This window comes from Pinus tabuliformis, chromosome 6, assembly GCF_031772625.1.
Source record: "Pinus tabuliformis cultivar Carrire ecotype Pingquan chromosome 6, CPIR1, whole genome shotgun sequence".
Taxonomy (NCBI): domain Eukaryota; kingdom Viridiplantae; phylum Streptophyta; class Pinopsida; order Pinales; family Pinaceae; genus Pinus; species Pinus tabuliformis.
The window spans coordinates 1,519,443,842-1,520,020,557 of NC_142292.1; the positions used below are offsets into that span (position 1 = coordinate 1,519,443,842).

General features: G+C 39.5%; 2 protein-coding genes across 3 annotated transcripts; both read right to left on the reverse strand.

The window, feature by feature from the left end:
- Nucleotides 1-105,914: 105,914 nt before the first annotated feature.
- LOC149264472 (ATP-dependent Clp protease proteolytic subunit-related protein 3, chloroplastic-like) lies at nucleotides 105,915-461,699 on the reverse strand. Of its 2 annotated transcripts, XM_089428166.1 has the most exons (9): nucleotides 461,307-461,694; nucleotides 461,071-461,169; nucleotides 412,852-412,974; nucleotides 379,874-379,933; nucleotides 300,288-300,384; nucleotides 300,068-300,141; nucleotides 205,190-205,243; nucleotides 204,997-205,080; nucleotides 105,915-106,532 (listed from the first exon to the last, which is right to left on the reverse strand). In XM_089428166.1, exons 1-9 carry the CDS (start codon nucleotides 461,571-461,573, stop codon nucleotides 106,407-106,409), a joined length of 984 nt encoding a protein of 327 aa, XP_089284292.1. In that variant the 5' UTR covers nucleotides 461,574-461,694; the 3' UTR covers nucleotides 105,915-106,406. The 2 variants fall into 2 exon arrangements, with proteins under 2 accessions (XP_089284292.1, XP_089284300.1); XM_089428174.1 differs by lacking the exons at nucleotides 204,997-205,080; nucleotides 205,190-205,243 and having other exon boundaries at nucleotides 461,307-461,699.
- LOC149264473 (uncharacterized) lies at nucleotides 108,625-156,256 on the reverse strand. The gene is made up of 3 exons (XM_089370035.1): nucleotides 156,220-156,256; nucleotides 109,346-109,487; nucleotides 108,625-109,211 (listed from the first exon to the last, which is right to left on the reverse strand). The coding sequence occupies exons 1-3, from the start codon at nucleotides 156,254-156,256 to the stop codon at nucleotides 109,004-109,006; spliced, it is 387 nt and encodes a 128-aa protein (XP_089226161.1). The 3' UTR covers nucleotides 108,625-109,003.
- Nucleotides 461,700-576,716: the final 115,017 nt, after the last annotated feature.

The following is a 576,716-nucleotide window of genomic DNA, read 5'->3' on the forward strand; positions in this document are numbered from 1 at the left end:
AAAATTCAAACTCGCATCAAAGGAATTTTGGATCTTATGGTAACTCAGATCATTACTATGCAACTGATAAACTATGAAACTAGAACCATAGCTAGATCACAACCAAGATATGCATTGTGTTTAAAATAATGTCTCTGTCATAATTTATTGGTCATGCTCCAATCCCTCAATATCAAGTATATAGGATTCCACGATTCATGGAACCCATAGTCATGTACACTTGTATTTGATCTTGTCATGTAATGATCCCTTCAGAATCATGATCCATATTCAAAAATAAATATATGTGCCACAAGGTAAATCATAAAACCATTTTCTATCCATAAGCCAATGCTAATCTATCCTTGGTGCCATAGAACAATACAAAATCATCACAGTAAGCTCTCATAAAACAAGCATTCACATTGTATATAAAGAAAGAATGCCAGTGTAGTTAAGCAATCCTTAGTGTATGTCATTGCGAGTAGGATACAGACTATATGCAAGAGTGAACTTCAGATGTATGTATGCTACAAGATTCAAATGTATGTAGGCTATGAGCTTCATATTTATGTAGGCTACAAACTATATGCAGGAGCGAGTCACTTTAAAATGATGCCACTATCTTGTCAAGATCATGGTTTATATATCAAGGTATCTTTTCACAAACAGTGATATATGTGAGTTGCCACAGTCACTGTTCATCATAGGGAAAGGGAAACGAGGCACTAAAATAAGCTACAGAACCAACATAATGTGATCTCTAGACCTCCTTATTCAAACTACCATAGCTCTGATACCATGTTGGAAAATCAAGGTCTTTGTAGATTAATGTTGATTTTCCTTGATAATTACTTGTGATATTTGTTGGATTTTTATTATTATTTAGTTTTACTTCTTCATCAAGCAACTAGAAAAATATGAATATCACAAAGACACAAAGAACACAAGATATAAGCTCCACGCTAGGGAAAAAATCCACAATTGGGGAAACCCGAACAATCCTCTTCTTATAGAATTAGATCAAAATGAGACCTCCATGTTGGAATTTGGAAATGTAACCAGTATGGGTCGTCATAATTGTTGTTGTACTCATTTCAATATGTATCTTATGTAACAAAAAAAATAAAAAATAAAAAATATTATTTTAAAGCTTCGGTTTCGTGCCCTTTATTGATGTTCTTCTAGGTAAAAGCATGTTCTTCAAGCTTCTAGGGTTTGTTAGGTCATAGGATTTATTGTCATGAGTCAAGAGAGTTAACATCATGTTTATAAGACCCTTTTGAGAAAACTATATCTATTACAAGAATTTATTTTGAGTCTAGAGAATCCTAGAAACCTCCAAAGTACAAGTCGGCCCTCGAAGCTTCAAGTGAGCCTAAAGGAGGGAATTTGACCCCTTGGAAAAGATATATAAAGGAGAAATTCGATCTCATTTGGAACTCACTCATCAATAATTTTGATATCAATAATATAAGTTTGATTTATATTTGGGAAGCAGAAGAAAAGAAGAGCGAAGGTCTAGGAGGAGTAAAGAAGGAAGAACATATTGTTTTTGGGCTAATCTGTCTCACACATGCGAAAGTCTAGGGTTACTACAACTACAACGAGGGCCAAAACTACAGGTCTGAATTGCAGGAGAGAGAAGTGCAGTATCTAGTTACTAGAGGAGAAAATACTCTATCTTGACCTCGTTGACCTTGAGAGGATCGGTATTGCTCAAGGAAGTGTTGACAAATGTAGCAAGAAATTATCAATTTGATTTTGCCTTGATTAAACTGAGAAAATTCGAATTTCCACATCAACAGACAAATTGGATGTAGTTAACTTGTGTGACATGGCTTGTGTCACCCAGTTTACTCAGTAAATTCAAGTTGGAGGAGTTAGAGTTTATTTAAGAATGTGCGATTGCTAATTTTTGGTAATCAAGGTCAATTATTTGAATTTGTTTTCAGTTAAACTAGTTATAACTATTGGAGGAACTAGTGGAAGGTCATTTGTGCAGTAGGAATTTATTCTAACTCAGTGATCATCTAGTTAACTGATCAATCATCCCAAAATAGATAGTGCATAGAAATAATTTGAGTTCTCCAACTGTGGTGGAGATTCCAAGGTAGTGTAACATCAATTGTAGACTAGTCTTGAGTGTATAGGTGTTGCATGTAGTTAGATGATCAACCTTGGGAATTGCACAATCAATTTGAGGAATTTCCTAAATAATAGGGGCCTAATTTCTCAAGGAATTACACAAGGAAATAGGGGCTCAAGCAGAGGCAGAAATTGGCTAAGTCTGGGCCAAAGCTTCTCAATGAGTAGAGAGATACGTTATTCACTTGCAGGTTGTGCTCAATTGAGCAAAGAAATGTAATACATCTCTATTCATTAGATTAATACAAGAATGCATAGGGGTTTTTAGCAGATTGCTTTCCCCTGGAAAATACTATGTGCATGTGTGTTATTTCTCATTGCATGTTTGTGATTATGTTCTAAATTGTGAATTGAATTCCACATAGTAGTAGAGTATTTTTGTGTCTTGTGATTTTGATTAAAAAATCATGAGAAGTTGTGAATCTACACCATAATTTATACATGGTATCAGAGAAGGATTCACATTCGAGCAAGAATTTCAAATTTGTTTCTCAGGAGGTTTGAAATTGAAATTCAATGTAGTAGGATCTCTTCAGAGTTGGGAAGATGACCTTCAACAGACTAAGAATAGAGTATGCCTTGGTAGGAAACTCTAATTTCATTGCATGAAAAGATCACATGGAGGCGATTCTTGGTGACAATGGCTTGCTAGAATACATCAAGAGAGATGTTACAAAACCAACAGAATCTGATGCCCATAACCTAGCCCAATGGAAGAAAGATGTAGCCAAGGTGAGGAGAATAATCTTGGAGGGAGTGAGGGACCACATTGTCACACATATCCATGGGAAAGATTCTCCTTATGCAATGTGGTAGGAACTGATATATTTGTTCTAGAATAGCATCGACCATAGGAAATTGGCGCTCAAGGATAAACTTTGAAATATCAAGATGCAAAAGAATGACACTATTCAGCAATATCTGGGTAGGTTCACACAAGTTTTTGATGATATTTCAGAAGTTGGTGTTGTTGTTTCAGATGATGACTTGGTAAGACTAACCCTTCTAGGCCTTCCCAAGAGTTGGCATAGCTACCAAGATTCAGTGAACGGGAGGGAGAAACTACCGAATTGGGAACACCTATGTTCTGATTTGGTACAAGAGGAAATAAGGAAAAATACCAGAGATGGGACTTCATCGAAGGGCGAGGATGAAGAAAAAATTTCATTGGTTGGAAAGGAAAAGAAGGGAAAAGGGAAGAAATATAAAACTAAACTTGAATCCAGCCAAGGGGGCTAGGAGAAATATTTTTCCAAAATTATATGATTCAATTTTCATGAATTCAGGAACTATGCCACGAAGTGTCCATACAAAAATTCATGAAAGAAGACCTTAGGAGGAGTAGTAGGTGAATCTTTGGCTTCACAATTCTAGCTTGACTTCACCCTTATCGCATGCATGGAAAACACAGTGATGGGGAGAGTGTAGTACTTGGACTCTGGTGCCTCGTTCCACATGACAAGGTGTACAGATTTTTTCAGTGACCCAAAGGAGAAATATCTCCATATGTACATTGAGCTAGGGGACAATGGAAGGTACAATGCAACCGGGATTGGTACAATCATATTTCAGAGGGAGTCGAGCTCCCCTCTCAGACTCAAGGATGTCATGTTTGTTCTAGGTCTAAAGAATAATCTCATCTTTGTTGCATTTTTGGAAGACCGTGATTATGATGTGATCTTTAGCAAAGGGAAAGCATTCCTGAGACACATAGCCACGGGATAGGAGAAACAAATCAGGGTTCATATGAAGAATCTCTATAAGCTATATGCAGAAGATTATGCTGCATTAAGCACTAAGGCAGATAAAGTGCAGAGCCATGATATCGGTGAACTTTGGTACATAAGACTTGGCCATTTGCATATGCAACAAATAACCACTGGCCTCCCCAAAGGAGCACTTGAGCAACAATATGTATGCAAATGATGTACTTTGGGGAAGTACACAAAATCCATAATCTATGATTGGGATAACAAAGCACATGCAGTCTTAGAAAGGATCCACTCTAATGTTCGTGGACTTTTCTCGATAGCCTCCACTACCAAAAAAAAACATTTTGTCATTTTTATTGATGAATTCTCAAGGAAGTGACAGATCTTCTTCATGCGGAAGAAAGATGAGACATTCTCCAAGTTTGTAGAATTCAATGAACTAGTTGAGAAAGAAATAGACAAGAAGGTGAAGGCTCTCATGAGCGATAATGGAGGTGAGTATGTTTCAAATTAATTCAATAATTTCTATGCAAAAGAAGGCATTGAATGAGAGTTGAAAACACCCCACAACCCACAGTAAAATGGGGTGGTTGAGAGAAATAATCATAGCATTGTGGGAGCTACCTATGTTACATTACCAAGGCTTACCTCTACATTTGTGGGTTGAGACATGAAACACAAAAGTCTACTTGCAGAACCAGAGTCCTCATCGGATTCTTTGTATGATTACACCAGAGGAGGATTTCTCGAGGATGAAGACAGATGTGTCGCACTTCAATATTTTTGGAGCCTATGTTTACTACCATGTATCCAAATAATCAAGGAAGAAGCTTGAGCCGACAACATAGTTGGGGGTATTTTTGGGTTATAAAGAAACTTCTCACAACTACCGTGTGTAATTACCTTCCTTCAAAATGACGATGTGCGAAGGGCTGTAAAGTTTGATGAGGAGAAAACAATACAATGCTCTGTTGAGAGGGAGATTTAGATCCCACTAGAAGAGGAGATTTTAGCTCCAAAGAAGGGGCCTCAAGAAGTTGTGAAGCAGAAAAAAATTGAGGGGCATAGAGTGGAGACATCCATTCAAGCAGAACCATCTAGAGAAGGCAAAAAAAATCCAGGGAAGATGATAGACTTGTGTAGGATGCGAAGGAGAATGTGCTAGCTCCTTCAAATTTGCATAGGTAGAGAAGGTCACTTGATTGGTACACTTGATACATGGATCTAATGACTGAGCTTGTAGAGACTAAGCATCCTCTTTCGACGAAGTAGTAGAGAAAACTCTATGGGTTGATGCAATGGTGGACGAATACAAATCCATTTTAAAGAACACTGTTTGGGAAGTGGTCCCAAGGGCGGTAGATAAATCAGTTGTGGGTTCGAGATGGACCTTCAAGGTTATGCAAGAAACATACATAAGCATAGAGAAGTATAAGGCTAGATTTTTGGCCAACGTATTCTCTCAAATTGAGAGGATTTACTATGAGGATACCTTTGCCCCTGTAGCAAGGTATTCATCCATTACAACAATTCTTGCTTTGGTTGCGTAGATGGGGTGGAAGATCCACCAGATGGATGTAAAAAAAATTCTCAATGGGGTTCTTGAGGAGGAGGTGTACATTGAGAAACATGAAGGCTTTGAGACATTTTATTGAGAGTCTCATGTGTGCAGACTCAAGCGAGCATTGTACGGTCTCAAACAAGCACCTTGTGCTTGGTACACCAAGATCGACAACTATCTCACTCGTTTGGGCTTAGCCAAAAGTGAAGCATATGAAAACCTATATAATATCTTGGTAGAAGGTAAAATTTCTTATTATTGTTTTATATGTTGATGATTTTATTTTAACTGGTGATGACAAACTGATTAGATCTTATCTTGCAAGGAGGACCTTGCAAGGGAATTTTAAATGAAGGACATGGGTCTCATGCACTACTTCCTTAGGTTGGAAGTATGGCAAGGCGATGGGGAACTATTTGTGTCTCAAGGAAATTATGCAAATGAGGTACTGCAGAGATTGCTCATGGAGAGTTGTAAATCCATGGAAACACCTCTAGCGACCAACTGGAGGAAGGAGGATACCACTTCAGTTGAGGAAGTGGATGCTACTATTTATCAACAGCTAGTGGGTTCACTGATATGTCTTGTGAACGCATGGCCAGATATGTGCTATGTAGTCAACCAACTGATCCAAGCTATGGTTAGGCTAACCAAATTAGTTTGGAAGGAAACTAAGCATATTTTATAGTACCTTAGAGGCACTACCCAAAGTTGGACTATGGTACAAACAAACAAAGGGATGCAGTTGCATGGCTTCACAGATGCAGATTGGGTAGGGAGTCCATTCGACTGAAAGAGTACATCAGGTGGAATTTTCAATGTTGGGTCCGCAACGTTTCTTAGTACATCAGGAAGCAAGATCTGTGGTGCTCAACTCGAAAAAATTAGAATACATGGTTGCAAGTCAAGCAACATGTGAGGCGATCTGGATGAGAAAGATACTTGTAGGACTGTTTGGTCAGATGATGGATCCAACTTTTATCTACTACGATAATCGAAGTTGCATCAAACTCTATGAGAATCCTGTATTTCACAATCGATCCAAGCATATAGATATTTAGTATCACCATTTATGGGACTGTGTGCAGAGGCGGATAATGTTGCTACAATACATTCCGACAAAGGAACAAGATGTCGACATTTTGATAAAGGCCTTGTTAAGAGGGAATTTCGAGTTCCACAACTGTAGGATAAGGGTGGTTGATAATCCTTTTCTTGTTGAGGGGGAGTGTTAAAAAATGCAACAAGAAATTCTCAATTTGATTTTTCCTTGATTAAATTGAGAAAAATTGAATTTCCACATCAACAAACAACTTGGATGTAGTTAACTTGTGTGACATGGCTTGTGTCACCCAGTTTACTCAGTAAATTCAAGTTGGAGGAGTTAGAGTTTATTTAAGCATGTGTGATTTCTAATTTGTAGCAATGAAGGTCAGTTATTTAAAGTTGTTTCCAGTTAAACTAGTTCTAAATGTTGGAGGAACTAGTGGAAGGTTAGTTGTGCAGTGGGACTTCAATCTAACTCAGTGATCATCTAGGTAACTGATCAATCAACAAAAAATAGCTAGTGCATGGAGATAATTCAAGTTCCCCATTTGTGGTGGAGATTCCAAGGCAGTGTAACATTAGTTGTAGACTAGTCTTGAGTGTATAGGTGTTGCATGTAGTCATATGATCAACCTTGTGAATTGCACAATCAATTTGAGGATTTTCCAAAATAATAGGGGTCTAATCTCTCAAGGAATTGTGCAAGGAAATAGGGGCTCAAGCAGAGGCATACATTGACTAATTCTAGGTCAGATCTTCTCATTGAGCAAGGAGATAGGTTATTCACTTGCATGTTGTGCTCAATTGAGAAAATAAATTGTAATACATCTCTATTCATCATATTAATGCAAGAAGGCATAGGGGTTTTTAGCAGATTGCTTTCCCTTGGAAAAATATTGTGTGCATGTGTGTTATTTCTTATTGCATGTTTGTGATTGATGTTCTAAATTGTGAATTGAATTCTGCATAGCAACAGAGTAGGTTTGTGTCTTGTGATTTTGATTAAAACTTCATGAGCAGTTGCAAATATACACCATAATTTCTACAAGGATTTTTGAAGAAACTAAATTAGGGTTTTTGCAATAGCTACAAGGTCAAAGTTGCAGGATGAAATTGCAGGGTCGAAGTTGCAACTAGAAGCTGGTTGATGTAGAATTAGGTTGTGATAACCTAAAGGGAAGACTTGGTACTTGGTGGAGGACTTGGTCTAGGGTTTGGGTCTTTGTTGCCTCATTTGAAGCAGATTGTAAAAGAAGAGAAGAGTTTCTGGGTTTTTCCCTTGGAGGGTTTTTCCCTTGGAGGGTTTTTCCCTGGCTTGGAGCCTAACTCTTGTGTCCATTGTCTTTATTATTTTCCTCTTGATATTTATTTAATGAAGAAGATCTAATAAAGAAAAACAAGAAGAATAATAAAGTTCACAAACAAGAATTAAGCTTAAGGAAAATTGGAATTAATAGTTGTCACTTTTCATTTTCCAAAACTCCAAGACCCAAAGACCAAAACTTTCTCCAAGCACCAAGTCAACCCTCAAATGAGATCTCTTCCAAACAAGTCAAAGTATACCAAAGTCAACAAAGGTCAAAATCTCCAAAATCTTCTCTTATCAAAACTTCGGTCCTTCAACTTCAAGTCTGTAATTCAACCTACAATCTATATCCCTACAATTGCTACAAAAACCCTAGAATCTTTGCACATGTGAGAGAGAATGATCAATAAAATAGTTTCCTTCTTCTCTTTAACTTGCTCCTATTTCCTTTTCCTTCTCTCTTATTTCTTCATTTCTTGGTGAAAAGATTGAATACTTAAGTGCATGTTACAATAAGTCGAAATCTTCTTCCAATATATACCCTTCTCAAAGGGTTGAATAGACTCTCCTTGGACGACTTTCTCTAGCAAGGACAACTTGGTCTTGGGAGACAAAAATGACTTTCTAGAATCAAAATTATTTTTTCTTTCTTGTTACAAATTGCCCAAATGAGTCTTATACATATAAGAAAGACTCTTTTGAATTATTAAACCCTAGGATCGTGAAGAGCATGCTTGACCTAGACTTGAGCATAAAACCCATGCTTAAATAAAATTCTTTTTATTCTTTTACATAGAATAGAAATTAACACAAGTACAAAGATAAATATAAAGATCAAACCTAGTTACGTTTCTAACATTCTTAATTTCAACATAATTTAAATTTGTAACCATGAAAAAAAAATGAAGATATCATGAACTTAAGGATGTAATATTACCAACCATAACTACACAAATCACCACTTGAATAACTTCGCAAGTCATGTAAATATATTAAAATTTTGATAATTACAAATATTAGTTTAGAGATGACGTCTTTGAAAACTATGTCGACACAAAATATGAAGTATTTATTCAAACATGAAAACAAAGTACAAATCACTAATTAAAATGGGGATGAATCCTTTGAAACATAACCCGTAGGCTGGACCATTAAACGAGCTACACATAATCGGAGTCATTCCATGCTTCAGTGTCATACTATGGCATATGTAATAAACAAAACAATAAGGGGTAACCATCAAATAATTGTTAAGGTGTAACGACATTATATAATGACAGAAAGTTTGATAAGCCCAATTCGAGTTACCGTTACAATATTAATACTACATTTAGACTAAATATGTCATAGAGAGAAACAAAACTATATACGCATCAAGTAAAGAATAATATGTTCATACAAATGAGACTTAGAATGAAAAGGGTTAAACCATGTTTTACATATTCTAAATATGTTAAGGTATATAAAGAATTGTTAAAGGGCTATAATACCTTGTTAAAATAATTCAAGGGCAAATGAGTGAATATTATGATATCTCTCTAAAGTAGTGTTTAGACACAAATTATAGATTACATTGAGACTTAGAATGAAAAGGGTTAAACCATGTTTTACATATTCTAAATATGTTAAGGTATATAAAGAATTGTTAAAGGGCTATAATACCTTGTTAAAATAATTCAAGGGCAAATGAGTGAATATTATGATATCTCTCTAAAGTAGTGTTTAGACACAAATTATAGATTACATTGTGATAAATATAAGCTTGGAAATAGGTATAAAAGGTAGTAGTTAAGTTATGTAATATCCATAGTGTAAAGATCTTTTCCTTGGAAATTTAAAGTAGTTATAATTGTGTAAAGGCATTGACATAAACGACAAGACATAGTGTTTTTTTCATTAGAATAAGTCTAGACAAAAATATAAGGATTTATGAAGGATTGTCTCCCTGATGAAATGTATCAATTAAAGGAAGATCTAATCTCTTATACAAAGAAATAAACTACTTGGTGATTAATAATAAAGAATGCCATTAATTAAACAAAAATATTAATAAATAATTAAAAATAAAACATTATTGTGTTTTACGGTGTTCATTACAACCCTCTTACTTCATTTCAGTAACTTGGATAGATAATATAAAGAGAAAACATAACTCCAAAGCAAATTGGTCAAGTGTCTCATGTTTTGACCCATGATTTTGGTAACTAGCCAGGTATTTTAAGTGCATAAGGAATGTCGAGAATAGGCAGAAAAGGATTAGTAAGAACATGAGTGGTAAAAACTGAGTTATAACTCTAGAGAAAGCAATTTGCTTCAAGGAAATATTCTTTGATTAGATAAGCTTCAACCTCACCAACACCATTGTAGTGATATTGAAAAACTAAGCTACATGAGGATATTGGTTTAAAGGTTTCAAAGGTATCAGGTGCATATTCTTTGGGAATAAAAATAGATAGGATTTTAGAATTCATCTATAGTATTACTTTATTTTTGTTTGATTAATAACCTTTCTTTGTATAGGTGAATGGTAATTTATCCCTACAATCATTGTTTTATAAGTGCCCAATTTCTTGTGCACTTGTTAAGTGCGAAGTCCTATATGTGTATGATGTGCTTGAAAAGGGATAGGACGCGAGCAAATTCTAATGTTGTAGTCCTATATCCATATGATTAATCGATCCAAGACAAAACATTAGCGTATTCTATTGTCAAATCGTCATATGCATGTTGAAAGTTGCATCCTTTCATATTCCAAATGTGCATGTAGGTACAGTAAAAACCACGTCAACTATGGCTAGGATTTCTTGTCTAATACTATTATACTGGGTTGCTTCGAATTGTGTTTGTGCCAAGTAGCCCTCAAGAAAATAGATAGGTCCTTCAAGAAAAAATGGTACATGGTACCTCTTGGAATTGCATTTGATTGCCTTTGCTGCAAAATTGCACTTTATATGATTTATTTTATTTATACAAAAATATTTTGTAATAATTCATGACTACACAATCACATTGATAGGTGTAGTTGGGTAAGATAATATTTTTGGGAAATTTACTACAATCCACTGTGACCTGTTTTTATAATTATATTACAAATTTTTATGTTGGTTGTTTAATATCCACTTAGAAATTTCATTTTCCCTTATCTTTGGTTTGGGTTGGATCATATGAGAAAGTACTCATTTTATCCTAGAAACAATCTCCTTTCCATCTTCACTTAAGGTAAATGCAACAAGATACAAGCAAAGCAAGGAGTACAAGAACTAAATATTTGGTTAATGTGGTATATAACTAATGTTTTTTTTCAATAATAGGATTTGTTGGAAATTTTCGGTGGTTGAATGGTTTTGAAATCAATTATTTGACTAGAATTTGATTGATTATTTGTACCCACTACTATATTCAATTATTTGTCAAAGGATGTAACTTTGTTTGGACTTGGTGGTTTATGAATATTTTTCTTTATTTTAAGTTTTTGTATATTAAAGGAAAATGATAATACCCTTGTCATTTTTCTTGATATACAATATCATTCATTTAATGAAATACATTTAGGATTTTTATTCTTGACATGGATTTCCATTCATTTAGTGAAATCCAAGTTAAATGTTAAGACCTTTTTCATGACACTTTGAATCTACTTGGATTAATGAAAAAGTTTTTAATCTTATCTAGTGTGATTTTTGAAATCTATGATTCAAATGTAAACTATTGTAAAATTGGAAATTCATAATTCAAATTGCAATATATTATAAATGGGTAATTATTTTTTTATACTTTACATTTTATTGTCATTGAGAGTATGAGCAATTTGAGAGTGAAAGAATCTGATAGTGGTTTATTTGGTAAGCAAAATCATGAATATTGTATTCATTGCCAACTATATAGAGCTAAACAAGTGGAATTCTGATGCAATCAAAGGTGATTTTCTAATTTTATAGAGACCTTCGAAATGTAGTTGGTATTGTGGCAATGTCTATGGAATAATCACTTGTGCATGTGTTGTAACATCCAAGAAGCGAAGGAGACTTGCAACAATGATTTGTCATTAATTGCTTGATCTTCGCCCAATTTTGATACATGTACCAAAAACTGGTAGTCTCATCCTATCATAAGGGGGAGGGAACTCAAATTAATAATGTATGATATGAATCTAGTGTACAAAGGTACAAAGCAAGGTTTATGCATGAATAAGGCTTCCACGAGGAGGTCAAAAGAACAATCACAATACAATTATGCATCAAGTCTTCATGCTTGCATCGAAGAGTATTTAGTCAACATTCCTTGAGAATATATCCAATTCTCTGTGAAGATTGAGAAGAATAGGACTATCCCAGTTCTTGATGTTGGTAACAAAGAAACAAAATGGGACATTATCCAACATGTTTTTAAGAAAGCCACACACACTGAACAATATCTTCATATGGACTCACATCATCACCCAATGAAAGTACTTGATATCATAAGCACTTTGGCTATTAGAGCACTTCCCTTAAGTTTTCATGAATATAAGAAAGTGCAAGTTGGGAAGATAATTGGAAAAGTTAGAACCAAACCTTAGGATAGGGAAGAAGATACTTTGAAGGTCCTTCCATATATCCAAGGTGTAATGGAAAAGATTGCCAAAATATTTAAAAATAAGAAAATCATCACCACTTTCAGACATATGAACACCATTAGAGGAATAATGAAATTATTAAAGGATTCTATTGATCTGTGTTATCATAGAGGTGTTTATGAATCTATTGGTTCCTACGAGAAATCGTCTGTTGAGGAGATTAGTGGATCTTTTTAATTAAGGATTAAGGCACGTGAGCTGATATTGGGTAGGATTGCTTCCATACCTTTACTCTCGTTGAGCACTTCTATAACAAAAAACAATCACATAGAGAAACCAAGAAATAACTCAAAATATTTCTTTGTATTCAATATTTAATAAGAAACTGAAATCTTTCTTATGTATTTTACAATAAAATCGAGTCAATCCACTTTGTGAATGAGGGATAGACCAAAAAATGAAATAAGACATAAAAGCATAAAACTAATCCAAAGTTTAAATGGATTTATTAATGCCTAAGTCTATCCTATATTCAACCATTATTAAAGTATTACATATTATAATATCCTCCCTTGATGGCCAATCTACTAACTACACCAAGTTTGTCCTCGAATTTTATTTAGTTTTTAGGATGCAAAGACTTGGAAAGAATGTCTACAGTTTGATTTTCTATAGGAAAATATTGCAGCTCAATAGACCCATCTTCGATAAGCTGTCTTATGAAATGGCAATGAACATCAACATGTTTTGTATGCTCAGGAGGATTGGATTTTTGGCAAGTTTCATCACCCCTTGATTGTCACATAAGAGGGGTGATGGATTTGTCTGTTGCATATGTATATTTGAAAGCATCCTATTGAGCCAAACTGCCTCGCACGCTCCTTTCACTGCTTGATATTATGCTTCTATTGAGGAAAGGGCTATTATATGTTGTTTCTTATTGGTCCATGTGACTACCCTGTGCTAAGGCTAAAGGCATATCCATAAGTGGATTTCTTGTCATCAACAAAACCTATCTAATTTGAATATGTATACCCACACAACATAGGTTCTTTGCTTCTATTATACATAATTCCAAGGTCAAGTATCCCTTTCACATATCTCAGTACCCACTTTGTTGCAACCCAATGCTCTATTTTGGGTGTTATGAATCTGGAAATGTAGCTCACATCGGAACATAAGTAAGGTCTAGTCGTTGTAAGATAAATCAGGCTCCCCAATATTTAACTGTATAGGGAATCATTAATTGCCTTAAGAGTTTATCTAGGATGAAAGTTTCAATCCTTTCTCCATAGATGTAGACAATATTTTGCAATCTATCATTCTGAACTTATCCAACAAACTCCTGGCATATTTTTATTGGGAGATGAAAATGCTACTGCCTGTTTGCTAGACTTCTACACCTAGGCAGTAGTGTAGTGTTGTCGTTGCTATAACAACCTCCAAAATTTTGCCTACCTTCAAATTTTGGAGCCTCCTTATGATCATGCCATCCTTCATTTCAAGCCATCAAGGTCATGCTCAGTCATGTTCAATTCTTCCTTCGAGAGTTATAAGTGTTAATCTGCATGTTCTTACATGCTCGCCTCTTGGTGTCTTCATAAGCACACATCCCGAAATAGGCTAAGCACACACTTCATAATTGCAGCGATCGTGCAGCACTTGGTGCAAGTAACTGTGTAGTTCCTAGTGATAGTGATTGTGCAACTCTCAGTCACTGTGATTTCATAGTCCTCTATTCCACTTATTGCACAGTTCTTAGAGATAGTGACTATGCAGTTCCCTAAGGCAGTCACTGCACACTTCTTATAAACAATTGATTGTGTTGTTTCCAGTGATAGTGTAAGGGAATCCTCTACAGATAGTGATTATGCACTCTTTGTCAAAAGTGAGAATGAATTCCTTCAATTCGGTGTTGTAACACCTCTCAGTGGCAGCCAATTTAATCTTGGCTCCTAGTTTCCCGACATGCACTAAGGACACTCACCAGTGTCAACCTTAAGTGCATGTTTTCTCCCTGTATAAAGAGTCCAATCCAGATCTCATCCTTATATTCATCTTTCAATTTTAAGCTTTGTGCACTATTGGAGTGTAAGGAGCATTCTCTCACCCACAGTTGCAAATGCTCCATCATCTGGGTGAGTTTCTCAATTGTCACTTTTTTGTTTGCAAGTGTCTCTTTGTCTTTCTTTTGCTCTTACAACTGTCATTTTTTCTTGCTCTATCTTTTGCAAGTGTCATTTTCTCTTGCTTTCATTCTTGCATGTGCCACTTTTGTTTTCTTTGTGTTTACATGTGTCACTTTTACTCTTGCATGTGTCACTTTCACTTGTTTTCACACATCTTAAGAGCACCATGGCACACCTTCTAGAGGCAACTCCAACACACTCTCTTGCACTAGTTGATGTTATTTATCATAATAGCATGTGTTGGAAACGCTTCCATAGCATAGCATGCCATTTGGTTACAATCGACACTTGTGTCATAAATATATACATCTTAAGTGTCACACTTGGAGACAAGTGTCATTTTACTATCATTCATTGTACGCTTGTTGGTTTTGGTTACTACATGTCTTCTTGTCATATGATTAGGTATATATGTGTGTATGATCATGTATAACACCTGTTATATTCTCTTACTCTCTTATTTCAATGATCTCACACTTAGTTGGTTTTAGAGTCCTTCCCTATCTTCACACCTTGCATAAGTTGTGACCACACTGAATATTTTAGTCAAGTGATGAGTGCATTGCACACTCCTAATCCTCAATGATGTAATCCTAACCTCTTGGACCTATGCATTGTACCAATCATGAAGGCATCCTCCTCTAACTGCGCATTGAGAAAACTTAGAGTGCAAACCCTCAATCTTGTTACTTAGCCTAGCCCATGGCATAGTCCATGATCCCTCTTGCCCTGTATTTCACATTGCATAGTTGCAGTGCATATTTGGCTCATCTCAGGACTCCTAAAATGTTTAGTTGTGCATTCCCCTTGCCTCCTCTTCAATCACTTTGCACTATGCATATACAGTGCACAATGTTTCCTCCCTTATCTCCTTATCTTGCTCAATTGTGCAATGCCTTGTCCTTCCTTGCTTAAATTGTGCATTATGCAGTTCCAATGGATAGCATGGTCATCCCTTGGTCCCTATAGTGCTAAAATGCACAATCCTTAGTTCCTCTCCCTCAACTTTTGTGCACTACGTAGTTACAATGCCTAAACTTGCCACTCTTGTCTCCTGAACTTGCCCTCTGCACAATTCCTGACCAGCCTTGCCTTCAACGCACACTGCACACTTTCAGTGAGAAAGAGGGTCATTCTTCAACCCTTGCAGTGCTCAACTGCACAACAACTAGATCCCTTCCTTCAAGCATTGTGCACTACACATTCCGAAGTGAGCGGTTAGGCCTTTCTTGCCTCCCAGACTTGCTCATTGTGCAATCCATGACTTGCCTCTCCCTTGTCGCTACACATTGCATAATCACATTGACCAATCCCTCACTCCTTGACTCTTGATCCTGCACATTGCACCCAAGAAGGCCTTTCTCTCAGTCCTTGCGCACTGTCCCATCACAGTCAACATCTCACATGAGTAAGCAAGATAGAATAGGTGATTTCAGGACTAATGTTGTCTTCTCACGAGTAGAATTTATCTACAGGTTTGATCATTATGACATGGCAAGATGTTGCTCAAGGAGGTCATGAAGGAGAGGTTGCAAGAATGCACTTGTGGATATGAGATACAAAGATACCATCATGTAAGATATGAAATAATCTTAGACCATAACAGAGAGATGGAAACTTAGGTTGGCTTAGAAGGTTCAAGTATTCATCTAGAGCCTTTATAGGGTGAAGATGAATCACATCATAGATCAATCATCAAGAGTTGAAGACATAACATCAGAGAAAGGAACCTCACATCAGTACATTTTCACCAAGTCTCATGTCATAGTCACCAAAGTATAGTCATTCAAAGTGTCAACACAAGAGTGTTATTTGGTCCCATGCATATTGCCACATTATTGGTGAAATGTAATTATGTAATTTCAAAAATGAGAAAATGTAAAATGTGTGGAAGCCCAAGGGTCACACATGGAATGTGAAAAGTCACTAGAGTCTTAGAGTCATGTAGAAGCTCGAGTCACATACGAATTCGAAAAGTCACATGAGAAGCTCAAGAGTCATGAGGGAGGTCAAGAGTCACATGGGAGGTGAGAGTCACTTCATTTTTTATAAATACATCCTCGTAGATCAAGAAACGATACTTTTCACCGTGGCTTCTCTAGCTTGGCATAGGAGAGAAGATCATTCTTTTGAGGAGCAAGTGGTGACTTAATGTTCCACTATTGGGGCTAGTGTTGCATCATTGTAATTGTGTATCTTGGGACTTTCACTTAATATATGAAGGTCTTAGAGTTGGTGCACTTTCATGCGTATATTGTGAATGTTGTAAGACTATTCATTCATTGTTTGCGATGTATATTCATGTTTATACATTCTAATGAAAATGAACTATTTCGTTAGATTTAGTATGTGTTATCACTTAGGGAAAACACTAGTTGAGGAAAAAATCCTAAGATAACCTCGAACCTCTTTTAGGATGAAAATTGACCCTTCAAACCCAGAGAGGGATCTCTCCCTAAAACACAACTACCCGAAGGCCACTATAGTAGAAGGTTTCACCTTTAAAATTCTATGACCAAATTTAGTTCATAAGATAAAATTTGGTTGGGTTGTTTACAAAACACACCATTGGGCATGGAGTCTAGTTCCAACAAGTAATGCTAGAGATCTAATGAGAAAGACACAAAAATAATGATACCAGGAAATATTTTGACAAATTGAGAGTTTGTAAGAAAAGAACCGAAGTGAGACAAAATTATAGTTGATTGAGGTAACAAATACTAATGGCTGAGAATTATGAGAAAAAACATAAATGAATCCAGATATCATACACTTAAATTTCCAGACATGAAGAAAAAATTTATAAACAAAGAGAAAACTGACAGGGAACTACAAAACATGATTTTCCTATAAAATGCTCATAAAAAATGTGATATATTTAAGACTACTCAAATATACCAAAAATGCAAATATTTTCAGTAAAATCCAACGCTTTTTCATTCTTATAAAAGTGTCTTTATAGACCTCAAATCAACTGACTACAAAAGAATAGTCTTCATATTAATTACAATAATTTAAAAATATCTAAATATATCCAAGTTCATGCATGTGAAGAAAAACTTAAATACATTCAACTTTTTCCCCATAAATATATGTTGGAAAATATGTTGATATATAGGTTAGGTGAAGTATCTTTCAAACTATCTTCCTTGAAAATAGAAACAGGTCCCTCTGCAAAACAGGATCAATTTTCACCCAAAACTGGCTTTTTGTTGATCTTTTCTTTCATGCGGACCTCCTAGTGAAAATCATTGATATCGCCGCTATCAACTTTTGTGTTTTTTTGGATTGAAGCTTTCGCTGACAGACTGATTGTCAGCATTTATTTTCTACCTGTTTCAAAATCGCTGACAGTGGGAATGTCAACATTTTCGCCTGTCTGTTTCAAAATTGCTAATAGTGGGAATGTCAACATTTTCGCATGTCTATATGTCTATTTCAAAATCACTAATAGTGGGATTGTCAGCATTTTTATCTGTCAAAATTTTGTTGACAACAAAGATGTCATCGCTCCCTGTTCTATTGTATATAAAACATTGTTTAAGCATACTTTCAATGATAATGACAAAATGTTGTTTAAGCATACTTTCAACGATAACGACAAAACATCGTTTCTTAAGGTCATAAGCAAAAATTTCAAAATCACCTCCAAGCCTCCTAGCTGAGGGTACTAGCTGCTCTGAGAAGTACATCCACCTTCTCTAGTCTTTGTTTCTTTCTCTACCTTGTCTCCATAGGAACCTTATTCATAGTTTATTTGTCTCTGCTCTTCTTAGAGCCTACAACCTTCTTCCTATTGATGATAAGGTCCTTTAGCATCATATTGTCAACATCAATCACCTCTTTGGCCAAATTTGGGTTATTTCCGAGTTTAATTTTATATCTAAATTTCTTTGTTGGCCTTGTATGGGGTCTTTTTCCACCTTTAAAAACTTCAAACAACATTTCCTCATCTTGAATCTCAATCTGAGCCTCCTTGCCTTTAATAATTTATGGTTTAGATGTGTCTGCAGGGGAGGCTTCAACAGATGGAATCACAATATGGGGAGGGCTGATATCAACAAGTAGGTTTACATGAGATGCATGGTCTGATTTACTGAGCCTGACACTTTTTCTATGATAGACTTTGGGGGTTTTAGGACCAGAGGATGTAGATGGGATGTTTATGTTTTTCTGGGTGGGAGTTGGCTCAATAGGAGCTTTTCCTTTGATGTTTTTCCCCCTTTTTAGCAGTCTTTGGCCTTCCTCTTCACCTTTTAAGGGGTTGAGGTTGAAGACCTCCACAAAACAGGAAGTGGTTTGAAGTCCTCTCTGCCCTAATTAGTTAGTTTTCAAATAGAAGTTTGATAAGGGATTTTTCATATATGAAATGGTAGGAGGGCCCTATTCGAGCCCTGAACCTAGCTGCCATATGCCTAAGAATTTCTAGTAGATAAAAAAATGGATTAATTCTAATTTGACCAGCTAGATGTGCAAAGAAGTAGAAGTGATAGAGGTTTACCTGATTAAATCTCCCTTTGCAGGTGAAGTATTGCTGACATAGGAAAAGAGGGGCGTGCCATTTGTACTGTCACAATTCATTCTGAACTCCTCCCCTCCAGTTCTGACCTTTGAACTCCTCTTTAAAAAATAAATGGACATTGATCCTAGCCAACAAGGGACTGTGAAAACTCCTTTCTCTATTTGTTGGTAAGGTTGTGGCCTCAGAAATTGACTGCTCTGTAACTGTAAAAGACAGACCCTCAACCTCCACGGAATTTCCATAAAACCCTGAGAAAAATATTGAGCCACTACATCGTGGTAGTCAGTGTAGCAGTGGAAAAACTCACTCCAACTGGCTTGCTCAAACTGTTGCTCGATAACGGGATATATGTCCAACAAACCCAGTGCTTTGGGATCAGAATGATTTTCTTTGCCTCCTTTTCCCATTGTGTTGTGTGGTATTCCTGGGATTCGATCCTGAATCCCTGTGAGTAAAACGAGTTCAATAATGCCAAGTGTGATTAACTCCAAACAAAAAACAAAGATTACTGGCGGTACATGATAAAATATCTTGACATGCAAAAAAAAATATTGTTGTGCAAGTGAATTATTACAGATTTGAGGTGATAATTACGAACAAAGTTCGTATCATATGGTAAAATTATTACAATAACATTCACTCATAATAGTCGAGAACACTCACTAACTAGTACTTTTTTAACCCCTTTGAGCCGAATAGAGACATGTTGTAATGTTATTGCTAGCACTGACATGGTCGACATAATCACAACCTTTTAAATTTAAAATTTTGTTTTGACACTGACGATTGGTATGTCAATCAAAATGGAATTGTTGATGAGCCCGTTGTCAGCAAATTTCTTCAGCAAACTATATCAGATCACTAAAACTTTGATAAACCGGCTATCAGTAATTTCCCTATTTATTACATCAAAAGCGCCGACACTGAAACTGTCAGCCTTTTCTGGAAAAAAACATTTAAAAAATAAATTTTATTGTGATAATAGTTGGCTTCACAAGGATGTTTTCGATTAATGTTGGAAACAAGAACCCCATAGACCAGTTGCCTCATCCATTAAAAATACTAGTTCAAAACAAAACTTCTATTGACTCAGAAATAAGAACTTCATATTTTAAGAGATGATATTTTACAGACTCTGAACTTGAAAAAATATAATTGTCTCTAAAAAAAACTTTATTCTTTGATGAATATCATCAAAACCTCGGGGTCTTCACTTCGGGCTTCAAGTTCCTTAGAATTTTCATCAACGCCTGCAAAATATTTTCAAAATATATGGATATGTACAATGAAACCTGAAAATCATTCTTTGTTTAGGAGATATAATGTTTCAAGAAACATCCATTGACTGAACCTCCAGGTAGTAGTTCTCCTTGCAGATCTTCTAGGATGAATTTGTTCTTACCATGGAAAGTTGCAATTATGTATGGCCCTTTCCAAATGGTCTCAAACTTCCCATGCTTACCCTTATCCTCAATATGGGCATCCCATTTTAAAACTAAGTCTTGGAATTTAAAGTCATCTTCTTTGGATTTTTTGTCAAAAAATTTATTAATATGATCTTGTACTTCCTAAGATTTTTCATACACTCTCTCTGGTTTCTTGTACTTCAACTAGTTGATTTATCCTTTTCTATAAATGATTTGGTTCTTATCCTAATTCTTGAAAATATTTCATGACAAACATTCCAATTGAAACAAGAAACATTGCGTCAACACCATATACTAACTAGAAAGGAGTAGTGTTGATTGACCTCTTAGTACTAACTCTACATGCTCATAAGGCAAACTTGAGTTTTGTATGCCAAGACTTCTTGTTGTCTTCTAACATCCTTTTAATAATTTTGATCAAACTCTTATTTGAGAACTTTTCCAATCCATTACCTTGAGGGTAATAGGCTATGGAATGGCTAAGCTTGATATGGTAGTCTTCGCAGAATTTTACTAGTCTCTTAAATTTAAAACACTGTGCATTATCAGTAATAATTCTCTTTGGACAACCAAACCTAGAAATAATATTTTCTAAGAATTGAATAACCACAAGATCAATAGCTTGCTTGCTTGGAAGTGCCTCAATCCATTTTGTGAAGTAATTTGTCCCTATTAAGATCCATCTGTGTTGTGCTGACGATGCCGGATGAATTTCACCTATAAAGTCAAGGCCCCATTGCTGAAAAGGTGCCTCCACAGAGATAGGTTTCAAAGGAAAAGACATTAGTTTTGACTTACCCTCAAACAACTGACATTTATGACAGGTTGCTACTTCTTTTCTAACATCAGAAAATAAAGTAGGCCAGTAAAATCCAGCTCTCAAGATTTTATTTGTTGTGACCTTCTAGTAATGATGTCCTCCACATGGTCCTTCATGAAAGTATTTACTCATTTTATTGGCTTCATCTTCTAATATGAAGTTCAATAAAATACCCTAAGGGTCTTTCCAATACAAATAACCATTTAAAAGACAATACTTAACAGATTTCAATCTCAAAAATCTAGCCCGAGTCTTATCTATTCTTGGTGGTACTTGTAAATTTTGCAGAATGTAAACAACATCAGCATACCACGAACATTGTTTGAAACAATATTTTGCTTTAACCACTAATTCTTCACTTGGAAAATATGATGATTCAAGAACAAAATTTATACCAAAAGTATAAATACTCTAGTATAAAAGCATGAGTCATTAGTCTAGCCAGACCCTGTGCTTTAATTCACTTGGTAGGATTGATTTCCAAGTCAAACTCTAACATCTTAGAAATCCACATCCATCTTTTGCCATCATTGTCTCGCTGGACTAAAATACTCTTTAGTGCAGCATCTAGCACATATGCAGTCACATGAGAATGTAGAATAGAAGCTTTAAAATCTTTAAGTTCTTTGATTAACACATATGCATTTTGTCTAGAATGTTGTACTTCAGTTCAACATCCCTTAATGCCCTGCTGAAAAAGGAGATGGGTTGTTATTGACCTACCTCATTCTTCTGAAGCAACACACCAAAGATGGTGTGCTCGAAGGCAAAAGAGAAAATCATGAAATCCTTTGAAAAATTTGGATTGATGAGTAGAGGCACTTGACCTAAAGCTCTTTTGATATCATTAAAATAATTCTTATCTTTCTCAATCCACTTAATCTCACTCCCTTTCTTAGGAATATTCAACATTACTTTTAATATCTCTACAAAATTTGGAATAAAATGCCATGGAAAATTTACTTTACCTAAGAAAGATTGCACCTCCTTCTTGTTTCTTGGTTTCTCAAACTTTTGGATTGTTGTCACTCTGCAGGGGTCTATTTGGATGTCGTCCTTTGATACTATGTGCTTCAACGTCTTTCCTTCCTTCATGGTGAAATGGGACTTTTTCAGATTTAGAGAAACTCTGAATTTCCTGCATTTGCTAAAAATTATCCTCAAATGTTTCAAATGGGCAGATTCAGATTTTGAGAAAAAAGTAATGTCATCTAGATAAATTACCATGAACTTATCTCTTTTGTCAGCAAAATTTATATCCATTGCACACTGGAAAGTAGCTCCAACATTCATGATTCTAAATGGCATCTTAGAATACATGAATGTACCCCATGACGCGGTGAATGCATATTTCTCCTGATCTTTTGGGTAACCTAGGTTCTGATTGTATCCTGAAAACCCATCCAACATAGAAATCATTTTTGCTCCAACCACCTTCTGTAGAATGTGATCCACATTCGGTAAAGGATAATTATCATTCAATGAGACTTTATTTAAATTTCTGAAATCCAAACACAGGCGAATTTCCCCGCTTTTCTTTCTCACTGGCACCAAGTTTCCTACCCAATATGAAAATCTGAGTGGAATAATGATTTTTGCAGTGAACCATATTTTTACTTCTCTCTCAATCAATGGAAATAGCTTCAGATTGATCCTTCTTAACTTTTGTTTAAAAGGTTTCTCATCTTCCTTAAGTGGTATAGTATGATGGATGATGGTCTGGTCATAAATCTTCAAATCTTCATACCTCCAAGCGAATATATTAGCAAACTCTTTCAACAATTATGCATATTTTGGTTTCTGCTCCTTTTTCAAAGTATTAGAAACTTTGACTATCTTTGGGTCATTGTCAGTCCCCAAATTGTAATCTTCCATCTCACCATTGCTTGTCAGAATTCTTGGCTTAACTGCCACATCATTAGAATCGAACAACCTTTCTAAAGGAACCAAGCCTCTAGGAACTAAATTGTTACTTAATTGATTAATTTCCTGTCCAAACAAAGTGTTCAAAAATACTGTTAATTTAGAATTTTTGTCTGTAGTTTCATCTTCATGCTTGTCTGTTTGAGTGTTGAGAAATTCATCTATTCTTTCAAGAAATATTTTAATTTTTTGATCGTCTTCAAAAACCTGCCTATGCTTTGTATTATCTGAAATAGAAGACCTATGTCTAACATTGATCTCATACTTTTCATTTGGATAAATTGGAATCTTGAATGCACTAGCAGTTGTTGCTAAAGAGTCTGTGATTCCATTCTCCTCTCTTGGTACCAGTGAGATTTCATGTTCAAAAAAGAAGTTAGAAAATAAATCCCATACCTCATTCCTATAGGCTCTCATTCTTGGATGCTTAGTTTGATAGGTACCTTTGACTTGGTTCACAATCAGCTCTGAATCCCCAAAAATGTGAATTTTCTTTGCCTTTTTCTCTCTTAACAGATTTAGCCCAATAATGAGAGCTTCATATTCTACCACGTTATTTGTATAGTCAAAATACAATTTAAATGAATGTAATTGGCTTGTACAATCTGGTGGAACAATCCATATTCCTGCTCTAGAACCCTTCTCGCAAGTGGATCCATCAAAGTGTAATTTCCAGACTTCATCTGAAAATTTCTGAACCTGTTCTTGTTGAATATTAGTTTCATTTTTTGCTGATGTTTCTCCCTCAAAACAACAATCATTGAAGATGTGATCCTAGTTCTGTCTCCACTGCATAGATAGGATGATTATCTGGTTGGTTTCTACTACTCACCATATAGGCCATTTGGACCTCTCGGTATAATCTTTCCATTTCACCAAACAACGAGATGGAAGTGTAGGACATGTCCATATGTAAAGTTCCTCCCAATCTTGCTGCCCAAGATCAGGATAACAACATGCCAAATCTAGCTGGAATGTCTGCTACTACTATATCCATCAATACACCCTTAGTAGGAATCTGAGCTAAGGTGACAACTAAATCCTTTATCAGCCCTAGGCATTTTACTTTTCTGGAATCAAAGAGAACAAATCTTTGTAGGGTCTAGTCATTTGGAGTCTTGGATGGTCCATGACTAGCTTAGGAATGAGGTTATGTGAAGCTCTACATTCTAACATGGAATTGTGAAGGATCATATCATGTATATTCAGACTTACCTAAAATGGGGGAAAATCATCATTTAAACTAGTGACATGTGGGCCAAAAATAAATTTAGGAGCATCATCATCTAGGTTTAAAGAATCTTGTGAATTTATGTTGACTTGATCAGTTTCTGAACTTTTAACCATAGTAAAAATTATTTTCCTATATTGCTCATTTCTCAAAAGTTCAGCAAAAGGAATGGATACTTTCAACTTACTGATTTCAGATTCCAAATTAAAGGCTGACTGTGATTTTTCTGAATCCTTGGTCTCCTTTTTTTCTTCTTCTACTTTTCTTGGATTGTCCTTCTTAGGCTCCTCTGGTTTCTTCAATATCTCTTTTCTAGGTTCAACTTGTTGTTCAATTGTTGTATTTTGTGGCGGAGCTTTGATAGGGACATTCTAGTTTCTGAGGTTGTACTACCTTTGAAAATTTTCCACCGCATTATTATACCCTTGCTGATAAACAATTGAATCATAAAGATGAATGTTGTCTTTTTCTCTTGAGCGTCTAGCAGAAATGTCATGTTCTTCTTTGGTGGAAAATACTTGGGTTTCTTTTTCATCGAAACATCTAGTCTGACGATCTTCTTCATCAACGGTATCCTCATCAACAAAATATTCTGGAAAAGGAGGCCAAACAACAGGTTATTGTTCTTCAAGAATTTTCTGCTCTCTAGGATGATTTTGAGCAACCTGGGGTCTTTTGAAATTCAGATTCCTGACTTGAGGTTGATTTTCATTTCAAGGAGGGGTTAATTTATCCACCAACTTATCCATTATCTTCAACATCACATCAAACTTTAAGTCAGGGGATGAAGATGATTCTTCCTTGAAACCTACTCTCCTTTCAACATTCATTTTTTCCTTTTTTCCCAATAAATTATCCTCCACTCCAATCACATTACTCTGCATTTACTCTAAAGCAACATGATTCTTCTCATGAAGATGATAAGCTAACTCAACATCAAAATCATCAGGATAGCGCAATAAAGATAATCCATGAGGAGGTTTGATCTCAGCTGGAATTGAATTATAGATCTTGTTAAACCTAATTGTGAATTCTCTGACAGATTCCCCTGGATTCCTGTTAAGGGCATCATACTCGGCTAAAATTTGCAGGGGATTTTTCTTCACTTCCCATCTAGTGAGAAACAATTGTTCAAACTGCTATAAGGTATTGATACTTGTTGCAAGTAAATATCTGAACCATTTATTTACCTCACCTGATAGACTTTGTGCAAAAAGTCTCAATTTGGCGTCCTCGTGGTCAACCTCTTCTAGATCTATAAAATCATTAAGCTTGTCTAGATGCTGCTGAGTTGTATAATACCCAATACCATCAAATTGAATCAGACATTGTCCATAATTCAAACGAAGGTCATGTGTTTTCCCTCCAATATCCAACAATGCATATCGAGCAGCCATAGGGCTAAGATGTGAAATTATACTAACATCAGGAGTTAGGACAATGAATGTCAAAGGCATTGAGATTGTTGGAATAGAAATTGATGGAATAGGCTTTTGAAAACCCCCAGAGGACAGACTAGTAGTTGAGGCTAACAAATATGGGATGAAATATGGAAAAGTTGGAAATTTAACAATAGCTTCCTGAAGTTCCTCGACTTTTTTTTCTAATTTTTAAAAATGATACCAAATCTCAAAATCTTGTGGTAATAGCTCTACTTCTAGGATAGAGGGCCCAGGAGTGAAGGTCTTAAGATCTGTTGGATCAAGAATAGTATCTGATAGACTACTTTCGGACTTAGATCTAAGTAAATTACTTTCAAATTTAATATCTAACACCAAGTCTTCAAAAGCTTCAATCTTCACAGGTAGAGAAAAAGACCTTTCTAAATTGACCTTACCTGATTCACTAGAACCTTTTTTTCGAATAAATTTTATGGGCTTGACAAAACCTGAGGTGGATTTGGGTAAGGGTTCCTTTGAGTATAAACACCTAAATGGGCCAGAACTTTGTCAATAAGAACCCTTCATATTGTAATGTGGAGTTTCTAGAACAAACATTTTGCAACCAAACTGATATACAAATATTTGTTTGCCCTCAGAGATATGATCTTCAACAATAATCGTTTAGAGAAAAAATATGCTTTTTGTTACCTGGAAACGGCGCCAAAATGCTATCACTTAGGGAAAACCCTTGCCGCAGGAAAAACCCTAAGGTAAACTCGAACCTCTTTTAGGTTGAAAGTTGGCCCTTCAAACCCAGAGAGGGATCTCTCCCTAAAACACAACTACCTGAAGGTCACTATAGTAGAAGGTTTCGCCTTTAAAATTATATGGCCCGATTTAGTTCATAGGATAAAATTTGGATGGGCTGTTTACAAAACACACCATTAGGCATGGAGTCTAGTTCTCACAAGTAATGCTACAAATCTAATGAGCAGGATACAAAAAGCATGATAGCAACAAATCCTTTGACAAATTTAGAGTTTGGAAGAAAATAACTGAAGTGAGACAAAATTATAGTTGATTGAGGTAACAAATACTAATGGCTGAGAATTATGAGAAAGAGCATAAATGAATCCATATCTCATACACTCAGATTTCCAAACATGAAGAAAATTTTTTATAAACAAAGAGAAAACTGACAGGGGACTACAACACATGAATTTCCTATAAAATGCTCATAAAAAACTGTCATATATTTAAGACTACTCAAATATACTAGAATGAAAATGCTTTCAGTAAAATCCAACCCTTTTCTATTCTTCTAAAAGTTTCTTTATAGACCTTACATCATTTGACTACAAAATAATAGTCTTCATATTAATTACAATAATTTTAAAATATCTAAATATCTCCAAGTTCATGCATGTGAAGAAAAACTTAAATACATTCATCTTTTTCCCAAAAAATATATGTTGGAAAATATATTAATATATAGGTTAGGTGAAATATCTTTCAAACTATCTTCCTTGAAAATAGAAACAGATACCTAATTGATAGCACAACATCCTAGCTAGCAAAATAGGTCCCTCTGCAAAACAGAATCAATTTTCCACCAAAATTACCTTTCCGTTGATTTTTTCTTTCATTCGGACCTCTTGGTGAAAATTGTTGATACTGCTGTTGTCGGCTTCTGTGTTTTTCTAGATTGAAGTTTTCGCGGACAGACAAAATGTTAGCATTTTTTTTCTGTCTGTTTCAAAATTGATGACAGTGGGAGTGTCATTATTTTCACCTGAATGTTTCAAAATTGCTAACAATGGGAATGCCAGCATTTTCGTCTATCAAATTTTCGCTGACAACGGAGATGTCAACGCTCTCTATTTTGAGGTATATAGAACGTTGTTTAACCATGCTTTTAGCGATAAAGGAAAAATGTTATTTCTTAAGTTCATAAGCAAAAATTTCAAAATGACCTCCAAGCCTCTTAGTCAAGGATACTAACTGCCTTGAGAAATACATCCACCTTCTCCAGTATTTGTTTCTTGCTTTGCCTTGTCTCCATAGGACCCTTCTTCATATTTTATTTGTCTCTTATCTTCTTAGAGCCTACAACCTTCTTCATGTTGATGATAAGGTCCTTCATCGCATATTGTCAACATCAATGACCTCTTTCGCCAAATATGGGTTATTTATGAGTTTAATTTTATATCTTAATTTGTTTGTTGGCCTTGTATGGGGTCTTTTTCCACCTTTAAAAACTTCGAACAATGTTTCCTCATCTTGGGTTTCAATCTCAACCTCCTTGCCTTTAATAATTTCTGGTTTAGTTGTGTCTGCAGGGGAGGCTTCAACAGGTAGACTCACAACCTAGGGAGGGTTGATATCAGCAGGTAGGTTTATAGGAGATGCAGGGTCTGGTTTATTGAGCCTGACACTGCCAGAGGATGTAGATGGGACCTTTATTTTTTTTGGGTGGGAGTTGGCTCAACAAGGGCTTTTCCTTTGGTATTTTTCCTCTTTTTAGTGGTATTTGGCCTTCCTCTTCGGATTTTATGGGGTTGAGGTTGAAAGCCTCCCCAAAACAGAAAGCAGTTCCAAGTCCTTGATGCCTTGGCTAGTTGGTTTTCAATTATAAGTTTGATTAGGTCTTGTGATATATGAAATGCGAGGAGGGGTCTGTTCAAGCCTTGAACCTAGCTGTCATATGCCTAAGACTTTCTAGTAGATAAAAACAGGGATTAATTCTAATTTGACCAGCTAGATGTGCAAGGAAGTAGAAGTGATAGAGGTGTACTTGATTGAATCTCCCTTCCCAGTTGAAGTATTCCTGATAGAGGCGAAGAGGGGCATGCCATTTGTCTGACCTTTGAACTCATATTTCAAAAAGAAAGGGGCATCGATCCCTGCCAACGTGTGACTATGAAAAATCCTTTCTCCATCTTCTGGTAAGGTTGTGGTCTCAACAATTGATTGATTTGTAACTGTAAAAGACAGACCCCCAACCTCCACATAATTTCCTTCAAAATCCTAAGCAAAAGACTGAGCCACTACAACATGGTATTCAATGCAGCGGTGGAAAAACTCACTCCAACTCGCTTGCTGAAACTATTGCTGGATATCAGGAGATATGTCCAACAAATCCAGTGCTTTGGGCTCATAATGATTTTCTTTACCTCCTTTTCCCATTGCGCTGTGTGGTCTTCCCGAGATTTGATCTTGAATCCCTGTGAGTAAAACGGGTTCAACAATGCTAAGTGTGATTAACTCCAAAATGAAAACAAAGATTACTGATGGTACATGGTAAAATATCTTGACATGTGGAACAAAATATTACAGCTTTGCAGGTGAATGACTACATAGTTTAGGTGATAATTATGAACGAAGTTTATATCATATGGTAAAATTATTACAATAACTTTCACTCCTAGCGTCTGAGAACACTGGTTAACCAGTACTCTTTTTACCCCTTCGAGATGGATAAAGACACGTTTTAATGATATTGCTAACGCTGACATGGTCGACATAATCACAACCTTTTAAATTTATTTATTTTTTTGACGCTGACGTTTGGTATGTCAGTCAAAATGGAATTCTCGATGAGCCCATTGTCAATGAATTTCTTCAGTAGACTATATTGGATCACTAAAACGCTGATAGCCTCGCTATCAGTAATTTCCCTATTTATTACATCAAAAGTGCTGACACTAAAACTGTCATCCTTTTATGAAAAAACCTTTAAAAAACAAAGTTTATTGTGATAACAGTATGCATCTTGTTGAATGTGTATTTTTATTTTTCTTTTATGATCATTATTACCTTGTGAACTATTTTGCAAGTAATGAATATTTTCTTGCTCTTGTATATCTCTTTTAGGATAGTACTATTACTTTTCTTCTAAAGGCTCACTCTTTATTTTCCCTTCCGTGAAAGTACCTTATATACATTGCAACTGTATGCTTCATAGTGTCAACTTGCTTTTTTCAAAGGTTATGTGCATACTCTCTTATGTTGTTTATTGCATCCAAGGAAAATCCCTAAGATAATGGTGGTCAGGCCTAATATCTGGATGGGGCTCCTACTCCAAACAGTGTGAGGTCTAATTGGGACTTTATTTCGAGGAGACTCCCTTTACTGGTGGATTTCCAACACCGTCAAAATTTGGTGCTAGAAGGAGGGTCATATGACAAGTTGATCCCATGAAGTCTATTTTGAACCTCTCATCTTAAATGGCTTCTTCCCAAATCATAATCCCAAGGTGTTTCACTACAAGTGGAAACCTTACAGTACCACTTAATTAATTCATGACTTGTCACATTTGAAGTTCAGTGGTGAGGATGGAACATCTATAGCTAAGCATACACTTTAGTTTCTTAAGTTTTGTAATTTTCATGAAGTGGATTGTGAAGATGTTGCTTGTATATTATTCATCCTCACTTTTGAAGGTCGCACTAAGCAATGATGTCATACCTTGCCAAATTCTTATATCCATTCATTCAAACAAATTTTCAATGAGCTTCATCAAGCTTTTGATGGGTACAACTATCAAGATGTTTATAAAAGGATTAGTCGAGTTAGAATGAAATCCAATGAATTGTTAGAAGATTTTCTTGATCGATTTCTTTATCTTTATTATGAGTTTCCAGAGGAAGATGCGGATTAGGATTTTATGAGTGAAAAGTTTTAGTATTTGGTTCAGGCCTCTATTGAAAATTTTTAATCTGAATCATCTTCAACCCTCATTCCAAACTTTGTTTTCAAAACTCATCCTAGTAATGAGGCACCTCAAATATTAGAGAAATTTGATGTCCCTTTTGCCCCTTCTCCTCCTCCTTTTCCTTTACCAAATAGAGTAAACTCATGTAATAATTTTGAAGTTGGGAAACTTGAAAGTCAGATTGTTGATCCACTTATTCCAACCAAATTCCTTCCTATGATCAACATCTAATCTAGAGGAGCTTTGAATTTAATGACACATTCATAAATCCTAATGTAAAGGTTGATCCCTTTGTTTCCCAAGATGACATTAATGTGCATAATCTTAATCTTAAATCTAATATGATTGAAAACATTGTTTCTTCAAGGGATACCTTTCAACCTTTATCATTTACACCTCATGGCTCCCTATTACTCGATTCACTTGGTCAACCCACTCCATCACCATTTGCTTCAGATACCCTTGATTCTCAATTGGCTAGTTCAAGTGGTGATCAGATACAAGATGGATATATTTCACAAGTAAAGGGGAAAAGGATGAAGATTCATTCTATCTTACTTCTCTTTTTCAAATCCCTCTATGTTTAGATGATCCTTCCACATTTTTAGCTAATCAAGAATCTTATGATCCTAGTGATCATTCAAGAAAAAATCGAGCCCTTGATCAAAATGAAGGCTTAGGAAACCATCACCGTGATCACAATGACTCCATTGATATACATGGTGTTGAGTTCCCAAATACATCTATCGGTTTCTTGATTTCTCAAACAAACTTGAATATGTAGGATCTGGAATTCGGTATGATCATAGAAGAATTTATTACCAGAATTTCTTCTTCTCACCCTCCCTTGTCCCTTAACACATGTAATGAGACAACAGATGGAGAAAATGTGTTATGCACTTTGGATCCACCATCTAATCCACCGAATTTCAAATTGAAACAGGGTGATGAGGTTGTGTGTGATGAAGAAGAAAGTAATTATGTTATTGAAAATTTATTGTTTAATATGTTTAATGATGATGAAATAGCCGTTGAAATTGTTGATTATAATAGTTGCCATCTGATTCATAATGATCTTGATAAAACAATTAATGATAGTTGTATTCACACAAATTTTGACCTGACCATTCTTTCAAAGTTCAATCATCCGACATTTGAAAGTTCATAGACTTGTCAAGAAGTCGAGGCACTTCAGCTTCAGTTTATGGTTATGTTAGGTTCTCGCAATCCTGATAAGATCTCTGAACTAGGTCAAGTTAGAATTATCTCGCATGATTCTTTTCTCAACATTGTTTCATTAGACCTAAGCTCACTCTTGAAGGATTTTCAATGTTTTCAAGTTAATCTTCTTGATCCTCAAGGTAGAGTTAATGGTTCCTACAAATCACTTGATTGAAATTAGGTTTGGAATGCATACCTCACACATATGTATTTACATTTGTAAAACCTCTCTAACTGGCACATCTTTATCTTTGGATGATAGAGGATGGTATGTGCTAACTGATATATCTTACTGACATGTTAAGAATTGTCATCTTGTTAATTATTTTCCTGCTTATCTATCTAATGATAGTTGTTGGCTTAAATATGTTGATTGCATCAAACCCGTGAATTTTTACAATTCACTATCTTACCGTTTGGATACTTTTCAAGAAGTTGAGGCACGTATATTCTTGTTGATGGTTAAGCTAGGTCCTCATGACCTTAACGATGTTTCTGAACAAGATTGGGTTATCTATTTCTTATGAGATTCTCCTCATAGGGCTAATGCATTGATTAATTGTTTATCTCTACAAGAATTTCAGTCCTTTCAAATAGGTTTTTTTCAGTAACATGATCCAATTGTTGACTGGTTGGAAGAGTTGTACCTCACAAGCTCTGTTGTTAATCATAAGTTCCAATTTTATCTTGAGCTTAATGAACATATGGATGAAAATGCATTTGCAAGCTCCCTTTATCAAGGTAAATCTACAGGTTGGATAAAGCAAGTCTTTATAGCATATTGTTCTTCTTATAGACAAGACCTTCAATTTCTTGTGAAAATTGTTTAGGTAAACATATTTATCTTTGCACATTGTTTCATAATGGTTCTAATTTTTTTATATACATATGTTTGCAGGTCGAGAGAAAATTTCATGGCTTCATTGGAAATTTGATTTCACATGATCCTAACCTTCTAGTTTAGATAGATTAGGATTTAGGTTTATTTATGTTATTTTTCTTAGTTGCATGCTAATCATGTTGGCATTTGCATTACAATACTTTGCCTACACACTCTTTATGTAATGTTCCCAATTTTTGTGAGTGCAAAATTCACTGGGTTTTGCCAATTTTTGGTGATATTAAATAAAAAGGAGAAAATATTATTTTGTGAGAGAAAAGTGGAAATTATTATTTTAATGAAGAATGGAGACAAAGTAATATTTTATTAGTGGAACGTGGGGACCACCAAGGGAGAGGACTAGCAATTATAAATAGAGCTTGGAGGCCTCCGTTTGTGATCTTTGATCATTTGACAATTCAACATTAGTTCTCTTGAGTTGCTTAGCCAAGACAACCATGTTGTTCAGTACAAGGAATTTCCAAGCGGGGATTCCACCCTCATTTTGGAGAAATTCGAGTGTCTCCCTAGTGAGGCAATTTGGGGAGCTCAATTTAGAGTTTCCATTGGGCATATTTGCAAGTTATTTCAGCTAGGCTGAGTTGAGAGAATTCTTGGGGCCGAAATTCTACATTTTTGGAAGTGCACATGGGTTGGAGGAATAAAGGTTGAGGAGAGATAAAGGTCGGAGATTGGAGGTATTCCTCAATGGAGAATTTAGCCAAAGTTGGGAGAGATTTCCAGTGGTTGATTTGGGCATAATTCAACAGTATTAATTTTGTGGGGCGTTATCTAGCCAAATTGGGCAATTTTCACTTACTGGGGGTCACCGGGGATTGGTGGATTCAACCAAAACCCTTTCTGCGTTTTTGTGGGTTTATTGAGAGGAGTCTATAGATAATTTAAAAAAAAAATTCGGGTGATATTCAGACCTGAAATCCTAATACTTATAGCAGGGCGAATTACTAGTTAGCTGGGGAATTTGCACCATTTTGTGGGTTCAACTTTGGCTTGGAGATAGACCAAAGCCTTTCTAGTTTTTTTTGGGTTTCGAGCAAGGAGCACTCTCCTAATTTTATAGAATTTTGTAGGCACTCTAGAGTGTGAAAATCAAGGGTGAGAAGTCAAGCAGCAATGTAGTTTTGGAGCAACACGCAATTTTCTAGAAGAGCTTGCTATTATAGTTATTGAAATTCTTGTATTCATCATCTGGTGCTTGTAGCTTGCCTTATGCAAGCCCAGGTGAATTTTATCCAACTCATTTGAAACACAACACCATTATTAATAAAATCTTGGCCACTTTGTAGATTTGGAGATATTTCTAGTTTATGTTTATGCGTTTTTGAAATTTTTGTGTTATTATCTTTGCATGACTTTGTTATCATTGTAAAATTTCCACATGTATGCATTGTGATGGGTAAACTATAGACAAACCCATGGCTCAAGGGAGAATAAGTATCATTGAGGGAAAAATGAACCTCACCCACTTTGATGGTTTAGCTAGGAGTTTTGTGAGAAAATGGGTACAAGAATTGGACACACATTTCTGGCTAAACTCCGTGAGGGAGGCAGACACTATTAGACATGCCATTAGATGGAGATTCTATGGAATGGTGGTACCGAGGGTTGATCCCTTTGGGTAATGTACGTATCACATCCTACAAAGAGTTCACACAGAGGTTCATGGAGATATTTGACCGAAAGGACACCAGATGCCCTCAAAGGGAGTGGATAGGACGAGGAAAGCTAGAGGATGAGACCAAGAGGCATTTCTATTGGTGGAGACCGGGCTTTAGATGTCAGAAGATCGAGGAGGAGGTTGAGCAGGAGGACACGCAGGATGGTGAGGGGCACATCGATATACATGTCTGGCGCAGGAGTCACCATTGTTGGAGGCCTCTTTGGTAGCTCCAGCTGACACCTCGGTTGAGGGAGTAGAGAATACACTCGAAGGGCCATCTATTTATGAGATGCCAACAATTGATGAGGTACCCAGTGCTATGACCCAGTTTCTAGACGATGGTCGTCCACAATAGGTTGATGAGGTGCCTGGAGGCATATTTTTCATTGAGGAGGTACCGAAAGAGATGGAGGTGTCCAGAGTGGTGACTGAGTTTACAAAGGATAACTGCCCTCCATAGTTTCATTAGTTGCGGGCTAGCCTTCTAGCAATGAGAAAGAAGGCCATGATAGTGTGAGAGGCCATTCTACAACAGAACGAGGAGTTGGAGGGCATGAGAGTGGTTTGTGCTGAGTCAGTGTCCAAACTGACTCATGTTGGGGAACAATTGGGTTCCCTAATGGTTCAGTTGAAGTGCATATTGGAGCGATGGGGCAACCCTACTCAGACATTACAGGCCGGTAGCACTAGTAGCTTACCACTACACATTAGAGAGGGAGAGGCAAAGTCACCTCGACATATTTTATGTGTTGACCGGGATGGTGAGATGAGGTGACATGAGTTGTGTAGGGTGCATCCTTGGCAGGATAGAGGGTTAGTTCCATGTACAAGAGTTTACGCTCTTGATCCTTTCCTTGGGGTTGGATGGCGAGAGATATTGAGTTGGTATCTAGTGGAGCTACCTAGGAGGTTAGATGCATCCATGGCTACAACTCAGCGGAGATTGTGGATTACCATGGGTGCTCGAGGGCCAAACTGTTGTTGGGATCCAGGTGGGATTCTCCATCACATCATGGAGTTGGTAGGTCATGGTAGCAGCTATGAGATGGACTCGGTGGTTGGGTACACACACCTTTTCATATCCCTCCAGAGTTCCTAACAATACTAGTGGCACGATGGATTGGCAGAGGAGCAGGCAGATTTCATGAGTTGCCATGGCATATTGATTGTGTATGGAGTCACAAGTTGATTTGCCTACTCTTGCAGGAGCTGGTAGGAGGAGGTGGCATCGACAGATCACCGGAAAGGACATTACATGGAGACGGTGCTCTGTCATTAGTATATTGGACATTGGAGCTACTGAGGATAGACACATAGTGTCATTCCCATTGGCATGTGAGGAGTTAGACCGCTTAGGTCTTTCAGGGAAGATGGGGAGATGTAACCCACATCATGGAGGGATTACTAGCAGAGTGGTGGATGTGTTGGCACATGCAGGATGGCATATGATACAGGGTGGTATGACAGTAGGAAGTGGTACCTAGGGGTGCACAAGGATATTCCACAGAGTCTAGTCTTATGTAGAGGGATGCGATCTGATGCATACATACCCAATTTTAGAACCTAGCATCCAGTGTTGTATAGAGGTATGCGGTGGTGAGCAGTGGTCTGTAGAGGAGCATGGAGATGCATGGTTGTTTGATGTAGCATGTTGGCTTGCATTGAGCGACTCACATCACATCGCATACATGTGGGGAGAGCCATATACAGTGACACAGGCAGGATACGAGACGATATAGGATGGTACATCAGTAGCACGGGGTATCCAATGGTGTACAGGGATAGGCTACAGGGTACAATGCCAGGTCGAGGACTACAGGGATACTTGGTGGTATGTAGGGGCATATGGTGCTCTACATCGAGGTCTTGGAGGGTTGCCTCCAAGGAGACTTATGGATGGAAACATCGGGCATACCTTTGGGTGTACTTCACCTAGGATCAACAGGGACGCAAATGAGCGATACTCGATGGTATCCATGGGGACTCACATGATTGTACTTCTTATACATCACTTACAGGAATAGACGTTTTGGTTGTTGTCCTTTGACACTCTGGGCGTGAGCAGCTGGGGACAGGGATCTCACCTGAGATATTGGGATGAGACTCAATGCACTAGGGGAGAGACTTCTTAGTGGTGGCATTAGGTCGGTGCACGAGTTGACAACCACAGGTTGGGGGATGATGTGATCATGTACAGGGGTGACATATCATTCATTAATGAGCCTACACCTTGGGAGCAGGTAATGAGGGAGACATGTGTCACTCTTTCCACAGGGCATGTCAGAACTATGCATGAGCATAGGATACCATGTACGATTGAGGAAACTTTCCAGTATGTCTTCCAAACATTCTATTAGCACACTATCAAGAGGGTGGATGGCAGGCTCAGTGGTGATGGTTGGTGATGCAGGAGCATTCAACCCAAGAGAAAATAATTGTAATTAAGTAGACATATGGGGTCATGTATTTTTAGGAAGTTGGATTCCTAAGTGATGAATTAATGTAATATTAAGCTTTTGAGTGCATAGAATAGGAATTAAATTAGATAATGTGAGGATGTTGTAAATGCTCTCAAATAAATGAGAACATGAGTGGATAATAAAAACAAAAGATCTAAAATTCAATTAGGACTCTTAAAACAGTTCCATGATGCAAGGAACTAGAGAGAGCACTTAGGAATTAATTGAAGTAGAAGTGGACATAGAGGATTTAGGAATTAGTTCAGTAGATTTAGGAAGGGAACCATAATTAGTTCAATAGAGATTTTTCGTATAAATGTAAGCCTACGGTCAGAGTAGAGGAAGGAGGCCACAATATTGAGGAATAGGCCTGTGAGAGACAGAGAAGTCTCGATTGTAATCAGTTGTTCATATTTATATATATAGAGGTTCATTCAGGAATTGTGTAAGTGTGTGAATGAATATTGAATGATTGAATTACATGTAAACTATGAATTTGTAGGTTCTGTTACAGGGTTGGAAGTAGAAATATGAAGGACGCGCAGAGGAGCAGAACGATTCAGAGGAATCATAAAGGGATCTTAGAATCCAACTGAAGAAACAGAGTGAAGCTCTGGAGAGGTAGCAAAGTAAGAATTCGTTGAGGAGTTAAGCTCAGAGAATTTGAGTAGCGGAAGCGGAAGACCAGAACCTTTTTAAGAATCGAACCACAGAGGGGAAATTGAAGAAATAGTGTAAAAACATAAGTAAACAGAGCAGCAGAGAAGTGAAGTATGGTTGCACAATAGCTGTTATATCTTTAAGATCAACGGTCGGGATCAAATCAACACCAAAAGGTCGCATCGCAATCAACCAAAGGGAAGAATCAAACTTGGGCAAAGGAAAGAGCGATTTTCAATTTGGTAGCCAGACTCGAAACCTTATCAAACGTAACCGACAATCTTATCGAGGTCGTAAAGCATATTGGGTTGGCGGTTTCAAGTGGAAGAGGTCGGACAGTGGATATGCTGATACACTGATAGCGATATTGCCAATCGGAGATCAGAGGTATCAACGTTTCTGAGATCAGAGGAGTGCTGCGATAAGGCTTTGAAGTGGGAGCCGGACCTGATGATATTTATATATGCGGGTTTATAAGATTTGAGATCCGGCTTTGTGTTCCGACAGAGTTTTCCTTTGTATTTCCTGTTGATTCTTGTGTATTTCGATATTTTGTTGTCCCGGGGTTTTTAAAGGAAAAGCGAAAGATTAATGCTCCCGATAGTGTAAAAGGCTCCAACAGGGTTATATGGGTGTGTTTGTTATATTTGAAGTCCGACAGTTTAATCGCATATCGGATGTGGAGGAGGTGTGTATTATTGTGACCCGCAGAGGAGCTGATACCCGATTGCGATAAAGGTAGAACCTCGAAAGACGTGCAGAGGCCGTATAAAGCAAAAAGGTATGTTTTGTGGCATTTCCTTTGTAAAAGGTTTTATAAGGAAAATAGTGCTGATAGAAGGTTTTATGCGATAAATATATATTAACCAAGCATAAAGAAGGGAAAGGTTATATATATGCGGTTAAAGGGATAACAAAGGTTAGGAAGGGGTTTTAAAGTCCCGATAAGAAGGATTTGAATGAAAGGTCGGAAATAAAGGTTAATGAGGGTTTAAGCGGGGTGATTAATTTCCGATAGAAAGGAAAAGGTGGGTTAATGTTTAGACTTTGTTAAGTCTATGAATCATTCCGCATAAGACTAAAAGAGGGCCTTAACCATTTATGGTTGAAGATTTGACTCCTTTGAGAGTTAAATACCTAGGACTAATGTGCTTATGCATTTTTATGCATGCTGTGGGTGTAAGCAGGGTTTCCTTGCATCATTTGGTATCAAAGCAGAATTGTAATCAGAGTAGGGAAAGATTTCCTATGAAAAGGAGTTTGCACACAGAAGAAGGTAATATGCATAAGTTAATTAATGAATGATAGAGGCTACAACAAAAGATTGTAGGGTAACTTTTGAAGTTCTTGGGAGATTGTAGTAGTTCCAGTAGAGGTTTGGAGTAGACAAGAACAGAGGATTTCTTAAAGAAAAGTGAGAGCAAGATTTCTTAGTACAAGTTCTGAAGGAAAGAGGACTTGGAGACCAAACAGAGGACAATCCATTCAAAGTACAAAAGAATGGGAGAAAAAGATCATACATAGATCTTGGAGGTAATATAGTGTGTTTTGTTTCAAATTGAAATTGAAGATTGTGGTTGCAGATGAGGCATCCCAGCAAAGGACAGTAAGAGAAGCTGTGTGAAGAGAACCAGATGTGTTCTTAAAGACAGAGTAAGGAAAACACTCTGAAGGAGAAGTGGCAGTGAACCTGAAGAATCCAACAAGAAGTTGGACAGAGATAGGACAATTGAAGTGTTCTCAAGAGAGAGTGAGAGATTGCAGAAGCCTAGAAGAAGCAAAGGTGTTGCTCAAGAGGAGGTTCCAGACAGAGGACCCGTGCTTACCAAAAGACTGAGTGAGGAGAGCTTAGCGAGGTAATATTGCAGCGAGGAGGACTAGCTGTTGCAGAGGTTTGTTGCAGATGAGTGAGGAGCTCATGAAGAAAGAGGAGAAGAAGATGACTACTGATAGTCATAGTAGAGGTTCAGAGAGAAGCCACAATAGAAGATATGAGAAGAAGAATGCCAAAGCAGATGGCAAGAGATTGAGTCAAGAGGAGATTGACAAAGAGTTGGTTGAGATGAGAAAAGAACTTTATATGTTAACAATGCAGCTAGAAGAAAACCAGAGACAAGGTTTGGTATTAAGGAAGAAGCCAATATAATGGCATGAGATGCAGAGAAGGCTACAACCAAAGCAAGTAAAGTGGCTGAGGGTAAAACTCAAGGAAGTTGAGTTGGAAATGGAAGAGTCCATTTGTGAACCAAAATAGGGAGAAATTTTGAGAGAAAGTGAAGACTACACTGAAGCTAAAGAATGGAGATCAAAGATCTCATGGACTATTGGGATAGTTCAAAACAACATGAAGAGATGTTGACTAAAGATGAAGAGCTGATGTATAAGGCCATCAAGCCTTGCGTTTTTGAACCTAATAGTTTTGGTGTGCTTGCAGGATACATAGGAGAGGATAGACAGTCTTGTGAAGCTGTCGAAAGCATGGAGGAGTATCTTATAGAAGATGAATAATCTGAAGTAAAAAGCTGAATAGAGCTCTTGAACTGAAGTATGAGGAGCAATGTGTTTTAGGGGATAAAAGGTACTCTAGAGTAGCAGAGTATGATGAAGAAGATCTCTCAAATGAGGAAAGTATTGAGTTGTTACAACAGAAAGAACTCATTGACAAATTAATAATTGGAGCTCTTACAAGACAAGAACCATTCCTTTTGAAGGAAGGAGATGAAGTTGAGTCTGAGGAGCTGAATCATGTAGAAGATTCAGATTAGAAAGGAAATGTGATGACTGAAGAGTCGAGTAAGACCGCCAGGTCTTATGGTTTTAAAATTAATAATTTGTGGATGATTGCAGGTATATCATAGGAGAATGAACAAACTTTAGAGTTTGTCAGAGAGAAGGAGCATAATCTGAAATCTGTTCAGATCAAGACTGAGATGGCAAGATCTTAGAACCAGAAGCAGACAGAAGAATCACCTGGGAGCAGGCAGTAGAATGTTAGAACTATCATAGAGGAGGAAGATTTCAATCTTATTTCAATGAAGACTGAAGAAATTTTGTCCTAAAGAAATGATCTAATGAATGTCATTGGGGAAGGACAGAGATTGTTTAAAGATGATATGGAGGTTCTTAAAGAAAAAGAGGGTAAGGATGAAAGGGAGGCAGTAAGAATCAAACAATTTCAAAGAAGAGTTAACTAGTAGCAAGCTAAGAAAGAAGAAGTTCACTACCGTGAACAAAAGCAGAGAGATATCATTGAAACAGATGATGTGGAGGAGAGGCTGATTGACAGTGTCATGAATTATTTTGAGAATTCAAAACAACATATTGATGTGCTGACAGAGGAGAAAGAAACAAAGCAGCAAACTGAATTATTGCCAAAAGAAAATAAGGCACTGAAGCCTTATGTTTTTTATTTTAACAAATGTTTTGTGAGTGCAGGTTTTGTTGCAGATGCTGGAGGAAATTTGGCACAGGTGAGCAAACAAATAAAAATGAAAGAAGAAGATTCTGTGGAAGTATTTAATCCATGGAACCAAAATGTTCAATTGCTGGAGAGAATGCTAGAAAGTCAGAATTCAATGCAGAAATTAGATGTTGTAGAGGGAGATATCCTTAAAGATATTCAGGAAGTTTGGGTGGAGGCAATGTCTACAATGATAGCCAGAGCAAGAGCAATGTCTACAATGGTAGCAAGAGCAAAAGTAGAAGAAAATAAACAACAATTTCAAGAGTTAGTAGACAACATCAACAACTCGAAGCAGAAAGAAACAGGTAATAGTGAATGGCAGAATATGGACCAGCCCAAAGATATACTAGAGATGGAGATTGAAGAGTTATGGCAGTTAATGATGAAGCAGTCCATATGGAGGAAAATGATAGAAGCAGGAAGGATGATCAATCAGAACTTGAACCTGATTGACAAGGAGAGGAAGATGAAACAAAATGTAGCAAACATACAACAGTAGCAAAGGTACAAGGAATTTGGGAAATTACAAAACAAAGTGTGGGATCCAGGAAGACAAAGACCAGAAGACACATGATCAGGAGATCATGAATATTTTCTACTTTGGGAGTCTGATGCAGGAGCATTCAACCCAAGAGAAAATCATTGTAATTAAGTAGACATAGGGGGTCATGCATTTTTAGGAAGTTGGATTCCTAAGTGATGAATTAATGTAATATTATGATTTTGAGTGCATACAATAGGAATTAAATTAGATAATGTGAGGATGTTGTAAATGCTCTCAAATAAATGAGAACATGAGTGGATAATAAAGACAAAAGAGTTAAAAGTCAATTAGGACTCTTAAAACAGTTCCATGATGCGAGGAACTAGAGAGAGCACTTAGGAATTAATTGAAGTAGAAGTGGACATAGAGGATTTAGGAATTAGTTCAGTAGATTTAGGAGGGGAACCAGAATTAGTTCAACAGAGCTTTCTGGTATAAATGTAAGCCTATGGGCAGAGTAGAGGAAGGAGGCCACAATATTGAAGAACAGGCCTGTGAGAGACAGAGAAGTCTCGATTGTAATCAGTTGTTCATATTTATATATATAGAGGTTCATTCAGGAACTGTGTAAGTGTGTGAATGAATATCGAATGATTGAATTACATGTAAACTATGAATTCGTAGGTTCTGTGACAGGGTTGCAGGCAGAATTCTGAAGGACGCGCAGAGGAGCAAAACGATTCAGAGGAATCATAAAGGGATCTTAGAATCCAACTGAAGAAACAGAGTGAAGCTCTGGAGAGGTAGCAAAGTAAGAATTCGCTGAGGAGTTAAGCTCAGAGAATTTGAGTAGCGGAAGCGGAAGACCAGAACCTTTTTAAGAACCAAACCACAGAGGGGAAATTGAAGAAATAGTGTAAAAACATAAGTAAACAGAGTAACAAAGAAGTGAAGTATGGTTGCACAACAGCCGTTATATCTTTAAGATCAATGGTCGGGATCAAATCAACACCAAAAGGTCGCATCAAAATCAACCAAAGGGAAGAATCAAACTTGGGCAAAGGAAAGAGCAATTTGCAATTTGGTAGCCAGACCCAAAACCTTATCAAACGTAACCGATAATCTTATCCGGGCCGTAAAGCATATCGGATCAGCAGTTTCAAGTGGAAGAGGTCGGACAGTGGATATGATGATATGCTGATAGGGATATTGCCAATCGGAGATCGGAGGTATCAACGTTTCAGAGATCGGAGGAGCACTGCGATAAGGCTTTGAAGTGGGAGCTGGACCCGGTGATATTTATATATGCAGGTTTATAATATTTGAGATCCGGCTTTGTGTTCTGACAGTGTTTTCCTTTGTATTTCCTGTTGATTCCTATGTATTTCAATATTTTGTTGTCCCAAGGCTTTTAAAGGAAAAGCGAAAGATTAATGCTCTCGATAGTGTAAAAGGCTCCGACAGGGTTATATGGGCGCGTTTGTTATATTTGAAGTCTGACAGTTTAATCGCATATCGGATGTGGAGGAGGTGTGTATTATTGTGACCCGCAGAGGCTCTGATACCCGATTGCGATAAAGGTAGAACCTCGAAAGACGTGCAGAGGCCGTATAAAGCAAAAAGGTATGTTTTGTGGCATTTCCTTTGTAAAAGGTTTTATAAGGAAAATAGTGCCGATAGAAGGTTTTATGCGATAAATATATATTAACCAAGCATAAAGAAGGGAAAGGTTATATATATGTGGTTAGAGGGATAACGAAGGTTAGGAAGGGTTTTCAAAGTCCCGATAAGAAGGATTTGAATGAAAGGTTGGAAATAAAGGTTAATGAGGGTTTAAGCGGGGTGATTAATTTTCGATAGAAAGGAAAAGGTGGGTTAATGTTTAGACTTTGTTAAGTCTATGAATCATTCCACAAAAGACTAAAAGAGGGCCTTAACCATTTATGGTTGAATATTTGACTCCTTTGAGAGCTAAATACCTGGGATTAATGTGCTTATGCATTTTTATGCATACTGTGGGTGTAAGCGGGGTTTCCCTGCATCAGTTGGCAGGAGCAGGATGGGTCCACATACACTGAGTCGATTGCAAGTATTAGATACCAATCTATTGGCTGCCTTCAGGGGGTAGTTATTTGGCACATGTGGCTTCCAACAGGCATCGGTACTACGCAGTGGCAGGCACAGGGCAGTTTATCCGCATCAGATTAGTTCATGATATATGGGGCATATTGTTATAGACATACTTGGGCACTTCAACCCCAATCTTATATGTCGATAAACTAGGGCTCTTCAACCCCTAAAAGTGTTTTTTCATACCCTAAAATATCATGGTCAACTGATTACGTCATTCCCCAAAAGTTCCACCTGAAAAACCATCCAGAATTGGCCTAAACTGGACCATACTGACTGCTCCACTGTCAGGGTGCGATGCACTCTGACTTCTACACTAGCCAGGTGTGATGCATACTAATGAGGCCTTTTGTAGGGTGCGATGAGTAAGGATGGACAAATGTTTGAGACAGTTTTCTAAGTGGATTCTCATGGAATCTTCTAGAAACTTCTCCTATGACACTTGCCTCTCTGAATTTGCCCAAGGATGAGTAAGAGATCCAAGAAATCTCCAAGTGGAACCAAATGCAACAAGTGGAATGACACTAATCAAAACCCAGAGATGACTCACACCCTTGCACACATCTATAAATGGATCCCTCATCTAAGAGATCCAAAGGCTGGAATATTGTGAATTGCAAGGAAGTGCTGATAGTTTGTATTTGAGAAAGAGCATTGTATTGTTGGGTGATCTTGCTATTTCATGAGGTGAAGAGGGCTTTGATGCTGGGAGGATGATGCTGGATCAGACAACTGGGTTGTAATTCTCCCTTTTATTTTAATAAAGTTCTTCGAGTTTTCTTCCATATAATTGTGCAATTGTGAATGTTATTATTTGTGAATGCCATTACATGTTCATTATATTTCTGATTTTGTAATGATTATGATATAATAGATCAAGATGCTTTGATGGTTCTTTGTTACTATGTTTCTTCAGGTACTCTCCAAGCGAGATAAGTACGGAGAGGAGTTGCAAGCTCTGTCAAGGGGGAGAGAGATCAAGAAAGGAGTTAAGCAAAAGATCCGGGTTGGTTCCTTTGTCTTTCTCTTATATATTATACATAGAAGAAATCACGAATTGCTTTCAAACTATTGTTTCTAGGGTAGCTACCAAACCTAGAGGGCTAGTCGCTCGAAAAGACACTAGTTTTCCCATAAACAAATTGGAAACTCCCCTGGGGATCGAATAGATGTTTGTTGGTTGTTATTGTTTGTTTTATAAACTATAGATAGAGCCTGAAGTCAGATAGGTAGCCTTCGAACTTCTCTTGCTCTGCAATTGCATAATAGATGAATTCTGCTTCAGTCAATCTCTGGTTTAGTTTATGAATTAAAAAATTGACTTACAAGCATTCTAGGTGCCATTTTTGTAGCTCAGTAACCTCTCAAGATCATTCCTCTGTATTTTGCTCTTTACTTTCCATCATAGCTCAGCTTAACTCACTGAAAGAAACTACAAATTTTAACCAAAACGCACTTCAGTTGCGCTCCCTGGCCCATCGCACTGTCTGTCACTGTCTACCAGTATGCATCGCACCTCCCGAGTCTAAAAAGTATGATGCATCCCTTTTTTTGTGAAGCCTAGGTGCGATGACTGACTGAACCTATTTCTGTTCCTGAAATTTGGGATTTTTGTCCTTGTTTTTAGCTCTATTTAGTTGTTTTTGCTGCTTATGAATAGTACCTCATTACTGAAGCCTGCTTGCATCACATAGATCAGCCTCCATTGATTAGGATTAGTAAATGTTTTTATGTATTTGTCCATCATTTACAATCCTTTGTCGAAAAGTTGCTTAAATCGATCTGTCGTTTTGGTACAAAAAGTGTCGTAACTGTCGTTTTGTGTCAAAAAGAGAAGTGTCATGGAGTCTTCCTTCCTTGGATAGTCGATTGAACTTTTTGTCATGTATTTGATTTGATTTTTTGATATTTGAAGTGTCAAAAGCATTTTCTATTCGAAATTGAAAAGTGTCGTTTAGTCTTCCTTTCTATTTTGAAAAAGAAATTGTCGAAAATGTCGCTTTGAAAGAAATATTTCAGATCTTTGTTACGTTTAGTTTTTTTTTTTTGGCATTTTTCACATTAAAGAGAACAAAAAAAAAATACATGCATTTGAATTTGCGTTTAGTTTGTGTGCGAAAAATGATTTAGGAAAATAAACTAGTGTGTGCTCTTTGCTCTTTGTTTGAAAGAATTGTAATCTTCTTTTCCTAGTAGCTAAGATTTTCATTGATCAAAATAAACAAAGATTGTTTATCATTGTAGGTTGCATTTTTAGGAATTTCCAATCAACATCACGTGGTGAACCATTGAAAGGCAAACTTTAAACAAGATCAACTCTAAAATAAATTTCAATGAACTTAACAATGCTTTGGAACTTAACGCAACACATCTAGAGGTCTAGGCTAGAGACGTGTTCCGGCGTCATAAAATCTAGTAACTATCGTTTTCATTGAAGGTTGGGTGATTCCTCCTCCTTGATACGACAAGTGATAGCACGGACTTGTGCTCCCTGTACTATCGTGTATATATTGGGAGAGCATAATAGGCTTATATCCTTTATGCATAGGAACCCGAGTATGACACCCTATCGATCGCAATGCACTAAACACAACATTCGGGAAGATTGATTGCCATACATAAGTCCTTGGTAATTTCTCTTTAATTTATCACCAAGGTGTATTTTGCAGTTTTTCGATTGGTTTGGTAATCCTTCTGTCTAGATTTCCAGAGTAGTCACTTTCGTACCTTTTCGACTCTTTAAAAGAAAAGGTCCATCTGAGCACTTGTCACTTCAGGCTCATTAAAAATCGAAGGGGACTAGAGTCATCTTTAGCTTTTTCTCGACTCTTAAAAACTGAAAAAGCAAAGTTCTGTAAAAGCATCAATAAAATTAATTGAATTCAAAATAAAATTATTTTCCCCTTAATTTTGAGTTGATCAAGTAATCCGTAATCGTGGAAGAAATTCAATCAAAACCCCGTTGTTCGTGGAGACTAGCGAGTCAACCGTCTTTAACTCTGGAAACGAAGCCATTCCGGGCTAAACAGTCTCATTTAACTGAGTCCAATTCATTTGGTTTATTTGAAACTTTGGTTTCAACATCGTCTCCGGTCATTTCTGGTACATCTACCTTTAGAGAAGAAGTTCCACAGTTACAAGAGGACATTAGAACTGATCCTAGTGTAGTGGTAGACACTTCTATACCTGAAACAACTCCATCTAGAGTTGATCCAGAGACTGAAGTTCACTTACCTGAACATCTGGAAGTTGAGTTCCAGAATTCAAAAGGTGTCACCCCTCCAATATCTGTCACTGCAGAAGCTATACCTTCTGTTAGTGTCAGTCTTTCCAGCCTTCCTACAGTGATCAAATGTGCTCTTACAAAGTGATTTTGAAGTGTCAAGGTCAAATTTTGTCATTTCAGTGAGTTTTTCAAGCAAAATTTGGTCACTAGGCATTAGGTCTAGGGTTTGCCCAAATGTCAGTCTATGTCACTATCCAGTTGAGTTTATCATCATTCATAGGGTTGTCATTATCATGTCAGTGTCAAATGAGTCATTTTACACCTTGTTCATGCTTCAGTTGCCACCCAGGCAAGGTCATTTCCCTCTCCTAGGGTTTTGAAGGCAATTTCTCTTGGATGGTCAAATCACCGACAAAACTTGTTTCCAGATGTTCATACACCTTCCCCTACCCTTCACCTACCTTATCAAACACTTCCCAACACTCAGATCCCCCAAATTCCTCATTTTTGCACAAACCCTAGTTTCTAGCTACAACCTGGCAATTTTCTAGGTTGGGCCTGTGTTTCGCCCTTTTGGACCCCTTCCGCTCACTCAATCTCTGAGATTCCACTTTCCCTTGCTTCCTAACATCCCTCCCTACTTCCAAAAATTTCCCCAAGAATTTAGAAGCCCCCTATCCCCTTCATTTCGCTCCATTTCGACAAAATCCCTTGTTTCACACATCGGGACAAGTTTCACTCAAAAGCTATTTCAGAGCAATCAGAGATGAATTTTGCAAAACTGAGAGAGGTTTTTGTCCAAAACATGCCAAGGAAGAAAAACCTCCTTCACTTTTTACACAGGTGTCATGGTTTGAGAGAAATGTCAAGAATACCGTTGCCTCAGGAGAATCAAAGGCACCTCTGAAGTGACCTTGGGAAAATCAAGTTTTCTCCTAGCTTGGTTGGCCAAATGACTTTCGTGATGGGTAAAATGATAACTAGACACAAATATATTTCCAATGAGCTATCATGAGCTCAATTTGGGGTTGAGGAAGGCATTCAAAAGTTGACTGCAACAGCACTCTTCCTTGAGGCAGCCTCATTGGGCACTTTTTGACCAGTCTTGGGAGAAATGATTTTTGAGGGGTCAAATCAACTCCAAATTCAGAAATTCTACTTGGGTTGGAAATTAGACTCCCATACCTTTCCAACTAGCTATCTTGCACCTGATTTGGACACCGGGAAGGCCTTCAACCAGAGCTGCAAAGGGGCGCGACCACTCAGGATCAGGGGCGCGACCACTCAGGGAAAATTGCCAGATTTGACCATTTCGGCCAGCAAAACACTGTTTTTACTCTTGGATGACTTTTGGGCATGTAAATAAGAAAATTTGGTGTAATTTTCATGGCACATGGATGCATTTACTCTCCTTTGACACTTCTAGAACTTTCTTTGATGTAAATAGTGAAAATTTAATGCATGGATTAGTTTCCTAAGTTTTAGAGGCAAGTTGTTTTGACTGCCTATTATCTAGTTCTTAGTTTAGAATTAGTTCAAACTGCTCCTAGGAAGATGAGCTCGACCCCTAGAGGTGGGGAAAGGAGTTAGATCAGCTATATGATGCCTTCTCATCCTCATTTTGATGGTTGGACTCTTGAGGGAGAAGCTCTATTGTATATTTTACTTGTATCTCTGCAATTTGAGGAAAAGGAAGGCCAGGGATTTGCAGACATCATTGTGGATTCTTGTGGATTATTGTGTTGATGGTGTGTTTCCTACTTGTCATTGTAAGTGTGTTTATGTGTTCCATCTCTTATTCTATTGCTGCTAATTAAACAAAAGAAGTGATAAAGTTTGAATTCATGCATGCCATGCTCAGCTTTCAATTTTGTTTAATATTTATGTTTTCCACTGTCTAAAGAGGATTCAAAGTCATTGTTTGCCCTCTTTAGCTCCCTCTCTTTCTTCCTTGATCATCCATCTCAGCTTAAGGCATCAGCACAAACTCCTACCTTGCCCCAAAGACCCACCTGCAAAAAACTGAGCTCAATCCCCACACCCTGAATTGCACTCCCTCCAATTGCCACCAAAAAACCCAAAAACTTTAAATCAACCCTCCTCATCAGTTTACTAGCCTAATATCTTTGATCCTAATTGGTCAGCTCACCCCATTGAGAAAATACCTTGAGTCTGACCGGAGAGAGCCTTCTCCTTCCTCGTAGGGCTAGCTACGAGGTGTAATGGTTTGATGTAGCCTTGAGATTTGTCTATCTCAGCCTAGGTGAAATTTCAAGCGCTAACATATTGGCGACCATACTGGGGAGAACAAACTTGTTTGTGGGTTGATGTGTTTGTTTCATAAGTTTTAGACGGAGCCTGAAGTTACGCCAGGAGCCTTCGAAAACGCTCTTGTTTTACATCAGCGTTAGTAGATAAACGCTGCTTCAGTCAATCTCCGTGAGCTTGTGAACGTAGCGCTTCATTGACACTTTACCCCAGTACATGTATCAAGTTCAGATCTGATTGTTGATGGTGAACAACGATCAGACACTGGCAAGGCTGAAATCATTCACTTGGCGACTCTAAATCATTTTCGAGATCAGATCCAAAGACTCCACTGGAGGATGATCCCGACCAGCAAAAACATGAAAGGACAACATGGACAGATCAGGTACTCAAGTTGGAATTTCATCCAAGATATTTTGTTCTTTGTTCTAAATTATTTCTCCTCTTTTCCTGAGAATGTCAAGAAGGCTTTGCAAAGTATATGGTATTTGAGAAGAGATCCTCAGCCTACAGTTAATTCTTTTCCTTCGAAGATTGTGAATATCAAAGATTTGCATGCCTGTGAGTTTGATCAAGATCCTTTTTCCGAATTTTGTGATGACCATCTTCAGATTGATGAACCTCAAAAGACCAAGACTGATCCTATACCTGCTGTACATACCCCTATACCTTGTAAAATTCCAGATCGGTATAAGCCTCTTGTTTTACCTTCTGTTCTCCATGCTTTCCCCAAAAACTATGATCTATACTTGCCGAGGTTTGATGGTGAAAGTAAGGATGTCAACGCTGAGCAACATATGCAGAATTTTGAGTTATTTCTTGACCTTTTTGAAGTCGATGATGAAGATGTTAGTATGAGGCTTTTTGCTCTTTCTTTGCAAGCTGAAGTTAAGAGTTGGTTCAAAACCCTACCTGATGCAAGCATCTCAGATTTCCAGCAGTTCGTCAAAGTTTTTCTCGATAGGTGGATGATCGGGCAGAACCTTTTCTTGATTGTAGAAGAGTATAACCAGCTGAAAAGACTGCCTGGGGAGACAGTACAACAGTTTTCAGCCAGATTTAACCAAGTTTATTATTCGATGCCGGCTGATATAAGACCTTCTCCTAGATCTGCTCTCTTACACTATCCGGGTGCCTTTGATCCGGAGATGGAGTTTCAGCTGAGAGAAAGGAATATTGCAACACTTCACGAGATGCAAAACAGTGCAGTAAGTGTAGAGGCTCATCTGTTGATCCGAAGGGCAAGGATGAAGGAAGAAGAGATGAAAAACATAGATCCGGCCGAATCTCTAGAGGTAAAGCTTGACGTTTTGGTAAGTGCAGTAGAAGAGATGATGGACAAGATCAACTCAAGGAATGATTATGATGTTCATGGCGCGCTGATTGAAGAAGAACAAGTTGCTGATCCAAAACATTTTGTTTCTTACCCTAGTTGTCGTAATGATTGTTTTATAGATCACTGTGAAGAAGAGAGAGCTGTTGATATGACATGCATGCTTGATGATGTGTTTTATAGTGATGATTTGCCTCATTATGATCAGTATGATGATGATTATGTTCTCCAAAAAGAAGCTAATCTTACAGACAAATCAACAGCTAGTTTGTGGGAGGAAGAAGTTCATTTTCAGCAGCTTGAATACAATGTTCAGCCATCACATATCAGCTATGACAGTGACGAGGGAAGTGCAGCAAATTTTGAAGTAAGTGAAGGATCTTTGCCTTTTTGTTTTGATTCATGTCAGTTCATCAGAGATAATTACCATGCAATCAGAAATCAAATGTCAACAAGTCTTGATTTAGATCATCTTGAGGGCAATGAAAATTTTGTTCAAGACTTCTCATATTCAGATTTGCAACCCTCGAAAGCCATTGATTGTCAAATTGCAGCTGATTTAATGATTCAAGGTGACTCCGTACCATTCTGTTTTGAATCATTTCAGTTTTTGAAGGGTCGATTGCATAGTACATCTTCAAATGAAAAACCTATAACAAATCAACAATCACTCAGTTTTAATGTTGAGGATGAAGGTCAGATTATAGATGAAGTTGTGGAAGATGAAATACATGATTTGATGATGCAGGAAGATTCTATTCCCTTTTGTTTCGAAACATTTCAGTTTATAAGGCAGAATCTTCGTAAAATCTCTCAAGAAAAAGATGAACAGCTAGAAGGATGTCATACATCTTCAATGGATACATTGCAGCAGTCTTTTCAAGTTTTTCATGATCCAATAGCTGATGTTTTGGATGAGGTTTGCAGTCAAAGTCTTTCTCCATTGACCACATGTGAGCTTGAAAAATATGCTGATATGAATTTGATCTGGCAGCCAGTTTCTTCGTCATTTTCAGCAGGGGTCTCATCACAAGGCTCAGATCAAAGTTTGCATGCATGGTATGAGGAAAAGAGAAGTACTCCATTGTATGAGCTAAGTTCCAATGTGCTTGAATTTCAAGATCCTTATGCAGTGTTTTTGGAGGCGGATAGAGAGTTCGTATCATTCAACGGATCTGTTTCTAAGTTGCCATCAGAGTTGCCTTTCAGTAGTTCTCTCTTGTTGTTCATAAGTGAGCACTTGTGGAGAATTCGAACAGCGGATGGGATACTTACTTGGTTGCATTGGTTGTTTCATTTCACTTGATCAGGTGATGAATGAAACTGTTAGAGTAGGTTGTGATGAATAAGCTCCACTTTGAGCATCATTTTCAGTTTGTCGGTTGTGTTTAAGTATTTAGTCTTGTTGTTAAGTTAGTTTGTGTCAGTTTTCAGTCATGCACTTCAGCTTGAGTTTTTGACTCCATTGCCCAATGACTATAAGGCACTGGTCTGCTCTCCCAGAGATCTGCGGTTCTTGGCACCTCCAAGGAGCTACCATCCCCATTGGAGCCAATGTTAGTGTCAGTCTTTCCAGCCTTCCTACAGTGATCAAATGTGCTCTTACAAAGTGATTTTGAAGTGTCAAGGTCAAATTTTGTCATTTCAGTGAGTTTTTCAAGCAAAATTTGGTCACTAGGCATTAGGTCTAGGGTTTGCCCAAATGTCAGTCTATGTCACTATCCAGATGAGTTTATCATCATTCATAGGGTTGTCATTATCATGTCAGTGTCAAATGAGTCATTTTACACCTTGTTCATGCTTTAGTTGCCACCCAAGCAAGGTCATTTCCCTCTCCTAGGGTTTTGAAGGCAATTTCTCTTGGATGGTCAAATCACCGGCAAAACTTGTTTCCAGATGTTCATACACCTTCCCCTACCCTTCACCTACCTTATCAAACACTTCCCAACACTCAGATCCCCCAAATTCCTCATTTTTGCACAAACCCTAGTTTCTAGCTACAACCTGGCAATTTTCTAGGTTGGGCCTCTGTTTCGCCCTTTTGGACCCCTTCCGCTCACTCAATCTCTGAGATTCCACTTTCCCTTGCTTCCTAACATCCCTCCCTACTTCCAAAAAATTTCCCCAAGAATTTAGAAGCCCCCTATCCCCTTCATTTCGGTCCATTTCGACAAAATCCCTTGTTTCACACATCGGGACAAGTTTCACTCAAAAGCTGTTTCAGAGCAATCAGAGATGAATTTTGCAAACCTGAGAGAGGTTTTTGTCCAAAACATGCCACGGAAGAAAAACCTCCTTCACTTTTTACACAGGTGTCATGGTTTGAGAGAAATGTCAAGAATACCGTTGCCTCAGGAGAATCAAAGGCGCCTCTGAAGTGACCTTGGGAAAATCAAGTTTTCTCCTAGCTTGGTTGGCCAAATGACTTTCTTTATGGGTAAAATGATAACTAGAGACAAATATATTTCCAATGAGCTATCATGAGCTCAATTTGGGGTTGAGGAAGGCATTCAAAAGTTGACTGCAACAGCACTCTTCCTTGAGGCAGCCTCATTGGGCACTTTTTGACCAGTCTTGGGAGAAATGATTTTTGAGGGGTCAAATCAACTCCAAATTCAGAAATTCGACTTGGGTTGGAAAGTAGACTCCCATACCTTTCCAACGAGCTATCTTGCACCTGATTTGGACACCGGGAGGCCTTCAACCAGAGCTGCAAAGGGGCGCGACCACTCATGATCAGGGGCGCGACCACTCAGGGAAAATTGCCAGATTTGACCATTTCGGCCAGCAAAACACTGTTTTTACTCTTGGATGACTTTTGGGCATGTAAATAAGAAACTTTGGTGTAATTTTCATGGCACATGGATGCATTTACTCTCCTTTGACACTTCTAGAACTTTCTTTGATGTAAATAGTGAAAATTTAATGCATGGATTAGTTTCCTAAGTTTTAGAGGCAAGTTGTTTTGACTGCCTATTATCTAGTTCTTAGTTTAGAATTAGTTCAAACTGCTCCTAGGAAGCTGAGCTCGACCCCTAGAGGTGGGGAAAGGAGTTAGATCAGCTATATGATGCCTTCTCATCCTCATTTTGATGGTTGGACTCTTGAGGGAGAAGCTCTATTGTATATTTTACTTGTATCTCTGCAATTTGAGGAAAAGGAAGGCCAGGGATTTGCAGACATCATTGTGGATTCTTGTGGATTATTGTGTTGATGGTGTGTTTCCTACTTGTCATTGTAAGTGTGTTTATGTGTTCCATCTCTTATTCTATTGCTGCTAATTAAACAAAAGAAGTGATAAAGTTTGAATTCATGCATGCCATGCTCAGCTTTCAATTTTGTTTAATATTTATGTTTTCCACTGTCTAAAGAGGATTCAAAGTCATTGTTTGCCCTCTTTAGCTCCCTCTCTTTCTTCCTTGATCATCCATCTCAGCTTAAGGCATCAGCACAAACTCCTACCTTGCCCCAAAGACCCACCTGCAAAAAACTGAGCTCAATCCCCACACCCTGAATTGCACTCCCTCCAATTGCCACCAAAAAACCCAAAAACTTTAAATCAACCCTCCTCATCAGTTTACTAGCCTAATATCTTTGATCCTAATTGGTCAGCTCACCCCATTGAGAAAATACCTTGAGTCTGACCGGAGAGAGCCTTCTCCTTCCTCGTAGGGCTAGCTACGAGGTGTAATGGTTTGATGTAGCCTTGAGATTTGTCTATCTCAGCCTAGGTGAAATTTCAAGCGCTAACATATTGGCGACCATACTGGGGAGAACAAACTTGTTTGTGGGTTGATGTGTTTGTTTCATAAGTTTTAGACGGAGCCTGAAGTTACGCCAGGAGCCTTCGAAAACGCTCTTGTTTTACATCAGCGTTAGTAGATAAACGCTGCTTCAGTCAATCTCCGTGAGCTTGTGAACGTAGCGCTTCATTGACACTTTACCCCAGTACATGTATCAAGTTCAGATCTGATTGTTGATGGTGAACAACGATCAGACACTGGCAAGGCTGAAATCATTCACTTGGCGACTCTAAATCATTTTCGAGATCAGATCCAAAGACTCCACTGGAGGATGATCCCGACCAGCAAAAACATGAAAGGACAACATGGACAGATCAGGTACTCAAGTTGGAATTTCATCCAAGATATTTTGTTCTTTGTTCTAAATTATTTCTCCTCTTTTCCTGAGAATGTCAAGAAGGCTTTGCAAAGTATATGGTATTTGAGAAGAGATCCTCAGCCTACAGTTAATTCTTTTCCTTCGAAGATTGTGAATATCAAAGATTTGCATGCCTGTGAGTTTGATCAAGATCCTTTTTCCGAATTTTGTGATGACCATCTTCAGATTGATGAACCTCAAAAGACCAAGACTGATCCTATACCTGCTGTACATACCCCTATACCTTGTAAAATTCCAGATCGGTATAAGCCTCTTGTTTTACCTTCTGTTCTCCATGCTTTCCCCAAAAACTATGATCTATACTTGCCGAGGTTTGATGGTGAAAGTAAAGATGTCAACGCTGAGCAACATATGCAGAATTTTGAGTTATTTCTTGACCTTTTTGAAGTCGATGATGAAGATGTTAGTATGAGGCTTTTTGCTCTTTCTTTGCAAGCTGAAGTTAAGAGTTGGTTCAAAACCCTACCTGATGCAAGCATCTCAGATTTCCAGCAGTTCGTCAAAGTTTTTCTCGATAGGTGGATGATCGGGCAGAACCTTTTCTTGATTGTAGAAGAGTATAACCAGCTGAAAAGGCTGCCTGGGGAGACAGTACAACAGTTTTCAGCCAGATTTAACCAAGTTTATTATTCGATGCCGGCTGATATAAGACCTTCTCCTAGATCTGCTCTCTTACACTATCCGGGTGCCTTTGATCCGGAGATGGAGTTTCAGCTGAGAGAAAAGAATATTGCAACACTTCACGAGATGCAAAAAAGTGCAGTAAGTGTAGAGGCTCATCTGTTGATCCGAAGGGCAAGGATGAAGGAAGAAGAGATGAAAAACATAGATCGGGCCGAATCTATAGAGGTAAAGCTTGACGTTTTGGTAAGTGCAGTAGAAGAGATGATGGACAAGATCAACTCAAGGAATGATTATGATGTTCATGGCGCGCTGATTGAAGAAGAACAAGTTGCTGATCCAAAACATTTTGTTTCTTACCCTAGTTGTCGTAATGATTGTTTTATAGATCACTGTGAAGAAGAGAGAGCTGTTGATATGACATGCATGCTTGATGATGTGTTTTATAGTGATGATTTGCCTCATTATGATCAGTATGATGATGATTATGTTCTCCAAAAAGAAGCTAATCTTACAGACAAATCAACAGCTAGTTTGTGGGAGGAAGAAGTTCATTTTCAGCAGCTTGAATACAATGTTCAGCCATCACATATCAGCTATGACAGTGACGAGGGAAGTGCAGCAAATTTTGAAGTAAGTGAAGGATCTTTGCCTTTTTGTTTTGATTCATGTCAGTTCATCAGAGATAATTACCATGCAATCAGAAATCAAATGTCAACAAGTCTTGATTTAGATCATCTTGAGGGCAATGAAAATTTTGTTCAAGACTTCTCATATTCAGATTTGCAACCCTCGAAAGCCATTGATTGTCAAATTGCAGCTGATTTAATGATTCAAGGTGACTCCGTACCATTCTGTTTTGAATCATTTCAGTTTTTGAAGGGTCGATTGCATAGTACATCTTCAAATGAAAAACCTATAACAAATCAACAATCACTCAGTTTTAATGTTGAGGATGAAGGTCAGATTATAGATGAAGTTGTGGAAGATGAAATACATGATTTGATGATGCAGGAAGATTCTATTCCCTTTTGTTTCGAAACATTTCAGTTTATAAGGCAGAATCTTCGTAAAATCTCTCAAGAAAAAGATGAACAGCTAGAAGGATGTCATACATCTTCAATGGATACATTGCAGCAGTCTTTTCAAGTTTTTCATGATCCAATAGCTGATGTTTTGGATGAGGTTTGCAGTCAAAGTCTTTCTCCATTGACCACATGTGAGCTTGAAAAATATGCTGATATGAATTTGATCTGGCAGCCAGTTTCTTCGTCATTTTCAGCAGGGGTCTCATCACAAGGCTCAGATCAAAGTTTGCATGCATGGTATGAGGAAAAGAGAAGTACTCCATTGTATGAGCTAAGTTCCAATGTGCTTGAATTTCAAGATCCTTATGCAGTGTTTTTGGAGGCGGATAGAGAGTTCGTATCATTCAACGGATCTGTTTCTAAGTTGCCATCAGAGTTGCCTTTCAGTAGTTCTCTCTTGTTGTTCATAAGTGAGCACTTGTGGAGAATTCGAACAGCAGATGGGATACTTACTTGGTTGCATTGGTTGTTTCATTTCACTTGATCAGGTGATGAATGAAACTGTTAGAGTAGGTTGTGATGAATAAGCTCCACTTTGAGCATCATTTTCAGTTTGTCGGTTGTGTTTAAGTATTTAGTCTTGTTGTTAAGTTAGTTTGTGTCAGTTTTCAGTCATGCACTTCAGCTTGAGTTTTTGACTCCATTGCCCAATGACTATAAGGCACTGGTCTGCTCTCCCAGAGATCTGCGGTTCTTGGCACCTCCAAGGAGCTACCATCCCCATTGGAGCCAATGTTAGTGTCAGTCTTTCCAGCCTTCCTCCAGTGATCAAATGTGCTCTTACAAAGTGATTTTGAAGTGTCAAGGTCAAATTTTGTCATTTCAGTGAGTTTTTCAAGCAAAATTTGGTCACTAGGCATTAGGTCTAGGGTTTGCCCAAATGTCAGTCTATGTCACTATCCAGATGAGTTTATCATCATTCATAGGGTTGTCATTATCATGTCAGTGTCAAATGAGTCATTTTACACCTTGTTCATGCTTTAGTTGCCACCCAAGCAAGGTCATTTCCCTCTCCTAGGGTTTTGAAGGCAATTTCTCTTGGATGGTCAAATCACCGGCAAAACTTGTTTCCAGATGTTCATACACCTTCCCCTACCCTTCACCTACCTTATCAAACACTTCCCAACACTCAGATCCCCCAAATTCCTCATTTTTGCACAAACCCTAGTTTCTAGCTACAACCTGGCAATTTTCTAGGTTGGGCCTCTGTTTCGCCCTTTTGGACCCCTTCCGCTCACTCAATCTCTGAGATTCCACTTTCCCTTGCTTCCTAACATCCCTCCCTACTTCCAAAAAATTTCCCCAAGAATTTAGAAGCCCCCTATCCCCTTCATTTCGGTCCATTTCGACAAAATCCCTTGTTTCACACATCGGGACAAGTTTCACTCAAAAGCTGTTTCAGAGCAATCAGAGATGAATTTTGCAAACCTGAGAGAGGTTTTTGTCCAAAACATGCCACGGAAGAAAAACCTCCTTCACTTTTTACACAGGTGTCATGGTTTGAGAGAAATGTCAAGAATACCGTTGCCTCAGGAGAATCAAAGGCGCCTCTGAAGTGACCTTGGGAAAATCAAGTTTTCTCCTAGCTTGGTTGGCCAAATGACTTTCTTTATGGGTAAAATGATAACTAGAGACAAATATATTTCCAATGAGCTATCATGAGCTCAATTTGGGGTTGAGGAAGGCATTCAAAAGTTGACTGCAACAGCACTCTTCCTTGAGGCAGCCTCATTGGGCACTTTTTGACCAGTCTTGGGAGAAATGATTTTTGAGGGGTCAAATCAACTCCAAATTCAGAAATTCGACTTGGGTTGGAAAGTAGACTCCCATACCTTTCCAACGAGCTATCTTGCACCTGATTTGGACACCGGGGAGGCCTTCAACCAGAGCTGCAAAGGGGCGCGACCACTCAGGATCAGGGGCGCGACCACTCAGGGAAAATTGCCAGATTTGACCATTTCGGCCAGCAAAACACTGTTTTTACTCTTGGATGACTTTTGGGCATGTAAATAAGAAACTTTGGTGTAATTTTCATGGCACATGGATGCATTTACTCTCCTTTGACACTTCTAGAACTTTCTTTGATGTAAATAGTGAAAATTTAATGCATGGATTAGTTTCCTAAGTTTTAGAGGCAAGTTGTTTTGACTGCCTATTATCTAGTTCTTAGTTTAGAATTAGTTCAAACTGCTCCTAGGAAGCTGAGCTCGACCCCTAGAGGTGGGGAAAGGAGTTAGATCAGCTATATGATGCCTTCTCATCCTCATTTTGATGGTTGGACTCTTGAGGGAGAAGCTCTATTGTATATTTTACTTGTATCTCTGCAATTTGAGGAAAAGGAAGGCCAGGGATTTGCAGACATCATTGTGGATTCTTGTGGATTATTGTGTTGATGGTGTGTTTCCTACTTGTCATTGTAAGTGTGTTTATGTGTTCCATCTCTTATTCTATTGCTGCTAATTAAACAAAAGAAGTGATAAAGTTTGAATTCATGCATGCCATGCTCAGCTTTCAATTTTGTTTAATATTTATGTTTTCCACTGTCTAAAGAGGATTCAAAGTCATTGTTTGCCCTCTTTAGCTCCCTCTCTTTCTTCCTTGATCATCCATCTCAGCTTAAGGCATCAGCACAAACTCCTACCTTGCCCCAAAGACCCACCTGCAAAAAACTGAGCTCAATCCCCACACCCTGAATTGCACTCCCTCCAATTGCCACCAAAAAACCCAAAAACTTTAAATCAACCCTCCTCATCAGTTTACTAGCCTAATATCTTTGATCCTAATTGGTCAGCTCACCCCATTGAGAAAATACCTTGAGTCTGACCGGAGAGAGCCTTCTCCTTCCTCGTAGGGCTAGCTACGAGGTGTAATGGTTTGATGTAGCCTTGAGATTTGTCTATCTCAGCCTAGGTGAAATTTCAAGCGCTAACATATTGGCGACCATACTGGGGAGAACAAACTTGTTTGTGGGTTGATGTGTTTGTTTCATAAGTTTTAGACGGAGCCTGAAGTTACGCCAGGAGCCTTCGAAAACGCTCTTGTTTTACATCAGCGTTAGTAGATAAACGCTGCTTCAGTCAATCTCCGTGAGCTTGTGAACGTAGCGCTTCATTGACACTTTACCCCAGTACATGTATCAAGTTCAGATCTGATTGTTGATGGTGAACAACGATCAGACACTGGCAAGGCTGAAATCATTCACTTGGCGACTCTAAATCATTTTCGAGATCAGATCCAAAGACTCCACTGGAGGATGATCCCGACCAGCAAAAACATGAAAGGACAACATGGACAGATCAGGTACTCAAGTTGGAATTTCATCCAAGATATTTTGTTCTTTGTTCTAAATTATTTCTCCTCTTTTCCTGAGAATGTCAAGAAGGCTTTGCAAAGTATATGGTATTTGAGAAGAGATCCTCAGCCTACAGTTAATTCTTTTCCTTCGAAGATTGTGAATATCAAAGATTTGCATGCCTGTGAGTTTGATCAAGATCCTTTTTCCGAATTTTGTGATGACCATCTTCAGATTGATGAACCTCAAAAGACCAAGACTGATCCTATACCTGCTGTACATACCCCTATACCTTGTAAAATTCCAGATCGGTATAAGCCTCTTGTTTTACCTTCTGTTCTCCATGCTTTCCCCAAAAACTATGATCTATACTTGCCGAGGTTTGATGGTGAAAGTAAAGATGTCAACGCTGAGCAACATATGCAGAATTTTGAGTTATTTCTTGACCTTTTTGAAGTCGATGATGAAGATGTTAGTATGAGGCTTTTTGCTCTTTCTTTGCAAGCTGAAGTTAAGAGTTGGTTCAAAACCCTGCCTGATGCAAGCATCTCAGATTTCCAGCAGTTCGTCAAAGTTTTTCTCGATAGGTGGATGATCGGGCAGAACCTTTTCTTGATTGTAGAAGAGTATAACCAGCTGAAAAGGCTGCCTGGGGAGACAGTACAACAGTTTTCAGCCAGATTTAACCAAGTTTATTATTCGATGCCGGCTGATATAAGACCTTCTCCTAGATCTGCTCTCTTACACTATCCGGGTGCCTTTGATCCGGAGATGGAGTTTCAGCTGAGAGAAAAGAATATTGCAACACTTCACGAGATGCAAAAAAGTGCAGTAAGTGTAGAGGCTCATCTGTTGATCCGAAGGGCAAGGATGAAGGAAGAAGAGATGAAAAACATAGATCGGGCCGAATCTATAGAGGTAAAGCTTGACGTTTTGGTAAGTGCAGTAGAAGAGATGATGGACAAGATCAACTCAAGGAATGATTATGATGTTCATGGCGCGCTGATTGAAGAAGAACAAGTTGCTGATCCAAAACATTTTGTTTCTTACCCTAGTTGTCGTAATGATTGTTTTATAGATCACTGTGAAGAAGAGAGAGCTGTTGATATGACATGCATGCTTGATGATGTGTTTTATAGTGATGATTTGCCTCATTATGATCAGTATGATGATGATTATGTTCTCCAAAAAGAAGCTAATCTTACAGACAAATCAACAGCTAGTTTGTGGGAGGAAGAAGTTCATTTTCAGCAGCTTGAATACAATGTTCAGCCATCACATATCAGCTATGACAGTGACGAGGGAAGTGCAGCAAATTTTGAAGTAAGTGAAGGATCTTTGCCTTTTTGTTTTGATTCATGTCAGTTCATCAGAGATAATTACCATGCAATCAGAAATCAAATGTCAACAAGTCTTGATTTAGATCATCTTGAGGGCAATGAAAATTTTGTTCAAGACTTCTCATATTCAGATTTGCAACCCTCGAAAGCCATTGATTGTCAAATTGCAGCTGATTTAATGATTCAAGGTGACTCCGTACCATTCTGTTTTGAATCATTTCAGTTTTTGAAGGGTCGATTGCATAGTACATCTTCAAATGAAAAACCTATAACAAATCAACAATCACTCAGTTTTAATGTTGAGGATGAAGGTCAGATTATAGATGAAGTTGTGGAAGATGAAATACATGATTTGATGATGCAGGAAGATTCTATTCCCTTTTGTTTCGAAACATTTCAGTTTATAAGGCAGAATCTTCGTAAAATCTCTCAAGAAAAAGATGAACAGCTAGAAGGATGTCATACATCTTCAATGGATACATTGCAGCAGTCTTTTCAAGTTTTTCATGATCCAATAGCTGATGTTTTGGATGAGGTTTGCAGTCAAAGTCTTTCTCCATTGACCACATGTGAGCTTGAAAAATATGCTGATATGAATTTGATCTGGCAGCCAGTTTCTTCGTCATTTTCAGCAGGGGTCTCATCACAAGGCTCAGATCAAAGTTTGCATGCATGGTATGAGGAAAAGAGAAGTACTCCATTGTATGAGCTAAGTTCCAATGTGCTTGAATTTCAAGATCCTTATGCAGTGTTTTTGGAGGCGGATAGAGAGTTCGTATCATTCAACGGATCTGTTTCTAAGTTGCCATCAGAGTTGCCTTTCAGTAGTTCTCTCTTGTTGTTCATAAGTGAGCACTTGTGGAGAATTCGAACAGCGGATGGGATACTTACTTGGTTGCATTGGTTGTTTCATTTCACTTGATCAGGTGATGAATGAAACTGTTAGAGTAGGTTGTGATGAATAAGCTCCACTTTGAGCATCATTTTCAGTTTGTCGGTTGTGTTTAAGTATTTAGTCTTGTTGTTAAGTTAGTTTGTGTCAGTTTTCAGTCATGCACTTCAGCTTGAGTTTTTGACTCCATTGCCCAATGACTATAAGGCACTGGTTTGCTCTCCCAGAGATCTGCGGTTCTTGGCACCTCCAAGGAGCTACCATCCCCATTGGAGCCAATGTTAGTGTCAGTCTTTCTAGCCTTCCTACAGTGATCAAATGTGCTCTTACAAAGTGATTTTGAAGTGTCAAGGTCAAATTTTGTCATTTCAGTGAGTTTTTCAAGCAAAATTTGGTCACTAGGCATTAGGTCTAGGGTTTGCCCAAATGTCAGTCTATGTCACTATCCAGCTGAGTTTATCATCATTCATAGGGTTGTCATTATCATGTCAGTGTCAAATGAGTCATTTTACACCTTGTTCATGCTTCAGTTGCCACCCAGGCAAGGTCATTTCCCTCTCCTAGGGTTTTGAAGGCAATTTCTCTTGGATGGTCAAATCACCGGCAAAACTTGTTTCCAGATGTTCATACACCTTCCCCTACCCTTCACCTACCTTATCAAACACTTCCCAACACTCAGATCCCCCAAATTCCTCATTTTTGCACAAACCCTAGTTTCTAGCTACAACCTGGCAATTTTCTAGGTTGGGCCTGTGTTTCGCCCTTTTGGACCCCTTCCGCTCACTCAATCTCTGAGATTCCACTTTCCCTTGCTTCCTAACATCCCTCCCTACTTCCAAAAATTTCCCCAAGAATTTAGAAGCCCCCTATCCCCTTCATTTCGCTCCATTTCGACAAAATTCCTTGTTTCACACATCGGGACAAGTTTCACTCAAAAGCTGTTTCAGAGCAATCAGAGATGAATTTTGCAAAACTGAGAGAGGTTTTTGTCCAAAACATGCCAAGGAAGAAAAACCTCCTTCACTTTTTACACAGGTGTCATGGTTTGAGAGAAATGTCAAGAATACCGTTGCCTCAGGAGAATCAAAGGCACCTCTGAAGTGACCTTGGGAAAATCAAGTTTTCTCCTAGCTTGGTTGGCCAAATGACTTTCTTGATGGGTAAAATGATAACTAGACACAAAGATATTTCCAATGAGCTATCATGAGCTCAATTTGGGGTTGAGGAAGGCATTCAAAAGTTGACTGCAACAGCACTCTTCCTTGAGGCAGCCTCATTGGGCACTTTTTGACCAGTCTTGGGAGAAATGATTTTTGAGGGGTCAAATCAACTCCAAATTCAGAAATTCCACTTGGGTTGGAAATTAGACTCCCATACCTTTCCAACGAGCTATCTTGCACCTGATTTGGACACCGGGAAGGCCTTCAACCAGAGCTGCAAAGGGGCGCGACCACTCAGGATCAGGGGCGCGACCACTCAGGGAAAATTGCCAGATTTGACCATTTCGGCCAGCAAAACACTGTTTTTACTCTTGGATGACTTTTGGGCATGTAAATAAGAAACTTTGGTGTAATTTTCATGGCACATGGATGCATTTACTCTCCTTTGACACTTCTAGAACTTTCTTTGATGTAAATAGTGAAAATTTAATGCATGGATTAGTTTCCTAAGTTTTAGAGGCAAGTTGTTTTGACTGCCTATTATCTAGTTCTTAGTTTAGAATTAGTTCAAACTGCTCCTAGGAAGCTGAGCTCGACCCCTAGAGGTGGGGAAAGGAGTTAGATCAGCTATATGATGCCTTCTCATCCTCATTTTGATGGTTGGACTCTTGAGGGAGAAGCTCTATTGTATATTTTACTTGTATCTCTGCAATTTGAGGAAAAGGAAGGCCAGGGATTTGCAGACATCATTGTGGATTCTTGTGGATTATTGTGTTGATGGTGTGTTTCCTACTTGTCATTGTAAGTGTGTTTATGTGTTCCATCTCTTATTCTATTGCTGCTAATTAAACAAAAGAAGTGATAAAGTTTGAATTCATGCATGCCATGCTCAGCTTTCAATTTTGTTTAATATTTATGTTTTCCACTGTCTAAAGAGGATTCAAAGTCATTGTTTGCCCTCTTTAGCTCCCTCTCTTTCTTCCTTGATCATCCATCTCAGCTTAAGGCATCAGCACAAACTCCTACCTTGCCCCAAAGACCCACCTGCAAAAAACTGAGCTCAATCCCCACACCCTGAATTGCACTCCCTCCAATTGCCACCAAAAAACCCAAAAACTTTAAATCAACCCTCCTCATCAGTTTACTAGCCTAATATCTTTGATCCTAATTGGTCAGCTCACCCCATTGAGAAAATACCTTGAGTCTGACCGGAGAGAGCCTTCTCCTTCCTCGTAGGGCTAGCTACGAGGTGTAATGGTTTGATGTAGCCTTGAGATTTGTCTATCTCAGCCTAGGTGAAATTTCAAGCGCTAACATATTGGCGACCATACTGGGGAGAACAAACTTGTTTGTGGGTTGATGTGTTTGTTTCATAAGTTTTAGACGGAGCCTGAAGTTACGCCAGGAGCCTTCGAAAACGCTCTTGTTTTACATCAGCGTTAGTAGATAAACGCTGCTTCAGTCAATCTCCGTGAGCTTGTGAACGTAGCGCTTCATTGACACTTTACCCCAGTACATGTATCAAGTTCAGATCTGATTGTTGATGGTGAACAACGATCAGACACTGGCAAGGCTGAAATCATTCACTTGGCGACTCTAAATCATTTTCGAGATCAGATCCAAAGACTCCACTGGAGGATGATCCCGACCAGCAAAAACATGAAAGGACAACATGGACAGATCAGGTACTCAAGTTGGAATTTCATCCAAGATATTTTGTTCTTTGTTCTAAATTATTTCTCCTCTTTTCCTGAGAATGTCAAGAAGGCTTTGCAAAGTATATGGTATTTGAGAAGAGATCCTCAGCCTACAGTTAATTCTTTTCCTTCGAAGATTGTGAATATCAAAGATTTGCATGCCTGTGAGTTTGATCAAGATCCTTTTTCCGAATTTTGTGATGACCATCTTCAGATTGATGAACCTCAAAAGACCAAGACTGATCCTATACCTGCTGTACATACCCCTATACCTTGTAAAATTCCAGATCGGTATAAGCCTCTTGTTTTACCTTCTGTTCTCCATGCTTTCCCCAAAAACTATGATCTATACTTGCCGAGGTTTGATGGTGAAAGTAAAGATGTCAACGCTGAGCAACATATGCAGAATTTTGAGTTATTTCTTGACCTTTTTGAAGTCGATGATGAAGATGTTAGTATGAGGCTTTTTGCTCTTTCTTTGCAAGCTGAAGTTAAGAGTTGGTTCAAAACCCTGCCTGATGCAAGCATCTCAGATTTCCAGCAGTTCGTCAAAGTTTTTCTCGATAGGTGGATGATCGGGCAGAACCTTTTCTTGATTGTAGAAGAGTATAACCAGCTGAAAAGACTGCCTGGGGAGACAGTACAACAGTTTTCAGCCAGATTTAACCAAGTTTATTATTCAATGCCGGCTGATATAAGACCTTCTCCTAGATCTGCTCTCTTACACTATCCGGGTGCCTTTGATCCAGAGATGGAGTTTCAGCTAAGAGAAAAGAATATTGCAACACTTCACGAGATGCAAAAAAGTGCAGTAAGTGTAGAGGCTCATCTGTTGATCCGAAGGGCAAGGATGAAGGAAGAAGAGATGAAAAACATAGATCGGGCCGAATCTCTAGAGGTAAAGCTTGACGTTTTGGTAAGTGCAGTAGAAGAGATGATGGACAAGATCAACTCAAGGAATGATTATGATGTTCATGGCGCGCTGATTGAAGAAGAACAAGTTGCTGATCCAAAACATTTTGTTTCTTACCCTAGTTGTCGTAATGATTGTTTTATAGATCACTGTGAAGAAGAGAGAGCTGTTGATATGACATGCATGCTTGATGATGTGTTTTATAGTGATGATTTGCCTCATTATGATCAGTATGATGATGATTATGTTCTCCAAAAAGAAGCTAATCTTACAGACAAATCAGCAACTAGTTTGTGGGAGGAAGAAGTTCATTTTCAGCAGCTTGAATACAATGTTCAGCCATCACATATCAGCTATGACAGTGACGAGGGAAGTGCAGCAAATTTTGAAGTAAGTGAAGGATCTTTGCCTTTTTGTTTTGATTCATGTCAGTTCATCAGAGATAACTACCATGCAATCAGAAATCAAATGTCAACAAGTCTTGATTTAGATCATCTTGAGGGCAATGAAAATTTTGTTCAAGACTTCTCATATTCAGATTTGCAACCCTCGAAAGCCATTGATTGTCAAATTGCAGCTGATTTAATGATTCAAGGTGACTCCGTACCATTCTGTTTTGAATCATTTCAGTTTTTGAAGGGTCGATTGCATAGTACATCTTCAAATGAAAAACCTATAACAAATCAACAATCACTCAGTTTTAATGTTGAGGATGAAGGTCAGATTATAGATGAAGTTGTGGAAGATGAAATACATGATTTGATGATGCAGGAAGATTCTATTCCCTTTTGTTTCGAAACATTTCAGTTTATAAGGCAGAATCTTCGTAAAATCTCTCAAGAAAAAGATGAACAGCTAGAAGGATGTCATACATCTTCAATGGATACATTGCAGCAGTCTTTTCAAGTTTTTCATGATCCAATAGCTGATGTTTTGGATGAGGTTTGCAGTCAAAGTCTTTCTCCATTGACCACATGTGAGCTTGAAAAATATGCTGATATGAATTTGATCTGGCAGCCAGTTTCTTCGTCATTTTCAGCAGGGGTCTCATCACAAGGCTCAGATCAAAGTTTGCATGCATGGTATGAGGAAAAGAGAAGTACTCCATTGTATGAGCTAAGTTCCAATGTGCTTGAATTTCAAGATCCTTATGCAGTGTTTTTGGAGGCGGATAGAGAGTTCGTATCATTCAACGGATCTGTTTCTAAGTTGCCATCAGAGTTGCCTTTCAGTAGTTCTCTCTTGTTGTTCATAAGTGAGCACTTGTGGAGAATTCGAACAGCAGACGGGATACTTACTTGGTTGCATTGGTTGTTTCATTTCACTTGATCAGGTGATGAATGAAACTGTTAGAGTAGGTTGTGATGAATAAGCTCCACTTTGAGCATCATTTTCAGTTTGTCGGTTGTGTTTAAGTATTTAGTCTTGTTGTTAAGTTAGTTTGTGTCAGTTTTCAGTCATGCACTTCAGCTTGAGTTTTTGACTCCATTGCCCAATGACTATAAGGCACTGGTTTGCTCTCCCAGAGATCTGCGGTTCTTGGCACCTCCAAGGAGCTACCATCCCCATTGGAGCCAATGTTAGTGTCAGTCTTTCTAGCCTTCCTACAGTGATCAAATGTGCTCTTACAAAGTGATTTTGAAGTGTCAAGGTCAAATTTTGTCATTTCAGTGAGTTTTTCAAGCAAAATTTGGTCACTAGGCATTAGGTCTAGGGTTTGCCCAAATGTCAGTCTATGTCACTATCCAGCTGAGTTTATCATCATTCATAGGGTTGTCATTATCATGTCAGTGTCAAATGAGTCATTTTACACCTTGTTCATGCTTCAGTTGCCACCCAAGCAAGGTCATTTCCCTCTCCTAGGGTTTTGAAGGCAATTTCTCTTGGATGGTCAAATCACCGGCAAAACTTGTTTCCAGATGTTCATACACCTTCCCCTACCCTTCACCTACCTTATCAAACACTTCCCAACACTCAGATCCCCCAAATTCCTCATTTTTGCACAAACCCTAGTTTCTAGCTACAACCTGGCAATTTTCTAGGTTGGGCCTCTGTTTCGCCCTTTTGGACCCCTTCCGCTCACTCAATCTCTGAGATTCCACTTTCCCTTGCTTCCTAACATCCCTCCCTACTTCCAAAAAATTTCCCCAAGAATTTAGAAGCCCCCTATCCCCTTCATTTCGGTCCATTTCGACAAAATCCCTTGTTTCACACATCGGGACAAGTTTCACTCAAAAGCTGTTTCAGAGCAATCAGAGATGAATTTTGCAAACCTGAGAGAGGTTTTTGTCCAAAACATGGCAAGGAAGAAAAACCTCCTTCACTTTTTACACAGGTGTCATGGTTTGAGAGAAATGTCAAGAATACCGTTGCCTCAGGAGAATCAAAGGCGCCTCTGAAGTGACCTTGGGAAAATCAAGTTTTCTCCTAGCTTGGTTGGCCAAATGACTTTCTTGATGGGTAAAATGATAACTAGACACAAAGATATTTCCAATGAGCTATCATGAGCTCAATTTGGGGTTGAGGAAGGCATTCAAAAGTTGACTGCAACAGCACTCTTCCTTGAGGCAGCCTCATTGGGCACTTTTTGACCAGTCTTGGGAGAAATGATTTTTGAGGGGTCAAATCAACTCCAAATTCAGAAATTCCACTTGGGTTGGAAATTAGACTCCCATACCTTTCCAACGAGATATCTTGCACCTGATTTGGACACCGGGAAGGCCTTCAACCAGAGCTGCAAAGGGGCGCGACCACTCAGGATCAGGGGCGCGACCACTCAGGGAAAATTGCCAGATTTGACCATTTCGGCCAGCAAAACACTGTTTTTACTCTTGGATGACTTTTGGGCATGTAAATAAGAAACTTTGGTGTAATTTTCATGGCACATGGATGCATTTACTCTCCTTTGACACTTCTAGAACTTTCTTTGATGTAAATAGTGAAAATTTAATGCATGGATTAGTTTCCTAAGTTTTAGAGGCAAGTTGTTTTGACTGCCTATTATCTAGTTCTTAGTTTAGAATTAGTTCAAACTGCTCCTAGGAAGCTGAGCTCGACCCCTAGAGGTGGGGAAAGGAGTTAGATCAGCTATATGATGCCTTCTCATCCTCATTTTGATGGTTGGACTCTTGAGGGAGAAGCTCTATTGTATATTTTACTTGTATCTCTGCAATTTGAGGAAAATGAAGGCCAGGGTTTTGCAGACATCATTGTGGATTCTTGTGGATTATTGTGTTGATGGTGTGTTTCCTACTTGTCATTGTAAGTGTGTTTATGTGTTCCATCTCTTATTCTATAGCTGCTAATTAAACAAAAGAAGTGATAAAGTTTGAATTCATGCATGCCATGCTCAGCTTTCAATTTTGTTTAATATTTATGTTTTCCACTGTCTAAAGAGGATTCAAAGTCATTGTTTGCCCTCTTTAGCTCCCTCTCTTTCTTCCTTGATCATCCATCTCAGCTTAAGGCATCAGCACAAACTCCTACCTTGCCCCAAAGACCCACCTGCAAAAAACTGAGCTCAATCCCCACACCCTGAATTGCACTCCCTCCAATTGCCACCAAAAAACCCAAAAACTTTAAATCAACCCTCCTCATCAGTTTACTAGCCTAATATCTTTGATCCTAATTGGTCAGCTCACCCCATTGAGAAAATACCTTGAGTCTGACCGGAGAGAGCCTTCTCCTTCCTCGTAGGGCTAGCTACGAGGTGTAATGGTTTGATGTAGCCTTGAGATTTGTCTATCTCAGCCTAGGTGAAATTTCAAGCGCTAACATATTGGCAACCATACTGGGGAGAACAAACTTGTTTGTGGGTTGATGTGTTTGTTTCATAAGTTTTAGACGGAGCCTGAAGTTACGCCAGGAGCCTTCGAAAACGCTCTTGTTTTACATCAGCGTTAGTAGATAAACGCTGCTTCAGTCAATCTCCGTGAGCTTGTGAACGTAGCGCTTCATTGACACTTTACCCCAGTACATGTATCAAGTTCAGATCTGATTGTTGATGGTGAACAACGATCAGACACTGGCAAGGCTGAAATCATTCACTTGGCGACTCTAAATCATTTTCGAGATCAGATCCAAAGACTCCACTGGAGGATGATCCCGACCAGCAAAAACATGAAAGGACAACATGGACAGATCAGGTACTCAAGTTGGAATTTCATCCAAGATATTTTGTTCTTTGTTCTAAATTATTTCTCCTCTTTTCCTGAGAATGTCAAGAAGGCTTTGCAAAGTATATGGTATTTGAGAAGAGATCCTCAGCCTACAGTTAATTCTTTTCCTTCGAAGATTGTGAATATCAAAGATTTGCATGCCTGTGAGTTTGATCAAGATCCTTTTTCCGAATTTTGTGATGACCATCTTCAGATTGATGAACCTCAAAAGACCAAGACTGATCCTATACCTGCTGTACATACCCCTATACCTTGTAAAATTCCAGATCGGTATAAGCCTCTTGTTTTACCTTCTGTTCTCCATGCTTTCCCCAAAAACTATGATCTATACTTGCCGAGGTTTGATGGTGAAAGTAAAGATGTCAACGCTGAGCAACATATGCAGAATTTTGAGTTATTTCTTGACCTTTTTGAAGTCGATGATGAAGATGTTAGTATGAGGCTTTTTGCTCTTTCTTTGCAAGCTGAAGTTAAGAGTTGGTTCAAAACCCTGCCTGATGCAAGCATCTCAGATTTCCAGCAGTTCGTCAAAGTTTTTCTCGATAGGTGGATGATCGGGCAGAACCTTTTCTTGATTGTAGAAGAGTATAACCAGCTGAAAAGACTGCCTGGGGAGACAGTACAACAGTTTTCAGCTAGATTTAACCAAGTTTATTATTCAATGCCGGCTGATATAAGACCTTCTCCTAGATCTGCTCTCTTACACTATCCGGGTGCCTTTGATCCAGAGATGGAGTTTCAGCTAAGAGAAAAGAATATTGCAACACTTCACGAGATGCAAAAAAGTGCAGTAAGTGTAGAGGCTCATCTGTTGATCCGAAGGGCAAGGATGAAGGAAGAAGAGATGAAAAACATAGATCGGGCCGAATCTCTAGAGGTAAAGCTTGACGTTTTGGTAAGTGCAGTAGAAGAGATGATGGACAAGATCAACTCAAGGAATGATTATGATGTTCATGGCGCGCTGATTGAAGAAGAACAAGTTGCTGATCCAAAACATTTTGTTTCTTACCCTAGTTGTCGTAATGATTGTTTTATAGATCACTGTGAAGAAGAGAGAGCTGTTGATATGACATGCATGCTTGATGATGTGTTTTATAGTGATGATTTGCCTCATTATGATCAGTATGATGATGATTATGTTCTCCAAAAAGAAGCTAATCTTACAGACAAATCAGCAACTAGTTTGTGGGAGGAAGAAGTTCATTTTCAGCAGCTTGAATACAATGTTCAGCCATCACATATCAGCTATGACAGTGACGAGGGAAGTGCAGCAAATTTTGAAGTAAGTGAAGGATCTTTGCCTTTTTGTTTTGATTCATGTCAGTTCATCAGAGATAACTACCATGCAATCAGAAATCAAATGTCAACAAGTCTTGATTTAGATCATCTTGAGGGCAATGAAAATTTTGTTCAAGACTTCTCATATTCAGATTTGCAACCCTCGAAAGCCATTGATTGTCAAATTGCAGCTGATTTAATGATTCAAGGTGACTCCGTACCATTCTGTTTTGAATCATTTCAGTTTTTGAAGGGTCGATTGCATAGTACATCTTCAAATGAAAAACCTATAACAAATCAACAATCACTCAGTTTTAATGTTGAGGATGAAGGTCAGATTATAGATGAAGTTGTGGAAGATGAAATACATGATTTGATGATGCAGGAAGATTCTATTCCCTTTTGTTTCGAAACATTTCAGTTTATAAGGCAGAATCTTCGTAAAATCTCTCAAGAAAAAGATGAACAGCTAGAAGGATGTCATACATCTTCAATGGATACATTGCAGCAATCTTTTCAAGTTTTTCATGATCCAATAGCTGATGTTTTGGATGAGGTTTGGAGTCAAAGTCTTTCTCCATTGATCACATGTGAGCTTGAAAAATATGCTGATATGAATTTGATCTGGCAGCCAGTTTCTTCGTCATTTTCAGCAAGGGTCTCATCACAAGGCTCAGATCAAAGTTTGCATGCATGGTATGAGGAAAAGAGAAGTACTCCATTGTATGAGCTAAGTTCCAATGTGCTTGAATTTCAAGATCCTTATGCAGTGTTTTTGGAGGCGGATAGAGAGTTCGTATCATTCAACGGATCTGTTTCTAAGTTGCCATCAGAGTTGCCTTTCAGTAGTTCTCTCTTGTTGTTCATAAGTGAGCACTTGTGGAGAATTCGAACAGCGGATGGGATACTTACTTGGTTGCATTGGTTGTTTCATTTCACTTGATCAGGTGATGAATGAAACTGTTAGAGTAGGTTGTGATGAATAAGCTCCACTTTGAGCATCATTTTCAGTTTGTCGGTTGTGTTTAAGTATTTAGTCTTGTTGTTAAGTTAGTTTGTGTCAGTTTTCAGTCATGCACTTCAGCTTGAGTTTTTGACTCCATTGCCCAATGACTATAAGGCACTGGTCTGCTCTCCCAGAGATCTGCGGTTCTTGGCACCTCCAAGGAGCTACCATCCCCATTGGAGCCAATGTTAGTGTCAGTCTTTCCAGCCTTCCTACAGTGATCAAATGTGCTCTTACAAAGTGATTTTGAAGTGTCAAGGTCAAATTTTGTCATTTCAGTGAGTTTTTCAAGCAAAATTTGGTCACTAGGCATTAGGTCTAGGGTTTGCCCAAATGTCAGTCTATGTCACTATCCAGCTGAGTTTATCATCATTCATAGGGTTTTCATTATCATGTCAGTGTCAAATGAGTCATTTTACACCTTGTTCATGCTTCAGTTGCCACCCAAGCAAGGTCATTTCCCTCTCCTAGGGTTTTGAAGGCAATTTCTCTTGGATGGTCAAATCACCGGCAAAACTTGTTTCCAGATGTTCATACACCTTCCCCTACCCTTCACCTACCTTATCAAACACTTCCCAACACTCAGATCCCCCAAATTCCTCATTTTTGCACAAACCCTAGTTTCTAGCTACAACCTGGCAATTTTCTAGGTTGGGCCTCTGTTTCGCCCTTTTGGACCCCTTCCGCTCACTCAATCTCTGAGATTCCACTTTCCCTTGCTTCCTAACATCCCTCCCTACTTCCAAAAAATTTCCCCAAGAATTTAGAAGCCCCCTATCCCCTTCATTTCGGTCCATTTCGACAAAATCCCTTGTTTCACACATCGGGACAAGTTTCACTCAAAAGCTGTTTCAGAGCAATCAGAGATGAATTTTGCAAACCTGAGAGAGGTTTTTTTCCAAAACATGCCAAGGAAGAAAAACCTCCTTCACTTTTTACACAGGTGTCATGGTTTGAGAGAAATGTCAAGAATACCGTTGCCTCAGGAGAATCAAAGGCGCCTCTGAAGTGACCTTGGGAAAATCAAGTTTTCTCCTAGCTTGGTTGGCCAAATGACTTTCTTGATGGGTAAAATGATAACTAGACACAAAGATATTTCCAATGAGCTATCATGAGCTCAATTTGGGGTTGAGGAAGGCATTCAAAAGTTGACTGCAACAACACTCTTCCTTGAGGCAGCCTCATTGGGCACGTTTTGACCAGTCTTGGAAGAAATGATTTTTGAGGGGTCAAATCAACTCCAAATTCAGAAATTCCACTTGGGTTGGAAATTAGACTCCCATACCTTTCCAACGAGATATCTTGCACCTGATTTGGACACCGGGAAGGCCTTCAACCAGAGCTGCAAATGGGCGCGACCACTCAGGATCAGGGGCGCGACCACTCAGGGAAAATTGCCAGATTTGACCATTTCGGCCAGCAAAACACTGTTTTTACTCTTGGATGACTTTTGGGCATGTAAATAAGAAACTTTGGTGTAATTTTCATGGCACATGGATGCATTTACTCTCCTTTGACACTTCTAGAACTTTCTTTGATGTAAATAGTGAAAATTTAATGCATGGATTAGTTTCCTAAGTTTTAGAGGCAAGTTGTTTTGACTGCCTATTATCTAGTTCTTAGTTTAGAATTAGTTCAAACTGCTCCTAGGAAGCTGAGCTCGACCCCTAGAGGTGGGGAAAGGAGTTAGATCAGCTATATGATGCCTTCTCATCCTCATTTTGATGGTTGGACTCTTGAGGGAGAAGCTCTATTGTATATTTTACTTGTATCTCTGCAATTTGAGGAAAAGGAAGGCCAGGGTTTTGCAGACATCATTGTGGATTCTTGTGGATTATTGTGTTGATGGTGTGTTTCCTACTTGTCATTGTAAGTGTGTTTATGTGTTCCATCTCTTATTCTATTGCTGCTAATTAAACAAAAGAAGTGATAAAGTTTGAATTCATGCATGCCATGCTCAGCTTTCAATTTTGTTTAATATTTATGTTTTCCACTGTCTAAAGAGGATTCAAAGTCATTGTTTGCCCTCTTTAGCTCCCTCTCTTTCTTCCTTGATCATCCATCTCAGCTTAAGGCATCAGCACAAACTCCTACCTTGCCCCAAAGACCCACCTGCAAAAAACTGAGCTCAATCCCCACACCCTGAATTGCACTCCCTCCAATTGCCACCAAAAAAACCCAAAAACTTTAAATCAACCCTCCTCATCAGTTTACTAGCCTAATATCTTTGATCCTAATTGGTCAGCTCACCCCATTGAGAAAATACCTTGAGTTTGACCGGAGAGAGCCTTCTCCTTCCTCGTAGGGCTAGCTACGAGGTGTAATGGTTTGATGTGGCCTTGAGATTTGTCTATCTCAGCCTAGGTGAAATTTCAAGCGCTAACACCTTCTTCGGCTCTAGAAATCTTTTAAGGACCTAACGGTTTACCTCTTCCACCTGGTCTGTTTTCTATAGAGGAGATAGTAGAGGATCCTTCATCCAGTACTCCATTACATTTTGGAACTGGGATTCATCTGTATTCTTCTACTCCTGAAGTTGGATCTTTTAATCATCCTTCATCACAAGTTCCTGTCGAATCGCTAGGAAATCTTTTGGATAGACTAAACATGTCTGAGCAACCATCAACATCTAGGACTTTGTCACCTGATACAACTACGACAGAACTTCCTGCTACCATTCCTACAATGTTTGCTGGTATACCATCTGTCCCGGCTAGTTATCAATCACTAGCTGAAGTCCACTCAGGGGCTGTTTTGACGACATGGTTTGTTCCTATTTGTTCATCTGGGGTCCCATCTGGTATTTCTTATGTTGAAACTCAGCAAGTTGATCCGGCATGCCAATATCAATTTGGGCAAACCAGTCTTCAAAGACCGATATATCCTTTGAACACTGGATTGCCGCCGTATGGAGGGAAGTATGCTTTTTCATTGTTCCCTCTTGGAGAACAACCATATGAGAGTTTACAACAAAATTCAGGTCAAACCGGAATTACATCTAGTGGTTGGGTACCAATACTGCCACAGCAACCAAGGGTTGTATATTCATTGCAACCGATCCAACCTATGTCGAATATTTCCACTACACTTGCTATTGTGACTGTGTCGCAAGTACAAGCACTGCCTGTTGTGTCTCAACCTCAAGTCTCTCAGGTTGCAATACAACAGCCTCTTGTCTCTACGACTCAATCACAACCTCAGGTTAGTGTTTCCTTACCTAGAACGACTTAGGCTCAAACGGGTATTATCACTCCACATCTTGGTCAATCTTCCAGTATTGGAAAACAACAAATGGTCCAACAACCATGGCTGGTGCAATACCAACAACCGTAATTCCAGCAAACCCAACCTCACTTTGGGCTTGGTCAATATCAAACCTACCGAGGACCTGAGCAACAAGGCTTTGTAGGTAATGGACAGCCACATTTTCAAAACAATTATCAACAACCACACTATATTGGTTATATCCAAAAACCTTATCAAAGTTACCAACATCAGATACATTATGCTGGTATGCAAAGACCTACTGCTCATGCAATTCCATCTTATCCTAGGTATCCTTCACCTAACCTGAATCAATAGTTTCCTTTTGTAGCAACTTTAGAATTACCAGATTTGAACGGGCTGATGAATGATCCAATTGTATATGCCCCTTGGTGGCTAGCGATTCTTCATAAACTTCCCTCCGATATTCCTAAATTCAATGGAAATCCAGGTGAATATCCATCGAATCACGTAATGACTTTTCATTTGTGGTGCTCATCTAACACCCTAAATGATGATTCAATTAGGTTTCACCTTTTTCAAAGAACGCTAACTGGTCTGGTAGTGAAATGGTATATTGGATTACCTAGAGCTTCGTTCGATAACTTCAGCGCCCTTGCCACTACATTTCTAACCCACTTTCAGTTACCCATAAGGTACGAAACAGGAACAAAACTCCTTACCAACTTTAAAAAAACCACGGCCACTCACATATCCGGTCATATTCATGAGTGGCGACATCATCATCGAATGGTAAATACGTATGTTCCTGATCAGATTTTAGCTGAGTGGTTTATTAAGTCCTTATTGCCATCTATAACTGAGGACGTGGAAAAAGGAGTTGTCACTGAAGAGCAATTCATTGCTCGTGCCTAATATTTAGACTTGATCTATACTCAGTTTGGCACACTCTACGACAAAATTCCTGACGCTCCTAGACCAGAATTTTCTGTTCCACCCCCTCCTAAATCAAACAAGGACTCTCACACCGGTGATGGTGTGATCGATGCCTCAAGCACGCAAACCACAAAGGCTCCATCTAAAAAAGCCCTTGCAGTTTCTAGTCAAAAAGCAAATGACAAACCTCTTGCCTCGGAGATTAATGCCGTGTCATCTGACAAGGGCAAAAATCCAAAGCAACCAAGGGGCAAGAAGAAAGGGAAAAATAATAAGAAGAAACAGGAAGATTCAACTCCTAAAAAATCTTTTGAGAACCCCACTGGGCAAAAGAAACCTCGTAATCCATGTTACATATGTAATGACGAGCATTGTACGAGAGATTGTCCACATCGAGTTGAGGTTACAAAATTTTTAAAGACTTCAAATACCTCAGCAGTGTTGATTGATCTGTTTTCGAACCTAGAAACCAATCTGGTTGTTGTCGATCATGCTTCTCCATCCCAAGTTCTTATACTATCCATATTAAAACAACAAAATGACGCTTTGATATCGACAACGAAATAAAGATTATGGGAATCCAACCTCGTCAAACAACCAGGATATAGATCAACCTGGTGGTTCGACAACAACTTCACCAGAAGTGGTTCCACCCATTATTCTTAAATTAACTATAAATCCACCAAAGGGAGTCGTACATAAATCGACATTTAATCCTCGTGCTCGAGTTGCACAAAATTATAATATAGTGGAAGATCTGGCTCAGTCGCCATCCACTATGTCGATACTTGAAGTACTACAGAATTGCCCCTCCCAAAAGCATGCTTTGTTATCAACAATAGGTGGGATTGATCCAACGGATTCCAATCTTGTGGCCTTTAATCATAAAGGATATTCACCTCAGTTACTGGCCCAGCTTGCCTTCCTTATACAGGTAAAAGCCCTCAATAAAACTGTTCATCGAACAATCATTGATGAGGGGGCATCTACCTGTATTATGTTAATGAGTTGCTGGAAAACTTTAGGTTCACCACCCTTGTCGCGATCATCAATGACATTAAAGGCATTCGATGGAAGAACATACACGCTGTATGGGATTTTAAGTAACTTGCAAGTTGAATTGGGGGCAAGACAGTAGAGATTGAAGTCGAGGTCATTGATGGAAACCTTGATTACAATATCTTACTGGGAAGGCCTTGGATTTATGCTATGGCTGCTGTTGTGTCTACATATTTTAGAAAGATTGCATTTCCCTTCCAAGGTGGAATTACAATCGTTGACCAACTAGCCTTTTTTCCTAACAGTTCACAAGCTATTGGAAGCATTCCATTGATCCATGGAAATTCTCAATCACTTCAAAATGTCAGAGTAGGTCTCCTAAAAGACCCTTCCTTAATGGGTACTTTTGCCCTCCCGCCTCCACCTGGACTTGCGGAAGTGGCCACAGTGGAAACCTGTCATATGATCTCTTCTACATCATCTAAGATTAAGAAGAACTCTGACCATTTTGATAGTGTGGATCACTGCGAGGTATTGCCCCCAAGCCCCATAGAATCTTTGTAGCAATCAATTTTCTGGGCCTGGGCGGCAAACCCAAATCAGCACTCAATGAGTGTTTGGATAGATAGGTCTCTAGAGTATGGTACCTCTTCTGATCCTTGGTCTTGTATACATTCTACGGATGAAGGAATAATCCATTCAATGATGATAGAAGAGGTGTCGTGGGAAGATTACCACCATCGTTCCCACCTTCAAGATAATGATGAATATTATTCAAGCGACCTTAATCATCCTTCAGTTTTTGATTTTTTACCAAATACTGTAAAAATAGTGAATTGAACATCTTTGACCACTTGACCGAGCATATGTTATCGCATGGTTCAAGATCGTTAAAAAATGAACTTGCCTCCAGTAAATAACCTCTGTGATTGCCATGCTATCAACGTTTGGAGCCTTGGTTGTGTACTCCCCATCACCTCCATCCTTTTGGAAGATCATAAGCTTCCACTTGGTTGTTTGCCATTTTTAGGAACAGCTGCGACAAGTGGTCTTATTAGACAACCTCTTCACATCACCATGTTTTGAGAAGTTCCAAACCTACCTGGAACCAGTTGCTACCCTAGACACCACTCGTTCCTAAAAAACGAGCCTTCTTTAAACCCTTTTCAGACTCGTTAAATATGAAAAGATTGTCGAGCAATTGGCCTTTCCAGCTCGTTAAAGTGATGGGAAATGCCATCCCTCCTGTATATTTTAATCTTTTTCAGACCTGAGGGATTATCTCATGAAAAAGTTCAAGTGCTTGTCTTTTTCGGCTCGTTAAAGTGATCGAAAAGTCATCCCTTTTGTATTATTTTAATCTTTTTCGGACCGAAGGGATTATGCTACGAAAAATAACTTCTGGAGTTTCCTTTTCGTCCCTTTTCAAACTCTCTAAACATGAAAAGGACCGAGTTATCCTTGTCGTTAAACTTGTTAAAACAATAGCGAAAAACTCGTCCTAGACGAGACAGAGTTTCCTTTCCGTCTTTTTTCAAACTCTTTGAACATGAAAAAGACCGAGTTATCTTTGTCGTTAAACTCGTTAAAACAATAGCGACAAACTTGTCCACCCAGACAAGAATGAGTTTCACTCTTGCTAGACTTGCTAAAACATAGCGACGGGTTTGCCCGAAGGGAAAATTATAGAACAAGCATATGTTATCCTCCTCAAGCTTGACAAAAATAAAGAGGTACTGGTCAGCAATGACTGGGGAAAAAGGGAAGAAAACTTGAAAACTTTATGGTAGCAGGTCGCTCTTGAACATGACACTTTCACTTCGTCTCTGTGATTGAGTTGGGTTGGCTTATTCCGTTCACCGGTCGTCTCACCATTGGTCTTTCACACCATCCATTTTGGGGTTAACGCTACCAATCCATCTTAGTGTCGCCAATATGTTCAAGAGAAGTCATTAAGTTGAGAATTCACCATCCAGTTAATGCCTCATCCACTGCAATACCTTCAACCTCCATTTTTCATGACCGCCATTCCTGAACCTTGTGTCGTCAGATTTTTTTTCACCTCCAGAACATCATTTGATTCATTTCATGTTGTAGATGTGGGATACATTAAGGCCCTCCTACAACGGGTCACTTCTTGTCGACATCAGCTCATTATCCAAGAAGTCGACTTAGAAACAACCCTTTCAGTACTTTGAATCTTGCATGCCTCAATGGCAAGTTTCTCACTTCCGGCGACAGGTTGACATCAATGGCCTTTGATTGAAAGATTTTGCATGGTGTTCAACATCGGATCATATATTCACACCATGTGAATTGTACTGTAGTACCTTGAGGGTCATTGTCATTATCGGTGATTCCTCTTGCATCCGTTAACAGCGTACATCACTGGCTGGTAATCAGGCGATGTCTTTCCATGTTCGACTTTAGAACATCTTTTCACATGGATCGACTTGTACATCGGGTGAAGATTGAACGAGTTTGAATACCCCGGATCTAGTTTCATCCATTTGGGCTGTGATATATTCAGGGATATAAAGACATCAAATGTACACAGAAACTACACAGGTGGTCATCCGAGCCAGGGACGATGACTCTACACATGAAGAGTCACCAGTCTGCAACTACAGACGATTATCTGTTCTATGTAAATGAAATGAATTTATAAAGTTGAGCATGGGAATGCCCGCCTCAGATAGATCATGAAAATTATATTATGACGATGTATTGTATTGTATCTTATACAGGTCACTTTCCAGTTTCGAAACCTTGGATCCTCATGTTAAAGCATTTCACCCGACATCAAATTTACGACTTCACACTTTAGGGGGCAATTGTTATAGACATATTTGGGCACTTCAACCCCAATACTATATGTCTATAAACTAGGGCTCTTCAACCCCTAAAAGTGTTGTTTCATGCCCTAAAATATCATGGTCAATTGATTACATCATTCCCAAAAAGTTCCACCTGAAAAACCATATAGAATTGGCCTAAATTGGACCATATTGACTGCTCCACTGTTAGCGTGCGATGCATACTGACTTCTACACTAGTCAGGTGCGATGAATACTAATGAGGCCTTCTGTATGGTGTAATGAGTGAGGATGGACAAATGTTCGAGATAGTTTTCTAAGTGGATGCTCATGAAATCTTCTAGAATCTTCTCCTATGACACTTGCCTCTCTGAATTCGCCCCGGGATGAGTAAGAGATCCAAGAAATCTCCAAGTGGAACCAAATGCAACAAGTGGAATGACACTAATAAAAAACCCATAGATGACTCACACCCTTGCACACATCTATAAATGGATCCCTCATCTAAGAGATCCAAAGGCTAGAATATTGTGAATTGCAAGGAAGTGCTGATAGTTTGTATTTGAGAAAGAGCATTGTATTGTTGGGTGATCTTGCTATTTCATGAGGTGAAGAGGGCTTTGATGCTGGGAGGATGATGCTGGATCAGACAACTGGGTTGTAATTCTCCCTTCTATTTTAATAAAGTTCTTCAAGTTTTCTTCCATATAACTGTGCAATTGTGAATGTTATTATTTGTGAATGCCATTATATGTTCATTATATTTCTGATTCCATAATGATTATGATATAATAGATCAAGATGCTTTGATAGTTATTTGTTACTTTGTTTCTACAGCTACTCTCCAAGCGGGATAAGTACGGAGAGGAGTTGAAATCTCTGTCAAGGGGGAGAGAGATCAAGCAAGGAGTTAAGCGGAAGATCCAGGTTGGTTCCTTTGTCTTTCTCTTATCTATTATACATAGAAGAAATCGCGAATTGCTTTCAAACTGTTGTTTCTAGGGTAGCTGCCAAACCTAGAGGGCTAGTCGCTCGAAAAGACACTAGTTTTCCCAGAAACACATATATGTTGGTTTCATGCAAGGATTAGGGATGAGGAACAAACAGATTCCAGTAGTTGTTAGAGCTATGCTACATCAGGTCTGTTTATATGATCCAGGGATTGAATTGATTGATAGGACACTCCATTCTATGATGAGTAGGTTCATGGGAGAGAGTGATCTAGTTCACCTTGGATGTGACACATGGGAGATTGTTGAAACCTCCATTATATGGCGAGGTAGATTTATCCTATTGCTGCTCATGATTAAAATTGACAATTGATGGGTAGACAGTGACATCATGGAGATGCCTGGGCAAGATAAGCTTGGCCTTCACAGATATCCCACCATCAAGTTTCGAGTGGGGAGGATACAGTCTGAGCATGATGGGAAGTTTGTCATAGTCAGAGTGGCACAATGTCAGCATGGTGGCACCCTTCTGAGACTAGCATGGGATCTGGGTACAACAGGCTTTGGCGGTTCATCTACCCTCAGGGGTAAGCTGCTTCCTACAGGGGGAGATCATTTAGATATTCCATTTGAATTTGGTGATTCATTATTGACATGGGGATTGTCACTAGATGGAATGATGTTCAACAACAAGGAGTGGTTCGGTGGCACATTTGGGACCCTGGCATTGGCTAGGCCAATGTTTGGACCAGCAGGATGTTGCTTGAGGATAAGTAATATTTGGCGGGGAGGTCTGTAATGTTCCCAATTTTTGTGAGTGAAAAATTCACTAAGGAGTTGGGTAGACATTGACATCATGGAGGTGCCTAGGCAGGATAAGCGTGGCCTTCACAGATATCCCACCATCATGTTTCGAGTGGGGAGGATACAATCTGAGCATGATGGGAAGTTTGTCATAGTTAGAGTGGTGTAGCGTCAGCATGGTGGCACCCTTCTAAGACTAGCATGGGATCTGGGTACAACAAGATTTGGCGCTTCATCTACCCTCAGGGGTAAGATTCTTCCTATAGGGGGAGATCATTCAGATATTCCATTGGAATCTGGTGATTCATTGTTGACATGGGTATCATTGCTAGGGAGTTGGGTAGACATTGACATCATGGAGATGCCTCGATAGGATAAGCTTGGCCTTCAAAGATATCCCACAATCAGGTTTTGAGTGGGGAGGATACAATCTGAGCATGATGGGAAGTTTGTCATAATTAGAGTGGCGCAACATCAGCATGGTGGTACCCTTATGAGACTAGCATGGGATCTGGGTACAATAGGATTTGGCAGTTCATCTACCCTCAGGGGTAATATTCTTCCTACAGGGGGAGATCATTCAGATATTCCATTGGAATCTAGTGATTCGTTGTTGACATGGGGATCATTACTAGTATGGCAGGATGTTCAACAATGAGGAGTCGTTCAGTGGAACATTTGGAACCCTGGCATTGGCTAGGCCAACGTCTGGAGCAGTAGGATATTGCTTGAGGACAAGCATTTTTTGGTGGGGAGGACTGTAATGTTCCCAATTTTTGGTGATATTAAATAAAAAGGAGAAAATATTATTTTGTGGGAGAAAAGTGGAAATGAAGAATGGCAGAAAAGTAATATTTTATTAGTGGAAGGTGGGGACCACCAAGGGAGAGGACTAGCAATTATAAATAGAGCTTGGAGGCCTCCATTTGGGATCTTTGATCATTTGACAATTCAACATTAGTTCTCTTGAGCTGCTTAGCCAAGACAACCGTGTTGTTTAGCACAAGGAATTTTCAAGCGGGAATTCCACGCTCATTTCAGAGAACTTCGAGTGTCTCCCTAGTGAGGCAATTTGGGGAGCTCAATTTAGAGTTTCCATTAGGCATATTTGCAATTTATTTCAGCTAGGCTAAGTTCAGAGAATTCTTGGGGTCGAAATTCTACATTTTTAGAAGTGCACAGGGGTTGGAGGAATAGAGGTTGAGGAGAGATAAAGGTCAAAGATTGGAGGTATTCCTCAGGGGAGAATTTAGCCAAAGTTGGGAGAGATTTCTAGTGGTGGATTTGGGCTTAATTCAATAGTATTAGTTTTGTGGGGTGTTTTCTGGCCAAATTGGGCAATTTGAACTTATTGGCGATCACCTGGGATTGGTGGATTTAGATAAAACCATTTCTAGGTTTTCGTGGGTTTATTGAGACGAGTCTATAAATAATTTTACAGAAATTTTTGGGTGATATTCAGATTTGAAATCACTATTCTTATAGCAGGGTGAATTGCTAGTTAGCTGGGGAATTTGCACCATTTTTTGGGTTTGACATTGGCTTGGAGATAGGCCAAACCTTTTCTGGGTTTCGGGTAAGGAGCACTCTCCTAATTTTTTAGATTTTTTTGGGCACTCTAGAATGGAAAGATCAAGGGGCGAAGTCAACCAACAATGTAGTTTTGGAGCAGTAGTGCACTTTTGGAGCAACAATGCAGTTTTCTAGAGGAGCTTGCTATTACAGTTTTTTGGCTTTCTTGTATTCATCACCTGGTGCTTGTAGCTTGCCTTGTGCAAGACGAGGTGCATTTTATCCAACTCATTTGTACCACAACACTATTATTAATAAAATCTTGGCTCGTTTATGGATTTGGAGATATTTCTACTTTATGTTTATGCATTTTTGAAAAATTATGTGTTATTATTTTGCATGACTTTGTTATTAGTGTAAAATTTCCATTAGGAATATCACATTTTATTATTTGAGTTTTTGTTTTTCTTTCATATGTTTTATTTTTATTTTATGTCATGTCATGTTTTATTTCATGCCTCTGTTCACATTTTTTTTAATAAGACCATGTATGAAATCTGTCATGGTTGGCTCTATTGTAATGTGGAAAAAGTTGAAAGGGAAACTGTGACAACTAGCAATGCTTGGCTTACCTTTAGCCTTCTTTATTCTTTGGACCTAAATATATTTTAAGTTCAAGGATGCATGTATGGAAAATGAATTTCATCTTAAATGAAAGATTTAGTGGATTTATGCTCATATCTATAATAGGATCTTTGTTCCTTGAATCAACCCTTTATATTAATTGGTTTTAACGTGTTAGCTCGGTTAAGCAGATAAGGGAAAGGAGGCAAAACTTAAGCGAGCACACTAATTTCATAGGTGTATATATAAGAGTCCCTGCACAACATGGAACAACCTCTCTTGCTCGTTAAATAAGTCGGGATCCCTCTTTCGTCCTTGGTGAAGTAAATGTCACTAAAATTCCAATGAGCATTAAGTAATAAAATAAAGAAAGGGTGAAAGAAGATAAATGCTTCCAGCATAGAGAGGTGAAGCAAGAAACTTCGTCGTGGTACTGAACAAGATCATTAGCAGCGAAGCAATTCTTTTGATTCCTTGAAGTGACTCCACTAGGGTACTGAATAGGCCTGCTGGCAGTCGAGCAACATCAGAGGTGATAATAGAAACTCTTAACATCTTAAACTCACGGAATTTACATAATCCTACTCCCTAATCAAAACCACTGAAATTTTGATTAGTCATGTGAAATGTGTTAAGCTGACAAAAGGAATAAAAGGAACTACATGTGTAACCGGGCTAAGTAAAGAATCTAGGGTGATCAATAGGATGAGACAATACTTCCAAAAGGCTAGACCTCATGCTTAATGTTAGACCTAAACAGAGAAGTTGGAGTTCTTCCAATGTTTCGTCAAGTGTTATCGTTGCTACAACACCCTCCAAAATTTTTCCTACCTTCAAATTTTGGAGCCTCCTTATAATCATGCCATCCTTCATTTCAATCCATCAAAGTCATGCACTATCATGTTCAAGTATTCCTTCGAGAGTTCTAAGTGTTTATATACCTATTTTCATGTGCCCACCTCTTGGTGTCTTCACAAGCACACATCCCAAGATAGACTAAGAACACACTTCATAATGGCAGAGATTGCATAGCTCTTGGTGCTAGTAACTGTGCAGTTCCTAGTGATAGTGACTGTGCAGCTCTCAATCATAGTGATTGTGTAGTCCTCTGTGTCATTAATTGTATAGTTCTTAGAGACAGTGACTGTGTAGTTCCCTGAGGAATTCACTTCGGACTTCTTGTAGGTAGTTTATTGTGTAGTTTTCAATGATAGTGTAAGGGCATCTTCTACATATAGTTATTTTGGACTCTTTGTCAATAGTGAGAATGTATTCCTTCAAGTTGGTGTTGTCACACATCTTAGTGGCAGCTAATTTAATCTTGATTCCTAGTTTCCCAACATGCACTAAGTGCACTCACCAATATTAACCTAAATTGCATGTTTTCTCCCCATATAAAGAGTGACTCCAAAGATCATCCTTATATTCACCTTTCCCTTTTAATCTTTTTGCACTATTAGAGTGTAAGGAGCATTCTCTCACCCATGGTTTCAAATGCCCCATCATCTTGGTGAGTTTCTCAATTGTCGCTTTTGCTTTCTTTTTCTCTTATGACTTTCATTTTTGCTTGCTCTATATTTTGCAAGTGTTTCTTTTTCCTGCTTTTGTTCTTGCATGCATCGTTTGTGTTTTCTTTGTGTTTGCATGTGTCAATTTTACTATTTCATGTGTTATTTTCACTTGTTTTCACACATCTTAATCTGAGCACCATGGCACGCATTCTAGAGGCAACTCCAGTACACTCTCTTGATGTTATTTATCATAAGAGAATGTGTTGGACACTCTTCCATAGCATAGTGTGCCATTTGGTTACAGTTGATACTTGTGTCATAAAGATATACATCTTAAGTTTCACACTTGGAGACAAGTGTTGTTTTACTATCATTTCATTGTAACCTTGTTGGTTTTGGGTATTGCATGTCTTCTTGTCATATGCTTGGCTATATATGTGTGTATGATCATGTTTGAGACCTGTTATATGCTTTTACTCTCTTATTTCATTGATATCACACTTAGTCAGTTTTGGAATCCTTCCCCGTCATCGCACCTTGAACAAGTCGTGACCACACTCAGTCTTCTAGTCAAGTGATGAGTGCATTGTGCACTCCTAAGCCTCAATGATGTGATATTTACCTCTTGGATTTGTGCATTGTACCCATCATAAAGACAACCTCCTCCAACTGTGTAACGAGTAACCTCAGAGTAGAGACGCTCAAATTGCTTAGCCTTGCCCACTATGCAGTCCATGATCCCTCCTGCCCTATATTGTGCATTCAAAAGTTGAAGTGGACAGTGGGGTCAATTTGAGACTCTTACAATGCTTAACTATGCAGTCCCCTGAGCCTCCTCTTCAATCACTACGCATTGTGTAGTTACAATGCACAACCTTGCCTCCCTTATCTCCTTATCTTGCTCAATTTCACAATGCCTTTTCATGCCTTGCCTCAATTGTGTATTATGTAATTCCATTGGACAATATGGTCATCCCTTGGTCCTTGTAGTGGTCAGCTGCACAATCCTTAGGCCATCTCTCTCAGTTACTGCACACTGTGTAGTTATTGTGCCCAAGCTTGTCACTCTTATCTCCTAAACATGTCATTTGCGCAATTCCTTGACCAGCCTCATCTTCACTATGCACTATGCACTTTCAGTGAGAAGTAGGGTCATCCTTCATCACTTGTAGTGCTCAACTTCACAGCACCTAGAGCCCTTCCTTCAAGCATTGTGCACTGTGCATTCTTAGTGAGTAGGAAGACCTTCCTTGCCTCTTAGACTTTTCTAGTGTGTGATCCATGACTTGCATCTCCCTTGTTACTACGCATTGCACAATCGCAATACCCATTCCATCACTCCTTTACTCTTTATCCTATGCACTACACCCAAGAAGGAATTTATCTCATTCCTTGTACAGTGTCCCATCACAGTCAGCATCTCACATGAGTAAGCAAGATAGAATAGGTGATTTCGGACTGATATTGTCTTGTCATGAGTAAAATTTATTTGCAGGTATGATCATTCTGACATGGAAAGATGTTTCTCAAGGAGGTCATCAAGGAGAGGTTACAATAACACACTTGTGGAGATCAGATACAAAGGTACCATCATGCAAGAGATAAAGGAATCTTGGACCACAATAGAGAGATGACAACCTAGGTTGACATAGAATTTCCAACATTCATCTAGACCCTTTGGAGGGTGAAGATTAAGCACATCATAGATAATTCATCAAGAGATGAAGACATAATAGCGGAGAAAGAAGCCTCACATCAATACATTATCATCAAGTCTCATGTCACAGTCACCAAAGTATAGTCATTCAAAGTGTCAATACAAGAGTCTTATTTAGTCCCATGTATATTGCCGCATTATTGGTGAAATGTAATTATGTAATTTCATAAATGAGAAAATTTAAAATGTTTGGAATCCCAAGGGTCACACATGGAATTTGAAAAGTCACTAGAGAGTCATAGAGTCATGTAGAAGCTCAAGAGTCAAATAAGAATTCAAAAAGTCACATGATAAGCTCAAGAGTCATGAGGGGAATCAAGAGTCACACGGAGGTGGAAAGTAACCTCATTTGTTATAAATATACTCTCATAGCTCAAGAAACAAGAATTTTCACCTTGGATTCTCTAGCTTGGCATAGAAGATAAGATAATTCTTTGGAGGAGCAAGTAGTGACTTAATGTTCCACTATTGGGGCTAGTGTTGCATCGTTTTAATCGTGTATCTTGGTACTTTCACTTAATATATGAAGCTCTTGGATTTGACGCACTTTCATGTACATATCATGAATGTTGTAGGACTATTATTTCATTGTTTATGGTGTATGTTCATGTTTATACATACTAATCAAAATTAACTATTTGAATGGATTTAGTATGCATCTTTTTAAATGTGCATTGTTATTCGCTTTCATGATTGTTGTTACCTTGTGAACTATTTTGTGGGTAAAATAACAAGTCTTTCCTTTCTCTTGTGTTTCTCTTTCAAGATAGTACTAATACTTTTCTTATAGAGGCTCACTCTTTCTTTTCCATTCCGTGAAAGTACCTTATATACATTGCAATTGTCTGCTTCACAATGTCAACTTACTTGCTTGTTTCAAAGGTTATGTGCATACTCTCTTATGTTGTTTATTGTAGCCAAGGAAAAACCATAGGAATATTGGTTTTTGGGCCTATTATCCAGATGGGGCTCCTACTCCAAATGGTGTGAGGTCTAATTGGGACTTCATACCGGGGAGAACCCCTTTATTGGTGGATTTCCAACACCATCAACTTGTAGGAGGCCTAGATCAGTCATGTCAAAATCTTTGCTTATATTGTTTCTAATATTTTCTTTAGCGTTTTCCTCACTACCTATGACAATGATATCATCTACATATATAAACAGAAGGATGATATCTTCACTATCTCTTTTGAAATACATGTTGGAATTTGAAGGACTCCACTAGAACCCCTATTCATCCAAATATATGTCAATATTCATGTACCATTCTCGTGGTACCTTCTTCATTCCATATAGATCCTTATTCAGTCAGCATACCAAATTCTCCTTTCCTAAAACTTGAAACCCCTGTGGTTGTTGCATGTAAGTTTCTTCTTGCAAATTTCCATTGAGGAAGGAACTCTTTACGTCTATTTGATGAAACTTCTAGCCAAATTGTGTTTTTATAGCTAGAACAAGATGAATGGTGCTCATATTTGTTGTAGGAGCAAAGGTCTCCTCATGTTCAATACCTTATTGATGAGATAATCCTTTTGCAACCAATCATGATTTATGTTTATCAAGTGTACCTTACGCTTTATACTTGACCTTATAGACCCATTTACAACCTATGGGTTTCTTCCTTGATGGAAGATATGTGAGATCCCAAGTCTGATTTTTCATCATATTCTCATGTTTATATGCCATGGCTTTCTCCCATTCAGGTCTTCCTTTTGCCTCTTAAAAATGTTGTGGCTCATAGATTTCAGGTACATTAGCCATAAGATCAAATTTAACCATAGATGATTTTTATATGCTCTTTCCTCCTAATGATCTTCCCTCGATAATTTCTCCTATCCGAACATCACCAATGGTGTTATGCCACAATTTGGGTCTTTTGGGAACCACCTCACCCAAATAAATATTGCCACCATGACTTGGGCTACCTGTATGAATTTCATGTGGCTATTGAATTGGATTGTTATGAACAGAGGTTACCGCACTAAGAGACTCATGCTCATCATTTCCCCATCCACGTGGAACTTTCTAAATATTGATACCTGAATATGTTGGAACCATTGGTTGATCAATAATTCTAACTCAAAATAAAGTTGGAAAGGTCCAACCTCCTCATCATCAACAACATCTTTTCTAAAGGTCACTTGATTAGTGGTAGTATAAGCTAACTTGTAAGCCCTATGAGTGTGACTATACCTTGTAAGCATCAACTTCTTACTCTTTGGATATAACTAGGTTATCTTTTGAGCTAGAATCTAAGTGTAAGTAGCAGAAACAAATACTTTGACATGACTAACCTTGGGATGTCTACCCATTGTTGGATATCTATTCAGTAAGTAAACTACTGTGAATATTTCCTCAGCCCAAAACTAGTGCGTAACACACTTATTCTACAACATGCATATGGCCATCTCTATGATGGTGTGGTTGGGTCTTTCAACATTTGTATTCTGTTGTGGAGTGTATGGTGTAGTGTATTGTCTCTTAATGCCATGATTGGCACAAAATTTAAGGAATTCCTAATTCTCCACCATTATCAGTCCTAAGACTAATAATGTGACAACTTGACTCTTTTTCTACTAATGCTTTGAACTTTTGAAATTCGTTAAACACTTGAGAATTTAATTTCAATAAATACACCCACATCTTCCTACTGAAATCATCAACAAATAGAAGAAAATACATGGCACCATTGATTGATGTCGTGATCATTGGTCTAGAAATGTCCACATGAACCAGTTAAATAACTTGTTACACTCTCCAATCTCGTCCTTCATCAAATGGTGATCAATATTGCTTCCCAACTTGGAAAGATCTGCAAACTCCCTGGACATTCAATTGTATGTTTGTAAGTCTATCGACATATTTCTCTTGAACCAACTAAGAGAGATAAGTAATATTGAGATGCCCATACCTCAGATTCCATAATGCATTGATATCTAATGTAGATTTTGTTTCCAATGCATGTTCTATGACTATTCCAATGTCCACTAACTGGAACAAACCATGATCCCCCACAACAAGAGAACAATATTCTTGGTATCCTTGTTAACTATATAGCATTTTTGATTGCTAAAGTTGACATATAGATGGGGGAAGTGCATCATAATCTAACTAACTAATATAATATTAAGTTACATACCTAGCACATGGTAGACATTCAGAAAATCAACATCTTCTCTCCAAAGGAAATCTAGACATTTCCTTTACCAACTACTGTATTTTCCTCCCCACCACCAAATACCACAAAATCCTTGGATGAACACGACTCATAGTGTGTGTACCATCCTTGTTAGTGAAATGTCGTGAGGCTCTTAAATCAATATACCAAGCAAATGATCCAGACTGATTTGCATGTGTGTGGCCATGAAGGAATAGAAGGTTGAATCCTTCTCCTTTGTGTGTTCTAAGAAATGAGCCTTCTGTTGAGGTCCTCCCTGGTCGACTTTTTTATTAGCTAATTATTTTCTGTAGTACTTCGTCATTTGGCCTGAATTGCCACAATAATGACAAGTAATGGTCTTCTTTTCTTGGGAGCCATCCTCTTTGCTCTATTGGACTTTCTTCTTGTTTGGTTTTCCTTTTCCTTTGAAATTGGCTGCAAAATCATGCTCGAAACCCTCATTCTCAGTGCTACTTCCAAATTTTTTCTTCCATCAGTATTGATATAAGATTTTGTTGTGAAGCTCTCTGAACTTCGGTTCAACATCCATAACAGTGATGTTGAGGATCTCTTTCAAATGCACATGAGCACGTGGCAATATTTTCAATGTTATAACTATTATAAAATGTAACTATGTTCGGTCTTCAATAATGTACTTGAGTCATTATGTAATGTACTTGTCAAAATAATAAATAAAAGAATTTCTATTATTGTAACAATGACTTATTAAAGCATGGGTTTCAGTCAAAGTCACCATTGTGGACTCCTAGGAATAATATTGAGTTTATAGAGTCACTGTATATTCAAAGAGACCCTTCTTGGGCTTTCGAATCATGTAAACATGTTTTGTATCAAGTCAGAAATGAAATCTATGTCCTCCACATCAAGTCGGTCTAAGGACCCCCATTTGACCCGCTAGAAGCCTACATATTGAAGGAGGTCAAATTCATTTGAAGCACTCACTCTCAAGAAAGTTTGATATCTCAAGAAGAGTTGAAGAGGTGATAAGTTTGTTTCCAGGAAGATGAAAGAAGTGCGAGTTTGGGGGACTCTCTAGAGAAGAATAAAATCAAACTTTTGGTTCCTCTCTCTCTTTGTTTTGTGGTCTAGGTTGGGAGATCGAAGTCTCCTCAGATTTCGCTGTTGCTGGAAGCTGTTGCCTAGTTGAATTTTCTAGAAGGGGTTGAAGATCTTGGAGGCTGACATGGTGTGAGTTAAAGTTTCGTCTTAATCTAGGGTAAAGAGTCTTAAAGAATACTATTGAAAGGAATAATTATCTTGACTGGGTTTTACCCTTGAGGGGGGTTTTTCCCTGGAATTTTACTATATATTGTGTCTCTTGTTTTATGATCTTCATATATGTATAATTTCTTTATGAAAGATAAGATAATGAAGAAGTAAAAGAAGCCAACACACTCACAAGTAATGATCAAGAAAGGAGAATCAAACCCTCATATAAAATCCTTGATTTACCAACATGGTATCAGATCTTAGGTCAAGAGAAGTTGGATATCACTTTGTTGGCATGGATTCTCCCTCTATGATGAACTACATAATATTTGGTTTCAACTCTGCTCGAAGATGGATCAAGAAGATCATCTACTACTTATTCAACAAATTCAAGAGTCGAGGATTCTTGGTTTCCCTTACAGGTTCTCTTACTAATTAAAATTCATGGATCATTGATAGTAGAGCATCGAGATACATGACAGGTGAAAGCAAGAAACTACACACACTATCAAAGGAGTCATCCTCTCATGCAGCGGAATTGGGTGAAAACAAAAGCTATGTTGTTAGAGGTCTGGGATCTACATCATTGAAGCTGGATAATGGATCGAAGCCACATCTCAACAACATTCTCTATGTTCCAGGTTTGAAAAAGAACTTACTTTCCATTTATTGTTTAGAAGATAAAGGGGAAAGGATTGCTTTTGTTGATGGAAAAGTATTGGTTTGGGGAAAGAACTCTAGTATTGAAAAATCTAGGGTTATTGGAGTTCATGAAGGAAGTATTTACTAGGTTATCACTCCATCTCCTCAAGCACTGGTTCATATGGAAATAAGTCCCATTGAACTATGGCATCGAAGGTATGGCCATCTTCATTATAGGGTCATCCATACTCTTAGTCAATTGGTTCATGGTATTCCTAATATGAAGTTAGACCATGAAGGTGTGTGCAAGGGATGTTCTTTAGGGAAGCATACTAGAAATCCATTTCATCATAGTGAATCTAGATATAAAGAAATATTAGATCTCATCCATTCTAATGTATGTGGGCCCATGTTTGACAAGACACTTGGAGGTCATCTCTACTATGTAACATTCATTGTTGACCATTCGAGGAGGACATGGCTCTACCTACTCAAAACTAAAGATGAAGTATTTGATAAGTTCAAGGAGTTTAGGGCTGAGGTGGAAACCCTAACTGAAAAGAAGATAAATACTCTAAGGTCTTACAATGGTGGGGAATACACCTCTAAAGAGTTAATTTCATATTTTAAGGATGCAAATATTAAGAGGGAACTCATTGTTCCCTACTATCCTGAACAAAATGGATTGGCCGAAAGGAAGAATAGGTCAATTGAAGAAGGCATTTGAACTATTCTCCTCGATCAATATCTATCGAAGTTCTTATGAGGTGAAGAAGTGATGACTGTCATGTACTTTCAAAATAGAATTCCTCATAAGAGTCTTGATAATACTACACCCTAAGAAGTATTCACAGGAAATAAGTCGGGTGTGGATCATTTCCGCATATTTGGAAGTCCAACATATGTCCATGTTCTGAAAAACAAGCGAAATAAGTTGGACTCGACAAGCATCAAGGGAATATTAGTTCGTTATAGTCTTTCCTCAAAATCATATAGAATCTACATAAAGCAGGGAAGCTACACTGAAGTAAGGAGGGATGTCATATTTGATGAGAATCAAGATTACAAGAAATCAAAGGATATTCCTATTGATTCTGGTGATGAAGAATTTTCCGTATTTGAAGAAGATGAAGCTCATCGTGTGAACTCTACTACAAATTATGAAGAAGAAGGACCAATTGAGCCTATTCAATCGGTGGTTATCCCAACCACAATGAAGAGGCCAAATTGGTTGAAAGCTACATTAGAAGATGTTGAAGGACATGAAGCTGAAAAAGGGTCCTCCAGGGAAAATAAGAAACCAAAAAGGTATTTTGGTTATGCTGCATATATGACAAAGTTGATTGAAGCCGAATGAAGAGGTTTGGAAGAAATCTATGCAAGAAGAATATCAATCCATCATGAAGAATGGGGTTTGGGAAATCTTTCCTAGACCTAGTGACAAATCAACTACCACATCGAAGTGGATCTATAATATCAAACATGTTGTTGATGGAAGTATAGACAAATACAAAGCAAGGTTCGTCGCAAGGGGTTTATCTAAAAATAAGGCAATGACTATGAAGAAACATTTGCACCTACTGCAAGGTACACTACCATTAGATCATTGGTTTCATTGGCTGCTACAGTGGGGTGGAATATCCATCAAATGGATGTTAAGACCGCATTTCTAAATGGGACCATTGTTGAGGAAGTGTACATTGAAAAACCTGAAGGATTTGAAGTGAATAGTAGGGACTCTCATGTTTGTAGACTCAAGAAGGCCCTATATGGCTTGAAGCAAGCATTGAGGGTATGGCATGCAAGAATGGATGCATATCTCCTCATAATTGGGCTCGTGAAGAGTACTCCTGATCCAAATCTATATATCAAAGTCATGAATAATGAGCCCGTAATTATTTTACTATATGTGGATGATATATTCATCACTGGTGTAGAATGAAGAACACAAGAAAATGTTGTCATATGAATTTGATATGAAGGATCTAGGACTGATGCATTACTAGCTATTACTTGGGGCAAGGAAATTACATCATCAAGTTATTGTATAAATTTGGGATGATGGACTCTAAGCCGATGGTTACTCCTATGATCACCAACCTCAAGAATTTGAGGAGATCCAACTCTAGTCTCGTGGATCCTACCTCATATCATCATTTGGTGGGTTCTCTGATGTAACTAGTAAATACTAGGCTAGATATATGTTTTGAAGTAAACATTCTTAGTCAGTTTCAGTTGGAGCCTCATCATGATCACTAGATAGATACCAAACATATATTGAGGTACATTCATGGCACTATACATCATTTCCTAAAGTATGATAGTAAGGAAGCCAAGGTAATTTGCTTCACTAACTCTGATTGGGGTGGCAATGAGACCGATGGAAGGAGCACTAGCAGAAGATGCTTTAATCTGGGAGCCACTATGATCTCATGGATGAAAAGGAAGAAAGATCCCATTGCGTCGAGTAGTGTCAAGGAATAATATGTGGTTGCATGTGAAGTGGGACAAGAGGTTGTTTGGTTAAGGAAGCTTCTGACATATTTGTTCGAGAAGTCTCTAGGTCCTACTGTGATTAATTGTGATATCAAAGTTGTATCAATATGTCTGGAGATCTCTTGTTTCATTCGAGGATGAAACATATCAATAATAAGCTCCACTTTATTAGGAACTTGGTGCAGGATGGTATTGTGAAGTTAGAGTATGTTCCGACAGAGGAACATGTAGCAGACATACTGAAAAAGGCTCTTCCTAATAAGAAGTTTGAATATCTAAGGAACCTGCTAGGTTTGGTAGATATTGGTGATTTTATTAATGATAAAGAAATGGAAGATATTTTTTGAGGCTTTGCGAGTGAAGCATTGCCTGGGGAGACATCAGGTCGGCACTTTGTGTTGATGTCTAGAATCTGAGAATTGAAAACGTTGTGTTGTTTATTGAGCTCCGTTTTGAATACACGACTATATGTTTGGGTTGCTGGTTAGCAACTGAGCTTGATGGTACCTAGAGGGGCGGAAAGGTTGAGTCCACCTTAGTCCCACTTTGATAGATTTCCATGGTCAGGAATCTAATCCATGGCATTGTGGTGCCTAAATGTTATTCATGTTTTTCATATATTTTGATATATTTCATTGTATATGTACATTACGAATACCTCCCTAGTTAAGAGGGAGTGTTAGAAAATGTAACTATGTTCGGTCATCAATAATTTACTTGAGTCATTATGTAATGTACTTGTCAAAAGAATAAAGAAAAGAATTTTTATTATTGTAACAATGACTTATTAAAGCATGGGTTTCATGCTTAAGTCATCATTATATTAGACAAAGTCCCCATTGTGGACTCCTAGGATTAATATTGAGTTTATAGAGTCATTGTATATTCAAAGAGACCCTTCTTGGGCTTTCAAATCATGTAAAAAGGTTTTGTATCAAGTCAAATATGAATTATGTGTCCTCCACATCATGTCAACCTAAGGAAGATCAAGTCAGCCTAAGGACCCCCATTCGACCCACTAGAAGCCTAGCTATTGAAGGAGGTCAAAGCCATTTGAAGCAATCACTTTCAAGTAAGTTTGATATCTCAAGACAATTTGGAGAAGTGTGAAGTATGTTGTTGATAGGATGAAAGAAGTGCGAGTTTGGGGAAGTCTCTAGAGAAGAAGAAAATCAAACTTTTGGTGCCTCTCTCTCTTTGTTTCGTGGTTTGGGTTGAGAGATCGAAGTCTCCTAAGATTTGTTGTTTCCGAAAGTTGCATGTTGCTAGAAGTTGATGCCTAGTCGAAGTTGTTGGAAGGGGTCGAAGATCTTGGAGGTTGACATGGTCTGGAGGGAAAGTCTGGTGTTGGTATAGGGTAAACAGTCTCAAATAATACTATTGAAAGGAAGAATTATCTTGATTGGGTTTTCCACTCGAGGGGAGTTTTTCCCTGGTATGTGCCTATATCTTGTGTCTCTTGTTTTGTGATCTTCATATATGTATAATTGCTTGATGAAATATAAGATAATAAAGAATTAAAAGAATCCAACACACTCACAAGTAATTATCAAGAAAGGAGAATCAAACTCTAATATAATATCCTTGATTTTACAAGAATAACCACCATGTCCTCTTCTTCCATCTTCCGACAAATGACCTCCAACTAGTCTCGAATGTCCTTGATCTTTAGTAAGTGATCCTACAATGAGTCACCCTCACTCATCGAGATCAAGAACAACATATTATTCATAAATAAATCTCACCCTTTATTAGAAGTCTCGTGAAGATCCTTTGAATGCCTCCAAATTGTTGACGAAGTTTTCCTCGCCTGAACTTCTGGAAGCATTTCATTAGTTATAGACAATTTGATAAGCATCATGGCATCTTTATCTTGGCCATCAAACTTGTCTTTATATTTACCTACACTTGTAGGTCGAGTAGATGTACCAAGAACAACTTCACTTAAGCAACAATACTAAAAATTGCAAGCATCCATTGCTTCCAAGTGTTGTAGTTCTTCCCAAAGAACTTTTGGTTGTGTTCCAACATGATAATGGTCAAAGAAGCCATTCCTGCAAGAAAAACTTGGCAAGTCTACTTATAAAACAATCAATTTCTCCTCAAAGCTGTTGAAAATCAATAGATCAGTAGCTAAAAAAACACCAGATCTGCAAATATGAGCAACAAATCAAGTAAAGAAAATCCAATCTGCTATAAAACAATTTGATTTGGCAAAGATTGAGAGAAATTGCAGCAAATTGACAATCAACTTCAAAAAATTACAATCAATTGGAATAATTTGCAACCCAATTTTAAGAAATGTGTTGTCTATCGAGGTGTCAATTTCACTTGGAAGGCCAAAAATCATTAGAATCTGGCTTTTTTTCCAAAAAAATTGACAGTATGAGTGCTTGAATCATGTTTTGATGGTGGAAATTGATTTAGTACCATAAAAAACCCCAGGGGAATCCAAAATATTGAATCTTGACAGTTGTAACCCTAATTTCCAAAAATTTCATCAAAATCGTGCCAGAATATCCATTATTTTCCAAGCTAAATTGACACCACATTAGACTACAACTTTTGAGAAATTTAAGCTAATTTCGAGAGATTATAGCTTAATTTCACTCCAATTTTAGAAAATTTGGAGAAATAACAAGTCATATGGTTGTATGGTTGTTGCAAAATGGTTGGTAGTAGGTTGTACAACCGACTTCTTTTTCCTAGTGCCTGTACGGTCGCTGAATGGGCCTGATTTTTTTAAAAAGGTGGGTCGTATGACCAATTTCCTTTTTAGTGACTAGAATTTCGTACGGAGGCTAAATTATATAGGGAATTTTATTTTAGATGAAGAAATCACACCTAGAGTAGCTCTCAGGAATACATAGTCCTGCCCAGGATTGGACCGCGGGACTTGTGGGGACCAAACCTCCACACGTATCCAATGGACCACAACCTCAGGACTTAAATCATACAAGGGCTTAACTTTAATAAATTTGTATGGCTATCAACTTATCCGCCCTTCAAGTTGCATGGATGTACAATTATATTTAAAATCAACCCATTCCCTTTAAAAAAAAATGATTTTCAAGACTTGGTTAAAAAACCGAAAAACCCCAAAAGATTTTTAAACTTGGCTTTAAAAATGTAAAAATCAATTGACCCTAGTCTCAATTGGATTGAAACCATTTTGTTTCCCCATTATGCTACAATAATGATCCCTTGATCCATCTTTTCTGGCAACAATCTGTAGGTCTTCAAAAGGCACTCACACACTCATTGATCTAATCACACTTTTTTGATTCTCCAAACCATCATACAATGCAAGAGATGATCAGACTTAGCGAACTAAACCATCTATGATAACATATAACAAAAACAGAGCACATAGAGAAACCAAGAAGAGTTCTTTGTTTTATATTTAATAAGAAAGTGAAAGCTTTCTTATATAAGTTACAATAGCATTGAGTCAATCCAATTTATACATGTGGGGTAGAGTGAAAAATGAAATAAGACATAAAAGCTTAAAACTAGTCTAAATTTGAAATGACTATATTAATGCCTAGGTTTATTCTATAGTTGACCATTATTAAACTAATACATACTTTAATAACTTCCACAAAGCTAAGCACCAATTATGTCTTGAAAATACTAGGATTCTAAAAAATTTGATAACTACTCTAAGTGCAAGTTTAGCGAGGCCATGATGTCTAAATCTCTCCACATGACAGATAGATAAGCATGGATTGTAGTGGTTACCACAACTCAAGTTCAAACATTGGTAGGCATGCAAGTTCAAACCTTGGTAGGCATGTGGCATTTGTTAGAGGCAATAATTGGTTAATATTGTCTATTGTAGATTGAACCTTTGGATAGTTATCATATTCTATTTGCAAGGTATCAACAAACCTTGCCTTTACTTACAAGTGTGAGGGTTGGTCAAGCTTATTTTCAAGGTTATCACACATAAAAAGAGAAGCAATCAGAATAGCAAACTAGTGAACCCTTGTATATAAAGCTTGTTGTAAAATACCTCTCACAATTCTTAGACATAGACACAAGATGGATAAATGGGCCTAAAAGAAACAAAATTGTTATCGATACATGTATTAAATTATAGGGATGTGCATCTCAAGTAAATTTCAATTTAGTAATTCTTAGGACAATGTAGTATGGATCCATAAGATCAATTGTAGTCCCTTTTATGGAAGTAGAGAGCAATTGAAGTTGGTTTTGTAGCACAATTTGTTTTAGTTCTATTGTTCCCAGTTACATCTAAAGGATCAACAAATGAGTATTATGCCAAAAAAATCCTTTAAGACTATCATGTTTCCCACTTGAGTTTTATTCCATTCATCCCAAAATGGCAATATTGTTGCTACTAGTTTTGTGACTTAATAGTTGCAATTACAATTATTTTAGCTCCATTGTGATCTCTAACTCTCTTGATTAGATTGTAAAGTATTATAAATTATGATAGATAGAAGAGAGCAATAATTTGATTGCTTCTTAAAGTATTATAATGTTGTATAATTTTGTTGTTTTTGTAACCCTTTTTGAATTTCCATAATTAAACAATATATATATATATATATATATTGTGAAATTCCGTACTAAATGAGTTAAAATAATTTGAAGGGGGCCAAAATAATCTTCAAACAAGATTATAGACCAATCCGAATATGAAAATTTTACTAAATTGAAGTGTACACTTGTCATCCTAGCTTCCAAAAACCACCTAAATCCATGTGGCAAGTTATGGTTGGTTACAGACACAAATGGCAATTTAGAAAAATCACTACAAAAACTCCTATAAACTACTTGGTGATTTATGTCATTATCATGTTTCAAGTTGATGGGTTAGTTGTGATTTATGCCATTATCGTGTTTCAAGTTGATGGGTTAGTTGGAATCATCAATTAAGTCATCTACTTACCCAATTGAAACAATTTGAAAAATAACCAACATTAACTTACAAAAAGTCATGTAATATTTTAATGTAGACAAGCTCTTAAAAAAAATGGTCATCCCTCAATATATTTTTGCAAGCTCAAAAAGTTGCCATTAAAACATTAAGGAGTTTATATCATTATTACGGGTTAGAAGAAAATATCAAAGCTTAAATGAAACAAGAGAAAAAATGAAACTCAAGGAGAAAATATGAAACTCAAGGACAACACCTTTTAACAAATCTTAATTCTATTCATTAAATAGCTAATAATGGGGACATCTTTGAATGCAAACTTTCTATTAAAAGAGTTGGTGAAATTCATCGTTTAGCTTATCAAAGGTGAACTTACTATTAAAAGACAACCCCTTTTAACAAATCTTAATTCTATTATTTAAATAGGTAATAATGGGGACATCTTTGAATGCAAACTTATTATTAAAAGAGTTGGTGAAATTCATCATTTAGCTTATCAAAGGTAAACTTTTTCAGAATGAAAGAGCATGATTGTATTATATTGAGACAATATAAAGATAACAGATAGTACATCATAAGCTTTTAAAAGTTGGAGAAGTTCAAAAACTAAAAAAAGCAAAACTGGATATTATGTGCATATGGAATGAAAGCTTTGGAGCTGACACACAATTAACCATATACAAGACTTAACCATATACAAGACTTTTTGCACAACACAATCAAAGGTAAACTTACTATTGAAAGAGTTGGTGAAATTCATCATTTAGCTTATCAAAGGTTTAAATATGGTCATAACATGATTCCAACTTGGGAGTGTGGTCTTTCTTGCTCAATCTATATTTCCAACCACTTTTTACTTTCCCTGATTCATTTTGATGTGTCCATTGCTATGACCCAAATTAGAGAATTATAAAATCAAACGATAGTAAAAATGTGCTTTTTCTGGTTAACAAGGAGCAATTTCAGAAATGTTACTTTTTCTTGATAATTGAATAATTATGAGTGAAGAAGAGCTAGGTGGAAAATTTAATTCATTGTTAGTTTAAGAAAAGTAGTATTCCCTATTAATATTGTTACCAGTGAACACACAATTACGAGAGTTAAACTTTTCAATACCAACTAGTATATTTCCAAAAACAAATAAAGAATTCATTGCAATGACATATTTGATAATTACATATGACAATGGTGGTACCGTTGGTGACATCATTTAAGTATTCCTAGTCAAATTGCTTAGTTAGAAAGATTCAAATTTGCTAAATATTTATCTAATGCCATATATGAGTAGTTTGTATAGTTTCAGTGTTTGAAATATTTGAGATATTAATCATATTTGGTATATCATATGACTTGTTATCAATTAATTAGCTTTAAACATTTAGAGTTAAATATGTATAAATGTAGACTAAACAATTTCTAATTTTGGAATGGACTCAAGTCATTAAATATTAAAGTCAAGAAAATAGTTTTAAATATGCATAAATTAGTCGATTTATACTATATTATATATGTAATAATATATAATGGATGTCCTCCCAAGTTATTTTGAGAGTGTAAACATCTTCTTTAACTCATTTCAAAGATCAAAGTAGGGGGTTGGTATTTATATGAAGAATATATGCTAATGATGGTTTGAAACGGGAACTCTATTATCTTACAATTGTTATGAGTCTTGGGATTTTTTCTTTGGAATATATTAGGCAAATCTTAAATTCAAACCATGCATTTCTTTCAGAAAATAAAAAAACCACCACCTCTTTGGCCACTGAAATTCTAACTTTTATAGTTAAAAGCAAATATGCATTCAATGTAGTTGAAGAAATGATGAAGTCTTTCCATGTCATGGAAGACAACATATGGCATTATGATCATTACAATATTATTTATAAATTGAGAGTTATTGTTAGTTATGCCCTCTACATTCATTATGTACATGCTAAAACTAAAAGAGTAGCAAATAATGAAACTAGGATAGAGGTACAAGAAGCTTATAGAGTCAATTGGCACATTATTGAAAATTTGGCAATGCTCATAAACAAACTTGCAAGTCAATTTAAAATATGGAAGGATACCAATATATCTCATCTCGTAAATATCCATGATTTAGAACATAAACATATTGCTTTGGGGTGAAATCCAAATGATAAAATTAAAATTTAATCTTTGTTCGAAAACAATGAAAAGGAAATCCAAGTTATTAAAGATAAGGTTAAAATGACAACAAAAGAACATATTTACATTGAGTTGAGTTACAAAAAGAAAAGGAGCAATGAATCAAGTGGAAAAACTTACAAATAAGGACATAAGATTAGGAGGGATAATTAATAGAGTCGATGAGGAGAAAGAAGTTGCTTTGTCAATGAACTTGGCTATAAAAGCCACTACTCCCCGTGTGGAAATAATTAAAAAATGATCAAAAGCAAAGAAAATAGGCAGTGTAAAACATCAATTATCTACAATCCATAAATAATTGAGAGGATTGGAGAAAGATGCTCAATGGAAATATGTTAGAGATAACAAATGTAAAAGCTCATTTGGATACAAGAAATTTGTTGATTGATGAAAATCATGAAAAGTTAGCTAAAAAGGACAAATCATAGCTTAGGAAGGTTAACAAGATTTATGATCTAATGAAATCCTAGGAGTTTAAAAAAGCATTTTTGGAAGAAGAAAAAAAAACCATTGAATTGGAGCAAAAACATATGAATTGGAATTAAATGATATCAATCACGGAAAAGTTGAGCACTGACTTTGATGTAATATGGGAAATAAAGAATCTAGAGGGAAGATACATATAAAAATTACTAAAGCTTTGGAGAATTTAGCAAATAAGCTTCAAATAGTAGATGAAGTTATCAAGTTTTTGAATAGTAGAACCTAAGTTAGATTGGAAATTTTGGGTGTCAAGGATGGAACTTTACATTCTAAACAATGCTTAATCATGTTAACTCAAAATAAATGCAATGTAGTTAAACAATTTACCCAAGAAATTAAAAAACATTTTTTAACAACAGATGAGGTGGGATCACCCTCTCCATGGACACCTAATAGATGGTTTTATAGTATTGAGGGGTATAATTAAGATTTAATAAAACAAAGGAAGAACATCAAACAATTCAAGGATGTTAGTGGACCAATCAAAATAGGGTTTTATTTGAAAAAAAGGTCAATGATTTTAGATGGTTGAGCACCATTATTAATTTGCATCAGACTTTTCTACCTACATATTTTGAGCTATTTAGACAATTAGACATTGCTAGTATAAAGATGGTGGAGTTTAAACATCCATAACGACACAAATGGTAACAAATTGCTAAACTTAGGTGAAAGGAATCACCACAAGTACAATTGTCCCAAGTTGCATCTATATCAACATCACAATCTTAGTAAAGGAAAAAGAAGAATGAATGAATGACAAACATATTTCAACTATATCAACATGAGAAAAGGAAAGATAGAAATTTCCTAATAAATTTGAAGTTCCACTCTCTTACTCGCTTCTACTTTTGGAAATAATTTTTTCCAACGGAAAAAATATGTATATTCATAAGGAATGAATATACATGTTGTGGTCCTTAAAGGACTGTACTACACTGTAGGCCTTCAAAAAAGTAAACCAACATAAAACTTTCATCTACATAATAGAAAGTACAATACATTCAAAATTTCTCCCCACAATAGGGAGTATTGTAACAAAAAATTAATGTGCATACAATAGATATTTTGGAATTGTTACTCCAAACAAGGATTGAGCACAAGAAGATAAAAAGGAAATGTGATTAATTATTTGTTGAAGCGAAAACTTTCTTTCAAGAGTTATTTCGATCTTTTGATTTAAAGTTGTGAGTTTTTCCTAATCCTCATATTCACATGCATTCATTTGGTGACCTCAAGGTCTTTTAATCAACGATTGTGCTTCTCTTTTTAATCCAACAATGGGTATTGTTAAGGTTTGAAATTTGGTCATATCAACTTTTCCTTTGCTAGAACATTTGTTCATTTTGACAAAGCTTTGCTTGGCTCTACAACTAAGCTTTTTGTTTAATTTGCCATGCTCTTTTAATCGATTGAACTACATAACCAATTCTCTTCATTGTGTTGGTAGAGTTACTTCGCTGAGTTTATTCTGACTTGGTGAGTTGTGGAGTATTACATTTTTAATTGGGTTTCTCATTTCTAGCTCATCTTTCTTATGCATTTTGTAATGAACTCTTCAAGATTCTCACTAATATTTATAATGATTATTAGGTAAACTTACGAAGGCATTGCTTTATCACTTTTGTTGGTGACATTTCCTTGGTTGCTTAATTTTGTTGTGTTTCTTTCTTAGAACTTGTTATGGAGGTTATTTCACCCTATTCCAGTATTCTTCAAGTAAACTATTGATGTACACCTCTGTTTATGTTAATTCTTTTGTACTTCACACTCTGTACTCAATAAATTTGACCAAATTTTTAACATGTGTTTCACCTATTTTCAATACAGGTTTCCTACAGAACGGAAGTACAACTTCAAGGTTTTATTGGTGCAATATGTTCTCAACAAAGATGCAGATAAGGTTCACTTAGGTATCAAAGCTTTATCCTTCTTTCTTTCTAAAGAAACTTGAGAAATTTTATTCATAATCTCTAGTAATTTTTTGAAGGGTTTACAAAGTAGGGTTTCTAGGAATTAAAACCCTAACCCAAATGTAATAAATCAGTTTTATTTTGGTTAAATGCCCTGGCTATTGATGGTCGACTATGCCTAGATAGAAATTTCTTATATAAAAATTTGTTGAATTTTCCTGAGGGTTTTAACCCTACCAAAATTCATATACTTGTTTATTTCTTATTAATTGCTTGTCTCCTACTCTATATACGATTTTTTAGAATTAAAGCCCTAACATGTTACAACTAGTTTAGCCATTAATAATAAGGGCTTACTTTTATTAGTTCAATTATTCTTTTCAATGCAACTTGTTTGAATCACAAATTGTAATTTGTTTGTAGAGATATGACGTGATAACCTGAATATGATTACTTCTTTAGGTAGCTTGGCATTTAATATTTTACTTATTTCTTGCTCAATATTTTATTTCTTATATTACAAGACCTTCATTAAAATTTGTTTTCTTGAACATTCACAGGGATAATAAAACCATGATGTATTTTGAAAGTTTTTCCTTCAAAAATATAATATGGAGCTTTTGCAACACTTCACAGATTTTCAGCTTGTCTTCAAGTCAGGTGTCCTTGAACTCCTAGTTGCTACTTTGATTGTGCGTGACTCTTTCGTCAAAGACAATATACTAGGGTTCCAACCTGAGTCATAATCTATGTAATTCCAAATGAAAAGTTATTCATAAAATAAAACAAATAGTAATTCCATAGTAATCCAAAATACTACTTCTAATCAGATGTGTGTCATATAATTTCAATGTTATAAATGTATAAGATATTTGAACTATATCTAATGTGCTCATAAATAAGTTCTCTCTTTTCTTTTTGCTTGTATACTTATTCGAATTTTCATCTCTACAGTGTTTCAAATATCAAACATTTTTCAACAAACCAACTCTTAACAGAACAAAATATTCAAGATACTGACTTGTAAATGATGATTTGGAAAATAAAATTGGAGCTACCAGGCTCCACCCAACCTTGATTTATTTTTCTCTCAGAGTCACCCGAGCTCCAAGGTCTGCAAGTCAATTCTTCGATCTTTTGTTATTTTTGTTCCTATGCTTCTCACCCAATTTTACACTGCATGAATCACATTAGCTAAGAAAGGACAAGAAACATCCCCTTTTCCAAAAGGGTATAACTACCTCCACCTCACCCACTAGGTGGTAAGTAACCTGGTAAGTGGTTACTTGCTCATTAATAAGCTCCACTTCCCCAACTCCCAAAGACAAATGTCTTGTATTTTTGGGGAAGTTATTGATCAATAACTTCCCATCATCACTAAAAATTTAATCCTCAAATTAGATGCCTAGGTCTTATTCATCAGGGGTAATTAATTTCCATTATTAACTTGCAGCAATAGTTTTCTTCAGCCAAATGTAGTTTCAGAATTATTTTCCAAAAAAAAAATCATTTTTTTTTCCAATTTTTTTTATTAACAGCCTAACAAAAATTTACATTCAATATTTAACAGTGTGACGTAACACTGATAAACTAGTCCCAAATAAGTCTTAAAGCCACTGCAACCAACAACATGACATACAAATTTACAAATAAGTCAAGAGATTAGAGATTTACAAATATGTCTCGATTCATTAGATAACGTGCCATTTCAATAAATGTTATATCCACACATATATGACAACTATTACATTATGGACCTGTTTGGTCGTTGAAGCAGAGTTCGTAACATTCTCATCTGATGTTTCTTTGATGATTGAAAGACCATTTTCAAGAAGACAATATACATCTAGATGATGAATTAATCTGAAATAAACTATGTAAATGATTAACATGTGGAAATTCAGTCAAAGAAATTTGAAGGATTACCATCGAAACAAGTAACATTGAAAGACTTCAAACTAGGGCATATAGTTGAAACACGGCTCAATGCCTTCAGAGGCTTCAAACTATAAAACGAGACGGCACATTGTACCTCGTAATTAATGCTTCACAAACCGTTGATCCAATGTACCCGTCCGATGCTTATCAAGAAAACAATATAAAGTAGCAGATAAATCGTTATTGGCACTAAAACTTCCAAGCGATGACCAGCCAAATATATGTAACTTATAAAAATTCCATTACAACTAACTGATGGATCACCAATTTCAGCTTTATATGCAATACAATTTCCTCACGGCATGTGTAATAACTGCACAAGAGGCTCGAAGCCTTGAGCTAATCTTGGGGACACACATATTGATATACTGCAACATGTTACAACCGACTGCACACAAAAATCAACCCAAACCACTACTTCCTGCACCATAACTCACAGGCCGCTCGACAAGTTTAATGCCGGCTCTCTTGTCCCACTCAGCTGGTGAAAGGGTATCTCCTATAGCTTCCTGGCCTTCCCATAGAATCTGCAAGATGAACTCAAAGTTAGAATAAAGCTTTCCACCAACTGATTGTAATATTTGTGTAACACCGGTGTAACCTTGAATCTATTAAGCACCAAGAAGAATCAGAAAAAACCCAGGTACAAACCTCTAGGTATTTGAAAAATCTGGGGTTATGAGAGATCTATGCTAGTTTTTAAAATCTCTTTTTCTCACATTCAGACATTGAATGTCAAAGTTTTTCAATTTAGCTTTTATTAGTGTTACCTAAATATGTACACGGAGATCTCTCCAAACTTCCCTTAGTGCAATAAGAGAAAAACAAACAGATAGTCATTCAACTCATTACACTCCCAAATAAGCCTCCCCATATCAAGGTAAAGCATTAGATTAACATTTAATGAGAATATTCTGCACAAGATATTTCCAAGTGAATTAAGATAAATAAGAATATTCTGCACAAGACATTTCCAAGTGAAGTTAGACCATACCGAGGTTGGAATGCTGAAATACAATCCTTTATACTGAAATGTGGTTCTTTATACTAAAGGAAAGCATTAAAACGAATTATATATTGCTGAATAGAACTTCGGGAAAAATTGTAGCCCAATAGCAATCTCAATAAGAACCTATTGTTGTTGCATAATTATGTGTGCATATAATTTATTTGTTCAACAAAAAAATCAAGTTTGGTCAGCCTGAAGGTTTATCATCACCATGAATGTTATCAATGGCGCTAAGCCAGTCAAACTTCCCTCACAGAACACTCGAGCACCCAACCACTTTAGGCTTAGCTAGTTAAGTGACTTAATGAACTGCAAGTGAGCAACTAGCAGTCAGTTGATCACTATATAAACTAGAAGTAGATCTTCATTGTACTAGGCTAATTGAGGTGAGAGCACAATAGAACATTCCCTTGACACTATGGGTGTTTCCCTCTTATATGTTTCAGCAACTAAATCGTGTTGTTCTTTGTGAGTTTTCTATTTCACTCTGATCCCACATCCATGAAAACATTCAAACATGGTATTCTCCATATGTTGTGTGGTCAGTTACACCCTCAGATCAAGGGGTAACTAGAGGAGATTTTTTTCTCCTATGATCCTGATTACAGACAGCTGATCCACAGATGACATCCATGGTTCTCCACAGATAGCTGATGCTGCTTCCAACATTTTTTCTTCAGCAAACATTCAATTATGATGTTCGGCATACATGAGGTACATTTTTTCATTGCTTCATATTAAGTGTTAATGCCTTGTGTATTTGAAATGAAAGTAGTGACCATTGGTTGAGTTGGATAATGGACAATGATGCCCTAAATCTGTGCCTTTTGCCTTGTTTCACCTTGATGGTCATCATCATCTTCTAGCTAAGTGTGGTCACTCTTGGGTTGTTATGTACCACTAGAGAAAGGTTCATGCGTCATAGGTGAGGAGGAGCAGCTATATGCTTGAGGTTGATGCAGCTAAACATTAGAGAAAGAGGCAAGTAAAGGGGCAGTGAGAAATGTTGACTTCTCAAGGATCTTCTAAACTGATAATTACTTCTTATGATTTCTTAAGGTAACCTTGCATTAATATTCAACATAAAGCTATTACACAAAAGAGTTCAACAATAGAAACAAAATCCCTGTAGGGTTATAAAGAAACAGCCAAACAAGAGACACGAGAATTTTACCTCGGGAAAACCCACACGGGAAAAAACCCAACAACCTTTTCCTTAGAGAAATTATTTAGTTCAACAGAGATACATCTAATTCTTCAAGTCAAACTGACTAGTAACATAGCCCTGGTCACACTTGGTCAAACTGCCCTTTAGACAAGTCAAACTGCCGCCCAGTGAACTCCAGTGTTGATAATATCGGTATCGGGAAAATATCGGCGAGGGTCCAAAAAATATCTTATCGGCAATATCGGCGAAAATATCGGCAAATATCGGCAAGCATAAAAAATGCATAATATATTCATTTTTTTTCAGATTTTTAAACATATAAAGCAATAACAACATGAAATAAACACATTGGCACATAAATATGAAGAAAACACTGATATATATGATGTCAAATAGAAATGATATATCAAAGGCGATACCAAATCCTGTTGATCCTTGATAATTGTCCATTCAAGGACTCAAATGTGGAGAACCAATACAAGTAACAAAATAACATCACATATATAAAAGTATCTCATCATCATGAGTTACATGTAGCATAACAAATAAAACTAGCAGCTATCTATCTACTACCCTCTCCCCCTTTTACGGGAAAACATGATGGGCTGTTTGCCAGGCCTGCCCCTAGTAGTAGAAGGCCCTGACCCTGCCTTTGCACCTAATGTCAAATAATGAGTGCTAGGCATGGAGCTATGCTCTCCTATATCTATAGCAGATGGTGTTGATGCTGATGCTCCCGCAGTGTCCTCCTCCTCCTGCTCCTCTTGCTCCTCCTCTAAGTGCTGCTGCTCCTCTGACTCCGAGTCCTCCTTTTGCTGTCCCTACTCTAATGGATCCTCTGCCATTGGTTCTAACCATGAAGGTGACTCCTCCAATATGGGCTCTTCAGACTCCACCCTCGACGGAGACAATACATCAATATTGTTTAAGGAAATGGCATCTGGATCCATTGGTGATTCTATTTGCCTCACTCGAAGTCGGATGTTGTAATGCACATACACCAAATCGTTGAGGCGTGCGAACTCCAACCTGTAAGAGTGTCAAAAAAAGTAACGAGTCTTGACTCTTGACTCTTGACACTTGAAGTTGAAGGTCATAAATAAAAAATTAAAAATTACAATAAGTGTAATTGCTCAACTGAAGGCTTGAGTTCAAAGTTATACCTGTTGCGCTTTTTGGCGTGTATTTTCTCAAATACACTCCAATTGCGCTCACACCCTGAAGAGCTACATGTTTGACTCAAGATTCGTATAGCCAATTTTTGCAAATTTGGTGCCCTTGCACCATAGCTTCGGCACCAAATATCTACAACAAAATAATGAAATAAAAAATTCAAAAACTTAAAAGTTAAAACATAATTAAATTCAAATTTCTAATTTCTAATGAGTGATGACTTGTCACTTACGTGGCATGAAGAGGGCCCTTTCTCTAATGGCATCATCAAAGCCAAATAGGCCAACACAATCCTGATAACACTGTACCTCGCGATTGATTTTGCTACGAAGCTCAAGATGAGGTACCATCCTCTGAATACAGGAATGGAGCCCTTCCATCACCTCGCCATCAAAATCAAAGTTGCATTTGTATGAAAATGCGGGGTTGAGGAAGAGTGCTGCTGCATGAATGGGTCGATGAAGCATCCCTGTCCACCAACTATCGATCACATCCCATAACATCATCTGCCTATCAAGGCCAACAGAACCCTTGTTTGCATAATAGGAACGAATGGCCTCCTTGGCCCTATCCATGCCCTCATACAAATAAGGCATTGCAGGCTTCTCTCCATCCACCAATCTAAGAACCTTTACTATAGGTTCGCTAACTGCACATGCTTCTTCTACTCCACGCCAAAATGTCTCAGAGTACACCATTTTTGCAATGGCTTTCCCATCAGGTCTCCTGTTGTATCTACAATTACGCCAATCATCAGACACAAACATTTGCTTCAACTCGAACTGACATCGAAGCAAAGACTGAAGAGTAATAAAGGTTGTGGCAAAACGTGTGATGGCAGGACGTCGCAACTCCTTGTTTCTAGTGAACCTCCTCATAAGGCTAAGAACAAAAGCATGGTTATAAATAAACTTGGGGATGCTCCTAGCCATATCAACTGCCTCCTTGATGAAGGAGAGTTTCCCCATATCCTCAAGCAACAAATCAAGACAATGCGCTGCACATGGAGTCCAGAACAATGTGGGATGCCTCTCCATAAGCATTCTGCTGGCAGACACATAATTAGCTGCATTGTCTGTTATGACTTGCACCACATTCTGCACACCAATCTCTCGAATGAACCCATCTAACAACTCACATATCGTTGCTGCATCTTTGATATGTTTTGATGCATCCAACGATTTAATAAACATGGTACCTTTAAAACAATGTACCAAGAAATTTAGAAGGGTCCTACCCTTCATATCTGTCCAACCATCAGACATCACTGTGCATCCAGTGACTTCCCATGTCTTTTTCAACTCCACCAATCTAGAGTTGATGTCCTGTTTTTCTGCTTGAAGAATTGGCCCCCGCAACTCCTCATATGTGGCACTTTTGTACCCTGGGCCCACAACAACAATAGCATCACACATTGGCTGCCAAAATGGATTGGTTTTCGTGATGTTGAGAGGTAAGTTGCTCCAAAAAATACACCTCCCCATGACTCTATCTGCTTCTTGCTTCTCCTTTTTTTTAACAAGCGATTTTATGCCAGGTTGTGCTCTAGCGCCTGTTCGTGGAACAAAAAATGATGACCTCGCATTCACACTAGCAGTAGCATGTGATGGTGTGCCAGTTGTGGAGCCCCTCCCACTAGGGCCACTGGGCCCACTACCCTCAACACCAAAATCAGGAGAAGATATCCCGAAAGATCTACCTGCACGTTCAACTTTGTTTCTTTCCGCCTCTTCCTTCTTTTTGTCCTTTTCTTCAATTGCCTCAAGAGCTTTTTGTATAAGCTCCAGACTAGAAACTGTACAAAGCCCAACATCATGTCCACAGAGTCTAGCAAGATGGTATTTCAGTCGTGTAATCCCACCTGTCATCTTGTCCCCACACAATTTGCATGTAAGATATGCACGATTTGTCCCACCATTAGGGCTCCCATACTCCCAAAATGGGTCCAAGGCTTTTGGCATATTTGTATTTTGTAGTGGGCTAACTCAAACGGAAACCTAGAGCACCAAAAAAAATTTGGAATTAGTAACTTAATAAGTAATACGAAATTTTCAAATTACAAATAACCACATCATTTTACAAAACAGTTTTAACTTGACTGTTGAATAGAAGTGTAATACAAGTTGACTGTTGAATAGAAGTGTAATACAAGTTGACTGTTGAATACTCTTGAACAAAAGAGTATGAACATGTTGTAACGTGAGGTATCCAAATGGCACATGAAACACATAGCAAATTGGCACGGAATGAGAACAATTTCTTTCAGAATTATGCCAAGCATGGGAAAAATATATAACTGTTATAACTTATAACTTATACCACTGCTGTAGGTGCATAATGCATTATTAGACTTCATAAGTTCATAGCAGTGAGCACAAAGAAAGTTACATCTTTAACCAGCAAGGCCGGGTGCAATCTTTGAAGAAGAAGGCAGCACCTTTTGAGCTGATGGAAGGAGGATTTTGATGATTGCATCGATATGGGAGAGAAAAGATGAGGTTTCCAAATTCCAATAGTACTTCTTCAAACTTTGATACTTATCCATGACAACATGTTTTTAGCAGTTGAAAAGGTTCGGATCTTTGAGAATATCATCATCCTTCTCTTCATCTGAGTTTTTGTAAGCGTTATCATTGGCTTCTAAGATCCATCAGGTAGACATTCTTGAAGTATGTTGAAAATAGAAGAAGTCAGGAACTTAGATAATTGTGGGCATTCTATTAAAGTGTATAGGCCTGAAATTTTTGTTCTTCGAGGGTAATCAAATATTTGATGGTTCAATATCCCCATGGGCCAGCATTATAAATTTATACCTATTGAGAGGTTTTAGAGGCGTTTTTCATTCCATTCATAAACTTGACATCACATTACTAATGGTTTATGACATATGTAGTTTGCAAATGGTTTATAACTTTAAAATTTAGAGTCTAGACCTGCTCTAGGCGATGATTCCCTACATCTTTTGGGCATAAATGCTGTAGAAGAGGAGGAATATATGCTCATTTATCCCATTCATACTTCTACTGCTACATTCTTTCCAAAAACTGACATGTCACATGAGGACATCAAGTTAAAACTTAAGATCATGAGAAACTGTATATTGAATGTTGTTTGAACTTTGCAGAATGGGTAATTGTGAAGTTTGAACACTGAAAATATTTTGTAGCCGCACATTATGATTAGATGCTTGATTGTTTCAACTTTCTGCAGCCTAGCATATTACATAATTTATTAATTACACAGCTGCCATCTGTAAATCGGAATCCTCTATGTTGTCACGCTGTGCATATATATTATATGGTAATGGCAGCGTATTTTTGTGACTTGTCTGTTGATTGCTCCTGTCCGGTGAAAGTGGTTCATGTTTGTGGTTCAATGCAAACCCTTGCAGTTTGAAATCAAATCAAAAACCAAGCAAATGATTGTAGGGAACCGGAAGAATGAGAATCGAGTTTGTCTTACAGTTCTTGGCACTTGCAGCTTAGAAATCTTCGTTGTTGATGGCGTATTGGCGAATATTGGCTTCAAACCCTCCTTGGCAGCAACCACATTGGACTTCCAGCGCTCAGAAAAAACCAAAATGACTTCAAAAAAACCAAAAATCGAATTATATAGCCCACGCGGAATGTTTTCAGGGTCGCCGACGATATTTTAGGTCCTCGCGCGATATTTTCCAATATATCGCCGAAATATCGTAAATCTCGCGCGATTTTCAAAACTCGAAAATATCGTGATATTTGGTCGGCGATATTTCGGCTCGCCGAAAATATCGCGATATTTCCGAATATCGTCGATATCTCGGCGATATTATCAACACTGGTGAACTCACCCTGGTCTGATCTGCTAGGGCCGAATTTCAGCCTCCTACTGTGCCCAAAGATTTCAATCTTGTTGCTTTGGCATGCCCAAAAACTCTGCCTCAGATCTCTGTCTCAGATTTGTCCTTTACTCAGTCTCAAATTCGTCCTATGCGCTACCTTGGATCTGCCCTCTGTTCTGCCCCAGATCCGCCCTTTTGTCTCTGCCTCAACTGATACGAATTCATGCCTTTTGGAGGAGGATGAATGGCCTATATATAGGCATTTCAAGAGCCCGAATGGGTGTGTCCCTTCACTGGGACTGACTTCATCTTTTGGAGGGCCAACTTGTCATTTGCAACAAAAAATTCAACTTTTAGAAATTCCAAATTTTTCTCTTTTGAAACCAACATAAAGAACATATCTTATATTAATCCAAGGGTTAAAAATATTAATTATGAAGACCAACCATACCTACAAAATTCAACACTCCCTCTTAGCTAGGGAGGTATTCATAATGACCACCAAGATGTTCACTTGTTGACAAATTTCTCTAAGAAAAAGGTTATAACAATTCATCATCAGCATTAACATCATTTAATTACATGGTCAGCAACTCTGACTCGTAGTAAATCAACAACATCAACTAGTTACCATAATTCTGGTCAATAACTCTAACCTATGGTGCACCAAAATCTTGGTCGGTATTCCTGACACATGGTATACACTCAAGCCGGCTTCGTTATTTTTTGGCCACGTTTTCAAATCTGGCAAATCAGATTTGATTCACCCTAAATCGTGTCCGAATTTCATGACATGTCGTGTCTGAATGGGACACGATCGAATCTGGATCGTGTCCCGTTCAGACACGTGTCACGAAATCCGGACATGAATCCGGCAAATCGGGACCCAAGCGGCCATAAAAGGGTGAAATTGCTCATTTTTTTTTATCATTTTGTGTCATTCCTTTTGCAAGAAGTGAGTTGTGGGTTTGCTGTTAGAAGTTTGGAGCAAGGAGCCAAGGGTTTGGAGCGTTTTCAAGGAGATTCAAGCAACAGGTAAGTGCATTTCCTCTCTATTTTTTTGCATTTGTATTACAACAGTTTGTATATGCATTTCTTTTACAAATTTGTGCATGTTTTGTTTATTTTTTTACAATATTCATGGCTCAATCAAGGGCAGCAAGTAGGGGGCAAAGGAAGGGGAAGAATGTCCCCATTGGAGATGCCCCTCCTCCCCCAATATCATCAGAGTCTGCTGCAAGTAATGTTGAGGGAAGACTTCCTCCTAAAGGTAACATTGAGAAATATCCCTTGTGGAAATATGTCACAAGAGAGGATGGGCCAAGCAGCAAGGGGAAGGGAGGAGGCAATGTGAATTGGAGATGCAACTTTTGCCACAATACTTTCACAAGCACATATTTTCATGTGAAAGGCCATTTGTTGGCTTTACCAAGTTGTGGAGTTGGAGCTTGTACACAAGTTTCTTTACAAAAGAGGAAAGAAATGGAAAAAGAGTTCACTGTTGGTATGGCAAATGTGGCTGCAAAATAAAAAACCAAGAATGATGACCCCCTTCCATTTTTGAGGAAAGGCACCACCAAATTTCCATTTGAGAGTTCTATTGGGGGAAAAGCAGTAAAAAGAAAAGCAATTTCACTTGGTTCACTGGACAATATTTTTCAAAAAGAGAAACGGGAAGAGCTTGATCTCACCATTGCCTTTTTTCTATCAAAACTTCATATCCTTTAATGTTGCACGCTCACCTCTATTTATTGAGATGTGCTGAGCTCTAACTCACGAGTCTCCATCATGGTATGTGCCTCCTGGTTCAGAGAAGCTTAGAACCACATTGTTGACGAAGGCAAAAAAAGAGGTGCAAAAAATGCTTGAACCTATTAAAGCATCAGGGCCAACATTTGGGGTTAGCATTGTTTCTAATGGATGGACAGATCCAGCACGACACCCACTCATAAACTTCATGGTGTTTTCCTTGAATGGTCCAGTTTTCTTGAAAGCAGTGGATACACTTGGAGAATACAAAGACGCACAATTTATGGGTGACTTGTTTATTAAAGTTATTGAAGATGTAGGTGTTGATTCTTGTGTGCAAATCATTACAGATAATGCACCTATTTGAAAGGTTGCTAGCATGATTGTGGAAGTTAAATATCCACAAGTGTTTTGGACACCTTGCATTGTCCATTCATTAAACTTAGCACTGAAATCCACTGCTTCTGATGTGCTTTGGATTGGTAACATTATTGAGGATGCACGACATATCCGTAACTTTGTGCAAAATCATACAAATGCCCTCACTATCTACAAGGAGTACAACGATCTATCATTGTTGAAGATTGTTGATACACGGTTTGCCTCTTCATTCATCATGTTGAAGATTGTTGATACACGGTTTGCCTCTTCATTCATCATGTTGAAGAGGTTGAGAGAGTTCAAGACCGCTCTTGGGGCCATGGTTATTTCTGAGTTTTGGTCTTTCTAGAGAAAGACAAATCAACTAGCCTCTAAAAGAGTGAAGGGCACAGTGTTAGATGATGCTTGGTGGGAAAGGGTAGACCTAATTATTCAGATCATGGACCCTATCATTTCTTTGCTTCGATTTGCAGATACAGACAAACCCATCTTAGGAGAGGTTTATGAGGGATGGGATTCCATGATTGAGTCTGTGAGGAGAATTATTCTATAGAGTGAGTGCCGGAGTATGAAACATCACCAGAGGTCTTCTGTGTTACTATACAGCATATTCTTGTCAACAGACGGGACAAGAATTGCACATTGTTTGGCTCACTCATTGAACCCAAAATACTACAGCCATGAGTGGCTGAATGGTGGACCTTCCCGCAGATTCCCTCCTCACATGGAAGGTGAAATCTCACAGGGGAGGAAAGATGCATTCAGGCGGGTTTTTCAGGATAGAGCATTGCTTGATGAGGTGGAGGATGCCTTTGCAGAGTTTTCTACTGGCACTGGTCGATTTGCAAGATATGATGTGATTAGAGACAGGGGGGCTAAGAAGCCCTATTCTTGGTGGGCAATTCATGGGGCAACAAGCCCTCCTCTTCATCAGTTATCAATGAGGCTCCTCTCTTAGGTGACTTCATCCTCTTGTTGCAAGAGGAATTGGAGCACATATGTGTTACAGATCCATTTGGACACATCAATCCCATCATCCAGATCAGTGTTTTAGGGCTCATCAAACCCTAATTTCAGTTGCTACATGCCCTAAACAAGTCACCCCTTTGAATGCCTCCTTCCCAGACAGTTTCATGACTTGAAGACATCTAGAAATGGCCTCTAAAGGGACTAGTGCAGGTAGGCCCATGTAAGGGTGCGCTGCAGAGCAGTTAAGTCCATGCCAAGGTGCTCTGCAGAGCACTTAGGCTTCCTTTCACCTACGCTGAGCGAGTTTGAGAGAAATTCACATAGGGTTTGGGGAATATTCTTATCTTTTGGAGTCATCTAGAAGGTTCCCTCACTTATCAACTCCTATGAGCTCGAAAATGGATGAGGAATGAGTTAAGATGCATCCTATCCTCTCATCCCTTCCTCCATGGAACTAATTCTAAGTATGGAAGGCCATTCAATGCCACCATTTATGACAAAACCTTCTTCATCACCCTATAAATTGACCACTCATCTAAGTGACTGGGGCTGGATTATGTTGAATTGTAAGGAGATAATGTTGCTGTGAGATTTGGCTTTGAAGCAAGTATTGTAATGCTACAAGTTTGTCACGCTTTTGATGTGATGTGGATGGGATCCAAGCTGGAGGAATGACTCTGAATCAGACACAATGGTTGTAATTCCTTCTTCTATTTAATGGTGTTTGAACCTTTCTCCCATATGTTTGTATTGTTTTATAATGCTTATATGTGTGAAATGTATCTGATTCCGTTCACTTATATTTAATAGATATTTTACTTTGATTGATTCTTTGTTTTTTGTTGTGTTTACAAGTACTTCTCAAGCGTATTAAGTACGGGAAGGAGCGACAGGATCGATACAAAGGAGACAAGAGGAAAGTGAAACTACAAGTAGGTCTTCTCATCTTCTCATCTTATCTATTGCTTATGGGGAAAGACAAATACTTTAAATTGTTATTCTAGATATGGCTACTTATCTAGGGAATTAGTATTTCTTCGTAGATACCAAATTCTCCAAAACAAATTGGCGACCATACTGGGGAAGATCATCCTTCCTAGTCGCTTATCCACCTCCTAGGACATTCTTGCAGACCCTACTTGTGTTCATTGATTGTCTTTCAGCTGTTTTGCATTGAATTTTGGTCAAAAATTGAGGTTAGATGACTCTTGAGTGGCCTCTCAGGAATCAGCGTAGGCTTGGTCAAGGGACAGTGCTCTGCAGAGCACCCTTGAGTGAGAGACAATGCTCTACAGCGCAGTTAGTCCCTCTTTGACCTGCGCTGATCCACCTTAGGGAAATTTTTCACCTTTGGATTGAGTTTTTGCCAACTTTTCTTCTGTTTGATTACCTATTGATTGATCAATGAATGTCATGTTTCAGAGAACAAGTTTCTATCTCCTTGTCTAGCCCTAATTTGACTTGATTGATTAATGTTTCTTAAATGTTTTCTTTGTCACTATCAGTCTAAAGTCAAAGTTAGAATATAGTTGATTAATCTTCGTTTGAAAGAAGGTGTTGTAAAGTCTTATTTTCCTTCGAAATAGAACTGTCGTAAAAGTCTTCATTCTTATGAAAGATTGATTGATTGTATGTGCATATTTCCTTTTGTTCATATTCACATTAAGGAAATCGAAAAGAAATACATGCATGTTGCATTGAAAAAAGTTTGTGTGTGCTCATAGGAATAGTGTAGGGAAATTGCATTAGATTGTGCTCTTTGCTCTTTGATCGAAAGAAATCTAATTGCTCTATCCCTAAGTAGCTAGGATTTTCATTGTTAAATTGAATGGAAAGAATGCTTATCATGATAGTTGCATTCCTAGGGATTTCAGAATACATCACGTGGTGAACTTGAAAGGCAAATTCCTAAGCAAAATCAACTTAAAATTAAAATCAATTTACCTAATGGAGCATTGTCATTAACGAAAACATTTAGAAATTCTAGGCTAGAGACGTGTTCCGACGTCGTAAAACAAAGCAGTTGTCGCTAACTTGTCTGCAATACATCCCAAGTGTGATACCTCATTCCACGTACATGAGTATATCGTAGCTCATCCACGTACCTTTGGGTATATAGAGCGGTGTTACAGTACGTAAAGTGTATGGGAATGCTCTCACTATGCAATTTTGCATTAGACAGCGCTTATACGGATTGGGTCTCCACGTACTTTTGGGTATATATGGGAGGACAACACTAGGTTGTTATCCATCCTTAGGTAACTGAGTCAGCCGCCTTGTACACTGTGATACACCGAACACAACATTCAGGGAGATTATTTGCCCGTACTTCTCAGTTCGCTGGGAGGTATTCTACAGTTCACAGTTGCTTGGTAAACCTTTTGCCTAGATTATCCCTTTTTTGTTTTGTTATGTTACTTTGATTAAAATAAAATTAATTGACCACGGATAACATCCTCGACACTCGCTCCTTAGTTGATATTACGTTGAGACATATGGCAACAAATCTGGAGTCCACCGATCAAGGAATTCCTTTTGATGGGAATCCTAGTCTTTTTCCTCCTTTTGGAAATATTGGTGCTCCATATATGGATACATTGTCCCTTCCGGGATTTGCCATTGGCTTGCCAATATGGTTGTTTTCAACCTCCTTGGTTCAAAATGTCGTGATTTCTCCGCAATCGAGTACTCGTCCAACTGGACAAAATCACCTTCTAGTTGATCCTAAAGTTGACCCTTTGTCTTCTTCCTCGGTTGTTTCTTCCTCCCCTTCTTCCTCTTCGCCTAGTGAAATTATTGGTACTTAGTAACCAGGTGGCTAAGAAGAAGAAGAAAGGGAAGAAGCAGAAGAAGAAGCAAATTCAACAAAGGGGCAACCAAGCAACCATTGCTTTGAATGCACCATCTGATCAGAAACCATCTGTCAAGCCTCACAAAGTTCGATATCCATGCAAACTTTGTATAGGAGACCATCTTCTTCGAAATTGTTCTGATATTCCTCAGATCTTAGAAGAATGGTCTTCTCGTTCACAGCATCCTGTGTCATCAACTTCTAGAGATCATGCTGGTGACACACCATCAACTAGTGGTAATAAAGTTCATGGAAAGAAGGGTAAAGTCAAGTTTCCCTATAGATTATGTGAAGGGAATCACCCATTCACCTTTGTCCCTATCTAGATGAAGCCAAAAAAGTGTTGGATAACCGTTCTGCTTCACCGCAGCGACTTCCATCTGGTTACAGGAGACTCTCCCTTAATCCTTCACTAGTTGATGAATTGATTGATTCAAATCAACCGTCGGTCAAACCCACTCTCTTTGAAAGTGAATCCTATGAGTCTATACCCGACCCAAATCAACAGGTCGAGGTAACAGTTGACCCGATTTCACCTTCAATTAATCGTACCTTTCCCGAAGAGAGTGAATATGATACCACTCAGGTTCTTTTCGTTTCTTCAGATTCAAATGAGCTTCGGGGCAATCCTCCTGTTCCATCAAGACAGGAGGAGAATCCTTCCGTTCTCGTAACTCAAGGGGTTAATTCTCCCATTTCTACGGTACCCCCGCCAAGTAGTATGGTCACTTCCTTTGATTGGAATCGACTAGCAAGATTTCGTCTTCCTTCTTATGTGCCTTTCCAGATCATAGTATAGGTTTGTAATATGATTGTATCTGGCTCTATTATAGATGAAGGTGCATCTGTGAGTATCCTTTTCTCTACTACTTGGTAAGCGCTCAGTTCGCCGCCACTTGTTCCTGTTACCCAAAATCTGTTGGCTTTTAACAGAGGAACCAGTCAACCATTAGGGATCCTTCCTCAGTTTCCTATTACTTTGGGAGGAAAAATCGTTTATCTGAATGTGATGGTAGTCCCAGGCTCTTTAGATTACAATTTACTTCTTGGGCGCGACTATGTTTATGACATGGGAGCTATTGTTTCAACACTCTTTCGAGTGAATTATTTCCCACATGAAGGCAGAATTGTCACCGTTGACCAACTTTCATTTCCCGGTCCAAATATGGCTTCCAATTAACCATCTTCCCTAAGTGGTCCTGTTGTACCAATGGTATCATCCCTGCCACGGGTTAATTATGTGGCAACCCGTTCAATGCCTACATCAATTGACGATCAATTTAGTGATGTTGTACATTATGTATTGGGGGCATTGGAACCAAATCCCGGATTCCTTGCTACGGATCCCTTCCAGAGCATTGTTCTCCCATCTGATGAGAACATCTTGGAAGTCATGACCTCTTATGAGTCCTGATCGAGGATATGAGGATAGTTCCTTGTTTTGTATCAACCTCGTTAAAAAAAATGAAGCAAAGAGTATGAGGATAGTTCTTTTACTGTGTCAACCTCATTAAAAAATGAAACAACGCCCGTGAGCATAGTTCCTTGTCTTGTGTCAAGCTTGTTAAAAAATGAAACAAGGAGTATGAGCATAATTCCTTGTCTTGTGTCAAGCTCGTTAAAAAATGAAACAAGGAATTTGAGCAGAGTTCCTTGTCTTATGTCAAGCTCATTCAAAAATGAAACAAGGTCCCTTGGAGCAAAGTTCCAAGCCAAGTCTTTGATTAGATCTTGTAAAATCCCAGTCGAGTCTTTCACTTGATCTCGTAAAAGAACCTTCATTCCATCCCCCTGATAGCCACGAGTAGTCTACTTAAGTGAATGTAATGAAGCTTGGGGGGCATGCACCTAGTGGTAAAGTTAAGTTTCCTTGTAGGTTATGTGAAGGGAATCACCCCATTCACCGTTGTCCCTATCTGGACGAAGCCAAAAAGGCGTTGGATAATCGTCCTGCTTCACTGCAGCAATTTCCATCTAGTTACAAGAGACTCTCCCTTTCATCATACTAGGGGCATGTAAACCAATCTCAAACATAGTTTTTCGTTTCAAGCTTGTGTAAAAATGAAACTGAATCCAAGCATAGTTTTTTTTTTTTTTTCGTTTCGAGCTTGTGTAAAAATGAAATTGAATCCAAGCATAGTTTGTCGTTTCAACCTTGTGTAAACATGAAACCGAATCCAAGCATAGTTCCCTATGGTTCAAGCTTGTGTAAAAATGAACCCATCTCCATTTTAACCGTTGTGATTGCCATTCTATCAGCCTTTTCTATCAAATGAGCCTTGGTTTTTCTCTTTCCATCGTCACTATCTGCTTGTCCAATCATACGCTTTCACTTCGTTGTTTTACCTTTTTTGAGGAACAGTTGCAATGAGTGATCTTATTAGCCAGCCTCTTCACATAAATCAACGTGTTTTGAGAAGTTCCAACATCACCGGAACCAGTGGCTATCCTAAACACCACTTGTTCCTCAAATTGGAGTCCTCTTTAAGCTCTTTTCAAACTCTCTAAACATGAAAAGATTATCGAGTGCTTGTCTTTTTCATCTCGTTAATGGATTGGAAACGACATCTCTCTTGTATTATTTTATGCTTTTTCGGGCTTGAGAGATCAATTTACGAAAAAGAGCTTGTGGAGTTTTCTTTTTGTCGCTTTAAAAACTCTCTAAACATGAAAATGACTAAGTTATCTTTGTCGTTAAACTCGTTAAAACATCAAATAGCGACAAACTTGTCCATCTAGACAGACCGAGTTTCACCTTCGCTAGACTAGTTAAAACATCACATAGTGATGGATTCACCCGAAGGGTGGAATTATACAACAAGCATATGTTATCCTCCTCAAGCTTGATAAAAATAAAGAGGTATTGGTCAGCAATGATTGGGGAAAATGGGAAAAAGGGGAAAACCACTTTATAGTAGCAGGTCGCTCTTGAACATGATACTTTCACTCCATCGCTATGACTATTTGGGTTGGGTTATTAGCTTAATGGTTATCCCACCGTTGGTCTATCATACCATCCATCACTTTGTTTTGGGTCAATGCTACCAATTCATTTTAGTGTCGCCGACATGTTCAAGAGAAGTCATTCAGTCAAAATTCATCTTTTGCAATACCATAAACCTTCATCTTCATGACCACCATTCCTGAATCTTGTGTTGTCAGTCAAATTCCATCTCCAAAATCATTACACTCGTTTCGTGTCGTTGATGTGGGATACATCAAGGCCCTCTTCCGACGAGTCGCTTCTTGTCAACATCAACGCATTATCCAAGAAGTTGACTTAGAAACACCCTTCCAGTGCCTTGAGGCTTGCATGCATCAATGGCAGGTTTCTCGCTTCCGACGATAGGTTAATATCAATGGCCTTCGACCGAAAGACTTTGTATGGTGTTTGACATCAAATCATCCATTCACACCATGCAAAATGTACTGCAGTACCTTGAGGATCATTATCATTATTGGTGATTTCTCTCGCATCTATTAACAGCTTACATCATTGGCTGGTAATCAGATGGTGTCTTCCCATGTTCAACTTCAGATCACATATTCACATGGTTAGACTCATACTTGAGCGAACGATTGAATGAGATAGAAGACCCCGGATCTAGTTTCATCCATCCGGGCTGCGATTTCAGGAGTACTAAATCATATGTACAATGGCTTTACATTGATAGTCATTCCAATCATGGGTCTATATTTGTAGACGACTGTTTATGTACATGTAATGAAAGTTTATAAGTTGAGCATGGGTATGCCTTCCCTCAGCGATTCATGTAAAAATAAAAAATCATGATATATGTATTGTAATTGATGTAGGTCACCTTCCACTTCGATACCTCCTCATCACATCGTAAAGCATTTCATTCGACATTGGCATTTTTCTGACTTCATGCTTTAGGGGGCAACTGTTACAGATCCATTTGGGCACATCAATCCCATCATCCAGATCAGTGTTTTAGGGCTCATCAAACCCTAATTTCAATTGCTACATGCCTTAAACAAGTCACCCCTTTGAATGCCTCCTTCCCAAACAGTTTCATGACTTGAATACATCCAGAAATGGCCTCTAAAGGGACCAGCGCATGTAGGCCTGTGTAAGGGTGCATTGCAAAGCAGTTAAGTCCATGCCAGGGTGCTCTGCAAAGCACTTAAGCTTCCTTTCACCTGCGTTGGGCGAGTTTGAAAGAAATTCACATAGGGTTTGGAGAATATTCTTATCTTTTAGAGTCATCTAGAAGGTTCCCTCACTTATCAACTCCTATGAGCTTGAAAATGGATGAGGAATGAGTTAAGATGCATCCTATCCTCTCATCCCTTCCTCCATGGAACTAATTCTAAGTATGGAAGGCCATTCAATGCCAACATTTATGACAAAACCTCCTTCATCTCCCTATAAATTGACCACTCATCTAAGTGATCAGGGGCTGGATTATGTTGAATTGTAAGGAGATAATGTTGCTGTGAGATTTGGATTTGAAGCAAGTATTGTAATGCTACAAGTTTGTCATGCTTTTGATGTGATGTGGATGGGATCCAAGCTGGAGGAATGACTTTGAATTAGACACAATGGTTGTAATTCCTTCTTCTATTTAATAAAGTGTTTGAACCTTTCTCCCATATGTTTGTATTGTTTTATAATGCTTATATGTGTGAAATGTATCTGATTCCATTCACTTATATTCAATAGATCTTTTGATTTTATCGATTCTTTGTTTTCTGTTGTGTTTACAGGTACTTCTCAAGCGTATTAAGTACGGGAAGGAGCGACAAGATCAATACAAAGAAGACGAGAGGAAAGCAAAACTACAAGTAGGTCTTCTCATCTTTTCATCTTATCTATTACTTATAGGGAAAGACTAAAATACTTTAAACTGTTGTTCTAGATATGGCTACTTGTCTAGGGAATTAGTATTTATCCGCAGATACCAAATTCTCCAAAACAATATGGAAATTTGTATAGTGTTAAGAAGAGCAGGCTTGAGCAGTCCAAGGCAGAGACAATGGTGTATGTGCACACCAACCTTCATCTTATTTACAAGCAGAGGGAAGAGTGGTTGAAGGGGAAGACAAAGATGTGGGATGTTTTTCCTGATGATATGGGTCTGGACAACAGTGTTGAGTTGGCATTGGCCAACATGGATCTCAATGATCCAGTGCTAGAGCCTGTTAGATTTAATGATGGTGATACTGTAGAGGGGTCATCCTCCACACTAGCAGATGCAGAGGCAACTATGGATACGGGGGAGGAGGAGGATGCAGAGGAGAGCAATGGTGACCGTGATGATGAAGACAATGATGCTGATTCTGATGATGACTATGAGGATTGATAACTCATGAGTCATGGGCTACCTACTGCCTCGAGGCTTGTATAGTTGTAGTTTTTTTGTATTTTCTATTTCTATTTGCCATTGGCATTGCACTACCTATGTAACACATTTTGATTTTGATGACTTAATGAGAAAACTACAACTGTTAGTGTCTTTATCTTACTATCTTGTCTTTCTCCTCTTGGACCATTGATGAATTGAATATGTATTATGATTTATGATTTATTAATTTAGAATTTATGATTCATTGATTTATCATTTACGTGACATGTATTTGAATTTTTATGTACTATGCATGCTATAATGTTACTAACTAACTTTGTAAATAGTAAAACTTACATCAAGGTGAAGATCTATGTTTGAAATCAATGAATTTGTATCATTAATGAGAATTTCTGTAAAAAATATCTAATTTTTAATATATATATATATATATATATAATCTATAGACTATGATGTATCCTAATGTGTCTTGTTCTGGGGGGTCAACATGTCTGAATCCGACACTCGAATCCCAGTATCCTACGAATCCTGAATCCCCGTGTCAGGTTACTTAGATGGTATATCATTAGCATCAACTAATCACCATAATTCCAGTTCACAAACTATTCTTGGTTCACCATCATCAAGGTCAATATCTTTGACTCATGGTGAATCTCGAAAGGCCTCAATCTTTATGAGTAATTCCGGCTCTGATGCTAAATGTGCTCACTCAACCTATCTAGAGAGTCTGAGCATGATGTTGAAAGGCACCCACTCAACCAAGTGATTCTGGGCCTCTAGGACCATTCTTACTAATTCCGATCAACATACTTGCCATAGGGAGAATGATTGTCCTCTGCCAAACCATTCTCCCTAATCCTGGTCAATATACTTGACTTAGGGAGAATCTTTGTCCCTAATGCTATCCCATCAACACTCCAACCATTCTCCTTACTCCTGGTCAACCTGACCTAGGGAGAATGACTTTCCTTAATACTGCAATTTCATCACTCCCTCTTACTGAGGGAGACATGCTCAATCACTCCAAGTTTTTCCTCGTAGTATACCGAATTCATCTTGGGACAAAGGCTTTATCAACAATTTTCTTGACTATAGAATAGTATTGGAGCCACATTGCTTCCTTCTGTACCATGTCTTCGTACCAGACCTCAATGTGCTTTGACTTGTCATCATAGTCGTCACCTACACTTGATCAAACAATCCTACAAGCAGTTTCTGAAGCCATATTGCTTCTCAACTTGTGAACCAAGCTGCAATATACTCGGCCTTTGCAGTACTGGGTGCAATAGATGTCAACTCATTGCTCACCCAAGAAATCATAATGGAGCCCAAATTGAAGCAATATCTTAATGAAATCTTTATGTCTTCTTCACTCTGCCCAATTTGAATTTGTATATCCATGCAGTTGCACTTCACTGTTTGAGACATATCTCAAACGATAACTAGTTGTGCCATTACCAACAATACCATGCTAGTACTTCAACACATGTTGAGCCACATGCCTTGGGTCAACCATAAGTTGATTGACTACTTTTTTATTACCCTAACTGGGTGCTCTTTCTGAAACAGATTCTATTGTGGCAATCCTGGCTACTCCCTTTTCCATAGAAAATTTCTAGTCACTGTAGCATATCAACTATCTAGCTTGACAATCTCAATGACAGTCCATCATCCCAAAAATCTCTGAGGGATCTCAATAGTATGCTTCTTTTGATCAAGGAGGTAATACATCAAATCTGGGACTTTCATCTCAAACACGAAGGTCAACTCCCTCTAAAGCTAAAACAAGGCTTCTTATGGAAACCCTAATTGCTCCCTTTATTATGGAGGCAAATATTTATTTTAATGTTGCTCCCTTTGACACATGAGTCTTTTTGCTTCCATCGGAAACAAATCATATAGGATTGACCTTGATCCATCAATCCAAGTCGGAGTTACAATCTTCTATTAGCCAAAAACTCCTTCATGATTATCAAAGCCTTGAGGTAGTCCCACGTACACTTCTTTCCTCAATTTCTTCATTGAGAAAAACGACCTTTACATCCATCTGATGTAATTCCATAACAGAAGAAACAATAATCCTAACAAAAATGTACCTGGTAACTAGAGCAAATGTCTTTCATGATCCTCTCCCTCTTTCTGGGAGAACCTTCTCAAATCTCACTTTGTACTTGTATATGTTGTTGTTTGTCGCAGGCACAATCAAAGTATACTTCAAACTTGTCGATCTACCTGCTCCCTTTGAGCTTGGAACTCATTTAGTACAATATCTCTCAACACAAATCACTGATTCCGAGAGAGTTCTCTTGTTACAAGCTTTGCTTTGTTCTTCCACTACTACCATCTGCTACTAGAGCCTTGACAACCTTCACTATCTACTTGCAATTCTCACTAGGAGTCCATGGAAGAACAATTATAATGAAGCAAAGGATACAAGGGCAAGCAGCTAACTAATAGTAAAACAATAACAATAATAATCAAGGAAGAGTGATATAAGTTACCTATCTTTTGAGGATTATAGGAAAATGTCAGCTCCCTCTTGATCTTAGCCTCCTTGCATCCATCTTGCAAACTTATTTACCTCCTCAGTATTGGCACAATGCCATTCCTTCCTTACATGAGCTAGGTTTCTTCTTTCAGCGGAAACATTAATCTAGGTTAGCTCTAGGGTTTTATCCACAAACCTTAGGGCTCTCACATTCAAAACTTTCAGTCTTCTAGAATTTACAAACCCTAGTTTTTATAATACTCATCTTTTGCAAGTCCAAAGATGATATTGATGATCTCTCCCTTAGGTTGTGGTCAAGAGACCTATGGATTGGTTGGGGTGATTCATCTTGAGAGAATGAAAAGTACCTCCTTAGCTAAGAGGGAGTGTTGAAAATTGGGTAGCTATGGTCAGTATTTTCATTGGCAAAATCATGGAGAAAAGTTCATATTTTGACATTTCACCAAGTCAACCTAATGATGATCAAGTCGGCCCCACATGTGGAAAAGCCACCTCTTATGACACATGTAAATAAGACATCGTTGGACTTCGTTTATCATCATCTCATCCATCACATTCGATTTGAAATAGAGATAAGAAATCCACACGTGCAAAGGAGACAAAAGGAGAATTTGTTATGCATTTACCAACCTATCTTCTTCTATTTGACCAACGTTGACTTGGACAGATTGCTTCTATTTTGACCGAGCTCTTTGATTATCTTGGAGGATGAACATTTCAAGGATACTTTGATTTTGTTTGACCACATCTTCATCTATGTTTTGGGCATGTTGAACATAGGTTGACTGTAGGTCAACCCTGTGACTTCGACTGAAAATTTGACAAGTTCATTGATTGTGGATTTGATCGAAATTCGGCCCTCTATTGCAAACCATGATTTTGACCAATGTTGACCTTCTTCTCTCTCTGTTCACTGCTTGACTTGGTATCTGTTGAGGTCATATTTGGAATGTTGTTGGAATATTCTGATGTACCATTGATGAACTTAATTCTTTCTCTCATAAGGAAAGATTGGTTGGGTTTTCCCCTTGTGGGTTTTTCCTTAGCTGCGAGCCTAATTTCTGGTGTCTCTTGTCTATTGTTTACTATGTATTGTGATCTTCATTGCTCTATTGTAGAAAGTGGATGGTCGAAGTTTTTCATGTGTAATACTTAATGATTGCAATACTATAAGAAGACAAATTGTATTATTGGAAGTAGTTATCAATTTTGAAAAACTATACTAGTCTTGATTGCACTAGAAATTCAACATTCCCATGTACACTTCTTCCTCAATTTCTTCATCAAGAAAAATAACCTTTACATCCATTTGATGTAATTTCATAACAAAAGTAACAATAATTCTAACTAAAGTGTACCTAGTAACTAGAGCAAATGTCTTTTCATGATCCTCTCCCTCTTTCTGGGAGAACCTTTTCCAATCTCACTTTGTACTTGTCTATGTTGCTATTTGTTGCATGCACAATCAAGGTATACTCCAAACTTGCTGATCTTCCTGCTCCCTTTGAGCTTGGATCTCATTTCGCACAATATCTCTCAACACAAATCACTGATTCTAAGAGAATCCTTTTGTCACAAGCTTTTCTTGGTTCTTCCACTACTAGCATCTGCTGCTAGAGCCTTGGCAACCTTCACTATGTACCTGCAATTCACATTAGGAGGCCATAGAAGAACAATTATAACCAAGCAAGGGATACAAAGAAAAGAGGCTAACTAATAGTAAAACAATAACAATAATAATCAATGACGAGCGATACAAGTTACTTATCTTTTGAGGATTATAGGAAAACATCAATTGCCTCTTGATCTTAGCCTTCTTGCACCCATCTTGCTAATTTATTACCTCCTCCTCATTATCGACATGATGTCATTCCTTCCTTGCATGAGCTAGAGTTTCTTCTCTCAACGGAAACATTAATCTAGGTCCAACTTCAGAGTTTTATCCACAAACCCTAGGGCTTTCACATTCAAAACTTCTAGTCTTCTAGGGTTTACAAACACTAGTTTTTATAATAATCATATTTTGCAACTCCAACATGTTAATTTTCCATTGTTATATGCTTAGCAAGTTAGCACAATCACTTACAATAATTCTTCTTCAATTAGCAATCACTTTATCCAATAAATTCAATCTTCAACGACACTAAGCAATTGTAGATAGAAAAGTGATGCAAATGCATAATAGAAGACAACCAAGAGCAATAAAAAGAGACAAAAGATTTGGTCAAAGACTAGGGAAAAACTACACAAGGGGGAAAACCCTTTCAAAATTCTTCTTCTATTAGATTGTTCTCAAATGTTCAACAGAGAGATACAATGTTCCAATTCATCAACAATGAGTCAAAGTCAAACCTTTGACTATCCCAAAAATCAATTACCAATATCTAATCAAAGATGAGCCTAAAAGTCAAATCTGATCCAAAGTCAAAGTTTTCTAATCTAGTCAAAGTCAACAACAATCAAAGATTCCCTATCTAGTCTAAAAGTCAAAGGTCAAAGATGCTCCAAACGGTTCAGTCAACTTGCCAATAAATGTGGCCTTCCTTGCTAGTCAAAGTTCAATCAAAACATCAAAATTTTGCCCATACAAATTCGGTCAAAGTCAACCTTTGACCTACGGAAACCCTAGGTGCAAGAATACAGTCAAAGATGGTCAAACTGCTCAGAAAAATTCGTCTTCCTGCCCAATAAATTTGGCCTTCCAAAAAAGAGACATTCTGAAATTCCAAGTCAACCCAAGTCAAAGGTTGGTCAAATTGTCCTAATTAGAAAGTCAATGCCCAAAATAGAATTCTCCTCCTTCCCCTCGCACGTGTGAGCTCAAACCTCCTTATTTCAAACCTGTACGAACCAATCCAATCAAGAGATAAAAGATGTGACGTCTCATGATGATGCTCCAAAGTGATGTGACATTAGGTCTATTTATACATGTCTCAAGGGGTCGAATTAGCTTGCCCAGGACGACTTGTACTTTTGTGCACATGTGAGTTTCATCTAAAAAATTATGTTTTTTCTTGACCAAATTAAATTCTTCCAAGGGCTAATAGGGGCTTCTATGGATGAGGAAGGCTCTACAATGGAGTGAATTTCTCCCTGAGCTGCCAAATTAACACTCCCTCTCAGAGAGGGATAAATTTCTGACTACATCATAAGCCCCATCTCAAATGTCTCGTTATCGTCATCAAGTCATATCTCGTCTCTGCTCATTTCTACTCATCTGCTAAACATTCTTGAATCTAAAGAAGAAGAATCATCATAGGGGAGCTCCAACTACCACCCTATATCTAATGACAATAGGCGAGATACAACTTGCTAGGCAAGGATCACAAACACCATGTTGTCTGACGATAATAGGCGAGATACTATTGGCCATGAGAGGTAAGGATCACATCCATCCTATCGTCTAATGACAATGGGCAAGATACAACTTACCATGAGAGGTAAGGATCACATCTATCCCATTATCTGTCGATCCTCCCACCTTGACCCTCAAGAGTTAAGTGATAAAACACCTGCTTCCCATCACTTGAGCGAGATACCACTTGCCATGAGAGGCAAGGATCACAACCATCTCAAGTATCCTCACCCATTGGCCAGATGGGTGGCAATCCCAACAAGCCTAACTTGTGGGTAGGACGCATACTGGGGTATATTCTGACAATTCTATAGTGACAATACGCGAGATACTACATATCACAAAGGATAAGGATCACAACCATCCTATTGTCTCGAGAGTCGAGATCCCTCAACCCCAACAGCTCTTCGACTCCATTCCCACCCTGGGAGCTCAAACAGGGGGGAAAAGCATAGCTCAGTGTCCTCAATCAATCAGGACCCTTTCCCGAGAATGTCACATCCATTAGTCTAAGTTGCTCTCTAAAGACCAAGAACTTCCCTTTCGGCAAAGCCTTGATGAGAATATTTGCTATCTGCGCATTAATCGAATTGTGATGGAGTCGTACGACTCCTCTCTACACCATGTCTCGAATATAGTGATATCTGATCTCAATATTGCTTGGACTTGTCGTGAAATACAAAATTCTTTTCCAGAGGGATTCTACTCTTGTTGTCACAATATATAACTGTCGTATCCAAAACCTACTCAAACAACTCTCCAAAGAGCTTCCTCAACCATACTGCCTCGTAGGTAGCCATGCTAGCAGCGATGTATTATGTGTCAACCCTGCTTAAAGAAACAAACTTTTTCTTCCTTCTCATCCAAGATATCATGGCAGAACCCAAACTAAAGCAATACCCTAGTGTTCTCTTCCTACCAATAACATTTCCGACCCAGTCAACATCCATGTATCCATGTAGCCTCACATCTCTGGCAGTATATCTCAATCCAAGATTAATTGTTCCATGTAAGTATCCCTTTAGAAATCATTCTAGTTTCTTCTTGAGTACACTTACCAACCAGCTCATCAAATGACGAGAACTTGTCATTGGTGCTTATAGTAGTAATGAATGTTTCCCAAATTGGGGGAAGACCTTGAACTGCAACGAGTACCAACTCTCTATCAGACATAGATTCTCTAGCAGACAACAAATGATCTTGGAGTTGTGACAATCTCATGAAGTATGATTGCGCAGTGTCTCCCTTTTTCATTTTGATGTCCTTGATTTGATTTGTCAAGGAGGATATGATTCAAATTGTTGACTTCATACATTCCAACCAACTTATCATACATATCCTTGGACATATTCAATTTTGAATCAATGATCTTCCAAAGAATCAATGGTAATCTTCTTAGCTTTGAGCTCACCTCTCTTGTACTTGGCCTTGATAACAGTAGAAGCATTCTTCGAAGGCTCAAGTACTTTTCCTTCCACATATTACAAGACATCGTTCTCATCCAAGGTCACTTCCAATCTGATCTTCTAAGAATCAAAATTTGATGAGTCATCCAAATTCTCTCCCTCCTTGAAGTATGAGGTAGACATCTTCACCAAGTAGCTTCTTCCAATTAGATTCCTTCAAAGGTGATTTCTTTTGACTCTTGTCTCATTGGGCTTGTCTTCACCTCAATTCTGATACCATGTTAATTTTCTAGTGTTCTATGCTAAGTTGCAGGAAACGTGGCCCTAGCGGTCGTTTCCCCAGGGGAAACGAAATGAAAAGCGTTTCCCCATACCGTACGACCACGTTTCCCGAAACGGAAACGTGGCCGTACGGCCGGAAACGCGTTTCCAGGCCGTACGGGCCACGTTTCCCCAAAAAAACAGTTGTTTTTTATTTTTTATTTTTAATTTGTTTTTAATTTTTTTTAGGGTTTCCAGGATGTTCTAGAAACCTATTCTAAAGTTATAAAAGAGCAGTTTGTCTCATTCTCTCATCACACTATTCAGCAAGTCGTTTCTCTTGGAGACTGGCAGTTGTTTCAGCTAGGGTGTTTTGAGCAGTGAGCAAAGTAGATTTCAGCAGCAGGAGAAAGAGATTTCAGCAGCAAGAGAAAGAGATTTCAGCAGGAGATTTCAGTAGCAACAGATTTGGCTCAGCTACAACCATATTTCTCTTCTCTTTTCTGGCATTTCGGGGTAGTCTCAGCCACAGATAATTAATTTGGGTAAGCCACATTCATTTTTTTAGTTTTTTCTTACTATTTCTTCAATTTTTCTAGGGTTTAGGCAACCAAAAATATGAAAAACGTTTTTTATTGATAGATTTGTTTTTTAAATTTATTTTTACAGCAGATTTGGCTCAGCTACAGCCATATTTCTCCTCTTTTCTGGCATTTTAGGGTAGATTAAGCCACAAAAAATTAATTTGGGTAAGCCACATTCATTTCTTAGTTTTTTTCTTACTATTTCTTTAATTTTTCTAGGGTTTATACAGCCAAAAATATGAAAAACGTTTTTATTATTTACAGATTTGTTTTTTTAATTTATTTTTGCAGCAATGGCTTCCAGCCAAAGTGCAGCTGCAACTTCAAGCCCTAGGGCCAACCCAAGGGCTGAATATTATCCTCTTTGGAGGCATGTGACGAAGCTTCAAAGATGTGGAGGTGGTGGCTCATGGGAATGGCGATGCAATCTTTGCAATAATACGTACAAGGGCTCCTACCCAAGAGTGAAGGCGCATCTATTGCATGGAGGAGGACAGGGGATTTCAGGTTGCACAAAAACATCAGATCCGTTGGTAAGGAGGGCATATCAAAGAGAGCAAGATGAGGTGGATGGTACTAAGAGAAGGCATGATGACCTTACTCAAGCTCCATCTAACATTGAGCCAAGGATTGTAGCTGAAGCAAGAAAGAGGAGAGCTGGTCACACTCAAGAACATGAACAACCAGCACCCAAAAATACCAGAGGCCCAGGGGCATCCCATTCAGTTCAGGATAGCAAAATTGCTAGATTGGTGAATGTGCAAGCAAGAGAAGAAGCTGATTCCAGAGTGGCTAGGTGCATTTATGCATGTGGTATCCCATTCAATGTTGTTCGCTCTCCTTACTGGCAAGATATGATAAGGGCAGTTAACAAAGCTCCTCAAGGGTACAAGGGGCCCAACTATGAGAAAGTCAGAACCCAGCTTCTCAAAAATGAGAAGGAACTTGTGGAGGACATTTTAGCTCCAATTCGTTCTTCCTGGAGTAGCTCTGGGGTTACCATAGTCTCAGATGGTTGGACAGATATGAGGCGCAGACCATTGATAAATATCATTGCCACTTCCCCCAAAGGAGCAATGTTTATCAAGGCAGAAGACTGCTCAGGAGAGGTGAAAGATGCACAGTTCATTGTTGATGTTATTATAAAAGCTATTGAACAAATAGGGCCTAACAGGGTGGTGCAAGTTATCACGGATAATGCACCAGTTTGCAAAGTTGCAGGTTTAATTATTGAGGGGAGGTATGACCACATCTTTTGGACACCATGCATTGTCCATAATCTGAATCTGATCTTAGAGGAGATCGACAACAAAGTTTCCTGGATAAAGGAAGTCACATGGGAAGCAAGGGAGATTATCAAATTCATCACCAACCACCACCAGTCTTAGGCCATATTTCAAGAGTACTCCAAATTGGAGTTGTTAAAAGTTGCTGAGACAAGATATGCCTCAAACTTCGTGATGTTGCGCCGCCTTGTTGAGGTTAAGCATGCATTAGTTTCTATGGTGGTGAGTCAACTTTGGATTGAGTGGAGACAAGCAGATTCAGAGCGGGGATCTATGGTGCGTAGATTGTGCCTTGATGAGGATTGGTGGAGCAAGGTAGATTTCTTGCTAAAGTTCACAACCCCTGCATTTGAGCTTCTCCGGAGTGCTGACACTGACCAACCTTTCTTGGGAGAGGTATATGATGGCATGGATTCCATGGTTGAGAAAACTATGGAAATCATTTCGCAGGAGTCTCCACAAATTTTGTTTGTTGATGATCATTTCGCTGGTTTGATCAAGAAAATCATTGTTGACAGGTGGAACAATTTCAATACACCATTGCACACTTTAGCACATGCTTTGAACCCCAAATTTTATGATGAGGAGCTTATTGCTAAAAGCAATGGGAAGAGGAAGGCACCCCATAAGGATAGAGAGGTGGCTACTGGGGTGAAAAAAGCACTTATGAGAATGTTTCCTTCTCATCTACATAGGGAGGTAAAGGAGGAATTTGCCAGTTTTGCTGCAGGAATAGATGATTATGCAGATATATCAGCTTTGGAGGAGAGAAGCACCATGAATCCAGTTAGGTGGTGGATTTGTCATGGAGCAAATGGTGTACATTTGCAAAGCCTTGCCATTCGTATTCTTTCACAAGTGGCAAGCTCTTCATCAGCAGAAAGGAATTGGAGCACTTATGGTTTTATTCATTCTGTGAAGCGCAATAGGTTGGGCTCACAGAAAGCAGAGGATCTTGTTTATGTGCACTCCAACCTTCGCCTTGCATCTCGTAGGGGTCCAGAATACAACAGTGGTCCTTCTAAAGAATGGGATGTGGATGCAGAAAATCCTGATTTGGATCTCTCTCTTGCTGCCCTGAATATTGAGGACGATTCTGGAAGTGGAATTGGTGCATCATCTTCTTCAGCACCACCATCCACTGTTGAGCATTCTGCTGCTTCTATTTTTGATGAGGATTGTTATGATGAGGATTAGTCTTTTGTGACTTGTCTCTATAGTTCTTGCACCCTTATAGTCTTTATTGTACTTGCAGCCTCATATACTAATATAAATAAAGGCTGATTTTGGATTTTCCAGTTCCTATATTTTTATTTTCATTATGTGATTATTCATGACTCGTGAGTAAATGTGATGTAAATTTAATCTTAATGTTTAAATGTAATAAATTATAATCATATAATGTAAATGTATCATTAATGCTTTATGATAGCACAGTAGCACAGTATCATGAACATGAACAACCATCACCAAAAGTAACACTTCTCTACTGTGCTACTGTATCATTAATGCTATATATTAATAATTTTTAAATATTTTTAATATATATATATATTCGCGTTTCCCCGTTTCCAAAATTTGGGGAGGTCGCGTTTCGTATCGCTTCCCGTTTCGGAAACTCGTTTCTGTTTCCCCGTTTCGTGCAACTTAGGTTCTATGCTTAGCACAATCACTTGTAACAATTCTTCTTCAATTAGCAATCACTTTATCCAATAAATTCAATATTCAATGACACTAGGCAATTGTAGATAGAATAGCAATCCAAATGCACAACAAAAGATAGCCAAAGCAATAACAAGAGAGACACAAGATTTGGTCAAAGACCAGGGAAAAATCCCAGAAGGGGGAAAACCCTTTCAAAATTCTTCTTCTATTAGATTGTCATCAAATGTTCAACAGAGAGATACAATGTTCCAATTTATCAACAATGAGTCAAAGTCAAACCTTTAATATCCAAAAAATCAAATAACCAATATCCAATAAAAGACGAGCACAAAAGTCAAATCTGATCCAAATTCAAAGTCAGTAATTCTGGTCAAAGTCAACAACAGTCAAAGATGCCCTAACTAGTCCAAAAGTCAATGGTCAAAGCTGCTAAAAAAGGTTTAGTCAACCTGCTAATAAATGCAGCCTTCCTCGCTAGTCAAAATTTAGTCAAAATAGTCAAAAATATGCCCATACAAATACAGTCAAAGTCAACTTTTGACCTGTGAAAATCCTAGGTGCAAGAATGTGGTCAAAAATGGTCAAACTGCTAAAAAAATTGTCCTCCTGTCTAATGAATTCAGTGATCTAAAACAGAGACAAATTCTGAAATTCCAAGTCAAAGGCTGGTCAAATTGTCCCAAACAGAAAGTCAACACACAAAACATAATTCTCCTCCTCTTCGCACGTGTCAGCTCGAACCTCCTTATTTTAGACCTTACGAACCAATCTAATCAAGAGAGAGAAGATGTGATGTGTGATGATGCTCCAAAGTGATGTGACACTAGGTCTATTTATGTCTCAAGGGGTCGAATTGGGTTGCCTATGCTGACTTGTACTTTTGTGCACATGTGGGTTTCACCTTAAAAATTATGTTTTTTCTTGACCAAATTAAATTCTTCCAAGGGCTAGTAGCAACTTCTTTGGCTGAGGAAGGCTCTCCAATGGAGGGAATTTCTCCCTGCGCTGCCAAATTAACAAAACAAATTTTCTTTTTATCATAGAGTTTCTCATACCACTTCATATGTGACATCATCAAACAATCAGGTAAAATCTTCTATGTGTATGATATTCCAATGTCCTCTATAGCATTTTATAAGAGAACTTGCTCCACCTACTAACTCTTAATAGGTAGAAAATCTTCAAGTGCATCACTAAACTCTGAGTAGTGCAAACTAGGTCCTTCTGTTGAATTTTGTAGCTATGGTCGGTCTTCATAATGTTCATTTGTATTTGTAATATCAAAATATAAATTATTTGTAAAAGGAAAAAGTATTTGAGGCATGTTCTTCATGCTTGCAAGAAAAGAAAAGAATTATTATTTTTATATTCAAAAGAAAATTTTATAAGGCATCTTCTTCATGACCTTATCAAGAGCGAGAAAATGAAAATTTGAATTTGTATTCTAGACACCACAAGATGCCCAAGTCGGCCTCCCAGTGATGAAGTCAGCCTTGCCCAAGAGGCACCTATTCAAACCCTTCCAATGTGTATATATAGAGACCACTTGTCTCCACTCCAAGCACAATACGCATCTCACCTTCAAGTATAGTTCTGATTTGATATAGCGAAGGAGGACGAAGAAAGAAAGGTCAAGTTGAAGAGAGAAAAAGTCGAAGTCTAGAAGTAGTCTCCTCGCACGTGTGATATTGCAGGTCCGAACTTCTGGTCTCAAGTCCGAACTTTCTGAGTGAAAGAGAGGCGCGAAATTCGACCCTAGTGCAGACCTAGTGCGAGCTTGTGAAGAGGCATCTTGAAGTGATTTGGTGAAGTTTTGACTTTGACATCTTGAGGCATCTTGTGGTTGTTATTTGCTGGTTAGTTTGAATTTGATGTATCTCTTGTTGCATTGATTCTCTAAGGAAAAGAATGGTTGGGTTTTTCCCCCTTAGTGGGTTTTCCCAAGGTAAAATCTTCTCGTCTCTTAGTGCATTGTGATCTCTATTGCTCTATTGTCTCTATCGTTGAATTTCTAAATGTATAATTGCTTAAGAGCAAAATAATCATCTACATCATTGGAAGTAATTATCAAGTTTCATAAATAAGTACTTGTATCTATTTTACTGGAAAAATCAACATGGACTCAGAGCTTTGGTGAGGGAAAGAGCATAGATATCACTCTTGAGCAAATCCTATCTTGAGATCACTTTGAAGAAACCTTAGATCTACAGTCAAGTTGCATCCATGGCTTCTACTATGAAATTGGAGAACAAGTTAGAAGGGGCTACTAACTTTAGAGTTTGGAAGACAAGAATTGACCTAATTCTCACAAGGAAAGATCTATTGGAAATTGTGCAAGGCAAAGTCGTTGAACCTACAAATGAAACAAGAAAGAAAAGTACAAGAAAGACGATACCACCACCATGAGCATCATTGTGGACTCCGTCAAGGATCATCTAATCCAATACATCTCAAAAGCTAAGAAGTTCAAAGAGGATGTATGATGACCTAAATGATTTGTATACCATCAACAACATTGGCCAGGTCATGAGTTTAAGAAATGAGCTTCGTGATATCAGAATGGCAAAGAATGATACCATGGCTTCGTACTTTATGAGGATCCCTCAACTGAGAGATCAACTACAAGCTAATGATGAAATTGTCTCTAGCAAAGAACTTGTGACCTCAACACTAAATGGACTACCACTATCATGGGATTTATTTGTAGCAAGTATAGTAGTCGAAAGGAAGCTCCAAGTTTGGAAGAATTATGGGCAACTTGTTCTCAAGAAGAGTCAAGACTCATGTCTAGAGGAGGAAATCCAAGATCTCAAGAAAAAGAAGATTCTCAAGCATATGCAGCTCGTTCCAAGAAAGTTGGAGGAAGAAAGAAGTTTAGATTTCAAAAGAAGAGGGATTTTGATAGAAGACCTAATCCTCAAAGGAAGAGAGACATGTCAAAGATTCAATGTTTTTGTTGCAATAAAATTGGTGACTTTAAAGATCAATGTCCAAAAAAATTCAATGATAAGAAGAAAAGAGGGAAGCAACATGCTACAACGGCAAAATTTGATGAACTTTCCAAGAGACCCAAAGTTGAAGGAGATAAATACTACTTCTACTATTATGCACTTGCAAGATCTCTTGCAGATGAAAACAACATATGGCTGATAGACAATGGAGCTTCAAGACATATGACAAGGGATCGTGATCATCTTACAAGTTTGATGGAAAAGAGATTGACTCAAAAGGTGGAGATTATAAACAACAACAACTATGCAGTCAAAGGAATTGGGACAACATCTATTGAACTGGAAGCTCGTGAAAGCATTCACTTGAGCAACATACAATATGTATCAGGCTTGAAGAAGAATTTGATTTCAATTTCATGTTTAGAAGATAGAGGAGATAGAGTAGCCTTCATTGATGGGAATGTCCTTGTGTGGGCCCAAGGCTCTAGTATAAGCTCTGCTAGGGTTAGTGGGATTCGTGAAGGAAGATTGTATAAACTCCTAGGGCAACATTTCCAAGCTTTAGTGCATAATGATGTTAATACTTCTGAGCTATGGCATAGGAGATATGCTCATCTTCATTATAGAATCTTGCTAGCTTTGAAGCAAATTGTTTCAAGTGTACCAAATTTGCAGATAGATCATAAAGGTGTAAGGGATATGCTCTTGGAAAGTATGTCAAGAAACACTTTCCAAGCAGTGAACATAGGTCCAAAGAAATCTTGGATATAGTCTGCTCTGATGTGTGGGGTCTTATGTTGATGAAATCTCTTGGAAGCGCTCTTTACTATGTATCCTTTATCAATGTCTTCTCTTGCAAGATGTTGATCTATCTTATGAGGTCAAAAGATGAAGTTTTCACAAAGTTCAAATTCAAAGCTTAAGTGGAAAACTAGATGAGGAAGAAGATCAAGACTTTGAGATCAGATAATGGAGGAGAATACACCTCCAAGGAACTCATTGCCTTTTGTAAGGAAGTTGGGATTAAGAGGGAGTTGATAGTTCCCTATAATCCTCAACAGAATGGAGTGGTTGAGAGAAAGAACAAATCTATTGAAGAATCTATGAAGGCAATGATACATGATCAAGATGTTCCAATGTTCTTGTGGGGAGAAGCAACCGAGACAGTCGTCTACATTCTAAATAGAAGTCCTCGTCGACCTCTAGAAGACAAGACTCTTGAAGAAGCATTCACTAGTCAGAAACCACAAGTTGAGCATCTAAGAATCTTTGGTTGTCCAGTGTTCATACATGTACCCAAGGATAAGAGAAATAAGTTAGAACCATCCTGAAAGAAGGGAATATTTGTTGGGTATACTGAGACATTGTAAATTTTAGATAATAACGGTATGTTCTATGCTTGCAACAATTACTTCAATGTCCTTTAGTGAACCCAATGACAATTTCCAATAGCAAACACATTAACCATCACATTAACAGTACCTGTAGATAGAACATGAATAATAAAAGCAGAAGTCAAGCCAATACAAGAGAACACCAGAATTTGGTGAATGCTAGGGAAAAACCCCAAGATGGGGAAACCCTTGATCAATTCTTCTTATTATAAATATCAAATGTTCAGCACAGAGAGAGAGAGAGTATGATAAAGTCAAAATTGACTTGCCAATTAATGATCAAAACAACCTTGTCAAATTTGTAATTTTTCCCTCAGTCACCAACATTCAAACAACAGTAAGGTGTGCCCTAACCAGTCAACGGTCAAGGTCAAAACAGTGCTTAGCAACTCGGTCAAGGGAGAGAGGAACTCCGCCTCTCTTGCTAGTCAAATTCAGCCCAAAACAATCAACAAATCTGCAATCAAAGTTGGTCAACCTAAAGTCCACCCTGCAGTCAATGGAGGTCAAAGTGCCCAAAAAGTGTCGATTTCTATGCCAATTATGGCAGCCTACCCAAACAAAAAGATTCCTCCAGAAATCACAAGTCAAAACAGGTCAAAAACACCTTGGTCAATACTGGTCAAAGTTGCATACAGGTTCAAATTTTTGGCCTTGTAATTTTTGTCCTCCTTTCTGCCACACGTGTGAGAAAATCAACTGCCCAATAGGTGTACGAACCAATCGGATGAAAAGAGAGAAGAATGTGTTGTGTGGTGATGATGCCAAAGGAGGGTGGAGGGCTCTCTTATTTTTACAAGTCATTGAGGGTAAAAAGACATGTCGCTTGGGCTTCATGAGCCTCCATGATGGTGTGGCCGACCTTGACAATTTACGTGTGTGGGCTTGACCTCAAAAACATATTTCTCCTTGTCCAAATTTAGTGATATTTAGGTCAATTTTGGTCCTCTCGAAAAGAGGAATTCAATGCAATAATTATCTCCATCAAATGAGTTGTCCAAAGTGGAATTTTGCCCTAGTTGCCATTTTTAACACTCCCTCTCAACTAGGGAGAATTCCACCTGCCAATTCTTGACTACCGATCATCTTGCCATCATGTCTTTGCATTTTGTCTCAACTCTACTGAACACTAGTATAGATAATGAAAAAGAATAAATCGAGAGTGAGTCACAAGACCTTAGCCACTCTCCACTTACTAAAGTCGGTCCACATAAGCAAGGGTAGAACCCCAATCAAACTTGATCCTGAATAACAAGTTGTTGAACATCATGCATCTTAGGCATAGGAAGTACGACAGTACACGATGCATCCATCTGTAGTGTTATTGTCCCTATCCTCGTTTCCCAACTCATTGGCCAGATGAGAGGTACTTCCCAAGAGTCCTAGACTGCAAGGGTAGGATGTATGTTGGGGCATCCGCAGGAGAAGGTGAACCACTCATCCTGCACATATGCCATAAGAGAAGGTGAACCATTCATCCTGCTCATATGCCATAGGAGAAGGTGAAGTTTGAATAACTCATTCTATGCATATACCATCAGCAATAGGGGAAGGTGAACCACTCACCCTATGCTCTCATATATCATCATGGGGTATTATCGGGGAAGGTGAACCACTCACCCTATGCTCTCATATATCATCATGGGGTATCACAGGGGAAGGTGAACCACTTACCCTGTACACAACGTACCTATAGGGGAAGGTGAACCACTCACCCTATGGCCGTACATAGCTCCAAGAAGTACCCAACGCCCCAAGAGGTCCCAGAGTTCAATGTCATGTTAGTTTTTGGTAGCATCGGATGTGCTATAGCCTTGAAAATTGGTGGAGAGGCTAAGGCACATGAGTTCTAAAGAACCCAGAAACCGTTTGGTGAAATTCCAGTTGGATTGTATTTTATTAAAATAATTAATATTTTTAATGCAGTTTGTCTAAACTTAGGAAACTTAAAATATTAATGGGTATTAATCAAAATCTGGGTGAGAATGATCTAGAAGGCAGATCAAGTCATGTTTGAATCTTAGCCATTGATTAGAGACTTAATCTTGGTCATTGAAGCCTCAACAAGAAAAGTATAAGGAGGAGGCTTGGGGTTCATTTTGAAATACACAGAGAGTTGATCAGTCAGTTCGATTTTCCTAGGGCAGGGTTTGCTAAGGAATTCGACCCAGTGATCAAGCAGTGAGGATCAAAGGTAGTACTGGAAGGAAGTGATTTCTAGTTCCATTGAATATACGTCAAAGAAGACAGTGAAGGATAATAGAGCCAGCGCTAAGCCAAGGAGGGGCAGTTCAGCAACTGGAGGAGATTGATGCAAAGGGAAAGCGCAGAAACTGGAGGAGGTTGACGCAGAAGTGTTGGGGGATAAGCAGAGATCAGTGCCAGGAATTATTGTGGGTGATTGGCAGGAGAAATCTCAATTTCTCAAAAGAAGATGCAACATCAGCCTAGGTTGACGCAGTCAGAGGGAGGCTGCGTAGCCTCACATAGAGACTGCGCAGTGGGTCATCCAGGAGCTAGGGACAAGATAAAATCTCCAAAATCAGTGGGAGAGAATTCTCAGTTATCTTCTCTGAGTGGATTGCCATTTTCTCTGGGGCATCCAAATTGTATTCAGATATTCACTGCCAATAATAGAAACCATCAGATCTGCTGCATGAATTTCCCACATTGGGTTTTTCCAGGGACGATTGTTCAAAAACAAGTGTGTCAATGTGATTGTTCATATGTTGATGTTTCTCTTTCCTTTTAATTTTCAATTCTTAATTTGTGAACTCAGCAGCGGAAGTTATTTTGAATTTATTTGATGTTTACTGAAGCATTGGTGAATAACTTATTATAAATAAGTAGGAGAAATAAATCAATTCCTACAGCAAAATTTTCACATGGTATCGAGCAAGGTCCAAGCAAGATGGAAGCAAAGAAAAAGAGGATGGAGAACAATAGAGATCATAATATTTCCGAAATAGCTTCTAGGCTGGAAGAGGAATTTGCTTGCTAATCAATTTGTGCATCAGCCGAGGATTGGTACATTGATAGCGGGGATTTATCTCATGTGACCAAAGAACAGGAATATTTATCGAGCTATCAGGAGGAACAAATGAACTTCCAAATCACAATGGGTAACAGGACGAAATGCACCCCAGTAGGAAAGGGAACCGTTACATTCCAGACAACAACATGAGATAATCTTCGGGCCACGAACGTACTGCATGTACTAGGTATGGGAATGAATTTGATTTCTGTATCTCAATTACAAGTTAAGGGATATGATGTGTACTTCATCGGTAATAGAGTATATGCCAAGCATCCTAAGTGGAAAAAGAGGGCCTAGATTGGAACTCGAAGCAATAGGGTATACAAGTTGCAACTCGAGTCTCCTATGGCACTGAGAAGCAGTAATGTCAGTGGAGAAAAAGAATTAAATGAACTATGGCATAGAAGGATGGGACATTTACATCATGGGGCATTAAGAATGCTCAAGGAAACTGTTATGGGGGTTCCAATGCTTACTACCAAGCATGATGATACATGCAAACGCTGCGTATTAGGCAAGTACACCAAAGCAGCTTATTCCAGAAGTAACAATAGAGCTAAAGAGTGTATTAGGCTTAATACACTTAGACATTTGCGGTCCAATGTCTACAAGAGCCATCAGTGGTGCTAAGTATCTTGTCACCTTCATAGATGACCATCGCAGGAAAACTTGGATTTATTTTTTGAGAACCAAGGATGTGATTTTTGATCGGTTTAAGGAGTTTAAAGCTCTAGTGGAAAACCTGACAGGAAGGAAGATCAAGATATTGCGCTCAGACAATGGTGGAGAATACATGGATAAGGACTTCACAGATTTCTGCGCAAGAGAAGGGATCATAAAAGAATGGACGACACCTTATAATCCAGAGCAGAATGGAGTCGCAGAAAGGAAGAATAGAACTATTGTTGGAGCAGCAAAGGTGATGTTATATGATCAGAATCTACCCAAGTTTTTATGGGCAGAAGCATGTAGCACGACTATATACATTCAAAACAAGACTCCTCACAGGGCTTTAGGAAAGAAGACGCCAGAGGGTGTTTTCACGGAAAAGAAGCCAAAAGTAAGTCAACTCAGGATATTTGGAAGTGTGGCTTATTGCCATATTCTAGAAGAGAAGCGGAGCAAGTTAGAGCAGACTCTCGAAGTTGGGTATCTCATGGGTTATAGTGAGACTTCAAAGGCGTATCGAATCTACATTTCGAGCAGTAGGAAAATTGTAGTAAGGCGGGATGCAAAGTTCGTGGAAGATAGAGCTTTCAGGAAATTTCAAGAGATGTCGTTTGAAGAACAGGCGAAAGATACTCCTCTAGTCTAGCAACAGGATCAGATCTAACAAGAAGACAGGGATCTAGTTCAAGCACAGTAACCAGCATCTCCTCAAGAGAAGAGGAGCCAAGAGTGTCACAAGTACAACAACAGGAAGAGTAAAAGATGGAACCTCCCACCACCAGTGGAAGCACTCGCCGAGAAGTACGACAGACTCTGAGGGACAAAGAAGATTTCGTTGGAGCTACTAGAGCCGAGAAAAGGCAGCGTAGACAACCTGACAGGTACCAAACATTGGTAGCTCAAGTCGATGGGCCCTCTAGCTTTTGAGAAGCCATACTGCACCAGGTAAAGGTGGATGCCATGGTAGAAGAGTACAGTTCCATCATGACAAATGATGTCTGGGAAATTGTACCAAGACCAAAGAACAGATCAATTGTGGGTTCAAGATGGATCTACAAGATCAAGTATGTTGCAGATGGCAGCGTAGACAAGTACAAGGCTAGGTTCGTCGCAAAAGGATATGCTCAAAAGGAAGGAATAGACTATGAGGATACCTTTGCCCCAATAGCTCGGTATACCTCTATCAAATCCATTATATCCCTTGCAACACAGATGGAATGGGAGATTCACCAAATGGATGTCAAGGCAATGTTCTTGAATGGGGTGATAGAAGAAGAGGTAAATATCGAACAGCGAGAAAGTTTCGAAACACATGAAAAGTGAACTCGTGTGTAGGTTGAAGAAAGCCTTGTATGGGCTGAAACAAGCACCCAGAGCTTGGTATGGTCGAATTGACAACTACTTACAGCAGTTGGGATTCATCAAGAGCGATGTCGATCCCAATCTTTATTATCTGTTGGTAGAAGGTGAGTCGTTAATTCTGGTATTGTATGTGGATGATCTATTTTTGACAGGATCATCCAGACTTATAAAGGATTGCAAGAAGAATATGGAAACAGAATTTGACATGAAGGATTTGGGGCTAATGCACTATATTCTCGGATTGGAAGTTTGGCAGCAGGATGGTGAGATCTTCCTTGGCCAAGGTAGATATGCATCAAAAATTCTGAAAAGATTCAGAATGCAAGATTTTTGACCTATGGCTATGCCTATGATTACCAATTGGAAAAAAATAAATGGTTCTGGAGACAAGGAAGTGGACCCCACCTTATACAAACAACTCATTGGGTCGCTTATGTATCTGGTCAATACTAGGCCAGACATATGTTATGTTGTCAACACCCTTAGTTCATGGTGGAACCAAAAAGGGTGCACTATGCAGCAGAAAAGCACATTCTCAGGTATGTGCGGGGAGCAGTCAATTTTGGATTAAGATACACCAAAGGCGATGATGTCGAATTAAGTGGATTCATTGATGCCGATTGGGCAAGAAGTTCAATAGACAGGAAATGTACCACTAGATATTACTTCAATATTGGATCTGGGATGACCTCCTGGTGCAGTAAGAAGCAGAAGTCTGTAGCACTGAGCTCTGTTGAAGCTGAGTATATGGTAGCTAGCAAAGCAACATCTGAAGCTATATGGTTCAAGAAACTGCTTGTAAATCTATTCACGAAAAGGATGGAAGCAACAAAGATCTTCTGTGATAATCAGAGTTGTACCAAGCTCTCTGAAAATCTAGTGTTTCATGATTGCTCCAAACACATTGATATTCGTGTCACTTTATTAGAGACTGTGTTCAGCATGGGGCAATACAGTTGGAGTATACTCCCACAGGAAATCAGGTAGAAGATGTACTCACCAAGGCTCTAGGAAGAACAAAGTTTGTTCAATTTCGGGAACATATGGGTATGTTGGAAAATCCATTTCAATAGCGTGATGCAGCATTTGAGAGGGAGTTGTACTACAGATGCGGCAGTGGCAGTGGCAGCATCATGGGTCTAGCAGTACAGTAGCAGCTCCAGTGCAGTGTTGGTGGCAGCAACAGTGCAGAAAGGAGGTGCTTCAGAAGCAGAGTAGCATGCAGTTGGACATTGTTGCTAGAGCACTTTCCTCGCTAAGAGCGAGTGTTAGTTTTTGGTAGCATCGGATGTGCTCTAGCCTTGAAAATTGGTGGAGAAGCTAAGCCACGAGTTCTAAAGAACCCATAAACCGTTTGGTGAAATTCCACCTAGGTTGTATTTTATTAAAATAATTAATATTTTTAATGGGGTTCCTAAGTTTAGGAAAATTAACATATTAATGGGTATTAATCAAAATATGGGTGAGAATGATCTAGAAGGTGGATCAAGTCATGTTTTAATTTTAACCGTTGATTAGAGACCTAATCTCAGCGGTTGAAGTCTCAATGAGAAAAGTATAAGAAGGAGGCTTGGGGTTCGCTTTGAAATACACAGAGAGTTGATCAGTCAATTCGATTTTCCTAGGGCATGGTTTGCTTTTGAACCAGTGATCAAACAGTGAGGATCAGAAGCAGTACTGGAAGGAAGTGATTTCTAGTTCCAGTGAATATATGTTAGAGAAGACAGTGAAGGATAATAGAGCCAGCGCTGAGCCAAGGAGGGACAACGCAGAAGCTGGAGGAGATTGACGCAGAGGGACAACGCAAAAACTGGAGGAGGTTGACGCAGAAGTGTTGGGGGATAAGCAAAGATCAATGCCAGCAATTATTGTGGGTGATTGGCAGGAGAAATCTCGATTTCTCAGCAGCAGAAGCCCAGGTTGACACAGTCAAAGGGAGCCTCCACGCAGAAGTCGCGCAGTTGCTGATTAGGCTCACACAGAGACTGCACAGTGGGTCATCCAGGCGCTGGGGACAGGATAAAATCTCCAAAACCAGTGTGAGAGAATTCTCAGTTATCTTCTCTGAGTGGATTTCCATTTTCTATGGGGCATCTAGATTGTATTCAGATATTTACTGCCAATAATAGAAACCCTCCAATCTATTGCACCAGTTTTCCCACATTGGGTTTTTTCGAGGATGATTGTCCAAAAACAAGTGTTTCAATGTGATTGTTCATATGCTGATGTTTCTCTTGACTTTTAATTTTCAATTCTTAATTTGTGAAGTCTACAACTGAATTTATTTTGATGTTTACTGAAGCATTAGTGAATAACTTATTGTAAATAAGTAGGAGAAATAAATCAATTACTGCAACAAAATTTTCACATGTCCAACTCAAGCGAGCCCCTCATGTCCTTCCACGACAACAAGTCTCCCTCAAAAGGTTAAGAACTTGACCTTCCACAAGGGATTTGTGAGGATGTCAACAACCCGTTGATCAGTCCTAGTGTGTTGGAGCCTTATTGCTTATCATTGTACCATATCCCGAATAAAGTGGTACATGATATCAATGTGCTTGGAGTGGTTGCGAAACACAAGATTCTCTGAAAGGCGAATGCCACTCTGGTTATTGCAATAGATAATGGTGGTATCCAACAGGTGCTCAAATAGCTCACCGAAGAGCTTCCTCAACCAAACAGCTTCATAACAAGCCATACTAGTTGCAATCAGTGTTGCAAGAAACATCCCCCCGCCGATCAAAACCCCGATCCGCGATCCATAGGGATGCGTGGAGGAAGCATCGTACGAAGCGCATTTCAGAAAAGCCGAAAAGCGTTTTGGGCTAATAAACGCGCTTCCTGGAAATTTCGAAAGTGTGTGACTGAAACGCGTTTCGGTTTTTCCGAAACATGCTTTGTACGGTGCTTCGGCCATACAAAGCGTATAGTCGCGAGTGATTCCTTACAACTTCCTCTGTTTCCGCCACGCAACGAAAAAAAGCATTGTTTTTTTAATTCTTCTTTTTATTTTTGCCATTTTTCTTTGTTGGGGGTGGGTCCATCTTGAGTTAGGGTGAGGAATGAAGGGATTTAACCCCCCATTCATCTCTCATTTTCTCACTTTGAGTTTATGAGAGCTTGGAGAAGAGAAGAGAAGAGAGGAGAAGAGAGGAGAGCTTGGAGGAGTGAAGGAGGAGGAGTTAGGAGAAGGAGGAGGAGCTTGGAGGACTTCCATCTACAAGAGCTAAAGAGGTAAGTGCAAACCCCAAACTCCCTTATTTTTTTGACATTTTTTTTTGTATTTTTCTCCTCCCTCTCCTACTCTTTCCCATTCTTTCTACTTGCTCATTTAATTGCAGGTTGTCCACCACTTATATCCATATTCTAAGATGGTGTTCTTTTGGCTTCTATGTATCACTCCACTTTTGGTTTTAATGATAGCAAGGGGGAGTAGGAATAGAAGGGAAGAAGCACATGAGGATAGTGGTCCCAATATGAGTGACCCAATGTACGATGAGGAGGAAGGCTTTGAAAAAAAGGGTGTTGTGGGGATACAAATTTGCCCAAACATTTCAGCTGAACAAAGAAGAAAATACATCCAAATAGAGGAGGTTACACAAGAAAAAAGCAAGAAACAAAAAACTCATTCTGAATCAAGTGCAACCTCTAGATTTGGTAGCTCATTTCCTCATGGTACTTCTGGAAGCTTTGGAGGTAAAAGAACAACAGGGAATTTCCTTAATGTTGCTGGGAGGGATGATGTGAATGGAAAGATAGTCCGATTTCTTTATGCTTGTGGTGTACCATTCAATGTGCTTCGCTCTCCCTATTGGCATGAAATGGTAAAGGCCATCAATGAAGCCCCAAAAGGATACAAGTCCCCCAACTATGAGAAAGCTAGAACAGTGTTATTAGAAAGAGAAAAAAAAAAGGTTCAAAGAACTTTGACACGTTTTACAAATGAGTGGGTAGATTGTGGAGTATCCATTGTATCAGATGGGTGGACAAATATTAGAAACCAACATTTGATAAATGTTCTTGGTGTTTCTGCTAGTGGTGCAAACTGCAATATTTATTACATGTCATGACTCCTCCTCCATCAGTGCATCTTCCCAAAACATTGCAAATCTCCTACTGTAATCAATCAAAGATGTTGGTCCGAATAATGTGGTTCAAGTGATCACAGATAATGCAGCAAGAAAAATTATTGCGTACTCATCAACACATCTTTTAGTCTGGGTCCCTGGTTCACACATTGAACCATTTGATGCATGATATTGTGAAGCATAAAGAATGTGGGTGGATTAATGAGCTTTACATGAGAGGGAAGCAACTCATTAAATTCATCACAGGGCATACAAGGGTAAAATACTTCTATGGCACTTACTCCAAGTTGTAGTTGCTTAAACTTGCAAAGACAAGATTTGCCAATTATTACCTCACATTTAGGCGGCTAGTGAAGGTGAGACAAGCTTTAACTAATATGGTGTGTGCTGAAACATGGGATGAAATTAACACTGATAGAAATGGTGCTAATGCAGCCAAGGACACTATTCTTGACATGTACTTTTGGTCATAGGTTAAATATGTTTTGCAATTCACCAAACCAATTTATTACATGATCAAGTTTGGAGATTCAGATCAACCAATAATTGGGGAGGTGTATGAGCAAATGGATAGCATGTTGGGGCAGAATAAAGACATTGTTGAGCCTAGAGATATCACCTTGTACAATTATATCCGTGTAGAGGTGGAAAACCAATGGGAAATGCTAAATGTTCCATTGCATGCATTAGCATATGTTTTGACACCTAAATACTATCATCCATCATGGCTTTCAACACCAGCACCTGGGGGGGGGGAAGCAAGAGGAAACCACACCAAGATCAAGAGGTTCACAAAAAATATATGATTGCATTCAGTAAATTAGTCCCTGATGAGGAGGCTGCCATGGTACGGACACAGTTGAGCAACTATACGCTTAACATTGATCCATTTGGGAGCATGCATGCAATCAGAGATCGAGAGACTTTTTCTTCTCTTGAGTGGTGGAACATGCATGGAGGGGCTACTCCACTTCTACAGACTTTGGCATTGCGGGTGCTATCATAGGCGGTAGACACTTCTTCTATAGAGAGGTGTTGGAGCTCTTATTCTTTCATCCACAGTGTTAAAAGGAACAGGTTGAGTTTAGACCGGGCAAAGAGCTTGGTTTATGTTCATTACAACTTGCGATTGTTGTTCCATTACTGTGATGATGCAAAGACTAATAAAGACCTTAAGATTTGGGACAGGAATCCAAAGGAGCCCAATTTGGAGGATGGAGTGTTGCGATTAGAGCAATTAGAGGATGCTCTTATCCAGGTGTGTCCATTGTGGTATGAATTTTGCTTATAAAGCATTTCTCTAATTCATGTCTTTTATTTTTTTTGTTAACTAGTGTTTTTTGTTTTTTGTACGAATTTTTTGAGCGATTCCAGGATGATGATGATCGTGCTGAGATGCCACCCCCATCTGGACCCTTGGTTCCATGGTTCAACACCAACAACAGGGGGTTTGTCTTCATCAGTTTTAGTGCCACAACTTCCACAGGCACCATCTTCTTCATTGCCACCACGTGGAGGCCCGCCGCCACGTTCTCTTCATGGTGGAAGGAGGAGAGATTAGTAGATATATTCACAATTTACTAGTTTTGTCATAGATTAATCATTAGACTTGTAGGCTTGTGAATTTGAACCTTTTTGTCTTGGTAGTGACCAAGTGACCTATGTTGTAAACATTATGATTTGAATTTTGGACATGACAAATGTTGATACTTGCTCACTTGCTAGATAAATCATAATATGCTCTATGTTTTGTGTTTTATAATATGCTTAAATGTTTTGTGTTTTATAATATGCTTAAAAATTTGATATATGTTTGTAATTGCTAGAATATAGATGGTTGATGATTGAATAATTAATCATTGATGTACATACTAGTAACCACAACGGAATCATGGATGCCATATCTATCTTGATTTATGCAAAAATATGCATGTTTTCATGTCTTCTACAACTAATTTGGTATTTGGGGTGTTTGTTTTGAATATAAATGCAAAAAAAAATATTAATATATATATAGCAGACGCTTCGCTTCCTAGATTTTTGGAAAATGATGCTTCCGCATCCCTGCTTCCAAAAAATGTCCCCGTTTCATCCCTGCTTCGTGCAACATTGGTTGCAATATATTTGGCCTCAACAATGCTTAGAGCAATCGATTTCTGATTCCTGCTCATCCAAGAAATCGAAGCAGATCCCAATGAAAAGCAACACCCTGATGTGCTCTTTCGATCCACCACACTTCCAACCCAAACAGCATCAAAATATCCATGTAGCCTCAAATTCCTGGCAATGTATTTCAACCCATAGTTGATTGTGCCACAGAGATATCTCAAGAGATTCTTAGCAACAATCTAATGTATGTGATGAGGATAAACCATAAATTGACTCAAAGTATTTACAACGAAGCAAATGTTTAGTCAAGAGTTTACCAAGAACATCAAGGCCCCCACAAGTTGTCTATATTCAGAAGGGTTTGCCAATTCAGGCCCAACAACACTTCCACATAGCTTCTTGAAGTTGAGTTCCATCGGAGTAGACACAGACTTGCAATCCACCATCCCACATCTTTCCAGCAGCTTCACAATGTATTTTCCTTGAGAAAGGAAAATATCGCCTAGATTTTGCGAGACCTCAGGGCCTAGGAAATAATGCATCAATCCTAGGCTCTTCATCTCAAACTCGAAATTCAACTCCCTCTTGCATTGATAAACGAGAGGGTACGCACCAGTTAGAAAGAGATCATCAACATAAAGGACCAAAATAAGTGGCATGTCCTTTTCAACCCTAAAGTATAGGTTTGGATCAACATAACTTCTAGTAAACCCCAGCTTCACGAGATAATTGTCAATCCTCTCGTACCAAGCCCTAAGGGTTTGCTTCAACCCATAGAGGGCTTTCTTCAACTGGCAGACATGTGTCCTTTGATCTTGTACTTCAAACCCCTATGGTTGTTCCAGGTAGACTTCCTCCTTAAGTGAGCCATGCAAGAATGCAATTTTGACGTCCATTTGATGTAAGCTCTATTAGTTTTTTGTAGCATCGGATGTGCTCTAGCCATGAAAATTGGTGGACAAGCTAAGGCACATGAGTTCTTAAGAACTTAGAAACCATTTGGTGAAATTTCACCCGGATTGTATTTTATTAAAATAATTAATATTTTTAATGGGGTTCCTAAGTCTAAACTTAGGAAAATTATAATATTAATGGGTATTAATCAAAATATGGGTGAGAATGATCTAGAAGGCGGATCAAGTCATGTCTTAATCTTAGTCATTCATTAGAGACTTAATCTCGGTCATTGAAGTCTCAAAGAAAAAAGTATAAGAAGGAGGCTTGGCGTTCATTTAGAAACACGCACGGAGAGAACAAATTGATTTGGAGTTCGATTTCTGGGGCTAGGCAGCTGAGAAATTCGAACTAAGTGATCAGTCGCAGCAGAGGCGCAGGGGTAATTCGGGAGTACTGACAGAGGGGCAGAGAGAAACTACTGGAGGCAGCACAACAGCTAAGAGGACTGGCATTGGGCCAATCTGCGCCCACGCAGAGCCAAAAGGGCCAGCGCAGAAGTTGAAGCTTCCCTCCATGTAGAAAGCCGAAATTGCAGAAACAGCCGGGAAAGCTAACATTGTGGGAAGAAGAGACTGCGCAGAGCTGACGCATAGCCTGTAAGGCTGACGCAATGGGCAGAAAAGGCTGCAAAGTTGATGCAAAAGTAGCTGGGGTTAGCCTATTTTGCTGCCAGAATCTGCCGGGTGAAGTGAGGTAAAACTCACTTAGTTTTTCCGCCATTGTATTTTCTCTGTCACTAGTTTGTCGGGAGGGCAACCAACATTGTATTCAGAATGACTGCTTAATAATAGAAAACCCTCAGAGCTACTGCACCGGTTTTCCCAAATTGGACTTTTTCAGGGACTATTTTGTCCAAAAATAAGTGTGTCCTATGTATCTTGTTCTTTGCTCAGTTTTTTGTTTCATGTAATCAAATTTAAAGTAGTGTAGGTTGCAGAAGTATTTCAGTGTTATTCAGAAAACAACTCGATAATATATATTAAAATCAAGTAGGTGAAGTAAATTCGGTTTTGCTATAGTAGGGGTTCCTTGGACTAGGAATTTTCACATGGTATCAAAGCATTGATTTTTAAACAGGAAGAGCAGATCCAGCGTTGAGCAGAAGAGGCCAAAAGCTGCACTTGGCAGCAATTCGAATCCCCTTGAAGGGATTGCGCAGCCCTTGATGCTAGAGCTGTGTTCTGAGGAAATCTCTCTCTGAGAGTGTCGACAGATAGGTACGATTTCCAGCTCATGAGTTTGCATAGGCAGAGGGAGTGACGCGGAGCCTCAACGCAATGCTTGAAGAATGCAATTTCTACCAGGGCAAAAATCTGTTGGAAAAGAGCGAAGACACATAGAAGGGGAATTTTCTCCTCAGAGAACATTTTGCCAAAAACTTCGAATTTCTCACTTGCTGGGTAGTTGAGCAGTGTTGAGCAGTGACTAGAGGAGTCAGTTCGACAATTGGGTGAGATGGCATCGCATGGGCTCCAAGATCAAGACAGGTTGGAAGGAGCTTCCAATTGTCATATGGAAGACCAAACTCTTAGTTGTTCTGGAAGAATACGATCTCGAAGCCTAAGTCAAGAGTGTTGTGGTTGTTCCCACTGACAATGATCAAAAGAAGAATTACAAGGCTGAGCAGGGGAAGGCGAAGAGGTTCATGCTCAATGGAGTTCGAGATCATGTGGTCCCACACTTGCAGGGCAAGAAAATAGCCCAAGAGATGTGGGAAGTTTTGTCTTCAATGTATGAAGGCTCTTCCGAACAGCAGAAGATGTACCTAGAACAAAAGTTGCAGTGGGCATTGACGTAGAAGGGAGAATGAGTTACTCCTATCTTCAATGTCTTCAAGACACCAGAGGCCAGCTTGCTGCTGTGGGGTCTACTCCTCAGTCTACCGCGATGGTGAGCACGGCCCTGAATGGAGTCTCGGATGAATGGCAAGTCTTCATCCAAAGTATATTGGGCAAGGAAAGACTACCTTCATGGGAGGAGATGTGGGCAACCCTTCAACAAGAAGAATTAAGGAGGGACCTGGTAAAGGTCAACCTCAATGGCAGCAGTGGGAGTGGCACGAAGACCAAGGAGGAGGAAGAGAACACAGCTCTAGCATCAAAGGGACAACAAAAGCAGAAGCAGAAGGACATTTCGAAGGTGAAATGTTTCAGATGTGTCGAGATGGGCCACTTTGCATCCCAGTGTCCTTTGAAGCAAAAGGACAAGGATGAGAAACATGATCCTAAGGTTGCTCCAGCAAAAATTGACAAAGATGAGTTTTCCATGAGTGCCCACGCATCTCCAGGAGGGAAATGGGGCGATATTGAGTTGTAGTCGGGAGGACTACATGTGGGCAGGATCCTTGAGGAGTCCACCTCTTGGATCAATTCTTTGCTACGGGAGCCTGAGATTCAGCAGTAGCGAGATGGACTTATTCTTAGATGATGCAGTATATTGTTTGGAGAGACTTTGCAGTAGCCTGAGACCAGAGACTGATCAGTGCAGAGAAAGGTTGGCAACAGTGCAGTTGACACAACAAAAGTCAGCAGCAGCGCAAAAGATTCAGAGGGTCAGAGACTAGTAGCAGTCAAATTCCAACATTCATTGTATTATGTTGAACATAGTTAAGTTCAGTTAATTTTGAATGTTTTTCAGTTGCCTCTCTCAGCAACTGAGTTGCAATACGAATGTAGTGTTAGCAGTGGAAGTGCTAGCAACATAGCAGATGCAACAATTGAGAGGGAGTTGTAGTATAGATGCAGCAATGGCAGTGGCAGTGGATGTGTCATGGGTAGCAGTACAGTTGCAGTAGTAGCACAGTGTTGGTGGCAACAACAGTGTGGAAAGGAGGTGCTTCAGAGATAGAGCAGCATGCAGTTGGACAATGTTGCTAGAGCACTTTCCTCGCTAAGAGGGGGTGTTAGTTTTTGGTAGCATCAGATGTGCTCTAACCATGAAAATTGGTGGAGAGGCTAAGGTGCATGAGTTCTAAAGAACCCATACACTGTTTGGTGAAATTCCACCCAGATTGTATTTTATTAAAATAATTAATTATTTTAATGGGGTTCCTAAGTCTAAACTTAGGAAAATTAAAATATTAATGCGTATTATCAAAATATGGGTGAGAATGATCTAGAAGGCGGATCAAGTCATGTTTTAATCTTAGCCGTTGATTAGAGACTTAATCTCGGCCGCTGAAATCTAAACGAGAAAAGTATAAAGAGGAGGCTTGGGGTTCATTTAGAAACACACACAGAGAGAACAAATTGATATGGAGTTCGATTTCTGGGGCTAGGAAGTTGAGAAATTCGAACTAGGTGATGATTTGCAACGGAGGGGCAGGGATAGTTCGGAAGTACTGACAGATAGGCTAAGAGAAGCTACTAGAGGCAGCACAGCAGCTAAGAGGACTGACATTGGGCCAATCTGGACCCATGCAGGCCTGACGTAGAGCCACAAGGGCCAACACGGAAGCTGAAGCTGCCCTCCACATAGAAAGTCGGAACTGTTAGGGAACTGCCGGAACAACCGGGAAAGCTGACGCAGTGGGAAGAAGAGATAGCACAGAGCCAACACAGGGCCTGTAGCGTTGACGCAAGGCCAACGCAGAAGTAGTCGAGGTTAGCCAGTTTTGCTGCTAGATTAGGCGGAATCTGCTGGGTGAAGTGAGGTAAAACTCACTCAGTTTTTCCACCATTGTATTTTCTCTGTCACTAGTTTGTCGGGAGGGCAACCAACATTGTATTCAAAATTACTGCTTAATAATAGAAAACCCTCAGAGCTATTGCACTGGTTTTCCAGCATTGGGTTTTTCTGAGGACTATTATGTCCAAAAATAATTGTGTCCTATGTATCTTGTTCTTTGCTCAGTTCTCTATTTCATGTAATCAAATTTAAAGTAGTGCAGGCTGTAGAAGTAATTTACTTTAGTGTTATTCAGAAAACAACTTGATAATATATATTAAAATCATGTAGGTGAAGTAAATTCGGTTTTGCTACAGTAGGGATCCCTTGGACTAGGAATTTTCACAGGCTCCATCCTTGATTGGCAGTGAGAGCAATAATAGATCGGATAGCGGTATATCGGGCAACCAGTGCAAATATGTCGTCATAGTCCACTCCTTTTGAGAGAAGCCATGAGCAACAAACCTGACCTTGTATTTTTCAGCACTTCCATCAACTCCATGTTTAATTTTGTAAAGCCATTTTGAGGTGACCATGGACTTGTCCTTAGGTCTAGGCACCACGTCCCAGACATCATTCTTCATGATAGATTCTTATTCCTTGTTCATCACATCCTTCCATACTTTGTGTTTTACGGCCTCTTTGAACGTGCATGGTTCAAGTTGAACAATAATACTCATGGCAGCCAAGTACCCTTGATAATTGTTTGGATTCTTACTTTCGTGAAATGTCCCTCTTGGAGCAGTATGTTTTTTGGCATCTTCGAGAGTATCCTTGAGCCATAGCGGTCTTTTTCTCGAGGTAGAGGGATCACCAGGAGGTGGATCAATAGGATCCATCAAACCATCAATATTGGGCATAGGCTCATCCATCGGAGCTTCATCTTGTTTTTTAGTAGCATCATCATCGTCCTTCATAGGGATTGGGAGATCTCTAGCTTTCCCAAGGGCAGTTTCTTCATCAAAGGTAACATCATGACTTACTTCCACATCTCTTTGACCAGATACATAGATTTTATATGCCTTTTAATTTTCGTTGTCGATGATGAATATACCTTTCTTCCCAGAAGCTTCCAATTTATTTCTTTTCTCTTTAGGCACATGAAAGTATACCGAACAACCAAAGATTCTAAAATTAGAAACATCAGGTTTCTTACCAGAGAAGACTTCCTCGAGTGCCTTCAAATCCAAAGCTTGATGCAGGCTCATATTTTGAACATATACGACAGTGTTGGCAGCTTCTCCCCATAAGAACTGTGGTAGACCTTGATCATAGATCATAGATCATGGCACAGGTAGCTTCCATAATTGTTCGATTCTTCCTATCAGCAATGCCATTCTGCTCAGGAGTGTATGGAACAACTATCTCCCTCTTAATTCCAGCCTCTCTGCAAAAGTCATTGAATTCTTTGATTCATATTTGGTTCCATTGTCGGTCCTCAACGTCTTGATCTTCTTCCCTGTTTGATTTTCCACCAATGCCTTCAAAGAATTGAACCATTTGAACACTTCATCCTTCCTCTTCGCGAAATAGATCCATGTTTTGCGTGAGTAGTCATCCACAAAGATTTCATAATATGAGTATCCTCCTAATGACATTATCAGCAAGATACCAAATAGGCCATAATGGACCAACTGCAGAATATCGGTAGTCTTGCTTTCATTGGAAGGGAATGGTCATTTTGTATGTTTCCTAGCTGCACAAACCTGACAAACTCCTTCATGATTCATGTTAATATCGGGCATACCTATGACCATCTTCTTTACCCTAGGTAAGGCTTTGTAAGGTGAGTGAGCAAATCTCCGTTGCCATAATTCACATTGAAGAGAAGTATCACTCGCCAAAGCTCCCAAAGGACTTCCACCAACTTGATAGAGGCCATCAACGCTAAATCCAAGAGTAAATGCATCTTTAGGGTTTCTATGCCAAATACATACCTTTCCATGAATGAATGCTACCTTGAAGCCTTTATCTTCCATTGCAGAAATAAACACCAGGTTCTTCTTCAAATCAGGCACATACAACACTTCTCGTAGATGAATGGTTTGCCCTTGATTCAAGTGAAGAGTGACAGTACCTATCCCTTTCACGACGTAGGTGGCATTATCTCCAAGTATGATCTTTAGATTAGTTTTCTTTTCAACCAAATTTGAGAGAGCCTCCTTCTATACATTGAAGTGTCCTTAGGCTCCACTAGGAATAAATAAATGATCCAAAGTATCCAGAGGAGAGGCAGTAGATAAAGCAAAAATAAGATAAAACTCATCTTGTTTTTCTACAACATCACTTTCATCTTACCTGCCATTTCTTGTCCTTTTGCAAGGTCGACCATTTCCATTTTGAGCAATGGGGGCATTCCTCTTTCCTTTGTTGTTCCTTTGATTGCCATTGCCATTGCCTTTGAAATCGTTGTTGTTGTTGTCATCATCCCTTGGAGGATTCTTCTTGTGAGGGCATTCTCTCACATAGTGGTTGACCCTGTTGCAATTGTAGCACCTTCCTTTTCTTCCTTCTTTGAATCCCTTCTTAGATCCTTGACCCTGTCTCCTTGGACCAACGTTATTCTTCCTTTTTGCATGAGCAGAGAAGGAAATAGGTTCATTCCATTGGAGGACCTACCTCTCTCCATCATCCTTGTCTCCTCTTGAGTGCATCTAGCCAATAACTCATCGAAACCATGTATCCTGTCATTGTTGAGAATAGTGGTAACAAATGCATCCCATGGTCTTGGAAGACCTCCAAGAGCAACAAAGTGAGCTCCTTGTAAGAAATAACTTCTCCAATAGATAACAAGTCATTCTTGATTTGAGTTATTCTCATGAAGTAGGATTGGATAGACTTCCCTTTATTCATTTCGATATCTTTCAACTTGTTTCTGAGAAAGAGGATTTGATTTGCATTATTCACTTTGAACATCCCAACCAGCTTATCATATATTTCCTTAGAAGTTCCCAAATCAGAAATTTAGGCAACCAAATGCTTTTGAACGGAGTTAATCAAAATTTTCTTTGCTTTGACCTCACCTTTTCTATACTTCGTCTTAGTAGTAGTCAGTGCATTCGAAGGAGGCTCCACGACTTTTCCCTACACATATTCCAATACTTCATGCTTCTCCAAAGTCATGTCCAAGGTCATCTTCCAAGCATGATAGTCAGATTTGTCATTGAGCTTCTCCTCGGTTTTGAAGTAAGTTGTAGAGGCCATGGAGACTTGTCCAATGATCATTGTCCAACAAATCTCTTAGTGATTGTTTTTCACTCTTGCTTGGGCTTTGTCTTCACCTGGGCTCTGATATTATGTTAATCTTAGATAACAATGATTTGTTCTATGCTTGCAATAATTACTTCAATGTCCTTCAGTTAGCCCAATGACAATTTCAAATTTAATTTCCAAAAGCAATCACATTAACCATCACATTAACAGTAGCTGTAGATAGAACATGAATAATAAAAGTAGAAGACAAGCCAAGACAAGAGAACACCAGAATTTGGCGAATGCCAGGGAAAAACCCTAAGATGTGGAAAACCCTTGATCAATTCTTCTTATTATAAATATCAAATATTCAGTAGAGAGAGAGTATAATAAAGTCAACATTGACTCGCCAATTGATGATCAAAACAACCCTGTTAAATCTATAATTTCTCCCTCAATAAACAGAAGTCAAACAACAGTAGAGTGTGCCCTAACTAGCCAACGGTCAAGGTCAAAATAGTCCTTAGCAGCTCGGTCAAAGGAGAGAGGGGCTCAACCTCTCTTGCTGGTCAAATTCAACCCCAAATAGTCAACAAAGTTGTAGTCAAAGTTGGTCAACCTGAAGTCCACCTTGCGGTCGAAGTGCCCAGAAAGTCTTGGTTTTTGTGCCAGTTATTGCGGCTTGCCAAAACAGAAATATTCCTCCAATAATCACACAGTAAAAATAGGTCAAAAACACCTCGATCAACGTTGGTCAACGCTAGTCAAAGTTGCAAACAAGTTCAAATTTTCAGCCTTGTAATTTTTGTCCTCCTTCCTACCACGTGTGAGAAAACCAGTTGCCCAATAGGTGTACGAATCAATCAAATGAAGAGAGAGAAGAATGTTTTGTGTGATGATGATGCCAAACGAGGGTGGAGGTGTCTCTTATTTATACAAGTCTCTGGGGGTCAAAAGATATGTCGCTTGAGCTTCATGAGCCTACATGATGGTGTGGCCAGCCTTGACAATTTACACGTGTGGGCTTGATCTCAAAAAAATATTTCTCCTTGTCCAAATTTAGCGATCTTTAAGTCGATTTTGGTCCTCTCGAAAAGAGGAATTCAATGCAATAATTATCTCCATCAAATGAGCTGTCCAAAGTGGAATTTGGCCCTAGTTGCCAATTTTAACAGTGATCAAAAGCGTATAGGATCTATAATTCCAAGAAATCGACAAGTTGAAGTAAGCAGGGATGTGACTTTTGATGAAGATCTTATTTGAAATCCAAAGAACACATGGACATAGATGATGAAGAAACGGAGCATGTGGCTTCGAAAGAAGAGGTTATAGGTCCTCCCACATCCTCAAGTCATCCTAAAGATCATGAAGAAGTGTTAGAAGGACCTTGTGAACCATTGGATCTTGTGGTTGTTCCTGAAACTAGAAAAAGACCATCTTGGCTCAAATCTACTTTGCAGGATACAAAAGGACATGCGGCTCCACAAGGAACCCTCAACTAATCGAAAAGACATAAGAGGTATTTTGGATATGCAACATTAATGACTAAGTTGATTGATTTCAATCCTTCCAACTTCTAGGAAGCAACCACCCAACAAGTGTGGAAGGATGCAATGATGGAAGAATACAAATCTATTATGAAGAACGTTGTCTGGGAGATTGTTCCAAGACCTAAAGGAAAGTCTCCGGTAACCTCAAAGTGGATATATAAGATCAAACATGCCGTTGATGGGAGCATTGACAAATACAAGGCAAGATGCATGGCTAGAGTATTCTCCCATAAATATGGAGAAGATTATGATGAGACCTTTACTCTGGTTGCTAGGTATACCACGATTAGATCTCTTAATTCTCTTGCTTCATTTATGCAATGGAAGTTACATTAGATGGATGTGAAGATTGCTTTCCTCAATGGCGTGATTGAGGAAGAGGTGTACATAGAGAAACCTCAAGGTTTTGGAGTTCATGGGAGAGAATCTCATGTGTGCACAAACTAGCACAAGAAGGATTAGATCAAGAGAGAGCTAACATTTTTCTCAAAAGATAAGTATTTTATATATCTCTTCCTTGATTATTACTATTGTTGTTTTTACTATAGTTAGTCTCTTATCTCTGTATCCTTTGCTTGGTGATAATTGTTCTTCCATGACCTCCTAGTGAGGATTGTATGTACGTGTTCTCGATGCTCTAGCAGGAGATGGAAGAAATGGAAGAACGAAGCAAAGCATGTGACAAGAGGACTTTCCCAGAATCATGGTTTATGTTGAGAGATATTGTACTAGATGAGATCTTAGCTCAAAGGGAGTAGACAGATCAATAAAGATTGAAGTATGCCTTTGATTTATGCCGAAAAGAAGTCAGTGATATTGAGAAATATAGGGCGTTAGCATTAGGTGATTATTCTTCTATTAGTGGCTTCTTGTGAATGATTTTTACTTCTTTAGATTAGGATCTTCTTCTTCTTAGTTTATTAGTGTTCTTCATCAAACAGTAACCAATGCATGAACATAAATAGACAAGAGACCCAAAATGTAGGCTATCAACCAGGGCCAAAACCTCTCACTCTTTGAGAGGAAAGCCTGCACAAATTCTTCTTATACAGATTCCAATTGACGAATACCAAGACCAAGACCCTTGACCTATTAGCCACTCCAAGACCAAGACACTAGTTCTTTGTCTTCTGCTCTTTTCTCCTTCTTGACTCCTCTTCCTCTTCGACCTTCTTAATCCTGAGATCATCTCCTCAACGAGTTGTAGATACACTAGAGATGGCACCGAGACATGTTGTTAATTTTAGGTATGTTCTATGCTTAGAGCAATTTATTTCAATTTTCACAGTTAGCTCCAAACCTTTTCCAGATTAGCAATCACATCAACATTAAATTAAATTGCAGATAGAACATACACATAAATCATAGAAGACAAGCCAAGACAAGAGGACACAAAATGTGGCCCTAGCTAGGGACAAACCCCAATGTGGGGAAAACCTTGATCAGTTCTTCTTATATGTTCTTCAATAGTTCGAGAGAGAGAGAGAGAGAGAGAGAGAGAAAGAGAGTACATTTACAACAAAAGTCAACACCTTGACTTATCTAGATAAGAGCATAGATCATCTCTAAGAAGATGATACATGAGATCAGTTGAAGACATGTTGCTTCAACTGATTCTCCAAGGTGACTCCTTCACCTATCATCGTGTTGCATCTCGTCATCACGCTGCACCTCACCGTGCTGCACCATGTTGCACTGTTGTCCCATGAGGCATAGTTGAACCATGTTGTCATACAACATGTCTCATGTGCTTGCCACAACTATCCATGCTTGCCATGCCTGCCATGTTGCACCATGTTGTCCATGCTTGCTATCCCATTGTGTCACTGTTACACAATGTCATTGTTGTCCCATTATGCCACTGCTACACAATGTCATTGTTGTCCCATTGTGCCACTGCCTCATCATCGTGTTGTCCCATTGAACATTGCAGCACAATATCATTGTTGCTAGTACTGTTGTCCCATCACGGCTTGTTATCCCAATAACCCAACATTGTTGTTGTCCCAACATACTTACGTTGCTCTAAATATGTATGTACCATTGCCTAGTTGTCCTAGTTTTACTGTTGTAACAATTGTACCTAATAGTCATGCCCAAAACACTATTGTTCTGGGCATATGGCATCCCTTAATACTTTCTTCAGCTCACAATTCTAGGGTCCTTGATTGCAGCAATCTTGGACTGGTTAAGGTACTTCCAACAACCCTTCAATCTGCCCAGAAGTGCCCTCATTTACTGCAACTTCCCTTCTAAGAGAGGAGAAGACCCTATACTGCATTTTCTAGGCAGTCTATCCCTCATCAACAACTTCGGCTTTCCTCTGTTTGTTGCGGCTTGCTATATCAAGTCTCCTCTTGACTGTGGCAGCCCAACACTCTTCCAAATGATCCTAAAAAGCGTCCTTATTGCTGCAACATAAAGCCTGCGGTTAGGGCACACCTGGACAGTGACTAGGGCACAAACTGAATTGTGGTTTAGGGCATGTCTTCCATGTATAATTAGGCCTCATCCTTTGCTGCGACTAGGGCACATTGAGGCCTCCTTTATACATCATTCATCTGCGTCTATAGTGTTGCATTAGTCCTTTTCTCTACGGCTAGGACACAACATGACCCTCCTTTCTCTTTGTTTAGATATCTTTTCCTAGGACAGCGTTTAGGGCTTTTAAGGACAGTTGCTTAGGGTCTCTTCTAGACCTGCGTTTAGGGCAGTTAGAACTTCTCCTTGTTGCGCTATAGAAGTCTCCTCCATGACTGTGTTAAGGCTTCTTCATTGACTGCATTAGGGCTTCTTCATTAGGGCAGCGTTTAGCCTAGGGCACTCCCTCTAGATCTCTCCTTCATCAAAACCCAAAACAGAAGGAAGAGAGAGATAACAAGAGTGAGTAAGTGTGTCAAAATGACTTGAAGGCCATCTCTATTTATACTAAAACGTTGAGCACAAGTGGGGGCAGTTTGGTTGATGCCCGACCTGGATGAATTGTCTTATAACACAATTAAATTCATAACTCCATGAATACTTATCGGAATCGAATGATCTTTAGAACAATCCTACACCTCTCGATGAGAGGGATCAACAAAAATATCAGCTGCCATAAATAAGATGACCCACATGGAGTTTGGCCCTAGTTGCCAATTTTAACACTCCCTCTCAACTAGGGAGAACTCCATCCGCTAATCCATATTCTGACTGTACTATCTCTGTCATCAGTGCCCTGCACTTCTCTACTCTGCTCTACTCTACTCTATTGAACCATGAAGAAGAAGAATTGACCAAGAATGCCTCATGCCATTCTCTACTGACCCGAAGTCAGTTCCATATGCAGGAGAGTGTGTCATACCACTCTTACTGACCCTAAGTCAGTTTCATTTATCCCAGATCAATATCACAAGAGGGTGTCTCAAACTGCTCATACTGATCCCAGATCAGTTTCATTGATCCCAAATCAATGGAGGTCATCCTAGCATAGGAAGTATAGTAGATACAACGATGCGTCCATCGATAGTACTACTATGGTCCCTAACCCCATTTCCCTGCTCATTGGCCAGATGAGAGGTACTTCCCATGAGTCCCAGACTGCATGGGTAGGATGCCTCAACAGGAGAACCATTCATCCTGTCCCTAAGTCACCTCGGGGTATCACAGGGGAAGCCTAAGCCATTCACTCTGTACACAACGCACCAGTAGGGGAGGGTGAGTCGCCTTATGGTCGCGTGTTGCTCCAGTAAGACCCCATGCCCCCCAGAGCTCCCAGAGCTCAATGCATGCAACATGCAAGACCCTCATAAGAGGGTCTCTCAACATCTTCAAGTCGTTCGAGAAAGTCACAAATTTGACCTTTCCTCAGGGCTTTGACAAAATGTCTGTGACCTATACATCAGTCTCAATGCGATGGAGCCTCCTCACTCATCGGCGTACCATATCCCTGATAAGGTAGTATCTGATGTCTATCTACTGGAGCAATCATAGAATACGGGATTCCTCAACAATAGAATCCCCCTTGGTTGACACAGAGTATCACGGTGGTATCCATCATGTGTACAAATAGCTCACTGAAGAGCTCCTGCAACCAGGCAGCTTCACACGACGTCAAACTCGTAGCTATGGATTCAATCTCAGCAGTGCTCAAAGCAACCATCTTCTACTTCCTGCTCATCCAGGGTATCGAGCAAAATCCAGTGAGAATCAGCACTCAAAAGTGCTCTTGAGATCCTCCACACTACCTGCCTAGTCAGCGTTCGAACAATCATGCAGCTTCATATTTCCGGCTGTGTATCTCAATCCATGAGAGATTGTGTCGCGAAGACATCTCAAAATATTATTGGCACCAATCCGGTGAGGCTCAACCATATATGAGCTCATCATACTAACTGCAAATCATATGTCCGGATGGAAGTTCACCAAGAACATCAACGTGAATGAGTTTATGAAACTCAGAGGTATTTCCCAAATCTGGTCCGGCATCACTACAATATAACTTCTTGAAAGTTAAGATCCTTGAGGTAGTCACAGGCTTGCAGTTTACCGTTACAAATTCGGAATCCAACTCCCTCTTACTTCTGCAAATAAGATGGTCTACACCTATCAAAAATAGGTCGTCCTCAAAAGGCGCTGATATGAGAGGTCTATCATCCACAACCTTCGAGCAATGGTTTGGATTGGCTTCACTCTTAATGAATCTTAGCTTCATCAGACAGCTATCAATCCTTTCATACTATGCCCGAGGTGTTTTGCTTCAAGCCATAAAGGGATTTCTTCCACCTGCACACATGAGATTCCCGATTATGAATCTCAAACCCATTGGGTTGTTCCAAACCTGTGGACCTGTTACATGAGGGGAATGGTCCCCTTGTAAGATTTTCCTTCGATACATCTCGAACATGTACCTTCATGCTCTTCTTGAATTCAGGCATCCATGTCACCATCTAACTCACGTCGGGTATGGTCCCACAAAAGACCTTCGGTGCTATAGATGAGATGTGTCAATTGACATGGTCCCCAATGGAACATCCTGCAACTTGATACAAATTGCCAACACTGAACCCATGAGCAAAAGCATCTTTGAAAATTCTATTTTCAAACATGTACCTTTCCATCAATGAATGCCACCCTGAAACCTTTGACTTCCATTGCCAAAATGGACACTAAGTTCTTCTTGAGATCAGGTACATAAAAGAGATTCTCGTAAATGAATCGAGTTACCCTCCTTCAATCTAGGGGTAACATTCCCTACACCCTTTCTGGGATGGGACACATTGGCTCCAAGTATAATTCGACGATTATTTCCATCTCTACTAAATTAGAGAGATTGCCCTTCTATCCGATGAAGTGCCTTGAAGCACTACAATCAATAAGCTAGATTCCCAAAGAATTTGAAGCAGAGGGCCAATAAAAGATAATGCTTCTTTATCTTATCAGAAACAACATTTAATTCTTCATACCTGGGGTTCCTTGCTTTCTTGAAGATTCGGTTGTTTCCTTGATGACCTGCATTACCTGTCATTCACTCGATCATTGAAGATGTCCCTAGAATGATTGTTATCGTCATCAAGAGATGTGTCCCTGCCATTCAGACACTCCTTCGCATAGTGGCCGAACATATTACAAACAAGGCATCTATCTTTCTTTCCACCCTTAGATTCGGACTTCCTAATGAAGTGGTCTTTAGGTAGGCCATCAAAAAATTCCGTTGCGCCATTCTGATAATATTCTCTGCTTCGAATTCACCCTTGGTGAATTTGAAGAGGGATGAGGAATCAATTGAGCCTTTTGTCCTTTCCCAACTGTCTTCGGTGATTGCTCTTTCACTCTTGCTTGGGCTTTGTCTTCACCTCAGCTCTGATACCATGTTAATTTTAGGTATGCTCTATGCTTAGAGAAATTTATTTCAATTTTCACAATTAGCTCAATATATTTTCTAGGTTAGCAATCACATCAGCATTAAAGTAAACTGCAGATAGAACATAAACATAAATCGCAGAGGACAGGCCAAGACAAGAGGACACAAGATGTGGCGCTAGCCAGGGACAAACCCCAATGTGGGGAAACCCTTGATCAATGCTTCTTGTATGTTCTTCAATAGTTCAGCACAGAGAGAGAGAGAGAGAGAGAGAGAGAGAGAGTACATTTACAGCAAAAGTCAACAGCTTGACTTATCTAGATAAGAGCATAGATCATCTCTAAGAAGATCATACATGAGATTAGTTGAAGACATGTTGCTTCAACTGATTCTCCAAGGTGACTCCTTCACCTATCATCGTGTTGCATCTCATCATCATGCTGCACCTCACCGTGTTGCACCATGCTGCACCCGATGCTCCATGAGCCATTGTTGAACCATGTTGTCATACAACATGTCTCATGTGCTTGCCACAACTATCCATGTTGTCCATGCTTGCCATGTTGCACCATGCTTGCCATGTTGCACCATGTTGTCCATGCTTGTTGTCCCATTGTGTCACTATTGCACAATGTCATTGTTGTCCCATTGTGCCATTGCTACACAATGTCATTGCTGTCCCATTGTGCCATTGCTACACAATGTCATTGTTGTCCCATTGTGCCACTGTCTCAACATTGTGTTGTCCCATTGAACATTGTGGCACAATATCATTGCTACTAGTACTGTTGTCCCATCACGGCTTGTTATCACAGCAACCCAACATTGCTACTGTCCCAAGATACTTACGCTGCTCTAAATATGTATGTACCATTGCCTAGTTGTCCTATTTTTAGTGTTGTAATAGTTGTACTGAACAATCATGCCCAAAACACTATTGTTCTGGGCATATGGCAGCCCTTAACACTTTCTTCAACTCACAGTTCTAGGGTCCTTGACTGCAACAATCTTGGAGTGTTTAGGGTACTTCCAACAACCCTTCAATATGCCTAGAAGTGCCCTCCTTTACTGCGGTCGCCTTTCTACGAGAAGAGGAAACCCTATACTACATTTTCTAGGCAGTCTATCCCTCATCAACAACTTCGGTCTTCCTCTGTTTGTTGCGGCTTGCTATATCAAGTCTCCTCTTGACTGCAGCAGCCCAACACTCTTCCAAATGATCCTAAAAAGAGTCCTTATTGCTGCAGCATAAAGCCTGTGGTTAGGGCACACCTGGACAGTGACTAGGGCACAAACTAAACTGCGGTTTAGGGCTTGTCTTCCACGTATAATTAGGCCTCATCCTTGGCTGCGGCTAGGGCACGTTGAGGCCTCCTTTATACATCATTCATCTGCGTCTATAGTGCTGCGTTAGTCCTTCTATTCTCTGCAGCTAGGGCACAACATGACCTTCCTTTCTCTGTGGTTAGATGTCTTTTCCTAAGACAACATTTATGGCTTTTAAGGACAGTTGCTTAGGGTCTATTCTAGACCTGCGGTTAGGTTAGTTAGAACTTCCCCTTGCTGCGCTATAGAAGTCTCCTCCATGATTGCGTTAAGGCTTCTTCATTGACTGCGTTAGGGCTTCTTCATTAGCGCAGCATTTAGCCTAGGGCACTCCCTCTAGATCTCTCCTTCATGAAAACCCAAAACAGAAGGAAGAGAGAGAACATAAGAGCGAGTGTGTCAAAATGACTTGAAGGATATATCTATTTATACTAAAACGTTGAGCACAAGTGGGGGTAGTTTGGTTGTTGGCCGACCTTGACGAATTGTCTTATAAAACAATTAAATTCATAACTCCATGAATACTTATCAGAATCGGATGATCTTTAGATCAATCCTACACCTCTCGATGAAAGGGATCCAAGAAAAATATCAGCTGCCATAAATAAGATGACCCACATGGAGTTTGGCCCTAGTTGCCAATTTTAACACATATCAATGTAGTGTCACCAAAATGTGACCACTGTAGCAGCACCGAAATACTGTGATAGATCCCAGAACAATAGCTTCTTCATAGCACCACACAGTGGTCTTCCTCTGCTGTAACCTCGAGACCCTTATCTTATGAAACAGAACTTCTATTGAGCCCTAAAAGGACCCTCATTGCTCCTCCATCAATTATTTGAGTTCCTTCTTTGCATCCGACTTTGTCTCTTCCTTTTGCTGTGACTATGATCTGAATCTTAGAGAGGTCTGAGCCTTACTTACTGCGATTAGCCTTAAACACAAACTTGTTGTCCCTCCCTTACCCATCCGAAAATCTCAGAGATGTCACTGAACTGTTGACTGTACTTCATCACCGAAATTTCAGAGGAATCTGAACTTCTATGCTATGATAATGCGGAGACCCTACCCACCTATTTATAGTGGTTTGTCCCATATAATAAGTCAACCTATACATCCGAATAGGTGTGTCTCCAAATAGATGAGCCGACATGAGTTATTTTCTCTGTTTTAAGGCCGACTTGAAGAGGATTATTAGTGCTTGTCGTTGGAGGGCTATTTGACAATGCTATTGACATGCCCAAGAATGGTTCTTCATACATGATATTGACTCTTTGACTCTAATGATAAACCTTAACGCCCTCAATGGGAGCCAACGAGATAAAAACTCTTGCTCATGAAACCCATGAAGCAAGGCATTACAAAAATAAATTTATCTTTTTTTTCATCATTTACAAAGATCATAATTACATGTCATTATGAAGACCAAACCTAGTTACACTTTACAACAAGTGATGACTTCCAAGACAAGTATGAATAGATGACAAGTACAAAGCAAAGGATTATCTCAATAAGAGGGAGAAGATTATGAAGTCAGGTACACTTCTGTTAAAATTTATTTCTATGATTTTTGTTGGATGCAAAGATCGTCTTCCTTGATGAAAGAATAAGTGTACATAAGAGCTACCTCAAGTTTGTGAGGTACATAAAGAAGTCTTATACTTGTAAGCAGAGAGAAGGCTTTGAATGAACTCCTCAAACTTGATACACTTGAATTGATGAATCAAGGTTGATCCTATATGATTTATTTTCTAACGGAAGTAGAAGAGCTCATGTGTCAAAAGGAGTATTATTGACAAAAAGAATTGCTTTACAGTAGTCAAGACTTTCTCAAGAAACCTTTTTTTAACTTCAGAGGGAGTTGACCTTTGAGTTCGAGAAGATGGACTGTAATTGATAGATGATATACTGAAAGAAAACAGTGGCAAAGGGAGCAACCTAAGTTACCACAACAAGATAAGTCACAATCTGAGAGGGAGCACCTAGTCAGGGTGATCAGAAAGCATTTGTGATCCAATGAAGGAAGCAAATCAATTTATGGTTGAGGCAAGATATATTGCTCAACATGTGATGGAGTACCAGCATGGTACAATTGGTTATGGCAAAGTCAGATATGATTTGAGATGTCTCAAACAATGAAGTACAACTGCAAATTCAGATTGGATTACGAGTGCTGAAGACAAAAAGAATTTATGAGGATATCACTTCAATCTGGGCTCTGTTATGATTTCATTGGATGAGTTGGAAGCAGACATCTGTTGCACTCAGTGATCGAGTATATTGCAGCTGGTTTGGCAAGTTGAGAAGTAGTATGGCTTCTGAGGCTACTTGCAGGATTATCTTGATCAGGTGCAAGTGACTACCATGATGACAGGTTGAAGCATATTGGAATCAAGTACCACTTCATTCGAGACATGGTACAGAAGGGAGCAGTTAAGCTCCAGTACATCTCCATTGATGAGCAGATTGTTGATATTCTTACAAAGTCTCTTTCTAGAGGGAATCTTGTGCACTTCCCGAACAAGCCTGCGCTTGTGGAGAATGCCTCTCTCATTGAGAGGGAGCATTGATGTGATTACATCATGGATATACCTTCTCCCTGTGTCAAGTACTTTGACTTGAATTAGGGAAATTATCCATGTGTCAAGTGTTGAAGAAAATGTAACTAGGCTAGGTCTTCATAAATATAATTTTGATATTTGTATTTATTCAAGAAAAGAGAAATTATTTTTATATTATTTGTCAATGAGTTTCTTGCTCATTGAAAATAGGTCAAGCACATTTTAAAGTGCTTCTAAAGAGTCAAAGTCAAAATGTAATTATGATGAGACCCTTTGACGGCATGTTACATCATGTATGTCAATGTACAAGGTCATGGGAACACCTCCAAGTCAAGTCAAATCCTCTCCTAGCTTCAACGAAGTCTCCAAGTAGCCAAATAATGAATATAAGATGAATTATGATGAAACAGTCAAGTCGGCCTAAAAAGGAGGGACAGACCTCTATTTATAGAGATTGTCCACTCCTCATTTGATCATCAATCATATCTCTCTTTCAGCACAGAAAAGGAGCCAGAAACTAGTCAAGAATAGAGGACGCAGAAGTTGATAAAAAGGAGCCTTCTAAGGCCGCGAAGAAGGAAGGAAAAGACAACGAAGATAAGGGGACTGTTTTAGGGTTTCTATCCACACATGCGAACATTTCCACAGTGTACCTATTGTAGATTTGATAGCAGTTGAAGGCAACACACTAAAAGCCTCATTCGGATGTGTCACTAGGTCTACAAGGTCTCCTAAGGAAAGCGAAGAAGGTTCTCTCTATAGTGAAGTAAAGAAGCCCTAATTTTCTAGGGTTTCTCCTAAGAAGAAGAGAGTCTAACTTAGACAAGCAGCAGAAGAAGGACGAAGTGCTAAGGAGCAAAGTGTTGGAAGAAAGAGGTCCATGTGCTGGAAGTTATAGTACAGAAAGAGCAAGGATTTGACTTATGCTTGGAGGATATCCTAGTCAAGAGTCTAGGGTTTCGTCATTGTTCAAATAAGAAGCATTAATAAGAGAAAACTTACCAAGGGTTTTCCTCTCAAGAGTGGAGAGGTTTTGTCCCTGGCAGAGAGCCAAACTTTGTGTTCTTGTTATTTTGTTTTGGTAGCAGTTTGATGAAACACACACCCTAATGAGAAGAAGAAGATAAATTGTCAGATTCCATCAAAGATTGTTATCAAGTGTGAAGAATATTAATAAACACCATTGCCCTCCATCCTTCAACATGGTATCACAGCTACAGGTGACACATCAAGGAAAGGGCAACTCAAGAACATTCATCAAGGAGAAGCATCTACAAACTCGAAGAATCAAACCTAGAAATCTCAATCACTTCAAAGACAAGAAGGGTCTACAATCCATCATTCATCAAGGAGGTTTACAAAGCTAGTAGAATAGCCTTACATAAAGGCACCTACAAAGAAGAGAAGATTGAAGCAAGACCTACATCAAGCTATAAGTCATCAAGCAAATCTCATCATCAAGCAAGTCCACTTGAAGAAGGAAACTTGAGGAACATCAAGATCCTAGAAGGCAAGCCATCAAGCCTTCAAAGAGGAATCAAATCCACTACATCTCAAAATCTATCAAGTAAGTACACGTCCCCTTCTGAATATACATCAATGTATTTTTGCAAGGAAAGCAATAAATTGGTAAGTACCAATCTCTTTCTTGCATGGAAGAAGAGGACTGATCTACTTCTCAAGGATAATGAACACCTAGAACATGTCAAAGGGAATATCACTATCCCTGCTAAGGAACAAACTCAAGCCTTAGCCAAGTACAATAAAGATGAGACAAGAGCTCAAAGGATTCTGATAGAATCAATCAAAGACTCTCTCATTCCCTATGTCTACAAGTTTGAGACATCAAAAGAAATTTATGATAAGCTAGTAGAGTTATTCCCGGTATCCTCAACCGGAGAAGTAATATCTCTAAGGAATGAATTATACAAGATAAAGATAACAAAGGAAGGAATAGCTCCTTACTTCATAAAAATCTCTAAAATGAGAAATCAACCTCAAGAGCTTGGAGAAGTCATGTCTGACAGAGAGATGACAACTTTAGTATGCAATTCTCTACCTGAGGAGTGGGGAAACTTCACATCAAGCATATATGCCAAGAAGGAAGCAACCACTCTCAGTGAAATGTGGTCTCTATGCAGGACAAAGGAAACCAGACTCAAGGCAAAAGAAGATGTGGGATCAAAGGAGCAAGCATTTTCTACCATGGCCAAGAGAAAGCATAAAATTGGCAAGTTTGGTCCACAAAGAACAAACAACAAAGACATATCCAAAATCCAATGTTTTGGATGCCAAGAATATGGACACTACAAAAGAAATTGTCCTAAGCTTGAGAAGGACAACAACAACAAATGGAAGAGGGAAGAAGCTCACATAACTCAAGAGGTGAAAGAAGAAGGAAAGAAGCAAAAGTAGGAAGATCCTCTGGATCTCTACTATGACTAGGTCAAACTCTTTACTTCTAGACTTCTTTCAAAGTTTTGAGTAGCATAGGAGCATGTAGGAATAGAATACAATTGCATGACTAGAAACTTCCTCTAGAATCTAGAAGCATGATGTTCATAGAGTTCTAGATACTCATGAAGATGTAGCATTTATAATAAGAACAAAAATGCATGGGTAGAAATGTCTTCTAGAATATAGAAGCATGGCATATAGTTCGAGATATTCATGTAGAAGAAGCATACCTAGTATAGGACCTCATCCACGATAAATTGATCACGATTAAGAATCTTAGAAGACCTCCATCATCAAAAGAAAGGAAACATTTGCAAGACAAGGGTCTTTAAGATCCTATGATGGAATCTTCAAAAGAAGGTTCATGGAACAAAGTAAAAATCTCATTGGGAATCCCATTCATGGGATTTAAGAAAAGGATGATATGCAGGCAAGCTAAGATGAAGCAAGAAGAGCCACACCAAGGAAAACCAAATGAAGCTAAGATGATCAAAGGAGAATCAAGATGAGGTATGTATGCATCAAAGTTTAGTCATGTTATCATTTGTATATTATTGAGTCATGGGTATAGTTCTATAACATGATCAAGTATGAAAGAATCTCTTTCACCATAGGCATGCTCGAAGGCATGCACTACATTGCAATGAAGGTCAAACAAAAGAATATGCTCACATAAGGAGCATAAGATTGTTGACTAATAAGCAAGAAGAAATACTGACAAGTCCATAAAGCAAGCAATGAAGGAATGCTCTCACAAGAAGCATTAGATGGTTGACATATCTATGTGAGAAGAAGCAAATGAAGAAAGAGATCAAGCATGTGAAGAACACCATGCTCACGGAGAATCACTATCTGACAAAATGCTTTGAAGATATCTCCTGAAAGAAGTCAGGACAACTCTGACAAAGAAAGAAAGGACCCTTGACACCTATGAAGGCCTTGGAGATATGAAAGATGACGATAATTAATTCTACTCTACAAAGATGTCCTGATGAATAAGCCATCCAGCAAAAGAAAAAGCAATGTTGAAGCAATATCAAAATGAAGTCATAATGGGCTACTAAGTCAAAACATGTAAGCAAGCAAGTATAATGAAGCATTCATGAGAAGAATATTCTGAAGCATCGACAATATGACAAAGAAGTAGCCAAGATGACGAGAAAACCTGATGAATGGCAAGAAGGACACTTTCCACAAAGGAAGCAATGACATGACAAACCAGGGATGAAAGTGATCGATGGATGGTGCCCTACCTAGAAGAAGTTCGAACAAAGACTTCATGACATCAAGCAAGGAAGGAGATCAAGCAGTTGAAGGACCCACGAAGAAGTTGCTGATGAATGAAATAGTCCCTAGTTAAGAGGGAGCTCTGACAAGTCCCTGATCAAGAAGGAGTTTTCAATCACCCCTAATTACAAAGGAGTGACTATTGTGTTTTCCATTTCATGGGTCATGCACTAGACCAGGACTAACAGTGGTAAGTCTACATGAAGGCCATGAATGGACATGTAGACACAAGATAGGCACTACATTCTTGTCTTCACTTGGGAAGAAAGAATGGGATCATTAGGTAATCATCTGGCATTCGATACTCTTTGAGGATGTGTAGGGCATCCAAGACAAGACTAGGCAGGAGGACCAATATTCTTTGAGTGCTGGGAACCCAAGATAAGAATAGTCCTAGAAGGTCATACTCAATGAACACTCGAGTGGGTATGTACCTTGAGAGACAATGATGAAGGTGTTTATAAATCATTGGTCTTGCCAGCATTGTAGCTCATGATCTCATGATGAGATGGAGTTGTTAGTCAAGGCCTTGCACTATGACAATGTTGATGGATATGATGCTATAACAGATGAATTGCAAATCTGGTTTCTCTTATGTGAATTCTTCAAGATTGAAAATTGCTAAACACCTTGTAATGGTTTATGAATACCTCCCTAGTTAAGAGGGAGTGTTGAAGAAAATGTAACTAGGCTAAGTCTTCATAAATGTAATTTTGATATATGTATTTATTCAAGAAAAGAGAAATTATTTTTATATTAATTGTCAATGAGTCTCTTGCTCATTGAAAATAGGTCAAGCACATTTTAAAGTGCTTCTAGAGAGTCAAAGTCAAAATGTAATTATGATGAGACCCTTTGAGGGCATGTTACATCATGTATGTCAATGTACAAGGTCATGGGAACACCTCCAAGTCAAGTCAAATCCTCTCCTAGCTTCAACGAAGTCTCCAAGCAGCCAAATAATGAATAAAAGATGAATTATGATGAAACAGTCAAGTCGACCTAAAAAGGAGGGACAGACCTCTATTTATAGAGGTTGTCCACTCCTCATTTGATCATCAATCATATCTCTCTTTCAACGCAGAAAAGGAGCCAGAAACTAGCCGAGAATAGAAGAAGCAGAAGTCGATAAAAAGGAGCCTTCTAAGGCAGCGAAGAAGGAAGGAAAAGATAGCGAACATAAGGGGATTGTTTTAGGGTTTCTGTCCACACGTGCAAAGATTTCAGCAATGTACTTTTTGCAGATTTGACAGCAGTTGAAGGCAACATATTTAGAAGCCTCATTTGGATGTGTAACTAGGTCTACAAGGTCTCCTAAAGAAAGTGAAGAAGGTTCTCTCTAAAGCGAATTAAAGAAGCCCTAATTTTCTAGGGTTTCTCCTAAGAAGAAGGACGAAGTGCTAAGGAGCAAAGTGTCAGAAGAAAGAGGTCCATGTGCCGGAAATTATATTGTAGAAAGAGGAATGATTTGACTTATGCTTGGAGGATATCCTAGTCAAGGGTCTACGGTTTGGCAGTTGTTCAAATAAGAAGCTTCAATAAGAGAAAACTTACCAAGGGTTTTCCTCTCAAGAGTGGAGAGGTTTTGTCCTTCGCAGAGAGCCAAACTTTGTGTTCTTGTTATTTTGTTTGGGAGCAGTTTAACGAAACACACACACTAATAAGAAGAAGAAGATAAATTGTCAAAGTGCATCACAAATTGTTATCAAGTGTGAAGAATATTAATAAACACCATTGCCCTCCATTCTTCAACATCAAGTACATTGACCTAAATTTGGGAGAATAATTTGACAGATTAGATAGCATCATGACTTGACATTCTTCCTGTGTCAAGTACTTTGACCTGAATTTTCAATTAGGGAAATTATCCCTGTGCCAAGTACATTGACCTAAATTAGGAACAGTGGTCCGGCATACTAACTTTCTCCCTGTCCCTATGTCAAATACATTGACATGAATTAGGGAGAATGGTTTGACAAAGGATATATTCCTTGTGTCAGTTGACCTTGGGTGGAGTATGATCCTAGAGGCTACTTAGTTGAGTTGGAGCCTCCCAACATCATGCTCAAATCTCTTTCTTGAGTTAGCTTGTTTATCATTGATGAGGCCTTTAGTGTTTTGCCTAGACTATGTCTATAGTTGTTTGATGGTGAACCATGATTAAGTATGCTTGATGTTGGTGATTATGATATTGATAATGATGTTTATCTTAATCTTTATCCTTCCTTATAGAATTGTCAACTTGAGAACATCTTGATAGTCATTATGAATACCTCCCTAGTTAAGAGGGAGTGTTGAATTTTGTAACTATGGTCGGTCTTCATAATGTATATTTTCATCATTTATGTATTTATTAAAGCATGTTCTTCATGCTCAAAAGGAAATTATATTATTTGTATTTGTCAAAGAAAATTAGAAGGCATGTTCTTCATGACCTTCTCAAAAAGAAAATTTCAATTTTAAATTTTGGTTTATGGCTCCACAAGAACACCAACTCAGCCCTCCTCCATGTCAAGTAGGCTTGTTGACCACTACGTATCAACGACCCATAGCAGTACACCCCCTTTTTTTCGCAAAAGGGATAACGCCTGATCATGTGTCCACGCCATCGAGCTATCATCAGCAACCTGATCATCATGTTATAATGTAAACCCATTCTGCATATATGTCATGTCAAAAATCTCAGCAAAACCGTGTCATCTATGTAATGGCCTAGGTAAACCTACTTTTCTGGTGACGATCTACATTCTGGGAGGTTTTTTGTCTCAGCGATCCATTCTAGTATGGTCGACAGAGTTTTCCTTCAGTCTCACCCCAAAGCTAGAATGTATTTTGTCACTAGGATCTTAGGCGAGTCCTAATGTTATAGATAAAGTGTCTATAAAAGTGATTTGGGAATAATCCTAACTATTTGGTTAGGTTATTTTATTACAAATTGCTTGGTTTGCTGATTATATTTGTGTCGCGGAAATAGATAGTCAGTGAGGGTCTGTTACAGATGGGTTTTCACTCTTATGATGTAAAAAATATGAAAATTATGACGTAAAGTGTCTTGAGGGTTGGCAAAATAATTTATCCCCTCATAGGTTAATTAATTAAATTTTCTGGCCAAAAATTAATTAAAATCCTAAGCCAGAAATTTAATTAATTCTAGGTCCTAGGTAAATTTAAATTCTCCAAAGGCAAAATTCGTCGGTCCTTAAAAATCAAATTTTAAAAGGTCCCGAGACTAAGGTAAATTAATTATTTTGCTAAATTTTAAGCCTTTGGTCCCTGGGTTAAGTCAAAGTCAAATTTTTTAGGAAATTAACTCAAAATTTTTATTTTTGAGTTAATTAAAATGTATTTAATTGAAAAATTCAAATTTCCTCGAGAATTTAATATTTCGACGGATGAGATTAAAAGAAATTTTTATCCTCATCAATGGTCGAGATTGCCTTGACGAGGATCATTCGAACTAGCCGTTGAGGGATTTACCTTTAAATAGGAAGTCAGTTGTCAGTTGAACCATCCGATCTTTGAGTTGTGTGTTAAGCGAAAAGATCTTGTGTAATCGTTTTCTGTATAATAAAAAAAGACTTTGGGGTTAATTTTTGTCGGTGTTACTCTTCATGGAAATACTGTAAGATGTGTCTTTTTCATGCATAAACTTTTTTTAGCCATTGATGATAGCTTTTGAAGAGTGATTTGAGTACAGGTATCTTGCTCAATTGCTGGGGTTTAAAAGATAATTTAAATTTTGAATGTAATAGCAGGTATATCTATTTATTTGATTTTATTATTATTCTCTCTCTATTTTGATGGCTGAATTGAGTTTTGCAGGAAAGTCTTGATTTTTAGATCCTCAGGGGTTAGGGGAAGTTTTCAGTTGGACCAACCAACTCTCGATCTGTGTTTTCTGAAGAGCCCAGTTAAATTTAATCCCGAGCTTATCATAAGATTTTTATTGGTGATGCATGAAGGGTTTCAAGCTAAGCACCTCCTTTAAATTTTAAAAATTTAAATTTTATGTGCGAAATTGATAAATTTGGCTTTTGAGAGCCTTAGATTATCAGATCTAGAAGCGGAGTTGGACTCACACTCCTCAGATCTGATAGATCTGCCATTCTTGTGCATAGATCTGTAAAAATTTTGAGTTTTTTGACTTGGGTTTCTGGGTTTTATTTTTATTTTTTTGGTATATCGAGCTTCTAGGTCCTTTTGTTTTCAGGTACAGGTTGAAAATCTGACTATGAAGTTTGATTTGCAGCTAGATCTAGGCGTTGGAGGGTAAGATCTGGCCTCAAAATCATTTCTACAGGGATATTATCCAGCATTTTTGTGGTCCAAGGGTTTGAAAAAAAAAAAAAAAAATCTTGAAATTTTTTATAAGGGTTTCATTGATAAATCTAAAGCATAAAAATACATTGGTGTGAAATCCGTTTTTATGGGTTTATCTTGAGTTTTGGGCTATAGTTTCTCTATTGCCTGGGGTTTTCCAACAAAATTTCGGATTTGTTTGTTGCCTGCTCGCAGTCTTTCCCTCCATCAACCTGTGTAATCCCTTACTGCTATCATCATTTGCTCCTTTTTCTCTCACCTTCAACCCTCAATCCGCGTCCCTTCCTCCATCCACGCATTTTGCTCACTGCCTCTTCGAAAAGCCTAACACAGCCTTATCCTCCTCGCAGTCGTATCCAATCTGTAGTTGCCTCTTCGAATCCCCTTGTTGCTCCGTCCATCCCACCATTCCAAACAGGCTCCAGCTCATCCTCCTCTCTGTCTGCGCAAGTCCTCATTCGCTCTGTTGTCCCTACAACAGATCTGCGTGTCCATTCCTCGCTGCTCCCTCCCTGCTCCTTGCTCTCTCTGCTTGCGGCTCCTACAATCCATCTCTGCCCAGATCTCTTCCTCGCTCAAGCTCTGTCTGCTTCCCGTCGAGCAAACCTCCTCTACCCACCATTGAGCTTTGCAAACACAAACCAAGCAAACACGTTCGATTTTTTTATTTTTATGTTGGGTTTCATTTGTTAGTCTTCATGTTAGGATTTAGGTCGGCCATTTTTATTTTTAAAAAGAACTCTGATTTCATTTAATGAAACTTTAGATTCATTTTTTATTTTTATTTTGTAAAAAAATCGATTTTTGTTTTGGCTTTTATTTTTTAATTTTTGATTTTATTCTATTTAGTTTCACATTTTTCATTTTTTATGATTTTGACTTAAAAATATATAAAATATTCTAAAGCCAGAAAATCACAAATTTAAAAATTTAAAAATTTAAAAATTTTAAAAATTAAAAATTTCTAAAAATTAAAAATTAAATAAATTAAAGGTATTTGCACTTTCACATTAAAAAATTTAATGTGGCCTATGGCCCATTAAAATTTTAATTTATTAACCCTTTGATTTGTTTTACTTCTGTCACATTAAGAGATTTTGATTTCTTCATTTACCACTAAAGCAATTGCCGAAAGAATAATTAAAATGCTAGTTTAAAATTCCTTGGTGTTTCTGGTGTTAAATGCAAAATCTTAAATTTTCATAATTTTTCTATGGTCAAGGTGTGATAAATGTTTTAAATCATATTGACTATTGGAAAAAGATTATTTTTCTGGATTATCCTATATGCTAAAGTTTTGGGCATTTTACAATTAATTGTTCATGATCGTCTCTCTGCTACATTTATAAGTTTTCTTTGGATAACTTGTTTTATTTAGTCTATGGTTAATTCAAATATTAAAGGCACTGGTCTGTAGTCATTTATATCTTGCAATTGTGTCTTATTTTAATCCATCTATCTTAATTGACTGAGACTTGCTTTAAATTCATCAAGTTGCTCATCCTTAAAATTTCTTAAAGCCCGTGTTCCACAAGCTACCCTCATAAGTTCACCTTAGGGGTTACCCCCCTTGACTTGTCTAGGAGAGAGTCTAAACGGAGTGAGTAAGGATTAGAGTGACAATCCTTACTCTAAGCGTTGTCGTGCTACCTAGACACTTTGTGCGACAACATTTTCTAGCGTCATTGCCGGGGACAGAGTTTTCTGTCCTTGGTCCTCTCATCTCATCTCATCATTTGATCCTTCCGTCTTCATCTCATCTTCATCTAATATTGGCTTCCGTGTCTAAGTTAGATTTTTGTCCGAGTGGCGACTCCACTTCCTTCATCTTCTACAAGGGCGTGTACTAGGAGGAATCCAAGCAACTTGGCTAATCCTACTCTAAATCCTAAAAGGGCTCTCAGAGCTAGATTACACAAGCTCTCTTCTCGTACACTTCTTGTCAGTCTCGGCAAGGAAGCTCTCTGTGACATCCATTCACTCTTCTTGAATCCGTTCGTTCCAAACATCATGGATCTCTCTTCTCGTACACTTCTTGTCAGTCTCGGTCAGGAAGCTCTCTGTGACATCCATTCACTCTTCTTGAATCCTTTCGTTCCAGACATCATGGATATCTATCAGCCTCTTAACTTTGCTAACATCAAAGGTTATCCCCACAACCTTCCTCATACTAGTCTAGACAAGCTAAAAATCGTTTATATGCTTTTCAGACTTGGTGGGCTAAATTCGCTCTAGCTCAAAATTATGAGGATGTGCAAATGAAATGCTTCATCTTGACCCTTGAGCAGGATGTTATGGATTGGTTTAGGGATAGGCTTGATCATAGCATCGATTCATATGATTCCCTCCTTAATGCTTTTAAAGAGAAATTTGGTGATAAGAAAGAAGATCGATTTCTAGCAAAAGCCATTAGCGTCATTAAAAAGAAAGAAAATGAGACGTGTGAAGAATTTAATAGAAGGTTTAATGGTATGCTTAAAGAAATATCTATTGATTATAAACCAACTGAGAAAATGCTTCTTGAACACTATCTCGATGCTTTCAATCCTGACACTTCTTATGAACTGAGAAGGTCCAAGCCTAGTGATTACAAGGCTTGTCAAATCACAGCTGAAGAGCTGGAAAAAGATAAGAAGGATTCTGGAAAATCTGAAGTTCCTGGGTTTGATAGATCTGTTGTTAAATTAAAAGAACCTAAAGGAAAAGAAAAGGAATTTGAAGAAGAATCTACGCAAAAATTGCTTAAGAAGTTAGAAAATATGGAGTTAAATCAAGCTAGGATGATTGTTGATCATGCTAAGGAGATAATTGCATTATAGTCTAGGTTGATTCAAATGGAACGAGCTCAAATGCATCAACCTAGGGGTCAGAATAATAATAATAATAATCGAAATAATTGGCAGAAGAAAGGTCAGTCTAGTGAGCAGAGGCCTCCTCACCCTCTTGAAACGAATAATCTTGTGGAGGAGACCCCGCCTTATTGTAGAGCCTGTGATGAGCTTCATGAAGAAGCCACTTGTCCTACTATCAAGAGAATCATGCATCATCAGATGCTTGGGACAAGCAACCAGATAAATGTGGTTGGTAAAGAATATCGCTTGTCACAGGAAAATTGGGAAGAGGTCAAGGGAAATAGTCAATCCATCAGACCTTTTACATCTTCATATAGTATCAATAATTTTGGTCAGGAAACTGATGTCTTAGTTAAGCTCTTTGGTGAGAAACCTCTGCCTGAGCGAGTCCTTGAAATCGCTAAGGACAAGGGGTTAACTTATCAAAGGAGAAATCAAAATGATAATCCGGTTAATTCTCGAAGTCTTAATTTTGGATCAGCTTCTGGAATGAATATTGATTTAGGAGGTTGGTTTAATAACTCTAAAGTTTTGGTCCCTGTCACTGAAATAGTAAATATCCCCTCCCAAAGGACTAAGTTATTGAATGCTATTAGTAGCACCCAGGTAAATGCTACTCAAGAGGAACCTCCTGAGGCTTTCTATCAGGATGCTCCCATATACTTGCAGAGTATGGATTCTGATAATAAAGAACACTCTCTGTTCTTCATTACTTTGCTTGTGAACAATTATCGCTTATATAACTGCATGCTTGACTCTGGTGCTTCCGCTTGTGTGATGACTAAGAGAGTCATGGAACAACTTAACTTAAGGATATCTAGGCCGTACTATAACATATGTGCCATGGATTCGAAGAAAATTGAAGTTCATGGGTTGATTAAGGACCTACAAGTCCATCTGTCTGTCTACCCTGATATCATGATTGTTATGGACATTGTTGTGGTTGATGTGCCTGATGCTTGGGGTATGCTGTTGTCTAGGAAATGGGCCTCTGATTTAGGAGGAAGCATACAAATGAACTGGTCATATGCTATGATTCCTTCCCCTAATGGTCAAAGATATCTTAAGTTAAATAGAGAGCCTGAAAGGAGATTCCATGTGGAAGATCCTAAAAGTCCCCACAATGAAATCATAAGTGAACAACCTAGCCTAGGGAATCATGCTATCCTGTCTAATTCTATCATTCCCTTGGAGGCCAAGGTTGAAGAAAAAGTGGGTAATTTAAAAGATAAGGTTTGGTATTTATACTTTGATGGTGCAGCATCTAGGCATGGTAAAGGTGCGGGGATTGTCTTAAAATCTCCCCTTGGTCATATTTTCAAATTTGCCTATCAGTTAGAATTTGAAGCAACCAACAATGTGGCTGAATATGAAGCCTTGTTGTTGGGTATTGAATTGGAAAAAGCTTTAAAAGTTAAATTGATAAGTATCAAGGGTGATTCAGATTTAGTTATCATGCAAATTAAAAATAAATTCACATGTAAAAATCAGAGATTAAAAAATTATAGGAATGTTGTGTGGGATACCATGGAGTATTTTGATGCCATTAACCTTGAAGCTATCCCAAGGGAGCAAAATAGTTTGGTCGATGAATTAGTTGTTGCTGCTTCCACCATGCAATTATCTGATAATTTAATTGAAGATAAAATTAAGATGGAAATTTGTTGGACCTTCTGTCCCAAATAATTCTGAGCATTGGGCATTTGCAGGTCTTTGATGATGAAAGACATTATTCGCTTCTTAGATAATTTGGATGAGTTTCAGTGTTTTCAAGCAAATTATAAGGAGGATAGACCTGATATTGATGAAGATATTTTAAATCCTACTCCTCGAAATGTTGTTGCTCTTGAGCAACACTTTGATCGGCATGATGTTGTTAAGAAGAAAGAGGAAAATAAAATTGATCCTGGAGAGTTTGTTGAAGTAAACATTGGTACATCTAAAGATCCTAGAATTATTAAAATTGGTAAAGGTACTAATGAAGATGAAAGAAAGAAATTAATAAATTTACTTCATGAGTATAGGGATGTTTTAGCTTTTTCTTACGATGAATTAAAAGGCTATAGGGAAGATGTTATGGAACATACCATTCCCTTAAAGGATGAAAATGCTAAGCCATTTCGTCATAAACTTAGACAAATAAATCCTAAATTGGCCCCCTTAGTCCAAAAGGAGCTCACAAAGATGTTGGCTGCTGGCATTATTGCTCAAACTAGGCATTCTACATGGTGCTCAAATTTGGTGATCGTTAGGAAAAAGAACGGTACAATCAGATTGTGTGTCGATTTCAGAAACCTTAATTTAGCTTGTAAAAAGGATAATTACCCTTTGCCTAATATGGAGACCATGTTGCAAAGAGTGACGGGATCCGGGATGATGTCATTGTTAGATGGTTTTTCCGGATATAATCAAGTTTGGGTAAAAAAGGAGGATCGACATAAAACGACTTTCACCACACCATGGGGAACATTTGAATACATAAGAATGCCTTTCAGTTTAACAAATGTTGGGGCTACTTTCCAAAGGGCCATGGACTATGCTTTTTGATGCAGCCTAAGCCGCACATACCCACAGTATGCAAATAAAATTGCATGTCACACTATGTCCCAGGAATTAGTAAAACCTTCAATAACCCAAGGTTTAACTCTCTTTAATTAAATGCTTAAGCGGAAGCTATTTAATCATATATTAATCAGATTACACCCGTGGATTTCCTTACCATCTGATCCACAACAAAACCTGACCAATCGCCATCAACCGTGTGTCGCATAGCTGACGTATTTATTTCAACGTTTGATTTTTGTGCGCTCCAAATCTCCACCATTGATCTGTCTCATCCGATCCAACGGCTATCGCGCAATAACTCGCACCAACTAGCCCGGCCGATCTCCACCATTTATTTCTCCTACCTCAATCCAATGATGATCGCATAATCTTGCGTGAAATCTTGCACGACCGATATGAGGTCGAGAGCGCGAGAAAATTAGTTTTCTCGTGCTACGTGTCGGTTGCTAAGGGTAATTGCGTGAAATTTTAGAATACCACTTACAGCTTTTAGGGCGTGCGAGATACTGCTTACCACCTACGAAGACTGCTCCATCATTCTGCACATTTTCCACCCTTCTGTCGACACGTTCCTTGATGTGATCCATCCATCTATTAACTTAATCTCCTGCGATAAGATCTCTGTCGCTCATCTTCCATTAATCCTGTTCGTTGATCCAACTGATCCAACGGTTCCTGTGCACTGTTGCTTCATTACTTCTTCCTTTCACTGATTTCAATCTTCGATTGCTCTTCTGCTTGACTCCTTCCTGAACTTTATTCTGCGTATTATTTAAATGCTACCACTCCTGAGCTTTGATTTGGTTATTCAATCAGACTCCAACACTATCCGATCATCACAATACTCCTCTAAGCATTGTCCTCTCTCTCGGATTCTTTTTGAATTCCCTACACACTTATGTTATGCAGAATTACTCTAATCCACACACAGTTTATAATTCAATTACTCAATACACACCACACAAACTCAGAAATTGCACTTTTGTATTAATAAATAAATATTTACACAATGAATTCCTTCTCGACCTGATCTTCTATATCAGTGGCCTTTCCTTTCCTGCCCGTAGGCTTACAGTCAAACCCTATCTAATCTCTGAACTCTAATTCTCACTCTAACTAACTGACTCTCTCTATGCCTTTTAGGCTTACATTTATACAAAAGGTTTTGTTAACCAATTCTGGTTCAGATCCTTAATCTGCTAAACTAAATCTCGAATATCCTCTAAGTCCACTTTTGACTCCACTAATCCCTAAGAATCCTCTCTAGTTCCACAAACCATGAAACCAATTTCTAATCTAAGATTTACAATTGATTTCCAAATCTCTCAATCCCCACTAATCACTCATCATCACTCATGTTCTCCTACATTCGAGAGCATTTACAAATATCCTCACAATATCTAATTAATTCCTATTCCAATCACTCAAAACATTAATAATTACATTAATTTGATACATAGGAATCCAACTTCCTTGAAAACACAAGACCCCCTAAGTTAACTAGAATATAATGAAATTGTTGAGCTGGATGCTCCTGCTTCGGACTCCCAAGGTTAAAATAATCATGATCTCCTGATCATGTGCTTCTGACCTTTGTCCTCCTGGATCCCATACTTTGTTCTGTAATTTGTCCTTGGTTGTTGCTGTTGTTTGTTACTGTTCTCCATATTTCCACACACTATGTTGCTTTGCCCCACTAGCTATGATTTCACAGTCTGCTGCTGTCTTTCTCTTGTTGCTGCTTGGCCTTCTTACTGTTGCTTTCTTCTGAGGCACCTTCATCATCAATCTTATTATTCTTTCAATCTCTAAGTCCAATTTATCTTCTGACTGATAATTACTTTGCCATTTGTTGTTGTACTCTGTCCACCCATCTTCAAATTGTTGTTTACTGTCTTCTCTTTGAAGTTGTTGGATTCTTACTACTACCCTTTCATCCTTATCCTCTTGTGACTTTCCAAACAACCTCTGTTCAATCTCTGTAAATTTACTTTCAAAAAATAGATTGTCCTCCAATTCCCTTTGTACTTGATTCCTCCCAAATACATCACTATGTTGTTCGTCAATTCTAGCATATTTTCCTTCCTCTTCCTTGACAACCCTCAGTAATTGTCCTTCAATTCCTTGACTGATTCTGAAAATCAGTTTAACTTCTTCAAGCATGGTATCTTCATGCTTTTCTTTTTCCTCATCAGTATGTCCGACCTGGCAACTTCCAATCTTCTTCAATTCTAAAACTGACTCTTTAACTTGAAACATGTTTGTCTCATCTTCATCAAATCCTGTAATCATAAAACAATTATCAGAATTAAAAATATAAGGCCTCATTACCTTTTCCTTCTCTGGCAACATCTCAGTATGCTGCTCTGAGCTTTCCTCCAATTCCTTTGTCAACACATCAATATGTTGATTTAAACTCTCCTCCATATCATCTGTTTCAATGATATCTTTCTACTCTGTTTCACAATAATGAACTCCTCATTCTGTGTTGACACCTAATCCGAAACGGATGAGGTGAAGCTGGACAGTCATCTAGAAGATGAACTGATCCGTTGTGTATATGTATAAATAAATAATTGTCTAATGAATAAATCAATCAGTTCTGTCTTGCGCTCATTAAATTGCTGGAGTTACCCTGGCCTGACATGGTATCAGAGCCCAGGTCCCAGTCCCTAAAATAGTAGTAACTCCTGTCTTGAGAGCTGCTCTGACTTGATTCCCTGGCTCTGCCTCTGCCTTTGCCTGAATTCGCTGCGCTCTCTGACTGCCAGAGACTGCGCCTCTGGAGACTGCGCCCTCAGACCTTGAGTACTGCGCCCTGAGTTGATGCGTTCATTCCCTGAAACGCTGCGTTGAGCTCCGTTACCTATGCGTTGATGCTGTTGAACTGAGAGCTGAGGTATCGTTTTTTTAATGGTGACTGTGGTATGCGTTCAAGATTTTGCGTTTTTGGTGGCTGCCTTCTTAGTTTAATGAAGACTGATGGTGACTGCGTTGAAGAGGCCTTAAGTTCTCTGCGTTCCACAGCCTTATGCACAATGATTCAAATTGCAACTGCGTTGAAGACTGATGGTGACTGCGTTTTTTATTGAAGTCTGAGTTTTTTATTGAAGCTGCGTTTTTATTGAAGTCTGAGTTTGTAATGAGGACTGTAGTAGGATATAAAATCCTTTGTCGACATCCTTAGGTCGCTGGTCCGACCTGAGCTCAGTTGGCAGAGCGGAGGACTAACAAAGATTCAGTCCCACTGGAGTTCTTTTCTTATATTACGCTCCTCACTGCTCCGCTTATGGTATCCCCTACTCCCGGTCGACTCCAATATAGCTAAGCATTCTCCACCGGTTCACATCTCCCACAAATTTGAGGATTTTATCATTGGTTTACCGCTACAATCATGGCCATGTGAGAGCCCTTTTTTTTCGGTGGTGAAGGAAAAGTCACACCGATCATCTTCTCTGCACTTGCAGCTCACCGACGACTCGTCACCTCAATATGCTCACAAAAAAAAAAAAAAACCCTCTTCCTTACGATTGAGTATCCAGTAACCGGGTTACAATCCTTAGTCTTGTTCAAACATTCACACTATTTTAGTACACTATGAATTAACCGAGTTTGTATCCTCTGTTGCCCAGATTTATCCTACATCAGCCTCTCTCTGATATATGTATATCGAGGTACAAGTTGCATTGGTTTTTGGTTCTTATCCAGGTTGGTCCCATTTTTCCGAATCCACTTCAGCCTGGGTGATTTACGGCATTTGTTGAATCGGGTTCTAAATTCTTGCTATTCTACTCGGTTCACCACAGGGTAGGAGTCGAATATTGTAGCAGAGATACCTTGAGCGCCATTTTTTTTGTTGAACAGTGATATATATGTGAGCAGTGATATATATATGAGCGCCCTTTTTTTTTTGTTGAACAGTGATATATATGTGAGCAGTGATATATATTTGAGCGCCCTCGTTTTTTGAACAGTGATATATGTGAGCAGTGATATATATTTGAGCGCCCTCGTTTTGTTGAACAATGATATATATATGCTGATGGAATGTTAGAAGAAAAATAAAATGCATAAGGCTATCATATAAGGATTTTTTTTTCTCTCTCAACAGAAGTGTTTTTGGCAGAGATATTTTTTTTACAGAATGCATTCAATCATTTCAATGGTTGGAATAGTTCTCACTGGCAAGGAGAACTATTCTGAATGGTCTCGGATGGTAAAACACACCCTCATCTACAATGAGCTGTGGAAAGGTGTGTGTGTCGGAGAAGAAGACAGAGACCCTGTGCAGCCCACATCAGACAAAGAACTCGCCATTTGGGAAAACAAGAACAGCAAAGCCTTTGCATTGATCGCAGCATCCGTAAGTGAGGAAGTAAGTCGTCATATTTCATCCTATTCCACTGCCTTTGAAGCTTTACAAAAGCTGAAAGAACTCTATGATACACATTCTGCACTTGAAGTTGTTCAGCTCATGATTAAACTCTTCACTCTTGAACTGAAAAATAATGATCCTCTTACTCTTGCATCTGAAATAAAGTCTATAGTGCATGATATTAAATTCACTAAGGTTGAGCTGGATATCTCTCTTATTGCCTTTCTCAAAGCACTCTATCCTACCTACTCTAACTATCTTGAGTCTTTACAAGCAAATGGAAATCTTAAAGATATAACCTTTGACACTCTTGTGAAAAAGTTTGCTGAAAGAGAGAAAACCTTTGGAAAGAAAACAGTCCCTGAATCTTCTGAAGAGACTGTTTGCCTTGCTCATAAAGAAAAGCATCCTGCTCAAGATTCTACAAGAGGAAGAGGTGGACGAAGAGGAAGAGGAAGATACTTCAGAGGCAGAGGGGGCAGACATCCTCAAGCAGAAAAGGCAGATTTGCATTGCATTCGTTGCAAACGAAATAGATCACATGATGCTTCTACATGCAAGCTACCATGGGACAAAGTTGAGCAGAGAAGAAATCAGCAGAAAGGTAAAACTGATGACACAGACAAAGGTAAAGCACCTGAATCCGCTCACTATATTGAGGCACAATGTAACATTGGAGTAAATGAAGATTTGTTTAATGCTTCACTTGCTTCTTCGAAAAATGACTAGTTGCTTGATTCAGGAGCAACCTGTCATATGACTTATAGGAGAGATTTCTTTGAAGATTTCACTGACAATGTTGATGGAGCAGTATACTTTGCAGATCAGTCAAAAATCAAGCCATCAGGGCTTGGCACAATCAGGCTTAAACTGCCTGGTCTTCCAGACTTTCTTCTGGATCATGTTCTATATCTCCCACAGCTGAAGAGAAACTTGTTGTCCCTGGTCCACATCCGCCAGCAAGGTCACTCCATTCACATGTTTGATGGCAAGCTTGAGGTAAGAAAGGTATCTGACCACTCACTTGTCATGAGGGGTATAGAAGAAGAAAGACTCCTTAAACTGCAAGGAACCTCTGCTCATGCACAGCATTTCTCATATATTTCTCATCATGAAGAAGGTGCACTTCCATCAAGTTTATTATGGCATGCTAGATTTGGACATTTAAACTATGATAGTCTCCGCTTGTTGAAGAAAAATGGTGTTGCTGGTTTGCCTACAATTCCTAGAAACATAAACAATGTGATGCTTGCATTCTAGGAAAGCATAGCAAACAGAGTTTTCATGATTCACATTCAAGAGCACATAGGAAGCTTGAACTCATTCATTCAGATTTATGTGGTCCAATGCCTGTTCCTTCTGCAAATGGAAATAAATATATCATGACATTTATTGATGATTACACCAGAATGTGTTGGGTTTATTTTTTGAAGAACAAATTTGATGCTTTTCAAACATTCAAGAATTTTCATAAATGGATTGAAAATGATGCACAATCTCATATTAGGTCTATTCGCACTGATAATGGAAAAGAATATACATCAAATGAATTTGAACACTATCTTCGCCAACATGGGATTAAACATCAAACAACTGTGCCTTATAATCCGCAACAGAATGGTGTAGCTGAAAGAATGAACAGAACAATTTTGAATATGGTACGATCCATGCTTTTCTTCAAAAATGTAAAGACAATGTTTTGGGCTGATGCTGTTCTATGTGCTGCATATATAAAGAATAGATGTCCATCTAGTGCTATAAGAAACAAGACTCCTTATGAATTGTGGTATGGACATGTTCCTTCGGTAAAACATCTCAGGATTTTTGGTTCCACCTGTTATGCTTTAATACCAAAGGTACATAGAAACAAACTTGGTGCTAGAAGTCGTAAGTGTATCTTCCTGGGGTATTCAAACACATCTAAAGCATACCGCCTTTATGATGAAGTAAATAAAAAGTTTGTTTTATCTAGAGATGTCATTTTTCTTGAATCATCCAAATCAGACAGTGTTGTTGAGCGGCAACTTGATCGCTTGGATAGATTCACAAAACCGAAATCATTCCAAGAGTTTGATAATCAGATTCCACATCTTGAAGGGGGGATTCCTATACTAGATCAACATGTGGAATCTTCTTCTGAAGAACAATCTCCCCTGCATGACACTTCAACAACGGATGATGCTTTAAGTGATGTAATTGATAGAATTGGGAGACTTAATCTTGATTCAGTCCCAACTCAATCAACAGAACAGCCTGGACCATCTCAGAAAGGTCCCCCAAAGTGGCTGACAAAGACACTTGAAAGTGTTCATCCTGATGAAATTGGAAAAACAGGAACCAGAAATACAAACCGACAAGATGGAGGTGATGTAGATAACTCTAATTCACCTGTTGATATGGATATTACTTATGATTGTGTATTGAACTTGTCTACAGATTTTGAACCAACTTCCTTCAAAGAAGCTGCTTCTCATGATGAATGGAAAGAAGCGATGCAGAAGGAGTATGATGCCCTCATAAAGAATGGCACTTGGAAGCTGGTTGATCCTCCATTTGGAACCAAACCAATTGGCTGCAAGTGGGTCTACAAGAACAAGTACAAAGCTGATGGCTCACTTGACAAGCACAAAGCTAGGCTTGTGGCAAAAGGTTTTGCACAGAAGGAAGGGGTCGATTATGAGGAAACTTTTAATCCCACAGCAAAATGGGCCACCATCCGGACACTCTTTGCACTAGCTGCTCAGAACGGTTGGAAAGTCCATCAAATGGATGTAAAAACTGCATTCTTGAATGGAGATCTAAAAGAGAATGTTTTTATGTCCCAGCCTGAAGGATTTGCTGTGAAAGGACATGAACACAAAGTATGCAAACTTGTGAAGTCCTTGTATGGCCTCAAACAAGCACCACGAGCCTGGTATGAAAAACTAACTGAGCATCTTCTGAAACTCAACTTCAATCATTTTGATCTTGATGATGCAACTTTATTTGTCAAGAAAGTTGGCAAAACAGTTGTATATCTTGTGGTATATGTAGATGATCTTTTAATGACAGGGAACAATGAAAGCTATATTGCATCCATAAAGAAAGAATTAGGAAAAAATTTTGAAATGACTGATTTGGGCTATGTTCATTACTATCTTGGCATTGAAGTAACCCAACATCCAAAGTCCATATTTCTTTCTCAAAAGAAATACATTGGAGATTTGTTATACAGATTTGGCATGACAGAGTGCAATCCCCTTTCTACTCCAATGGAACAAAACTTAAAGCTCACATCTACTGAAGGAAAGGAATTTCAGGATGCAACAAAGTATAGACAGCTTGTAGGAAGTCTCATCTACCTCACTACTACCAGACCAGACATTTCATTTGCTGTTGGAATCCTCTCCAGGTTCATGCAAAGGCCTTGTGAGGGACATTGGTCTGCTGCAAAAAGAGTTCTAAGGTACTTGAAGGGAACTCAAGACCTTGGAATCAAGTATACACAGGTGGACGACTTCAACTTGATTGGATACTCTGATTCAGACTTCAATGGAGACAAAGAAACTGGGGTATCTACTTCAGGATATGCTATGAGTCTTGGATCGGGAGCTGTCTCCTGGAGATCACGCAAACAATCAGTACCAACAGATTCCACAACAGAAGCAGAATATGTGGCAGCAGCTGAAGCAATGAAAGAAATTGTGTGGCTCAGGAAAATTCTTGAAGATTTGCAGGTAAAACAAATACAATCAACTCCACTCATGATTGATAACACCTCTGCAATAAAATTGGCCAAGAACCCAAAGTTCCATGATCGTACTAAGCACATCAATACTAAATATCACCTGATCCGACATCATGTTGAGGCCAAAACAATCCATCTCCGTCATTGTTCCACAAACGAGCAAATTGCAGACATCTTCACCAAAGCGCTTGGAAGAGAAAAGCTTGAAAGATTCAGAACGATGCTTGGACTCACCAACATCCCTTCAGATTAAGGGGGGGAATGTTGACACCTAATCTGAAACGGATGAGGTGAAGTTGGACAGTCATCTAGAAGATGAACTGATCCGTTGTGTATATGTATAAATAAATAAGTGTCTAATGAATAAATCAATCAGTTCTGTCTTGCGCTCATTAAATTGCTGGAGTTACCCTGGCCTGACATTCTGTAATGTCAATTTGCTGAACTTTTATTACCATTCTCTTTTCCTTATGATTGTCATTCATGACAATTTCTTTGTCTTCCTTTTTCAGCAATTTATCCTGAGTATACATCCTCTGCTTTTCCAACTTTCTTCTTTGAAAGTCTAATTTTCTATATAACTCAATAATTTCAATTGGAATAGAATTTGGAAATTTCACACAATTTCCATACCTTCCTTTGTTATTGACCAATCATCAGATGTCCTTTCTCCCTTTGCTAAATCTTTTGCATAGTCTTCTTCTTTCTTCAATTCTGTGATTGTCTTTTCTTTGTCTTGAGACAAATCTGCCTCCCCTTCTTCTTCAATACACTTTGCCTTGCTGTCTCTTTGTAAACCTTCTTCAAGAGCTATCCTTGCCCCATCATCTGCATTAATATTCTCTTGCATTTGTTCTTCATCAATAACATTAATCAAATTCATTAGATTACCTCTCTGAGACAATATCCCTTCGTTCTTCATCAGAATAAGTTTCGGATCCTGCATCTCTATGACAGCTTTAAATGACTGTCTTCTCTCATTAAGTAACTCATCCATAAACTCTTTCTGCTGTAACTAGTCAAATTCTTCCTCTTCTGAGAAATTTTCTTTGTCACATTTTACTTCAAGATCTTCATCCATCCTGAAGACATCTTCACAAAGTTGCTTTTCTCCTGCAATACCTGCAATCATACACAAATTATCAGTTTTAAAAACATGAGACCTTGTGGTCTCACTTGATGCTCCAGTCATCATATCTCCTTGTTGTCTTGAATTCTCATAAAAATTCATACAATATTCCACAGATCCCCAGTCTTCATCTTCACCGAGAACTTCACCCTGTTCTGCTTCACAAATGGAAACTTCCATTCTCAACTCAGCTTCTTTGAGTTCTTCCACCAGCCACTTCACTTGCTTCTGTTGTAGCCTTCTCTGTAACTTAGACCACTTCACTACCTTTTTCCTCAAGACCCAACCTTGTCTTTGGTTTCTCTCTAGTAGCATCCTTAATACATCGAGTTGTTCTTTTAACTCTGCAATCTCCTTGTCAAGCTCCTCTTGACTCATTCTCTTGCCATTTGCCTTGGCATCCTCCTTCACTTTTCTTCTGTTGTGGTCTTCCTCAGAACCTCTATTATCTCTGTTATGACTATCAGTAGTCATCTCCTTCTCTATCTTCATGAGTTCCTCACTCACTTACTATGAGTTGCATTAAAGCCTCTGCAACAGCAAGTCCTCCCTGTTGCCACTTACCTCACCAAGCTCTCCTTTGTACTTGGTCTTTTGGCAAGCACTTGGTTCTCTATTCTCTCAAACCTCTTTGAGCACTTCTCTCTGCTCCTTCTAGGCTTCAACTCATCTGCACCTTTTAAGAACACAATTGTCCTCTTGTATTTCAATCACAATGAAATACTAGGTTCTAGCCACCTCTTCTTTCACTCAGAAATTCTTACCAGCTTTCTTCATCCCTTAGCAATTCTACCCACATCCTCTGTGGAATTGCCTTTATGATCTTTCCGTGAGCTACAACAAAACCTCTGCAGTAACAAGTCCCCCTTGCTACATGATACCTCACTAAGCTTCTCTCCTCTGAGCTCAATCTTTCGGCATCTCTCTAGTTCTCTCCTCTGGAACCAATTGAGCACTCCTTGCTCTAGGTTGCTGCAATCTTCTCACCTTCTTATGTCGCTACCTTCAAGACCTCTGCATGATCTTGTTCTACCATTCACCTGCACTTTGAATGGATTGTTCTCTGTTTCCTTTGCATCTGCAAATTCTGCTACACTTTATCTCTGTGTGCCTACTGTTTGTCAGATTTAAAATCTGATCTCCTCTTACTTGCATACACACCTTCAAAACATAACTCTGTTCTAAGTTTTCTCAAAGAATTCTTACATGCAAAATTTCCTTGTTCTGCTCTGATACCAAATGATGCAGCCTAAGCCGCACATACCCACAGTATGCAAATAAAATTGCATGTCACACTATGTCCCATGAATTTTAATATTCCTGTTTAGTAAAACCTTCCATAACCCATGGTTTAACTCTCTTTAATTAAATGCTTAAGCGGAAGCTATTTAATCATATATTAATCAAATTACACCCGTGGATTTCCTTACCGTCTGATCCACAACAAAACGTGACCAATCATCGTCAAAGGTGTGTCGCATAGCTGACATATTTATTTCAATGTTTGACTTTTGTGCGCTCCAAATCTCCACCGTCGATCTGTCTCGTCCGATCCAACGGCTATCGTGCAATAACTCGCACCAACTAGCACGGCCGACCTCCACCATTTATTTCTCCTACTTCAATCCAACGGTGATTGCGTAATCTCGCATGAAATCTTGCACGACCGATATCAGGTCGAGAGCGCGTGAGAAAAGTAGTTTTCTCATGCTACGTGTCGATTGCTAAGGGTAATTGCATGAAATTTTAGAATACCACTTACAGCTTTTAGGGCGCACAAGATACTACTTACCACCTACGAAGACCGCTCCATCATTCTGCACGTTTTCCACCCTTCTGTCGACATGTGCCTTGATGTGATCCATCCATCTATTAACTTAATCTCCTGCGATAAGATCTTCACCGCTCATCTTCCATTAATCCTGTTCGTTGATCTGATTGATCCAATGGTTCCTATGCACTGTTGCTTCATTACTTCTTCCTTTCACTGATTTTGATCTTCGATTGCTCTTTCACTTGACTCCTTCCTGAACTTTGTTATGCGTATTATTTAAACGCTACCACTCCTGAGCTTTGATTTGGTTATTCAATCAGACTCCAACACTGTCCGATCATCGCAATACTCCTCTGAGCACTATCCTCTCTCTCAGATTCTTTTTGAATTCCCTGCACACTTATGTTATGCAGAATTACTCTAATCCACACACAGTTTATAATTCAATTACTCAATACACACCACACAAACTCAGAAATTGCATTTTTGTATTAATAAATAAATATTTACACAATGAATTCCTTCTCGGCCTGATCTTCTATATCAGTGGCCTTTCCTTTCCTGCCAGTAAGTTTACAGTCAAACCCTATGTAATCTCTGAACTCTAATTCTCACTCTAACTAACTAACTCTCTCTATGCCTTTTAGGCTTACATTTATACAAAAAGTTTTGTTAACCAATTCTAGTTCAGATCCTTCATCTGTTGAACTAAATCCTAAATATCCTCTAATTCCACTTTTGACTCCACTAATCCCTAAGAATCCTCTCTAGTTCCACAAACCATGAAACCAATTTCTAATCTAAGTTTTACAATTGATTTCCAAATCTCTCAACCCCCACTAATCACTCATGTTCTCCTACATTCGAGAGCATTTGCAAATATCCTCACAATATCTAATTAATTCCTATTCCAATCACTCAAAACATTAATAATTACATTAATTTGATACATAAGAATCCAACTTCCTTGAAAACACAGGACCCCCTAAGTTAACTAGAATATAATGAAATTGCTGAGTTCGATGCTCTTGCATCAATTTTAAAAGTTTAATTGGAAAATTCATTGAAATATATCAAGATGACCTTACTGTTTTTTCTAAGAATTGTATTGATCATATAAGTCATCTTAGGCAAGTTTTTGACAAATGTAGGGAATTTGGCATTTCTTTAAATCCTGCTAAATCTATCTTTGGGGTAACTGAAGGGAAGTTACTTGGTCACATAATTTCAAAGGATGGGATCAAGATTGATCCTGAAAGGGTTGAGGCAATTCAAAAGATTCCTCTGCCCCATAATCTAAAATCCCTCCAGTCCTTCCTAGGAAAAATAAATTTCCTTAGAAGATTTATTCTAAATTACGCAGAATTAGCAAAGCCTATTCAAAGTCTTTTGAAAAAAGACGCAAATTTTATGTGGAAAGAAGACAGTAGAAAGGCTTTTCAAGAAATAAAGAATGCTATAGCCAAAGCTCTTGTTTTAATTAGTCCCGATTATTCCAAGGATTTCATGATTTTCTCTTTTGCTTCTGAGGATACCATTGTTGGTGTCTTACTTCAAAAAAATAAGGATGGGCAAGAACAACCTATTGCTTTCATGAGTAGAGCACTTCAAAATTCTGAGTTCAATTACACTACCATGGAAAAGAAAGCTTATGCCTTAGTTAAATCCTAAGTTGCACGAAACGGGGAAACGCGGAAGCGAAACGAAACGGGGAAGCGAAACGAAACGCGACCTCCCCAAATTTTGGAAACGGGGAAACGCGAATATATATAATAATATATATATATATATATTAAAAATATTTAAAAATTATTATTGTATATATGTGCAATCATAAAGCATGAATGATACATTTACTTACATAAACATTTAAACATTAAGATTAAATTTACATCACATTTACTACCTGGAAACCCTAAAAAAAATTTAAAAAAAATAATAATAATAAAAAACAAGTGTTTTTTTTGGGGAAACGTGGCACGTACGGCCTGGAAACGCGTTTCCGGCCGTACGGCCAAGTTTCCGTTTCGGGAAACGTGGTCGTACGGCCGGAAACGCGTTTCCAGGCCGTACGGTACGCGGAAACGCGTTTCCGTTTCGTTTCCGTACGGAAACGGACCCTGTACCTGCGTTTCCTGCAACTTAGGTTAAATCTCTTAAGCATTTCAAGACATATGTGGGATATTCCAAAGTCATAGCTTACGTCCCACATTCCGCTGTCAAAGATATATTAACTCAAACTGATTGCTTAGGAACCCGTGCTAGGTGGGTAACGAAAATTCAAGAATATGATTTGGAAATTAAACCCACCAAGTTGGTCAAGGGTCAAGGTTTAGCTGAGATGTTAATTGAAAATAACGAGAAAGCTCTTGGTTTGATTTGTCTTAACGATTCATCTTCACCTGAGCTGCAAAGGTTAGGAGAGCATGAATGGTACAAGGATATTATATATTACCTATTGAATCTTACATGTCCTAGCCATTTAGTTGCTCATAAAAGAAGGGCTCTTAGATTAAAGGCTTCTAAGTATTGCCTCATGAAGGATGGCCTTGGGTGGCGAAATCCAGAGGGCATTATACTTAGATGTGTTGATGAAGTTGAGTCTAAAAGGTTGATTTCTAAGTTTCACTCTGGATTTTGTGGAGGGCATTACGCTGCTAGAACTACCGCCCACAAAATCCTTAGAGTTGGATATTACTGGCCTTCAATTTTTACTGATGTGCACAAATTTGTTAGGGGAAACAAAAGCTAGTTTCCCTGCCCCTTCAACCCATGGTTGTTGAGGCTCCTTTTCAGCATTGGCGTTTGGATTTCATAGGGGAATTTCATGAAAATTCTAGCAATGGCTACTCATGGATTTTGACCGCTACTAATTATTTTACAAAATGGGTAGAAACCATTCCAGTTAAGAATGCCACTGAAAAGGATATTATGGACTTTCTTGAAAATCAAATAATTACTAGATTTGGTGTCCCTACCAAGATCACTACTGACAATGCTAAGGCTTTCAGTTCTATGGAACTTTCATCATTTTGTTTTAAGTACGGCATTGTGTTATCTCATTCATCTAACTATTATCCTCAGGGTAATGGCCTGGCTGAATCAAGTAATAAAAATCTTATAACCATTATCAAGAAAATAGTGGGAGATAACAAGCGATCTTGGGACAGTAAAATCAAGTATGCTTTGTGGGCAGATAGGATAACAAAAAATAAAGCTACTGGTAAAATTCCCTTTGAATTAGTCTATGGCATGGATGCAATTTTTCCAGTAAGCTTACCAACTCCTTCAGCACTTTACTAAAGACAAAAATGTTGTCCAAAATAGAATTTATCAGCTTGTGGAGTTGGATGAAACTCATAGGAAGGCTTTTGATAATATGTATAACAATCAAATCTAACATCAAAAAAATCTTTGACAAAAAATCTCGTCCTAGATCTTTGCAGGTTGGAGATATGGTGTTGTTGTGGGATCAAAAGAATGAGAAACCATGAATGCATAACAAATTTGACAGTTTGTGGCTGGGACCATACATCATTCAAGGCGTTGCTGGACCCAACTCATTCCACTTGAGCACGTTGGAAGGCGAACCAATGGATTTACCCGCGAATGGCCAAATGCTCAAATTATACTTCAGAGAAGACATCTGATGCCACTGGGCATCCTTTGTATTGTATTCCTAACCCGACACCCTTTCATTTCAGCATTTCATTTTGTAGTTATGTTCGTTTTTCATGTTATTAGGATAGTAAATGAATAGATTATATCTTTCATGTGCTTAACGTTATAAGATGATTTTTGAATGGACACTACTTATGTTATCTTGTGTGTGCGTGGATGCAGATTCTGGATTCTCACATTCCTCCGGTGCAGCAACATGTCCCCATGTAGAGCTAGATGTTGACCATTACATGTCAACAACCCATAGCAGTACACCCCCTTTTTTCGCAAAAGAGATAATGCCTGATCGATGTGTCTGTGTCGTCCCGCTATCATCAGCAGCCTGATCATCATGTTATAATGTAAACCCATTCTGCATATATATCATGTAAATAATCTCAGCAGAATCGTGTCATCTATGTAATGGCCTAGGTAAACCTACTTTTCCGGTGACGATCTACATTCTGGGAGGTTTTTTGTCTCTGCGATCCATTCTCGAATGGTCGACAGAGTTTTCCTTCAGTCTCACCCCAAAGCTAGAATGTATTTTGTCACTAGGATCTTAGCCGAGTCCTAGTGTTATAGATCGAGTCTCTATAAAAGTGATTTTGGAATAATCCTAACTATTTGGTTAGGTTATTTTATTACAAATTGTTTGGTCTGTTTATTATATTTGTGTTGCAGAAATGGGTAGCCTGTGAGGGTCTATTACAGATGAGTTTTCCCCCTTATGATGTAAAAAATATGAAAATTATGACTTAAAGTGTCTTGAGGGCTGGAAAAATAATTCATCCCCTCATAGGTTAATTAATTAAATTTTCTAACTAAAAATTAAATAAAATCCTAAGCCAGAAATTTAATTAATTCTAGGTTCTAGGTGAATTTAAATTCTCCAAAGGCAAAATTCGTCAGTCCTTAAAAATCAAATTTTAAAAGGTCTCGGGACTAAGATAAATTAATTATTTTGCTAAATTTTAAGCCTTTGGTCCCTGGGGTTAAGTCAAAGTCAAATTTTTTAGGAAATTAACTCTAAATTCTTATTTTTGAGTTAATTAAAATGCATTTAATTGAAAAATTCAAATTTCCTCAAAAATTTAATATTTCGACGGATGAGATTAAAAGAAATTTTAATCCTCATCAACGGTCGAGATTGCTTTGACGAAGATCACTCGAACTAGCCATTGGAGGATTTATCTTTAAATAGGAAGTCATTTGTCAGTTGATCCATCCGATCTTTGAGTCGTGTGCTAAGCGAAAAGCTCTTGTGTAATCTTTTTTCTGAATAATAAAGAAAGACTTTGGGGTTAATTTTTGTCGGTGTTACTCTTCATGGAAATACTGTAAGATGTGTCGTTTTCATGCGTAAACTTTTTTTTAGCCATTGATGATAGCTTTTGAAAGAGTGATTTGAGTACAGGTATCTTGCTCAGTCGCTGAGGTTTAGCAGGTATCTCTATTTATCTGAATTTTATTATTATTTTCTTGCTCTATTTTGATGGTTGAATTGAGTTTTGTCGGAAAGTCTTGATTTTTAGATCATCGGGCGTTAGGAGAAGTTTTCAATTGGAGCAGCCAACTCTCGATCTGTGTTTTCTGAAGAGCCCAGTTAAATTTAATCTCAGGCTTATCATAAGATTTTTATTGGTGATGCATGAAGGGTTTCAAGCTAAGCACCTCCTTTAAAATTTAAAAAATTAATTTTTATGTGCGAAATTGATAAATTTGGCTTTTGAGAGCCTTAGATTATCAGATCTGGGAGCGGAGTTGGACTCACACTCCTCAGATCTGATAGATCTGTCATTCTTGTGCATAGATCTGTAAAACAAATTGGGTTTTCTGACTTGGGTTTCTAAGATTTTATTTTTATTTTTTGTATATCTGGGTTCTGGGTGTTTTTGTTTTCAAGTACAGGTTGCAGATCTGAAGGTGAAGTTTGATTTGAAGCCAGATCTAGGCCCTGGAGGGTAAGATCTGGCCTCAAAATCATTTCTGAAGGGATATTATCTAACCTTTTTTGCGGTACAAGGGTTTGAAATTTTTTTTTTAAATCTGGAAATTTTTTATAAGGGTTTCATTGATAAATTTGAAGCATAAAAATACATTGGTGTGAAATTTGGTTTTCTGGGCTTATCTTGAGTTATGGGCTATAGTTTCTCTATTTCCTGGGGTTTTCCAACAAAATTTCGGATTTGTTTGTTGCCTGCTCATAGTCTTTCCCTCCATCAACCTATGTAATTCCTTACTGCTGTCATCATTTGCTCCTTTTTCTCTCACCTTCAACCCTCAATCCGCGTCCCTTCCTCCCTCCACGCGTTCTGCTCACTGCCTCTTCGAAAACCCTAAGGCAGCCTTATCCTCGTCGCAGCCTTATCCAATTTTTAGCTGCCTCTTCAAATCCCCTTGTTGCTCTGTCCATCCCACCATACCAAACAGGCTCCAGCTTGCCCTACTCTCCGTCTGCGCAAGTCCTCATTCGCTCTGTCGTCCCTGTAACAAATCTGCGCGTCCATTCGTCGCTGCTCCCTCCCTGCTCCTCGCTCTTTCTGCCTGCGGCTCCTACAATCCATCTCTGCCCAGATCTCTTCCTCGCTCGAGCTCTGTCTACTTCCCGTCGAGCAGACCTCCTCTCCCCGCCGTTGAGATCTGCAAACACAAACCAAGCAAACACGTTCAATTTTTTTATTTTTATTTTGGGTTTCATTTGTTCGTCTTCACGTTAGGATTTAGGTCGATCATTTTTATTTTTAAAAATAAATCCGATTTCGTTTAATGAAACCTTAGATTCATATTTTATTTTTATTTTGTAAAAAAATCGATTTTTGTTTTGGCTTTTATTTTTTAATTTTTTATTTTATTTTATTTAGTTTCACATTTTTCATTTTTTATGATTTTGATTTTAAAAATATAAAAAATTCTAAAACTAGAAAATCATAAATTCTAAAATTTTAAAATTTTAAAAATTAAAAAAATTCTAAAATTTTAAAATGAAATAAATTAAAGGTATTTGCACTTTCACATTAAAAATTTTAACGTGGCCTATGGCCTATTAAAATTTTGATTTATTAACCATTTCATTTGTTTTACTTCCGTCACATTAAGAGATTTTGATTTCTTCATTAACCATTAAAGAAACTGCCTAAGGAATAATTAAAATGCCAATTTAAAATTCCTTGTTGTTTCTGGTGTTAAGTGCAAAATCTTAAATTTTCATGATTTTTCTATGGTCAAGGTGCGGTTAATTCAAATATTAAAGGCACTGGTCTGTAGTCATTTATATCTTGTGATTGTGTCTTATTTTAATCTATCTATCTTAGTTGACCGAGACTTGCTTTAAATTCATCAAGTTGTTCATCCTTAAAATCTCCTAGAGCCCGTGTTCCACAGGCTACCCTCATCCGTTCACCTTAAGGACTACCCCCCTTGACTTGTCTAGGAGAGAATCTAAACGGAGTAAGGATTAGAGTGACAACCCTTACTATGAGCGTTGTCGCGCTGCCTAGACACTTTGTGTGACAACAAGGCTCATCCCTAAAGAGGCACCTATTCAGCTCCCAAAGAGACTATATATAAGGTCACTTGATATCCTTCATTGAGCAATTTGGATCTCATCATAAAAAGATATATTTCTGCTCCCTTATGCAAAGAAGGGCAAAGAAAAGAAGATTGAAGCTAGAAGAAGAAGAGATCTCGCACGTGTGGAAGATGATCTCTCTGCTGCTCACACGTGTGACCAGACAGGGCCGAATTTTCTGTGTATAGATTCTGTGGAGAAGTCCAAATTTACTGTGGAAGAGAGAGACTTTGACTGAGCCTTTGAACAAGCTTTCAAGCTGCTGTTTTGGAGGGTTGACTTGGCTTCTTGGTGGACTGTTGGACTAGTCATCTTGCTGGTCAGTTTGTCTATGACTTTGATGTCTCTCTTGTTGAATTGATTCTATAAGGAAAGGATTGCTGGGTTTTCCCAGGGTAAACTCTTGTGTTCTTGTGTGGCTGTCCCTTTATGAGCATTTTGTTTTACTCTTGATATTTCTGTGTAATTGCTTTATGATGGAAAAGATCACAAGATAAATATTATCCTCATGGAAATCATAAGAAGTAATTATCATTTTAGAGGATGGCCTAAAAATTCAACATGGGATGGCCTCCATCAAGTGTGCAAGTAGCCCCTCAATGCCTTCCAAAGGACCAAGACTCAACCCAAGTCATAGTCATGCAAACTTCAAAGCATGTCCAAGAGGGGCTCAAATTGACCCAACATAGTCGCCGATCTGAAGGAATGTACACAAGTCCAATTCAATATCAAAAGTGAGTCACGTCAAAATATAAATGCCACTAGATAGATCACATTAAGCATCATCTTCAACTTCACTACAACTCATAAAATTCATACAATTCGCCAAGTTCAGGTATGGAAAGGTCATCAATAGCCCCCATTACATGTGCCAATACCCAAGAAGAGAATAGTTCCCAAGAATGGCCATCAAGGAGCAGGTGTAGTGATATATAACAACTATTTTTTGTCGTCAAACACTAGATCATTCATTATAACTTCGCTCAACAGGTTATAATCACAGTAGAATACACTGGCAAAGGGTTAAAGAAAGATGGAATATTAAATAAAGTGGAAAAGTCTGAGGTGTACCCTGGGCTTGTCCCTATACAATTAGTACTTAAAAGTTTTTCAAGAATGCCTAAACTAACCTATCCATATGGTGAACTAGTCATTCAACAGCAAACCAGAACAGTTCAGTTTCAAGTATAGAAAACTAACTTCCTGCACAGATTGATATTTCAATTTAGTAAGATCTGAAGCTTCTATGTAATATTGAATTTGATGGGGTGGAAGGTGCAGGTGGGAGTCATCCTGGACCCTGGAGGGGCAATGGAATCCTAGTTTGCTTGTAGACTTGGTGTTGTATCCAACAATAGAATCAAAGCATATGTGCTGCGGCAAGGACTCAAAATAGCTAAAGGTACTGGTGTGGAATCTTTGATTGTGATAGGATTCTCCAAGACTCTCATAAACTACTTGCCTTATAATTTGGAGCCAAGACACAATCTTGTAGCCGCAATTGCTGAACGAACCAAACAAACTCCTTTACCAATATCAAATACTATCCTTTCCTGTGAGAAAATAATTGTGAAGCAGATCAATGGGCAAATTTTGAATCAACAACTAAAGGCGGGAGGAGGGGGGAAGGGGGAGGAGGAGCGCATTTAACGGTTAATGGCATTAACAAACCATCCACTAATCAATGATAAGAACAAAGACACATTTAGAGGTACTAAACCATCACATGGCAAGCTACCACAACCACTTAAACTGTCATCACCACATTGCTCTTCTCAACAAGAATTTGAACAGTAATGAGAAGGGAGGCAAGTCCCTCCTTCACATGCTCCATGCCTTAAATTCGCATTCTTATTTCCAGTGGTTTCTTATGTCGCCGGCTTGTGGTGGGAAAATAGCATTGCCATTAGAAAGGCGTAGGGGGTATGACAATCTTTCTCACCAGGTAAGAAATTTCATTGCCTTCTGGTTGGTATTTGGGGTTTGCTGTTTGATTGGAAGTTATCAGGGGAAACTCATCCCTGGTGATATATTGGTACACAGGACAACAAGTGGTTTTATCTTGACGTTGCCTTTAAATTCAGTTCATTCCTCTTGCGATTCTGCAATATATTAATCCAGTTCCTGAATTTGGGACAGAGGAATCTCCTCAGGAGCCAGGAAATGTGATGTGAGAGTGCAAGCAATGTCAACCATTCTGCACTAACAAAAGTTATTGGTCATAGTGGGTACCCGATGGATTCTTGAGAATTTCAAGAAATCAGCAGTCCTCAGGAGCCACAAGGAACACATTCACTGCAACAGGTCTTCAATTTTCAATGTTAAATCCAAAATACATGAAATAGAATGTTAGATTACAAGTCAGGGATCAGAAATTATGGGGTCCCTGGTGGAAATGAAGCAACAATTGGCAGTCTTGGAAGCAGAATGCAACCTTCTTTGAAATTTGGCACTCAATTTTAAGCAGGGGTGACCAGTCCATGGCCTCAAACAAAAGACTTTCAGCTTACTCATCCAGGGGTGAGATAAATGGGATCGGTGCACCAGCTTGACAAGGAAATGCAAATCGTGAATCAAGACCCTGAACCAGAAGGCACAGATCTGGATGATGCAGACAGTCACTATGCCCTTAGTTAATTTCACCATTTTCAGGGTTATAAGAATATTAGGCATTTATTTTAGAAAATAAAGTATCAACAAGAACCAGATAGTTTTGTATAAGGACAATGGCATTCTCTGTTTTTATCCTGAAGTAGGACTTTATTTGGACTGCGTAATAGCTATTTCGAAACTATGTGAAATGATACTGTGATGTAACTTCTGCTGCGGCAACAGCCGTAGTTTTCTATATCAATATAATTTACCCAGTTATTGTTTATATATATATATATAGTTTTACGATCCTACAGATTGTATGTTAACTACTAGACTTCTCCTGAGTCTAGAAGAAGCTAATTACATAATCCAGGTTTACTAATGATGCTACAAGCCAGAGTCTATGTTCTCAAGAATGACAGAAGGAATCAAGTGTGGGAACCAAACAATATTTACCTTGTCGGCCACTCCAAATTCCACAGCTTCCCTGGGAAACATGTACAAGGGTCTCTCCATAGCCTTTGCAACTGTCTCAAACGGCTGTCAATCAAGAAGCATCATTACAACTAGTAATTCTCCTTCATTTTGTCAAATGGTGATTAAAAAATAAATATAAAAATAAAAAGGTATGCAACTAGACTCAACTCACATTTCCAGTGTGCTTAGCAAGAAGCTTTACAAATGTATCTCTGTTATGTATAAGCTGCAACATATGACGACATCATTAGGAAGGCACTGCCACTCTCAATTTTTATTCATCCAAGAACCCGAACTGCAAACTTCTGTGAAGAAGCAAATACTAAATAGATCAAAGAGAAAGCTCAAGAAACTTTAACAAAAAACTCGTGAACTTCTACCATAATTGATGTAAATTACAGCATAATTTCTTACTGTTAACATTTTCTATTATTGATGTGAAACTAAAATAGTAGTTAGTAATTCCCCCTAGGATGGATGTTGGCATGATTCCTGAAACCTTCAATATTAGTTTCTATATAACATCATAAAATGCAGAAGATGAGTTAAGATCGATCACCATAAAATTATACTGCTTGATCATCTTCACGATTTATGGGAATGAGGGGATGTTGGCAATGCCATCATTTTGGAAGAGAGCAAAACAAGTTTGTGTGTCAGTTGAGGAGCTAATATCAATTATATTTTGATTCTTGCCAAAGACATAAAAAAGGACATGTATTATAAAAAAATGAAAAGGAAACCAGAGTAATTGCAATGGCAGGAGTTACACGTGATGCAATACAACCTGGAAGCACCCAAGACATCTCCAAGACAAATAATAAAGAAAAGACATACAGCAAAAAATAGAGATAGACATGCAGGCCAAAATATATATTTGCTGCAGTCGTGCTGGAAGCATTAACGCTCAAGTATTTTCTCAAACTGAATGACAAGAATAGGAATGATTGGTAGCCCATAAAATTATTTAATTTCTCTAGGGGATAGTAAGTTTTGAAAGGATTGCTACAAGATATCTGATAAACAGATTGCTAAAGAAGACAGATTTCTTAATATGATTTAACTGTTGAACAGATGGTAGTTGATTTCTCTCCTTTATCCATTATTCATTTTTTCGTCAGACATGATTCTGGGAGAGAAATTCCTCTCCAAAGAAACCACAAACATTTAGATTCCTCAAATGAAATATCTACGTCATTAATGAGCCTTGGCCTTGTTACCCACCAAAATGGGTAACCCCATAGGAGAAAACTTTTCTCCTACATTTGACAGCCAGCCAATCAGCCATATAACCGGCAGCCCCTGCTAGCCACCATTAGCTGATGATATGCCATGTGCTTCCTGTTGCTTCATTCTCTGGCTGCAAGTACTTCTTAACTTTCATTGATGATTTCTCCAGACGCACTTGGGTATACTTCTTAAAACTCAAGAGCGAAGTATTTAACACCTTTTTGGCCTTCAAAGCCTTTGTTGAAAAACAATCTGGACATCAAATTCTTAAGCTAAGAACTGATAATGGTGGAGAATATGTTAAAAACACATTCATCAACTTTTGCACCGAAAATGGAATTCAAATGCAACATACTGTTCCATACACTCCACAACAAAATGGTGTAGCTGAAAGGAAAAATCGCACCTTAAAGGAAATGGCTAATTGTATGCTGCAATCTAAAGGACTCAGTCTTAGTTTTTGGGCCGAAGCAATTAATTGTGCAAATTATATAATCAATCGCACTCCTACTAAGGTTCTAGAGAATATCACTCCAGAAGAAGCTTGGAGTTCCATTAAACCAGATGTAAGTCACTTTCGTGTGTTTGGAAGTGAAGCATGGGCCCATATTCCAGATGAAAAGCATAAAGCTTTAGAACCTAAGAATGAGAAATGTATTTTTGTTGGATATTCTGAAGATGTAAAAGGATATAGACTTATTCCATTTAAGTCCAAAAATGTTATCATTAGAAGAGATGTAAAGTTTGATGAAAATAAATCGGCCTGCGAGCCTAGTCCGGCGGATGTGCCACCTCTTCCTATCTCTTCTACTTTTGAAAACATTTCTTCTTCAGATGATGAAAGCGAGGATGATAATCCTCCCCCACCTTCTCAGGATCCTCAACTTCCACGATGGGTCCGTGCTACTCGGGATGCAGCAGGTGATCTTGCCGGTGATCCTACAGATCAGCGACGTACACGTTCTCAGTTTGAAAGAGCCTCTTCGTTACTGGCTCAAGCTCCAGTAAATCATGATCCTGACACTTTTGCAGAAGCTTCAGGCCATCCACATTGGGAAGCAGCTATGAATGAAGAATATCATTCATTGATGACAAATGATACATGGGATCTTGTTCCTCTACCAAAGGGACGCAAACTTGTTAGATGTAAATTGGTTTACAGAACCAAGTATGGACCAGATGGGAAAGTTGATAAACATAAAGCTCGTCTCGTTGCTAAGGGCTTTTCACAGGTTGAAGGCATTGACTACACTGAAACCTTCTCCCCTGTTGCCAAAATGAACTCTATCCGCCTTGTTCTTTCCCTTGCTGCCTCTTTAAAATGGGAAGTCCATCAGATGGATGTTAAATCTGCCTTCTTACATGGGGACTTGCAGGAAGAAATCTATATGGAACAACCCATTGGCTTCATACAAACAGACTCCAGCCTTGTTTGTCGACTTAAGAAATCCCTTTATGGCCTCAAGCAAGCTCCTCGGGCTTGGTATGCCAAAATGGATAGCTTTCTTTTAGAATCTGGCTTTTCTAGGTGTCATTCTGACAATACTGTCTACACCAAGAAAGTGGGCAACTCTCTTATCATCCTTGTTCTTTATGTTGATGATCTTATTCTTACTGGTAGTGATCCCAACCTTATAAACCATGTGAAGTCCAGCCTTAAAAAGATATTTGAAATGACAGACTTAGGACACTTACACTATTTTCTCGGTCTTCAAGTCTTGCAATCCCAGGAGGGTATTTTCCTTTCCCAGTCCAAGTATGCTTGTGATATTCTTCGTCATTTTCACATGGAAGACTGTAAGCCAGCCCCTTCTCCCTTTCAGTCTGGAGTCAAACTTTCAGTCTCTTGTACTTCTCCTGAAGTTGATGCTACCTTATATCGTCAACTTGTCGGAAAACTCTTGTATTTAACCCATACTCGTCCTAATCTTTCCTTTGCTATTGGCCTTGTTGCTCATTTTATGCAAAACCCCCGTGAAAGTCATTGGAAAGCAGCTAAAAGAATACTTCGTTATGTTCGAGGTACAGTACAGTTTGGGATTCATTACAGTGCCAAAGCAGCTCCTCTGTTAGTTGGTTTCACTGATTCTGATTGGGCTGGTGACCCTGATGATCGGAAGTCTACTGCCGGTTATGTCTTCACTCTTGGTTCAGGACCTATTACATGGGCTTGTAAGAAACAGGCTGCCATTTCTCTTTCGTCAACAGAAGCAGAGTATCGTGGTGCCGTGGAAGCTAGTAAGGAAGCCTTGTGGCTTCGTCAGATCCTATCAGAGTTTGGCTTTGAGCAGCAGCATCCAACCACACTTTGGTGTGATAATCAAAGTGCCATTCAGCTATGCAAAGATCCAGTCCAGCATCAGCGCAGCAAACACATTGAACTACACATGCACTTCATCAGAAAGCTCATTCATGACCATGTTCTTGAAGTGCAATATTGTCCAACAGATGATCAGGTTGCAGACATCTTCACAAAGGCTCTCACAGAGGCGAAGTTCACTAAACTTCGATATATGCTTGGAGTTCAGGAAGTTGTCACTAAGGGGGGATAGGCTTTAGTGCCTCCTTCCTTCTCCTATTGTGTCATATTTGTAAATCCTTCAATCCTATCCCAAGTTGTTCTTAAGGGGGGATATTAGGATATTCCGACACATAGAGTATAGTTAAGTTCAACTTGGTCTAGTATAGAGTTAGGTTAGAGCTAGGTAAAGTGTGTTTCTTTACCGTTGTACATTTTGTAACTTACAATCCGACGGTCACGATATGTAGTGATCCGACGGTTCACTCTCACCTCGGTATTACCGACACTTGATCCGTGGCTTGACACCCGATTGGTCCATGAGTTCTATTTAAAGCGCATGGAGGGTCATTGTTCGGGTAATCCGTGCATGAGAGAAGCTTATGTAAATTTTCATTCTTTGGTTAATAAATTGCCTGTAGTACCCACGTTGGGACAGGCCGTGGACTGTTTCCCTCCTTGCACTTTGAGGGTTTTAACCACGTCAAAAATACTGGTGTATTGATTTGAGATCTGGTTGTGAGCGGTGTCCTTTTGGTGTTCTTTCTGAGGAACTTACCCTGTAAATTCCTACAGCAATGGCACCATCAAAAGAAGCCATCCGAAGAAAATAAGTCAAGTCGGCCTACAGTCAGCAAATCGGCCTAAAGGAGGGACAGTCTTCTATATATAAAGGATGTCCACTCCCTCATAACGTCAAGCATTCAACTCTGAAATCAGTGAAGAAGGGCAGCCTAGAAAAGGTGAAGAGAAGACAAGTGTAAGGAGCCTCTAGTGCAGCAAAGAAGGAGAAGTCTAGACCAAAGTCAAAAGGACTGTTTCTAGGGTGGATTACAGCCACACATGCGAGAAAAGGACAGATGTATCTGTGGTTATGACAGCAGCAACACTCAGTCAAATATCTCTCATTTTTTGGGCTTAAAACTAGGCCTATAAGACCTCCAACTCAAGTGAAGAAGAAGGAACCTCAAGCGAAGGACAAAGAGCCTATAACATCAAGTAAACTTTCCACACGCATGAGAAATTAGGTCTGCAGAACAGTCATACTAAGTCTGTACCTACACCTCAAGGAAGAAGCTCATTTGGTCAAGAGGAAGGAAGGGATCATCACAAGGAAGGAGTCTCATCATAGACCAAGAATAAGTTCCTCTTCTAGAGCAAGTGCAACAAGGTCTACCAACAGTTGAAAGAAGAACGAAGTGCCGGAAGGAGGAGGACTAAGTGCCGGAAGGAGGAGGACAAAGTGTCGGGAAAAAAAAGTGCAGAAAGGAGGAAGGACTTGACTTGTGCTTGGAGGATATTCTTATCAAGGCTCTAGGATTTGGTAGCAGTTTCATGAAGTTCACACACATGCATTAATAATAAGAAGAAGAAGATTAAGCTAACAAGACAAATTGTAAAAAGACTTCACAAATTGTTATCAAGTCAAGAAGAATCACACTACACCTAATTGCCCTTGATTCTTCAACATGGTATCGGAGCCAAGGTGACACATCAAGGAAAGGGCATCTCAAGAACACTCGTCAAGGAAAGGGCATCTCAAGAACACTCGTCAAGGAAGGGCATCTACAAAGTTGAAGCATCAAGCCAAGAAGTCTCTATCACAACAACAACAACAAGGTCTACCATCCATCACTCATCAAGGAAGACTACAAAGCAAGAAGAAGAGCCTTACATAAAGACACCTACAAAAAGACAAAATCAAAGAAGGACCTACATCAAGCTACAAGTCATCAAGCAAATCTCATCATCAAGCAAATCTCATCATCAAGCAAGCTCACTTGGAAAAAGCAACTTGAAGAACATCAAAGATCTAAGGAAGGCAAGCCATCAAGTCTTCAAGGAGAAGGCAAGTCCACTACATCTCAAAATCTATCAAGTATATGTCCCCTTTTGAATATATATCAATGTCTTTTTGCAAGGAAAACAACAAATTTGTAGGTACCAATAACTTTCTTGCATGGAAGAAGATGATTGATTTACTTCTCAAGGAGAATGAACTTCTAGAACACATCAAAGGGAATATCACTATTCTTGCTAAGGAACAAACTCAAGCCTTAGCCAAGTACAATAAGGACAAGACAAGAGCTCAAAAGGATTCTAGTAGAATCTATCAAGCACTCTCTCATTCCTTATGTCTCCAAACTTGAAACATCAAAAGAAATCTATGATAAACTAGTAGAGATATTCTCAGTAACCATAGTTGGAGAAGTAATATCTCTAGGAAATGAATTATACAAGATGAAGATATGAAAGGAAGGAATAACTCCCTACTTCATGAAGATCTCTGAGATGAGGGATCAACTTCAAGAGCTAGGGGAAGTCATGTTTGACAGAGAAATGACAACTGTAGTACTCAATGCTCTACCTGAGGATTGGGGCAACTTCACATCAAGCATATATGCCAAGAAGGAAGCCACCCCACTAAGTGAAATGTGGTCTCTATGCAAAATAGAGGAAACAAGACTCAAAGCAAAGGAAGATGTGGAATCAAAAAAGCAAGCATTTGCTACCATGGCCAAGAAAAAAGGAGAATTTGGCAAATTTGGTCCATGAAGAACAAACAATGGAGATATGTCCAAAATCCAATGCTTTGGATGCCAAGAATATGGACAGTACAAAAGGAATTTTCCAAAACTTAAGAAGGACAACAATAACAAAAGAAAAAGGCAAGAAGCTCACATGACTCAAAAGGTGAAAGAAGAAGAAAATAAGCAAAAGAAGGAAGATCCTCTGGATCTCTACTATGACTAAGTCTACTTCTTTACTTAAAGTCTTCTTTTAAAGTTTTGAGTAGTATAGGAGCATGTAGGAATAGAATAAAACTGCATGGCTAGAAACATCTTCTAGAATCTTGAAGCATGATGTGCATAAAGTTCAAAATACTCATGTAGAAGGAGCATTTATAAATAGAACAAAATGCATGGTTAGAAATATCTTCTAGAATATAGGAGAATGGTAGATATAGCTCAAGATATTCATGTAGAAAGAGCATACCTAATATAGGACCTCATCCATAATGAAAGAAAAATGATCATGATTAAGAATCTTAGAAGACCTCCATCGTCAAAAAGAAAGAAACATTTGCAGGGTAAGGGTCTTCAAGATCCTCTAATGGTATCTCCAAAGCAGATGTCTCATTGGGAGTCCCATTCAGGGGATTCAAGAAAAGGATGATATGTAGGCAAGCTAAGATGAAGCAAGAAGGGCCACACCAAGGACAACCAAATGAAACTAAGATGATCAAAGGAGAATCAAGATGAGGTATGTATGCATCAAAGTTAAGTCATGTATATTATTGAGTCATGGGAATAGTTCTATAACATGATCAAGTATGAAATAATCTCTTTCACCAATGACATGCTCGAAGGCATGTACTACTATGCAATAAAGGTCAACAAAAGGAAATAATCACATAAGGAGTATAAGATTGCTAAGAAGCAAGAAGAAATGCTAACTAGTCCAAGAAGTAGGCAATGAAGAAGTGCTCCCGCAAGGAGTAGAAGGTGGTTGAACAATCTATCCAAGAAAAAACAAACGAAGAAAGAGATAAAGCATGAGAAGAACACCATGGTTACAAAGAATCGCTATCTGACAAGATACTTTGAAGACATATCCCGAAAGAAGGCATGACAACTCTGACAAAGATCAAAGGACCCTTGACACCTGTGAAGGCCTTAGAGATATCAAAGGTGCAGATAACTGATTTTACTCTACAAAGATGTCATGATCAAGAAGCCATCCAGCAAAAGCACCATTTAATGTTGAAGCAATATTAGGATGAAGTCATAAAGGGCTACAAAATCAAAGCATGAGAACAAGCAAATACAACAAAGCATCCATGTGAAGAGTAGTCCGAAGCATATACAAGATGACAAAGGAGTAGCCAAATGACAAGAGAACCTGATATATGTCAAGAAGGCCACTTTCCACGAAGGAAGCAATGACATGACAAACCAGGAAAGAAAGTGATCGATGGATGGTGCCCTACCAAGAAGAAGTTCGAACAAAGACTTCATGACATCAAAGGAAAGAAGGAGAACAAGCAGCTGGAGGACCCATGAAGAAGAAGTTGTTGATTGTTAAAATTGGCAACTAGGGCCAAACTCCACATGTGCCATCTTATTTATGACAGTTGATATTTTTCTTGGATTCCTCTCTCCGAGAGGTGTAGGATTGATCTAAAGATTATCCAATTCTGACATGTACAAATGAAGTTATGAATTTATTTTGATTATGGTCAAATTGTCAAGGTCGGCCAAAAAACTTATGTAGGCTCAGAAGCCCAACAGTCATGTCTATTCATCCTCAACGTTGCATATAAATAGAAGGTGACTTAGCATCATTTGGACACACTCATCTTCACACTTCTCTCTCTCTCTCTTTCTCCCCATTGATTGGGTACGGATTTTTGGGCCTCTCTCTCTCCACACGTCTGAAATTTCAGGAGAGCAAAATTTCAGGAGGCCGAAATTTCAGGAGAGTGAAATTTTAGGAAAGCAAAATTTCAGGAGGCTGAAATTTCAGGAGACCGAATTTCAAGACAGTTTGACCAAGCGTTGAACAGCATGCGTTGACCTCCTTTCACTGCATTTTTGTGAGGGCTATCTTTGTTTGTGCAGGCCGCATTTCTGGGCACATAAATCGAGGCTAAACATTCATTGTTGACCGTCATTGGCTGCAGCTACGACTGACCGCAAGAGGGTTGTTTGACCAGACTTTGACTGGGTTGAATTTGATTGTATTGAGGGTTGTTATATCTTGTTGTTTGGAGGCCGAAGTTGACCGATTTGTTGAAGCTCAAATCTACCCTATTGACTAGTGTTGACTTTTCTAGTTAGGGCTCTTTTGTTGCTGTTATAAATTATCATATTTCTAAATTGTACTATCTCACTCTGTTGAACTATTGAAGACTAAAAGAAGATTTGATCAAGGGTTTCCCCACATTGGGGTTTGTCCCTGGCTAGTGCCACATCTTGTGTCCTCTTGTCTTGGCTTGTCTTCTATTGTTTATGTTTATGTTCTATCTACATATTACTATCATGTTGATGTGATTGCTAATCTGAATATTGATATTGGGCTAATAAAGAAAATGAAATAAAATTGCTCTAAAGCATAGAATATACCATTGTTGCCTAAAATTAACATGGTATTAGAGCTGAGGTGAAGACAAAGCCCAAGCAAGAGTGAAAGAGCAATCACCAAAGACAATTGGACAAGGACAAAAGGTTCAATGGGTTCCTCATCCTACTTCCCGGCTGAAGACAAGCTCCATGATAAATCTGACTATCATGGATAGAAGATGTCTCTTGGTTTGACCTTGGAAGAAAAAGAAGTGATGGAATATGTGTAGGGTAAAATCCCTGAACCTCCTTCAAATGCACCGGCTGTTGCGAAGACCAAGTACAATAGGGTTGAAGTCAAAGCAAAGAAGATTATCAGGGATTCCATTGACAAGCATCTGGTGGCCTACATCTCCGAATTGAAGACCTCCAAGGAGATCTACGACAGGTTGGTTGACATGTTCAAGGTTAGTAATGCTAATCAAATTCTATTTCTCAAGAATAAGTTGAAGGATATTAAGAAGGGCAAGGACAAGGATATTCAAACCTATTTCTTTACGATTACTAAGATCAAGAATGATATACTCTCGATTGGATAAGTCATTCCTGAAAGGGAACTTACTCTCACCACCTTTGGACGACTCCCGCCTGAGTGGTATGTATTTAGAACCACCATCCTCAACAATGATCGAATTCCAGAGTTTGAAGAATTGATGTCGAGATGCATTCAAGAAGAAACAAGAATGGTGGAGCAAGAAATGCCTTCTAATAGAAGCAACCCCACTGCATTCTCCGCTCATGCCAAAAGGAGAAATAATGCAGTGTCTAAAGGTCATTTCCATGGAAACCCTGGATCTAAGGGAGGAAGAAAGGGCAGGTGCTTTGTTTGCAATGAGTTTGGCCACTATGCAAGGGAGTGTCCAAATAGAAGAGACACATCGCATGATGATGATCACAATCATTCCAGGGGAAACTTCAACAACAACGATCAAAGGAATGGCAGGTCCAATGGCAAAGGAAAAAGGAATGCAGGACATCAAGGAAATGGTCAACCCTCCAAGAAATCAAGGAACTCCAGGTATGAAGAATCAAATGTTGTTAACAATAAGCAAAAAGAGTACTATCTTATATCGGCCCTCTCCACTGCCTCTCCTCCGAACACTTGGGAAATTGGCTAATTGATACTAGTGCCTCAAGGCACTTCACCAAATACAAGGAAGCCCTCTCTAATCTGATAGAAAAGGAGACAGACTTGGAGATCATCCTTGGAGACAATGCCACCTATCCCATGAAGAGAGTAGGGAATGTTACCCTTAAATTGGATCAAGGTAACACTATTCATTTGCAAGAAGTACTATATGTTCCTAATCTCAAGAAGAACCTAGTGTCCATTTCAGCCATGGAGGACAAAGGATTCAAGGTGGCATTCATTGATGGAAAGGTACGTGTTTGGAAAAGAAATTTTAAAGATGCTTTTACTCTTGGGTTTAGGGCTGACACTTTGTATCAAGTTGGAGGAAGTCCATTGGGAGCCATGCCTTGCGACACATCTCTACAATCTGAACTATGGCACAGGAGGTGTGCCCATCTTCATTATAAGGCCCTACCCGATGTGAGACAAATGGTGACAGGTATGCCCGAGTTCAAAGTAGAGCATGAAGGTGTATGTTCAAGATGTGCCGAAGGAAAAATTACAAGGGGACCATTCCCCTCAAGTAATAACAAGACCACAGATATATTGCAATTGATCCACTCCGACATATCTAGTATGATGCCCGTAAACTCTTTGGGAGGATACTTATTTATCTCAACTTTATGGATGATTATTCTCGCAAGACCTGGATCTACTTCTTGAAGAAGAAGGATGACGTGTTCACCTGGTTCCGACACTTCAAATCCTTGATCGAAAACCAATCCGAGAAGAAAATCAAGATATTGAGGACTAAGAATGGGACCGAGTACGAACCCAATGAATTCCAAGATTATTGCAGAGAAGCTGGCATTAAGAGGGAGACTACAACACAATACACTCCTGAGCAGAATGGTATGGCTGAAAGGAAGAATCGTTCTATTGGAGAAGTAGTTCGTGCCATGCTTCATGATCAAGGCCTTCCGAAGTTCCTATGGACTGAAGCTGCAAATACTGTCATGTATGTTCAAAACCAATGCCCTCATCAAGCATTGGACTCCAAGACTCCCGAAGAAATGTTCACTGGTAAGAAACTCGATGTCTCTCATTTTAGAATTTTTGGAAGTCTCGTATATTTACATGTGTCGAAAGAGAAAAGAAGCAAATTGGGTGCATCTGGGAAGAAAGGAGTCTTTGTGGGTTATCGTGAAAATTCTAAGGGATATAGAATTTATGTGGTTGGTCAAAAGGAAGTTGAGATAAGTCGTGATGTCACCTTCGACAAAGATATGGCTCTCAGGAAGATCAACAACCTTCCTATCCCAAGGAAGGACAAAGAAGCTACCACCGGAAATCAGGGTGCAAAAGTAGACGAAACGATGCCTGATGTTGATAAACCTATGGATCCTATTGGTCCTCCTCTTCATGAGCCCTCCTCCTTCAAAAGAAGACCCTCATGGCTTAGGGAGACTCTCGAAGATGCTGAGAGACACATTGCACCAAGGGGGACTTTCCGTGAAAGCAAGAAGCGGAACAGGTATCAAGGATATTTGACGGCCACGAGAACTATCATTCAAAATGAGCCTTCATCATTCAAAGAAGCCGTGAAGCATCAAGTATGGAAGGATGCTATGAATGAAGAATACGAGTCAATTATGAAGAATGATGTCTGGGATGTGGTCCCTAGACCCTATGACAAATAGGTTGTCACCTCTAAGTGGCTCTACAAAATCAAGCATGGAGATGATGGAAGTGCAAACCCTCTCATTCTCGAATGTAAGAGGGAGTTGGCTTATGAATTTGAGATGAAGGACTTAGGACCGATGCACTATTTCCAAGGGTTAGAGGTCTGGCAAAAGCCAAGTGAAATTTTCCTCTCTCAAGGAAAATATGTTGTGAACATATTGGAAAGATTTGGGATGGTGGACTACAAGCCTGTGACTACTTCGATGGAACTTAACATTAAGAAGTTATGTGGTAGTGTTGCTAGACCTGAATTGGGAAATGCTTCCGAGTATTGTCAACTCATAAGAGCACTAATGTTCTTCGTGAACTCCCGTCCGGACATATGTTTTGCAATTAACACATTGAGCCAATATATGGTTGAGCCTCATCATATGCATCGGATTAGTGCCAAAAAAATCCTGAGATATCTTCGGGGCACAATCACTCATCAACTGAAATACACTGTCGGAGATGTGAGGTTGAATGGTTATTTTAATGTTGATTGGGCTAGCAATGTGGTGGATCGCAAGAGCACTTTTGGATGTTTTTTTTTGGGTTCTGCTCCGATATCCTAGATGAGTCAAGCAACAAAATTGATAGCTTGTTGGCTTGAATGTAAAAATACACGAGAGGTATTTGTAATAATTTATTAATATATATTTATATATGTACAAATACTAATCAAATGTTACAATGAGGACCCGCATATATACCTAACCAAGTGTCATTTCATGATTGGTCATGCCTTTTGGACATGCCTTTTCACCTAACTTAATGACTATTTAACATAACCAATATTTGATTAGTTAATATTTACATTTATTTTGATTATTTACTTGTTATGTTTTATATTCATAACATAGCCCCTTCCTTCATAAGCTTTGTCCTCAAAGCTTTAATGCTGTTGATTTCTTCACTCAGTGTCTGTCACTCGATGTATATAATCTGGCAAGCATCTCCTCATGTAGAATCTGTAATATTCCCTTGCTTTTTTTATTTAATTACTCTAATTTTTTTTATAACTCTAAATTTTTTATATAACTCTAAATTAAGGTATTTTTTTAATAATAATATTTCTTTTTTCTTATAATAATTTTTTTTAAATTATAATTATAAAGTTATAATAAAAATATCTATGAAATGTTACTCTTCACGGAAGGCTCGCGTTGGTTGACTGTAGTCACGACCGCTGACCGTGGTCATGTCCATGGCTACAGTTGACTTTTTTTGTTTGTGCAGTGACTACCATGTGTGGAAAGGCATGCAGATGTCGGACGTTGAATTCAGTGGCGGATATATAGCAACACGGGAGGGTTGGGTGACAAAGGACGCAGAGAGCAAGTGTGACAGTAGGGCCCGACAGCGAAACTCAGAACAGCAGCAATGACGAGATTGACAGAGGGCGCGGAGAGCAGGGGTAACGGCAGGGCCCGACAACGGAACTCGAAACAGCAACGATGACGGGATTGACAGAGGACACAGAGAACAATGAGGAAGCTGGAATGGACTATCCACCTGTCAGAACAGATAAACGGACAGATTTGTTGGTGGCTCGGGCGGGAAGCGACGAGAGAAGGGTGACTGCGGAAGGTGGGCATGAAGCCAAGACAAACCAAACCGGTCCGGAATTGCATTTTTTATAATGTAACAAATAGAGTTTCATATGTTGCCCTTCCTCTTTTACAATGCCTAGAACGAAGACATATAAGCTCTCATCGTCGCACACAAACACCGCATCAAATGGCACATTCGGAGGTGGTGGAAGTGTGTTCTCAATGCCATGATAGAGAGTCCACACACACAGACTCATCTTTTTAACGCAACGCATGTTGTGGCAATCATGTTGGGTGCCATCACGTCGCCTCTTGGACTCGTGCGGGCATGAGACCTTTCGTTTGTCCAGTTTTCTTGTACCATTGTCCTTTGAAGATAATAATGAGTCTTTCAAATCAGTTACACTTTCCATTTTAGATGGTTTAAAGTAAGGACGATTTTCTTTGTTTGATGTAACTCCTTTGCAATCTTTTACAGTTGGAGGAAAACAGCTTGTGGAGGAGACAATCAAACATTGCAAATCCATTGTAGCACTAGATATACCCCTCCCATCACTTAGAAGCTTGCTAGCTCTTCCCATAGCAGCATTTGAAATGCACACAGGTTTCCCTCCTCTAGTTGGGAACAATAGAGAAGGTGGTCCTGAAGAGTTAAATGTGTTCATTCTAAGATCACTTAATGAATGCATCCTTGTTGCACTCTTGTTTTCTTTGTTTCCAAGAAGTTTCATGGCATGTTTCATCACTTCTATGGATACACTGGCAGATCGACCTGCTGCAATTTGAAACTTGAACTGATGCATTCCCTTGGATTCACTACTAGTGTTATTTTCGAAAAGAGTTGTTGTGGAAGATTGAATATTTTCAACTTCCAACAGTGCCTTAGCTTTCAAGATACCCACAATAGATATATTTACAGGTTTTCCAGATTCTGTCTGGAAAAGAGATTGATGAGAATCAGTTTCAGGAATGGATAACTTGCTCGTCTAAAATTTGACCTGGCACATCAAAAGAGAAAATAGGGTTGTCCATGCACATGGAAGCAGATCCAATATATAGTCTTGAAACTGGTATTGACCAGCATATCCCACATAGTTTTTTTGTTTTTTTTTTTCCATCCCCTGCATCACTGATAATAAGATCACATTTTCCCATGTTGGTTGTGCCAAGAACAGTCTTTATTTTTCTAGTAGCAGACGGTGATGATTCTGGGGGATTTTGAGGATCTAACTGAAACATGCTAACAATGTGGTAGTCTTCATTGGATTCAAGGATGGTCAGAGGTGACACTTCCTCCATTATTTCCTTTAGATGCATTTTATTCTCTAAGCTTACAATTCGAGCCAAGAGACTCTCCAAAATATCTTTCTGCACCTTAACATGATTTTTCCCTTCTTCCACATCTTTCTCTTCATCATCATCAATCTTTATATCATTCTCGTCCATATCAAGATCAAATTCATCTGGATCCTCATCTTGACCTATATCAGCGTCATGTTCATTATCATTATTCTGATCAAAATCTGCTTCTCCAGCTTCACATTGTTTCGTTTCTTCACTGTTGCTATCATCTTCCTTATTATCAATTTCCTTCCGACATGCTTTAACTTCTGCACATGATTTTTCTAAACGTTGAAATACCTCTTGAATTTGATTACACTGCTCAACGCAATCAGGACGTGAACGTAATGGCAGATTGTGCGGCGAACAACGTTCAAAGACCCGCATGATTACACTGTGCGCCATGGCTCTGATACCACTGAAGCAACAAAATTGATAGCTTGTTGGCTTGAATGTAAAAATACACAAGAGGTATTTGTAATAATTTATCAAAATATATATATATATATATGTACAAGTCATGATCAAATGTTACAATGAGGACCCGCATATATAACTAAGCAGGTGTCCTTTCGTGATTGGTCATGTCTTTTGGACATGCCTTTTCACTTAACTTAATGACTATTTAACATAACCAATATCTGATTAGTTAATATTTACATTTGTTTTATTTACTTACTTGTTATGAATTATATTCATAACAATGAGAAGGAAGCAGAAATCGGTTTCCTTGAGCACTGTCGAGGCCGAATACCTGGCTGCTAGTATGGCCTCCTGTGAAGCTATCTAGTTGAGGAAGTTCTTCAGTGAGTTGTTTGGACATGTGCAGGATACCATTGTGATCCTTTGCGACAACCAAAGTGGGATCTGATTATCAGAGAATCTCATGTTTCATGATCGCTCCAAGCATATAGATATCAGGTACCACTTTATCTAAGATATGGTACAACGAGAAGCAATAAAGCTCTATCACATTAGGACTGATGAGCAGGTTGTCGATATTCTGACAAAGCTCCTGGGGAGATCAAGTTGTTGGCCTTCCGAGAACGACTTGAAGTTGTGGAGAGACTCTCTTATGAGGGTCATGTATGAGATGGACATTGAGCTTGGGGAGCTCCGGGGGGCTTGGGGTACTTCTTGGAGCAATGAGCAACTATAGAGTGAGTGGTTCAGCCTTCCCCTAGTGGTTTGTTGTGTATAGGGTAAGTGGTTCAACCTTCCCCTACAATACCCCTTGGTGACATGTAGACAGGATGAGTGGTTCATCTTTCTGCTGAGACATCCTACCCATGCAGTCTAGGACTAATGGGAAGTACCTCTCATCTGGCCAATGAGTAGGGAAATGAGGATAGGGACCATAGTACTGTTGATGGACACATCGTGTATTATCGTACTCCCTATGCTAGGATGACCGATATTGATTTGGGATCAATTGGAACTGACTTCGGGTCAGTAAGAGTGGTATGAGACACTCTTTTGATTGGAACTAACTTCGGGTCAGTAAGAGTGGTATGACACACTCTCCTTTGATTGGGACTGACTTCGGGTTAGTAGAGAATGGTATGATACATTCTCGATCACTTCTTCTTCTTCATAGTTCAACAGTGCAGAGCAGTGCATTGATGGCAGAGATAGTACAGATTGGCAGATGGATTAGCAGATGGAGTTCTCCCTAGTTGAGAGGGAGTGTTAAAATTGGCAACTAGGGCCAAACTCCACATGGGTCATCTTATTTATGACAGTTGATATTTTTCTTGGATTCCTCTCTCCGAGAGGTGTAGGATTGATCTAAAGATCATCTGATTCTAACATGTACAAATGAAGTTATGAATTTATTTTGATTATGGTCAAATTGTCAAGGTCGGCCAACAAACTTATGTAGGCTCAGAAGCCCAACAATCACGTCTATTCATCCTCAACGTTGCATATAAATAGAAGGTGACTTAGCCTCATTTGGACACACTTCTCTCTCTCTCTCCTCATTGATTGAGTACAGATTTCTGGGCCTCTCTCTCTCCACACGTCCAAAGTTTTAGGAGAGCGAAATTTCAAGAGGCTGAAATTTCAGGAGAGCAAAATTTCAAGAGACCAAATTTCTGGACAGTTTGACTAAGTGTTGACCAGCATACATTGACCTCTTTCGACTGCATTTTTGTGAGGGCTATCTCTATTTGGGGAGGCCGCATTTTGGGCATAAAAATCGAGGCTAAACATTGACTATTGACTACCGTTGACTGCAACTAGGGCTGACCGCAGGTGGCCTGTTTGGCCAGACTCTGACTGGGATGAATTTGATTGCTTTGAGGGTTGCTTTATCTTGCTGTTTCGAGGCCGAAGTTGACTGAAGTTGACAAATTTGCTGAAGGTCAAATCTACCCTATTGACCAGCATTGATTTTTCTGGTTAGGGCTCTTTTGTGGTTGTTATAAATTATCAGATTTATAAATTGTACTCTCTCTGTTGAACTATTGAAAACTAAAAGAAGATTTGATCAAAGGTTTCCCCACATTGGGGCTTATCCCTCGCTGGTGCCACATCTTGTGTCCTCTTGTCTTGGCTTGTCTTCTACTGTTTATGTTTATGTTCTATCTGCATTTTACTATCATGTTGATGTGAATGCTAATCTGAATATTGATACTGGGCTAATAAAGAAATTGAAGTAAAATTGTTCTAAAGCATAGAATATACCATTGTTGCCTAAAATTAACACTGATGAATGGACAAGACCCTAGCTAAGAGGGAGTTATAACAAGTTACCAATTACAAAGGAACATGGACAAGTACCTTGTCAGAGGATACTTCGCCATGTCTTCCTCAATTGAGAGGAAGAGGTAGACACAAAATTCTTGTCTTCACTTGGGAAGAAAGAATAGGAGGATTGGGTAATCATCTGGCATCTGATACTCTTTGAGGATGTGTAGGGCATCCAAGACAAAAGTAGGCAAGAGGACCGATATTCTTTGAGGGTTGGGAACCCAAGATAAGAATAGTCCTAGAAGGTCATACTCAGTGAACACCCAAGTGGATATGTTTGGTATGTACCTTGAGAGACAATGACTAAGGTGTCTATAAGTCATTGGCCTTGATGTGGAAACAATGTTGGTTACTATGATGCTATAACAGATGGATTGCCAATTCGGTTTCTCTTATGTGAATTCTTCAAGATTGAAACAATGCCAAACACCTTGTAATTTTGTATGAATACCTCCCTAGTTAAGAGGGAGTGTTGAAGCAAATGTAACTAGGTTTAGTCTTCATAAATGCACTTTTGATATTTGTATTTATTCAAGAAAAGAAATATTATTTTTATTATATATGTCAATGAGTTTCTTGCTCATTGAAATAGGTATAGCACATGTTAAACTGCTATAGGTGAGTAAAAAAGTCAAAATAATTATGTTGAAGACCTTAAGGGCATGTTACACTAGGTATACTCATGTATCAGAGTCAAAGAAGACACCTCCAAGCAATGGCACCATCAAAAGAAGCCATCCGAAGCAAATAAGTCAACTCGTTCTACAATCAGCAAGTCGGCCTAAAGTAGGGACAGTCCTTTGTATATAGAGGTTGTCCACTCCCTCATAACGCCAAGCATTCAACTTTGAAATCAATGAAGGGAAGCCAACAAAAGGTGAAGAGAAGACAAGTGTAAGGAGCCTCTAATGCAGCAAAGAAGGAGAAGTCTAGACCGAAGTCAAAAGGACTGTTTCCAGGGTGGATTACAGCCACACGTGCGAGAAAAGGAGGGTTGTCTCTGCGGTTATGACAACAGCAACTCACAGTCAAACATCTCCCATTGTTTGGACTTAAAACTAGGCCTACAAGGCCTCCTACTCAAGTAAGGAAGAAAGAACCTCAAGCGAAGGAGAAAGAGCTTGTTGACCACTATGTGTCAACGATCCATAGCAGTACACCCCCTTTTTTCGCAAAAGGGATAGCGCCTGATCGATGTGTCCGTGTCATTCAGCTATCATAATCAGCCTGATTATCATGTTACAATGTAAACCCATTCTGCATGTATATGATGTAAATAATCTAGCAGATCTGTGTCATGTATGTAATTCCCTAGGTAAACCTAATTTTCTGGTAACGATTTACATTCTGGGAGGTTTTTTGTCTCACCGATCCATTCTCGGATAGTCAACAGAGTTTTCCTTCAATCTTACCCCAAAGCCGGAATGTATTTTGTCACTGGGATCTTAGGCGAGTCCTAGTGTTATAGATCGAGTCTATGTAAAAGTGATTTGGAAATAATCTTAACTATTTGGTTAGGTTATTTTATTACAAATTGCTTGGTCTGTTGATTATATTTGTGTCGCAGAAATGGGTAGTCTGTGCGGGTCTATTTCAGATGGGTTTTCTCCCTTATGATGTAGAAGATATGAAAATGATGATGTAAACTGTCTTGAGGGTTGGAAAAATAATTTATCCCCTCACAGATTAATTAATTAAATTTTCTGGCCAAAAATTAATTAAAATCTTAAGCCAAAAATTTAATTAATTCTAGGTCCTAGGTAAATTTAAATTTTCCAAAGGCAAAATTCGTTGGTCCTTAAAATTCAAATTTTAAAAAGTCTCGGGACTAAGGTAAATTAATTATTTTGTTAAATTTTAAGCCTTTGGTCCCTGGGGTTTAAGTCAAACTCAATTTTTTGAGGAAATTAAGTCAAAATTTTTACTTTTGAGTTAATTAAAATGCATTTAATTGAAAAAATCGAATTTCCTCAAGAATTTAAAATTTCGACGCATGAGATTAAAAAAAATTTAATCCTCATCAATGGTCGAGATTGCTTTGACAAAGATCACTCGAACTAGCCATTGGAAGATTTATATTTGAATAAGAGGTCATTTGTCAATTGATCCATCCAATCTTTGAATTGTGTACTAAGCTCTCAAGCTCTCTTGTATACTTTTTTGAATTAATGCAAAAGTCTTTGGGGTTTCAACGTGTTGTAGTGTTCCTCTTCATGAATTTATAGTAACATTGTTTTAATTTCTGCTTAATATTATATGAAAATTGTCAATCAATAGCTCTCTTAGAATAATCTGAATACAAATATCTTATTCAGTTTGTTGGATCTAGGGTAACATTTTTAATTTTGATTGAAGTAGTAGGTATCTCTATTTCTTCATAATTTTATGGTTGTTCTAATTCTCTACTTACTTGGATGGTTGATCTAGCGTTTGCAAAGATCTCTCGGGTTCTCAATGAGCATTTGAGAATAGTCTTCGATTGGACCAACCAATTCTCCACACATATTTTCTACAGAGCCTACTTCATATAAGCCTCAGGATTTATCTAACGATAATCATTTTTCTGCATAGTGGTTTTGGGCTAGTACCTCTCTAAAATTTCAAAATCTTTTAAATATTTTGTGGAAATTTTGATAGATCTTGCTATTAAAAGCCTTAAATTATCAGATCTGAAAGCGAAGTTGGACTCATACTCCTCAGATCTGATAGCTCTGCAAATTATTTGTATATATCTGTAAATTATTTGTATAGATCTGTTATTTACTTGTGTAGATCTGAAATTTTGTAACATAATTTTGAATTTTAACACTTGGGTTTTGAGATTTTCTCTATTTTTGTACATCTTGGGTATTGGGTTTTTCTCTTTTGACTTGTGTAGGAATAGATCTGAGAAATCAACCAAGGAAATCTTCAGATCTGAGCCAAATCTAGACCCTGGAGGGCAAGATCTGGGCTTAAAGATTGTTTGCAAGCATAGATCTGAAATTTTATCTAGAGAGATCTTCAAATCTGGGCCAGATCTAGACCCTCAAGGGCAAGTTTTGGACTCAGAAATTTGTTTGCACGGCCAACCATTAAAGATTTTGCAATAAATCTGAAGATCTGAAGCAAAATAATTTTTTTATAACAAGGGTTTCAAGTTTTGGGGCTCCTAAGCCCAGATCTGCCTTCTCCTAGCCCAATGCTAGTTCTATTTATGTTTCAGGTATTGAAATTTTTTTGGCAACTTGGGCAAGTGATATTCAAGGCTTAGGGCCTAAGGGTTTGATCTCTAAACCATATTTTTCCTCACTATTTGCTACAGCAGTCATATACATTTCTAATAGTGGTGAAAAACACATCTAAGTGGTTTGAAATTAACTAAAAAAATTGCTAAATAAATACAGTTGTGTATAAATACAGGAGGACTTTTCCTCATTTGCACTCACTCATCTCATCACATCTCTCTCTCTCTCCTGCGCAGAAAAGAGGCTCTTCTCTACTGCGCAGAAAAGAGACTCTCTCTCACACATGTGGAAGGAAGCTGTTGAACCTGAAGCTGCAACTGCAGATCCAAACTTTGAGCAGCATTGACCATCAAACCTCCTCTTCTAAACTGCGTTGTAGGTCCATCTGGACCTCTGAAGGCCGCATTTTTGGTGGTGGAATCAAGCCGATCTGACAGTCGGTTTGCGAGATATCGACTGCCCTAGTTTTGATGATTAAGCCGCTAATGTTGATGCCACTGATCTAGGGTTTGCTACTGCTGATATAAATCAGATTTATTGTATTATTTCTCTCTGCTGAATTATTGAAGATAAAAAAAGATTTGATCAAAGGGTTTCCCCACACATTGTGGGGTTTGTCCCTGGCTAGCCGCTACATCTTGTGTCTCTTGTCATGGCTTGTTTTATGTTAATCGTTTAATGTTCTATCTGCACTTTGCTTATGCACATGTGATTGCTAATCTATGAATAATAATAAGAAAGAAAAGTAAATTGCTCTAAGCATAGAACATACCATAACTTAACATGGTATCAGAGCTGAGGTGAAGACAAAGCCCGAGCAAGAGCAAGAGCAATCACTGAAGAGAAAATTGGCAAGGATATCCTCAAAGAACTATGGAGTCCTCATCACTCTTTCCTGCCGAGGACAAGCTCCGTGAGAACGCTGACTATCACGGATGGAAGATGTCTATCGATCTAACCCTAGAAAATCAAGGAGTGTTGGACCATGTGAGAGGCAATATTGTTGAGCCTCCATCAAATGCATCCGTCGCTGCCAGGAACAAATAGAAAACCGGAGAAGTCAAAGCAAAGAAGATCATCCGAGACTCTATCGACAAGCGCTTGGTGGCCTACATCTTTGACCTGGATACCTCCAAGGAAATCTACGATAGACTGGTGAGTTTATTTAAAGTTAATGATGCAAATCAAGTTTTGTTTCTTAGAAATAAGCTGAAGGAAATTAAGAAGGGTAAAGATGAAAGTATGCAAGCATACTTCTTAAGAATCACCCAGATCAGGGACGATCTCCTATCTATTGGGGAGACTATTACTGATAGGGAAATGGCACTCACGACTCTTGGAGGATTACCATCCGAATGATACGTGTTCAGGACTACTCTTCTGAACTATAATGTAATTCCTGGTTTCGAGGAATTAATGGCTAGATGCATCCAAGAAGAAACAAGGGTAGAAGAGCAAGAAATGCCCATGCCTAAAGGTCCTCCTGCTACCTTTTCTTCTCATGCTAAGAAAAGAAATAATTCCAGGACTAAATCAAAAAGAAAGGTTGGACCTAAGGGTGGAAGAAAAGGACGATGTTACATCTACGATAAAGCAGGTCACTATGCAAGGGAGTGCCCTGATAAAAAGGACTCACACCGGGACGATGATCAAGATCACTCTCATGACTATCAAAGGAATGACAAATCTAATAGCAGAGGTAAAAGGAGTGCTGGAAGTCAAGGAAGAAGGCTAGAAATTCCAGGTATGAATCTAACATTGTTGAAAATAAGCAAGATGAATATTATCTACTAGCTGCTCTATCTACCTGTGCTCCTTCGGACTCAATGGGAATTTAGCTCATTGATAGTGGTGCCTCAAGGCACTTCACTGGTTACAAAGAAGTTCTCCATAATCTGATAAAGAAAGAAACTAACCTGGAAATTATCCTTGGAGATAATATGGAATATCCCGTGAAAGGTGTAGGCAATGTCTCTCTTAAATTGAATCAAGGTAATACGATCCACTTACATGATGTATTATATGTACCTGACCTCAAAAAGAACCTGGTGTCCATTTCGGCAATGGAAGGCAAAGGCTACAAGGTGGCTTTCATCAATGGCAAGGTACGTGCATGGAAAAATAATATTAAAAATGCCTTCACTCTTGGGTTTTGAGTTGATTCATTATATCAGGTCGGAGGAAGTCCGCTAGGTGTCATGTCTTGTGACACATCTCAAGCTTTAATTGAGAATCAAACCAAAAAGAAAATCAAGATCTTAAGGACTGATAATGGAACTGAATATGAATCCAATGAGTTTCATGACTTTTGTAAAGAGGCTAGCATTAAGAGGGAGACTACTACACCATATACTCCTAAACAAAATGGTGTGGTGGAAAGGAAGAACCGTACGATTGTGGAAGCTGTCTGTGCCATGCTCCATGATCAAAGACTTCCGAAGTTTCTATGGGCCGAAGTTGCAAACACCGCTGTATATGTACAAAACTGATGCCCTCATCAAGCATTAGGTTCCAAGACTCCTGAAGAAATGTTCACCATGAAGAGCTCTCTAGAAGCTGACACCTGGGAACCAAAAGAAAAGAGTATGACGAGATACTTGCACCTATTGCCAGATATACGACCATCCGCTAGATCATAGCCCTTGCGGCTTCACAAGGATGGAACCTACATCAGATGGATGTGAAGACCGCATTCTTGCATGGTTCGATCAAAGAAGAGGTCTACGTGGAGCAACCCGAAGGATTTGAGATTTATGATCGAAAATCTCATGTATGCAAGTTGAAGAAAGCTCTCTATGGGCTAAAGCAAGCACCCCGAGCATGGTATGAGAGGATCGATAGCTACTTGATGAAGCTGGGATTCACTAGGAGTGACGCCGATCCTAACCTTTACTTAAAGATTGAAGATGACAAACCTCTCATACTGGTGCTGTATGTGGATGACCTCTACCTTACAGGTGCAGACCCTCTCATTCACAAATGTAAGAGGGAGTTGGCTTCTGAATTTGAAATGAAGGATCTAGGACTGATGCACTATTTCCTAGGACTTGAAGTGTGGCAGAAGCCAAGGAAAATTTTCCTATCTCAAGGAAAATATGTGGTGAAGATTCTAGAAAGACTCGGTATGGTGGACTGCAAGCTCGTAACTACCTCGATGGAGCTTGACTTCAAAAGGTTAAGCGATAGTGCTGCTAGACCTGTTTTGCGAAATGCCACCGAGTATCGTCAACTCGTCGGAGCATTAATGTTCTTGGTGAACTCTCGTCCAGTCATACGCTTTGCAGTCAACATATGGTTGAACCTCACCACATACATTAGATTGGTGCCAAGAATCTGTTGAAATATCTTCGTGGCACAATCACTTATGGGTTAAGATACACTGCCAAAGATGTGAGACTAATTGGATACACTAATGTTGATTGGGCAGGCAATGTGGATGACCGTAAGAGCACTTTCAAGTGTTGTTTCTCCTTGGGATATGCTTTGATATCCTGGATGAGCAGGAAGCAGTAAACGGTGGCTTTGAGCACCACCGAAGAAGAATATATTGCTGCTAGCATGGCCTCGTATGAGGCAGTCTGGTTGCGAAAGCTCTTCAGGGAGCTGTTTGGATTTACATTGGATACCACCGTGATCCTATGTGACAACCAGAGTGGGATTTGTTTGTCAGAGAATCTCGTATTTCATGATCGCTCCAAACATATCGATATCAGGTATCACTATATTCGAGATATGGTGCAGCGGGGACCTATAAGGCTCCAACATATCGGTACAGATGAATAGGTGGCCGACATTCAGACAAAGCCCCTAGGGAAAGTCAAATTCCCGACTTTCCGAGAACAACTTCTTGTTGTTCAAAGACCCTCCGATGAGGGTCTTGTATGATGCATTGAGCTCTGGGAGCTCCGGGGGGATGCGGGGTACTTCTTGGAGCAACATATGACCACAGGGTGATTCACCATCCCCTGGTGGTATACATGTACACCCTGTGGCGACTATGTAGCAGGATGATTGGTTCTCCTGTGAGGTCTGGATGATGTGTTCTCCATGACGACTATGTAGCAAGATGATTGGTTCCCCTGTGAGGTCTAGATGATGTGTTATCCATGACGACTATGTAGCAGGATGATTAGTTCTCCTGTGAGGCCTAGATGATGTGTTCTCCATGGCGATTGTGTAGCAGGATGATTATTTCTCCTGTGATTGTTTCCCCACACATTGTGGGGTTTGTCCCTAGCTAGCCGCCACATCTTGTGTCTCTTGTCTTGGCTTGTTTTCTGTTGATCGTTTAATGTTCTATCTGCACTTTACTTATGCACATCTGATTGCTAATCTATGAATAATAATAAGAAAGAAAAGTAGATTGCTCTAAGCATAGAACATACCATAACTTAACAACTATGTGCAGGGAAAAGTAGTTGAGCCTCCTACAAATGCACCTGTGGTTATGAAGAAGATAAGAAAGATGAGGTCAAAGCTAAGAAAATTATCATAGACTCCATTCAAAAGCATTTGGTTGCCTATACTTCTGATTTGGGAACATCTATGGAGATGTATGATAAGCTATTTGGGGTGTTCAAACTTCAAAGTGAACAATGCAAATCAAATCCTCTTTCTCAAAAACAAATTGAAGGATATCAAGATGGATAAAGGGGAGTCTATTCAATCCTACTTCATGGGAATAATGCAAATCAAGAACGACCTACTATCTATTGGAGAAGTTATTGTTGACAGAGAGCTCACTCTCATTGCACTTGGAGGCCTTCCTAGATCATGGGATGTGTTTAACACCACCCTTCTCAACAATGACAGGATACCTAGTTTTGATGAATTATTGACTCGATGCGCTCAAGAGGAGACTAGGATGATGGAGAAATGGAAATGAACCTACTGCTTTCTCCACTCATGCAAAGAGGAAGAATAATGTTGGTCCAAGAAGACAGGGTCAAGGATTCAAGAAGGGATTCAAAGAAGGAAGAAAAGGAAGGTGCTACAATTGCAACAGGTTCGGCCACTATGCTAGAGAGTGTCCTCACAAGAAGAATTCTCCAAGGGATGACGACAACAACAACCACAACAATTTCAAAGGCAATGGCAATCAAAGGAACAATAGGTTCAACAACAAAGGAAAGAGGAATGCTCCCACTACTCGAAATGGAAATGGTCGACCTCCCAAAAGGACGAGAAATACCAGGTATGAAGAAAGTAATGTTGTAGAAAAACAAAATGAATTTTATCTTATTTCCGCTCTATCTACTATCTCGCCTCTAGATACTTTGGATCATTGTTGAAAATATCGGTATCAGAAAAATATCGGTGAGGGTCCTCAAAACATTTTATCGGCAATATTGGCAAAAATATCGGCAAATATTGGCAAACATAAAAAAATGCATAGTATATTCATTTTTTCAAATTTTTAAACATATAAAGCAATAACAACATGAAATAAACACATTGGCACATAAATATGGAGAAAGCACTGATATATATGATGTAGTGGATGAAAAATAAAAATGATACATCAAAGTTGATACCAAATCTTGTTGATCCCTAATAATTGTCCAATCAAGGACTCAAATGTGGAGAACCAATACAAAATAACATCACATATATAAAAGTATCTCATCATCATAAGTTATATGTAGCAAAACAAATAAAACTAGCAACTAGCTATCTTAAATCACTGCCCTCTCCCCCTTTTATGGGAAAACATGATGGGTTGTTTGTAAGGCCTACCCCTAGCAACAGAAGGCCCTAACCCTGCACCTAATGTCAAATAATGACTGTTGGGTATGGAGTTGTTCTCTCCTATATCTATAGCAGATGATGCTAATGTTGATGCTCCCACAGTGTCCTCATCCTTCTCCTCCTCTTCCTCCTACTCCTCCTCCTCCTCCTCGTGCTGCTCCTACCTCGAGTCTTCCTCCCCTTGTTTCCCTTGTTCTAATGGTTCCTCTAACCATGTAGGTGACTCCTCCAAGATGGGCACCTCAAACTCCACTCTCCACTGAGACAATACATCAATATTGTTTAGGAAAATGGCATCTGGATCCATTAGTTTTTCTATTTGCTTCACTCGAAGTCGGAGATTGTAATTCACATACACTAAATCATCGACGCATGAGAACTCCAACCTATAAGAGTGTCAAGAAAACTAATAAGTCTTGCTCTTAACACTTGAGAGTGATAAATTAAAACTACAATAAATGTAATTGCTCAACTGAAAGCTAAAGCTCAAAGTTATACCTATTGCGCTTTTTTGAGTGTATTTTCTCAAATACACTCCAATTGTGCTCACACCCTGAAGAGCTACATGTTTGACTCAAGATTCTTATGGCTAATTTCTGCAAATTTGATGCCCTTGCACCATAGCTTCGCCACCAAATATCCACAACAAAATAAAGAAATTAAAAAATTAAAAACCTATACACAATTAAACTTTCAAATAAAACATAATTGAATTTTAAAAATCTAGAATTATAAATAAGTAAATTCTAAATTGAAAATTCTGATGAGTCATCACTTGTCACTTATGTGGCATAACGAGTGTCATTCCCCTAATAGTATCATCAAAGCCAAATAGGCCAACACAATCTTAATAAAACCGTATCTCGTGATTGATTTTGCTACAAAGCTCAAGATCAGGTACCATCCTATGAATACAAGGATGGAGCCCTTCCATCACCTCGCCATCAAAATCAAAGTCACATTTGTATGAAAATGCGGGGTTGAGGAAGAGTGTTGCTACATGAATGTGTCGATGAAGCATCCCTGTACACCAACTATCAAACGCATCACATAACATCATCTATCTATTAAGCCCAACAGAACCCTTGTCTGCATAATAAGCACGAATGGCCTCCTTGGCCCTATCCATGGCCTCATACAAATAAGCCATTGCAGGCTTGTCCCCATCTACCAATCTTAGAACCTTTACTATAGGTTCACTAACTGAGCACACTTCTTCTACTCCCTACCAAAATGTGTCAGTGTACACTTTTGCAATGGCTCTCCCACCATGTCTCTTGTTGTATCTACAATCATACCACTCATCAAAAACAAACATTTGTTTCAACTCAAATTGGCATCGAAGCAAAAACTGAAGAGTAATAAAGTTGGTGGCAAAACGTGTGATTGCAAGACGTCGTAACTCTTTGTTTCTAGTGTATCTCCTCACGAGGATAAGAACAAAAGCATGGTTATATATAAATTTGGGGGCACTCCTAGCTATATCAATCATCTCCTTGGTGAAGGAGAGTTTTCCCATATCCTCAAGCAACAAATCAATACAATGTGTTGCACATGGAGTCCATAACAATGTTCAGTGCCTCTGCATAAGCATCTTGCTGGAAGAAAAATAATTAGTTGCATTCTCTGTTATGACTTGCACAACATTTTGCACACCAATCTCCCCGATGAACCCATCTAACAACTCACATATCAATGCTGCATATTTTATGTGTTGATGCATCTACTTATTTAATAAACATGGTACCTTTAGGACAATGTACTAAGAAATTTCGAAGGGTCCTACCCTTCCTATCCCTCCAACCATCAGACATCACTGTGTATCCAGACACCTCCCGTATCTATTTCAACTCCGCCAATCTAGAATTGATGTCTTGCTTTTCTACTTTAAGGATTGGCCCCCGCAACTCCTCATATGTAGCACTTTTGTACCCTGGGCCCATAATAGCAATAGCATCACACATTAACTGCCAAAATGGATTGGTTTTGGTGATGCTGAGAGGTAAGTCACTCCAAAAAAGACACATCCCCATAACTATATCTGCTTCTTGCTTCTTCTTTTTTAACCACAAATTTTATGGAAGGTTGTGCTCCATGTCTGATTCGTGGAACAAAAACAGATGACCTCCCTCTCCTACTAACATTAGCACTAGCAGGTGAAGTTGTTGAGCCCCTTCCACCACCCTCAGCCTCAAAATTGAAAGAAGTATCCCAAAAGATTTACCTAAATGTTCGGCCTTGTTTCTTTCTGCCTCCTCTTTCTCTATGCCTCTTTTCCTAATTGCTTGAAGAGCTTTTTGTATAAGCTCCGCACTAGATTCCGTACAAAGTCCAACTTCATGTCCAGGGAGTCTAGCCAGATGATATTTCAATCACGTAACCCCTCCTGTCATCATTTCCCCGCAAATTTTGCATGTTAGATATGCTTGATTTGTTGCACCATCAGGTTCCCCATACTCCCAAAATGGGTCCAAGGGATTTGGCATATTTGTAGTGGATTAATTCAAACCTAGGGCACCAAAGAAACAAAAAATTGGCATTCAACCCCCGTAAAAAATAACCACCACCTCATTTGAAAAAATATTTTTTTTACTACATTACTTGCAATGAAAAATGGCAATAAGAGGGTGCATAAGAAAGTTAAAAAAGAAAAATGAAGCTTGTTATCCAAATATGGAGAAAACCCTTGCATTGCCTCATGGGCATGAAAATCATGGCAAATGGGAAAAAACCAAAGCAGCAAGATGTTGGTAGGCAAAGGGGCAAGCAAGCATAACCCTAAATTTATGAAAAAAAATCATTAACATAGGGGTTTTTAAGAACATAATTGTTAATGCAGGAAATGAAGTTTGTCTCACTGTTCTTGAATCTTCGATCCACAAAAAAAATTTGGTTGGTGATGATAATGGTTGTTTGATCCTCAATCCCTCTGTGAAAACCACCACAAAGCTCTTCTTGTTCCTTCTCCAAGACTAAGAAAGCAAAATGAGTAAATAAAGGGATAGGCATTATTACTCTTCACCTGAATCAAGGTCAAACCATTCATCTACAAGAAGAATTGTATGTGCCTGATTTTAAGAAGAACCTAGTGTCTATTTCTGCAATGGAAGATAAAGGCTTCAAGGTAGAAGTCATTGATGGAAAGGTACGCATTTGGCCAAGAAACCCTAAAGGTGCATTTACACTTAGATTTAGGATTGATGGCCTCTATCAAGTTGGAGGAAGTCCCTTGGGAGCTTTGACAAGCGATACGTCACTTCAATCTGAGCTATGGCACTGGAGATTTGCCCACTTGCATTACAAAGCTTTACCTGGGAGGAAGATGGTTACAGGTATGCCTGAATTCAATATGAAGCATGAAGGTCTTTGTTAGGGTTGTGCAGCTAGGAAACTTACAAGGGAACCATTACCTTCTAGTGAAAGCAAGACTACTGATACTCTTCAATTGGCCCATTCTGATCTATCTGGTATGTTGCCCGTAACATCATTGGGAGGATACTTATATTATGCAATCTTTGTGGATGACTTCTCACAAAAAACATGGATCTATTTCTTGAAGAAGAAGGATGAAGTGTTCAAATGGTTTCATTCTTTCAAAGCATTGGTGGAAAATCAAACAGGGAAGAAGATCAAGATATTGAGCACTGACAATGGAACCGAATATGAATCAAATGAATTCAATGACTTTTGCAGAGAGGTTGACATTAAGAGGGAGACAACTGTTCCATACACTCCTGAGAAAAATGGCATTGTTGAAAGGAAGAATCGAACAATCATGGAAGCCACTTGTGCCATGCTCCATGATCAATGTCTACCAAGTTCTTATGGGGAGAAGCTTCCAACACTGTTGTAAATGTTCAAAATAGGAGCCCGCATCAAGCATTGGATTCCAAGACACCCGAGGAGATCTTCATTAATAAGAAACTTGATGTTTCTCATTTTAGAATATTGGTTGTCTCACGTATCTTCATGTGCCTAAAGAGAAAAGGAACAAGTTGGAAGCATCCTGGAAGAAAGGTATATTCGTTGGCAAAAATGAAAATTCAAAAGCATATAGGATCTATGTACTTGGTCAAAGAGATGTGGAAGTAAGTCATGATGTCACCTTTGATGAAGATTCTACCCTTGGGAAAGCTAGAGATCTCCCTATCCCAAGGAAGGAAAATGATGATGCTACGTAAAAATAGAATGAACCTCCAACAAATGAGCCTATGCCCGATATTGATGGTCTGATGGATCCTATTGATCCACCTCCAAGTGATCCCTCTATCTCAAGGAAAAGACCTCTATGCCTCAAAGATACTCTCGAAGATGCTAAAAACATACTTCTCCAAGAGGAACATTTCGAAGAAGTAAGAAGTCGAACAGGTATCAAGGGTACTTGGCTGCTATGAGTTCAATTGTTCAAGTTGAACCATGCATGTTCGAAGACATTGTAAAGCACCAAGTATGGAAGGATGCAATTAGCGAGGAATACAAATCAATCATGAAGAATGATGTTTAGGATGTGGGGCCTAGACCAAAGGGCAAGCTTGTGGTCACTTCTAAATGGATTTACAAAATTAGAAATGGAGTCGATGGGAATACTGAAATATACAAGCCAAGGTTCATTGCTCGAGGCTTCTCTCAAAAGGAAGGACTGGACTATGACAAAATATTTGCACTGGATTCCCAACATACCACAATTTGATCTATTATTTCTCTTGCTACCCCTCAAGGATGGAGCCTACATCAAATAGACGTTAAAATTGTTTTCTTGCATGGCTCGATCAAGAAGGAAGGGTACTTGGAACAAGTTCAAGGATTCGAAGTTCAAGATCAAAGGACACATGTATGTAGGTTGAAGAAAGCCCTCTATGGGTTGAAGCAAGCCCCTAGGGCTTGGTATGATAGGATTGATAGCTACCTTATGAAGTTGGGATTTACACAGAGCTATGTTGATCCATATTAGAATAATACTATTTAGTGTTTAATGCTCATTCTTATTAGCTGTTGCTATTTTTATCTTTTTAGCAGTTTCTTAGATGAAACTGGTTGTTTCTATTTCCTAATAGAAACTTGATGTTTCTATTACTGTAAATATCTCTGTATTATTATTGAGCTTCATTCTGCTCATGTAATTCAATTCATTCATTGGAAATCCATATGCGTGTTTCGCACTGTTTTATGGTATCAGAGCAAGGTATTTTTTTGCTTTATTTTGAAATTGCTCTTCTGTAGAGAATTTTTTCTCTTCTTCAGTGGATCTGGGCCATTCCGTGGAAACTGGTACTGCAATCGATTGATTGTGGTTGCTTTAAAACAATTCAGCGTGCGAACGTTGGTTTTTCTATGGGATTTTTTGCTACATGCCTACATTGGACTCCATTTGATCATAGTTGTTCTGCTCCACGATTCAGTTTTTTTTTCTTCCTCAGAATCTGGGTTTCATTCTACACACTACCAGTAACACCGTGGCAGCATTGGAGAGGCAGTGGAATTTTTTTTTGGATAATCAGAGGAGATCTGAATCCAATTCACCACCGGACATAAGTCAACAGATTAACCACCGAGGAATCGTAATCGGGCCACAAAACCAACAGTCGTCCCTTCAAATCAGAGCTCAGCGTCTTCATATCAGAGCGGCGAGGAAAGCGACAGAAAGTCATAGAAAGTCTCGGAGAAATTCGCAAGCAACGAGCACGCGGGGTTTTTGAGAAATTTGCACGCGGGGTCTGTCTCGGAGAAATTTGCACGCGGGGTTTACGACGAGTGGTCGCATTTCAGAGTGTATTGAATATTCTGCGGGCTTGAATATTCCTTGGAAACCGACGTCAATACGCTGCAGGGAGTTTTGCAACAGTATTATGATGGGGCCATGATACAATAACCAGCAAGTATATTATCCAGACAGATCTATCGCCGCGGAAAATTATTGGCAAAGGTTTGTTCTCTTTCAACAGTCATATTTTTGGGAGATTACTGCGACAGAGGACCCGACACAGCGAAGGTAATAGATTTCCTCGTCTCCCTTCGTGAGCGTTATCCTGCACAGAAGCACGTATTCCTCTGCGGAAACCACGATTTTGCCTTTGCGGCGTTCCTGAGGCTTCTTCCGCCGCCGCCCAATGGTTTCTCTTTATCTGACACGTGATGGGAGGAAGTGATTCTCACTTTTTCAATCCAGTAAGTACGTAACAGTTTTTCTGAGCCAAGGGGGTATCACGTAACAATTTTTCTCTTTTTAGTCATCTGCGTGGAAGAATCAGTTTTTTTGGTCCACCAGATCAGCCGGCATTTGCATTAAAATTCGTGCCAGATAAATTGCCCTTATAATCCTCGACAGATTCCTTTGCTGTTTTCTGTACCTTGAGAAACGTGCAGATGGCTTCGCTAACCAATCTGATGTTGGAAGGCAGTCAACGCTTTAATGGCAGCAATTATAACATCTGGAAACAAAGAATGTTGACCATTTTTTAATACAGGCGTCTTGATCAGCTCATTTTGGGCAAAGAGCTCCGTCCCGGTACAGCTGGTACCGATCAAGATAAGTTTGATGATCGAAATCGAGAGGCGGTTATGCTCCTCAAGCTCTCTGTGACTGATGATCAGTTACCGCAGATTCCTTCTGGCAAGACAGCTGCCGAGATCTGGCAACAGTTGAAAGAACTGCATGAGACATCTGACAAGAGCAGAGCTTTCTTTCTCAAAAATCAGTTGTTCTCCATCATGATGGACGAACATATGTCTTTACAGGAACATCTCAACAAGATTAAAGACATTCGAGATCAGCTCGAAGCCATTGGTCGCACCATGGAGGAAGAAGATATGGTAGTCATCACTCTGAAAAGTCTACCAAAATCTTATGAGCACTTCATAGAAACACTCAACATTACCTCCATTAATGTTGATCTGAAGTTTCCGGAGTTATGCACCAAACTCATGCAGCAGGATCGTCGGAAACAACAGTTTGGTAGTGGTGCCGCATCAGCCTCCTCAGAAAATGCTTTTGCTGCCAAATATCAGTCCTTTCAGTCCTTTCAGCAGAAAGTTTCTTCTCATCCTTTTGATCCTGCTAGGAAGAAAAGTGTGCAGTGTAATTACTGTCACAAGTTCGGCCAACAGAGGATTGCCTCTAAACAGCAGAAACAGGGAGGGCTCCATCAGACAGCAAATGTTGCAGAACATTCCGAGCAGACAGATTCTGCCTTTTACGCCTTTATGGCTAAAAGGTCTTCAGATCATGTTCCGTCTTCTACCTAGTACATTGACTCTGGCGCATCACGCCATTTCTCTCACAGGCGTGACTGGTTTATTGACTTTTCACTTTTCAGTGATTCCGTGGTATTTGGCGGAGGAGAAAAGTACACAATGGTCGGCAGAGGTACAGTTCAGATCCAATCTGGTGGGCGCACACTCATCTTCTTGAATGTGTACTATATTCCTGGTATGGAAATTAATCTGCTGTCGATCAACCAGATTATGAGGAACTCCCCTCAGCTTGATGTAGTGTTCAGTGCGCACAAGTGTTCTATTATCGACAGGGGGACTAGTCTTACGGTTGTTGTTGGCCTAGAAGATCATGGTCTATACAGGCTTCTTGACAATGGTGATTCTCCAGAAGTGGCTCTAGCAGCTCGTGTTTCTCCCATCAGCACTTTGTGGCATCAGCAATATGGGCATCTAAACATGCAGTATCTCTCTCAGCTTTCTCGGGAGGGACTTGTGTCAGGATTACCTGATATTTAGACTCAGCAATTGGGCGTATGCGGCGCCTGTCAAGCTGGCAAGCAACATCGGTCTTCATTCAAGGATGGAGAATCTTGGCGCGCATCTAAGGTACTCCAGTTAATCCATGCTGATATTTGTGGTCCTATGAATACATCTTCTATCACTGCTTGCAAATATTTTTTGCTTATTGTCGATGATTTCAGTAGAAAGATGTGGGTGTATTTTCTAAAATATAAATCTGATGCATTTAGTACCTTTCAGAAGTTTAAAACCTTAGTTGAAAGAGTCTGGCTGTAATATCATGACTCTTAGGACAGATAACGGGGGGGAATTTTGTTCTTCTACTTTTTCCAACTTCTGTGATACTCATGGCATCAAACGCCAGTTAACTACACCCTACACTCCTCAGCAGAACAGTGTTGTCAAACGCCGCAACCGTACAGTTGTTGAAATGGCTTGTTCCATGTTACAACACAGGAGTGTTCTGAACAAATTCTGGGTTGAAGCAGTATTTACTGTTGTTTATCTTCTTAACCGATCACCCACTCAGGCTGTTAAGGGGAAGACACAAGAAGAGGTTTGGTCTGGCCGTAAGCCTAAGATCAGTCACCTCAAAGTATTTGGCTCAATTGCATATGTTTGGATTCCAGCTGCTAAGCGCTCTAAGTTGGATTCCAAAAGCCAGAAACTCATGATGACAGGGTACAGTGATCATCACCAGGCCTATAGACTGATAGATATAGCCACTGGTCATCTTAGCTTCAGTCGGGATGTCGTATTTGATGAAGACAGAGGATTCTTTCAATCTTCTCCTTCTGATCAGTGTTCTGAGGATCAGCCTCACAGTGTTCTTCTTCCGGTAGGTCCACCTGATGGGAGGGATGATGCAGCATCAGTGTTTGATAATACACTACCTGACTAAGTCACAGGACACGTCCCCTAGGGCCCCGTGTCCCGTATTTTTCGTATTGGACACGAAAACAGCCCTAATACGTGTCCAATATGATTTTCAACGTGTCATAAAAACTTGAATACGTATTCGACGTTTTCCTTCGTGTCCTACATTTCGAATACGCGTATTTCATAGGTAGAATACGTTGCCCTAACGTATTTCGACGGTTTGAATACGTACCGCGAAAAAAACATAGTTTAAAGCCTACGCGTTGGTCTATTCCGGGTTCTTTTCGTCCTGCTGTCGTCTGGAGCTGCGAGCAGGGTGTTTGTCTTTGAAGTTAGCATTATAGCTGAAGTCTGGAGCTATTTGAAGTCTGGAGCAGAGTGTGCGAGTGTGCAGCGTTCAGGCATTGCTGGGCCAAAGACCCTCCGCTCTGATTTCAGGCCTGAGGTACTCCACAGGTATGCACAATAGTTTAAACATCACTGGGGTAACTTCTCTTTACATCTGCGCTAATGGAACACTCCACCAGTGCCGTAATCCTTATCCTGTCTGTTGTCAAGGCTGAGTTTCTGCAGGGGTTAATGATGTCCATTACTAGAGAAACCTCACATTTGTGAAGACCCCCGAATCCTCCAGAAAATGATGACAAAACCAGCATTAAACAAACCCCAAGATCGTTGTACCCTCTTACCTTATCATGCTCTTCTTTGACTACTAGCAAGTGGTGGTCCTCACATTCTTTACATTGGACTGAATACGCTATTTCTTAGACCATTTGGAGCTCTGTGTGGAACATTCATAGACACTCTCAAGCACATTGGTGGCATGAAATTATGAACATCAAATTTCTCTAAAATCTGTGACCCCAGGTTAAATGTGCCCTTGATTTTATAGAGATATAATGTCTTAAAATCAAGACAAGACCAACAATCAAGGGTAAGGGATAATAAGTTTTCCAATGATGGAACCATCATCCATTAGTGGAACCCTTTCATCAGGCTGCAAGAGGAGAAAATCAATGATAAAAATATCATTTAGATGTCTGCATGAGGGTACTGTTAGAAATGCCAAGTTGCCAGCATTCATTGCTAAAAGCTTCCTTTGCCCCTGCTTTGCACTGCAGCTTTAGTAATGGCCCCCTTCTCTATTGAAGCCTCCAAAGCATATTAGACATGTGGACCACAGAAAAACTCAAGAACAGGTGCATATTTTCCTCTGGAACCATGGCAAAAGACGATTTGGATTGTACCACCAAGTCATAAGGACATATTTACAAGTCTCAAGTTTGTTAGATAGTGAGGGCTCATGCAACACATACCATTCTTAAATGATGCCAAAACACTCAATAGCACAACTCTTCTCCTATTCTCTGCTCCTTGGCAATATCATATATGTATCAACCTAATACTTTGCCCACAATCTCAAGACAATCATGCCCAAGAAGCAGTCCTGCATGTTGTAGATACTAGATCATTCATCACACTTGACACCACCAATTTTAATGTTAGAGCGTTGTCCCTTATTACTATCATCATCCTAAGTCATATATTAATGTCACAAGATCACCAAGTCACATAGGTCATATGACATATCCATATCACCGTTATTCATTAGAGTCACAGTTAGCAACAACTTCAGTCACGTGATTTTTACCATATCAAGGGTCATAGTCACAGCAGGGTTAAAGGCACTGTCTCAAGATCTGGTTACTGCTACATATATTACAAACATGGTTCCTGTTATCAAGTATTGAGGTAACTGATGTGTATCCAAAGCCCACTGCGCAAGGATAGTGTGAAGATGTCACAGGTTGAACCATGTCATTTGTATATCTGATACCAATAATTTATAATATATAAATTTATAAGTGAAAAGCTTCCACGACACTCCACTCCTGGGATTTGTTGGGAAGGAGCATGAATGGCACTCCCATTATTGCTTCTAAGTTCTCACTTCACTTCACACACTGATGACAGGCTGACAGCCTAATACTATGTTATTTTTCAACGCTGCAATAGATGACCAAACAGCAAACACCATCAAAGATTTTATAACTCAGTTATCTCATTCATTTCAATATCACAAAATACAAAACCTTCTATATCAGATTATCTAATCTTATTTAATTTTGACCTTATCTAATGTAATCCTAACTAATCGACGGCTGACTCCCGTGGCAAAAAAGTTGATAGCTGAAACTTTCAGCTTTCCACAGAATATGAAAAACCACCTTTTATATATATATGCAGGCTGCAGCTATGCTTATTGTGTGAAATGAAGTCAGTGCTGTGGAGTTCACTGTGTATATTTCCTTTGTTACCATGGGTACTGTCCCTTGTGGCTACAGTTTTTCCTAACTTTTAACAATTTGTCATTAATCACATCAAAGACACCCCAACAATTTGTAACAAACTGAATATTGAATTAAAATTGAAAAATTCTTAAAACAGTGAAACACATATATGACAATGATAGATTATTGTGACCTTTGACAGTGCATAATTATTGCGGTTTGTGACAATTTATAAACAGTAAGAAACAGCAAGACTTTAATTGTGACTTTAATTGTTTTTTTTGTAGGTGAAGGTGTGTAGACTTTATAACAGTGAGAAGATTAATGGCTCAATCATCCAAGGCAGCCGGCAGAGGTCAAAGGAAGGGCGGTGCTTTTCGTGGTCCCCCCCCTCCAAGTGTTTCTGTTTCACCTTCTCTTGGTCATAGTGCCCCAAGTGCTTCAAGTGAAGCTGTAGGTGTTTCTCAGCCAACATTAACATATGATGCTGTTGCAGCAAGACAACAAGCACAGCGAAAAAAATACACTCTCTGGAAGTATGTAACCAAGAAGCAAGTGCCAAAGACTGGTCCAGGAGGGAATGTGCATTGGTCTTGTAATTTCTGCAAGGGTGAATTTAAGAGCACTTACTTTCGAGTTAAGGGCCATTTGTTGGGCCTTCCTTGTGGAATTGGAGCATGCAAAAAAATCAGTCCTAAAGAAAAAATGGATTTGGAAAGGGAGGATGCAGCTGGCTCTGGGAATGTGGTGGCAGCAAGCAGGAAAACTAGTAAAAATGAAGATCCTCTTCCATTCTTGAGGAATTCTAATAGTAGTAGATTTGGGAGAAAAGAAATTCAGCCAACAAAAAAGAGGAGAGCCCAAACTTATGGTGGTCCAATGGACAAGATTTTTCGGCGTGAGCAGCGAGATGAGGTTGATCTTATATTGGCATTCTTTTTCTATCTCAACTTCATTTCTTTTAATGTTGCACGGTCTCCTATGTTTATTGAGATGTGTCGAGCTCTAGTTGATAGGGCTCCAATTGGGTATGTGCCTCCAAGTTCAGAAAAACTTAGAACCACATTGTTGGTGAAGGCAAGGAAGGAGGTGGATAAAATTCTACAACCTATTAAATCATCATGGATCTCATCTGGTGTCAGTATTGTTTCTGATGGATGGACAGATACAGCGCGCCATCCTCTCATCAATTTCATGGTATATTCTCAAAATGGACCAATTTTCTTGAAAGCAGTTGATGCTCTTGGACAATACAAGGATGCACAATATATGGGTGAGCTGTTTATTAAAGTTATTGAAGAAGTAGGCATTGAAAGTTGTGTGCAAATCATCACAGATAATGCACCTGTTTGCAAAGCAGCTGGCTTGATTGTGGAAACTAAATATCCACAAATATTTTGGACACCATGCATTGTTCACTCTTTGAATTTAGCACTCAAATCTATTGCTTCAGATGTGACATGGATTGGCAATCTTATTGAGGATGCACGCCATATCCGAAATTTTGTGCAAAACCATACCAATGCCCTCACAATATATAAAGAGTACACACATCTATCCTTGTTGAAGATTGCAGATACTCGGTTTGCTTCCTCATTCATCATGCTTAAGAGGTTGAAGGAGGTGAAGGCCACTCTTGGGGCCATGGTTATTTCAGATCTTTGGTCTTTTTGGAGAAAGACGGATCAAACAGCTTCAAAAAAGGTAAAGGACATAGTGTTAGATGATGGTTGGTGGGAAAGGGTGGATCTTACCATAAAGATCATGAACCCTATCATTTCTTTCTTGCGGTTTGCAAACACGGACCAGCCCATCTTAGGAGAGGTTTATGAGGGTTGGGATTCCATGATTAAGTCTGTGAAGACTATTGTTATGGAGAATGAGTGCCCTGCATATGAGAGATCAGCAGAGAGCTTATGGTCCACCATACAGGATATTCTTATCTCTAGGTGGGATAAGAATTGCACACCTTTGCATTGCTTAGCTCACTCTTTGAATCCCAAGTACTACAGTCAAGAGTGGCTCCGTGATGGGACCTCACACAGATACCCTCCTCACATGGATGGAGAGATTTCACAAGGGAGGAAGATAGCATTCAGAAGGATATTTCAGGATAACACATCTTTTATTGAGGTGGAGGAATGCTTTGTAGAGTTCTCCACTGGCACCAGGAGATTTGGGGTGTATGATGTACTTGGAGATAGGGGGGTCAAAAGTGCCTATGCATGGTGGGCAACTCATGGGGCAGCATGCCCTATTCTACAACAGTTAGCCTTGAGGGTCCTCTCTCAAATTACTTCATCTTCTTGTTGTGAGAGGAATTGGAGCACTTACGGGAATCTATATAGTTTGAAAAAGAGCAAGCTTGAGCAATCCAGGGCGGAGACAATGGTGTATGTGCACACCAACCTTCGTCTTATTTACAGGCAGAGACAAGAGTGGTTGAAGGGAAAAACAAAGATGTGGGATGTGTTTCCTGATGATATGGGCTTGGACGACAGTATTGAGTTGGCATTAGCCAACATGGATCTTAATGACCCAGTGCTAGAGCCAGTGACTTTTGATGATGAGACACAGCATCTTGAGGGGTCATCCTCCACACCAACAAATGCAGCAGCAGATCCTGGATTGGGCATAGAGGAGGAGGATGGAGTATAGTCAGATGGCAGTGGCAGTGATGGTGACTATGACATAGAGCTAGAGGACATGGACTATTGATAGAGTGATGAGTCATGACTCATGGACCTGGGACCAGTACCGAGCTATGATATTCCTACTTATTTTGTATCTACTCTTTTGTATTTTCCATTGGCATTCTCTCAGGAGTCAGTATCTACTATGATCTATGATCTATCTATGTACATTGTAAAGACTGAATAGTGATACATTTTGATTTTGATGACTTAATGGAAAATATGCATTTTATGGTTTTAATATCTAAGTTCTAAATTTATAATTAGTAGTAAGTACTTACTACTTAGTTTCTTATGTGCTTGTAAGTTGTAAATTTTTATTCTATTTATTTTTTTAAAGTGAACTATGAACTTTGAGAAGTAATTATATTTTAATTTGATTAGATAAGCTGCAACCTGTAATTTAATATGGATAAAAAACTATATTTCGGTATATATATATATATATTATTAAATATATATAAAACGTGTCCCCCGTGTCCTGTTTCCGGGTCGCTGCGTTTCGTATTGAATACTCGTATTTACGTGTCCTCCGTGTCTCGTGTCCTTGTGTCATGTGACTTAGCTACCTGAGCTTCCTCCGGAAAATAACCCTCCTCTTGCTGCCCCTATTGTTCTTGAGCCTTCTCTACCTCCTCCTGATATTGGTTCCTCTACTCTTCGGCCTAAATGGTGGACTAAAACCATTGGTGATCTCCAGGATGATGAGCTCCTTGAAGGTAGAACTTCTAGACATAAGAGCACACAGCAGTGTACAGTAAATATTGCTCTTATGGCTAACCTACACAGTATTTTTGAGCCTCAAACCTATTCAGACGCTAAGGGTACATCTGAGTGGGAACAGGCTATGGACGCTGAATTCCAGAGTCTTCAGAAGAATCACACGTGGACCCTTTCTGATCTTCCTGCAGGGAAAAAGCCCATCAGCTGCAAATGGGTGTATAAAGTGAAATACAAAGCTGACGGAACTCTAGACAAGTATAAAGCTCGTCTTGTGGCTCGAGGGTTCTCACAGAAGGAAGGCATTGACTATGAGGAGGCTTTTGCTCCTACAGCCAAGATGAGTACCATACGGCTTGTCCTTGCTCTAGCAGCTCAGTTCAATTGGAAAGTTCATCAGATGGATGTAAAGAGTGCTTTCCTAAATGGTGACTTATAGGAAGAAGTCTACATGACGCAGCCTCCAGGATTCAAGGTTGCCGGCCAAGAACAGAAAGTGTGTAGAATAGCTAAAGCACTCTATGGATTAAAACAAGCTCCTCGGGCTTGGTACATCAAAATTGATCAGTACCTGCCAGATCATGGCTTTCAACGGAGCCCATCTGATGCAAACCTGTATATCAAGCATACTGGTAATGATATTTTGTTTGTGGTTGTCTATGTGGATGACCTTATCATTACTGGCAGCTCTGCACATTTGATCCATGGGATCAAACAAGACTTATGCAGCACCTTTGATATGACAGACTTGGGACTTCTTCATTACTGTCTGGGGGTTGAAGTCTGGCAGACTGAGAACAACATCTTTCTCTCTCAGTCCAAGTATGCAAAAAATCTTGTGGACAGATTCAGAATGCAGGATTGTAAACCGGCCACGACTCCTATGGAACCAGGGCTCAAACTTTCAGTTCAGTCATCCTCCCCCCTTGTGGATGAAACTTTATTCAGGCAATTAGTGGGCAGCCTCATCTATCTTACTGCCACTAGACCTGACATCAGTTTTGCAGTGAGCTACATTTCCCACTTCATGTCAGCTCCTAAGGCTGATCATTGGATAGCAGCAAAGCGTGTGCTACAATATGTGCGTGGCACTCCTGATTATGGACTCCTATACACTCGAAGTTCTGATCCTATACTCAGTGGTTACACAGATTCTGACTGGGCCGGTTCGGTTGATGACCGTAAATCTACAGCTGGGTATGTGTTTAGTCTAGGATCTGGTGTTGTCACCTGGACTAGTAAGAAGCAGCAGGCAGTGGCTCTCTCCTCAACAGAAGCAGAGTATTGGGGAGCAGTTAAGGCATCTTGTGAGGCAGTTTGGCTTCGACGTATGCTTGCGGATATGCATGTTTCCCAGACAGGTCCTACTCCCTTATTTTGTGATAATCAGGGAGTGCTCAAACTTGCCAAGAATCCAGTCTTTCATGAACGAACAAAGCATGTGGAAACCCATTGCCACTACATTCGCCAGCTTGTTGAAGACGGATCTGTTCAGTTGCGATATGTTCCCACAACGGAGCAGCCCGCAGACATCTTCACCAAGCCTCTTGGTCCTGATAAGTTTGTAAAATTCAGAGGGTCTATTGGTGTTGTAAATAGATTGATAAGTTTGTAAAATTCAGAGGGTCTATTGGTGTTAGAATAATACTATTTAGTGTTTAATGCTCATTCTTATTAGCTGTTGCTATTTTTATCTTTTTAACAGTTTCTTAGATGAAACTGGTTGTTTCTATTTCCTAATAGAAACTTGATGTTTCTATTACTATAAATATCTTTGTATTATTTTTGAGCTTCATTCTGCTCATGTAATTCAATTCATTCATTGGAAATCCATATGCGTGTTTCGCACTGTTTTAATCCAAACCTATACTTCAAGGTTGAAAAGAACATGTCTCTCATCTTGGTCCTTTATGTTGATAATCTCTTTCTAACATGTTTCGACCCTCTCATTTATCAATATAAGAGGGAGTTGACTTCCGAGTTTGAGATAAAGGACCTAGGGTTGATGCATGGTTTTCTAAGCTCGGAGGTCTGGCAAAAGCCAGGTGAGACTATCCTTTCTCAAGGAAAATACATTGTGAAATCATAAATCAGTTTCTCTAAGCACTATAGGCTAAATACATTGCAGCTAGTATGGCTTGTTGTGAAGTTGTCTGCTTGAGGAAGCTCTTCAGTCAGCTATTTGAGCACGTGTTGGATATCGCCATGATCTATTGTGACAACCAGAGTGGGATTCGCCTTACGGAGAATCTTGTGTTCCATAACCGCTCCAAGCATATTGATATAAGATACCACTTTATCTGTGATATGGTACAACAGGGAGCTATGTTGCATGGGTACCCGCACCCGGGGGTGGGGTTCTCGAACCCGTCCCGGGTTCCCGCACCCAAGTACCGGATTCGGGTACGGGTTCTTCCCAGACGAACCCAGAAGAACCGGGTTCTTCAAAAAAAAAATTGGGTTCTTTTCCTTTAACGGGTTCTTGGGTTCTTCGGGTTCTTCGGGTTGGGTTCTTTGGGTTCTTCATTAAAAAAACTATATTAAAAATTTAATTTTCAAATAATTTTTTTTATTGAAATTTAAAAAATAACTTATAACAAAGGTAAAAAACTTAAAAAACCCTAAATCTTTAAGACTTTAACTCTTTATGAACGCACACAAGCAAATATCTGATACGTGATTACTGATTTCATTTAACTTTTAAGTTTTTTCCATTTGGTTGAGGCTTGAGCCGTCCCCGTTTACCATTTCTGGCGGCAGTGGGCAGCTTCAGCAGCAGTGGGCAGCTTCAGCGACAGTGGATAGAGCAGCTTCAGCGGCAGTGGTATTTACAAGTTTTCGTTTTCAATTTTATTATTCCATGAAAAAGTTTCACAAGACCCACGAGTGAAAAATATAGGTGCATTATATTACACATTTGAACAGTGAACACCCATAGGGGCTCAACTACATTAAGCAGAATTGCCGGAATGAATGTCACAATTTCTTGCTGTTTCGAACTGTCTGCAACATGAGCCACAACTGTCAGTCCACTTTTATACACTCAATTTGCCTCCTACAGTTGCGGCATAGTCCCTCCTCCTTCTTGTTGTCAAACGCTGAGCTGTAGGGCTTGATTCATGCCACTGTTTACACAAAACAGCTCACTGTTCACTAAGGAACAGACCTCGGCCTCCCTATGCAGACTCCTGTACCCAACCGAAGCCCTAAACAGAGATGACAATGCCACAAACTTACCTCTACTCAACCCAGACTTGTTAAATTTTTAATTTTTTATACTATATACTATAATATGAGAAGTATACGTTTCAGTTCTTTTAACCTGAAATAGTTGCAATGAGATTAATAAAGCGCAGAAAATCTTCATCATTTTTTGCATTAATGAATGGTATTACATAATTGCATTCATACACTGAATATAGCTCTGTGCTATTCTTTACAATATAAACTGTTCAGTGAGAATGTATTTCAAATTTTCAACTCAATCATCTACACAACATTCAAGCCAGTTCATTATCTACCCTCTAACAATGGTGTTGCTTGCCCTTGCAATGTAATTTCACCATGGATCAACAAAATCCAATTAAATGGTTCAGAATTTGTTCAGGAAAAACAGTTCATAGTATATATATTTTAATTTTTGAAAAATTGAATCATTACATTTATCATTAACATATAAATTCTGTGGTTTTTTTTTAGGCTTGTGGCTACATTAAAATATAAATTATGGCTGCTGGCAGCATATATTTCACTACTATCCCACCAAACACACAAGGCAGCCCAATAAAATAAAGTTTAAAATGTTGAGTCTTTGAGAACTCAGAATACTTTAGGATTTTTGAGCGTACTCTTGAGTTTGTAGGAAACTTGGTTAGTGTATCTCAGTCAGCTGTGTGTGGCAAAATCTGTCCCATTTAAATGATTATCATTAAAGTTTTCTTGTTTAAAGTTGAAAAAATATACAAATTCAAATTTCATGTATATTATTACTTATAAATTTATAATTTATAAAATATAATTATTAAAATTTAATATTATTATATTACCCGACGAACCCATGCACCCTGTTTCCAAAAATGCCGTCCCCGTCCCCGTCCCTGTCCCAGTCCCCGTCCCCGCACCCACGTTTCCTGGCAACATAGACAGGGAGCAATAAGACTCCAACACATCACGACTGATGACAAGATTGTTGAAATTCTCACAAAGCCCTTGGGAAAGGTCAAATTTTTAGCCTTCCGAGAGAGGCTTGGAGATGTGGAAGGACCCTCCCATGGGGGTCTCCTTTGAGTTGAACATTGAGCTCTGGGATCTCCTGGGGCCTTGTGACACAGGTAAGTTCCCTCTGTGGATAGAAACAACCCCTCTAGCCCTAGAGTGGGTTTAGTCACTACAAAGACAATACCAAAGCAAATTTCCTTAGAAAGTTGGTGTTATGAAGACCTACCTTCAGTTCGATGTTCGATGAAGTCCTCATCGTGTTGCTCCAGCTCTTGTTCTTCTAGTCACTTATACCTAAAAACAACATGTAGAGAAACACCACAAACGCAATAGAAAACGACCAAGCAATCTACTTGAAGAGTCAAGGAACCTCAAGCTATCGACATATAATTTAACACACGATATAGGAAACAAGCTATTGATTTGTATTAATATAAATCAAAGTAAAACTTACAACCGAGCCTTGACGTCGTAAGCCTCCTTGAAGGGTCCTGTCGGCATGTCTCCGTAAGCATTTACTTGTGAACCGTCTCCCAAGGGAACATATGACTCTCTCTTCTGTCCAAAAGGGTTGATGCTAGAAAGCTCTCAAGCCAACTCTACTCAAACATCTCTCAAATCAAAATACATATGAGACTACTTCCATACTCCAATAACACTCTCTACCTCTACTCCTCCCTTAGAAACTTGAAACTATCAAATTACATTTAGCTATCGTCCAGTTACATCCAAGCTAGCTGATCTCATTCATGGAGGAGATATTTATAGGAGGCAGAGGTCCCATAAGAGAAGGAAGGAAGAGCTTATATCTTAGGGAGGTTGCACAAAAGGTGGAACAACTATCCCAGAGGAGAGAGGCGAGCTCAGCTGACCCAACAACCAGCCCTAGGACCACCCATGAAGCAATTTCATCTCGAAGTTTCGACGAGTTGTTGAAAAACTTGCCAAATCTGGCTCGTGGCAGGTGCAACATAAAGACAGAGCAAAGACTTCGCTAGGGCTAGCGTTAATTTGACCATCTTCGCGAGAGGGATAACTTCTGACTCGCGACGACCCAAAAACTTAGGTAAAAAGGGGTCTTCTTTAGGGATAATGAATTGAGACTTTCTTCCTGAGATTGCAAGGAAGGTAATGACACATAATTGACAACATGACACAGCAGAGATGTCAGTAACATGGACCGGCAGTATCCGGAATCGAGGAATGCAGAGTCGGTGACAAATTACTGTGAAATAGATGCCCCCTAAAGCATGAAGGCCGAGAGAGTGGGAGGGGTGAAATGCTTTACGAATCCATAACCGAAACTGAACGTCCTCGCGGAGAACTTGCAGACGCAAGTACAACTAATATCTCTAATACATGAGTACATAGTGAAAGGAAATACATGTTCATAAGGTATGGGCACAGCCATCCAGAAGATAAACATAAATGGTCTGTGGTATGGATGCAGCTATCTAGTCAGAAAGACCACAAAAGAGACTCAGGTATGGTCGCAGCCATCCAATCAAAAGAGTCATGTATAAATCAATCCATGCAACCTGGACTTGTGTAATCTGAGCCCAGGGTCTTGAATCCCAACTTGACCATTGTACAATTTCTAATATGCGAATAGATGTGTTGAAGTCGAGCACACTAGAAAATCACTTGATTACCGGCCAATGATGTGAACCGTTAACAAGCGCGAGAGAGACCACCAGTAATGTCAATGGTTCTCAAGGTACTGCTAGTACAATCCACAAAGTGTGAAGAATGATTTGGAGTCAAACACTTGTGAAATCACTCGATCAAAGACCAATGATGCAAGCTTGTCATCGAATGCGAAGAACTTGCCATTGAGGCATGCAAGCTCCAAGGTACCAGAAAGGAGTCTCTAGGTCAACTTCCCGGATAATGAGCTGAAGTCAACAGGAAGCGACCGGTCGAAGGAGGGTGATAATGTTTCCCACATCATCGACACAAGACAAAGGAACAAGATGATTGTGAATGAGATAGAGAATCTAAGGAAGGTGTGTAAGGCTACAAATTGCAGAAGGATTAAGCTCTTGAACATATCGGTGACACGACTCCGGAATTTGGCAGCACTTTGGTACCAAGTGATCAAAGGTCATGACGATGCAGCAGGGATCAGATGGAATGGGGCAAAATGAATAACCCAAAACCCAAAAGGCTAACTATAGAATGAGGATATCCCAACCCGACACGAAGTAGAAAGAGTGTCGATGTCCAAGAGTGACAAGCTGTCGTAATAACTAATACAATTAACAAAATGTTTCCAAATTTTCCCCCACCATTTCTGGCGAGTACCCCAATTATTTTTGAAACACAAACTTGAAGGGGATAGCATTTGCTTGTACTGTAAGTTCGTCCTTCGGACAAATCCGACCTAGTGATTTTTAACGAGCCCGAGGAAGGAGAAGCTCGATCTCGTCATGGTGACTAGTCTAATATCGTCAGGGTTTAACGAGTCTAACATAGGTCAAGCTCGGAGTCTTTTTCATGTTTGGAGAGTTTGAAAAAGACACGGAAAAGAAAACTCCAAAGGTCCCTTTTTGTAAATTTGTCCCTCGAATCTGAGAAGGTAGAAAACAATATCAAAGGGAACCTATTGACCATGAAAGATCAACATATACACTTTTCGTAAATAATCTATCCCAGCCCGAAAAAGGGGTAAACTTATACTGAGTAGATGACGCTTCGCAGCGTTTAACGAGTTCAAAGCGACAAGAGCTCGACGATCTTTTCATGTTTCGAGAATTAGAAAAGAACTTAAAGATGATTCAAAAGGGACTTTTACGTGTTTTTACCAAGTCCGAAAAAGTATAAAATATAACTCGCAAGTTAGTCACCAGAGTTCGTGAAACCTGTTGTTGCACAAAAAACAAGCATAAGATCCATCTTTGATATAAAAATACGTGAAAGATTCAAAAATAGACAAAAACCCTAATTTACAAACCCTAATTTGACCAAAAAGGCTTGTAAAAAAGTCATTTGGTAAAAATGAAATTACTTTTCACCATTTTACCTCAGACTGAAAAAATTTAACCTTGCGCATTCGAAATTTCAACGGTCGACTGGAGAAAGATCAGCAGCTTGTCAGCAAATTCGTCCAGTCCAAGTAGGCTCTAATCGATTTCCTGCATATTTAAATAGATAGTACTTCATTTTTAATGGTATTAGCCGCCTCTGAGGAAGGATTACAATAACTTATCACTCACTCTGCATTCCCTGATCCCAGATACTGCCGATCCATTTTTTACATATGTTTTGATCACTATGTTTCAATCTTGCAGATGTTGCACCAGAAAGGCCTGTAGGTTTGTCTCCGATTGCTCGGAGAGTTGAGCGGGAGTTTGAGATTCCTCCTCCTGGTGGAGATGTAGAGGACGAGATTGCTCGTGACCTGGAGGGGTTAACGAAGGGGATCCCTGACTACGCAAGATTCGAGGATGTCCCTCGACAATACCAATGACACACAGCAGGGGTGTCGGGCAGGATTCACCGACTTCTCAGACATGTGGTCCGAGCAGTCATGTGGTCCGCGCAGTCGTGTGCTATAGTCAGTCAGCAAATTCGTCCAGTCCAAGTAGGCTCTAATCGATTTCCTGCATATTTAAATAGATAGTACTTCGTTTTTAATGGTATTAGCCGCCTCTGAGGAAGGATTTGTCACCTGTTAGAAAAACAGGCGCGCCGAGCGCCGATTCTTAATATTTCTCAAAACTTAAGCAATTTCCTTGGATTTTAAGCACAAGCAAAGTACTTATAGTCCTTTATGTGTGTGTGCAGGAAGAAAACATGGTGATTGAGTGGAAAGAACGAGAGCACAGTGGTAATGATGAATTAGCCATGGGGGACAAAAACTGCCTGGACGTGCTCTAGAACTGTGGTCTGCTGAAATTTTTCATGGTGCCTAGTCTGAGGGAACAACGGGACTTACTCCAATATCTGGTTGGAGCATGGGATCTGAACGAGGGTAAGTTCAATATCTGAGGGCAAGAGCTAGAGATAGAGGCAGCGAACATTTACTTTCTAACAAGGTTGTCATGGAGGGGGTAAAGGCCCCACATGACCGAGACCCGGATCATTAGAGAAACTATGGACATGATGATGGGAAGACTGTGTCCAGAGGCAGAGAAGTCAGATAAGGGTGGAAAGCTCAAGATTGCTACTGTTAGAGACTTGTCTCTCCGTGTCCTCCTCTCGACCATCACTAGAGCTGTTGGCTCACAGGCCCCACATGGGGCCACTATTAGAATAATGCTATTTTAGTGTTTACTGCTCATTTATGATTGTAATTAGCCGTTTCTTGTTAGAAACTTGCTGTTTCTATATTCTTAGTAGAAACTTTCTGTTTCTACTTTCTTAGTAGAAACTTGTTGTTTCTGTAAATACAGTTGTATTATTTATTGAGCTTTACTGCTCATTGTAAATCAATTCAATTCATTCATTCATTATGGTATCAGAGCCTAGACCCAGGTTCGATTCCCCCGAGTTGCATTTGAGGGGGGTGTTGGAAGAATCACTTCATGTAATTTCCACCCTTGGGATCCTAGTTACTAGTTTGGAACGTTTACCAACACCTGCGGGTTTTGGTGTAACAGAAAACCTCTTCATGGTATCAGAGTTTTGGTATTTTTCGAAATAATTTTTCATAGTTTGAAAAATTTAGTGCTTCATTTCGAAATTGCTCTTCTGTGGAGAATTTTTTTCTCTCTTCTTCAGTTTTCATTTAGGGTCACTGTTAGTAAACTGAAGGGTTCTAAACCTACGTGGCTTTAAATAAGTGCCGCAGGGATCTGGATCTGGGCCATTCTGTGGAAGCTGGTGCCTGCAATCGATCGATTGTGGAAGCTGGGCCATTCTGGATCTGCTTGTGGAACATAACTCGCCGTATAACAGTTGGGTTTTGTCACACCAATTAGAGGATTGGCCGGATCAATCTCATCCCCATCGTCATCAAACATTTGTATGGCCCTGGTATATGCGGCAAAACCATCATCTTCCGCAGCAAAGTGACCGCAACTTCTCCTCCAACAGAAAACCGATTAGCACCTTCAAACAGCTGCCGCTTCAACTGGACTCCATCGGGGGGGGGCCAATTTTGCTTCGGGCTCGGAGACAGGCGGTGTGACAATCAATTCATCTTCAGATTTCTCAACGGTGGCAGGGCTTTCATCGAATTTTTTTTCGGTTGGAGTTTTGGAGTGCATGCGGACAGTTTTGTAGTGCACACAAACAGTTTTGCGTGAATTGCGCACAGGTTAGTATTCTCAATTCGGATCTCACGAAGAAGCAACAGTGTCGAGCCTGAATCGCACGTTTCCTTCCAGCGTGCCTAACACGGCTCTTCTCTAGCGTGAGACTATATTTTTTTCGTCTTAGTCACCGTCACTGTTGACAGATCAGGAGATCGAATTCCCCCTTTTCTGTTTGCTCAGGGCTTGATACTGAAGCAAATCCCGATATTTTTCAAGCGCAGTATTTTTTTTCACGCCCAGTATTTTTTTATTAAGCACAGTTTTCGATCTATTGGAATATTGGTCACTGTATTGGCACATATTGGTCACTGTACAATGTTGAAGATTTCGTGAAAGAAAGGGTCTGTGCATCATGGATGTCGTTGTTTGACCGAGAAAGGCGTATTCAATCAGAATCTCTGTCAATTGACGGATTTTGTTTTGGTGGCTCGTTTTTCGACCAAGGTATTTTATTTTTTCATTTGTCAAAAAAAAATTCTGACTACAGATTTGATGTGGGTTTTGTGATATCTCAACTGGGTAGTCGTCAAAATTTTCTGGGTGCATCGTTTTCCATGCCTCGATTTTTTTTGAGTCAGCAGATTTGAATTTTTGTTTCCAGCACTAGTCAGTGTTTTTCCGGATCAACCGGCATCTGCATTAAAATCCGTGCCAAACTCCTTTGTTGTTTTCCGTGTCTTTGGAAACGTGCAGATGGCCTCGCTAACCAATCTGATGTTGGAACGCAGTTAGCGCTTTAATGGCACTAATTATAACATCTAGAAACAGAGAATGTTGACCACTTTTGAATATAGGCGTCTTGACCAGCGTGTTTTGGGCAAAGAGCTCAGACCTGGTACAGCTGGTGCTGATCAAGATAAGTTTGATGATCGAAATCGAGACGCTGTTATGCTTCTCAAACTCTCTGTGACTGATGATCAGTTACCGCATATTCCTTCCGGCAAGACAGCTACCGAAATCTGGCAACATTTGAAGGAATTACATGAGACATCCGACAAGAGCAGAGCTTTTTTTCTCACGAATCAGTAACATCTTAACAAGATTAAAGACATTCAATATCAGCTTGAAGCCATTGGTCGGACCATGGAGGAAGAAGATATGGTAGTTATCACTCTTAAAAGTCTACCAAAACCTTATGAGCACTTCATAGAAAGACTCAACGTTACCTCCACTAATATTGATTTGAAGTTTCCAGAGTTATGCACCAAACTCAAGTAGCAGGATCGTTGGAAGCAGCAGTTTGATAGTAGTGCTTCATCAGCCTCCTCAGAAAACGCTTATGCTGCCAAATATCAGTCCTCTCAGTCATTTCAGCAGAAAGCTTCTTCTCAGTCGTCTGATCCCACTAAGAAGAAAAATGTGCAATGTAATTACTGTCACAAGTTCGGTCACATGAAGAAAGATTGCCGATAGAGGATTGCTTCTCAACAGAAGAAGCAAGGAGGGTCTTATCAGCTAGCGAATGTTGCAGAACATTCTAAGCAGAAGGAATCCATTGTTTACGCCTTTATGGCTAAGAGGTCCTCAGATCATGCCCCGTCTTCTGCCTGGTACATTGACTCTGGTGCATCACGTCATTTTTCTCACAGGCGTGACTGGTTTATTGACTTCTCACCTTTCAGTGATTCCGTGGTATTCGGCGGAGGTGAAGAGTACACAGTGGTTGGCAGAGGTACAGTTCAGATCCAGTCTGGTGGGCGCACACTCATCTTCCTGAATGTGTACTATGTTCCTGGTATGGAAATTAATCTGCTATCTGTCATCCAGATTATGAGGAACTCTCCTCAGCTTGATGTAGTGTTCAGTGCGCACAAGTGCTCCATTATTGACAGGGAGACTCGTCTTACGATTGTTGTTGGCCTAGAGGATCATGGTCTATACAGGCTTCTTGACATTGGTGATTCTCCAGAAGTGGCTTTAACAGCTCGTGTTTCTCCCATCAACACTCTGTGACATCAACAATATGGGCATCTAAACATTCAATATCTCTCTCAGCTCTCTCGGGAGGGACTTGTGTCAGGGTTACCTAGTATTCAGACTCAACAGTTGGGAATGTGCGGCGCCTGTCAAGCTAGCAAGCAACATCAGTCTGCATTCAAGGATGGAGAATCTTAGCGCACATCTCAGGTACTCTAGTTAATTCATGCTGATATTTGTGGTCCTATGAATACATCTTCAGTTACTGGTTGCAAATATTTTTTGCTTATTGTAGACGATTTCAGTAGAAAGATGTGGGTGTACTTTCTAAAATGTAAATCTGATGTATTTAGTATCTTTCAGAAGTTTAAGTCCTTAGTTGAAAAAGAGTCTGTCTGTAATATCATAACTCTTAGGATAGATAACGGGGGGGAATTTTGTTCTTCTACTTTCTCCAACTTCTGTGATACCCATGGTGGCATCAAACGCCAATTAACTACACCCTACACTCCTCAGCACAACAGTGTTGTCGAACGTCGCAACTGTACGATTGTTGAAATGGCTCGTTCCATGTTACAACACAGTAGTGTTCCAAACAAATTTTGGGCTGAAGCAGTGTTTACTGCTGTCTATCTTCTTAACCGATCACCTACTCAAGCTGTTAAGGGGAAGACTCCAAAAGAGGCTTGGTCTAGCCGTAAGCCTCAGATCAGTGATCTCAAAGTGTTGCCCTCGGTTGCATATGTTTGGATTCCCACTGCTAAGCGCTCTAAGTTGGATTCCAAAAGCCAGAAACTCATGATGATAGGCTACAGTGACCACCACAAGGCCTATAGGCTGATAGATATAGACACTGGTCGTCTTAGCTTAAGTCGAGACGTAGTGTTTGATGAAGACAGAGGATTCTTTTAGTCTCCTACTTTTGAGCAGTGTTCTGAGGATCAGCGTCACAGTATTCTTCTTTCGTTAGGTCCACCTGATGGGAGGGATGATGCATCACCAGTATTTGATGATGCACTACCTAAGCTTCCTCCGGAAAATAATCCTCTTGCTGCTCCTGTTGTTCCTGAGCCCCCTCCACCCACTCTTGATATTAGTTCCTCTACTCTCCGGCCTAAATGGTGGGCTAAAACTATTGGTGATCTCTGGGATAATGAGCTCCTTGAAGGTAGAACTTCTCGAAATAAGAGCAAACACCAACCTACAGTAAATTTTGCTCTTATGGCTAACTTACACAGTGTTTTTGAGCCTCAAACGTATTCAAAGGCTAAGGGTATACCTGAGTGGGAACAGGCTATGGAAGCAGAATTCCAGAGTCTTCAAAAGAATCACACTTGGACCCTTTCTAATCTTCCTACAGGGAAGAAGCCCATTAGCTGCAAATGGGTGTATAAAGTAAAATACAAAGCTGACGGGACCCTCGACAAGTATAAGGCTCGCCTTGTTGCTCGAGGAATCTCATAGAAGGAAGGCATAGACTATGAGGAGACCTTTGCTCCTACAGCGAAGATGAGTACCATAGGGCTTGTCCTTGCCTTAGCAGCTCAGTTAGTTGGAAAGTCCATCAAATGGATGTAAAGAGTGCTTTTCTGAATGGGGACTTATAGGAAGAAGTCTACATAACGCAACCTCCAGGATTCAAGGTTGCCGGTCAAGAACAGAAAGTTTGTAGATTAGTCAAAGCACTCTATGGTCTAAAACAAGCCCCTCGGGCTTGGTACATGAAAATTGATAAGTACCTAACAGATCATGGTTTTCAGTGGAGTCCATCTGATGCAAACCTGTATATCAAACATACTGGTGATGATATTTTGTTTGTGGTTGTCTATGTGGATGATCTTATCATTACTGGCAGTTCAACACATTTGATCCATGGGATCAAACAGGATTTGTGCAGCACTTTTGATATGACAGATTTGGGACTTCTTCATTACTGTTTAGGGGTGGAAGTCTGGCAGACTGAGAACAACATCTTTCTCTCTCAGTCCAAGTATGCCAGAAATCTTGTGGACAGGTTCAGAATGCAGGATTGCAAACCTACCACGACTCCTATGGAACCAGGGCTCAAACTTTCAGCTCAATCATCCTCACCACTTGTGGATGAAACTTTATTCAAGCAGTTAGTGGGCAGCGTCATCTACCTTACTGCCACTCAACCTGATATCAATTTTGCAATGAGCTACATTTCACGTTTCATGTCAGCTCCTAAGGCTAATCATTGGATAGTAGCAAAGCGTGTGCTACATTATGTAAGAGGCACTCCTAATTATCGACTTTTGTACACTCAGAGTTCAGATCCTACACTCAGTGGTTACACAAATTCAGACTAGGCTGGTTCGGTTGATGGCTGTAAATCTACAACTGGGTATATGTTTAGTCTGGGATTCGGCACTGTCACATGGGCTAGTAAAAAGCAGCAGGCAGTGGCTCTCTCCTCGACAAAAGCAGAGTATCGAGGAGCAGTTAAGGCATCTTGTGAGGCAGCTTGGCTTCAACGTATGCTTGCGGATCTGCATGTTTCCCAGGCAGGGCCTACTCCCTTGTTCTGTGATAATCAGGGAGTGCTCAAACTCGCCAAGAATCCAGTTTTCCATGAATGAACAAAGCATGTGGAAACTCATTGTCACTACATTCAACAACTTGTTGAAGACGGATCCATTCAGTTGCTATATGTTCCCACATCTGAGCAGCCAGTAAACATCTTCACCAAGCCTCTTGCTCCTGATAAGTTTGTAAAATTCAGAGGGTCTATAGGTGTTGTAAATAGATTGAACATTAAGGGAGGGTATTAGAATAATGCTATTTTAGTGTTTACTGCTCATCTATGATTGTAATTAGCAGTTTCTTGTTAGAAACTTGTTGTTTCTATATTCTTAGTAGAAACTTGTTGTTTCTACTTTCTTAGTAGAAACTTGTTGTTTCTGTAAATACAGTTGTATTATTTATTGAGCTTTACTGCTCATTGTAAATCAATTCAATTCATTCATTCATTAGCCACCAAAACCCAACTCCGGCTGGCATCCCACTGTATGGATCCCACTATCTTCAACTGGGTCCAGGCCGTGGCTGATAACATGAAATGACAATTAACAAAGTGTCTGCAAGGGGATGTAAAACAGTTCGAGTATGGGTCCATCCTGGTATCATTCATCCTTGAGCGCCTTCCTATCTTCCAGAGACAGGAAGCAGTTGTAGCATGGCCGACTCCGCGGGAGCCACGGATGACTCAATGGGCGATATTGATGCCCCGAGGAGGCGGGGGTCAGCATATGTCATGGAGACCCGAGTTTTTCCAATGGTTGGATCACCAACTTGTCGTTGTCGAAGACTGGCCATATGCTATGATAGATTTCAGAGGTGATCCGGAGTTAGTACTCCCCCTTGGGGAACACTGGGACAACAGAGGTAACAAATTTTGATTTTTAAAGATTTTGTAATTTTTTATCATTTTTTACATATGTTCTGATCACTATGTTTCAATCTTGCAGATGTTGGGCCGAAAAGGCCTGCAGGTTTGTCTCTAATTGCTCGGAGAGTTGAGCGGAAGTTTGAGATTCCTCCTCCTGGTGGAGATGTAGAGGACGAGAATGCTCGTGACCTGGAGGGGTTGACGAAGGGGATCCCTAACTACACGAGATTTGACGATGTCCCTCGACAGTACCAACAACACACAGCAGGGATGTCGAGTAGGATTCTCCGACTTCTCAGACGTGTGGTCCGAGCAGTTGTGTGTTATAGAGCAGTGTTCCACTAATAGGGAACAAATCGCGATTAAATCGTTTAATCGCGATTTTTTCAAAAAAACAATAAAATCGGGCGATTTAATCGGAATTTTTATTTTGCAGATTTTTTTGAAAAAATCGTGATTTTTTGGAGAAAAATCGTGGAAATTTTATTTATTTATTTTTATGAGGAGGAGGAGGTGACCCAAGCTACCCTTGTCACAAGTAGAGGACGTGGTCTACCTCCTGTAGCTCCTAGTTCTTCAGCTTCTAGAGCATAGCAGAGTCAACTGCCAACTCCACCGACATCTACATCTAGAGGGGGAAAGGTAGTATTAGACTTTAGTTATTTGGTTCATTTCATTGTATATGACATTATGACTCATGACATAAGATACATTATTATTATTTTTGTTGATATTTTGAGGTTGAGTTGGGACTCAGGAGTCGGGACTTATTATTCAGGACATGATTCACTGTTATGTGCGATTTTAGCACTAGAAATGATATTAAACATCTTATATATTAGTTCTTTTATCATATTTATGTGTCAATGTATTTATTTTATGTTGTAGATGATTTAGATATTAAAAAAATTCAAAAAAAAAATGAATATTTTTGTACCAAACGATTGTTTCCCGATTATTACCAATTTTTTCCCGATTTTTTCCGATTTTTTCCCCGCGTCGAATTAATCCCGATAACGATTAGTGCAACATTGCTATAGAGAGCACCACGCAAATTAGACTCCTAGGTTTAATTTCTGCAATTTTTGAAAGACATGTTGTCTTGTGATGTAACCCAAACACATATTTTTTGAGCACTGCGATGAGCAACACTTGATATACATAACATGTTGTCTTGTGATGTAACCCAAACACATATTTTTTGAGCACTGCGATGTGCAACACTTGATATACATATATATATATATATATATAAAGACATAATAAGTCATTATACAAAACACACACACACATATATATGTAGATATATATATATATATGTAGATATATATATATATATATGTGTGTGTGTGTGTGTGTGTGTTTTGTATAATGACTTATTATGTCTTTAATGATTTACTTTCATAAATGTTGCAAATGTCTATCAAATACATGATTTGCCAATGCATCAGTTAATGTATTTAGTCTTCTAGGAATGTGTCGACATGTAATATAATCAAAATTCCTTTCCAGTGAACGAACACGTAAATACAACCTTAAAATTTGACGTTTTCTAACAGAATAGCATCCGTTGAGTTGAAGAACAAGAAGTTGGGAATCTAGATTCACAATCAATGCGCGAACACTGAGGACAATAGCCTCAGCCAATAATTCAATGACTGCACTATATTCAGCGACATTGTTTGTGGTACATCCTAGACAAACACCTTGAAGATCTACCAACTCACCGTGAGAATCGTAGATAACCCATGCCGCAGAAGAAATATTCTGAGTACTGTGATAGGCACCATCAGCGAAACCGACATAAGGTGTGACAGACATCTGCATAAGAAGCAAAAAGGACACAATAAGCGATAAACGCTTACACACCAAGCCAAACATGTACAAAATGAAAAACACACTTATGTACACAGTAATGCACGAAAGACTCATACATAATATTTCTTGAGATAAAGCCCATTCCGGGGCTTATCTAAAGGGTTGCCTTCGTAATCAATTAGCTCATAAGCCCCTTTTTGCAAAACACGTTTGACAATATAGGGCCCATGCCACATGGGTTCAAATTTGCCTGCCCCTAGCTTGTCATTAGCTTGATCATACAGCAGGACAAAATCTCCCTTAGTGAAGGAATGTGGGTTGACTCTCTGATCGAAGTGAGTTTTCACTCTCTTCTTTTGTGATTCAATGGCTAAAGAAGTGAGTCGACGAGTCTCATCAAGCCGTTCTAGATAAAGAAGCCGTTCTTCCACCGAAGTAGTAGTTGGAAGCAATTCGATAGCTAATTTGAGATAAGGGATTTCGCATTCAATCGGAAGGGTAGCTTCCAGACCATAAACAAGTTGAAATGGTGTGAATTTGGTCGCATCCTTAACCGAGGTACGGTAAGCCCATAGGGCGGAAAACAACATCAAATTCCAGTTGAACTTGTGTATTCCAATGGTACGCTGAAGCATAGTAACCAACACTTAACCACGGAAATGGGAACCATGATCAGTGACTATAGCCTGAGGGACTCCGAACTGGATAATCACATGATTGAACATGAATTGCGCAACTGTCTTACCGTTGTTAGACAATGTAGGCATTGCTTCGGCCCATTTCGTAAAATAATTGACGGCAACAATGATATACCCATGCCCCCCAGCTGAGCGAGGGTTACAGGTCATAAAATCAATGCCCCATTTAGCAAAAGGGTCGACGGTAATGACAGGATGCAAAAGGGAAGGTGGTGCACGCATCTTCCGCTGGTAAATTTGACATGCGTGATAGGAGCGGACAGCTAGAATGCAATCCTTGAAGATGGAGGGCCAAAAGTAACCAGCACGAAGAATCTTTTGGGCAGTAGCATAACCAGACATATGACTGCCACAAGCGCCAGAGTGGCAGTCATTTAAGACCTTTTCAGCTTCCTCGAAATTCAAACAATGACGGAGAACTGAATCAACGCCAAGACGGTATAAAGTGTCTCCAACAATACAATAGGGCTGAGAATGGTGGCGAATGCGTCGCCGAGCATCCTTAGACAAATCAGGGCAGAATGAAGACGTCTAGAGGTAAACAATAATGTCACCGTACCAAGGATCGAGGGTATTGATCAAGAAAAGTGTGTCATCCAGAATGCGGTCCTCTATCCGAGAGGGAGCGGAAGCAGATGGTAATGAGCAAATCAACTCAGCGAAGACCAGTGACTTCTTAGACTTGGCAGTGGTAAACTCCAAATCAAACTCTTGAAGGATAACAATCCATTTTGAGTATTTGCCCCCTAGCAATTGACGTGACAGAATGTATGTCATCGGGTTGCAATATGAAATCACGGTTGGAGTGCACAACGAAATATAATGACGAAAACGTTGGACAGCCTGAACAACTGCCAAGGCTAACTTCTCAACATAAGCATAATGAGTCTCGGTGTCAAGAAGGTTGCGGCTAAGATAATAGATGACGTGCTCGGAACCATCGTCATCGTCTTGGACCAAAACCATACCAATGGTACTATCAATGACAGCTAGATAAAGTGAATAATCACGATGATAGTTGGGTGGACGCAACAGGGGAGCAGAAACAAGAAGTGTCTTGAGCTGCTCGAATGACCTTTGGACGATGTCATCCCAAATAAATGGAGTGTCACGCTTAAGGAGACGCGTGTAACCTTTAGCAATCTCAGCATAGTTAGGGATAAAACGACGTAGGAAATTGCCATTCCCCTGCAAACTCTACAACTCATGCAAAGAAGCAGGGGGCGAGACATTCAGAATAGCTTCGACTTTGAGGGGATCGAGACGAATACCCTCCTTAGAAACGACAAACCCAAGGAGTCTGCCAGATTCGACGCAGAAGACACACTTACGCGGATTGAGACGAATACGGTAATGTTTACAGCGAAGAAAAATTTGGCAGAGGTGGTTTGGATGGTCTGTGCATTTAGCTGAATGAGTCGGAAGATCATCCAGATAAGGCTGAACAATGTGTCAGATGTCATGAAAAGCATAGGACATTGCTCGCTGGAAAGTTGCACCAGCATTTTTCAGGCCAAAAGGGAGCTTTTTGTAAGCAAAAGTACCCCACGGATAGATGAAGGCAGTTTTGTGTTGATCGGCAGGTGAAATATTGATCTGGTTGTAACCAGAAAAGCCATCCATAAAAGAGAATATCTCACTCCCAGCACAGTCGTCGATAAGCTGGTCAATAAAGGGAGTAGGATAGTTATCTTTCGAACATGCGCGATTGATGTCACGATAATCAACACAAACCCTAATAGTGCCTTGCTTTTTGGTCACAGGGACAATGTTAGATACCCAGTCTGTCAGTGGGATAGGGTAAATAAACCCTGCCTTGAGAAGTTTTTCAACCTCTCCCTTAATGGCAGCGGCCTTTCTTGGGTGCACGGGACGTAAACGTTGACGAACTAGTTTTGCACTAGGATACGTAGGTATCTCGTGTACCACAATACTCGGATCAATACCGAGCATTTCTTCATACAACCAGGCGAACACATCGTGAAACTCTCGAAAAAGGTCAGTGTAAAGCTAGATCTCCTCAGGAGAACAAGTCACTCCAATGTGAATATTTTCAACAATCCCTGGTTTAACAGAGATGTCGATGGGCATGGTTTGCGTAATATTTCCCATATTCCCCTCAGAAAAAACCTCATGAGTTAAGATGGGCGTCTGAAGTGTCTGAGAAGGAACATAGGAAGCAAACTTATCCAGACAGGCAGTCATGGCCCCACGGCTTGGGAGAAACGAGGAACGATGATGATTATCGAGCCAAGAAGGATCCTCAAAAGACATAGTCTCAAGAATCACATCATCAGAAGGAAATGTCTCTGTAACGGATCCGGAGAAGCAATATCTCCAAGCCAAGGGGATTGCACATACGTGTCAAGAGATCTACTCAAAGGAGTAGAGTCAGAAGATGAAACCAAAGCCAAAGAAATTTCAACATAGTTGAGCTCCGCATGGCTCAACAGCATAACCTCACCCCATGAATCCACCTGATCGAGGGGGGGAATCACCCAAGGATCAGGATTGATGGAGATCATATTAACAGAGGCGACATTAAGAGGTGGGAGTGAAAAAACACCCATAAGGGCAGGATCTTTAAAGAGTCCAACACCCACACTCTCATAGGGAATACTGGTATGCTCCACAAACGAAACATTGCCATCCAAGGAAGAGGAAGCGAAGAAAGACAATTGATCGACCGTAACAATTTTCCCTTGATGAGGAAAACGAAGTACACGAAATAATGACGAAGCCACGACACGCATAGCATACATCCAACTTCGACCCAACAAAAGGTTGTAAGTCAGATTAGCGTCAACAACTTCGACTTCGACGTCGACTGTCTTCCCTTCCAAGGTGATAGGCAAGCGCGGGAGAATACCAAATGGACGAGAATCTCTTCCATCAAAGGCTTCTAAGGTATTAGGAGATTGACTCAAAGACGGGGAACCAATGGCCTTCCAACGAGCAGCAGACATGATGCAAGTTGAGGAGCCTTCATTAATAACAGTACGATGAATATTCTTCGAGTTAATGATGACTTGAATGAGAAAAACGATTTGATGAGGCAAACGTGGCACATGGTTTTCAAGATCGAATGTAATTAACTCAAAATCGGCCGGATCAATGCCACCAATGGCAGATAGCAGAGATTTCTGTTGGGGGGGACAACTCTGGAGAACTTAAAACACGGACATAGGCGAAGGAGCTTGGGCTAAGTCTTCAACAATACTATAGTGTTGCGCAGCATGAGCATTGGGGTTATAGGAAGATTTTCGGATAACTCCCTTAGAAGGAGGTCGAATGACAGACTCAATGTTGGGCCGTTCAGGGCCAGAACTGGACAAAGAAACGTTAGAAGGTACTTCAGGTTCCTTGCCGACGGATGGAGTGTAATCTTCCAATCGAGTACTCACATGAATAGGGATAATCCCAGCCATAAAGACCAGGGAGCCAAAAGTGGAAGAGGATTGAGGTTGATCTACCACCATTTGAGTTTGTTGGGAGGGAAAAGGCTCTTTAAGTACAGCAGGAGTCCCCGAAGTCCCCTTAAGCAAACGACTAACCTCAGACCGTCAAGGATAGTCTTTAGTGTAGTGATCCTCGTCACAGATAAGACAAGGATACTTACGTTTGCGTTTAGAACCATCATCGGCAGGAATCTTAGGAGGTTCTTGCTTTGGTGCATTAGCCTTATTTTTACCTTTCCCTTTCTTCTTACCTTTCGAAGTTTTCGCTGCCATGGTAGACTGGACGGCATTGACTTCTGAGGTTTTCCCAATATTAGATGCGGACTAAGAAGCATTTTCACTAGGAGCAGTAGGTTTTTGCTTCGCAGGAGTCGTCGAAGACTGTTGGGAAGAATAAGCAACAAAACCAATAACACCATTGACAAAAGGCGTCAATGGGGCTTTAGAAGTTCCAAGTCGTGGAGCATCAGGTAAGACATCATAAAGCGTGCCAAATTGGGAATAAACCAAATCAAGATATTGAGCACGCGCGATAGCTTGCTCTTTAGTAACACATGCCCCCATAGAAATATCTCGGGCTATCGGACCGACAAAAGAGGTAGTAAACCAATCAGTCAGAAGCTGATCAGGAATCCAGAACTTAATCAAATGGCGTCGTCTTCTCCACTCATGAATATGATCAGAGATGTGGGTAGTCGTGTCCTATTTCAGAGAAGTAAGGAGATGTGTTCCCGTTTCATAACGAATCGGCAACTGAAAATGGGTAAGAAATGCCATCACAAGAGAATTGAAGTCTTAGAAAGTTCCACGAGTGAGTTCAATATACCATTTCGCAGCGGAACCAGTAAGAGTCCTATGAAAAAGACGGAGACGGATAGAATCGTCAAGCCAGGAGTTAGATGAGCACCAAAGGTGATAAGTCATAACATGCGCTTGGGGATTCTCTCCAAATTTGCCGTCAAATTTAGGACAATCACCGGGAATCTTGGTCGGAACTGGTGGCCAATATGGATTATGAAGTATAGGGTCATTCGTCAGCTTGGACACATTGGGCAGTTCCAAAGTCGCAAGAAAAGGTAATTGAGGGTTAAAAGACATCATGGGCCTTTGATAAGGGCCAGCGTTAGGGTTCCAACCAGAGCCTTGTTCCCCCATGGATTTTGTCCATAAGGGTTATAGTTGGGCAGATTAATGCCATAACCTGGTTGTTGACCCGGATTTTGACCACCAGCAAACCATTGGTTACCAGCTTGACCAACAGGGGCAGCATATGGCTGCTGAAAATTCTGATAAGGATTAACCTGAGGTTGCTGATAGTTCTGATACGGAGCACCCTGAGGTTGCCCTTGGGGTTGCTGAGGTACTTGGAGACCGTATTGCGGCTGAGGTCCAAACTGTGCCTGGGGCCCAGGTTGCATCTGATAAACAGGTTGGGCTTGGAATCCAACCTGAGTTTGGGGACCGGGTTGAGTTTGGAGTCCAGCCTGAGTCTGGAGACCGGGTTGAGCTTGGGAACCAGCTTGCGTCTGAGTGCCCGGTTGACTAAGAGTTGGATTGACTTGACCAGACTGATGTCCTTGTTGGAACTGAGGCTAACCCAACTGACCAGAAGGTTGGCCTTGTTGGAACTAAGGTTGACCTATCTGACCAGAAGGTTGGCCTTGCTGGGCGATAGGTTGGCCTTGCTGAAACTGATGCTGTCCTACTTGACCAGAGGGTTGTCCTTGCTGGGCAACAGGTTGGCCTTGCTGAAACTAAGGCTAACCTAGCTGACCAGAAGGTTGACCTTGCTGGGCAACAGGTTGCCCTTGCAGGAATTGAGGCTGACCTGGCTGGGCAAAAGGTTGCCCTGAATAAACAAAGGAGGAACCTGTGGAGGCTAGAGGTTGTCCCTAAAAGGGATGTCCTTGCAAGCCTGAAGATTGTCCTTGAAAAGGTTTCCCTTGCAAACCCGAAGGTTGTCCTTGAAAAGGTTGTCCTTGCAGGCTGTGGTAAGTAGTGTGATTCCAGGCAATCGAAAACGGAACATAATTCTCAACTGGGACCCCTGGAGGAAGAGACCCAGTGTAATAAATATGAGCTCCATGGTGATCATAGTAGTGCGGAGGGTTATGCGAAATGGACAGCGGTTGAGAACCTAAAGGGTTATGAGTCGGATTTTGAAGAGCAAACAGGTATTGCTCATATGACAATCCCGCCAAAATGGAATTCGAAGAGATTGGTACATTACCCGTAGGTTGACCAACTCCAGAAACCAAAGGCTAAGGACCGTTGCCAACACGTCCAGAAGATATCCCAGTAACAGTAGTAATGACCGAAGATGCAGTAACCGCACTAACAGAAGGGGTTGTAGATGCCACACACACGGTGGGCATTGATGGAACGGACGTAACTGATGTAACCTGCATCTGAGGTATGGAAGTCAGGGCCGACTGAGCAGACATGAAAGGTCCGGAAGTCGGAATGGTAGTACGAGACCACACAGAGCTCTGATGCAGAGATGTAGAACCAAGTATGTCAGCCAGAGCGCGATAGCGAAGTGGAAACGACACATTTGGAGCAGTGTGGAAAGGAAAACCTTCTGGGGGGAACTGACGTTCCCCGGTCGACACAAGGCTCTCTTGACTGCAGGGAAAATTTTAAGAACCACCCCTAAATTTATAAATATAATAAATGGGCGAATCTCCATGGTATATAGGAAAAATGGAAGGCGATTTTATCAATAATATAATATGTATATATAATTTTTTGGCAAATCTCTCACTAGGCATGGCGAATATTTTACTCAATTATAAAATCTTGTAAGATCTTGGAGAGTCTTTCACTAAATAATAAAACTTTGTAAAGTCCTAGTGAATCTTAGCATAGGCTACATGCTGGTTTAATTCCCCCATTTAAATAGGCTACATTCCAGGTGAATACCATGGGTCAATACCATGTGCCATTTTGGTGAATACCATGGGTTAATACCATGTGCCATTTTTATTTTTATTAATTCTAATATTAGGGTTAATAATGGTTTTTTGCATGGTATTAATAACAATCTAGTCCATGGTATTTGTCCCATAGTATTTTGGCCATAGGTTTCACCTAAATATAACCCATTTTTTGAGTGTTCGTAAATATAAGGTGACTTATGGAGTAAATATAAAAAAATGTTTTATTTGTTTACCATACCTCTCGTTTATTTATATTTTTATTAATTTACCATACCTCTTTTACAAATATGGTATTTGTCCCATAGGATTCACTTAAATAAAACCTCTTTCTTGAGCCTTCATAAATAGAACGAGGGTTATGGACTAAATATAAAAAGAGGTTTTATTTATTTACGATACGTCTAGTTTATTTATATTTTTATTTATTTACCATACCTTTTGAGTAAGTATAAGAAGACGTTCTATTTATTTACCATACTTCCACTTTACCTATATTTTTATTTGTTTACACCCTTACATGTATATAAGGTGACTTATGGAGTAAATATAAAAAATGTTTTATTTATTTACCATACCTCTCATTTATTTATATTTTTATTAATTTACCATACCTCTTTTATAAATATGGTATTTGGCCCATAGGATTCACTTAAATAAAACCTATTCTTGAAAATGGGCGAATGGATTCACTTAAATAAAACCTATTCTTGAAAATGGGCGAATGGAAGGTTGTAAGTCCTAATTTCAAGGGCTAAATTTACCTTTTTTACCCTCTCCCTTAAAATAAGGTGGGCTATTTGAGGTGATTTGTAAAAATGTACTATGATTCAAAATATTCGCCCAATAAAAATTTAAAACCCCTTAATTTCGCCAAAGGGCGAACATTCGCCCCTAAAATTATCCTTGCTTGACTGCTAATGGGACTTAACTCATCCATGTCGAAAGTGGCCATCAGAATCGAAGCTCCAGGAGGAGTAGACGGAAGGTCCTCGTCTAAAAATTCCCAAATGTTGGGAGGAGTCCAATTGATATCAAAAGGTTCCTCACCCGGAGCTCGAGAGTCAAGATGCTGAACACTCAGGACGATAGGAAGAGTACTAGTAACAAATGATACCTCAGAAGGGACAGGAGAAAGGGGCTCTCCATCACCTGGTAGGGACGATGGATTCGATGAGTCCGCCAAGATGGCCTAACTCAAAAAGCTGGGAGAAAAGATATAATCAATAGGGTTGCAAAAAATCTTCCAAAATGTGATCACGACGTGGCCAAGATTAATAGGTAAAATGTTATCACGGACAAATAAATTTTATGACACTAGAACGAAACATTGCCTTTTCATGTTTAAAGAGTCGAGAAAAAGGACAAAAGATGACTCTAGTCGCCTTCGAAGTTTAATGAGCCTGAAAGGACAAGTGCTCAGATGATCCTTTTACTTTTAAAGAGTCGAAAAGGAACGAAAGTGACTGCTCTGGAATTCTAGGCAAGAGGTTGACCAGACAAATCGTAAAACTGCATATACACCTTGGTGATAAAATGAAAGAGAAATGACCAAGGACTTCCCGTACGGCAATCAATCTTCCCGAATGCTGTGTTCGGTGCGTTACGACTCGTAAGGCGATAGACTCGGCTTCCTATGGATAATAGGATGATAACCTAGTGGGGTCTCCCAATATATACGCGACGGTACAGGGAGCACAAATCCATACTAGCATCTATTGTATCACAAAAGGAGGAATCACCCAACCTTAGTGAAAACAATAGGGACTAGGTTTAACGACGCCGGAACACATCTCTAGCCTAGACCTCTAGATATGTGAGTGTTAGGTTCCAATGCGTTTTTAAGTTCATCCAATAAATTTTAACAATTAATCTTGAATTAAGTCTCAGTTTTAAGGCCCTATCGAATGTATTTTCAACATTCCTAGCATGTAACTAAATGAGCAAAAAGACCATTCTCGTTCGATGAACAACTAGCTAAGGAAGAGTGAGAGGTTCAATTCATAACAGCTGAATGGAAAACAAGCAAACCAATCAGAGAAAAAGGAACACTTCTACCATTTACTCAAACCCGCAAGCAATTTGAACAAGAAAATGAGAAACACACTTTTTTCTTTTCAATGTCTTAATCTCAAGAATCTACTAATGCAAAAATCGTCTTTCAAACCTTAATACAAGATGAATGCAATTTTGTGATTTTTTCAAATAAACGATAAGCAACTATATGCAAAAATGAATCAAAGACTCAAAACTAAAGAAATAATCCTTTCTACAAAATTGGAAAACAGTCTCAGTGACTGGGAAGCAAAGCGATTTATGCCAAGCAAAGGAACGAGACCGAACGAACAAGACAAGGAAGTTCAGTGACCAAATGCCACACACCAATCAAGAGGATGACAAACAGTGAAAAGGAAGAAGCCTCAAACAACATGAGAGATTATACCAAGCAGAGTCTAAATATCTTAATGAATGAGTGACCCAAGCAAACCAAGCAGTGGAGAAACCCTAAGGTATTTAGGTCACACGGTTCAAGAGGGAGGATTTGAAAAGACTTGAAAATCGGAACCGAAAATCTTAACAACCAACAATTTTGACACAGCAAAGAGGAGAAAAACAAGCTCTGAGGACAGAACACACTGGCCAATCAACCAAACAAACCTCAAAATTTGAATCTTACAGGAATCGTCGCAAGTAAAACACTAGCAACATGCGTCGACAACAAATCATCGCACCTCCCTAACCAAGCACTTTGTGACATCGTCGCGAAAGTACATCAGTTAGCTGCGCCAAGCCGCTTTCAGGGCTCGTCGCAACTATTAGATAATTTATTCGTGTCGTATAGTGAAAGGTGCAACTCAGAAGACAACGCAGACGCAACTACTTCACAACTATTAGGAAATAAACAGTGACGACCCAGAATCAAAAGCAAAAAATGAAAGTTGGACTGGAGCAAGGCCAGATCTATCACTCAGAAGGGTGGGAAGGCTACAGGAGTAGTCTAACAACTTCCAGAATAGAGTATGCTACTCAAACAATAAGGAAGACAATAAACAAACAAAAACAATGAACTCAAAAGACCAAAGAGGATGCCCAATATGGTCGCCAACTTTTGACACAAGTAAGTTCCCGCTACGGACAGAGGCAACCCCTCTAGCCCTAGAGTGGGTCTAGTCACTGCAAAGACAATACCAAAGCAAATTTCCTTAGAAAGTTGGTGTTATGAAGGCCTACCTTCAGTTCGACATTCAATGAAGTCCTCGTCGTGTTGCTCCAACTCTTGTTCTTCTAGTCACTTATACCTGAAAACAACATGTAGAGAAACACCACAAACGCAATAGAAAACGACCAAGCAATCTACTTGAAGAGTCAAGGAACCTCAAGCTATCGACATACAATTTAACACACAATATAGGAAACAAGCTATTGATTTGTATTAATATAAATCAAAGTAAAACTTACAACCGAGCCTTGACATCGTAAGCCTCCTTGAAGGGTCCTATCGGCATGTCTCCGTAAGCATTTACTTGTGAACCGTCTCCCAAGGGAACATATGACTCTCTCTTCTGTCCAAAAGGGTTGATGCTAGAAAGCTCTCAAGCCAACTCTACTCAAACATCTCTCAAATCAAAATACATATGAGGCTACTTCCATACTCCAATAACACTCTCTACCTCTACTCTCTTAGAAACTTGAACTATCAAATTACATCTAGCTATCATCCAGTTACATCCAAGCTAGTTGATCTCATTCATGGAGGAGATATTTATAGGAGGGAGAGGTCCCATAAGAGAAGGAAGGAAGAGCTTATCTCTTAGGGAGGTTGCACAAAAGGTGGAACAACTATCCCAGAGGAGAGAGGCGAGCTCAACTGACCCAACAACTAGCCCTAGGACTGCCCATGAAGCAATTTCATCTCGAAGTTTTGATGAGTTGTTGAAAAACTTGCCAAATCTAGCTCGTCGCGGGTGCAACATAGGGATAAAGTGAAGACTTCGCTAGGGCTAGTGTTAACTTGACCATCTTCGCGAGAGGGATAACTTCTGACTCGCAACGACCCAAAAACTTAGGTAAAAAGGGGTCTTCTTCAGGGATAATGAATTGAGACATTCTTCCTGAGATTGCAAGGAAGGTAATGACACATAATTGGCAACATGACACAGCACAGATGTCAGTAACATGGACCGGCAGTGTCCGGTATCGAGGAATGCAAAGTCGGTGACAAATTACTGTGTAACGGGCCTTGCGGTACTTCTTGGAGCTATGAGCGACCATAGGGTGAGTGGTTCACCTTCCCCTATGATAACCCATGATGGTTGACATGTGTGTAGGGTGAGTGGTTCACCTTTCCCTATGAATGATGACACGTGTGTAGAGTGAGTGGTTCACCTTCCCCTACGATTGATCATATATGCATAGGATGAGTGGTTCACCTTCTCTTATGGCACATGAGCAAGATGAGTGGTTCACCTTCTCTTATGGATGCCCCATGCCCCAGCATACATCCTACCCATGTAGTCCGAGACTCAAGGGAAGTACCTCTCATCTAGCCAATGAGTTGGGAAAAGAGGATAGGGTGTTGAAAAATGTAACTAGGTTTGGTCTTCATAAAATTTATTTGTCAAAAGAACTTTTATTATTGTTACAATGACTTATTAAAGCATGGGTTTCATGCTTGGGTCATCATTTTATTAGTCAAATTCCCCATTGTGGACTTCTAGGATTAATAAAGGGTCATTAGAGTCATTGTATATTTTATGAGACACTTCTTGGGCTTTCGTACAATGTAAAAAGAATTATTTTTGAGTCAAAGATGAATTAGATGACCTCCACACCAAGCCTGAAGGAAGGCAATTCAACCTCATTTGGATTTCCCTTGTTGCTCCATGCACTTTCCTCAGACCAAACACACAGGAGTATCTCACTCCTCACTTGAGAAAATCTCTTTCTCAATGTCTTGTGTCGTTGTTGTGTTGTATCTTCTCCCTTGACCTAGCCCTTCTTTTATAAGCTTGAGTTATGACCAAATCCAAAACCCTAATCTCCAAAGTGATTAACAACTGAGATTAGATCTTGCCTCACTCAAAATCGACAGTTGGGGTTCATCTAATTTACTAATCCAAACAACTTTTGCATTAGATTAAAAAAAAAAAAAAATTTCCTTATAAAAGAAATGATTTTAATTATTAAAGTAATTACTAAGGTTCAAGGGTTCATTAAGCGACTTCTGCATGCCCAGACACTTGGGCCTATGTAAAAGTACCTGCCCAAGTTGCAAACATCAACACACCCTCTTAGCGAGCAAGGTACTTCTATAAGAAACACTTGGAGCTGGATTTACCTCCAATCTATGCACAATGTCCCACACCTCATCCGCTACCATGGCTACTCCCTTTGAACAGGAAGCCTTCCCTTCCAACCTGGTTTGGGATCTTCTTCGAAGGCATGTTCTCCCTAAATGTGCTACTAGGAGCCTCCACAAACTCTTGAGCACCCCTCTACACCATGGCTTTTCTCCAATTCCTCTGGACAACTGCCATATCTGGATTTGTATGCCTTGTGCCAAGTCCTTCTAGCATTGTTGTTGATTTAAAGATTTTCCTAGATCTTCTTTGTGGGTTTATTTTGTCCCATGAGACACCCATGAAATCTACTACCAAACCTTCAACTGGTATGATCTCCCTCTCTCCCTTTAAGGGTCGACCTATATAAATCACATTAGTAGCATTGCACTTTGGCACCACTATGCGCCCTTGTATAGTCATTGGTCAAAACCAAACCTTGTATAGTTACTTGAACATGCCTAGTGCGACACTCTACCTACAGCACAATCCTCCATGCTATCTCCTCTCAACACCCGCGGCTTGGTTCCTTTGTTTCGATGACAACTAATCCTGCAAGGCTTGTCTGTCACTGCATTGGCGATTAACTCAGGCTCATGTGACTCCACTCGCGGCTTGTGTCCCACATCACTTCTTGCACACGTCCTCGCTAAACCTGCTAGGCCTTTTCCGCGACTCTCGACGTCTCCCTACTCACCCCATATCTTTTCTCTCGTGACTAGCCGATCCATGACCCACTCAACAATCTTTGTTAACTTTGTTGTGGATCTATATCTCCTTTGTATCCATGTCGTTGACATGACTACGATGCATCGAAGTGAAACTACCCACCCTTGAAGAACTCCCAATTAGACTCTAGGTTCCTGAGGTAGCCTTTCATCATGTCGCCCTTTATATCAATTTCCCCGATGGAGTTACCAACAGCAAAGACAGGCACCATGCTATCCAGATTCACCATATAACTCCTCCAATGAGACATAATGCATGTCCAATCAAGCCTTCACTCTAGCTCAATTTTGTAGAGGGAGCAAAACCTACTCCTCCTTCCATGCACACAAGAGAGACGACCTGTAGGTATAGCTGAGATCATATGTGTGCATCACGCAAAAGCCTTGCTCTTCCATCTTCACTAGGACAGACAATGGGTGTGTCAATCCGATGGTCATCACATTAACACCATGCGAACTGGGGACTCGATCCTAGAGGTCACAGTTAACTACTGATTTTAGAACCACCAGTGCCACGTAGAAGTGGGTAACCTTATATTTGACTATGGAGGCACAAATCTCTTGGGCAGTCACCTAATGCAAACAGATATTGGTACCATAGAAAATTGCCATGCCCCATAAATAACACCAACTGTAGTGGATCATTTGCAAAGTCCACAAGTAAATGTCAACTTCCTTCATTTCCTATGCAAGGGTAGCACAAGGGATGCAACCTATGTGCCCTAGTCACTCAATACCACACCCCGAAGACTCGACGTGGCCCTTGAAGCATAGCCCAACGCGATGCTATGTCGCTTGTCATCAAGCAGTCGCCTCTCGAACCCAAGATCACCTTCTTGTTGAAGTCCTCGTACCCCATGGCCCCACTATGCAGGGCTCACTTCAAATTCCTATCTTCGCAGATCTTCTTCCCAAACATGACCAAAAATGAATCTACTCTAATACCATATTAAATTTCCATGAGCCCAACAACTCGACAATTAATTCCTAGCATATTTACCACTAAATTAAAGCACGACTTGGATCTTAACATAAGCATTCAACTGAAGCAAAATGATAACCAATCTCACACATTCATTAGAGACACATAAATTCTTCCCAATCAACAATTCTTCATTAAATTAATTTCAGAAAATAGTCGAGCTCCCTTACTAGGAAAATAGCCCTCAAAGGAATTTACATATATGACAATACCCTGGACCTGATCCAACAAATCAAGCACTATATCCATCCTCGATCTAGTTGATCTAGATCTCCCTTGATGCTCTGCGCACTTTTCCTAAACCCTGCACAGGAGTATCTCACTCTTCACTTAAGAATATCTCTTTCTCAATGCCATGTGTCGTTGCGTGGTGTTGTATATTCTCCCTTGGCCTAGCCCTTCTTTTATAAGCTTGAATTATGATCAAATCCACAACCCTTATCTCTAAAGTGATTGATGACTAGTTAAAATTGTAGCTCCAATAGGTGTCTCTAAATAGGCCTTGTGTCCAAGCATGTAGATGATACCTTAATTAATTATTTCAACAAAAAAAATCAAAGTTTAAACTTAGGAAAAGCATGACAATTAATTTAATGCTTTGTAACTCAGATTTCTAAAGTTTATAACTTTGGAAATTATATTTCTTTTTTGACCAAATCAAAAGAAAGTGATAAGATCAAATTTTGGCCTTTGATCTTTTCTTTGAAGATCTCAAGGAGGAAATAGGGTTATGAGAGAAATTATAAATTGTTGGAATGAGTGGGTGAAGGACACGATTTGGAGATCACATCAAGTGAGAGAGAAGAGGGTCAATTTGGGTGAGAAGAAGGAAGGTCAAGCAACTGAGGAGAAGGGACCAAGTTCACAAAGAAAGGGGTCATTTTCAGGCTATCATCTGCTAAAGAGAAAGGGGCCATACATTGTAGAGGTAGAGGTCATTTGTTGGATCGTACTATGCAAAGAAGAGGGGTCATGTTACAAGGTTATTCTTGGTTGTAAATTCTCTAGAATTGTTGTTTTAATATTTCCCTGATTTATTCTTTGAAGCCTAATAAAATCCCACTTCACTAGTTTTTCCCCACATTGAGGTTTTCCAAGGTAAACGTTGTCTAAAAGTTAATGTGCTTGGATTTCTTGTTTTTGCTGTGTATAATTTTTTAGATGCGCAGCTATGTTAATTGTGCATAGATTTCAGATCTATATTTTTTCTGGATTTTTAGTAAAAATAAATTTTTGGGTGTAAAAAAATTCTAGCACATTAATCATTTGGTTGGTCTTAGAGAAACTAACATGGTATAAGAGCGAAGCTTCTGAAATAAATTCAAGCATCGCACAGGTTCACGCTCAAAAGGGTTCATGGTATTTCTAGGACTTTCAACAAATAGTGGTTCAAGGATTTGATTTACCATGGCAACAGTGTTAGTTATGAAGACAAGTTAGAAGGAACCTCAAACTATCTTCAGTGGAAAGTTCGAATCACAGTTATTTTCAAGGAGAATAAGTTGTGGAGCTTTTCTAACTCCACAGTGGTCGTGCTAGTGTCAAATTGTGTTGCCCTAGATCTCCATGAGTTGGAAGAAGCAAGGCCACAGAGGATCATCTTGGATGGGGTGAAAGATCACTTGATTGAATGATTCCCCATTTGTCTGAGAAATAGACTTCCAAAGAGATGTGGGATACACACACCAAACTGTACTAGAGAGACGACTAGAACTGCAAGACGGTGTAACAGACAAGCTCTACAACACTAAGGTGTCCAAAGGATATTTTGAAAAGAAAATACTCTAGTAGTGGTGACTATTGAGATTTGTGTGATAAATATTTCATTGTGGGTCATGCTCTTAAATATTGGGGGTGATTCTAAGGAGAACATTGTTTGCAGGAGTTGTATTTATGCAAATTTAAGCTCAAATTTCTTTGTATGTGTAATATCCACTACTAATTAATTGCCCAACCACATAGGCTATAGTCAATTATATAAGGGGAAACTCGTTATTCAATGTTTTTGGGGCAACATTGGGTAAATTGGGGTAATTGGGGAAAACTTGTGAAGGAAGCCAGAATTGGGGCTGAGTGGAGGGAAATTTGTAGCCCCTCAAAATTAAAATTAGGATAAGAGACCCCAAAGGAAGTCTATAAATAAAATTGAGTAGACTCATTATTCTCATTATGGTTGTTGCATATTTCTATTTCGTGAGCTAAGGCTCTGAGGGTTTTAAGACACCTTTTTTCCTTTGATTGGTTTAAGTGGTGAAAGATCCAACCCTATCCAATCCCCTCTCTTTCTCTAATCTATTTGGCAAACTTTCTGAGGTATTTTTCATTTGTTTTGGAAAGCAAGGATATTTTTGTGACTTAATTGGCTTGAGGAAACATTTTATGACATCTTCATCCATTCTAAAGGTTTATGTGGCTAAGAGCTAGGGAAGCGAACAGCCTGAGGATTTTATTCAAGGTAGCAAGGCAACATGGGACTTCTATCCAAGACAGTGACGCAGTCTGAGTCTCCTATCCAGGGCAGCGAGGTAGTCTGGGATTTTTTTGGAGCAGCGAATGAGCAACAAAACTCTATCTAGGCTAGCAGATTTTTTCTAAAGATTGGTAGAGACCATTCTAGGGCAGCAAGCCATCATCTGATCAAAGGGCAGAGCATTATGTGGTGTTAAGTTTCATCTGAGGCAATAGTAGGGCAGTGAAGCCCTCATCTTGGTAGTGGGTGGCTATTTTATGGTAGCATCAACATAAGTATTAATCTGAAGCGCAGTTCGCCCTGTCTTAAGCAGTTCTGGGCTGCAAACAATGCTTGGGTGCAACAGAAGGTTTAACCGTAGCCTTCCTCCTGAGGCTTTGTTTGGATAGCGGAAAAATCCTAAGGCAGCTGAAGAAGATTTAGGGTATAGCATAAGCCCTTGAGCAACGAGGTTCAATGGAGTAACAAAGGTCTAAATTAACACCACCCAGAGCATCCAGACAGGGGTTTGGAGCAACATGACATACAACTTGTTGCTGCAAAACATAGCAGGTCTTGTAGAGGGGTAACCTACAAGGCAAGGACTAGACCAAGTGACAATAATAAGGTAATGGCCCACTATCACCACAGCCACTACCCCCTACTCTTTATGGATTTTCACCAATGGGAGGAGTCTTGATCTATAGGTGACCTAATATAGATATTCTAGGCTTAGAGGTTTAACATGACACAATAGGCTTCCAAAGAATGGCTCAACTTAAGTACAAGGTTCAAATAGTGAAAAGTCAATTCGCATCCCTTAGAGAGGCCAAACTAGGGCATGCTAGACCTACAGTTTGATTGATAACATGCAAATAGAGCGTCCTAAGGTCAAGGTACCAGGGAAAAGGTTTCCAATAATCATTATAAGCAATCAAATGGAATTTGAAACCTTCAAGAAGCCCTCAAGTTGAAGCTTAACCAAACTAGGGTTTCTCCTAGGGAAAAATAGCTAGGGAAATAGAAATTATGGTGAATATGGATCAATTAGCCGCCAAGGAGGATAATTTGAGGCAACCAACCCTACTCTTGATGTTGAATCCTTCCAAACCCTTAGATTCTTCTTCTAGCCAATTTCGCTCCAAGCCCTAATTAAACTTTTTATCCTTTAGAGCGCCAAAAAAGAGAGAAAGAGAAGAGAAAAATTCAAATTGTGGATGAGATAAAGCTTGATCACCAAAATGACAAGGCCAATGCCTAGTCCATTGGTTGATGGAGTGAATGGATTTATAGATTAGCCAAGTCTTGCAAAGGAGTAAGGACATTTTGATGCCCTACCACAAAACCCTCATTATTGTCTTTGTAAAGGGACCAATATTCACTTGGGAGAGCTAATTCAAAAGTTCTCCAAGGTGATTACCATTAACATTTCATTCATAAGAAATGCATACAATGATGATATCTATATTTTATGCAATTGATCTTCAACAATAATTGGTACAATAGAAAAACCCTAGATTACCAATACATTCAATTCATTTGACATAACATCAAAATTTCATGAATAAAACGCTCACTTACACGATAAAATGCATGAATAATCCATTCATTGATCTAAGATAACTTCTCCAAAGCCAAGACAAAGAGCTCCGATAAACAATGTTCTCCATAAATCACATCTCTCTGAAGACACAAGAGGTAAAATTTCTACTAAGGAGGGTTGAAATAGTCCAAGACATGTTGATTGAAATGAGAGATCCTCTGTATCTATATGAGGAGGATGAGTCCTAATATTAACCTAAAAGCCCCTAATAACAAGTTAAATCACAAGAAACGGTTGCGTTACAAGCCAACCCACTAGCTTTTGATCATAAGTGCAAAATAAGTCCACACGTGTGAGATGCTAGCCTTCTAAGGCTGACGTCATGCATGAAATATGCTCAAGTGGCATCTCCAAGTGTTATGAGGTGTTCAATGTAGTGCAGTAGCATGTAAAAATCTCAATAGCTCCCTATGGTCCTGAAATTCAGCTGGGGAACGACAAAGTGATCTCTATGGGTCTCCAACCATAAAAAGTGTCCATCTCTGCTCCAACGTTGAGGGCTTTCTAGGTGCTACTAGCCCTCCAAGTCTCTAAAGGTGAGACCATCCTCATTCGGGCTTTGAATCAGCTGCCATCCCTCATAAGGAGCTAAGGTCAACGTGGGAGCATGTTGTGTCCAGGTGTGTCATCCTGAAGAATCATCAAATCCAATGCAAAGTGGCATGGTGTCTTGGGTGCAAGGAGTGTGCTCTAGTCGATGTGTGATATGTTGGTACTACTAGGAGGCCCAAGGGTCTCAATGCTTCAATTGATTGAGCCAATATGCCTCTCTATATTGAAAAGTGTAACTAGGTTCAGTCTTCATAATGACATGTGTAATCATGATTTTATGTAATTGATGTAAAGTAGAAAATAAAATTATTTTTTAATGCTTGAGTCATGGGTTTCATGCTCAAGGAATTTTATTTTATAGTTAAGGCTCCCATTATGAGCCTTTAGGGTTGGTCATCAAGTCATAAAGTCTAGGGAGTCAATGTCATGTATTGAAGACATGTTACATATTGTAAAAAGTAATTTTGTTTGAGTCATTAACACTCCAAGACCTCTTCACAAGCACTCCTTCATGTCGACCCTCAAAAGAAGATGGAGATGTTTCTAGAGTGGCAAGTCGACCTAACCCATGGCATAAGTCGACTTATTCTTGATTGACAAACCACTATATATAGAGAAGCTCGGCCTCACTAATGACACAATTCGAACAAGGATCTAAAATAGAGGAAAAGTTGTGAGAAACCTAGAAGAAGAAGCCTCCCATGAAGCAAGGAAAAGAGAAGAAGAAGTTGAAGTTATTCTGATCTATTTTGGGCAATATACCTCACACGTGAAAAGGAAATTGGTGTCATCTGATGTAGAAAAGGGTCGAGGCTAGCAAAGTTATCCTAGAAGTTGAATCAAGGGAGAAGACATAATATTCATCAAGCCGAATTATAGAAGGAAGTCTTTCCATCCAAGCAAAGGGAAAACAAGGTACAAAAGTTGGTCAACATCCATCACACGTGTTGTAACTAGGGTTTCTAAAGAGGCTGAAGGTTGCAGGTCTAATCCAAGAAGGCGAAATCTAAAGGATAGTTGAGGAGGAGGGAGAAGCAAGCAGTTTGACCATCGTTGACTTAAGGAAGGAGAAACAAAACAAGGAAGCCTTGTGACTTGGTCTTGGAGAAGTTAATAGGTCAAGGGTCTTGGTCTTGGTATTCGTCAATTGAAGTCTCTATAAGAAGAAGAATTTGGTTTGGATTTTCCTCTCAAGTTGGAGAGGTTTTGGCCCTGGTTGATCGCCTACATCTTGTGTCTCTTGTCTCTTTATTGTTCATGGTTTGGTGGCAATTTGATGAAGAAGAACACTATAATAATATAAGTAAAAGAAGAACCTAATCTAAAGAAGTAAAAGGTATTCACAATCAGTTATCATCAAAAAGAAATCACCAAATCCTAATGCCCTAAATTTCTCAACATGGAATCAGAGCTAAGGTGACAAAATCAAGGAAAGGGTATCTCATCAAGGGGCATTCAAAAGGACGAAATCTCGAGGAGGTAATCAAAGCAAATCTAGAAGATCATCTTGAAGTCAAGATCTACAAAGAAGTCTCAAAACCCTAGATCAAAGAAGTCTACTCCAGAAGAAGTCTTGGATCCTCAAGTCATCATCTAAAGAGAACAAAGACCCTACTCAAGTTGAAGAGATCTACAAATCAAAGTAACTTGAAGACTATTCATCCAAGAGAAGGAAGATTAAGGACGTTGTCGTCATCATCAAAAGTTCCAAGGCAATCTCCCTCTCATTGAAATAAGGATTTCATCTCAAAATAAAATCCTTATCCTTGAAGAAGATCATCCAAGAGGCATCAAGACGTCATCAAGAAGTCATCATCAATCATCATCAACAAGGACATCACCATCAAAGGATCTAAAGTGATCTCCCTCTTTATGGAGTCAAGGATCACTCTTTAAGAGAACTACCTTCATCAAGGAGAAGTTCTCTATTATCCATATCATCATCAAATTCAAGAAGGCAGCAAGTGGAAGAAGCATCTTCACAAGTAAGTATGTTTATGTCTACATTTGAATCTATCAAAATGTCTTTTTGCAAGGAAAGCAACTAAATGGTTGGGGCCTCAAACTTTCTTGCATGGAAGAAGAGGACAAATTTGAATCTCATTGAAAAAGAGGTCTCCCTCTCGTTGAAATAAGGATTTCATCTCAAAAGAAAATCCTTATCCTTGAAGAAGATCATCCAAGAAGCATCAAGACATCATCAAGAAGTCATCATCAACAAGGACATCACCATCAAAGGATCTAAAGTGATCTCCCTCTTTGTGGAGTCAAGGATCACTCTTGAAGAGAACTATCTTCATCAAGGAGAAGTTTTCTATTATCTATATCATCATCAAATTCAAGGAGGCAGCAAGTGGAAGAAGCATCTTCACAAGTAAGTATATTTATGTCTACATTTGAATCTGTCAAAATGTCTTTTTGCAAGGAAAGAAACAAATTGGTTGGGGCTTCAAACTTTCTTGCATGGAAGAAGAGGACAAATCTGAATCTCATTGAAAATGAGGTCATGGAACATGTTAAAGGATCAATCACCAAACCTCCAAAAGAAGATGCTCAAGCACTTGCAAGGTTTATGAAAGGGGAAGTAAGGGCTCAAAGGATTCTCATAGAATCCATCAAGGATCCCCTCATCCCATATGTATATAAACTCGAAACTTCAAAAGAAATATATGACAAACTGGTAGAGTTGTTTTCCATAAGCATTGCAGGAGAAGTTATCTCATTAAGGCAAGAACTCTACAAGCTAAGGATATCAAGAGGAAGGAATAGCCTCATACTTTATGAGGATATCTGAAATAAGGGATCAAATTCAAGATTTGGGAGAAATAATGTCTGACAAGGAGATGACCACCATAGTACTAAATGCACTAACAGAGGAATTGGGTAACTTTCCTTCAAGCATTTATGGGAAGAAAGAAGCTAATCCATTCAAGGATCTATGGTCACTATGCAAGATTGAAGAAACCAAGCTGAAGGAAAAAACTGATGTAGGATCAAATGAGCAAACTCAAGCATATGTTGCTATGGAAAAGAGAAAAGGGAAGTTTGGGAAATTTGGTCCTCAAAAAAGAAAGAAGAACATGGCAAAGGTTCAATGCTATGGATGTCAAGAATATGGGCATTACAAGAGAGATTGTCCTAAGCTCAAGAAGGACAATAACAAAAGAGGTAGAGAAGAAGCTCATATTACCGAAGAAGTGGAGGAAGTTGAAAAGAAGAAATTCAAGGAGGAAGTAAAAGATCTCTACTATGATTGAGATAGTCTTCCTCACCTAGTTCTTTTCAAGTTTTTGTTTCAAGTTTTATGTTGTAAGATATGACTATCATGAGTCACTAAGAAAGAATGATAGGATGCATCATGGCATCATAGAAGCATTAAAAGCAAGAGCTCATGACATCATCATAGAGAAGCATGAAAGATAGCTGAAATAGAAGTCTATGGCAATCACCTATGGAAGGATATAGCTCTTGGTAACCTCATTAGAAGCATAAGTGGTACTTATGGAAAAATAAAAAGTCATATAGTATAAAGATCATCATACATCAGTTAAAAGGAAACATTTTCTGGATGAGGATACTCAAGATCCTTTGTTGGAATCTTCATTGGAAGGTTCACCAATCAAAAGGAAGCAAGTGTTTCATCAAGAATTCCAACTTGTAGGAATTCATGGAAGGATGGTATGATGTCAAAAGAAGTGAAGCAAAATCAAGGAATTGAAGATCTTTCAATCAAGGAAGTTGTTGAAGGAAGCCTAGATGACCTAAAGGAAAATGAAGTATGTAGAGTCGTGTCATATGGTTGCAAGTAACATGGGTAAATGCTCTATCTCCGAAGCATGATCAAAAGAAAGGATCTCCTCCTTTGAAAGGATGCATGAAGGCATGGGTCACACATCGACTAGATGAAATCAACATAATATGTCCTCATATGAAATATGAGGTGGTTGACGAAAATTGGAGGAACTCTGATTGGAAGTTCCTAGAAAAGAAATGTGTGAAGAAAGAAAGGAAGAGATCGTGAAATATGCAACTATGGAAGAGGCGATCAACATTCAAGAACTAAAAGATTTGACTCTGATATCTCAGTGAAAGATATGAAGACCCGGATGAAGTCTGAAAAAGAAAGATACCCTTGACAGTATATATATCTTTTGGAGATGTGTCAATATGTATGTTGGATGTTGATGCAAATAGAAAGATGTCATGATGAAAGACCATCACAAAGGTAATTTTGATTTAATGTTCATTTCTTATTTTTTAATGATATTTGGATGGGCTTATGCAGGGTTGCTAAGGGAAGAACTGTGGAAGTCTTCTACAACTGACAATCATGTGGCAAGATGAAAGGTCCTTAAGGAAACATGATATGAAGAAGGCAGCATGGCATGAAGGAAGGCCAAATATGGACTAATGGATCACTTTCCAATGAAAGAAATGATGACATGACTCATGGATGAAAGTGATGGATGGTTTGTGCCCTACGAAGAAGTCCCAAAAGATGTAGACTCTATGACAAAGAAGAAATTCATGACATCAGAGGAAGGAGTTTTACACGCAGCTAGTTGTCCCGTGATCTCCCCCTGACAAGTTGTTGAAATCAAGTCCCTGGTGGTCAAGTCCCTAGTTAAGAGGGAGCTTGGGTACATTCTTCTTTATAGGAATGGGTATTGTTACCGCTCAAACTAGCAAGGGTCCTAAAAGGGGATCCTTGAAGGGCTACTACTAGGCTAAGGGAAATAATGGAACAATAGCCCACTGTCACCTCACCTAAGGCTCCCTACTCTTTATGGACTTTCACCAATGGGAGGAGACTCGTTATGATAAGGATCACGAAATGGATTGATCAATCATAGGGTGAGGTGTGATGAAGCCTATTCACAAGAGAGGCTCAACTATGTGGCTTGTTTGCTTCGGATTGCAAGTTTGAAAGGCTCTCAAGGACGGGCTTAAGGAGAATTTCAAGGTTTAAGTTCAAGGTATGTCTCTTATAATGGGGGTTCCTAAGCCCTAAAACTCTTATCAAGAACTGGATTCCAACTAGTCCTTGTGAAATTGGCTTCAATAAGTTGTGGGACCACACGGGGCCAAGCAGACCCGAGGTTAGGTCAAGGGAATGGGGTTGACCAACCAATGATGTGCTTGACCTAATCATGGAGGAGAAGGGGAGCAAGGAAGGAATTTTCAATGAAAGGTAACGCAATGATCCCATTGATGTTTCTAGCCAAGGGAAACCTAGGGCAAGGAACGGTCCCTAAGATAGGGCTTGCAATACCTTGAGATCCCACCGCCGAATTTAGAGCAAACTCCAGCGTAGTTGTGGACCAGAACTCGAATTATTTAGATGGCTAGATTATGAGATAAGTGATGCCCTAGGTGACCTAATGGGCTAGGGCTAGAAAAGCAGGAGGAGGAGAAGAAATAAAGGTTTAAGTTGATCACCGTATGGTGGACCAGTGCCTAATCCTTCGGGGATATTTGGAGTAACAGTAATTATGACGATAGACATTGAATTTTCTATGTCAAAGAGGCCTTAGACAACTTCGCATAGAATTAGGGCAGCAGCAAAAGCAGCTTCAAGAACTTTATACTTCGTTTTGCAAAATTGATGGTTTATCAAGATGAATTTCAATGAATAAGGATCTCTAGGAACATTCATTCATAATACATGGCTCATACATGAAGCATCAATATCTTGAAACCAAATTTCCACAACTTCGCATAAATGGATGCAGTAAATTAGCCCTAGTATAGCGAAATCCTAGCAACAATGTATGTGACAAAAATACAAAAGAAAATAGCACTAAATTGCACTTACATGTATTAAGACTATATCCAACCATCAAGAATTTTCCAATCAAGAAGCTCCAAGACAAGAGAAAATAACCTAAACATCAAAATTCATCCTCCAAGAAGGATAGCGAAATTCTCAAGAGAGATACAAGTCCAATCCAAGTGATGATGCTAAAATGAATTCACATCACTTGTATTTATACACTCTGAATGAGTTCGATTTAGCTAATTAGGCCTACATTAGCCCCTAGAATAAAATAATGTGCAAAGTAACTAACTTTTGCTAACAAGCCCACCAAACTAGCTCATAAACAAAAGAATAAGCCTCTCAAGAGGTCGAATGATCAATAGTACATGTTGTTGGGCCACTTATGAGGGGCTTGATGAAGTCTATAAGTTCCATAATGAGAAATAGGACTCTCAAAAGTAGTGGACAAGGGGTTGGCCCCTTGTTCTCCAAATAATAAACTTATGGTGCTCCCAATGGGTGTGGGGGAACACAAGTGTCCTCACGGGTCTCCAAATAAATCAAAGATCCCTATAGACCATCTGTAAGGGCTCGGATGATAGCGTAAGTGATGCCACATCATCATACAGGTCCTAGGTCATCTGTCAAGTGCATGATACAACTGTGGGGTCCACTGAGCATGGTGAACCAGGTGCATCTTCCTTGTCCAATAGATGAAACTCGAGCAATCTCTGAACATCTCTGGGGATCCATGGAATGTTTTCTACTGTTGTGGAGGCCCATGGCTCTCTACACACACCCTACGTGTGCCAATGTAGCCCTCTGGAAGGTTAGGACCCCATATAGGAAGACCAAACCCAAAATGGACACCATCTGTAATCCTGCATAACATCCAATGTGTCCCCTTGCCTTCCAGTACAACAAGTCATTTAAAAAAATCGAGTTAAAGAGCTTACAAACCATGGACAAGAGGTGGGCACTTCATAATGGCATGCCCTTCCATAGCAGGTTTTGGCATGTGCTAATGTCTCTAAGCTCCAAGACGAACCAAGTTCCCTATTAGTTGGTTTCTACTTTTAAAGGGGATGATATGTCCAAGCCTCAAGGTACATCCTTCAAATAGTGGTAGCATGTGATAAAGTGATTGAACGGAGTAGGGGATAGAAGGGGCAAACGTGGGTCACATGCCAAGGTACAAGGGTTACTACTAAAGGGGAAGCCCACACTTGGGTATATAATGTATAGGAGGGAGCAATTGTGGTACATGATTCACCCAGGCCTTGGTTTTTCCACCCTCCTTCATTTGCCTTTTTCCTTTCATGATTTTTCTTTGATTAACTGCTCGAAGCTCGAGTAAGAGCATGATATGTAAATTATAGCAGTGGATACCCCCTTTGAGGTGGGGTTGTTCATTGCCCACCAGGGTTGGGACAATCATGGGTCCCTGAATGATAAAAGAGGCTCATCTAGGGCCTCTAAGGACCAGGGTGATAGCCATGAGAATGGGTGGAGCTCATGCATTGGCTTTTGCCCATGTGCTAAATATGTTTGTCCCGACCATCTTTTGCATTTTGTGGCACATTTTCCTATTGAATGTGGCCAATTATGCTTTTACTTTTCTTTTCAGCTGCATCAACCTTTGGGACATTGTTTCAACTTTCAAGCCCGACCCATGGTGTGGGCAAGGGGAAGGGAAAGCAAACCCTATGTGGACCCAGTTGGGAAACGTGGACCCAGGTGGGAAGAATAATGAATGGGGCTATACTGAATGGAAGGGGAGTAATGTATGTGGATAAAGGAGCAGGACCACGCAACCAAAATTAGGGTTTCCCATGTAGTACCACCCTAAAACCTAAAGGTCAGTAAAAGAGATCCCACAGGACTAAGATCCAAGGGTAACATCCAAAAGAGGTCTAGGGGACAAAAGCACAAACCTAGCCCACTGTTTCTGTCGAATCCCCCCATTAATCCATGCCCAAAAGTGTCCACGATAAGCCAACTACAATACTCAACTACCAAATGACAAGGCATACCCTTACTTTCGGGAGGCCCACCTTCAAACATACGATCATGACAAATGGGTGAGGGACCATATCGTTGGCTCAGGTGGCGGAGAAATGGCACAACGAGCTAGTTGGCAGCTGCAAGGGGTTGTTGGTTGGCGGTTGAGGACCATCTTGGAGAAAACTTTCTCCTAGGGATATCACCCACAAAACGGTGGGTAACGGGTACATTCCTTCAATGGGATGGGTATGTCCTCCCTAAGTTGAGAGGGAGAGATAGACACATAATTCTTGTCTTCACTTGGGAAGACAAAATGGAGGATTGGGTAAACATCTGGCATCTGATACTCTTTGAGGATCAGTGAGGGCATCCAAGATAAGAGTAGCCATAGAGGATCAATATTCTTTGAGGACTAGGAATCCAAGATAAGAATAGCACTGGTGAAAAACACTCTGAGAACCCGGGTAGGGTATGTTCTGAGAGAGACAATCATGAGGGTGTCTATACATCATTGATCTCTCCAGCATTGAGCTCTAATATTGTGGAGAGATAGAGTTCTTAGTCAAGGCCTTGCCATGTGACAAGGTTAGATGATATGATGTTATACAGATGGGTTGCCAATCCGACTCTTCTTATGAGAATACTTCAAATTGGGAATGCCCAAGTACTTTGTGTAGATTATGAATACCTCCCTATTTAAGAGGGTGTGTTGAAAAGTGTATCTAGGTTTAGTCTTCATAATGACATGTGTAATCATGATTTTATGTAATTGATGTAAAGAAGAAAATAAAATTATAATGTTCCACCAAGTCTCTGGGACGGGGAGACGCGGGTGCAAGGAGACGCACAAGGGGGACGTGTGGGAGTACCCTCAAATTTTAGGGAAATTTAGGGGGGACGGGGGAACGTTGGGGTGTATAATTTTTTTCCTTTTTAATATATATATATATATATATATATATATATATATATATTTCAAATTCATATTCAATAATGAAAGCATAAATAGAATGATACATACATAATTGAATTAAATAATGAAATACATTGATCCATATTCATCATCCTTACTAATACATACATGATTCATCCATAAACCATGAGAATCAATAATGAAATACTCTGATCCATATTCAATATTCATTATTCACCATTCTCGAATCTACATTGATTTAAAAATTAAATTCATCATTCATCATTCTAGATTCTAAATTGATTTAAAATTAAAATTCATCATTTATCATTCTAGAATCTAATTAGTACTAAGCAAAATAGACTATAATAGATATTGAAATCTAAAGACTGGAATAGTAACTTGATATAACTAAAACTCAAAAACAATGGAGTGATGAGTCTAAAAGTCACTCTAAAATACACAGAGGGCTTGGTGCTCTTGATTAAATACTAATTCCATACCCTTGTACATGACAAAATGCAATGGAAACATTGCACTCCATCGAATCTTGAATTCCTGAAAAATTGATCTAAAGACTAGAATAGTAAATTGATATAATTAAAACTCAAAAACAATGGAGTGATGAGTCTAAAAGTCACTCTAAAGTACACAGAGGGCTTGGTGCTCTTGATTAAATACCAATTCCATACCCTTGTACATGACAAAATGCAATGGAAACATTGCACTCCATCGAATCCTGAATTCCTGAAAAACTGTTAAGTCTGCTGGATTTTGAGTGAGATCTAAAATTCTACTTTCTCCATATGAAATCCAATGAGGTCAGAACCACTCTCAAACATCCTGAGTCATTTCATGGTAATGTTAAAAATTTAAGTAAAAGGATGAAAATGAAAGATAAAGGAGAATGTCACTTTTACTTTAAGAATTTAACATTACCATGAATAGCATAGCATTAGTAGGGAAATATGGTCAAATACTACGTTTTCCCTGTCATAAATCATTGTTTACAAGCAAATTTAAGGGGGGACGCATAGCCCATTTTGAGGGGCGTCCCCCTTTTGGGGAGTCGCGTCCCCCACACTGGGGAAATGTGCCCCCCTGCGTCTCCCCAAAAGGGGGACGTGGGGAAACGTTTCCCCAGACGTCCCCCCGTCCCGGGTGCGTGGGGTGCGAGGGGTGCGCGCACCCAACCCTGGGGGACGCATCCCCGTGGAACACTGAAATTATTTTGTATTGCTTCAGGCATGGGTTTCATGCTCCAGGAATTTTTATTTTATAGTTAAGGCTCCCATTGTGAGCCTTTAGGGTTGGTCATCAAGTCATAAAGTGTTAATTTTAGGTATGTTATATGCTAGAGCAATTTATTTCCATTTATTTTCCACATTAGCAATCACATCAGCATAAAGTAAATTGCAGATAGAACATAAATATAAATCGCAAAAGACAAGCCAAGACAAGAGGACACAAGATGTGGCGCTAGCCAGGGACAAACCCCAATGTGGGGAAACCCTTGATCAATTCTTCTTTTATGTTCTTCAAAGTTCAACAGAGAAAGTGAGAGAGATAGTACATTTACAATAAAAGTCAATCACTTTGACTTTTGATATCGTCATGAGATCCGCTGAAGACATTGCTTCAACTGATTCTCTAAGGTGACTCATTCACCTATCATAGTGTTGCATCTCGTCTATTTGCTTCACATTACCGTGTGACACCTTGTTGTACTGTCACATGTGTTGAACCTTGATGACTGAGCTGCTCTCATCTTCATGCTTCTCATCATGCTACATCTTCCATCATCAAGCTGCACATGCTCAGGATCTCATTCATCATTATGCTGCCCATGCTCATATCATCATGCATCATTATGTTGCCCATGCTCATATCATCATGTTGCTTATTATGTTGCCCATGATCTCATACATCATGCTACCTTCCTTCAGAGACAGATGCTCCGACTGTTTCGGCAATTCCCGGTAGTTCCAGATTTTCCGACAGTTCCAGCAGTTCCGGCATTTTCGGCTTTTCCAGCAGTTCCGGCTTTTCTGGTAGTTCCGGCTTTTCCAGCTTTTCCGACAGTTCCAGCTTTTCTGGCTTTCCCGGAATACCCAGCTATTCCGAATTTTCCGGCTTTTTCGGTATTTCCGGCTTTTCTGGCTTTTCCGGCTTTTCCTTAGGATCTCTCCTACTAAAACCCAAAGACAAGTAGAGAGAGGAAGAGATCCAAGTGTGTGTAGAAATGACTTGAAGTCCTCTTCTATTTATACTAAAACGTAGAGGTTGAATAGACATGACTGTTGGGCTTCTGAGCCTACATAAGTTGCTGGTCGACTTAACAATTTGTCCATAACATAAATAAATTCATAACTTCATAAATACTTATCGGAATCGGATGATCTTTAGATCAATCCTACACCTCTCGACAAGAGGGATCCAATAAAAATATTAGCTGCCACAAATAAGTTGACCCACATGGAGTTTGGCCCTAGTTACCAATTTTAACACTCCCTCTCAACTAGGGAGAACTCCATCCGCTGATCCATATGTCCAAATGTACTATCTCTGCCATCAGTGCCCTGCACTGCTCTGCCCAGCTCTGCTAGCTCAGCTCTACTCTGCTCAGCTCTGTTGGCTCTGTTGCTCTGCTCTGCTGGCTCTGCTCTGCTCAGCTCCGCTGGCTCTGCTCTGCTCTGCTCAACTCTGTTGGCTCTGCTCTGCTCTGCTCAGCTTAGCTCTGCTGAACTATGAAGAAGAATTGATCGAGAATGTCTCATACCATTCTCCACCGACCCGAAGTCAGTCTCCGAGTGCGTACCACTGGTCCCAAACCAGTCTCAACTGACCCAAAATCAGTGTCATAGTGGGTACCACTCCTACCACTAGTTCCAGACCAGTCCTCCACTGACCCAAAGTCAGGTTTAGAGTATGTACCACTAGTCCCAGACCAGTCTCAACTGACCCGAAGTCAGTGTCACAATAGGTACAACTCCTACCACTGGTCCCAGACCAGTCCTCCACTGACTCGAAGTCAGTCTCAGAGTATGTACCACTGGTCCCAGACCAGTCTCAACCGACCCGAAGTCAGCATCATAGTAGGTACAACTCCTACCATTGGTCCTAGACCAGTCCTCCACTGACCCGAAGTCAATCTCAGAGTATGTACCATTGGTCCCAGACTAGTCTCAACCGACTCGGAGTCAATGTCATAGTGGGTACAACTCCTACCACTAGTCTCAGACCAGTATCATTGATCCCAGATCAATGAAGGTCATCCTAGCATAGGGAGTACGATAGATACAGCGATGCGTCCATCGGTACTACTATGGTCCCTATCCTCATTTCCCTGCTCATTGATCAGATGAGAGGTACTTCCCATGAGTCCTAGACTCTAAGTTGCACGAAACGGGGAAACGCGGAAGCGAAACGAAACGGGGAAGCGAAACGAAACGTGACCTCCCCAAATTTTGGAAACGGGGAAACGCGAATATATATAATAATATATATATATATATATATTAAAAATATTTAAAAATTATTATTATATATATGTGCAATCATAAAGCATGAATGATACATTTACTTACATAAACATTTAAACATTAAGATTAAATTTACATCACATTTACTACCTGGAAACCCTAAAAAAAATTAAAAACAAATTAAAAAAAAAAAAAAAAAAAAAAAATTAAAAAACAAGTGTTTTTTTTGGGGAAACGTGGCACGTACGGCCTGGAAACGCGTTTCCGGCCGTACGGCCAAGTTTCCGTTTCGGGAAACGTGGCCGTACGGCCGGAAACGCGTTTCCAGGCCGTACGGTACGCGGAAACGCGTTTCCGTTTCGTTTCCATACGGAAACGGACCCTGTACCTGCGTTTCCTGCAACTTAGCCTAGACTGCATGGATAGAATGCCTCGACAAGAGAACTTAATCAATCCTGTCCTCACAGGAGAACTAATCATCCTACTACACAATCGCCATGGAGAACACATCATCCAGGCCTCACAGGAGAACTAATCATCCTGCTACACAATCGTCATGCAGAACACATCATCCAGACCTCACAGGAGAATTAATCATCCTTCTACACAATCGTCATGGAGAACACATCATCCAGACCTCACAAGGGAATTAATCATCCTACTACACAGGAGACTGAATCATCCTGTCCCACAAGAGAGCGAATCATCTTGTCCCACAAGAGAGCGAATCATCTTGTTCACAGGAGAGCAAATCATCCTGTCCTACAAGAGAGCGAATCATCTTGTCCCACTGCGCACCACTAGGGGAGGGTGAGTCACCTTGTGGTCGTATGTTGCTCCAGTAAGAACCACAAGCCCCCAGAGCTCCCAGAGCTCAATGTATGCAACATGAAGGACCCTTTTACAAGGGTCTCTCGATGACTCCAAGTAGTTCGGGAAAATCACAAATTTGATCTTTCCCCGGGGCTCTAACAAAGTGTAGCGGCCTGGACATCATCTCAGTGCGATGGAGCCTTCTTGCTCGTCAACTTACCATATCCCAGATAAGGCAGTATCTGATGTCTATCTGCTGGAGCAATCATTGAATACGGGATTCCTCAATAATCGAATCCCACCTCTGGTTGTCACAGAGAATCACAGTGGTATTCATCATGTGTACTCACTGAAGGGTTTCCACAACCAAGCAACTTCATACGAGGTCATACTCGTAGTTATGTATCCGATCTCGACGGTACTTATAACAACTGACTTCTGCTTCCTGCTCATCCATGATATCGAAGCAGAATCCAAAGAGAACCAACACTGAAAAGTGCTCTAGTGATCCTCCACACTGCCTACCCAGTCAGCATTCATATATTTTCGACAGTGTATCTCAATCCATGAGAGAATGTGCCCTGAAGATATCTCAGAAGATTCTTGGCATCAATCCAATGAGGCTCAACCAAATATGAGCTCACCATGCTAACTGCAAAACATATGTCCGGAATCCAACTCCCTCTTACTTCTGCAAATGAGAGGGTCTGCACCTGTCAGAAATAGGTCGTCCTTATGAGGTGCCAGTATGAGAGGTCTATCATCCACAACCTTCGAGTAATGGTTTGGATCGGTTTCACTCCTAGTGAATCTCAACTTCATCAAACAGCTATCAATCCTCTCATACTACACCCGGGGTGTTTTGCTTCAAGCCATAGAGGGCTTTCTTCCACCTGTATACATGAGATTCCCGTTCATGAATCTCAAACTCCACGGGTTGTTCCAAACTTGTGCACCTGCTACATGAGGGGAATGGTCCCCTTGTAAGATTTTCCTTTGGTACATCTCAAACATGTACCTTCATGCTCGTTTTGAATTCAGGCATCCCGGTCACCATCTGACTCACAGACCTTTGGTGCTAAGTCAAAGGACATGGTCCCCAGTGGACTTGATATAACCCTGAACTCTAAAACATCTTTGAAAAATCTATTTTCAAACACGTACCTTTCCATCGATGAGTCCCACCCTGAAACCTTAAACTTCCATTTCTGAAATGGACACCAAGTTCTTCTTGTGATCAGGTACATAAAAGAGATTTTGTGGTTCCTTGCTTTCTTTGAAGAGTCGACCATTTCCTTGATGACCTGCATTACCAGTCATTCCTTTGATCATTGAAAATGTCCTTGGAATGATTGTTATCTTCATCAAGAGATGTGTCTCTGCCATTCGAACGCTCCTTCGCATAATGGCCGAACTTATTGCAACAAGGCATCCGCCTTTCCTTCCACCCTTAGATCCGAACCTCCCAATGAAGTGATCTTTAGATGGGTCATCAGAAACTTCCGCTACGCTATTCTGATAATATGCTCTGCTTCGACTTCACCCTTTGTGAACTTAGAAGAGAGATGTGGAACCCATTGATCCTTGTCCCTAATGTCTTTGGTGATTGCTCTTTCACTCTTGCTTGGGCATTGTCTTCACCTCAACTCTGATACCATGTTAATTTATGTATGTTATATGCTAGAGCAATTTATTTCAATTTCTTTTCCACATTAGCAATCGCATTAGCATAAAGTAAACTGCAGATAGAACATAAATATAAATCACAGAAGACAAGCCAAGACAAGAGGACACAAGATGTGGCGCTAGCCAGGGACAAACCCCAATGTGGGGAAACCCTTGATCAATTCTTCTTTTATGTTCTTCAAAGTTTAGCAGAGAAAGTGAAAGAGATAGTACATTTACAATAGAAGTCAATCACTTTGACTTTTGATATCGTCATGATATCCATTGAAGACATATTGCTTCAACTGATTCTCTAAGGTGACTCGTTCACCTATCATAGTGTTGCATCTCGTCTATTTGCTGCACATTACCGTGTGACACCTTGTTGTACTGTCACATGTGTTGAACCTTGATGACTGAGCTGCTCTCATCTTCATGTTGTTCATCATGCTACATCTTCCATCATCACGCTGCCCATGCTCATGATCTCATTCATCATTATGCTGCCCATGCTCATATCATCATGCATCATTAGCTGCCCATGCTCATATCATCATGCTACTTATTATGCTGCCCATGATCTCATACATCATGCTGCCTTCCTTCGGAGACAGATGCTCCGGCTGTTCTGGCAGTGCCGGCTGTTCCGGTTGTTCCGGCAGTGTCGGCTGTTCCGGTTGTTCCGGCAGTGCCGGCTGTTCCGGTTGTTCCGGCAGTGCCGGCTGTTCCGGCAGTGCCGGCTGTTCCGGCAATTCTAGCTTTGCCGGCTTTTCCAGCTTTTCCGGTATTTCCGGCTTTTCCGGCATTTCCGGCAGTTCCGACTTTTCCAGCAGTTCTGGCTTTTCCAGCTTTTCCGTCAGTTCCAGCTTTTTTAGCTTTTCCGGCTTTTCCGGCAGTTTCGGCTTTTCCGGCTTTTCCGGCTATTCCAGCAGTTCCGGATTTTCCGGCAGTTCCAACAGTTCTGGAATTTCCGGCTTTTCCGACTTTTCCGGTATTTCCGGCTTTTCTAGCTTTTCCAGCTCTTCCTTAGGATCTCTCCTCCTACTAAAACCCAAAGACAAGTAGAGAGAGGAAGAGATCCAAGTGTGTGTAGAAATGACTTGAAGTCCTCTTCTATTTATACTAAAACGTAGATGTTGAATAGACATGATTGTTGGGCTTCTGAGCCTACATAAGTTGTTGGTCAACTTAATAATTTGTCCATAGCATAAATAAATTCATAACTTCATAAATACTTATCGGAATCGGATGATCTTTAGATCAATCCTACACCTCTCGACGAGAGGGATCCAATAAAAATATCAGCTGCCACAAATAAGCTAACCCACATGGAGTTTGGCCCTAGTTGCCAATTTTAACATAAAGTCTAGGGATTCAATGTCATGTATTGAAGCCATGTTACATATTGTAAAAAGTAATTTTGTTTGAGTCATTAACACTCCAAGACCTCTTCACAAGCACTCCTTCAAGTCGACCCTCAAAAGCAGATGGAATCAACCTAACCCATGGCACAAGTTAGCTTATTCTTGATGGGCAGACCACTATATATAGGGCAACTCGGCTTTACTAAAGACACAATTCGAACAAGGATCTGAAATAGAGGAAAATGTGTGAGAAACCTAGAAGAAGAAGCATGCCATCAAGCGAGGAAAAGGGAAGAAGAAGTCAAAGTTATTATGATCTGTTTCGGGCAATATACTTCACACGTGCGAAGGAAATTGGTATCATCTGCTGCAAAATAGGGTCGAGGCTAGCAAAGTTATCCTAGACGTTGAATCGAGGGAGAAGACATACTATTCATCAAGCCGAATTATAGAAGGAAGTCTCTCCATCCAAGCAAATGGAAAACAAGGTACAAAAGTTGGTCAACATCCATCACAAGTGTTGCAAATAGGGTTTCTAAAGAGGTCGAAGGTTGCAGGTCTAATCCAAGAAGGCGATATCTGAAGGATAGTTGAGAAGGAGGGAGAAGCACGCAGTTTGACCATCGTTGACTTAAGGAAGGAGTAACAAAACAAGGAAGCCTTGTGACTTGGTCTTGGAGAAGTTAATCGGTCAAGGGCATTGGTCTTGGTATTCGTCAATTGAAGTCTTTATAAGAAGAAGAATTCGGTTTGGGATTCCTCTCAAGTTGGAGAGGTTTTGGCCCTGGCTGACCGCCCACATCTTGTGTCTCTTGTCTTTTTATTGTTCATGGTTTGTTAGTTGTTTGATGAAGAAGAACACTATCATAATATAAGTAAAAGAAGAACCTAATCTAAAGAAGCAAAAAGTACTCACAAGCAGTTATCATCAAAGAGAAATCACCTAATCCTAATGCCCTAGATTTCTCAACACTATAATGGCCTAGGTACTTGTGGGTAAGGTGCCCAAGACATTGGCTGCTAAACCACCTGACAATCACAACATAGATTCTAGTGAAAGCAACCAATCATTAGGGACAAAAATCATTATTGCATCTAAGTGAACCAAGATTGAGTGTCATGAGCTATTTAATACTTCAAATAAAGATCCCCTTCCAAAATCAAGGCCTTGAACTCGCAATGGTGTTTTCTCCCTAGGTAGGAGTGGCTAAAGGACAACCCTATTAGGTGTTTCTAGCCCCTAAGGGGAAGTAACATTTCCTCAGTCCACCCTTCAATTGATAGGTGTTAGTGAATAATAATGATGGTAATGGAGGGGATAAGGCTTCATGGCCAAGTGCCATGGTCAAAGGGATCGACTAATGGGGAATCCACACCCTCAGTGTATGCATGAATTACCAACACGGCCTTTGTTTTTCCAGAAGATAAGGGCTTGTAATTTACCATGGAAAGTGTAAGTGTGACATAGGGATAGATGGAACTTCGCTATCTCAATCAAGACTTTCCAAGTAGTGCCCCTCCTATACCCATTGGACCATTAGGGGAGGTCCCACTGGACTAGGATCAAAGATTAATCCCCCCATTTAAGGTGAGAGAAAAAGATCACAGTCAAAACCCATCCTTCTTCCAGATCACCCCATAATCCATATCAAATGACCAAATGCAAACAAGCATAAGCACCCGATTGCAAAATGATTAAAGTACTTTTTGAGAGGAAGCTCACCAACGTCCATGTGCTCATGCTGGATGCATGAGGAGCATATAGCTGATGCAAATACCCAAGATATAATGGCATATCATCAGCTGGTGGTGGCTGTCAGGGGCTGCATGGTTGACTGGCTGGCTGTCAAGAAGAGGAGAAAAAAATTCTCTTATAAGTTATAGGGTTACCCATTTTGTTAGGTAACACAGCTGAAGGCAACAGCAAGATAAAAAGGACTGTTAGGGCATCACAAGCATAGTTTGTAAAGGTCACTGTCAAGCTGTCTCCCGAGACAGCAAGGATACAAACAGTACTGGCAAAAAGTCCCTAGAGATATTTCAGAGAGAAGATTGTTTCAACTTGCTTTCCAGTTTTGGATAGTTTTTCTATGGGGATTGAAGATAAGCTTGTCTCTTGACATTGAAGGTAAGCTTGCTGCTGTTCATTTTTTCCTCTTCTTCAATTCTGAAAATGTGCTTTTAGTGGTATTTGGATTTTGTTGGGCCTCATGGTGTTCTCAAGAGAAACGATTGATGAACCTAAAAACGGGTTTCCTCCCCATTTCAATGATAAGAATATTGATGAGGAGGAGGATGAAGGCAAAAATGATGGAAATAATGAGGAAGCTGATGAAGACATACATGAAATTCCAATTTCAGCTTCAAGCCAATCATATATTCCTGATCCTTCAGGAAAAAAAAACAAAGTGCCATTAGGCATATGTGAAATTATGCCATTGATTTGAGACAAAATCTCAACCGCGATGAGCAAAGAAAATGCAGGTGCACACTATTAAGTAAAGATCATAGTGGCACATACTCCTGCCTGAGAGTTCATTTCTTTAGAACTGAACCTGCAGAGAGCAGACAAGCGAGTGCTTGTCACAAAATATGTCCATGACAACAAGCCAAAAATAAAGCTGATTTTGAGGGAGCAGAATGAAAATGCAGTCAACCAATTTCTGTCATAAAAATCAGCATGCCACCACTACCAAGACAGACTAGGACTCTGGAATGACTAGGCAAAGGCAAAGAACAAGAGTATGACAGGAACTCAGGAAAAACTTGGCAAGTACTCAGAGAAAACTCTTGGGAAAAACCTGGATCGAACTTGGTGATTTTTTCGCTACTTACTAGTACTCACTAGCCTCAGAAAATTCACAAAGTATTGGAATGTTTTCCTGGGTTTTTGACTGGTGAGTCAACTCAGCTAAACAAGGTCAACTCTGTGAGGGATACAGTTGCTGGCTAAGTCATGTAACCGTCTATTACAGTTGCTAGCGAAGTCATGTAACTGTTTATTAAAAAACGAAATGCCAGATATGCTACTGAAACAACTCCAAACAAAGTTAATGAAATACCTGTCACAAGAATAGTACTAACCTCCTTAGCTCTAATGTGAACATCAATTGCTGGCATTTGTCCAGTTGGTGGTAAACGTGGCTGTTGAAGCATAACTGAGAAAAAGAAGAAATATAATCAGATTCACCAAACTGCATAGATAATTTACATCATAATTCAGATTTACAACATGACAAATACGCCATCAATTCCCAACAACATACAGAACCAGAGAAGCACAAGATGGTATCAATGGTTTAACCTTGGGCATGAGGCAACATAAACCGCTTCCCCTTCTTTCCTGCAGCCAGCAGCAAGCAAGCCTGGCCAACAGCTGCTCCAAATGCCACTGTGTGGATCTGTCCATTGGGTGTAACAAGCAGAGAGGTTTAAGTTCACAATACTTGGAAACTAAAAACTGTATAAGTAGAAATATGGCTGAAGCCTAATATCATACTATCCAACTGAAAACCAGAATTGTAAGCAGTATACACTCTAATTAACAAAAACTTCAATCCAGATATATTCAAAATATGGCTCTCAAAATGTTCCTTTGTCATTCCTATCATTACAAACTAATAATCATTTTGGAAAAAATTATAGCCTAACTCATTTTGGAAAAAATTAGAGCCTAAGTAATAACCAAGAAGATCCATCTCATATAGATGTGTGAATTCCCAACAAATCTATTCACCTTTTCACACCTATGCTCAATAACAAAACAGTGTTTTTATATGTTCATATTCTCAGAGAGGGCAATTCATGCTGTCATTAATATACATGTAAGGCTGGAGTTCAGTAGTTCAAATTAACTATCCATCCAAGAAAGCAGGATTTTGTCCAATGGAGAACATTTGGCTTCACGCATCATACTTTGATGGAAAGTTCCTTGGGAGTATTTTGCTTAAATGGAAACTGGAATAATTGCACCCAATCCAGTTTCAAGAACATACACGTATATCCAGACATTTGGAAAATGCAAACATTTCATATTGGAAACAACTTAGAAAGGAATAAATCTTGACTAGGAAGTTCCGTAAAAAATATTTTATGAACTACAGAAAAAACCAATGTATTGTTAAGCCAACTAATTTTACTTTAAACTGCAAACCAATTCTTCTGTTAATATGTTATTTTTCCACTTTGCCTCGTCATGTAACTTTTATTGATTAAACCATTCAACCTGCCTACCTACTATTTAGGGTGAGTGGCAATTTACTCAAATGGAGAACAAGTATGCTTCCTCAAAAAACATGCACCTACTCAAACATTATCTACCAGGCTACAGTTTCAATCACCATGTCAACTGTTTTGATGTCTCAGCTGTGACTCTAGATGGTGTATCATCAAATTGATCTGGCATTTAGCATCTCCATTGTAACGTATGCATTTGTTGAATCTACTTGCAATTGTTTAGAAGCTTTTAAGCAGTTGATATTTCTGTGGTTTGCAGCATCAAGCAGACTTTCTACCACGGGGTCATACTGATTTGACTAGGGGCAATGATACATTCACCCATGGGGCCATGCTGATTTGGCTAGTGGTGAATGGCCCAGGGCAGTCTTTCTCCCATTAGCTCAGGTGTCTGGCCCACGGTACTCACATTGGGTGTGCCTGGATGGAGTGATCTATTTTTTATGAAGCAAGGTTGATTTGTTTATTTAATGGGGATTTTCAGCCACTAGTGAAATAAACAATTCTAGACTAATGTTGAGTTGTAATGTAAGCTCAATAAGTGAATGGGTTCCTTGTGATGAGGGGCTTCTTAATGGCTCTCAACTACACAATAGAGCTCTATATAAATAGATGTGCATGTGAGGAGACACTCATCAACATAGCAATGTCATTCATCTTTTCTAGTGGAGGAAAGATTCAGCTATGGAGAAATCTGTATATCTTTCATATTTTCTACATCATTCTCCCTTGGAGGCCCGCACATGTGAAGGATTTGACCAAGATTGACAGAATTTGACCATTCTGCACATGCAAGGATTGACTACAGATTGATCGAGTTTGACCAAGTTTGACCAATCTGCACATGCTAGGGCTTGACAGCATGAAGTTTCACTGCAGGCCAAATTGACCATAGGCCACAGTTTGACTAGTCTTCACTGAGTTGGCTTTTGACTGGTTTGACAAGCATCAGTTTTTTGTCCGGTGATTTGACTTGTAATGTTGGCACAGACTTCTAGACAAATTCTGACTTGTAAACCTTGCTGAAAAAACAATTTCTTCTCAAGAAAAGATTGTTGGGTTTTCTCCCAGATTGGGTTTCCCAAGTGAAAAATATGTGTGTATTGTGTATGGTTGTCTTTCTATGAACTTTATTGTTTCCGCTGCATTTACAGTTGAGATTTTCTGTGTAATTGTTCAATTATACCAGTGGCATAAGAATTACTATTTGTGTTGAAGAAAGTGTAACTAGGTTCGGTCTTCATAAATGTAATTTTGACATTTTGTATTTATTCAAGAAAAAAAAAAAATATATATATATATATATATATATATTATTTGTCAATGAGTTTCTTGCTCATTGAAGTAGGTCAAGCACATGGTTAAGTGCTTCTAGGAAGTCAAAAGGTCAATGTATTTATGTAAGACCCTTAGAGGGCATGTTACACTATGTATAAGGTCAAAGGAATACCTCCAAGACAAGTGCAAGTCCTCTCCATGCAGCAACGTCCTCCAAAAGAAGCAAAACGATGAAAATAATGAAGATATGGTCAAGTCGGCCTAAAGACAGAATGTCGGCCTAATGTCGGCCTAGAGGAGGGACAATCCTCTATATATAGAGGCTGTCCACTCCCTCATAAAGTCAACGAAGCAAGCTCTGAAATCAGCGAAGAGATAAGCCGAGAAAAGGAAGGAGAAGCAAGTCTAAAGGGTCCCCAAAAGTGCAGCGAAGGAAGGAGGAAGCTCAGCGAAGGTAGAGGACTGTTTCTAGGGCTAGAAACAGTCACACGTGTGAAGAGGAGGAGGACAGATTGCGGGTACAACAGCAGTAGTATCACAGTTCAAGTTTCGTTGGTGTTTGGGCTAGTTACTAGGCCTACAAGGCCTCTCAAGTCAAGCGAAGAAGTCCCTCTCTCTATCGAAGATAAAAAGATCCTTATTCTCCAAGGGAACCATCCACACATGGGAAAATTAGGGCTGCTGTACAGTCACTTCAGTGTGAAGACATATCTCAAGAAGTATCTCGTTGAATCAAGAGAAGGGTGTCTCCTTAAGTAGAGAACATCTCTAAGAGAAGAAGAAACATATCTCATCAAGAAGCTCACATAAGCAAGGTCTATCTCTAGACAAGCAGCAAAGAAGGAGGACGAAGTGCTGGGGAGCAAAGTGCCGGAAGGAGGAAGTCTATGTGCCGGGAACAAAGTGCAAAATAGAGGAAGGACTTGACTTGTGCTTGGAGGACATCCTAGTCAAGGGTCTAGGGTTTGGCATTGATCAATAAGAAGCTTCAATAAGAGAAACTTACCAAAGGGTTTTCCTCTCTAAGAGAGAGAGGTTTTGGCCCTAGCAGAGAGCCAACATCTATGTTCTTGTCTTTATGGTTTTGGTAGCAATTTGATGAAACACACACACTAATAATAAGAAGAAGATCAAGCTAAGATAATTGTAAAAGTGCTTCACAAATTGTTATCAAGTCAAGAAGAATCCTAATATACATCATTGCCCTTGATTCTTCAACATGGTATCAAAGCTAAGGTGACACATCAAGGAAAGGGCATCTCAACTCTCAAGAACACTTGTCAAGGAAGGACATCTACAAAAGTTGAAGCATCTAGCCAAGAAGTCTCAATCACTTCAAGGACAAGAAGGTCTACCATCTATCTTTCATCAAAGAAGACTACGAAGCGAGAAGAAGAGCCTTACATAAAGGCACCTCCAATAAGAGCAAATCAAAGAAGGACCTACATCAAGCTACAAGTCATCAAGAAACTCTCATCTTCAAGCAAATCCACTTGAAGAACATCAAGATCTAAGGAAGGCAAACCATCAAGTCGTCAAGGAGAAAGCAAGTCTACTACATCTCAAAATCTATCAAGTATATGTCCCCTTTTGAATATGCATCAATGTCTTTTTGCAAGGAAAGCAATAAATTGGTAGGTACCAATAACATTCTTGCAGGGAAGAAGAGGACTGATTTACTTCTCAAAGAGAATGAACTCCTAGAACACATCAAAGGGAATGTTACTATTCCTGCTAAGGAACAAACTCAAGCCTTAGCCAAGTACAATAACGATAAGACAAGAGCTCAAAGGATTCTAATAGAATCCATCAAAGACTCTCATTCCTTATGTCTCCAAACTTGAAACATCAAAATAAATCTATGATAAACTAGTAGAGCTATTTTCGGTAAGCACAGCTAGAGAAGTGATATCTCTATGAAATGAATTTTACAAGATGAAGATATCAAAGGAAGGAACAGCTCCCTACTTCATGAAGATCTCTGAGATGAGAAATCAACTTCAAGAGCTAGGAAAAGTTTTGTCTGATAGGGAAATGACAATTGTAGTACTCAATGCTCTACCTGAGGATTGGGGCAACTTTACATCAAGCATATATGCAAAGAAGGAAGCCACCCCACTAAGTGAAATGTGGTCTCTATGCAAGATAGAGGAAACAAGACTTAAAGCAAAGGAAGATGTGGGATCGAAGGAGCAAGCATTTGCTACCTTGCCCAAGAGAAAGGGAAAATTTGGCAAATTTGGTCCACGAAAACAAACAAAAAAGATATGTCCAAAGTCCAATGCTATGGATGCCAAGAATATGGACATTACAAAAGGAATTGTCCTAAACTAAAGAAGGACAACAACAACAAAAGAAAAAGGGAAGAAGCTCACATGACTCAAGAGGTGAAAGAAGAAGAAAATAAGCAAAGGAAGGAAGATCCTCTAGATCTCTACTATGACTAAGTCTACTTCTTTACTTAAAATCTTCTTTCAAAGTTTTGAGTAGTAAAGGAGCATGTAGGAATAGAATAAAATTGCATGGCTAGAAACATCTTCTAGAATCTAGAAGCATGATGTACATAGAGTTCAAAATACTCATGTAGAAGGAGCATTTATAATAGAACAAAATGCATGGTTAGAAATATCTTCTAGAATATAGGAGCATGGTAGATATAGCTCAAGATATTCATGTAGAAGGAGCATACCTAATATAGGACCTCTTCCACAATGAAAAAAAATTGATCATGATTAAGAATCTTAGAAGACCTCCATCATCAAAAGGAAAGAAACATTTGTAGGGTAAGGGTCTTCAAGATCATATGATGGAATCTTCAAAAGAAGATTCATAAACACAAGCAGATGCCTCATTGGAAATCCCATTCATGGGATTCAAGAAAAAGGGTGATATGCAGGCAAACTAAAATGAAGTAAGAAGGGCCACACCATGGACAACCAAATGAAGCTAAGATGATCAAAGGAGAATCAAAATGAGGTATGTATGCATCAAAGTTTAGTCATGTTATCATTTGTATATTATTCAGTCATGGGAATAGTTCTATGACATCATCAAGTAGGAAAGAATCTCTTTCACCAATGACATGCTTGAAAGCATGTACTACAATGCAATGAAGGTCAACAAAAGGAAATACTCACATAAGGAGTATAAGATTGTTGACTAAGAAGCAAGAAGAAATTTGCTAGTCCTAGAAGCAAGAAATGAACAAGTTCTCTCACAAGGAGCAGAAGGTGGTTGATCAATCTATCCATGAAGAAGCAAATGAAGAAAGAGATCAAGCATGTAAAGAACACCATGATCACAAAGAATCACTATCTTGTTGATTTGGGGTAGCATCGGATGTGCTCTAGCCACGAAATTTGGTGGAGAGGTTAGGGCACATGAGATCTCCAATACTCAAAAAGGGTTTGGACAGATTCTAAACAGTTCAGGAGATATTAAAATAATTAATATTTTTAATGGAGTCCCTAAGTCTAAAATTAGGGAAAATAAAATATTAATGGGAATTAATATGAAACTGTGTTTGAGTGGTCCAAAAGACATGGATCACGCCAAATATAATCTTAGCCGTTGATTAAAGACTTAATCTCGGCCGTTAATATGTCAACAGGAAAAGTATAAGAGGAGGCTTGAGGGTCACTTGGAGAATACACCAGAGTGATCAATCATTCTATTCTCTAGAGCGGGGTTTGCTAAGAGAGATAGAATCATTGATCGGGAGAGCAGCTGAGGGGCATTGAATACAGAGAGATAGAGAGGCAGAGATAGTGTCGGGATAGCAGCAGAGCAGCCAAAGAGAGAGACGCGGAAGCAGCGTGAGAGAACGCAAAGGCAACTAAGTGTTGCGCAGAGCACCAGAGGGGCTAGCATAGTTGACGCAGAGGCTCAGAGAGTTGAAGCAGGGCCTCCTAAGGCTGACGCAGACCAAGATAGGCTGAAGCAATGCCAGCACTGGACTAGGAGAGGCTGACGCAGTCCCGATTGGGCAGACGCTGGGGTTTCTGGGGCAGATTGGTGATGAGTAGCTGCCAGAAGGATTATCCAAGGTTTCAGCCAGTAGATTTGTCAGAAACATAGAGGTATTACTGCTAAGGAAATTCTCTGTTGGGTAGGCCAATTTCGGCACCCAGATTGTACTCTGATATTGATTAATAAGAAAACCCTCAGATAGCTGCATCAGTTTTGCCACATTGGGTTTTTCCGGGGACACTGGTCCAAAAACAATGGTGTCATATGGTGTGTTTGTTCTTGTTTCTTTTAGTTGTTGATCTGTAATATGTTGAGCATGCACTGGTGTTTATTTTCATTAATTACTTTGTAAATAACTTGTTAAGGAAAAATAACAAGTAGGTAGGAATAAAACAGAAAAAATGCATGAAGGGTTTCTAACTAAGTAAACTTAGAAACTTCAACATATCTGACAAGATCCATTGAAGACATCTCCCGAAAGAAGGCGAGACAACTCTGAATAAGAAATGAAAAGATCAAAGGACCCTTAACACCTATGAAGGCCTTGGAGATATGAAAGGTGCAGATAACTGATTCTACTCTACGAAGATGTCATGAAGAAGAAGCCATCCAACAAAAGCACCATTTAATGTTGAAGCAACATCAGGATGAAGTCATGAAGGGCTACTAGATCAAAGCATGGGAACAAGCAAGTACAAAGAAGCATCCATGTAAAGAGTGGTCTGAAGCATAGACAAGATGACAAGAGAACCTAATATATGACAAGAAAGCAACTTTCCACGAAAGAAGCAATGACATGACTAACCGGGATGGAAAGTGATCGATGGATGATGCCCTACCAAGAAGAAGTTCAAACAAAAACTTCATGACATCAAAGGAAGGAACGAGATCAAGCAGCTGGAGGACCCACGAAGAAGAAGTTGATGATGAATGGACAAGTCCCTCGCTAAAACGGAGTTATAACAACTTCCCAATTACAAAGGAACTTGGACAAGTACCTTGTCAGAGGATACTTGGGCATATCTTCCTCAATTGAGAGGAAGTGATAGACACAACATTCTTGTCAATGAGTTTCTTGCTCATTGAAGTAGGTCAAGCACATGGTTAAGTGCTTCTAGGAAGTCAAAAGGTCAATGTATTTATGTAAGACCCTTAGAGGGCAGGTTACACTATGTATAATGTCAAAGGAATACATCCAAGACAAGTACAAGTCCCCTCCATGCAACAACGTCCTCCAAAAGAAGAAAAATGATGAAAATAATGAAGATATGGTCAAGTCGGCCTAAAGACAGAATGTCAGCCTAATGTCGGCCTAGAGGAGGGATAGTCCTCTATATATAGAGGTTGTCCACTCCCTCATAAAGTGAACAAAGCAAGCTCTGAAATCAGCGAAGAGATAAGCCAAGAAAAGGAAGGAGAAACAAGTCTAAAGGATCCCTAAAAGTGCAGCGAAGGAAGGAGGAAGCTCAGCGAAGTTAGAGGACTGTTTCTAGGGCTAGAAACAGTCACATGTGCAAAGAGAAGGAGGACAGATTAAGGGTACAACAGCGGTAGTATCACAATTAAAACATAGAATTAATTATCTCCTCCAACAGACATGTCGGCTCACCCTCTTTATGTCGGCTAATTTGAGGGGGAAACCACTATATATAGGCAACTCAACCTCAGTCCAGATCACCAAAAATTTCATAGAAGTACAAGTCTACAATTTGATGTGAGAAAGGGTAAAAGTAAGAGCCTTCCAACCAACGAAGTAACAAAAGAGAAGAGCAAAGTTCTTAAGGGTGTTTTGGGACTGTTTTCAGGACAGAAAAACTTCTATACGTGAAGTTTGTTGCAGCAGTAGAGAAGAAGTATGTTGCAGCAGTGAAGGAAGAGTCTATTGCAATAGTGAATGCCGAAGGTAAGTCTGTTGCAGTGGAAGCCGAGGAGAAGTGCAGTCCTCCTAAGAAGCCGAAGTGGAAGAAGGGCCAGTCAAGAAGGCCGAAGGTCTAAAGCAGAAGGAAGCCAAGGTTGAAGAAGAAGCCAAGCAAGAAGGAGTTGAAGGTTGACTATCATTTATAAAGGATCTTATGTCTTGGTCTTGGAGTCGTAAATAGGTCAAGGGTCTTGGTCTTGGTATTCGTCAATTGGAATCTCTATAAGAAGAAGAATTTGTTTGGGTTTTTCTCTCAGAGTGAGAGGTTTTGGCCCTGGCCGATAGCCTATATTCTGTGTCTCTTGTCTCTTTATGGTTGATACATTGGTAGTTGTTTAATGAAGAAGAACACTAATAACCTAAGTAAAAGAAGATCCTAATCTAAAGAAGTAAAAAGCACTCACAAGAAGTTACTAATAGAAGAGAAATCACTTAATTGCTGCCCTAGATTTCTCAACAGAAGGGAAGGTTGATTCAGTGTGTGCATTTGTTGCTGCTACCAGCGATCTTCATGCTACAGCTTGTTCAAATTTGTGTGAACTTACTCATTCTCTTGATCTTTCATTGTACTCTATATCTTTGCTAAACAATTTATTTCTAATATAGGAATAATCTGGTTGGGTTTTCCCCCTGTGGGTTTTGCCCCAGGCATTGGACCTAAATTCTTTGTGTCTGATTGTATTCTTGGTTGTCTTCTATTGTGCATTTGATTTATTTTCTATCTACGATTGCTTATATAATATTGCAGCATAAAGAAGTTTTGCAATAAGTGATTGTTAGAGTGTTAAAATTGGCAACTAGGGCCAAACTCCATGTGGGTCATCTCATTAATGGAAGCTGATATTTTTCTTGGATCCCTCTCATTGAGAGGTGTAGGATTGATCTAAATATCATCCGATTCTGATAAGTATTCATGGAGTTATGAATTTATTTGTGTTATAAAACAAATTGTCAAGTCGGCCAGCATCTTGTGTAGGCTCAGAAGCCCAATAGTCATGTCTATTCATCATCTACGTTTTAGTATAAATAGAAGGGGACTTGAAGTCATTTGAGATACACACTCTTCATGTGATCTCCTCCTCTCCACGTCTTTGGGTCTTTGGTGAAGGAGAGACACTAAGAGTACGCTGGGCTAAGTAGATGATGCCATAGCCGCAGTAGTTGATGCCCTAGCCGCAGTAGATGTTACCCTAGCCATAGTCCTAAAGTCCCCTAGCCGCAGGTCTAGAAGAGACCCTAATCCGCTGTAAGGAGAAGCCCTAATCGCAGCTAAAGAAGAGACCTTTATCCGCTGCTCTAAGAGGACTAAATCTACAGTCTATTAGACCCTAATACGCAGCTTCAGGACGAGACATAATCTGTTGTCAAGAGAGTCACATACGCAGTTCTTAGAGGCTTCTATTTGCTGTCATAAAAAGGCCTTACACAGCACACCTAGCCACAACAAAGCAGTTATACTACAGCATGAAGGGTCTGTGTTAATGCCACGTAGTTGTAGGTGACAACGTGGTAAAATCCAAGGCTGTTTATGGAAAGAAGCAGTCTTGACACCAGATCTCGGTGGTTCTTCTGTAGCTGCTTAAGCATATTGGATAGCAGTATGAAGATGATCCAAGTAACGTATCTATTGCATAATACAAACAGTGATCTGAATTACAAGAAGTGACAAGGGTAACATCCCAACATCTATATAGGCATATCACATGGCCTCGGCATACTTGTAAGGATCTCGGTTGGATGAAAATCTCGGACGAAGGGACTGTGTTATCTCACACAGCAGTCCTGAGATATAGATCTCGGTGAAATCCTTATGGCAGTACAAACATCTTGTACAGCAGTGACGTGGAGTATCAAATGATGTTCCAATATGCAGTGATGAAAGAAACAGTGATCACCTCAGTAAAGAGTGTCAGTCTCATCAAAGAGACTAGGATCATAATCATACAGTACAGTAAGGTGCAGTTATGATCATCACAGTGACAGGTACAACTGATGATGAAATACAGCATAGCAGTCATTGAGTACACATCAACGATGAGTATAACTCTGGGTGCAAATCCATGATGTTGAGAACAGCTCAGTGATATTTGGGTGTAGCACTAAGACAATGAAGAACAACATAATAAAGTGCAGCATCATGATGAGTTGCAGTGTGGTGATGGGAGCAGCTCAGTGACTAGGTGCAACACCGTGACGAAATGCAACACTATGATAGGTGAAGCAGTCACTTTGGAGAATCAGTTGAAGCAGCATGTCTTCAACTGATCTCATGTAGATATAGAAATTCAAAGTGTTGACTTCTGTTGTAAATGTACTATCTCTCTCTCTTTCTCTGTTGAACTATTGAAGAACATAGAAGAAGAATTTATCAATGGCTTCCCCACATTGGGGTTTGTCCCTGGCTAGCGCCACATCTTGTGTCCTCTTGTCTTGGCTTGTCTTCTGCGATTTATATTTATGTTCTATCTGCAGTTTACTTTAATGCTGATGTGATTGCTAATCTAGAAAAGATATTGAGCTAACTGTGAAAATTGAAATAAATTGCTCTAGCATAGAACATACCTAAAATTAACATGGTATCAGAGCTGAGGTGAAGACAATGCCCAAGCAAGAGTGAAAGAGCAATCACCGAAGACAGTTGGGAAAGGACAAAAGGATCAGTGGATTCCTCATCCCTCTTCAAATTCACTGAGGGTGAAGTCGAAGCACAGAATATTATCAAAATGGTGCAGCGGAAGTTTCTGATTGCCTACCTAAAGATCACTTCAATGGGAAATCCGGATCCAAGGGTAGAAGCAAAGGCAGATGCCTTGGTTGAAATAAGTTCGGCCATTATACAAAGGAGTGTCCGACTGGTAGGGACGCATCACTTGATGATGATAACAATCATTCTAGGGACATCTTCAATGATCAGAGGAATGATAGGTAATATAGGTCATCAAGGACACGGCCGACTCTTCAGAGAAAGCCAGGAACCCCAGGTATGAAGAATCAAATGTTGTTTCTGATAAGATAAAGAAGCGTTATCTTGTATTGGCCCTCTCCTTCAAAATATTTGGGAATCTGGATTATTGATTGTAGTGCTTCAAGGCACTTCATCGGATAGATGGGTGCACTCTCTAATTTGGTAGAGATGGAAACAATCGTGGGATTGTACTTGGAGCCAATGCCACCTATCCCAAAAACGGTGTAGGGAATGTTATCCCTCAATTGAATGAGGGTAACTCAATTCATTTACAGAATCTCTTTTATGTACCTGATCGCAAGAAGAACCTGGTATCCATTTCAGCAATGGAAGTCAAAGGTTTCAGGGTGGCACTCATCGATGGAAAGGTACGTGTTTGAAAATAGAATTTTCAAAGATGTTTTTGAGTTCAGGGTTGTATCAAGTTGCAGGAAGTCCACTGGGGACCATGTCCATTGACACATAGCACCGAAGGTCTGTGAATCAGGTTGTGACAGGGATGCCTGAATTCAAAAAGAGCATGAAAGTACATGTCTGAGATGTACCAAAGAAAAATCTTACAAGGGGACCATTCCCCTCATGTAGCAGGTCCACAAGTTTGGAACAACCCGGGGAGTTTGAGATTAATGATAGGGAATCTCATGTATGCAGGTGGAAGAAAGCCCTCTATGGCTTGAAGCAAAACTCTCCGGGCATAGTATGAGAGGATTGATAGCTATCAGACGAAGCTAAGATTCACTAGGAGTGAAATCGATCCAAACCATTACACGAAGGTTGTGGATGATAGACCTCTCATACCGGCACCTTATGAGGACGACCTATTTCTGATAGGTGCAGACCCTCTCATTTGCAAAAGTAAGAGAGAGTTGGATTCCGAATGTGGAATGATAAACTACAAGCCTGTGACTACCTTGAGGATATTAACTTTCAGAAGTTATATGGTAGTGATGTCGGACCAGATTTGAGAAATGCCTCTGAGTTTCATAAACTCATTCACGTTGATGTTCTTGGTGAACTTTCGTCCGGACATATGTTTTGCAGTTAGCATGGTGAGCTCATATTTGGTTGAGCCTCACTGGATTGGCGCCAAGAATCTTCTGAGATATCTTCAGGGCACAATCTCTCATGGATTGAGATACACTGCCGGAAATATGAAACTGCATGATTATTCGAACGCTGAGTGGGCAGGCAGTGTGGAGGATCACTAAAGCACTTCCCAGTGCTAGTTCTCTTTGGATTTTGCTTCGATATCATGGATGAGCAGGAAGCAGATATCGGTTGCTATAAGCACCGCCGAGACTGAATACATAGCTAAGAGTAGGATCTCGTGTGAAGCTGCATGGTTGAAAAAGCTCTTAAGTGAGTTGTTTGTACACATGATGAATAACACTGTGATTCTCTATGACAACCAGAGGTGGGATTCAATTATTGAGGAATCCCGTATTCAATGATTGCTCCAGCAAATAGACATCATAGACTACCTTATCTGGGATCCGTCGCATTGAGACTGATGTACAAGTCGTAGACATTTTTTCAAAGCCCCGGGGAAAGGTCAAATCTGTGACTTTCCCGAACGACTTGAAGTTGTTGAGAGACCTTCTTATAAGGGTCCTGCATGTTGCATGCATTGAGCTCTGGGAGCTCTGGGGGGCTTGGGGTACTTACTGGAGCAACATATGACGACAGGGCGACTCACCCTCCCCTGGTGGTGCACTATGTACAGGATGACAGGTTCAACCTTCCCCTGTGACACCCCGTGGCGACTATGGAACAAGATGATTAGTTCTCCTGTGGGCCAGGATGATTTGTTCTCCGTGGCGACTATGGAACAAGATGATTAGTTCTCCTGTGGGCCTGGATGATTCGTTCTCCATGGCGATTGTGGATCAGGATGATTCGTTCTCCTGTAGGCCAGGATGATTAGTTCTCCGTGGCATCCACTGGACAAGATGATTCGTTCTCCTGTGGACAGGATGATTAGTTCTCCTGTCGAGGCATCCTACCCATGCAGTGCGGGACTCATTGGAAGTACCTCTCATCTGATCAATGAGTAAGGAAATGAGGATAAGGACCATAGTAGATCTATCGATGGACGCATCCTCGTATCTACTGTACTCCCTATGCTAAGATGACCTTCATTGATCTGGGATCAATGATACTGGTCTGGGACCAGTGAGAGTGGTACCCACTATGACACTGACTTCGAGGCAGTAGAGGACTGGTCTGGGACCAGTGGTAAACACTCTAAGACTGACTTCGGGTCAGTGGAGGAGAGTATGATACATCCTCGATCACTTCTTCTTCTTCTTCTTCATAGTTCAAACAGAGCAAAGCAGTGCTGAGCTGAGCAGAGCTGAGCTGAGCAGAGCAGAGCTAAGCAAAACTGAGCAGAGCAGTGCAGGGCACTGATGGTAGAGATAGTACAGTTGGACATATGAATCAGCGAATGGAGTTCTCCCTAGTTGAGAGGGAGTGTTAAAATTGGCAACTAGGGCCAAACTCCATGTGGGTCATCTCATTAATGGAAGTTGATATTTTTCTTGGATCCCTCTCATCGTGAGGTGTAGGATTAATCTAAAGATCATCCGATTCTGATAAGTATTCATGGAGTTATGAATTTATTTGTGTTATAAAACAAATTGTCAAGTCGGCCAGCATCTTGTGTAGGCTCAGAAGCCCAATAGTCATGTTTATTCATCATCTACGTTTTAGTATAAATAGAAGGGGACTTGAAGTCATTTGAGATACACACTCTTCATGTGATCTCCTCCTCTCCACGTCTTTGGGTCTTTGGTGAAGGACTGACACTAAGAGTACACAAGGCTAAGTAGATGATGCCATAGCCACAATCATTGATGCCCTAGCTACAGTAGATGTTACCCTAGCCGTAGTCCTAAAGTCCCCTAGCCGCAGGTCTAAAAGAGACACTAATCCGCTGTAAGAAGCCCTAATCGCAGCTAAAGAAGAGACTTTTATCCACTGCTCTAAGAGGACTAAATCTGTAGTCTATTAGACCCTAATACGTAGCGTCAGGACGAGACATAATCTATTGTCAAGAGAGTCACATACGCAATTCTTAGAGGCTTCTATTTGTTGTCATAAAAAGGCCTTACATAACACAACTAGCCACAACAAAGCAATTATACTACAGCGTGAAGGATCCGTGTTAATGCCAAGTAGTTGTAGGTGACAGCGTGGTAAAATCCAAGGGTATTTATGGAAAGAAGCAGTCTTGACACCAGATCTCGGTGGTTCTTCTATAGCTGCTTAAGCATATTGGATAGCAGTATGAAGATGATCCAAGTAACGTATCTATTGCATAATACAAACAGTGATCTGAATTACAAGAAGTGACAAGGGTAACATCCCAGCGTCTAGATAGGCATATCACATGGCCTCGGCATACTTGTAAGGATCTTGGTTGGATGAAAATCTCGGACGAAGGGACTGTGTTATCTCACACAGCAGTCCTGAGATATAGATCTAGGTGAATCCTTATGGCAGTACAAACATCTTGTACAGCAGTGACGTGGAGTATCAATTGATGTTCCAATATGCAGTGATGAAAGAAACAGTGATCACCTTAGTAAAGAGTGTCAGTCTCATCAAAGAGACTAGGATCATAATTATATAGTACAGTAAGGTGCAGTGATGATCATCTCAGTGACAAGCACAACTGATGTTGAAATACAGCATAGCAATCATTAAGTACACATCAGCGATGAGTACAACTTTGGGTGCAGATCCATGATGTTGAGAACAGCTCAGTGATATTTGGGTGCAACACTAAGACGATGAAGAACAACATAATAAAGTGCAGCATGATGATGAGTTGCAGCATGGTGATGGGAGCAGCTTAGTGGCTAGGTGCAGCACCATGACGAAATGCAACATTATGATAGGTGAAGCAGTCACCTTGGAGAATCAGTTGAAGCAGCATGTCTTCAACTGATCTCATGTAGATATAGAAAGTCAAAGTGTTGACTTCTGTTGTAAATGTACTATCTCTCTCTCTTTCTCTGCTGAACTATTGAAGAACATAGAAGAAGAATTTATCAAGGGTTTCCCCACATTGGGGTTTGTCCCTGGCTAGCGCCACATCTTGTGTCCTCTTGTCTTGGCTTGTCTTCTGTGATTTATATTTATGTTCTATCTGTAGTTTAATTTAATGTTGATGTGATTGCTAATCCGGAAAAGATATTGAGCTAACTGTGAAAATTGAAATATATTGCTCTAGCATAGAACATACCTAAAATTAACATAGAGCATAGAACATCAAAATTTCAACAGTTTTCAAATTGAAGAAAGCAATTTATGGGTTGAAGTAGGCTCCTCGTGCATGGTACTCCTGTATTAATGGTTATTCGTTGAGTCTTGGTTTCAAGAATAGTCACGTTGATCTGAACTTGTACTTCAAAGTTGTTGAAGGCAAGCCCTTGATTTTTGTAGAAATTTTGATGCTCTATGGTGTTACAATCACTTAAATACAGAACTTCTTTATGCTGCAAAATAATTTAAGCAAATCCAGAACTACTTTATGCTGCAAAATAAGTTGTAATTGTAGATAGAACATAAACCATATAAACCATATGCACAATTGAAGACAGCCAAGAACTCAATAAGACACAAAGAAGTTAGGTCAATCACCAGGGAAAAACCCACAAGGGGAAAACCCAACCAGATTCTTCTTCTATTATAAATCAATTGTTCAACAGAGATACAAAGTAAAATGAGAGAAAGAAGAAGTTTACCCAAACTTGAAAAAGCTCTTTGACAGCAATCGCTGATGCAAACACTAAATCACTTTCGCTCTCCAAGATCTATTCTTACTCTTCAATACTCTTTCTCTCTCTCTCAATCTTCCTCTAGACTCTCCAACCCTCTCTTTCTCAAGTTGGAATTCTCCTCTCACAAGCACAAGTGTGTCAAGTGAGAATGAGAGGTGATAATATATAGGAAGGGCAAGGAGGTCGAATTCATGAGGGAGTAACTCCTATGCCTTGAGGAGGAGTTACATATGCCAAAATAGGAGTGTAATTTATGTCATAAAGGAGAGAAGTGTAACGTATGCATTTAGGAGAGAAGTGTAACTTATGCATTAAAGAGGTGTAAGAGGAATCTTCTTATGACGAGTCATTAAATTGTGTAAGAGAGTGCAAGAGGTGCGTAAGAGGATTAAAGAGAGAGAGAGAGTAACATATGCATTAATTTAGAGTTACATATGACATGATTGAGAGACTTGAATTTCTTTTTAATAATAATATCATAAAGAGGATAATAGTAATAATAATAATAATATTGATGATTAAGTTAAAAATTAATCAATTGAGATTGATTAAGGACAAGTTAAGTGATTTCCCTCGTATATATATGATTACAAATTGATGGAAAGTGATTTACTATTTTTGGAAAGTCATGGTTGCAAAGATAGACATAACTTTCTATTTTTAGTTTAGAAAGGTCATAAATGAAATTTTATTCAACGAAATGCATCCCATAGTTGTCAATTTTCAACACTCCCTCTCACCTAGGGAGGAATTTCTTTCTGATACAAGGATCTTTGTTATCTTTGCTTTGAAACAATTATGTTATAATCTAATGAAGAAGAATCATCATATGGGAGATACATCCATCACCCTATACACGCTTGGGGGAATCCACTTGCCAACACATGACAAGGATCTCGCACATCCAAGGCTCACCACTGCTTGGGGGGATCCACTTGTCAACACTTGACAAGGATCTCGCTCATCCAAGGTGTTGAGAATTCAATAGGGTAATGAATATGTTAATTCGCTTAACTTAATAATTGCTTGTGTTACCTTTTACTTATTAGTTTTGTTCTTTATTATTCCAAAGTGCAATACATCAAACAACCACCAAAAGAGTAAAACAGTGACACAGTATATAGGCTACAAACCAGGGCCAAAATGTGAAAATTCCTAGAGCTAACAATCTCAGGAATCCTACTACAACCAGCTGAATCTACTTCACCTAGGTTGTAAATTATGTTACAAACTTATTTCAAATTTCTGAAACATAGAAACTAAGCATGGAAAATAGAAACACATAGGACACAGTTATTTTTGGACAAAAGTCCCCGTAAAAACCAAATGTGGGAAAACAGGTGCAGCAGCTCTGAGGGTTTATTATTATTAAGCAGTAGCAAATTCTGAATACATCACTGAATACCTCACAGGGTTATTCTGTTAGAGAGAGAAATACTGGCAGAATCTTTGTAAGTTTTACCTCACACAATCAGTGAGAAAAAGACTCGATTGTTCCGGCGATGGATGAGGTGTCCCTGGCAAGCCCTGCGTTATCTCTGTGTTGCCTCTACATTGTCCTAGCGTCAACACTTTCAAGCACTGTGTCACCCAATTGGGGAAACGATCAGTAGCCCAGAGTCACTGCTCTCAACCTCCTGGTCTCACACCCTTCCGGCTGCTGAAACTGACTCACTGCTCTGATTTTCTACTTTCTCTCTCTGCCTCTGCACCGCTTCTGTGTGGCCCTTCTAGCCCAGCGTCAAGCTCTACGTTAACGTTATTGGATCATTCACTACCTCTCTCTACTGATGTATCTCCGGCTGAGAATCTCTCTCTCTGAAAGCTGCTATCCCTACCCCTCAGCTGCAAGAGATCTCCTCAATTGATTTTTCCTCCTGAGAACTTCTCACTTCAGAAAATCGATTTTCTCAATCTCTCTGTGTGTTTTCCAAATGACCCTCAAGCCTCTTCTTATATCTCCCTATTGGACAACCAACGGCCTAGATTAAATCATAATCAAAGGCTCAGATCGTTTTTGCTTGATCTGTGTCTTTTTATAGAAGTTTCACCCCTGATTAGATTAATACCCATTAATATTTTAATTTACCTAAGTTTAGACTTAGGAACCCCATTAAAAATATTAATTATTTTAATAAAATCACTTCTGGGTGGAATTTCCCAAAACGCTTTCCGGTTTCTTTTGAATGCATGTGTCCAAGCCTCCCTGCAAAATTTGAGGCTTAGAGCACATCCGATGCTACACCAAATCAACACTCCCTCTTAGCGAGGAATGTGCTCTAGCAATATATTGCTACTACATACTGCTCTGACTCTAAAGCATCGTCCTCTGCGCTGCTGATGTCTAACATGTTGTCCACCAACTATTGTGTTGCTACTGCTACGGTATTGTTGCCTTTGACACTGCCACTACCACTGCCAATGCTACATCTGTACTACAACTCCCTCTCAAATGTTGTGTCTGTTATGTTGCTAGCACTGCCACTGCTAACATTGCATCCATACTACAACTTAGTTGCTGAGAGAAGTAACTGAAAACATCCAAAAACTGGACAAGTATCCAGTGGATACACCTCAGTGCTGAAATCTTGACTGTTGCTAGTCCACGTTGTCTTCTGAAGCCACTGCGCTGCTGAAGCTCTGCACTGCTGCCTCTCTGCTCTGCACTTCTCACGTTCTGCCACTGCTAACATTGCGTCCGTACATGTTCGATTTTTGCAGCTGCAACCTTAGGATCATGCTTTTCATCCTTGTCCTTTTTCTTCAAAGAACACCGGGATGCATAGTGGCACATCTCGCCACATCTGAAACACTTCACCTTAGAGACGTCCTTCTTTCGTCTCAATTGCCCCTGTTGTCCCTGCGATGCAAGGGTTGCGTTATCCTCCTCCTCTACTTTGGGCTTCGACCCACTATTGTTGTTGCTTTCGTCAACTTTGACCTTGAGCAGGTCTCTCCTCAGCTCTTCTTGTTTCAGAGTTGCCCACATATCGTCCCAATTTGGAAATGTTGCTCTGCCCAGGATACTCTGGACAGAGACTTGCCATTCATTCGAAACGGAATTTAGAGCGAGTCTCACTAACTTTGAATCCTGAGGTGTGTTCCCCGCAGCTCAAAACTCATCACAGTTCTCCTTCAGTTTCATGAGGAATGGATCCACATGTTCTGCCTTCTGCATCTGAGCAAATCTTAGCCTCTGCTCTAAGTACATCTTTGGTTACTCGGAAGATCCCTGATACAATGTGGCCAAGGCATCCCACATCTCCTTAGCAGTTCATTTGCTAGCAACGTGGCACACCACATGATCCTTGACTCCATCCAGGATCATCCTTTTCGCCTTAGCCATCTCAACTCTGTACTTTTTCAGCAAATCTGCATCCGCAGGGACAGCGACCACACTATCAACATACGTCTTGAGGGCATGCTCATCTAGAAGGAAAGACATTCTAGCCTTCTAGATGACGTAGTTGGAAGCCATGTCCAACCTGTCCTAATCCCTCAAGCTATTGGTTGTCACATCTTCCAAAAAATGTCGAACAACTCCTCCTTTCTCCCTACTGCATAGCTTCTATGTTGGCTTACGCACAGCCTGATGGAGTTGGTAAGTTTGTTGCTCCTCTGCTGCCCAGTAACTGAGAAATATTGATTTCATCGGCAAGTAATCACTAAGGAAGTATTCCCTCACTATGCGATCTGCTTCTTCCTTTCAACAAACTTTTTGCCTAGCACTCAGCTTGCAGAAAATTGTGTCCCTCTAGCTCTGCGTTGATGCTCTTTGTGGTTCCCTCTGCCTTGGAAAATTGTCGATCTGGCAGTGTTACCTCTCTGTCGGCTTACTCAGAGAGAGACACACATGAAAATATAGCCCTCCTGGCTAGAACTATGCAATCCCTCAAGGGATTCGAACTGCTGCTTGTTGCAGCAATTTGGCCTTTGCTTCAGTGCTAGATCTGCTCTTCCCTGTTTCACATCAACAACTCTGATACCATGTGAAAATTCCTAGAGATAACAATCTCAGGAATCCTACTGCAACCAGTTGAATATACTTCACCTAGGTTCTAAATTATGTTACAAACTTATTTCAAATTTCTTCATGAAACATTGAAGTAAATTACTGAAGCAACCTACATCAATTAAATATGATTTTGAAACATAGAAACTGAGCAAGGAAAATAGAAACACATAGGGCACAACCATTTTTGGACAAATGTCCTCAGAAAAACCCAATGCGGGAAAACCAGTGCAGCAGCTCTGAGGGTTTATTATTATTAAGAAGTACCAAATTCTGAATACATCATTGAATACCTCACAGGGTTATTCAATTACAGAGAGAAATACTTGCAAAAGCTTTGTGATTTTTACCTCACACAATCACTAAAAAAAGACCCGGTTGTTCCAACAGCGGGATGAGGTGCCCCGAGCAGGCCCTGCACTGCCTCTACGTTGTCCCAGTGTCAACACTTTCAAGCACTGCGTCACCCAACTAGGGAATCAATCAGTAGCCCAGAGTCACTGCTCTCAGCCTCCTGGTCTCACACCCCGGCTTTTGGCTGCTAAAACTGACTCACTGCTCTTATTTTCAACTTTCTCTCTCTGCCTTTGCGCTACTTTTGCATAGCCCTTCTGGCCCTGTGTCAGCCTCTACGTCAACGCTATTGGATCACTCACTGCCTCTCTCTACTGATGTATCTCCGCCTAGGAATCTCTCTCTCCATAAGATGTTATCCCTGCCCCTCAACTGCAAAAGATCTCCTCAATCGATTTTTCCTCTTGAGAACTTCTCACTTCAGAAAATCGATTTTCTCAATCTCTCTGTGTGTTTTCCAAATGACCCTCAAGCCCCTTCTTATATCTTCCTATTGGACAACCAACGGCCTAGATTAAATCGTAATCAAAGGCTCAGATCGTTTTTGCTTGATCTGTATTTTTCTGGAAATTTCACCCCTGATTAGATTAATACCCATTAATATTTTAATCTTCCTAAGTTTAGAATTGGGAACCCCATTAAAAATATTAATTATTTTAATAAAATCATTTCTGGGTGGAATTTCCCAAAACGCTTTTTGGGTTCTTTCGAATGCATGTGCCCAAGTCTCCCTGCAAAATTTGAGGCTTAGAGCACATCCCATGCTACCCCAAATCAACACAAAACCCCTCCTCTTGAGGAGAAAACCCGAAAATCTCTTCTTTATCTTTCAGATCTTTCAATCGACAAATACCATGACCTAGACTCAGACAAATACCCTCCAAGATCAAGTCACCACGGCCTCCCACTGCAATCTCTTCGACCTCCCAATAGATCCGAAATTATGCTCCCCAGCAATTGTTGCAACTGTTGTTGCTTCTCTAGGAGACTTAGATCTCCCTCTAATAGCCTTCTGCTTGACTTTGCTTGCCTTGACTTGAGTCCTAGGGCTAGTAAGATGCCCTAAGAGACCTTCACTTGCCTTCCCTTCTCTTCTGCTTCCAAAATCGAACCACCAGAGATCCTAGCACAAAAACCCTAACTTCAATCTTCCTAGAAGAATGTAATAGGCCCAGAAACACTTCGACTTCCTCTTCTTCGCATTTCCTTCTTCGACTTCTTCTTCTTCTTCTGCTTCTTCGCATAAGAGATGAGTGAGTGAGTGATCCAAATGGAGGATGAGTTCGTCTTATATATAGGCTTCTTCAAGGTTGGACATGGCTCTTCATGTAGGCCAACTTGATCTAGGAGGTATTTTAACACTATAAAAACAAAATAATTTTTTCTTTACAATTTACAATGTGCCCATAGGGTCTTCAATATATGACAATGACTCATATACCTACGACAAACCCTAGAAGCACTCAATGGGTGGTTGACCTATAAAATAAAAGAACTTGAGAATGAAACCCATGCTCCAATAATAATAATAATTTATTTTTTATTTTATGTTTACAAGAATACATTTCAAACTTATGAAGACCGAACCTAGTTACACATTTTTCAACACTCCCTCTTAACTAGGGAGGTATTCATAAGAGGTACATGGTAATTCTCAATCTGAAGAGATCTCATAAGAAGAGTCGAATTGGTAACCCATCTATCTAGCATCATATTAACCAACATTGTCACATAGCAAGGCCTAGACTAATAGATCTATCTCTCCACAAGATCAAAGCACAATATTAGCGAGACTAATGATGTATAGACACCATCATCATTGTCTCCCAAGGTACATACCCCACTAGGGTGTTCACAGAGTATGACCTCCCATTGGATTATTCTTATCTTGGTTAGCTAATCCTCAAAGAATATCGGTCCACGACTGCTCTTGTCTTGAATCCCCTACCACATTCTCAAAGAGTATCAAATGTCAAATGGTTACTCAATCCTCCATTCTTTCTTCCCATGTCAATACAAGAATGTAGTGTCTATCTCTCCCTCTCGATTAGGGAGGACAAATCCACCAAACCAAGCTTGTTCCGTATGTATACAAGCTTCTTGTTCGGATGTGATTTTGTCAATATGTCAGCTACCTGTTCATCAGTGGAGATATACCGTCTCTGCAACACGCCATTTTGTACTAGCTCTCGAATATAGTGATACTTGTTATTGATGTGCTTTGTCTTTCCATGGAACACTGGATCCTCAGACAAATGAATACAACCGGTGTTATCACAAAGTATCAATGTAGAGTTCATTAGTCCTTCAAACAAGTCGGATAGCAACTTCCTAACCATACTATTTCTCTGCTTACTTCACATGTTGCAACATATTCAGCCTCGGCACTACTCAAAGCAATGGTGTCTTGCTTTCTGCTCATCCATGAGACCATGGAGGATCCTAAACTGAAAAGTCCTCATGTAGTGCTTCTTCTATCCTGTTCACTGCCTCCCCAGTCGAAATCTGTATAACCAATCAATTGGACATCATTCCTTCTATCATATTTCAAACAGTGGTTGATGGTTCCTTGCAGATATATCAGAATATCCTTTGTTGTTATCCAGTGATCGTGCTTCGGCTCCACTTGGAATTCACTGAGTACATTTACTGCAAAGAATATGCCTGGTCGAGTATTCACCAAGTACATCAATTTACCAACAAGTTGTCTATACCTAGGAGGATCAACAGGGCTTTATTCAAAACTCCTCAATCTCTTCAAGTTTGTGATCATCGGAGTGGTCACAAGGTTACAGTCAATCATGTCGAACTTCTTTAGAATCTCGATCACATACTTTCCTTGACCCAAATAGATTTCATTCGGTCCTTGCAAGACTTCTAGTCCCAAATATCAATGCTTCAGCGCAAGATCCTTCATGTCAAATTCTGTTTCCAGTTGCTTCTTACATTCTTCAATTCAACCTTTTACACTTGTCAACAGAAGATCATCTACATATAGAAGAATAATTATAGGTTCAATTTTTACAACCTTAATATAAAGGTTTGAGTCAACAGAACTTTTTGTGAAGCCTATTCTTTGTAGGTATGCATCCATTCTAGCATACCATGCCCTTGGTGCTTGCTTGAGGCCATATAATGTTTTCTTTAATCTGCAAACATATGCCTTCAGATCTTTGACTTTGAATCCCAAGGGTTGTTCTATGTAGACTTCTTCATCTATAGTCCCATTTAGAAATGCAGTCTTGACATCCATTTGATGGATGTTCCATCCCATCGATGTTGCCAAAGAGACTAGTGATTGAATCGTTGTATATCTTGTTGTTGGAGCAAATGTTTCTTCATAGTCGATGCCTTCAAGTTGAGAGAACCCTCTAGCCACAAATCATGTTTGATATTTATATATACTTCCATCAACTACATGCCTGATCTTATAGATCCACTTGAAAGTAACCACAGATTTGTCTTCGGGCCTAGGTACGATCTCCCAGACTCCAATCTTCATTATAGATTGATACTCTTCATTCATGGCATCCTTCCATTCTCGATGTTCTACAGCCTCTTCAAAGGTGGATGGTTATGCTTCTATTAATTTCGTCATGTATGCAGCGTACCCAAAATATTTCTTGGGTCTCTTACTTTATCTAAATGATCCTTGTGCTGCCCCATGACCTTCTACATCAAGTCGTGTGGATTTAACCCGATTAGGTATTTTCCTTGTTTCAGGAATGAACACGGGTTGAACAGGTTCACTTGGCCCTTCTTCTTCATGGTGTGGTCCTTCTCCTTTCTTGTCAACTTCCTCTTCAAATATCATAAGTTCTTCGTCATCAGCTTCTATGGAAAGTTTTTTTTGACTTCTTGAATGCTATACTCTCATCAAATATGACATCACGACTAACTTCAATGTGATGTCCATCTTTCATATAGATTCTATAGGCCCTTGATGAGTTACTATACCCAACAAATATTCCCTTCATACCAGAAGGATCCAACTTTCTCTTTTCCTTTGGTATATGAATATACACTGAACACCCAAAGATTCGTTGATGATCTACAAATGGCTTCTTCCCAGTGAACACTTCTTCCAAAGTCTTGTTATCTAGAGATCTGTGCGGACATCGATTTTGAATGTAGACCGCTCTCTTCTTTGCCTCTCCCCACAGAAACTTAAGTAGATCTTGATCGTGTAACATTGCTTTTTGTTAAAATTGGCAACTAGGGCCAAACTCCATGTCGATCACCTTATGTATGGCAACTGATATTTTTCCTAGATTCCTCTCATCGAGAGGTGTAGGATTGATCTAAAGATCATCCGATTCCGATAAATATTTATGGAGATATGAATTTATTTTGATTATGGACAAATTGTCAAGGTCGGCCAGCAAACTTGTGTAGGCTCAGAAGCCCAACAGTCATGTCTATTCATCCTCAACCTTTGCATATAAATACAAGGTGCCTCCTCGTTTGGACAATTCATTCACTCATCCTCTCTCTCTCTCCTATGCATAAAAGGAGCCTCTCTCTCTCACACACATGTGGCTAAAAGGAAGACGTCCTAGGGCAAGGAAGACGCAGAAAGAAGGACACTAGGGCAGCAGGTCATCTCTTTGACCAGTGTTGACCAAGTGTTGACCATCTAGGGGTGCAGATTGGGTGTGGCTGCCTCTCCTAGGCAGGCCACAAATTTTGGCATGAAAACCGAGGTGATCTGACCTTTGGTTTGTCTGGTGTTGACTGCCCTAGTTTAGGGTTGCAAGTTGACTTCAGAAATCTGCAAATTGACTGTACTTTTGGGGCTGTTCAAGGGTTGTTTCTTCAAGTTGTTCAAGGACAAGTTGACCGGAAATTGAGCAAGCATTTTAGAGGTCAATTTTAACTAGTTTGACCAAGTTTGACTTCGTTGATCTAGGGTTTGTCGCTGCTGATATAAAATTACAGAACTGAGATTGTGTACTATTTCTCTCTGCTGAACTATTGAAGATAAAAGAAGATTTGATCAAAGGGTTTCCCAGCATTGGGGTTTGTCCCTGGCTAGCCGCCACATCTTGTGTCTCTTGTCTTGGCTTGTTTTCTGTTGATCATTTAATGTTCTATCTACACTTTACTTAATGTATATGTGATTGCTAATTTGTGGCTAATAAGAAGAAAAATAAGTAAACTGCTCTAAAGCATAGTACATACCATAATTTAACATGGTATCAGAGCTGAGGTGAAGAAAAAGCCCAAGCAAGAGCAATCACTGAAGAGAAGGTTGGCAAGGCTATCTTAAAAAAATCATGGGGTCCTTAACACACTTCCCTGCTGAAGACAAACTCCGTGAGAAGTTTGACTATCATGGATGGAAGATGTCTCTCGATCTAACATTAGAAGAGCAGGAAGTGTTGGACCATGTGAGAGGCGGGATTGTTGAGCCTCCATCAAATGCATCCACTGCTGCTAGGAACAAATGGACCAAGGGAGAAGTCAAAGCAAGGAAGATCATCAGGGACTCTATCAACAAGCACTTGGTGGCCTATGTTTCTAAGTTGAACACCTCCAAGGAAATCTACGATAGACTGGTGAGTTTATTTAAAGTTAATGATGCAAATCAAGTCTTGTTTCTTATAAATAAGCTGAAGGAAATTAAGAAGGGCAAAGATGAGAGTATGCAAGCATATTTCTTAAGGATCACCGAGATCAAGAACGATCTCCTATCTATTGGGGAAGTAATTCCTGACAGGGAAATCACACTCACAACTCTTGGAGGACTGCCATCTGAATGGTATATATTCAGGACTACTCTTCTCAACAATAACTTAATTCCTGGATTTGAGGAATTAATGGCCAAATGCATTCAAGAAGAAACAAGGATGGAAGAGCAAGAAATGCCCATACTTAAGGGTCATCCCTCTACCTTTTCTTCTCATGCTAAAAGAAGAAACAATTCCGTGACTAAATTCAAAGGAAAGGCTGGACCAAAGGGTGGAAGAAAAGGACGATGTTACAATTGCAATAAAACAGGTCACTATGCAAGGGAGTGCCCTAATAAAAGGGACTCACACCGAGACGATGATCAAAATCCCTCTCAAGGCAATCAAAGGAATGGAAAAGTCAAATGGCAGAGGTAAAAGAAGTGCCGGAAATCAAGGAAGAGGATAACCATTCAAGAAGGCAACAAATTCCAGGTATGAATCTAACACTGTTAACAATAAGCAAGATGAATATTATCTACCAGCGCTCTCTCTACTATTGTTCCCCCGGACTTGCTGGGAAATTGGCTTATTGATAGTGGTACCTCAAGGCACTTCACTGGTTACAAAGAAGCTCTCTATAATCTGATAGGGAAGGAAACCAACCTGGAAATTGTTCTTGGAGATAATTCAAAATATCCCGTGAAAGGCATAGGAAATGTCACTCTTCAATTGAATTAGGGAAATACAATCCATTTACAAGATGTATGATATGTACTTGATCTCAAAAAGAATCTGGTGTCCAATTCGGCAATGGAAGACAAAGGCTACAAGGTGGCCTTCAGTGATGGCAAGCTACGTGTATGGAAAAAGACCTTTAAAGATGCTTTTACTCTTGGGTTTCAACTTAATTCATTATAGCAGGTCGGAGGAACTCCACTGGGTGTCATGTCTTGTGACACATCTCTTCAATCTGAATTATGGCATCGAAGGTTTGCTCACCTTCATTATGAAGCTCTACCCGACGTGAGAAAAATGGTAACCGGGATGCCCGAGTTCAAATTAGAGCAAGAAGGTGTATGTCCAGGATGTGCCGAAGGAACGCTGAAAAGGGGACCATTCCCCTCAAGCCAAAGCAAGACCTCCGATATATTGCAGTTGGTTCATTCAGACATATCCAGTATGATGCCTGTGAACTCCTTGGGAGGATATTTATACTACCTCACTTTTACAGATGATTGTTCTTGCAAGACTTGGATATACTTCTTGAAAAAGAAGGATGAAGTGTTCTCCTGGTTTCGGCACTTCAAAGCCTTGATCGAGAATCAAACCGAAAAGAAGATCAAGACCTTAAGGACTGATAATGGGACTGAATATGAATCCAATGAGTTTCATGACTTTTGCAAAGAGGCTGGCATTAAGAGGGAGACTACTACACCATATACTCCTGAGCAGAATGGTGTGGCGAAAAGGAAGAATCGTACAATTGTGGAAGTTGTCCGTGCTATGCTCCATGATCAAAGACTTCCGAAGTTTCTATGGGCCGAAGCTGCAAATACCACCGTATATGTACAAAACCGATGCCCTCATCAAGCATTGGGTTCCAAGACTCCCGAAGAAATGTTCACCAGTAAGAAACCTGATGTATCTCATTTTAGAATTTTTGGAAGCCCTGTATATTTTCATGTGCCAAAAGAGAAAAGGAATAAATTCAGTGCATCTGGAAAGAAAGGAATCTTCGTGGGCTATAGCAAAAATACTAAGGGTTATAGAATCTATGTAGCTGGTCAAAGGGAAGTCGAGATTAGTCATGATGTCACCTTTGACAAAGATATGGCTCTTAGCAAAGTAGACAATCTTCCTACTTTAAGGGGATCTAAAGAAACTGACACCAAGGAACCGAAGGAAAAGGAAGATGAGACGATGCCCAATGTAGAAGAACCTATGGATCCTATTGATCCTCCTCTGCAAGAGCCTTCCTCTTCTAGGAAGAGGCCTTCATGGCTTAGGGGGACACTTGATGATGCTGAAGGACACATTGCACCCAGAGGAACCTTCCGTGAAAGTAAGAAGCCGAACAGGTATCAGGGATACCTGACCATCATGAGCACGATCATCCAAAATGAGCCTTCGTCATTCATAGATGTTGTCAAGCATCAAGTATGGAAGGATGCTATGACCGAGGAATATGAGTCCATCATGAAAAACGATGTTTGGGATGTGGTCCCCAGACCCCAGGACAAAGCAGTTGTCACTTCAAAATGGCTTTACAAGATAAATCATGCAGTTGATGGAAGTTTGGAAAAATATAAGGCTCGTTTTGTCGCTTATGGCTTCTCCCAAAAGAAAGGTATAGACTATGACGAGATATTTGCACCTATTGCTCGATATACCACCATCCGCTTGATCATAGCCCTTGCTACTTCGCAAGGATGGAACCTACATCAGATGGATGTGAGGACTGCATTCTTACATGGTTCGATCAAGGAGGAGGTCTATGTGGAGGATTTGAGATTTATGATCAATAATCTCATGTGTGCAGGTTGAAGAAGGCCCTCTATGGGCTAAAGCAAGCAACCCGAGCGTGGTATGAGGATCGATAGCTACTTGATGAAGCTGGGATTCACTAGGAGTGAAGCCGACCCTAACCTTTACTTTAAGGTTATAGATGACAAGCCTCTCATACTGGTGCTATATGTTGACGACCTCTTTCTAACAGGTGCAGACCCTCTCATTCACAAATGCAAGAGGGAGCTAGCTTCTGAGTTCGAGATGAAAGAACTAGGACTTATGCACTACTTCCTAGGACTGGAAGTCTGGCAGAAACCAAGGGAGATTTTCCTATCTCAAGGAAAATATGTGGTGAAGATATTGGAGAGATTCGGCATGGTGGACTACGAGATTCGGCATGGTGGACTGCAAGCACGTAACTACTCCGATGGAGTTTGACTTCAAGAAGTTAAGCGGTAGTGTTGCCGGACTTGTTTTACGAAATGCTATCGAGTATCGTCAACTCGTCGGAGCATTGATGTTCTTGGTGAACTCCCGTCCGGACATATGCTTTGCAGTCAACACATTGAGTCAACATATGGTTGAGCCTCACCATTCACATTGGATTAGTGCCAAGAATCTATTGAGATATCTTCGTGGCACAGTCACTTATGGGTTGAGTTACACTGCCGGAGATGTGAGACTATTTGGGTATACTGATGTTGATTGGGCAGGCAGTGTGGTGGACTGAAAGAGCACTTCCAGGTGTTGTTTCTCTTTGGGATCTGCCTCGATATCCTGGATGAGCAGGAAGCAAAAGTCGGTGGCTTTGAGCACCGCCGAGGCAAAGTACATTGCTGCTAGCATGGCTTCCTATGAGGCAGTCTGGTTGCGAAAGCTCTTTAGTGAGCTGTTTGGATTTACATTGGCTACCACCTAATCCTGTGTGACAACCAGAGCGGGATCCGTTTATCAGAGAATCTCGTATTTCATGATCGCTCCAAGCATATCGATATCAAGTACCACTATATTCGAGATATGGTGCAGCAGGGAGCAATAAGGCTCCAACACATCAGTACAGATGAACAGGTCACTGACATTTTGACAAAGCCCCTAGGAAAGGTCAAATTCCTGACTTTCTGAGAATGACTTGGTGTCATTCAGAGACCCTCTTATGAGGGTCGAGTATGATGTATTCAGCTCTGGGAGCTCCAAGGGGGCGCGGGGTGCTTGGAGTGACATGTGACCACAGGGCGACTCACCATCCCCTAGTGGATCACTATGTACAGGGTAAAAGGTTCAACCTTCCCCTGTGACACCTTGTGGCGACTCTGGAACAAGATGATTAGTTCTCCTGTGGGCCAGGATGATTCGTTCTCCGTGGCGATTGTGGAACAAGATGATTAGTTCTCCTGTAGGCCAAGATGATTAGTTCTCCGTGGCATCCACTGGACAGGATGATTCGTTCTCCTGTGGATAGGATGATTAGCTCTCCTATCGAGACACCCTACCCGTGCAGTCTAGGACTCATGGGAAGTACCTCTCATCTGATCAATGAGCAGGGAAATGATGATAGGGGCCATAGTGGTACTATCGATGGACGCATCGTTGTATCTACCGTACTCCCTATGCTAGGGTGACCTCCATTGATCTGGGATCAATGATACCGATATGGGATTAGTGAGAGTGGTACACACTCTAAGACTGACTTCGGGTCCGTGGAGGATGGTATGATACATCCTCGATCATTTCTTCTTCTTCATAGTTCGAGCAGAGCAGAATAGAGCAGAGCATAGTGGGGTCAAGTTGTGCAGGATAGTACATTTGATGGATGGATAGCAGCGACGGTCTGACGGATTGCAGATGAAGTTCTCCCTAGTTGAGAGGGAGTGTTAAAATTGGCAGCTAGGGCCAAACTCCATGTGGGTCACCTTATTTATGGCTACTGATATTTTTCCTAGATTCCTCTCATCGAGAGGTGTAGGATTGATCTAAAGATCATCTGATTCCGATAAGTATTTATGGAGATATGAATTTATTTCGATTATGGACAAATTGTCAAGGTCGGCCAGCAAACTTGTGTAGGCTCATAAGCCCAACGTCTATTCATCCTCAACGTTTGCATATAAATACAAGGTGCCTCCTCCTCATTTGGACAATTCATTCACTCATCTTCTCTCTCTCTCTCACACGTGTGGCTAAAAGGAAGACGTCCTAGGGCAAGGAAGACGTAGAAAGAAGGACGCTAGGGCAGCAGGTTATCTCTTTGACCAGCATTGACCAAGCATTGACCATCTAGGGGTGCGGATTGGGTTTAGCTACCTCGCCTAGGCAGGCCGCAAATTTTGGCATGAAAATCGAGGTGATCTGACCTTTGGTTTGTCCGGTGTTGACTGCCGTAGTTTAGGGCTGCAAGTTGACTTCAAAAATCTGCAAATTGACTATACTTTTGGGGCTATTCAAGGGTTGTTTCTTCAAGTTGTTCAAGGACAAGTTGATCAGAAATTGACCAAGCATTTTAGAGGTCAATTTCAACTAGTTTGACCAAGTTTGACTTTGTTGATCTACGGTTTGTTGCTGTTGATATAAAATTACAGAATTCAGATTTTGTACTATTTCTTTTTGCTGAACTATTGAAGATAAAAGAAGATTTGATCAAAGGGTTTCCCCACATTGGGGTTTGTCCCTAGCTACCCACACATCTTGTGTCTCTTGTCTTGGCTTGTTTCCCGTTGATCATTTAATGTTCTATCTGCACTTTACTTAATGTATATGTGATTGCTAATCTGTGGCTAATAAGAAGAAAAATAAGTAAACTGCTCTAAACATAGAACATACCATAATTTAACACTTCTACACTTTCTTCAATGGATCTGTTCTTTCTTTCTGCGACTCCATTTTGTTCGGGATTGTATGGGACTATCAACTCCCTCTTAATCCCAAACACTTTACAGAATGTCATAATCTCTTTGGATGTATATTTTCCTCCATTATCAGATGTCAGTATCTTAATTCTTCTTTTTGTAAGGTTCTCTAGTTCAGCCTTAAATTCTTGAAATACTTCATCCTTGGTTTTCATTAAGTAATCCCAAGTTTTTCTTGAATTCATGACATAGTATAGATGGCCTCCAAGCGATTTTGGATTCATAGGGCCACACATATCAGAGTGAATGAGATCCAAGATTTCTTTCGACCGCAAAGCACTTCTTTCAAATGGTCTCTGGGTATTCTTGTCCAATGCACATCCCTTGCAAACACCTCCATGATCCTCCTTCAAATTCAGTATTCCATCTACTATGGAATTTAAATTTGGAAGTATTTTGAAATGTAAATGACCAAACCTTCGATGCCAAAGTTCACAAGGACTAATCTCAGTGTGAACTAGGGCTTGATTTACAGGAGATACTAATCTGTAAACCCTTCCTTCTCGAATGCCAATAGCTTTAGCTTGATCTATGCTTGATTCTTTTCCCCAAACAACTACTTTTCCATTAATTAAGGCTACTCTATCTCTTTTATCTTCTAAACTTGAAATAGAAAGTAATTTTTTGTGCAAACCTGAACAAATAGAATCTTATTGAGGTGGATGTTGCTTCCATCCTTGAGTTTTATGGAAGTTGATCCAATGCCCTTCACCGGATAGCTTTTGTTGTCTCCAAGTTCCACAGAGTAAGCGAATTTTCCTTTAGATAAGGTCTTCAATTGGTTGGAGTGACTAGTCATGTGCCATGATGCACCATTATCAATTACCCAGATGTCTTCGTCTACGAATGTACCAGAGAGACCCAAGAAGAGACCTTCATATCTTTCATTGATTGATGCTTTCTTTAAAGAGAATAAGAACCTCCATGCTTCCTTGATACCTTTCTTAAGATGGCTTGCAATTTTCTTGATGAACTTTTTCATTGTAGAGGAGATCTTCATGATGCCCTTAGAGAACCAAAGCTCTGATACCATGTTGAAAATTCAACAAGGCAATGAATATGTTAATTCTCTTAACTGGATAACTACTTGTGTTACCTTTTACTTATTAGCTTTGTTCTTTATTATTCCAAAGTGCAATACATCAAACAGCGACCAAAACAGTAAGATTAGTAACACAGTATATAGGCTACAAGCCAAGGCCAAAACCCCTCCGCTTGAGGGGAAAACCCGAAGATCTCTTCTTTATCTTTCAAATCTTTCACTTGACGAATACCTCAAACAAATACCCTACAAGATCAAAGTCTACCACGGCCTCCTGCTGCAATCTGTTCGACCTCCCAGTAGATCCGAAATTCTGCTCCGCAGCAACTGTTGTTGCTTCTCTAGGAGACTTCGATCTCCCTCTAATAGCCTTCCTCTTGACTAGCTTGCCTTGACTGGAGTCCTAGGGCTAGTAAGATACCATAAGAGACCTTCACTTGCCTTCCCTTCTATTTTGCTTCCAAAATCGACCACCAAAGATCCCAGCGCAGAAACCCTGACTTTGATCTTCCCAGAAGAATGGAATAGGCCCAGAAGCACTTCGACTTCTTCGACTTCCTCTTCTTCGCACTTCCTTCTTAGACTTCTTCTTCTTTTGCTTCTTCGCATCAGAGATGAGTGAGTGAGTGATCCAAATGGAGGACAAGTTCCTCTTATATATAGGCTTCGTCAAGGTTGGACGTGGCTCTTCCTGTAGGCCGACTTGACAGCTCATTAGGCCAACTTGATCTTAGAGGTATTTTGACACTTCAAAGACACTATAATTTTTTCTTTATAATTTACAATGTGCCCTTAGGGTCTTCAATATATGACATTGACTCTTATACCTAGGACAAACCTTAGAAGCACTCAATGGGTGCTTGACCTATAAAATAAAAGAACTTAAGCATGAAACCCATGCTCCAATAATAATTATAACTTATGAAGACGAACCTAGTTACACATTTTTCAACACAAGTCTCATCATTGATTGGGGGGATCCACTTGTCAACACATGACAAGGATCTCGCACATCCAAGGCTCATCACAGCTTGGGGGGATCCACTTGTCAACACATGACAAGGATCTCGCACATCCAAGGCTCATCACTGCTTGGGGGGATCCACTTGTGAACACATGACAAGGATCTCGCACATCCAAGGCTTATCATCCATGACCACCCTCTCTATGAAGGGTCACATTTGTTAGTCCAAGCTGCTATCTGAAAACCAAGAACTTTCCTTTTGGCAAAGGCTTGGTAAGAATGTCAGCAATCTGGTCATCAGTCGATATATGATGAAGTCTTACTGCTCCTCTTTGCACCATATCCCGGATATAGTGATATTTGATCTCAATGTGTTTGGACTTGTCATGGAACACAATATTTTCAACAAGTCGAATCCCACTCTTATTGTCACAATGAATTACTGTAGTATCCAATACTTGCTCAAACAGCTCTCCAAAGAGCTTCCTTAGCAATTAGCCATGCTAGCAGCAATGTATTGTACTTCAGTCGTGCTAAGGGCAACAGAGTTTTGTTTCTTACTCATTCAAGATATCATGGCAGATCATAAGTTGAAGCAGCACCCTGATGTGCTTTTTCTGTCAATAGAGTTACTAGCCCAATTAGCATCAGAGTATCCATGTAGCCTTACATCTTTGGCAGTATATCTCAATCCAAGATTGATGGTCCCATGCAGGTACCTCAACACATGCTTTGCAGAAACCCAGTGTGCATGAGCAGGCTTAATCATGTATTGACTCAAAGTATTGACTGCAAAGCATATATCTGGTCTAGTGTTCACTAAGAACATCAGTGCCCCAATCAGTTGACGGTACTCAAAAGGATTAGCCAAATCAGGTCCTGCAGCTTTACCACAAAGCTTTTTTAAATTCATTTCCATTGGAGTATTCATGGACTTACACTCAGTCATGCCAAACCTTTCTAGTAGTTTGATGACATATTTTCCTTGACAAAGGAAAATCTCGCCAAATTTTTGCCATACCTCTAGGCCCAGAAAGTAATGCATCAAACCAAGATCTTTCATTTCAAATTCAAAAGCTAACTCCCTCTTACACTGGAGAATAAGAGGTTCACTATCGATCATAAATAAATCATCAACATAAAATACCAAAATCAAAGGCATACCTTGGACTATCTTAAAGTAAAGATTTGGATCTACATTGTTTTCCGGTAAAACCAAGCTTCATCAAGAAACTATCTATGCGAGCATACCAAGCTCTTGGAGCTTGCTTCAAACCATAGAGGGCTTTCTTCAGCCTACACACATGAGTTTTTGGATCATGTACTTCAAAGCCTTGTGGTTGCTCCACAAATACTTCTTCAAGGAAGCCATGCAGAAAAGTAGTCTTCACATCCATTTGGTGAAGAGACCATCCTTAGCTAGCAGCTATAGAGCTACAATAGATGGGACGGTGGTGTAACAGGCAACAGGTGCAAGAATTTCTTCATGATTTATTCCCTCTTTCTAAGAGAAACCTCTAGCCACAAATCTAGCTTTATATTTTTCAATACTGCCATGTTTAATTTTATACAGCCATTTAGAAGATACAATAGCTTTACTTTGGGGTCTTGGAACCACTTCCCATACATCATTATGAATGATGGATTCATATTCTTCAACCATTGCATCTGTCCACACTTGGGCCTTTACAGCTTCTTCAAAACTGCATGGTTCAGCTTGAATAATGTTGCTATTGGCTACAACATATCCTTAGAACCGGCAAGGTTTCTTGCTTTCTCTGAAAGTTCCTCTGGGGGCAACATGTTTATCAGCATCTTGAAGAGTGTCACGAAGCCATAAAGGTCTCCTTTTAGAAGGAGGATCCAAAGGATCCATGAGCTCCATGGGTTCATCAACAAGATCAGTTTTAGCTTCAGGGTCTTCTTGTATTTCAAATACATCATCTTGACTATCAACATTAGCAGGAGGAAGAGGAGTGTCTCTTGTTTTTCCAAGAGTTACATCTTCATCAAATGTTACATCCCTGCAAAATTCTATATTTCTTTGACCAAGTATGTATAATCTGTAAGCTTTAAAATTCTCACAATAACCAACAGACGTACCTTTCTTACCTGAAGCTTCCAACTTGTTCCTTTTCTCTTTTGGGACATGAAAGTAGACAAGACAGCCAAAGATCCGTAGGTACCCAACTTCGGGCTTCTCGCCAATGAAGACTTTTTCAGGAGTCTTGTTGTTTAGGGCATGGTGAGGAGATCTACTTTGAACATAGACAGTTGTGTTTGCAGCTTCACCCCATCACAAATTTGGCAATTTCCGTTCATGCAACATAGCTTTGACCACTTCCATGATAGTTTTATTATTTCTCTCGGCCACACCATTTTGTTCTGGGTTATATGGTACAGTGGTCGCTTTTCTGATTCCAGTGTCTTTGCATAAGTCAGTGAAATCACTGGAAGTGAACTCTCCATTGTCAAATCTGAAAATTTTGATATGCTTTCTAGTCTGTTTTTCTACTAGAGCTTTGTAATCTTTGAACATGTTAAAAGCTTGACTTTTATTTTTCAAAAAATAAATTCATGTTTTGCGAGAAAAATCATCCACAAAGATAATATAATACAACTAGCCACCAAGAGAAGTTATGGGCATTGGAACACATAAATCAAAATGTACAAGATGCAATACCTGATTGGTTCTACTTTTGCTTGAAGGGAATGGTCATTTCACTTGCTTTCCTCTTGTGCATCCTTGGGAAATGCCATCATGATCAGATCTGATTTTCGGCATTCCGAAAACTTTCTTTCTCACATGAGGTAATGCTTTGTAGTGCAAGTGAGCAAACCTTTGGTGCCAAAGTTCACTTTGATGATTGATGTCAAGGATTAGTGCATGAATAGGTCTTGCATTGATTTTGTATAGACAATCACATCTAGGTCCTAGAGTGAGGGCATCTCTCATGTTCGATCTTGATGGCCAAGAGAGAACTTTACCATTTATGAAAGCAACTTTCATTCCTTTATCTTCTAAAGTTGATATGGACACAAGATTCTTCTTTAAACCATGTACATATAAAACTTCTTGAAGAGTCAAAGTTTTACATTGATCCAGATGGAAAGAAACGGAACTGGATCCCTTTATGGGATATGTAGAGTTATCTCCAAGAATGATCTTCAAATTTGTCTCCCTCTCAACCAGATTAGACAGTACTTCTTTGTAAACAGTAAAGTGCCTTGAAGCACCACTATCAACCAACCAGCTATCACATGAATCTGTTGGGGATGAACTAGAAAGAGAAGAAACAAGAAAGTACTTTGATTGAGGCTTAGCTGCATTATTATCATACCTTTGGTTCCTCGAGGAACGATAGTTTCCTCTGCGAACAGAAGGAGCTTCTCTTCTTCTTCTGTAATCAGAATTGTTGGAGCGATTGTTGAACTTCGATTTTGATGCTCTTTTGTTTTCTGAACAGTCACGAGCATAGTGGCCATGCTTACGACCAGTGTTACTTGGGAGAGGGAGCGGGAGCGAAAACGGGAGCAGGAGCGACCATTTTCAAAAGCTCCCGGTTTGGGAGCAAATTCGGGAGCGATTTTTTTTAAATATATATATTTTATATATTTTTTAATTTTTGATACATATATGTCAACAAAAACATGTAGAATGATGAATTAGATATAAAAAACATAAAAAAACATAGAATGATCATTGAACCATATCACATCAATCATCTAGATTCTATAAATTATAATCTTCATCAACCATGTCCACAAGTTAGTAAAATACATATTACAACTACAACATAATGAGTCTCGTGAATCATGATTCATCAAATTCAATCTTAAAGTTTCAACTTCAAGCTTTCAAAATTGAAAATTCAATATATAACATTTAACATCATTGATCACCAAAGTTGTACTTGTAAGCTAAGTTTAACGGTTAACCATTACAAGAAGTAATATCTTAGATATTTCTAAGTCCTAACTTCTAACTGTTAACATGAAATGAAATGTTATAAAATGAAACATGAATAATGAAATGAAATGAAACAACTTTAGTCTTTCATGAACCATCATATTCATAATTCACAATCATTACCAACGAGTTATAATTGCCAACTTCAAACTTCAAATTTTCATTGTCACAGTCATATATTGTTTACAAAAAATATCATTATGAAAACTAATAGAAACTAGAAAAGACAAACTAATAGAAACTAGAAAAGACAAGTAAATTGTAAATCTACATGTGGCCCTTGCCACAAGAGTCTCCAGGAGTATAAGCAGGTCGTGGTGGTCTTCTAGGAGTCTCCCGCACAGACTGACGACCAGAACTAGAAGGCACATGCCCTCCACGTGAGGGTGTAGATGGAGGTGGCGACAGCAAAGGAACAAGACTCGGACCTCGAGCACTGCTACTAGATGGTGGAGGTGGAGGTGGCATGGTTGTTGCAGCTGCAGCTGCTTCATCTTCATCCCTTATAAGTTACTCTTCCAGTTCTTCAAGATGCACTATACCATCCTCCAAATTGTCATGCTCTCGGTGATTGTCCCAAATTCTATATGTGGGATCCTCATAAGCCGGATCACAGTAATGACTCAACAACCTCAAGTTGTAGTGCACATAAACCAAGCTTTCTGCTCGGTTTTCATTGAGTATGTTTCTTTTCACATTGTGTATGAAGTTGTAGGTGCTCCAACACCTATCTGCGGAAGAAGTATTCACAACCTATGATAGACCTTTTTTTGCCAATTTTGGCAAAAGTCCATGGCCGCCATATGTTTCCCACCATGTGAGAGCATCAAATCTGTCTCTGTCTTCCATTGCATGGACGGTACCAAACAAACCAGTGCCACTGAATTATTTGCCTATTTCAAGGCGCACAGCTGCACATTCCTTCCTGTCAAGTATCAACTTTTCCAATGCTTGCAAATATCCACTAGTTACCTCTACATCTAAATGGGGTTTGGTCCTAATCCCACCCCGTGGTGTAGGTTGGCCCAACCAAGACGTAGAGTAGTATTTTGGCATAAGGATATACGCCAAGCAAAGTAGTGGAAGATTAAGTTTATTTCACCGTACACACACAAAATCGTGAATCATTTTGTACAAGTCGGGATCTTTGTTATGAACAATATCTTTTATTTGCCCCAACATGGTATCCATCTGCTCATACACCTCGCCAATCACTGGTTTGTCTGTATCTGCAAACCGAATCATCTGATAAATGGGCTTGGTGAAATCCAACACTTGCCTCACACTTGTCCAAAACTGACCATCAAGAGCGGCCTCCTCCACCAGTTCAAAACCTTGCCTGTCAGCTGCGTTTGTAGCCCTTTCCTTTAATACCTGCCAATGTGGACTTGATACCATGCTAGCCAATGACTCTCTTACCTTCAAAAGGCGCCTGAAGGTGAGGTAATAGCTACCAAATCTGGTCTTCGTAATCTTCAACAACTCCAATCTCGAGTGATTGCAGAAAAGGCCATGTGTGCTGCTATAATTTGTAATAAATTTTATCATTTGTTTGCCTTTCTTGTACAAATCGCCAATCCATTGGTATTGTGCATTTTTGTTCTTGACAACATCATGCATCAGAAGGTTCAATGTGTGAACCAAACATCCAGACCAAAATATGTTGGGGTATTTATCCTCAATAATTGCTCCCGCTGCCTTACAATTAGGAGCATTATCAGTGATGACTTGGATGACATTGTATGGCCCAATACAGTCAATTGTTTCAAGTAATGCTTCTGCAATGTTGATGTCGGTCCTGAACTTGTCTGAGTAATCATGTGCAGTTAGAAAGATGGCACCACTAACAGACACAGCAAGAACACTTATCAATGGCTTGCCTTTTACATTTGTCCATCCATCAGATACAATGGACACCCCATGGTCAGTCCAAGAACTTGTCATTCTATTCAAAGAATGTGATATTTTTGCTTTTTCATGATCAAGTCTAACGGTTCTTGCCTTGTCATACCCAGGGCTCTTGTATCCTTTAGGGGCATCATTTATGGCAGAAACCATTTCGTGTCAATAAGGTGAGCGAAGAACATTGAATGGTATCCCACATGCATAGAGAAACTTGTAAACATTTGAATCCACATTATTCCTACACCCCTCATCACGGAAATCTGATATGGTTCTACGCCTTAAACCTGATGACCTTGTGCCTCCATATACACTGCCTTGGGAGGGATGCTGAAGGAGTTCTTTGTGCTTGTGATTGTGAGCTTGGTTCAAAGAAACCCCTTGATTTTTTTGATTTGTATTGGGCTCCCTCCTCTTCCCTTATGTATTTGGCTCTATCCGCTGCTGACACCGCTGGACAAGTTTTGATTCCTATTTGTTTGTCTCCATCCCATGGCCTTTTCCCGCAGAGGTGTTTTCTGGCACGGGTGTATGAACTTGTGTAATCATTGTTGCAATGGGGGCAATGAAATTTAGCGGTTACACCCCCTTTCCCTGCATCAGGCTTGTTAACATATTTCCACAATGGAGTTTGGTCTTGTTTAGTTTTTTGAGAGTCATATTCACCCTCCTCCAGCTCCTCCTCACCGGGGTTTTCATCAAATCCACTTTCTCCAGCTTCTTCACCCCCCTCTTCATTTTGGCCCCTCCATTTCCTACTCTCCAGCACCATAATAACCATAAAAGGGACCAAGAAGAGGAAAATTCCAAGAAATATAGCCAGGTTCATGATGTTTGATATTTGCAGGCTTTTGAATCTGCAAATTAATTTAATTTATTTAGATTAATTAATTTAATAATTTTAATCTATTAATTTAATTTAGATTCATAATTTTTTTACTAAATATAGTTAATAAAGTAAATCAAACTACCTAAATTACTACCTAACTAAATTAAACTAACTAAATTACTAAGTTACTTACCTCTCTGCAGGCTTGCTCCTCGCTCCTCGGCACTTGCTTCTCGCTTCTCCTCGCTCCTTTGCTCTTGCTCTCCTTGCTCTTGCTCTCATTCAAGTGATAATGAAATGTTTGTTTGCCTCATCGGGCTTTTAAAACAAATATTTTTATTTTTTTTAATTGGAAATTTTTTTCGCGTCCGCGACTTTTTTCTGCACGGATCGCTCCCCACGTCAGTCGATTCGCTCCGGGAGCGACGGGAGCAACACTCCCAATGTCGATCCCTAAATTGGCAAGTTGCGCAAATTTTTTTATCGAAAGCGCGCTAACAGCTAACAGCACTATCCACATGATCAAAGCACAATGTTGGCAAGACCAATGATTCATAGACACCATAATCATTGTCTCTCAAGGTACATACTCCACCCAGGTGTTCACAGAGTATGACCTACTTTGGACTATTCTTATCTTGGATCGTTGGTCCTCAAAGAATATCGGTCCACGACTACTCTTATCTTAGATGCCCTATCTCATCCTCAAAGAGTATCGCATGCCAAATGATTACCCAATCCTCCATTCTGAAGACCAGAATGATGTGTTTATCTCTCCCTCTCAATTAGGGAGGACATATCAATTCCAATAATGGATGTGTTCATTCCTATTGAAGGAATGTACCTAAGCTCCCTCTTTGATTAGGAATTTCCAACTTTCTTCCTAGTAAGAAACTTATTTTCAGGCTCCCTCTTAATTAGGGACCTACAGTAGCTTCTCAATCAGCTACTTGAAGAGCTCCTTCCTTCGATGTCATGAATTTCTTTTTCAAGGAGTCTTCATCTTTTGTGGCTTCTCCATAAGGCAAACCATCCATCACTTTCATCCATGGGTCAGTCATGTCATTATTCCTTTCATCAGAAAGTGATCCATTAGTCTTCATATGGCCTTGCTTCATGTCATATTGCCTTCTTCATGCCATATTTTCCGGAAGGATCTTACATCCTTCTATATGGTCCTCTTGGAAGTCATCCACAGTTCTTCCCTTCGGCAGTCCTGTAAAAGCCCATCCAAATATTTGTTCAAAAATAAGAAATAAACACTTAAATCAAAATTATCTTTGTGATGGTCTTTCAACATGACATCTTCCTATAGGTATCAGCATCCTGCATACATGTTGACACATCTCCCAAAGATATCCATTGTCAAGGGTCTCCACCTTTTCCAGACTTCCATCACAGTTTTCATATCTTTCCGGGATATTTCCTAGTCAAATCTTCTTGGTCTTCCAGATGTTGATTGCCTTTACCATGGTTGCATATCTCAAGATCTCTTCCTTCCTTTCTTCACACGTTTCATTCCCAGGAGCTTAAAATCGAAGTTCCTCAATTGTATTCAACCACCTCATACTTCATATGAGGACATATTATGTTGAGTTCATCTAGTGTGAGCCATGCCTTTTGGCATCCTGTCATAGGAGGAGATTCCTTTCCTTTGATCATGGTTCTCAAGATCGAGTAATGATCCATGTTACTTGCAACCATACAACATGACTTTATAATACTGAATACAAGCATACATACCTCATTTACCTTTAGGTCATCTAGGCTTCTTTCAGCAACTTCCTTGATTGAAAAGAGCTTCAAGCCCTTGCTCTGCTTCATCTCTTATGCCATCATACCATCATCCCATGAATTCCACAAGTTGGAGTTCCTAATGAAACACTTGCTTCCACTCTAGATCGGTGAACCCTTCGATGAGGATTCCATTAGAGAATCTTGAGGATCTTGCATATCCCTATCCAGCAGATGTTTCCTTTTGACTTGATGTATGATGAGACTTGTCCTGGATGACTTCTTCCCTTTCTTAAGTTTCCAATGAGGTTCTCAAGAGCTATATCCTTCATAGTTGACTATCAGACATCTTTCATGTTTCCTATGGTGATGTCATGAGCTCTTACTTCTAATGCTTTTCCTCTTCCTTGGACTTCTTTCTTTCAGCTTTCTCCACTTCTTCAGTGAAATGGACTTCTTCTCTATCTTTCTTGTTATTGCCCTTCTTAAGCTTAGGACAATCTTTCTTGTAATGTTCATAGCATTGAATCTTAGCTATGTTCTTCTTTCCTTTCAGCAAATGTCTGAATACTTTTTGCCCTCAACCTGTCTTCTTCTATCTTGCATAGAGATTACACGTTGTTGAATAGCTTTCTTATCCTCACAGACATTTGTTACCTTGTTCATCAGTTAGTGCATTTAGAACAATGAGGATTATCTCTCCCAGATCTTGCAATTCAGATCTTATGAAGATAATCCTTTATCCTTTGATACCTTCAATTTGTGTAGATCAAATCTAAGTGATGTGACCTTCTTTATCACATCTTCAAAGAATAGTTCTACCAACTTATCATATATATATATATATCTTTGATGTCTCCAATGTTGCTATATGAGGGGACCTTTCATAAGAATCCCTTTCCATGTATTCAGAGGAGACCTTTTCATTGATATGTTCAATGACTTCACTTTCTTCGAGGACTCTGTCTATTCTCCTTCTCCATGCAAGGAATTTTGATGACCCAACCAACATATAGATCTCCTTGCAAAACCAAGTCATTTTACCAAATTTAATTATAGAATGAAAGATACTTACTTGACAAGTGAAGATGAAATCTTCAACTTGATCACTTTGATGGTGGTTGAAGAAGATGTATTAGTGCTCCTTTTGGATGATCTTCTTCTAAATGAAAAGCCCTTCTTCAATAAAGGAGATTGCTCCTTTAATGATGTCAACGCCTTTAGATTTAGCTTCCTTTGTTGATGGTGATTGATGAGGATGTTTTGTTTCTTCCTCGGATGATCTTCTTCAAGGATAAGGAGGGGATCTTTGCATTAATGAGAGGGAACTTGTCTTATGACAATGCCTTCTAGCCTTCTTTGTCTTCAAGATACTTCGTCTTCTCGGTGGTGAATGAGTGCAGATCAAAAATGCTTCTACGATCTCCAAGATAATGTGATCTTAGTCCTAGAAATGCTTCTCTTGGATGTCTATACTTGGGTTGCCTTGCTTTGTAGATCTCTTCATCTTGATGAGGGTCTTTGTGGTCTTTTGCTAAGGACTATAGGATCCAACACTCTTGCTAGTGTAGAATTTTAGTTGCCTTAATTTGTAGATCCATTCGCCTTGAGTAGAAATAAGGCTTTGGCCTCGATTATTCAATGATCACAAGTTCTTCTTAAGTAGACTTCCTTCTTTGATCTAGGGTTTGATTCTACAATGTAGATCCTTCAACTTGCTTTGATATCCTTCAATTTTCGCTTTGATACCTTTCTCGAGATTCGATTCTTAAGTGTCCCTTGATAAGATGCCCTTCCTTGACTTTGACACCTTAGCTCAAATACCATGTTGAGAAATCTAGGGCATTAGCATCAGGTGATTTCTCTTCCATTAGTAACTGCTTGTGAATTATTTTTGCTTCTTAAGATTAGAATCTTTTTCTTCTTAGATTATTAGTGTCCTTCTTCATCAAACAATAACCAACGCATGAACATAAAATAGACAAGAGACATTGAATGTAGGCTATGAGCCAGGGCCAAAACCTCTCACTCTTTGAGAGGAAAACCCACACAAATTCTTCTTATAGAGATTCTAATTGACAAATACTAAGACCAAGACCCTTGACCTATTAGCCACTCCAAGACCAAGACACACATTCTCTAGTCAATCCTCTTCTTGACTTCTCTTCCACCGAGATCTTCATCATTGCCTTGATACCGACATCTACATCATTGCCTTGATACCGACATCTACATCATTGCCTTGACAACATTGTTTCCTTCACCGAGCCCTTATCACGTAAATGATGCTTCATCACAATAGTATCACCAACAAAATGTAGTTGCCTTTCTGCACTTGATGTGGCACCGAGACAAAGAGACTTTACTGTAAGGTAACACCACATTGTCCCTTCATTCATCCGAAATTCTTAATTGTGATTTGTCTTGCTGCTACAGTGGTCCGAGCTTTAGAGGGATCTGATTTCCCTTCAATACTTTGTCATCCCAAACTGCCTTCTTATATGTTGTTGCCCATTTGAAATACAAAGACATATGAACTGTCTTCTCTATGGAGATCTGCACTGTGCACTATAACTTCCATCCGAATTCAGAGTGAGATCGGAATTTCTACTGACTGAAATCAGCCCTCACTGTCCCTTCACCTCTTCGTTGTCCCTTCCATCGAACTTGTTTCTATAATACCCATCCGAAAAACTCAAAGAGATCTGAAGTCTGAACTATGGAAAATGTGGATACCTTACACGCCTATATATAGTAGTTTGCCCATATATATAAGCCGACATGTATTCAACGAAGGGATGTGTCTCTTAATTGTAAGCAGACATGAGTTTGTTATTCCTTCTTGAAGCCGACATGAAGAGGAGAACCATGCTTATCTTTGGAGGGCTATTTTACAATCCTATAGACTAGAATACATTTGACATATCCCCAAGTAGGGCTTCCCCATACATGATATTCACTCTATGACTCTAATGATAAATCCTAAGGCTCTCAATGGGAGCCATCTAGATAAAACCTCTTGCTACAAGAAACCCATGAAGCAAGGCATTACAAAAATAATTGTATTCTCCTCTTTTTTATCATTTACAAAGATCATAATTACAAGTCATTATGAAAACCAAACCTAGTTACACTTTACAACAAAGGTGAGTTGGAAATGCGGAAAGGAAGGGCACTACAAAAAGCACTGTAGATCTAAAGCTCCTAAGAAAGGAAAGGGATCTGATGATGCTCCTTCTGCAGAAACAAAAACCACCTCAGATGAAGGTGGGGATGTGTACTTGGCTTCTTCTTCAAGTACACATGTAGATCATGAGGCATGGTTGATTGACTCAAGTGCATCATTTCACTTCACTCCCCATAGGGACTGGTTCTGCAAGTATGAGAAATATGATGGTGGTGATGTCTTCTTAGGGGATGATAGGAAGGCTAGAATCACCGGACGCAAAAAGTTGCAAGGCGGAAGGATTAGAACACTTTCGGGTGTTCTGCATATTCCTACATTGGCCAGAAATCTGATTTTTGTAAGCAAGATGGATGATGCAGGTGGAAAGACAGTGTTCGAGAAAGATTAGTACAAGATGGTTCGGGGAGCACTAGTACAGATGCGAGGAGTTCATATTGGAACTTTGTACAAGCTTTTGGGTAGTACTGTTATTGATGGGTGCAACAGTTTTGTGGTTCCTGAAAGTGGTGCAAAAAATCTAGTGGTCTCTGGAGAAAAGACCATGTTATGGCATCAAAGGCTTGGACATATTGCAGAGAAGAGCCTTCAAATACTTCATGGTAATGGTATGGTAGAAGGTATGTCTAATTGCTCTTTGGATTTCAATTTGTGTGAACATTGTGTATATGGGAAGCAGAAATGAGTGATTTTCCCCTCTGGTGCTAAGAGGGCAAAACAGATATTAGATCTTGTACACAGTGATGAGTTTGGACCTGTGTCGGTTAAATCACTGGGTAAGTTTGTGTACTATGTATCATTTATAGATGACTTCTCAAGGAATCCATGGATATATTTCCTCAAGAAGAAATCTGAAGTCTTTGACAAGTTTAAAGAATTTAAGGCTCTGGTGGAAAACCAGACAGAGAAGAAGATAAAGATGTTGAGGACAGATAATGGTGGAGAGTTTTGCAAGAAGGAATTTGAACAATTCTGCAAGAAGTGTGATATAGCACGGCAGAAGACTACTCCATAAACACCTCAGCAAAACGGAGTTAAATAAAAAAATGAACAGGATGTTGATGGAAAAAGCAAGAAGCATGCTTAGTGGTGTTGGGTTAGAACAGGAATTATAGGCAGAGACGATGGAGATTGCATGTTACTTGGTTAATAGATCACCTTCATGAGCGTTGGAGGATAAGACACCACATGAGGTATGGACTGATAAGAAACCCTCTCTTTCACATCTGAGGGTATTTAGCTGTGATACAGATGTACATGTTCCAAAGGAGAAAAGAACCAAGTTGGATAGTAAATCTGAAAGGTGCATCTTTATTCGGTATAAGGATGGTTTAAAAGGTTATAAGTTTTGGACCCAGAAACAAGGAAGGTTGTGTACAGCCAAGATGTGGTGAGGTGAAAGATGTTATTAACATGAAGTCCTACCAAAGGAACCTGAAAAGATAGAGTTTGAGCTAAAGGAGGAAGAATCAGACTCTACACCAGAACAAGAATCAAAAGATGAAGAGCCACAAACTCTACCTATGAGAAGATCAGTTCGAGAAAGAAGGCGGTCAGAAAGGTATAGTCCATCCACTTTATGTTCAATTTTTGCTTTATCTATTACTGATGATGAGTCCAGAACTGTCAGGGAGGCAATAGATTCAGAGGATGGCAAACTCTGGAAAGAGGCCATGGTTGATGAAATGGAATCTTTGGACAAAAATGAGGCTTGGGATCTGGTCGAGTTGTACGTTGGAAGGAAACCCATTGGAAGCAAATGGGTGTTTAAGAAGAAGATGAATGCAGAAGGTAGGGTGGAGAAATACAAAGCTTGGTTGGTAGCAAAAGGTTATTCCCAAGTGCCGGTAATTGATTTTGGTGATATTTTTTCTCCTGTTGCCAAGGTAGCTTCTATTAGGTTACTTTTGTCTATTGTTGTTACTTTTGATTTTGAGGTAGAACAGATGGATGTGAAGAAAGCATTTCTTCACAGGGATCTGGAAGAAGAGATCTACATGAAGCAACTTGAAGGCTTTGCGGTTAAGGGTAAGAAAGAACTGGTAGGTAGCTTAAAAAAAGTCTTTGTATGGGTTAAAACAGTCGCCAAGGATGTGGTATCAGAAATTTGATACATATATACGAGGACTTGGCTTCACTATAAGCAAAGCAGATCATTTTGTGTATTTCAAATTAATTAGTGACAATGTTATTTATTTGGTCTTGTATGTGGATGATATGTTTTCGATTGGAAATAACAAAATTATCCAGGATTTAAAGACCCAATTGTCCTCCAAATTCGACATGAAGGATCTTGGTGCTGCAAACTATATTTTGGGCATGGAAATTAAATGAGATCGGGAAAAGAGGAAGCTCTGGTTAAACCAAAGGAAGTATGTCGAGACAATATTGGAGAGGTTTAATATGCAGGATAGTAAACCCGTGAAGATTCATATTCTTGTAGTTCCAAAGTTATCTGCTGAACAGTGTCCCAAGACACATGAAGAGGAAGAGGACATGTCCTGTGTTCCATATGCAAGTGCAATCGGTAGCCTAATGTATGCAATGGTTTGTACTATACCAAACATTGCACATACAATGGGAGTATTGAGCACATTTATGTCAAAACCAGGGAAGGAGCATTGGACAATAGTGAACCGGGTTTTCAAAATTTGCGTGGCACTAGTGATAATGGTTTGTGCTACCAAGGAAGACCAGGATTGGACAGAGTTTTGGACATTCGTGGCTTTGTTGATGTAGACTAGGCTGGAGATCTAGATTAGAGAACATCAACAAGTGGGTATGTGCTTAACCTATTTGGAGGAGCAGTCAGTTGGATGAGCAAGAGACACTCTGTAGTGACACTTTCAACTAAAGAGGTAGAATACATGGCAGCCACTCATGCAAGCAAGGAAGCAGTTTGGTTTTAGAGATTGTGTTCAAGCACGGGGTTAGTACAAAGAGCTATAAGGATAGACTGTGACAGCCAATGTGCAATTTTCTTAGCAAAGAACCCTTCTTATCATTCAAAGGCAAACCACATTGATGTTCAGTATCACTTTGTGAGGGATATGGTTGAGGACAAAAAGGTGTTGCTAGTAAAGGTGGACCCTTTGAAGAATGTTGCAGATGCAATGACGAAGTTTGTGAGCACTGAGAAGTTTTCTTGGTGTAGAGAAACAATGGGCGTTGCAAGGCTGGACCTATGACTAAGCTCTCATGTGACCCCTGTTGGGGGGTTTCAGGGGGGCGGTAGCCCCATTGCACGGGGTACGAGGCAGCGTCGTGAGAAAATGATGCTCAAATATCTACAAGTACAAGAATACAAAATACAATGACAATCTCGCTGCTCTAGTGCACAATCACAGCCTCTATGTTGTATCTCGTCTTGTCGATGCTTCACTTCCGATCTGCTCTTTATGTTGTGTGTGTGTTATATTCTTTCCACAACTAGTCCTATGGTTTTGTGCATGGGTTTTGCACATGGATTTGGGTATGATGGTTTTCTGCCCATGGTATTTTGTAGATCTAGTCAAGGGAACTACGGTTATGTTCTAATCTAGGGTTAATGGATTGGAGTTTATGAATGTTTCAGCATGTATATATATGTATTGTAACATTGAAAGGAACATAATGAAAAATCAATCTGGTAGTCCCGATTTTGGGATCCAGGGGAAAATTTTGTGTACATCTATTTTATGTTTTATGTTCTTGCCATTGTTTATTTTCTGTTTTTTAGAATTCGTATGCAAGTAATTTTTGTACAGGGTTAAAACCTACACTCTAGCTGCCCCTTAGCCCATCAAGAAACAACACATAAAGACTCCAAGAGGGTTGCCACCTACCACTGCTGCAAGTCACTTCTCCTACAATGAACACGGGTTGATCCAATCTGCTCTTCTAGGCTGACCAATACCTGAGCTATCCAACTGCGTTCTTAGTAGCTTCCTTCGTCCATCAAAGAGCTACACATAGGCTCAGATCTTCACCCAATCACGCAACATTCCAAAGTCCATGTTTGCTACTCTAGGGCTACTTTGGACATCTACATGCTGCCACCCATCAGTCCAAAGATGCCCAATACTTCACTATAGAATCTGGTCCCAAGAAAGGGCTTCTAACCACCCTAGTTAGCCCTCTTCCACTTGGCTTCCACATGCTGGAAATTGTCCACACTTGGACACCATCCAACTAGCAATCAACTCAACATAACCTCATCAACAAATACATACCTTCATGGATTGAACATTGTTGTAACTCTGTGGTATGTTTAGGGCACAATGGAACTCCACATCAGCCCTCCAAATATGCTACCTAAGATCCTCCACAGTTGCGGCCTTCTTCCCTTGATGAGTTGCTCCCATATGCAGGCTATAGAGCTACTTTCCAACGCTCTATTCACACTTTCGGCCCTCTCCAAATAGTGGAACAAAACTCGGCCCTCTGCTCAGATGCCTATACCAATCCACAACCTCAAACAAGGACCTATCCACACAAAATTGACACAAAAAAGCCCAGAAATACCATAGTTCCTCGGCCTTGCCTCCTACTCAGAATTCAGACCTACAAGGAGAAGAATTCCTCACAAATCATGCCTAGATTTTCCCTCAAGCCTGCGGTTGTCCTCATGTAACAACTCGAACTTGTCACAGATGTCAAACTCACCCAAACAAAGACCCAAACATATTTGTCCTTCTTCTCTTGAGCTCGGCCTATTTCAGCGAGTAATCTTATGAGTTGATGCACATTTGGATGTTTAAAATGAATCGCATCACCTCTTATTGATACTAAACAAGAGAGCTCCAACGAATTCATAAAGAGACATGTCTTTTGGACATTTCTACCTCAAGCCTACATGACTTGTATGCCCAAAAACCAATCATTACCTTCAAAAATTCATAACTCATCATAGACAACTCAGAATTCGATGATTTTTGTTGCATTGGATTCTCCTCAACGTCCTTTATCATCTTCATCCATCACATCTCCAAAATGCTCCATGTTTTTGGCCCAAACATCAATGGGTGGAAAACCCCAACATTGAGTTCCATGCCCACAAGTGACTTTTGTGGTGCTCCAACCTCCAAACCGCCAACCCTAGGGTTTGGAGTACCTCCCAAGCTATCAAAAATCAACAACACAAAAGGTTTTTGGATTTTCTGAGGATACAAAGAATTTCAGACCCTTTTCTGGAGAAATTTCAGATTACAAGGATGATGCTAAGGACTTTGATTTCTAGCTCAAGGAGTTCAGCCTTGAGAGAGTTGTTTTCTCATCTATTCGGACCTTTTAAACATTGCTTATTATATCTTGAAACTTCTTTGAATTGCTTGTTGCCTAATGACTATGTATAGGGCTTATTGTTGTGCCCAAAAATTGTTTTTGATTCCTCAAGGAACTCGGTCCTAGGTGACTTAGTTCCTCTTCTTGTCTTGAAGCCTTAGTTGATCTTCTTTCTGCCCTTAAACAAACGAACCTTGCTCTGAATCCATGTTGAGAAATCTAGGGCAGCATAGTTACAGCGTTTTATTAAATGATTTCTCTTTTACTTGACAATTTCTTGTGATTAGTTCTTACTTCTTCTTCTTTGTTATTATATGTTTATCATCAAGACAATTGCCAAAACTTCAAAGACAACAAGAGAACACAAGATGTAGGCACTCAGCTAGGGAAAAACCCCTAAGGAGGGGAAAACCCAATCAAACTCTTCCACTATAGATTCAAATCAGATTGAGACAACCAAGACCCTTTTGACCAAAACATAAATTCCTTCCACCAAGTCAGCTTCCATGTATTAGCTTCTTTCCTTTAAGTCAACGTGAGCCTGATCCTTCAAGAATTTCGACCAGCGCTTTTAGTTCTGAAGTAGGTCTATACCTTCAACCTGTAATTGCATTAAAGATAAAATTTTCGACCTCCAAGGATCCTTCCTTCGCTATATTAGTTTCTTTATAGAGATGCCAAAAGGCTTCCAATTGACCCTTTCATATTCCTTTCTTGATGTCAAAATTGCAGATGATCTTCATGAATCGAATCACTCTTAAACAGGTCGAGTATCTTTGTTATATATAGTGGTTGGAGTCTATACTTTTGAGGCCGACATGATGAGATTGAGGCCGACTTGGTGGAGGATAGGCAAGACACATTAAATAATTTTCATTCTTGACTTTTAAATAGCCCAAGAAGGGACTTCAATACATTGACTTAGACTTTGACTCAATATAAAAATCCTAGAGCACTTGACAAATACATTACATCATGACTCAAATATAATCATGAAGACCGACACTAGTTACATTCTTCAACACTCCCTCTTAACTAGGGAGGTGTTCATAATTACATATATATAGAGGTAGATGGAAGATCTCAAAATGATATGCTCTATGAAGAGTTACAACACACACAATGTTGCAGATTAGATACCTGATCAGGGCATTCTAATCGGGTGCGACTAAGGTGTGTTCCAAACTTTAGCCTCTATGGGTACCATCAAACTTTAGCTCTAGCACTAACCCAGGGATCTAGGTGTGTATCCAAAGTCAGAGCTCTAAGACCAACGCCACCCTACCTACTTCGGGATCTAGACATCATCATAGGTCGGCCAAATGTCCTCCCAAGCATCTTGACGCCCCAAGATGCTTCATCTCTCCCTAAACCGGATATATCCACCAATCCAAGCATGCTTCAAATGTTCAACCTTCTTATGGAGAGATCTTATACAATCACAATCCCAATTAGCAACAAACCTTTAAATATATATACAAGTTAACACATACCTCTGGGATCTTCAAATATATTGATGTTGCTTGGGTAATCATTATATTATCCAAACACATCTTTGTTGGAAGTGATCTTCTTCAACTTTTCCAACAACACCAAACTCAACCTCAACACTTCTTTCAAAAACACCCAAGTCTTGTACACAATGAATAACCATCGATATTGCTTCAGTTATTCTCTGATTTCAGACATCCTCATGCCCTGTTCATCAAGTCATTCACTTCTCTTCAAGCTCGCTCTCAACTAGGGAAATATATACTTTCCTTTGTCCAAGGACAAGTCCATCAACTATCTTATTCTTCTTGTCATACGGCTCTTCCTTTTGCAACAACAATTCATCGGAGAATTTAGATCTTTCCAAAACTTTATCATTCCTTAACAAGATCATCTATCAAACATTAATGTCATTGAGGTTCTCATAGCTCCCTCTTTCCATCATGCTCAACATCATCATTAAATTATCATCAAATATGAGGTAAGCATCTTTATCATCTTGAAGACTATGTACCTGTAAACTTTTAACAACCAAAAACAAGTGTATATGTACAAGAGCATGAAGTCAAGTATAATAAATCAAATTCAAGACCTAAATTTAGTTAGGTTTTATTAATCAAGAAATTTATCTATTAGACTTCTTGTAGCAACATTTACTAGGGTTTCATCATAAACCCTAGATTTCATCATCAAAACTAAATCATATCAATAATTGAAAACATTATACTTCTAGGGTTTCATTATCATGCCCTAGAATATCAATCTCTACTAGGGTTTTGTTACAAACTCCAGATTTCAAAAACTAAATCATGAATATCAACAATCAAGTAAGCATACTAGCATTCCATATCTAGGGTTTCATTAATATTTTTCTTATATCAATCTCTTACTTAGATTTTATCGTAAACCCTAGATGCAAACATCAAACTCCAAAATTAGATATACAACAAATTTTGACCAAGCTAGGGTTTCAATTATACAAAAGCACATACGCCCAAGTTTTCATTCCTAGGATTGACTATCGCAAGGGTTTTGTCATAAACCCTAATTCATCAAACCCTAAAAGGGTTAGGGTTTTACCATAACATTACCAAAACCCTAAACATCAAAAGAGTAGGATATTATTATGAGATCTAAACTTTATCAACAAACCCTAAAAAACTAGGGTTTCATCATTAGCATACCCTAAGCATCGAAAGGCTAGGGTTTTACAGCGGACCCTAAAGGTTAGGGTTTCAAAAAAATGATCAAACAAGAGATAGGTAGATTCAATCTAATGATTAATCACCCTAACAAGAATCCTTACGATTCAAAAACCTAAACATAAGAAAGTTAGTAATAAATTTCAAAATAATCGTGTCCTTTAATGAAGAAGTTCTTATGGTATTAGACATACATATAGTTGCTTCTTTTTCAAACCTTGTATGGTTTCCTTATTGAATGACTCCCTCTTAGCATCTTCATGGTCTATATGAGTCAATTTGTACCAACTTTTCTTTCTTCGGTATATCCCTACATTATTTATTGAAAAGCACAAACAAAATATTCAAGTACAACAACATAATGTCTAACTAGGCTTTCAATTACCCTAAATAGGTTACAAGGGATTTTGAGTACAAGCTTTAATCAACACTAGGGACATTGTCCTACTTACAAGCCCTAGATATCATGAGTTAGAAACAAGAGTATATATGTTCTATCAAGGGTTTATAATCCTAAATATTAACAATCTTCAAGCAAATCCTAAGAACAAACGTAACCAAATCCTAAAGCATTTTATGCTAAACCTTTTAACAAATGATACCTCAATGTTACATACCTCAGCCTTCTATGCTTGAAGATTTGATGCTCCATTGAGCTTATTGCTCTTCTTGCAAACTGTAGTCATAGTGTTAGATGAAAACAAAATAAACAATACTTGATTTCTTCGAGTTGGTCCCTCAAATGTTGGATGCCTTTTTGCTTCAATTTTGTAGGTGATGAGATTGTCAAACATTGAGGAGGCTTCAAAATCAGATTCTAACTCCACTATGCAAACTTCGGATAGAATTGCTTCTTTCAATTTGCACGACTTCGATTTCTTTACTTTTGCAAGATGAATGTACAAGACTGACATGTCTTTCAAGGCAGATCTAGAGTCTCTAAACAATTTAGAATATATCCTTAAGATGCACAGGTCTATAGATTTCGGTCCTCCTTGAATATGACTATGCACACACACCTATGCCCAAAATCGTGATCCTTCCTCTATAGTGAGTTTTAGATCAATGACAAACTTTGTAACTAATTCGATCTGCAATGCTCAAGGCTAGAAAGGAGTCTTTATTCTTCTTCCCATATGACTGTAGCTATTATAAGCCCTTCAACAATATATTTGATTCTCTGCCACTGTAAGGACTACAAATTTAATCCAAACATGGTGACTATGTATAGTTGATGAGTCAATTTCGGTCTTGGATCCTTTCCTATGTAGGCTTTAATGGCTCCTTTGGATGATAGAGGCTTTAATCAAGTCTTTCAAATATACTTATGCTCACGACTCCTCTTAGGTGGTTGAATCTTTACATAAGGCCTTCCAACGTATATACATATGCCCATAATTTAGTAATAAGAGATTTAGTTCTTCTTCTAGGTTGAGTGTAACCTTATGAAAGGTCTTCCAATAGAACCTTTAATAACTTCAACTAATCCGGTCTTGAATTCTTTCAAATGGAGATACTTTGCTATTCTATATTTGACCTCTGAATTGTAGAGGTGACATGTTGAATTTCCATGACCTTGGTGTCTAGGATAGAATCTTAAATCTCTGACGCTACCAAACCAAGAATCTCAACAAAGCTACATTGCACAGCGAAACAATATAATGCAGTAAATCAATCACGTGCACAATAACAACAATATATGTAACCCAACTTCGTTACATTATGAACGTATAATACAACAATCTAGGGCTCTCGTACAAGGGATAATAACCCTCAAATATCCACAAGTACAAGAAAACAAGACACAATGACAATCTCACTGGTCTAGCACACAGACACAGCCTCTACGTCGTATCTCGTCCTGTCGGTCCTTCGCTTCCGATCTGCTCTCTAGCTGGCCCTCAACCCATCCATCAAGAAACAACACATAGAGAGTCTAGGAGGGTTGCCACCTATCATTGTTGCAAGTCATTTCTCCTACAACGAATATGGACTAATCCAATCTGCTCTTCTAGGTTGGCCAATACCTGAGCTATCCAACCACCTTCTTAGTAGCTTCCTTCGTCCATCAAAAAGATACACATAGGCTCAAATCTTCACCCAATCACGCAACAGTCAAAAGTTCTTCTTGTTTGTTGCTGTAGGGCTACTTTGGACATCTACACGCTGCCCTCCATCAATCCAAAGATGCCCAATACTTCACTGTAGAATCTGCTCCTAGGAAAGGGCTTCTAACCACATAGTTAGCCCTCTTCCACTTGGCTCCCACAAGCTGGAAATTGTCCACACTTGGACACCATCCAACTAGCAATCAACTCAACATAACCTCATCAACAAAGACATACCTTCATGGGTTGAACATTGTTGTAACTATGTGGTATGGTTAGGGCACAATGGAACTCCATGTCAACCCTCCCAATCTGCCACCTAAGCTCCTCCACAATTGTGGCCTTCTCTCCTTGATGAGTCGCTACTATATGCTAGTTGTAGGGCTACTTTCCATCCCTTTGTTCACACTTTCAGCCCTCTCCAAATAGTGGAACAGAACTCGGCCCTTTGCTCAGATTCCTGTACCAATCTGCAGCGTCAAACAAGGATCTATCCACACAAAATTGACACAAAAAACAGCCCAAAAATACCACAGTTACTCTGCCTTGCCTCCTACTCAGAATTTGGACCTACAAGGAGAAGAATTCCTCACAAATCATGCCCATATTTTTCCCTCAAACCTGCGGCTATCATCCTGTAGCAAATCAACCTTCTCACAGATGTCAAACTCACCCAAACAGAGACCCAAACATATTCGTCCTCCTTCTCTTGAGCTCGGCCTATTTCAAAGAGTAATCTTATGAGTTGATGCACATTTGGATGTTTAAAATGAACCTCATCACCTCTTACTTATACTAAATAAGAGGGTTCTAGATAATTCACAAAGAGACATGTCTTTTGGACATTTCTACCTCAATCATACATGACTTGTATGCCCAAAAACCAATCATTACCTTCAAAAATTCATAACTCATCATAGACAACTCAAAATTTGATGATTTTTGTTGTGTTGGATTCTCCTCAACGTCCTTTATCATCTCCATCCATCACATCTCCAAAATGTTCCATGGTCTTGGCCCAAACATCAATGGATGCAAAACCCCAAACTTGGGTTCCAAGCCCACAAGTGACTCTTGTGGTGCTCCAACCTCCAAACCCCAAACCTTGGGGCTTGGAGTACCTCCTAAGCTATCAAAAATGAACACTCCCTCTTAGCGAGGGAGGTACTTCCAAGACTAGGAAGTAGCTCATCACCATCATCACTACTCGCAACGCTCGCCCAACTCTTGACGCTCACAACTGCATTAATCCTTATAGCATGAATTACACCTCTCTCGAAAGTGTCGTTGTCACTAGAAGCATCTTGCTTCTTCTTCTCCTAAATCATTTTGCAATTCCTCCATGATTCCTCCTTGGCAGCTATAGAAGCACCCTTACTCCCCACTAATCACACACTCTTCTTAGGCTGCAAATTCTCCCTCTAAACCAATGTTGTTAAAAGCGCGATCGGGATTAAATCGGCGCCGGGAAAAAAGCGGAAAAAATCGGCAAAAGCGGGAAAAAAGCGTTTGGCACAAAAATATTCATTTTTTTTCATTTTTTTTCAATTTTTTTAATATCCAAACCATCTACAACATAAAATAAATACATTGACACATAAATATGATAAAAAAACTAACATATAAGATGTTTAATATCATTTCTAGCACTAAAATCACACATAACATTGAATCATGTCCTGAATAGTAAGTCCTGACTCCTGAGTCCCAACTCAGCCTCAAAATATCAACAAAAAATATGATAATGTATCTCATCATGTCATAATGTCATATACAATAAAATGAAAGTCTAATCCTATTGATTTCCTCTGCCCCTCTTGCGAGAAAATGCCACAGCTTTCCCTTTCCCTCTAGATGTAGATGCTGGTGCCCATGCAGGTGGAAATGGCAGTGGAGTCTGATGTGCTCTAGACGTTGAAGAACTAGAAGTAGGAGCTATAGGAGGTAGACCACGTCCTCTACTGGTGGCAGGGGTAGCCCGGGCAGGTGGTGTCACCTGGAAACATTACAATCTCCCAATCCTGAAATCCTGAAAAACTGATAAGTCTGCTGGATTTTAAATGAAATCTAAAATTCTACTTTCTCCATATGAAATCCAATGAGGCTGGAACCACTCTCAAACATCCTGAGTCATTTCATGGTAATGTTAAAAATTTAAGTAAAAGGATGAAAATGAAGATTAAGGAGAATGTCACTTTTACTTTAAGAATTTAACATTACCATGAATAGCATATCCATACTAGGGCCTAGACTTGATCATTAAGCTACCCCACTCAAAAATTATTTGTTTCTTTCAAAAAACATTGCATGAAAAAACCCAAAAAAAGTTATAAAACTATGCTGTCCTGAGCCCCCACGATTTTTTCAATAAAAATCGGCAAAAAAAAAGTAGGCGATTTTTTCGTATAAAAATCGCGATTTGATCGGCAAGACGAAAAAATCGCGATTTTAACAACACTGCTCTAAACCTACAAACTCCCTCTCGAACTCGACTCCCTCTGGTCCTCTGGAACCTGGACCTTCTCTAGAACCTATACATGCCCCTCTAAAGCCTGTACCTACACCTGCACCTGCTTCTCTAGAACCTGCACCTAGTCTTCCTGCTTCTTCTCATGATCAATAGGCTTGCTCGTTAGCCTGTATAGACCATGCTCTCTAACTCCAATCACAATACCTGCAGAGCTAGAGCCTATGGGCCTGAGTCTTGTCTTCCCATCCTGGAATAAGACCTCAAACCCCTTCTTCTCGATCACTAAGACAGATATCACACTATATATGAGTCCTAGTACAAACAGTACATCCTGGACCTAAATCACCTGTCACGACTCCATCCTAAATGGCACAACTCGCGGTCCTCGGATCTCCTTTTCACTCTTGTCGCCCAACACCATGTGCAACTTCGAGTCCCACTTAGCTAATCTCGAACATCTCCTGTGACCCTGTCATATGTATCAACGCACCACTTTCCACGTACCATGCATCCTCATCGATGGTACACTGCGAGAAATGAGAGATTATAGCAAAGACCTCCTCCAACCTCCTGGTGAGAGCATCTATCTCAGCAGAGGTGGCAACAATGGTGACCTGCTTCCCTTTCTACTTCTCATCATCTCCCGTCTTCTTCTTCATCAGACATCTCGACGAAAAATGACCCATCTCGCCACAATTGAAACACTTGATTTTATTTAATGTCCTTATTTTGTTTGCCCTTCATTCGTGCTGCAAGTGCCACATCATCATCCGAAGCCTTCTTCTTCGAATGAAGATCCTCGTCTCGCAACTCTTCTCCAATGAAGTCGTCCCACAACCTATTCCAATCTGGCAACTTCTCTCTAGCAATGATCCCCTTAATGAAGGGCTTCTATTCCTTAGTGAACCCTTTCAAAGCAATCTGCACCATATCAAAATCTGAATTAGTCACATCGACAGCAGCAAGCTCATCTTTGACTTGAGACAACCTCGTCATATATGTAGTCACTCCTTCACCCTGCAAGGTCTTGGTGGACTTCAACTTATCCTCCAATACCAATACCCGGTTCTCGTTCTTATTCTGGAACAAATTCTGCAGAGCCATCCACATCTCATGTGCAGTGTTCTTCCTGGACAAATGAGGTATTAGGGGATCTTTCACACCATCTAGGACGATCAATCTTGCCTTCATATCCAATTCCTCGTACACTTCCAGCTCCTTAGGGTCGGTTGGCTTCTTGATCTCTTTCTCGGCGAACTCCCAGATCCTGTTGACCTATAATACCAACTTGATCCTTTCCTTCCAAGGACTATAGTTGGACAGCCCTTCCAACCTGTCCTCATATCGGAGACCAACTTGCAACTTCGAAATTGTATTGAGCCCTACAATGTGACCAACTCCCTCTTAATTTGTAGTTTGCTTGGCACTCTTTCGATTCACTGTCTTCAAAAGTAGATCAGACATGCTATGATACCATGTTGAATTTCCACGACCCTGGTGTCTCGGATAGAATCTTAAATCTCTAACGCTACCAAACCAAGAATCTCAACAAAGTTACTTTGCACAGCAGAACAATATAATGCAATAAATCAATCACGTGCACAATAACAACAATAACAACAATATATGTAACCCAACTTCGTTATATTATCAACATATAATACAACGGTCTAGGGCACCCGTACAAGGGATAATGACCCTTAAATATCTACAAGTACAAGAATACCAAGATATAATGACAATCTCGCCGCTCTTATGCACAATCACAGCCTCTATGTTGTATCTCATATTGTCGGTGCTTCACTTATGATCTGCTCTCTATGTTGGGCGTGTGCATGGGTGTTGCACATGGTTTTAGGCATGATCGTTTTTTGCTCATGGTATTTTGTAGATCCAGTGAAGGGAACTACGGTTATGTTCTAATCCAGGGTTAATGGATTGGGGTTTATGAATGTTTCGGCATGTATATATATGTATTGTAACATTGAAAGGAACATAATGAAAAATCAATCTGGTAGTCCCGGTTTTGGGATCCAAGGGAAATATTTGTGTATATATGTTTTATGTTTTATGTTCTCGCCATTGTTTATTTTATGTTTTTAGAATTTGTATGCAGGTAATTTTTGTACAAGATTAAAACCTACATTTGGTATCAGAGTTGTTTCGGCTTCAAGGGGACGCCTTTGTTGTTGAGGGGTTTTGCTCGGGCCTATGGTAGACCCTATTTAGTGGGAGATCTACGGGATCGATTCTTGCGGTGAAAGAAGATGACGAGCAGTGGAAAGATAGAGATTGAGAAATTTAATGGTCATAGTTTTGAGTTGTGGAAACTCAAAATGGAGGATCTGCTGGTGGATAACGATTAGTGGATCGCGATAGATCCGAGTACTAAACCAACAGCAATGTCAGATGAAGACTGGAAGAAGTTGGATCGGAAAGCAAAGAGAAGAATACCATTGTGTATCTCAAATTTAGTATTGTTAAATGTATCAGGGGAAGCTACGGCGAAGGCTTTGTGGGACAAGTTAGGGACATTGTACCAATCCAAGTCTCTAGCGAACAAACTGTTCCTACGGTACAAGTTGTACAACCTAAGGATGAAGGATGGAGACTCGGTGACAAAGCATTTGAACGCCTTTAATACTGTGGTAAGCCAATTGTTATATATTGATATTAAAATTTTAGACGAAGATAAGTACATTAGTTTGTTGTGTTTTCTACCAGATTCGTGGGATAGTCTAGTTGTTGCAATAGGTAGCAATACAACTACCTTGAAGTTTGATGAAATAGTCTCATCCTTGTTGTTGAAGGAGATGAGATGGAAAAATATGGAGGACTAGAATGGAGAAACCTTGTCTATACGAGGACAATTTGAGGACAGAAACAAAAATAAGTCCTCGAGTGGGAGATCTAAATTTCCAGAAAAACCTATAAACGTTGTTCAGAAATCTAGGGCCTTAGCATTAGGTGATTTCTCTTCCATTAGTAGCTGCTTGTGAATTCCCTTTGCTTCTTAAGATTAGAATCTTTTTCTTCTTAGATTATTAGTGTTCTTCTTCATCAAACAATAACCAATGCATGAACATAAAATAGACAAGAGACACTGAATGTAGGCTATGAGCCAGGGCCAAAACCTCTCACTCTTTGAGAGGAAAACCCGCACAAATTCTTCTTATAGAGATTCCAATTGACGAATACCAAGACCAAGGCCCTTGACCTATTAGCCACTCCAAGACCAAGACACACGTTCTCTAGTCCATCCTCTTCTTGACTCCTCTTCCACAGATATCTTCATCATTGCCTTGATACTTTGATCTACATCATTGCCTTGACAACATTCTTTCCTTCTTCAAGCCCTTATCACTGAGATGATACTTCATCACAATAGTATAACCAACAAACTGTGGTTTCCTTTCTGCACTTGATGTGGCACCGAGACAAAGAGACTCTTTACTTTAACATAGCACCTCATTGTCCCTTCATTCACCGAATTTCTTAACTATGATTTGTCTTGCTGCTACTGTGATCCCAGCTTTAGAGGGATCTGATTTCCCTTCAATACTTTGTCATCCCAAACTGCCTTCTTATATGTTGTTGCCCATCTGAAATACAAAGAGACATTTGAACTGTCTTCTCTATGGAGATCGGAACTGTGCACTATAGCTTCCATCCGAATTCAGAGTGAGATCCGAATTTATATTTACTGAAATCATCCCTCACTATTGTTAATTTTTCATAGGGCTACATTGTTCTTTGCTTTGATAATTTCAATTCTTCATTAATACATTAAGTTCACCCCATATCATTATTACATTATTCAGATCTACACTATTATTCATCAACATATGCAATTATATAGAAAGAACAACATCATCATCATCAATGCAGCGGATTCCGGAACATAAAGGAACACAAGAAGAAAAGCACGCATACATAGAGACACTAGGATTGGTCAAAGACCAGGGAAAAACCAATTATGGGGAAACCCTTGCAAATCTTCTTCTAATAGATTGTCATCAAATGATTCAACAAAAGAGAGTACAATGATCCATATCTTCACAACAACTAGAATATCCATGAAATGCATCTAAACATCAAAACTCTGATTCAGATAACTGTAATATATTGTCACTGCCTGTAGCTTGTTGTTGAACACTGATGTCACTTAGCGAAATCTTTGGAATACTAAAATCTCATCTTGTAGTCCCGGACACGGGAAGGATTTGTGCGAGTGACTATGACAGACCTGGTTGCTCTCTATAAACTGTATGATAGTGATTATGGCAGCTCAGTCGCTCCCATACTATTCTGTGCAGGCAACCGAGGACCAAACTGACCCAAACTCCCGGTCGCTCTCATGAAGACTTTGTGCCAGCATCCAAGGATCCCTAGTCGCTCTCATGACCATTGTGTGCCAGCGTCTAGGGACTCAAATGCTCAGTTTTGTGCCAGCGTCCAAGAATCAAAAAACCCTAGTTCAGTGCAAGCTTCATCCTATAGTTTTGGACCCTTGTGCGAGCTTCCTCTGTCAAACCTATGCGAGCCAAGACAAAATAGAAGAGGAGAACAGAGCTTCTTCAATGTGTCCAAACGAGCTAGAGGTGTCTTCTATTTATAGGCTTCCATGAGGGTCCACTTGACATGTCCATTGCTACATGTGCATAGGGCCGACCTGATCCAGAATATATGTATGAATAAAATAATTCATAACTCAACTTTCGTTTGTCCAAATGAGGTGATCTTTAGGTCGATTTTGGTCCTCTCGAAAAGAGGAATTCAATGCAATCATCATCTCCATCAAATGAGTAGTCCAAAGTGGAATTTGACCACAATTGCATATTTTTAACAATTGTCCCTTCATCTCTTCGTTGTCTTTTCCATCGAACTTGTCTCTATAATACCCATCCAAAAAACTCAGAGAGATCTGAAGTCTGAACTGTGGAAAATGTGGATACCTTACACGCCTATATATAGTAGTTTTCCTATATATATAAGCCGACATGTATTCAACAAAGGGATGTGTCTCTTAATTGTGAGCAGACATAAGTTTCTTATTCCTTCATGAAGCCGACATGAAGAGGAGAATCGTGCTTGTCTTTGGAAAGCTATTTTACAGTCCTATAGACTAGAATACATTTGACATATCCCCAAGTAGGGCTTCTCCATATATGACATTGACTCTATGAATCTAATGATAAATCCTAAGGCTCTCAATGGGAGCCATCTAGATAAAAACTCTTGCTCATGAAACTTGCGAAGCAAGGCATTACAAAAATAATTTTGTTCTCTTCTTTTCATCATTTACAAAGATCATAATTACATGTCATTATGAAGACCGAACCTAGTTACACTTTACAACACTCCCTCTTAACTAGGGAGGTATTCATAATGGTACTTGGTCATTCTCAATCTGAAGAATTTCTCATAAGAAGAATCGGATTGGTAACCCATCTGTTTAGCATCATATCAACAAGCATTGTCACATAGCAAGGCCTTGACTAACAGCTCTATCCACATGATCAAAGCACAATGTTGGCGAGACCAATGATTCATAGACACCATAATCATTATCTCTCAAGGTACATACTCCACCCAGGTGTTCACAGAGTATGACCTACTTTGGACTATTCTTATCTTGGATCGCTGGTGCTCAAAGAATATTGGTCCACGACTACTCTTATCTTAGATGCCCTATCTCATCCTCAAAGAGTATCGGATGCCAAATGATTACCCAATCCTCCATTCTGAAGACCAAAATGATGTGTCTATCTCTCCCTCTCAATTAGGGAGGACATATCAATTCCAATAATGGATGTGTTCATTCCTATTGAAGGAATGTACCTAAGCTCCCTCTTTGATTAGGAATTTCCAACTTTCTTCCTAGTAAGAAACTTATTTTTAGGCTCCCTCTTAATTAGGGACCTACAGTAGCTTCTCAATCAGCTACTTGAAGAGCTCCTTCCTTCGATGTCATGAATTTCTTTTTCAAGGAGTCTTCATCTTTTGTGGCTTCTCCATAAGGCAAACCATCCATAACTTTCATCCATGGGTCAGTCATGTCATTATTCCTTTCATCAGAAAGTGATCCATTAGTCTTCATCTGGCCTTGCTTCATGTCATACTGCCTTCTTCATGCCATATTTTCCGTAAGGAAATTACATCCTTCTATATGGTCCTCTTGGAAGTCATCCACAGTTCTTCCCTTCGGCAGTCTTGTAAAAGCCCATCCAGATATTTGTTCAAAAATAAGAAATAAACACTTAAATCAAAATTATCTTTGTGATGGTATTTCAACATGACATCTTCCTGTAGGTATCAGCATCCTGCATACATGTTGACACATCTCACAAAGATATCCATTGTCAAGGGTCTCCATCTTTTCCAGATTTCCATCACAGTTTTCATATCTTTCCGGGAGATTTCCTAGTCAAATCTTCTTGGTCTTCCAGATGTTGATTGCCTTTACCATGGTTGCATATCTCAAGATCTCTTCCTTCCTTTCTTCACACGTTTCATTCCCAGGAGCTTAAAATCGAAGTTCCTCAATTGTATTCAACCACCTCATACTTCATATGAGGACATATTATGTTGAGTTCATCTAGTGTGAGCCATGCCTTTCGGCATCCTGTCATAGGAGGAGATTCCTTTCCTTTGATCATGGTTCTCAAGATCGAGTAATGATCCATGTTACCTGCAACCATACAACATGACTTTATAATATTGAATACAAGCATACATACCTCATTTACCTTTAGGTCATCTAGGCTTCTTTCAGAAACTTCCTTGATTGAAAAGAGTTTCAACCCCTTGCTCTGCTTCATCTCTTATGCCATCATACCATCATCCCATGAATTCCACAAGTTGGAGTTACTAATGAAACACTTGCTTCCACTCTAGAACTGTGAACCCTTCGATGAGGATTCCATTAGAGAATCTTGAGGATCTTGCATATCCCTATCCAGCAGGTGTTTCCTTTCGACTTGATGTGTGATGAGACTCGTCCTAGATGACTTCTTCCCTTTCCTAAGTTTCCAATGAGGTTCTCAAGAGCTATATCCTTCATAGTTGACTATCAAACATCTTTTATGTTTCCTATGGTGATGTCATGAGCTCTTACTTCTAATGCTTTTCCTCTTCCTTGGACTTCTTTCTTTCAGCTTTCTCCACTTCTTCAGTGAAATGGACTTCTTCTCTCTCTTTCTTGTTATTGCCCTTCTTAAGCTTAGGGCAATCTTTCTTGTAATGTTCATAGCATTGAATCTTAGCTATGTTCTTCTTTCCTTTCAGCGAATGTCTGAATACTTTTTGTCCTCAACCTGTCTTCTTCTATCTTGTATAGAGATTACACATTGTTGAATAACTTTCTTATCCTCACAGACATTTGTTACATTGTTCATCAGTTAGTGCATTTAGAACAATGAGGATTATCTCTCCCAGATCTTGCAATTGAGATCTTATGAAGATAACCCTTTATCCTTTGATACCTTCAATTTGTGTAGATCAAATCTAAGTGATGTGACCTTCTTTATCGCATCTTCAGAGAATAGTTCTACCAACTTATCATATATATATATATATATATATATATATATATATATATATATATATATATATATCTTTGATGTCTCCAATATTGCTATATGAGGGGACCTTTCATAAGAATCCCTTTCCATGTATTCAGAGGAGACCTTTTCATTGATATGTTCAATGACTTCACTTTCTTCGAGGACTATGTCTATCCTCCTTTTCCATGCAAGGAATTTTGATGACCCAACCAACTTATAGATCTCCTTGCAAAACGAAGTCATTTTACCAAATTTGATTATAGAATGAAAGATACTTACTTGACAAGTGAAGATGAAATCTTCAACTTGATCACTTTGATGGTGGTTGAAGAAGATGTATTAGTGCTCCTTTTGGATGATCTTCTTCCAAATGAAAAGCCCTTCTTCAATAAAGGAGATTGCTCCTTTTATGATGTCAACGCCTTTAGATCTAGCTTCCTTTGTTGATGGTGATTGATGAGGATGTTTTGTTTCTTCCTCGGATGATCTTCTTCAAGGATAAGGAGGGGATCTTTGCATTAATGAGAGGGAACTTGTCTTATGACAATGCCTTCTAGCCTTCTTTGTCTTCAAGATACTTCGTCTTCTCGGTGGTGAATGAGTGCAAATCAAAAATGCTTCTAGGATCTCCAAGATAATGTGATCTTAGTCCTAGAAATGCTTCTCTTGGATGTCTATACTTGGGTTGCCTTGCTTTGTAGATCTCTTCATCTTGATGAGGGTCTTTGTGGTCTTTTGCTAAGGACTATAGGATCCAACACTCTTGCTAGTGTAGAATTTTAGTTGCCTTAATTTGTAGATCTATTCGCCTTGAGTAGAAATAAGTCTTTAGCCCTGATTATTCAATGATCACAAGTTCTTCTTAAGTAGACTTCCTTCTTTGATCTAGGGTTTGATTCTACAATGTAGATCCTTCAACTTGCTTTGATATCCTTCAATTTTCGCTTTGATACCTTTCTCGAGATTCGATTCTTAAGTGTCCCTTGATAAGATGCCCTTCCTTGACTTTGACACCTTAGCTCAAATACCATGTTGAGAAATATTGGGCATTAGCATCAGGTGATTTCTCTTCCATTAGTAACTGCTTGTGAATTATTTTTGCTTCTTAAGATTAGAATCTTTTTCTTCTTAGATTATTAGTGTTCTTCTTCATCAAACAATAATCAATGCATGAACATAAAATAGACAAGAGACACTGAATGTAGGCTATGAGCCAGGGCCAAAACCTCTCACTCTTTGAGAGGAAAACCCACACAAATCCTTACAGAGATTCTAATTGACAAATACTAAGACCAAGACCCTTGACCTATTAGCCACTCCAAGACCAAGACACACATTCTCTAGTCAATCCTCTTCTTGACTTCTCTTCCTCCGAAATCTTCATCATTGCCTTGATGCCGACATCTACATAATTGCCTTGACAACATTGTTTCCTTCACCGAGCCCTTATCACTTAAATGATACTTCATCACAATAGCATCACCAACAAAATGTAGTTGCCTTTCTGCACTTGATGTGGCACCGAGACAAAGAGACTCTTTACTATAAGGTAGCACCACATTGTCCTTCATTCATCCGAAATTCTTAATTGTGATTTGTCTTGTTGCTACTGTGGTCCAAGCTTTAGAGGGATCTGATTTCCCTTCAATACTTTGTCATCCCAAACTGCCTTCTTGTATGTTGTTGCCCATTTGAAATACAAAGACATATGAACTGTCTTCTCTATGGAGATCTGCATTGTGCACTGTAACTTCCATCCGAATTCAGAGTGAGATCGGAATTTCTATTGACTGAAATCAGCCCTTACTGTCCCTTCACCTCTTCGTTGTCCCTTCCATCAAACTTGTCTCTATAATACCCATTCGAAAAACTCAAAGAGATCCGAAGTCTGAACTATGGAAAATGCGGATACCTTACACGCCTATATATAGTAGTTTGCCCATATATATAAGCCGACATGTATTCAACGAAGGGATGTGTCTCTTAATTGTAAGCAGACATGAGTTTGTTATTCCTTCTTGAAGCCGACATGAAGAGGAGAACCATGCTTATCTTTGGAGGGCTATTTTACAGTCCTATAGACTAGAATACATTTGACATATCCCCAAGTAGGGCTTCCCCATACATGATATTCACTCTATGACTCTAATGATAAATCCTAAGGCTCTCAATGGGAGCCATCTAGATAAAACCTCTTGCTACATGAAACCCATGAAGCAAGGCATTACAAAAATAATTGTATTCTCCTCTTTTTATCATTTACAAAGATCATAATTACATGTCATTATGAAAACCAAACCTAGTTACACTTTACAACAAAGGTGAGTTGGAAATGCAGAAAGGAAGGGCACTTCACTGTAGATCTAAAGCTCCTAAGAAAGGAAATGGATCTGATGATGCTCCTTCTGCAGAAACGAAAACCACCTCAGATGAAGGTGGGGATGTGTACTTGGATTCTTCTTCAAGTACACATGTAGATCATGAGGCATGGTTGATTGACTCAAGTGCATCATTTCACTTCACTCCCCATAGGCACTGGTTTTGCAAGTATGAGAAATATGATGGTGGTGATGTCTTCTTAAGGGATGATAGGAAGGCTAGAATCACCGGACGTAAAAAAGGCAAGATGAAGTTGCAAGGCGGAAGAATTAGAACACTTTCGTGTGTTCTGCATATTCCTACATTGGCCAGAAATCTGATTTTTGTAAGCAAGATGGATGATGCAGGTGGAAATACAGTGTTCGAGAAAGATTAGTACAAGATGGTTCGGGGAGCACTAGTATAGATGCGGGGAGTTCAGATTGGAACTCTGTACAAGCTTTTGGGTAGCACTGTTATTGATGGGTGCAACAGTTTTGTGGTTCCTGAAAGTGGTGCAAAAAATCTAGTGGTCTCTGGAGAAAAGACCATGCTATGGCATCAAAGGCTTGGACATATTGGAGAGAAGAGCCTTCGAATACTTCATGGTAATGGTATGGTAGAAGGTATGTCTAATTGCTCTCTGGATTTCAATTTGTGTGAACATTGTGTATATGGGAAGCAGAAATGAGTGATTTTCCCCGCTGGTGCTAAGAGGGCAAAACAGATATTAGATCTTGTGCACAGTGATGAGTTTGGACCTGTGTCGGTTAAATCACTGGGTAAGTTTGTGTACTATGTATCATTTATAGATGACTTCTCAAGGAATCCACGGATATATTTCCTCAAGAAGAAATCTGAAGTCTTTGACAAGTTTAAAGAATTTAGGGCTCTGGTGGAAAACCAGACAGAGAAGAAGATAAAGATGTTGAGGACAGATAATGGTGGAGAGTTTTGCAAGAAGGAATTTGAACAGTTCTGCAAGAAGTGTGGTATAGCACGGCAGAAGACTACTCCATACACACCTCAGCAAAACGGAGTTGCATAAAAAATGAACAGGATGTTGATGGAAAAAGCAAGAAGCATGCTTAGTGGTGTTGGGTTAGAACAAGAATTATAGGCAGAGGCAGTGGAGATTGCATGTTACTTGGTTAATAGATCACCTTCATGAGCGTTGGAGGATAAGACACCACATGAGGTATGGACTGATAAGAAACCCTCTCTTTCACATCTGAGGGTATTTAGTTGTGATACAGATGTACATGTTCCAAAGGAGAAAAGAACCAAGTTGGATAGTAAATCTGAAAGGTGCATCTTTATTGGGTATAAGGATGGTTTAAAAGGTTATAAGTTTTGGACCCAGAAACAAGGAAGGTTGTGTACAGCCAAGATGTGGTGAGGTGAAAGATGTTATTAACATGAAGTCCTACCAAAAGAACCTGAAAAGATAGAGTTTGAGCTAAAGGAGGAAGAATTAGACTCTACACCAGAACAAGAATCAAAAGATGAAGAGCCACAAACTCTACCTATGAGAAGATCGGTTCGAGAAAGAAGGCGGTCAGAAAGGTATAGTCCATCTACTTTATGTTCAAATTTTGCTTTATCTATTACTGATGATGATTCCAGAACTGTCAGGGAGGCAGTAGATTCAGAGGATGGCAAACTCTGGAAAGAGGCCATCCAGGGGAAAATTTTGTGTATATCTGTTTTATGTTTTATGTTCTTGCCATTGTTTATTTTCTGTTTTTTAGAATTCGTATGCAGGTAATTTTTGTACAGGGTTAAAACCTACACTCTAGCTGCCCCTTAGCCCATCAAGAAACAACACATAAAGACTCCAAGAGGGTTGCCACCTATCACTGCTGCAAGTCACTTCTCCTACAATGAACACGGGTTGATCCAATCTGCTCTTCTAGGCTGGCCAATACTTGAGCTATCCAACTGCCTTCTTAGTAGCTTCCTTCGTCCATCAAAGAGCTACACATAGGCTCAGATCTTCACCCAATCACGCAACATTCCAAAGTCCATGTTTTCTACTCTAGGGCTACTTTGGACACCTACATGCTGCCCCCCATCAGTCCAAAGATGCCCAATACTTCACTGTAGAATCTGGTCCCAGGAAAGGGCTTCTAACCACCCTAGTTAGCCCTCTTCCACTTGGCTTCCACATGCTGGAAATTGTCCACACTTGGACACCATCCAACTAGCAATCAACTCAACATAACCTCATCAACAAATACATACCTTCATGGGTTGAACATTGTTGTAACTCTATGGTATGTTTAGGGCACAATGGAACTCCACATCAGCCCTCCAAATATGCCACCTAAGATCCTCCACAGTTGCGGCCTTCTTCCCTTGATGAGTTGCTCCCATATGCAGGCTATAGAGCTACTTTCTAGCCCTCTATTCACACTTTCGGCGCTCTCCAAATAGTGGAACAGAACTCGGCCCTCTACTCAGATGCCTATACCAATCCACAACCTCAAACAAGGACCTATCCACACAAAATTGACACAAAAAAAGCCCAGAAATACCATAGTTCCTCGGCCTTGCCTCCTACTCAGAATTCAGACCTACAAGGAGAAGAATTCCTCACAAATCACGCCCAGATTTTCCCTCAAGCCTACGGTTGTCCTCATGTAACAACTCGAACTTGTCACAGATGTCAAACTCACCCAAACAAAGACCCAAACATATTTGTCCTTCTTCTCTTGAGCTCGGCCTATTTCAGCGAGTAATCTTATGAGTTGATGCACATTTGGATGTTTAAAATGAATCGCATCACCTCTTATTGATACTAAACAAGAGAGCTCCAACGAATTCATAAAGAGACATGTATTTTGGACATTTCTACCTCAAGCCTACATGACTTGTACGCCCAAAAACCAATCATTACCTTCAAAAATTCATACCTCATCATAGACAACTCGGAATTCGATGATTTTTGTTGCATTGGATTCTCCTCAACGTCCTTTATTATCTCCATCCATCACATCTCCAAAATGCTCCATGGTTTTGGCCCAAACATCAATGGGTGGAAAACCCCAACATTGAGTTCCATGCCCACAAGTGACTTTTGTGGTGCTCCAACCTCCAAACCGCCAACCCTAGGCTTGGAGTACCTCCCAAGCTATCAAAAATCAACAACACAAAAGGTTTTTGGATTTTCCGAGGATACAAAGAATTTCAGACCCTTTTCTGGAGAGATTTCAGATTACAAGGATGATGCTAAGATTTTGATTTCTAGCTCAAGGAGTTCAGCCTTGAGAGAGTTGTTTTCTCATCTATTCGGACCTTTTAAACATTGCTTATAATATCTTGAAACTTCTTTGAATTGCTTGTTGCCTAATGACTATGTATAGGGCTTATTGTTGTGCCCAGAAATTGTTTTTGATTCCTCAAGGAACTCGGTCCTAGGTGACTTAGTTCCTCTTCTTGTATTGAAGCCTTAGTTGATCTTCTTTCTGCCCTTAAACAAACGAACCTTGCTCTGAATCCATGTTGAGAAATCTAGGGCAGCATAGTTACAGCGTTTTATTAAATGATTTCTCTTTTACTTGACAATTTCTTGTGATTAGTTCTCACTTCTTCTTCTTTATTATTATATATTTATCATCAAGAGAATTGCCAAAACTTCAAAGACAACAAGAAAACACGAGATGTAGGCACTCAGCTAGGGAAAAACCCCTAAGTAGGGGAAATCCCAGTCAAACTCTTCCACTATAGATTCTGTTGACACCTAATCCTCTGCGGTTGGGTGAATTTGGAATGTGAACAGTCATCAGAAGATGAACTAAGCAGTCACATTCTTTGTATATAACAATAGCTACCTAATGTAATAAATTGAATCATCTTTTCTGCCTAATGGAGTTACTGCCTGGCCTGACATGGTATCAGAGCCAGCTCCTTTTTTTAGCCTTTGTGTCTTTGTAACTCCTGGTCTGCTCCACTGCTCCCCATGTAATTCAGCCACTTATTACCTGCATTCTGTCTGCCATCCCTGCGTTGTACCTGCGCTCTGCTCCATATTCCATTACCTGCACCATACAGTACGCTGCCCTACTGCTACGTAACCTGCGCCCTGCTCTTCTGAAACGTTGTCCTGTCCAGCGCTGCCCTTACTGTTCTGACATTTTCGCTGTAGATATATTTTCGTTGTCAGTTTGCAGCCCAGGTTCAAATTATTCACTGTTTACACAGCTATCATGTTGCTACCTTAGTGGTTGCCGCTGCAATTCCCCACATCCGCCATCTGAATGAGCCTGAGCCTGTCTTTACGTTTCTGACAATGGTATGGAATGCGATGGAGGTCGGTAATTGTACCGGTGCCACTCCAGCATTCTTTGTTGCTTCTCCATGAAGCTTTTCTGTTTGATCACTTCACCTCTGCGGTTGCTGTGTTCGACTTCCTCAGAAACTGTTTTGTTCTTTTTCTTAATGGTGAATAATCCTGGGAGATAGACTACTCTAGCAACGTCTTTCTCATAGTTCGCCTGGAGCTTCAACACCTCTCGTCTCTTTTTATCATAGTTTTGTTTGCCTGGAGCTTTGGCGCCCACCGTGGGGCTCAACACCGCGACCTACTGTAACGTCTTGAATGTAAAAACCTATGACAAATCGCAGCATAGCTTATGACAAATCGCAGCATCTTCCCAAACGTTTATAGCTTATGACAAATCGCAGCATCTTGTGTTTCCTTAAGATATAAACGTTTTTGTCTCAAATGCTTGCCATCTTGGTCGCCGGTTCGAATCCACCGGCCCACGTATTGAAGTTCCCCACGTATTTTTATGGTTCAGAACGAGACGCGGCTCGACAATGACTCGCTGCAAAAGAAATGGATTTAGACAGAGTTAAGATATATTCAAGGGTTCAGGCCTCTGGAAAGGAGAGGTTTTGTTGAGGAATGTCAAATGCGTCGTGCGCTCATGGTATTACGATGTTGCTGCGTTTTTTATTGTAAAAAGATGTAAACTTATCTTTGTTGGAAAGCTGCATATATATAGTGAACGCTGCCCACTTTGTGCATTGCATATTAAACAGTGAATTTATCCCTGAACTATATGTGCACCACATTGAGTTCTGTGTAATTTACACTGATCAAGGAATGCGAAGGGTTTATTATGTGCATTAAATAGTCTATGCAATGGCGTGTTGAATTTGGGATGAATTCATGAAAAGCATTGGTCCGATATTTTTTTACATGAAAACATTGGTGCAGTGAGCGTGGAATGAAATTTTATTTTTATGGCGATATGTTATATGGTTGAGAAGTGGAAGGTATAACATATATATTGTTTTTCTATCAGCAGAAGTTTTTTTTTCCTCTTACAGAATGCATTCAATCATCTCCATGGTAGGGATAGTTCTCACTGGCAAGGAGAACTATCCTGAATGGTCCCGGATGATAAAACACACCCTCATCTTCAATGAGTTGTGGAAAGGAGTATGTGTCGGAGAAGGAGACAAAGACCCAGTACAGCCTACCTCAGACAAAGAGCTCGTCATTTGGGAAAACAAGAACAGCAAAGCTTATGCATTAATCGCAGCATCTGTAAATGAAGAGGTGAGTCACCATATTTCGTCATATTCAACTGCCTTTGAAGCCTTACAAAAGCTGAAAGAACTCTATGACTCACATTCTGCACTTGAAGTTGTTCAGCTCATGATTAAACTCTTCACTCTTGAATTGAAAAATAATGATCCTCTTGCTCTTGCATCTGAAGTAAAGTCTATAATGCATGATATCAATTCCACTAAGGTTGAGCTGGATATCCCTCTTATTGCTTTTCTCAAGGCACTCTATCCTACCTACTCCAATTATCTCGAGACTTTACAAGCAAATGGAAATCTTAAAGATATAACCTTTGACTCTCTTGTGAAAAAGTTTGCTGAAAGAGAGAAAGCCTTTGGAAAGAAGACAGCCCCTGAATCTTCTGAAGACACTGTGTGCGTTGCCCATAAAGAAAAGCATCCTGCTCAAGATTCTACAAGAGGAAGAGGTGGACGAAGAGGAAGAGGAAGATATTTCAAAGGCAGGGGAGGCAGACATTCTCAAGGAGAAAAGGCAGACTTACACTGCATTCGCTGCAAAAGAAATGGATCACATGATGTCTCTACATGCAAGCTACCATGGGACATAATTGAGCAAAAAAGAAACCAACAGAAAGGTAAAATTGATGATACAGATAAAGGTAAAGCACCTGAATCCGCTCACTATATTGAGGCACAATGTAACATTGGAGTAAATGAAGATTTGTTTAATGCTTCACTTGCTTCTTCGAAAAATGATTGGTTGTTTGATTCAGGAGCAACCTGTCACATGACTCATAGAAAAGAATTTTTTGAAGATTTCGCTGACAATGTTGATGGAGCAGTATACTTTGCAGATCAGTCAAAAATCAAGCCATCAGGGCTTGGCACAATCAGGCTTAAACTGCCTGGTCTTCCAGACTTTCTTCTGGATCATGTTCTATATCTCCCACAGCTCAAGAGAAACTTGTTGTCCTTGGTCCACATCCGCCAGCAAGGTCACTCCATTCATATGTTTGATGGCAAGCTTGAGGTAAGAAAAGCATCTGACCACTCACTTGTCATGAGGGGAATAGAAGAAGAAAGGCTTCTCAAACTGCAAGGAACCTCTGCTCATGCACAACATTTCTCATATATTTCTCATCATGAAGAAGGTACACTTCCATCAAGTTTATTATGGCATGCTAGATTTGGACATTTAAACTATGACAGTCTCCGCTTATTGAAGAAAAATGGTGTTGCTGGTTTGCCTACAATTCCTAGGAAACATAAGCAATGTGATGCTTGCATTCTAGGAAAGCATAGCAAACAGTGTTTTCATGATTCACATTCAAGGGCACATAGGAAGCTTGAACTCATTCATTCAGATTTATGTGGTCCAATGCCTGTTCCTTCTGCAAATGGAAATAAATATATCATGACATTGATTGATGATTACACCAGAATGTGTTGGGTTTATTTATTGAAGAACAAATCTGATGCTTTTCAAACATTCAAGAATTTTCATAAATGGATTGAAAATGATGCACAATCTCATATTGGGTCTATTCGCACTGATAATGGAAAAGAATATACATCAAATGAATTTGAAAACTATCTTCGCCAACATGGGATCAAACATCAAACAACTGTGCCTTATAATCCCCAACAAAATGGTGTAGCTGAAAGAATGAATAGAACAATCTTGAATATGGTACGATCCATGCTTTTCTTCAAAAATGTAAAGATAATGTTTTGGGCTGATGTTGTTCTATGTGCTGCATATATAAAGAATAGATGTCCATCTAATGCTATAAGAAACAAGACTCCTTATGAATTGTGGTATGGACATGTTCCTTCGGTAAAACATCTCAGGATCATTGGTTCCATCTGTTATGCTTTGATACCAAAGGTACATAGAAACAAACTTGGTGCTAGAAGTCGTAAGTGTATCTTCCTGGGGTATTCAAACACCTCCAAAGCATACCGCCTCTATGATGAAGCAAATAAAAGTTTGTTGTATCTAGAGATGTCATTTTTCTTGAATCATCCAAATTTGACAATGTTGTTGAGCGGCAACTTGATCGCTTGGATAGATTCGCAAAAACGAAATCATTTCAAGAATTTGATAATCAAATTCCACATCTTGAAGGGGGGATTCCTATACTAGATCAACATGTGGAATCTTCTTCTGAAGAACAATCTCCCCTGCATGAAACTCCAACAACAGATGATGCTTTAAGTGATGTAATTGATAGAATTGGGAGACTCAATCTTGATTCAGTCCCAACTCAATCAACAGAGCAGCCCAGACCATCTCAGAAAGGTCCCCCAAAGTGGTTGACAAAGACACTTGAAAGTGTTCATCCTGATGAAATTGGAAAAACAGGAACCAGAAATTCAAACCGACAAAATGGAGGTGATGTAGATAATTCACCTGTTGATATGGATGTTTCTTATGATTGTGAATTGAACTTGTCTACAGATTTTGAACCAACTTCCTTCAAAGAAGCAGCTTCTCATGATGAATGGAAACAAGCGATGCAAAAGGAGTATGATGCCCTCATAAAGAACGGCACTTGGAAGCTGGTTGATCCTCCATTTGGAACCAAACCAATTGGTTGCAAGTGGGTCTACAAGAACAAGTACAAAGCTGACGGCTCACTTGACAAGCACAAAGCTAGGCTTGTCGCAAAAGGTTTTGCACAGAAAGAAGGGGTCGATTATGAGAGAACTTTTGCCCCCACAGCAAAATGGGCCACCATCCGAACACTCTTTGCACTAGCAGCTCAGAACGGTTGGAAAGTCCATCAAATGGATGTAAAAACTGCCTTCTTGAATGGAGACCTAAAAGAGAATGTTTTTATGTCCCAGCCTGAAGGATTTGCTGTGAAAGGACATGAACAAAAAGTATGCAAACTTGTGAAGTCCTTGTATGGCCTCAAACAAGCACCGCGAGCCTGGTATGAAAAACTAACTGAGCATCTTCTGAAACTCAACTTCAATCATTTTGATCTTGATGATGCAACTTAAAGTTGGCAAAACAGTTGTATATCTTGTGGTATATGTAGATGATATTTTAATGACAGGGAACAATGAAAGCTACATTGCATCCATAAAGAAGGAATTGGGGAAAAGTTTTGAAATGACTGATTTGGGCTATGTTCATTGCTATCTTGGCATTGAAGTAACCCAACATCCAAAATCCATATTTCTTTCTCAAAAGAAATACATTGGAGATTTGTTAAACAGATTTGGCATGACAGAGTGCAATCCTCTTTCTACTCCAATGGAACAAAACTTAAAGCTCACATCTATTGAAGGAAAGGAATTTGAGGATGCAACAAATTATAGACAGCTTGTAGGAAGTCTCATCTACCTCACTACTACTAGACCAGACATTTCATTTGTTGTTGGAATCCTCTACAGGTTTATGCAAAAGCCTTGTGAGGGACATTGGTCTGCTGCAAAAAGAGTTCTAAGGTACTTGAAGGGAACTCAAGACCTTGGAATCAAGTATACACAGGTGGACGACTTCAGCTTGATTGGATACTCTGATTCAGACTTCGATGGAGACAAAGAAACTGGGGTATCTACTTCAGGATATGCTATGAGTCTTGGATCAGGAGTTGTCTCTTGGAGATCACGCAAACAATCAGTTCCAGCAGATTCCACAACAGAAGCAGAATACGTGACAGCAGCTGAAGCAACGAAAGAAATTGTGTGGCTCAGGAAAATTCTTGAAGATTTGCAGGTAAAACAAGTACAATCAACTCCACTCATGATTGACAACACCTCTGCAATAAAGTTGGCCAAGAACCCAAAGTTCCATGATCGTACAAAGCACATCAATACTAAATATCATCTGATCCGACATCATGTTGAGGCCAAAACAATCCATCTCCGTCATTGTTCCACAAATGAGCAAATTGCAGACATCTTCACCAAAGCGCTTGGAAGAGAAAAGCTTGAAAGATTCAGAATGATGCTTGGACTCACCAACATCCCTTCAGATTAAGGGGGGGAATGTTGACACCTAATCCTCTGCGGTTGGGTGAATTTGGAATGTGAACAGTCATCAGAAGATGAACTGAGCAGTCACATTCTTTGTATATAACAATAGATACCTAATGTAATAAATTGAATCATCTTTTCTGCCTAATGGAGTTACTACCTGGCCTGACAGATTCAAATCAGATTGAGACAACCAAGACCCTTTTTGACCAAAACATAAATTCTTTCCACTAAGTCAGCTTCCATGTATTAGCTTCTTTCCTTTAAGTCAATGTGAGCCTGATCCTTCAAGAATTTTGACCAGCGCTTTTAATTCTGAAGTAGGTCTATACCTACAACCTGTAATTGCATTAAAGACAAAATTTTCGACCTCCAAGGAACCTTCCTTCGCTATATTAGTTTCTTTATAGAGATGCCAAAAGGCTTCCAATTGACCCTTTCATATTCCTTTCTTGATGTCCAAATTGCAGATGATCTTCATGAATCGAATCACTCCCAAACAAGTCGAGTATCTTTGCTATATATAGTGGTTGGAGTCTATACTTTTGAGGCCGACATGATGAGATTGAGGCCGACTTGGTGGAGGATAGGCAAGACACATGAAATAATTTTCTTTCTTGACTTTTAAATAGCCCAAGAAGGGCCTTGAATACATTGACTTAGACTTTGACTCAATATAAAAATCCTAGAGCACTCAATGGGTGCTTTGAACTAATAACCATTGACCAATGCATGAAGCTCATGCTTTAATAAGTCAATTTCTTTTTATAATAAAATTTATTTTCCTTTCTTTTGACAAATACATTACATCATGATTCAAATATATTCATGAAGACTGACACTAGTTACATTCTTCAACACACCTCAGCTCTGGTTCCATGTTAATTTTTCATAGTGTTCTATCCTGTTATAAATTTATAATCACTTAAAAGTTAAAGCAATTTCTTCCAATATCAATTACCCCAGTAACGAATAAGCAATTATAGATAGAACAGTAAATAGTATGCAAAATTGAAGATAGCCAAGCACAATGAGACACAGATTTTTTGTCAAAGACCAGGGAAAAAAGTTAAAACCCACAAGGGGGAAAACCCAAAATCAATTCTTCTTCTTCTATTAGTCAATCAATGTTCAGCATGAGATACATAGTCCAATCGTATATCCAATAACCAGTCAAAGTCAAACCTTTGACTATCCAAGTCAACCAATCCAAAGAGAGAGATAGTCAAATCTGGTCAAAGATACCAGTCTGCAATTTTAGGCCTATGGAGGTACAGTGAACAGCAGTCAACATTCTGCAATGATTGGTCAAAGTCAACAGTCTAGCCTGCCCAGAAAAGTTCGGTCAACCCAGTAAAATACTCGGCCTTCCTTTCTCAGTCAAACTCGGTCAAAACAGATACAATTCTTTCTGCAATTCAGGGATATTCCACAGTGAAGCCTACAGTCAATGCCAGTCAGAGTGCCCGCAACAGAGTCAAAGATTTGATCATCCTCACTCAAATATTTGGCCTCCAAAACAGTTGGTCAAACAGCAGAAAGAGAGCTCGGTCAACAGAAGTCAACGCTCATCAAAATAGCCCACTACGGGAAATTCAACACAGGTCAGAATTCTCTCTCTCCTCCTTCGCACGTGTGGAATGACTCCTGCAATTTCAGAGCTGATCAAACTTGTTTGTGATGTGTGATGATGTGGCAAATGAGCTCCAACATTAGGTCTATTTATATGTGGTTTTGGAGGGATAATTTCTCTTCTGAGGCCAAATTGTCAAACATAAAATAGTACTTTTCCTTGACCAATTTGAAATTTCTTTTGAAGTAGAATGGTTCCTTCATGGGGTAGGTGGGCTTCTCCTTGGGGAGATTCATCCTGTAGCTAGCAATTTTTAACAAGATTCTTATGGATTGGGCAAATAGCTTATGTAGAAATGAAAATCTGGTATTCTCCCCCATCATGAACAGAGTTTTGGAGATAAGGAATATGTTTGCAGTCATTTCTTTCACACGTGTCTTCAGAAGCCAACACTGAAGCTCATACTCTAAGAAGGCGCTTTCCCTGCACGAAGGTTCCTTTAATAGAACAGGAGTTCAAGGACAACCTGCTGATCTCTGAAGTTGAGCAGTCCCTCCTTTAATCTTTGATGATACTTAGGAGTCCTAGTTGAATTTTCTGTCGAGTGGTAACATGCCTGTTATAGACCTGTTTTTGTCCATAATGGGACTGTTTACTTTATGTCTGATGATATGATAAAAGAAGACTGTAATGGATGTCCAATGAAGGAAAAATGTAATATGTATACTTCTTAGACTCTATTTCTCTGATTGAAAGCCTGTAGTTTACAGTATCTAAAGACTGATTTGTATAGAGAGACTTGTTTTTCTTTTGCTCCAATCCTTCTTGGCCAGTCAAAGTATATTCTGATTTGTCCCTGAAAGATCGAATATAATGATTTTTTTTGGAAAAAAAAAAAGGTGCAACATTTCCCTATTTCTTAAAGATCTTGAAGCACCATTTCCAAAATCTGCATTTTGTCCTTTACCTAATTTGGGAGAAAAGAAAATTATGTCCATTGAAAGCATATTTGGAAAGTGCTAAATTCAAGTCGAACATGAATAATGAATATTCATGAAAATACTATCATTAGAGGAGACTCTGACCAAACCAAACAGCTAATTTACCTCATTTTTCATCTGCATCATTGTATCATAAATGGCAAAACCTTCAGTTTCCAAGGCAACCTGTAAAGTACCAATTTATTATCAGAGAACTGTGCCAAAGCCTGTGAAATAAATTAATTGCAGAAATGAAAAATAAATTAATTGGAGAAACAACCATAATCCAAGGTTCTTAGAAATGTACATATAAACCGACACTAATATATAAAATCACCCTAAACTTGTAGCAGCAACTAGAAGAGTAGATGAGAACACAATTGGTGCATGGTTGCTCAAATTTCCTCTGCCATAAATTTTAATTGAGGCTGAACAACTGGAAAGGAAATGGCAGTTAGGGCACCTAAATCTCATAAACCACAGAGTGATCCAAGCACATTCGCAGTAAACTGAAGCAAGAGTGACCAAACATTTTACATTTCTGAACAGAAAGGCTGACAGCAGTTTTTTCTTTCCTTTTTTTTTGTTTGTTAAGAAATGCAAAGATCGAAAGTGCCTTGAGTAACAAAGTAGTATGTGAAATCCGTGGTCAACCAAAAAAGCAGAAATAATAAAGTAACCTTATATGACAGATAGACGCCTGTCACAATTATTTTATGACAATTTTTATACAGCTCACCCCAAGCTGTAGGCAATTTTCTATTTCCATTACCCACGAAGCAAAGAGATGTTTCTACATAAACGACAAACAAATTCCACCAATTGCAAGAAACTAGAAAGCCAGCAATAGGAACTATATTTTGACATGCATAAAGAAGTTGAAATTTTTACTAATTTCCTCTAGTAACCACAAAGATAGTGGGACTGGCAGAAACCAGCAAGTAGAGCACAACCATTGGGGGTGTGCCTTAACCATCTCTTAAAGCTAAAACTTTATTCCCAATAAGAGTAAAAAGTAAAACTAAAGAATATCACTGTCAAAACATGACAAAACGGTCATATCCTATAGCACGCTACCAAGGAAAACCAGCTATATGGGGCCTAGAAGCCAACATTTTCTCCTCTTGCTCAGTGATCTCACATGGAACTAACTAAAAAAGGTCTAAGTTACCAGAAGATGGATGCAGATGTGTACCCAGGTCTGGATACAGATATGCCAGATTTTTGAAAAGCCGAGATCCAGATACAGTGGGGAAACAACAAATACAAAAGAATTATAAAAATATTTTTATGATTAAAAGATCAGAGTTAAGAATCAAAACCATTCAGGAATCACAATAATAGAACTATAAGTCATGACCCAAAAAGAGATTTCTCATCAATGTTATTAGAACCAGACCCACTCTGATAAGGGATCAAAGTCATCCAAGTCTGTGTTGCTTGATTCAAAGGTCTTGTTCAGCAATTGTTTGCATTTCAACCTAAAGTTGTATTGAACATGAACCATATCTTCAATCGGCTGTGTTTCTTCGTGTATATACACTCAAAAACATTTCAATTTCACTCATACCCAGAAGCATTGCATGTATGGCTCAACATCCAAATTGCAAATTTTTGCAAATAAGAGTTGAAAGTAAAAAAATCTTTAGCAAATGGCTTTGAAACTGACTTAACTTTTGCAATGAAATATACAATTTGAAAACTTTGCACTTTCTTACCCAATGGTCCTCAGCCGGCACCAAACAGTCACCAACTAGCTCATTGTGCCACTTCTCTGCCACCTGAGCCAGCCATGTCGTCCCCCACCCATTTGTCAAGATCGTATGTTTGAAGGTGGGCCTCCCGAACCTAAAGGTATGCTTTGTCATTTGGTAATTGAATATAGCAGTTTGCTTATCATGGACACTTCTAGGTATGGGTTAATGGGGGAAATTGGTGGAAAGAATGGTCTAGGTCTGTGCTCTTGTCCCCTAGACCCCCTTTTGGATATTAACCTTGAATTCTAGTCCCATGGCATTTCTTTTACTAATGAAGCGAACAAAGTTCCTTCTACAAATTAATTACTCCAGAAGACTTGGAATATGTAGATCTCCATTGAGGATACAAGAAAATTCAACGTAGGCGATAGTGTTTCACGGAAAACCCTAATTTTGGCTTTAGGGATAGTATTTCAAGGAAAACCCTGATTTTGGTTGTGTGGTCTTGCTCCCTCATCCGCATATATTACCCCCTTTCCACTCATTATTGCCCCATTCATCATTTCTCCCACCTCGGTCCACATTCCTCCACTGGGTCCACATAGGACTAGCTCCCCCCTTCCCCTTGCCCACACCTTGGATCAGGCCTAGAATGATGCCCCAGAGGTTGATGCAGCTAAAAAGAAAAGTAAAATCACAATTGGCCACATTCAACAGGAAAACGTACAACAAAATGCAAAAGATGGTCGGGACAAACACATTTAGCACGTGGGCAAAAGCCAATACATGAGCTCTACCCCATCATACTGGCCATCACCCTGGTTCTTACAAGCTCTATGAACCCCCTTCATCATATAGGAACCCATGATTGCCCCAACCCCTGGTGGGCAATGAACCACCCTACCTTAAAAGGGGGTATCCGCTGCTATATCTCACACATCATGCTCTTATCCCTTGAGCCTTGAGCAATTAATTAAAGAAAAATCATAAAAAAGGCAAAAAGCATATAAAGAAGGGTGGAAAAATCAAGGTTATGGCACCTCATGTACCACAATTGCTCCCTCCTATACATGATATACCCAAGTATGGGCTTCCCTTTTATTAGCTACCCTTGTACCCCAGCATGTAGCCCAAGGCTGCCCCTTCTCATTCTCTATTCCATTCACCTCTTTATCACATACCACCACCTTTTAAAGGATGTACCTTGGACATATTATCCCCTTTAAAAGTAGAAACCACCTAATGGGATATTTGGTTAACCCCGTTTGGAGTTTGGAGATATAGCACATGCTAAAGCCCATTATGGAAGGGCAAGCAATTATGAAATCCCCACCTGTGGTCCATGGTTTGTAAGCTCTTTTACTAGATTTCTTTGATGGATTATTGTATTCAAAGGCTAGGGAATGCATCGGATCTTACGCAAGATTGCAAGTGGTCTCCATCTTGGGTTTCGTCTCCCTATACAGGGTCCTAACCCTCTAGAGGGCTACATTAGAACATGTAGGGTCTGTGTTGAGAGCCATGGGCTGCCACAACAGTAGACAGCACTCAATGGATCCCCAAAGATGTTCGGAGATTGGCTCGAGATCCATCTATTGGACGAGGAAGATGCACCTGGTTCACCTTTGCCCAACCAACCCCACAGATGTACCATGCACTTGGCAGTTGACCCAAGACTTGTAGGATGATGTGGCATCACCTACACCATCATCTAAGCCCTTACAGATGGTCTACAAGCATCTTCGACTCATTTGGAGACCCATGAGGTTATTATTGTGCCCCCACACCCACTGGGAGCACCACAGGTTTATTGTTTGGAGAACAAAGGGCCACCCCCTTGTCCATCACTTTTGAGGGTCTTATTCTTCATTATGGCACCTATGGACCTCATCAGGCCTCTTGGAGGGCCCTACGACATGTATTGTTTATCATTTGACCTCTTAAGAGGCTTATTATTTCATTTATGAGCTAGTTTGGTGGGCTTGTCACCAAAAGTTAGGTTATTAGCACATTATTTTATTTTTGGGGCTTATGTAGGCCTAAGAGACTAATTTGAACTCCTAATTAGTGTATAAATACAAGTGAGATGAGTTCATTTTCTCATCATCACTTTGGATTGGATCACTCTTCTCTTTAGAGAATATCGCACTTTTTATGGGATGGAGAATTGGAGCATGGATGAATTTTGATGTTTGGATTGGAGTATTTTATCTTGGAGCTTCTTTATTGTCAAATTGTTGCTAGTTGGATATGTTCTATTACAAGTACACTTTTAATACTATTCCTATTTTACTTTTGTCATATGCATTGAATGGGATTTTCACTATAATAGGGCCAATTATTGCATTGCATAATTGCAAGTTTGTGGAATTATTGCTTCTATATAGCATCTCTCACTATTTGGGCCATGTATGTGAATGAAATCTCCTAGGGATAGTTCCACCAGTGAATTCATCTTGATAAGCCATCTCTTTTGCCAAGTGAAGTATAAAAGCTTTGAGGTCTCTTCCTCTTGCCCTAAAGGCTAAGCGAAGTAGTCCTTAAGGCCTCCTTAACCGAAATACAAGTTCCTTTCTCATTATTCTCCTAGACTCCATTCTCCCCAAGGGATTAAGGGACTAGTCCTCCAATAGGTGATCACTCAGAATACTTTTCTTCACCTTTCCCTCTATCTTCTAGGTCTAGCCAGGTTGGGTCACCTAGGGCCTCATTTTCCCGACAAAATAACCCAAGAAAAAGTTCGATCTCGTAGCCTCTACTACGTTGGTGTGTCCTCAAGCCCCCCTCCAATTTTCAAGCCATTCCAACGGTGGAGTTGTGAGATAACCCAAGCCCTAGCTCCGAGATCAAACTTTGCCCTACCCTAGGATAGTGCCTCATAAGATCAATTTTACAACTTTAAGTGGAAATTCTTGTTTTGATCCTTTCCCCTTCCTTGTCTAGGTTAATATCATCATTGGTTGTTAGATTCTCTCTCAACCTAGGTTGGGTCCACTTGGTCCTGTGTGGTCCCACACCTGGAAAAGTCAAATCTTCAAGAACCATTAAGGAAGTCAAGTCTAATACGGATTTTAGGATTGAGAAACTCCTTTATAAGGCATACTCCTTTAAGCTAACCCTTAAATCCTCACCTCCTTATCTTAGAAATCTGTGTACCTTGCTTAACAAGCAAGTAAGCTCTAAACATAACCCTCCTTCTAGGAAAAGGATCATTAAGGTCACTTCACATCCATTGGTTGATTCATCCTTCACGAGTGACTTTCTATATACCAGGTCTCCTCCCATCGGTGAAAGTTTGTAAAGAGTAGGGAGTCTTAGCTGAGGTGATAGTGGTCTAAGCCTCCATCACTGCCCTTTGATCTAGCAGTTGTCCCTTTAGGAGTCCCTTTTATGCCACCTACTAGTTTGAGCGGTAACATTTTGGCGTCGTTGCCAAGGAGGAAGAAGGTCTACCTCCCTAGTGAATCATTGAGGAATTGATTCATTGATGACATCTATAAAGCATTCCTCTGGCGACTCCACTCATTGTCCAAACCCCTAGTTTACTTGAAGGCAACAACATTCCTCCTTTAACTAGGGCTAAAGCAAAAAGGGGAGAAGGAATTCCATCGCTCGTTGGAACCGCCCTTTTCCCAAAATTTGAGAAAGTCAATGATCCATCTCCAAAGATGCCATCTAGTTCTAACACTGACCCAAAACAAGATCAACCCAAGATGACCAAGAGTGAAAGACACTTGGTTATTGTCTTTGCCCCTTTGAAATTGAGTGATGATTCCAAACCACTACCTGAAAAATATAACCGATGGTTACCCAAGTTCAAAGGGGATGCTACTTGGACTGCCAATGGTTTTATTGAGGAATTCTATTGGCAAATGTCCCCTAAGATGATCTTTAACGAAGATAGGTTCATCATGTTTTTTGCTCTATCACTTGAGGGACAAGCAAGAGACTGGTACCTTAACCTTCCCCCGACATGCATAGAAGACTCTAATGACTTTGAAGACCTATTCATGAAGAGTTGGTCATGCAATGCTCAAGGGACCTTTAACATTGAAAAATTCTACCAAATAACCAAGGGAAGGGAAGATGTACGAGAATTCATTCAAAAATTTGATATGGTAGTCAAAGATATACCTGATCATTTGAAGCCATTCGAAGCCAACATTCCTCCTAAATTCATAAGAGCAGTGGGTGGCACTTCACCTATGTGTTAAGGGATAAGAAACCTTTCACTTTGGCTAAAGCTAAAGAGATAGCAATGGAAGTCGAAGAAAACATATGAATCTCAAAGGTAGATATCACTGACCACCCTAGAGCTAGAGCTGAGGTCAAGAAGGAAAAATCCAATGATCAACACGAAGAAACTCTCCTTGCCATCCTCAAGAGAATGGACAAGTTCACCAAAGAAGCCAACACACGTGATAGGGTTATCATCAACAAAATCACTGCCTTGGAAAGGGCCCAAAAATCTAACTGAAAACCCTTTCACAAGAAGCAAAGTGAAGAAGATAGGTTGAGCTCTTCTCAATTCCCAAACACTTTGGCTCCAACTAATGTTGTTGAGCCTGACCCATAGTTTGAGGATGAGGAAAGTGAAGAGGAAGAAAGTGAGGATGAACAAACTAATGAGCAGGCTAACCTTGTGGAATCTAACTTCTTCGACATTTTGCTAGGAGGGTCATATACACATCCTCCCATTAGTGAGGTCACCCTTAAAGAGGAAAAGGAAGAATCCATTCTTAACTCTGATAGCAAAGGAAGGTTCAAACGGCTCCAATATTCACAAAAGGAAAATAACACAGACCCCACAACCTCTAAGGAACCATCTAAGAAAGACTCATTGCCTAAGGAAGCCCCTCCCAAAGAATCTCTCCCTGAAATTCCTCCCAAGAAGGATCCCCCAACCAAAGCCAATCAAAAAAGGATCCTCCGAGGAAGGAAAACATCAAAAAGAAAGAAAATGGGAAAGAGGTTAAACTTGACATTGACATAGGAGTTGTCGTAGGAAGAATGACCATACCCCTTCCTTTGAAAGAAAATGCTAAACTTGCCGAGCAACGACAACAAATCAAGAAGCCCCTGGGAATTCAAGAAGAAGAATTACAAAACATTCATATTCCTGACAGAAACCCTGGGTACGAACCATTCATTCTCACTTTTGCTATCAATGGCCTCCTCCTACACAACTGTATGTTAGACTCAGGGGCTTCTACAAATATCATGCCCTTAAAAGTTATGAAGCAATTGGATCTCAACATCACTCGGTCTTACAAGGTGTGTGGTTTTAACTCCAAGCCTGTGGAAGTAGAAGGTCTCATCAAGGACCTTAAGGTTTCTTTGGCTAGGAATCCCGACAAATCCCTCCTCATGGATGTTGTTGTCATTGATATCCCTGATGTGTGGGGAATGTTATTATCTAGGAAATGGGGGGCTACCGTCGGGGGTGATGTTCAAATGGACTTGTCATATGCTATCATTCTGCAATATGATGGAACTCCTTTTATCCTTTATAGGGAACCTTGTTGATTTGGGGTAGCATCAGATGTGCTCTAGCCACGAAATTTGGTCGAAAAGCTAAGACACATGATATCTCCAATACCCAGAAAGGGCTCGGGCAGATTCTAAACATTTTGGGAGATATAAAATAATTAATATTTTTAATGGAGTCCCTAAGTCTAAACTTAGGGAAATTAAAATATTAATGTGAATTAATATAAAACTGTGTTAGAATGGTCCAAAAGTCATGGGTCAAGCCAGAACTAATCTTAGTCGTTGATTAGGGACTTAATCTCGGTCGTTGATCTATCAACGAGAAAAGTATAAGAGGAGGCTTGAGGGTCACTTGGAGAACACACCAAGAGATCAAGATTTCGACTTTCTGGTGCTGGGTTAGCTGAGAAAGTTGAGAGAATGATCTGGAGTTGTAGCTGAGGGGCAGTGAATACAAAAGCAAAGAGTGCTAGAGTGCAGGGATCAGCGCAGCAGCCGAGAAAGCTAACGCAGAGGGCAGAAGCCGGAACTGCCGAGAAGTCGAAATTGTCGGGAACTGCCGAAACTGTCGGGAAATCTGACGCAAAGCGCAGAAGCTGGAACTGTCGAGAACAACCAGAACTGCCGGAACAGCCGGGAAAGCTAACACAGAGGGCAGAAGCTAGAACTGTCGGGAACAGTGGAAACTGTCGAGAACTGTCGGGAAAGCTGACGCAGAGGGCAGAAGAGGCTGACACAGTCCCTAGAGGCTGTCGCTGGGAATTTTCGTGGGGCAAACTGGAGCTGAGGCCCTGCCAGAGTGTTTATCCTGGGTTCCAGCAGGAGCATCTATCTCCAAAGGAGAGGTACTACTGCTGAGATTTTTCTCTGTTAGGTGAGCCGGATTTGGCACCCAGATTGTATTCTGAAACTGCTTCATAAATCAAACCCTCAAATAGTTGCACCGGTTTTCCCGCATTGGGTTTTTCCGGGGACATTAGTCCAAAAATAACGGTGTCATTTGTGTGCTTGTTTCTATTTCCTTCAATTGATGATCTGTAATGTGTTGAGCATGTACTTGTGTTTATTTTCAGTATTTACATGGTAAATAACCTGTTAATTAATCAGAACAAGTAGGCAGGAATAAATCAGAAAGTACATGGAGGGTTTCTAACGTGTCAGACTTAGACATTCCAACATGGTATCAGAGCGTGGTTGCAGATCATAGGAGAACTGAGGACATCAGCCGAGCAGAGCAGCAGCAGCAGAAAATAGTTGTCCCGAGTGACAGAAGTTGTTCCTAGCAACAAAACAGCAAGGAAGGGGTGACGCAGTGCCTGCATCATCAAGTTCGGGCCAAGAAGAGGCTACGTAGAGGCTGAGGGAGGCAAAGACAGGCTCACGCAGAGCCACGGAGAGGCCAGGAGGGCTGACGCAGTTGGCTTAGGGAGCTAGTTTGTCGGTGTTGGGACTACGCAGAGCCTAGGAGCTCTCACCTTCAGGTTGCTAGGGTTTGGGAGGCTGTGGATGAGTGGCAGAGTGGAGTTGGTGGGGTACTGTTGTCAGAACAGTACCTAACAGGACAAGGCCAAGGTAGAGGGCATTGTTGCCGAGGTGGATTTCTAGCCAAGGAATCTGGATCAGTGTTGTTGTTGCACAGACGATCAGAGAGGGGCAACTTGACGTTGGCAGAAGGATTTCCAGGTGGGAAATCGGGACTTAGAGGGAGTCCAGAAGAGAACTTCCAAATGGGAAGTAAAGAGACTCAGCAGGAGTCGAACCGAGGACTTTTAGATGGGAAGTGGAGAAACTCAGCAGGAGTCAAACCAAGAACTTCCAGGAAGGAAGTAGAGAGACTCAGCAAGAGTCGAACCGAGAACTTCCAGACGGGAAGTGAAGAGACTCAACAGGAGTCGAACCAAGAACTTCCAGACAGGAAGTGAAGTAGACTCTGCAAGAATCGAACAAAGAACTTCCAGACGGGAAGTAGACTCAGCAGGAGTCGAATAGAGAACTTCCAAGTGGGAAGTAAAGAGACTCGAAGGAGTCAATAAGAAGAGCAGAGAGATGGCCATGAATGGGTTGAGGGATCAGGACAGGTTGGATGACGCATCCAACTTTGTCATCTGAAAGGCCAGGATCCATTATGTTTTGTGTACCATGAGTGCACACACACCACTTGAGCAGAAGTGGGCAGACATCAAGTTGTAGTCAGGTAGACTACAGGCGATGAGGGTCAGGATCCTCGAGGTACCTAGCCTCTTGGATTAAACCTTGCTACGGGAGCCCTGAAGAGGAGTAGCAATACTGGCGATGTTAATAGAGATGGATACGGATGGAGCGACAGAGGGAGCTACAGTGCAAGATTCCCAAGGCAGTGCGAGAGGCACGAGAGTGTTGCACCAGTGCAGGATGGCACAGAGAGGTGTGCAACGGTGCGAGATGCATGGAGTTGTTGCAGCAGCGTAGAGGTCAGAGAGGGAGCACTTGTTAGCGACAAAGGGAGCTTCAACATCGGGAGTATCTCTAGCCTGACAGAGATGTCAGAGTTGGGAGATCAATTACTTACTTCTCAGTAACTGAGTTGCAATGCAGCAGTTAGCAGTGTCGGTGCTATGGGCAGCACAATGCAGCATAATGAGGGGATGCAGTGCAAACACAGCAGTGGTAGTGGCAGGGCCATGGGCAACAGCACAGATGCAGAGGGAGTTGTCGTACAGATGCACCAGTGGTAGTGGCAGAGCCATGGGTGGCAGTACAGGATGCAGCAGTACAGATAATGGGCAGCAGGCCTACCATCAGGGACTGATACCAGATGATCAAAGTAATACTCGGTGAGGAGTATTGCTAGAGCACAGTCCTCGCTAAGAGGGAGTGTTGATTTGGGGTAGCATCAGATGTGCTTTAGCCACGAAATTTGGTGGAGAGGCTAAGGCACATGAGATCTCCAATACCCAGAAAGGGTTTGGGAAGATTCTAAACAGTTTGGGAGATATTAAAATAATTAATATTTTTAATGGAGTCCCTAAGTCTAAACTTAGGTAAATTAAAATATTAATGTGAATTAATATAAAATTCTATTAGAATGGTCCAAAAGTCATGGATCAAGCTAAATCTAATCTTAGCCATTGATTCGTCAATGAGAAAAGTCTAAGAGGAGGCTTGAGGGTCACTTGGAGAAGACACCAAGAGATCAAGATTTCGACTTTCTGGGGCTGGATTTGCTGATAAAGTTGAGAGAGTGATCTGGAGTTGCAACTCAAGGGCAGTGAATATAGAGGCAGAGATAGTGCCAAAAGGATCAGCGCAGCAGCCGAGAAAGCTGACACAGAAGGCAGAAGCCGGAACTGCCGGGAACAGTCGGAACTACTGGGAACTGCCGAAACTGTCGGGAAAGCTAACGCAAAGGGCAGAAGCCGGAACTGCCAGGAACAGTCGGAACTACGGGGAATTGTCGGAACTGCTGGGAAAGCTGACACAGAGGGCAGAAGAGGCTGACACAGTCCCTAGAGGCAGACGCTAGGGTTTTTCGTGGGGTAGATTGGAGCTGAGGAGCTACCGAAGTGTTTATCTAGGATTTCAGCCAGAGCATCTGTCTCCGAAGGAGAGGTACTACTACCGAGATTTTTATCTATTGGGTGAGTCGAATTTGGCACCTAGATTGAATTCTGAAACTTCTAAATAAATCAAACCCTCAAATAGCTGCACTACTTTTCCCACGTTGGGTTTTTCCGAGGACACTAGTCCAAAAATAACGGTGTCATTTGTGTGCTTGTTTCTGTTTCCTTCAGTTGATGATTTGTAAGGTGTTGAGCATGTACTTGTGTTTATTTTCAGTATTTACATGGTAAATAACTTTTTAATTAATCAGAACAAGTAGGAAGGAATAAATCAAAAAGTACATGGAGGGTTTCTAACGTGTCAGACTTAGAAATTTCAACAAACCCACCTACCTATCTCATGTGATCAAGCCTGGACCATACTATGAAACACATGAAATTGAGAAGCCTTCTCCCATTCTCCCGGCTCAAGAAGTCTGTATCCTCAAGCGACCAATCTCTAAGGCAAGCAAAAAGTGGAAGCCTAAAAAGGAATATAAGGTTGAGGACTTGGTCTTGGTTGATAGAGACCCAATGTCTGTCAAGATTCATGGAAAGGTTGGGGAGGATTATTATTACATTGCCAAACTCAATGATGAACTTTGGCCCACGCCGGTCAAATTAAGTCGTATCACCACTTTCCTTGAGACTTGACATTGTATCATATGCATGGTAGAGTAGGATGCATTGCATGTTGATTTTGCATTAGAACTAACATCATGTGATATTTCTAATGCTAGAATAGATGCATCTAAATTAACATTTGCATATTTTACTTTTATGTTGATTTTATGGCCTAACATTAAGCATGTGTGATCATGAGACGTCGCGAAAGCATGCTGCCCCGCGTTCCTTGTCTATTATATGTGCAGGTAACAAGGCTACGGTAACCAAGAGATTGTTGGAGTTCTCATGACCAAGGTTACTTGGGAGCGGGAGCGGCAGTGACATTTTCAAAAGCTCTTGATTAAGGAGAGGGAGCGGGAGCGACATTTTCAGAAGCTCTTGGTTCGGGAGCAAATTTTTATATAATATATAATTTTTTATATTTTGATGCATATATGTCAACAAAAGCATGTAGAATGATGAATTAGATGTAAAAAGCATAAAAACATAAATTGAACCATATAACATGAATCATCTATAAGTTATAATCTTCATCAACCACGTCCATAAGTTAATATCATACAACATATTGAGTTTCATTATTCATCAATCTTAAAGTTTCAAGTTTCCAAAATTCAATATATAGCATTTATCATCATTGATCACCAAAGTTGTACTTGTAAGCTAAGTGTAACCATTACAACAAACAATATCTAACATGAAATGAAATGAAACAACTTTCAACTCTCACTAAGCATCATATTCATAATTCACTACCAATGAGTTATAATTGCCAACTTCAAACTTAAATTGCCATATATTGTTTACAAAATATATCATAATTAATATGAAAGAGTCAACAGTTATAAAAACTACTAGAAACTAGAAAGGTCAAGTAAATCTATTATCTATTGCTAATGCTTGGGCCTCTTGCAGCCACGAGAAATGTCGAATTTTTTAGTCTTGTTGGAAAATCAGGATCTTTGTCATTAATATCACCCTCTAAGCATTAATATCCAAAGGTATCTTTATCATTACCTCTAGATCTGTATAGGTATATTTGTCATTAATATCACCCTCTAAGCATTAACATAAGATAGAAAAAAAAATGTAGAAGCATTAATATCCAGAGGTATCTTTGTCATTACCTCTAGATCTGTATATGTATCTTTGTCATTAATATCACCCTCTAAGCATTAACATAAGATAGAAAAAACGTAGCATGTCAAGTCAAGATTTTGTTTGAGTGATGGGTACATTTTTAGTAGGGTCATGATACAGAAGTTTGACAACCAATGTCGCTAACATCAAGGTACATAGAGGAATTCGTGCTCTTTATTAAATATGGGTTCCATATCCTAATACATGACAAAATCCAATGGAAACATTGCAATTCCCCCAATCCTGAAAAAAATGATAAGCTTGCTAGATTTTGAATGAGATCTAAATTCTACTTTCTCCATATGAAATCTAATGAGGTCAGAACCACTCTCAAACATCCTGAGTCATTTCATGGTAATGTTAAAAAAATTTGTAAAAGCATGAAAATGAAGATTAAGGAGAACGTCACTTTCACTTTAAGAATTTAACATTACCATGAATCGCATATCAAGACTAGGGCCATAGGATTGATCATTAGGCTACCCCACTCAAAATTTATTTGTTTCCTTGAAAAAATATTGCATTTGGAATGTTACTGCAACAAAAAAATTGCAAAAAAGGCTAGGGAGCGAAAATTTGGCTCTTGGGGTCGTTCTCGAAATTCGATCCTTTCGGGAGCGATTTCGAGAGCACGCTCCCAAGGTAGCTTCGGGCACACAGATTCGAGGGGGAGAGTCGCTCCCCGCAACCTTGCTCGTGACCTCCCCTTCGAGTAGCTTTGTCCACTTCGCGACAGATCATGTCCCAGTTAGAGCCAGATGTTAGCCACCATTTTGTGGGTGATATCCCTAAGAGAAAAAAATTCTCCAAGATGGTCCTCAACCAACAGCCCCTTGCAAACACCAACTAGCTCGTTCTGCCACTTCTCTACCACCTGAGCCAACCATGTGGTCCCTCACCCATCTGTCATGATCGTATGTTTGAAGGTGGGCCTCCCGAACCTAAAGGTATGCCTTGTCATTTGGTAATTGAGTATTGCAATTTGCTTATCATGGACACTTCTAGGTATGGATTAATGGGGGGAATTGGCAAAAAGAATGGGCTAAGTCTGTGCTCTTGTCCCCTAGACCCCTTTTGGATATTGCCCTTGGATTCTAGTCCCATGGGATTTCTTTTACTGACCATTTGGCTTTAGGGATAGTATTTCACGGGAAACCCTGATTTTGGTTGTGTGGTCTTGCTCCCTCATCCGCATATATTACCTCCTTTCCATTCATTATTGCTCCATTCATCATTTCTCCCACCTGGGTCCACATTCCTCCACTGGGTCCACATGGGACTAGCTCTCCCCTTCCCCTTGCTCACACCTTGGGTCAGGCCTAGAATAATGCCCCAAAGGTTGATGCAACTAAAAAGAAAAGTAAAATCACAATTGGCCACATTCAACAGAAAAACGCACCACAAAATGCAAAAGATGGTCAGGAAAAACACATTTAGCATGTGGGCAAAAGCCAATACATGAGCTCTACCCCATCATCCTGGCCATCACCCCGGTTCTTACAAGCTCTATGAGCCCCCTTCATCATATAGGAACCCATGATTGCCCCAACCCATGGTGGCAATGAACCACCCTACCTTAAAAGGGGGTATCCGCTGCTATATCTCACACATCATGCTCTTATCCCTTGAGCCTTGAGCAGTTAATTAAATAAAAATCATTAAAAAAAAAAAGCAAAAGGCACATAAAGAAGGGAGAAAATGTAGAAATTTTTGTTTTCCCACCCCAGTTTTCAGTTTCACCTTATTTCTCCCATGTAGTTAAATGCCTTTTCCCATAACCATACATTCAACAAGCTGGAAAAAATAAATTTGCTGAAAACACAAATTCTGGAAATTTTTACAGAATGCTGGAAATTGCAGAAATAAAAATCAGCAGTAATAAACAGCCATTAAATCACATTTAAACACTGAGATTTTTGGTCAATGTGACCCTGGAAAAACCCCCTACAACTCTTGGGGAAAACCAGTTTGAGAGCTCTTCTTTATTTCTGGAAAATGCCTTTTACAGTGAGAAAATTTTCAGCAAAAATTTCAGCAAAACAAATTTTTCCAGCAAGCAAACTTATCTGTTTTTCAGCCTAACAGACAATCTGGAAACTTGTTGTACGAGCTGTATGGACCATACGGACATACGGATGTACGGGCAGCCGTACGAACTGTACGGACAGACCTCAGTTTCCGTGTAGAAAGTCGCCTCCTCGAAATTCAACACTCCCTCTTACCGAGGAAGGTGTTCCTCACCACACCCATCTTGTCTCTGAAGTTGACATGCTTGCCCCGTGGTAAGGCTTTGGTGAGAATATCTGCAACCCGCTCATTAGTGGAAATATACTCAAGCTTCACAGCTCCCTTCTGAACATAGTCTCTGATGAAATGATATCTGATCCCGATATGCTTTGACCTGTCATGAAATACTGCATTCTCCGTGAGTTTAATGCAACTCTAATTATCACAGTAAATCACTGAAGGTCTCAACGGTTGACCAAATAAGCCAAACAACATCTTGCGAAGCCAAATGGCCTCACAACTAGCTAGACTGGTTGCCATATACTCTGCTTCCGCTGAACTCAGTGCCATTGACTGCTGCTTCCGCCTGAACCATGACACCACTGCTGAACCCAACCCAAAACAGCACCCTGAAGTGCACTTCCTATCAGAAGCACAACCTACCCAATCAGAATCAGTGTATCCTGCGAATCTCACTCCATCCCCCTGCCTGTAGTCCAGACCATAATCCACTATCCCCTGCAAGTACCGCAAAATGTGTTTTGCAGCCACCCAGTGAACCTTCCTAGACTCACACATAAACTGACTCATCGTGTTGACTGCAAAACAGATATCTGGTCTACTGTTGACCAAATACATCAAGGAACCAATCAACTGCTTGTACAATGTGGGATCCACCAACTCGGAATCTGAAGCATGAAGCTTCTTCCAGTTGGTGATCATCGGTGTCGACATGGGTCTACAATCCTCCATGTGGAATCTGCTAAGGATGTCCATAATATACTTCCCCTGCCCCAGGAAGAAATGCCCCTCCTCCTGCCACACCTCCAAACCCAAAAAGTAATGCATCAAGCCGATGTCCTTCATCTCAAACTCCGTCGCAAGATCTCTCTTGCAGTGCTCTATGAGTCTCTCTGCACCTGTAATGACCAAGTCATCCACATACAGCACCAGAATGAGAGGCTCCTCACCTATCACAATAAAGTAAAGGTTCGGATCTGCCTCACTCTTTGTGAAACCCATCCCCTGCAAGTATGTATCTATCCTGAAGTACCAAGCTCTGGGAGCTTGCTTCAGGCCATAAAGGGCCTTCTTCAGTGTGCACACATGGGACTCCTTTCCATGCACCTCAAAGCCCTGTGGCTGCTCAATGTACACCTCCTCCTGTATGAAGCCATCGAGAAATGCGGTCTTCACATCCATCTGGTGAATCTTCCAACCCATCTCTGCTGCTATCGATATAATGGAGCGGATCGAAGTATATCGAGCCACGGGAGCGAAGGTCTCCTCATAATCAACTCCCTCTACCTGGGAGAACCCTCTAGCCACAAACCTCGCTTTGAATTTCTCAATGCTACCATTTGCAACATGCTTTACCTTGTAAATCCATCTGGAAGTAACCACGGATTTTCCCTCAAGCCTCGGCACCACCTCCCAAACATCATTCTTCATGATAGAAGAATACTCCTCCTGCATGGCCTCTCTCCAGACCTACTGGCTAGCTGCCTCCTCATAGCTAGAAGGCTCAGAGTCAAGGATGCTGGTAACCATCGCCATATAGCTACAAAACCTCTCAGGTGGTCTACTCTCTCTGACCGGCCTCTTCAGCTCAGCAACAAATGTGGCATCTCTCAAGGTGTCCTGAAGCCACTTGGGCTTTCTCTTCCCTGAGCATGCTTCTCCCATAGGAGAATGAAACTCCTCCTCCTCATCACCATCAGTAGCCTGAACTCCTGACTGTCTGTCTGCTATCCTCCTGCCTGCACCTGAACCTGTAGAAGCTGAGGTACCGTGTGAACTGTCCATCAATGGACTCCCTAGTGAACTGCTCTGTGAACTGCTCTGCATGCTGCCCGGAGCACCACCCCTCTAGCTCGGCGAGCCACTGCTCACTGACGGACCTGACATCCTCATAGATGTACCTCCGAATCCTCCTGATCCCTGCCCACTGGATCCCTGCGACTGACTCAACTACTGCTGAGGGTCTAGCTGATCCAGATACTCTAACTCCCGTGACCTCCTAAAGGCCCTGTCCTCCTCGAACTTCACATCTCGTCTGACAACAACTCTCCTCTGTACAGGAATGTAAATCCGAAAGGCCTTTGAGGTCTCACTGTAGCCCACAAAGATACCCTTCTCTGCAGTGGGCTCTAGTTTGGTCCTCTTCTCATTGGGTATATAGGAGTATGTAATGCATCCAAAGATATGAAGATGACCAATATCAGGCTTCTTCCCAGAGAAAGCCTCCTCCGGAGTCATGTGCCCCAAGGCACGATGCGGACTCCTGTTCTGCAAGTAAACAGTTGTGTTGCAGGCCTCTGCCCACAAGAACAATGGCAACCCCTAACCATGTAACATGGCTTTGGCAGCCCTATGATGGATCTGTTCTTCCTCTCCGCAACCCCGTTCTGCTGGGGGTTGTAAGGAACAGTGAACTCCCTCCTAATGCCTGCCTCCGCACAATAATCAACAAACTCTCCAAGGGTGTACTCTCCTCCATTGTCCGACCTCAGGGACTTGATCTTCCGACTTGTCTGTGTCTCCACAAGAGCTCTGAACTCCTGAAACCGCTTGAAGACCTCATTCTTGGTCTTCAAGAAATAAATCCAGGTCCTCCTGGAATGATCATCAATGAATAAAACATAGTACTTATATCCACTCAAGGAAACATGAGACATCCGACCGCTCACATCAGAATGAATCAAATCAAGTATCCCAATCACTCTGTTGTCACTGCTGGGAAAAGGGGATTTGGCAAACTTGCCCATCGCACAACCTCTGCAACTATCAAAGTGATCAGTACTGAAATCTGGCACACCTATAGTGATCTCCCGCAATGTCCTCAAGGCTCCATGATACATATGTCCCATCCTGCGGTGCCAAATCTCACACAGCTCAGCACTGCTAGCTCTGCTGTCGGTACTACTGCTCAATGCCAAAAGGGGCTGGAATGCAAACTTGTACACCTTTGCATGGCGTACACCTATCACTCTAGCTGAATCAACTGGAGTGCCCCTGGGATACATCAACACCTGTCCTCCCCTGAACAGTACCTCATATCCTCTGTCCTCCAACGCTGAGACGGATATGAGGTTCTTCCTCATCCCTGGCACATAAAGAACATCTGACACCTTCAAGGGAGGTTTGGACTCTCTGAAATGTCAGTGTCCCCACCCCGACTGCTCTAACAACTCTGTCATCACCGAGTACTACCTCAATATCAGTGCCACTCTCTGAAAGCTCTGAGAAGTACTCACCGACTCCTGTCATATGACGTGAAGCCCCACTGTCCACATACCAAATACCTGAAGATGCTCCGCTAATCGAGGGAAAAGCATGCTCCCTCTGAACCTGTGTGGCAAGTGATCCTGCACTAGAGGACTCACACGTAGTGAATGCAAACTCCCGGTCAAAACAACCTGCAAAGTCCTCAATCTCTACTGAAATTGCCACATCCTGGTTCTTCCCCTCCTTCTTCTTCTCCGGACACACAACTGCATAGTGTCCCATCTTTTGACAATTCCAACACTTCACCTTGGAATAGTCCTTCTGTGTGTTCCCCTGTTTACCTTTGCCTTTGCCTTTGCCCCCACCACTGCTTGTGGAAGCCTGCTTCTTCCCTTTGCCTTTCTTGCCTCCTGCCACCAGTGCTACATCCTCATCCTGCTCAACTGGCTTGGCTGCCTCAAGCTGACCTTTCCTGATCTCTGTCTGAATGCAATCATCCCAAAAGTTAAAACCTCTCCCATGTGGGAAGGGTCTCACGTGCACAAACCCCATCAGCAAAGGTCAACCATGAACGGGGGAGGCCATTCACTGCAATCCGCACCAACTTAGTGGGTGGAATGGCCTCTCCAATCGCTGCCAACTCATCTCTCACATTAGTAATCTTTGTAAGATATCTAGCTGCACTATCATTACCCATCTTAATGTTTTTCAGTTTCTCCTTCATAACCATTTTCCGGTTCTCATTGGTACTCTAGTAGAGATTGGAAAATGTTGTCCACATCTCATGGGCATTGCTCTTTCCTCTCACATGAGGAATGCAACGGTCTTTGATTCCGTCTAGAATCAACCTCTTACCCTTGTTGTTCTTTTTGTTATAAGCTGTCAACTGAGTAGCATCAGTAGGCACAACAACAGGGTTCTGTGTGGTATGCACCATGATATCCCAGACTTCTGCCTCCTCAAAGATACTCAGCATTTTCTCCTTCCAAATGCTGTAATTTGTATGCCCATCCAGCCTATCCTCCACCCTCAATCCCAATGACATCCTGCTGTCCTAAAACTGAAAAATAACACCGCTGTAGTAAAGGTAAAATTGTTGTTTATGAAAAAAATCAGCTTGCTGGAATTTTCTGAGTGAAAAAATCAGCCGCTGTAATTTTTCTTTTTGCTGTCCCACACTGCCCTTCAGCACTCAAGCTTTAATACCATGTAGAAATTTTTTGTTTTCCCAACCCGGTTTTCAGTTTCACCTTATTTCTCCCATGTAGTTAAATGCCCCTTCCCATAACCATACATTCAACAAGCTGGAAAAAATAAATTTGTCGAAAACACAAATTCTGGAAATTTTTACAGAATGCTGGAAATTGCAGAAATAAAAATCAGCAGTAATAAACAGCCATTAAATCACATTTAAACACTGAGATTTTTTGTCAATGTGACCCTGGAAAAACCCCCTACAACTCTTGGGGAAAACCAATTTGAGAGCTCTTCTTTATTTCTGGAAAATGTCTTTTACAGTGAGAAAATTTTCAGCGAAAATTTCAACAAAACAAATTTTTCCAGCAAGCAAACTTCTCTGTTTTTCAGCCTAACAAACAATCTGGAAACTTGTTGTACGAGCTGTACAGACCGTACGGATCGTACGGACGGTCGTACGAACTGTACATACAGACCTCGGTTTCCGTGCAGAAAATCGCCTCCTCGAAATTCGTGCCCAAAAATCAGTTTTTCTCTGTTTGCTCAGCAAAAATCTGCCTTTTTCTGCTTGTTCTTTCAGCTGTACGGATTTGCTGAAGTGCTGCCTTGGTATGTGTGCCAAGCTGCTGCCTCCTTCTCCTTCCTGTCCAGAAATCTCCCTTGCTCTCTTGCTCTCCTTCTCCCAATCTGCTCATGAAAGAATGAATGATCTTTTCCTCATTTTCCTCCCTTAATCCAACCCTAAGTGACTTTTGGGTGATCCCTAAATCCAATGGCTGAAATAGATTTAGATCAATGGCTGAGATTAAATGCTCATTTAAATCTCACTTTCTATTTTTTAATTCACCCCACTTTAATAAAGACCCACTTAGTCATTTATTTCCAAAGTCACTTTTCCTTTCTAATTTTTCATTGACTTTATGAAAGTCACTTTAAAATTAGACTTAGTAACTTTATCACTTAAAGTCACTTTTAAATTAGATTTAACTTTATAAAAGTTATAAAGTTACTTTAGGAGAAAAATTAAATTCTTTTGGACACTTTTCCCTAGGCCAAAGATCAAAGCCTTAAGGAACCACCTGTCCTCCAGTACCAAATTTCAACAAGAAAAATCAAGGTTGGGGCACCTCATGTACCACGATTGCTCCCTCCTATACATTATATACCCAAGTATGGGCTTCCCTTTTATTAGCTACCCGTGTACCCCATCATGTGGCCCAAGGTTGCCCCTTCTCATTCTCTATTCCATTCACCTCTTTATCACATACCACCACCTTTTAAAGAATGTACCTTGGACATATTATCCCCTTTAAAAGTAGAAACCACCTAATGGGATACTTGGCTAACCTCATTTGGAGTTTGGAGATATTAGCACATGCTAAAGCCCATTATGGAAGGGCAAGCAATTATGAAATCCCCACTTGTGGTCCATGGTTTGTAAGCTCTTTTACTCAATTTCTTTGATGACATGTTGGACTGGAAGGCTAGGGGATGCATTGGATCTTATGCAGGATTACATGTGGTCTCCATCTTGGGTTTGGTCTCCCTATACGGGGTCCTAACCCTCCAGAGGGCTACATTGGCACATGTAGAGTGTGTGTTGACAGCCATAGGCCGCCACAGCAGTAGACAGCACTCCATAGATCCCCAGAGATGTTCAGAGATTGGCTCGAAATCCATCTATGGACGAGGAAGATGCACCTGGTCAAACTTTGCCCAACCAGCCCCACAGATGTACCATGCACTTGGCAATCAACCCAAGACTTGTATGATGATGTGGCATCACCTACACCATCATCTCAGCCTTTACAGATGGTCTACATGCATCTTCAACTAATTTTGGAGACCCATGAGGTTATTATTGTGCCCCCACACCCACTCGGAGCACCACAGATTTATTGTTTGGAGAACAAGGGGCCACCCCCTTGTCCATCACTTTTGAGGGGGTCTATTCTTCATTATGGCACTTATGGACCTCAGCAGGCCTCTTGGAGGGTCCTACAACATGTATTGTTTATCATCTTACCTATTAAGAGGCTTATTATTTCATTTATGAGCTAGTTTGGTGGGCTTGTCACCAAAAGTTAGGTTATTAGCACATTATTTTATTTTTGGGGCTTATGTAGGCCTAAGAGACTAATTTGAACTCCTAATTAGTGTATAAATACAAGTGAGATGAGTTCATTTTCTCATCATCACTTTGGATTGGATCACTCTTCTCTTTATAGAATATTGCACTTTTTTTGGGATGAAGAATTGGAGCATGGATGAATTTTGATGTTTGGATTGGAGTATTTTATCTTGGAGCTTCTTTATTGTCAAATTGTTGATGGTTGGATATGTTCTATTACAAGTAAGTACATTTTTAATGCTATTCTTGTTTTACTTTTGTCATATGCATTGAATGGGATTTTCACTATAATAGGGCCATTTATTGCATTGCATAATTGCAAGTTTGTGGAATTATTATTTCTATATAGCATCTCTGAATGTTTGGGCCATGTATATGAATGAAATCTCCTAGGGATAATTCCACTAGTGAATTCATCTTGATAAGCCATCCCTTTTGCCAAGCGAAGTATAAAAGCTTTGAGGGCTCTTCCTCTTGCCCTAAAGGCTAAGCGAAGTAGTCCTTAAGGCCTCCTTAACCGAAATACAAGTTCCTTTCTCATTATTCTCCTAGACTCCATTCTCCCCAAGGGATTAAGGCACTAGCCCTCCAATAGGTGATCACTCAAACAATACTTTTCTTCACCTTTCCATCTCTCTTCTAGGTCTAGCCAAGTTGGGTCACCTAGGGCATCATTTCCCTGACAAAATAGCCCAAGAAAAAGTTTGATCTCCTAGCCTCTATTGTGTTGGTGTGTCCTCAAGGCCTCCTCCAATTTTCAAGCCATTCTAATGGTGGAGTTGTGAGATAACCCAAGCCCTAACTCTGAGATCAAACATTGCCCTAGTGTTCCCTAAGATAGTGCCTCATAAGATCAATTTGACAACTTTAAGTGGAAATTCTTTTTTTGATCCTTTCCCCTTCCTTGTCTAGGTTAATATCATCATTGGTTGCTAGATTCTCTCTCCTTAACCTAGGCTGGGTTCACTTGGTCCTGTGTGGTTCCACACCTGGAAAAGTCAAATCTTCAAGAACCCTTCAGGAAGTCAAGTCCAATAAGGATTTTAGGATTGAGAAACTCCTTTACAAGGCATACTCCTCTAAGCTAACCCTTAAATCCTCACCTCCTTATCTTAGAAATCTGTGTACCTTGCTTAACAAGCAAGTAAGCTCTATTCATAACCCTCCTTCTAGGAAAAGGATCATTAAGGTCACTTCACATCCATTGGTTGATTCATCCTTCATGAGTGACTTTTTATATATCGGGTCTCCTCCCATCGGTGAAAGTCCGTAAAGAGTAGGGAGTCTTCGCTAAGGTGATAGTGGGCTAAGCCTCCATCGTTGCCCTTTAATCTAGCAGTTGTCCCTTTAGGAGTTCCTTTTATAACCCCTACTAGTTTGCGCAGTAACAAGCATGTTGATGCCCGCTTTTTTGAAAAAACCACTTGTTATCTGCTGGATTCAATTATGGTCTATTGATGCTTGCCTCTGTGAGAAGCCACCTGTTATCTGTTGGATTCGATTAGTGTATGCTGGATTCTACTATGGTTGGTGATGCCTGCTTCTGTGAGAAGCCACTTGTTATCTGCTGGATTCGATTATGGTCTGCTAGATTCTACTATGGTTGTTGATGTCAGCTTCTAAGAGAATCCATTTATTATCTACTGGATTTGATTATGGATATTGATATTCACTTAAGTGGTTGTCGATGATTGCATTTATGAGAAGCCACAGCTGAAATCTATTATTGTTGTTGATAGATGCTAATGTTTGCTTCTGACAGAAGCCCCTGCTAAAGTAGTATGAATAATTGAATGTTGTTGTTTGCTGAAATATTTGAGATCCACCATGGCTACATTTCTGATGATGAACTGGTTGTTGATGTTTAAGTGAAGAAACTGGAATGACTAAGAATCCCCTTGAAGAGGGAGCATTAATTACATAACATCATATTATGGACCATCTCCTGTAGGTTGTGTATCATGAGACCTTGTGGTTCGGGAGATGTATTGTTGATTCCTCTTGTAGGTTGTGTGTTGTGAGACCTTGTGGTCTGGGAGATGTATTGTTGATTCCTCTTGTAGGTTGTGTGTCGTGAGACCTTGTGGTCCAGGAGATGTATTGTTGATTCCTCTTGTAGGTTGTGTGTTGTAAGATCTTGTGGTCCAGGAGATGTATTGTTGATTCCTCTTGTAGGTTGTGTGTTGTGAGATCTTGCGGTCCAGGAGATGTATTGTTGATTCCTCCTGTAGACTCTGCCGTGAGACCCTGTGGTCCGGGAGATGTATTGTTGATTCCTCCTATAGGCTATGTGTCGTAAGACCTTGTGGTCCGAGAGATGTATTGTTCATCTAGGTGGATAGTGGTGGCCACCCGCCTATTCCACTTGGACCCCCACCATTGTTTCTTTCAGTTTTTCAGTTTCCTTATTTGTAGCACAATGTACTATTTTTTACAGTTTTTCGGGTCCTGAACTTCCGAAGCTGTTTTGAGGCACTAAACGACATTTTTAGGTAAAATCAAGGCCAACATGGGTCGTAGGGCCACTCAAAAGCTGTAGTCCTCGGATAGATCTTTCTAACGAGCGTCAAACGAAGATCGTATGCCAAAGTTATGACCCCAAGAAGTTGAAGTACTAATTTACCCAAACGGGGCCCATAGTTTGGCGTTTCATTTCCTAGGGTTAGGTTTTTGGATGTTTAGGGTTTTCCATTGTTTCTTAGTAATAAATAGGCCTTTGTCCCTCATTGTAACATAATTTAGAGGCATGTAGCCACCACATCTCTTCTCAAAGATAAACTACCATCGCCCGAGCTAGTCTTATTTCCATTATGTTTGTAAGCATACTTTAGTATTTGTTATTAATGAAACGAAGTGTTATTTCTATTGCATCTTTGTATTTATGGTTATCTCTGTAATTTGTTGTGTTCCTGTTTAAATTCGGATCAATTGTTGATTCCTCCTATAAGTTGTGTGTCATAAGACCTATGGTTCGGGTGTGAAAATTCCTTGAAATGCAGCAACTGAAAATATTTCTCCTAATTGAGAATTAATTATACAGTTTTTTTGTTTACGACAAAATAATGAAATATTCTCACTGCAATTTCTTCACCAAATAAAATACTGCATAAAATAAAATAGGAACTGAGAAATATGCTAGCACGCACACATAAAAAATTGACACTGTTATTTTGGATAAAAGTCCCCGAAAAAACCCAACTTGGGGTGCAACAATACGAGGGTTTATTTTATTATGTAGCAGCAAAATTTCTGAGTACAATGAAATGTCGCCAAACTAGCGAATTTGCCCAAGCGAAATACTGGAAAAATTATCTGAGGGATAATTACCCTCTCTCCAAGCAATCCCGCAACAAATTGAGCCTCAAAATTGGCTCTGGAATACTTCTGCATCAGTCTTCTGCGCTCCCTCTTCGCAGATCCCACACGTGTTGCCTAGAAACTGCCTCTGATGTGACATCTAGCCTATTGCTGCATCTGGAAGCGATTCTTCCTGCCTCTTGGAAATTTTCCCGGCCATTGGAAGCTTAACCAACCCCTGCTCTAGCTAAATCGAACTCCCTTTCTTGAGGCTTTGCACAGTCCTTGCGCAACCTCCTAGAGCTAAAATTCGACCTCCTCTTCTGACTCTTCCAGATCTGGAATCCACCCCCACTATTCTGTTGCTGTGCCCCTCTAACACCTGCTACTCACTCACTAACTCGATCTCCACTGTTGAATCACCTGCCACTAGGAAATCGAACTGTCTGAGCAACTGAGTATCTGTTATTGTGTATTCTCCATCTACCCATCAACCTCCTCCTATAATCTCCAGTTGGGACTCCAATAGCCAAGATTAAAACATAATCAATGGTTGAGATCATTTTTGGATCAATACGTGTGAGTTTCTAGATTATTCTCACCTTTCTCAATTAATATTGATTAATTAACCAGATTTCCTAAGTTTAGGCTTAAGAAATATTAAAAATAAACTAATAATCTAATTGAGACACTTCTAGGTGGAATTACTAAAAATGGGTTATGAAGAACTCATGTGTTTTAGCCTCTCCACAAAGTTTCGAGACTAGAACAACTTCGATGCTACAAAAACAAACACTCCCTCTTAGCGAGGAAGGTGTTCTAGTGCTGCACCAATGCTGCTACAACACTCTGTCTCTGTATCACCCCTCTATCACGTTGTTGATGTCTAGCCACTGTGACTACCTGTCATTGTCCACCAACCACTGCGAAACTCTGATGCTACATTCGTGTTGTTGTTGACAATGTTATACTGCTGCCAACTCTACACCTGCACTACAACTCCCTCTCATTTGTTGCAGTTGTAACTACAACAACTGCCACTGAGAAGCATCCAAAAATAAATTGTCCTTGCTACTGAAATGGGTTCTCCACCATACTCAATTGTTCTCTAAAATAGAAGAACTTAGCTCTTCCTAAAGCTAAGTTTTGTGGGAACATATTGTTGTTAGACCGCTCCACACTGCACACAATCTCTAATGAAATGACACTGAATATCTATGCATTTCGACCTATCATGAAACACTGGATTTTATGAGAGCTTGATGTAACTTTGATTATCGTAGCAATCACTAGTCACCTCCATCTTTTGTTTGAACAAGCTTACTAGCAGCTTCCAAAGCCATATAGTTTCACACGTAGTTGTGCTTGCTGCCATATACTCTGCTTCTGCAGAGCTCAATGCTATTGACTTCCGCTTCTTGCTACACCAGGAAACCATTCTTAATCCAACGTTGAAGCAGTACCCAGAGGTACTTTTCCCGCCCACTGAATTCCCTGCCCAATCTACATCTGTGAATCCAGATAGTCTGACGTCATCCGCTCAGGTATATTTCAACCCATACTCGATGGTGACACGCACATACCTCAAAATGTGCTTCGATGTTGTCCAATGTACACTCTTTAGTTCCACCATACACTGACTGAGGGTATTGACTTCGATGCAGATATCTAGCCTAGTGTTTACCAGATACATGAGAGACCCGATGAGTTGTTTATACAAGGTGGGGTCAACATCCTTGTCAGATGCATCTATCTCCTTCCAGTAGGTGATCATGGACGTAGACATGGGTCTATAATCCTGCATTCTGAATCTCTTCAGAATATCTTTAGCATATCTTCCTTGCCCAAGGAAGATCTCCCCATCCTTCTGCCACACTTCCAATGCATCAACCCCAAATCCTTCATATAAACTCTAATGCCAAGTTCCTCTTGCAGTCCTCTATGAGCCCTGATGACCCTGTCAGTGACAGATAATCCACATATAATACTAAGATGAGTGGCTCACTCCCTATCATTAAATAGTAAAGGTTGGGACCTGCGTCACTCTTGAAAAATTCCATCTGCTGCAAGTAGTTGTCAATCCAACCATACCAAACCCTAGGAGCCTGTTTGAGCCTGTAAAGATCTTTCTTCCATCTACACACGAGTGCACCTCTCATGAGTTTCGAAGCCCTCTAGTGGTTTTATGTACATTTCTTCCTCTATCACCCCATTCAAGGATGTTGTCTTGACATCCATCTGGTGAATCTGCCACCCCATCTGAGCTGCTAGGGATATAACTTGACCTGATAGAAGTGTATCTAGCAACTGGGGCAAAGGTCTCCTCATAATCTATCCTTTCCTTCATTGCATACCCCTTTGCCACAAACCTAGCCTTGTACTTCTCCACATTGCCATCTGTAGCGTACTTGATCTTGTCGATCCAACGAGAACCTACAACTAACTTATCCTCAGGTCTCGATACTACCCCCCAAACATCATTTGTCATGATAGAGTTCTACTCCTCTACCATGGCATCTATCCACACCTGATGCTATGCATCTTCCCAAAAGCTGGAAGGTTTTGCAACCTGAGCCACCAATGCTTGGTACTTGTCAGGTCGTCTGCATTGTCTCATGTTTGTCCTAGGAGCTCCAATAAACTCTTTTGCATCTCTCAATGTCTGACGAACTTCTCTGTTGGCTCGACTACTAGTGGTGGGAGGTTCTACCAACTCCTCATCCTGCCTTTGTTGCTCCATCTACTATGAACTCACTAGATCTCCTACACCTGAGGAAATGTTGGTACTAGTCATTGTACTAGATCCCTGTGACTGTCCTACTGGCGGTCCCACTAGCTGCCCCTGTTGATGGACCAATGGAACCTCTGTTGGTTGATTCTGATCTCCTACAGGCATCTCACGAGATCTCTTGAAAGCTCAGTCCTCCATGAACTTTACATCTCGTCTCACAACAATATTCCTATTGCTATGAATGTAGATCTTGTATGCCTTTGAGGTTTCGCTCCTTTGAGGTTTCGCTATATCCAACAAGAAACCCCTTCTCTGCAGTCTGATCCAATTTGGTTCTCTTCTCATCTGGCACATAATAATAAACAATGCTTCCAAAGATTCTGAAGTGACTAATTGCTGGTTTCTTCCCAGTGACGACTCCTTCTGGCATTTTTTCCCCAATGCCTTATGAGGAGTTCTGTTTTGAATATACAATGTTGTGTTACATTCCTTTGCCCACAGAAACCTAGGCAAACCCTGGTCATATAACATTGTTTTTGCAGCCCCAACTATAGTTATGTTTTTCCGCTCTGCTACCCCATTATGTTGTGGATTATATGGAGTTGTCCACTCCCTTTTAATGCCTTCCTTAACACAAAAAATTGTGAAGCTTTTATCAATATACTCTCCACCATTATCTGAGCGAAGCACCTTAATCTTCTTCCCTGTCGCATTCTCCACGAGAGCCTTGAACTCCCTGAACCGATCGAACAACTCATCCTTGGTCTTTAGGAAGTAGATCCAGGTTTTCCTAAAATGGTCATCAATAAAGGTGATGAAATATTTAGCCCCACTGAGAGCTCTAGTGGAAATTGGGCCACAAATATCTTAGTGTAAAAGTCTTAACATGTCATCCGCCTTAGTGTTACTTCTTGGGAATGCTTCCTTAGCATATTTCCCAAGCACGCATCCTCTGCATATATCATCGTGCTTCGTGCCAGATTCTGGAACCCGTGCTACTATTTCCTTGAGCATCTTGAGTGCTCCAAGATGTAAGTTCCCATTCTTCTATACCATAGCCCATTTAGTTCCTTCCCACTACTATTGTTACTACCTACCAGTGCCATTGGAGAATCGAGCTACAAAATATATAGCTTATTACTTCGAACTCCAATCTGTCTCGCCCTCTTCCAGCTTGGGTGTTTGACAAACACCCTCTTCCCTACGAACTGGACATCATATCCCTTATCCTGTAGCTCGGATATTGAAATCAGGTTCATACCTAATCCTGGCATATGCAGTACATCTGTAGCGTTGGTACTTGCTCTCGACTCCCTCTGAAAATGGATGGTACCTCTCTCTACTGGAGTACACTTCGTTATGTTTCCCATCGTAATTTGGAAGTCCATCTGCTCCTTATTGCAGCTAGAGAAATATTCTCTAACCCATGTCATGTGAATTAACACTCCATTGTCTATATACTAGACACCCTGTGAAGTTGATCTTGATAAGCAAGCAAATTCCTCCTCCAGTATAGAAGACAGCTCTAAAGCCCCCTAAATATCAATTCGATCCATGGTCATACCGAAGAATTCTAGGTATATTCTAGTGTGCTTATTTCTCTTCCTTCTGGTATTGAACCTGCTCTAGCAACCTGTTGCAAACCCTTTGTGCCCAAACAAGAAATCCGCTCTGCAAAAATATTGAGGTGTTGCTCCCTCTGCCTGCTAGAATTGCTTTTCTAGACAAATCAAATTTTCCTACAACTGCAATTGAAAAATCGAACCCTTGCCCAGCAATTTGCATAGCCTGGCTAGGTACTGCGCAACCCCTAAAAATTTCAGCCTGTTGCTCCCTCTAAACAGCGAAATTTCCTTCTTCCGTTTCTGAGCTTCCTCATCTGATCAACCTGGCTCTGATACCGTGTGAAAATTCCTTGAAATGCAACAACTGAAAATATTCCTCCTAACTGAGAATTAATTATATAGTTTTTTTGTTTACGACAAAATAACGAAACATTCTCACTGCATGTCTTCACCAAATAAAATACTGCTAAAAATAAAATAGGAATTGAGAAATTTGCTAGCACACATAAAAAATTGACATTGTTATTTTGGACAAAAGTCCCCGGAAAAACCCAACTTGCGAAAACTTATGCCATAGTATGAGGGTTTATTTTACTATGCAGCAGCAGAATTTCCCAGTATAATGAAATGTCGCCAAACTGGCGAATCTGCCCAAGAGAAATACCAACAAAATTATCTAAGGGATAATTACCTTCGCTCCAAGCAATCTCACAACAAACTGAGCCTCAAAACTAGATCTGGAATACTTCTGTGTCAGTTTTTTATGTTGCCTCTGCGCAGATCCCACATGTGCTGCCTAGAAACTGCCTTTGATGTGATGTCTAGCCTGTCGCTACCTCTGGAAGTGATTCTTCCTGCCTCAAAGAAATTTTTCCAGCCACTGGAAGTTGAATCGACCCTTGCTCTGGCTAAATTGAATTGCCTTTCTTGAGGCTCTACACAATCCTTGCGCACTCTCCTAGAGCTGAAATCCGACCTCCTCTTCTAACTCTTCCGAATCTGAAATCCTCCTTTGGAAATTTTCTGCTCTGCCCCTCTAACACTTGCTACTGACTCACTGGCTTGATCTCCACTGCTGAATCACTTGCCACTGAGTATCTGCTACTGTGTGTTCTCCATCTACCCATCGACTTCCTCTTATAATCTCCAGTTGGGACTCCAACGGCCAAGATTAAAACATAATCAATGGCTGAGACCATTGTTGGATCGATTCGTGTGAATTTCTAGATTATTCTCACCTTTCTCAATTAATTATGATTAATTAACCCAATTTCCTAAGTTTAGACTTAGGAAATATTAAAAAATACGCTAATAATCTAATTGAGACACTTCTAGGTGGAATTTCCAGAAAATATTTTTGGGTTATGGAGAACTCATGTATTTTAGCCTCTCCCCAAAGTTTTGAGACTTGAACACCTCAGATGCTACAAAAACTAACACTGGGAGATGTATAGTTGGCTCCTCCCTTAGGCTATGTGTTGTGAGACCTCATGGTTGGGGAGATGATTTGAGATGGACGTTATGTATCTTTCCTTATGATGAGACTGATGATATTTCCCCTAAGTCGTGGGTTGTGAGGCCTATGATTGGTCGAGAAGATTGATCTTGAGAGAGAATGACAAGTACCTCCCTGGCTAAGAGGGAGTAATTGAAAATATGGTAGCTATGGTCAGTATTTCATCTTAAAAAAGAAATGGAAGTTTAAATATTTAAATTTTCCTTAAAATTTATTAGGTCGGTTAAGCCCCTAAGAGGCACACATTCGACCCCCACTTGAATGTTATGTAAAAGAGATCATTTCTCCTCATTTGGACACATCAACTTGGTTTCATGCATCTCTGATCCAGTGAAATTACAGTAGAGCCAAAATTTTAGGAGGCCGAAATTCTAGGGAGGACCGAAATTTCAGGGAATTGGATTTTGACATGCGACTTGATCATGATTTTGGTTATTGGTTTGATTATTATTCTGCTATTTGTTATTTATGATATATTGATAAATCTGGATACTCTCTCTCAAAAGGAAGAATTTTACTGGGTTTTCCCCTTGTGGGTTTTGCCCTGGCTGTGTGCCTAATTTTCTGTGTCTCTTGTCTCTTTGTTTCATGGTTACTTCACTGCTCTTTCATGTTTATTAGTTGATGTTTTTCTTTTGTATAACTGCCTAAATGATATTGAATCTAATGCTATGTGAAACTAATATGTAATTGATCATTGAAGTAGTTGTCAGGCGAAGAAAAATTTAATTCTAGCAGGTGCCCTAGAAAATCAACACTTACCTCAATCCATTTTTCATAGTAGCTTTCCCAATAAGATCAGAAATTGGGATCAACTTTTCCTCATCGAAGACGAAATGATTAGAGCTCTAGTTAACTTCAAGAGTGGTTGTTAATAATGTAAATAGATTTAACAGGATCATTAAGCCTAACTGTTAAATTGAAATAAGGTTAGTCAAAGGGAATATTCTGTCATAATGAATCATGTTAAGAATATAGTACCAAGTGTCGCAGTGTCATAAGGAGACCTATGAAATAGAATCTGATTAAGTGCATTTTATGAAATTTTCCAAGGTATATTGCTAGATCGAAAAAAGGTTTCAAAAGAGTGAGAAGGCAGTTACAAGTGTCAAAGAAAATATTCTCTCATACAGAATCATGTTAAGATTATTGTACCAAGTGTCCCAAGGAATTGTATGTGTTATTAGGCATCATGGGACAGAATCTTGTCAATAACATTTTAACAAATTTCCAAAAGAAATAATGGTGTTTGCACTCCCAAATTTTGGTTCCTTATACTCTATCAAATTACACATAATAGAAGAGCATATATAATGTATAGTTTGGCAACTCTCCCTCTCCCCCTCTCAGTGTCTGGCTCTTTATTTCTTCAGTTTTTCTTGGCTCTTTATTTCTTCAGTTTTTCTTGTTTTCCCATCCCTCTACTTTTTGCTTGTGAGAACACATATTCAGAGAATTTGAACTTTGAAACATAAAATTCATATAACATTCAGGCTTCATATCATCCAGAAGAGTGAAAATATGATAGGGTAGCTCCCCCACACAATTTAATGACATAATGCTTACACAGAATTTGGTAACCTTGAGTTGCATAGCCTAGAAAAACATTGAGAGTGTAGGGAGCAAGGACAATAGGCAATACAGGTATGCAAAATCAGCAAATATACACACAATAGGTACTAGAGAGATCAATAATTTTATGTACAAGGCAAATACATCAGTACTATAAAATATTAATACAATGCATACTCAAACAGATAAGGAGATCAGCATCATAAGAAGACACAACATGCAAAGCTGGTTTAGGTTCAGGAGTTGGTTGAAGAACTTTTGCCAATGACCTTCCCAAATACTCTCCAACTCTTTGGCTCTGAGATACTATCATCACTAGTCTACCCTTATCCCTTTAGTGCTATTTTATATCTGGGCCCACAAAATCTCTAAGGCTAACCAGAAAGATTCTTACACACACAAACATACCTTCGAGAGAAGACACTGCTTTTATTTCAGGTGTTAGTGTCAATAAGCTGATGTGTTGTCAATATGTTAAGCCTTAGATGGAATTACATATTAGGAGAAATAATACTGCATCCTTAGGGCTGAGCTGAGAATGATGGAATTTTCAACATAATAAAAACCTTCTACCAACAAAAACAGATAATTTAACTACCATAGAAAAAGATGTCACAAAATATTGGGAGTTTCAATTTGTACATAGAAATATGGTTTTAAGAAATTGTATGAATCCAGTTAGGACTGTAGCAGCTTAATGCATTCCCTATCCTTCTGAATATAACTCACTACTGCACCACTAATTTGCATATGCTATCTCAGGAAATAATGTGAAATTTGCCTTTCTTTCCACAGTATTGCCACAAAATTAGTGAGAATACAAATGATATGTATGATGATAATGTAGAATCATCAATATGGTTGTCATTTATCTTATTCTTCTTTGTCTTGAATATTTATCGATCACAAGCTCAGCTGAAATTGCCTTTTGGCTCTCCACTTGCAATTATTGCTTGCTAATGTACCTCTAGTCTCACTGACATATATTAGTAATCACTGGATAAAACCATAATCTCTCTCTGTTTCTTTCAAGAGCTTGGCACATATGCAATAGCTATCTTCTAACAATAAACAATATGTACAACCCAAGAAATCAGAATCAAGCATACCGTCTCGCCATCCTCACGTGATGTTCCAGTTGAGTTGATGTACACATAAGTCGGCTGACTTGGATCCAACCATTGCAAATAAAGAAACTCCGCTATAATAAGCTCTGTGACAGCTGGAACCAACTGTTTAGAAATAGTTAGTTACTTTATAATTTATATGTACAAATAAAGTTAAACAGAGTTGCAAGCATATCAATAACTTGTAACATCAGTCTTCTGGAAATAAATTGTGTTTTGCTTTTAATTGAGGCCCCCAACTTAATTTCCATGTGTAAATAATGTGCATACATGTCTGAATCCTCAAGGATACCAAATTAAAGCTGTAAACTCAAACCACCTCCAACTAAAATGCATCGGTAGCTAATAGCCTTAGCATAATAATCTAAATGGTAAATTCTCTAAAGTATATTCAGAATGCTTCCTTGGTAGAGCCAAAAAAGGTGAGGTTCCAAGAAATATTTGTAAAAAAAATTATGTGGATAGAGAGGGCACTCTCCCCAAGGAGAACACATCCCTAGTAGCACCCAACTAAGATAGCACACTCCACTTCATCTCAGCCAGAGTAGTTTGCTTTTACTTGATGTGTGGGCATGTTAGATATTTAGTATTTACTTTTATCATAGTTCTTTAATTACACATTTCCAGCCTTCTGGCTGCATGCAGGAGTTGTTTATTATTTCTTTCTCAGCCCTTGAGGTGTGTGGATCTTGAGTGGACCCATTGTATTGCTATATAAAGGCCATTTGGCCAACAATTTAAACAAAGCTATTTCACATTGGGCTTTCATATTTTTCTTGTTTCTGGGTTGTTTCTAGCTCTTGCTTATGAGTTTCCCTCTTGGGAGGCCTTCATCTTCATCATTTGGTATCTGAGCATCAGTACAAGCCTGCTTTCAACAAATCTAGCTCTTTTTTCAACCCTCCCACCCAGCCCTAGCCAATTTGTCTATCCATTTCAGGTTACTCCAATAGCTCCATGCAGCCCCATTCCTCCAGCAAACAGGTAATCTCTATTCCTAGATGCACTCTTCCATTTCTACAAACATTTTCTTCTCCAACATAGATACACCACATGCCCTAGGGCACACTCCCTAGGGCAATGTTACACAAAGTGGGAGCATTTTCTGATAAGCAAAGCATCAGAAGCATCATTTTCCAAAAATCCTCCGAAGCAAAGCACCCTGGAAGCTTCTCTCTCTCTCTCTCTCTCTCTCTCTCTCTCTAAATACATATATATATATATAATGTGTGTGTGTATTCAAAAAAACATCCAGAATGCCAAATTAGTTGCAGATTATATGAAAACATGCTTATTTGTACATAAATCAAGACAGAAATGGCATCCATAATACATTATATATATATTCAAAAAAATCGTCCAGAATGCCAAATTAGTTGCAGATTATATGAAAACATGTTTATTTGTACATATATCAAGATAGAAAATAGAAATGGCATCCAAAGTACATTAATGATTAATTATTCCAGCATCAATTATCTAGAATCTAGATTCGATCAATTAAAAACAAACATATAAATTTTTAAGTCATATACCAAAATGTAGACCATTAACTTATGGAATGAAATAGTTATCTAGCAACTGTCAACAATAACATGATTAAATAGTTATGTTTACAAAATAGGCCATCTACACTCCCAAATATGAAGACCAAACAGTTCAAAACAATAAAATGATCTAGTTGCTAAATGTTGAATTTTTGTAGCTATGGTCGACCTTCATAATTTGTTTTAGCCCTCCAAATAAAAGAAAAGTATAAATATGAAAGTGACTTTCAGGTCGGCTTCAAGAGAGAGAAAATGAATTTTGAAATTCAAATTATTCTTGCCTCCAAAACCAAGTCGGCCTAACTCTTTAACACACTTATTCGGGCTCATTGATTTACTATATAAAGGCACTCGACTTCCTCCCCAAAGAACACAATTCGGATGACCATCTCCTATTGTCTCTCTTCACACGTGGGAGAATAAGAGGACGAATCTGAGGCAGACTTGAAGGATGAATCTGAAGCAGACCGAAATTTCTGAGGAAAGTGCAGGAGGCCGAATTTGTCTCTAATTGACCAGGTTTGACCTGGGTATGTTGGGTTTTTCCCTAGAAGAGGGTTTTCCCAGGGTAAAATTTGTGTCTCGTCTCTTCATGATCCTACTATATCGTTTATACTGTTGAGATTTTGTTAAAATTGGAAACTAGGTCCAAATTCCACCTTGGGACAGCTCATTTGATGGAGATGATGATTGCATTAAATCCCTCTTTTCGAGATGACCAAAATTGATATAAAGATCATCCAATTTGGACAAGCATAAGTGTGTTTTTGAATTTATGCCCACACATGTGCAAATTGTTCAGGTCGGCCACATCATCATGTACGCTCATGAAGCTTAATGGACGTGTCTCTTCACCCTCAACGACTTGTATAAATACAAGTGCCCTCTCACCTCATTTGGCATCATCATCACTCACACATTCTTCTCTCTCCTCTCATTGGTTCGTACAGCATTAGGCATTCTCTCTCTCACACGTGTGGCAAAAGGAGGACGAATTTCTGGACAAAATTACAGGACCAAAAATTTCAGACTTTTCTGCAGTTTGACCAGCATTGACTTTGACTTTCTGGGCATCCTTTGACTTCGATTTTCAGGGTGATTTTCTGTCTCAGCAGGCTGCATTTTTGGGCACAAAAACTGAGGCAAAAGGAGGACTTTGACCTGCGTTGACCGCAGGGCTGACTTCAGGTTGACCAACTTTGGCTGCAGTTTAGTTGAATGTTTTGGGCCAAATTTGACTGAGGTTGACTGAACTCAAAGAGGCAAGTTTGACTGTTGCGTTGACCATCTTTGACTTTCTGGTTAGGGCTGAGTTTGACTGCAGTTGACTGCAGAATTGACAGGGCTTTGGAAGTCAATTTTACTTTTGTATTCTCTCTCTACTAAACATTCGATATAATAATAAGAAGAATTGATCAAAGGGTTTCCCCACATTGGGGGCATCCGTTAAATCTGGTGTCCTTTTGTCTTGGCTTGTTTTCTGCATTTTGTTTCATGTTCTATCTACTTTTACTGTCTATGTGATTAATGGTTAATATTGGAAAACTAAATTGAAATTGCGCTGCTAAAGGAACATTGAAGTAATTGTGCTAAGCATAGAACATACCATTGTTAACTAAAATTAACATGGTATCAAAGCACAGGTGAAGACAAAGCCCAAGCAAGAGAGAGAAAAGCAATCACTAAGAGAGATCTGTTGGACAAGACTATTGGACTAATGGCTACTACATCTTACTTCAAATCTGAGGATAAGCTCAAGGACAAATTTGACTATCATGCATGGAAGATGACTTTGGACTTGACTTTGGAAGAGCATGATGCCATGGACTATGTGAAGGGAAGAGTGGTGGAGCCTCCTTCAAATGCACCTGCTGCTGCAAAGACTAAATACAAGAAAGGTGAGGTCAAAGCTAAGAAAATTATCATAGACTCCATTCAAAAGCATTTGGTTGCCTATATTTCTGATTTGGGAACATCTAAGGAGATGTATGATAAGCTAGTTGGGATGTTCAAAGTAAACAATGCAAATCAAATCCTCTTTCTCAAGAACAAGTTGAAGGACATCAAGATGGATAAAGGGGAGTCTATCCAATCCTACTTCATGAGGATCACACAAATCAAGAATGACCTTCTATCTATTGGAGAAGTTATTGCTGACAGGGAGCTCACTCTCATTGCACTTGGAGGTCTTCCAAGATCATGGGATGTGTTTAACACAACCATTCTCAACAATGACAGGATTCCTAGTTTCGATGAATTATTGGCTAGATGCACTCAAGAAGAGACAAGGATGATGGAGAGAGACAAGCCCTCAAATGGAAATGAACCCATTGCCTTCTCCACTCATGCTAAGAGGAAGAATAATGTTGGTCCAAGAAGACAAGGTCAAGGATTCAAGCAGGGATTCAAAGAAGGAAGAAAAGGAAGGTGCTACAATTGCAACAGGTTTGGCCATTATGCTAGAGAGTGTCCTCACAAGAAGGATACTCCAAGGGATGACGACAACAACAACAATTACAAAGGCAATGGCAATCAAAGGAACAACATGTTCAACAATAAAGGAAAGAGGAATGCTCCCGCTGCTCGATATGGAAATGGTCGACCTCCCAAAAGGACAAGAAATTCCAAGTATGAAGAAAGTAATGTTGTAGAAAAACAAAAGGAATTTTATCTTATTTCCGCTCTATCTACTGCCTCTCCTCCGGATACTTTGGATCATTGGTTGATTGATAGTGGAGCCTCAAGGCACTTCATTGGGTACAAGGAGGCCCTCTCAAATTTGGTTGGAAAGAAGATTAATTTGGAGATCATACTTGGAGACAATGCCACCTACCCCGTGAAAGGGATAGGTATTGTCACTCTTCACTTAAATCAAGGTCAAACTATTCACCTACAAGAAGTATTGTATGTGCCCGATTTGTAGAAGAACCTAGTGTCTATTTTTGTGATGGAAGATAAAGGCTTCAAGGTAGCATTCATTGATGAAGATAAAGGCTTCAAGGTAGCATTCATTGATGGATAGGTAACATATTTGGAAAAGAAACCCTAAAGATGCATTTACATTTGGATTTAAGTTTGAAAGTCTCTATCAATTTGGAGGAAGTCCTTTGGGAGCTTTAACTTGAAATACTTCTCTTCATTTTGAATTATGGCACCGGAGATTTGCTCACCTTTATTACAAAACCTTAACTGGGGTAAGGATGATGGTCACAAGTATACCCAAGTTAACATGAATCATGCACAAGTTTGTCAGGGTTGTGCAGTTGGGAAACTTACAAGGGAACCATTCTCTTCAAGTAAAAGACAAACTATTGATATTCTTCAATTGGTCCATTCTGACCTATCTGGTATGTTGCTTGTAACATCATTGGGAGGATACTTATACTATGCAAATTTTGTAGATGAATTTTCTCGCAAAACATGGATCTATTTCTTGAAGAAGAAGGATGAAGTGTTCAAATGGCTTCATTCTTTCAAAGCCTTGGTGGAAAATCAAACAGGGAAGAAAATCAAAATATTAAGGACCGACAATGGAACCGAATAAGAATCAAATGAATTCAATGACTTTTGCAAAGAGGTTGGCATTAAGAGGGAGACAACCATTCCATACACTCTTGAGCAAAATGGAGTTGTTGAAAGAAAGAATCAAACAATCATGGAAGCCACCTATGCCATGCTACATGATCAAGGTCTACCAAAGTTCTTATGCGGAGAACCTGCAAACGTTGTCGTATATGTTCAAAATAGGAGCTCGCATCAAGCACTGGATTTCAAGACACCCAAAGAAGTTTTCTCTGATAAGAAACTTCATGTTTCTCATTTTAGAATATTTGGTTGTCGCGTGTATTTTCATGTGCTTAAAGAGAAAAGAAACAAGTTAGAAGCATTTGGGGAGAAAGGTATATTTGTGGGCTACGATGAAAATTCAAAGGCATATAGAATCTATGTGCCTGGAAAAAGAGATGTGGAAGTAGGTCATGATGTCACCTTCAATGAAGACACTGCTCTTGGGAAGGCCAGAGATCTCCCCATTCCAAGAAAGGATAATGATGATGATGCTGGGAAAGCAAGATGAACCTCTGACGGATGAGCCTATGCCCGATGTTGAATGCCCCATGGATCCCATTGATCCACCTCCTGGTGATCCCTCTACCTCAAGTAAAAGACCTTTGTGGCTCAAAGATACTCTCAAAGATGCTGAAAAACATATTGCTCCAAGAGGGACATTCTGTGAAAGCAAGAAGCCGAATAGGTATCAAGGGTACTTAGTTGCTATGAGTATTATTGTTCAATCTAAGCCATGTACGTTCAAAGAAGTTGTAAAGCACCAAGTCTGCAAGGATGCGATGAATGAGGAATATGAATCTATCATGAAAAATGATGTCTAGGATGTTGTGCTTGGACCGAAAAACAAGTCTGTAGTCACCTCAAAATGGCTATACAAAATTAAACATGGAGTTGATGGGAGTGTTGAAAAATATAAGGCCAGGTTCGTTGCTCGAGGCTTCTCTCAAAAGGAAGGAGTGGAATATGACAAGATATTTGCACCGGTTGCCCAATATACCACTATCCGATCGATTATTGCTCTTGTTGCCTCAAGGATGGAACCTACATCAAATGGACATTAAGACTGCTTTCTTGCATGGCTCACTTATGGAGAAAGTCTACTTGGAACAACCTCAAGGGTTCGAAGGACACACGTATGCAGGTTAAAGAAAGCCCTCTATGGGTTGAAGCAAGCCCCTAGGGCTTGGTATGAAAGGATTGATAGCTATCTTATGAAGTTGGGATTTATAAGGAGCGATGTTGATCCTAACCTATACTTCAAGGTTGAAAAGGACATGCCTCTCATTTTGGTCCTTTATGTAGATGATCTCTTTCTGACAAGTGCAGACCCTCTCATTTATCAATGCAAGAGGGAGTTGGCTTCCGAGTTCGAGATGAAGGACCTAGGTCTGATGCACTACTTCCTAAGCCTAGAGGTCTAGCAAAAGCCAGGTGAGATTTTCCTTTCTCGAGGAAAATACATTGTGAAGTTGCTCGAGAGATGTGGGATGGTGGATTGCAAGTATTTGTCTACTCTGATGGAACTCAACTTCAAGAAACTATGTGGTGTTGTTGGGCCCGAATTGGCAAACCCTTCAAAGTATCAACAACTTGTGGGGACCCTGGTGTTCTTGGTAAACTCCCAACCGAATATATGCTTCGTTGTGAATATGTTGAGTCAATTTATGGTCGAGCCTCATCACATAAATTGGATTGCTACTAAGAATCTCTTGAGATATCTCCGTGGCACAATCAACTATGGACTGAGATACATTGTCGGGAATTTGAGGCTACATGGATATACTAATGTTGACTGGGCTAGCAGTGTGGTAGATCGTAAGAGAACGTCTAGATATTGTTTCCCATTGGGGTTTGCTTCAATTTCTTGGATGAATAGAAAGCAGAAATCGATTGCTCTAAGCACCGCCAAGGCCAAATACATTGCTACTAGCTAAGTCACCAAATTTGGCAAATTTCAATGAACAAGTTCGAAATTCGGCGAATTTTAATCGAAAACGAATTTATTCGTTTGAGTTCGCCGAATTTTATGGCAAACTCGAATTTCATCGCGAATTCGAATTTTTTGCCAAACAAATTCGTTTAGGCTTCGATGAAATTCGTTTCCGATTCGAAAAAGTTCGTTTTTTCGCGCGTTTTAGCAAATTTGCCTGCAGCCTGCAGGTTTCATTGTTCGTCGGGTTTCATTGTTCATTGTTCCATTGTTTCATTGCTCGAACTTCAAAGGGTTTCATTGTTGCCTGCAACCGAAGGGTTTCATTGTGGTCCAGACTCCAAACTCTGTTGCAAACTTGCAAGTTGCAGTCCAGTCTATAGCTGCCGGAGGGTTTCATTTCAGAAGACGTCTTTAGTGACCAGTCTACAGCTGCCAACGCATCTCTTGACCGAGGTCCGACTCTACGAGGACTCTTGCAAGTCGCTGCGCAACCGTCAAGCTCTCACTCTCACTACTTAGGGACCAGGGTTCAACGTTCAGGTAGGACTCACAACAAATAAAGCATTGCTCAGTTCTGTATAAATTTATCAGAATGACAAACTACAGAAGCTCAAAGAAACAGAAGATTACTATGTGTGAGTCCTCACCGCAATAACAAACTACTTCCCTTTGTCCATCACTGATCTTCTGTTGAAAAAAGAGATAGCCATCAGACTCCAGACCAACTTCATATCCTCTCTTCTGCTTGAAATCTTCTTTGAGAATGAATATTAGCAATCAGACTCCAAACTAGCTTCAATCCTCTTTGACTGTCTGTCTCTATCCTTGATTTGAAGAACAAATTCGATCACTTACCAGAACTCCAGTGAACCAACCATTCTAAATATTTGAACCAAGCCTACTCAGTGGTGCCTCTATTGTTTGGTGGGAGAAGTATCCTTAGTCCAGTTTGTCATTATCTGACAGATTTTCTTACTATGGTCTATGACCAGCAAGGCTATAAACTCCTCGGGAATTTGCAGCTCTCTGGGATATCTTCTGGCAACTTCTCACTGTGGAATCTTTGAACCAGGTCCACTCCCTTCTTCAGAGCAACAAGACCTCTTCTACTCTAGCAGCTATGAAGACACCTACAGTTCATTTTCTAGCTTTCTGTATAGGCCTGGTAATTTGCTAGGAGACCATTCATTCCCTAGTCTAGATCTGGTTATTGTATGTTTAATTAGTTCTGCAACATCAACTCAAAATGCTGGACCAATTATTTTGCTGCCTTTTGATTCCTTCATGAAAAACCAATTCTTTCTATGAGACAACTTGAATCAACCCTGCTTCTTGTTGTTCACAATTGCCACTTCTAATGGCCAGTTGATCAGATTAAGAATGGGAAAGACTAAATTTTTTCAAGTATGAAAGAATTGATATCTTCCAATGCAAATCAACCTCTGTCAAGCAAGTCTATTCCTTTAAACAAGAAATCAATGGTGTCTAAGAAACCTAAATCGCCCCTTCCATGCATTGAATAAGATATTTACAAAAATCAAGGATAGGGTCAACATCTGTCTTAATTGTCATGGAATTAAGACACCTGTTTTTACCTGCCCTTAATTAAAACAGATATAAATCCTAACAGTAAACCATGAAGTGAGCCAATAATGGGAGCAATTAATTGTCATGGAAGTTGAATTGTTCGTTTTGTTTCTTTTCTTGCCTTCAGCAGCATTTATATTTACATAAATCTTGTAACTTATTTCCACTTGCTTGGAATTGGAAGTCACGTAAAACAAAACTGTGATGCAGTGTTTCTGAAAAGACAGTCCAATTTGAAACACACTTTCATTAAGCTTCAATTGAACTTCCAAGTCACGTAAAACAAAACTGTGATGCAGTGTTTCTAAAAAGAAGTGTATGGCCTATGTAAGAAAATAAAAAGCTACAGCAAACTATTTTGAATCACTTTTCCTTTTTCTAACTAATGAAAATGTAATTTAAAAAAAAATTGCAGACATTTCACCAGTTTTCAACAATCAAAGGTTCAGAACCTTCAAATTCCAATGGCACCCCCAAAATCAACTGTTGTAGCTTGGAATTTTGTCCAAAAAAATGGTTTTAATCTTTCATGTCAGCTGTGTGGACATAATTTCACTGGCAATTTAACTAGAGCAGTGGATCACCTTCTCGGTATTAGCAATGGAAGTGGAGGTGGTGTTGAAGCCTACACTAAGATCACCGATGAACAAAAAGCCACAGTGCAGAAATACCATTCCAATTCACAGATGCAAAAGCAGAAAAGGGTAAATAAGAGGCAGCGAATTGAGAGGGAGATTGCCATGTCTTCCTCCAACACCATTAATTCAGTTTCAAACATTGGTGGATCAAGTTCTACTCAAGCAAAAACAGGTGGAACGAAAACATTAAATCAATTCTAGAAACCTGTTGATGATGCTGTTGCTGAATATTTTTATGCATGTGCAATTCCCTTTAATGTGGCGAGGAGTCCATATTTTAAAAATGTAATTAAAAAGGCCATTGATTTTGGGAAGGGCTATGTTCCTCCCAGATCTGAAGCTTTAAGGACAACTTTGCTAAAGAGAGCAAAAGACAGAGTGACAGGAAAGTTGGTTGATATTAAAGAGTCTTGGAAGCTTACAGGATGCACAATTTTGAGTGATGGTTGGTCAGATTTGTGTCATTGCCCATTGATCAATGTGCTTGTTTATTGTCCTCAAGGGGTACTTTTCTTGAAGGCAATAAATGCAATGGATCGAGTGAAGACATCAGAATTTATTTTTGGAATTTTGGATGAAGCGATTCAAGAGGTTGGGGTGGAAAATGTTGTCCATGTTGTTACAGATAATGCATCAAATTGTGTTGGTGCAGGGAAGCTGATTATGGAAAAATATAATCAGATTTATTGGACCCCTTGTGCAGCTCACTGCTTGGATTTAATGTTGCATGACTTAGCCAAATTTCCTTGGGTCAATGAAACAATTCGAAGAGCCAAAACAATTTCAAACTTCATCATCAACCATTGTCTCACTTTGAGCATATACAGGAAGAATGCATCAAAAGAGTTGTTGAGGCCTTGTGATACAAGGTTTGCCACTTTTTATATTACTCTGAAAAGAGTTGTTGAGGAAAAAGCGAGCCTAAGAGCTGTTTTTTGCAACACTGAGTGGGAGACATCTACCCTCTCAAAAGAAACTAAGGGGAAAAATGTTGAACAAATAGTGCTCAATAATGGCTTTTGGGAAAATGCAAACAAGGTTTTAAAAATTTGTGGCACAATTGTTAATGTGCTCCGCATGGTTGATGGTGACAAACCTTGTATGGGTTTTGTTTATGAAAGCATTGATCATTGCAAAGAGGCCATTGCAACTGCTTTTAATAATGTGGACGTTGATTACAAGGAGATATGGGATTTAATTGATCATAGATGGAAGATGATGCATAGTCCATTACATGCAGCCGCATGCTATTTGGACCCTAGATTGTTTGGGTTACCAAGACATAGGGATAAAGAAATCATGAATGGACTTATCCAGTCTATTGAGAAGCTAAATCCAGATCTAGATATTGTAGGTTTGATCAGAAGTCAATTGAGGGCATACAAGTTAGAAGAAGGGTTATTTGGAACACAATCAGCAAAGTATGATAGGATCAAAAGTGATCCAGCACTATGGTGGGAATTTTATGGTTCAGGGGCACCAGAATTGCAAAATTTTGCAATTCGTATCTTAAGCCAGAGAACAAGTGCATCAGCGTGTGAAAGGAATTGGAGTTCCTTTGCCCACATTCATTCCAAAAAAAGAAATAGATTGTTATCTGGAAGATTAGAAGATCTTGTTTATGTTCGTAGTAACTTGCAGTTGGCATTGAAGAATGTGGCTAAAGAGTCATCCAATTCCTCTACTCCATGGATCGATCCTATTCCAAATGCAACAATGGATGACGCTGATTTGTACATTGATAGTGACATAAACACTGACAGGGAATTCACTAATGAATCTGGCGCTGAAGCATCTAGCGGATTCACAACTCATACTGCTCTTGATGACATAGAACTTTTTGATATAACAAGTGGACAACAGGAACATCAAGAATAAAACTTGTGTTCCTGTTTTAGATTTCTAGTTTACTTTTTGCATGAACAATTTTCTAAACTGCCAAGCTACTTTAAAGTTTAAACTTTTGAGTTTATATATAATTATATTTTGATATATTGAAGAACGAATTGCTCCCATTATTGGCTCACTTCATGGTTTACTGCTCACTGTCATAAACAAAAAGAGGTCTGAAAACATATTAGAGGCTTAAATTTATTTCCATTGTTTGTTTGCTTCAATCTAACCTGAAAAGGAGTGGTGATTTTAGCACTGTTTTCAGCACTTGGTATTAAAGTTGCCTGCTGTCATAAATGATAAAGGTTCTTGGCATCCTTTTGAAGGTTATTTACTATTATCTACTATTATCTCAATCCTTTTGAAAATGCTCAACTTTTTAACAAAACGAAACAGTCTTTTGCATGTGAAATAGAGTTACCTTTATGGCAACTGTTTGGTTTTTTCTGCTTCTGATTTTGCTGCTATTCCCCATTTACCATAGGAGGCTTTGTCAGATCATAGATGTGCTTTCCTCTTGGCACAAGTCATACTCTTTCTTCATTAGCAAATAAAAGGCTCTTCTCAGCTTTCTCACTTTCCCAATTAATTTCAAAAGGGTTTTGAAGGGTTTCTAGTCATGGTTAATTATTGTACTTTAGTGTCCATTTTCTGTGGCATAAACTACATGCTTTAAAGTTTAAATACATTATACAAGCCTCATCAACAATCTCAAAAATAATTTTCAGCTTATTCCATTTGATTTTGCATCATGTACATTTACAAATTGTTTTATCATAAATTCAGTGATTGACAAAGCTAAATATCAACAGAGCTCCTCTTTTTTGTTTTCAAATTTAGTGATGGCGAGAGAGATCTTGGTTGTTCATGAGTAGAAACCTTATTAAAATAGCCTCTCTATATTCAACCACTCTATGAGTGGTGGGAACTTAAAGGCAGTATCCCTGAAAAGTTTCGTTTTCACCAATTAAAGTGTACTAGGAGTCTAGAGATGATGATGGGTTTTGTCTATCATTAGGAGCATAAGCCCATGCAGGAGATCCAGAAATTTTGAAATGTGAAATAGGATGTTTGCTGCCATACCATTTCTCATATGGAGTCATATTTGTGAGAGGACGAGTAGATGTTCTATTGATGACATGGATTGTGGAAACAGTAATCTATTCCCAAAATGGAAGTTTCATTTTCTTGGAGTGAAGCAAGCCACCAACCATCTCCATGATAGCCCTATTCTTCCGTGTTGTTACTACATTTTACTGTGGAGTGTAAGGAATAGTTCTTTAGCAAGATATGCCTTGAGATATGAGAAATTATTGGAAAGCATTGCCAATATATTCACCTGTAGATTCTGAAGCATATAATTTGGAGGATAATTACAATAAAGATTAACATTAAAAGGCTTGAAAATGACCAAAATTGATCAATCATCACACATAATTTATAAAATTTAATAAATTTTCTAGCCTCTGTTCTCTTGCTAAGCCAAAAATTTATTTGAATTTGACTTTAAATTGATTATATATATATATATATATATAATATATATATATACATTTTTTTTCGAATTTCTATATGTCGAATTTTATGTCGAACTTTATCGACAAAATTTTAGTTGCCGAACTTTAATCAAAATTTCATGATCGCCGAACTCGAACTCGAACACGAACCTGGTGATTTAGGCTGCTAGTATGGCCTGTAGTGAAGCTATTTGGTTGAGGAAGCTCTTTAGAAATCTATTTGAGCATGTGTTGGATACCACCATCATATACTGCGACAACCAGAGTGGGATTCGTCTTTCAAAGAATCTTGTGTTCCACGACTGCTCCAAGCACATTGATATCAGGTACCACTTTATTCGGGATATGGTACCAACAGGGAGCAATAAGGCTCCAACACATCAAGACTGATGAGCAGGTCGCACACATCCTCATGAAGCCCTTAGGGAACGTCAAATTCTTAGCCTTCCCAGAGAGACTTGGAGTCGTGGAAAGACCCTCCCAAAGGGTCCTGCTTGAGTTGGACATTGAGCTCTAGGAACTCCTGGGGGCTTGGGGTGCTTCTTGGAGTTATGAGCGACCATAGGGTGAGTGGTTCACCTTCCCCTATTAGTGCGCTAAGTAAAGAGTGAGTGGTTCATCTTCCCCTGTGATACCCCATGATGGTTGACATGTGTGTAGGGTGAGTGGTTCACATTCCCCTACGATTGATGACACGTGTGTAGGGTGAGTGGTTCACCTTCCCTTACGATTGACATATGCATAGGATGAGTGGTTCACCTTCTCCAATGGCATATGAGTAGGATGAGTGGTTCACCTTCTCCTGCTGATGCCCTGGAATACATCCTATCCATGTAGTCCAGGACTCGTGGGAAGTACATATCATCTGGCTAATGAGTTGGGAAAAGTGGATAGGGACCATAGCACTACCGATGGACGCATCGTGTACTATTGTACTCCCTATGTCTAGGATGCATGGTGCCCCACAACTACTTGATCTAGGATCAAGACTGACTTTTGTCAGCAGAGAGTGATAAGGTCTTGCGACTCACTCTTGATCAATTCTTCTTCATTATTCATATCAATGTTCAGTAGTGCAGAGATGAGATGAAATACAGAGATGGTTCATAATCACAGGATGGCATGATGATCGATGATGATGGATGGATAGTCAGGTGGAATTCTCCCTAGTTGAGAGGGACTGTTCAAATTGGCAACTACGGCCAAATTCCACCTTGGGACAGTGCATTTGATGGAGATGATGATTGCATTAAATTCCTCTTTTCGAGACGACCAAAATTGATATAAAGATCATCCAATTTGGACAAGCAGAAGTGTGTTTTTGAATTTATGCCCACACGTGCAAATTGTTCAAGTCGACCACATCATCATGTAGGCTCATGAAGCCCAATGGACGTGTCTCTTCACCCTCAACGACTTGTATAAATACAAGTGCCCTCTCACCTCATTTGGCATCATCATCACTCACACATTCTTCTCTCTCCTTCTCTCATTGGTTCGTATAGCATTGGGCATTCTCTCTCTCTCACACGTGTGGTACAAGGAGTTAGAATTTTTGGAGCAAATTACAAGGCAGGAAATTTCATAATTTTCTGCAATTTGACCAGAATTGATTTTGACTTTCTAGGCATTCTTTGACTTCGATTTTCAGAGTGATCATTTGTCTCAATGGAACGCATTTTTGGGCACAGAAACGAAGGAAAAAGGAGGACTTTGACCTGCATTGACCGCAGGCCTATTTGACCACAGGGTTGACTTCAAGTTGACTAACTTTGACTACAGTTTTGTCGATTGTTTTGGGCTGAATTTGACCAACGAGGAAGGTTGAATTTGACGACCGAGCTCAAGGAGGCAAATTTGACTGTTGCATTGACTATCTTTGACTTTCTGGTTGTTGATAAATCTAGGGCAACGATATTAGGTAATTTCTCTTCTATTGGTAACTGCTTGTGAGTGCTTTTACTTCTTTAGATTAGGATCTTCTTTTACTTAGGTTATTAGTGTTTTACTTCATTAAACAACCACCAATGCATAAACCATAAAGAGACAACAGACACAAAATATAGATTGTCAGCCATGGCTAAAACCTCTCACTCTTTGAGAGGAAAACCCGCACAAATTCTTCTTATAGAGATTCCAACTGACGAATACCAAGACCAAGACCCTTGACCTATTTGCCCTTCCAAGACCAAGACACAAAACCTCCTTGATAAGATTCTTCTTGTTGTTCTTCCTCTTTCTTGGCTACCCTTTAGAATTCGGTTTCCTCTTCACTGCTTCAGAACTATTCCTTACTTTGGCTTCCTTGAGGACCTTAGAGGACTGTACTGTTATCCTTACTATTGCCCCTACCTTCTTACCTTTGCACTGCTCTGTTGCCCCTGCACTACTTGTACTACTACCTTACCTCGCATTGTATTGTTGCTTCACCTCGCACTAATCTGTTGCCTTATCTCGCACTGCACTGTTGCCTTATGCTTTAGATTACGCACTTTCTACTTCAGTACTTACCTCGCACTGCACCCTTACTGTAGTCTTATCTTCGCACTGTAACTTATCTGAATTGTAGACCCCTTTGTTGATTTGGGGTAGCATCGGATGTGCTCTAGGCCTCAAATTTTGTAGGGAGGCTTGGGCACAAGCATTCCAAAGAACCCACAAAGCGTTTCGGGAAATTCCAGCCAAAAATGATTTTATTAAAATAATTAATATTGTTTAATGGGACCCTAAGTCTAAACTTAGGAAATTAAAAATTTTAATGGGTATTAATCTAATTGTGGGTGTAACTTCTAGAAAAAGACGAGGATCAAACTAAAATGATCTTAGACATTGATTAGCTTTTAATCTGGGTCGTTGAATGTCAACGAGAAGATTATTTAAGGAAGCTTTAAGGTCATTTGGAAAACACACCGAGAGATCAAGAGATCAAATTTCTGAAGTGAGAAGTTCTCGGGAGGAAGTTCTAATCAAGGAGATTTCTTGTAGTTGAGGGGCGGGAATAGCATCCACAGAGAGAGATTTTCTCAACCGGAGAATCATCAGCAGAGAGAGGCAAAGAGTGATCCAATAGCCCAAATGCAGAGGCTGACGCAGAGGTCATGAAGGGCCATGCAGAGGCAGCGCGGAGGGTGAGAGAGTTCGAGATTTTGCTGGGGAGAGTCAGTTTCAGAAGCTTAGCGCCGGGGTGTGAGACTGGGAGGCTGAGAGCAGAGACTTCAAGCGACAAATCAATCAACAAACTGGGTGACGCAGGGACTATGTGAGGACTACACAGAGGTAGCGTAGGCCCTACCAAAGGCACTTCATTCAGTCTCCGAATCAGCCAGGATTTTCTCAGTGATTGTGTGAGGTGATCTCACAAATATTTCTGCCAGTATTTCTCTCTCTGTAACTGAATAACCTGAGAGGTGTTCAAATATGCATTCAAAATTTGCTACTGCTTAATAATAATAAACCCTCAGATACGTTGCATCGGTTTTCCCGCATTTGGTTTTCCCAGGGACATTTGTCCAAAAATAACAGTGTCTATGGTGTTGTATTTTCTTTCTTACTCAGTCTCTTGTTTCCGCATAACATTTAATTCAGTGAAGGTTGAAGTGTATGTATTACAATATTTGTCGCAGGAAACTGCAACTAACTTGCTTAAAGGAATTTAACAAATAGGAGTAATATCATTAGTTGTTGTTGTAGGGGTCCCATTTGTGGAATTTTCACATGGTATCAACGCTGCAGGTGAAGCAAGAAGAGCAAAGCCGATAGATTAAGTGATGAGCAGAAAAGGGAAATTGAAAAGTTGCAGGAGGCAGCAATTCGAAACCCCAGAGGGTTTGCGCAGTTCTTAGCTGGAGGGCTGAAATTTTGAGGCAGTCTCTCTCCGAGGCAGTCGACGGAAAGGAGGGCTTCCAGATCGATTTTTTGTCGGGGCAGACGGAGCAGCGTTGAAGCCTCAGTGGGAGGAGAGCTGGTGGGACGCAAATTTTTCAACAAGCAAATTGTTGGGCTGAAAAACATCAAAAGGGAGAAGAGAAGCACTTTGAGGGAACTTTTCCTCAGCAGACTTCCTGCCGAGAAGTTCGTTTTCTCATTGGCTGAGCAATAGTAGTGAGAAGCAAAGAGGAGATTTTCGACATTTTTGGCAGATATGGCAACCAGTGGCTTGAGGGATCAAGATAGGTTGAACAGAGCATCCAACTATGTCATCTAGAAGGCTAGAATGTCATTCCTTCTAGATGAGCATACCCTCAAGACATACGTCGACAGCATGGTGGTTGAACCAATAGATCCAGATCCACTGAAGAAGTACAAGGCAGAGAAGGCGAAGGCCAAAAGGATGATCCTGGATGGATTCAAGGATCACGTGGTGTGTCACGTTGCTAACATAGGGACTGCTAAGGAGATGTGGGATGCCTTGGCCACGTTATATCAGGGATCTTCGGAGCATCGGAAGATGAACTTAGAGCAGAAGTTGAGATCTGCTCAGATGTAGAAGGGAGAGCATGTAGATCCATTCCTCACGAAGTTGAAGGAAACCCACGATGAATTGTCTGTTGCAGGTCACACACCTCAGGATTCAGAGTTGGTTAGACTGGCCCTCAATTCTATCTCAAATGAGTGGCAAGTCTTTGTCCAGAGTATCTTGGGCAAAGCAGCATTGCCGAATTGGGATGAGAAGTGGGCAACTCTAAAACAAGAGGAGCTGAGGAGAGACTTAGTCAAGGTCAAACCTAACAAAAGCGGCAGCAGCAGCGGGTCGAAGCCCAAGGAGGAGGAGGATAATGCAGCCCTTGCATCGAAGGGACAGCAGGAGCAGTGGAGACATATGAAGGACGTCTCGAAGATCAAGTGTTTCAGGTTTGGTGAGATGGGTCCAATGTTGCACGAAGCGGGGACATTTTTTGGAAGCGGGGACGCAGAAGCGTCATTTTCCAAAAATCTAGGAAGCGAAGCCTCCGCGGAAGCGTCTGTTATATATATATATATATTTATATTTATATTTATATTTTTTTGCATTTATACTCAAAACAAACATCCCAAATACCAAATTAATTGTAGAAGACATGAAAACATACATATTTTTGCATAAATCAAGATAGATATGGCATCCATGATTCCATTGTAGTTACTAGTATGTACAACAATCATCTATATTCTAGCTATTACAAACATACATCAAATTTTTAAGCATATTATAAAACATAAAACATTTAAGCATATTATAAAACATAAAACATAGAGAATATTATGATTTATCTAGCAAGTGAGCAACTGTCAACATTTGTCATGTCCAAAATTCAAATAATAATGTTTACAAAATATGTCACTTGGTCACCGCCAAGACAAAAAAGGTTCAAAATTCAAATTCACAAGCCTACAAGTCTAATGAGTAATCTATGACAAAAAGTAGTAGATTGTGAATATATCTACTAATCTCTCCTCCTTCCACCACGAAGAGAACATGGCGGCGGGCCTCCACGTGGTGGCAATGAAGAAGATGGTGCCTGTGGAAGTTGTGGCACTGAAACTGATGAAGAAGAACCCCCTGCTGTTGGTGTTGAACCATGGAACCTAGGAACCAAGGGACCAGATGGGGGTGGGGGTGGCATATCAACACGATCATCATCATCCTGGAATCGCTCAAAAAATTCATGAAAAAAAAAACACTAGTTAACAAAAAAATTAAAAACATGAATTAGAGAAATGCTTTATAAGGAAAAATTGGAAAATTCATACCACAATGGACATACCTGGATAAGAGCATCCTCTAATTGTTCTAATCGCAACACTCCATCCTCTAAATTGGGCTCCTCTGGATTCTTGTCCCAAATCAACAGGTCTTTATTAGACTTTGCATCTTCACAGTAATGGGACAACAATCGCAAGCTGTAATGAACATAAACCAAGCTCTCTACGCGGTCTAAACTCAACCTGTTCCTTTTAACACTGTGGATGAAAGAATAAGAGCTCCAACACCTCTCTGCAGAAGAAGTGTTTACCACCTGTGATAGCACCCGCAATGCCAAAACCTGTAGAAGTGGAGTACCCCCTCCATGCATGTTCCACCACTCAAGAGAAGAAAAAGTCTCTCGATCTTTAATTACATGCATGCTCCCAAATGGACCAGTGTTAAGCGTATGGTTGCTCACCTATCTCCATACCAATGCAGCCTCCTCCTCATCAGGGATTAATTTACTCAATGCAGCCATATATTTTCTATGAACCTCTTGATCTTGGTGTGGTTTTCTCCTGCTTCCCCCCCTAGGTGCTAGTGTTGAAAGCCATGATGGATGATAGTACATAGGTGTCAAAACATATGCTAATGCATGCAATGGAACATTTAGCATTTCCCATCGGTTTTCCACCTCTACACGAATATAATTGTACAAAGTGGTATCTCTAGGCTCAACAATGTCTTTAATCTGCCCCAACATGCTATCCATTTGCTCATACACCTCCCCAATTACTGGTCGATCTGAATCTGCAAACTTGATCATGTAATAAATTGGTTTGGTGAATTGCAAAACATATTTAACCTGTGCCCAAAAGTAACTGTCAAGAACAGTGTCCTTGACTGCATTAGCACCATCTATGTCAGTGTTAATTTCATCCCATGATTCAGCACACACCAGATTAGTTAAAGCTTGTCTCACCTTCACTAGCCGCCTAAAGGTGAGGTAATAACTAGCAAATCTTGTCTTTGCAATTTTAAGCAACTGCAACTTGGAGTAAGTGCCATAGAAGTAGTTTACCCTTGTATGCCCTGTGATGAATTTAATGACTTGCTTCCCTCTCCTGTAAAACTCAGTAATCCACCCACATTCTTTGTGCTTCACAATATCATGCATCAAAAGGTTCAATGTGTGAACCAGGCACCCAGACCAAAAGATGTGTGGATGAGTACGCTCAATAATTTTTCCTGCTGCCTTACAATTTGCTGCATTATCTGTGATCGCTTGAACCACATTATTCGGACCAACATCTTTGATTGATTGCAATAGGAGATCTACAATGTTTTGTGCAGATGCACTGATGGAGGAGGAGTCATGACATGTAATAAATACTACACCACTAGAAGAAACACCAAGAACATTTATCAAATGTTGGTTTCTAATATTTGTCCACCCATCTGATACAATGGATACCCCAGAATCTACCCACTCATTTGTAAAACGTGTCAAAGCTCTTTGAACCTTAGCTTTTTCTCTTTCTAATAACATTGTTCTAGCTTTCTCATAGTTGGGGGCCTTGTATCCTTTTCGGGCTTCATTGATGGCCTTTACCATTTCATGCCAATAGGGAGAGCGAAGCACATTGAATGGTACACCGCAAGCACAAAGAAAACGGACTATCTTTCCATCCACATCATCCCTCCCAGCAACATTACGGAAATCCCCTATTGTTCTTCTACCTCCAGAGCTTGCAGAAGTACCATGAGGAGATGAGCAGCTACCAAATTTAGAGGTTGCACTTGATTCAGAATGAGTTTTTTGTTTCTTGTTTTTTTGTTGTGCAGCCATATCTATTTGGATGTATTTTCTTCTTTCTTCAGTTGAAATGTTTGGGCAAATTTGTACCTCCACAGGACCCTTTTTTTCATCACTGTCCAGCACCCCACAAAGATGCCTCCTCAGACGGGTATATGAACCACAATATGGTTTTCCTCCATGACAACCATGAGGGCACACAAATTTGTAAGATCCACCACCCTTTCCCCCATCAAGTTTGGTCACATAATTCCACACGGGTGTTGATGTAGCTTTCCCATCTTGTGTTTCAGTGTCCCCTTCAGGTTCATCCCCTTCCTCTTCAAACCCTTCCTCCTCATCATACATTGGGTCACTCATATTGGGACCACTGTCCTCTTGTGTTTCTTCCCTTCTATTCTGATTCCCCTTTGCCATCATTAAAATCAAGAGTGGAATGATACATAGAAGCCAAGAGAACACCATCTTGGAATATGGATATAGGTGGTGGACAGCCTGTAAGTAAAGGAGCAAGTAGAAACAATGGGAAAGAGTAGGAGAGGGAGGAGAAAAATACAAAAAAAATTGTCAAAAAAATAAGGGAGTTTGGGGTTTGAACTTACCTCTTTAGCTCTTGTAGATGAAGTCCTCCAAGCTCTTGCTCCAAGCTCCTCCTCTTTCTCCTAGCTCCTCCTCCATCACTCCTCCAAGCTCTCCTCTCTTCTCCTCTCCTTTCCTCTCTTCTCTTCTCCTCTCCGCTCTTCTCTTCTCCAACTCTCATAAACTCAAAGTGAGAAAATGAGGAATGAATGGGGGCTTTATTCTCTTCATTCCTCACCTTAACCTCACTCTAACCTCACCCTAACCCACCCCCTTTATGCTAAGTTAACATAAATTAAAAAAAAATGATTTTTTGCCTTGCGCGCGGCCTCTTCCGGAAGCGTACGCTTCCTCCTCTGAAGCGCCACGGTTCCGAGGTCCGAAGTGCACTTCGGAGGCCTAGAAGCGGCGCTTCCGTACCATGCTTCCGAATTTCCAGGAAGCGGCAAAAAATTCAGAAGCGGCACTTCCGAATTTCACAAGCACGCTTCCGGCCAAGCTTCCTAGGCGCTTCCGTACGGGACGCGCTTCAGGGCTTGGAACCCGGGGGGCGCTTCGTGCAACATTGGATGGGTCACTACGCTACTCAGTGTCCTCTCAAGAAGAAGGACAAGGATGAAAAACATGATCTGAAGGCTACACCCGCGAAGATCGAAGAGGAGTTCGCCATGACAACCAAGATAGCTCTAGGAGGGAGGTGCGCTGATTTGGAGCTGTAGTTCGAAAGAGCTACAGATGGGCAGGATCCTTGAGGAGTCCACTTCTTGGATCAATACCTTGCTACGAGAGCCCAGTTTTATAGTAGCAGGATGGACTAGTGTCGGATGGTGTCGAGGAGTGTCAAGGAGACAGTTGCAATGGCTAGGAACGCCACAGTCTAAGCAGCGCAGAGCAGAGTTAACAGCAGCGCAGATGGCACAGAGCAGAGGTCAACAACAGAGCAGTATATTCAGAGGGTCAGTGCAGAGACTAGCAGTAGTTAGGATCCAACATTCACGTGGTATCATACTGAACACAGTGAGCTCAGTAATTTTGGATGTTTTTTTCGTTGCTATTAGGAACAGTTTGCAGTGCAGTAGCAGTTGGCAGTGGTAGTGCTAAGAACAGCACAGATGCAGTACTTGAGAGGGAGCTATAGGACAGATGCAGTGGCAGTGTCAGCAGTTGTACAGAGGCAGCAACAGCACAATAGTTGGTGGACTGCATGTCAAACATCAGCAGCGCAGAGGACGATGCTTCAGAGTCAAAGCAGTATGCAGCAGCGTATATTGCTAGAGCACATTCCTCGCTAAGAGGGAGTGTTGATTTGGGGTAGCATCGGATGTGCTCTAGGCCTCAAATTTTGCAGGAAAGCTTGGGCACATGTATTCCAAAAAACCCAGAAAGCGTTCTGGGAAATTCCACCCAGAAATGATTTTATTAAAATAATTAATATTTTTTTAATGGGACCCTAAGTCTAAACTTAGGAAATTAAAAATATTAATGGGTATTAATCTAATTGTGGGTGTAACTTCTAGAAAAAGACAAGGATCAAGCTAAAATGATTTTAGCCATTGATTAGTTTTTAATCTAGGTCATTGAATGTCAACGAGAAGATTATTTAAGAAAGCTTGAGGGTCATTTGGAAAACACACCGAGAGATCACGAGATCAAATTTCTAAGGTGAGAAGTTCTCAGGAGGAAGTTTTGATCAAGGAGATTTCTTGTAGTTGAGGGGCAGGGATAGCATACGGAGAAAAGAGATTTTCTCAACCAGAGAATCATCAGCAGAGAGAGGCAGAGAGTGATCCAGTAGCCAAGACGCAGAAGCTGACGCAGGGCCATGCAAAGGCAACGCAGAGGGTGAGAGAGAGTTTGAGATTTTGCTGGGGAGAGTCAGTTTCAGAAGCCAGGAGCCAGGGTGTGAGACCAGGAGGCTAAGAGCAGAGATTCTGAGCGACAAATCGATCAGCAGACTGGGTGACATTGTGCCTAGAGAGGTTGACGCAGGGACTGCGCAGAGGCAGCGTAGGGCCTGCCAGTGGCACTTCATTTAGTATCTGGATCAGCTGGGATTTTCTCAGTGATTGTGTGAGGTAATCTCACAAATCTTTCTGCCAGTATTTCTCTCTGTAACTGAATAACCCGAGAAGTATTCAGAGATGTATTCAGAATTTGCTACTGCTTAATAATAATAAACCCTCATATCTGTTGCACCAGTTTTCTCGCATTGGATTTTTCTGAGGACATTTATCCAAAATTAACGGTGCCTATGGTGTAGTATTCTCTTTCTTGCTCAGTCTCTTGTTTCCACATAATATTTAATTAAGTGAAAGCTGTCATGTATGTATTACAATATTTTTCGTAGGAAACTGCAAGTAATTCGTTTGAAGGAATTTAAAAAATAGGAGTAATATCATCACTTGCTGCAGTAGGGGTTCCTATTGTGGAATTTTCACACCCTTAAACTCTTGTCCAAAAATCCGTCTCTAACTAAAATTCGGATGCCTTGTGCTTGTCTTGGAGGGCTATTTGACATTTCTATTGACTCTTACATAAGTGTAATATGCCCAAGAAGGGTCCTTCATACATGACATAGACTCAATTTGACTTTTATGACTAGATGACTTAATTCTAAAGGCTCACAATGGGAGCCATTACTAAAATAAAATTCCTTGCTCATGAAACCCATGAGACAAGCATAATAATAATTTTATTTTTCTTTCTTTTCATCAATTACATAAAATGACAATTACACGTGTCATTATGAAGATCGAACCTAGTTACTTTTCAACACTCCCTCTTCACTAAGGAGGTATTCATAATGGTACTTGGTCATTCTCAATTTGAAGAATTTCTCATAAGAAGAATTGAATTGGTAACCCAATTGTATAGCATCATATCAACCAACATTGTCACATTGGAAGGCTTTGACTAACAACTCTATCTCTCCACGAGATCCGAGCACAATGTTGACGAGACCAATGATGTATAGACACACTCATCATTGTCTCTCTTGGAACACACACCACCCAGGTCTCAGGGTGTGTTCCACCAGGACTATTCTTATCTTGGATTCCCAATCCTCACAGAATATTTGTTTTCAACGACTACTCTTATCTTGGATGCCCTAATACATCCTCAAAGAGCATCAGATGCCAGATGCTTACCCAATCCTCCATTATGTCTTCCCGAGTGAAGACAATAATGATGTGTCTATCTCCCCCTCTTAATTAGGGAGGGCATAGCTATTCCAATAAAGGAATGTACTCATTCCTACAGAAGGAATGTACCTAAGCTCCCTCTTGGCTTAGGAATTTCCAAGTTTCTTCCAAGTAAGAAACGTGTTTCTAGGCTCCCTCTTAATTAGGGACCTATAGCATCTCCTCAGGTGGAGATAATGGGACAGGGACTCCTCCTCGTGATGTCATGAACTTCAATTCGTTATCTAGGAGTCTTCATGTTTAGGACTTCTACATAGGGCACCAACCATCCGTCACTTTCATCCATGAGTTAGCCATGTCATCATCGGAAATTGATCCATCCATATCTAGCCTTCCTTTATGCCATGTTGCTTTCTTCATGCCATGTTTGCTTAAGGATATTTCATCCTACTACATGTGCATCGGTGGTGGAAGATATCCATAGATCTTCCCTCGGCAGCCCTACATAAACCCATCCAGATATTTGTTCAAAAATAAAGGAATGAACATTAAAATCAGCATTACTTTTGTGATGGTCTTTCATCATGACATCTTCTAGTTTGCATTAGTATCCTGCATACATATCGACACATCTCCCAAAGATATATATATATATATATTGTCAGGGGTCTCTTTCTTTTTCAGACTTCGTCAGAGTCTTCATATCTTCCATGGAGATATCCTAGTCAAATCTTCTTGGTCTTTAGGATGTTGATTGTCTTTCTTTGCACATTACATTCCTAGGAGCTTCCAATCAAAGTTCCTCAATTGTAGTCAATCACCTCATACTTCATATGAGAACATATTATGTTGATTTCATCTAGTGAATGTGTGACCCATGCATTCCTGCATTCCTTTGAGGGAGGAGATCCTTTCTTTTGATCATGCTCTAGAGCATTGATCCATGTTACCTACAACCATATGACATGACTTCCACAATATCAAATGTAAGCATACATACCTCATTTTTCCTTTGGGTCATCCAGACTTCCTGCAGCAGCTTCCTTGATTGAAAGAGCTTCAATCCCTTGAACTGCTTCACATTTATGTCATCATACCATCATCCCATGAATTCCACAAGATTGGAATTCTTGATGAAACACTTGCTTTTCCTCATGATCGGTGAACCTTTCAATGAAGATTCCATCAAAGAATCTTGAGGATCTAAAGTATCCCTATCAGCAAATGTTTCCTTTTGACAAATGTATGATGAACCTTGTACTAGATGACCTTGCCACTTATGTTCCCAATTGAGATTCCCAAGAGCTATATTCTTGACTTCCATAGATTCTAACCATCTTTCATGCTTCTCTAAGATGATGTCCCGAGCTCTTTCTTTCAATGCTTCTATGATGCCTTGATGCATCCCATTCAGTGAATCAAGATAGCCATATCTTACAACATAAGACTTAGGAACTTGAAAAGAACTTAGGTGAGGAAGACTATTGTTGATTTGTGGTAGGATCGTATGTGCTCTAGCCACGATATTTGGTGGAGAGGTCGGGGCACATGAGATCTCCAATACCCAGAAAGGGTTTGGGTAGATTCTAAACAGTTTAGGAGATATTAAAATAATTAATATTTTTAATGGAGTCCCTAAGTCTAAACTTAGGGAAATTAAAATATTAATGTGGATTAACATAAAATTGTGTTAGAGTGGTCCAAAAAAAATGGATCAAGCCAGATCTAATCTTAGCTGTCGACTAGGGACATAATCTCAGCCGTTGATATGTCAACGAGAAAAGTATAAGAGGAGACTTGAGGGTCATTTGGAGAGTACACCAGAGTGATCAGTCATTCTATTCTCTAGAGCGGGGTTTGCTAAGAGAGATAGAATCAGTGGTCGGAGTTGCCAGTGAGGGGCAGCGAGTACAAAGAGACAGAGAGGCAAAGATAGTGTCGGGAGATCAGCACAAGAGCCAGAGAGAGTGACGCAGTAGCAACCACGAGCTGCACAGTGCTTCAAAGAGGCCAGTGTAGCTGACGCAGGGGGCCAAAAGGCTGACGCAGACGTTGGGGTTTCTAGGGCAGAGAGGAGAACTGAGGAGCTACCGGAGGGTTTATCCGAGGTTTCAACCGGGACATTTGTCTCAGACTGAGAGGTACCACTGCCAAGGAAATTCTCTGTTGCGTAAGCCGGATTTGGCACCCAGATTGTACTCAAAAATTGCTTAATAAGAAAACCCTCAGATAGTTGCACCGGTTTTCCCGCATTGGGTTTTTTCCGGGGACATTAGTCCAAAAATAACGTTGTCATTTGGTGTGATTGTTTCTGTTTCCTTCAATTGATGATCTGTAATATGTTGAGCATGCACTAGTGTTTATTTTCAGTATTTACATTGTAAATAACTTGTTAAGTAACGGAACAAGTAGGTAGGAATAAATCAGTAAAGTGCATGGAGGGTTTCTAACTAGTAGACTTAAAAACTTCAACAACAACTATCTCAGTCGTGGAGATCTATTACTTCCTCCTTTTTGGATTTCTTCTTTTCAGCTTCCTCCACTTCCTCGATGATGTGAGCTTCTTCTCTTCTTCTTTTGTTATTTCCCTTCTTGAGCTTAGGACAGTCTCTTTTGTCCATATTCCTGACACCCATAGCATTGGATTTTGGCCATGTTCTTTTTCTTTTTTTGACGACCAAACTTTCCAAATTATCCCTTTCTTCTTGTCATAGCAGCGTAAGCTTCATTTTGCTCACCTATTCCCACATTAGATTTGGCCTTTAGTCTAGATTTTCAATCTTGCATAGTGACCATAGATCCTGGAATGGAGTAGCTTCTTTCTTCCCATAAATACTTGAAGTAAAGTTACCCCACTCCTCCGGTAGTGCATTTAATACCACTGTAGTCATTTCACTATCAGACATGACTTCTCCCAGTTCTTGTAGTTGATCTCAGATCTCAGATATCCTCATAAAGTATGAGGCTATTCCATCTTCCTTAGACATCTTCAGCTTGTAGAGTTCTTGCCTTAATGATATGACTTCTCCAGCAGTGCTTACGGAATACAACTCTACCAATTTGTCATAGATTTCTTTTGAAGTTGCAAGTTTAGATACATATGGGATGAGGGGATCCTTGATGGATTCTATGAGAATCCTTTGAGCCCTAACTTCCCCTTTCATATATTTGGCAAGAGCTTGAGCATCTTCCTCTCTAGGTTTTGTGACAGATCCTTTGACATGATCCATGACCTCATTTTCAATGAGATTTAGATCTGTCCTTTTCTTCCATGCAAGATAGTTTGAAGCCCCAACCAATTTGTTGCTTTCCTTGCAAAAAGACATTTTGACATATTCAAATAAGGTCATATACTTACTTGATAGGATGCTCCTTTCTCCTTGATGTTGATGATGATATAGAGAATAGAAAACTTCTCTTTGTTGAAAATGGTTTTCTTCAATAATGATCCTTGATCTCACATAGAGGGAGATCCCTTTTGATGGTGAAGTCTTGTTGATGAAGATCGATGATGACTTCTTGATGATGTCTTTAATGGTAAGGAATTTGTTCCGCAAGAGAGAGTCTTGATAACACCGTCTTTTGATCTAGCTTCCTTTGGATGAATAGTCTTTAAAACACTTTAACTTGATTTGTAGATCTCTTCAATTTGAGTAGATGTAGGATTTTAGCCTTCCTATCTTAATGATGATCCCAATACTTCTTTGTAGACTTTTTTGATCTAGGGTTATGATGCCTCCTTTGACTTCAAGATGATCTTTGCTTTGATGCCTTCCTTGAAATTTGATCCTTGTGTGTCTCTTGATAAGATGCCCTTCCTTGACTTAGTTACCTTAGCTCTGATACCATGTTGAGAAATCTAGGGCAATGATATTAGGTGATTTCTCTTCTATTAGTAATTGCTTGTGAGTGCTTTTACTTCTTTAGATTAGGATCTTCTTTTACTTAGGTTATTAGTGTTCTGCTTCATCAAACAACTACCAATGCATAAACCATAAAGAGACAAGAGACACAAAATATAGGTTGTCAGCCAGGGCTAAAACCTCTCACTCTTTGAGAGGAAAACCCGCACAAATTCTTCTTATAGAGATTCCAACTGACGAATACCAAGACCAAGACCCTTGACCTATTTGCCCTTCCAAGACCAAGACACAAAACCTCCTTGATAAGATTCTTCTTGCTTTTCTTCCTCTTTCTTGGCTACCCTTTAGAATTCGGTTTCCTCTTCACTGCTTCAGAACTGTTCCTTACTTCGGCTTCCTTGAGGACCTTAGAGGATTGTATTGTTGCCCTTACCTTCTTACCTTTGCACTGCTTTGCTGCCCCTGCACTACTTACTGTACTGCTACCTTACCTCGCACTGTACTGTTGCTTCACCTCGCACTACATTGTTGCCTTATCTCGCACTGTACTGTTGCCTTATGCTTCAGATTACGCACTTTCTACTTCAATACTTACCTCGCACTACACCCTTACTGCAGTCTTATCTTCGCACTGTAATCTTGTCTGAATTGCAGACCCCTTAAACTCTTGTCCAAAAATCTCTCTCTAACTGAAATTCAGATGGCTCTATTTATAGTGGTTTGCCACTGAAATAAGCCAACCTGAAGAAGGTAAGCCGACATGACAGTTAGGAGGAGATACTTAATTTCATTTGAAGTCGACTTGAAGAAGGATGCCTTGTGCTTGTCTTTGAGGGCTATTTGACATTTCTATTGACTCTTACATAAGTGTAATATGCCCAAGAAGTGTCCTTCATACATGACAAAGACTCAATTTGACTTTTATGACTAGATGACTTAATCCTAAAGGCTCACAATGGGAGCCATTACTAAAATAAAATTCCTTGCTCATGAAACCCATGAGACAAGCATAATAATAATTTTATTTTTCTTTCTTTTCATCCATTACATAAAATCACAATTACACATGTCATTATAAAGGCCAAACCTAGTTACTTTTCAACATTGGTTAGGGCTGAGATTGACTGCAGTTGACGGCATAATTGGCAGGGCTTTGGAATTCAATTTTACTTGTGTACTCTCTCTCTCTGTGCTAAACATTTGATATAATAATAAGAAGAATTGATCAAAGTGTTTTCCCCACATTGGGGTTTTTCCTTGGCATCCGCCAAATCTGGTGTCCTCTTGTCTTGGCTTGTCTTCTGCATTTTCTTTCATGTTCTATCTACTTGTATTGTCAATGTGATAAATGATTAATATTGGAAAACTAAATTGAAATTGGGTTGCTAAAGGAACATTGAAGTAATTGTGCTAAGCATAGAACATACCATTGTTAACTAAAATTCACTGTGTGTAATTGCTTAATCATGAATGTGGCACATGATAAATTAATGAAGTAACCATTGGAAGTAATTATCAATCTAGAAAATCTTGAAAAATCAACATGGTATCAAAGTTGGTTGAAGAGCAGCCTTGAAGGAGCAAAGTCAAAGTCAAGAAAGGTTAAGACACGGATGGATTTGATCCTATTGATAGAAGATTGTTTTAATAATCATTTTGGGAAAAACCAAGACTCTGATTGTACACTAGAAAAGACCAGTACCTCTTGTTGGACAAGGAAGGTACTCTACCTAGTTTGTGACCAATTTACAAATAATTGAAGTAAGAGTCGAAGAAGTCTAAGGAATTAGGCCGAAAAGCCTCAATCAACTGATTGCAGAGGACCGAAAGGCCTCGAGATGCTACAAGAGGCCGAACATGTCCTCAGTACCGAGAACAAGAAACTTAGAAAGGATTGGGAAGCCTCAGACTCTCAAAGTAGAGCCAAAATGCCTCAGAAGGCCAGCCAAGGTGGACATAGGTTGTTGATGATTTTGGAGATCTTGTTTCATTGCAGCTCCATATGTAGAAGGGTAATGAGTTTATTGAAGAACATATTGACGCTCCATATGTGGAAGATATTGGTCATACATACATGCATCTCATCTGTTGAAATATGTAACTAAGTTTGGTCTTCATAATGACATATGTAGTCATGATTTTATGTATCTAATAAAAAGAGAAAAATAAATTTATTATTGTTGTTCTTGAGGCATGGATTTCATGCTCAAAGAAAATTTATTTTTAGGTCAAGCACCATTGAGTGCTTCTAGGTTTATCATAAAGTCAACTAAGTCATTGTCACGTATGGAAGACCCATTTTGTATAGTCAAATATGTCAAGAAAACCCTCCAAGACCTTATCACAATGTCACATCAAGTCGGCCTACATAAGAAGATCAAGTCGGCCTATTGAGACTCTAGAAGAAGACTATATATACAAGGCTAGTCATCTAGCTTTAAGGGCATCCAAGCACATCATAAGAAGCTCGATCTAAAGTGTAGAAGATAGCAAAGAAAGGAGAAGACAAGACAAGGAAAAAATAGTATTTTTTGAGGTTTGTTCTTGGGTAATTTCTCACACGTGCAAGTTGTAGCTAGGGCATCTGTTAAGATTAGGTATGTTCTATGCTAGAGAAATTTATTTAAATTTTCACAGTTAGCAATCACATCACCATTACAATAAACTGCAGATAGAACATAAATATAAAATCGCAGAAGACAAGCCAAGGCAAGAGGACACAAGATATGGCGCGAGCCAGGGACAAACCCCACAATGTGTGGGGAAACCCTTTGATCAAATCTTCTTTTATCTTCAAAGTTCAGCAGAGAAAGAGAGAGAGAGTACATTTACAATAGAAGTCAATACGTTGACTTTTGATATCGCATGAGATCAGTTGAAGACATATTGCTTCAACTGATTCTCTTAAGTGACTCCTTCACCTATCTTAGTGCAGCATCTCGTCCATTTGTTGCACCTAGCCATGTGACACCATGCTGTATCATGCTACATCACGCTGCCCATATCATTGTGCTGCCCATCATGCTGCTGCCCATGCTCCATGTATCATTGTGCTGCCTATCCACAATATCTCATAAATCATGTTGCTACCCAAGACTGCGTTATATATATGTGTCCAGATCACACAACGCTCTTATCTCTATGCCACAGAAGTTTATATATCTAGGCAATCACTTTATGAACACTGTATATAATCCCTAATGATCCATTATCTGTCTATATACAGCTGCTGTCCAATAGCATATATATATGCATTCCAATATCTGTCTGCATACAACTGCGTTCATATATGATTGCGTTCCAATAGCATCATGACTGCGTTTCTGAACATCGTATATATATACCTGCAGGTTGCTATGTTGCTACGTGCCATGCTGCGTTCCATTGACAGTGAATATATTTCTTATGAACAGCGTATATATATAGCATGTATAACATGAACAACGTTGAATGACGTTCCAGTCATCACGTTGACTGTCCATGAACAGCGAGTAATCCATGTGACAACGGATCCAGGGTTATGGCATGATCAGCGTTCCACATATAATACAAACTGAGGGCTTCATACCTTGGCTGTAGCGTTCCATATATAACTGCGATTCAAACTGTGGGTTCCGTATATGAGATCCGCATACATCGAGAGTGTCAACAGTTCTGCGTGCGATGTCTGCACCATACCCTGCGTATGAGTCTTTTATATATTTCCACCTGCTTGTATATATATCCACGAGTAGCGTATTAATACCTCCAGCGTATCATGACTGCATTGATGCGTCTAAATGCCTCCATGAGTAGTGTTATTATGACTGCGTTGATGTGAGTATAAGCCTCCACGAGCAGCGTATATATAAATGCCTGTGTCTTGATTATGAACAGCGAATGTGTGTATAGTTGCAGCGAATATTGCCTGTGTATTATATCACTGCCTGCGTCTTGATTATGAACAGCGAATGTGTGTATAGTTGCAGCGAATATTGCCTGTGTATTATATCACTGCCTGCGTCTTGATTATGAACAGTGTCCATGCCATGTTTAGATATCTTCATAACTGCGTATAACTGTCTTCATGTATCCGAGTCTAGATTTCCTCATAAGCCTGCGGCTTACTGCAGCTAGGGTTTGACAGCGTTTGGGCCTCCATCTTGAGCGTATAATGTCTTCCATTCTAGCGTATGAGATATCTCCATTTGACAACGTGTAGGTGTCTCTGTTTGCTACATAGATCGACCTGCGGCTAGGGCATCACCATAAGGCCAGCGTATCTTTTGGTTCTCTCCTTCCAAAAACCCAGACGTGGAGAGGAGATCACCTCAAAGATACATATTCAAAATGACATCAAATACTCATCTATTTATACTAAAATGAGGATGATGAATAGACACGTCGGTTGGGCTTCTAGATCCTACATAAGAGCTGGTCGGCTTGATAATAATTACATAAACAAAATAAATTCATATCTCCATAACTACTTATCAGAATCGGATGATCTTTGGATCAATCCTACACCTCTCGACGAGAGGGATCCAATAAAAATATCAGCTGCTAGAAATAAGCTAACCCACATGGAGTTTGGCCCTAGTTGCCAATTTAACAGCATCTCATCACCTAGAGCAAATCAAAACTATAGTCAGTCAAGAAGCCAAACAAAGGATGGAAGAAGCACTTATATTCAAGCCGAGTCATTGGAGAAAGGACCGCAGCCCAAGCGAAGGAGAAGAGAAGCTATCTTCACCATATTTTTGTCACACGTGCAAGCTAGGGTTACTACAAGAAGGGCCAAAAATCACAGTCAAGGTGTAGGTCTGAGCTTATGATGAGAAGACAAATTTGAAGCTAAGAGACTTCGGTTGACTTTGCTAGAAGTCAAGTTTTCAAGAAGAATTGTGACTTGGTCTTGGAGGGGTTTTGGCCCTGGCTGATCACCTATATCTTGTGTCCTCTTGTCTCATTGTTCTTTATGTTTTGGTAACTATTTGATGAGAGGAACATAATAATGATCCAGTTGAAGAAGAATCTAATTATGTTAAGTAAAAAGTCATCACAAGTAGTTATCAAAGTAAGAGAAATCACCCATCTTGTTGCCTCTAGATATCTCAACATCATCAACTCGAGAAGAAAAGGATTTGGTAAAATATTCAATCACTGTTTGAATAATGAATTCTGAACTGTAAAAGGATTTTCGCAAAAAATCTAGGCCAAAATTTGGCAAAAAAGAAATGGTGACTATTTCAAGCCTGGCTCGAGTTGAAGTTTGTTTTAAGGCTCTTGTGAAGCTAATCAAACTTTGAAGTCGGGCCAAATTCTAAGAACTCTAAGGCTCCAAGGTTTCCTGAGGCATCAAAATCTTATCAGCCTGAAAGGCATATTCAATTTGTAAGTACTACAATCTCTATAGCAAATGGTATGGACATGCTTTGTGTAACTCGTTTTAGCATTAAGGGCATCTTTGTTACTCCATGATCTTGATATTTTTTTAGGAGAAAAGGTTAAGTTGAAGATGCCTTGTATGTGCTAGTATTGGCTGAGATATGGTGCCATTACTTATATGGCAGAGTTTTAGAAATATGGTAATTTTGATTTAATCAAAGGGTACATCTTTGATTGATCCACCAAGGAAGTTCCTCTCTGAGCCAGAGGAAGTTAAGAAGGACATTGGAATGCCATTTTTTTTATGAAGACATGAAGCATGCTTTCATGTCTCTATTAATATAATAGTCAAAAAGAGCATTCTTAAAGAAGAGGTCGAGTTCCTCATCAAGTTTGGAGACCGATGTTTTCTTGTGAAGGGCAAGTTACTATTGCTACAATGATTTTGTCCCACAGTGAACAACTGAAAAGCCCCTGTATAAGAATTGGAGGATAGTCTTATGAAATTGTATGCAATGAAAAGGTGTTATGTATGGCTGAAGCATTTGTGTGTTGTTGGGCCAAAGTCTGCATCCATTAGGGCTTATTACTATTTGTCTTGTTGAAGAATTTCAAGCCCTTAATCTAACTAGTTCTGCTGATAACAGAGAATGTTGAGAGTTTACTCTTATTGATCAGGGTTTAGTTTTTGGAATGCCATATCCCCTTTTGAAAGAGTACTTCCATTGAAGATTTGTTGTTGGTAAAGAAGCATAATACAAAACTATATTTGCTTGAACTAACATTGGTGGTTTGACCAAAATGGAACATCCTTGATTGATGGACGCTGGGAATCACAATTTCATATGCAAAGGCATGGGTACTCTATGGCACATTCTTTTCCACTTATGGTTTTGGACATTTGGACATGGAAAGAAAACTTGCATATGACAAAGGTGTAAAGAAAAACAAAAAACAAAAAGGAAATCTATGGTTTGTAAACCCTAGCAGACTAGAAGACTTGATAAGAAAGCTCTAGGGTTTGTGGATAAAACCCTAGAGCTAGACCAAGATCAATGTTTTCACTGAAAGATGAAACCCTAGTTCATGTAAGGAAGAAAAGGAAAGCAGCATGCTAATGATGGGGATGAGGATGATGAGTTTCAGATGGATTCCATTTCTACAAGAAAGCAAGGATCAAGAGGGAGTTGTCGATTCCCTACAATACTCAAAGATAAGCACTTTATATCTCTCTTCCTTAATTATTATTGTTTTGTTATTAGTTAGCCTCTTGTCTTTATTTCTTTTGTTGGGTTATAATCATTCTTCCATTGAGGATTGTAGGTACATCGTGAAGGTTACCAAAGCTCTGGCAACAGGTGGAAGTATTGGAAGAACTAAGCAAAGTTTGTGGCAAAAGGATTGTCCCAGGGTCAGTGATTTGTGTTTTAAAGGGAGAAATTGTACTGACATCGTGCCTAATGACTGGACGAGCTCCTAGTTCAAAGGAAGCAAGCAAGCCAGCAAGTTTGAAGAATGTTATTGTGCCAAGATCTATAGAAATTCAGTGATGATTTTAAAATGGATTTACAAGATCGGGCTTTTTGGTAGATGGCTGCATAGAAAAGTACAAAACGAGGATTCTCCCAAGAAGAGGGAGAGAACTATGAGAAGACATTTGCTCCAATTACAATTTGCTTGGCAAGTTGAGAAGCAGAGTAGCTTCAGGATTGTTTGATCAAGTATGATCATGATGATCAATGCACATGGTACAAAAAGGGAGCAGTGAAGCTCCAGTGTATTCGAGCAGGTTGTTGGCATTCTCTCAAAGCTTTTGTCCCGAGATGAAGGACAAGCTTGAGATGGTTGAGAATGCTTCCCTTCAATGAGCATTGATGTTATAACATCAAGGAGCAGAGAATCTCCTTAGATCATGGGTTTTGATCAGGAGCCATGTAATATGGTTGGGGAGATTGGCCTAGTGAGCATCAAGGCCTCCAAGTACTCCCTCGATCAGTGGATTTTGACCAGTGTTATCAGGACCGGACAGAATTGGTTTGAACCGACCGATGTGAAGCGAAAACCGGTTCGGACCGGTGACCTGAACCATTTTTGGTCAGTCCAGTACTGAACTGGTTGGTTCTTGTATGAAACTGACCGATTCAGTATCGAACCAACCGATCGATTTTGTACATTGTTTCCACGGACCCTTTAAACGCAATTTTTTTTCAAAAAAGCAATGATTTATGACAAGGGAAGCCTGGTAAGTGACATTTTCCTTTATCTTTCATTTTCATCCTTTTACTTAAATTTTTAACATTACCATGAAATGACTCGGGATGTTTGAGAGTGGTTCTGACCTCATTGGATTTCATCTGGAGAATGTAGAATTTTAGATCTCACTCAAAATCCAACAGACTTCAGTTTTCCAAGATTCGGGATTGGGAGGATTGCAATGATACATTGGATTTTGTCATGTACGAGGGTATGGAACCAGTGTTTAATCAAGAGCACCAAGGCCTCTATGTACCTTGATGTTAGTGGCATTGTGATCCAAGTGGATATTGGTGGCCACCCTCCTATTCCACCTAGATCCCCCAGTCAGTTACATATGTTTCCTTGTTCATTTCAGCATTTACTATGTTTAGCAATTTTTTGGGTCCTAAACTTCCGGAAAAGTTTTACCCCCCTAAACAGTGTTTTTTTGGGGTTCGCGATAGGCTCGTAGCCGTAGGTAGGGGCTTGCAGCGAAACCTGTAGTACTCGGCGAGACCTTTCCAACAAGGTATCGTATGCGCCAAACGGAGATAATATGACCAAGTTACAACCCCAGGAAGTTGGCTACCCAACTAACCCTAACGAGGCCCACAAACTCTTGGTGTTACATCTCCTAGGGTTAGGGTTTTGGTTGTTTAGGGCTTTCTCATGTTTTCCAATAATAAATAAGCCACTGAGCCTCATTGTAACACAGTTTAGAGGCATGTAGCCGCCACATCTCTTCTCAGAGATAAGCTACCATCGCCTGAGCTATCTTATTTCCATTCTGTTTGTAAGCATAGTTCAATATTTTTCTATTAATGAAATGAAGTGTTTTTCTACTGCATCTCTGTGTTTATGATTATATCTGTAAGTTGTTGCGTTCCTGTTTAAGTTCAGATCAGTGGTATCAGAGCGGTTTGCTCTTTCTCTGTTTTTCTTTGCATGTCCCCAACGAGGTCAGGGTATAAGGAGTTAGGGCTTGATCTAGTTGAACCATTGCAAGATCAGCCTCGCAAAACCCAACAACCTCCCATGGCGAAAGAAAATAAAGACAAGGGAGCAGGAGATCCTTTCAAAATGTTGCTCAAGGAAGCCCTCGAGCGACAGAGGGATGCGATGATGGATAACTTTGCCCAGATCCTTCGACAGCTACCCACAGGCGATGCATCTTCATCCAACAACCACTCTGGAGGTGCCACTCCTTTTAAGGTACAAGTTAACTTCGATATTCCCATATTCGAAGGCCTGATAGATGTAGACGTCGTAGATAAATGGTTAAATCTGTTGGAAAGATATTTTTCAGTTCATGACTTTTCCAATTGGGAAAAGATTACTTTTGCACTTCTCAAAGCCGCCCCACACGTCAAGGACTGGTGGGAAACCTACTGTGAACAAAAGGATGAGAGTGAACCCTCTCTGTTTTAAGCCGCACCAATTGGAACTCTTTCTGAGATGCCATCAAGGAACAATATTACCCTGTCGGGAGCTATGAAGACAAATACATAAAGTGGACAAGGGACCAAGATGTGCCAGAGTTCACAAATATTTTCCATACCCTTCACACGAAGTTGGGTATCAACGATACTAAGTGGCATTTGGTGCTTAAGTACCGCGGTTGCCTACACAAGTACATCCAGGATGAGATGGAGTTCCTAGACATTTCCTCGCTCAACACAGCGTATCGGTACGCTATCAAGATTGAGCAGAAGTTTAAACAGAAGAAGCAGGACTTTGGATCTGCAAATCCAAAGCAAGGAAAAGGCGCCCCCAAACCACAGAACAAAGGACCAAGCCAAGGTGAGGCTACCCAGGACAGCCCGTCGAAGCTGCAAGCAAAGAACAACACCACAAAGACGAAGAAGGACACAGGAAAATGGTGTGAGTTCCATAAGAGCTCCACTCATAATACAAGTGAGTGTCGGGCCAAGCAGTCACTGGTGGCCGAGTTGAAGGCTTCCGAATCAGACGCAAGTTCTGACTCTGAATCAGAACCCGATAAGGGAACTGACAAAGGGAAGCAGATCATTGATGCGGAACCTAGTGCCACTGTGGCCACCACCAAGATCCAGAAGATTGAGCCTGAAGATTCAAAGGAGGGGGAACGCCTCTTCCACTCACAAATGTGGGTGAAGGGTTCTCCACTGCAGTTCATTGTCGACAGCGGGAGCCAAAAGAACCTCATTTCAGCAAAGGTCGTGAAGCGGCTGGGCCTAAAGACTACAGCACATCCATAGTCGTACACCATTGGGTGGCTTCACCAAGGACAAGATCTTCGCATCAACCAGCAGTGTCGCCTTCACTACAACATCAAGCCCTTCACGGATGAGGTATTGTGTGACGTTGTTCTTCTTGAAGTTTGTGATGTATTATTAGGACAACCATACTTGTGGAAGCGACATGTTGTATATGAATCTAGACCTCGCTCTGTGATTATTACTTTGGCTAATAAGTTGTACAGGATACTGGAGGTAGCCCCACCTATCGCCATCTCTTTGATCACTACAAAGCAATGCAGTAAGATCATTTCCCAGACCAGGAAATTTGTTTTCCTTATGATTCGCCCCCAGGGAAAGAAGAAGGTTGTGGCCACGACTTCCAGGCAGGGCTCCTCTGCACAGAAACAATAGATGGACAAGGTCGTGGAGGAGTACAGGGATATTTTCGCCTCACCCACAGGGGTACCTCTGCACTGTCAAGTCAAGCACTCCATCGATCTAACCCCGGGCGCGCCGCTGCCCAATGGACCGATCTATCGACGCTCTGTTATGGAGAACGATGAGATCAAGAGGCAGATTCAGGAACTATTGCAGAAAGGGCACATTAGGCCAAGCTCATCACCTTGTGGGAGCCCGATTGTATTGGTACAAAAGAAGGATGGGACCTGGAGGCTCTGTATTGACTATCGGGCGCTAAACAAGATCACTGTCTAGAATAGGTACCCAATCCCGCGGATTGATGACCTTCTGGACCAGCTCAAAGGGACCAAATATTTCAACAAGATTGACTTGAAGTCATGTTATCATCAGGTGCCTATCGAACCCTTTGATGTGTGGAAGACTGCCTTCAAATCCAAGGAGGGCCTTTTCGAATGGTTGGTCATGCCGTTCGGATTGACGAACGCCCCTGCAACCTTCATGAGACTGATGGACGACATCTTGCGACCCTTCACCAATGCATTCATGGTGGTGTATTTAGATGACATCTTGATCTTCAGCCAGAGTTGGGAAGAGCACCTCCACCATATTCGACAGGTCCTTCAAACCCTGCAACAACACAAGTTGTGTGCTAACCTAGAGAAATTCACCTTTAACCTGACCCAAGTTCAATATTTGGGATACATCATTGATGAACAGGGTGTACATGTGGACCCATCCAAGATATAAGTCATTTGGGATTGGCCGGTCCCAACCACTCTAACAAAGCTCCGCAGCTTTTTAGGTCTTGCTAATTTCTACTATAGGTTCGTGCTGGGGTTCTCATATCACTTGGCCTTTAAGTCAAATCACCAAGGGCGAAGCAAAAGCAAAGATTTTTTGGTCGAAAACCCAACAAAAAGCATTCTCCGAGTTGAAGAATCGCCTATGTTCTGCACCAGTGCTCACATTACCAGACCTACAACAACCATTTGAGATTGAGATAGATGCCTTCGACTATGCTATTGGTGCGGTTCTTACTCAGCATGGGCATCCAATGGCTTACCACAGTGAGACACTTTCAGACACAGTTTGAAAGTACCCCACTTACGACAAAGAAATGTATTCCATTGTGCAAGCCTGTCGTCAATGGAAGCATTACATTCTGGGGAAGGAAACGGTCATCCACACAGACCACCGACCTCTACAGTTCATATAGACACAAGGGAAGTTGCAGAACGATCGCCATTAGAAATGGTTCACCTATCTGCAATAGTTCCATTTGAACATAAGTATAAGAAGGGCAACATCAATAATGTCGTTGATAGCCTCAATCGACCACTGGTCATGGCGCTGATCACTGTGCTCGACTCCTGTGGGCACGAGATATTGGGGTGGTCGCATCTTTACAAGAACGATCCTGAATTCGGCAGCATATACCAAACACTCCTGGAAGGGAAGCTAGTTCCAAATTTTCACCTTCATGATGCACTATTATGCCACCTGGGACATGTTGAAAATAGTGTAACTAGGTTCGGTCTTCATCATGTCAAATATTGTAACAATGTATTTTTGTATCAAGAAAATTTTTATTTTTTTAAGTCGTGGCTCCAATTGAGAGCCTTAGATGAGTCATGTAAAATGAAGACAGTCATGTACTATTACACTTGTAAATGCAATTGATGTAAGTCAAATCCTTCTAGATCATCAATGAAATACTCCAACATGTACCCACGGAATTATTGCAAAGAAACCGCTTGAAGAAAATTCTGGAAGCCTCTTGTTTTAACGTCAGCCTATCCAAGAATCATGTCGGCTTAATCAATGAACATGTCGGCCTAATCAAAGGATCTAGTCGGCCTATGGGAGAGGAGACAAGCCTATATAAAGGCTACGATGACACCTCCTCAAGACACACATTCAATCATAATTTGTTCTTGAAGGAAAGCGAAGTGAAAGGGTCAACGAGAGAAGGTAGCCACAGTCATTTGAGGAGGTATGTTCCCTCATGCGAAGTTTGTTCTCTTAAGCGACATTCTGATCTGATCTAGGGTTTCATGTTATATGGGTATATTGTTGGGTTATAGATCCAATCTAGCCGCAGATTGAATGAATAGATCAGTACCAAAGAGATTGAAGCCATCTAAGGGCTAGAGGAGCCCTATCTCTCCCATCACGTGCATCCGCATACTGAAGCAAAGGGTTTTGTCTTCGCTGACCTATAACAGTCATCCATTTGGCATCACGAAATTGCAAATCAAGAGACTATTATGTATGAGATGAGTCTACATGAAGTGCGAGGATACAGTTACATCGAGTTGTCAAAGCAGGCCAACTCCTTCACAAGGGCAAGTGGTTCACCAGGGACCAAGTTCAACAGAAATTCCTCACCTCATGGAGGCTCTGCACGTAATGGGGACCATTGCTTCCTAAGGGAGGAGGAATGATCCAGGTGGATATTGGTGGCCACCCGCCTATTCTACCTAGACCCCCCAGTCAGTTTCATCTGTTTCCTTGTTCATTTAAACATTTACTATTTTTAACAGTTTTTCGGGTCATGAACTTCTGGAGCAGTTTTGACCCCCTAAACGACGTTTTTCTGGGGTTCGCCTGTGGTGAAACCTGTAATACTCGGCGAGACCTTCCCAACAAGGTATCATATGCGCCAAACGAAGATAATATGACCAAGTTACGAGCCCGGGAAGTTGGCTACCCAACTAACCCCAACGGGGCCCACAAACTCTTGGTGTTACGTCTCCTAGGGTTAGGGTTTTGGTTGTTTAGGGTTTTCTCATGTTTTCCAATAATAAATAGGTCCTTGAGCCTCATTGTAACACAGTTCAGTGGCATGTAGCCGCCACATCTCTTCTTAGAGATAAGTTACCATCGCCCGAGCTACCTTATTTCCATTCTGTTTGTAAGCATAGTTCAGTAGTTTTCTATTAATGAAATGAAGTGTTTTTCTGCTACATCTCTGTGTTTATGATTATATATGTAAGTTGTTGCGTTTCTGTTTAAGTTCTGATCACATTGGTTATCGAACTCCTCTATCATGAGCCTAATCCCTCAAACAAAATCTTGACTTGACATTCTAAGCTTTTTCTATCTCATTTTAATGATTAAAGGGTGATATTGATAAAGAAGATCCCAATATAGGCAATGATTTTGATGATATGTAGGTATTTGTTGTAGCATAATTTTTTTTGGATGCTAGAGGCCATGTGGAGCTTTTTCTATTTAGATATGGATTGCACTCGGTGCTATTTTGGTTACGTGCACCCTTGCTATGTAAATGAGAACTTTTGCTTATTTGTATATAAATGGTTTGGATTCATATGAATGCACATGAATACATATGTTTTTATTAAAAATTTGAATATCTTATGTGTTTTTTGTTAACCGGTTTTTTGGTCCATTTTTTTTACCGGTTTCTCTCTGGTTCTGACCGGTTCCCAATTTGGGGGCTCTACTGGTTCAATGACCGGTCTAATTCTGATAATTATGGTTATAACCATATTGCCATGGGGTTTGGTTGGTGGGTTGGGCGAGTACCTTATAGCATTGGGCAAGTATTTTTACCATTCAATGACATGTGACGACATGTGGGAATGGTAAATGGGCCTTGTTACCTACCATATTGTGGGTGATATCCCTTGGAGAAAAAATTTCTCCAAGATGCTCCTCAACCAGCAGCCCCTTGCAGCCACCAATTAGCTTGTTGTGCCACTTCTCTGCCACCTGAGCCAACCATGTGGTGTATGTTTGAAGGTGGGCCTCCCGAACCTAAAGGTATGCTTTGTCATTTGGTAATTGAGTATTGTAGTTTACTTATCATGGACACTTTTGGGCATGAATTAATGGGGGGATTCGGCGGAAAGAGTGGGCTAGGTCTGTGCTCTTGTCCCCTAGACCTCTTTTGGATGTTACCCTTGGACCCTAGTCCCATGGGATCTCTTTTATTGACCTTTGGGCTCTCAAGATGGTACTTCATGGGAAACCTTGATTTTGGTTGCATGGTCCTGCTCCCTCATCCACATACATCACTCCCCTTCCGCTCATTATAACCCCATTCATCATTCCTCCCACCTAGGTCCACATTCCTCCACTGGGTCCACATAGGGTTAGCCTCCCCTTCCCCTTGCCCACACCTTGGGTCGGGCCTAGAATGATGCCCCAGAGGTTGATGCAGCTGAAAAGAAAAGTAAAAGCATAATTGGTCACATTCAACAGGAAAATGTACCACAAAATGCAAAAGATGGTTGGGACAAACACATTTAGCACGTGGGCAAAAGCCAATGCATGAGCTCTACCCCATTCTCATGGCCATCACCCTGGTTCCTATAGGCCCTAGATGAGCCTCTTTTATCATTCAGGAACCCATGATTGTCCCAACCCTTGGTGGGCAATGAACCGCCCCACCTCAAAAGGGGTATCCACTTGTTATACTTTACATATCATGCTCTTACTCCTTGAGCCCCAAGCAGTTAACCAAAGAAAAATCATAAAAGGCAAAAGGCAAATGAAAAATGGTGGAAAAATAAAGGTCGAGGTGACTCATGTACCATGATTGCTCCCTCCTATACATTATGTACCAAAGTGTGGGCTTCCCCTTTATTAGCTACACTTGTACCATGGCTTGTGACCCAGGATTGCCCCCTCCATCCCCTACTCTGTTCCATCACTTTATCACATGCCACCACCATTTGAAGGATGTACTCTGTTCCATCACTGTATCATTCAGGAACCCATGATTGTCCCGACCCTTGGTGGGCAATGAACCGCCCCACCTCAAAAGGGGTATCCACTTGTTATACTTTACATATCATGCTCTTACTCTTTGAGCCCCAAGCAGTTAACCCAAGAAAAATCATAAAAGGCAAAAGGCAAATGAAAAATGGTGGAAAAATAAAGGTCGAGGTGACTCATGTACCATGATTGCTCCCTCCTACACATTATGTACCAAAGTGTGGGCTTCCCCTTTATTAGCTACACTTGTACCATGGCATGTGACCCAGGATTGCCCCCTCCATCCCCTACTCTGTTCCATCACTTTATCACATGCCACCACCATTTGAAGGATGTACCTTGGACATATCATCCCTTTTAAAAGTAGAAACAACCTAATAGGGCACTTGGTTAAACCCCCTTAGAGCTTGGACACATTAGCACATGTCAAAGCCCACTATGGAAGGGCATGCCATTATGAATTTCCCACTTGTTGTCCATGGTTTGTAAGTTCTTTAACTCGATTTATTTAAATGACTTGTTATACTGGAAGACAAGGGGACGCATTGGATCTTATGCAGGATTACAGATGGTATCCATTTTGGATTTGGTCTCACTGTACGGGGTCCTAACCCTCCAGAGGGATACATTGGCACATGTAGAGTGTGTGTAGAGAGCCATGGGCCTCCACAGTAGTAGACAACATTCCATGGATCCCCAGAGATGTTCAGAGATTGCTCGAGTTTCATCTATTGGATGACGAAGATGCACCTGGTTCACCATGCCCAGTCGGCCCCACAGTTGTATCATGCACTTGGCAGATAACCCAAGACCTGTATGATGATGTGGCATCACTTACACCATCATCCGAGCCCTTGCAGATGGTTTACATGCATCTTCAATCTATTTGGAGACCCATGAGGACACTTGTGTGCCCCCACACCCATTGGGAGCACCACAAGTTTATTATTTGGAGAACAAGGGGCCAACCCCTTGTCCACTACTTTTGGGAGTCTTATTTCTCATTATGGCACCTATGGACTTCATCAGGCCTCTTAGATGGCCCAACGACATGTACTATTGATCATTCAACCTCTTGAGAGGCTTATTCTTTTGTTTATGAGCTAGTTTGGTGGGCTTGTCACCAAAAGTTAGTTATTTTGCACATTATTTTATTCCTAAGGGCTAATGTAGTCCTAATTAGCTAAATGAAACTCATTAGGAGTGTATAAATACAAGTGATGTGAATTCATTTTAGGATCATCACTTGGATTTGGAACTTGTATCTCTTTAAAGATTTTCGCTATCCTTCTTGGAGGACGAACTTTTGGTGCATGGAATGAATTTTGATGTTCAGATTATTTTCTCATGTCTTGGAGCTTCTTGAATGGAAAATTTTGGATGGTTGGATAAATTATTATACACGTAAGTACAATTTAATGTTATTCTTTCTTTCTATTTTTGTCACATACATTGTTGTTGGGATTTCGTTATACTAGGGCTTATTTGTTGCATCTATCTATGTAAAGTTGTGGAAATTTTGTTTATAGATAGTGAATAGTTCATGTATGGGCCATGTATAATGAATGAATGTTCCTAGGGATGTTTCATTACTGAAATTCATCTTGATAAGCCATCTATTTTGCAAAACAAAGTATAAAGTCTTTGAAGTTGCTTTTGTTGTTGCCCTAATGCTAAGTGAAGTTGTCTTTGAGGCCTCCTTGACCTAGAAAATCCAAAAGTCCATAGTCATAATTCTACCTGACTCCAATCTCCCCAAAGGATTAGGCACTGGTCCACCATAAGGTGATCACCTTAAACCTTATTTCTTCTCCTCCCTCTTCTTTTCTAGGCCTAGCCCATTAGGTCTCCTAGGGCATCATTTATCTCGCAAACCATCCACTCAAAAAGTTCGATCTCTTGGCATCCTCTGCGTTGGTGTGTCTCCTAGGTGCCCTCCAATTTTGAAGAGATTCCAATAGTGGGATTTTGAGATATCTCAAGCCCTAGCCTCGAGATCTAATCTTGCCCTTGGTTTCCTTAGGCTAAAAACCTCATTGGGACCCCCATATTGCCTCGCACAAAAAGTTCTTTCTTCGGTCCCTTTCTCCCTCTGAAATAGGTCAAGCATATCATTGGTTGCTAAACCCTACCCCCTTGACCTAACCCCGAGTCCACTTGGTCCCATGTGGTCCCATACACCATTAAGGACAATTCTTCTAGGATCACTTGGAACCCAAGTCTTCACAAGAATTTCAAGGCTTAGGGACCTCCATTATAAGATACATACCCTAAACCTAAACCTTGGAATTCACCTTAAGCCCTTCCTTGAGAGCTTACCGCCTTGCCTTCCAAGACAAGCAAGCCACATATTTGAGCCTCTTGTGAATAGGCTTCGAGGATCACCCCTCACCCTATCATTGGTCCATCCATTTTGTGATCCTCATCATAACGGTTCTTCTCACATCGGTGAAAGTCCGTATAAAGCTGTTAATTTTATGTATGTTCTATGCTTAGAGCAATTTATTTCAATTTTCACAGTTAGCTCAATATCTTTTCCAGATTAGCAATAACATTAGCATTAAAGTAAACTGCAGATAGAACATAAACATAAATCGCAGAAGACAAACCAAGACAAGAGGACACAAGATGTGGCGCTAGCCAGGGACGAACCCCAATGTGGGGAAACCCTTGATCAATTCTTCTTATATGTTCTTCAATAGTTCATCAGAGAGAGAGAGAGAGAGAGATAATACATTTACAACAGAAATCAACACTTTGACTAATTAGATAAGAGCATAGATCATCTCTAAGAAGATGATACATGAGATCAGTTGAAGACATGCTGCTTCAACTGATTCTCCAAGGTAACTCCTTCACCTATCATTATGCTGCATCTCATCATCATGTTGCACCTCACCGTGCTGCACCATGCTGCACCCATCATCACAATGTTGGACCTCATGACTGTTGCACCTTATGCTGCACTGTTGTCCCATGTGCCATTGTTGAACCATGTTGTCATACAACATGTCTCATGTGCTTGCAGCACCATGCTTGCCACTGCTATCCATGATGTCCGCGCTTGCCATGCTTGCCATTGTCCATGCTTGTTGCTGTCATGTCACAGTTGTTGTCCCACTTTGCTTTAGCATCCCTTTGTTGTCCCATTTACTAGCACACTGTACCTTGTTGTTGTCTAATGAGTTTGCAGCACCATACTTGGTTGTTGTCCCATTTGCAGCCTTGTTGTACCATGCTAGTCGTCCATTGCTGCTCCTATGAGTGCTTGTTGTCCTACTATTTACTAGCATCATGCCTAGTTGTCCCATTTATCTTAGCATATCTTGTTGTCCCATTTATTATGCAGTTGTCCCTTGCCACTGTTGCCTAGATATATGTTGTAGCTGTTGTCCCTAACAGTCATACTATACCTTGTTGATGTCCCCTTTGCCTTGCCATCCCTTGTTGTTGTCCCATGTGTCTTATAGCATATCTTGTTGTCCCATTTATTATGCAGTTGTCCTGGGCATGTTTGAGTCCTCAAACTCTCATGCTGCCCCTGTTTTGAGGGTCACCTACAGCCCACCTTTTCAGTCGTATTAGGTCTACATCTAGGGCACCATAGGTTAGTGTTAGGGCTCCCTTTAGACAGCATTTAGGGCTGCCCTTAGACAGCGTTTAGGGCTGCCTTTTGAATAGCATTTAGGGCTGCCTTTTGACAGCGTTTATGGTTGCCCTTAGACTGCGTTTAGGGCGGCCTTTTGGACAGCGTTTAGGGCTCCCTTTAGACAGCATTTAAACTTCTTCTTTGACAGCGTCTAGGGCTAGGGCATCTCCTCTAGGGCAGCTCCCTTAGGCTTCTTTCCTCCAACGTCTAGGGCTTCCACTCCTAGATTTCTCTTCCACTAAAACCCAAGACAAGTGAAGAGAAATCAAGATAGAAGTGTGTGTAAGAAATGACTCTCAAGTCATCTCCTTTTATACTAAAACGTTGAGCACATGTGTGGTTTATTTGGTTGTTGGCCGACCTTGACAAATTGTCTTATAACACAAATAAATTCATAACTCCATGAATATTTATCGGAATCGGATGATCTTTAGATCAATCCTACACCTCTCGATGAGAGGGATCCAAGAAAAATATGAGCTGCCATAAATAAGATGACCCACATAGAGTTTGGACCTAGTTGTCAATTTTAACAAGAGCAGGGAGCCTTAGCCGAGGTGACAATGGGCTATTGTTCCATTGTTGCCCTCAGCCTAGTAGTATCCCTTCAAGGATCCTCTTTTAGGACCTGTGCTAGTTTGAGCGGTAACAAGCCCCAGGCTTCACCATGGGTTAGGTGGATTCCTGACAAGGCTCCAAGTGACGACTGGTAGATTGGTGACCCAAAGGTTTCACCATGGATCAGGTAGGGTACCTGACATGACTCCAAGTGATGACTTGATAAATTGGTGACCCTAGGACTAGTAGGTGACTAATTCCTCTATTCGATGATGATGCAGGATGCTTTCCATGTGGTTCCGGTATAAAACATGAGGTGGATGGATTCATCAACATAGTTGAGCTCACTCAACCTTTGCTTGGGATAGAGAAATTTTATTCAAAAAGAGAACAGCTGGGAAAATAATTATAAATACCTCCCTAGCTAAGAGGGAGTGTTGAATTTTTGTAGCTATGATCAGTCTTCATAATTTGTTTTAGCACTCCAAATAAAAGACAATGATAAATATGAAAGTGACTTCAATAGAGGGGAAATGAATTTTGAAATTCAAATTATTTTTGCCTCCAAAACCAATTCAGCCAGCCCCAAAGGTTCAAGTCGGACTAACCCTTTGACACACCTATTTGGGCTCATCGATTTACTATATAAAGGCACTTGACTTCCTCCTCAAAGGGCACAATTTGGATGATCATCTCCTACTGTCTTTCTTCACGTGTGTGAGAATAAGATGACGAATCTGACCTTCAATTTTGAAATATTTGTAGTCAAACTCCATCACTTTCATCACTTTTTACATTGTAAAAGTAAAAGAAAACTCACAAATTTCATTTCCAAGTTACTGAATCATGAAGCACCTTGATAACTTGAACTAACTCATTTAAAATTTATAGTTCGGATAACTTAAAGTAACTAATTTAAATTTATAGTTCAGATAGACTAATTTAAATCTACGATAATCACAGTAATCGTCGTCATTTTAATATTGTAAAATGTTTTGTCCCTTTTAGACTCCCCTGGCTTTGATTAAAAGCATTTATAAAACTTGGTCTAACTGTTTTAAGTTGTGGTCATTTTTAGGTATATATGTTTTGGTCAATTTTGCCCAAAATCCATTTGAGTTGTGTCGTATGCACATCCAAGTGCTCTGGAAATGTTTCACCAGTGGTTGAGACTCCAACGGCTCACCATTTGTCCAAAAGCTATAGTAAACAATATGTACAGCATTAAAAAAACTTTAAACAGAGAAGAGGGGCAAACTCACAGGCATGCCTATGAAGACAATTCGACTGTTGAGAAGCAATGAAGGCAGGTCTGGCGGAGGCCTTCTGGGCCTGTGCTCGTTGTAAGACGCACGTTCAACCTGAAAAAGGAAAAACGTAAAGAAATCCAGTGGCAGAAACGCGTTAAGGGACTTTGTAAAATAAGCCCAGAATTTGTAGAGGCTTCCATAACATCCGTGGATTGAAATACATTTAAGTTCAAGAGGATTATTCTTACCTGAGCGGGTCCTGCCATTAGCCTGGGCGTAATATCGGCCATCAGGTCGAGGAGCGGAGGCGTGTCGTCCGAGTGGGGTTTTGTTTTAGGAGCGGAGGCTGTGAATGCTTGATTGGAGAGGAAAGGATCATTGGGCATGCGCGGAGGCAACGGTAGTGCCATCGAGACTCGATCCCTAGGCCTTGTTGTCCTTCTGGACGTCCATTTAGGAGATGGGCACACGAAAGAAGAAACCAGAGGAGAGCGCCTGGTGGTGCAGCACTCCATCGTTTCAGTGGGTTTGGCTACTCGGAGTGGATGGCTGGGGTTTTAGTTGGTGTATATGAAGATTTGGGCAGTTAGTGATTAATGTGTGGATGTCGTGTTAAAATGACTCTGTCATGGAAGTCATAAATCTGTTGGGAATGAATATTTCCGCTAACCTTCTAGACCCTTCATCTTTTATGTGAGGTTTTTTAAAAATGTGAGGAAATGATAAGACTTTTTGGTGTAAGATTTAATTTATTTTTGTGGTTGGGTTGAATTTGAGTGGATGGTGGATATTGGCCATGCACTAAGGTGAAGCATTTTATCTTTAGTTGTTTACTTGTAAATGTAGATGGTTTGTTTTGCAATGTTGCATGTGGATCTTTTATTGTGCATTTGTTGCTTAATCTTTATTTATAAATTTTAATTTTTTTATTAATTTCTCAAAGGGTTTTAATCTTTATTTATGAATTTTAAGTTGTTTATTAACTTCTCAAAGGGTTTTAATCTTTATTTATGAATTTTAAGTTTTTTATTAACTTTTCAAAGGGTTTTATAAATATGTTAAAGACTAAAGTTTGTGAAATGGAAGTGTTGATATAGAAAAAAAAGTGGGGTTGTAGTTTTTCTAAGTGGGTTAATTGTTGGGCTGTGGTTTTTCTAAGTAGGTTAATTGTAAATTATTTTGGGTATGGTTGATGTAATGGTTTGAAATATTATAATGAGCTTAAAGGTTATGAATTTGTGTTTTTTTATAATATGTTTAAATTTATAGGGGTGGAGTATGTATACTTCTTTAGATTTTAACAATCAAATCAAATCATAAAAGCAAGTCCCATAACCCATAAACAAGGAGGTCTTGGAGTCTCATACACCAATTTGGTGTCTAACTTGATTGTCAATTGGTTGTGGCCTTTTGAGTTAATATTATTAATATTAATTCTTGGAAGGAGATAAGAGAAAGTGTTTTAAGGTAAGCGTTATTAAGGAAAAGATTGAGTTATTGATCTTTTTTTGTCGATCAAAGCACTAAGTTTATATTATTGATGATAAAACAAGCACATATTGTTGGTCATCAACTCGTCCTACCTCACTCTGACCGGATTTGTTGGCGAGGAGAGTTGGAATATACAACATAAGATTGTTCAATTTGCACCTTATTTTCAGGTTACTTCTCAGTCATACAAGCCAAAAAACTGCCAAAATTAGAACACAACCTAGTGCATTCATTTCATGTGGTGGACATGGTGGATGCATATCTGCATGAGCTGGATGCTCCCTTTGCATTTGCTGGTCATGCTGGTGAAATTCAATGTGCTCCAGACGCTCCTCAATCTCACACAGATGATCATGAATTTTGTGTTGGCTTCGACGGACATGTGCTAATTGCTCTAGAATTTCCTCTTGGGTGAATTGGATGTCATTCTAGTAGGCAACATTATCATTGCGGTCCTCATACCTATGGTCCTGGAGGATGTCCAGGTTGGCCTGGATCCTCCTCAGTTGTTCAACAATGGAGTCTAATGAGGTAGCCTAGACTACGTGGCCAAGAGGCATCACAGGAATCTGAGCGAGCCCCTCCTCTCTATCCAAGTTGGTTGAATGTGCCTCGTTGGAGGAAGAGGCACCACCACCTCTATTATTGATATGTTTGCGTTGGCCACCCCCTCGATGGGGTCTCCCTCTTTGTCTTTGCATACTTGCAGGAAGAACGATACCGCACTCCCACGAGCCCAGACACTCTCTACTCTACCATGAGCACTAGCACTTAGTTCCTTCCACCCTCCATGAGACTATAGACTTTCCTGCACTCAGAAATGGGTATCACCAGACCACCTCCAGGTTGTCTCCCAAATGCTTCAACCCCTCACATACACAAAGTCGTAGCAGCCAGACAGCAAATTTCCCACAATTCGATGGTGACGGCCTCTCTCGCTGTAGTGGGTCTACAACTTTGACACTCCCACCCTCAGAGCACACCCAGGCATGATACCACTTCCCCCCGATACCCCAATTCACAACATCCCCTAGACTGGGTGAAACTACTAATGTAGGGGCAGGATACAGGAACTCACAGATGGAACTTGGCAAGCTCAAAGTTCATTCTATAAGGGGTGTAGACACCAGACAAATTACACTGATTCCTTCCCCTCCCTAAAAATGCCTATACCAATTCACATATATCTCATACTTCCTCTCCGAACGGTCGATTGCCTTGGCCCACCAACGCCACTGTCCCCTTGACTAATGACCCAGACATTAACAATTGAACATAAATCGAAAACAACCCACAGATACCAGACCAGGCCAAAGAATATTACCCAAACTTGCCAGATGGCGAATTTCCATTGTTGTAGCACACAATCGGCTGACAGTTGAAGATACCACTGACCAAAGAAGATACAAATAGCTACTCAGACCAATTTCTCTATTTGTGGTGCCCCTACATCCCAAACGAATTCTTGGACACAATACCAAATGCACAGACTTATGGCACCCACTAGCAGCTTACCACCTTGGTCAGTGGACATAACCGTCACTCTACGTCTCTCCACGCATTCTCATTGCCCACCATAGACACACTAAGGCCTTCCTCCTCCAGAGCAAGCAATAAAACCTCCCTATCTCCTAAGAGTTCCATTGACGGGCCGAGAGCCCCCCATATTGTCTCATTAATCCTCGCATGGTGAAAAAATGGCAAAGGGTGGGCATCCCAAGACCCCCTTTATTGCGTGTCGGACACTCCCGTCGGGGGATTGAGTTATTGATTTTGATATGATGCATGTTAGAAAGAATGAGTAACCAAAAAATGGAAGGCTTAATTAAAAATGATCATGCAATTTGGCGGGAGAGAAAAAGGTGTTTATAAAACAATTATGGAATGGATGCATTAATAAAAACCTCTAAATTATGGTTGCCAAAGACATATTTTCAATTTTACAAAACAACCTAACATTTTTTATTATTCAAGTCATATTCATGGGAATCCAATTTTTTTAGTGAGCATTCACAACGCCATATTAATGTTAGTGACATGACAAGTATTGATATGTTTCAAAAGTAGGACAACAGCTAAAATCCCATATATCAAGTCCATGATGAAATCTTGTTAAAATAATTTATTTTTTTATCGCAAGTAAATATATAAGTAAAAGGTTTTATTGCAATGTGATCTTATCACTCAAGTATATTTTGTTAATAAATATTATTTTCATGGGTAATTAATTATTGTTGGTTACATATTAAGTTTTATTGTCTTTGTTTAACTAAATTCCAAAGCCTATGTTTTTTAGGACGCAATACTAAATAGTCAAGTTAGGTTTTACATTAAAATTTGTAAAGCAATAAAGCCACAAAGTTCCTTTGCAACACATGCTTCTCTGTGCATTTTTAATTGTTCCTTAATTTTATAACAACTTATTTTAATTCCACACAATATTTTTAAGCCATATGCTCCCATTATGGAGATGGGGGTTGTGATGTGAGTTCAAGTTGCCATACCTTCTTGTTGTGCATATTAATTATGTACTAAGTTTCATTTACTTGGTTGATTCCACAGTCTATAATTCTCTTAGTAAACTATTCAATGTATAATACTAAGTAATCAAGTTATGTTTTACATTAAAACTTGTATGGCAACAAAGTAGCAAAGTCCCACGCCAACAAATATTTCCTTGTGCATTCTTAAATTCTTCCTCAATTGTGAAACATGTTGTTTAATAGTTAACAAGATTTTCAAGTCATTTACTCCTATTACCGAGTTAAGGGTTGAAAGTCATGCAAGTCCAAGTCACCATACCTTATTGTTATGCATGCCTACTAATACATGCTAAGTATATTTAGTATAAAATATGTATGATTTCTATTTTCAATGTGTGAGTTATGATAGGTATAATTCCATTATATGGTTCAAAGAAAGGGTCACACCTTTAACTATTAGTGTTGACAAAAATTTAAGTCAATGAGTTTAAAGTTCTAGTCATCTTAATTATTTTTTTGGATGTTGATGTTAACCAAGGATGACAATGTGTTAGATGTGCGTATGTCAATTTCCACTTGGATGTTGACTTTCATGAAGGAATTCAACTTATTGATCACATCTTTAATTTTCAATGTTGATAAAAAAAATAAGTTAATAAGTTCAAAGTTCTAGCCATATCAATTCTTAACTTAGATGTTGATGTCGACAAAGGTTGTCAACACTTCAAATGTGTGTATGTCAATCTCCATTTGGATGTAGACTTTAATGAAGAATGGCATGTTGTTGACATTGACAAAAGATGTCAACTTATTAGATGTTTATATGTTGACTTCAATTTGGATGTCAAGATGACGAGGAATGTAAGCTTGTTGAACGTTAATATGTTAATTTGACTTAGATGTTTAGCTCAACAAAGGATGTTGAATTACTCAACTATAAATATCTAAAGTGTGTGCCAAACCATCCAACAAGGCCTAATCAAAGGAACCAAATAAGCATAAGGAGCACCCAATTTAATAATGCCATGCCTAAATGAGTGAATGAATAAAATGACTCTTTAAGTGGTCAACCTCTTATTACAAAATATCCATATGCACAACTCCAAATGATTATTCAAATGAGTTTCCTTTATGTATGTGTAATAGATGAAGAGGGGTAAAAGGTTTCATACAATAATAAGTATACCTTACCATAATTAAGATAGTGATCATTAATAAGGTCGGCGGAGGCGGCTGGTTGGTAAAGTCGGACTCGTAAAGACGGTGAGGTCTTGTGCTCAAACCTGAGTGAGGGCATTGACTAGTCATGAGGAGTGACTTGCCTGGGCCAAGCCCGCTCACCTTTTAAGGTCGGTGGAGGCGGCTGGTTGGTAAAATCAGACTCGTAAAGCCAGTGAGGTCTTGTGCTCAAACCTGAGTGAGGACGTTGACTAGTCACGAGGAGTGACTTTCCTTGGCCAAGCCTGCTCACCTTTGATTAGATTGAACCTCTGAGAGCTCTGAGGAACTAGGGTTTTGAATAGGGGGCGACAAACGCGAGCAGGTAATGATGGAAGGGCTTGGAGGAGGGAGCTCCACTCCCTCCTACAGTAATGTGGTTTCGAACAGAAGCAAAGAGCGAGTCTGAACAATTTATGGAATCCACCTGAGGCAAAAACAAAGTCGGGAAGCAGTGTTTCCCAAGAAAAGGAAGGGACCCACAAGGAAGCTAGGCGGGAAAATATTCCTGGTGACACCAGTCAGAGAACTGAGAAAATGTCTGCAACGGGACCATGTAAGCCCAAGGCTAACATTAAACCCCGGGTGGTCTTAAATGATCCGGCCCTACAGGTGCACAGAGAACATATGGCGACTTATGCGGTTATTTACAAGTTCATGGGCATATGGCCAACGAAAAAGCATTGTATACTTGGATAAGAAATAACTGGAAACCGAAGGGAGAAATAAATCTACATCTTAGCTCCAAGGGTTTCTTCACAGTGGTTTTCACTAACCTAGAAGACAAAGACAGAGTTTTCAAAGGAGGACCCTACTTCTATGCTGCTGCAGGACTTTACATGCGACCTTGGGTGATGAACTTTGTTCCAGAGCGAGAAACGTTTACTTCGGTCCCAGTATGGATTAGATTATACTCCTTACCTTTAGACTACTGGCTGTCGAAATCTTTAAAAGCTATAGGTAACAAATTAGGGCATTTCATAAAGATATCAGAGGCGACTCTGCGGAGGAAATATACCTCCTTTGCCCACATATGTGTCGAGATGGACTTATCGGGAGCACTCCCGGATGAAGTCATCCTGGAAGTTTATGACGAGGAATGGATCCAGGCAGTCGACTATGAACACATCCCATTCAGATGCCGTAAATGTCATGAACATGGGCATCTCTTCAGAGACTGCCCACTCAACAAAAGGGAGGAATTCTTAAAAACCAACAAAGGAAAAGACCTTGAAGGCTTCACCAAAGTGGGAGGCAGAGGAAAAGGAGGGGGAAAAAGTCCCAAAAGAAATCTAGCAAAAGCAAGATACCAAGTTATAACAGTTTTGAGATCTTAGAAGAAGAAGGAGGAGAAAATGGAACGCACAAGAAAACTGAAGACTATCAAATAGAAAAGGAAACAGAGGATAACATGGAAATCATACAGGAGCACAATGGAAAAAAGGAGGACATACCAAGCATAATGGAACCTAGAAAGGACCTTGAGATGACCCCAAGTGACGGTGGTACGGAGGACCAAGACCTACAGGAGATCCTAGAGAGGGAGAACCTGGAACTAGAAAAGTTTCTGGAGCAGGGAATCAACACAGGAATAGACTCTCTACCACAAGAGGAGTTTGATAGAGTACAACAGCTATTCCTTCGAAGGTCTCACACAAAGGCAGCAGGAGTTAAAAGGAATCACGATAGCTAGGAGAACCGAGGGGTTAAATCAAAGGAGAAAATAACAGGACACTCCACCAAGAACCCAGGCAAGAAAAGAGGACGTAAGAGACAGAATGAACTACTGACAGAGTGTGGAAAACTCATGATTAATTCAGGTAAGATGAAAGATCTCACCAGTTACTCTTTTACAAACCCATCATTATGAAGCTTACAACCTGGAACATTAGAGGACTAGGGAGTAAAAGGAAACAAAGAAATCTCAGTAACAGAATAAAAGAAGAAAAACCAGATATGGTGTTTATTCAGGAAACAAAATGCTCAGTAGACAAAATAAGAGAACTGCACAACAAATGGCTTATTAAGTACGATTATCTAGAAGTCAAAGCAAATAATTCAACTGGAGGAATTCTTACTCTATGGAATCCTCAGAAATTTGGAATCTTGGATGTTGAGGCATCAAGAAACCACCTTTCAATGGTTAACCAACCATTGGGGGACACAGATAGCTACTTGATCACAAATGTCTATAGCCCTCAACTTCTGGAAGACAAACTTAGGCTCCTCACCTCTCTGGAAGAGCTGAGAGAGAGACATCCAACAGTGCCCTGGATTCTGGGAGGGGACTTCAATATGATCAGATCTCTCACAGAGAAAAAAGGAGGAACCAGATCACTTGGTAGAGACTCAATAGCCTTCCAAAACTTCCTTAACAATATGAGACTAGTGGATATGGACACAATAAATGGCATCTTCACATGGAACAACAAGAGAGGAGGAACTTCCCAAGTAGCCTCGAGATTAGACAGATTCATAATCTCGGAGGATCTCCTTCTCACCGATCGTAGCATGACTGCTTTCATCCTCCCTTTCGGAGGTTCGGACCACTGGCCCATCCAGCTGGAAGCCTCCTTTATTGGAACCCCGAGGAACAAACCTTTCAGGTTCGAAAATGTCTGGCTTACTCACCCTGATTTCATCACTAACATTGGTAAGTGGTGGGATGAAGAAATACCCACCCAAGGCACAAAAATGCTCCTCCTACATCAGAGACTCAAACACATCAAGAGAAAGCTCAAAGAATGGAATAACAATGAGTTTGGAAATATATTCAAAGCCAAGGGAGAAGTGGAAAGAAAACTGTAGGAAATTAATCAAATTCTCATCACAGAAGGCTTCACAGAGGAAAAGAAAATGCAAGCGGACTCACTTCAACAAGAATGGGACAAAAGATGCCAGCAGGAGGAAATCTTTTGGAAATAGAAATCCAGAGTGCAATGGATTAAGGAAGGGGAGAGAAACACCAAATTCTTTCACAAGTCTACCATGGAACACAGAGCTCATAATAGAATCACAAAACTTATAGATCCTCAGGGTACAGAGCAAAACACCCACAAGGAAATGGAAGCAGTTCTGGTCCAACATTTCCAAAGTATAGCAGAGGAGACCATGGAAGACAGATCTCTATTTACTAAAAGTTTTACTCAACACATTCCAAAACTAGTAACCAGAGAAGACAATTATAATCTTAATAGGCCAGTAATGGAGGAAGAGGTCAATGAAGCAATCAACGAGATGCACGATGGGAAAGTGCCAGGCCCTAATGGTTTCAATGTAGACTTCTTCAAAACTTGCTAGGAAATAGTAAAAAACGACATCTTGGAGGTGGTGGAGGACTCGAGAAAATCAAAATTAGTTCTGAGAGCGCTTAATGAATCCTTCATAGCCTTAATCCCCAAACAGGAAAAAGCCATGACTCTAGATAGATTTAGACCCATAGCTTTATGCAATGTGGTGTACAAAATCATTTCCAAAGTAATTGCTAACAGACTCAAACCCCTTCTTCCAACACTTGTGTCAGAAGAGCAGACTAGTTATGTGGAAGGTAGACAAATTCTCAATAACATCGTTCAAGCTCACAAAGTGGTGCATTCCCTCAGGACCAATAAGCAAGCAAGTATGATAATACAGTTGGACATAGCGAAAGCTTATGATAAGCTAAGCTAGTCTTATATAAGGGAAGTTCTTAAAGCATATGGCTTCGACCACAACTGGATAAGATGGGTCATGGCTCTCGTCACCACTGCCAGTTGCTCAATTCTTCTTAATGGCTCTCCTTCCATAACCTTCAAGCCATCAAGAGGCCTCAGACAAGGAGATCCTCTCTCCCCCTTCCTCTTCATTCTCATGATGGAAGGATTGGGCAGAGCGATCATTTCAACCAAGGAGGAAGGAAGAATCCAAGGACTTAGACTCACTCCGAATGGGGACACATTGACCCATCAACAATTTGTGGACGACACTATGTTGCAGGGCACACCAACAGTCAAGGAAGCCAAAGCTTTCAAACAAATCCTGCATGAGTTCGCAATGGCCACGGGTACTGAGGTAAGCCTCACAAAATCTAAAGTTTTCTTTTTCAATATTGATATTTCAATACAAAGAAATCTCTCCAGAATTCTAGGATTTTAAAGAGACCAACTTCCCTCGAAATATCTGGGAATTCCCCTCAGTGACAAAACCACTAAGCAAGGAAATATGGGAGTCTGTAATCAATAAACTAAAGGATAAAGTTAGAAAATGGACAAACAGATCCTTGAATTTAGCTGGGAGGTTAGTTCTCACAAAAGTTGTGCTACAAACCATTCCAATCTTCATGTTATCAGCCCTTCCGGCACCAACAGGAGTATTACAGCAAATCAGGAACATTCAAAGAGATTTTCTTTGGGGTAAAGGGGAAGAGAAAAAGAAATGGGCTCTGGTAGCATGGGACAAGCTCTGTAAACCCAAAACCCATGGTGGTTTGGGTCTCCATGATCCGGACATTTTAAACAAAGTTTTGGGGGCAAAACTTTGGTGGAGATGGCAAAAAATATGCAAGGGGTTGGCAAGAAATGGACCACATCAGAATGACAGGCCACATCAAAGGTTCCCACATTTGGAACAAGGCGTGGGAAAATAGAGCCTTAGTTCAGAAACACAGTTTCTGGGAGATCAGAAATGGGAAGCTTGCATGGTTTTGGGAGGACAACTGGCAGCAGGAACATAACCTCAGTAGAGAAGGATTGGATATTATCAAAATCGATACCATTAACAAAGGACTGGAAAAAGTAAGTGACTACTGGGATCAGTCAAGGGACACTGGTAAATGGAGGATTTGGAAGGTACCAGACTACAATGAAGAAACCCCCTTGAAGACCCAAGCTAAAGTGTTGAAAGATATTCTGGAGAAAAGACAAATTTTGACCTCTACCTCGAATGATATTCTAAGATGGGGTAAAAACAACGAGGGCATCTTCAACCTCAAAGAAGCCAAAAGAATAGCCACGGGGCTTAACTACCCAAGCCCTGATAAGACATGGAAAGACCTATGGAACAACCCACACTGGACGAAGATCAAACTGTTCAGGTGGCTGGTCCAGCACAGAAAGATTTTAACTTGGGAAAATCCAAGAAAGAGAGGTTTTGTTGGGCCATCAAGATGCCAATTATGTGGACAACAGGAGGAAACTATAGATCACCTTCTCAACCTCTGCTCTTTCACCTCCACCTTATGGAATTTGGTAGTCAGTATCTTCAAGCAGACAGACAGGAACGAAAATGACATCACTGACACTTTAAAGAATTGGAGGAAGGACTTATTGGACAATGAGACAGTAAACACAGCCTGGGCTCTGATTCTAGGATTCTTGATCTGGGACGTTTGGAAAGAACGTAACAACAGGATCTTCAAAGATAAATCTGGCTCAACTCAAAGCATCATAGCTCAAATCCTAAAACAGCTCAAAGAAATTGTCAATGTCCATCGGAAGTAACCTCCTGAGAAACCCCCGGGTCATCGGGACGCTCACATCCTGGAAATGTTGGGACTCTTGTCTCTCGTCCCTCAGGGAACAAGCAAGATAACAAAGAGAATATCAGCTGGAAAGGATTTCTGGCAACCCCCTCCCAAAGGCTTTTTAAAATTCAATATTGATGGAGCCTCAAAAGGTAACCCTAGGGACACTGGCTATGGAGGAGTCATAAGAGATGAAGAGGGCAACATAAAAGTCATCTTTCACAGTCATCTGGGGAGGGCCACTAATAATATGGCTGAACTCATGGCCATTGAACAATGCTTAGAGATTCTGATAGAGTTCAATTTACATAATACAATCATCGAGGCTGACTCGGAATTAATAATTAAGTTGGTTAAGCGGCTAGGCATGGGTACTACACCTAACAAAGTCTCGAGACACTGGAGACTTTTGCAGGTCTATCACCGTATTCAATCGCACCTAAGAATTCTCAGAACTCTTAGTTTTGTGCATGTGCGTAGAGATGCCAATAAAGTAGCAGACTGACTCGCTAATGAAGGGGTGAGATGCACAAAAGACAACAAGTGTTGCTTGTGGGAGTCGGTACCCGCAAGACAACTGCGTGAGAGTTGCCACACTCTGGCCCTCATAGACAAGGAGCATTATTAGCACATGCAGGGGAATCCACCAGTTGACCTATAAACAATGGACGATAAGGGTTTGATTGTTAGTCAACTTGAACTTTGGCACAGTCGGGCCTCACAGTGGAATACCACAGGCTACCTACTCGTGGGTTCTACAGGCGAGCAGGCAGTCAGAAAAATGGTGATGATCTGCTCTAAACTGCGAGGCACAGGTTCAATTGGGTGGCTCAGTCGATTGGATGGCAGCAGCACAGAGTTATCAAGCGTTAAGTGATTACCAAATGTCAAACAGTTCTCAGGCATCAAGTGGTTATTTGGCGTCAAGCGGTTATCTGGCGACGAGCGGTTATCAGGTGTCAAGTGGTTTTTGGGTTATCAAGCATCAAGCAGTTTCCGGGTTATCAAGCGTCCTCAAAACCTGAAGTGGTTTATTATAAATGTCTCTAATGCCACTTAGCGATCAATAGATGGCTTCCGTAGGAGAGAGAATACCGCCTTCATCGGAAGGGTATTCCTCCGGCTTCTTCTCCGCATGATATCTCCCTCGACCGTTAGATCTTGCAGATGTAGATCAAGGGCTCTGATTTGTCGAGCTGGTTAGTGGGTCTGGGTTCTCCCTCGCGAACCCGAAATCTTTATTTTATAGTCACTATTCACCTCCTCGGATCCGTGCAAAGTTTGTTGGGTTAATTTGGTTTTGTTCCGTTCCGCCCCTTGACCACATGACCTTGGTCCAAGGTTCATGTGGTGGTGGTAGATTGTTTTGTTCACGAGTAGTTGACTCTTTCCCCAAAGATTGAAGTGATTGCTAAGTCTTTAGCCCTCTTTCTCTTTGGGTGCGATGTATTTTATGTATCATATTTTGAGTGATAAGATAATAGAAGGATCGACTCTTGCTTTAGCAAAAAAAAATATAGTGATCATTAATGATGGTTGGGACTATGTGCTTAACATTCCCCTCCCCTTCGAAGAAGTATCACTCTCAATGTTGATTCACTATAAATGATTTTATATGAAGTCTCATCTTCCAAACTTACATGCCTTAACTACATGTTATTCCACTTGATGGGTTCCTCAATTGATTGATTTGTTTTTCAATGGTTCTTTTAGTCTATAATGATGTTTCCCTCTTCGTCAATAGCATGATAGTCTAAATTGGGATCTTATCACCACTTATAACCTTCTATAAATAAGAAACATGGAAGACTTGATAAACAAGTGAAGAAAATGCAACTATGCATTATTAATCCTTTATAACACATTATAGGAGCTGCAATACTTGGGTGCTAATTGACTATCTTTCTTTTCTCACTTTAGGGCATATGTTTGTTTGGTTGCAACCATAGAAATACTCAATCCCCCACCTTAATTTGGCCTTTATTGTGATGTTCATATGCTTGTTTTTCATCGTGTTTTATGTTGTAGCCAAGTTGTCCTTCAATATTTTAAGAACCTCTTATTGGTGTTGGATGTCATCCTCCACCCACTTGAACCTTTGGTTTTCCTCTCAAACATGATCAATGGAGAAAGATACCTATAGAACACTGTAAACAAGGCCATTTTGGACGAACTATTGAATGAAGTGTTATACCACCATTATGCTAAAGGTAACTACTTGACCCATTATGATTATTTGTTTGTAAACCAACAAAGGTAGAATTTTATAAATCTATTCACAATCTAAATTTTCCCATCATACACGGTTGGTAAGAGGAGTTGTGAGCTAGTTGAGTACCCAAAGAAGAAAATAAGTCAATCTAAAAAATTGCCAGTGAAAATTGGATCTTTATAATTCCAAGCAATCTTGAGAATTCCATGTAGCTTTTAACTTTCTCAATGAATGATGTGTGTTGGCCCTAGTTTTTTATTAAATTTTGCTTATTAAAATCCACCTAATTTCCATCATTTTCCACCATATACCATCCACATACACCTTATTTTGACTTTATTATGCATATTCAAGCAAATAAATTATGTTTTTCAATTTTTAAATATTTTTTTGCAAAAATTGGGTTTTAAGAGTATTTTGGATAGAATCATAAATTCCCGTAATGGCTATGTGGATGACATATTTGCAGGACACTTGGGCTCGAGCTAGATACATGAATGGAAAGCTTGGGAACTAGGACTGAACTAATTTCAATTGGTTCGGTCAAAACAAGCTAAATCAGGACCGGTCAAGGCTGGTCAAACATGATTAGTCATCCAGAAAATCCCTAGGAAATAGGGCAATTTTATGATTTCGTGGGATTTTCCATATTTTTAGTGATAGATTGGATGGATTCGACTTGGATAGATGGATATGAATAGATATAGTTGTTAGAGAGACTTTAGATCAGTTTGTTTCATGATCTTCTATTGAAGCCAAAACCTTGAAGGCTTATGATATGTAATGTGTATATAACTTTATGCTGAGACATTTGAATATTGGAGATTAATTAGAAGAACTTGTTCTACTTTCATTTTGTTGTTCATTAGTGTGGATGAGTGCTTGAAGTTTCAACATTTGATAGCAACCTCAAGTGTGCAAGGCAAGGGTGGAGGGCCCCCACTCCATGCTAAGTACACTTCATTGTTAAACTAGTTTAATTTTCATGAACTAGTTGCTTTAGATTTGTTTACTTGTTTTGTTTCAAATTTGCTATTTGAATTAATGTGTGATGATTGTTGAATAGATATTGGTTTAATTCTAATCTACATATGAAGGGACACACGGGAATTTAAGTTAAATTCCCCTTCTATTTGATTTTGAACTAAAACTAAATTTCATTATCCTTTTCTTATTTGAAGTTATTTATGCATTTCTGGTTTGAAGCAATGGTGATTATGATATAGTAGAATTGTGAAGAAGGACAATCTGGTCCTCCTTATTTAGGAGCCCCTTCTTTTACATCTTCTGCATCATAAACCATTGTTAATTAGTGCTCTTAGATTTCTCTTCATGAAAGTAGTATTGCAGGGAATGACAACTTAGTTCTCCTAAGTTAGAAGCCTCATCCCTCACATATTACATAAGTGAATTAGAAATTGTTAAAATAGGTTTATATTTGTAATATGTACTTCCTTAACTCTTCAAATTTTATTTTCTAAGCTTGGCTACACCTGATATCCATATACTGTGGACTTGCCTCCAAGTTTTACAAACTCGGATTGATAATTAAATACTTATGTTAATTTGTGTTAATAAATTAGCTCAACATTTTGGCGCTGTTGCCGGGGAGGCAATTATCAACATAGTCAAATAGAAGATAAACAAAAACACTAAAAATTTGATAAAAAAATTTAGTTAAGATACATTTATCTTAGTTATGTTTCTTTATGCATAGAAATAGAGATCCTAAAAGTAGATTCTCAAAACAAAACCCCCAACAAAAAAAATAAAATTAAAATAAAAGATAACTACAAAATCCATTTGCAAGACAAGATCTAAAAATGATGTTAAAGAAATCATTTAGAGAAGGAGGGTATGCCACCACAAAACTATTCTCAAGTCCTTGTCCTCAATTTAGAATGCTCACTAGGGATGAATCTTTATGTCAAAGGATAGAAGAGCAACAAAACATCCATGAAGATAATCCACAAGAAGAGAATCTAGAACTTTCTTTTCGCTATCTTTGTGAGGAGGTGAATGAGTCATGGATCACATGCAATGAAAAGCAAACATTAAATCCAGAAATTGAAGAATTTCTAGCATGTATATCACAAGATCCCTTGTGCATACAAGATTTTGAACAAGTACCACAAGAAGAGTTTTGTGCTATGACAATTAATGAGAGCCAAAAGATCATCTTAAAACTTGGTTTCAACTAGTCATTAGGTCACAACACTACTCCATTTTTCAACATTCTTTCTTATCAAATCTTTATGATCAGATAAATTTTCATGTCAAAACATTCATTAACGTATATGTTTCAAATTTGGATATGAGTTTACTTATGATCTTGTTACGAAAATGGATGCATTGGAAATTCTTTTATACTTGAGAATGAATTATTTTTCTAAAATAGAATAGGATAGATTAGAATAAATAAACAAGTCGAATGAATTCACAATAAGACTTCCATAATAAATTTGTTTTAAACTGTCATGAATATTTCTTCAAATCACTGTTCAATATTCATTTGAAAGGACTACATGGAAAAATGCAGTAAGAACAATCCTATTTTGGGTAACCATATAGGATCATTTTTAAATCATGTTATTTTTTACATATCTCTTGAAATCTAGTTTTGGAATCCATTTTGAAATTTTCAATTTATATCACAAATAAAAATGTGATCAAAATCAAAACTAGGTCTCAAGTGAAATGTTGAGGACAGAGTTAGTACAACCTATATTTGAGGTGTCTAATGGAAACATTTTTACCTAAAATTCATAGGGAAGATATCCCTTGGAATCTAGTTTCCAAATAAATTTGAATCACTTCAATCAGGTATCATATGAAAAAGTTATTCTTAAAATACTAACTGCTTCTCGAAAAATCTGCATGGTGACAATTCTAGGCCTTGACTGTTCATTGGCATATTTAACATACCAAATCATCTTCTTTTCAAAACCTGTTTATGTGGGAGATATATATTCAAGTTTAGTTTAAGACACAATTTGAATCATTCCATTTGGAAGTAAAATGAAAAAGTTATGCCACATTTAGTGATTGCATGTTTTCAAAACAGCATAGTAAAACTCTGTCTCCTAGGTCTGTTCATCACCAATTTTGTGATATCAAGCCTAAGAATTTTTAAACATTGTTTTTACTAGAAAGATAAAAATGAATCTACTTTAATCTCCAAGTGGAATCACATTGCTCCGATCTTTATCAAAGAAGTTACACTTCAAATAGTGACTATTGGTCGAGTTAAAAATTAACAAGCAGCTCTATCAAACATGGGACTCCTTATAATTTTTACCATATCATTTTAAACCATTTTGAAAACCTGTTTACAATAGAGGTAGCCATATGAATTCACTTCAACTTGGCTTTGGAATCACTCTAATTGGATATAAAACAAATATTTTGTAAACAAAATACCACTTGGAGGTCTAGGCTGACCACCATTCCTCAAGGGGTAAATAAATGCATTTTGTTTGTATATCATATTTGGACTTTTTTCTTAAGAAATGCTTGTAATGATTTACATATTTCTTGGAAGAAGAGAGACTCTACACCTCTCTTCCTCCATCATCTAATATTGTATTGCAGGCAAGTGCTATGTTTTTGCAGGTCATAGGAAGAATGAAGGAGTGAACTCCATGGATGGAGTATTTTTCAAACTCAATTTTAAATTCATATTCCAGAATATGAATACAAATGTTCAAGTCAAAGCAAAGTGAAAATTCACCTGATGTTGAGTTCATCAAGTGAAACTTAAACTCTTGAAGCGTGTCTTTAGTTATTGACCAACAACACCAACAAACCCTACAACATGATTGAGATCGAGGCAAAAAGACATGAAGCAAATCATCAAACGAAGAAGTCAAGTTTTTTTAACCACAAAAAGTCATATCCATTGCCAAAGAAGTCTTTCATAAGCCAAATTGTTCATGATTTCATCCATCACCCATATTGTATGTTAAGCTCCGCGATTATGCACGTTGAAGTCTAGACTTATTATCTATCCATTTACTACTAAATCATAACTTCAATATAACCTATTTTCATAGGCTATTCATACTTCCCTACTCCATTACACCCCACCTCCATCCAAAAAAGAAAAGAAAAAAAAATAGAAAAAGATAAAAAATAATAAAAGAGTTTGGTTGTGAAAATCCAGGAAACTGGCACAACACAAACTCGAATTCATATCGGAAAACCAACTTGTTTGGCCAATATGAATTCTCTATTTTGTTTTACCATTTCTTCAGTTTGATTTTGCAGGAATCATCCTCCAGAATAAGCAAGACTTGGGGACAAGTCTCAGAATAAGCAAGGGGGAAGATTCGTAATAAAACTATGCAAATAGTTTGAGCAACTGTATTGAAGGGACCTGAATTACATGACAGAGGGGACCTGAAACATCATTTACAAATTGTAGAAGGGACCTGAACAACATCAACATTTGAAGATCCTGAATCAATATCAGATGTGAAAACATGAAAGCAAAAATAAGTCTCTACATTTCATCATAGTCTATCTTGGAAGAACCATCATCATGAGGAAAAAATGAACCAGCAAAGGACATCATCAGTTAGCATTGACATCAAGCTATTATGGAAGTACAAATTTAATAAGTGTAAAAAAAATTTCTCTTAGAACCTTTGATTTTTGAAAAAATCTAAAAATTAATAAAAACAAGATTAACTTGATATGCATTCAATTACATCCTATATCCTACCTTCATTTATATCCATACCTACACTCATTTTATTCATGACCCTACCATACCTATACTCATTACCCTATCCATCATAATCCCTATAAAATTCCTATCCATTATCCTTTCCTACATTAACCCCATTCCTATTCATTATTCAATATACCATTACATTAATCTTAAACATTTTATAAACATTTTTTATCAAAAATAAAGGACTCAATGTTTCTCCCCTTCAAAAAAAAAATTGGTTGACCTATACATACTATACAAAGGTTAATGTCATAATAATACTAATTTGGTTTTTTTTTAAATGACCTATCCTATGGTCATTTTTAAAAACAAATTAAAGCGATAAAATGAAATGACAAACTATATTGTATAACATAAGGAGTGCAATATAAAAAATGCATGATTATAAAACAAATGATATATGCCTACGATATATGCAAAGGAATGAAATCAAAACAAATGGAAAGGTGGGCATATGAAATAATGAAGGCATGCATATGAACTAATGAAGGCGGTCATGGATGATATGATACGGTGATTTGACAAGCCTGTACACCGTGTGAAAAGAAGCTGGAGCCATAAAAAAACGCAGAGAGAAATGCTAAGAAGAAAAAGGCAGAGCTAAGCAAGGCAACGTAGCTGGAGCCATAAAAAAACGCAGAGAAGAATGCTAAGAAGAAAAAGGCAGAGCTAAGCAAGGCAACGTAGAAATAAAAGGTGGAAGTTGTGGAGAAATAAGGCGGTTAGACATAAGATAGAACGTTGAGTTGAATCCCACGGATTGTGCAGGAGAATCAGGTAAGGATAAATTCCAGATTTTGCTGAGTTTTGAATGAATTTAGAGGATAAATGAACTCAGAATTGTTTTAAAGAGGTGTCACAAACCGGGTCTCAGTCATTAGTGGAAAACGTTGCCACCTCCAAGTCTAAACTGCGCATCCATTCAAACAATTCCACCACCTGTGAGAAGAACGAATCCTTGGCAACGATTCAACAGGAGTCTTAATTGCATTTTTGTTGTGTCAACACAGGATTAACGCAAGTCATCACAAGATCACTCAGAGATTCAATTCTTCATTAATACAAAATCTCTCCATGCATGAAACAACTGATATATTGTGTAACATGATTTCCATGCACCATGAGCACGTTTTTATGAAAAATACGATGCACAGTGAAGGATTTTCGAAAAAAATATGATGCACAGTGTATTCATGAACTGAGAGTTATTCCGAATAATTATTATTGTTTTCAATCATCCTCTGAAGAAAACTGAGTGGAAAATTGCCTAGGCCGTGGAGAAATAAGCAGCCAGCAAAACAGCAGAGGCCGTGGAGAAATAGGTAGCCGTGGAACATTGGTGTTAACGCAGGCCAAGATTTCCTCGTGCCAATTTGACTTAGCGCCCAACAAATTCCAGAAAATCTGCAGAGAAAGAAGATAAGAAATCATCTCCGGATTTCTATCATTAATTGAACGAATTTTAAGGGTAGATACAGTAAAAAATGTGTCAACATATGAGGCAGTAAACTTCAGTTATGGACTTGAAACTTCGCCAGCAGTAAACAAATCTTCCCAGCTGTGTTGTAATTAAATTTTCAAGTGTGCTAAGTGGAGTCATAATTAAAAAATGACATTGTGTAAACAAGGAAATGGTTTATCACTCAGAGATAACTAAAGAGTTTTTCTTCTAGAACGGGTATTTCGAAACTCAAATTCCTCATGCATCGATTGTGCAAATCTGTTATTTAAGAAAACAAAAAAATCTTCTTTTAATATACAGTGGGCAATATGAGAGTTCTGTTATATACACAGTGAGCATTTTCTAAGCACAATGAGCGCAACTTTTATATCATTTTACACGGTGGGCACATTTTTCTCAAAACAGAACTTTAGAAGACAGGAATCGAAACACGAGTTTCTGAGCAATGGAACGGTGCTAATATTTATTTATTTATGTTTTGATCTCTCACATAGTGGAATTCTTTCAGATCAATTTTTTTTAAAGTGCAGAGGACTCCCTTTTAAAGCCAGAACATAGGAAGATTGAAGAAGTTTTCAAAAGAGGAATAATTTTTTTTCAAAGACCAGGTAAGCCATTTTCCATGATATATCCATGAATAAACAGACAGAATACGTAAATTGAAGGCAAAGAAAAATCGATTTCAGTGTTGGGATAAAATGTTGTGGCAAAGAAAAATTGATTTCATTGCTAGAGATGGATTGCTGGTAAAGGAAAAAAAATATCGATTTCCTCCAAAATTTTGATTTCTCAAGAAGTAACAAACACCTGTGCAGTCAAAGATAGAAGGAATCGAGTCAACTGCCAGTGGAGGTAACAGGTAAGGAATCAGGCACCATATCTTCTAAAAAAATTCGAAATTGCTAAGAAGCCATTATTTTTCGTTGTTTTTTCTGAGCAAACTAGAATGAAATTTGAAAAACAAAAACATGGGTTTCTTCAGAACAAGCCTAATTAGGCTCCACACTGACAATTTTCTCAAATTCATTGTTATTTGGGATATTTTCCTAGTTCTTTCAACCCTCATTTTGTAGATTATGTGGAGTATTTGAGTTTAGTTAAGAATCAAGGTCAGAGATTTGTTTTAAATGGGTTGTCATTGAAAAATCCAAGTCCAAGTTACAGTTACATGGTTTTCAAATCAGAAGACTCCAATTATCTAATTGATAGTGTAGCCCAAGTGTGCTGGTGGAAGCATAATCCAAATCTAAATAGATATTTGTTGGTAGCATAAGTTAAAAATTTAAATTAATAGAGGTGGTTTCATAACATATTTGGGGTAGCATAATCAAAGTCAGAATTAACATATGTCTGGTGGCAGTTAGGTTCAAGATCAAAGTTCCAAGTCTAAGATTGGCATTAAAAAAAAAATCAAGTACAAGACCCCAGTTTCATTCTTATTTACACAAAATGCCAAAACAAAGCTCGTGCACAATGTTGTCAAGTGGTGTTGGTAGCTCAAGAGAAAGCTTCATCTTCAAGGGTCAGAGCCACAGGTACATCAGCAGGCCAGTCAGCATATAGAAGCAAAAGGTCAAGGAGACAGAGGCAAGCATGAGGACATGCTTGAGAGTAAGCAAGGGGGAGATGTTGGCCCTCGTTTTTTTATTATCAAATTTTGCTTATTAAAATCCACCTAATTTCCATCATTTTCCACCATATACCATCCACATACACCTTATTTTGACCTTATTATGCATATTCAATCAAATAAATTATGTTTTTCAATTCTTAGATATTTTTGCAAAAATTGGGTTTTAAGAGTATTTTTGGACAGAATTAGAAATTCCTGTAATGGTTATGTGGATGCAATATTTGCAGGACACTTGGGCTCGAGCTAGATACATGAATGGAAAGCTTGGGAACTAGGACTGAACTAATTCCAATTGGTTCGATCAAAACAAGCTAAATCAGGCCCGGTCAAGGCTGGTCAACATGATTAGTCATCCAGAAAATCCCTAGGAAATAGGGCAGTTTTATGATTTCATGGGATATCCATATTTTTAGTGATAGATTGGATGGATTTGACTTGGATAGATGGATATGAATAGATATAGTTGTTAGAGAGACTTTAGATCTGCTTGTTTCATGATCTTCTATTTAAGCCAAAACTTTGAAGGTTTATGATATGTAATTTGTATATAACTTTATGCTAAGACATTTGAATATTGGAGATTAATTAGAAGAACTTGTTCTACTTTCATTTTGCTGTTCATTAGTGTGGATGAGTGCTTGAAGTTTCAGCGTTTGATAGTAGCCTCAAATGTGCAAGGCAAGGGTGGAGGGCCCCCACTCCAAGCTAAGTACACTTCATTGTTAAACTAGCTTAATATTCATGAACTAGTTGCTTTAGATTTGTTTACTTGTTTTGTTTGAGATTTGCTTATTTGAATTAATGTGTGATGATTGTTGAATGGATATTGGTTTAATTCTAATCTACATATGAAGGGACACATAGGAATTTAAGTTAAATTCCCCTTCTATTTGATTTTGAACTAAAACTAAATTTCATTCTCCTTTTCTTATTTGAAGTTATTTATGCATTTTTGGTTTGAAGCAAAGGTGATTATGATAGAGTAGAATTGTGAAGAAGGACAATCTGGTCCTCCTTATTTAGGAGCCTCTTCTTTTACATCTTCTCCATCATAACCATTGTTAATTAGTGCTCTTAGATTTCTCTTCAAGAAAGTAGTATTGCAGGGAAGGACAACCTGGTTCTCCTAAGTTATGACCCTCATCCCTCACATATTACATAAGTGAATTAGAAATTGTTAAAATAGGTTTATATTTGTAATATGTACTTCCTTAACTCTTCAAAATTTATCTTCTAAGCTTTGCTACACCTGATATCCATATACTGTGGACTTGCCTCCAAGTTTTACAAACCCGGATTGATAATTAAATACTTGTGTTAATAAAGTGGCTCAACAATGTGCCTACCCTGCTTTCTTGAAAAGGGCGAGACAATGAATTAATGGGCATACTTTGTGTGTTGATCTACCACCACCGTGGCAACATTCTTTCTTCAAACTTGGGAAGACCCATGATATCCTCCCAACAATGACTTGGTATGGCTAGTGATTATAAAAGACGCAAGGCCTTGATCAAATCTCCTTTGTTCTATTAAAAAATCAAACACTCCACCACAAAATTTTGAATAATAGTTTTAAGGCTTCCCAAAAAAATCCTACTTGATGTTAGGTCCCTATATTACTAGTGTAACCCCTTATTGTTATTAGTACAACCCCCTTATTATATTGTTCTGCCCATGTAGTCCCCATATTGTTATTATTGTGCCCTTACATTATTATCGTTATGTCGGCTCTAATTATATTATGAACCCTTAGACTCCTATATATAGAAAGGAGGTCTTGTCATTTGTATGATCAAAGAATTGTTCATTTGTGTAAAGAAAAGGAGGTTGCCCCCTTGAAGAGGCTTGTTTTGAAGGCATTTATCTATTTTTTCTATCTTTTTGTGAGCTGGATTCATAACATTTGGTATCAGAACTTTGGATTCTAGGGTTTTGCTACTCCAAACAGGTCATCATGGAATTTTCACTATAAAGTTTTTTTCTCCGACGTTTTAGAAGCTACAAAAAAAACCCATTTGAGACGAAATCTCATTGAACCTCAGGTCTAAATTTCAGATCTTGTCTCACTATATTTTTGGAGATGTTATCTAAGGAATTTAGGGTTTTTGTAAGCTCCAAAATTCTATCTTGAACAAGTCATCGTGGAATTTTCGCTATAATTCTTTTTCTACAACGTTTCAAACTCTGAAATTTAAACCCATTTGAGACGAAATCGTGTGGAATATCAGGCCCAAATTTCAGATCTTGTTTCGCTACATTTTCAGAGATACAATTTAAGACATTTAGGGTTTCTGCAGGCTCCCGAATTACATCCCAAACAGTTGACCTAGGGAAAATCATCATAACTGTCTCGCTGAGCATCAGATTGAAATTTCGTAAGAAGTTACAGAAAGAGGACGAATTGTAGTTTTCTATGTATCTTTTTCAGATCCAAAGCTCGAAACAGTGACACGTGGCACTTCGTACAAGTTCTCTCTTCTGAAAAGGTATATAATCAAGTCATCTTGGGAGATTGTGCATAACACTTCCTTGGAGAATCCAATCTCGATCAGACTGGTGGCATTGGAAAGAGGATGCAGAGGGCTACCACAGGTCGCAATTTTAGAACTGGTAGATGCGAAATTTCAGAGTTACAGTTGTTTCATTATCGAGCTCCTAAAATCAAGAAAATGTGATATGAGGAAGTTTGATGGTAAGGATCTGGTAAATTGGATAGTACAAATGGAGCAATATTTTGATCTGCATGAGGTGAAACTGTTACAAAAGGTATGTATTGCATCTTTATATTTAGAACCGAATCAATTTTTATGGTATGAAGGGCTTTGTTCTCGTAAACCACTTGTCACGTGGTCAATTTTCACAGGGGAAATGATAGCACATTATGAGGATACAAAGAGAAACACCTTCTTCAGCCAATTGATAAATCTCAAACAAAAGGGTCCAAAGGTGGAGCACATTAAGGACTTTCAAAAATTGAATATAAGGGTAAATGATATTCCAGAGAAGCAGACGATTGATGTCTTCATAGGGACTTTAAAGCATAACATTCAACATGAGGTTTGTCTTTGGGAACCTGATTCGTTGGAGAAGGCATTCAGGTTGGCAAGAAAAATTGAAAGCGAAATTATGGAAACAAGGAATCCCACCACTCGCGACTATAATTACGAAAGTGTTTTTTCTCCTAACCTTCCACAACCTACAAGGTTTACACCACAAAAATTGGAAGAAAAAAGAGAAAAAGGGCTTTGTTACAATTGTGATAGCAAATTCACTAAAGGTCATAAGTGTGTTAAGAAGAAATTATTTTACATAGATTATGAAGAGGAGGAAGAAAAATATGAAGAAACATCAAAATAAGAGGATATACACCAGGAACCAACCCCAGAGAAAGAAGAAATGAATCCGACCATATCTTGCAAAGCATTGGCAAGAATTACCACTCCTCAAACTCTCAAGATAGAAGGACATATCAAGAAGAAAAAGGTTCAAGAAGTGAAAGACCATATCGAGAAAGAAGAAATGAATCCGATCATATCTTGTAATGCATTGGCCGGAATTACCACTCCTCAAACTATCAAAATAGAAGGACATATCAAGAAGAAAAATGTTCAAGAAGTGAAAGATCACATCGAGCATCAAGAAATGAGTCCGGCCATATCTTGTAATGCATTGGAAGAAATTACCACTCCTCAAACTCTCAAGAGAAGGACATATCAAGAAGAAAATTATTCAAGCAATGAAAGATCATATCGAGCATCAACAACAAGTTCTTCAACTTTTAAAGGATAATGCCACTTTGGTGCAGAATAAAATGAAACAACAGCCAGATCAACATCGCAGTGAAAGAAGTTTAGATGTAGGTGATTGGGTATTTTTACAACTACATCTCAAGCAAGCTATTTATGAGAAGGAAATGTTGGCAATACTACATGCACTTAAGAAATGACAACCTTACCTAATGGGAAGGCACTTCAAGGTAAAAATGGATCTGATAGTCTTAAATACGTTTTAGAACAAAGATTATCTTTAGAAGAACAGAAAAAATGGGTCACAAATATGTTGGGTTATGACTTTGAAATCATCTACAAAAAAGGGAAGCTAAATGTTGTTGCAGATGCACTCTCAAGAAAGGATGAGGATGTGGAAGCATTGTGTTGTGTTATTTCTATTACCTAGCCAGATTGGACAAATGAAGCAAGGGATGAATGGAAGAAGGATGAAGAAGTGTGGCCACTCATTCAAAAGTTGCAGAAGATCCCAATTCAAACAATATTTCCAGAACTTGACGAGGAAGGAAAAATCATATTGGAACCTGGAGAAATCATAGAAACAAGAACCCGACAGCTACGAAATCGATCAATTTCAGAGTATCTCATCAAGTGGAAGAACTTACCCGCTGAAGATTCCACATGGGAGGACAAGAATTTTATACAAAAGCATCAAGAACTACTCAAGCATTGAGGACAACACTTTTTGAAGGAGATGGGCATGTTAGGTCCCTATACTACTAGTGTAACCCCTTATTGTTATTAGTGCAACCCCCTTATTATATTGTTGTGCCCATGTAGTCCCCATATTGTTATTATTGTGCCCTTAAATTATTATTGTTATGTCGGCTCTTATTATATTATGACCCCTTATACTCCTATATATAGAAAGGAGGTCTTGTCATTTGTATCATCCAAGAATTATTCATTTGTGTAATGTAAAGGAGGCTGGACCCTCAAAGAGGCTCATTTTGAAGGTGTTTATCTATCTTTTTGTGAGCTGGTTTCATGACACTTGATTCCATGATATTTTTTTAGAATTATTGAGTGTATACCGATAGGATAATCATGTAGTTAAGAATGGGTCTTCTATTAAAGTTGGGATTTCTTACATAAATATAAGTGATCTTGGTACCATAGGGAATCATTCTTCCATATAAATGTGTACAATGCACCAAGGTCATATTGCAGTTATTGAATGCGTTGTTGTGTAGTCTAGCATTATTACCATTCGATCCTTACTTCTTCAACCCAATAGCATGCCTATGGAAAATTTAGCACAAATTAAGGCATCGTTGTCATCTTCTTTTCTTGAAAGTATATCAATCACCACACTCTCTTTTCCTTATTGGTAGGTGATTTCAAATTCATGAGATATCATCTTAGTGACTCGCTTTTGTTAATCCACCAAAAAGAGTTGTTATCCCAAGTACTTTAAACAATCATGGGATATTTTTCCCTTTAAATGTCTACCCATTAGGTAAGGGTGGAATTGCCTAATTACATGTAATGTGGTCAAATTTTCCTTCTCACACATGGGTTTGATTGTGTTATTTCCTTTAAGTTAACAAACTTTGAATGAAACAAGCATTCCTTCTTGCACTAAAACTACATCAATATCGTACCTTGATGCATCACCCTCCACAATAATTGTTTTTGTGAAATCGGGAATTACCAAGATTGTAGTGCCATGCATGGCTTCCTCAATTTTTGTAGAGGCTTTGCTTTACCACCGAAACTAGCATCAAAGTGGAAAATATGCATCCTACCTTGGGGAAACATATGAGAATCGTGCCACTATCACTTAAATGCACTTTCCCCTTTAATTTTTTCTAGCTCTCAAAGGCCAAGGGAGGCATCCCTACTATACCAATAATAAAGTTTGAGTAAATATTAACCAACGATTAATTAATACGAGGAATGATTTACTTCAATGATATGAGAGAGAGAGAGAGAGAAAGAGAGAGTAAATCTTAACAAATGATTAATTAATAACAACAATGATTTACTTCAATGGAATGTAATATATATATATATATATATATAGAGAGAGAGAGAGAGAGAGAGAGAGAGAGAGAGAATTATGAGTAAATCTTAACAAATGATTAATCAATGTGCCCAATGATTTACTTCAATGGTATGTAATAAAAAGAGAGAGAGAGAGAGTATGCCATAAACAAGTGATTCAATGATTTAAGACAATACTTTAAGAACACGAGCATGTTCAAATTTGGGATGCAAAGACTACATTCTCTTTTTTAACCTCTCAATCTTCAAGAGTGTTAAAACTCACGAGAAAGGGGCATCCAAAGTTCACTCAGCTTTGTAACATCATGGTTAATTATTAGGAAGTAATTTAGTTCCTAGTGTTTGTCTTATTTTCCATTTGATGTAGTTTCCTTCCTTCACAATGATTTTTGCATCTTCTAAACACATTAGGTGACTGGCATTATGAACATGCTCTACAAGGGTTGATCTCTTAATTCTATCATGTCTTAATTCTGCCTAATGTTCTTTGAACATTACTTGAATTAACATGCTTGTCACACTAAATGTAAAGTTTGTTGTTAAACATGGAATAGAGTACACAACTTTGTATAGTTTAGGATTAGGCATATCCTTTATTGAATCAACCATTCTACCAATTATATTTAGGGGGGTGAAGTCAACACCCATGTTTTCTTTCTTAAGATTTTTTGCCATCTTATCCACAATAACCCACCAAGATATGTCATTAGGTAAAAACTAGTGGATGATAGCTAACTCTATTTTATAAAGTTTGCAAGAAAGAGAACTCAGATTTGCAATAATTTGATTGACATCCCAAGAGAATAACAACTCATAAGAAGTAACTAGGAAAAGAAACAACTCTAAGCTTAATGAAACCACATGAGATGTAACCTTTAAACACCATTAACCTTTTGTGGTGTATTTTCACATATGGATCAATTATGTGCTTGGTCAGGGAAAAGTCCAAGGTGAAGCTTGGGTTGTCCTTAACCTTGAAATCTATTTATGAGTAATTTATTGCAGATTTCCATATTTGAGATTTACTAAATATCAACCTAAGAGAGTTTTTTAGCAAGACCTCAACTAGTGTTATGATATAAATTGAAATAATAACCCAAATGTAACCACACCCCCTTACCACCCTAACCCAAAAGAGGTGGTTATTATGTTGACCTGACTCCCAATATTTTATTATGGAAATGGGGTCTAAATTTTTCGACCTTTTTCAACTTCCTCAAAACCCAAAATATACAATGCCATTGTGTCTGTCTCACTAAGAACTTTATCGTGAGGTAAACTTTACCCCAATCTAGTTTTTGGATCATAATTTATGGCCACTCAACAATTCACCCCTTTATTCTTGGCCATGTCACGTGGTACCCACGTGGTGCTTACGTGGCGACCTCACCTCGACACAAGTGTTAGTGTTACGCCTTCATGGCATATGCCATGTTACGAAGGCCTAGAGCCCCACTTTGTTGACGAAAGGTTGGGTCGGGCCTCTCCGTACAACCTAATCACACACACACCTATAACACCAACTCTCGACCTCTGACCTTGCTAGGCCCCGACGATCGATTCTGCGACCTAGTAGCTGTGTGTGTGTGTATACCATTACATCAAAGCCTTGGGTGTCCAACCACATACTAATCTTGGCACTGTGAATAAATTATTGCGTAGGCTTGAAGATTATGTCACATACCATTTTTCCTCTTAAACCCACCATAGGGTCTCAGGCCATGTTACACTCAGCCTTCCAATTATATTCAAATGTATTCAGGAGATGGATTCATTTCCACAGCTTCTCGCTTAGGTCAATGAAATAGGGTTTTACATTGTGTTTCTACCGAGGATTGACATCCTCAAATGTTTAAGAGCATTAATGTTCATAGGATTTAATATACCAATGTAGTTAGTTTCTTAAGGATCTTGAGTTATCCTGAAACACACAAAACTACACTATTAATATCATTCACGATTCTTAGTACTAATCATATGGTTTCCATCCCTTTTGTATTATGAATGCACATAGCTTGAAAATTATAGATATATATATATATATTTGGGTTCCAAACTCATGAACTTATAAAAAATTCTTTCTATTGCAGAGGGATCAACAACGCAACATCATATTTATGAAGATCTACCATACCTATGTCCTCATACTAAGGACACCCAAAACCATAAACAACCCATGCATAGGGATTATTGTATTGCACACCTTCCAGGCATATTATTAACACAATAATTTAAACATGAAATCCATTACACTTTATCATCAATCTGAAAACTATCGAGATATCAACAATCAGCTATATAAGAAACCTAGCTTCATACATTCAACTTGCATACAAATAGCTCAACAATTTACAAGGACTGAATTCATTGCACAAGTTAACCATGATAGATAATAATATTAAGCTATAAGTTGGGAAAGGGGGTCTAAGATTATAACTTTCCACCCAACCGTAGATAAGTTGCAGCAAATCTTTCTTGCAGTTGTCACCCCCGAGCTAGATTTCAGAGCTTGAGAGGGTTTCTCAAGGGATAAAACCAACAGAGTAGGGACTCCAAATGCCTCTTCTTTGAATCCCTGCAACGTTCTTCCTTTTTTTTGTAGCAATGCAGGACCTCCCTCCTACAAGTTGCTCCCTTAGCTTCCTTTAGATCTTCCACAATGGGTCTTATCTGAGTGTATGAGTGTTTGTCCAATTTCTTTCGTGCTCCCTTTTTCCCCAGTATTTGTTGCTCTTCCTCAACATCTTCTCTATTGTACTACTTTCTATTTAGAGTTACCCTTTGTCTCTCTGTCTGAATTTCTCCCTTACGTCGTGTCTCCCAATTTGTTTTGTGGTTGCCTAGCTAGAATCTCCCAGGCCAAGGAGATGGTGCCACCTGCCTCTCTTTCTCCCCCAGTCTCCTTGATATTCATTTATGGTTATTTCTTATTACAACTGATGGTCAACTCACCTCTACATGAGTGTAGCCATGAAGTGACTCTTTAGTAGCATGACCACCTCCTCTTTGATTCTTTATCCTTTCTTGCTTGCATGATGTTGCAAAGAAGCATGCTCCTTATCCTTATTTTATTGTTGGTAGTTTATATAGCTTGTCCCTTTGAGCACACTTAGAAAGCTTCCATGATTGCCATTTAATCAACCCAAAACTCTGTAAATCCTAAGCAATTACCCTCCTCAACTCTGGAATTTGTGTCCCAAGACCTCAACCATTATAACAAAATAATTACAGTTATTTACAATAAATGGAAAATGTAGCCAGGGGATGTCACACCAAACCATTTTGAATCAAGTTCACAATAAGAATAACAATGCAAGGAAGAAGAACTTGAATCACAAGGTAAATTATCCTTATGGTTTATCAAAATTAGCTTTGAATTTATCAAGAGGATCTTTATGTGTGAGATATGTAAGTAGTGCCAACTTAAAGATGATTTCAGAACCATAAAAGAAGACAATACTTGAAAAAACCTTATAGTACATGAAAATAATGCTAATTTTAGTGCTATATATCCTTTATATGCATTAAAACCTAGACTTAAGGTTTATGTAAATCTATTTTTTGTAATATTTTTATGCAATTTATAGGTTTACACAAACAATAAAAACAACACAATGATTGATAAATTAGCTTTAGATGCATAATCATGAGGGACCAATTTGCCTCTTAAGGTTTTAAGATAGAAAATTAAGATCAAACCCTAACTTAAGCTAGACTAGAAAATGAAATTAGCAATTAACTTAATGATAGACTAGGAAAGAAATTTAACATAGAGTTTTAATGGTTTTTCTTAGATTTCTTTGCAAACAAAAAGGAAAATAGAGTTTGGTATTTTGTATTTTTTTTGGTTGGTTGATGGGAGAATACAAGTGCCTTATCCAACTAGGTCTCGGGGTCAAGAAGAAAACGTCACTTCAAATTTGGTCTATTTTGTGTAAGGATTGGGAATAAGGGACTAGAACTGAAAGGGAAACATAGCTACTATATAATCATTTATCAATAATGAAGACTAGGGCCCTTGAAGAAGGGGTCCCTAAATGAGCACATTCACCAACAAGATCAATTATAACTTGAATAAGCATACTCAATACACTTACTAGGGTTCCTAAATGGATGGACAAGAAAGAAATCAAATAGTTATCAAACTAAGAAAGGAAGAAAAAATGGAGTTACCCCAAAACATGTTTCTTCCATGTTATAGCATTACCCTTCAAATGGATTGACCTTATTAGCTTGTACAATACTTGAGCATTCATAATCAATCTTTATGTGTCAAAATAGAAACTAAGATAAAATAGCTTCAAGAATTGATAACAAATCACCTCAATCTGTAGATATTGAACAAAAGTACGTTTACAATGGCCAACAACAACTAGAAATGTGAGGAGGAGCCTCTTTTATAGAGGAGGCTTCAACAAACCTCATATTACAAAAGTATTTTAATCTTCTTAGAACAAGCCCAGGAGATCTCAAGAATACCTATCTTCCAACTAACTAAGGAGAAACAATCAAACAATACATAAAGTACAAGAAGAGAAGTACCACATGTACAATATTCCCCAAGGGGGAGAGGTGTCCTACTAAAATAGTCAATGGGAATTCAAGGGATCCCAATGTTCCTCCATGATGCAAAGTAACCCGCCCAAGATGCCTCTCCGATGAAGATAGATCCAATAAATATGCCAATGACTATCCTCAAGATGAAGAAGATTCACATGTGTGGTGTGTGGGAAGTGCAAATAGGGGATGTTTCTGCTAAAATTAGATAAAACAGTCATGAGGGAGGTCTTTAATACATAAACTCCTCCACAAATCATGCTAATAACATCCTCTAGTCAAAGGAGCCCAAAGAAGGTCCACAATTGCTAGGCGGATGCCCCAAGAACTAGGTAATGCATCCTCTAAGGTAGATATCCATTAAATTATGTGACATGTGCTTTCAAATGTGCGAGAAGGCCAACTGATCGAATATCTATAATGTGGCATGGCATGGTTAGTTTAGGTGCTTGATGAAAGGCCCTCAAAAGTCTAGTGGATTTTGACAAATGCCTAGAGAGTTATGAAGATGCTTCAATAGCTTTGTTTTTGCATGAAAGTTTGCTAAGCAAACTAAAATGATGGATACATGTCATGAATCCCTAAAGTACTAGGGAGATGATCACTTCAATAAGAGTGTAATAAATACATAGAGAGACCCATGCTTAGGCATAAAATAAGTGTGATCGCTAGGCATAACAACCTTTAAAATACATGAGAAACACTATACATAATGTCAGAGTGAAAAAGACCTAGGGGTTACATTAAACCCTATATAAGCTTCATGTAAACCCTAAAACCCATTATTAAGCCCTATATATTGAGTGATTGCATTTCTAGTATTATATTGTTATGTAAGCTAGAACCTCTCATGGTCCCATTTTATTATAATTGTACCCTTTGTCTCTTATTGATATACCATGAAGACCTAGTCTTGGGATCATCAAATCTTGTCTTATACATTGTTTTCATTGTAAAAAGATGTTTCCCCTAGAAGAGACTATAATTATTGGTTTCTTATCATTTTGAAGGCATAAGGTTCACAACATTTGGAATCAAAGCTTATGATCCTATGGTTTTGCTACTTCAAACAAGTCATCTTGGCATTTCACTATAAAAATTTTCATGGGGCACTTTAGATTGTGAAATATGGAGCATATTGAGGAGCGATCATTGGGAACATCTATTTAAAATTTCAAATATTGTTTCGTTATACTTTTGGAGATATTCTCTAAGGAAGTTAGTTTTCCTTAATACTCCTTTAATCAATTTCAAACAAGTAATTTTAGCATTTTCGCTATAATTTTTGCAGGTATGTTTCAAATCACGAAATTTTGAGGGGACAGAGGTGAGATTACTAGTTATCTGAGATAAAATTTCCATACCTTGGTTCGTTATACATTTAGAGATATGCTTTAATAAATTTAGGATTTCTTCATGTTCCTAAAACCAGTTTCAAATAGGCCAATTTGACATTTTCACTATAACTTATTTTCAAGGATGTTTCAAATCATGAATTTTTTAGGAGACAGAGGAGAGATATCAAGGTACTCATGATAAAATTTTAAGACTTTGTTTCACTATAATTTTGGAGATATGACCTATAGAAGTGAGGGTTTCTCAATGGTCTTGATATTAGTTCCAAACAAATCAACTTGGAAATTATTCTATAACGTTTTGTGGGGGGGACTTTTCAGACTATGAAATTTCCAGAGATATTAGGAGACATACAAAAGTACCTTAGGTAAAAATTTCATAATTATATTTGAAAAATTGGATATGTAGCACGTTATACAAATTCTCTCTTTGGAAGTGGCCAAAAATCAACAAGTTTTGGGAATTTACCATGACTTTCACTTGGTACATCAAATTCTAGTGAAACCTGTGGAATTTCACAACAAACATTTCAAAGTATTATAGACCAAAGTCTTAGATTTAGAAAATCTCAAATATTAGAGACATATAAAGGAAAAGAAGTCCAACTACAAAGCATATTCAAGAATTCCAAAAGTTGAGTCTTGGGGTAAAGAACATTTTAAAGAATAATTTATTTGGAATTTTTACGGGAACTTTAAAGGAAAGCATTCAAGATGAGGTGTGTCTCTTTGAACTTAAATCTCTATATCGTGTTTTCAGTGTGGATAGTAAAGTTGAAATAAAAAATATGGCTACTAGAAAAATAGGTCACCAACAGTAATAGAGAACACCATGGTCCCTCTCTTGACCTCACTCAACCCACAAGGTTGACACCCTAACAAATCGATGAAAGAAGAGAAAGAGGAATCTGTTTCGATTGTGATAGCAAGTACAATAAGGGGCATAAATGTGGGTGAGAAGAAATTATTCTACATAGACTTTGAAGAGGAAGAAGATCAAGAATTGGAATTGTCACAAGATATAGAGCTATAAGGGACTACTCTAATAATATCATATCATGCATTGATTGACATTGATACTCCACAAACCCTCAAGATAGAAGGATATAACAAAAAGGAAAAGGTAATAATGTTGTTTGACTCTAGAAGTACCCATAACTTTATCAATTGCCAATTAGCAAAAATTCTTAATTGTTTTGTGTATCCAAAATCAAAGTTTCAAGTAATGATTGCAGATGGTGGTACCATAAATTGTTCAAGGAAGTGCTATAGTATTAAGCTCAATATGGAGGATAATTTATTGGATAATCCCATGATTACAATACAAATGGGTGGTGTTGATGTTATATTAGGTGTCCAGTGGTTACAATCATTGGAATAATGACCTTTAATTTTCAAGATACCTTCATAAGATTTACCTGAAAAGGAAAATAAATTGAGCTTAGAGGTATCGAAGGGAAACCATCTATAGTGACAAACTCTAATGGAATAATTAAACTACTCAAAAAGGGGCACTAGGGTGTGACTGCACAGTTATGTTCACTAAATGTTCAGATGTCAATATTATATATGTGAGGATATCTCCATAAAGTTATCAACAATCATTCCAAGGTATTTAAAGTAATGCCTAAGGGTATTCCACCTACTTGAGATCATGACTATGCTATTCATTTGTAGCTTGGAAGTGTACTGAAGATAAATGAAGAAGAGAAAATCATATTAGAAGTAGAAACAATCCATGAAACAAGGATTAAGCAACTGAGTAATCCAACAATTATGGAGTACAACATCAAACATAAGAATCTACCAGTGATCTAAAAATCACTCTTGAGTGATCTCAGTTAATTAATTAATGAATGAAGGTATTACAGACTCATGTGTTGGTGTGTGTCTATGTTATTTTAGGCAACAGATCGATCAGATTGCAAAATACACAGACACTGGAAAATGGAAAACAGTAAGAGAAACACAGTAAGCAAATGCAAGAACATAACAATTAATAAGGAGTTCACCCTATCCTCCAGGGCTACGTCTCCGGTCCAACTTTCAGTGGTGGCCTTCTTTTATTGTGTCTTTAAAGCAGAGATTTACAATGAGGAGCTCAATTTGAGTCTCCTAAAACAGATAATGCTTGGTAGGGTGGTTCTTGGATTCCCCAAGCCACTGGAGTGCATAGACTCTTTTCCTTTCCAAGTCTTGACCTCTCTGGTCTTTAATGGGAGGAGCCCAATGTGGTGCTCAATTCCCGACAGATCCTCTCAGGGATTGCTTGAACCTCTCAAGATTTCTGTCTGCTCGATGCTGCCTTACGCTATAGGTCAGCTCAGCTCTCTGTCTTTTTGCTTCTTGCTTCTGTCTCTTCTGTCTCTCAGTCTCACTGTCTCTTCTTTTCTTACAGTGCTCGCCTGTTTTCTTTCTTTGTCTGTTCATGGCTTAAAGCTAATCTGTCCTTGATTGTTCACTTCCTCTTCCGCCCCTTCGGATCGCCTGCTGTTGTTCGCTTGGAGTTCCCTGCCTCTGCATCATCGCCAATGTCTCACAGAAAGTGGCCACTTGTCCTTCCATGAATTGCGCCAGCTCTTCCTTGTCGGTTCGATTTTCCAGTTACACTGTGGTATGACTCATCTGCCAACTCAGCGGTCAAATTGGACGTCAAACTTCTCTATGCCGCGGCTTAATCCCCTGTCAAATCCGGTTTCTCCATCGGGCGCAATCTCCACCGTCAGATCTGGAGCCCCCAGATCCTATGATATTCGCTCATTTCGCGTGGTTGACTTGCTCGACCGTTAGCGCGCGATGAGAGGCGGTTTTCTCTCTCATCCACTGGACACGTGTTTGGTGCTGAATGGAATCGCTTGTTTTTCTCCAAATCCGCTTACTGCCTAAGGATGCCCCCGATATACTGCCAGTTTTGGAGCGCGGGACCCGCCTTTCACCTTAGTGCCTTCCCCATGGTTTCCCGACTGCCATGCGACCGAGCGCTTTGGGGCTTTTTCCTTCTCGAGGGGTTTTTCCCAGCAAAGCGCTAATCACGCATCATAAATGGCCTCCTTTTCCCAATCCGGGCTTCCCAACTGCCAGTTTTTCCTCCTGCGTGGTCTCCATGGGCCTCGGTCAATGCGCTTTGACTGAGGTCCTCGTTGTTCCTCGCTGGCTGCAAACTGCCATTGTCTAGAGGTCTTCCTGATCGCTCTGTGTTCATAAATTTGAAGTCTGTCCTGTTTTGATACAATCATGGTACTTTGATAATGTTCATGGATCCAATTCAGATCAACCAGTGGGTTAAATGACATGTGAACATGACTTATTGATGCATAATCACTAGCAATTAGTCAAGTGTTGAGGACAAATTTTTTTTGAAGTAGAGGGGCATGTTAAGCTCTATATAAGCCTCATGTTAACCCTAAAACCCCTTATTAAGCCCTATATATTGAGTGATCACACTCCTATTGTTATATTATTATGTAGGATAGAACCTTTCATGGTCCCATTTTATTATAATTGTACCCTCATCTGTCTCTATTTATATATGTATATGTGTATAGATATGTGTGTGTGTACACACAAACACACACACACACACTAGGGAGACCTAGTCTCAAGATCATCAAATCTTGTCTTGTACATCATATTAATTGCAAAATCAGTTTCCCCCCTCCCCCCTAGGAGAGGACTTTAATTATTGGTTTCTTATCATTTTTAAGGTGTGAGGTTTATAACAGGTTCCCTAAGTCATGTGTCCTAATAGATCCATTCTAAGACCCCTGTGCAATAATTTTGGACATAAATGACCTTTAAGAGATAGTTAATATATGCCATAAGGGTAGGAAATCTTTTAAAATGAGGACTAATGGGATGGGTCATGATAAACCACTCAAATATAAAAGGATAACTTTGCATAGATCACTAAGAATGGTCTACTATAATACATGTTGGCACGAAAGATTCATAGGGGGAGAAGACCCTGGGTTCAAGCGCGGAGGGCCAACAATGGATCGTTGTAGTCTAGGACAACGCTGGCATTTTCACCTTACCCAAGGGGTAAGGAGTCTCACCTGAGGCGTGCCACGACCAGAACTAAGAAGGGTTCGTCATGGGATCAAGGATGCATCAGCCGGTAATATATAAACAACATCACATACATAATCGAGATAACAACATACCATCCAATACTAAGAAACTACTACATGCATGAATCTTACAGGATATTTAAAATTTTAAGTGGGTTGACACATCATAAACCAGTCTGGACTTTACTTCATATTAGTTCAACAAAAGACTATTACATGACATATCGACATTCGACATAGATGATTACAAGGAATACCCGTTTATAGACTCACAGGCTCGTTCTTTAACTCAAGGGTCCTGCTCGGCCATGTCCCTGCATTCTGGTTTTGTCCTGCCGCAACCAACTATCCCATCCGCAACACCAACAACAACAACCAACCCCTCTCCCTTACAGGTCTTCTCCTTTTGTATTTCCCCTGTCGCCTGGACTGCCACTTCCCACTTGGTTGTTCTTTCCCTCGGCTACCACTCCTCCTTCTTGTCCGCTCGACTGCCTCTGTCTTCTACTGACACTTTGCCACAACCACTCCACAACTGCATGTTCCTGCTTTCCCCTCCAGCTTCCCACCTAACCGTTGCTGGCGCCACCCATTTCCTTCTTGTTCTCTGGTAAGCCAAAATAATCAAAATCTTTTAAAAATCAAAACGGAGGCCCCAATAGGCCCCGACCACAATTCTTTGACTCATCCCCGAGTCAATTCATTTCGACCTCAGCTGGTCCTGTTGGTGTCTTTGTGGGTGCTCCGGTTGGTGGCTACATTATTGGTTGTGCTGACTCTGCAAATAGATCGGCTGGGATTCCTTTGTTTCGGCCAACACTTGTAGGGTAGTGTCTACTCCCATTGCACTTTCCTCCTTTTGAAGCTCCCCCATTTCAAACGAAGGCTCCAACTCTGGAACAACTATCGTGGTTTACTGCCTAAATTCTCTGTACTTCTGGAGGGTGGCTTCCATATGGCGAGGATTGTGTCAGCCCGTTGAGTGAAATCTTCGGCCATATTAGACGTTAACTTAGTTGGCCATTGACTTTGCAGATTGTCCCATTATTCTTTGCTTGTGTTGCAAACCTCCTTTAGAGCCAGAACCAATAGACAGACCAGTGGGCACAGGTCTCTAATCACCTTCTTAGTTCTTGCTGACTCTTCCTCGATCTGATCGACCCGCGCTTAGATTGTGTCGATCTGTTCATTAATTTGTTGAAGGTGGACAAAATCCATGCAGTCCCTCGTGCTGGTGAACAATGCTTGTATCTGCTCTCTCATGGGGTATACCAGATGATTTTTCAACACTAGGCTTCCTGGCCAATCGTGAACTCTGTTCATCAGGGTGTAGCCATCTGCAAGAGCATCGACGAGTGCTTGTTTCTTTGTTTCTACTTCGCTGATTTTTCCCTCGACTGCCCTCGCGCATATCTCGACTAGGTCTGACAACTCTGATCTTCAAGTCTCCAGTTTCTTTCTCATATCAACATTGGTGGCTACTAGATTCAAGCATGTTGCTTGGATATGGTCACAATAACACACTAGTGTGCAGGTTGTTATATCTGTTGGGGCTTCCGTGTTTGCGTCAATGATCGTTGGCCATAATGATTAGAATCTCTGCGTGAAGTCGTCAATCTGTGCTTGTAAATATGTGTTTGCCCGTCTCAGGTGATCTCACTCTTCTGTCAACCACTGCAGTTATTGTCTCTGCTGCTCGTGTTCTTTGGCCAGATCATCATGGATCTTCTCAGCCCTGTGTGTTTCTTGTTGTATGAATGCAAATAGCTACGTCAACGACCAATGTTGTAGTGTGTCAGCTTGCATTGTGCTGGGCTCTGGAAAATGTTGCTGTATGGGTAGGCCGCTGGCTATGGATTTTTCGGAGTGGGAGGCGGGCGAATGAATGGGTTGTGACTGTGGGGTGAACTGGGGAGTAGGGGGGACAATGTTAGGGTTCAGGACCACCAGGAAATTTATAGGAAAAAGTGGCTGGTACGGTTCATCCCTTTCCTCTTGCGGAATAATTGTGCTTGGGCTTTTCCCTTATGGTGGGTCCTGTTGAGCGATAAAGAGGACTCTTTTTAACTCCTATTTTTCCTACATTAATTATCAATCCAGGTACGATTTTTTATTTCAAGAGTGTACACAATCTGACTCGGGCAATTTATTCCAAGAGCAATGTTTTGCAGTACAATGTTCAAATACAAAAGCAAACCGATGCTAGAAATAAATCTAATTGCAATTACAAGAAACTTAATGCTCTGAAACTAAATCATTCACTCAGAAAACTACAACAATCATCAGTCAAGGATGCAGTAGTAGTAACTATTTCCTCTGTCAACTGATGTAAATGAAATCAACCATAAACAAGATCCTCAATATGAGAACTTAGACAATAATTGCCAATGTCCTTTACAGTTGTTGATCTTACACTCTGCACTAAGGTAACTAATTAGAAATGAGAACTGAATTAACTCAATAATGTTGCTAATGAAAATGGAATAAATATACTCACCGCAATAACACTTAAAAGCATAACTAAATACTTGCAGGAAAGAAATGAACAACAAAACTTATTTGAATAGAAATGGACAACAAAGTTATCTTTAATCGAAATGAACAACAAAGTTATCTTAGTCAAAATGAACAACAAAGGTATTTTAATGGAAATGAACAACAATCTGTAATGAACTGCGAGGCTTTATGACTGAAATGAATAACAAGGAATAATAATCTTGTTATGATGGAAAGGAACAACAACGCGATTCAATCACAGCTTATGAAATAAAATGATTCCATAAAATGTTAGAATAGTAAACTGTAAAGCAATGCGATTCAAGGAAATGAAAAGTAAATCAAACCATCACACAACTGGAATTGTAAAGTAATGGTACAAATAGCAAGTGGATCCACCAGGGTCGGGCCCTTAGCCGCTAGTGAAGCACCGCCGGACTAATTCAATAGGAAGGAATAGAACAACAACCGACTTATATATTGATCATGTGAAAATGTTTACAAACAATCGTACTATGTTTTGATTAACGAGAGTCGACGATCAAAGTAGCAATACAATAGTAAGTTCTGCAAAATAATAATACATGCCCCTGATTTCTACAAGCATTGTCCTTTTATAACAGCCAGGCGGACAAAACAAGAATATAGATGAGCTTTGAAGTAGCGATCCCTCAGGATGAAAGGATCCTGAGGGATTCGCTCTATCTTTTATCCCCAGTTATTTTTTTGTCTTCCTGCGCTGATGCCGCGCTTTCCCTTTCTTTTCCTTGACTGTGTGCTCCGATCTCGATCTTCTTGTCTAGATATGGCTTCATGGCGAAGGGACAACAGTTACTTCTGCTTTGTCTTTTCCTCCCGAATGGTGCTTTCAATTTCTTCTATTTTTTGTATAGAAGAAAAGACAATAATTCATTAATTTGTAACAATCACAAATCTCCTTAATTCTACTATAATTCTTTGATATATTACCATATTAGAATATAAATGAGTTATGAATAAAGAAAAGGATAAAGAAATAAATGGCAAATTCATACCTTTTCCATGGCTCAAAACACCCGCATGCTTACCCTTTTTTATGTCCTCATGAAAATCATGTAATTTACATGCAAAGCAGTTAGAGAGTAGGCTAGAGAGGGATTTTCATGAAGTGGTCTAAAACCATGATTTTGCAGCTAAAACTTCAAAAATACGTCCTAGCTACCCCTCAGGTAATTCATATATGGCCTTGTACCCTTCTGCAGGATACCAGATAATGGGGCTTCAAAAACTACAACCAAGCCAATACGGTCCCTCCCTCAAGATGAGGTTACTATATGTGATCAGGCGGTCGACAGCTAACTTAAAATTTTTGTAATTGAATGGCTCTCTGTCCTGAATATTCCGATTGGAAGTCTTCCATCGGAGTTTAGCTGCTGCTACGACATGGTCTTTGATAGACAGGAAATATTCTACCCCTTGCTGGACAATTGCTTTGTGGATGGGTCCCAATGTCTGGATCACACCCTCCTTTTTCATTAGGCTTTTATGCTTAGTCCATAGTTGTAATGGGTTTTTCAGTTCACCCCTAACCCAAAGGTCTAACCCATTTTCTTGTCTCTGAAAAGTGTTATGGGCCTTGAGCCACTTTAACTGGTTAACAACAAACGAAATGAATGCTTGAAACTGGACATCTCCCACAAAAGGACTGGGATTCTTCTCCATTTCCTCTTCCAAGATAAAATTATGCAAATAAAATTCACAGAGTAATCATTGAACTTTTACTCCATAATGTTTACAACAATTTATAAAATCATCAACAGTTTTTAATTCTATAGGTTTCCCTGCCTTAACAACTTTAATTTTTAACTGCAAATATCTTTCTAATAAAAACAAAGCATAATTTTTGGCAGGGGCCCTACATGCTAGGACATCTGTATATAGAGAACAGAGAATATCCATTTGACTCCTGACTGTTTTTAGTCTATTCCTTACCTCTTCAACTTTTTCTTCTGCCTTCCGACATTTATCGAAGGCTTCTTCCTCTGTTGCATTGATGTCCCTTAATTGCTACTGTAACTCTTGGTATTTCTTCTTAGGAACAGTCTCTTCTTCGAGCTTTTCTATAGTCCGTTGAGCCTATGCCAGATCCTTTTGGAGTTTTACTACACTAGGGTCATTATCCAACAACACACTTTTGGGTTGAAGAACTACCTGGGCTTTCTTATTATTATGTCTAGTCCCTACAGTCTGTGTCTCTTTATCATGAAATGTCGGGTTGGCCGTATAGCTGGAGGACAGTGCCTCGGTTTGAACATCTTTATTGCAATCTTGTGCATTTTCGATTTGGGCGGCTGCGTCTGTGACAACTGTGTGCTGCTCCTTGCTGTCTTGAATGAATATGGGCTCGGTTTGAGTCTCTATGGCCCTTGTATTATGGTTTTCAGTTTAGATGGCTACATCCCCTGTTTTCGGGGTTCTTTTAGAGATTTCCCCCTTTTCAGGACCCTTATCTTATGTCTAAGTTGTTTTACTAAATTTAGCAGCCTTTGTTGTTCCTTCCGCAGCTTCTTAATTTTATTCATCTTCTTCTTTTTCTTCTTGGGAGGAACAACTGTTTCCTTTTCTGGACTTGGCCGTTCATCTGGGTTTTGCTCTTCCCGGACTATGCCCTTGCCCTGGCTTGCCTCCATATTCTCTGTTTGGAACACATCTTTAATGTTCGTGTTATCCTGACTAGGTTCCTCAGGGGAGGTAACCCTAGTTTGCTCTGCCACTTCCTAGGAGGCTTCTGCTTCTGCTTCTTCCCTTGCTATGGGCAAAGTGTTCCTGTGATTGCTCTGCCTCAATATTGAGGTTGAGCGGGCTCTAGGGTTGAATATACTCACCCATATCGGCCAAAACTTGGGCCAATTCGTCCTCCTTCAATGAGTTATGTGGTGTATTTGCGCTGGAGGTTACGGGAAGTTCCGCTTCCTCCCCTTCTTCTTCACTAGTGTGCTTAGTTTCTTCCTCTTCCTGGTTTTCTCCTTCTTCGAGTTGCGGGGGTCGCTCATCTCCAGAACTATGTAATTCTAAGGGTTGGCTGCTGCTACCCTGGAGACTCTCAAACATTTCCCTGCCTCTTCTTAATCTGGAGGATTGTCTGCGTTTTTGAGGTCTAGATGTTGTGCTGGTGGTTCTTTTTCGTTTCGGGGCAGGTAGGGCCATTCCCCCATCTATTGAAAATACCAATTCTTCCCAACTAGTCTGCTGTTGAGCAAGACTATAACTAACTATTAATCGAATTAAACAATGGTGGCTTACTACCGTTCCTATATGATGGGATTTCCTTATGCTCTGAGCAGCGTCATGCAGTAAAAAATTTAAATATGCAGGTAAATTTACAGCACATCTCTGTTTTAGTACTGCTAACAATTTGAGGTGGCGTGGTCTTACCACATCCTTTCTCCCATCGCAGGTGATGTAGCTCTGCACTACCCTAGCTAGCTCTGTCCATGGTTCTCCCAGAGTTGCGGGCTGGACTCCTTTTCCTTTGACAGTTAGGTTCTGTCCCTCGTCCCGAAAGATAGCCATGGCATCTTGAAGTCTTACTTTCTTATGTGTCCATATGGGACCAACTGCTGGTAGTCCAGATACTTCTGCAATTACTGCATCCGTTACTGTTATTCGCTTTCCTCTTACTATGGAATGGTCCTCCTGCAAATTCTGCAAAAATTCGATGGCCACAGTTTCATGGGGCTGTTGTAATCGTGTAAGGTAGGCAATCCATCCTGCTCTCACCAAAATTTCTCGTGCAGCGTCAGAAACTGTTAGTACTTGTGGTTCGTTGTGTACTGATCGACCTCCCATTTCGTTTAAGCTCTGCACACTGTTAATTCTACACAACAATACACATAAATGACAATGGAACAGCCAGTTGTGCATATAGGAAAATATCAATACCGTTAAACTTGCTATTTTTGGGATCTGATGAAGTCGTAGTACCTCCAAATAGGGACTTGACACATATGCCAGTGTATTTTGGAAGTCACCCACGCTCCCCTGTAATATGATTTTTTGTCCTTGACCGACAAATGGAGGAGTAGCGTATTGGATGACAATCGTACAATAAAAAAAGGAAAGGTGTTCGTATCCATGACATGATCGCAAAAAGTAGCGGATTGCTGAAATCAAAGCTTATGATGAAAATCATGAATAGATATGGAAATGCTATGAAATGATGTGAAAAATAGGAAAGAGGACCGCTGAGGTAAATAAAAATGCTTATGCGGTCATTATTCACTTGAACGATTATGATTGATTTTTAAACAATATTTCATGTGTAAGAGGTTCGAAAGAGTTTAGAAGCATAATCTCATTTGAAATCAAGATACCGATATAAGAAAAGGGTTTATAGTTGCTATTGATGTGTGAAAAATATGACTTCAATACCATCAGCAGAGCTCTGTTGCCCACAGGTGTTTATAACCTTGACAAAGTTGCTTTTTACCCTTGGAACCATAATCCTTTATGTATGCCTAGGAAAGTGCTTTGTGCTGTTAGGATGGAGGTCATTGTGCTGGCTTGGTAACCAGATAAATCACAATGCCATTCACCAGGAAGGAGTGAAAGGTGGACAGGCCGGCTCGTGATGAGACCTCATGTTCCAAGGACTTTTATTTTTTTGATATGCCCCTTGGATCATATACCTGGTGTGGTGGCCATAGTGAGAATGCCACTTCACTGCTTCCCTATGATTATGGTAGGCTGGCTCTTGATGAGACCCCCTATCATTCATCTGACAGATCGTAGAATTGTTAGTAATCATATAGATATATCTTTTTCTTTTCTTTTTCTTTTATATAGCACTTCCTATTTATATATAGAGGATGGCTCAACACTCCTTAAGAGTAGGGATGGTGGAAGAAGTCTGAACATCTCAATAGAGGAAAATATGCCCTTATTCTTATTCGATAATAATAATCAAAGAGAATTATGAAGATTTGGGGAAGAACCAACATGATAAAAATAATCAATCAAATTAGTTTTAGTGAAAATAAAGACAACAAAGTAATATAGATAGTTGTGTCCTTTCCTTTTTTCTTATCAAATACAAAGCAATTTTCTTTAAAGATTACAATTTTTCTTTGATTTGCTGATTTCAGTAACCTCTAATTTTTGTATCCTTGCATAAATTTGTATCTTTGCCTTGAAAAGATCATGAAAAGTGAAACATTATTCACAAGAAAATCTTAAAAAAGTGTTGTTCCTTAAGAGAAACAACAAAAAATGCACTAAAAGAAGTGTTGTTCCTTAGATGGAACAACTGTTGTTTCTTAAGAGGAACAACAAAAAAACATCTACACGCAAAACTGCGGTTCCTTTAAGAGGAACAACAAACTAAAGAAAAAGATACACGCGAAACTGTTGTTCCTAAAGCAGAACAACAAATAAAGCAAGCGAAAAATAAAATGCTGATCTTTTGGCGGAACAGCCTAAAAATAGTCCAAATCGAAACTGTTGTTCCTTAGAAGGAACGACAGAAAGTAAAAAAAATGGTGGAAAGGCTGTTCCTTTTGAAAGGAACAACAAAAAGTAATCGGGCAGAAGTGTTGTTCCTTAAGAGGAACGGCTGTTGTTCCTTAAGAGGGACAATAGCTGTTCCTTAAGAGGAACAACTAAAACAATCGCAGGAGTGCTGTTCCTTTCAGAGGGACGACTGTTGTTCCTTAAGAGGAACAACAAAAACAATCAGCGGGAGTGTTGTTCCTTTAAGAGGGATGGTTGTTGTTCCTTAAGAGGAACAACAATTGTTCCTTAAGAGGAACAACAATTGTTCCTTAAGAGGAACAACAAAAACAATTAGCGGAAGTGCTGTTCCTTTAAGAGGAACAACAAAAACAATCGGTGGGAGTGTTGTTCCTTTAAGAGGGACGGCTGTTGTTCCTTAAGAGGAACAACAACAGCTTTTCCTTAAGAGGAACAACAGTAGCTTTTCCCCAAAAGGAACAACAGAAAAGTAAACACGCAAAAGTGTTGTTCCTTAAGAGGAACGACTGTTGTTCCTTACGAGGAACAACAACTGTTCCTTACGAGGAACAACAAAAATAAAAACGCAGAGATGATGTTCCTTAAGAGGGACGGCTGCTGTTCCTTTTAAGGAACAATAGTTGTTCCTTCAGAGGAACAACAAAAAGATCAACACGCATAAAATGCTATTCCTTAAGAGGAACAACTATTGTTCCTTAAGAGGAACAACAAAAAGATAAACATGCGAAAATGTTGTTCCTTAAGAGGAACGACTGCTGTTCCTTAAGAGAAATAACAGTTGTTCCTTAAGAGGAACAACAAACAAATATAATCACGCAAGATTATTGTTCCTTAAGAGGAATGACTGCTATTCCTTAAGAGGAACAACACGAAAAATAAAGGCACGCAAAATTGTTGTTCTTTAAGAGGGACGACTACTGTTCGTTAAGAGGAACAACAATTGTTCCTTAAGAGGAACAACACGGAAAATAAAAGCACACAAAATTGTTGTTCCTTAAGAGGAACAACACGAAAAATAAAACCCGCTGTATTTCTTAAATGGAACGACTGTTGTTCCTTTGAGAGGAACAATAGCTGTTCCTTAAATGGAACAGAAGTGAAAACCTGTACAAAAAAACCAGTTTATACAAGCGAAATTAAGGAAAAAAAACTTATGTACAAAACTCAGAAACGAAGGAATTGTTTAGTGAATTAATGCTGAGGAGGGGTGATCTTCCTCAGCAAGAATCTGCATAGTGGAATCTTCCTGTAATTGCTGGTAAAAGGATTCCCGAGTAAGCGGTTTATGGTAAAGTCGCACTCGATGACCGTTTTCTTTAAAGGAATGTCCAGATCCATCAATGGTAGTCAATGTAATGGTGCCATTGTCATGTACTTTCTGTATCTCATAAGGTCCAAGCCATCGTGTCTGGAGTTTTCTGGGGAAATCGTGAAACCTGGAATCATATAGGAGTACCCAATCTCCTTCATGGAAGATTTTCTTTTTAATAAGGGTGTCGTGCCATTTTGCTCTCTGTTGTTGAATTAATGCAGTATGTTGAAGAGATGAGAGCCTAATTTCATCTAACTCGTTGATTTGTTGTAATCTGTTAATCTGGGCCTCGTTTAAATTCAAACCCACCTCTTGCGCTGTTCTTAATGTTTGAATTTCAAATTCTATTGGAAAGATGGGTTCTTTTCCAAATACTAATTTACATGGTGAATATCTGGTGGTGTTTCTCCACGTTGTTCGGTATGCCCATAAGGCTTCCGACAATCTTGAAGCCCAGTCACATTTGTGTGATGTGACTGTTTTTGTAAGTATTGCCTCTATCACCTTATTCGTTCTCTCTACTTGGCCATTTGCCTGTGGGTGGTATGGGGTTGTAATTTTGTGCCAAATGTGGTAATTCTTTAATGTTGCAGTGATTTTATTGCCTACAATTTGCGGCCCTCCATCTGTAATTATGTCCCTCGGGAGGCCATATCGCACAAATATTTGGAAAAGGAAATGTATTACATAGTCCTCTGTAACTCTTGGAAGTGCCTTTGCTTCAACCCATTTGGTAACATACTCTGTTGCAACTAGTATGTATGTTTTCTGATTTGATGATGGGTTAATAGGGCCAATAAAATCGAGCGCCCAACGCTCAAATGGCTCGATTACTAACTGTGGATTCAAAGGCATTTCATCAGAATATCCAAGGCGTCCCGCCCTTTGGCAACTATCACAGGCTTGAACAAACTTTTTAGCATCTTTAAAAATTATAGGCCAATAATAGCCTGTTTGTAACACTTTGTGACCAGTCCTGCGGTCTGCGAAATGTCCGCCACATGGCCCATCGTGGCATGCTTTCAGAATGTCAAATATTTCGTCTTCTCGGACGCATCGTCTGATGTGCATATCTGGCCCTGTATGAAATAGGTAGCCCCGAATCCAAGAGAATCGGGTACTGCAGTGCACTATCTGTTTCCTTTCATTGGGCGTTAGATGCTTGGGTAAATTACCTACCACTAAATAATTTGCAACATCAGCATACCATGGTGTCCTGACAGTAACAACAAACAAATGTTCATCTTGGAATTGATCTTCGACTGCTGCTGCGTCCGTTGGCTTTGGAATTCATGAGAGAAAATCAGCTACATGATTCTCTTTTCCAGGTTGATCCTTTATTGTGATGTCAAATTCTTGCAATAAAGTCAACCATCTTGTTACTCTACCATTTGTAACAGGTTTATTTGCTAAGTATTTTATGGCAGAGTGATCTGTATATTAAACTACCGGATACCCAATTATATAATGTCTAAAATTATTTACAACATGTATTACAGCTAAAGATTCTTTTTCAGTCATAGTATAGTTTAATTCATCAGGAGATAGATTCTTGCTAATATAATAAATTCCATATGGCTTTTTATCTTCTTCCTGCCCAAGGACTGCTCTGATAGCTGTGTCTAAAGCATCAAATGAAATTTGGAATGGCAAATCCCAATTTGGGCCTCTTAGCAAGGGGGATGTTGATACAAGCTTTTTCAGATCCTCAAAAGCACGGTCACACTTCTCTGTCCAAATAAAATCAACTTTCCCAGTTAGTACGTATAGAGGTGCATCTATTTGCGAAAAATGCTCTATGAATCTTCTATAATAACTAGAAAAACCCAAAAAATTGCGTACCTCTGTTTGTGTGGTAGGAGTAGGTATTAACAAAATTATTTGAATCTTAGCCGGATCTACCTATATTCCAGCTGCTGAGATATAATGACCTAGGATGAGTCCCTCGGTCATCATCATATGACACTTTTCATGGCTCAAGCAGAGCCTGGTGGCAATACATCTTTGCAGCACCTTTTCCAGTGTTTCTAATGCTGGCTCGAAATCATCTCCATAAGGTGTGAAATCATCCATATATACTTCGAGCCCTTCATTTATTAAATCTAAAAAGATGCTGAGGATGGCCCTCTGAAATGTGGCAGGGGCATTGCATAGGCCAAAGGGTAAGACTTTGTAAGCGAATGTTCCCCAAGGACAGGTAAAAGTAGTTTTATCCTCAAATAGGGGAGTCTCGCTTTCTGTTCAACATATCTCAACAGGCAGTGGAATGGAGACTTCACTACAGGAATAAGGGACTAGAGCATCTTCAGTCAAGAGAGATAGAACCTCATCCACGAAGTGGCAGGCTACGCTCTCGCAGTTCATTTTCAAGCGGGTTACCCTGCGTAGGCTGAATATAACCCTAAGAATTTGGCCATCCGGTCAGGCAGTAAGTTGGTCCTGGGGGTTGACCTTTTAGGATGCGCAAGCAGGCTCGACCACCCTTTAGTTACTTATTTGAGAGGGGCCTCCCTTCTCCAGGCCGGAGGAGGGTGAGCCTGTCGAACTCTCGACCTATGGGAGAGGAAATTCTCTCTCTTGTATTTCTCTCTTGCCTGGACTAATTGAAGCTTCTTTTCCTCTGTGTTGAAGAGTTCGTGACCTAAGCGACCGCGTAAATCTAGCTGTGAAAGGTATGTCCAAGGCCGCGAAATGTCTGCCCGACTTTGTCTCTTCTCCCGTTCCTCTTCGGTTTGCCAGTATTACCAATTAGTTCCCGATGGGATTTCCCAACCTTGGACCACGGCATCGTATACAAAGAGAGATGACAAATTGGCTTCTATGACGATACGATATCTCATTATTGAGAAGGATGGACAAGACCCTACCCACCACGCCTAGCAAACACTTCCAAGCTAATTCAGGAGGTGTGCCCGTCAGAGGGAAACCACAAGAATTCACTCACAAACGTGATACGCACAGGATAATGTGAACACTATACAACAAAAACCTCCTTCTAATGTATCCAAAGCTCAGGCAGTAAACAAAGGTAACAAGCTTTGGGTGGCATCACAACAATCTTGTTATCACTACCCGGTATCGTCTCCCAATGGAGAACACGCACGAAAGGCAGACGAACGGCGCCAGCCAGGTAATTGCTGCCGGCACCTAATTCGTCATTTTTATCTGTTTTTCGTCCCCACCCGGATGAACGAATAGGTAGGGTGAGTGATGCTCCTTCAATCGCGGTATATGGAGCCTCTGAAAGCTCCCCCTATGGGGGGGAAACTTGCCTGAGTCTAAGGTCCATGGCCTATTACCTTAATAGGACTTATTATTCGTTTTCATTGCGATGAACCAAGGGGCCTGTTCTCGCTTGCTGGTTGAACCCGAGGATGCGCAAGCAGGCTCGACCATAAGGGAGAGGCTTGACGAAATCACTCGAAGCTGGTCGAAAACGAGGGCTGGCTGTCAACACTTCTTCTGTCGGTGGGGACCAACCCGCTCACCGTAGTAGTTGCTCCACTGGCTCACCCGGAAAGGGACGGTAGGAGCTGATTAATGAGCTCGCTGGTTCCAGTGACACCTGCAAGAAATGAGATTGTTGGTCTTGTCCTTTCCTTAGGCTTGCTTATATGCCAGCCAGGGTCTATCCTTTGCTTTGTAGCAAAGAGACATATGAAAGCCGGCTAACTAAGGCAAGTCATATATGGGTGAGACAGTCAGCTCAACGTCTAAGTTTATAGAATTTAGATCAAACTGCAAGGAGGTAGCCCCACTCAAGTTCCTATGCTTCGATCTGATCCCTGCCTTCCCACCCAGGGATCAAATGACGGTGCATCATAAATATATCCGGTTCCGCAGAGGTCATAGCCGCTCCCAAGGCATAAACAATAGTTTCTATGGGGATGGCTGAGTTAGCGCCACTCCACAGTCCTTTCCTATATATAAACTCGAGTGATGGTCAGTTCGATCAAGTGATGGTCAGTTCGATCAAGTGACGGTTGTATCTCGAGTAAGATAAACAACTAACTATTGGGATAAGATAAGACTATAGACGATTGACTTTAGAAGACTCCAACTATTCTACTTCCTTCCGGCTAGCGATAAATTAGAAATAGTCCGACTAATATTTAGGGGCAAACTGAATCTGATTGTATCCACTGAAGCCATCTAGGAATGAAAAGAATATCTTTCCGGCTAATATGTCTAATACCTGCACAATGAATGGAAGGGGAAAGTGGTCTTTCTGGGTTTCTTTGTTCAATTCTCTGTAATCTACACAGATCCTCCACTTTCCATTCTTCTTTGGCACCACTACTAGTGGTGAGACCCACTTGCTATCAGATATTGGATAAATAAAGTTTACATCTAAAAGTTTTTGTAACTCAGCTTTCACAATATCCTTAAGATGAGGGTTTAATCTCCTTTAGGATTGGTGAATGGGTCTAGCATCCTTTTCTGTATAAATGTGGTGTGTACATAGTTGGGGATCAATTACTTTCATGTCTGGATAATTCCATGCAAAAGCTTCCTTATATTTTCTTAGTAGTTGGACCAGCTTTTCTTCTTGTTCAATAGTCAAATTTTTGTTAATGTTCAAAGTTTTTCCTAGTTCAATTTCTATAATTTTGCTATTGTAAATAGAGGTGGTTGGTATTGATTGATCATGAGTGTCTTTCAGGGGATCTTCTTCTTCATTACCAAATGCTGCCTCAATCATGTGACATTGCAAATGGGATCTGGTTTCTGGTTGGTTAATGAAGCTGTTAATGATGTCGTCCTCTATTTGGTCTTTAAATTCGAGGGCATCTTCTATGGTTAATGGTGATCTAATGTTTTCTGTCAAGTATGATACAAGTTGTTTCTTTGTTTTAATTATTATGAGGCTTGGCTGGGCTGGAGGGTATAAGGTTAAATTCTTGACATTACTCCCTCTTGCTATAGTTGTTACACAAAAATATCGTCACCATGATTATTTGCAGTAAGTATGGGTCTATCATCACTTGTATTGTCCTCCTAAGCAAGTCTCAGACCTCAGCTCTTCAAGTCAAGCTTTGAAATTGAGGGAAAGATATTGAAAATCAATAAAACTCTGGTTCCTCACTTTCTCTCACTATTGTCTGCGGTCCCGCACCTTCTGTTTACAAAAACTGCGGACCTGCCCGCTCTGTCCCTAAAGGTGTGGGTGCGGACCCCTATGAAAGTAAAAAAGGCGCAATTTTATTCTAAAAAAGTCACTTTGGGTTAATTCTAGATGATTCTAGAAGGAATTTTGACGTGGATTTGTCGCTCTTAGGTGGTTCATGCATCCCAAAAGAGAAGAAGCTAATCCCTTGATAAGAGGAGCTATCCCTTTGAAGGAGGACCTAGTAACTTCCCTCCATTGCACTATAAATTCAGGCATTGGGCTGGTTGCTAGAGAGGTTAGAAGCTGAACATTTTTTAGGGTAAATGCTGGTGAAATTAAGACTTCCTAGTTGAGCTTAAGAGGAGAGATCACATACCTTTTTGGCTTCATTGGGAAGAGAGTGAAACTTGTCAAAGTAGAGGAGACTTCTTGCTGGACCCTGGGAGGAGCTTGTACAGCGTCAAGGCACAGGTTGTAAAGTTCTTCTTCTTTTGAATTAATACAATCAAACTCATTTTTCTCAACAAATGGTCTCATGTTATTTGTTTCATGAATTCCTTGTCTTTCATGTTAAGTATGTTTTATGATATTGGCTTTTCAGTTGCTATTTAATTTGTTTGCTTGTTTGTGTTTGCAGATTTGCGACAAGGGAGCTCATTTGGATCGAAGGAGAGAAGGCTTCCACAAACTTGCGTTGGACCTAAGGTAGGCCTAAAACACTTGTTTGCCTTTGTCTATAAAAGCATATTTAGAGAAAGATAGTGTGTGATTGTTTTGCTTGTCATTAGGTCTTCTTTAGATTCTAGGAAGCTCTATCTTGTCCGCAAGGTTGACTCATTCCGTGTGACAAAATGGCGACTCCACTGGGGACTTGATTTTTTCCTTGTTTTTACTTTGACCTGAGAAACTGTGTTTTTGATTCTGTTTTTGGCTTGTTGTGTGTGGAATTGGGTAGATTTAGTAGATCTAGGATTATTTTTTGTTTTTCATAACTTTGGGATAGGATCGCACCCTCAGCTTGCAACACAGTGCGGACTAGTCCGCATTTTTGCTTTTCGCACAGTGCGGTACCGCACCTGTGTGAACTGTGGGCCTGCGGACCCTGTCAAAATTTTGGAAAACTTAAAATTTTCTCATTCAGTCAGCTTAGGATTTGTTTATGTGTTTGTAGCCTCTGCCCAAATCTACACGTGACTTGTCAGGAACTTTTCTTAGGTTCATTCCATTGGCATTCTTGTTTTAAGCTTTTATCAATTGGGTGTTTTGAGTCTCTTTTTTGAGAAATTCTTATTTTGATTTCCTTTGGTCATTACTTGGAGGTTTGTCTCAGTGTTTTCACAAATTTGCATCTTTTTGCTTTTGTTTTTGCAAAAAAATTTCCCCCTCATTCGGCGGGGGGCTAAATCATGTATGAGTGTTAATCGCCTTTGAGTGTTTTTATTTTTTGATCTTTGGAACTCTCACCCAATTTTCTCGACTTGCACTTGATTGGTTCTTAGATTACATTAGAATCATCTTGTGTTTGAGAATTCTCTTGCATAGATCACATTTGCATAATTAGAATTCTCATTTTCAGAATATGAATGAAAAATGTGCATAGATTACATTTGCATACTATTCAAGTGAATTGTGCATAGATTACAATTGCATAGTTTACATTCTGAAAAATCAATCGTAGATTTAGATCAGTTTTCTTTGATTTGAATTTACATATTTTTATGCTTGTTTTTAACACATAAAAATAAAAATAAAAAATGTTTTGAAATTGATTTGCATTAGTTTTTCTTGATGAAATTAGTGCATTAGAGAATTTGTTATATTTTCTCTTAGTGATCAATTTTTGCATTGTTGGAAGTGAATGGAAACTCTCTCCTTACTTTAGTTAGGATTCATCAAATTGAAAGGATTACATTATCATATTCGATTGCATTCAGTTTTGAGTCGGGTCATAACACCATTGGTTTCATATCCATTTACCCCTTTGAGTAATAACAACCTAAATAACACAGCGCTTAATTAAAATTCATCTAGTAATGTTTACATTTTTAGGGCTCTTTCCACCAATATAGCTTAGGCTAGTGTCTTGGAATAGGTTTTACTTAACTCTCCAAGACAGTAAAACAAACAAGTAGTCAATCTTGCGGTAGGGAGAAATTCCAATTGTTACATCTATGCTATGGGAAAGCTCCTCTTAAAGGAGAAGCACGAGAACATATCTGAACCAGTGAGGTAATCAATCCTTCCTCATTGGGAACGATAACAGATATTCACGTATTAAAAACGGTAAACCTCGGATTAACCATTGTCGAGGAGCCTGGGGTCACTTGTTGGTAAACCTTGGATTATGTCAAGGAGCCTTCAAGGGGATTGAGCTTGTTACTATGCCCTTGTGTGCGTATCGGATCGTAGACTGTTCCCCCAGGTATATTTGTTTCAGTTGGTAACCTTAGTGGCCATAATCCATAGGATTCTTTCCTAAGGTGACGGTGGAGGGAAGATCCCACTGTACCTGGAGCAGATGTCGACTAGACTCACTTGGATTTTCTGGGGGGTTCTCTTCACTCGAGACGGTTTAGTGGAGAAACTTGTGCTTGTCTATTCATTAAGAAGGTTGTCGGGGTAACTGTTCCAACCGCCATTTCTGTATTGAATTCTGCGACGTTGGATTTCATCACCAACTAGCGTTTTCGATACGGAAAGTTACTGTTTGTGTGTGGTTTCACTCTTAGATTTGATAGCGCGTGTTAATTTGTTTGTTTTTACTTTTAGAGACCATAGGTGTGAATTGTGAATTGTTAATTTTAGTTTTAAATTGTTAATAAAATTCACTGAAGTTGAATATAATGGAAAATGTTCCGGAATTTACCAACCAAGGAACCCCTCTTAACGAGAATCCTAGTACTTTTCCTTACATTGGAAATGTTGGTCCTCCTTATATGGCTACTTTGTCATTACCTGGATTTACAATAGGTTTACCGATATGGTTATTTTCAACTTCGTTGGCCCCAAATACTCCAATTGTTCCACCTCAACCGAATGCTTCACCTCAATGGAGTTCATCATCTCAACATCACCAACCTTCTGTTGACCCTTTGCCTTCTTCGCCTAATTTTTCTTCCTCCATTTATTCCTCTTCGCTCGGTAAAAGCCTCGATGCTAGTAACCAGGTGGCTAAGAAGAAGAAGAAAGGGAAGAAGAAGAAGAAGAAGAAGAAGCAAGATAAGAAAGAAGTCAACCAACCAACCACGACTGTAAGTGTTAGTTGTGTTAAGGAAAACTCTGACATGCATCATAAACCCAAATACCCTTGCAAGCTTTGTAAGGGTGACCACTTCCTTATCAATTGTCCTGGTATTCCAAAGGTCTTGGAAGTATGGTCAGAAAAATCTCATCAACTTTCCATTGATCCATCAACCAGTGATAGTCAGGTTCTTGGGAAAAAGGGTAAAGTTAGGTTTCCTTGTAAGTTATGCAAAGGGAGTCATCAAACTCACATTTGCCCTCACATGGATGACGCCTCAAAATTGTTGGAAAACCTTACTGTTCCATAGCAAGAATTTCCAACTGGTTACCGTAAACTTTCTCCCGACCTACCATCAACTGACAGTGATTGATCTAATTTCAAGTACAGTCGATCACACTCTTCCATTGGAGACTGAAACTCATGTCACTTAGGTTGATGATCCATTAGTTGATCAAGTGGTCGATTCAATTTGACATTCGGTCGATCCCACTTTCCCTTTAGAGAGTGAACTTCATACCACTCAGGTTCTTCTATGCCGGGGGGCATGTCATTTTCTACAGAACCCCCTCCAAGTACTGAGGTCTTTTCTTTTGATTGGAATAGACTGACAGAACCTCGTCTTCCTTCCTCCATCCCTTTCCAAATCATTGTCAAGGTTGGTGGTAGGGACATGCACCGCACACAGGTAGATGAAGGTGCTTCTGTTAGTATTTTATCCTCAACTGCTTGGAAAGATTTGGGTTCCCCTTAGCTTGCGCCTATTACGCAGAATCTGAAAGCTTTTAAGATAACCATTAGTGAACCTTTAGGGATCCTTCCTAAGTTTTCTATTACCTTGGAAGGTAAAACTGTCTATATTGATCTTATGGTAGTTCAAAGTCTCTTGGATTTCAATTTACTCCTTGGGCGAGACTATGTTAATGCAATGAAAGCTGTCGTATCGACACTCTTTCGCGTGATGTCTTTCCCTCACAATGGCCATATTGTGACTGTAGACCAGCTTTCGTTCCCTAGTCTTGTTTCAACTACCAATAATATGACAGCCCTAAATGTTCCTGATTCTAAAGTGGTATCTACCCTGCCACGGGTTAATTATGTGGCAACTGGTCCCATGTTTTCAGTTACCGATGTAAGTGAGCCTCTCACTGTTTTCTCATCTTCCTTTGATTTAGATCCGGTAATTGACATGGAAAAATCTATGGGATTACTTGAACACGATGTTCTTATCCCTTTTGAGTCCCTTGACATGTGTTCCTTCCAGAGGACTATTCTTCCTTCTGAAGAAGACCTCTTGGAAGCCATGATCAAGGTGTGTCCATTGACATGTCTTTCTTCCAGTTGGAAGCCATGATCAGTTGGTTCGAGGATAGTTCCTGTTACTGAGTCAACCTCGTTAAAAAATGAATCAGGTCTGAGGACAGTTCTTTTCCTGTGTCAACCTCATTAAAAAATGAATCAGTTGGTTTGAGGATAGTTCCTGTTACTGAGTCAACCTCGTTAAAAAATTGAATCAGGTCTGAGGACAGTTCTTTTCCTATGTCAACCTCATTAAAAAATGAATCAGTTGGTTCGAGGATAGTTCCTGTTACTGAGTCAACCTCGTTAAAAAATGAATCAGGTCTGAGGACAATTCTTTTCCTGTGTCAACCTCGTTAAAAAATGAATCAATTGGTTCGAGGATAGTTCTTGTTACTGAGTCAACCTCGTTAAAAAATGAATCAGGTCTGAGGATCGTTCTTTTCCTGTGTCAACCTCATTAAAAAATGAATCAGTTGGTTAGAGGAAAGTTCCTGTTACTGAGTCAACCTCGTTAAAAAATGAATCGGGTATGAGGATAGTTCTTTTCTTGTGTCAACCTCCTTAAAAAATGAAACAACTCCCTTTTCAAGTTAAATCTTGAAAGTAAACCTTCATTCCATCCACCTAGTTGAATGCAATGAAGCTTGGGGGGCATGTACCTCGCTTTGCATCATTATGCTGGGGGCATGCGAACTTCTGGGGCATAGTTCCTTGTCTTGTGTCAAGCTCGTTAAAAATGAAACAAGGAGCCTTGAGCATAGTTCCTTGTCTTGTGTCAAGCTCTTTAAAAAATGAAACAAGGGTAGGTTATATAGGTAGATTGTAGATAGTAGAAGCGAGGATAGTTTTGTTCCTGTGTCAACCTCATTAAAAAATGAGACAGGGTGTTAGAGGATAGTTCCTGTTACTGAGTCAACCTCATTAAAAAATGAATCAGGTAGATTTTAGGATATATAGGTAGATTGTAGAGAGTAGTCATGAGCATAGTTCCTTATCTTGTGTCAAGCTCGTTTAAAAAATGAAACAAGGGTTTTGAGGATAGTTCTTTCCTTGTGTCAACCTCACTAAAAAATGAAACAACTCCCACGAGTCTTTCCAAGATTTCGAAAGTAAACCTTAATCTCATCCACCTGGTTGAATGCAATGAAGCTTGGGGGGCATGTACCTCGATTTGCGTCATTATGCTGGGGGCATGCAAACTTATAACAAGCATAGTTTTTCGTTTAAAGCTTGCGTAAACATGAAACTGGATCCGAGCATAGTTCTTTTCCTGTGTCAAGCTCGTTAAAAAATGAAACAAATCCTCCTCTAATTAATTCGAGAGTTTGAATAGATCTCATAAATGTTAAGTTGTATATTTAGGTTAGTTATTTCAGTTTTTTGCATAATTTTCTTACAGTTGTAGGTCGAGTCTTTCAAATGATCTCGTAACTGGACCTTCATTCCATCCAGCTATTAATTAATGTATTTAGTTGAATGAAATGAAGCCGGGGGGCATGCGCTCTAGCAAAAATGCTTAGGGGGCATCAAGCATAGTTTTTCTCTATTTCAAGCTTGTGTAAAAATGAAACTACTTTGAAGCATAGTTTTTCTCTGTTTCAAGATTTTGTAAAAATGAAACCTATCTCGAGTCAATTTCAGTTATTTTCAAGACTCGTTAAACTCATGAAAATCCCAAGATTATTTTGCTATCTTTCATTCTCGTAAAACAAATGAAAATGCCAAGTTCTTTCCGTCTTTTCTTGCTCGTAAATTAAATTGAAAGTCGGCCATATGAGTACATTTTTATCATTTTTTCAAACTCATTAAAACTTACGAAAAAGTGAAAACCATGGGTACATTTTTATCATTTTTTCGAACTCGTTAAAACTTACGAAAAAGTGAAACATTTAGAGTCACATTTAAGCTCTTTTTCTGACTCCTAAAACATGAAAAGATCGCCAAGTTTTTCTTTTTAACTCGTGAAAACGGAACTAAAAAGACGGCCCACTTACAGCTCTTTTCTGACCGTAAAAACATTAAAAGATCGCCAGATTTTTGTCGTTTCAAATTCGATATTGGTTATAAAACGACGTGTCGTTGATCGCTTTTTTACTTTTTCAGATCAAAGGCACTAATTTCAAAAAGTACTCCTTGGTCGTAAAGATCAAGCGGTTCTCTCAAGTATTATTTTATACTTTTTCGGGCTTGGGAGACATAAATTTATGAAAAAGGTCAACCCTAGAGTCTTCTTAAGTTTTTTCAGACTCTCTAAAATTGAAAAACGCCGAGTTTCTCCTATACTGGACTCGTTAAAGTTCTACAGTAAAGGACCTGTTCAATTACAAACAGGAACGAACCACTCCTTCTTAGGGTTCGAATTTAAACTAAGTTGGACTCATCCGAAGGATGAGCTTATAATCAAGCAAATGTTATCCTCCTCAAGCTTGTCAAAAATAAAGAGGTACTTGCCATAAATGGTGGGGGAAAAGAGAGAAAAATGAGCCTGTTTGTCATACTTTGTAACCACTCTTGAACACGACACTTTTATTCACCTGGGTTGGGAAATCCTTTGCCTAACAGTTGATCAAACCACATTGAAAGTCTTCAGCCAGTTTTTGGGTATTAACTGTGGGACAATTGTCACCAAGCCATCTGTCGTGTCGTTATGTGTTCAAGAGGTCATTGCCAATAAGCCATTCATCTGCAAAATATCTGTCATCCATCTTGACCATCCCTGAGTCAGTGCTTGCAACTAAATTTCTTCAACTTGATCTATGATTTCGTGTTGTGGGCTTGCCTGCGACGGATCGCTTTGTATCAACTTTAGCTTATTATCTAGAAAGATGATCTAGAAATCGTCAGTACCTTGGGATCTGCATGCCTCAATGGCAGGTTTCTCGCCTTTGACGACAGGTTGCATCATTGACCTTCGATCAAAGGATTCCGTGACATGTTCGACATCAACACATTTATTCACATCTCATGGATTGTACTGGGTACTTTGAGAGCCATTGACATCACTGGTGGTTTCTCTCACACTTGTTAACAGTTTACATCATTGACTGGTAATCAAGTGGTTTCTACCATGTTCGACTCCAACACATTCATTCGCATGGATAGAATCGTACTGTTTCGGGAAGTAGAAATGAAGACCCTGGATCTAGTTTCCACAATCCAGGCTGCGAGGAATTTTGTATTCATTATATAATGGACTATTCATAAACAGATGGCTGCGTCCATACTGTGTCCACATGAGTCTATACTTGTGATGTTTTACAAGATCATTCCTGTATCAAAGCAGTAGTTAGTTTTCTAAGTCAGTTCTGATCTGAGTATGGGAATGCCTACCTCAGCGATGATATGATGTCATATATATATCTTGCATTGAATGTTTTTAGAGGTTCCAATCGGGCTCTCCGCAAGATGATCCTCGAAATGATAAAGTACTTCACTCTTCCTAAATGATAAATGAAATCCTCATCTACTACAGACTTCGCACTTTAGGGGGCAATCTGTTACACAACAATATTGTCACCATGATTATTTGCAGTCTGTATGGGTCTATCATCACTTGTACTGTCCTCCTAAGCAAGTCTCAGACCTCAGCTCTTCAAGTCAAGCTTTGAAATTGAGGGAAAGATATTGAAAATCAATAAAACTCTGGTTCCGCACTTTCTCTCACTATTTCCTGCGGTCTCGCACCTTCTGTTTACAAAAACTGTGGACCTGCCCACTCTGTCCCTAAAGGTGTGGGTGCGGACCCCTGTGAAAGTCAAAAAGGCGCAAGTTTATTCTAAAAAACTCACTTTGGGTTAATTCTAGATGATTCTAGAAGGAATTTTGACGTGGATTTGCTGCTCTTAGGTGGTTCATGCATCCCAAAAGAGAAGGAGCTAATCCCTTGATAAGAGGAGCTATTCCTTTGAAAGAGGGTTTTATCCCTTTGAAGGAGGACCTAGTAACTTCCCTCCAATGCACTATAAATTCAAGCATTGGGTTGGTTGCTAGAGAGGTTAGAAGCTGAACATTTTTGAGGGTAAATGCTAGTTAAATTAAGACTTCCTAGTTGAGCTTAAGAGGAGAGATCACATACCTTTTTGGCTTCATTGGGAAGAGAGTGAAACTTGTCAAAGTAGAGGAGACTTCTTGCTGGACCCTGGGAGGAGCTTGTACAGCGTCAAGGCACAGGTTGTAAAGTTCTTCTTCTTTTGAATTAATACAATCAAACTCATTTTTCTCAACAAATGGTCTCATGTTATTTGTTTCATGAATTCCTTGACTTTCATGTTAAATATGTTTTATGATATCGGCTTTTCAGGTGCTATTTAATTTGTTTGCTTGTTTGTGTTTGCAGATTTGCGACAAGGGAGCTCATTTGGATCGAAGGAGCGAAGGCTTCCACAAACTTGTGTTGGACCTAAGGTAGGCCTAAAACACTTGTTTGCCTTTGTTTATAAAAGCATATTTGGAGAAAGATAGTGTGTGATTGGTTTGCTTGTCATTAGGTCTTCTTTAGATTCTAGGAAGGCCTATCTTGTCCGCAAGATTGACTCATTCCGTGTGACAATAGTCATGCTGCCTTGTCGACAACGAATGTAAGCGTCAACAGTTGCCAGCCAAGGTCTACCTAAGATTAAAGGGTGTCCATCCAGTCAGTTTTTTGGATTAATAATCAAAAAGTCAGCAGGGTATTCCCAGGAGTCTTCAGATACCATTACATCATGTAGTGTGCCTTCTGGTCTGACTATCGATCAATCAGCCAACTCCAATAAAGTTGTGGTTGGATCTAATGATGTAATGACAAGCTTTTGACAAGTGGTGGTTGTTAAAATATTAATTGCAGCTCCTAAATCAACTAAGGCATTTGGGAAGGAGCATCCGTTGATTTGCACCATAACTATGGGATTCCCCGGGTCCTCATATTTTACAGGCACTTCTCTTCCTGATAGTAAGTCACATAGGGTGCTGACTACTTGGACAGTTGGGTTAGTTGTTATTCTCCTCTTTGGCTTTTTCATACATAATTCTTTGCATAAATTGGGATATTTTAGATAGCTTGGAGGAGTGGAATTTTTATGCACAATTTTTTTAGTTCTCCTAGAAGATCAAAATCAAGATGTTCTATTGGGCGAGGTATGATTAGTCGTTCTGGACATGGTGGAGAAGAGGTGCTTGCTTGTTGATGAGTTTGTTGTCTAATCAAATTCTCTTCTTGTAATGTTTGTTCTAAAGGTAACGAATTTTCAACTTGAGCATTTTTGTCTCCCTCTGATTCTATTATGCGCACAGATCTTAATTGAAGGTCGTTGCACTCCCTTAACTCGGCTTCTAGTTCTGGTGTTTCGATTATTTGAACAGAATGAACTGGTCTATTGTTAGGGTTCGGGTTGGGTTGGGATGGGAGTTGCGGTCTTAAGTTGGTATGGGGATTTTGTTGCAATGTATATGGTGCTAGAAGTGTAGGTTGAGGGAGAAGAATCGTTCCAGTTAGCTGATTTATCGGTCTTTGCCACTTCGACTGCCAGGTTTGACTCTGCGAGGTGGAGGGTGACCATTGTGTTGGATATGCATTATTTTGCCAAAATGGTGGACAGTAAGGAAAGTTTGGCCAATTGGTTTGATTTGTTTGATTTGGCCATGGTGATGTGGAAAATGGCTGTTGTGACCAACTGGGGAAAGGTGGCTGATTTTGCCACATTCCATTATATTGCTGAGCATTATACTGAGGAGACTGAAAAGAAGAGGATGGATCAATAGGCATACCTGTTTGTCGTGGCTGCCATTGACGGCGTTGATTGAGTAGGTACACTGGTTCTGTTTCTTCTTCACTTCTTTGTAGACTGATTTCAATCCCGGGAGTGAGGGGCAGCTTTCTGTGGAGTGATATTTCGTGCAGATGGCACAGACTTGGACTATATCCAGCGAGCATTCTTTATGGCTGTGCTTCTTTCTGCATCTTGGGCAGAATATTGCCAGATTTTGCTCTGCTTCTGCTTGCTTTTGTTTAGCTTGCATAATGTCGAGCTGCGTTGTTAGAGTCCCTAGAATATCGGTTTTGAAATCTTCTAGTAGATTGCCGATTTCTGCGCGGGTTACCCCTCCACCGAAGATCTTGTTATCCCTTGTGATCATGTCACGCTCTACTGGTTTTAGTCTTGTGCTGCCTCTCGAACTCCTAATACATAAATAATAATGTAAGCAAATATTTCCTGATATATGTCACCTTTGCCCATAATGTTTATTGTTTCAACCAATTGTTCCTTCATTCCTTTAATTAATGTAGTTTTTAACACATTATCAGGTAAGGGTAAAGATGCATAAGGCGATCTCTGGGGGTTGTATTGAAAGAGTTCTACATATTCTTCTAGTGTTTAATTAGGTCTTGCTGTCATTTGAAATATTTCATCCTTTAATTCTCTTTACCTACAATAATCCTGATATTTCTTTAGAAAATCACCCTTCATCTGATCCCAGTCATTTATAACACCCCCACTTAACCCCATAAACCATCGTAAAGCTACTCCTTTTAATGTGGAAGGAAATAGTTTTAGCTTTTGGGGATCAGTGGTATAGTCATACCCTCAGCATAATACAACGAATTCAAACAGAAATGCATCTGGGTCTTCCAATGTTAAGCCATGGAATGCAGGAATATGCTGGAGAGGAATGGCCTTCATAGGTGCATTAACTGCAGTGTCCACAATGTGATATTGCAGTGTGGAAGTTTGGGGTGTTTGCTGGTTCTGGGCCATTTGATCAAATATGTGCCAATATCCTTCTGGGATTTCTAGGGAGTTATTCCTAGGCTGACTAGAAGGAGTAGGGATGACCTTAACAACACTTCCTTGTTCTGGGATAATGAGTGTTCCTTGCTAAACTAATATTTGGGGGGATTTTGGTTCTTCAACTTTGTTTTGGATGATCTTGACATCACTTCCCTTGTCTGGGCTACTTAGTGTTTGAACTACTCCAAGAGGGGATCTTGGTTCTTCTATTTCCCCTGTTTCTCCTCCTTCGCAGAGGTTACTTGAGTTCCCTTCTTGTAAAGAAATTGGGTGAGAATTCTCAATTTCTTAAAAAATCTTGCTCAGTCTCTTCTGTTTGGCTATGCACCTCAGCAAAGGCTACAAATGGTGATTTTGTGGCCCGAAGGGAACTAGTAGGTTGTATAGAAGCGATTTTCCTAGGACCTAATGATGGCTGAGATTCAGCTTTCTTAATGATATCATCTATAAAGGTAGATCGACCAAGGGTCACTGGCCCCTTGGCTTTGTCAGGCTTGGGTAATGGTTTTGGATTCCTTTCAGGTTTTTTCTGCTTAGTTATGCACACAACGCAAATGTTTATTTCTACCCACAAAAAAAGAATTAACAAATTTGCCAAAAAGCGGGTGGGTGAGCAGGCTGTTACATGCTCCGTACGCAGGTTCTTACCTTCCGTTTTTAATACCCAATTCTCTCCTAGCAGACACTCACCACAACACTCTTTGAAAGAAATTTTTTTGGCTACACTCTCCTTGACAACGGCGCCAAAATGTTGAGCGATAAAGAGGACTCTTTTTAACTCCTATTTATCCTACATTAATTTTCAATCCAGGTACAATTTTTTATTTCAAAAGTGTACTCAGTCTGAGGTAGTCAATTTATTCCAAGAGTAATGTTTTGCAGTACCATGTTCAAATAGAAAAGCAAACAGATGCTGGAAATATATCTAATTACAATTACAAGAAACTTAATGCTCTGAAACTAAATCATTCACTCAGAAAACTACAACAATCATCAGTCAAGGATGCAGTAGTAGTAACTCTTTCCTCTATCAACTGATGTAAATGAAATCAACCATAAACAAGATCCTCAATTTGAGAACTTAGACAATAATTGCCAATGTCCTTTACAGTTGTTGATCTTACACTCCACACTAAGGTAACTGATTAGAAATGAGAACTGAATTAACTCAATAATGCTGCTAATGAAAATGGAATAAATACGCTCACTGCAATAACACTTAAAAGCATAACCAAATACTTGCAGGAAAGAAATGAACAACAAAACTTATTTGAATAGAAATGGACAACAAAGTTATCTTTAATCAAAATGAACAACGAAGCTATCTCAGTCAAAATGAACAACAAAGCTATCTTAATGGAAATGAACAACAATCTGTAATGAACTGCGAGGCTTTATAACTAAAATGAATAACAAAGGATAATAATCTTGTTATGATGTAAAGGAACAACAACGCAATTCAATCACAGCTTATGCAATAAAATGATTCCATAAAATGTTAGAATAGTAAACTATAAAGCAATGCGATTCAAGGAAATGAAAAGTAAATCAAACCATCACACGACTGGAATTGTAAAGTAATGGTACAAATAGCAAGTGGATCCACCAGGGCCGGGCCCTTAGCCGCTAGTGAAGCACCGCCAGACTAATTCAGTAGGAAGGAATGGAACAACAACCGACTTATATATTGATCATGTGAAAATGTTTACAAACAATCGTACTCTGTTTTGATTAACGAGAGTCGATGATCAAAGTAGCAATACAACAGTAAGTTCTGCAAAATGATAATACATGCCCTTGATTTCTACAAGCGTTGTCCTTTTATAATAGCCAGGCGGACAAAACAAGAATATAGATGAGCTTTGAAGTAGCGATCCCTCAGGATCAAAGGATCCTGAGGGATTCGCTCTATCTTTTATCTCCAATTATCTTTTTGTCTTCTTGCGTTGATGCCGCGCTTTCCCTTTCTTTTCCTTGACTGTGCGCTCCGATCTCGATCTTCTTGTCTAGATATGGCTTCCTGGCGAAGGGACAACAATTACTTCTGCTTTGTCTTTTCCTCCCGAATGGTGCTTTCAATTTCTTCTATTTTCTGTATAGAAGAAAAGACAATAATTCATTAATTTGTAACAATCACAAATCTCCTTAATTCTACTATAATTCTTTGATATATTACCATCTTAGAATATAAAGGAGTTATGATTAAAGAAAAAGATAAAGAAATAAATGGAAAATTCATACCTTTTCCATGGCTCAACACACCCCCATGCTTACCGTTTTTAATGCCCTCATGAAAATCATGTAATTTACATGCAAAGCAGTTAGAGAGTCGGTTGGAGAGGGATTTTCATGAAGTGGTCTAAAACCAAGATTTTGCAGCTAAAACTTCAAAAATACGTCCTGCCTGCCCCTCAGGTAATTCATATATGGCCTTGTACCCTTATGCAGGATACCAGATCATGGGGCTTCAAAAACGACAACCATGCCAATACGGTCCCTCCCTCAAGATGAGGTTACTATATGTGATCAGGCGGTCTACAACTAACTTAAAATTTTTGTAATTAAATGGCTCTCTATCCTGAATATTCCCATTGGAAGTCTTCCATCGGAGTTCAGCTTCTGCTACTGCATGGTCTTTGATAGATAGGAAATATTCTACCCCTTGCTGGACAATTGCTTTGTGGATGGGTTCCAATGTCTGGATCACACCCTCCTTTTTCATTAGGCTTTTATGCTTAGTCCACAGTTGTAATGGGTTTTTCGGTTCACCCCTAACCCAAAGGTCTAACCCGTTTTCTTGTCTTTGAGAAGTGTTATGAGCCTTGAGCCACTTTAACTGGTTAACAACAAATGAAATGAATGCTTGAAACTGGACATCTCCCACAAAAGGACTGGGATTCTTCTCTATTTCCTCTTCCAATATAAAATTATGCAAATAAAATTCACAAAGTAATTGCTGAACTTTTACTCCATAATGTTTACAGCAATTTATAAAATCATCAACAGTTTTTAGTTCTATAGGTTTCCCTGCCTTAACAACTTTAATTTTTAACTGCAAATATCTTTCTAATAAAAACAAAGCATAATTTTTGGCAGGGGCCCTACATGCTAGGACATGTCCCTTAATTGCTGCTGTAACTCTTGGTATTTCTTCTTAGGAATAGTCTCTTCTTCGAGCTTTTCTATAGTCCGCTGAGCCTGTGCCAGATCCTTTTGGAGTTTTACTACACTAGGGTCGTTATCCAACAACACACTTTTGGGTTGAAGAACTACCTGGGCTTTCTTATTATTATGTCTAGTCCCTACAGTCTGCATCTCTTTATCATGAAATGTCGGGTTGGTCGTACATCTGGAGGATAGTGCCTCGGTTTGAACATCTTTATTGCAAACTTGTGCATTTTCTGTTTGGGCGGCTGCATCTGTGACAACTGTGTGCTATTCCTTGCTGTCTTGAATGAATATGGGCTCGGTTTGAGTCTCCGTGGCCCTTGTATTATGGGGTTTAGTTTGGATGGTTGCATCCCTTGTTTTCGGGGTTCTTTTAGAGATTTTCCCCCTTTTCAGGACCCTTATCTTCTGTCTGAGTTGTTTTACTAAATTTAGCAGCCTTTGTTGTTCCTTCCGCAACTTCTTAATTTTATTCGTCTTCTTCTTTTTCTTCTTGGGAGGAACAACTGTTTCCTTTTCTGGACTTGGCTGTTTAGCTGGGTTTTGTTCTTCCGGGACTATGCCCTTCCCTTGGCTTGCCTCCATATTCTCTTTTTGGAACACATCTTCAGTGTTCGTGTTATCTTGACTAGGTTTGTTACACAGTAATTTGTCACCATCCCTGTTACTCCTCTTGTCGTACCTTGGAGGACCCATCCCGGGAGTTATAAGAAGTGACAAAGTCTAAAAACACTTGCATTATGTTCCCCTGAGTATGTACTCCATGTTCCCTGAAGACACCTTCTGCAGATTATCCCTGAAAAGTGATCTTTTTCCATTGGCGCAAGTCCACAGTATCTTACCCGCGCCAATCATGGAGATCCTCAAAAGAGGGCGCGACCATTGGCGCTCTGTCTTAGAGCAACAGTCGCGCCAACCAAATTTAGTCATGCTTTTTGCCTTAACGCACGTCCGACTGTTGTTTCCTTCATTACATGGAGCTTTTCTGAGGATAAAAAATCAGCTTTATGTCGAGCTCTATCCTATCTCCATCTTTAATGGCCTTTGGGGATAATGTTAATCCAAAAAAGGTGTCCCGGTTCATCGTATCCTCCTCCCTTCTTCATCTATATAAGCTTGTCATTATGCATTGGACAAGCTAGTGATAGCAGTGATAATCATTGGTCATGGAGTGTTAGATGTTGAGTTCTTGAGTTCTTGGAGGAATGCTAGTGAGTGCTAGAGAGGTTATGCTACCAGAGAGGAGATGCATTGCAAGACACATATAGTTACTCGCCCAGCCAGGAGAAGGGTCAACGTCAGAACAATGGTTGTAACTTTTCCTGTTTATTATTAATTGATGAGCGACTGCTATTATAGTTCCAATCTCATTGTCTATTATGGTGATGTGTTGATTTATTTCCTTTCTGACTGAAATATAGTTGTGCCTTGGTAGTTTTTATGTTGGTATCTGTCTCTTCCTTTGTATGTGCAGGTGTTCGTTTGTGATCTGTTGGAGCGAGGGAGCGGGGATATCAACTCTGCTTCAATCATAGCGTTGGACTCCAGGTTGGTCTTCTTGATTCACCTTTGATGCATAACTAGGAACTTGCGTAGCAGCGTGGTTTGATTGTGGCTAGTTCTGTTATAGGCTAGTGGGATCGCCTCTGTCCGCAGAGGGGATTTACCTGACCAACAAATTGGCGACTCCGCTGGGGAGCAGCTATTTGATTTTTGTCTTGCATGTTAATTTTCTTCTGCCTGCTTGAGTGAATGAGCTTCCTGAGTCAGTGTTGAGTTTATTCTTTACTGTTTGATCCATCTGAGCACTGTCAACCCGACCTGAGGTCGTATAATTTATTTTTCTAGTTGGCAAGCTTAATTGGCGCTGTTATTTACCTGACAGTCGCGCCAGTTAGCGCATGTTGCTCAAAGGCAACTCGCGCCAATCCTGTGGTAGCGCAAGTTGCAGGCTGACAATCGCGCCAGCTCTGTAAATTTTGCCTGTGTGTGTGTGGAAAGCTCTTTCAGTCTCTTTTTATATCTCTTACAGCCTCTGGAACTGTGTTGAACCTCTGCTTGACTGGTCTTAGCCTTTATCCCTCAGCTGTTTGCTCATTTCTATTGATTTTCGACTCAGCCCTAGAACATCTAGTGACTTTGCATGTCTAGCCTTCTGTGGGAAGTTTCGGTCTCTTGATTATCCAGTCAGCTTGTTGGTTGTGTTCTGCACTTATCCAGTGATTTGTTAAAACTTGATCTTCTATACTCTGAGTGCTTCACTTCTAGCCTCTTTGGATTTCACTCGATTTCATTCGAACTTAGATTACATGGTTCAGTGAAAGTCTTTTGTGTTGTGCTTTGCTTGCATGGTTCATTTTAGTGTTTCAGAAGTGGTTCTATTTCATTGAGTGAACTTGGATTGTGCATATCTCTTAAAATTTGTTTACATGCATCATGCCATCTTAAAGGAGAGAAAAACAAAAAAAAAAATCTTTTGCATCATAAGTAGTTAGCATTTATTGTTATTTGTTGCTATTAAAAAGAAAAAGAAAAAATTTCATTTCTTGTTATTAGCTGCATTAGGGTCTTTGTTGTTTGTTGGGTGATCACTTCGTTTGTGTAAAAATCTCAACCCTCCTGTAGATAGAATTCATCGAATCAAATGATTTAATTTTGGCATATAGTTTGCATTTAAGAAGTTTTTGAGATATCACATACGATAGGACCAGAAACTGAAACATAATCGAAGATAAACTTTAAAATGAACTCAATGAACATAACAACGCATTGGAACATAACGCAAATAATCTAGAGGTCTAGGTTAGAGACGTGTTCCGGCGTCTTTAAACCTGGTAGTTTATCGTCGAGTGGTTGGGTGATTCCTCCACGGTGAAACGATAGGTGCCAATACGGACTGTGCTCCCACGTACCGTCGAGTATATATTGGGAGACCCCTATAGGAATAAAGCCTTTATCCATAGGAAGCCGTGTCAGCCGCCCTACGATTCGCAATGCAGTGAACACAGCATTCACGAAGATTGACCACCCATACCCTAAAAAGTATTCTGTGGTTTTGCGAAAAGTTTGGCACACCTTCTACCTAGAATTCCAGAGCAGTCACTTTTGATCCTTTTCGGACTCCCTAAACGAAAAGGTTCCTGTGAGCGTCTTGTCACTTCGTTCTCATTAAATATTCGAAGGAGAGTAGAGTCATGTTTTATCCTTTTCTCGAATCTTAAAAAATGAAAAGGTTAAGTTCAGTGTCTTAAAATTTATTGGCCACGATAACATCTACCCAATTAGATTTTGTTTGCGTTAGCTTGAGTAGGATTATTTCTCGTTCAATGGCAGCCTTCCCGGCGCCCATCGGCCAAGGTGTTCCTCCTGATGGGAACCCTCGTCCATTTCCTTCTGTTGGAAATGTCGGTGTTCAGTATATCGCAACATTGTCTTTGCCTGGGTTGACCATTGGTTTACCCGTGTGGTTGTTTTCAAACTCGATGGTCTCAAGTGTGGTAACTTCCGTGCTGCCACCGCCTCCTCCACCCGAACAACACCATGTTGATTCTAAGGTGGACCCCTTTCCTTCTTCACCCATTGCTGCGTCCTCATCTTCTATTTCGCCTGGTGAAACTGTGGATTTCACTAACCAGGTGGCTAAGAAAAAGAAGAAGAAGACCAACAAGAAGAAGTCTCCTAAGGGAAAGGTCGCATCTACCACGAAAATATCTGAAGTGGAACCACCTTCTGCCCCTTCGCGGAAGGTTAAGTCTCCTTGTCGATTATGCAAGGGGGACCACTTTCTTTCTGATTGTCCTGGTATTCCCAGGATCCTCGATATGTGGTCCCGTGACCTGACTCGCTCCTTGTCGTCGCCAATCGACGATACCTTGTCAGTTGGTAAGAGAAAAGGGAAGGTTCGTTTCCCTTGTCGACTTTGTGAAGGTAATCATCTCCTTCGCCTTTGTCCACTTATGGATGAAGCCTCTCATCTTTTGGCAAGTCTGTCAACTCCCTTACCCAAACTACCCGCTGGATATCAGCGTCTTTTTGCAGCTGCAGATCATCTCTCCACTAACCAAGTGATCAAACATGATTCCTCTTTGGTCCAGACTTCTCTTCCTGAACCTACCTGTGCTCCGTCTGTTCCAGACCAGTCCCTGGTCGGAACAAGTGTTGATTTACATTCATCATCTACACACCACTCTACCATCAAAGATGAACCATCTGAGTCCAAACCAAACGAAAGTCCACAGTTCCAGATTACAGTTGACCCGGTCTTTCAAAAGGTCCAGATTACAAGTGACCCGGTTTTGCCTACAGAGGTTCCATCTTTAGATGATCTTACACCTGAATCCAAACCAGACCAAAGTCAAGAGGTCCAGATTACAAGTGACCCAGTTTTGCTTTCAGAAATTCCAGCTTTAAACGATCTTACATCTGAATTCAAACCAGACAACAGTCAAACGGTCCAGATTACAAGTGACCCGGTTTTGCCTTCAGAAGTTACCTCCTCAGATGATGTTATCACTGCAAAGAGTGAAGATCCCACTACCCAAATTCTATTTATTAACGTAGATGATCAAGTGAGCATCCCTCTCATTCCTTTGCACCAGGAAGAAAGTCCATCAGAATCATATCCGGCTGTCTATCCAGTCCCACCTCTAAGCAACCTGGTTGTTTCCTTCAATTGGGATCAACTAGTTAATCCTCGGTTACCAGCCTCCATACCATTTCGAATTATAGTCCAAGTCTACCGCATGGTTATGGCCGGTACCATTATTGATGAGGGATCTCCTGTGAGTATCCTTTCTTCAACAGCTTGGGAAGCACTTGGTTCCCCACTGCTTCTGCCTGAGATGAGAAACCTTACAGGTTTCCATCGAGAAACCACTCGACCTTTAGGAATTCTTCCCAATGTACCTATTACATTAGAAGGGAAGACTATTCAAATGGGTGTCATGGTAGTCCAAGGTCTGTTAGATTACAATTTACTCCTTGGACGAGACTATATTTATCGCATACGTGCTATTGTGTCCTCACTCTTCAGAGTGATGTGTTTTCCGCATGAAGGAAGAACGATCAAAGTCATAGACCAACTTTCCTTCCCCGGTTCGCACTTCACATATAGTCATCTACCATTCCTAAATGGTCTTATTTCCATAGGAAATACCCCAGCACCCACCCCGTCATTCTGATGACGGCAGCTCACCCGGGCGCGTGACTGAAGCCCGGGGGGCATGCATCCTCCTTCAAAATCGAGTCTTTCCAAGTAAACCTTCATTCCATCCACTCCGTGAATGCCATGAAGCTTGGGGGCATGTACCTCGATTTGTATGATCATGCTGGGGCATGCAACAATTTTTTTTTTTTAACAAGCAAAGTTCTCCATGGTTCAAGCTTGTGTAAAAATGAACCTATACCTGATTTACATCCCGTGATTGCCTTTTATCCGCTAAATTCTGCTAGATGAGCCTTGGTTGTTTCATTCCATCGCCACCATCTTTTTGGCCGATCATATGCTTTCACTTGGTTGTTTTTCATTTCCTGAGGAACCGCAGTGATGAGTGGTTTTATTAGCCAGCCTCTTAACCTTTACATGTTTCGAGTAAGTTCCACCATTACCGGAACCAGTTGCTATCCTTTATACCACTCGTTCCTTCAGGACGAGTCGCCTTTACGCTCTTTTCTGACTCGTAAAATATGAAAAGATTGCCGAATATTTTTTCCTTTTTGACTCGTTAAAGAAAATAAAAATCAAGGTCCGCTTTCAGCTCTTTTCTGACCATTTAAAGAGGAAAAGATTGCCGAGTCGCTCCTCTTGACTCGTTAAATGGTAATAAGGGGTGGTCATTTTAAGTTCTTTTTGTCGACCGTTAAAACATAAAAAGATTACCGGGTTTTTTTCGTTTCGAACTCGTTAATGGTTACGAAACGACGTGGTTTTGACCGCTTTTTTACTTTTTCGGGTCGAAATCACTAATTATGAAAAATACTCCTCGATCTTAATGATCGGGCGGTTCTTTCGGGTATTATTTTATACTTTTTCGGGCCCGAGAGACACAACTTTACGAAAAAGGACATCCCTGGAGTTTCCTTTTCTGCTGTCTTTTCAAACTCTCTAAACATGAAAAGACGCTAAGTTCTTCCTTTGTCAGACTCGTTAAAACTTAATGACATCGGATTTTGTCACAACACAAGCACATGCTATCCCCATCAAGCTTGTTAAAAATAACTGGGGTACTCGCCAGAAATGGCGGGGGGAAAAGAAAATTTTTGAACCGTAATTACTACCGTAACGGCAGTATGTCGCTCTTGAACATGGCACTTTTTGTTTTCGTGTCCGGGGTGGGGATATTTCATCTCATATCTTTCACTTGCTTCCATGGAATTGGGTACCCTATTTGACCTCTCATCCACTCATTGCCTCGTCATCATGACCTTTGATACATTGACGTCAAATACTGCCAATTCCGTTAATGTGCTGCCGATATGTTCAAGAGAAGTTGACCTCTGCAAAGAAGCAACCTCCCTCTGATTGTTCGCACAATCTTGATTCACAACATTATCTCTCTGTCTCGTGTCGATGATGTGGGAAACATTATGGCTCACCTTCGATCAAGGTCACTCCCTGTCGACTTCAACTCATTATCCAGGAAGTTGATCTAGAGACTCCTTTCCGGTGCCTTGGAGCCTGCATGCCTCAATGGCAGGTTCTTCGTGTTCGACGTGAGGTTTTCATCATTGGCCTCCGATCGAATGATTCTACGGGTGTTCGACTTCAGATCATTGATTCACACGCCGTAGATTGTACCTATAGTACCTTGAGGGCCATTGTCATTATTGGTGGTACCTCTCGCGTCTGTTAACAGTTTCCACTATTGACTGGTAATCAGACGATGTTCATACATGTTCGACTTCAGCTCATATATTCACATGCTTGAACTTGTACTCTTGTTCGGGTCGAGATGGAGCGCAAGACCCTGGATTGTGTCTGTTGTAATCCAGGCGTGATTCTTGATACTTGACTCATTCACTGGATGGCTGCGACCATACCTGAGTCAATTCTTTGATCCTAACCAGATGGCTGCGTCCATACTATGGATCTAGATTATTTATGTACTCTCTTATGGATGGCTGCGACCATACCACGTACATCATGTAATTGAACTATCAGTCATGTCTCTTAATACAGCTCCTCGGCGGCAGTAACTATATGTGCTCTTATGTGTTCTTATGTGTGTTCTTGTAAAGCATTTCACCCCTCTCCACCTCTCGGACTTCATGCTTTAGGGGGCATATGTTACACAGTAATTTGTCACCATCCCTGTTACTCCTCTTGTCGTACCTTGGAGGACCCATCCCGGGAGTTATAAGAAGTGACAAAGTCTAAAAACACTTGCATTATGTTCCCCTGAGTATGTACTCCATGTTCCCTGAAGACACCTTCTGCAGATTATCCCTGAAAAGTGATCTTTTTCCATTGGCGCAAGTCCACAGTATCTTACCCGCGCCAATCATGGAGATCCTAAAAAGAGGGCGCGACCATTGGCACTCTGTCTTAGAGCAACAGTCGCGCCAACCAAATTTAGTCATGCTTTTTGCCTTAACGCACGTCCGACTGTTGTTTCCTTCATTACATGGAGCTTTTCTGAGGATAAAAAATCAGCTTTATGTCGAGCTCTATCCTATCTCCATATTTAATGGCCTTTGGGGATAATGTTAATCCACAAAAGGTGTCCCGGTTCATCGTATCCTCCTCCCTTCTTCATCTATATAAGCTTGTCATTATGCATTGGACAAGCTAGTGATAGCAGTGATAATCATTGGTCATGGAGTGTTAGATGTTGAGTTCTTGAGTTCTTGGAGGAATGCTAGTGAGTGCTAGAGAGGTTATGCTTCCGGAGAGGAGATGCGTTGCAAGACACATATAGTTACTCGCCCAGCCAGGAGAAGGGTCAACGTCAGAACAATGGTTGTAACTTTTCCTGTTTATTATTAATTGATGAGCGACTGCTATTATAGTTCCAATCTCATTGTCTATTATGGTGATGTGTTGATTTATTTCCTTTCTGACTGAAATATAGTTGTGCCTTGGTAGTTTTTATGTTGGTATCTGTTTCTTCCTTTGCATGCGCAGGTGTTCGTTTGTGATCTGTTGGAGCGAGGGAGCGGGGATATCAACTCTGCTTCAATCATAGCGTTGGACTCCAGGTTGGTCTTCTTGATTCACCTTTGATGCATAACTAGGAACTTGCGTAGCAGCGTGGTTTGATTGTGGCTAGTTCTGTTATAGGATAGTGGGATCGCCTCTGTCCGCAGAGGGGATTTACCTGACCAACAAATTGGCGACTCCGCTGGGGAGCAGCTATTTGATTTTTGTCTTGCATGTTAATTTTCTTCTACCCGCTTGAGTGAATGAGCTTCCTGAGTCAGTTTTGAGTTTATTCTTTACTGTTTGATCCATCTGAGCACTGTCAACCCGACCTGAGGTCGTATCATTTATTTTTCTAGTTGGCAAGCTTAATTGGCGCGGTTATTTACCTGACAGTCGCGCCAGTTAGCGCATGTTGCTCAAAGGCAACTCGCGCCAATCCTGTGGTAGCGTAAGTTGCAGGCTGACAGTCGCGCCAGCTCTGTAAATTTTGCCTGTGTGTGTGTGGAAAGCTCTTTCAGTCTCTTTTTATATCTCTTACAGCCTCTGGAACTGTGTTGAACCTTTGCTTGACTGGTCTTAGCCTTTATCCCTCAGCTGTTTGCTCATTTCTATTGATTTTCGACTCAGCCCTAGAACATCTAGTGACTTTGCATGTCTAGCCTTCTGTGGGAAGTTTCGGTCTCTTGATTATCCAGTCAGCTTGTTGGTTGTGTTCTGCACTTATCCAGTGATTTGTTAAAACTTGATCTTCTATACTCTGAGTGCTTCACTTCTAGCCTCTTTGGATTTCACTCGATTTCATTCGAACTTAGATTACATGGTTCAGTGAAAGTCTTTTGTGTTGTGCTTTGCTTGCATGGTTCATTTTAGTGTTTCAGAAGTGGTTCTATTTCATTGAGTGAACTTGGATTGTGCATATCTCTTAAAATTTGTTTACATGCATCATGCCATCTTAAAGGAGAGAAAAACAAAAAAAAAAATCTTTTGCATCATAAGTAGTTAGCATTTATTGTTATTTGTTGCTATTAAAAAGAAAAAGAAAAAATTTCATTTCTTGTTATTAGCTGCATTAGGGTCTTTGTTGTTTGTTGGGTGATCACTTCGTTTGTGTAAAAATCTCAACCCTCCTGTAGATAGAATTCATCGAATCAAATGATTTAATTTTGGCATATAGTTTGCATTTAAGAAGTTTTTGAGATATCACATACGGTAGGACCAGAAACTGAAACATAATCGAAGATAAACTTCAAAATGAACTCAATGAACATAACAACGCATTGGAACATAACGCAAATACTCTAGAGGTCTAGGTTAGAGACGTGTTCCGGCGTCTATAAACTTGGTAGTTTATCGTCGAGTGGTTGGGTGATTCCTCCACGGTGAAACGATAGGTGCCAATACGGACTGTGCTCCCACGTACCGTCGAGTATATATTGGGAGACCCCTATAGGAATAAAGCCTTTATCCATAGGAAGCCGTGTCAGCCGCCCTACGATTCGCAATGCAGTGAACACAGCATTCACGAAGATTGACCACCCGTACCCTAAAAAGTATTATGTGGTTTTGCGAAAAGTTTGGCACACCTTCTACCTAGAATTCCAGAGCAGTCACTTTTGATCCTTTTCGGACTCCCTAAACGAAAAGGTGCCTGTGAGCGTCTTGTCACTTCGTGCTCATTAAATATTCGAAGGAGACTAGAGTCATCTTTTATCCTTTTCTCGACTCTTAAAAAATGAAAAGGTTAAGTTCAGTGTCTTAAAATTTATTGGCCACGATAACATCTACCCAATTAGATTTTGTTTGCGTTAGCTTGAGTAGGATTATTTCTCGTTCAATGGCAGCCTTCCCGGCGCCCATCGGCCAAGGTGTTCCTCTTGATGGGAACCCTCGTCCATTTCCTTCTGTTGGAAATGTCGGTGTTTAGTATATCGCAACATTGTCTTTGCCTGGGTTGACCATTGGTTTACCCGTGTGGTTGTTTTCAAACTCGATGGTCTCAAGTGTGGTAACTCCTGTGCCGCCACCGCCTCCTCCAGCCGAACAACACCATGTTGATTCTAAGGTGGACCCCTTTCCTTCTTCGCCCATTGCTGCGTCCTCATCTTCTATTTCGCCTGGTGAAACTGTGGATTTCACTAACCAGGTGGCTAAGAAAAAGAAGAAGAAGACCAACAAGAAGAAGTCTCCTAAGGGAAAGGTCGCATCTACCACGAAAATATCTGAAGTGGAACCACCTTCTGCCCCTTCGTGGAAGGTTAAGTCTCCTTGTCGATTATGCAAGGGGGACCACTTTCTTTCTGATTGTCCTGGTATTCCCAGGATCCTTGATATGTGGTCCCGTGACCCGACTCGCTCCTTGTCGTCGCCAATCGACGATACCTTGTCAGTTGGTAAGAGAAAAGGGAAGGTTCGTTTCCCTTGTCGACTTTGTGAAGGTAATCATCTCCTTCGCCTTTGTCCACTTATGGATGAAGCCTCTCGTCTTTTGGCAAGTCTGTCAACTCCCTTGCCCAAACTACCCGCTGGATATCAGCGTCTTTTTGCAGCTGCAGATCATCTCTCCACTAACCAAGTGATCAAACATGATTCCTCTTTGGTCCAGACTTCTCTTCCTGAACCTACCTGTGCTTCGTTTGTTCCAGACCAGTCCCTGGTCGGAACAAGTGTTGATTTACATTCATCATCTACACACCACTCTACCATCAAAGATGAACCATCTGAGTCCAAACCAAACGAAAGTCCAACACATCTCAGGTAAATTTACAACACATCTCTGTTTTAGTACTGCTAACAATTTGAGGTGGCGTGGTCTTACCACATCCTTTCTCCCATCGCAGGTGATGTAGATCTGCACTACCTTAGCTAGCTCTGTCCATGGTTCTCTTAGAGTTGCGGGCTGGACTCCTTTTCCTTTGACAATTAGGTTCTGTCCCTAGTCCCGAAAGATAGCCATGGCATCTTGAAGTCTTACTTTCCTATGTGTCCATATGGGACCAACTGCTGGTAGTCCAGATACTTCTACAATCACTGCATCCGTTACTGTTATTCACTTTCCTCTTACTATGGAATGGTCCTCCTGCAAATTCTGCAAAAATTCGATGGCCACAGTTTCATGGGGCTGCTGTAATCGTGTAAGGTAGGCAATCCATCTTGCTCTCACCAAAATTTCTCGTGCAGCATCGGAAACTGTTAGTACTTGTGGTTCGCTGCGTACTGATCGACCTCCCATTTCGTTTAAGCTCTGCACATTGTTAATTCTACACAACAATACACAGAAATGACAATGGAACAACAAGCTGTGCATATCGGAAAATATCAATACCGTTAAACTTGCTATTTCTGGGATCTGATGAAGTCGTAGTACCTCCAAATAGGGACTTGACACGTATGCCAGTGTATTTTGGAAGTCACCCGCACCCCCCTGAAATATGATAGGTCGTCCTCGACCGGCAAATGGAGGAGCAACGTACTGGACGACAATCGTACAGTAAAAAAAGGAAAGGTGTACGTATCCATGACATGATCGCAAAAAGTAGCGAATTGCTGAAATCAAAGCTTATGATGAAAATTGTGAATAGATATGGAAATGCTATGAAATGATGTGAAAAATAGGGAAGAGGACAGCTGAGGTAAGTAAAAATGCTTATGCGGTCATTATTCACTTGAACCATTATGATTGATTTTTAAACAATATTTCATGTGTAAGAGGTTCGAAAGGGTTTAGAAGCATAATCTCATTTGAAATCAAGATAGCAATATAAGAAAAGGGTTTATAGTTGCTATTGATGTGTGAAAAATATGACTTCAATACCATCAGCAGAGCTCTGTTGCCCACAGGTGTTTATAACCTTGACAAAGTTGTTTTTTACCCTTGGAACCATAATCCTTTATGTATGCCTAGGAAAGTGCTTTGTGCTGTGAGGATGGAGGTCATTGTGCTGGCTTGGTAACCAGATGAATCACAATGCCATTCACTAGGAAGGAGTGAAAGGTGGGCAGGCCGGCTTGTGATGAGACCTCCTGTTCCAAGGACTTTTTATTTTTCTGATATGCCCCTTGGATCATATCCCTGGTGTGGTGGCCATAGTGGGAATGCCACTTCACTGCTTCCTTATGATCATGGTAGGCTAGCTTTTGATGAGACCCCTTATCCTTCATCTGGCAGATCATAGAATTGTTAGTAATCATATAGATATATTCTTTTCTTTTCTTTTTCTTTTATATAGCACTTCCTATTTATATATAGAGGATGACTCAACACTCCTTAAGAGTAGGGATGGTGGAAGAAGTCTAAACATCTCAATAGAGGAAAATATGCCCTTATTCTTATTCGATAATAATGATCAAAGAGAATTATGAAGATTTGGGGAAGAACCAACATGATAAAAATAATCAATCAAATTAGTTGTAGTGAAAATAAAGACAACAAAGTAATATAGATAGTTGTGTCCTTTCCTTTTTTTCTTATCAAATACAAAGCAATTTTCTTTAAAGATTACAATTTTTCTTTGATTTGATGATTTCAGTAACCTCTAATTTTTGTATCCTAGCATAAATTTGTATCTTTGCCTCGAAAAGATCATGAAAAGTGAAACATTATTAACAATAAAATCTTTAAAAAGTGTTGTTCCTTTATTGAAACAACAAAAAATGCACTAAAAGAAGTGTTGTTCCTTAGATGGAACCGCTGCTGTTTCTTAAGAGGAACAACAAAAAAAATCTACACTCAAAACTGCAGTTCCTCTAAGAGGAACATCAAACTAAAGAAAAGATACACGTGAAACTGTTGTTCCTTAAGCAGAACAACACATAAAGCAAGCGAAAAATAAAATGCTCATCTTTTTGTGGAACAGCCTAAAAAAAATCCAAATCAAAACTACTGTTCTTTAGAAGGAATGATAGAAAGTAAAAAAAATGGCGGAAATGCTGTTCCTTTTGAAAGGAATAGCAAAAAGCAATCGGGCGGAAGTGCTATTCCTTAAGAGGAATGACTGTTGTTCCTTAAGGGGGACAACAACTGTTCCTTAAGAGGAACAACAAAAACAGTTGGCGAGAGTGCTGTTCCTTTAAGAGGGACGACTGCTGTTCCTTAAGAGGAACAACAACTATTCCTTAAGAGGAACAACAAAAACAATCGGCAGGAGTGTTGTTCGTTTAAGAGGGACGGCTATTGTTCCTTAAGAGGAACAATAGCTGTTCCTTAAGAGGAACAACAACTGTTCCTTAAGAGGAACAACAAAAACAATCAACGGAAGTGCTGTTCCTTTAAGAGGAATAGCAAAAACAATCGGTGGGAGTGTTGTTCCTTTGAGAGGGATGACTGCTGTGCCTTAAGAGGAACAACAACTATTCCTTAAGAGGAACAACAAAAAGGTAAACACACAAAAGTGTTGTTCCTTAAGAAGAACGACTGCTATTCCTTAGGAGGAACAAAAACTATTCTTTAAGAGGAACAACACAAATAAAAATGCAGAGATGTTGTTCCTTAAGAGGGACGGCTGCTGCTGTTCCTTAAAAGGAACATCAGCCGTTCCTTAAAAGGAACATCAGCCGTTCCTTAAAAGGAACATCAGCCGTTCCTTAAAAGGAACATCAGTCGTTCCTTCAGAGGAACATCAAAAAGATCAACACGCGGAAAATGTTGTTCCTTAAGAGGAACGACAGCTGTTCCTTAAGAGGAACAACAAAAAGATAAACATGCGAAAATGTTGTTCCTTAAGAGGAACGACTACTGTTCCTTAAGAGAAACAACAAATGTTCCTTAAGAGGAACAACAAACAAATATAAGCACACAATATCGTTGTTCCTTAAGAGGAACGACTGTTGTTCCTTAAGAGGAACGACTGTTGTTCCTTAAGAGGAACAACAACTGTTCCTTAAGAGGAACAACAACTGTTCCTTAAAAGGAACAACACGAAAAATAAAGGCACGCAAAATTGTTGTTCCTTAAGAGGGATGGCTGTTGTTCCTTAAGAGGAACAACAACTGTTCTTTAAGAGGAACATCATGGAAAATAAAAGCACACAAAATTGCTATTCCTTAAGAGGAACAAAACGAAAAATAAAAACCTTTTGTTGTTTCTTAAATGGAACGGTTGTTGTTCCTTTGAGAGGAACAACAGCTGTTCCTTAAATGGAACAACAGTGAAAACCTGTACAAAAAACCAGTTTACACAAGCGAAATTAAGGAAAAAAACTTATGTACAAAACTCAGAAACGAAGGAATTGTTTAGTGAATTAATGCTGAGGGGTGATCTTCCTTAGCAATAATTTTTCTAGTGGAATCTTCTCGTAATTTCTGGTAAAAGGATTCCCGAGTAAGCGGTTTATGGTAAATTCGCACTCGATGACCGTCTGCTTTAAAGGAATGTCCAGATCTATCAAGGGTAGTCAATGTAATGGTGCCATTGTCATGTACTTTTTATATCTCATAAGGTCCAAGCCATCGCGTCTGGAGTTTTCCAGGGAAATCGTGAAACCTGGAATCGTATAGGAGTGCCCAATCTCCTTCGTGGAAGATTTTCTTTTTAATAAGGGCGTCGTGCCATTTTGCTCTCTGCTGTTGAATTAATGCAGTATGTTGAAGAGATGAGAGCCTAATTTCATCTAACTCATTGATTTGCTGTAATCTGTTAATCTGGGCCTCGTTTAAATTCAAACCCACCTCCTGTGCTATTCTTAATGTTTGAATTTCAAATTCTATTGGAAAGATGGGTTATTTTCCAAATACTAATTGATATGGTGAATATCCGGTGGTATTTCTCCATGTTGTTCGGTATGCCCACAAGGCTTCTGGAAATCTTGAAGCCCAGTCACGTCTGTGTGATGTGACTGTTTTTGTAAGTATTGCCTCTATCACCTTATTCGTGCTCTCTACTTGGCCATTTGCCTGTGGGTGGTATGGGGTTGTAATTTTGTGTTGAATGTGGTAATTTTTTAATGTTGCAGCGATTTTATTGCCTACAAATTGTGGCCCTCCATCTGTAATTATGTCCCTCGGGAGGCCATATCGCACAAATATTTGGAAAAGGAAATGTATTACAGAGTCCTCTGTAGCTCTTGGAAGTGCCTCTGCTTCAACCCATTTGGTAACATACTTTGTTGCAACTAGTATGTATGTTTTCTGATTTGATGATGGGTTAATAGGGCCAATAAAATCGAGCGCCCAATGCTCAAATGGCTCGATTACTAACTGTGGATTCAAAGGCATTTCATCGGATTGTCCAGGGCGTCCCACCCTTTGGCAACTATCACAGGCTTGAACAAAATTTTTAGCATCTTTAAAAATTGTAGGCCAGTAATAGCCTATTTGTAACACTTTGTGACCAGTCCTGCGGTATGCGAAATGTCCACCACACGGCCCATCGTGGCATGCTTTCAGAATGTGAAATATTTTGTCTTCTCAGATGAATCGTTTGATGTGCATATCTGCCCCTGTATGAAATAGGTAGCCCCCAATCCAAAAGAATCGGGTACTACATTGCATTATCTGTTTCCGTTCATTGGGCGTTAGATGCTTGGGTAGTTTACCTACCACTAAGTAATTTGCAACATCAGCATACCATGGTGTCCTAACAGTAACAACAAACAAATGTTCATCTGGGAATTGATCTTTGACTGCTGTTGCGTCCACTGGCTTTGGCATTCGTGAGAGAAAATCAGCTACATGATTCTCTTTTCCAGGTCGATCCTTTATTGTGATGTCAAATTCCTACAATAAAATCAACCATCTTGTTACTCTACCATTTGTAACAGGTTTATTTGCTAAGTATTTTATGGCAGAGTGATCTGTATATAAAACTACCGGATACCCAGTTATATAATGTCTAAACTTATTTACAACATGTATTACAACTAAAAATTCTTTTTTAGTCATAGTATAGTTTAATTCAGCAGGAGATAGATTCTTGCTAATATAATAAATTGCATATGGCTTTTTATCTTCTTCCTGCCCAAGGACTGCTCTGATAGCTATGTCTGAAGCATCAGATGAAATTCGGAATGGAAAATCTCAATTTGGGCCCCTTAGCATAGGGGCTGTTGATACAATTTTTTTCAAATCCTCAAAAGCACGGTCACACTTATCTATCCAAATAAAATCAACATTCCTAGTTAGTGCGTATAGAGGTGCAGCTATTTGAGAAAAATGCTCTATGAATCTTCTATAATAACCAGAAAAACCCAGAAAACTGCGTACCTCTGTTTGTGTGGTAGGAGTAGGTATTAACAAAATTATCTGAATCTTAGTCGGATCTACCTGTATTCCAGTTGCTGAGATATAATGACCTAGGATGAGTCTCTCGGTCATCATCATATGACACTTTTCATGGCTCAAGTAGAGCCTGGTGGTAATACATCTTTGCAACACCTTTTCCAGTGTTTATAATGTTGGCTCGAAATCATCTCCATAAGGTGTGAAATCATCCATATATACTTTGAGCCCTTAATTTATTAAATCTGAAAAGATGCTGAGGATGGCCCTCTGAAATGTGGCAGGGGTAATGCATAGGCCAAAGGGTAAGACTCTGTAAGAGAATTTTCCCCAAGGACAGGTAAAATTAGTTTTATCTTGATCTTCAGGGGCATTCTGAATCTGATTGTATCCACTGAAGCCATCTAGGAAAGAAAAGAATTTCTTTCCCGCTAATGTGTCTAATACCTGGTCAATGAATGGAAGGGGAAAGTGGTATTTCTGGGTTGCTTTGTTCAATTCTCTGTAATCTACACATATCCTCCACTTTCCATTCTTCTTTGGCACCACTACTAGTGGAGAGACCCACTTGCTATCAGATATTGGATAAATAAAGTTTACATCTAAAAGTTTTTGTAACTCAGCTTTCACAATATCCTTAAGATGAGGGTTTAATATCCTTTGGGATTGGCAAATCTGTCTAGCATCCTTTTCTGTATAAATGTGGTGTGTACATCGCTGGGGATCAATTCCTTTCATGTTTGGATAATCCCATGCAAAAGCTTCCTTATATTTTCTCAGTAGTTGGACCAACTTTTCTTCTTGTTCAACAGTCAGATTTTTGTTAATGTTCAAAGTTTTTCCTGGTTCAATTTCTATAGTTTTGCTATTGTAAACAAAGGTGGTCTTCTTCTTCATTATCAAATGCTGCCTCAATCATGTGACATTGCAAATGGGATCTGGTTTCTGGTTGGTTAATGAAGCTGTTAATGATGTCGTCCTCTATTTGGTCTTTAAATTCGAGGGCATCTTCTATGGTTAATGGTGATCTAATGTTTTCTGTCAGGTATGATACAGGTTGTTTCTTTGTTTTAATTATTGTGAGGCTTGGCTGGGCTGGAGGGTATAAGGCTAAATTCTTGACATTACTCCCTCTTGCTATAGTCATGCTGCCTTGTTGACAGCCAATGTAAGCGTCAGCAGTTGCTAGCCAAGGTCTACCTAAGATTAAAGGGTGTCCATCCAGTCAGTTTTTGGGATTAATAATAAGAAAGTCGATAGGGTATTCCTAGGAGTCTACAGATACCATTACATCATGTAGTGTGCCTTCTGGTCTGACTACCGATCGGTCAGCCAACTCCAATAAGGTTGTGGTTGGATCTAATGATGTAATGCCAAGCTTTTGACAAGTGGTGGTTGTTAAAATATTAATTGCAGCTCCTAAATCAACTAAGGCATTTGGGAAGGAGCATCCGTTGATTTGCACCGTAATTATGGGATTCCCTAGGTCCTCATATTTTACGGGCGCTTCTCTTCCTGATAGTAAGTCAGATAGGGTGCCGACTACTTGGACAATTGGGTTAGTTGTTATTCTCCTCTTTGGATAGCTTGGAGGAGTGGAATTTTTATACACAAATTTTTTAGTTCTCCCAGAAGATCAAAATCAAGATATTCTATTGGGCGAGGTATGATTAGTCGTTCTGGGAATGGTGGAGAAGAGGTGGTTGCTTGTTCATGAGTTTGTTGTCTAACCAAATTCTCTTCTTGTAATGTTTGTTCTAAAGGTAACGAATTTTCAACTTGAGCATTTTTGTCTCCCTCTGATTCTGTTATGTGCCTAGAACTTAATTGAAGGTTGTTGCACTGCCTTAACTCGGTTTCTAGTTCTGGTGTTGCGATTATTTGAACAGATTGAACCGGTCTATTATTAGGGTTCGGGTTGGGTTGGGCTGGGAGTTGCTGTCTTAAGTTGGTCTGGGGATTTTATTGCAATGTATATGGTGCTGGCAGTGTAGGTTGAGGGAGAAAAATCGTTCCAGCTGGCTGATTTATAGGTCTTTGCCACTTCGACTGCTAGGTTTGACTCTGCGAGGTGGAGGGTGACCATTATGTTGGATATGTAATGTTTTGCGAAAATGGTGGACAGTAAGGAAAGTTCAGCCAATTGGTTTGATTTGTTTGATTTGGCCATGGTGATGTGGAAAATGGCTGCTGTGACCAACTGGGGAAAGGTGGCTGATTTTGCCACATTCCATTATATTGCTGAGCATTATACTAAGGAGACTGAAAAGAAGAGGATGGATCAACATGCATACCTGTTTGTCGTGGCTGCCATTGACGAAGTTGATTGAGAAGGTACATTGGTTCTATTTCTTCTTCTGCTTCTTCGTAGACTGATTTCAATCCCAGGAGTGAGGGGCAGCTTTCTGTGGAGTGATCTTTTGTGCAGATGGCTCAGACTTGGACTGTATCCAACGGGAATTCTTTATGGTTGTGCTTCTTTCTGCATCTTGGGCAGAATATTGCCAGATTTTGCTCTGCTTCTGCTTGCTTTTGTTTAGCTTGCATAATGTTGAGCTGCGTTGTTAGAGTCCCTAGAATATCAGTTTTGAAATCTTCTAGTAGATTGCCGATTTTTGCACGGGTTACCCCTCCACCGGAGATCTTGTTATCCCTTGTGATCATGTCACGCTCTGCTGGTTTTAGTCTTGTGCTGCCTCTCGAACTCCTGATACATAAATCAATAATGTCAGCAAAATTTTCCTGATATATGTCACCTTTGCCCATAATGTTTAATGTTTCAACCCATTGTTCCTTCATTCCTTTAATTAATGTAGTTTTTAACACATTATCAGGTAAGGGTAAAGATGCATAAGGTGATATCTGGAGGTTGTATTGAAAGCGTTCTACATATTCTTCTAGTGTTTCATTAGGTCTTGCTGTCATTTGAAATATTTCATCCTTTAATTCTCTCGACCTACAATAATCCTGATATTTCTTTAGAAAAGCACCCTTCATCTGATCCCAGTCATTTATAACACCCCCACCTAACCCCATAAACCATCGTAAAGCTACTCCTTTTAATGTGGAGGGAAATAGTTTTAGCTTTTGGGGATCAGTGGTATAGTCATACCCTTGGCATAATACATCGAATTCAAATAGAAATGCATCTGGGTCTTCCGATGTTAAGCCATGGAATGTAGGAATATGCTGGAGAGGAATGGCCTTCATAGGTGCATTAACTACAGTGTCCACAATGGGATATTGCAGTGTGGAAGTTTGGGGTGTTTGCTGGTTCTGGGCCATTTGATCAAATATGTGCCAATATCCTTCTGGGATTTCTAGGGAGTTATTCCTAGGCTGACTAGAAGGAGTAGGGATGACCTTAACAACACTTCCTTGGTCTGGGATAATGAGTGTTCCTTGCTGAACTATTATTTGGGGGGATTTTGGTTCTTTAGCTTTGTTTTGGATGATCTTGACAACACTTCCCTTATCTGGGCTACTTAGTGTTTGAACTACTCCAAGAGGGGATCTTGGTTCTTCTATTTCCCCTATTTCTCCTCCTTCGCAGAGGTTACTAGAGTTCCCTTCTTGTAAAGAAATTGGGCGAGAATTCTGAATTTCTTGAAAAATCTTGCTCAATCTTTTTTGTTTGGCTATGCACCTCAGCAAAGGCTACAGATGGTGATTCTGTGGCCCGAAGGGAACTAGTAGGTTGTCTAGAAGCGATTTTATTAGGACCTACTAATGGTTGAGATTTAGCTTTCTTAATGATATCGTCTATAAAGGTAGATCGACCAAGGGTCACCGACCCCTTAGCATTGTCAGGCATGGGTAATGGTTTTGGATTCTTTTCAGGTTTTTTCTTCTTAGTCATGCACACAGCGCAAATGTTTATTTCTACCCAAAAAAAAAAGAATTAACAAATTTGCCAGAAAGTGGGCGGGGGAGAAGGGCTGTTACATGCTCCGTACACAGGTTCTACCTTCTGTTTTTAATACCCAATTCTCTCCTAGCAGACACTCATCACACTACTCTTTGAAAGAAAATAAATGGCTACACTCTCCCCGGCAACGACACCAAAACGTTGAGTGATAAAGAGGACTGTTTTTAACTCCTATTTATCCTACATTAATTATCAATCAAGGCGCGATTTTTATTTCAAGAGTGTACTCAGTCTGAGGTGGGAAATTTATTCCAAGAGTAATGTTTTGCAGTACAGTGTTCAAATACAAAAGCAAACTGATGCTGGAAATAAATCTAATTGCAATTACAAGAAACTTAATGCTTTGAAACTAAATCATTCACTCAGAAAACTACAACAATCATTAGTCAAGGATGCGATAGTAGTAACTCTTTCCTCTATCAATTGAGGTAAATGAAATCAACCATAAACAAGATCCTCAATCTGAGAACTTAGATAGTAATTGCCAATGTCCTTTACAGTTGTTGATCTTACACTCCACACTAAGGTAACTGATTAGAAATGAGAATTGAATTAACTCAATAATGCTGCTAATGAAAATGGAATAAATACGCTCACTGCAATAACACTTAAAAACATAACCAAATACTTGCAGGAAAGAAATGAACAACAAAACTATTTGAATAGAAATGGACAACAAAGTTATCTTTAATCGAAATGAACAACAAAGCTATCTCAGTCAAAATGAACAACAAAGCTATTTTAATGGAAATGAACAACAATCTGTAATGAACTGCGAGGCTTTATAACTGAAATGAATAACAAAGGATAATAATCTTGTTATGATGGAAAGGAACAACAACGCGATTCAATCATAGCTTATGCAATAAAATGATTCCATAAAATGTTAGAACAGTAAACTGTAAAAACAGGAAACTGTAAAGCAATGTGATTCAAGGAAATGAAAAGTAAATCAAACCATCACACGACTGGAATTGTAAAGTAATGGTACAAATAGCAAGTGGATCCACCAGGGCCGGGCCCTTAGCTACTAGTGAAGCACCGCCAGACTAATTCAGTAGGAAGGAATGGAATAGCAACTAACTTATATATTGATCATGTGAAAATGTTTACAAACAATCGTACTCTGTTTTGATTAACGAGAGCCGATGATCAAAGTAGAAATACAACAGTAAGTTCTGCAAAATGATAATACATGCCCCTGATTTCTACAAGCGTTGTCCTTTTATAACAGCCAGGCGGACAAAACAAGAATATAGATGAGCTTTGAAGTAGCGATCCCTCAGGATCAAAGGATCTTGAGGGATTCGCTCTATCTTTTATCTCCAGTTATCTTTTTGTCTTCTTGCACTGATGCCGCGCTTTCCCTTTATTTTCCTTGACTGTGCGCTCTAATCTCGATCTTCTTGTCTAGATATGGCTTCCTGGCGAAGGGACAACAGTTACTTCTGCTTTGTCTTTTCCTCCCGAATGGTGGCTTTCCATTTCTTCTATTTTCTGTATAGAAGAAAAGACAATAATTCATTAATTTGTAACAATCACAAATCTCCTTAATTCTACTATAATTCTTTGATATATTACCATATTAGAATATAAAGGAGTTATGATTAAAGAAAAAGATAAAGAAATAAATGGCAAATTCATACCTTTTCCATGGCTCAATAGGTCCGACCCAAAAATTAGTGATACTAGCGATGTTTGCTAGCAGAAGTGGTGCCCTTATCCCGCTTCGCTGACTCAACTTCCATTTCTACAGTTGTTCTTCGTCAGTCCGATGGAAGGGTTTCTGACAGGGTCACAGAAGTAGAGGTTGTGTGTGGGGAAGATTCCCGTGACTGATGTAAGGCAGCGGAGGTGGTGGGGGGGAATTTCTTCGACTATTGGGGATGCAGAAACTAAGTGTTTGACCTCATCAGTAAGGTCAACAATTGGGATTGTCGGAGCAGTTCTTGGCTTTTTAACGACCGGGTTGCGAATGACTCTTTTCTTCTTTAGCTTGGGGACTGTTGGCTGGGATGGAGTGCGAGCAACCCTAGTGGGAAGTTTCATAGCCAACGGAGTTGTAACGATGGGCGAAAACATAGTGGAACCTTGAAATTACAAGGGTTAGTTACTCTCACTTGATTGGTCATCAAAACTTGCAATTGTCTACCTATGTGCGAACATTTTCTCCTCCATCTGCAGCACCATCGGGTGGAGGTCATATTCGACTGTCCTTTCCCTGCTACTTTCCCCTACTTCTCCCTCTTGCTCCTATGACTTTAGGGCCCCAAACAGATATTTGTACTTCCCAGCAGTAATCTCGCAGGCCACCCCCGACCATGATCCCATCTCATTATGTAGTGCTACTTCAGTCAGAATGAATTTTTGTGGCCTCATCTTGAATGTTTCTGGATGGACGCACCATGGTTGAACGTAGGTGTGCCCATGCGAGGCTTCGAACCAGACTTCTTCAGAAAACTCATCTAGTAGAGTTTTGGGGATCCTTTGCATTGACCTTACTGCAATTAGTATCATTTCATACCAGTATCTGAAAGTCGTTTCATTTACTTCCTTCGTGCTCGAATCCCCCAATGCTCTCCATGGTTCATATTGGAGTGATAACGGTTGTCCTTCGACGATAGGCATCATTTCCGTCCCTCTTGGTGGCCTCCATTTCCACATGGCCAAAGACATTAGAATGTACCCAAACATGAAATTGGTACTCCGCCTATAAACATCTTCGCATGCTTCAAAAAGTTCATTGAGAACAAAAGTAGACCAGTTGAGTACCTCCCTGTTGCAGCAATGCTCTGCAACTGAAATTGCATCCAGTGTGCATTCGTTTCTCAAGAAGTGTCTCATAGTTTTCCTCGATATGATGTAGCAGGCAAATCTGATGCCGACTCTCCTTATCATGTCAATCTTTTCTCCTCTTCCACCTTGTTCAGTTCGATATTTCGCATAGTAGTTCTCTTCACCCTGCTTCTTGGCTCTTTTAGCACCTGCCTGGAACGTTATGGTTACTGTGTTCCCTCTGGTTGACAGCTCCGTTAGACGATGAATATTGTCTACGTGAATGGGGTACTCTTTGTAAAGCCACAAGTATCCCTCATGCATTCTGCTGGCTAGTAATTTAGTACATTGCATGGCAGCGAACTGAGTGTCGAAAACTGGTAAACTTCTCAAGCTGATTAATGTCGACCTCTGCAATCCTCTGAATTCCTCCCTAAATTTGGAGGTATTGGTGTCGTCTTCCTTTTGGACTTCTTTTGTGTAGACCTCTCTCTACAGAGTTGGGAACTAGAAGCAATCTGTAAGGTCATTGTCGATTAAAATCAACTTATCATATTTCCCATAGAGATTCTCCACTAGCTCAATTTGTTCATCTAACTTATCTTGTGGAATTGAGATAATTCCCTTCGCCATCTCTCTACGTATTTGGTAAACAATTGTCACTTGAGGCTTCGCACTGCTGCGTCTCTGCAACTGTTCTTCAGAGTGGGCATGGATTTCTTCTACTATCTGCAATTGAAACTCTGTAGTTTCCTTCATTATCCTGCAAGTTAAGTAGTTGGGCTTGAAACGACATTTCTTGAGTGGACTTTAGCAACTAATTACCCCGACAACTTTCCCCATGTGTTCTAGCCATGCCTTGCCACTATCAGCTGACTTAGACCTGACATTCGTGACGTGGACTAGGGAAGGACAAAGTGGGCTGAATGGCGTATTAATTTTGTCATGATGGGGGTTATTTATTAACTAAACTTGTTCCTAACAGGAAAATATTTTACAGCTCCCACTTGACAGTTGCATTATTGGTTACTTATTATGGAAATGACTACTCGTACAGCGGAAAGGATGGAGACTGTGTGTGACCATAAAGACTGGAAAAGCATCTATGTACGTGTAACTTACGAGCTATGAAAGCATATGCCTATGAGTGACTGCTACCTATACTCCCCCCCGGACCACAAATGGGTTGCGGTGTGATGATAATGTTGCCGCAACCTTATTGATGCTTTTGCTTATTTCTATGAAAAGGATATAAAAGGCATCACTACAACTAATTGTTTAACATGACTAACTAACTCTTATTACCTCCTACCTACTTGCAGGCTCGTTTTTGAGACCCCCCTTTATCTTGAATTTGTGTTTGATGACTTGTGGAAGGTGTTGACACCTAATCCGAAACGGATGAGGTGAAGCTGGACAGTCATCTAGAAGATGAACTGATCCGTTTTGTATATGTATAAATAATGTGTTAGCTAATGAATAAAATCAATCAGTGTTTTCTCTCGTTCAATGTGGAGTTACCCTGGCCTGACATGGTATCAGAGCACAGGTCCCAAAATAGCTGTAACTCCTCTGCCAGATTTTTGCTGCCTCATGAAACCCCTGACATGAGAGACTGCCTTTACCTGAATTCGATGCCCCTCTGACCTGACAACGCATCTGCCTGAATTATCCTCTGTCTCTCTGCGCATTCATCTATGCCAATGCATTTGCCTGAAACGTTCCTTGTCTCTGCGCTGCCCCTCTTTGCGTTTTCCTGAATACACAATCGCTCATTTATTTCTGTGCATTTTTTCTTATGAACGTTCATGGTCCAGGGTTTGCCTCGCCGGCGTTCATGGCTGCCGTAGATGGCAAGAAGGAGATGCTGGTGTTTGCAGAGAGCCGTGATCGTTGATATGGCCGTGGAGAGCCACCCTATAACACTAAACGTTGAAGCCTGAAGCGGATTAAACACTGCTTATACTATCAAGGCTGGCCCACGACCTGGAATGCTGTGATCTGAGATTGAAGTTCCAAGCCGACTACGTTTTTTGTGACTGCGTGTTTTATTGAAGACTGTAAACTGTGTCAGTGTAGATAGTGCTTCATGGTCCATACTACCCAAAAGAGATGCTTTACTTTTGGGCCTTGCGAAGATGCCACATCAGGAAGATCAGCACTTAAAGTACCACTGCGCATACCAATTTTATATACATTAGCACCGAGCGAAGGGCGCACAGGAATCTGACTTGTTCCAGAAACAGATACCAAAATTCTTGATCGTTGTGTGATTTTTTTTTCAAAAATCTCATTAATGGCAAGTACGACAGTTGGGTGGTGAAAAGGAGAGATGGTGAATGTGTCTCCATATTCTGCGTTCGAAGGTGAAAGAATTCATGTTTTGATTTTGTTGTGAGAGCATTGACATCAAGCTCCTACATAGTTTGTTAATCTGACTTGTAGTGCATTTAAAATGTTGATGTAATATGTAATATTTTATAGGCATGTACTACATCTTGAAGTCATACTTAATATTTGTAATACTGGATGCTTTTGGAGGGATGTAAAGAAATAAATTTGGAGAAATATGTTGCAGCTTGAAGTATTGAGGAATTTATTGGAAGAGATTTGAAATTTTTAAGAATGCCCTTTTGAGTACAGTTTCACTGTATATCAGCAGAATATTTTTTTTCAGTAGAAGTTCTTTTTAGCAAAATTATTTTTCTATCAGCAAAAATAATTTTTGTTACAGTATGCATTCAAAAGAAAGAGAAAGATATTTCAGAGGCAGGGGGGGCAGACATTCTCAAGCAGAAAAGGTAGACTTACATTGCATTCGCTGCAAACAAAATGGATCTCATGATGCTTCTACATGCAAGCTACCATGGGAAAAGATTGAGCAGAGAAGAAATCAGCAGAAAGGTAAAACTGATGACATAGACAAAGGTAAAACACCTGAATCCGCTCACTATATTGAGGCACAATGTAACATTGGAGTAAATGAAGATCTGTTTAATGCTTCACTTACTTCTTCAAAAAATGACTGGTTGCTTGATTCAGGAGCAACCTGTCATATGACTCATAGGAAAGATTTTTTTGAAGATTTCACTGATAATGTTGATGGAGCAGTATACTTTGCAGATCAGTCAAAAATCAAGCCATCAGGGCTTGGCACAGTCAGGCTTAAACTGGCTGGTCTTCCAGACTTTCTTCTGGATCATGTTCTATATCTCCCACAGCTCAAGAGAAACTTGCTGTCCCTGGTCCACATCCGCCAGCAAGGTCACTCCATTCATATGTTTGATGGAAAGCTTGAGGTAAGAAAGGCATCTGACCATTCACTTGTCATGAGGGGTATAGAAGAAGAAAGACTTCTTAAACTGCAAGGAACCTTTGCTCATGCACAACATTTTTCATATATTTCTCATCATGATGAAGGTACACTTCCATCAAGTTTATTATGGCATGCTAGATTTGGACATCTAAACTATGATAGTCTCCGCTTGTTGAAGAAAAATGGTGTTGCTGGTTTGCCTACAATTCCTAGAAAACATAAACAATGTGATGCTTGCATTCTAGGAAAGCATAGCAAACAGTCTTTTCATGATTCACATTCAAGAGCACATAGGAAGCTTGAACTTATTCATTCAGATTTATGTGGTCCAATGCCTGTTCCTTCTGCAAATGGAAATAAGTATATCATGACATTTATTGATGATTACACCAGAATGTGTTGGGTTTATTTATTGAAGAACAAATCTGATGCTTTTCAAACATTCAAGAATTTTCATAAGTGGATTGAAAATGATGCACAATCTCATATTGGGTCTATTCGCACTGATAATGGAAAAGAATATACATCAAATGAATTTGAACACTATCTTCGCCAACATGGGATTAAACATCAAACAACTGTGCCTTATAATCCTCAACAGAATGGTGTAGCTGAAAGAATGAACAGAACAATTTTGAATATGGTACGATCCATGCTTTTCTTCAAAAATGTAAAGACAATGTTTTGGGCTGATGCTGTTCTATGTGCTGCATATATAAAGAATAGATGTCCATCTAGTGCTATAAGAAACAAGACTCATGAATTGTGGTATGGACATGTTCCTTCGGTAAAACATCTCAGGATATTTGGTTCCACCTGTTATGCTTTAATACCAAAGGTACATAGAAACAAACTTGGTGCTAGAAGTCGTAAGTGTATCTTCCTGGGGTATTCAAACACATCTAAAGCATACCGCCTTTATGATGAAGTAAATAAAAAGTTTGTTTTATCTAGAGATGTCATTTTTCTTGAATCATCCAAATTTGACAGTGTTGTTGAGCGGCAACTTGATCGCTTGGATAGATTCACAAAACCGAAATCATTTCAAGAGTTTGATAATCAGATTCCACATCTTGAAGGGGGGATTCCTATACTAGATCAACATGTGGAATCTTCTTCTGAAGAACAATCTCCCCTGCATGACACTCCAACAACGGATGATGCTTTAAGTGATGTAATTGATAGAATTGGGAGACTCAATCTTGATTCAGACCCAACTCAATCAACAGAACAGCTTGGACCATCTCAGAAAGGTCCTCCAAAGTGGCTGACAAAGACACTTGAAAGTGTTCATCCTGATGAAATTGGAAAAACAGGAACCAGAAATTCAAACCGACAAGATGGAGGTGATGTAGATAACTCTAATTCACTTGTTGATATGGATGTTACTTATGATTGTGAATTGAACTTGTCTACAGATTTTGAACCAACTTCCTTCAAAGAAGTTGCTTCTCATGATGAATGGAAAGAAGCGATGCAGAAGGAGTATGATGCCCTCATAAAGAATGGCACTTGGAAGCTGGTTGATCCTCCATTTGGAACCAAACCAATTGGCTGCAAGTGGGTCTACAAGAACAAGTACAAAGCTGATGGCTCACTTGACAAGCACAAAGCTAGGCTTGTGGCAAAAGGTTTTGCACAGAAGGAAGGGGTCGATTATGAGGAAACTTTTGCTCCCACAGCAAAATGGGCCACCATCCGGACACTCTTTGCACTAGCTGCTCAGAACGGTTGGAAAGTCCATCAAATGGATGTAAAAACTGCATTCTTGAATGGAGACCTAAAAGAGAATGTTTTTATGTCCCAGCCTGAAGGATTTGCTGTGAAAGGACATGAACACAAAATATGCAAACTTGTGAAGTCCTTGTATGGCCTCAAACAAGCACCACGAGCCTGGTATGAAAAACTAACTGAGCATCTTCTGAAACTCAACTTCAAACATTTTGATCTTGATGATGCAACTTTATTTGTCAAGAAAGTTGGCAAAACAGTTGTATATCTTGTGGTATATGTAGATGATCTTTTAATGACAGGGAACAATGAAAGCTATATTGCATCCATAAAGAAAGAATTAGGAAATTTTTTTGAAATGACTGATTTGGGCTATGTTCATTACTATCTTGGCATTGAAGTAACCCAACATCCAAAGTCCATATTTCTTTCTCAAAAGAAATACATTGGAGATTTGTTAAACAGATTTGGCATGACAGAGTGCAATCCCCTTTCTACTCCAATGGAACAAAACTTGAAGCTCACATCTATTGAAGGAAAAGAATTTGAGGATGCAACAAAGTATAGACAGCTTGTAGGAAGTCTCATCTACCTCACTACTACTAGACCAGACATTTTATTTGCTGTTGGAATCCTCTCCAGGTTTATGCAAAAGCCTTGTGAGGGACATTGGTCTGCTGCAAAAAGAGTTCTAAGGTACTTGAAGGGAACTCAAGACCTTGGAATCAAGTATACACAGGTGGAAGACTTCAACTTGATTGGATACTCTGATTCAGACTTCGATGGAGACAAAGAAACTGGGGTATCTACTTCAGGATATGCTATGAGTCTTGGATCAGGAGCTGTCTCCTGGAGATCACGCAAACAATCAGTACCAGCAGATTCCACAACAGAAGCAGAATATGTGGCAGCAGCTGAAGCAACAAAAGAAATTGTGTGGCTCAGGAAAATTCTTGAAGATTTGCAGGTAAAACAAATACAATCAACTCCACTCATGATTGATAACACATCTGCAATAAAGTTGGCCAAGAACCCAAAGTTCCATGATCGTACTAAGCACATCAATACTAAATATCATCTGATCCGACATCATGTTGAGGCCAAAACAATCCATCTCCGTCATTGTTCCACAAACGAGCAAATTGCAGACATCTTCACCAAAGCGCTTGGAAGAGAAAAGCTTGAAAGATTCAGAATGATGCTTGGACTCACCAACATCCCTTCAGATTAAGGGGGGGAATGTTGACACCTAATCCGAAACGGATGAGGTGAAGCTGGACAGTCATCTAGAAGATGAACTGATCCGTTTTGTATATGTATAAATAATGTGTTAGCTAATGAATAAAATCAATCAGTGTTTTCTCTCGTTCAATGTGGAGTTACCCTGGCCTGACAGAAGGGCTTTAGGCGTGCACCGTTTACCCATCCTTGTAGCATTTCTCTTTATAGTTGCGCTAGTCTTACCGCTCCATAATCTCTGATTTCTGCGACTATGAACAGGCCTAGCCAGTGCATCTACAGTTTACCAAGGAATTTATGAAACTTGTTGTCATATAGCAATACATGATCCCCGACTTCGAATGTCTTCTTCCTGATATGCCTATCATGCCAAGCTTTTTGCCTTCTCTGCTCCACTGACTGGTGAAACTCAGCCAAGAACTGTATTCATCAAGTTCCATTAGTTGACTTAGTCTTTCTCTCAATGCTACATTGTCCATCATTCTCATTGCTTCAGAGATGAACATGCTTGGTATTATGAACTCTGCTGGCACCACTGCTTCCCTCTCGTATACTAGCTGAAATGATGTTTGTTTATGAAGTCTCTTCACCGTTGTTCTATATGCCCATAGAGTTGCTGGTATTCTCTCATCCCAGTCATCCTTGTTGGCTGATATAATCTTTGTTAGACCTTTCTCCAAGATTTTGTTGAATGCTTCAACAGTCCCGTTGGCCTGTGGATGATATGGACTACTTTTATTATGCTGAATCATGAAATTATTTAGAAGAGCCTCAATGGTTTCATTTATAAAATGTGTTCCTTGGTCACTTGTGAGGCTCTTTGGGCATCCAAATCTCGAGATTATGTTCTCGAAAATAAACCTTGCGGCAATGTCAGCTGTACAGTCTCTGACGGGTGCTGCTTCTGCCCATCTGGTGAGGTATTCAGTAGCAGTTATTATGTATCTTGCATGTGAATGCCTTGCTGGTGGTGTTATGGGTCCAATGAAATCTATTGCCCACTTCTTGAATATTTGCACTGTATGAACAGAATTTAAAGGTAGTTCATCCCATTGGGAAGGCTTCCCAACCCTCTGACAAACATCGCAACTCTTAACATATTCCTTAGAATCTTTGTGAAGGATTGGCCACCATAGTCCTGCATGCAGTATCTTCCTTACGGTGGCTTTTCCTCCCACATGGCCTCTTGTGACTCCCGCGTGACATTCCCCTAACACATCTTCTCTTTCATGCTGAAGTATGCAGTGTCTCAGGACTTAATCCAAGCGCATCTTGTAGAGATTTCCTGCAATTAGTTGGTAGTCTGCTTCCCTTACTATTAAGTGTCGCCTCTGAGTTGCTGTATACCCCTCCGAGCATTGCCCTGTTGTCAATCGCATAGTAATCTCTTCTAAGTGTTCCAGGACTGCCTCTACTTTGAACAAGTTGGCATCGGGCAACTGATCATCCAATGCTCCTTTGTTCTCTCTAGTCTCCAGTCGTGACAAATGGTCTGGCCCCACATTCAATCTGCCTAGTTTATGACGACCTCGAAAGTGAAATCCTAGAATAGTAATAACCATCGACATATCCTACCCTCTAGTACCGGTTTGTTTACTAAGTACTTCAGTGCAGAATGGTCTGTGAAAAACTTGAATGATGCCCCCAATAAGTAATGCCTGAATTTTTGCAGAGAATAAACCATGGCCAAGGCCTCCCTCTCAGTTGTCGTATAGTTCTTTTCTGTAGTTGACAACTTTCTGCTGGCATAATACACCGGGTGATCCATATTTCTTTCCCCTAGTTGTGCTAAGACTGCTCCTAGCACTATCCTTGATGCATCAATATGTACATGAAACATTTTGTTCCAATCTGGATAGACAAGGATCGGGGCGCTTACTAGTTTCTCTTTCAATTTATCTAATGTTGCCTGGCAGTCCTCGGTCCAAGTGAACACTTCCGTCCGCTTCAGTAATTTCTCCATTGGGGCTATGATCGATGCATAATTCCTGATGAAGCATTGGTAGTACCCCATATGGCCCAGAGTGGACCTTAATTGCTTTACATTGTGTGGTGGCTCCATTTTGACAATTGTCGCAACCTTCACTGGGTCTACATAGACTCCGTCTTTGCAAACGATGTGTCCTAGAAACGTTCCAAATGGGACTGCAAAAATGCACTTCTTAAGGTTTAAGGAAATTTGCAATTGTTGGCACCTTTCAAACATAACCCTTAGTAAGCTTGTGTGTTTCTTCAACAGGCTATACACTGTCCAGTCATCCATGTACACTTCTAGAAACCTGTGAATGTAGTCTCGGAATGCAGCTATGACAATCCTTGAGAAGACTGTTGGTGCATTCTTCAATCCGAATGGCATTACGTTGTATGCGTACGACCCCCATTCGGTAGTGAATGTTGTCTTCCTTTTATCCTCCTCAGCTATTCGAACCTAATGGTAGCCCGAGAATCCATTTGTAAGGTTTAAGGAAATTTGCAATTGTTGGCACCTTTCAAACATAACCCTTAGTAAGCTTGTGTGTTTCTTCAACAGGCTATAAACTGTCCAGTCATCCATGTACACTTCTAGAAACCTGTGAATGTAGTCTCGAAATGCAGCTATGAAAATCCTTGAGAAGATTGCTGATGCATTCTTCAATTCGAATGGCATTACGTTGTATGCGTACGACCCCCATTCGATAGTGAATGTTGTCTTCCTTTTATCCTCCTCGGCTATTCGAACCTGATGGTAGCCCGAGAATCCATTTGTAAACGAATATGCTTCATTACCCACTACGTTGTCCAAGACTTCATCACTGAAAGGTGTCGGGAATGGATCATGCACACATGCATTGTTGAGACTTCGGTAATCAATGCAGACCCTGATTTCTGTCGCATCCTTCTTGTTTTGTATGACTATTAGACTTATCCACTCTGCTTCATCTACTAGGAATATTATCCCTGCTTCCAACATTTTGTCGATCTCCTTCTTAACCTTTTCCTTCACCCTAGGGTTCAGTCTATACGGTCTGTGCTTCACTAAATGGGCATCCGGTCTCAGAACAATCTTCATCTCCCCTATATCTCATTTTATTCCTTTTAGCTCTGCTACTGATGCTGGAAACAAGTCCTGATACTCCTGCAATAGGTCGAAAACTTCTTTTGTCATTTTTTCATCCCAATAATCTCCCACAAACGCCATTTTGGGTTTATCCTCTATCCCAACATTTTGTTTTCTTAGCTTCATCGGTAGAAGATGAGCACCTTCTCTTGAGGGACTCTCTTAGATGTCTCTTTCTCCTTCTGTTTCCTCAAAGGTTAGGTGTCTCAATCCGTCTAACCCATCTTCGTCTAGCTTTGCATCCACCTTGTCATAGGTCGCATATTCTGGAGAATCTGTGTCGTACAGACATTGTAGGAAGTTTTCATCCATACAACCTTCAATCAACTGTCCTGGGGTGAACATAACCCTCTTTATCGCATGGAGTGTCTTAGTCATGCATGCATCATCGCCTTTGAATGAGAAACTACTAATGAATTGTGCCTCCAGAACATCCCAATCCGCCGTTTTCCTACGAAGTTCCTCTTGCACATACCAAGCTCGGGGAACGGTACCTAGGGTATGTATGAATATATGTACCCATAGTTCCTTTGGGATCCCCTGTCTTTTCCAACCTTTTATGCAGGCTTCTATGTGCCTCTCGGGACTTGAATTCCCTCTGTATTTCATATTATCTTGCGGTCGGTCTTCCTCCTGGCCAAACCTCTCCCTCATGTCTTGCTTTATGGCTTCCCACTCCCGCAGTGTGTTGCGGTGTGTTCTCCACCACCTTGTCGGCGTGGCCAGGAGCACGATATCAAGCAATGGAATCTTTTGGTCTTCCCTCATTTCTTTGTCTACTTTGTTCAAAAATATGTCTACTAGTTCAATACCGTGGAACTTGGGATAATGCTTACCTTTGCTCCTATCCAGTTGATCTGACCTATCATTTCACATCGTCTAGTATTGAGTTCATATCTGCCTTGCTTCCATGCATCCCATGCAACTTCTGAACTGGTCTCCGAGCTCTAAATACTCCTCCAGTTGATGGATCCTCCTGCAGTAGGATTTATGTAGTCTTCCCTTTTTCCCGTTGTTAGTGTGTATATCTGGTCTAGCATTCTTGGCTCGTCCTTGTCATCTACAGGTTCTGTGAACCTGGGTCCTTGATACAGATCCAAGGGTTGGATCACCCTCATTCCTTCTGCTTTGAAAATCATCAATTCTTTCTTTAGGTCAATGACAACATAGTTTTCATAGTCATAGTCGATCCCAAGGAGCGCTGGGTATGGGTCCTTATCTCCCATTATGTCGATCACTTTGAATTCAGTATGTGTCTTCACCCTTGCCACATCTACTTCTACATTTTCTAGCCTTCCAATGGGCAAGATATAATATTGATTCGCCATTCTTAGTTGAATCGAAGAGTATTTTAGTTGCGGCTTCCCCATTGCCTCCCATGTTTTCCTGGGCAGGATGTTTACATCTGATCCCAGGTCTAGCATCATGTCCCTGATTTGGAATCCTGCAACCTGAGCATTAATTCAGAATTCCTTTCTGCTTCTCTTCTTGTTTCACCGCACTTTTCTGGTAGGTTGGCAGATGATCGTTCCGCTTCCCCTTCCTCCACTCATAATGTTGCCTTTAAACTTTTCCACAACTCCTTTAACATGTATTCATCTTCGATGATCTGTAGGAATAATTTAAACCATTCTTCAATCAGATGATTACTATTGAGCGCATGGCCATTCTATCTCTAATCTTCCTTCATCTTGGTCATCCCCTCGAATAGCTTAGCTGCCTCGTGATAATACTATTTTTGTCGCTCAGGTTGGTATGATTTCTTTGGGGATGTTGCCTTAACTATCAAGGGTGGGTCCACCGTACCATGATCCTCCCCCGTTTTCTTTCCCCCTCTTGTAACTATATTGATATTGGTTGTGGGAAGACTATCGTCGGTACAAGGTTTGGTGTTAACTAGGTTAGCCCCCCTCTGTCTAGTCCTTTCCTCCCACTTTGCAATGAGTTTTAGGCAATCCTCTGTGGCATGAGTATTGATTCGACATTGTGAACACCATGGTCTCCTAGGGAGCGAGCATTCCCTGGCGACGTGTCCCTCTTGGTCATAGTTGTAACACCTTATGGGGCCTCTTCCTCCCATTCTTCCTCCTCTCCCATTTCCTCCTCATCCTCCCTAGTTGGACTCATTAATCCTGAACGTCGACCTGTCTAGCCGTTCTGCTAGAGCATCCAGTGCTCGGCACTAGTCAGTGTGATGTGTTGTGGATGCACAAAACTCACAGTAGTTGTTATTAGGGACATTAGAGTACTTCTGCAGTATCAGGCACATCTGTGGTAGATGTCCATACATTCTACAGATCTCACAATATTCTTAGTTGTTTTGTCCGGGAAAAACTCCTTGCACTCCTACTGCCGCAACTCCTGTGGTTGGTGGGGTCCCTGATGATCCCGCAACCCCCCTAGATGGTTAATTCCCCACAACCTTGGGAACTCTATCACGACATATCCTTCCACCATGTAGTGTGTGCACCATATGTTGGGTCTGGCTGGCTGCATTGGTTGAAGATCCTTCAATTTCTCCGTTAAAGTTGCGATTTGATTATGAAGGCCCATAATTGACGAATCTTGCAAACTCGTCCCTCCTCGATATTCATGAGGATATCCAGCCATGGCCTTTATGCGTGATGCTTGCTCCAAAGCATCTTGGAGAGTCCCAATCTTCTGTTGTGTCAATGGCATTCTTGTGAGGGGAAGGAGTGCCTTGATGAACCAATCTCGCTGGTGATTCAGATCTAGAGTGTAACTCAACTTAGCAATGGCATCCTTAAACCTTTGCATGAGTTCCCAAGCAGTTTCACCCTCCTTCTACTTGATTTCCCATAGCTCTGATAGCCCTTGTTGGTCTGTCTGAGGTACTTTGAATTCCTGTACGAATCCTCTCTTGATATCATCTATCGTGGGATTCTGGTTTTGTTCCGCCCATTTTATAAACCAACGTAGAGCTCTCTCCCTCAACATGGTCTAGAACTCAACTATTTTGACGTTGTCTGGAGTTTGTCATGCTCTCCAAATAGCTTCATAGAGATACTAGTGCTATTCCATGTCTTCGTTTCCCCTCCCCGCAAACTCTGGATATCTGGTAAAAGATCCCACCATGCTTAGTGCCGCGACCAAAACTAAGAAGGGTTTGTCATGGGATCAAGGATGCATTAGCCAGTAATATATCAACAACATCACGTACATAATCAAGATAACAACATACCATCTAATACTAAGAAACTACTACATGCATGAATCTTACAGGATATTTAAAATTTTAAGTGGGTCGACACATCATAAACAACCATACACACCATGCTAAGAAACCAGTCTGGACTTTACTTCATATTAATTCAACAGTAGACTATTACATGACATATCAACATTCGCCATAGATGATTACAAGGAATACCCGTTTACAGACTCACAGGCTCATTCTTTAACTCAGGGGTCCTGCTCGGCCATGTCCTTGCATTTTGGTTTTGTCCTGCTGCAACCAACTATCCCATCCGCAACACCAACAACAACAACCAACCCCTCTTCCTTATGGGTCTTCTCCTTTTGTATTTCCCCTACCGCATGGACTGCCAGTTCCCGCTCGGCTGTTCTTTCTCTCGGCTACCACTCCTTCTTGTCCGCTTAGTTGCCTCTGTCTTCTACTGACACTTTGCCGCAACCACTCGCAACTTCCTGTTCCTGCTTTCCCCTCCAGCTATCCTCCCTGCAACCTAACCGTTGTTGTTGCCACCCATTTTATCCTCATTCTTTGGCAAGCCAAAATAATCAAAATCTTTTGAAAATCAAAACGAAGTCCCCAACAATAAATGATATACAAAGCTCGTTCATTCGGCTAATCATGATATAATAATACACATCATCGCAATGGCACATCCAATTATGGTACTCCAAAATCTGATATCATCAAGGTAGGAATAAGGTATGCTCATATGCTGCAAACATATTTGGTGAAGAAAAAAGGTACAATTGAAGTGAAATTGAAGGGTAACAACTAGCTCCAGCTCTAGGACATGTACTTTGCGTTAGAGTGCATGAGAAATCTAGAATTTGTAAAACTTGTTAGCGTTGAAACATTCTCCCAAAATGGATGTCAAATACATGGAGAGGGATGAAGAGATAAATGCCTTGTCCCTTTCAAAGATAATAAGAAATGAATGCATGAAATGAACATTGAAATGAATTAGTAGAATCCCATCTCAAAGGAAGAACATATGGCATGAGATAATCATTTCAAATTTATTCCAAAACAAAAATTTAAATACAAAACTAAATAAAGTTTCACAAGTAAATCTATTGCTCATATATAGATCTTATTCATCCTATCTAATTTACAAGGATGCTCCATGGCAATAGATTTCATCTTCATGGAGAAATTTTAAAGGCTTTCCTATTTACGAGTAAGTGAAATTCCTCATCATCCAAGTGACTAGGATAAAAATAAATACTACTTGCAATATATTGGGTTCTATAAGGTCTCAACCACAAAGTTTTAAACTTGCCTGGTTTTCTTGACCTTTAGGTCTTTTCATCATGTATGAGAACAAGATCACCCTTTTGGAAACTCCTTGGGCAAGTCTTTTTGTCAATTTTTCCTTCAAACTTTTTCTAATTTCTTGCAAAGTTGTCAAAGGCTTTTCTATTTCTTTGATCAAGTTTGGTAAGTTGGTCGATTTTGATTTAAACCAAAACTTGGTCAAATAAAATTTGTTGGAATATCTAGTAAATTGAGATCTTCGAGGAGATTGACAAAGTAACTTCAATCATGTAAACCATTTCAAATGGGATTTTATTAGAGGGTTACTTCTTAGTATTCCTTGTAAGTTGGCATGACTTAAAAACACTTAGTCAATTAATCAATTACAACAATTGATGACCATTTCTTAAGTTATCCTTGAATTTTCTTATAGAGTTAAGACCTCATTATTGGAAGGGCATGTTCATCATGATAGTTCCAAATGTGAAGCAACAAACTATTGCATATCCACATAAGGTTGATTATAATTATCTCTCTCTTTGTCTCACAGACACACACAAATATATCTATATCTATCTATCTATCTATATATATATATATATAATGGGGAAAGTATCAAAGCAAGTTGGCTATATTTTATCTCAAGTTCCTCCAAGTATCCCTTTTCTTATTCTTTCCAATATATGTGGCATTTCATGAATTCCTCCATGTTGTTTAAATACTTCATCATTAATAAATAATTTTCTAAATCTTGCCAATGCAAAAAATATTAGGAATTGTAGGCATAAGGGTTTTCTTCATTCCACCTTCCCTTAATAGTTGTTCCAAAAGTTGGAGGATTAATGTGAAAACTACCAAGTCGTGGGATTACTCATTGATGTATTTCAATTGGGATTCCTAAGGTAAAGTATTGGCATCTTCTTATGGAACTATGGAATTCACCACCACACTGAAGGTTGATATATCCTCTTCGTATCTTGAAAATCCATTCATAGGACCATGAGTGTCCTCTACATGGTACTTCTTCTTTGGTTGAAAATACAGGCTCACACAAGTATTCTCATATGTAGGAGTAGTAGCATAAGTCCATTTGGATGCTACTTCCTAGGTTGGTGACCCACTTATGAGATAGAAGCATTCCCCATGCATCAAAAACATCTACGACAACTATGTGCATTAATAATGAGATTTTTGAGTAGACTAAAAACTTAACCTTAAGGTCCTTGAATATGACACATACTATGATTTATCTTGAATCCATGGCACATGCATTCCTATATGGCTTGATTGTCTCTAAACCTAGTTGATTTATCACTTTAAGGGGCATGACATCAATGAATGCTCTAAAGTCTAATATACAATTTTGGAGGAGCAAGTCATTTTCCATTTAAAAGATGAAGAAGGGGATATGATTACCAGTTCTCCTACCTTCTTGGGTCATGACTTGTAATATTACTCGATATTCTTCATCAATATAAATCTTCTCAATTCTAAGCCATTCTTTTAGCTTCTTGTTTATTGAGGGAGGCTAGCCAAATCGGTCAAAGAACACAGACCTTAACATTACCAACCCAATTGGTTATATCAAATTTAATATTTTAGAGGCACTTGTTAAAGTTTACATTTTATACACCTTGCTACTTGACTTAGTGGGTTGATTTGTTTTCCTTAAGAACGCTATTGGGTTTGGTCTATACATCCGACCTAAATTACCTTCTCCTTGTCAATAATAAACTCCTCTATGTTAATTAGCCTATTTTCTTTGAATTTGTTCACGAGATGCTCTGTTTCCAAATATTCTAAGGGGTTTTCCTACATGTATTCTTTTTTGATTAACTTCTTGCATGTTATCTTAGGACAAAGGGTGAGATTTCATCCCATCAAATACGTTGTTGCAAGATTCAAAGTAATTGTCACCATCTAAGCCATTTGCTTCATTATTGACCATGTCTAAGCATCCTGCACTTGTCTTTTCTTCGTGATGCTCTTTTAAAACTTGAAAATATGGAATAGGCCCTTACTTGACTACATTAATTGGTTCCAATGTGGCAAGAAATGTTTGATATTGGGTAGGGCCATAATACCTCTCATTCCTAGGAGGAAACATATTTTGTTGTATATTTCTTTCCATTTGCACAACCTTATTTTCTAATACATTAGTTATATGTGTGATGCTTCTTTCCATTCTTTGTTTTAGTTTTATTATAGCAACTAAGGCGTTAGGAGCTAGATCAATATTGTTAATGGTTATCGACTTAGGTAAGACCTCAACTCTAGCTAAGGCTAGGATGCAGGGATTTCCCGATAACACCAAGTTGTTTTCTAGACTCTTAGCTTTAGATTTAGTATTTATTAGATATATTCACTTAGCTTGATTTAGAAATAAACTCATTTGGAATTGAAAAGCATTCAAATAAAACAATAATAGAATGCTCACGATAGGTTGATGAGCACGAGGAATATCTTAAATTATTCTATCCAATCTTATATTGAATTCATCAATGATTTCATTTTCACTTCTATTAATATTAGATAATGCATTTAAAATAAACCTACTATCTATTCTTAATTAGTATATTGTTGTGGATATTTGCTTGGACAATTCATCATAACAAATCTCATAAAATTATACTTAAAATTCTTAAAATCTACACTATGAGGGTTTATTTCTATTTAGATTTATGGATATGTAAATTATTGTGTATTTTGTATGCATGAAACTTATAATTATGCAGGAAATAGATAAGAATGAAATAAAAACTCACAAACCATAATTGACACAACCTATATCATGGGAAACCCTTTCGAGAGAAAACCCAACTAGAAGGTGAGGTTGTTATGCTCTCTTTCTCTGAATAGAAACTAGCTACAAGTACAAAGAAGTAAGGCATGTAGCTTGCGGGCTACTACAATGAAAAAATCCTCTATGTGTACTCTCTCCCTATCCCTCTTGGTTATTTTCTTGTATATGGAACAAAATGCCCTTGAAAAGGATGGAACCCCTTTTCCTCATAGTGGCTTGATTATAACACAACCTGATAACCTTCTAGTGGTTGGGTTGACTCATTCAACACTTGACTAGAATTATAAAATTGTCTCTTCTAGAGTCCTCTTCATCATGACCATAGGTCTATCCCATCTTCCATGAGTAAGGGAGCTAATGTGACATCCTCTAGAAATATGGTGCACAAAACAGGAAGGTTAACTCCTGAGTGGCATAACTTTTTCATACTGACTTTGATTGAGGTGATTCTTGCGTTGTTGGAAAGGTCTTTGTGTGTAGAATAGGGAAATGGGGTGTGGAACCAAAGCGGTAACGTTTTACCCCCAAAAAAATTCCATTTGATGCTCCAAAATGCTCCCAAAAAGTTTCAGACCCTAATTTGCCAAACTGGGTCCTATCAATACAAATGGTCATGTTAGTTGATTCCTCCAGTTTTTCCACTTTGAAAGCATTGCGATGGATGAAAAATAATGTAATGATCCAATCCGGATCAAACTATTCTTTTATTGAGGCTTTTTGTCCCCAAGAACTTCTACTGAATGAGGTGCGAAAATATTTCCTCCACCTTCTCTTAGGTGTACCATTTAGCTTTGCCTGGAAGGTGCCCTTTCAACCCAATCTGCCAAAGATCATGTTGCCCCTGTGTTGTAGTTCTAGGCCTAATATGCAAAACCATATCTGATATTAAATCTACCTAAGAATCTAGTGCCAAATCCTTTACAACAGGTAAGATATGTTCCTCTTCCAAATTTATCATGGAAGGCTCATAGAGTTTTAGATTCTCCACATTCACAATTAAGTAAATGTGCATGTATGGGGGTCGAATAATTATATAGGAATTATCTCCCACATTTTTAGTATCTTAAAGGGATCATATAATTGAGCCTTAATTTTCTTACTATGACCCCATAGCCTCTCCTTGTTCAACTATAAATATACTATGTTTCCCACCTTGAAAGACTTCTCTGTTTTGCGCTGATCATGCCTAGCCTTATATTTTTTCCTCTAATTTTTGTAGTGTCTCTTATACTTGTATATGAATCTACTCGATCTTCTCAACAATTTTTTCAACCCTCAAGGCATCCTCTGTAAGATCCTCCTTCACTCCTCCTTTCTTCCCATATGCAATATCCAAAGGTGAAGGTGGAAAATACCCAAAACAAGTTTCGGATGGGGAGTTACTAGTAGAAGTGTGGACTAATTTGTTATAAGAGTGTTGTATATATACTAGATTTTCATCCCAAGTATTCCAATGCTTATAATTGTAACTCCTCAAAAGCTACACCAAAGTCCTATTGTCTACTTGTGTTTTCCCATATGTTTGAGGATGGAATGTTGTAGACCTCTTCAACTTTGTGTTCATCTTCTCCCATAAGGTAGTCTAGAATGCATTGATAAATCTTGTGTCCCTGTATGAAATGATACTCCTCAATATCCCAAAGTGCACCTAGACTTGTCCAAAGAACAAGTTTGTTATTTCTTGCCCACTGATGGTCTTTTTATACGGAATCAAGACACACGACACACTGCTTATTGATCTTGTCAACTACCATGAATAGGTAGTCATGTGCCTTCCTAGTTGTTGGTAAAATTCATACAAAGTCTATGGAAATGCTTTCCCAAGGATGACTGGGTATAGGTAAGGGATGTAGACCATGTTTCCTATTACTAAGCTTGCTGGTATAAAAAAACATGCTTTTTCTTATGAACATAGCTACATGTTCTTACATATTGGGATAATACACATACCTTTGGAAGTTGGAAACTATCTTCCCTACACCAAAGTTCCTTCCAACCTTGGAGGTGTGAGCCTCTCTAATCAACTGTAATTGTTCACCTTTAGGAAAACATAACTTATCTAGCCTATAGAGTAGCCCATCTTGGAGATGGTAGTCAATTTTGTTGTCAACATCGTTTACATGACTCTAGCTTTGCAACTATTGAAACACCTCCTTGAAGTCCTCGTCCTCTGAATATGTCTCTTTGTATGCATCATGGGTGAATGGGTCCATGTGCAACAAAGTTCCCAAAGTTGCGATTTTTGATGTGGGTGGCCTTGAAAGCATCTCATCCAACTTGTTTGTGATACCCTTCTTTTACTTGATCACCAAATGAAACTACTATATAAACCCCATCCACTTGTAATGCTTGGTTTGATATAGATTAGTCTAGGCCTATAGGTATCGTAGTGGTTGGTGATCAATGTGGATTAATGTCTCCTTTCTGATCAAATAATGTTTCCACTCCTTCACAACTTGCACTAAGGCATAAAGCTCCTTCTCATAGTTAGGGAAGTTAAGAACTACCCCATGATATACTTCAAAATGGAAACATATGGGCCTTCCTCCCTACATCAAGACCACTCCCATAACATACCCACTTGCATCTGTCTCCACTTCAAAGGGTTGCTCCAAGTTCAGTAATTCCAAGGTTAGTTCTTGATTGATCATCTTCATTAGCTCCTAAAAGGTCTTGTACTGACCCTTTCCCCACTGTAAACTCTTTCCACTTGTTGTTATGGTGTGGAGTGGTGTTTCTACTGCTGGAAACAAGTCTACGAATTTCCTCAGGTATTATGTTGCCCCAACGAAGCACAAAACCTTATAAACATTAGAAGGCATCAACCATTTCATGATGGCCTCCATCTTGGTAGGATCTATTTTTAGCTCTCCTCCACTTATCACATACCCCATTTACACCAAAGACATGCAAACACACACTTCTTGATATTTTCTAGTGGCGCTTCTTCAATATCTCAAACACTTGCATCAAATGTGATATGTGCTCCTCTTAGGCAGCACTGTATACCAATATATCATCCGAATAAACAATAACAAGTGAATTTATAAAAGGGTGAAATATATCATTCATTAAATTCATAAATTTAATTGGATCATTGCATAGGCTGAGTGGCATGACTTACCACTCATACAAAATTTGCATGGTTTTAAAAGTGACCTAACATGTATCTTCTTATGTAACACAAACCTAGTGATATTCGGAGTTTAATTCCCTCTTGGTGAAGTATTTCACTCGCTGCAACTGATTGAGCATATCATATATTCTAGGTAGAGGGTATCTATTCTTGAGCGCAGTTTTGTTCAACACCCTATAATCAATACATATCCGCCAAGTCCCATCTTTCTTTGACACAATGATGATGGGTGACCCACATGGTGATGTACTTAGTCGAATGACACCATGTTCCAATAGTTGTTGCAATTGTTTCTTCACCTCACTTGATTCTATAATAGGTTGTCTATACAACCCAATGTTTGGAAATATGAAGTCTGAAAATAGTTGTACCTCGTGCTTCAATTCCCTGTTGGGTGGTAGCCCTTTAGTCTATCAGAATACATCCTTGTATGGTTGTGGTAACTCTTCTAGTTATTGTTTATGGTTCTTCATATATCCGTATAGGAATCCATTTTCTTTTACTGACACATATACAAACTGGTTCTCTCTTAAAAATAATAAAACACACTTCTTGCTAGAATTGATCAATTTCTTTGCTTGGTTGGCACTTACTAGTGAAATTTTCAAATTTCCTTTGTGCATATTGAGGGTGAAATATTTCCCATCCTTGATGAGTCGATACTATTTGGACCTCCACATGAATATTACACCCCACATGTACATGTAGGGACTTCTAAACACCACTCCACATACATAAAGGGGAACTACATCTAGTTTTATTTCATTAATATTAAAATCAACATTGATAATAAATCTAATTTTGCATGGTTTTGTTACCTTTGCCTCTGTATCCTTATTCATGAACTTCTAATCCCAATTTTTGACTAGCTCTACTGCAATGATATTTGCCTACGATCCTAAGTCAAACAAAGCATCAATATTTATCTTTTTAACCTGTATGTTTATGTGGATGAGCCTAGTCATTTCATTCTCTTCATGTTGTTGAAGGCTACTCAGATTCACCTCCTTCTACACTAATCTACAAACAATCTTCTCACCCACATCCAAGCTTCTTTCAACCTGGTTGCTTGAAGTAGTGGCCATGAGATTCTTCTTCTTAATATCTTTCTTTTTTATCTTTGGGTTAAACTATGGATGCAACTTCCAACACTTCTTCGTTTATGATCATTAATGTTACAATGGTTACAGTTGTTGTTGGAATCTTTGCACTGGTGCGTTGTGTGTGTCGTCCTTTTATCTTTTACCCTTTTTCATTTTTTTTCCCTCCTTAGAAGCATCTTGGTGTTCCTTCTGCTTCAATCCACTTAATTGTCCTTTCTTCTGGCCTATGTTCTCTAGGTATTATGCTTGTACACAAGTCACGTTGACTGATATGGGCTTGAACAATATCGCTTGCTTCCACATATGGCTTTGTACACCCCCCAAATACTTAAGTAGTACATCTAGGTTCTTTACGTAGATACTTAACATGATGACCGTCTTTCAAAAATTTGTGGTGTACTCTTGTACACTCTGCCCCTACTTTTTCCTGAAGTAGTTGCACCGGATCCACTGGTTCACTAGAAACTTGATTGGGTAAAATTGTGACTTTATGACAATTTTAAGGTCCTCCCACTTAGTCATTAGAGGATATTCCTCCAATCTCAAGGTCTTCGTGTGGGTTTCCCATCAGGTCAAGACATGGCACTCTAATTTCAGTCATGCAAATGAGATATTATATTCTTCCTCTATAGGATGAACATTAAAATAAACATCTAATTGCTACAACTACCAATTTAGCTTCAGAGTATCGATATCACCTTGCTATAGCTTGATATAAACCTTTGGTTATATTTTAAACAGGGATTGTAAATGGTTCACGATAATCAAACTAGGTTGATCTTTTTCAGGTTCTTTCTTTCACTCCTTTTCTGTTTCTTCTTGATCTATTTCTCCCCCCTTTAATCAAGCCTCTGTGTTAGAACCCCCTTCTTATTTGAATGGCTTAAGCTTATTGGTTAGAGTCGCCATGAGGAGATTCATGTTATGGTTTATATCTGTAACTTGTGCTTCTAGCTATAATAACCTTTCCTCTGCAAGACCATGAGTGATATTTACAAATTTGTCACCCATGATTGGGGTTTTATGACTTTTGGCATAGTTGATCTAGATCCCTTACAAATCTCCAAAATATACCCAAATAAACCTACTCTAATATGAATATTATCCATAAAATGTCGTGGATACTCCATTGGATAGTTTGTCACAACAAATTTGATAAAGTTATACATAAAAATCCAAAATCTATGTTAAATTGTAGCAAGAAAAGGCTTCATTTGACTTATGCCTTAGTCAAATTTATGGTGTTCATCTTCCTTTTATCCAAGGGACCACTGACAAGATTGCGAAGATCATAAGGAAGCATAAGGTGGCTTCAACCTTTAGGTCTTTAAATACCATTTGTAGCTCCCTTAGATCTGTAAAAGACCCAGTGGACCCCAAGAATATGAAGGGTGTTTACATTATCCCATGCTCTTGTGGGACTCCCTACATTGGTGAGACTGGTCGCTCAATTAATCAAAGGATTCATGAACATGCCGCTGACATCAAGCATGGCAGGACCCGCTCCTCTGCTTTGGCAAAGCATGCAGATAAATCTAAGCATCACATTTGCATTGAGGAGGCCTAAGTCGTTGCTATGGTTACTCATTTCCATCATCATAAATTGAGGGAGGCCCTAGAAATTGAAAAAAGGCCCAATAATTTGAATAGAGATGATGGCTAGATTATTAGTAGAAGTTGGGTCCCTATCCTGTCCTCCTAGTTTTTTAGGTTTCTTTCTTTTTGGGTTTATTTTGTTTGTTTATTTATCTGTGTAGGTATTGGTGTCCTTTTTATAGTATTTGTTGTTGGTTTATTCTTCATTAGAGTTTATATTCTTGATCCTTCGTGTTTTCTTAAGTATTTTATTCATTCTTAACTCCTTTTAGTATTTTTGTTATTTGTTTAATGGGCCTCAACCTTGTATTTTATTGTTGAATATATATATATATATATATATAGAAAGAGAGAGAGAGAGAGAGAGAGAGATAAGATCATATAACAAATAAAAATAATTATGGAAAACAAATAAAACATAAATAAACACAAGTAAAATATATCTATATATTTATTTTCCATTAATTATTTTTATTTTATTTTATTTCCATTAATTATTTTTATTTCTTATATGATCTTGTCTCGATATATATACATATATATATATATATATATTTTACTTGTGTATATTCATATATTTTACTTGTCTCGATATCTATATATATATATATATACATATATATATATATACACACACACACACACACACATATATATATATATATATATATATATATATATATATATATATATATATATATTTTTCCAATGGAAAAATCGTAATCTTTCATTATGTGGAAAAATTACATGTAGTAGATGCCCGAGGCATATGCGAGTACTGTTGGTCCCATGACCATTTCAAATCCAGCTGTGTCAAAAAATATAAATGGCCAAGCCATTTCCTGTAGGATTGTTTAGAGATCCCTGTACATATTCAGACTGTTTGTCTATATATCATCAAAAATAAATATATACATGTTTTGGATAAAACTATGATAAAACAACTAAAAATATATATATATATATATATATATATATATATATATATATTTTTAGGGCCTTTCCACCCTATGGTAATCCTGGTCTATATATGGCCTGTGGTGGTATTGGTAGAATTCTGCTCCCGTCTGTTTAGAGATTATCCACAAGCCTTGGGTAGTAGTGTGCCCTCCTTGGAAAGCTTGTTAGCATCTTCATTATATTCCTTGTATATATGATGACAAGAGGCTGTGTTAAACACTGCTTTGAAATTGTAGACTTCATCCAAAATATTTTGAAGTGAAATAGCATGACAATGATTTTTATTGTTGAACCAGTTGATAATAATTTTTGAATCCCCATAGATTTGAATGGTAGAGCAATCATGAGCTAGTGCAAAGTGGAGTAGATGTCTGAGGGTGATAAGCTCGACAAAATTGTTTGTTCCCTCCCCTAGTCCTATTTGGACCTTATAGAAGTGCTAATCAGAGATGTATAGAATGAAACCCCCTCCGCAACCATGAGGTTGGGCTGCTCCATCGAAGAAAGCCCATGACTTAGATTTATCAATCCGACTAGGGGCCGAGGTTCTGTGGATGTGGGAATTTGCCTCTTTTAAAATGTCATGATAGGCAACCACAACCTTAGCAATGATAAGAGGCCATCAAACAATTTCGTTCTTGAAAATTATATGATTCCGGGTAAGCGATATAGTCCAACAGAGGATAAGAGGAAGGCATTGTTCCTTAGTGCCCTAGTGTGCTGCGATCCAATTGTTCCATGCTTGGAGAATAGTAGGGCCTTGCCATGCATTCTGCATAGAGAGATGTTGTGTTGTAGATTGCCAAAATTGGACGATAGTCAGACAGAGTAGAAACAGGTGCTCGTTGGTTTCAGAGTCTTGCTTGCATAGAACGCACCAGATCGGGCCATGAATAGATCTATGCAAAAGGGCTTCGCCTGTGGGAGTTTTGTTGCATAAAACACTCCACATGAAGAGGCGCGCCCAGGGAGGAGTTTTCATTTTCCAGATCTGTTGCCACCATTCTTTTGTATGTGCAGGTTTGCGATCCGAGAGGAGGTGGGTGTAGCCCAGCTTTGGGGTGTATTTCCCATGCTCAGCTAGTATCCATACTAGTTCATCTGGGTCATTATTTAAATTCACATGAGCTTCAGACAATGCTGATAGATAAGATTCCCAGGACTGATGCCATTGTATAGGGATATCCATTTTAGGTGCTGACCTTCAATGTTGCCTGAAAATAGTACTGCGCTTGCGATCAACAATCTGTGCAACCACTGTGGTATTTTTAAGATGAAGGTATTGAATGAGATCAGGTGGCAACTGATACCTGTTTCCCCCTCCTATCCATGGGTCAATACCAATGCGTACAGATGCACCATTGTTTATGCGCCATGCCAAGCCAGATCTGATGAAAGGCATCATTTGTAGGATTGCTTTCCATACTATAGAAATGCCCAAACGAGGCCAGTCTGGTAGACGAACCCAATCCAATAATTGCTGCGGCCAAATGTATTTGTGGTATGACACAGTCGTCCATAGATTCTGTGAAGTGAGAAGGGACCAGCTCATCTTGGCTGCAAGAGATTGAGCAAAAACAGACATGTCTTTTAACCCACCCCCCTGCCCCCCTCAACCATTTTTTGGCATAGCAATTTTCTTCCAACTCACCCAAGCAAAAGTTTTTCCTTCCTTTTGTCCATTCCATAGATATCTGCAGCATATATGTTGGATGCGTTTGAGTATTCCCTGAGGAATCCAGGCGAGAGACATCCAATATATGGGGGTGGCTTCCAGTACTGATTTTATAAGGACAAGGCGCCCAACTCTTGATAAAAATCTATGATTCCAAATTTTCAATCTCTTCTCAATTTTAATCACTAACCAGATCCAGTCAGCAATCCGGTAACTGTGGGGTTTGATCTTGAAACCCAAGTATTTCAATCCATCCAAGAGATTATGCAATTGATAATGGAAGAAATGGAGAGTTGCTCTATCCTCCTGAGGGGAGGTGTGAGACAGAGTAATAGTAGATTTGGTCTGATTTGCAACCATACCAGTGGCTTTTTCAAAGAGTATAAGTATGTCATGGAAAGAGGTAGAATCCCTGATGCTACCATCCAGGAAGATCATCACATCATCAACGAAAAGGAGATGTGTAAGATGGCAGAGTTCATTCATTTTCAGTCCTTGGAGTCTACCTTCCCTTTTTGCAGTGCCAATGAGCCTGCTGAGACCCTTCATCACTATAAGGAACAGAAGGGGAAACAGAGGGCATCCTTGCCGGAGTCCATGTTCGGCATGAAAGAAGTGGGATGCAGAACCATTAATTAGTACACTAAAGGATGCCGAGTTTATGTAGCAGATAATCCAATCTGTGAAAGCAAGAGGGAATCCTAAATGGATCAGGATCATCTTAATGAAGAGCCAGCTGACACGATCAAAAGCCTTAGCGAGATCAATCTTGAGTATAATGCTTTTCAGATTTCTTGTTTTGATAGAGTGAATGGCTTCCTAGGCAGTGCCTATGGCCTCACGAATCTGTCTATTTTGGAGAAAGGCAAATTGCTCTGGAGAAATGTGATGGGAGAGGATAGCGCAGAGTCGGTTTGCAATGATTTTGTATAGGGTGTTGCAAAGGGAGATAGGTCGGAAGTCATTGAAGGATGCAAGAGACTCAGATTTTGGTATAAGAGAAATGAAAGTGGCATTGATAGGTCTCTCTCTCTCTCTCTCTCTCTCTCTATATATATATATATATATTATTGGTGTATATTTCTGTTTTATTTATTTTCCATTAATTATTTTTATTTGTTATATGATCTTGTCTCGATTAGGGTCTTGACTCCTTTTTATAATTTTTGACTCCCCACCTTGTTTGGAGTTTGACTTTGATTTTTTTGCTTGTTAGTTATATTTTTCGATTATTTCCCATTAATAGATTTTTTTAATAATATTTGATGTGATTATTGCTGAAAACGTGTCTCAAAAATTTGATATGGATCACAGAAGCGTTAATTCAATAATATTTGATTTTAATAAATTAATTTTAAACATTTTTTGTAAAAAACTAGTCATTTAATATAACTGTTACTTAATAATATTTGTTTTTAATAAATTAATATCATAATTTAAATATTATTGACTTTGATTTATTTTATTTTATTTATTTATTCTTGTTATATTTTTCGATTATTTCCCATTAATATAAAAAATTAATAATATTTGATTTTAATAAATTAATTTAAATATTATTTTTCAAAAACTATCCGTTTAATATAACCATTACTTAATAATATTTGTTTTTAATAAATTAAAATCATAATATATTTTTCGATTATTTCCCATTAATAGAATTTTTAATAATATTTGATTTTAATAAATTAATTTAAATATTATTTTTCAAAATATAGTCGTTACTTAATAATATTTGTTAATATCATAATTTAAATATTGTTTTTCAAAAATAGTCGTTATTTGAAATTTTGGTCTTTCCTTTCTATTTAAGTCATTGTCATGGTTTGCCTCTTCATCTGGTCCTGATGATGAACCACATTGCTTGGTTCAAAACACATCGGCCAAAAAATTCTGTTATGTGATTTCTATCGAAATAATTTTCATAATTCAAATGGAGTAATTCGAATTTCCACATTAACAGGATGACTTGAGTTGCATTTAGCAGGAGTGGCATGACCAAGTCACTTATTTAAGTCGGTCAATTTGTGTTTGTATGCAAGAAGTAGAGTTGTGCATGGGT

Coding starts and splice junctions, on each gene's coding strand:
- LOC149264473 (XM_089370035.1), bottom strand. CDS start 156,256: ATGGAGTTGATGGAAGTGCTGAAAAATACAAGGTCAG. Junction 109,488..156,219: donor GCTGAAAAATACAAGGTCAG/GTTTGTTGCTCA, acceptor ATTTTGTTGTAG/ATATTTGGTGCCGAAGCTAT. Junction 109,212..109,345: donor CACGCCAAAAAGCGCAACAG/GTATAACTTTGA, acceptor ACACTCTTACAG/GTTGGAGTTCGCACGCCTCA.
- LOC149264472 (XM_089428166.1), bottom strand. CDS start 461,573: ATGGAGTGCTGCACCACCAGGCGCTCTCCTCTGGTTTCTTCTTTCGTG. Junction 412,975..461,070: donor TTGTCTTCATAGGCATGCCT/GTGAGTTTGCCC, acceptor ATTTCTAAACAG/TTGGTTCCAGCTGTCACAGA. Junction 300,142..300,287: donor TATGTTGCCTCATGCCCAAG/GTTAAACCATTG, acceptor TCTTTTTCTCAG/TTATGCTTCAACAGCCACGT.